This window comes from Chrysemys picta, chromosome 14, assembly GCF_011386835.1.
Source record: "Chrysemys picta bellii isolate R12L10 chromosome 14, ASM1138683v2, whole genome shotgun sequence".
Taxonomy (NCBI): Eukaryota; Metazoa; Chordata; order Testudines; family Emydidae; genus Chrysemys; species Chrysemys picta.
Genome location: NC_088804.1, coordinates 11641426 through 12218141, shown reverse-complemented (window position 1 = coordinate 12218141; position 576716 = coordinate 11641426). Strand labels below are relative to the sequence as shown.

Below are 576716 nucleotides of genomic sequence, written 5' to 3'. Positions count from 1 at the left end.
TTGAAATCTGGTAGCATTCAAGAAATCTGACTTTCCCACTTTCCACCACCTTCTTTTAGATGCTGATCACAACTTTTGTTGAACATTTACTGTTCTAGATATTGAAGTAGGTATTTTCATGTTTGATATACACGCTTTTTATTTTGCAGAATTAACCTAGATGTTAATGGGTAATTCAAGACATCTGCATCAACAATGGAGAGTGCTATAAACTAAAAAAATGAAAGGCTGGCATCCTATTCCTTGAAATGCAAATGGGAAACCCACTTGTGTTCTTAAAGTTGTAAGCCATCTCACAGAATATACCAAAAGCACTGAGATTTAGTTTACTGACCCAGATATATCAAAGTTTAATGCAACAATAGTGGTAGAATTGGCTAATATGTATATACTACCCAAAATTTGTTATTTAAAGTTCATAAGCCCAGTTTTCAAATATCGGTATCTAAAGTTAGACTTCTAAATCTATATTAAAGCATCTATTAAACCCATTTTGACACTGAAATGTTGACTTAAATTTCAAAATAAACAGTGCCAAATTTTTCAAAAGCAGCTAGTGACTACAGGTGTCCAACTTAAGACACTTTAAAGGGGCCTGTTTTTCAGACAGTGGGTGCTCAGTACTTTCTGGGGTGGGGGAGAAATCAGGCTTCTTTGAACAGTCTCAAGCTGGGCACCCAAAATCACAACACCATTGTGAAAATCTTGGCCTGCAGTGGGGATCTGTATATGGATTTAGGCACCTAACTAGGCACCCAAGCTTGAGAACAGGACCCCATACCTCATTTGTGTATAATAATCTATTAGAGAAGAATGTAAATAAGTGACAGTTACAATAATCTGTACAATGTAATTTGTTTTCTTATAGTTTTAATACTGCATAACATCCAGGATGAACCCTTACTAGCTTTGCAGCGTGTTGACTGAGGACTGGAAGTTAGTGAGCTCCCTCATTTAAACCTCATTTTTCCCCCCAGACTCTCTAAAAGATGTTCTAATTCTACATTCCATCCCACCTATATGCACACACAAATAACGTACAATCTCTGCAGCAGCCTCAAAAGAAGACTGTGCTCCACTAGCACAAATGGGCCATAAGTCCAGGGGAAACGGTCACCAATAAATATCCCCTGTGTAAGGAGGTTCCATTTGGAACTGCACAAATAGCTCTGTGCTGTCCCACTATACAGCCCCAGGAATAGGGGGCATGTTTACTGTACTTAACTATATATGTTAGTTAGAGTATATAGGTCTACAATTACTGTTCCCCTGGAGCCATCATGAACATGAGATGTGTATTGCATCAGGCCAACCTAAGTGACAAAAGTCTTCTCAGAATGAAATAGAACTACCCAAAGAAGTGAAGAATTCCAGCCATGAGAGGCCTCACATTTATTTTCTTCCCATATAAGTAGCACCTCTAAGGCCCTGATTTTGAAAGGTCCTAAGTATAAGAAATACACTGGTAAGAGAATTGTCTTTGCTTTCTGGTCCCAATCACCTGATGCAGATTAGGACTACAAATGGTTAATACCTCTCTCACTCACATGACATGGGTTAAATATCCACCAACCTTAGTGACTACTGTTACGCTGAGTGCCCTTAACTCACACCACTAATGACAATCGAAGCTGCTTGTCACCTCCCAGGACTGAGCCCAAAGGGAACAAATTATCTGGCTGGTGTAAAGTGGAGCAGCTCTGTTGAAGTCAATGGAGTTGTTCTGTTTACACCAGAAAATTATTTGGCCCTAAATAATTAAACAATTTGTATTAAAAAGGACCGCATTTTCAAAACCGGCCACTAAAATTGCATATGCCTCCCCACACCTCAAATTTTGAATACACAAAATATATATTTAATGAACACAAAATGGAACTTGTGTGCAAAGTGTGATATTCTGAAGTATCTATACCCACAGGATTTGAGAGTGTGAGTGGTTGGTTTATTTTGCACACAAACAGTTGCATATCCAACTTGTAAAGAAATTTCAAAAGCCAGTTTGAAAAATTACTCTTCCAAAAACTGCATCTCTTCCTTAACAGCATATACAATGCTATAGTGTCATAATCCACTGTTTATAATTTCCCTGCAGAAATTAACCAAACAAAATTCCATTTCCATTTCCACATCTGTCACCTTCCCAGAGGAATCTTACTATACAGATGGAATATGGATAGTAATTTAGAAGCCCTGTATTATTTCATTTAGAGTTACGGTGTTCAATGAATTAAAGGAGAAGCAATAAACCTGATGAAAACTCAGAGTAGCAGATTGTTGCACTAGTTTAACTGATGTTTACTTTTCTGATTTATACTGTGTGGATCAAATGATTAGATAAGATTATTGTGTTTTTCTGACATGGATAACATTTAGTCTTATCCATTTAGCACTATTATTTCGACTGTTGCTGTCACTGAATATAGTGGTTTGGAATAAAATATTTGCAAATATAATAGGATTACTCACCATGGCAGGCACCCTTTCCCCCAATCCCTCTGGATGAACAATATTTACCAATGGAAATCAACAGGAGTTTATATTTGGCTGACAAGTACCTATAATCTTCCCCATTCCAGATGGGTTTGGATGCCAGCCCACAAAACCAAGCTGCTTCCAACCTGCTCCACTCTGATTACTAGAGAGGGCTATAAAATTAAGTTAATTTCAGATCTTAGATAATGAAGGAAATGAGTTCTGCTGCTGCAGTTTCGGAAATAAGGATTCTTGCCACAGCGAGTTACCCCATTTTCTCTACCTCTCCTCTCTCTCAGTGAGAGATGGCAGATGAATGAGAGATGGCAGATGAATCATCAATGGCAGATGAAAAAGTCACTTACTGTATGAGAAAAAAAAAAGAACCAGATAGTCTCATAGTCTACTTTATTAACTATAAGGAGAAGAAATACCAAAAATGGTTCCTAAACATCTTCCAAGATGCCAAAGTAGCCCCATACCTGGAAGAGCTTCACTAACCAACAATCAAATACAGAAGGTTATGTTCAAATAGACCATAAAGCCTGTTCCTGCAAGGTATTAAATTTATCCTACAAGTGATGAAGGCAACGGAAGTTTGAGGCATCAGCATCATGCGTGAGGTACTTGGTCCTTATAGGATCAAGCGCAACATTGCCTTTGAAGGTCATAAGCATCTCTTAGTAACAGCCTACACTGACAGATTGTGCGTAGAAATGTAGTGCCCCTTCTAACATGTGAGAATTATATAAGGAAAGTCTGTTAGATTTTCAAAGCTTTCATTGATGATTTAATTATCTTGATATTATGCAGGAGCTAGTATGAATCTACTGAGGAATTATCAAATTGAAGGATCTGTTTTAAATTTAAAGCTAGCATGAAAATTGAGAACTGCTTGTGACAGGAAAGTGTTGGTTCCTAGGAAGGGAAGCCCAGGTCAGGTCTTTCTTTTGACAGTGACCAAAGTTTTTTATTCTTTAAATGAAGGATGGATCTCTGACTGATCCAAGTGCTTGCAGAGGTCAGTCAGAGTCATAGGAAGAAGGGAGGGCAACATTCCTGGGAATATTTTAATTCACACATCTTGAATGATTTTAAAGGGAAGTCTGATGTTGATGAAATCTGTGGTCAGTGTAATTCTGATCACTGGAATTTGAAATTCATGAATAATTTGAGATGGATCATTGATCAACGCCGATCAGTTTACATTATGTGGCTGCAACCCAAGAATCTCTGGGTCACGAGTGTCCACTGGTCTCCGACTCACTGACAGTCTCATGTTGCAGTGTGCTACAAAAGACAGATATTATGGCCCTAGTTAGGCAGAACACTTAAGCATGTGTTTAAGTAATTTGCGCAATCAGGACCTGAGGCAGCAATTTTTCTACTTAGTTTCAAGTCACACTTTTCTTTCAGTCTTTGTCTGACAGGAGGGAGGAATTTTTTTTTTTTTTTTAGTAGTTTTAATGAAGAATAATTTTACAGGGTCATGGGTAAGATAAAATCCAGGGGAAAAAATGTACTTATGCACTCAACTTGCTTCCTCTCTGTAAAAGAATGCTGGGCTATGAAACTATAAATCCAAACAGCGTGACCAGTATTTTAGGAGTATCAATTATTACACAAATGGCAAGACTCCATGTTTTCTAATTTTCTTATCCAGATTAAACAGAATAAAGCTGCTAATTGAGGTGACCTTAGTCCAAAGATCTTCTATGCAAAACAGTACACCCTGGATTAACACAAGGACCCATTTTTTTGTAAACACTACTTGTATTTTTAAAAACTTTTTCTGGATAGCAGTCCACCTTGTATTAGCTGTGACATTTGAACACATGAAATCTCACACATGCATCTCAGCAGCTACCATATTGACTCACTTCTCAACAGACATTATGCTCATAATCTTTGTTGACATTGTACAAGTAGGCATAATAAATGGTCTCAATCTTCATAATAAATGCTGCTTCCTGATCTTGACTGGCAACATGGAAATAGGCATAATGAATCTACATTTTTATATGGTGCCCATCGTGATGGTATTCAAGTGCCTTACAAAATTTAATCCATGAGTGGTCTTCACAGAGACCACTCCCATTGCCTAGAGGCTATTAAGATCTCAAACTTGTTTATTTCATTGTCATTTTGGTACTGCAGTTCCTCCACTTGTGAGAGTGAAAGCCTCATTTCATATTTAAAAGGAAATGAAAATACCAATTGAAGTACAAACGTCCAGTTGCACTATTTAGAATTTGTAATATCATTTTTGGGTAGCTAAATAGCCATATGTAATGAGTACTTCAGAAATGACCTTTAGGAGGCTAATATCCAAGTATATACAGAGAGTAGAAAGAAGAGGTAAATTCAGCCCTCTTATACCCATGCAGTTGCACTGACACCTGTGTTACTCTGTTGTAAGTAATGGAGGGAAGAATACAACCCCAAGAGTTTAATATCTCAGAGACTGTGCTATTTACTGAAATGTGCTACTCAGAAGGCTAGCATAAATTAATCCACAATGACAGAAGTTCATGGCCCTATTGATACATGAATCTCAATGGCATCATAAAGGTTAGCCAGCCAACTGATGATGGATCCTTAAAATAGAAGATGATATATACTATAATTTTGCTTGCCGTGTGAAAAAATATTTCGTTGTGCATGCAGAGAATTAACACTAGATGGCACATTAGTCCATGAAATGTGTATTAAAGCATAAGAGGTAATATCTTTTATTGGACCAACTTCTTTGGTGGAAGGGACAAGCTTTCAAGCTTCACCTGCTCTTCAGGTCCAGCATTGCCTCACCTATCTTGTCTCTCTCGTATCCTGAACAACATGGCTACGACAACACTGTAAACAACTATTAAAGCACATGCAGTGTTGTTGCAGCCATGCTGGTCTTGGATGAGAGAGACACAAGGTGGATGAGGTACTATCTTTTATTAGGTCAACTTCTGTTGGTGAGAGAGACAAACTTTCGAGTTTACACAAACCTGAAGAAGAGCTCTGTTTAAGTTCAAAAGCTTCTCTCTCTCTCACCAACAGAAGTTGGTCCAATAAAAGATATACCTCACTCACCTTGTCTTTTTATTAAAGGATAGGCAGAGATTGCTGTAGAACTCTGCCCACTCTAATAGTTTATTATAGAACAAATCCTATGTTCCGCTCAGTTTTCCTGGTTACATTAATGAAACACTGGATGGCACTAAAATCAGTTTTCTAACCACAGGAGAGCTGTAAACCTGGCTATATTTTGCCATGATATTTCAATAAACAAATCTTCAATTATCTGATTTAATTATCAATACACCCAATGTACTACAGTTTCTTTTAATGCACACAACATACAGCCCTCTGCCGAACCATAACTCTCAATTTGGGATTCAGAACATCCACACAATGTTTTTCAAGAGGGGGGAAAAAATAATGTCTCTCAAACTCACGATTTCATGCTCTTGAGTTTGTTGTTGATCTAGAGATCTTCAGAACTAATTTTTACTATATGCATATTGAATGGCAGATTCAATCTTTCTAGCCAGTCTTCTCTCAGGGCATGTCTACATTTCCATTAGACACTCGCATGGGGGGGAAGGCCTCGGGGCAGAGGCTTTGGCAGAGGCATAGTTTGACTTCTATTTCGGAGGGGCAGGGGCCAGAAGGGCTCAAGCCACCTCTGCAGGCTGGGTTCATGGAGGGAGTGCCACCTCCACCCCCTGACTCACCTCAGCAGGCCAACCAGCCTGTCTGTGTTGGAGGGAGGGGGTATCTAGGGGCTGTGTGCAGGCATGGGGGTAGCACAGGGTGCAGGGAGCGGATAGCTGGGGCTGTGTGCACATGGGGTGCCTGTGGGTGCATGGAGGGCATAGCTCAGGGTGTAGGGAGAGGGTACAAGAGGCTGTGTGCTGGGAGGGGCCCCCTACGGTCCCTGTTCCCAGAAGGATTTGCCAGCCACGGAGCCGGGTCTCCCCAGCCTGATGGCTCTTACTGGCTGCTTCTGCAGGAGCAAAGGGGGCTGGGATCTGAGGAGAAGTTCAACCCGGGGCACCAGCAGGAGACGAGGGAACACTGCCACTGTCTGCTCCATGGCACCAGCCAGAGCAGCAGCAGCTGTCCCGCACTGCACGGCTCCGGGGGCGATGAAAGGAGATGCGGGGGCAGTGTGGAGCTGCTCCAGGGACAGCCATGCTCTTGAGCTGCAGTTTCGGGAAGGCAACATCCTCCATGTCCCCAACTCTGCCCACAGGCTCAGAGCACCAGGGCTTGGGGCTCCGGGATTCAGTCCCGCACCTCCTGGCTTCAGCCCCATGGGGGGCGCCAGGGATCAGGGCTTCAGACCCGCACCTCCTGGCGTCAGCCCCCCGGGGGGCCCCACGGCTGCGGACCCCCAAGGGACCGTGACCCCCGAGTTGAGAACCTCTGGTGTAGGTGTTAGGGCCTGGGCTGCAGCCCAGGCTCTGGGACCCGACCACCTCACAGAGTGATCCTAACCCAGGCCCTAACATCTACACTGCAGTTAAACAGAGCTTAGCCCAAGTTCTGTGCGCCTGAGTCAGCTGGTGCAGGCCAGCTGTGAGTGTCTAAGGGCAGTATAGACATACCGTTGGTCAAATAATAAAGCTTCAGATTTACATATTCACAGTATCCTACTGACACTTCAATTGATGTAATGTACATTTTTCTCAGTGATATCTTAAGGTATTTTAATACCAGGGTAGCAAGAAATACTACCTCATTAAAAAAAAACAAGGAGTCCTTGTGGCACCTTAGAGACTAACAAATTTATTTGGGCATAAGCTTTCGTGGGCTAGAACCCACTTCATCAGATGTATGAATTAAAAAAAAATACATCTGATGAAGTGGGTTCTAGTCCACGAAAGCTTATGTCCAAATAAATTTGTTAGTCTCTAAGGTGCCACAAGGACTCCTCGTTTTTTTTGCTGATAGACTAACATGGCTGCCACTGAAACCTACCTCATTAATGATGTTTTTTGCCAATCCAAATCAAATACATTAATATTTTCAGCAGCAGACATATCTGAAATACACTGCAATATTTAATGCATGGGTAATCAAATAATATTGTCTCTGATTTATACACAAAGTCAACTGTCTGACGACTTTCCCCCCTTAATTTTAGCATGCTCTTTTCGGAAGATTTTCTGCTACAGTGGAACTGTTTATACCAATTCCTACAACACATTGCTTGTCCTTAGTTTTCTGGTTTCATGAGCATTTGTTTCCTTAACATCCAATTCAATGGGAGCCTCATCCCACAAACAGGCAACCTTCATCCGCTATGCTCCCCATGATACTTAAAAGCCAGAATGTGACACGCTAAGATGAGGGAAAAACTGACCAGAGAGACACACACACACACTCATCCATCATGAGGTCTGGGTTAAGGATGATTCAATAGCAGATTTCACTTCTGAAAGATTAGCTCTTAACCAGTTTCAGGCCTTCTTACCAGTAAAAGCTAATCTCGCTGCACTTACGAGTTAAAAGAAGAACAGAATTCTCCTGTGATACTACAGTAGCATTGAACCAGCATTATGCAGGACTGGAACTTAAACCCAACATACAAGAGCTTGGAGACTGTTTTGAACCTCAGATTTCAGTACTGTGTAAATTAAGTGCAGACCCATTGGGCCAGTCCTCAGAAGTAGGACTGTTGTACTATATTTCCTCTTTCACATACTGCATGCTTCCATATTCTGTCCTTATTTGTTTTAAAGTATAAATGAGGATGCAATATTAAGCTCTTAGATAGTTACATAAAGTCTTGATCAGACCATTATAATATATCAGTTACCTCTGCCATACAAATACATGACTGCTATTGTCCCAGTTGACAAATGGCAGAGGAGCATGCATTAGAAATGCCTTCACCTATCACTCTATCCTGTCTCTCTCTCTCTTTTTTTCTTCTTCTGTGAGGGAACTGAGAGTAGTAATTTAAGCCAAAAAAATTCAAGTTTATTGGTGTAGCTGTGCACCAGATGTTATGGTTGTACACTGCTGGGGTAAATCCTGAATAGTAAGCTTCTTTTGAATTACTGTTGTTCCTAGAATGAAAGCTTTAGTGTTCAAATTTGAAGCTCTCCAGGCACCCAGTGTATATTATTCATGAAGGCAACTACTTCGTAAATGTTTATCTTAGTAAATAAATATCAGCGATTCACTCAGATTTTAACTTTGTTGCATCCAACTTCACAAAGACCTTTAATTTAGAACTGTCCCTGACACCCATTGTAGCAGTGTGGCTGCCTTGACAATCTTCTAGAGAGACACAGGGCATTTGTTGAGCTATCCTGATGTCAGATGCTTGAATCCTGTATAAAGATGCAGGGTAATTACTGCCAAGTTAAAGTGGCAGGTACTTCTTGCTAACTCTAAGTAAAGTATAAGAGGGAATGGTGTGTCTCTTTGGTGTGGGAAGCAGGGGCAGGGACCATAGATATGCAGGGCAAGTCAGCATACCAAGGTGGGAACTCCATCTCCTCCCACCTCTGTGTGCGTGTGTGTATTTTATGCAGAGAGCTGGGTAGGAACTCCATCTGTTCCCACCTATGTTCATGCTAAAGCATGGAAATGTACAGTTAGGGCATGCAAGCAACCATAACTCTGTCATGTAGTGACACAACGAGTGGGGAAACAAAAAAAGAATCTAGTGTGTCTTTAAAACTAAATTTCCTCTAATCTGGGACCACAAACACTAGAATGTCTTAATCACTTGGTTATTGCAGGGCATCACTACAGAAAAGGTTGTTGGATGCCCTAACTGCATTTCTATAGCTTAACATGTTTGGATTTCTTTTAAGTTTAACCTTAATGCTGAATTTCCAGGGGTAAAATGCTTGGTTTGGGAATAACAAACTTTCTTATAATGTACTTTGCCCTAAAAGTCTGGTATATACTCTCAATTAAGCTCCATTATAACATTATTTTGGCCTGGGAACAGAGAAGAGGTTACACTCTAGCATTCTTCTTGGTGCTAGTGATCCAAGAGGAAATTAGCAAAGCAACATTTCTGTGGCAACTGCCATACAGATCTGTGATGTTAGAACACATTTTGGAAGCTGTCCTGTGAGTGGCTGTTGAAATGGGACAGAACAAGAATATAATCTGTGATCTTTAAAAATTATGTAGAATTCTGTGCGTGGGGAGGAGTTGTGGTATACATAATTATTGGTTCTGATACTTATTCAGAATGAAAAATAAACTTCTTTAGTTAGCCCTGTTGACAGAATAACCTCAGACTCTTGGAGTAGTCACTCAGGAGCTACAAAAGGTCACTAAATTTGCATCATTACTTTAATGAATGATGATGGTTGAATGTTAACAGCTCAGAATAGCTGATGCAGTCATTGTAATAGTTTTATTGTAGTCTAACAGATGTTAAAAGTCTTTAGGTCAATTTACTGATATTCCTGTTAATGCAGCATGTTCCTTTCGGTATACTCTCCAGCAAGGTTTTAAATGGATCAAGCAATCAAGTTTGGGATGATAATTACCCGGTTGACAGTCATGTTAGTCATTTTTCTTGGGAAGTCTATTCCACAGTTTAACAGACCACGCTGTTAGACCAGGTCACCCTAGCAGAATAGACTTCACTGTTAGACATGTTAGATATACAATCCAACATTTCACATGTTAAACACACCAAGGAAGAAAAAGAACACTTCATCCTTAGGTCCTATACACACTGCAAAAATAACCAAGGTTAAACAGTTGTGGCCCAACCATTTTTCCTACCACCAGGCCAGATACCTAGGCTAAAATAAGTTTCTTTAACTTTATAACATGCCTTTTTCCACTCACATAGGCTATAAAACCCACAGTGTTCTAAATACAGTTGGCAACCACTATGTTAACCATAGTTATTTCTGTATCATTGAAAGGGCCTTATAAAGATGTGATCTCTATTGAGATAGCTTGGAGGGTTATCCAATTAACTTTAACACTTAGACAAAAAGATTAAATCCAATTTATTAAAAATAACCTTTCTATTCAAACCAACAATTAAACATCTCCTTGTGTTTCATGTAAGAATTATAGGCTATTTTGTGTTGCACAAAAATTTTGTGGCAAACCATAAAGACACAGCCTTTTCTTACACGCTGATATATGCCATCCTTTCTGTGGAAGTTTCCTTCTATTTTAAAACACACCCTGATCAAAATGTATTTGGACTTTGAAATGAGAGAACAGTAGTTTGGATAATGTCTTCTAAAGATAACCTCTCCCCACGCCATACAACTGTGGCTATGGTCAGTAGAGTCATTTGAGCTATAGTCCCATTGGTCTAAAAGGGAGGGGCTAGCAGGTATTCTCCATCATCAGTCTTCAACTCTGAACTCTCACCCTTCATCAGACAGTTCTGATTTGTTAACTTTCAGGGCACGTTACCTTTTCTGAAGACCACTAGGGTAAGATGGGAATATGAGGATATGGTAAGTTAGTTAACAGGCAATTGTGGTTAATGGATTCACCAAAGGAACACAATTTATTGTTATTTGTATGGTCATGTTATGACCATGTGTTAAGTTTTCTTTGGCAAAACTATGTTTCAGCTGGGGCCCATGGGGTAGTATAGGCACAAGAAAAATCAAATCAAGCAAATAAATACTAGGGAAAATTCTCAGTTCTCCTAAAAAGAAAAGAGTCATAAATCAGGTACATTCTGGATTCTAAGTTGACAAGTATAAATCAGTTTGGGAGCATGTTGTCTTCAAGGCTTTACCTTACCTGTGTCATTCTAGTTATAGATCAGTTAACATACAGTAGCGTGAAAGTACTGTCAAGCAGGTTATTAAAATCTACAGAGACAAAAAAGCATCAGAGGCTAATATTTCATCCACTGCATCTACCATACGGACCTTAGTGTACAAGATATGTTCTAGTACACACCATTCTGAGGCCATTGCAGTACCTACGCACAACCATACACGCAAATATTAAATAGGAAGACGACAGATCACCAAGCCTGAGTATGAAGAGATGAGGAAAGTGCTACTCCTAAATACATTAGAGTCTTTCAGCCCCTTTCCTGATCACTTTGTGCTTTACAGTTTCAGGCCCCGATTTTTCAACCTTGCATTATAAGATGGAACATAAAATTCTGGGATCAGATTTTCCAAAGACCACCCCTTCCTATTTAGGCTAAAGAGGAAGTGGCTAAGTCTCCTCCACCCTCAAAAAAAAAATATTGAGCACCCAGCAAGCTCTCCTTCTGATAAATTTTTAAAATGTATTAATTGCCTAAATAGGAGCTGAGTTCTTTTGAAAATCTTTTGAAAACTAATACAGTGTTGCTAGTATAATTGTTGGAGGAGAAGAGAATTTTTTAAAAGCAGGCCCATCTCTACCCCTCATGAATTACAAAGTTGAAGAGTGGTATTTTCACTGATCTATTTATAAACATGTCCTTCCCTTCCTCCCTGAATTTATTTTATCTGCTGTAGAAGATAGAATGTGAAAAGTCTTAGTGCTGTGGAATATGGTTTGTGTACCTATGAAAGTAAGGTGGCTTTGTTTTCTGGGTATTAAAAAACTGCCCGCAACATCTGTACAACACACTATGGGCTCCCATGAACACTTTTTTACATCCTTCCTGAGCCAATCTTGGCACACAGGGCAGAAACCCTTCTCTTCCATTCCCTTTTGTCATTTGCTCTGCTTGTATTTGCTCTACAGTGTTGATATTGACTATTCTTACCTCCCTGCAGGGTTCTTCTTAAGGTTTCCCTTGGGCATTCACTTCCTCACACCAGTTGTTTTCCACTCAATAGCTTCCTGTGTGAGTCTGTGTGTTGATAGCTGGAGTACACGTCCCAAATACATCCAGCACTTCCTTCTGAGTCAGGTAGAAATGAGATGCTGGTTGCTGATTTCTCGGATTTCTTCGTTGGTGATGAAGTTTTTCCAACCAATGCCTGGAATCTTTCATGGCACTTATGTTTGAGGGCATCTAGTTTTCTAATGTTTTAGAACATTAGAAATCCAGCTCTCACAGCCATATATTAGCACCAAGATTATGTATGAATTGAAAATTCTCAGTTTTGTTCTGTTGCTGTGTATCAGTTATTTCCATACATTGTTAAATTTAGTAAATGCTGTGGATGCTTTTCCGATCCTTGATGTCACTGCCTTCTTGAGGTCTCAGTTGGCTACTATGGTGCTGCCCAATTAGATGAACTGTTCTGCTTTCTAATTTGATGTTACTGCTTGATGTCTGGGTTTCAAGGATGTTTGTTTTTATCACAAACTAATTTGAGCCCCACCTGGCCTACAATTTTTGCCAAGTTGTCTGTTTTTATTTATCAGAGGGGTAGCCGTGTTAGTCTAAATCCACAAAAACAACGAGGAGTCCAGTGGCATCTTAAAGACTAACAGATTTATTTGGGCATAAGCTTTGGTGGGTAAAATACCCACTTCTTCAGATGCATTTTTTACCCATGAAAGCTTATACCCAAATAAATCTGTTAGTCTTTAAGGTGCCACTGAACTCCTTGTTGTTTTTGTTTTTATTTGTAACTTTTCAGGGGTGTCACTCAGTAGTGCAATATCATCAGCAGTCTTGGTGTTCTAGGTATTTGCCATCTCCCCATGCTTTACCAGTGTTTGTCTTCATTATCCAGTCTATGGCAATGCCACACAACGATAGAACCCTGCGCAGATACAAAAATGTGTATCCACATCCAATCTGCGATCCGCAAAACTGTCTGCGGCTATCCGCAGATATTCGCAGATTTGCAGGGCTCTAAAGAGCTCTGCATCCGAGCTGCTATCCGCAAAAATGGTCCATGGATATATGCACGGATATAAAGCGGATACCTGTAAATTTGCAGGCTCTAACAATAGAGATGAAATGCAGCCCTTTTTCACACCAGTGTCCACACCGAACCACTCTGTTGCTTAGTTGTTCACCTTTACAGAGCACTTTGCATTAATGTACACAATCATGTTGTTGACTTTAGCTGGGATTCTGTAGGACTAAAGAATATTCCACAATGTATATCTATGCAGGCTATCAAATGCCTTTTGAAAATCAATGCATTGATGAAGAGTGGAGCTTGCCATTCTACACATTCTTCTATGATGGTACTTGTGTGAATATCTGGTCTACACGGAATCTCTTGGTTCTGAACCCAGTTTGTTCTTCTTTAAAATTTGCATCCACTGCCTCTTTCATCCTATGCAGTATCATACAGAAGAAGTCTTTCCTTACAAGAGAATAATGCAACTCCTCTCCAGTTATTACAGTCAGTAAGACCACCCTTTGAGGGTATTCTGGCAATGATTCCACGTTTACACTGGTCAGGAGGGATCTTTCTCAAACTTCATTGAACAGCTCTGTTAATTTAATTATGCAGGTGGTATCAAGTACTTTTAGCATTTCTGCTGTAATCTGATCATTTCCTGCCGCTTTATTTTTCTGCTTTTTGATTACAGCCTGTACTTCTGATATCTCTAATGTACCAATGTTAATGTCAAGTGAATCAGATTCACGTTTCATCAAAATCTGATGCTGAGGTGGGTTTCTGTATATTGAAGACTTCTTTGAAATGCTCTACCCATCGGTTTTCTGGTTCTACCGCAGCTGTAAGCATTTTTCATTTTTGCTTTTTATTGGCCCATGTCCTGTTTTGAAATTTCCACAGGGGTTTTTAATCGCTTGGTAAATGGCTCCGTGATTTCCTATCACAGCAGCAGCTTCAGCGTCAGCTGCTAGGTCTTCAACATAATCTCTTTTTATCTTTCCTTGCTTTTCACTGCTTTATCTGCCTTCTTATACCACTCATTTTTCTTTCCCAATAGTTAATTTGTCTTAGCATTCAGAAGTTTTCTTTGCAGTACTTTTCTTTCCTGAATGAAATGCCATGTCTGTTGGCTTACCCGATTCTTGCTCTGTCTAGGTTGACATCCAGCTGCAACTGCTGTAGCTTGAATTACATTGACTCTGAGGACTGACTGTTTTTCTTCAGGGCCAGTCTAGGTCTCACCTTCTTCTACTTCTGACAGTGCCTCAAATCTACACCTTAGTTAAAGTTGGAATTTCTCACAGTACTCTTTTGCTTTCAGTTTTATACTGATTGATTTTCTTTCACACTTTGTTTAAAGTTGATCTTTCTCAATTTTAATTTCAGTTTACTAATGCAAAGTTGCTGCTAAGATTTGCTGCTCGATATACCCTTATGTCTTCGGACAGATGATCTGAGTCTCAAGCTAATGCAGATGTGGTCGATCTGATTTTTTGTTTTGCCATCTGATGAATTCCATGTTTCATTGTGCATGTCTCTGTGATGGAACAGGGTATTTGCAAGAACTAGGCTGGACACCAAGCATAACTGCTCGACATTTTAGTTGATATTTCCAGTGCTTCCCCATTGCTCTTTCCACTCCTTGGCTGTCACATCTTACTAAGCATTAAAGACACCCATCAGGAGTAAATCATGTTTAAGGTATTCTGTCAATCACACTTTGGAAGCAACTGTAAATCTCATCTTTATCCTCATCGCTATGTTCCTCTGTCAGCACTGTATGATTGACATCTTTAAGAATGTGGTTTGGAGACTGGCAGTATGATGCGTTGGTTAATATGTTTCCAGTTGAATGATTTTTCTGTAGCATCTGTCATAGTGAGAACTACTTCATTTGAGTGTATTTGTTGCAGGGGTGTGCACAAAGGGGGGCAAGCAGGGGCATCCCCCCAATAATCAGTGGGTAGAGAGAGCTCCTCTGCCCCCATGGCCGGGGGTAGGGGCACAGAACATGTCCCTCCAAAAGTGGTCAAATTTAAATTCCTGCGTACCCTCCTGGTTTGTTGTCACTATGGCCTGAGTAAAAGAGATGTTTCTGCTCTTGCTGTAAGTGCTTCTTATCTGCACCTATCAATCTACTCTCACTGAAGCCCAGGATTTCAAGTCTATAGTTATCCATCTCCCTTATGAGCTGAGAGATATTCTCATGTTCCAATAACCAACTCATTACTTGTTATTTAATGGACAGGTTACTTGTTATTTATTATTGCTCTTTCCGTGACCTAAGGTGAATCAAACTGGAAGTACATTGTTGCTATGTGTGACTGGGAAAGTGAAACAGGTAGTTCCAGGACTTCTCTAAGTGCTGTCTACTGAATATTATTATTCAATTTAAGTAAAAAAGTTCCAGGTTGTCTTGTTGAATGTCATAAGGATTTGCTGAACAGTATTTCTATGGCAACTTCAAAGAAGTGAATTCAGTTTTGGAAAGCTTTGTAAACCATATTTTCTGCAACATGACACAAACCAGGATTTCAAGTTCTGGGAGTTGAGGGTGCTTAGCAGTAGAATCCAAGGATCAGGCATGAAGAGTACAATACAAGAGGCTAATAAAACCTTGGCAGGATACTGTGGGTGTTGGGGAGATTGACTAGGAATACCGGCATACTAAGGAACTGTAAATCAGAGGTAAAGCACTTAAGACTACAATGAGGAGGCACACAGAGTGAATTATCTCTCTCTCAATAAAATACTGTCATTGAACTCTTTAATTTAGAACAGCATGTCACAACAACAGATCAGTAAGACAGCAGATATTATGTGAGTGAGTCATTCTCTGAAAGGTCATAATTTCATGGACCAGTAGTAGTGGAACCAAACAAAAAAGTCCAGTCAAAACTTCCAGGGAAAATTTTTTACAGGAAGTCATAGTTTGCCACCAGCTAATTACAAAATGAGCTTAACACATAATAGGTATTTAAGACTTTCATTTTGCATTGGGAAAAATATCTCCATTACCTTCTTGAAAGAGCTAAAAGGAAAAAAACAACCCCAAAAACCAGGGAAGACAGAGGCAGGGAAATGTCCTCAACAAAAGAGACTTGCCCATCAGTTCTATAGGTGCACACAGCATATCCTGGCCCTCTGCAAACTCCCAGTCAATACATTCAAAAAGCACAAATGAATTAAACGTACTAACACAAACAGAATTTGCTTATACCAGGTTTAACAACATGCCATGAACCAGAGCAATTTGTAATCTACATCCATAATGCATCCAGTCATGACCCACATGGATATAAAAACAAAATGTAACGTTACTTTCTAATTCCCCACCCCCATTTCTTGCACATCATTTAAGATATTAATTTGACTGGTTTGCTTGGAATTCTCCTTGGACACACTTAATCTTTTCCTTTGCTTTAATTATATGTATTAACAAAAATGAAAGAAGGAGGCAAGATTACAGCTAAGAAAAGGGATTCAGGAGAGGGTTACATTTAATAAAACCCTAGCTAGATCACAGCAACACTAGACTCTATGTGAATAGATTTTACATTTACTGTGTGGGATGCCTCAGTCTAAGTAATATAGAAAAATCAGCGTTCAAAAAGGCATAAATGAAACACACAGGCAGAGGTTTCCACTTGTATGGAAAACTATTGTATTCTGGGAGAAAGTGATCCCCAGTGGGAGTAAAATATTTTATTATTTGGGACTGACAGACATAGTGCAGTAGTTTCCTACTATAGATCTGTACTCGTCAATGTACATTTTAGAAGTAAATGGATACTGTCTTACATGTAGCCCTCCGTCTTTTTGCTTTTGGAAAACAGGCCCATCATCTCAAGCACTGATTGGGTGTACTTGCTCAGCATTGAAGGCCAACAATATCAAATTCTCCCTCTGCATGATTTCATGCCTGATAATGGGGCTGTTCATGAACTTGTGTTGGGAGTGAGGGGAGAGGGATTAAATAAGGATATTGGTCTGAATACAAGATATATCCTGAATATTCAGGATATTGATCTGAATTCTTTGGGTGGAGCTGGCAAAGAAGAATTGCAAATACCATAGCTGTTAACTCTTAGGCCTTGGCTACACTCGCGGATTGTGAAGCGCGAGTGTAGTCGCGCCGCCAGCGCTGCGAGAGCTCTCTCGCAGCGCTGTATGTACTCCACCTCTCCGAGGGGAATAGCGTGCAGCGCTGCAAGCGAGCTTGCAGCGCTGCAGGCGCTGATTACACTGGCGCTTTACAGCGCTGCACTCGCTGCGCTCAGGGGGGGTGTTTTTTCACACCCCTGAGCGCAGCAAGTGCAGCGCTGTGAATTGCCAGTGTAGCCAAGGCCATAGACTGTTGTACCTGACAAAGCAGAATGGGATGCGATTCATTTTGCTTTTACTTTTAGCTGGGTCGTTTTTTCCATTTCTGGCTGTACATCTGGTTTGAAGAGGATCCTTTAGTTTTTGCCCTGTATTTTTCATCATTAAAAATGATCATGAGCAATTCTGGGAGAGAAGCGTAGTTTAGTTTATTCAGTGGGGTTTCTTTATGAAGTGGTTTTGAGTAATAATCTCAAAAGATAGTAAGCTATTTTACAGAAACTGAAAAAAAAAAGCCTTGGAGTATTTAAGCAGCAGTATAAAGTGTCACAATGTAACAGTTTGCTTGTTGCTCAAGGACATTACAAAGGTGATTTGTTTGGTTGATGGTATTTTGGCAGTAAGCTCTGATGTTAACCGGATCATGGACTTCGCATTTGGTAGAGCAAGAGATAAGATACAGCTGTCTTGTGACAACTGCATGCTTGTGAGGATTACCACCACTGCACCATGCACAGCTACACTGTTTTTAATAGAGGTTATTAATAATTCATACAAATCTGGCACAGAGTTTCTGCTGATACTAGAAGAGAGCTCCCCTGTCCCCAAGAGGAGGTGGCAGCAAGACTAGGGGAGCTGCCAGATACACTAATTCAGAGCATCCCTTCAGCAGACATCAGGTGTTCTTGCATGGAGCTCCAACCATAACCTACAGTTGCAGTCCTTCAGGGTCTATTCTCCAGGGCTGGTGCAAAGACATCAGGCTCAGATACTGCAAACTCTTAAACACATGCCTAAATTTGCTCTTGTGTTTAAGTGCTTGCAGAATCTGGGACTGAAACTACACTACACTTCCCTGTGCAGGTCTGGATGAATATGAACAATGTTTTAAAATTTTGCTTTAAATTCTTCCACCATAAAGGGAGAATATTTATTAAAAATCCAAAAACCTTGCCCTGGGTGGAGGGCAGGAGATAGACACTTAGAAAATAGAACAGGGACTTGCTAATTAGGGTAAGGACTATTAATTTCTGCATATTAATTTTGCCTTCATAACAAACATTAATTGTGGAAATTACCAATCCCTATCTTTTCACCTATCCAGCCTGCTATCTTTTTCAGTCCACAGTTTAATACCAAGTACCATATCTCAGTGTGAGAATACCCTATTGGTGTGTGGCTATATGACTGATCTGAATCCATTGGATTTTAAAAATAAGTATGATTCTCCACTGTTTTTTGTATAAAACCATCTGGCTCAAACATCTTAGAAGCACTGGGTATTCAGTAGTGCATTCTTTTTATTTTTGTATTTAATCCAGTAAATTATTTTAAGGATACACGTCTATTATTCATTTATAGTTTTGTTTAGTTAGTATTTATAAGATTCATAACAGATACTTGCTGCTAATTTTATCCTTCACGCTTCATTCGCATGATCCTCACTCTGTTCCATAGCACCTTTTTTCATTTTACTTCCAAGATTAAGCAGCCAATTCTATGGGTCAAACATAAGGAAATATTATCCTGTTGTGTGATTCTGGGGACACCATAAGAACGGCCATCTAGCCCAGTATCCTGTCTTCCGACAGTGGCCAACGCCAGGTGTTTCAGAGGGAATGAACAGAACAGGTAATCATCAAGTGATCCATCCCGTCACCCATTCCCAGCTTCTGGCAAACAGAGGCTACGGACACCATCCATGTCCATCCTGGCTAACAGCCACTGATGGACCTATCCTCCATGAATTACTCTAGTTCTTTTCTGAATCCTGTTAATCCTGTTTCGGCCTTCATAACATCCCCGGCAAAGAATTCCACCATAAACCAGTGGTTCTCTAACTTTCTCCATTCCATGCACAGATCCTTTTTCTGAATCCTTCCATAACTACACCTCTACCTTGATATAATGCAGTCCTTGAGAGCCAAAAAATCTTACCGCGTTATAGGTGAAACCACGTTATATTGAACTTGCTTTGATCCACTGGAGTGCGCAGCTCCGCCCCCCTGGAGCACCGCTTTACCGCGTTATATCCAAATTCGTGTTATAATCGGGTCACGTTATATCGAGGTAGCGGTGTACTTGGGTCCTCAAAATGTCTGATCTTGCAGACCACAAGGAAAGGGCACCATTGCAGCACGGATCAGAGTTTGAGACCTGCCAGACCAGAATGGAGCTTGGGTAGTTTGTGTAATCAGATTTTAACACTGTCTGTGGCCATTAGATCCAATCAAGTCACAAACCCATCCCCAGTATGAAGAGTTATTTTGTTTTATATAATGGATTGATCCAGTCCTCCTCTTCTCTTCCTAGTCTTCATCCCTCTCCTCCCTGTCTTTCCTTTAAACAGTGAGTAGAGGGGATGAACTAGATGGGTTTGAAGTGCCATTCTTCTGACACAAACAAAGCTGTTTTCCATACTGCTCCTGTAGCTTTTTCTGCACGAGTAGTTTTCCCAATTACTCCTGTGATTGGTGTATAATCCCATAATTCACTGGTGTGTCAACTAGCACAGTAGCTCTCAACTTTTCCAGACTACTGTACCCCTTTCAGGAGTCTGATTTGTCTTGCATACCCCCAAGTTTCACCTCACTTGGAAACTACTTGCTTACAAAATCAGACATAAAAATACAAGTGTCATAGCACACTATTACTGAAAAATTGCTTACTTTCTCATATAATTATAAAATAAATCAATTAGAATATAAACATTGTACTTACATTTCAGTGTATAGAATATAAAACAGTATAAACTAGTCATTGTCTGTTTGAAATTTTAGTTTATGCTGACTTTGCTAGTGCTTTTTATGTAGCCTGTTGAAAAACTAGGCAAATATCTAGAGGAGTTGATGTACTCCCTGAAAGACCTCTGCATACCTCCAGGGGTTTGTATACCTGTAGTTGAGAACCACTGATCTAGCCTATTAATTACAAGATTTTTTTTACATGACTTACAATGTGTTTAATACATATATCCAGATATTACAGTGATACTATTTGTCCGTTTACTGTTGCCCAACTTTTCTGCTAAAGTCAGCTGAGTCCAGTTAAGGATGATGATAGCATTACTTGAAGCTATCATTCTTTGGACAAAATGTTTCCACAGTAGCCTAAAATGGAACTATTTGTAATTTTCAATTGCAAGATGTAATTCTATTGTGCTTACAATGGCATTACAACTTAACCGTAGAAACATACCCTATGCTTAAGTTTGGCATTCAAAGCCTTAACCAATTAAAAAACATTTATCTCTTTAAGAAAAACTGCAGTTAAGTTTGAGCTGTAAAAGACATGTTAAAATATCTCAAAGGGTCAAATATTAAACTAAAATTTAGCAGATTAGCCCCAGAATGTGATCTGAGGCAGTGAATAAGTTTTGAAAGTAGCTTTTAAATTTAAATAAAAAGGACCAGCACCAAAAAGCTTTACATGTCCTAACAATTATGCTTACAATTACCAATGACAACCACCTAGCATCAATAAAGAATCCTATAAATCCAAGATAAACATTAACTACTGTACTTAGATAGTAACAGTATCCAATAAATTGGACAAGGAGTTTTAGTCTAGAGTCCCGGTCAAATCGTTCATCTGGTTTCCTCTGCGTTCATGGAAGGAACCAAAATGCAATGGGACCCCTCTGCTTTCACGGAACCACAAAAGGGATATTGTACAGTCCCCAGCCTATGGCAGATATGAGCTCAGCCCCAGCTGTAGGAATATGCATTCGGAGAGATTTTTGGATAAGTCAAGGGAGTGACACACTTTTGAACTCTTAGGGAAGTGATATGGCTGTTAAGGAAAACCTGGACTACACAGTCACTCGAACACAAATAGAAGCCACCTCCTCCTTCTTCATGGTAAAAGTCCTATAAAATTAAATATAAAATAACCTTTACAGACTTTTTAAGCCAATCTATAGAATTCTCTATCAGGTATACAATTCTCAGAGTAATTTGCATCATACCCTATTACATTTCTATTGAATTCTCATGGTTTCTCCTCTGTTGTTAGGAACTCTTCCATAAGAGAATACTGATCATCCCTGGTTTCAGAAGGAGTAGAGCAGTTGCAGATGCTCAGCAGGTTCTGAGTACTTTTCAGGATACAGCCCTGTGTTTTATATGGTACTTCAGCTCATATCATCTGTGCAAGGTGTCGCGGATTGTGGGGGAGTTAGGGCCCTGCACCCCTCTTCCCGAGATTCACTGCGACTCTCAACCAGCCAGTAAAGCAGAAGGTTTATTTAAGGACAGGAACACAGTCTCAAGCAGAGCGTGTAGGTACGACCAGACCCCCTCAATTAGGTCCCTCTGGGAGGTTCAGGGAGCTTAGACCCCAGCTTGGGGTTCCCTGTGTTGCACCACCCAGCCCCAACTGAAACTAAAACTCCCAGCCCCTCCCGCTGCTCCTCTCCTTTGTTCAGTCTCCCGGGCAGAAGGTGTTAATTCTCCCCACCCCCGTTCCTGGCTCAGGTTACAGCTCAGGTAGCTTCCTTCAAGGGAAGTCCCACATCCCCACTGCAACCCCCCCTGCAACATTCCCAGGTCAAATCTGCCCTGCTCCCTGCTCCGTCACATCTCTCCCCCCTTCGAGACTGAACTGAGCGGGGTCACTCTGACCAGTGACCTGGGGAAGTTCAGGGCTCCCTCTCCGGGACAATGCGTCCGCTATCAGGTTGTCACGTCCCTTCACATGGACCACGTCCATGTCATAATCCTGCAGGAGCAGGCTCCATCTCAGGAGCTTGGCGTTGGCTCCTTTCATCTGGTGCAGCCAGGTCAGGGGAGAGTGGTCGGTGTGCACGGTGAAGTGACGCCCAAAGAGATATGGCTCTAGTTTCTTGAGGGCCCACACCATGGCCAGGCATTCCTTCTCGATGGCCGCGTAGTTCTGCTCCCGGGGTAGCAACTTCTTGCTCAGGTACACGATGGGGTGTCTCTCCCCCTTTTCATCCTCCTGCATTAACACCGCCCCCAGTCCTGTGTCTGAGGCGTCGGTGAACACCATAAAGGGCTTGTCAAAGTCTGGGTTTGCCAGAACTGGGCCACTGACCAGAGCCTCCTTCAGCGCCCGGAGAGCCTCCTGGCACTCCTCGGTCCAGACCACTTTGTCTGGCTTCCCCTTCTTGCACAGCTCAGTGATGGGGGCGGCTATGGCGCTAAAGTGGGGCACGAACCTCCGATAGTACCCTGCCATCCCAATAAAGGCTTGGACCTGCTTTTTGGTTTGAGGAGCGGGCCAGTCTCTGATCACCTCCACTTTGGCTGGTTCCGGCTTTAGGCAGCCGCTTCCCACCCAGTGGCCTAGGTAGGATACCTCAGCCATCCCCACCTTGCACTTCTCCGGTTTTACGGTCAGCCCAGCCTTCTGGAGTCGGTCCAGCACTTGTCTAACCTGGGATATGTGGTCCTCCCAGGTCTGGCTAAAGACACAGATGTCATCGATATACGCCACGGCAAAACTCTCCATCCCCCTCAGTAGCTGATCCACCAGGCGCTGGAAGGTGGCCGGCGCTCCCTTGAGGCCGAAGGGCAGGGTCAGGAACTCATAGAGCCCCAGAGGGGTGACAAAGGCCGATTTCAGCCTGGCATCTGCATCCAGCGGCACTTGCCAATAGCCCTTTGTAAGATCCATGGTGGTAAGGTACCGAGCACCTCCCAGCTTGTCTAGGAGCTCGTCCGGCCTGGGCATGGGGTAGGCATCGGCTACAGTGATGGCATTGAGCTTCCGATAGTCCACACAGAACCGGATCGACCCGTCCTTTTTGGGGACCAGCACCACCGGCGAGGCCCAAGGGCTGGAAGACGGCTGGATCACCCCCAAAGCCAGCATGTCATTGACCTCTCTTTCCAGGTCCTGAGCAGTTTTCCCTGTGGCTCGGAAGGGGGAGCATTTTATAGGCGGGTGCGATCCTGTCTGCACCCGGTGGACAGTCAGATTAGTGCGTCCAGGCTGGTTGGAAAACAGCTGCTGGTACAGATGCAGCACCCCTCCGATCTCAGCTCGCTGGGCAGGGGTTAGCCGATCAGAGAGGGGAATTGCTTCCAGGGGGAAGCCAACTCTTGTCCCAGGGAATAGATCTACTAAAGGGTCATCTCCCTGCCCCTCCCACTGTCCACACACGGCCAACACCATATTCCCCCTGTCATAATATGGCTTCATCATATTCACATGGTACACCCGGTGGTGGTGTGCCCGGTTCGACAGCTCCACCACATAGTTTACCTCGTTTAGTTGCTTGACAACCTTGAAGGGCCCTTCCCAGGCGGCCTGGAGTTTGTTTTTCCTCACGGGGATGAGGACCATCACCTGATCCCCAGTGGCGAAGGCGCAGGCCCGTGCTGTGCGGTCATACCAGACCTTCTGCTTCCTCTGGGCCCTGGCCAGATTCTCCCTGGCCAGGCCCATGAGCTCGGCAAGTCGTTCCCGGAAGGTCAGGACATACTCCACCACCGACTCTCCGTCAGGAGTGGCCTTCCCCTCCCATTCGTCTCTCATCAGGTCCAGGGGCCCCCTTACCCGCCTTCCATATAGCAGTTCGAAAGGCGAAAACCCGGTAGACTCCTGGGGTACCTCCCTGTACGCAAACAGCAGGTGAGGTAAGTACTTGTCCCAGTCCTGCGGGTGCTGATTCATAAATGTTTTCAGCATCATTTTTAGCGTCCCATTGAACCTCTCCACCAGCCCGTTGGATTGGGGGTGATATGCTGAGGCCCAGTTGTGCCGGACCCCACATCTCTCCCACAAGCACCGGAGTAGGGCCGACATGAAGTTGGACCCTTGGTCCGTCAAGACTTCCTTGGGGAACCCCACTCGGCTGAAAATGGTCAGCAGCGCATCCGCCACAGTGTCTGCTTCAATGGACGATAAGGGCACTGCCTCGGGGTAGCGGGTGGCGAAATCGACCACCACCAGGATGTATTTCTTCCCAGACCGGGTCGTCTTGCTGAGAGGTCCCACTATGTCCATGGCCACCTTCTGGAAAGGCTCCTCTATGATGGGCAAAGGTCTCAATGCTGCCTTCCCCTTGTCCCGGGCCTTCCCCACCCTCTGGCAGGGGTCACAGGATCGGCAGTACTGCCGGACGTTGGTGAAGACCCCGGGCCAGTAAAAGTTCTGTAGCAGCCTCTGCCTGGTGCGCCGGATCCCCTGGTGCCCTGCGAGAGGGATGTCATGGGCCAGGTACAGTAGCTTGTGGCGAAACTTCTGGGGAACCACCAGCTGCCTCCTGATCCCCCACGACTCCACTTCCCCCGGGGGAGCCCACTCTCGGTACAGGAACCCCTTCTCCCACAGGAACCTCTCCTTGCATCCTCTCCTCATGGTCTGTACCACACTGAGGTCAGCCAGGCCCCTTAGCTTCCGCAGGGAGGGGTCCTTCTGCAACTCGGCCTGGAACTCGGAGGCTGGGGAAGGGATGGGGACCTGCTCCCTCTCGTCGGCTGGGTCGGAAGCCCCAGCCACCCCGCGGCCTGTCCTTGGGTGTTCCCTCCCCACCCGGGAAGGGTTCGGTGCCTCCGGTGGGACATCCTTCCCAAGGTCAGGACGTAGTGCCCCTCGCCGGCTCTGGCTACGGGTCACGACTAAGGCGGTCTGGGGGCTGCTTGGCCAGTCCTCTAAGTCCCCCCCCATCAACACCTCAGTGGGCAAATGGTGGTGCACTCCCACGTCCTTGGGGCCCTCCTTGGCCCCCCATTTCAGGTGTACCCTCGCTACGGGAACCTTGAATGGGGTCCCGCCCACCCCGGTCAGGGTCAGGAAGGTGTTGGGCACCACCCGATCTGGGGCCACCACCTCGGGCCGGGCCAGTGTCACCTCTGCGCCCGTGTCCCAGTATCCATAAACTTTCTTCCCATCCACCTCCAGGGGAACAAGGCACTCGCTCCGCAGGGACAGCCCCGCGCCAACCCGGTAAACGGAGAACTTTGAATCCGGAGCATCTGGCCCCCCAGAGAAGCTGGCCAGGGGCCCTTCTCTCTCTTGAGCAGTTGATAAGCTGCCAGCCCCTCTTGCGTGGGAAGCCTGCCCCTCGTCCGTCTGGGCCTCTACCAAGTTAACCCGGTGCGGGTTCGGTCTGCTCAGTCTGTCCTTGAGCTTGGGGCACTGGGCCTGAACGTGGCCTCTTCGGCCGCAGTAATAGCAGCTCAGGTCCCGTGGGTCCCCTCGAGCCGGTCGGTTGTCCCTGATGCTGGGCATTCCCCGTGGGAGGGGATTCCCCATATTCCCCCTTTGGGAGGTCCCAGGGTGACTCTCTCTCTGCATCGCGGCGGGCCTGTTCCTTTGGGGCTCCTCCCTGCCACCCCCTGACCGGCTCTTTACAAACTCATCAGCCAGCTGCCCGGCGTGTCGCGGGTTCTCTGGCTTTCTGTCCACCAACCACAGCCTCAGGTCGGATGGGCACCGCTCATACAGTTGCTCCAGTACCCGCAGTTTAATCAGGTCCTCCTTCGTCTGGGCCCCACCAGCCCACTTGCTGGCGTATCTTTCCATGCGGACGGCTAGTTGCAGATATGAGATCTCAGGGGTTTTATCTTGACTCCGGAACCTTTCCCGGTACATCTCAGGAGTCAGCCCAAACTCACGTAGCAGGGCCTTTTTGAATAGTTCGTAGTCCCCTTTCTCTGCCTCTCCCAGTTGGCGGTACAATGCCACGGATTTGGGGTCCAGTAAGGGGGTAAGGACCCGGAGTCTGTCCGCGGGATCAACCCGGTGCAGCTCGCAGGCCGTCTCAAAGGCCTCCAGGAAGTCATCCATGTCCTCCCCCTCCTTGTATGGGGCCATGATGCACTTATCAAAGCTCCGTGCAGTCCTGGGTCCCCCCTCACTCACCGCAGCCGGGGGTTCGCTGCCCCTCAGTCTCGCCAGTTCCAGTTCATGCTGTCTTTGTCTCTCATTCTCCTCCCGTTCACGCTGATGCTGTCTCTCTTTCTCCTCCCGTTCACGCTGATGCTGTCTCTCTTTCTCCTCCCGTTCATGCTGTCTCTGTCGTTCACGATCCTCCAGCTCTCTCAGTTTTAGCTCTTTCTCCCATTCCAGCCAATTCCGCTCCACGGATGCCGAACGTCGCCGGGAGGATCCTCTGCTGGCCGGCGGGCTTCGCCGGGGGGATCCCCTGCTGGCCGGGGGGGTCACGGCGCCTTCGGTATTTGCTGGGCTCCTCCCCACCCTTCCCCTAGGCATAGGAAGGAGGGGTCTCGGGAAGCCCTCAGCAGCCGGCTGACCACTCCCAGCTGGGCCAGACACTGGTGCCTGCGCTGCATTTGCCAGGCTGCTTCCCTGAGACACAGGGATCAGTTCATTCGCGCGATCTTCCGCCTCCAGCTGGGCAATGAGCTGTTCTTTGGTGAGCCTCCCAATGCGCAGCCGCCTCTGCTTGCACAGCTCCACCAGGTCGCTCTTAAGCCGCTTGGCATACATCTTCCTGCTGGCCACTCACCGGCCTGTGTGCTCACAGCTCCCCGCAGTTCCCAGGGGGACCCCTAGTGTGCCAGCCCTTCTCGAGGTCACCACCTCTCTGCCAGGGTCGAGCTGCAGACTCCTCCGCCCCTGGGTCCACTCGCTGCGATCCCCCCGGGGGACCCTGTTACTGCAAAAGTCCTTCTTGCTGGTCACACACTCCCAGGGGTAATAACCGTCTCTCTCCCACTCTTCAGCAGGCCTGGTCCCCGTCAATCCCCCTTCGTTTTACTGCTCCCCAGTCACTTACTGCAGGAAGCGCCGTCCACGGGGTGCAGTAGATCCCACCGCTGCCACCAGTTGTCGCGGATTGTGGGGGAGTTAGGGCCCTGCACCCCTCTTCCAGAGATTCACTGCGACTCTCAACCAGCCAGTAAAGCAGAAGGTTTATTTAAGGACAGGAACACAGTCTCAAGCAGAGCGTGTAGGTACGACCAGACCCCCTCAATTAGGTCCCTCTGGGAGGTTCAGGGAGCTTAGACCCCAGCTTGGGGTTCCCTGTGTTGCACCACCCAGCCCCAACTGAAACTAAAACTCCCAGCCCCTCCCGCTGCTCCTCTCCTTTGTTCAGTCTCCCGGGCAGAAGGTGTTAATTCTCCCCACCCCCGTTCCTGGCTCAGGTTACAGCTCAGGTAGCTTCCTTCAAGGGAAGTCCCACATCCCCACTGCAACCCCCCCTGCAACATTCCCAGGTCAAATCTGCCCTGCTCCCTGCTCCGTCACACAAGGCAACAAAATGACAGATGAAATTCAATGTTTCTAAATGCAACCTAACGCACATAGGATTATGTTTTCCAAACTATACACACAAAATGATGAGGTCTAAATTAGCTCTTACCACTCAAGAAATAAATCATTGTGGATAGTTCTCTGAAAAACATTCACTCAATGTGCATCGATGGTCAAAAAAGCTAACAGAATGTTAGGAACCATTAGGAAAGGGATAGATAATGACAGAAAATATAATAATGCCACTAGATAAATCCATAGCATGCCCACACTTTGAATACTTGTGTGGAGTTCTGGTCACCCCAAAAAAAGATATTAGAATTGGAAAAGATACAGCAAGGGCAACAAAAATGATTAGGGGGATGGAACAGCTTCTATACGAGGAGAGATTAATAAGACTAGGTCTGTTCAGCTTGGAAAAGAGACAACTAAAAGGTTGATAGAGGTCTATAAAATCATGAATGATGTGGAGAAAGTGAATAAGGAAATTTTATTTACCCCTTCACATAACACAAGAACCAGGAATCACCCAACGAAATGAATAGGCAGCAGATTTAAAACAAACAAAAGGAAGTATTACTTCATATAATGCAGTCAACCTGTTGTGATGGGGATGTTTTGAAGGCCAAATTACAATTGGGTTAAAAAAAAGAATTTGGTAATTTCCTGGAGGACAGGCCCACCAATAGCTGTTAGTCAAGATGGTCAGGGATGCAACTCCATGCTCTGGGTGCCCTAAGTCTCTAACCGCCAGAAGCTGCTGGTGGACGATAATTGCCCTGTTAATTCCCTCAGAAGCATCTGGCATTGGCCACTGTCAGGAGACAGGATACTGGGCTAGATAGACCATTGGTCTGACCCAATATGGCCATTCTTATGTTCTGAAATTTTAAACATCTGGACTTAACTCACATGCTGGTTTCCCCACCCCTTTTTCTAAACCCACCAATTAAAAAAAACGATTTCCATTTAAAAGTTAGGTTTCAAAATAACAGTAAAATGTGATAACTCTTCCAATTTAAAATCAAGGTTAATACTCCATCCTGAATTCATGTTGTGTGGTTTTGTTCCCAATGGAGCACATCTTGCGTTAATCTTTCTTTTGTCAGTTATGTACACTAACCTTCATATGATTTGCACAGTGTTTTGTCTGTGAATTCCTGCTCCCTGTATGAATGCCACAGCTAAACAGAAATAGTCATATTCTACTTTGTTATACTTACATTCTAAATTGTCACTCATGTTACCATAGAAACCAGACTAGATTTCATCATTAATGCACACAGTGATAATGGTTTTATTTTAGACCATGGCTAGGTAGTTAAAGGTGCCAGCTGCAGTTAGTGTAAATGTAGATACACATCAGCGAAGCACAAAGCTACTGCTGCCTGGCCTATCATTGCTGACTCCCATCGTTTTCAGCAATTCACAGGGGAATGGTCAGGCAGAAAGAGAAGCTGTTCACAGATCTGAGGTGGAATTCCTGGTAGAAAATATATTTTCACATAAATCGCAGAGCAATAAACAAGCTGCAGTAGTGGGTTTTCCTCTCCAACTTAAGTAACTGTAGAAGACTGAGTTTTACACAGCAATTCATAAATGAGGCTTGTGTTGAGAAATGGTTAGTTGCCATCCCTCTAGCCACAAGGCAGACTTTCTGCAGAATGTATAGGTAGAAAGCCATGGTTGTAAATTTGCAGCTAGCACATCTATCTATCCTGTCGTCCTAACTTGCAGTTTAGCAGACATGTTGCTAAGGGTAGATGAGAACACTGCTATTCTGTGAGGTAACAATGTTATCAGCTATCACATCTCCCCCCCCCCCCCCCAGATTTATGCTCATTTAGAATACAGTAGGCAAGTGGTTATATAAAATAGGCAGCACAGAAACCAGAAGTGGAAGAAATGGGAGGGCTGTAACGTGTAGGATCTTACCTACCAAATCCTCAGCTGCAGTCAAGTGCATGGCACCGCTGAGGAGCGGAGACCGTTATCGAGCCATCCAAGTGCTGCTCTGGTCCCGGGCACAGGTTAACAACAGCTGCTAATAGCTATTGCTGTAGCTAGGGATCATTGAAGTGTACAGGTGCCCCGGCCATGCCATCTTTCTCTGTCCACGGCCCTTTCCCTCGCCATCATCGCTTTCCTTGTGCTTCTCTCTCACCCACTCATCTAATGCGAGCTCCTTGGCCTTGCCTAGAAAATCCTGCACAATCTTTGCTCTTGCTGATTTCTGCTCCATTTCTTCATCCCCCTTGCCCCAAGTCAAACAACTCTCTGCTATTGTGGTCATGTTTCCACTAACATGCTCCACCTTCCTTACCGCGCCCTACACCAGGAATTTCCTTTCTGACTCAGTAGGCCGCTCCCTCCCCCACAGACACACTCCTTCCAATCCCTCCTGAAGACACAATATCTAAATGCACAAGAGTCCCCAAAATCTCCTCAAATAGATGGTTTCTATATAGGATTATCCCTAAAACACGGAACACATGCTCAACCTCACTGCTGCATCACCTGCTTTATTTTTCATCCCCTCATCTGTTGTTTGAGCATTATGTATTAGATTGGAGCCCTTTAGGGTAAGTACAGTATTTTCTTACTTCTGTGAAAAGCACTTTGAAATGCAAACACACAGTGCCAGAAGTATGCAATCGGTCCATTTATGCAATTTATTTTGTTGCCAATTGACATTATTAGTTATTCATAGAGCATACCCAACTCTGTACAAAACAGAGGCAGACAATCCCACTCCTTAGGAGCTTACATTCTAAATACAACACAAAGCACTCAATAACCAGAAAACGATCTAGACTCAAAGCCATATAGGGTTAGGAGAGAGGTATTTATTTTCTTGGTAAATTAACATTGTTAAATTTCACCAAAGAAATATTTTAAGAGGGGATTTGAAGAGAGGCTGGTCATTTGACAGACAGGGAGAAAAAGGAAGGTTGTGCTTGTTTTGTGCAAATAGGAGCTTTTGTGTACACAGGGAGCTCTCAGAAATCTAAGCACCATTTTTTCCCCATTCTACTTCCTAAAGGAATAGTGGCGGGAAGGAAAAAAAAAGACTTGTAGCAGTTCACCTGCCATTAGTCTAGATGAATGCTGATGAAGCAAATTACCTGCTTTCTTTTATTGTTACAATTTAATTTTTCATGCCCTCATATGAAGAGTTGTATATTCCTACACACAAAGACCAACCCCCAAAACAAAGCTCCTGATTTTAGAAAAGATTATCCATTTTAAGTGTGCATATTTTAGGTGCATTATCAGCTTTCACACGTTTAACAATTTTCATGCACTGAAGCTATCTGTCCAAAAGGGTTCTGTGGCTACATATTCTACCACATGTGGATGCCAGTGCTAATGCACCTGGATTGTTGTTTAAGTGCTTACAGTTTTGTTAATGCCAGGTTGAGACTACCCTGAAAGCCAGGCCCACGAACCATGGCAGAACGTTCTCTCCCCTACCCCAACAGCCAAAACCCCGCAGGCATCACAGAGTCTTTGGATTGCCCAAGACTAAAACCTCTACTTCCTGACACACAGTCTGGGCTATATTTTGTGCTGATTTACTCCTAGGCCACTGAGGTAACTCCACTGGCTTTAATATTACTCCCGAGGGCATTCTGCACCAAAAAATCAAAAATTCTGCACACAATATTTTAAAATTCTGAAAATTTTATTTGTTAAATAAATGTTCAAGCTCCAGCATGGCATTGGGGAGCACAGGCCACTGGCTGCACAGTGGTGGGAAATCACTGTGCAGCTTCCACCTGGCCATGAACTCAGTGGTGAGGCTGCACCCAACCCTGACACAGCGCAAGGCCTGGGCCTACCCCAGAAACACCCCAGGACCCCACCTCTCCATGCCAGGTGTACCAGGTGTGGACAGGCAGGCTCAGCAGGGATTAGTGTGTGGGGGCTTAGTGTGGAGGGATCGAGGTGTGGGTTGAGAGGATTCTTTGTGTGGCAATCTGGGTGCGGATGGTTCAGTGGAGGATCCAGGTGCAGGGGGGATCTGGATGCACAGGGACTTACTGGGGGATTCTGGGTACAATGGTAATGGGACTCTGCAGGGGGGTCCAGGTGAAGATGGTTGTGGCTCAATGGGAGGTGTGTGTGTGTGGGTGTATAGAGCTCAGCAAGGGATGGGGATCCAGGTGCAGCTGGTTGGGGCTCCAGTAGGGTGGGGATCCGGGTGCCTCATTGGGGTGATCCAGGTGCAGGTGGAGTGAGGCTCATCGGGGGGGGGGGGGGTCTGAGTGCAGGGGTGGGGCTTAGCGGGAGGGTCTGGGAATGAGAAGGTCTGGATTCACAGGGGTTGGGCGGATGGAGGAGTAGCTCCCTATACAGAGATCCTACCTCCTGCAACTGAGGAGCGATGGATGCAGGAAGCAGGTGGGAGTTTGCAAAGCTTCCTGCAGCTGGGGGAGAAATCTGGGGATGGGTCTGACCTAGCCCCAGATGCCATATAGGGGAAGAGGAAGTCCTGTCCTCCCCAGCCAAGCTGGGACTAGCAGCTAAGCTCGGCACATGGTAGGAGCCACCAGCCGGGTCTTCCCCAGTCCTGCCCACTGCCCCACAGTGACTTACCTCTCTGCTGGGTGCCCTGGGCATCCAAAACATACTCCTGGGGAGGGCCACACGACCGCTCTTTTGGCTTCCCTTTGCTTCCCTGTCAGAAAGTCATTTTTCTGCGGGGAAGTAAAGAAATATGTGGGGGACATCAATTCTGCACATGCGCAGTGGGACAGAATCTCCCCAGGAGTATAATATTGTTGCAGAAGATTAAAAATCAATGATGAATTTAAACCTCTGTTTCCAGCCAGAAACAAATCACACTCCCATAGAGAGGCACCAGAACTGGTAGGTAGATCACAGAACAGCTCTTTGCTGGGCTCCAAAAGGATACAAAATTATGAGCACTGAATTCATCAATTTACTTGAGCCATGCGAGGTTCCATGAAGTGCTGAAATCTCTTTTCCAAATCCAAAAAGTATAGGATAGCATAAAAAAAACAACAGGCACTTAAAGCTTTAATTATTTTTCCCCCCCAAAGCCAGTATGCTAATTAACTAATCCATTTATTTAGAATATTGATATAAACAGTTTAATTATACTGACAGCCTCTATTAACCATACAAATGAATGAGCTGCTACAATTTGTTTCAAAACTTGGTGATTAATAAATAGAAACTACAGCAGACAGGCCTCCACCCCCATGAAAAATTGAATTTTTGAGGAGAATTGCTGTGAACGAGGAGGGCAGGTTCAAGCCTTAGTGTGCTCCTGTTGCATCTAAGTGAATGAAGGGAAAGCTGGAAAGCAAGTATATTTTTTCCAAATTGATGTTATTCATGCAGCTTGGCACCAAAACATGCATGTGGCAGTATTTATGTGACACGTAAACCGGGACAGATAACCAGGAAAGGAAAAGTGTGTCAAGTGTCCAAAATGCAGAAATGGTGAAATACATTGAAGTGAACACTGTACATGATTAATAGGAGATATATAAAAAGGTGTTTAGAGCAGGGTGGAAGACTATTTAATCATGGATTTCTACATAAAAGTGCATTCTTGTTGGTTGTTATAACCATAATACATATTGTTCACAACTCGGAGATGGATGTAGGTTTTATTTTTAAAAGGTACACACTATACTTTTTTTAAGTGATTTATTTTGAAAACTTTTCAGATTAGTTTTACAGCTATATCAGAAAATGAATGATTGTTTGGTTATTTCATTTACCAAAGGTAATTGAAGCAGTTCACTTCCCAATGACTTCATAAATATCTGCTTCAATTCAACAGGTTAATAATTAATATTTGGAAGATTTTCTTGCCATGCTGTATTAGGAGGAGAACATCACCAGACAGACATGTAAATTGTTTCATTTAATTAAAACAACAACATTACGTATTCTGGATTTTTTTCTTCAACAGCAAACATAATATTTTAACAAAACAAGCATATGAATTTTTGAATTTAGTTAAACATTCAAGTTTTTTAAAATCAGGTTTGCTTTTGATAAAATTGTTTTTAACTAAAATAGTTAAATGAAATATTTAAAAACAAAACAAAAATTAAATCAACTATGTCAGCCAGGTCAACATGAGAAACTTAAAACTCAGTCATCTTCACCTTCATTTTCCTGTTTGTTCATAATCTGGAAAAGAAAAATAAGCTTTCCTGCTTTTTTTCAGGTCCCAAACCATTTCTCAATTTGGAATGAATTAGTCCAAAGGAAGAAAATATTCTTTCTACACCAGCAGAAGAAGCTACTGCTGTTAAAAGTGAGATTATCACTTCAACAGTCTCTGAATCCAAGTGCTTAAGTGACTTCCACCAGTTCACTGGTGTGACTTTCTTTAAAACATCATCAGCAAACATATATTGGTTGAATGGTTCACCCTTAGGTCTGAAGTTTATTATAGTTGGCATTATGGAGGGATGATTGTTGGCTGTCCATGTCATAGCCAACTCCTCTTCTTCAGCAATTAAGGTTTGACCCTGGTACCGAGTATTGAGAATGTTTTCAAAAAAACGAGCTGGCGATTGTGCTGGTTTTTAATGCTTGTAATTTAACTCTGTCATTGCATATTTCTCTTTTTAAGATCTCACTCAGTTCCTTCCAAATTTCAACAGCGTCAGCAATAAAACAGTTATTTCCCTGCATTTTGTTCAAGGTTACAGAAAATAGGCTTCAGGGTACTCAGCATGTGTTCAACATTTCTCTTAAGCCCAATGTTGAGAACTTTGGCTGTGACAGTGCCATCTATTTTTTCACGATTTTGTTCACAAACTGTCATCAGATTAGGCCAGTTCTTGATATAGTGCTCAAAACAGTCCACTACTGAGTTCCATCGCATGTCTTGTGGGAGAGTTAGCTTGGTTCCTCCCACTATTTTCAGAGCAGCTGCTGCAAAGTGGTTGTTACGGAAGTATTCTGCAATTTCAACAACATTAGCCTTTATTTCTGGAACACTGAAGTCTTTGGCTAGGAGGTGCATCAAAGGAGCACTGCAATCGTATGTTATTAGCTTGGGACTCTCTTCACTCTCTTCTAAATCATTTCTTCTCATCTTGGATACATTTGCAGCATTGTCTGTGACCAAGCTGCATACTGGACATTTGAAATTTTTTTCACAGTTTGTTATAGCTTTTACTGCTACTTCTTGTAAGTATTTTGCTGTGTGTGCATTTCCTGATGTATCAATTATTTCTGTAAGAAAGACATTCCCTTCTTCTGTTGTAAGACAAGCACATACAATAGGATCATTGTGGACATTGCTCCACCCATCAAGATTCAGATTAACAACTTCACCCTCTAGACCGGGGTGGGCAAACTTTTTGGCCTGAGGGCTGCATCAGGTTTCATAAATTGTATGGAGGGCCGGTTAGGGGAGGGGATCATGGCCCGGCCCCCACCTCCTATCTGCCCCCCCCGGGGACTCCTGCCCCATCCAGCCCCCCCGTTCCCTGACGCCCCCCCCGGGACTCCTGCCCCATCCACACACCCCTGCTCCCTGTCCCCTGACCATCCCCGGACCCCCGCCGCCGCCCCATCCGACCCCTCCTCTCATTCCTGATGGCCCCCCCCGGGACCCCTGCCCCATCCATACACCCCTGCTCCCTGTCCCCTGCCGCCCCATCCAACCCCCCCTCCTTTCTGACTGCCCCCTGGAACCCCTGCCCCCATTCAACCCCCTGTTCCTCCCCAACCATCCTCACCCCTATCCACACCCCTGCCCCCTGACCACCACCCCGAACTCCCCTGCCCTCTATACAACCCCCCCGCTCCGTGCCCTCTTACAGCGCTGCCTGGAGCACCAGTGGGTGGCTGGCGGTGCTACAGCCGTGCTGCCCGGCTGGAGCCGGGCCATGCCACCACCACCACCACGCAGCACAGAGACCAAGTCAGGCTGGGCTCTGCAGCTGCGCTGCCCCAGGAGCTCACAGCCCCGCCGCCCAGAGCATTGCGCCAGTGGCGGACAGAGCGAGCTGAAGCTGAGGGCGAGGGAGAACAGCAGGGGAGGGGCCGGGGCTAGCCTCCTGGGCCAGGAGCTCAGGGGCCGGGCAGGATGGTCCTGTGGGCCAGTTTGCCCACCTCTGCTCTAGACCTTTTGCACATTGCTCAATTTCTCTTTCATATACTTTATCCACCAATTTGCCTGCGATATCTGCTCTGTTGGGTGGACTGTATGCTGGTCTTAATGACTGAACCATGCTAATGAAGTGTGGGTTCTCAATCATACAGAAAGGATAGTTTGTTGCATAAACAAACCGGGCAATTTTTTCATCAATTACCTCTTTTTGTAATCTGCTTATCACAAACTTATCTATGGTTGTTTCTGGATGATGCAGATTTTTTTTTCTTTTTGCTACAGGTGATATACTGTGGCTACGTGACATACATGATGTGACTGAAAGACCATCATTGGCAGATAACTCGGAAACTATAGAAAATGATGGTGATCTTGAAGGTGGATAGTCTTCAGAATTCTGTATGTTGAGGAAGGATTCTCCTAGACAAAATAAGTCAATGCAATTATTTAATTATTATTACCATACTGCTCATTTAGTATTACTCATTGCATTCACTGACACTCAGTATTACTTTGAAGGTGAAATTGTAAAAGGAAGATCTGCCTATTTCAGCTATTTATTTTTTATCACAACTGCATCTAAAATGATAGTAACATACAGTAGCAACTATATTTTTTGCTCAAACGTGAGAATTCAAGAATAATCCAGAAGGAAGACAGGCAGTCCTTAAGAAAGAAGTATGAAATAAAAAAGTTTACCAACCTGAAGATCCTGCATGTTCAGGCATGTTCCTTTCATCATCTTCAACGCGCTTCCTCCTGGGAAGGAATACTTCTCATGATGATGTTTCATTCGGGAAACCAGGCCTTGCATTTCTTTGTTGCACTGTTTGCATTTTGCACGCATGCCGGTCTTACCCACAGTAGAGGAACTTCATTAAAATATTCCCAAACTGGGTCTCTTTTACAGCCTGCTGCCATTATAGGTTTTTCCTTCTAGTGAGAGAATGGTATGGCAGATCTCAAATCAATGAAGGCTACACTCAGAAAGACCTCAAGACTTCTGGAATATACTACTCAAATAGTTTCACTTTTGTTTCCACTGCCTGTCCCTCCCTTCTCACATTTATCTCCAGACTTCTTCTCCTTGTCCAGATCTATTCTGGCCCCAACAATCTTCTATTCATTGAACTTTTTGAAACTTCACACTTTTAGAGAGAGGTAAGGGATTGACTCTGTGTACACAAATTTGCAGAGGGACAGTAGGTTTGAGGTCTGTTATTTCTCACCTCTATATATTATTTATTTATTTTAAAACATTTTTGCTGTTAACAAGCATGTTACCTCTGGAGACACAAATCCACAGTTTGAGAACTGCAAAACTAAGCATCTCTGATGGTATCTTCTAGACTGAGCACTGAGTCCCATTGGGTAGATAGAAAGATTAACCTAAATAATCTATAGAGAAGCCCCTGAAACCAAATAAGATTGGGTACCTAATCCATGAACTATTGGAACTCATTTACAAAACTTTTCTTACACATTATATGAATATATTGTCCCATACTTAGAATTAGAATTTATAATCCCTATTCCATGATGAGATATCTTTGAGCTATAATGTATATTAATTAAAACTATCTTTAGACAGGTTTTTTCCTCAAAAAGGATTTTATCAAAAAAATCAGATTTTTTTTTTAAATCACTGATATTTATCCACCCTGGTTTAGAGCAGCAAGGTGATATGCATACCTATACATTCAGGGCTAGATCTTCAGCTGGTGTAAATTGGTGCATCTCTTCCACTGACTAATGGAGCTATGCTAATTTACACCAGCTGATGTAATATCTGCTTTTAAAGTTCAGGGTTACTAACTAATTCTCTACTTCATCCCAACACCGTAATGCACATACAAGTGTGTATACATAGATAACTTTAAATGCACATACATGCAGGCACACATACGTATGTGTAACAAGGATGTACAGTGAGAGTATGCAATATTCAAATGTGACAATTATCAATCACCGATGAATAAGAAATTCATGCCTCTAGCATTCTGCTGTGAAATGTGTTAGCACAGAGATCTGCAGCTATCCCAGCAGTTTTCCTCCAAACACTTTTCTGCATTCACATTTGGAGATCCCCAGCATTACTCCTTGTAACAGAGTAAAGAGGCTATAAATACACATAGAAAAAACACAGGTCCTGTTTATGTGCCACCTATTTATCTTTTTCTGTAAGGAGACATCTACCACATTCTACCTTTAAATGGACAGGACAGTAAATAGAACCCTGCAGATTTATACTAGTTTATCTGCTCTGGCACTCTGTCAAAGCCTCCTGCATTAAACAATTTTGTTTGTAAAGAAACTGAACACTGACAAACAAGACATACACGAAACAAAACAGCTTATTCAATCTGCTGTACTCCTTTTCCAGCATCCACTACTGCTTCTCCCCACACTCCTTAGTAGCCTTCCCAGCCATAATGTACCTAATTTGGGGCCAAATTCTGTTCTCAGTTACAATGGTGTAAAATCAACTGAAGTCCACTTAAATACCTAGGCCAGTGGTTCTCAACGAGGGGTACGTGTACCTCTGGGGGTACTCAGAGATCTTTCAGGGGGTGCATCAACTGATTTAGGTATTTGCCGAGTTTTACAGCAGGCTACATAAAAAGCACTAGCGAAATCAGTACAAACTAAAATTTCATAGACAATGATTTGTTTTGTTTATACTGCTCTGTATACTATACACTGAAATGTAAGTACAATATTTATATTCCAATTGATTCATTTTATAATTATATGGTAAAAATGAGAAAGTAAGCAATTTTTCAGTAATAGTGGGTTGTGACACTTTTATTTTTATGTCTGATTTTGTAAGTTTTTAAGTGAGCTGAAACTTGGGGATACACAAGACATATCAGACTCTTGAAAGGGGTACAGTAGTCTGGCAAGGTTGAGAGCCACTGGTGTAGGTGATATGTAGGATAGAAGTAGATTATACTGCTAAAACTGGAAGAATTTTACTCTAAGATCCAATTCTACAATTGGAGCTACAGTGGCAGACCTTTGCACAGAGCAACTTTGTCTTCAAAGTAAAAGTTTGCCTGTGTAGATCCAACTGCAGGATTGGGACCTTAAATAGTAAACTTTTCTGGCAGAGACCTCTATAAGGAACTGATGCTTTAGTTCTTACAGAAGTCATTTATGTTTTACCCGAGTAAGAGCTGTGTATACAGTACTATGTGCAGCAATGGAATCACAGAAATAAATAAATCACTATAAATAATTGTGTCCTATTATTTTCTGGTCTCATGAGAGAAAAATTATTATTTTCAGAACAAGTTGCTGTTAATTCTCTGAACTGTCTGCTGTAAGTTTAAAGGACATTTTAATAGTAATAAGTTATGTGCTAGTGGATATTACATGGTAGATGTACCCTTAGTGTGCAAAGAGCACAGCCAGAGGCAGCAAGCCCCCGAGCCTGGGTAGACACACTCAGGCTCGTGCTTCAGGGCTATAAATAGTTGTGTAGACACTCCAGGTCAGGCTCTGAGGTCTAGGGAGGAGGAGGGGCTTCAGAACCCGAGTTCCAACCCAAGCCACAACTTAAAAGAGCTGTCTATGCAGCTATATTTAGTGAGGTACCACAAGTCTTGCCAGCGTGAGCGTGTTGACCCAGACTCAGAGGCTTGCTGCCGCAGGCTGCCATTGGCGGTGTAGACTTTCCCTAGTTGTTTGCTCGTTTGCCTTCAGGCACATACCTCACAAAACACCTCATGAGTTGAGCCATGTATGTGCTGTTTTGGTTCATTGGCATAACTGGTAATTAACACAGAGCAGCTGTTACAACCTTTTGGGGTTTGAGACAATTATTTTACATTAGAACTGTAATTATTACATAATGGTCCCTTCTGACCTTAAAGTCTATGATTCTATGATTACAAACTTTTATTGAGATTTGCATGCATCATGTAGCTTTTATTCTCAACATAGGCGCCGGCTTCCTCCGGATATTGAAGGTTCTCAACCCCCCGCTCCGCCCCAGACTCCGCCCTCACCCCACCCATTCTCCCATGGCCCCACCACAGCCCTGCTTCTTCTCATCCAGTTCTGCCCCCTCCCCTGAGGGTGCCCCATCCCCACTCTTCCCCCTTACCCCCAGCGCCTCCTGCACACCACGGAACAGCTGATCACGGCAGACAGGAGACACTGGGAAGGAGTGGGAGGAGTTGATCAGTAGGGCTGCTAGTGGATGGGAGACAATGAGGGGGAGGAGGGAGCTACCTGCTGGTGGGTGCTAAGCACCCACTAATTTTTTTCCATGGGTGCTCCAGCCCTGGAGGACCCACGGAGTTGGCGCCTATGATTCTCAAACAGATGTGCATGTTAGTTTTGTTACAGTCAGTGCAAGTTATGGGACAAAGTTACCCTCTATGAATCTTATTAGATTACCCTAGATTCCAGGCCCAGAAGGGACCACTGTGCTAATCTAGTATGACTTCCTTTAACACAGGCACTGGAACTTCCCTGAATTAATTCCTGTTTGAGCTATAGCTTTTAGAAAAACATCCAATCTTGATTTTAAAACTGCCGGTGATGGAGAATCCACCACAACCATTAGTAAACTGGTATACTGTTCCAATGGTTAATTAACATGACTTAAAAATTTAACCTAATTTCCAGTCTGAATTTATCGAGCTTCAAACTTTCAGCCAATGGCTCATGTTATACCTTTGTCTGCTAGACTGAATAGGGTTACCATATTTTAAGTGTCCAAAAAGAGGACACTCCACGGGGCCCCAGCCCCACCCCAACTCCACGCCCCGCCCCTTCCTGGCCCCACCCCAACTCCGCTGCTTCCCGCGAACATTTGATTCGTGGGAAGCCTGAAGCAGGCAGGCAGCAGGTAAGCTGGGGCTGGGCCTGGGGGATGCAGCCCAGTCTGGCCCCCACTGCCGAGTGGCTCTCTCCGGCACAGGCCAAGAGGCTCTGGCCCCGGCGTCTCCCGCCCGGCTCGGCTCAGGCCCTGGGGCACCCGCCGCCGGCCCAGCACTGCCGGCCCCGGCCCCTACCCCGGCCTCCGGCCGAACACCGCCAGCCCCTCCCTCCCTATTTTCCTGGACATGTCCGGCTTTTTGGGATTTCCTCCCGGACGGGGATTTGAGGCCCCAAAAGCCGGACATGTCTGTGAAAATCCGGATGTATGGTAACCCTAAGACTGAAGAGCCCATGGTCAAATATTTCTTTTCCATGTAGGTATTTCCAGACTAATCACGTCACCCTTTTACCTTCTCTTTGTTAAGCTAAAAATAGATTGAGCTCTTTGTTTCTATCAATATAAGGCATATTTTCATGTCCTTTAGTCATTCTCATCACTCTTCTCTGAAACCTCTCCAATTTATCAACATCCTTCTTGAATTGTGGACACCAAAACTGGACACACTATGCCAGCAGCAGTTGCACCATTGCCAAATATAGAGGTAAAATAAGCTCTCTATTCCTACTCAAGATTCCTCTGTTTATGCATCCAAGGATTGCATTAGCTTTTTTGGCCACAACATCGCACTGGGAGCACATGTTCAGTGGATTATCCACCATGACCGTCAAATCTTTTTTGGAGTCACTGCTTCCCAGGATAGAGTCCCCCATCACATAAGTATGGCCCTCATACTTTGTTCCTAGATGTATATATTTAGCCTTACTAAAACACATATTGTTTTCTTGCACACAGCTTATGGAGTGATCCAGATTGCTCTGTATCTATGACCTGTCCCCTTCATTATTTACCACTTCTCCAATTTTTGTGTCACCTGAAAACTTTATTGTGATGCTTTTGTTTTGTGTTATTGATAAAAATATTAAATAGCATAGGGATAAGAACTGATCCCTCCAGGACCTCACTAGAAACATACCTGCTCAATGATGATTCTTCACTTGTAATTACATCAGTTAGCCAGTTTTGAATCCATTTTGTGTGCCATGTTAATTTTATATCATTCTAATTTTTTAAATCAAAATATCATGCGGCATCAAGTCAAATTCCGTACAGAAATTTAAGTGTATTACATCAACACTAAAAGAACAAGAGTACTTGTAGCACCTTAGAGACTAACAAATCTGAGCATAACACTATTACCTTCATCAACCAACCTTGTAATCTCATCAAAAAAGATTTCAGGTTAGATGCTATCAGGCTATCTGCCATAAACCCATGTTGATTGGCATTAATTATATTACCTTCCTTTAATTCTTTCTTAAATTATCAGCTGCTCCATTATCATGCCTGGGATCAATGTCAGACTGGCAGGCTTACGATTATCTGGATCATCCCTGTTTGCCCTTTTGAAATATTGGCACATTAGCTTTCTTCCAGTCTTCTACTGAAAAGCTACATTAATGGTCCAACGAGCTCCTCAACCAGTTCTTTTAAGACTACTGAATGCAAGTTTTCTGGACCTGCTGATTTAAAAATGTCTAACCTTAGTAGCTGATGTTTAACATACTACTGGGATACTAATGGAAAGGAAAGAGTTATCACCATCATATGGTATGACTATATCATGTTTTTTTCCCCCACAAAAAACCTTAAATACTTCATTGAACACATCTGCCTTTCTGCATTATTATTGATAATTTTACCATATCCTTCTAGCAATAGACCATTACTAGTGTTAGGATTCTTTTGTTCCTAATATACCTAAACTCCTAATTCTCCTCTACTCTGCTGGTCATAGATTTCTCTTTTTGAGCCTTTGCTTACCTTACCAACACAATTTACCACAATTCCTAGCTTCTGTTTTACACTCATTACTATTGACGTCCTCTTTCTTCTGTTCGTTATATATTCATGTTTTATAGTTACCTTCACCTTCTCCTCTAAATCAGACCAGTATTTTAACCAATACAGCCTTCTTCCTCAATTGTGGCTTTTGGGGCTTCTTGTAAAGTGTTCTTAAATAATACCCAATTACCATTCACATTTTTCTAACCTCTTCCTCCCAGCTGATTTGTTTCAATTTTTTTCCATCTTCATGAAATGGCCCTTTTAAAGCACCAAGTATATATATCAGTGGTCTGGGCTTTATTCTGTTTACACATTATAAATGTGATCCAGTCATGATAATTTGAACCTAAGCTATAATTAGTTTTAAATTCTGGGATCAGTTCCTCTTTAATTGGTCAAGATGTAGTCTAATATAGAGTCCCCCATGTTGGGTGCAATACTTTATGAATTAGGTAAATCATCCATAATATTTAGAAATTCCAGGGATGTTCTAGTACTGGCAGCATGAGACTTCCAAAATGTGACTCAAATTGAAGTCCCCAATGATCACAAAGCTTTTTTTCCTACACATTATAGATAGGTGTGTAAGGATCTGTTCCCTTGTGTGATCTGGTGGTCTGTAGAAAACACCAATACCCCATTATGTGCTTTACCTGTAAGGACATTGATTCATAAGCATTCAAAATTATTTTCTTCTGAGTTGTCAGTGACTCACAAATAGGAATGGAATTTTTGACAGTGCAACTCCCCCTCCCCCCTTTTGCTCACTCAGTCCTCCCTAATTAGGTTATAATCATTGAGGTTAGCATTCCAATCATGCAAATCATCCCATCAGGTTTCAGTAATGCCCAACTAGATCAAATTTATGCTCATAAATGAGTAATTCCAATTCATCCTGTTCGTTATCCAGGCTCCTAGTATTGGTATATAGGCCATTAAAGAATTTCTTCTCTTCATGTCCTTTGGTTCCTTGATTAATTTTGTTTTTAACATCTCAATTTTGGGCTAAATGAGTGCTCATATCTTCCCTTTTTTTACCCTCCCCTTTTCTTATTAGTTTAACACCCTCCTAACTAGCCTAGCCAGCCCAGCCCTGAGGATATTTGTTCCCCTTCTACTGAGCTAGAGACAATCCAAACTATACAGCCCCCCTCCCCACAGAGGGTGGATCAATGTTCCACAGCACCAAAACCCTACACCATTTACATACCCAGTCCTGAAGAGATTCATCTACTGTGCAGTTCAAATGCACCTACTGTGGAGGCCACACACATCCTTAACATGTTAAATATCAATTATTTTTAACCATCCATGACTACTAGCCAAGTACACAATTAGTTTATTTAATTAAGCATGTTAAATCGAATGCTCGCATAGTGAATTGAATACTATAGGCAATTTTTTGTCCTCAGTTATTTCTGTAGAATCCCAATTAAGTACATAAATAAATGTCAGACTACATTCCCTTCACTTATGTCTGTGCAATATGGCTCTGTATGCAGTTCTAGAAAAAACATTTACCTACCTTTCGTAACTGTTCTTCGAGATGCGTTGCTCATGTCCATTCCATTGTATGTGTGCGCACGCCCATATGCGTGGTTGTCGTATACTTTTGCCTTAACAGTATCTGTAGGGCCAGCTCTGGGGCCCTCTGGAGTGCTGCACTTATGCCGTATCAAGCGCCACCAGCCCTGCGCCCTCTCAGTTCCTTCTTGCTGACAACTCCGACAGGGGCAGGAGGATGGGTAATGGAATGGCCATGAGCAACACATCTCGAAGAACAAGAGTTCCAAAAGGTAGGTAACCATTGTTTCTTTTTCGATTGCTTGCTCATGTCAATTTCATTCTAGGTGACTCACAAGCAGCATCCACAGAGATGGACTCGGAGTTCACAGTTTTGCAGACTAGAGTACTGCTCTGCTGAAACCAGTGTCATCTTGAGCTTGCTGGGTCAGCGGATAGGGCGAAACAAATATGTAGATGGACGACCAGGTTGTGGCACAGCAAATTTCTTGGATTGGCACCTGAGCAAGGAAGGTCGCCGATGACGCCTGCGCCCTAGTTGAGTGAGCCTTCATAATCGCCGGCGGGGGCACCCTTGCCAGCTCATAGCAGTTGTGGATATAGGACGAGATTCTCTGGGTGGACACTGGGCAACACTTCATCCTGTCCACGACAGCAACAAACTATTGCATAGACTTACGGAATGGACTTGTTTTATCTATGTAGAAGGCCAGTGTCTGCCTGACGTCCAGGGTATGCAGCCTGCATTCCTCATCCATCGTATGAGGCTTTGGACAAAGGACTGGGAGGTATATGTCTTGACCAGTATGGAACTGGGAGACTACCTTGGGCAGAAAAGCAGGATGTGCACGCAGCTGGACTTTCTTTATAGCAGATTGGGTCCAAAGTGGGCTTGAGGCCTGAGCAGGGTCCTTTGCCCAGTGCCCCTGGGTCAGGCTTGCTCGGTGCTGTCGTCTTCGTCTTCTTCTTCGGCACCGGGGATTGGTGCTGGGGGTGTGCTACGGATTGAAGTTGATGGGCTGGGTGCCAGTTCGGGCCGTGTTGCTTCCGAAGCTGGGCATAAGGCAGCCTGCATCAGGAGGGCCCATAGGCATATGTTGCGCTCTCTTTGTGTCCGAGGATGAAAGTTCTGGCAGATGTGACAGCGCTCCTTTATATGGGTTTTCCCGAGGCACTGTGGACAACTCTCGTGCAGGTCACTAACAAGCATAGGCCTGTTACACCAAGAGCAGGGCTTGAAAACTGGAGACAGGGCATTCCCCGCCTGGGACAAAGTCCTCCCCAAGACACTATCTAACTAATTAACAGGAACTTAACAACTAACTAACAAATAATTAAACTCTTAACAGCTAGAAGCACAAGGCTATGATAAAGGAGAAACTGCTGACCACTTGCGAAGCAAGGGACAGAGATGCTCCGACTGATCAGCACAGGTGGTAAGAAGGAACTCAGAGGGCAGAGGGTCAGTGGCACCTGAAATACTGCGGCATGAGCGCAGTACTCCAGAGGGCGCCACAGCCGGCCCTATGGATACCGCTAAGGCAAAAGTCTCCAATGACTGCGCACGTGAATGCGCACACCTACAATGGAATCAACATGAACAAGCACTTGAAGAACCACCAACAGTACTATAGAGAAAGCAATCAGTATCACTTGTTAGTGTACCCTATGTGGCTATGGAATACTGGTTATTACTGAAGATATTTTCATTGAAAGAATATGCGAGTAGCAATGTGCAATTAGGGCTTTATCTTGCAAGGTGCGGAGTACCATCAAAGTCTTATTAAAATCTACCCGTTTCTTCCCCCAGTATACACCCTATGCCAAGTGCTGAGCCATCTACACCTGCTCTTACCCTTGGGGTGGAATCACCAGATGCCTAGTTAAAGCAGCTTTAGGGATGCTTTGAGCTCCTTCAGTCTTATTTGGAGGCCAGGATCTGAATCTGCAGCTCTGCCATTGGAGAGTGGCAAAACCAAGAGGTACTATAAAGTCTTATGCATCTACCTCTATGGAAAAATCATCTCCATGCACTAAGGAGCAGCATCTCCATCTGCAAAGCCTAAGAGGTCTGGATAATTCCACAACTGTAGGGACAGGCCTATGATAGACATGGAGAGCCCTTAGTTGGTAAAGTTATTGACAGACTGAATAGAATCCAGCTTGATCACGTATAGCTGTATTGGTTCTGCCATGTCAACAAGTCAAAAACAGATTTAAGAGATCACTCAGACACACAAAGGCCAAATCTAAACCACTCCCCCAGGCAGCAGAAATCACTGCAGTGCTGCTGTCCAAGGAGGGTAAGGGTGGATGATGTGGCAGGATGCAGCAGGTCATTTTCCATGCGAGTTCCTTGCCTGACTGCACACAGGGGCACGTGAGGACAGAACACAGGCAGTAGGGATGCTGTCAGAGGATCTGCTGTGCACATGGGGAGCTGGTTGAGCACAATGCCAATGGATACTCTGAGTAGTTACATGGACTTGGGGAAGGATTCTTGCCCCTCTGTATATCTGGCCAATCCCTGACTCATCTACTCTGGCCAAACACTGAGGTGTGGATTTATCCCAGAGAGCAGATCTAATCAAATAGGAGGTGTTATTTTTACATATTTACTTTTCTAACTATTATTTAAATAATTAGACTATAATCAGAGATAATATTTTAAAGAAAGATTTTCAGCAGCAAATTTACCCTGTAGCCTTTCTACACACATCGGTTAAGTTACCCACTTTCACTTGATTTAAACAAAATATATTTACATTCTGCCACAATAACTGGCAAATATCTTTTAAGTTGGACTTTATCAAAATGCATCACATTGTATCAGGAGACTACAGAATGAAAACTGGGTAATGAATGACAACATTCAATAGTACAAAGCAAAACAATACGTTCAAGTAAGTTTGCATTATGATCTGTCAGCAAAAATGGTAGTCTTGCCACGTCCCAAGTAGTATGTAGTTCAACATCTTTGTAATTTCAAAGCCTCTGCTCTGCTGCATTGGTAAACCAGGAATGTGTATGTAATCTATGGTTCCCAATATACTACAGTAGGAAAAAAGGCCTTTTCTTCAAAGATGCAAAATTGAAACATGCAAAAAACCTGCAATATTTCAAGATAAACAAAGTCTCTAATTATAGACAAGTTTTGGTGAACCATAAAAACCTGCAGGGCTGAGTGAACTGCTGAAGTCAAACCACATGGAAAAATTCCACTGCTAAAACATTTATGAGGCTTACTTTTGAACTTCTCATATGGGGCTGATCGTGATCTCAGTGATTTCAGAGAGAACAGACGAGAAGATCCTGGTCTCTGATAAGGCTGCTTACCCAACTTAATGGAAATATTCCTGATGTAAAGTAACCCCCACTACCAGATCAGCAGAGTTGGTCCTAACCCACCTGCCTCCTGGCAGAGGGAACATGTCAGGGATGTGATCAGAAAATGCTGCACTTCACGGATCCTTGCCTGCAGTGTGGTCTCTTGTGGGGGATGTTGTAGCCAGGCATTTGCTCTGAGTTACACCTGGGATTGAACTGGCCCTGGCAGTCCCAAGAAATGAGGATGTGCAAAAGTAACTTGAAAGCAACCTTTGATCTCCTCTCACACAGTTGCTCTGAGCAGAATCTGACACAGCTGAGGATCTAGCCCAGGACTGGGCTAAAAAAGATGTAAAATCCGTGTCCCACCTGCTCCTATTTAATTAAATGGTCAGACTAAAACCTCGAGTCTATCAACTACATATTGTTGATCTAGTTGATGGAAGGAAGTTTATAGTTAATATGACACCCCATTAGCTCCCATGATGTTGAGTGATAAAATATTCTGCTTGCTTCGGTCTTTGATATGTGCATGTTCACGATCATGCAATGTGATGAACAAGGACAGTTTATTAGATATGACCACATTAGCACAGAGTTTACAACATAACAGAGAAGCATCCCTATTCAGGAAAGCACTATAGTAGCCTGTTACGCGGGACTCCTAAGGTCACCTTCAAATCCCAGTACAAAAGCACACATTCCTCTCACATCATTGCCCTGTTACTCTAAATTACTCTCTTTCTCCACCTTCATACCAAGGTTAGAAAGAGAGAAGCTCCAGTATAAGACTTTAGGAAATGTCAACTCCTTTATTCTTCAGTCCACAGCTCACCACTTACTAGTGGGTGAGAGACCAGGAAGAGTCTCCTGTGAGCTTAGTAGTACTGCTGCATAAATCAGCCAATAGCTAGTGCAGAAGAAAGCTGCACCCTTCCACACAGGAAAATCAGTGTCTGAGACTACTTGCAGGAGTAAGGGTTGCAGATTCAATGACCTCCCTGGTGTGACAGTGTACCCCATAAGGCTTTATGGGGAGGGGGGTGCTTATAAATGTATGTATGACAACTGGAATATGTTTTGTGCTGCCTGTGCCATGTAATATATCTCCGTAAAGGTTATGGTCTACTATATTTGTTTATTCTATTTGTACATATATATCATTTTCTACTTGAGGTTAAGAATATGGGCTGTATGCTTGCTTGGTTTCTAAGTAAGCTTTGGGAGGCATTTGGTCAGCTTCTTTAGGAAGGAATTCGCCAGGTTAAGTACCTGATCAGGAAACACTTGGAGAACAATGCATCTTGGAATGCTCCAATCCACATAAGAAGTCTTCCCGGAGACATGCAAGATACCATGTGGACAATGGCTTCGGCCTGTAAAGACTGAGTCATGCAGGGACATGTGACTTGCCCAGGTGTCTCCAGAACTCCATCTTGGAGCTGGATTTTGCATAGGAGGGAGGAGGGGGGTCTCCATCCACAAGAGAGAAGCCATCATGAAGAATCCCCTAGCTATCACCTAAGCTGGAACAAGAGCTGTACCAGGGGAAAGAATTGTGCCCAGGCCTGGAAGGTGTCCAGTCTAAAAAAAAAAAAAAAAAAAAAAAACTTACTGAATCATCTCTGAGGGTGAGATTATCTGTATTCAGTTTGATTAGGCATAGATTTGCGCATTTTATTTTATTTAACTTGGGGACTTACTTTGTTCTGTCTGTTACTACTTGGAACCACTTAAATCCTACTGTCTGTATTTAATAAAATCACTTTTTATTTAGTAATTTAATATAGCCACCCGCAGGTCTGTCACTGAATGACCAGACAGGTTAAAGTGTTCTCCCACTGGTTTTTGAGTATTTTGATTCCTGATGTCAGATTTGTGTCCATTAATTCTTTTAACACTTTAACCTGTCTGGTCATTCAGTGACAGACCTGCGGGTGGCTATATTACAACAGAAAAACTTCAAAAACAGACTCCAACGAGAGACTGCTGAGCTAGAATTGATATGCAAACTAGACACAATCAACTCCGGTTTGAATAAGGACTGGGAATGGCTGAGCCATTACAAACATTGATTCTATCTCCCCTTGTAAGTACTCTCACACTTCTTATCAAACTGTCTGTACCGGGCTATCTTGATTATCACTTCAAAAGTTTTTTTCTCTTAATTAATTGGCCTCTCAGAGTTGGTAAGACAACTCCCACCTGTTTATGCTCTCTGTATGTGTGTATATATATCTCCTCAATATATGTTCCATTCTATATGCATCCGAAGAAGTGGGCTGTAGTCCACGAAAGCTTATGCTCTAATAAATTTGTTAGTCTCTAAGGTGCCACAAGTACTCCTGTTCTTCTTTTTGCGGATACAGACTAACACGGCTGCTACTCTGAGAACAAAAAGATGGGCCCTGCCCCCAAAACCTTACAATTTAAATATAAGGAAACAATATGACAATATTGGTCTACAATAGGCTACTGTTGTGCAGAGATCACTGCCTATCTGCTGTCAAGTTTTTGATAGGCATCATGACAAAGAAGAGTTTTGAAGAGGTATTTGGAGGAGGAGAACAACACAGTTCTGCAGATGTTTACTGGGAGTGCCTCCCAAGTGTGAGGGGCAGGATGGAAGAAACATATGAAACAGCTTGTTTGAAAATGTAACAATTGGGCATTGGAGGCTAGCATCCTGGGTTGATCAGAGGCTTGCGTCAACAGCTTGATTGCGAATGAGATGACTGGTAGGGTGGGGATTGACTGTGAAGGGCCCTGAAACTGAAGACAAGCAGCTTGTCTTCAATGTGATAAAGAAGGAGGAGCCAGTGGAGAGATTCAAAGAGAGGGGTGACATGGTCAAATTGACAGGCTAGGAAATTGATTTTTGCTGCAGCAATATGAATGGATATGAGTAGGTCAAGACTGAATTTTCATGACCAGAGAGAAGAAGGTCGCAGTAATCAAGACCCAAGATAATGAGAGCTTAGACAAGAGTTCTAGCTGTGTGGATGGATATGAAAGGCTTAGAGATGTTATGCAGAAAGAATTGGCAAGATTTAGACATAGCCTGCATGTGAGAATCTGGAGAGAGGTCTGTGTCGAAGATGACACCCAGATTATGGGTATGAGTGATAGGCAGGATGATTGTATTGTTCACAGTGATTGAGAAAGAAGATAATGTGGAGGGCTTGAGGGAGTAATCTGATCCTTTGATGTTCAATTAACATTATCTTTAGGCCAAATACTTTAAGGCTATATCCTGAGAAGTGCTGAGTCCCGATAACAGTTTTAGTTGCTCATAATCAAGCTCCTACCTTTTGTTTTTTGACAAAATGATCATTTAATATTTTATTATGGTAGTATTCAGAGGCCCCAAATTAGGACTGAAGTTTAATTGTGCCAGGCACTGTACAAACAGTCCTGCCCCAGCCCCTGTTCCTCTGAATATCATGAGGATCTGTGAGGATTCTTTAAAAATGTTGCCCCTATTGCAGACAACTTGCCGAAGTCTTCCTAAACAATGAAATGGGGACACTAAATTTATTGCAACTGACATTTAGTTTAGCTTCCAACATTATCTATGGAAGCCAGCATGGAAGATAAAGGGAAAAAACTATTATTAAGATTAAAATTTTTCAAACAAATAATGGGGGATAAATTTACAGATCCTCCAGGCATTCACCTTACAGAAATGAATGTCTAGATTTCAGTGCAGACTTATTAGATCTCTTTTTTTGGACAACAACATGGACTTTTTCAAAGCCTGGCTCACTTACTAGGAGCACAGAGCTGTTGGAGGAAGTTGAGCGAGAACAGGATATTATTTATTAATACCACTTTAATGTAGGCTGCCTCGTTCAGCAAGGCAAACTTGGCTCGAAAAAAAAAATTCCTCCTCCTGTGGAAGGCATCTCTTAAATTAAAATGATTCAGATAATATTCTGGCTGATCAAAAGGCTTTAGCCAATTTCCTTCTGACCACATCCATCTCTGCTCCCACAGTAAAGGAAAGGAGCACAGGCCTTCAGGCACATACACTGGAGTAACAATATTTTTAGATCTTTAATCCCCTGAATGGATAAAGCTATATTAAATATGGATTACCTTTCTTGACTAGAGATAAAACTGAACAGAAAGGGAAAAAAAACACTGAATAAGAGAGATGAATCATTATGAATACAGACCACCCCCAAAACATAGAGCTCTGTGTTGTAGTTAATATAATACAAAGTTAATAGGAAAAGTAACAGTTGACAATCCAAGAATGTTTCTTGTGAAGGAAAAAAGAAGAGATGATACTTCCAGGGCAGCTACTTTGGCATTGTTTTATTCATTTATTTCTTCTTACTTTAATTCAATTACTTGTATACCTTGTAAAGTAACAGGCCCTAAATTGGTTCTCACTTAAATCAAGGGTAACTCCACTGGAGTTATTCTAAGAGTGGTGTAAGCAAGATCAGAATCATGCCCATAAGGTTGTCATTGTACAGAATTGCCTCTGTATATAGAGCACATCATAAGATTACCTTTAATAAAAGGTTATTGCCCCCTTCCTTCCAAATTCCATGGAGTTCATTCTAATCATGCAAACTCTGTTTCCCAAGACCAGCCTTATAAAAAGAAACAGTGTTGCTTTGATAAGGGACCTTTGAACACAGCTATTTCTATTTATAAATGAAAAGCTGCTCTTTCAATTATCTTTTCACTATTGTTGTTAGAGTCAATAAAGTACCTGAAGCGGTTCCTGTTGTCAGTTTAAACATTTTCATCCAAGCGTCAGCATAGGTTCTCTTTTTGTCAATACAATTTGTCAGAAGACTGTACTTTTTTACAGACTTGCAGATCAGGTGGATTGCAGTCCAGTAGCTAGTATTTTCACTTGGAACTAATGGGTTAGGCATGTGTCATGACCGAGGAGGGTTAACACTGAAAAAATGGGGACGAAATGAATGGTTAGGAGGGATTTCAATGATAAATGCTCAAGTACCCAGTGACAAGTTGAGTATTGGATAGATGGACACTGGCTGTTTGGCAATACCAGGGTTCTGAAAGAGCTCCAGAAATAAGGGGCAAAAAGACGAGCACCATAAGGAATAACGTGGGCATGTATAGCGCTGTGAGGTAACACTTTTAGCTTTAGTGAGAGTAGGTGAGCCTTGGTCCACTAGCCAGCTGGAATATCAACTAGGTTGCATAAATAATCTCATCATTACCTCATGACCAATGTAGTAGATTAAGGCAGGATAAGAGATCAGCCCGTGCTCTAAAAAGTCCCCCTCCCACCTCCGGTTTTGCCATTCAACCTCAAAGACTTGAACAAGCCATCCCTGGCTGGCTGGTGCACGATGTCCTGTGGAACTAACTGAGGGAGAAGCAGATTTCCTAGCCGAAGGCTCACAACATTCTCACTGTTTACTCTCTTCAGAAGAGGGGAAAATAGCAGTCCCAGGACAAAGGCTCTAGTGATTACCCCAGGATCCAAAAGTCACTAGACTAGTCTCCTGGGAGTTGCTGCCTTTCATGACTATTCATAGGCCTCAACTCTTTTGCGTATATAGCAATAATGAAAAACTAAGCTAAAACTCTAGGAGAGAGATATGACGGAAACCCCTCCAATACACAATTTTTCTAATCTGTTGTACATATTTAATCCTCTTTTACAGAAAGAAAAACAGCTTTAGCTATTGCCTCCAACAACAGTAATAATAAGGTGCCTAGCTAGACAACCAGAGTGATGATAAAGAACTGCTTTTTTCTAAAGCATAATCCTTTGATTTTCAAGACACTTCTATTTTGTGGTTTATCCTGCAAATGATTCCATTCCCAAAATGGCCTGGCAGACATAGGTAATACAGACCAGCTGGGACAGTGGAAAAGATCTTAGTGGGCATGGCTACTAGCTAGAGTTTCCTACAGAACCACCACCTTGTTCAGTAACTGATATGGTTGCAAACCCTCCAGGATTGTCCTGGAATCTCCAAGAATTAAAGATTAATCTTTAATTAAAGATTATGTCATGTGATGAAACCTCAAGGAATATGTCCACCCAAAATTGGAAACCCTAGTGACTGACTTAATTTAAAGGCTAAGCTCCAAATATAATGAAGTACTCCGCCTCTATGGGCAGAAGAATATTCTATTACACTGGGCATGTTCTCACTCATGATAGGTCCTCCACTAGCAGTACTCCTGCTGTAAGGAAGAGTAGGAGGACTAGAAAGATGCTGAGAGCACAGTTACAGAGAGTCTATAAAGTTTTTTAATGTGTCAACAGAACTCAGCCTTAACTGCTGTCACCTCAATCAGTATCCAGTCACTGATCTAAACACTCCTATACAAATGAACTTATAGATAAGGTTGCTCAAGTGTATTTCAGCATTCATCAATGCAAGGTAAGAAAGTGAAGCAGACAACATCCATACTTAACAAATCCTACTACTATCATGACACCAGAGCCTCACCAGAGCCATGCCAAACACTTTCAATTCAACAATACACACAATGCATACAAAAAAACACTGTTACTTACTGTAAGTGTGGTTCTTCAAGATGTCATGCAGACGTGTATTCCAAGTAGGTCTGTGCATGTCTTGTATGCTGGAGCCGGAGACTTTTGCCTAGCAGTACCCTGTAGATGAGCAGCGCTTGTGACTATAGCTCCTCCCCTGACTATATGAGGATATATATGGATAGTTATCCATCTAGAGATGGTTTGTGCAGACACCACTTGTCCTTTCATGTGGTCCGCATACATATGAATAGGCAAACAAAGCATGAAACTGTTTATTCTGTTCAGATAAAAGGCTAGACAGCCACCTAACATCTAATGAATGGCAGTTTTGCTCCTCCAGGGAAGAATGTGGCTTAGGGAAAAACCACAGGCAAATACACCGCCTGGTTCCAATAAAATTGAGACCACCTTGGATAAGAACTTTGGGTGTAGCCAGAACATTACCTTGTCCTTACAAAAGTGTGTGTGAGGAGGCCCCACCACCAGAGCCTGCAACTCACCCACCCTCCTGGCAAAGGTAATGGCTATCAACAATGCAGTTTTCTGAGACAGGAGGGGCAGTGGACAGGATGCAAGGGCTCAAATGGAGGCCCCATTAGAACTGCTAAAACTGAGTTCAGGTCCCTCTCGGACCAGAGGATGCAGGCGGAGAAGTCCTTTTAGAAATCTTGTCACCACCGTGTCAGGGAAAAAAACCCTGATTTTTCTTGGATAGAGGGATGAAACACCGATATTGCTGCCTGGAAGTGGTCAATCTGCAGGAACACCTTCGATTTCATGGAGTCTGACATGGCCCCAATGAATTCTATTTGTTGAGTGGGGGCCAAGGTTAACTTTGCAGTGTTTAGAATGAGTCCCAATTGGTCAAGTAAACTGAGCGTGGTGTTGACATGTGCAAGAACCTCCTCTCTGGAGCTGCTGCTGAGCAACCCGTCATTGAGGTAGGGGAAGATGTGGATTCTCTTCCTCCTGAGGTATGCCATGACCACTGCCATAAAGACTTGGGGGGCAGAAGAGAGGCCAAACAGGAGAAAATGGCGTTCTCCTACTAAAAAGCGAAGAAACTTGCTGAGATTCGAGTGGAATGGCCACAAGAAAATAAGCATCCTGAAGGTCCAGAGCAGTGAATCAGTGATTCTCAGACAAAGAAGGGAAGATAGCTCAGAGACTGACCATGTGGAACTTCACGTATTTGATTAATTTGAATCTGCAAAGGTCAAGGATGGGCCTCATCCCGCCCTTGGATTTTGGTATCAGGAAAACACAGGGAGTAGAAACCGTGACCCTGGTGTTCTCACAGAACCTCCTCCACCTCCCCCAATGTTAGCAGAGAGCAGTGTCTCATGAGAGTGGTCCCTGAAGAGGGATAGGGATGGGTGTTGGAGGAAATGGAGAGGAACTGGATGGCAGTGTCTAGGACCCAGCTGTCAGCTGTAATCGAGACCCAGAGATTGTAAAAGTGGGTCAAGCTTGTCCTCAAAGGAATGGGAGGACAATGAGGGTGAAGGAAGAACTGGAATGGAACTCTAGACCAGCGAGTTAAAATGGGTGCTTAGCAGTTGTTGAAGGAGGACAAACAGACCAGCTGGTCCCTGAGTTTGAGCACTTTCTATGGAGACCTGTTCCTCTTCCTAGGATAGTTTCACTGTCTCAGAGAGAAGGGCTGTACAAAATGAATCTGCAGTCTATATGGGCTGTTGCTGCTATGAGCCATAGTGGCATCTCTGCGTGCGCAGTACATATACCCCCAAAAGACTTCAAGGTAACCCTCAAATCCTTAAAGGAATGCAAGCTTTCATTAATCTTGTTCAAAACAAGATTTGGCCATCAAAAGACAAGTCCTTAACCACTTACTGGACATCCAAAGTGATGCCCAAATTTTGGAGCCAGGAAGTCCTCTTCATAGTAATCATAGAGACCATTGCCCTGGCCAAGGTGTCGACAACATTGGGGCGGACTGCAGCGACGTCTTGGTCACCAGGCAGCCTTTGGCAACAAATGCACAAAACTCATCACGAGAAGCCTCAGGCAACTGCTCCTCAAATCTGGATATATACGACTTTCTCAATTGGTCGGCTTTGGACAGCAGATCTTGCTGGTTCATGATCCTCACCTGTAATGATGATGAGGTGTTTATCCTTTTGCCCTGAAGGCCTAGACACTTAGAGTCTCTGTCCTTGGAGGTGGATTTGACCCTGCCCTTCTGGGTCCTGTCATTCACCGCTGTGACCACCAGGGAGTTCAGGGCTGGATGGGAATAGAACCCCTCATATCACTACACAGGTACAAAATAGCACTTCTCCAAGCACTTGACCACCAGAGTATTGAGGCTGGCGTACCCCAAAGGACTTTCACAGGTTCGAGGAGCACATCATTAATTGGGAGGACCACCTTCCCCAGGACAGAGAACTGGAGAATGTCTACAATTTTATGGATATTCTCCAGGAGAAACTCCACTTGAACATGGAGGGATGAGGCCACCTAATGTAACAGGTCCTGGTACACCTTAAAGTCCTCTGGGATGGAAGGGAAGGACAAACCGGGCAGCACTGCATCATCCGGGGATGAGAACAAAGCCCTTGGCTAAGCCATAGTCAGGTCCTGCTCTTGGGGTAGAGTCTCTGGATGGGGAAACTCTAGCGGCTCCACGGGAAGGGCAACCATGGGTGCCTGGACTTGCTGCCGATCTGCAGTCACCAATATCACATATGCAGGCAATTTTGCTTTTGACCGGGATGACAAGCAAGACCTCCAGGAGCGAGGAGCTTCCCAGTGAGCTCAAGGGGGCCACTGGTATGCGTAAGGCATTAGTGGCCCATAGGCACTGGGCCAGGGACTGCCATCCTGGACTCAGGGCGCATGCCAATCCTGGTAGCCATACTGGTCCACCAGTGGCCTTCGGCCCTCCTCCAGCAAAGTGGAGCAGGAGGATGAGGATCCCAACCCTGATGCGGAGGAGTCTCTGGATCTTAGAGATATGGGAGGAGCAATTCCAGAGAGGGCCAACAGGTGATAAGACTCATCCGTGGCCCAGAATGAGGTTGGAATCGGCGTTCCAGATCATAGAATCATAGAATCATAGAATATCAGAGTTGGAAGGGACCTCAAGAGGTCATCTAGTCCAACCCCCTGCTCAGAGCAGGACCAATTCCCAGCTAAATCATCCCAGCCAGGGCTTTGTCAAGCCGGGCCTTAAAAACCTCCAAGGAAGGAGACTCCACCACCTCCCTAGGTAACGCATTCCAGTGTTTCACCACCCTCCTAGTGAAATAGTTTTTCCTGATATCCAACCTGGACCTCCCCCACCGCAATTTGAGACCATTGCTCCTTGTTCTGTCATCTGCCACCACTGAGAACAGCCGAGCTCCATCCTCTTTGGAACCCCCCTTCAGGTAGTTGAAGGCTGCTATCAAATCCCCCCTCATTCTTCTCTTCTGGAGACTAAACAATCCCAGTTCTCTCAGCCTCTCCTCATAAGTCATATGCTCCAGACCCCTAATCATTTTTGTTGCCCTCCGCTGGACTCTTTCCAATTTTTCCACATCCTTCTTGTAGTGTGGGGCCCAAAACTGGACACAGTATTCCAGATGAGGCCTCACCAATGTCGAATAAAGGGGAACGATCACGTCCCTCGATCTGCTGGCAATGCCCCTACTTATACAGCCCAAAATGCCGTTAGCCTTCTTGGCAACAAGAGCACACTGTTGACTCATATCCAGCTTCTCGTCCACTGTGACCCCTAGGTCCTTTTCAGCAGAACTGCTACCTAGCCATTCGGTCCCTAGTCTGTAGCAGTGCATGGGATTCTTCCGTCCTAAGTGCAGGACTCTGCACTTGTCCTTGTTGAACCTCATCAGATTTTTTTTTGCCCAATCCTCTAATTTGTCTAGGTCCCTCTGTATCCGATCCCTACCCTCTAGTGTATCTACCACGCCTCCTAGTTTAGTGTCATCTGCAAACTTGCTGAGAGTGCAGTCCACACCATCCTCCAGATCATTAATAAAGATATTAAACAAAACCGGCCCCAGGACCGACCCTTGGGGCACTCCACTTGAAACCGGCTGCCAATTAGACATGGAGCCATTGATCACTACCCGTTGAGCCCGACGATCTAGCCAGCTTTCTATCCACCTTACAGTCCATTCATCCAGCCCATACTTCTTTAATTTGGTGACAAGAATACTGTGGGAGACAGTATCAAAAGCTTTGCTAAAGTCTAGAAATAACACATCCACTGCTTTCCCCTCATCCACAGAGCCAGTTATCTCATCATAGAAGGCAATTAGGTTAGTCAGGCACGACTTCCCCTTTGTGAATCCATGCTGACTGTTCCTGATCACTTTCCTTTCCTCTAAATGTTTCATAATTGATTCCTTGAGGACCTGCTCCATAATTTTTCCAGGGACTGAGGTGAGGCTGACTGGCCTGTAGTTCCCCGGATCCTCCTTCTTCCCTTTTTTAAAGATGGGCACTACATTAGCCTTTTTCCAGTCATCTGGGACCTCCCCCGATCGCCATGAGTTTTCAAAAATAATGGCTAATGGCTCTGCAATCTCACCCGCCAACTCCTTTAGCACCCTCGGATGCAGCGCATCCGGCCCCATGGACTTGTGCACGTCCAGTTTTTCTAAATAGTCCCAAACCACTTCTTTCTCCACAGAGGGCTGGTCACCTTCTCCCCATGCTGTACTGCCCAGTGCAGCAATCTGGGAGCTGACCTTGTGCGTGAAGACAGAGGCAAAAAAATCATTGAGTACATTAGCTTTTTCCACATCCTCGGTCACTAGGTTGCCTCCCTCATTCAGTAAGGGGCCCACACTTTCCTTGATTTTCTTCTTGTTGCTAACATACCTGAAGAAACCCTTCTTGTTACTCTTAACATCTCTTGCTAAAAAAATTAATGGAGATATCCTATCTCCTAGAACTGGAAGGGACCTTGAAAGGTCATCGAGTCCAGCCCCCTGCCTTCGCTAGCAGGACCAAGTACTGATTTTGCCCCAGATCCCTAAGTGCCCCCCTCAAGGATTGAACTCACAACCCTGGGTTTAGCAGGCCAATGCTCAAACCACTGAGCTATCCCTCCCTGATGTAGTCAGTACCACAGGCAAGGTCAGTCGCAGAGCAAACAGCAGTACCAGCATGCCTGAATGCCTTGACATCGAGGATGGTGACAACGATCACAGAAGCATCTGCAGCATCGATTGTGTCAGTGCCAAGGAAGGGCCCAGTACCAAAGACCCCATACCGACTTGGGTGCCATATCCATCCTAACTGTTGGGAGGGGTGCTTCCAGATGATGTGCCAAAGGGCCAAAGAGTTCAGTGATATGCTCCAATAGAGGGGCCACAGCAGGCGCCAGCCTTACAAAGTCATGGACCAGTGGCACAGACGGGACCAAAAGGCAGAGTAGGTCTCCCGCAACCTGGCATGCTGATGTTACCAGCATCGCTCCTGTCAGTACCAGACTGAACAGATGCCTGGAGGCCAGAACCAGAGTTGACAGTATGGGGTTTCTGCCCTCCATACCCCGTACCAAGGGAGGGTCAGAGGTACCTATGCCATCCCACTCACTGGAGCCGGTCCTGTGCCAGTCTACACTCTTCTTAGGGGAGGCAGAGGAGTCACCCAGGACCTGGAGCGCTCACAATTGCTCTTATGAGACCTCACCAGTGGCTCCTGTCCCTCTTGGTACCAGGTCAGGCCACATGGCCTGTTCAAGCAGGTGCTGCTTGAGGTGAAGATCTCTCGCCACCTGAGTTCTCATCTTGAACGATCTACAGATCAAACAGTGTTCCTTAAGGTGGGCTTTGCCGAGGCAGAGCAAGCACTGTGTATGGGGGTTACTGTTGGGAATCGCCATTCCACACAAAGTGCAATGCTTGAACCCCACTGAGGGCGTCTATAACTTTTTTTCTTTTTCACTAACACTAACTAACTAACTATTAACTATGTACAATGAAATAAGTAAGATTGTGAGCCAACAACCACACAGAGCTCTGACTCCAGCCAACGGGCAGTGAGAAGGAACTGAGGGGCTGTTTCATATAGTTAGGGGAGGGGCTATAGACATGAGGTGTGAACACCACACATCTACAGGTACTGCTCAGCAAAAGCCTCAAGCTCAGATTCATGGGACACACCCATCCACCCCTACTTGGAATACACATCTGCCCCTACTTAAAGAAGAACTGAAATATCACAGTGAAGAGAGAGAGAGAATGTTTTAAAAGATATGCAAAAGGACTTGTTAAATAAAAAAAGGAAATCTGTAAAAAGACCAGTAAAAATATAAATGTTAATCAGAAACACCCCAATACATTCAAACTGACCTGTTCCTTAATTACAGCCTCTTGAGAGATGGTTGGTAGGGCCTAAAGAAGCAGTTGAAGAGTGGAGGTTAGCTGATTATCTACCTTGCTCATCCCAAATCAGGACAATTGTTTTTGTAATCCAGTCACATAAGGAGGTCCCTCAAATCCAATTTTAGGAAGGAAGACATCATAAAGAGGGATGATTGCATTAAGGTCTCAATTAGATAACTACATTTAACTGCTTTGCTGTTTATGTCTGTCTGCAAATTTAACTCCCATCTTAGCTAGATAAGAAGATTTAAACGTACTAATTAACAAAGTAACTTTGCTGGTCCAAAATTAGTAAATAAAATTGGATATGGGTTCATGGATTAAAATGAAGCAAGTCAAGACAGGTTAGAGAGTGAGAACTATTTTTGCTATTTATATAACACTGTACTGGATTGTGCGAGGGTGTGGGAAGAGGGTAGGGGAAGTGCTGGGATACTGAACATAAACAAGCCCAGATTCTCTCCTACATTCCATGTTGCCAGTGCAAAGCAGTCCTAAAAGCAATATAGCTGATTCCAGAAGAATCACACCAGCCTAGAGGGATCACTATGTCATGTAGAAGTGGTGATGGTTTCTATCCAAGCACTCCCCACTTCCCAAAGACCAGTTTACAAGTGTCTAGGGGGAAAGGTTACATGGCTGGGGGTTCCCTGCCCCCCAGTGATTCCTAGTCATTGCCCAAAAGACTCTTGGCACAATGAGCTGCTGGCACTACTTAGAAGAGCTTAAAGCCACCATTGTACCTTCTTTGCACCCAATGCAACTTGGGATAGATCAGGAGCATAATCACTAATATAACATACAAAAAGGCATTTTTAATAAATATTCCTTTATGGAGAAATCTACATATAAAAGATAAGAAATTCCCCTCCCTACTCTCTATCTCTTTGGTAGTGAAGAAACAAGACTCACAGTAAATCAAGTCTAATGTGCATAGTAGAACTGGAAGGTGTACATTTCAGACTGAGCAGATATACTCGAGCCAGTGCACTAAAAAGAGGCATAGCTGCAGCAGTACGAATGGCCGGCCTGAGTACATACTCACAGGGTACATCTACACTACAGGGGGGAGTCGATTTAAGATACGCAAATTCAGCTACGTGAATAGCGTAGCTGAATTCGACGTATCGCAGCCGACTTACCCCGCTGTGAGGACGGTGGCAAAAATAGACTTCTGCGGCTTTCTGTCGACGGCGCTTACTCCCACCTCCGCTGGTGGCGTAAGAGCGTCGATTCGGGGATTGATTTGTTGCGTCCCAACGGGACGCGATAAATCGATCCCCGAGAGGTCGATTTCTACCCGCCGATTCAGGCGGGTAGTGTAGACCTAGCCACAGTCTCAGGCATTGATCTTGGCATAACTAGGAAACAGAATCTGTTTGAAATTTGTAGCCTGTGTATTTGATTAATTTATTATATAATGATCCACAGAATGCCGACTGCTGCAACAAGTTTGTATTAAAATAAGTTAAAAGCCCAGATAGTATTTCTCTTGTAAGGAAACTATATCATATGTTTTCAATCACTTCATCACGGCTGTAGCATACCTAAAATTTAAGGTTTAAAAACTGATCCATTTGGCATAGAATGACATCAGCATAAGCTACGCCACCATGTGGATTTAAAAATGGGCCAGATTTTAAGATGGGAAGTTGTATAATTAAGGATAAAATACTTATTTGCCTGCCACAAAGGAGCTCTGCACCTACACTCATGGCCATGGCATGTCACTTCCGTGAAAAAAAAAAAAAACAATTCAAAACTCTTCACATTTGCATCAGTACTGAATTTCCAAAATTATCTTGGAGAAAAAAAAAAGCATGCAGCTTGCAGACAATCTGAAGCATCTTCTGAAGATTGGAAACTAACTACTTGTAATGTCAGCAGACTGTTTTTACTAAAAACCAATTTAGAGGCTCATCTTGCAGAGAACTTGCCAAATCCCGTCTCATTTTATTATATAAAGTAGTTGAAAAAACTAAAACTCCCATAATAAAATTATCCAAATACACAAGTCCTTCAGCAACTGCTAGATCATTATTTGCTTTCCTCTCCAGTTTGATGGTATTGCACCAGGGTTGTGTGGCATGCACTCTTTACAACAATGTTCTACTCTACTTAAACAACAAGGAGTCTGGTGGCATCTTAAAGACTAACAGATTTATTTGGGCATAAGCTTTTGTGGGTAAAAACCTCACTTCTTCAGATGCATAGAGTGAAAGTTACAGATGCAGGCATATATACTGACACATGAAGAGAAGGGAGTTACTTCGCAAGTGGAGAACCAGTGTTGACAGGGCCAATTCAGTCAGGGTGGATGTAGTCCACTCCCAATCACTGCTCTACAGCCAAAATGCTTCTGAAATAAATGTAGTCAAACTTTACTAATTCTGGGTCACTGAGAACAAAAATTATGCTTAAAATTGTTGATTGGCTCTAGTTTTCAAGATATGCTATTGGGTCAGTATATACGACTCTTGACTTGGGAATGGCGGAGGATAAGTGAGTTATAAAGGGAAGGGATCTCAATTTAAACCAGAAATGACTAAAATACAGTTTTGACTGGATCTATGAATAAATCTATGACTGGGTTTGGACTTGCTTTTTAGGCAAAACAATGAATGATGCAATCTGAAGCTGGTATTGCGTCATACATGATATGAATTGCACCATGTTATTCCTAGAAGTTATGGATGATGCAATCATAACGAAGCTTACATCACTCTGCTGAACAAATTGCCCTATATCAGCTCTAGAAATCATACAGTGTCGTGCTCTCTTATTTGTCAGTGTTTGATTTTGCAAAGGGACACATTTCTGTTTAGCCAAAGTGAGCAGAGATGCCTCGTACTTGTGTGAACAGTGCAGATAACTTCTGCTATGTTTGTAGTGAAGTGACTTTTACATCACAAAAGCGCAGTATAACCACTATGGTTAAGAAAGCCTATCACCTTTATTTTGGCTGCAAAATTGGAGATCAGGACAAGAGGTGGGCCCCACACATATGCTGCAACACTTGTGCAACAAATCTTCGCCAGTGGTTGAACCGGAAAAGGAAATCTATGCCTTTTGCAGTGCCAATGATTTGGAGAGAGCCAACAGATCATACCAGCAATTGATACTTCTGCATGGTGCCTCCAATTGGGAAAGGTATGTCAAAGAAGAAAAAGTGGACTGTGCATTATCCAAACATTCCATCAGCTATACGCCCAGTACCCTACAGAGAAGGACTGCCGGTTCCTGATGCACCAGAATCATTCTCACTTGAGTCAGACGAGGAAGAGGATGAAACTTCTGGTCCTGAACCATCAATGTCACAGGACCCACATTTTCTCCCATCATCCTCCTCTGAACCACACCTCATAACACAAGGTGAACTGAATGACCTTGTCAGGGATTTGGAACTACCCAAGAGTAAGGCAGAGCTGTTGGGCTCCAGACTACAGCAGTGGAATCTCCTGGCAGGTGATGTTAGGGTTTCCATGTTCCGTGACAGTCAAAAGGATCTTGTCCCATTCTTCTTCATGGAAGGTGATCTTGTAGTCTGCAACAACATCGATGATGTGATGGCAGCCCTCAACATCGTTCACGATCCAGATGAGTGGAGACTGTTCATTGATTCATCGAAGACGAGTCTTAAAGCTGTTGTACTGCATAATGGCAATGTTTTGCCATCAATTCCAGTTGGTCATGCAGTCCATATGAAGGAAACCTATGACAACATGAAACAACTTTTGAGGTGCATAAACTATGATCAACATCAGTGGCAGCTTTGTGGCGATTTGAAGGTTGTTGCTCTCTTGCTTGGTCTGCAGACTGGATACACAAAGTACTGCTGTTTTCTCTGTGAATAGGATAGTCGTGCAAGAGATTCCCACTACATCAAGACAGACTGGCCATTCCGACAGTCATTGGAGCCTGGGAGGAAAAGTGTTCAGCATCCACCACTTGTTGAATCAAGGAAGATTTTGTTACCACACTTACACATCAAGCTGGGTCTGATGAAGAACTTTGTCAAGGCCATTGACAAAACACAAGCAGCTTTCAAGTACCTCCGTGGAAAGTTTCCAAGGTTAAGTGAAGCTAAGGTAAAGGAAGGTGTCTTTGTTGGTCCTCAGATTCGTGAACTTCTTCGAGATGATGCATTTGACCATGCACTGCGTGGCAAGGAAAAGACGGCCTGGAAAGCCTTCCAGTTAGTGGCAATAAATTTTCTCGGAAACAACAAGGCAGACAACTACAGGTTGTTGGTGGAAAACCTCCTCAAGGCATACAAAAGCCTTGGTTGCAACATGTCACTAAAGATACATTTTTTGCACTCATCTAGATTTTTTTCCACCGAACTGCGGAGCAGTGAGCGACAAGCACGGCGTGCGATTTCACCAGGACATTGCAACAATGGAGAAATGCTATCAGGGCAAATGGAGCCCATCGATGCTTGCAGACTATTGGTGGACAGTGACAAGAGATGCTCCATTTAATGAATACAAGAGACAAGCCAAGAAGCGCCGAGTAGACACTGAATAGGACTAAACTATGTACATAATAGTTTTTTGCCTTTTGTTTCATAATACATTTTATTTATATAACCCTTTTGCTGATTTTTAAAGTGTTACATAAACAGGACAGGTGAAATATCATGTAAATCAACCATAAACACATGAAAAGACCTAGGTTTACAATTTATGATTAAAACTACTATCTACACAATATACAGACATAAAATGTAAAATCTTAAATATCTTAGAAACAGTAGCCAATCAGTTGTTTTAATTGTCATATTTGAATTCAGCACATCAAAATACATAATAAATAGCACATTTTATCTCTGAAGCAGACGACGTCTCAAAAATTGCAGACCAGTGTAATAGATGAGGAGGTGTCAATTCCAGGAGAGGAAAAGCTGCCTCTGTAATGAGCCAGCCACTCCCAGTCCCTATTCAAGCCCAGATTAATGGTGTTAAATTTGCAAGTGACTTTTAGTTCTGCTGTTTCTCTTTGAAGTCTGTTTGTTCAATAATAGTGACTTTTAAATCAGTAATAGAATGACCAGGGAGATTGAAGTGTTCACTTACTGGCTTTTGTATGTTACCATTCCTGATGTCCGATTTGTGTCCATTTATTCTTTTGCGGAGGGACTGTCCGGTTTGGCCAATGTACATGGCAGAGGGGCATTGCTGGCACATGATGGCATATATAACATTAGTAGATGTGCAGGTGAATGAGCCCTTGATGGTGTGGCTGATGTGGTTGGGTCTTCTGATGGTGTCACCAGAGTAGATATGGGGACAGAGTAGTCAACAAGGTTTGCTGCAGGGATTGGTTCCTGGGTTGGTGTTTCTGTGGTGTGGTGTGTAGTTGCTGGTGAGTATTTGCTTCAGGTTGGGGCGTTGTCTGTAAGCGAGGACTGGCCTGCCTCCCAAGGTCTGTGAGAGTGAGGGATAATTTTCCAGGATAGGTTGTAGATTGTGGATAATGCGCTGGAGAGGTTTAGCTGGGGGCTGTATGTGATGGCCAGTGGTGTTCTGTTATTGTCCTTGTTGGGCCGGTCCTGTAGTAGGTGATTTCTGGGTACCCGTCTTGCTCTGTCAATCTGTTTCCTCACTTCCCCAGGTGGGTATTGTAGTTTTAAGAATGCTTGATAGAGATCTTGTAGGTGTTTGTCTCTGAGGGGTTGGAGCAAATTCGGTTGTATCTTAGGGCTTGGCTGTAGACAATGGATCGCGTGATGTGTCTTGGATGGAAGCTGGAGGCATGTAGGCACGTATAGCGGTCAGTAGGTTTCCGGTATAGGGTGGTGTTTATGTGACCATCACTTATTTGCACTGTAGTGTCCAGGAAGTGGATCTCTTGTGTGGACTGGTCCAGGCTGAGGTTGATGGTGGGGTGGAAATTGTTGAAGTCCAGGTGGAATTCTTCAAGAGCCTCCTTTCCGTGGGTCTATATGAAAAGATGTCATCAATGTAGTGCAAGTAGAGGAGGGGCACTAGGGGACGAGAGCTGAGGAAGCGTTGTTCTAAGTCAGCCATAAAAATGTTGGCATACTGTGGGGCCATGCGGGTACCCATAGCAGTGCCACTGACTTGAAGGTATAAGTTGTCCCCAAATCTGAAGTGGTTGTGGGTGAGGACAAAGTCACAAAGCTCAGCCACCAGGTGTGCCGTGGCCTCATCAGGGATACTGTTCCTGACAGCTTGTAGTCCATCCTCATGTGGAATATTGGTGTAAGGTGCTTCTACATCCATGGTGGCCAGGATGGTGTTTTCAGGAAGAACACCAATGCATTGTAGTTTTCTCAGGAAGTCGGTGGTGTCTCGAAGATAGCTAGGGGTGCTGGTAGCGTAGGGTCTGAGGAGAGAGTCCAAATAGCCAGATAATCCTGCTGTAAGAGTGCCAATGCCTGAGATGATGGGGCGTCCAGGGTTTCCGGGTTTATGGATCTTGGGTAGCAGATAGACTACCCCTGGTAAGTACAAAAGACACATAGAAGGGATGATAGTCTTCACACTTTCCAGGATGGTACTATGGAAATGAAAAGATTATATTTCTGATTTTCAGGAGTGTTCTTCATTTCTGCAGGTGCAACTCTGCATCTGTAAATACAGTGTATGTAATTGAGTGTGAAAACATCATTTAGTCATCTAAATACCTGATTAAATGGTGTCACAATTATTCATGAGTGCAAAGTTGAACCTGCAGGAATGAAGACCCAGTAAGCCTAATGGTGATGAATGTACATGTTTGAACTGTGGAAGATAGAGGTTTTGTTTGTTTTTTAAAAAACAGTCAAGAATTAAGATCTATGGAGGAGTATTTCAGTTGAATGTAGGTTTAATGCTGGCAGCTGCTTTCAAAAAATGAACAGTGCTATTAACTCACTACATCTAAACAAGGTACAGTGGCACTTTTGGGAGGAATACAGCTCTTGCTTAATAGAGAAGTTATTGGTAGTTTGTCAGACAAAGCTGGGTTATTCCATCCCAGGCACACCTACTACTTCCTCATAATTTCCTCACTAACTAAAAATGCTGCCTAATCCAAAACTCCAGATAGCATGTGCCAAATGAGGAGCAGCCCATAAACACACTTGCATATCCTGTAGCCTGGCAAGGGATCCACAGGGACTTGAAAAATACAGGCAAGACCTAGAATAAGTGACTGTAATCCTCAGTTTCTCTAGATGCCTTTTGTACCACAAAAATAGAGTTGTTGGAAAGGTTAATTACAATGTGTGTGTACAGGGACCACGTAAATGGCATTTTATATATACTAGTACTATGTACGTTCTGGCTGGCATTCCTGCTGTGATCAGTCTATGTTTAATATAATGGGCCAGGGAGATACAAAAAATTTACACCAGATGAGGATCTGGATCAGTTTCTTTTATATTCATCGTGTATGAAGCCAACAGGAATTGTGATGGAGGACTGAGTAAGGATTGCAGGGTTTGATTTAATATGTTTAAATTTCTCCTCTACTGTAGGTTTTGTTTTCCAGAGCTCATCAAGTATCATTTCTATTATACCTCCAAATATTTAATTTTTGCTACTGTTTATAAACTGTACCTTCACAATGCTGCCTTTGAATGCTTTGTTTTTCACCCTGTCTAAGCTTTGAGCCCTGTATACCAATAATCCAATCCTCTACAGAAAATCAATCCACAAGGCTTTTTCCTCCCACACAGAGCTGAAAGAGAATTATATGGATTTTAGACTAGTAAGAAAACAAGGAAAGTAACAGATTTACACAAAAGGTTACAGCAAAACAAATACTGCAATAAAAGAATTAAAATAAAAAAACAAAGAGTACCAAATGCAGCTTCTCTTCAAAACTACATTAAATGACAAATACATAGCTAAAATGTCCCTCGCCTGCACTAACAGATGTCAGGTGAACCGATATTATTAACAAGTTTGTAAAGAAACGCCATTCCTTTAATTAATTTTAATCTTCTTAGAAGGATTACTAATTAACAAAAGTATATGGCTCAAACCGACTCCATTTAATCCTTTTTAAACCCACATTTTTAACATGCTCAAAATATTTTCAATGATACTATTCCTGATGCTTTTAAGCCACAGAAAGGTTTTGTACCAGCCAAGCATTGTTAATTAAATGACGCATGTTCCCTAGCGCAGCTTTGAAGACATTAATTTCCCTTCATCCTGAACTTTAGCTGCCTTCAAGTTTCACCAGCAGTTTCTAAATCAAGCCAACCATCAAATAAAATCACTTTTATTTAAGTAACCTTTAGCGCAGTTGTTCCTTCTTAGCTGCTTCACCCATCATGTAGTTCAGAGTTACTCTTTCATTATAGTACAAAATGCTTTTTTAAAATGGGGAGGGGGTGTTAAATCCTGCAAAAAAGAGAAGGTTACTCACCCTATGTAGTAACTGATATTCTTCAAGATGTGTCCCCCTAAGGGTGCTCCACTTGTAGGTGTGGCAGTGCCTCCTGAGCCTGGGATTGGAAATCTTCATCAGCAGTGCTCTTTGGACTGCACATGCACACCTCCCCCCTCATGCTGTGTGCGACATATATATATATATATATAGCGCTGCGCGGTCCAACCTCCCTCAGTTCCTTCTCTGCTGCAGAGCGTACGTTTGTTGGGCTCCAAAGCAGAGGGGAGGAGGGTGGGTAGTGGAGCACCCATAGACATACTGTAGCGGGGTGGTCACCCCACTCATGCCCTGAAGGGCTTAAAACAGCCCTGGGAAAGGGCTGGGGCAGGGGAAAAGCTAGGCTGATTGGGGGAAGCAGCCACAGGTGGAGCCATGCCCCAATCAGGCCACAGCTGGCCCTATAAGAGGGCTGAGGGCCAGAGTCTGGGAGACACACTCTCTCTAGCTCCCTGAGAGAAGGACCTGGCTGCCTGGGAAGCTGAGGAGGGTACCTAGGGTGGAGAAATGCTGGGGAAGGGCAGAGGGAGCTGGGGAGCTCCAGCCTAGCAAAGCCCCAGGCTGCAGGCTGAGTTAAGGGCCCACAAAAGGGTACTAGGGCTGCAGAGGGACAGCCCAGGAATAGGCAGAGGCAGCTGGTCCAAGCCCCCTTGCTGATGCTGAGTGGTTTACAGACTGCCGTCTGCCCCAGTGATGGAGACTGGCAGTAGCCACTGAGGCAAGGGGAGAATAGAGGGTTGGGGGTTCCCCTGGGTGGGGAGACCCAGAGTGTGGGGGCACTGCCAGGGGGCAGTACCCCAAGATAAAGGGGCACCGGGGTCCAGGAGTGACACGGGGGGCCAGCGGCAGGCAAGACACCGGCCTGCAGAGGGCGCTCCAGGCTGCCACAGATACACATCTCGAAGAATATCAGTTACTGTACAGCTTGAGTAACCTTCTCTTCTTCTTTGAGTGATGCCCCTATGGGTGCTCCACTTGTAGGTGATTAGAAAGCAGTACCCCTACTTGGAAGGCTGGGGCTTCAGAGTGACATTTACTGTTGATGATAGGACAGCATGTCCTAGGAGAGCATACACTGCAGCATCGTGTGTAATAGCATAGTGACGGGCAAAAGTGTCTGCTGACGCCCATATAGCTGCCTTGCAAATTTAATCAATGGGGACATTATTGAGAAAGGCTATCGAGGAGGATAATGAGTGTGTGGAATGAGCTGATTGAGGTAGGAGGTTATCTATCATGTAGTTTGTAGGATAAATGTATATTCTGCAAGATCCACTTTGAAAGGAGTTTAGATATGGCAGTGCCTCTGGATCTTTCGGTGGTGGAGAGAAATAAGCGTGGCAATTTCTGGAAAGATTGAGACCTATCTAAGTAAAAGGCTAATGCTCATCTCACCTCTAGGGTGTGTAAAGCTGCCTCTTGTTGGTTGCCGTGAGACTTCAAGAAAAAACAAGGAAGGTGTATTGGTTGGTTGAGATGGAAAGATGTTGGGACTTTGGGTAGAAATCTTGCATGTGGGCCTAGTGTAACTTTATTCTTATTAAACAATGAATAGATGATTATGCTATAAATGCCATGATTTCACTAGCTTGCCATGGGGAAGTGATGGTGACAAGGAAGGCCGTTTTCATCGTTAGATGCACATAAGAACACGTTGCCATCGGTTAAAACATGGGTCTACTCAGAGAACATAGGATGAGACCAAGGTCCCAGGGAGGGGTCGGGTCTCGTATATGAGGATAAAGATTTTGCAGACCCATCAGAAAACATTTATTTGTAAGCAGACATGCAAAGACAAAATGACAGTTTATGGGGCAGTGAAAGGTAGTGATTGCCGCCAATATACCCGAATGGAGCTTGTTTAAGGTGTAGCACGTAGTCCAGGACAAGCGGTAGCAGAGCATGCACTGCATCAATTTGGTGGGAGGCACACCAGCAATGAAATCTAGTCCTCCATTTGTGCGTGTAAGTGTGTCCGGTCATGTTGCACCTGCTATTCAAAAGTATATGTTTGGCCACATCTGAACAGGTTATTTCCAAATCCCAGAACCATGGAGGCACCAGGCTTTGAGGCAGAGCATCTGTGTGTTGGGATGGAGAATGCGTCCTGTGAAAGGAATTGTGGTGTGGAATGGAGACAGATCAGTCGGGATACCATCTGGAAGAGGTAAGTATACCAGACCTGTCATGGCCATCTTGGAGCAATTAATATGACTTGAGCTCGGTCCTCCTGTATCTTGAGAAGTACTCAGAATAGGAGTGAAAAGGAAGGGAAGACATAAAGGAGTGGTGCATCCCATGTTATGAGGAACGTGTCTCCCAGTGATCCATGTCCCAGCCCTGCTCTGGAACAGAATTAGGGGCAGCAGGTGTTGCGCTGAGTGGTAGAGAGATCCATCATGGGGCAGCCCCAGCGGTTGAAAATGGGCTGAAGTGCTTGCATATCCAGTTCCCACTCATGATTGTGAGAGAACCTCCTGTTCAATGTATCCATGGTGGTGTTCTGGTGTCCAGGAAGGTACACTGCTGAAATTGAGATGTTATTCTGGATACACCAATTGCACAGTTTGGAGTGCCGCCATGCATAAAGAGTGGGACCTCGCTCCGCCCTGCCTGTTGATGTAATACATATAGACAAGATTGTCCATCATCACTCTGATGGTACGATGTTTGAGAAGAGGTAAGAAATGTCGACAGGCATTGCAAACAGCTTGTAATTCTAGGAGATTGATGTGCAGGGTGGATTCTGTTAACAACCATCTGCCCTGCACTGTGTGATCGCCGAGATACACTCCCCCATTGATTAGGGAGGCACTGGTTGTTAGGCTCATAGTTGGTGTTGGTTGGAGGAAAGGAACCCTGACACAGACAAATCTGGTGAACAGGGCACCGCGAACAGGAGAGTTTAAGAGGGGGAGAAAGAAATCCCCCTGCTGAACGAACAAGGTGCGAGTACTAATTTTGGGGTGAGTGAGTTTGTTTGGCAGTTTGTATTTTTCTCTCTTTCAGGTTACTTCAGTTACAGGGTCAGTTGGGATTGTGTGACTGGGGACTGTTTGAGCCTTTGTCCCCTGGATCATTCTTGATCAGCCTCCATCACCCTTGTGATCACCCTCCCCCTGTGTGATTAATGAGGGGGGTAGGACTGACCTAGGAGAGAAGGTCTTAAAAGCCAGAGGCTAAGCGACCAAGGGGAGCTAGCAAACAGGGGAGTTTGAGAGAGAGTTTGTGGGAGAGAGACATAATATAATCGCTATGGTTAGGAAGGGTCGCATCGCCAGTGTCAACACTGCTCCTATCTCCTCTGCCTGCGCCAGTATCCAGACAGACAATCTAACCATGGATGCCTCTACCCAGATCCTGGTGTGGATTTGCAGAGGCTATGGCCTGCATTTCCCACTCAGACAGCTAGGGAGAACCATACAGTGTGAAAGGTGCCTGCTGGTGGAATCTCTCAGGAAGCAGGTGGGAGAGCTACAGGAGGAGGTGGCTAGGCTGAGGAGCATCTGTGCCCATAAAGAATTCCTTGAGAGTATTCATATGGAGATGTCCAAGACTGAGGAAGCTATCCAGCTACAAAGGACTGCTGTCACACCACCGAGGGGAGGAAGATATGGCTCTGTCCCAGGAAGGACACTGACTGCTGGTTACTTCTGGCAGCAGGCAGTGCTGCACCCCTACTCGCAACCCACCCACCATGGTCGCTGGGGAAGGGAGGTGCCATCCTCAGTGGAGAGTGTCATGAGCATGGAGAGGAGGGTGGAAGTGGAGGAAGATCATGTCAAAGGAGCAGAGACTCAGAGTGCCAGATACTAACAGTTCTTTAGAGTAAAGTCTTGTGGAGGGGGAAAAAGCATCATCGGTGCAGGTAGAAGACACTGCCAAGGCAGTGCCAAAGGAAGGGTGTATTCCCCTGAGGTGTCAGTAGATGGTGCCAGAGATTTGGCCAGTGCTGAAGACTTGGCCAGTGGTGACTATTTCAGTGGTGCTGAGGGCTTACTTGGTGCCAACGGCTTTGTTGGTGTGGGAAAGGAAGCCAGTGCCATAGCTCCTGAAATCGGCTTGTCTCGTTCCCCGGAGCTGGGAAAGGGTGCCAAGGGCTGTAGGTCTTCCCAGTTGGGTCTTTAGACTGTTTCTTTGTGTCGGTACTGGAGGTACTCAGACAGCCCTGGAACTGTGTCCCATGTCAGATGAGGTGGAGGTCACAGACCTTGCCAGGGAAGGTGTTCTGGTGGGCTGTGCTTCAGAGTGTGAAGAGGGAACCTTTTCTTTTCATCCAGTCGAGAAAGAGATGACTTTCTCTTCACAGGACATGGGGAGTGAGGGTCAGCAGACTACCTTGCAGAGGATGGGGATCTCTCCAGGGAGGAGTCCAGGCCCAGATCCGATGCCGGTTGCAGTGATTTCTCCATAAGGAGAAGTTTTAATCAGATGTTTTAGCCTCTGTTTGCCAGAATCTGGGAACGGGCAACAGGGAATGGACTGATCCATTTTGAAGCACCTGGCATTGGCCACTGTTGGAAGCCAGGATACTGGGCTCTATGGACCTTTGGTCTGACCCAGTATGGCTGTTCTTAGGCTATGTCTTCTCTCCAGGAATAAGTGGTCTGAGCAATCTGGTGTTTAACATTAGAAGCTGTTAGTATCTTAAATTACAATAGCATTTCAATATCACTTTACAATTATTATGAGAAAAATTTAAATCTAATTCCTTGGCAGTGTTTAAATAACTTCATCTTGCCCATGATTCCGTAGTCACAGTCATGTCATCATATTGTAGAAACAATGGTGAACTAGAAAGCTGCTGCTTCTTTGTGCTGCACTGTAGCTTCTTTTCTTCTTTTTAGCTGTTGTTTTGCAGCTGCTGTGTCCTTGCAGAGATAAGATGAACATAATGAGCTGTGATAAGTGCTACAAAATTGAGGATGGGAACAGAGAGAGCAGCTTGTTGCTCAATTCAGAGAGATCTTATACCCCTCCCTTTCCTATTATTTCAGGGAAGAAAGAAAACACCTCGTTCAGGCTTGGCTGGATTCAAGATTTGCTGTAGTCTTGCTCCCATTGACTCATGTCTAGTTAGCAATTTCAGCTCATGAATAAGTGATCTAGTACTACATATGCAGTAAGGTTGTAATTTTTCCTTAACTTGATGGTTATACTGGCTTTGTTTCTGTGGTAGGAAATTCTCAGAACTATAAAAGTTAAAACTCTTATTTGGTCCATTTTCTGAGACATTACTTTAATTCCATCAGGGTTTAACAAGGATTGAAATTTAGTTCAAATAAGTTCAAACACACTTACTTGCTATAAAGAGTTTTTCTGTTTTAAAACAGTCTTTTCAAACTTAATTAATTCAATTAATTTAAAAACTTGGATAGTAATTAAAGATGTGATTGTCCTTTCTTCTGAGCGGTCTTTGAAGAGGTGACTCTTCTTGCTGAGTCTCGTAAGGAAGTTCCTTTTGGGCACTGGCAGGTAACTAATTGATTCCCTAATTAATATAGAAATTCTATATTCAAATTGTTTCTTACATAAATAACTAGTTGTAGCATTAAATGACCTTGCTGTATTTGTACATAAACCTCTTCCATCCACATAACAAGAGTATCAGGAAGTTATTATATGAAGGTTTGCATTTAGATACACAATATTTGCACATATATATTTCAAAAGAGGCTTGTTATCTCAACTATTTAAGAAACCACCAACGTTCGCACCACTGACAGGAAACATGAGTTAGATAAAAAGCAAAAGACGGTCCTGTGGCACCTTTAAGACTAACAGATGTATTGGAGCATAAACTTTCGTGGGTGAATGCCCACTTCGTCAGTGGGCATTCACCCACGAAAGCTTATGCTCCAATACATCTGTTAGTCTTAAAGGTACCACAGGACCCTCTGTTGCTTTTTACAGATCCAGACTAAAACGGCTACCCCTCTGATATATGAGTTAGATAGAAGTAGCTAACATCTTCTGTAAAATATTTTCCAACCATCCATATTTTTCTTAAAGTTTGACAGATGAAAACTTTAGAGTGCTTATAGAATAAATGTGATGTTGCATCCTTATGAAATGTTATGACCTATAGATCCAAATCTAGCCATTTAGCATCTTTTGAGTAGGCTTAAATTAGAGGGTTTTTCTTGCAAAGGGTGGTAAAAGGAAAGCTACTTTATAGTTTAGTTTCATAACTAACACATCCATACATTCCTCTCTGCTCCTAACCACAACATCCTTACTTCCCCCCACCCCCAAGTCAGGACTCTGGAACAAATATTTTGCAAAGTCTGTTGGTTGAGTTATATTCCTATCTATGCCTACTGATATTTAAGCCAGATTGGAACATCCTGGTTTTTTATTTTAAAAAAAAATGTTGGTTGGTCCTTAGATTTACAATCTCTCATTTATGACATTTGCAAATTGCAATTAAAATTTCCATTTAATATTTTATACAAACCACCAATTACAATAGCCAATGCTTATATACATTTTTCAAAACACAGCATGAAGGAAAATAGTATAAAAAGTTAAAGCAAGACTGAAGTTATAAAAGTTGCATTTCAGAGTATATGTAAGCACACTTTAGTATTAGGGCTGAGGATGCTATCTCATTTGATATATGATGCTTGTGCCTGGGTAACAGAAAGCAGAAACCTCCTAAAATTCCTTTAATAGCTAGCCCATCCCACTTCATAAAATAAGCAGCCTTAAACATAAGCAGGTGTTATATTGTACAAGCACCATGTGTATGAAAGTAGTTGCAAGTGTTTCTTAAAATTCAGTAAAGGCACAGGCAAGTTTGTATTAACATAATGAGAAAAAAAATTAATAATTTTTGGTATCAGTATCAATGTATATCCCTTACATTGTCATTTTTGGAGGCTCTAGAAACAGTAGTCTGCATCTGTATACTTCTTACATCTCCTCATCTAAGCATCTGTTTTATTTTATCTGTCACCTTTGATTTTCTGTGTAAGTCATCTGATACCTATGCTCTTTTCAGAGTTTTCCCCACACAGTGAAGGGGTTAATGCTATTTAAGTTTGCTTAGAGGCCTCATGACATAGGGAATCATACAGTTTCTGGTAAAACTTAGAGAAAAGCTGAGTTACTCATAGGGGAACCAAGTGAGAAATGTCATATGAGAACCATCCTTCAACTGACAGTAATCCACTTAGTTATTTTCTTCAGGTCTGAATTATGGTCACCTACTTACTCATTTTCCCACATTTCTTCAGAATAAACACACCTCCAAAAAATGTCCTTGTAATGTTGTCCTTCCACAAGTTATTTTAATAAAGGAGGTGTTTAAAGTACTTATGTTACTGGTCCTTAATGTTAGTTCCATGGGGGCCACTCATAAGACACTGGTTTGCCAACTTGCCCTACATACGCTTGCCTGTGAGTGGGCATGAGAACACCTGCTTTCATTCCAGCACTAATATCAGAGTGCTCTTCCTGTGACTTCCCATCAGATCAGCTGCATGGGCAAGGTTGCCATATACTTCCATGACAGGAGAGATTTAGAGGCAGTTGAACTTTACAGGGAAGGAGACTTTGATCCCCATTGGGGATTAAATTTAAAAGTAGTGACTTACTTTTGGATTTTTCTGTTTTGGTAAATAGCTATGATATGATACTAGTGTATACAAAGACACACGGTTAGGGTGGAGGTGGCATGCTACCAGCTAGCACTGTGACACTAGCACTAGCAATGTGGGTGGTCACCACAACAGCTGTTTGCATACAGAATCTGTTATTAATGTGATAACAGAACCGTCTTTAATATAGTGTAAAAATAGCATTCAGTTGTTGCAAAAGTTTTGCTTATGCAGACATTTCTGCCATATAACATGCTGTAGCTATATCTACATATAGCATCTTTCTATTAAGAATAGAAATATTCAAGCACCAAAGTTAGTAGCCAAAATAGGACCAGATCCTGCTCCTGCTGGAGTGAGACTTGCCTCATTGGTTCCAGCAGAAGGAGAAAGGCACCCCTACATGCACCAGGATAGCATGTTGTATCTGAGGGTCACAAAGCTCTTTACAGACCCTTATGAAGTCTCACCACAACCCTGAGATGTAATAAAGCATCATCCCTATTTTACAGATGAGGAAACTAAGAAATAAAAAGTGTGGCACCCAAATTTTCTGAACTGTGCATAGTTTCGGGTGCCCAAATTCTGGGCACCCACAAATTTAGCTAAAATACATGGGAGCTGCAGGTGCTGATATCAGGCCACATGCTACTCGAAATTAAGGCATCCCAAATTAGTGTGCACTTAGACAAGTCATTTAGGGAAAAAGCTTTCAATAATGTACAGTCATTTATGGAGGTGGGAACAGAATCCCAGGACTCTTGATTCCTAGTTCTGCTATAACCAGCTATAAGAACTGCATCTGTAATATGCAGGTGTCCTCTAGGCTAAACACAGAGTTCTAGTAAGGTGGCATTGGAGGAATGCTATTCCTTTTTAGCTAATAAGCAGAGGAAAAACTCCCCTTCTTCCTGGCTTAGGGGAGTGTTCCACCTACAACTCCACATCCTCACTAGGTGGTGCAGTGAAAATTCCCCCCTAGTTTCAATCGATTTTAGCCATTGGCTGAATGAGACCTTTACTCTGAACACAACCAAACTTTGGGGTGTTTGAAATTGGGCTCTGAGTTTTGTGACTTGAGTTTGTTTGGTTTCTACAACAAAAGAAACTAGGGAGGGATCTGTAGGTCATAGTAAGTGCTTTCTTAGTCTATGTAGCAGCTAAAAGGCTGGATAAAAACCAATGTAAAACAATTACGCAAAGTCACTCTAAATAGTTCGTGCACGTGAAACCTTCTACAGGGATGAGACAGAGGGTTATACCCTCTAACATTACTCTGCCATACATATGAAGATCCTGGCATTAGAAGAATGGAAATAGATTGCAGTTGACGAGGGGAAAATATCTATTTTAGATGTATTCTTCAGCTGATACTTGGCAAATGACATCAGTCAGATGTGAAGTAACAAATGCTTCTAAGAGATCAAAGAACACACACAAGGACAAAATAAATAGGGTCAAACAAGTAGAATAAAGCATTAAGACTTTGGAGCAACAGCAAATCTCTCTTAAATAGTGTCATCCTTGATAAAAAAGGAAGGAAGGAAATTCAAATAAAAATGCAGACTGGACCAAATCCTGTAGTTCTAATGTAGGTCATATCCAGGAAAGATTCCTATTGGCATCAATGGGAGTTTTGGCTGCATAGAGAATTCACTATCTGACCCCATGCCACAAAAATATTTTTATTTTAAGAAAATGACTCCAAGTCAAAGAAAAAAACTGTACTAAGAAAAACGGTCTATTCTATTGCTCTTACTGGCATGATATCATCACTCTTACAAGAAAATGACTGCTGCTGGGTGTTTCCTCCCCTCCCTTCACAAGGCAGAGAGCAGTTGTGACGGGTTGGACACCCCTCCTGGGGTGCCGCCTGATGTGCTGGGGTCTCACTGAGCCCGCCCTTTTCACCATCCTGGGTTTCCTCACCCTGTTCTTGCTGAGCTAGGCTCTCAAGCCTTCTCCAGCACACACACAGGTAAGGCCACACCCAGCTGCAGACACAGACTGAAATCCGCTCTGTGTGGGAGGACTTAGCTAGGGGAATGGCCAGCATTCACGTGCACATCTCCTTTGGGGTATAAACCCAAAATAATATTGTCTTGAGCTATATAGAAAGATCTGCATAGCGCAAGCTCATAAAAATCACCCTTTCCCTCAATGTGGAGAGAGATATGCACAGCTTCCCCCCGACCACAGATATGAATTGCACAAACTGGGTATTGAAATAAGCAAGAAATAAGTTTATGAACTACAATAGGTAAATTGTAAGTGATTATAAGGGATAGTAACACAACAAAGCAGATTACTGAGCAAACAAAACAAAACATGCAAACTAAGCTTAATACTCTCAAGAAACAGGTAACAAAATGTAATGTCTCACCCTAAATGTTGTTTTAGGCAGGTTGCAGAGTTTCTGTAGCTTAGAGTTCCAGTTATTTCTCTTTACAGACTGGACCCCTGTCTAAGCCTGGACTCAGCTCCTGCCTTTCCCTTCAGGTGTTTTTAGCAATCTTCCTTCTTGGATGGGGAGGCAATGGAGAAGAGTCCTGATTGCCTGTCTTCCCAGCCTTAAATAGAATTTACATATGGCGGGAATCTTTTGTTTCCCATTCTGACCTTCCACCCCCTCTTAATGGAAAAACACTGAAAGCCCAAGATGGGAGTCTAGTACCAGGTGACACAGATCATCTGACCCTGTAGTGTCAAAGCAGCAACTCCGGGAGCTTCTTAGGAAGGCGGGAGATAAGACTTGGAAGATACTAACTGTTCTTCTTAATGGCCCAAGGCTGGTCAGGAAGCCTGTGGCAGAGCCAGGTTGTGAATATAGAATCATAGACTTGGAAGGGACCTCAAGAGGTCTTCTAGCCCAATCCCCTGCACTCAAGCCAGAACTCAGTATTATCTAGACCATCCCTGACAAGTGTTTGTATAATCCGCTCTTAAAAGTATCTAATGATGGAGATTCCACAACCTCCTTAGAGATCATGAGAGCACTGACTGCTAGGTCTATGCCTATTTGGACAGAGCACATTTTATTAAAATTAATATGGAATACGTATCTTGTAACAACCTCCCCCCCCCAAGAACTAATGGCTGAACTCCTGAGAGAATTCTGCGCCAAAAATAAAAATTCTGCATGCAGTATTTTGAAATTCTGCAAATTTTATTTGTTAATAAATAAATGTGGAGGTTTCAGGATGACAGTGGGGAGCACAGGCAACTGGCTGCATGGAGGTGGGAGATCACCCTGCAACCCTGCCCCAGCCCCCAGGACATGGACTCGGCAGTGAGGCTGCACCTGACTCACACAGTGCAAAGGCTGGGCCTGCATTAGAAAGACCCCGGGGCCCTGCCCCTTCCCACCAGGCACACCAGGTGCAGGCAGGCTCAACCTGGCAGGATCCAAGTGTCGAGGGCCTTAGTGTGGAGGGATCCAGGTGCGGGGTGAGAGGGTTCTGTGTGGGACAATCTGGGTGTGAGCGGCTCAGTCGGGGGTCCGGGCGCCGGGGGGATCTGGATGCACAGGGGCTTGTTGGAAGGGTTCCGGGTTCAAGGGCAATGGGACTCTGCAGGGGGAGTCTGGGGTGCTGGGGGAGTGCGGCTTGGGAGAGTGGGGAGCTGGGTGCAGCTGGTTGGGACTCAGTGGGGTGGGAGTACAGGTGTGGGGGGGCTCACTGAGGTAGTCCAGGTGCATATGGGGTGGGCTTGTTGGTTTGGGGGTTCGAGTGTGTGAGGCTCAGCATGAGATGGCCTGGTTGCAGGGGTGAGGGTCCAGATGCAGGGGGATGGGGCTCGACAAAGGATGTCTGAGTGCAGGAGTGGGGTCTGGATTCAGGGGGGAGGGGCTCACTGGGAGTCTGTATGCAGAGGGAGGTTTCTGGGGATGGGTCTGACCCAGCCCTGCCCCAGCCCATCTGGGACTAGCAGCCACTGGGTGGGGCTGGGGAGGGCTAGGTGCAGGAGGTAAGGCTTGGCGAGAGTGTGGAGGATTCCATATGCATGGAGGTTGAACAGCAGGTTTGACCCAGCACCGGCTGGGGCATCCCCAGGCCCACCCGCACTGTGATTTCTCTCTTCACCAGGTGTTTCTGGTATCTGAAACCATGTGCCCGCGCTGCTGGGGAGAGGCATATGACCACTCTTCTGGCTTCCCTTTGCTTCCCCATCAGAAAGTCATTTTTCTGCAGGGAAGCAAAGAAATCTGTGAATTCTGCGTACGCACAGTAGCGCAGAATTCCCCCAGGAGTAACAATAACCCTACTTTTGCTGAGGAATGCAAAATGAGCACTTCCACCAGCAGTTTGGTAAAAAAGGAACTGACAGTTGGAGCCATTACCATTACAGTGCACCACCACTATCTAAAGGTGGAGCTTTCAGAAAGATACTAATGTCCAGTTATACCACCCTTATTCCTGTTGATGCCACTTGCGAAGCAAAAAGCTACTCAACATGAGCAAGGGTATAAGCGGGGCCTTAAATGACTGTATACAAAGCACTCCTGAAGCCTCTATAGCCAGTTAACAAAGAGCAAAAGAACCATACCAAGAAGAAAACTACAAAGATAAGGAACCAAGGAAAGTAAAACTTAAAAAGTTATAAGCTATGCTGATAAACTAACAACTTCAACTGATATGTCAACAAACAATCAAGAAAAATCATGTTGCAAGAATGCATACAATCAAGTCAGGCACACTAACATTTTGAAACATAGTCCCAGAATCTGAAATACACAACCCATACCATGTACCTTGACAATAGAAATGCTACACCTGACTGCAGAGTCAGTGTTTCAGCCCCTTGGTTCCTTTAAGATATACAGTGGTAATTTTAAATGCATTACATTGAGATTTAGCCTTGACTCCCATTGACTTTACACAACACATTGGGGTCCAATTTACAGACACAGCTGCTTCACTTCCTCTCAATATAACCCCTCACGCAAGACTGTAGCACAGGCATGGCTGCTGCACCTTTTCACTTAGAATAGGCCCTGTGAGGATGATAATATAAACAGAACTCCTGTTTTACCTTCTCATTTTATTTTGGAATACACACGTCACATGAAAGAACTGCAGTGCTTTCTTCTGTCCAAATTCTAACTCCCCCACAAATAGTATCCAAAAGTTAAAAAAAAAAAAAAAAAGTTAACCACAAATACTGGGAGTTACTGTGCCTTGATGGCACAGCTTGTGTGGCGTATAACCCCAGGGAGAGCACCTGAAGTTATTTCCTCCTCAAACAATGCCTCCAAGTAGCTGGCTGCTGCATTACTCCTTGACAGGGTGTAGCGTACACTCTGTTACAAGGGGATTCCATGTCTGTATATATGTAAATCATTGCTAGATAAGGTGCCAGTAGATTATACTCATGAACACAGAATGATAGAAATAAGGCTGGAAGAGATCTCTAAAAGTCATCAAGTCCAGCCCCCTGTGCTGAAGTAGGACCAAGTAGACCTAGGCCATCCCTGACTGGTATTTGTCTGATCTGTTCTTAAAACGCCCCAGAAATGGGAATTCTACAATCTACCTTGAAAGCTGATTCCAGAGCTTAAATACTCGTACAGTTAGAAGGTTTTTCCTAATAGCTAACCTATACCTCCCTTGTTGCAGATTAAGCCTATTACTTCTTGTCCTACCTCTATTGGAGATCATGGAGAACAACTGATCACCATCCTCTTTTTTACAGTCTTTAACATATCTGAAGACTTATCAGGTCCCGCTCAGCCTTCTTTTCTCAAGATTAAACATGCCCAGTTTTTTTTAACCTTTCCTCATAGGTCATGTTTCCTAAACCTTTTATCATAGTTCCTGAGTTTTGTGGGACCAATCAAATTTGTGCACTGCAAATGGCTTCCTTTGTGCAGCTCTTTAAATCAGCTCCCAACATGTCTCACACACTGCACATCTCAGGCTCTGATCAGCAATACAGATTAGTGGTTTCTTAAGGTCAGAGAACTAAAGCTTTGCAGAAAGAATGGAAATGTGTTTCTTTGATCCCTGACTTTCCAAGGTAAGAACCTTAATGTGCCATAGCTGTTTCCCTAAAATTTAGTACAAAGCTGTTGAAAATGGATTCACTTTATGTATTTCCTTTTGCTGTTCTAGAGTTTAATTAAGGAATAATTAAGTTACTGCTACCTTTAATAGACACTCTTTCCTCCTTTCTTCTAGCTTGTTGTGATGAAGACAACAGCAAGTAAGTTTGCTATTTTAAGTTACTCATGGCATTTGTCGAACACACTAGAACTCTCCATAGATATATACAGTTTAGTTGGCTACACATATGAAAATATATGCATATATAGATATTGTGTTAGAGAATGTTGGCAAGTGTAAGCTTCTTGAACTTCACTGTTAAACCATAAGGAACCCTGACAATTATAATGGGTCTAGAAAGAATTCTGCTTGAAAGCTATTATTGCCCTTGTATGCCATAAGATCTACACATTCTTGAAGGTCAGATGTACTGACATGGGGCTCAGAGGCAATATTGAGGCATCTTTGCTCAAACAGTCCTGGCCTCTACTCATTCTGCAAGAAGAGTATATAATAGCTATAGTCCATAAATTAATGCCCAAAGCTTGCTTTCTCAATTTCTCAGTATAATTCCTCCAGCTGCCTGATCCATTACAGAAAGCAACTTCTTATTAAACCACATTGGAAGTTAATTTCATCTCTTTCTATTGGTAATCATACAGCTAGTGTTGAGAGTAAAATGACCTTTCAAAAGCACTCGCAATGATGTCAACTGTACTTCAAAACCTATTATGAAAAGTTAATGTTCATGGTAACAAGTGCTCACCTTTTTCCAAATACAAATAGAATTTTTATACTATTAAACACACTGTTGATTAAAGAACTATTAAAATATCAGAGGAGGAAGGGGAATGGTCTTTGCTAAACCTAGCACTCAGTTTAGTAATCCTGTCGAATATGCTTTCTTGGCAAATCTCAGTCTCCAGAGAGGAGAACAGTCTAACTACTGCTGCTGCTCCAATTATATTTTCATCCTAAGGAATTTTTGAAAGGCTGTCTAGAGTATATTAAAGAAACCTCTCCATCCACCTACTTTTGTAACCAAGTTCTTTGAGGAACAGCAAAATGTAAGTAACCCCCCTCCCCAATGGACTGCCACTTGATTAAGAGAGAACCTGCACCCAGATCCCACACTGAGCTGCCTGCACCCGGATTGCTTGAGAGTTACAAGCACCTAAACAGGGGTGTTAACAGTTCCAACTTACTTTCCATCAATAGATAAACAACATGCAACTTTACTTCAGAGAATGACTATGTGGAGCAGCTTGTAAGCAGGCTCACAGAGAGAGTGGGAGGAACATCTGAATAGATAAGAACAGTAGGTAGATAAATAGGGCCCTACCAAATTCCCAGTCTATTCTTGTCAATTTCATGTCCATAGGATTTGAAAATTAGAGAATTTCACGTTTTCAGATGTTTACATCTGAAATGTCAGTGTTGTAACCTTGGGGGTCCCAACGCAAAAGCGGGTTGTGTGTGTAGGGGGGGTCGCAAGTCTGTTGTAGGGGGGTTGTGGGATTGCCATCCTTACTTCTGCGCTGCTTCAGTGCTGGGATCTGAAGACAGCAGCCCCAGAGCTTCCTCCACCTGGAGGTGGAGATGGGTCTGATCTCTCCTGTGCTGCTGGGAGCGCCCCAGCCAGGGAGCTCCAAGCTGCTAGTCCCGGCCAGGCTGGGGAGGAACAGGACTTGCTCTTCCCCTGAATGGCTGCTCTCGGGGGCAGATCAGACCCACCTCCGGATACCTCCACTGGCTGCAGGGCACTCCCAGCAGCACTGGGGGGAGATCAGGTCCACCTCTACCTCCAAGAATCTCCTGCAGCAGAGGTAGGTACCCAAAGGTGGGTCTGATTTCCCCTGAGTGCAGCCGTATAGGGGAAGAGCAAATCCTGTCCCTCCTCAGCCTGGAGGGTACTAGCAGCTGGAGCCGGGGAACACAGAAGGAGCCCAAAGCTGGGGCACCCGCCGCTCTCTCCCTGCCCTCACCTCCTATAACTAGATTTCATGGGGGAGGTCCGATTTCACAGTCTGTGACAAGTTTTTTATGGCCGTGAATTTGGTAGGGTCCTATCTATAAACCCTGCCATAGTCCTACACAAGAGGTATAATGTACTACTACCCCCAGTACAGGCAGCCATTTCCACAGGAGAGGCTCTCTTCTATTTGCCTCTTAATTCTGATAGCCTGATGCCACGACAATTTCTACACCAGGGGAACCTGCCACTAGTAGTTGACCCAAGACCTACTCCAAACTTAATAGTGCAAACAGAGTGTAATTTCCTCAGTTATCACTCCTCCTCAGGGGATGATTTTTCCCCTTTCTCTTGTTTCAGGAGCTGAAAACTGTCTGTTCGTTTGTTATGATTTCCCAGGAGACCAGCAGTGATAGGGATTATACCATCATGACTGCAGCTCTCTCCATATGATTTCCTAGTAACCACGACACTCAGATTTTGTTTGAATTTTCTCTAATGACCCATATCAAGGATGCTCAGAGAAAACATAATTATATAAAAGTCTCTGCAGAGTTCGAATTAAAAATCTCAACTGATTTCAATGACTTAAAATGAGAAGTGTGACTACAACCAAAAACCTGAATAGCAAAACTGTCTTTTTCTTCTTTATCTGAGTGGAGACTTCACCCTGCTCCCCATTTTATTCTTAGCTATTGGTCAATGCATTTTGATCTTCTAATTTAAGCAAAGACAATTTAGGCCAAATTCATCCCTAATGTAACTCCACTAACTGATAGAGGAGTCAGCTCTTTGTCCTTAAGAATTCTAGCCCATGTGTTTTACTAAATTAGAAGCAATGTATGTTTCTATTAAAGGAATGAGCAATAAACTCAGAATGAATGCCACTGAAATGAAAAAAATGTGAAAGTATTTAAGTAAAAGAAAAAGATCAGAGATTTCAAATGTTCTCTCCTTTACTTAGCTGCTGGCTGCACTGTCTGCCACAAGCCAAATAAGATGCTGATTTAATCTGGGGCACTGTGGTCACTGGCTCTTGTTTTTCATGGTCTCTGAACCCTTTTTAAACTTGTTTTCCATCTGGTACAATTTAACATAAATTGCACAGATGGTGATAACTATAGAAGCTGTAATCACTGGGAGAGGCAGGGCATGAAAACTCTTTCATACCAGGATGATAAAACTTCATACGCAATACAGAGATTTTCTTGTGATCAGCAGCTAATCAAAAGGTTGGCTTGTTTTTTAAAATGTCAATGCAAACCTTCTCCCATTGAAATCAGAAGTAAAACTCCTTTTGATTTCAAAATAACCAGGCTTGAAAAGCCAAACCAGTCTGAATCAAAAGCTTAGAAAAGAAACACAAGGCAAGGTTTGTGATGAGATAGGCTGGAATAATTTCCTTATTAGGACATCAGCTTTCTTGCCCCGTATAAAATTACAAGGGGCCAAATCCCAAAGTCATGGGAATTACTCACCAAAGTAGGATAAATAGGATTTGGCCCAAGAAGAAACTCATTTGATAGAGCTGCATGTCACTACAGGACCGCCTAAAAGGAATGGATGTCTTTAGAATAGATAACAAAACCAGTTATAAAGATATTGGGGATGAACAAAGTCAGCAGATAATGGATGAATATTTAAAGCTCTATCACCCATTTCTGCACCCATGACCCTACCACAGAAAAAGAATGATGAATTCTAAGTATTCTCTGCTCAAGGAAACTTTTCAGACTTTTGAGGGGACTAAAGCTCGGAGCTTTATCCCTGTGTAGTGCTAAGGCCATGGTATACACTTCAGGTACACTACACTACAACCTTAAGTCAACCTATGTTAGGTCAACTTACAGCCACCGCAGTAATTACTGCAGTGGCTGATGTCTGCACTACTCTCCTTCTGTTGGTGGAGAGTGTCCTCACTAGGAGCGCTTCCATCAACTTAAGAGGATCAGTGTGGGGTGCTGAGAGTCATGGCTCTCAGCTCCCTGCAGCTCCCCACTGAGAGCCCAGCTGCTCCCCTGGCCCTCTGCTCCCAGCTCCAAGACAGCCAACAGCCGATGTAAGCAAGTAAGTACAATAACTACACCAATATAAGCCCTACGCCTCTCCTGGAGGTGTAGTAGGGCACTTACATCAGCGGTAGCAAGGTGGTAGTGTGTACATTGACCTAGTTAGGTTGACATAAACTGCCTTATGTTGACCTAACTGTGCAGTATAGACCAGTCCTTAGATAGTGGGGATTTAAAGAACAGAACTCAAGTGTTTAATATAGTCAGGAAAGTAACAAATACTTTCCTCATGGACTGTATTTTCTAAATGGACAACCAACCTAATTCTCAATTACTGAGGGACAATCTCCGCTCATTGACATATTTTGCTTTCCACAACCAAATCTCTGTACAACTTTTCATGAATGATGTACCCGAGTATTCGGATTCTAATATCTAAACTGCATTGTTAAGTCTATTCACCTAAATTTGGGTCATTGCTGATTATGTACTCTAAGTATCACATGACTTTTAAAAAACTAACTTTGTATTTATGGATAATCTAAGCACTACACCCAGATGTACAGACACTCTTTTCCCAACCTATGTATTATATATATTTTTTTAATATTAGCTTTAATAAAATGTTTAAATCTGTTCCTGGGTGCTGCAGTCCACGTCAATGTCAACGGGGACTGAAAAAGGTTTTTGCCTGACATAATTTTAAGGTGTTTTTTTTAACCATTTGATGTATCTCAATTTTCTATGGTGTAACCCCAAGACCTGTAAATGGACAATACTGTGTATATATGGAAGTATGTTTTCAACTGGATAGTGGACCAAACAGGAATATGAAAGCCAGGCACTTTCTTCTGGAAAATGAATGCCAGGAAAGTTTTAGCGGATGGATCTCTTGTAAATCTCTTGTAATTTTATTGGAAGCCACCAGGTGATGCTACTTCAGATAGGATTACAAGAAGTCAGCTCTTTAAAAAATGTTTATTTTCAGCTGCAATGCAGTTCTTTTTGCAAGCTGAGTGTATCACCAGTAAAGTCTGCTCTGCCAGAATCCCTTGCTAACAGGTGCAGCTGCTACCTAGAAGTTATACCAGGGATCGGCAACGTTTGGCATGTGGCTCGCTAGGATAAGCACCCTAGCGGGCTGGGCCAGTTTATTTACCTGTTGACGCGGCAGGTTCGGCCAATCACAGCCCCCACTGGCCACGGTTCGCCGTCCCAGGCCAATGGGGGTGGCGGGAAGCCGCAGCCAGCACATCCCTCGCCCGCGCTGCTTCCCGCCGCCCCCATTGGCCCGGGACAGCGAACCGCGGTGAGTGGGGGCCGCGATCAGCCGAACCTGCCGCATCAGCAGGTAAATTGGCCCGGCCCACTAGGGTGCTTAACCTGGCGAGCCGCGTGCCAAACGTTGCCGACCCCTGAGTTATACTCTCACAAACCAACAAATTACATGGTGCCAAGTTGTTACATAACCTGTTGTAAAACTGTTCAGTAGCCTGGAAAAACCAAAAACACCATCCTCTACAGGCCTGTCTCTTGTCCTTGGAAAATCCTGCCTGCATTACTAAATAGCAAGGCCAAATGGAGGCTGAAAGTGAGAAATTATCTTTCCCCTCATTATCAGTCATCTCTCCAGCAAGACTCCCATTGAAATCAAATGAGTAAGAGGTCATGTTTGGGTCCATTCTATACAATTTTGCTGCTGTATTTCATCTTAGTTTTAGCTGTCCTTTAGAGGATATGTTTATGTTCCCTTCAGATTTCCATATAACTCAAGCAGACTTCCTGAGAAGACAAAACCTTAGACAGCCATACTTACTAAAAGAGCTAGGAGAAAATGAGATCCTCAAATCCCAGTACCCTTCTGATTGCCTTTTGATTTTTATCTTCCATTTTCTATTATATCAGAGATCAGAACCGTACAGATTAATCTAAAGGGATCCATGCCAATCCTCCACTGATTTATATCCAATACCTCTGAATATAGATTTCAAAACCACATAGAGGGAGGAAGAGGAAAATTTACTGCTTTTGAACTTAGTGGCAATGAGTGGTTTTAACAATTTATCAACTATTTTCTCCATGGTCACCTTCCACATAGTGTTTTGTAAGGACATCATTTCTCTTGTGTTGTGTCTACTGATCTGTTTAGAATTACTTTAAAAACCTATATTAAAAATGAATTAAGGCAGTGAACCATGTGTCATTAATCTTGTTCTGCTGTTTCATGTCCACCCTGATAAGCATCCAGGGAGGTGGAGGGGTGGGCAGCTGGGATATCAAGGTTTCATATCTATTCGTAGCATACAGAACACACTGCTATAGGTTAGAAGTCATCACTAAATACAAGCTGACAAGAGCATGACGTCTACCCTGATAGCAACGGCTTCTGACACAGCTGACCAGAGAATTCTGAGAATGGAAGTTCTTGAGGGGAAGCCCTAGGAGTGCTTTATCTTGGTTCCATATTTCCCTTATCTAGCCTTCTCCATGTGCAACTCCTTGCACTTGTGGGGCTGTGATTTCAACAACTGCTGAAGAAGAAACTGAGAACTAACTCCTAACTCAGACCCTGGCAGGCAAGGGAGAAATGGCTTTAAAAAAACACACATATTAATCTCTTTTTATTTCAGTTTTTTTTAAACTAATTCACCTTTAAGAGTTCATTAACTCCAGCTGCTTATTCTCCTGCCCTATGCTCCCGTCTTAAATCATAATAATATCCATAGCAAGCAGTTATTGCTATCAAATAATTACAACTTCAGGTTGGAGATTAAGGCTTGGCCTACACTAGACAATTATGTCGGCATAACTATGTCGCTCGGGGGTGTGAAAAATCCACATCCAACAGGTATAGTTAAGCCAACCTAAGCCCCCATGTAGACAGTGCTAGGTTAATGGAAGAATTCTTCCTTTTAGCTAGCTATCTCCCCTCGAGGAGGTGAATTACCTATGTCGACGGGAGAATCCCTCCTGTTGGCGTAGATAGTGTCTACACTGAAGTGGTACAGTGGTGCTGCTGCAGTGGTGCCACTATAGTGTTTTAAGTGTAGGCAAGCCCTAAGAGGCAGTACTGATGTATCCTGAGAAAACAAGGAATTCAGAGAACAATCTGTGGGTATTTAAGAATATCGGGCCAGATCCTGCAGTCCTTGCTCAACCAAAACCCAAGTGTGCTTCATTTTTCTTCCTATATCTGAAAATTCCTTTCATCCCTGTTTGTGTGTTAATTGGGAATCGTTCCCTTTTATATGGTGACTGGAATGAGGGCTATTGGATTTGCCCTTCTGCCTGTGCTTATCTTGGTCTATTCAAGGTGGTTGATCTTTATTTTAATGCTTTGCATTCTATATTTTAACTCCTACATATTGCTCAATGAGCACCTTATACATGTATAAAAACGAAGTAAAATAAACTGAAGTCAGTGGGAATTTTGTCCAAGTAAAGTCTCCTGGATCAGGCCGATTTAGACAATAGTTTTGGTGAATATTTTAAACTCTGTGGATTGATCAAGCAATTGGGAACATAGTAATTGCTATACTGGTTCAGATCAGTGCTCCAAAAAGGGAAGCCACTGACCACAAAACTGGTTTGCTTCAAACTTCTTCCCAGGACCACTTCCTATGAAACAGTCTGCTCCTAAGATTTCTTCAGATCTGTTCAGCCTGGCCCCTCATGAGCTGTTACCAGCTCCATCTCCACAGGGAATCTAGCCCCCAATACCTTTCGAGTGTCCCCAATCTACCACTATCTTCTCCCATCACATTCTATTGATGTAGTGATGAAATGCACTGCATAAGAACTAGGTGGTATTATTATCTTCCCCTACAGAGGGCAGGAAACTTAGGGCTTGTCTGCACTTGAAATGCTACAGCGGCACAACTGCCGTGCTGCAGCTGTGGCGCTGTAGTGCTTCAGCGTAGACCAGGGGTCTCAAACTCAGATGACCCCGAGGGCCGCATGAGGACTAGTGCATTGGCCCGAGGGCCGCACCACTGACCCCCCCCTCCTGCTGCCTCTGACCCCACCCCCACTCCACCCCTTCCAATTAGGCCCCGCCCCTGTCCCACCTCTTCCCACCCCTTCCCTTCCCCATTCCAATCCCTTCCCTGAAGTCCCCACCCCAACGCTGCCCCCAGGGGGTGCAGAAAGGATGCAGGATGCAGCGGGGGCTGAGGGCAGGGAGTTGAGGTGTGCAGGGTGCTCAGGGCAGGGAGTTGGTGTGTGGGGTACAAGAGGAATGTGGCAGGGGGTCAGGGTGCAGCAGGTGGCACAGGGCAGGAAGTGCAGGAGGGGTGCGGGATGCGACAGGGGGCTCAGGGCAGGCAGTTGGGGGTGCAGGAGGGGTGTGGGATGTGGCAGGGGGCTCAGGACAGGGAGTCAGGGTGTGGGATGTGGCAGGGGCTCAGGGCAGGGAGTTGGGGGTGCAGGAGGGGTTCAGGGTGTGAGCTCCAGCCTGGTGGCGCTTACCTAGAGTGGCTCCGGGGTGGCAGTGGCGCTTACTGGTGCCAGGGCAGGCTCCCTGCCTGCCTTGGTCCTGGCTCCATGCTGCTCCGTTCCAGGAAGCAGCTGGAACTGTGTCCCTGCAGCCCCTGGGGATGGGGGAGGGGCTCAGGCTTCCCTGCTTATGTGGCTCTTGCCGCTCTTCTAGGTACCTCCAACGAAGCTCCCATTGGCCACGGTTCCCTGTTTCCAGCCAATGGGAGCTGTGGGTGGCGGTACCTGGCAGGAGGCAATGCCGGAACCCTCTGCCTCCTTCCCCCTCCCGCCGGCCCGAAGGGGCGTGCTGCCGGCTGCTTCAGAGAGCAGCATCAGGAGGCAATCCCACGGGTAGGCAGAGGGGCGGGCGCGGGGAGCTTGGCGGACCACACACAAGAGCCCCGCGGGCTGCGTGTTTGAGACCCCTGGTGTAGACTCTACCTGGGCTGAAGGGAGGGTTTCTGGCAGAAATCATTCACTTCCCTCAGAGGCAGTAGCTACGTTGGTGGAAGAATTCTTCCATTGATCTCACACTGTCTACACAGGCGGTTAGGTCAGCTTAACTACTTCACTCGGGTGTGTGGATTTTGCATGTGCCTGAGTGATGTAGCTGAGTTGACCTAACTTTTTAGTGTAGACAAAGCCTTACAGCATTCTCCCTTCCCCTCCCTCCCCTCTGAGCCTTCACAGGAGACCTTACTCACTCTCAGTCATTTGCTACCTACACTACAAGTCTCATGAACTGAGAGCAAAACCAGGCATAGGTGGCAGCATGGCCTGAGCGCCCCTTAAAAGGACTAGCCCATCCTGGGACACCAGAGCAGCTTGATTTTTTTTTCATTTTCCATTTTTAAGTTGCACTATGTACAGAACTAAATTTCATAGTACATTACAGCACAGTGTTCATATATACAGTATTTACCCTCATTTGTACTCTTCATCTTTTTGGCTTATGCAGCATATGATAAATCAGAGCCAAGTATATGCAATGATAGCAGTGCATGCGTTCAGAATCCTCTCAGTACTTAATTCCTGTCCCTTGGGCTGGGGGGCGGAGGGAAACATGATAGAGGTGACCATCTTCAATCACTCAGGGAAGAGGTTATTTCTACTGCATTTCTTTACTTGCCAAACCATGTAACCACTCTTATCCATTTGAAGTAAAGTGCTATACTGAAAGCCTTCTGACAGACAGGAACATTACTACTGAAGATCAGGCAAACCAATAAAAAGGTAAATAGGAACATGCATGGCCTGTTTTAGTAAAGGGTGATGGAAACACTTTGCATAGAGATTATGGGGACTTAATTTGATTAAAACTTCAACAGTACTCACTGTATTAGAGCATTTAATTAATTTACTGGAAGGTTAGCTTCAACAGTGCCATTTTACAGAAACTTAACCTGAAAGTCAGAATGTCTGAAATGAGCAAGAGATCCAATGTATATGTTGAACAATGAGTTAACTCTTATTTAATGAAGAGTAATGGAAATAATCCTACAAGTAATCCTGATAAAGCCACTGAAAGTTAGAGACATTCTGTACCAGTTTTTGACAAAATAGCAGTACCTCAAACCTCTTTTTCAATACTCCTGTGTTTTTATTTATTTACTATTAAAATGGAACTTGAGAACTACTTACCTATCAACTGGAAACGGAGACAATGACTTATCTCACAGACGTATTGTTGGGCTGAATTCATTAGAACTTTGAAATCATCTGATAAAAGGCAAAGTAGTAGTATTGTGATTGATAACTGCTCTAATTTCCACCAGAGATTACACTATTGCTGTGCCTCAGAATTGAGAATGGCTTAATATTTGATTAAAAATACATTTTGATCGCATAGGAGAGAAAAAGAACTAAGGTTATTGAGAACAGGAGTACTTGTGGCACCTTAGAGACTAACAAATTTGTTAGTCTCTAAGGTGCCACAAGTACTCCTGTTCTTTTTGCGGATACAGACTAACACGGTTGCTACTCTGAAACCTAAGGTTATTGACAGTCTGTTCTTCTCTAACTCCTGTTTGTTGCATTTGTGCATAATTGCCAGTGTATTGTTTCTACATTAAACTTAATTAAAAATGCACCTAAAATAAATATCTACATTCTATGTGAAGAAGTGTGTAGAGAATTAAAGAGATGTTCCTGTTATCACAAATCTACCTAAAATTATTCTGTGCTTCTATTTCCCCACCAATAAAACAGGGTTATTCTAACTTACCCATTCTGTGCTTGTGAGTTAAAGGTTAGTGCATGCTTGTCTTGTGTTTTATGTTTTCAAAATGCTATTCTTAGTTTACTCTTGCAGCGTGGAGGATCACACAGCAACATGGTCCAGGGGAGAGCAAGCCTCTCTCTCTGCTTACCATAAAGCCTAAAGGGGAGCATGCAATTCTTGGGATACATACATAGAGAAGAAATGGGAAGTAGGATGCTTGTCAAACATTTTCTGCAGGTTTGAGTAGAAAGCTATGGCTTCAGCCCACACACTCGTTGGTAGCCAGCACAGTCCTTGCTGTTCTCCAGTGCCAGGAGTCAGGCTGTTGTTGTGTCTGGCTCCTATGCAGGAGGGCAGGTGGAGAAGCTCACAGGACCAAGCCCCATATATATTTTTTAAATGCTTTTAGAAGTACTATACACAGGGTGTACTGCATTTGTATACACTAATTTCTTTTACCCTCCATGCCCAAAACATCATATTAAAATCTCAAAGAGAAAGAATATCTATTTCAGTAATTTACAAATTACGAACCATGCTTTAAAAATGTTTGACATCAACTAGTCATACATGCTTACATCTTAGTTTAGGCATCTTTAAGCCTTTGTTTAGGCATATGGGCAGCCCCAAATGTAAAACTCTCCCATGAACCTCTATGAGGAAAGTTTAGGTTGTGACTTAAAGCTACAGACTGTGGAAGGAGACAGGATAGAGCACTACCTCAGTGGGTGCTCCTATCCCTTAATCCAGCCCTGGCATTTACCTCACCATAACCTTAGACTGGAACCATCCCCTCTAGCCCCTCCCTCTGTTTTCTCCACGGATAAATTAGTACTCTTTACGCTGCTCTGGAGCAGTCCTTGTGTTACCAAAGCAAGGACTGGGAACATGTTTGGTCCTTGCTAGCAAAGAAGTGTATGTTTGGTGAGAGAGGCTGTCCTCTGCCTCTGCTCTGCATCTATACACAATCGAGCCCTAGGGAGGAGACTCAAGGTGGTGAACTAGTGAGATATGCCTGATGCCACTAATATTTAGGAATCACAGATGCAAAGTACCGTAAAATAGTTGATGGACACCAGGAATTAAGTTTTCTTTTTGTGAGACAAACTACAATCATTTAAGCACTAGTGCCAAGGAGTTAAAATACATTCTGAAGAAATAACTCACACCTTTCTTGGTAAAACTTCTGTGCACACAATATATAAGTACAGATAAGGCAGAATCTTACAGTGAACAAAAATACGAACTATCATATCAAAAACCCTGAACTACAAAGTTTTGAAATCCTTGTATTAGATGAACTAATGCTTGTCTCAGTCTCTCTGCCTACTTTCTCATCACAGAATTTACATAATCCAGTTTCAAACTACATTACACAGATAATGTCCCTGGAGATGATTTACAGAGTATTTTGTAGTTCTCTTATATAGCTCTCAGAATTCCTGTTATTACCTAGGCATTTCAGGCACTTTGTGAAAGACAGAAAACTTTACATCTTCTTATCTGAGGCACCAGAACCATAGATGTTGATGATCCAGAGACATGAATGATTTAAGAGACAAATGGCCCAATCCTGCAAGGTATCAAACTCCTCCTCTGTGATACTGAGAGTGCTCAACTCCCACTGACTTAAAACAGCTGAATTAAGGCTTGAAGGTGCTTAACACCTTGCAGAATCAAGTCCTAGAACACATGAAGGAATTTTCTATGAATGCATACAAAAGCAGAAGTGCCAGGTAGGTCATCATGCTCAGTACTCCTTCAATATAGTGGGTGTGTCAACAGCCAGTCCAGCACAAAATGAAGTGTTCTTGAACTTTTTCTTCAACTGTCATCAAAGTTGGGACTTGGCCTTTTATCAAATATATTGTGGTTTCCACATCAGTTCATTTGGTTCTTAAGGCAAGTTTGAAAAAGAAAAAGAAAATCCACACCATATAAAAGGTGTTATACCTACAAGCGAAAATCCTTTATTCAGCAACAGAACACACACAGCACAAGGTGGGGCAGTATAAGCTTTCCCACATCACATCCTCAATGTACTTCTACTCTACTCCTAGGGGTTGGGAGGGTACTCAGTCTCAAAGACCATTCATTTAATGGCCTCTTTTCTGAGAATGCCAACAAGGGTTCCAGTTGGGGCTAGTTCTGTAGGAAGTTTGTGAGGTTGACACTTGTCCACTTGCAGTAACCTCATTTTAATTACTATAAAAATATTTAATTTTACACAGGCCACCAACAGCTATCAGATTGTAAAAGACTAGTCTCTAGTGACCTGGGATGAATTTGAACCATGGCTCTAATGGGTAAAAAGCTTTTCAGCCATCCTGCTTGGCCATATTCTTTCCTCAACTGTATTTTCTAATTTTAAGTTTCAGAACCATTTAGACTACTGCCCAGGTTAAAGCCCTCTTGAAACAGCATTGCCAAGACAACTTACCTTGTTCTAAAAGGCACAATGATTTAATTTCTCAAATCTTGATAAAGCGTCATTTGTTGCATAGCAATTTGTTTGGAGTATAAGAAGTATTACAACAGTGTTTGGGCCAGATCTTCAGGTCCATTGGAGTTATTCTCAGTGCACTTATGGATGGGGCACCATAGGTACATGTCTCCCACCTTTCCCTCCCCTGGATTCTATGTGCAGCCAGAGGCCAGTTCTCAGTTCTGCTCTAAACTGCACCAGTAGTCATCAGCTCAGGATCAGAAAGTGGTATGCCTCACACTCATTCCTTCGCCCACCTCTAATGTGCCCCACACCATGATTAATGCTGAGAGGCAAGACCAAGTGGCAGAGTACTATGTTGGTTGTACATCACATGAGGAGTCTCATGTTCCCTCTGCACCAATACAGTGACCAAAGGGGATGAAGCAGAGGCCAAGACATGTCCCTTTATGTTGCAAGACTGCAACTATAAACAGAGCTCTATCTATATACCTTTATTAGAGACATTATGTACATTACTAAATATAACCTGCATTATAGCACATTAGTCTCATAAAACAGAAAATAGGGTAGAGAGAACTATAGTCATGTACACTTCGACAGGGCAAAATGTATTTAGCACTGTCCAGAGTCTTCTGCACAACAGAGGAAGTGGCTGAGGAAAAGGTAAGTGAAGAACAGCTGGATTTCAACCCAGACTATCATGTTGACCAGAGTTTTCACTCTAAAGGCTTGTCCACACAGTGTTTTAGTCCTCACCAGAGGGATGAAAATTTTACTCTGAACTCACGTTGTGCATTACCTAGTCCGTGGGGACCATCCTGGTGCACACTAAAAGTTCCCTAGTGCACATGAATGTAGGGCCATTTCGAGCAATACTACATTAATGTATGCTAGGGAACTCTTAGTGTGCGCGAGCAGGGCCCACACCAACCAGTTAGTGCTGACTAAAATTTATACCCTGCTGGTGTGGACTAAGGCACTCTGTAGATAAGCCCAAGAATAATCACAGAATATCAACTGGCACTCAGCACAAACTTTGTAGATTTTAAGAAAGCATTTCACAACCTCCATTGCAATTTACTCTGGAGAAGTGTTATGTATCCCAGCAACAATAATTAATATAATCAAGGCTTTACATCAATGTGCAATATAAACAGTTACACTAAACCCAGACTTCAGAAAATGGTCTGACATGGACAATGGTGTCAAACAAGGACACACTCTCTCACCTTTCCTGTTTCACAATGCCATTGACTTCTTTACGAGAAAGTGTAGAAGTATACAACACAGGCATCATACAACTTAATAACAGCGCACTAGAAGATTTAAATGTTGCTGATAACATAACTCTTCTAAGATACAGTTCAACCAACATGGAAGCAGAAACTGAAAGACTGTTTGGTGTTGCAAAAAAAGCAGGGTGAATAATACAGTTATGAACAAACAAATCTAATGAGAACCCCAGCAACTCCCAATTCAAACATTATATTAGAAGGCAAAGGAGAACGAGAAGTGAGTCAATTCATATACCTTGGCAGTAACATGCAAGCCAATAGGGATATTTAAAAGGGGGAAAAAGTCACAAATTGGCAAGACAGCAACTGCATTTACCAGTTTAAATGAGATTTGGTCATCAAAAAGCTACATCTTGAATACCAAACTATGAATCTTCAACTCAAATGTCATTTCCAACTTAATATGGGCATGTGAAAGCTGGAAATCCATCAAAGGTATAAATGGACTTCTAAATGCCTTTGAAGGAAATATATCAGGAAAACACTAGGTATTAAATTGAATGAATTTAAAACAAATGCAGAGATTCAGAGAATTCAACAACCCCCTTTCTTCAAAAAGTTATCCAGAAAAGAAAATGGAAGTATCTGAAGCATGTGTTAAGAATGAAGCCAGTACATCTGCATAGCAGGTGTTCTGCTAGATAGCTGGAGAAATACACAAAAGGGGTCAACTGAAAGACTCTCTCTATCAAAAAGCACTTAGAGAGAGGGAAAATTTATGGGACTTAACAACAGAGGACCTGCAAAGAACAGTTCAGAATGGATGGGGATTACTGAACCTTGTTCATCCCTAAGCAATGACTGATAGTGTGGGAAACACTCAGATTCAGAAAGAGGGAGTGTCATAAACATACAGCTAAGGGTAGCATAACATCCCTCTTTACCCTGTAAGGGGTTAATTCCTCTTTTACCTGTAAAGGGTTAAGAAGCTAATCTAGCTGACACCTAACCAAAAGGACCAATAAGGGGACAAGATACTTTCAAATCTGGGGGGTGGGGGGAGGCTTTGTCTGTCTGTTCTGTGTGCTTGCCGGAAACAGATCAAGAAAGCAAGCAATCCAACTCCATTAGTATTAGTAAGTACTAGCGAAGGAATGCGTTAGCTTACTTTTATTTTGGCTTGTGATTTTTTTTGTAGGAGGAAGGAGGTTTATTCCGGGTTTTGTACTTTAAGGTTTTGCCTAGAGGGGAGATCCTCTATGTTTTCAAGTCTTTTGTTATTCTGTAAAGTACTTACCATCCCGATTTTACAGAGGTGATTCCTTTACCTTTTTTTTTAATTAAAATTCTTCTTTTAAGAACCTGATTAATTTTTCATTGTTTTAAGATCCCAGAGTTTGGGTCTGTGTTCACCTGTACCAATTGGTGAGGGGATTATTCTCAAGCCTGCCTAGGAAAAGGGGTGTAGGGGCTTGGGGGGATATTTGGGGAAGTAGGGCTCCAAGTGGCCCTCCCTAAATGTTTGTTTAAATCACTTGGTGGTGGCAACGTTACTTAATCCAAGGTATAAAAAAGAATTTGTGCTTTGGGGAGTTTTTAACCTAAGCTGGTAGAAATAAGCTTAGGGGGTCTTCATGCGGGTCCCCACGTCTGTACCCTAAAGTTCAGAGTGGGGAGGGAACCCTGACAGGGAGACTGAACTCTATCAAAGCTAAGGAAATTATACAAAACCTAACTGCAATACAGTTGCACAATTTTCTCAGGTGTCCACCTCCAGCAAATCACTGATATGAATCCAAGGGAGTGGTCCAAGAAGAATTTCTCTCATTAACTAACTAAATTTGGTCCTTATTCATCACACAATCCTACAGTCTACAACCTGGGCCAAATTTTCATAGCTATGTGCAAAGCAGCACTTGCAACCATCCCACAAAATCTGACATTTCTGTATGTGTGTGTGGCGGGGGGAGAGGAAAAAGGTAAGTGTATGTAGAACTGTCCACTGAACATGTGATTATCCTGCATGTACTTAAAAAAGGCATGGGTTTTGTAGGGTGGCAATAAATTCATGTGCATTTTGCAAATTTGAAAATGTGCTTCCTCTTCCCCCATATGACAACACACCATAGTCAATTATATTTAAAAGGACATGCTTGTTTTCATAATGCACACCGTTGTCTTGTTTATTTTAACAGCAAATGGAAGGTATTTCAAAGAATCTAAAGACTATTCTTTAGTCAAGGGCAATTTTCATTAACATTTCTACTTTTCCAACGTAATTCAGATTCTGCTATTTAAAAATCACCTTTTTATTTTTAGTGATCAAAGGTCAAACTTCTCACATTGTGGGTGTAACAACCTACATTACAGCTGTAAATATAGTCTAATAATTCTTTTGAAGTCTTACTGAACTTTGATAAACTGACTTCTCTAACAGCTGTACTCCAAATGAAACAAAACAAAAGAAAGCTAAGTAAAAGATGCTGACCTTGTACAAGGGAAATTTCTTCCTACATTATCCCCTCCAAAATACCTTTTTCTAAGCTGGAAAAAAGTGAAGGAGGCATGGTTTCTGATCTTCACTAATTTAAATCAGAAAGCAGTGGGAGAAATAGCAAGACAGGACATATTAAGTGACAGCTTTTATGACGTTTCTTTGAGGATTAAACTTAGTACGCTGCACAACAGAAACATCCCTACTGCTCACCCAAGAAGTTTCATGTCATGTACAGCGAATTATTACCCAAATAGCAAGATTCTCACTATGTAGTGGAAAGAACTGTAAATAGCAAAATAGTTTCAAACAGCCCATCAACAACTCCCATCAAGCCAATACAGAATAATCATGATATCCCCATATACAGTAGCTGGCAACAAATTTGGTATCAAAGCAACTCTTAAAGAGCCTACTTTGCACATGCACAGCCCCAGGGGGAAGTTGGCTGACACATCAGTCCGTTAAAGTGCAGAGTAATTAGAACATCTTGGATCATAAAGGTACACCCTCTTGTATCTGAGGAAATACACAACTATGATTGACTGTTGCAACAGACTCATTAGTTTTAATAAGAAATCTCCTCATGGTGGTGGTAGCTGGGTACCTTGTAATTACTGTCAGTTGATGCTATGCCTTTGCTCTTCTATGGTCCACAGACCTTGAGTTGATGTCTACTTGAAATGGACTTGCTACTCTTCCAGATTGGCATCATGAAAACCATTAATGATGGACTGAAATTAATACGGGGGGGGGATTACTTTTGGGCGATTGAAAAGCTGCATCTCAAAAGAATGACTCAATTCAGTATTCAATCACGGTAGTTGTAGAACAAAGTTATGTCTTTAAAAGAGAAGGGAGCAAAATTGGAGAGATCATGTGGAGTTGTTTAAATGGAAGAAAAAGGAAAACCGAGGGTATGTCTACACTATGAAATTAGGTTGATTTTATAGAAGTCGATTTTTTAGAAATCAATTTTATACAGTCGATTGTGTGTGTCCCCACTAAGCGCATTAATTTGGCGAAGTGCATCCACAGTACCGAGGCTAGCATCGACTTTCAGAGCATTGCACCGTGGGTAGCTATCCCACAGTTCCCACTGTCTCCGCTGCCCATTGGAATTCTGGGTTGCGCTCCCAATGCCTGATGGGGCAAAAACATTGTCACGGGTGGTTTGGGGTACATGTTGTCAGGCCCCCCCCCTCTGTGAAAGCAATGGCAAACAATCGTTTCTCGCCTTTTTTCCTGGGTTACCTGTGCAGACGACATACCATGGCAAGCATGGAGCTTGCTCAGCTCACCGTCACCATACATCTGCTGGGTGCTCCTGGCAGACGCGGTACTGCATTGCTACACAGCAGCAGCTCCTTGCCTTCGCGGCAGCAGATGGTGCAGTACGACTGCTAGCCTTTGTCGTCGACTCCTGGGTGCTCCTGGCCGACCTCGGTGAGGTCGGTCAGGGGCGCCTGGGCAGACATGGGAGTGACTCCAGGTCATTCTCTTCTTTAAGTTTTGTCTCATGGAGATTCAGTCCTGCCTGGAATATCATGCAAGCTGGAGGCTTCTGCCTCACGCTGCTCTCCCAGCCGGCAGCACCATGCAGTCGCACCTACCGCAGCCTACCCCTTGCTCCCATGGCTCATGAAGCCTGGACAGTAGTAAGGAGCAGTTCAACTATAGGCTGAGCAAGTGCAGAATAGTGGTAGAATGTGCATTTGGATGTTTAAAAGCGCGCTGGTGCAGTTTATTGACTCGGTTAGACCTCAGCGAAACCAATATTCCCATCGTTATTACTGTTTGCTGTGTGCTCCACAATATCTGTGAGAGTAAGGGGGAGACGTTTATGGCGGGATTGGAGGCTGAGGCAAATCGCCTGGCCGCTGATTACGCGCAGCCAGACACCAGGGCGCTTAGAAGAGCACAGCAGGGCACGCTGCGCATCAGAGAAGCTTTGAAAACCAGTTTCATGACTGCCCAGGCTACGGTGTGAAAGTTCTGTCTGTTTCTCCTTGATGAAAACCCGCCCCCTTGGTTCACTCTACTTCCCTGTAAACCAACCGCCCTCCCCTCCCCTCTCCCCTTTGATCACCGCTTGCAGAGGCAATAAAGTCATTGTTGTTTCAAATTCATGCATTCTTTATTAATTCATCACACAAATGGGGGGATAACCGCCAAGGTAGCCTGGGAGGGGTGGGGGAGGAGGGAAGGACAAGGCCACACTGCACTTCAAAACTTATTGAATGCCAGCTTTCTGTTGCTTGGGCAGTCCTCTGGGGTGGACTGGAGTTCTGATAGCACAGATTCCTCTCCCCATACAGCGATCAGATCTAGTACCTCCTGTTCAGTCCATGCTGGAGTCTTTTTGCAATTCTGGGACTCCATGGTCACCTCTGCTGATGAGATTTGCACGTCACCTCTGAGCTCGTCACGCTGGCCAAATAGGAAATGAAATTCAAAAGTTTGCGGGGCTTTTCCTGTCTACCTGGCCAGTGCATCCGAGTTGAGAGTGCTGTCCAGAGCAGTCACAACGGAGCACTCTGGGATAGCTCCCGGAGGCCAATACTGTCGAATTGCATCCACACTACCCCAAATTCTACCCAGCAAGGTCGATTTCAGCGCTAATCCTCTCATCGGGGAGGAGAATAGAAATCCATTTTAAGAGCCCTTTAAGTCGACAAAAATGGCTTCCTCGTGTGGACGGGTGCAGGGTTAAATTGATCTAACACTGCTAAATTCGACCTAAACTCATAGTATAGACCAAGGCTGAGTTAAGCACACATTTCTGTGCTCAATTCCCTGATTGAACAGGGAGTTGGGCTGCCCCTGCAGCCTGGTTACTGGGTGGGTGGAGGATTCAGCACAGAAATCCATGCTTGAGTTCATTTGGTTTGCAGTTCACATGATAGAATTCTGTGACTCAGTCTGAAGTGGTCCTATATCTCTGAATGTTTTGCATCCAGAAGGTAAATAACACTCAGATGTCTGAAAGAGACAAATTCTAGCAAGTTACCTGCCTTTATTTTTGGAAAACCCAGTTCTGTGACTAAAAGATGCCATACCTTAAACATCAGAGGGGTAGCCGTGTTAGTCTGAATCTGTAAAAAGCAACAGAGGGTCCTGTGGCACCTTTGAGACTAACAGAAGTACTGGGAGCATAAGCTTTCGTGGGTAAGAACCTCACTTCTGAAGAACTTGCATCTGAAGAAGTGAGGTTCTTACCCACGAAAGCTTATACTCCCAGTACTTCTGTTAGTCTCAAAGGTGCCACAGGACCCTCTGTTGCTTTATACCTTAAACAGTGCAAGTGTTACTCATTGGAACTGAAGACTAGTTGAATAACTGTACAAATTAGACTCTTGTCCTGTTTTAGGTCCTTATTCAGCAAGGTACTAAAACGCATGCCTAATTAAGTATTTGAATAAATGGTGTTACTCATATGATTAAAATTTGCACATGTTTAAATACCTTGCTGAATCAGACCCTTAGAAAAAAATTAGACTTTATTAGAAATATTCACATGAAATAAAGAACAGTTTATAACAATAGTTGAAACAGCAAAGAACAAACAACATTAATTCTGACAATCCTCTTTAAAAACAAATAATAAGGAACAATTTCAGAAAGCATAATATATAATATTTGGGGGAGGGGGATTTTTTTTTATGAACCGGAATGGACTAAACTTTTCCTTTTTTCCCCGCTCTCCTTTTTGAGAAGGAAAACATTAATTTAAATTAGTTGCCAAATCTACATCAAGGAAACATGTAACTATCAAGAAATATAAATATCTTCATCATATATTCTTCATCGCACAAAATTAGAAAGAAAGAAAGAAAGATCTAATCTCATTCTAATTTTTGCTGACATAGTACACACACTAGACTTTTGAGCTGGTCCTTTGATTTGCTTCATTAAACAATTAAATAATTAAGTCCAATCCGTGCAATAACATTTTCCGAGAATGTCGTCTTTTGCAGGTAATGAACTCTGGTCTCCTGAATCTTGTAGAGCTTCTTTAAACCACCTCATTGCCTAACTAGTGAAAAACTCCCAGTACGTAATGTATTGATTAGAACAAGACTAATCATTGTTTGATTAATTTTACTTTTTTTCTGTTGACAGATTATTCATGAACTGATCAGAGTTTTATTTCAATAATTTGTTATTCACAATTATTCTCAGAATCCATTTTGAAATTAATTCTTGGTTTAGTACTTTGCAAACTGTTGCAATTATTCAATACTGAAGCTGTTTTGCTTGGAGACAGGCCAGAATTTTCCCAACTCCAGTGTCTAAATTTAGGCATGTAAATCCATATTTAGGCACCTAAGTAAATGGCCTGAGTTTTCAAATGTGTGAAGTATCCACAACTCAGTTAGGAGATGCAGCTGCTCAGAATCTTTGAAAAATCAAGCCATTTATTTAGATGCTTAAGTTTACATACCCCAGTTTCAGAATACATTTTATTATGCCATCAGTTATTTATTATGTAGACTGTAATAAATAGGGTTTTTTAAAAGTTAATTATTCTTGGATAGTCAATATGTTAATGTTTAATGTATTTAGTTGTAATTTAAAAGTTTCTAAAAGTTTTGAAATCTTATGAACACTTGTACTTTTTTAAAGAAACATTTCTGTTCACCTTTAATTTCATCCAATATAAATCTTGCTATTATAAGTAGCTTACTCAGGCTGCCAGAGGGCACTATCTATAACGAGAAAGCTGGAAGATTGCTAGGTAGTACTAGGCAACAAAACAAGCTATGTACAGGAAAGAGAACACTATGTACAGCATCCAATGTCTTAGCACAGTTGTAGGGAAAAAAACTTTTTTTTAGGGGTTATGCTACACTGTCAATGAGGTGGAAGAAATTGAGGCTGAAGCATGGCAGCTACAAATGTGAAGATATAAAGTTTAAAAACCCTCTATTTAAAAGGTAAAAATGTCCTTTGGCCCCACTGCTGAGGTAAGAAGTCATAGGAGAAATAAAGTGATGTGGGCATAAAAGATCTCTTGTACAGAAAGAAATTCACTGCAGTGCAAGGCTTAAGCATTGTGTTGTGCCTTGCATGGCTCTGCTACCCTGGGGTGAAGTCTATTTAGAGCATCCCCAAAACAAACAAACAATCTACCTGTTCTACTGGAGACCCTTTCCCACCCCACACTTGGAAAGCTAAATGGGCCCAGACTCCACAGTTAATTAATTTCAAGTTTCTTTAGAAAGCCTAACAAACCAAAGGGCCAGGCCGGGGTTTGGGCCGTCTGCATTATGCTTCTGGGAGGAATCAAAAGTAACTTCTGGCAAGCAATTGGTTCTGGATATATTACCTGTAAGACTGACAGGTGTTGTAGACAAATCTAGATGGAGACAATCCTCTACCATGATTTTCTTTAGCTAATCAGGAATATCTAGTTACTGTTTGTCTAACAGTTAAAATATATAAAGCGCTACAGAAGTGCCAAGTAGCATTTTCTGCCCTAAATTGCTCAAGAGGGAAAGCATGACTTACTGTTTGAACAAAAGAGAAAATATCTGAGGTACCATATCATGTGGTCTTATCTTCCTAAATAAAGAAATACATTAAGCAAGACAATTTCTCCTTTGCCCCACCCATAACTGAATCAATGTTAATGAAATTATCTTTTTCCAAACAAAGCACCTAATTTAGGTGAATAATGAAGGGCATTAGCATGATTTTTTTTATTATTACATTGCTCGTGTATAGATCATTTCATTTCCTCTTAGTGCTAATGTGGAAATTGGAGGCTGCTGCTTGTTGAGAGCCCCGTACAATCAATATTCTTCCTAGGAGTTTAGTATCAGATTCAAGGGGCACTGCCAAGGCTTGTAGGCCAAAAATTAGATCTGCCAGTTTTGTATTGCAAGCATATATATGTATGTTGCAGTGTCCCTGTTTAGCTTGTCTGCTCTGTTCTTATGAAGAAACAGGGTATTCTGATTCACAAGAACTCTGCTTGTTAGTCTGCAACAGGACTTTATTAACATTAAGTGAATTAGGCAGGAGTAAGAAAACAACACATAATTTTGTTTTATTATTCCTGTAAATTTGAATAGACTGTCTGCTCACAAAATAAAGCTGACAGTCTGAGCCTATAAATCTTTAGTATTAATTGTAATTGTTTAGATTTTTTTTTTAACTTTCAAAAGAAAGTTGGAGTCATTTTGTCTAGGGAATGAGAATTACCTGAATACTTAAGAAAATTGCGCTCCCATAAACGGAACACAGCCTGTACATTGCGCAAACATTTTTTCTAAGAATAGCAGGCAGCAGAAACGGCGAGATCCAAGCAGATAAATTATAGCACATTTTGACTAATACTGTTCTTGTGAAAGTTACTAAATGTCAATGTATGCATATCAATCTAATTTGATCCCCGAGAAGTGCTGGCTATAGATTCAAGACAATATTTTCAAATCTGGGTGTGATGCTGGCAGGCCAGACGCCAGCTCTTGCCAAGGCTGCCGGCATTAGCTAAGAACTGATAAATTCATAGCTGGAGATCAGACCAGTTCACCTGTATGTTAGTTTTGCTCAAAATAGGTATTAGTCTTATAAAAATTTATTTAGCATCTATGAAATGCCTGTAAATTGCTGCATGCATTTATCTCACTTGTGATGTCAGCATTCCATGCTATAAGAAAATATGTACGTTTTGCTTTATAACTTTGCGAATGTTTGCTCTGAACTTGTGAATCCAGGCACGGAAATCATCCCCACCCCCATCCATAAGGACTATCAAAATCAGGTGGGCCATCAAGGAACATCACAATAAAAAGGATTGGTTAATGGCCCTATCATATCTTGGAGAAGCTATGTGCAAGGACGCTCGTCCTGTGGACTTGGAAGCTGAATGAAGGAAACAAAACAGTCACAGGAAAATTTTCCATCTCTTCGCTGTTTGAATTCTCACAGGGCCAGAGCCACCAAACTGAAGCCAGAAATCCCCAGGGGCTGCCTCCTAGGTCCACCCTGAGACACACTTTGGGCATGTCTATACTACAAAATTAAGTTGACCTATGTTAAGTCGACTTACAGCCACCGCAGTAATTACTGCGGTTTTTCATGTCCATACTATTCTCCTTCTGTCAGTGGTGTGCATCCTCACCAGGAGCACTTCCACCGACTTAAGAGGGGTGGGTGGGGGGCGCTCCAGGCATGGAGCCCCCTGCTGGGAGCCCCAGGACCAGCTGGGTTCCTGGCGGGGAGCCCGGAGTGGGGAGCTGAGAACCCAGGCAGTAACTGGGCTAACAGCTGGAGCCCCCCACCCACCCCAGGGTGACAGCCCCAACTATGAGCTAGTCATGGGGGTCACAGCAGGGAACCTACCAGCCTTATTTGTCAATTTCACAGCTCCACAGAGGAGCTGTGAAATTGAGAAAAATGACAGTCATCAGCCAATGTAAGTAATGCATTGCCCTAACTACACTGACATAAGCCCTACGCCTCTTGTGGAGGTGGAGTTATGATGACTGTGTAGTAGGGCACAAGGCCGTAATGTAGACACTGACATAATTAGTTCGGTGTGAGCTACCTTACATCAACCTAACTCTGGAGTATAGACCAGGCCTTTGAACTGAATAGTTAAAAAAAATCTTTAGATAGTTTATTACAGGATTGGCTACTGTCTTTGGCGTAAGATCTAGGGTACCGATTGATCTGGGGGAAGTGACTGGTCTCCTGGGACTGGAAGCAACCTGAATATGGTGTGACTTTCAGTGTAAGTGACCAGTTCTCTGAACAGCTGATTGCGGTGGGTGGGAGGCACTTGGACAGGGAGGAGCTGATCGACTAGGCCCGCCAGTGGGTGGGAGGTGCTGGGGGGAGGGAGAGGAGCTGATCTGGGGGGCTGCCGGTGAGTGCTGAAGTAGGGCTCCTACAGCTACATACTTTTTTTTTTTTTTTTTTAAAGTGATAGTGATTTTAGATGCCCATCTTGACATCTTAAAGAGACCTGATTTTTAAAGAGTGCTAAGCCTCTGGAGTCTGAGAATCAGGCCCCTTTAGGGCATCAGATTGGGAACCCAAACAATTCTATATCCAAAAACCACTATTCACTTTTGAAAATTTAGGCCCCAATCCCATAGTTAGGCACCTAAATAGTAGTGGTTTTCCAAGGTACCAAATGCCTATAAAAACCACTCCAGTCATTGTGAGCTCCAGGGCTCAGATCCTCAAAGGTATTTAGGCACCGAGATACCATTAAGGATCTAGGGCCAGGTGCTCAGCACCTCTGAAAATCTGCCACTTTTATTTAGGTAGATTTAGAAGCTTTACATTAGGTATCCAGATTTAAAGTTCTGGTTGGTTTTAGCACTAGGACAGCCTGTTAACATTTGGAAGTGGATAAATAACATTTCTATTGTAAGTGCCCGAAAATATAATAATCTTCTACCCTTTATCCCAGGAATCAATTCAGCTCCTCACGACTAGTTACCAATCAGACTTTTTGTTTATTTTTTAGGGTTACAGGTAGAACAGAGACTTCTCAGTACAGTATATTTAAAAATGTGACTATGAAATCCTATCATCTCCTTTCATAGAGAGATGGGCATAGATATGGTGTGGTGTCTCCTCAATGCTCCACTTTACAGCCCATGTTTGTGTGTTTATGTAGCGCTGTCAATGGGATTTATTTTTCACTGTTTCTACTGCTGTGTAGATCACACACAGGTTTATTTATCCATTTTATTGATTGTGTGAGGCATCAGTAACCTGGACAAGCTTGTGAGTAAAGTCACAGTTGTCTTAACTTTATGTTTGCTTAAAATTATAAAACTTAAGACATCTCCCAATGACATCTTTATTGTTAGCACCAATGTTGTCTCCCTGTTAGCTCTGTAAGAAATCTGTGTGCGCTCTTCAGTCAGGAGTTGGGCTAGGTGATTCACATATAGCATATTGCCAAACTACCCTATTTGCAGTTTAGGGATCAAATGGATTAAAACAGACATTTTTACATGTAGATGCCAAGATGTTAGATCATGCTTTTCTCATGCTGTTAAGACATGACTACACTCTACTCTGACAGACAAGGCTCTCCATATGATACACTAACCGTTTATCCCTGATACAAGGGCCTTGGATGGTACCAAATTCTCTCAACATGTTTCTGCAGTTCTAAGCATTCTTTATCTGATGATGTGTCATATTGGTTTTCAGATTCTTCTTACATTTAAGTTTATGCCTGCACTCCCCTACTTCATTTTAAATATCGGGTGTTCCATAGGATCCCAGTTATGACATCTCTTTGGCCAGAGCTGGACTATTCTGTGTGATAAATAAGACTTTAAGATTTAGGGTTACATCACTTATCCCCTTTTCCCTTCCCCACCCCCACAGAGTGTGTGTGATGCCAAGAAGACAAGAAATCCAATGCACCAAAGCCTATTGGGAAGCTAGGAAGAAAGCTAAAACAGCATTATCCCACCATATCTATGCAGCTGTGTATGTCTTACAATCATGGAAGGAGGTATCAGTTCATTAGTTGTGCTCAAAACCAGCACACACTAAATCCTAATATTTTACATCTGACTGTTTCTGTCCAAAAACAGAACATTCTCCAGGGCTAACCAGCCCTTCATGTCATGCTCATGTACCCGACAATAAAAGGCCTGTGCCATATGTGAAATCTTTAAAACTTGCCCTTTATTTACCCTGAGTTTTCAAAGTTTTCCAGCTAATTCATCTTGTTATAAGACATTACCTTGGACTCTCTAGGATGTGTTGTTTTAGATCATCTTATGCCAAATAAGATGTTTGGCTAAATAAATCAATAAAATAAAAAATACTTTGAATCAAGTCTTGGCTTGTTAACCACTTTGTTGAAAGAGCAATTTCATAAGGATTTTTTAAAATGCATTTGCTGAGCCACTTTTTTTTTTTTTTAAAGAGTGTTCTTCACTCTGAGTTTTCTGTGGGTAACCTGTGGTCCAGGTCATTACCTACAAGGATATTTTTAAAACATAACACAGACAGAAGCTGGTAATGTATTCCAGAACAGGGAGCTTTTTACTGATGGTTGGCAATGAAATGCATTCATTTGACGCCTATTTTAACATCTCTAATAGTTCAGAAAAGTTTATTTTTAAAGTAACAACTTTGAAACTCACAAATCCATATTGTTCCACAAAGCAACAAGAACAGATAATTCTAAACAGATTAAAAAAAGTAAACCTGCAATCCAAACCTCACACCTTACGCTATATATAGTGATATTTAAATCTGTAAAGATACTTTACATCTTTGTGTAGCTGTATTTTTCATGTTTTCTAAAGTCACATAAATTTCCAGCAATTATGATAGTACACACCCAAGTGACAGAGCCATTTATGCAGGCTCCCCCATTAGCAAACTCATTCCAAAAAACTGGGTATGGTTTAGAAGGCTTTAAAATCAAATGTGCTTCTCCAGCACTTCATAGGCTTGCTGGGATATCACTGCTTTTAATTTTATTTTCTGATTCTCCAATGGAAACCTTGCAGACCCTTCATTTTGTGAAAGCTAGTAAAACTCAAATGTCAAAAAACAAGGGAAGTTAATTAAGATGACTTATTTAGCCTTCAAGAGACCCTAACTTCAGGGTGTTGCACCATCTTACAATAGCAATGGCTTTCTGCACCCACAAAAACAACAACTTCCTCAAAATGCAATGAAGGTTTAATCAGAAGAGCACAGCTAAAAATCTGGTGGTGTCTAGTTTGCAGCAGTCAACATGAATTTAAAATCGGATTAACTGGTGAGCAAAGAAAGCAATATCAGGAAAGGACAGACATTTTAGTGCAGTGGTTTTCAACCTGTAGTCCATGAACCCCTAGGCGTCCGCAGACTATGTCTAAGATTTCCAAAGGGGTCCACACTTCCATTCAAAATATTTTAGGGGTCCACAAATGAAAAAAGGTTGAAAACCACTGGTTTAGAAGATCAAATTACACAAGGGGGCATCACTCAAAAACAGCAAGGAGAAACAGGGCCAGCTCCAGCATTTCTGCCGCCCCAAGCAAAAAAAAAAAAAAAGCCGCGATTGGCAGCGGCAGTTGAGCGGCAGGTCCTTCGCTCCTAGAGGGAGTGAGGGACCTGCCGCCCCCGAATTGCCGCAGGTGCCGCCCCTCTCCCTTGGCTGCCCCAAGCACCTGCTTGTTAAGCTGGTGCCTGGAGCCGGCTCTGAGGAGAAATCAGGACAACTTGCAACTCTGGTAACTAGCATAGTACAATACAATGTTACATATCCCTCAGGAGAGGGATAGCTCAGTGGTTTGAGCATTGGCCTGCTAAACCCAGGGTTGTGAGTTCAATCCTTGAGGGGGGCCACTTAGGGATCTGGGGCAAAATCAGTACTTGGTCCTGCTAGTGAAGGCAGGGGGCTGGACTCAATGACCTTTCAAGGTCCCTTCCAGTTCTAGGAGATAGGATATCTCCATTTATTTATAAAAAGTTACATGCAAATTATATTTTAATACACTGGGTATGTGCCCTTTTTGCTTCTGTATCACGTAAAAATAAAGCCTAAAAGGTTATTTGAGAAGAAAAATGGAGTGAAGACGGGTCTGCTTGTTTTTATGATGTCTGTGCTAGACTCCCAAAGGAGGGTAGGGCGAGGAGCATGATGACACAGGATCAGCACATCTCACCCACCGTAAGAGGAGTGCACATTGCAACCAGTAAAAAGGTGTAGCATGTGCCCCCACCAAGAAATTCTAGTTATCAGCCAGAAATACTCCTGGGATTCCTGTGCTATGCAGTCCCTCCACACCCCCTCCAATGTGCCCACTTCTTCAATCAATCATCTGATCTAAAATACAAGATGCTCTCTCATACACAGAAATCTTTAGAACTAATTATCAGTACAAAGATTCTGACTTAGGTGATGCTTATTGACAGTTGAAAGCATGAGTGGAAACGGTGCTTGCAGCATCTATTAACAGGATACACTTATCTTTCATCAAAATAGTTCACAGACTAGGGGTCTTATCGAACTAACTGCTGCTCCTGATTCTCGGGTAGTAGCAGGTATCTATGGCTGGCCTGGAGGCTGCAACCATTCTGGCCTAATATAGACCTCTCAAAGGTCATGCGACTTTTTAGATAAATGCAGCGTAGGGCAGGGCAGCTGGACTGTGCACTGTGTGGGGTATAATGCTGTAATCCAGAGGTGGGGTCTGAGTTGCTGTCGACCACCGCTCCACCCCAGGTCCTGTCCCCCTCTACCTCTTCCCCCAAACCCTCACCCCACCTCTTCCTGCCCCCGCCCCATCTCTTCCTGCCCCCTCCCAAGTGTGCCCCGCCCTCACTCTTCCCCCCCAGCGCTTCCTGCATGCCACTGAACAGCTGATCATGGTGGGTGGGAAGCACTGGGAGGGAGGAGGAGTAGCTGACCAACTGGGCCCGCCAGCGGGTGGGAGGTGCTGGGGGTGGGGCTGATCGAGGGGGCTGCCGGTGGGTGCTGAGCACCCACTATTTTTATCCATGGGGACCCCAGCCCTGGAGCACCCATGGAGTTGGCACCTATGCAGTGAGCACATAACACATTTTGCACTGGCTTCTTATTTGCTTCTGGATACAATTCACAGGTCTGGTGGTGACTGTAATGCTCTGAATGATCTGAAGCATGGCTACCTGAGGATCTGTCTGACTCTATACTTTTTCATAGCAGTTCAAACCATCACAGAGGCTCTCACTGTCAAATCGTATGGTTAAAAATTGCAGGACCAGCCCTGGGACTTTCTAGTTTATGTCCTTGTCACTCCTCTTGGGAGTTGCACCACAGTTTGAGTTAAGAAAGCTTTGGAGCATGATTATTTTATTTAGCCTCGGTCTGACTTTTTTCAGTTTCCTCTTTAATTTAATTCATGAGTAAACAGTTTCTCCCCTTCACCTAGCCACATGGGTGGCTTTATGCCATATGTTTTTTTTTTTAAGATCACAATCCTATAATGGGAATTCTTCCTGAAGAGGCCAAAAACAAGTGGCAGTGTGTTTTTGTGGATAGGGTATGGAACTGTGATTCAGGTATCCTGGGTTTATGCCAGTTCTGCCACTGACGTTTCTGTAACTTAGGGCACCTCTCTGTGCCTCTGTATACCCTCCCACTTCTTGTCTCTCTTGTATAGATTGTATAATGTCTCTCTAAATAGACTGTAAACTCTTTGGTACAGTAATAATCTCTTACTAGGTGTTAGTTCAGTGCCTAGCACAACGAGGCCTTGATCTTGATTGGTGCTTCTAGGCACTAGTGTAAATTAAATAATACTAAATTTGTAGGGTTTGACCCTAAAAGCCCAATCCAGCAAACAATGAAGCATGTGAATACCCTTAGTCATATGAGTAGTTTTATTGAAATTAGTGGTATTACTCATATGAATTAAGTTTATCGTCTATTTGCAGAATTGGTCCTTAATGTATAAAAAGCAGTTAGCTGCTATGGCAATGAATACTATAGAGTAAAAAATATTATTATAATTTAATACTGAGAGTATTCTAAAAAAACCCTAAAATGTCCAGAAAACTTCAGAACCTGTTTTACAGACTGGATTTTATTTTGAGAAGACAGTAGTCAACAGAAAATAGAAAATGAAAATAATCTGTTTTTATAAACCAAATGATCAAGGCATTGTCTTGAAAGAATTAAAACAAATGTGCTGAAGGATTACAAAACCTGGTAGAAAGGAATTGACCTGGAATTTCTCCAAAACAATTACACCTCTACCTTGATATAACGCTTTCCTCAGGAGCTAAAAAATCTTATCGCGTTATAGGTGAAACCACATTATATTGAACTTGCTTTGATCCACTGGAGAGCGCATTCCCGCTCCCCCGGAGCACTGCTTCACCGCGTTATATCCAAATTCGTGTTATATCGGGTGGCATTATATTGAGGTAGCGGTGTAGTTTGACACTCTGTCTCTAACAAGGAATTATGGCTAAGGGTGTTGGCTCTATATTGTAGTGGCAATCAGCTAAAATATCACTAGAGTTTACTTCCATCTTAAATTCATTAATAGAAATTGGGACAGAGTGAAGGGGTGTGTGTGGGAGAAAAGTATATGAAGAATTTTAAAAAAGATGCTACTTCTAACTCACTACTTATTCTTCATGCAGTTTTTTAATAGGGGACACTTAATTTGTTTATATTTTGTACTAATGTGATGTTCTACTAAAATATTGATTTGTGATGACCAAGGCAGTGCTTTAAAGTATAAAAGAGTGATTAAAATGCAATTGCCTATCCTGGTGCATCCAATAACAATGCAGAGAGCTTCTTGCTTGTTCTCTTATACGCTGCAATTGAAGCAGTCTGTGTCAAAAATTTTGCTGGATTAAAGCGATCGTCAGCTTTCAGCATGAAAAATTATGAAAGAAGCTTGAATTCTGAACCATAACAATAAAAAATAAAGTTCCTTCTGCAAGTTACAACTTGCCCCAAGCTAAATGTGCATCATAAATTCTGAGCATGAAACTAACTGCCAAGCATTAGATGTCTTAGTTCCCTAATCTATGGTTATTCCCCTCCAAAATAAGTGGTCCAACAGTTGATTTAGAAAGTTACAGCATCATCACAATCAACATTATAAGGAGTAATGGCTCTGTGCAGTATAAACCCTAAATTGTTGATGAATATGCTGAATTCAGAGCTTATTGCTATCCCGCTGTTATGCAACTACAGTGAAACCCCGCTATAACGCGATGATTGCGGTCCAAAAAATTCAATCACGATAAATGCAGGGTCACAGTATAGCGGGTTTACGAAAAGTTTACCATTTAAAGCCGGTCAGTTTCAAGCCCATCAATTTCTCTTGGGCAGAGAGCAGGGGAGATGTGCAAGGGGCAGAGGAAGAGTGAGGAGCAGCTGGGGAGGAGAATGGCTCTGCCCGCCAAAAGGAGAAGCAGGGTAAGGGGGAAGAGGCAGTGGGAAAGGCACGTTCCTTTTTTTGTTTTTCTTTGGCGACGCTCCAGCCGGGTTTTTTTGTGTGTGTGTGTGTGTGCTTCAGCGGTGCTCCGGCCGCTTTTTTTGTTTGTTTGTTTGTTTGGTTTGTTTTGTGCTTTGGCATTTTTTTTGTTTGTTTGTTTGTTTTGTGCTTCGGCAGCGCTCCAGCTGCTTTTTTTGTTTGTTTGTTTGTTTGTTTTGTTTTGTGCTTTGGCGTTTTTTTTGTTTGTTTGTTTGTTTTGTGCTTCGGCAGCGCTCCAGCTGCTTTGTTTGTTTGTTTGTTTGTTTGTTTGTTTGCAGCGAGCAGGGGAGATGTGAAAGGGGCAGAGAAAGAGTGAGGAGAATGTCTCTTCCTGCCAAAAGAAGCAGGGGTAAGGGGGAAGAGGCAGTGGGGAAGGCACATTCCTTTTTTTTTTTTTTGCATGCTTGGGGCGGCGGGAGCCACCTTATGATCACGCTATATCCGAATTCGCATTATCGCGGGGCACGTCATAGCGGGGTTTCCCTGTACAAGTAATGTAGAGTGGCTAGGTTTGTCGACTTTATTTTGACTGTATTTAGACAGCTGACACAAACCACAAACTCTCTTTTAAAGGGATTGCTGTTCAAATGGTGCATATCTGCTAACAAACATGAAATGTGGGGCCAGGATTACCAGAATTTCAGAAATCAGCACACAAGGCTATTCTTTCACAACAATTAATCTAGAGGAGCAGCAAGAAATTATTTAAGCAAAGTTGCCTTCTGGAGCTGGTTTACAGAATCTCTTAGGTGTCTTATGCCAGTAAAAGCTGAGATCTGACAGAGCTGAACCATCTGAAAGGGCTGAAAAAGTGACACAGTACACAAAGTTATATTATCTAGAATGGATCAAGAGAAGATCCAGAGATCTAGACCTAGCACTGGATAGGGGCCCAAATACTAGCTGACTCTTATTTGCTGATTATTTGCTTCAGCAAGCTGGCACTTGCTGGAACACATCTTGAGAGGCTCTGTCCACTACAAAACTACTAACTTTCAGTTCTCTAACAGTTCCTTTAAATGTGATAAGAACTCTGTATTCCCAGTCTCTAAATGTACACATAAACTAACAATCTTCCTTTCCAAGATCAAGTAACAAGCAATTCTCTTATGATACTGGCTTGTGTATTGTCTTTGGATGGAACACCATCCCAGAATAAACTCTACTACTACAACTTGAAATTCTAACAGCTAAGCTTCTTTTAAAGAGCACGATAATATTTCACATCACAGGCAACCCAGTTTGTGGAACTGCGGGGCCACATTCAGACTAGAGGTAAATGAGTAAATTCAGACCTGCTTAACCCAGGTCTGCATCTGGTCATTAGTTTAACACCCTGAGTCACTTTTACTCTCCTAATGTTTTTAGATATATTCAATTCATCAAATAATGGAAGATCTAAGCACTTCTGCCTTAGCCCCCAACACTTCCTTGCTGTCACCAGGACAGTCTGTAAACATTAGTAATCCTCTTTCCTTTAGTCCCTAGGATAGGTGTCTCCCAGTAAATGAGACCTAGGTGACCTCTATACAACATCAGATTTCTTTCCACTACCTATCTAATCTCAAACCAGAACCTTTCATTCTTCACACACACCCTAAGTGAGTTTAACAGAGGCCAGAGAATGTTACATTTTAGCTACTGGAGCTGGGAGTCAGTTCTGCTCCACTGGATATTAATATTATGAAGGTGTACAAATAATTCAAATTGCAGCTCAAAGGAGCCACCCATAAGGTCACAATCCTGCCACCTTCATGCAAGCAAAGCTCCCACTGAAGCCAATGGGAACTCTGCCTACATAGCAGAGACCAAATAGGGCCCTAAGGCAGTAGACTCAACGTTTATTTCCAGAAACTGAGTGTACAATGCATTTTCTTTGCTATTTTCATCCAACCATGTCTGTACATTTCCTTCAAATGCTTTCCTGACTGCTTCAAAATAATAAAGAGTAGTTAGACCTATTGTGTAGTGTCCCATTTCACTTCCAGCAACCATGATCCCTTTCTGTTAAAACAAACTGATCATCTGCTTGGGTTACCACTAGCCTCAAGAATTACAAGGAAAGGCTGGATTTTTTTTTAAACTAATCTCACCTCCCAGCTCTATTGTTTGACTTCTTTCCTTGCAAAATTCTACTAGCTCTTCCCTCTACCCATTTTGCTCCTTGTTGCTTCTAGACTTAGTCATCCCTGATAAAAAACATTTCTTGCTATTCTAAGACTAATTGCTTCCTCCATTCTGTGCCTAGTTTTTCTGTGTAGTTAGCACTCTTCCCTGAACTATGCTATAGACACTATTACACGTGTACGGAGAATATAGTGGTGTGGCATAATAACATGTTGAAAAAGCCTTTAATCACAAGTGCTATGAGTAAGTTATACAGGTCACCTCATCCGAGTGCTGATAAAATCTTTATACCACCCGATCCCATCACTTATTTTGTATATTCTTTGTACACTGCAGAAATTAAAACAACTTTAGGAATTGTTTACTCTTAAATACTGGACTATTTGAAGGCAGATCCAAGCTGTGTTCTAAAACGGACTTAAAATTTTCTATACTAAAACATAAAATACTGGGTCAGAGTGACTTATCTCCTTCTAATGGCATAAAGCTCTTTTTTCTAGCCTTGAAGGACTGTAAAATATTGAAATCATGATGTTTTTAAGCATAAAAAAATCCCTGTCACTATCCCAGGTTTGAATCTTTTCTGTTCTTCATCCACAATAAATATTTCACATGACCTGGCAATTTATCCTGTCAATATCCTCTCCATATATTATATATATGCACCCATATAACTTAGACTATCCAAACTGTTACATCTTTTCAGTGTTTCCTATGACATTTGGACAGAGGCTTTACTTAATATGTATGAGTACATACTACATCTCCAGTCTCTCTGATCATTAACTCTTACTTACAGTTTCTGGAGAATTAAATATTCAAATATTGTTAATACTGCACCTCCAAACACTAAAAATAAAGTTCAAATAAGGCTCTCATTCCATATGCTGATGTAACATCCTTTTTGGCTATATTATTTAGCACAATGTCTACTTTGCTGTTAAGATATCAAATATATTGTAACCCCTTCTACTAACAAAGGGGTCTTCCTATATTCTAATTTGTTGTCAATCAATGTTTCTCAGTTTATTCTTTGGCAAGATAACAAGTGCAACATTGCTCTGGCTGTAATTGACTGAGGCTGAGAGACTGGAGCTACTGAGGATGAGTCACTGCAGCTGCAGTTCTTTCATTTAACAAAAGCAAACGCTAAGGAGCAGACCTGGGAAGTGATTAGACAGAATGATTAATGACTTTCTGGCCTGGTTATTTTAATGTTTTCTATGCCCATCAACATAGCATTTGGGTGTATAACAAATTGAAAACAAGCAACACATTAAATTACTCTTAATAGACAACACTAATACCTTTTCTCTCTTCTCCGTGAGGATGGGGGAGGGCTGGGCTGCTGGCACAGAGGTGGGAGCTATTTCTTCTCACTAAGATTGGGTATGGGTTCTTCTCATTTCCTGAACCATGTGCTAAGGAAAAAGGAGAGTAACTGGCTTGCAGGAACTGTTGTCAGCAACTATACACTCAAGCTGCTGTCAGCAGCAGCCAGGATGTATGAATTCAGTTACTTGGCCCTATTTGAAGGCCTGAATATTGCCTAAGGGAGACCTTAAAACACCTTTATATTTGATAAGGCCATTCCACTTTCATGAAGGATTTGAACCATGATAATCTCGAACAAAGCATATGCAAGCCCATAGTTGCATACTCATCCTGAGCACACCTAATTCCATTTTCAAAGCTGTTCCTAGTGGAATTTTTTTTTTTAGGAATCTGGAATTAAAGTGATGCTTGTTCTTCCATAACTGTGCCCAGAAAGCATTTGCAGCGCAGTGCTATTTCAGAGCACTTTTGGGGTTTGAGGTTTAGGTGTGTTTCTAGATGAGCCAAAGTATCTCCTGGTAACATATAATGGCTGTTCTCACCAGGCCCTTTAATTGGAGGACAATAGGAACAGTCTTGCTGAATGAATGCACTTTAACTTGCCTACGTTTTGGATATGTTCCTTGTATATCCTGGTTTGTTCTTCTTTCTAAAGCAGAGTAGTACTACCACTGCAGCAGAGAAGCTTCAGATGAGAAAGGGACCTAATGGGCCCTCAGTGCCTAAACCAGAGGATTAAGGGCTGGATCCAAAACCCATCGAAGTCAATGAAAAGACTCTCGTTGATATTAATGAGATTTAGCTCATGCCCTGAATTCCAGAAAGGTTTATGGGAATATGTTATTTTCCTATGCTCCTGTCACCCCTGCTCTATGATGTTCTTAAATGCCCCTTTGGGAGAATTACACCAGTGCCTCTGTCTCAGTTATGGCATATTCTCAAAAATCAGCATGTTGGTCCTGACACAAAACTTGGCAGTTTCACTCCATTGTTATGGGCAGGAGCACAGAGGAACATGAGATATGCTGCTACTGTTGCTTGGTTGAGCTGGGTAGGAAGGAGAAACAGGTAGAGGAAATAAATTGCTTATTTTCCTGATCGTCTCGTACCTGATGTCTCTTCACAATGGTTCAAGAGACTATATGTAAGATCATACAGTAAACTATGGTTCAAGAGACTATATGTAAGATCATACAGTAAACAGGATTAAAAGTGGAACATTTACCTTACAATCAGTGCAACAACCAAAAATACTAACATTTATTTCAGTTGCAATAAGATAAATGCTGTTCTAACCTTGCCTAATTCATATTATCAAAACTGCATAATGCTGAAAAGATTTTCCCTTTCTTGTGCATTCAAGAAAGCAAAAAATTATCTGGCCTAAATGAGTCCTTTACAAATTGAGCAGACAAAGCACTGGAAAACAGTCTAGGGAGTAATCCTACACTGGTCAGGTGGGAATGGACTGAGACAGTTCACAGGTTGCTGTAAGCATACCACTTATGGTACACAAGCTGCAGTAGGGTGGTATGCAGGTATGAGCTACTCTGCCACATGTCTGCGTAGACCCTGCTGCAATGCTCTTAAAGTTCCCTAGTGCATCTTCATCTACTCTCATTTCAAAACAGATCAAAGCACACTAGAGAACATAGTGTGCGGCAGCAGGGTTCACATGGACACTACCTTTCACTAACCTGCCATGCAGTACATTTACATCCCAACTTGCTACAAACTAAGTGTATGTATAGACTAGCCTGATGTGGCACTCCAAGTCTGAGAATCCCTGGACTAGATATAACAGTATAGGGAACATTAACTTACCCACCTCCTTAGCCTGACTCCACGGATGCACCTTCTTTACTGGTCCAGTTCTAGCAGGGGAGACTGCCACCACAACTCCTGGTGCCATTCCTGACAGAAGTCTGGAAAGAGGAGAAAAGAGATGGGGAGTCAGAGTGGTCCCTATGTGCTGGAAGAAAGCATAGTAAACTTTCCTGACCCTCTGTGTCAGAGTAGTCTATGCAGAGGATAACGAGACCCAAAGGAAGTTTCTGTAGCTGGGAAAATCTAAAGAAAACAAGCTGCCTACTTGAGTGCACTAATCCTATAATTTCTTGCATCTCGGTTTATTTTCAGTACTATTACTAGAAAAACATCCTTTGGTCCTGAAAGAAAAGAGTAGCAGGTGGGTATAAGGCAGTTTAGATGGCCTTACCAGCGGAATGCATATCAACTTGACATATACATTTCAGGTCCTGCTTCTTCTAAACAATGAAGTTAAATTTAAAACGAACTACTTTTAACACCTAAAAATGCTTGTAACATGCATGTTGAAACTTGCCAAACCTAAGGTTCAAAGAGTTGAAATAAATAAGTTGTTCAGTACATTTCCATTGGTTTTGGTCAATATTGGGGGATTATGAAATTTAAGAAAAAACCCTTTTCTTTAAAAATGCAAGCCTCTCCTCCTCAATCCTTACTGTAACTTGATTTAATTTTTAATTAATTAGGGACCTTAAATTGTAAGTACCAAGCACAGCCCCCCATTCTTTTCTTTTGCAGTCTAATGGGTAGAATGTGTATGTCTGGCAGGAATGCTGGGTTCTATGCCTAATTTCAACTCTGCCTCAGTTTCCCACATTGCAAAACAGTTATGGAACAATCCTCACTGTGCTTTGGAATGGCCCGGGAAGTACTGTATAAGTGTCAGTATTTAATTATGTTTATCTACAAACCAGTAAAATTCAGCCTGGAACAATTTTTGTTATAAATTTTAAATTCCGGCTAAGTTTGCAGAATCTTTCACAAACATTTTGATTAATACTGAAAAATGATTAAAGGTCTAGAAAACATGAGCTATGAGGGAAGATTGAAAAAACTGGGTTTGTTTAGTCTGGAGAAGAGAAGACTGAGAAGGGACATGATAACAGTTTTCAAGTACATAAAAGGTTGTTACAAGGAGGAGGGAGAAAAATTGTTCTTCTTAACCTCTGAGGATAGGACAAGAAGTGATGGGCTTAAATTGCAGCAAGGGCGGTTTAGGTTGGACATTAGGAAAAACTTACTGTCAGGGGGTTAAGCACTGGAATAAATTGCCTAGGGAGGTTATGGAATCTCCATCATTGGGGATTTTTAAGAGCAGATTGGACAAACACCTGGGTTGCCCACTGGATTGCCAGGGATGGTCTAGATAATACTTAGTCCTGCCTTGAGTGCAGGTAGGGTGACCAGACGTCCCTTTTCGGGACTGTCCCGATATTTACTTGTTTGTCCTGCGTTCCGACCAATGTTTGGTCGGGACGCGAATTGTCCCGATATTTTGCACTCTGGCGCACAGGCGGAGGGGGCTCATGCCCCCCGCCCCCAACTCAGCCCCAGCCCTGCCCTGACTCTGCCCCCTCCCTGCCTCATTGGATCCCTCCCCAAATCCCCGCCCTGGCCCAGCCTCTTCCACAAGCATGCGGCATTCCTCTTTCTCCCCCCTCCCTCCCAGGCTTGCGCAATCAGCTGTTTGGCAGCGCAAGCGCTGGGAGGGAGGGGGGAGAAGCAGGATGCGGCAGCCCGCTCAGGGAAGGCGGAGGTGTGCTAGTGCAGGGCAGGGCGGGGTGCTGCCGGTGGGTGCTCAGCCGCCACCAATTTTTTTTTTGCTCTGCCGCCGGCTCTAGGGTTTTTTTTGTCTTTTTTTTGTTCCGCCGGCGACCCCCCCCCCACGTGTCCCGATATTTCATGTCTCTCATCTGGTCACCCTAAGTGCAGGGGACTGGACTAGATGACCTCTCGAGGTCCCTTCCTTTTCTAGGAGTCTATAAAGTATTACCAGCCCCATGCCATTAGCTTAAAACCCATGCCTTATAATCTAAAAATGGTTTTATTTGCCTTCTGAGCCTTTAGGGGTCACATTTTTTCAGCTCGCCTCCGCAACAACGAGAACTACAACTTCCCCAAACAAAAGCTAAGCCTCTGTCCCAGAACACGAGGAGCTGGGCGGGGCTTTCATACCCCCACACGTGCCGCAGCGAGCCGCCGGGGAGCTGACCACGCTGAGGCGGCACCAGGCAGGGGAGGCGTGGCAGGCGCACCCCCGAAGCCGGCTCTGTGTGCGTGTGTGTACCTATTGGGCTTCAGGAACTGCTAAAGGGTCCTCCCCCAGCCTAAGGGGAGGATCCACAGGGCCTGAAACTCAAATAATTACGGGGGACAACTAATGTAAAAACAGGGACAGGAGTGCGGTCACAGGGTCAAAAGAAGGGAACCTGACGGGGACACCGAGCAGAGAACCCCGGACAGCGCCCACTGCTCCTCAAAGGCGTCAAGGGAGCCAGTGGACGCCGCCCAGAGGAACTCTGCCTGGATACGTGAACGGACAGAGGATCGGAAACAGGCCCCACAGTCACAGGAACCTCCATCGGCCAACCTCCTCTCCCTGGTTTTATAGATGGCCTGGTTAGCCAGGGCCAAGAGGAAGTTGACCAGGAGGTCCCGTGACTTTGTGGGGCCACGGATAGGGAGCTCTGGAGCGGCAGGTCTTTTCGCTTTGGGTTTCTGGGCACCGGTGGGTGGGCTGGCGGGAGGCGTGAACTGAAGGGCTTCGCCGCCCTGCAGCCGGGTGCTGTGGCTTGGACAGTCCAGCTCTAGGAAATAGGCAGGGGTAGAACTAGCCTGTTCCTATTGGCTCGGGCTTGCTCTCAGGCACGAGCCTGCCAGTTTACCACACCCAGCGGCTACCCGGGCACGAGGATCCGACGGCTTCCCGCCTCACAGACAGGCATGCTGGGAGTCCCGGGCTCAGGCGACAGCCCTGGCCCCAGGGCCTCTGCCAACAATCCTCCCTCGCTTATTCCGCCTACCCGCCCTCAGGCCGAACGCATCAGCGAGGCCAAGGGACCTCTTAACGCAGCTTCCCCGAGTCAAAGGACTACACATCCCGCTCGGCCGCGGAGGCTGCTGGGAGATGTAGTTCCTCCCTCAAGCCTCAGAACGCGAGGCGGCTCCCCTTGGCTAAGCAGCACGGGGAAGGAAGGAACGCGGTCGTCCCCGAATCAATCCGCGTGCCGCAGCTCCGGCGGCGGAGTCAATCCCTGAGCAGCGCTGCCCGCTGAGGCCTGCGGGCGGAGAGAGGGGGCCGGCGGCAGCGGCCGCAGCGCGCGCCGATAGGCTGCGCGCTCCGAGGCTGGCTCCGCCCGTGGGTCTGTGTGGAGCTGTTCAGCGCCCAGGTGCTGAGTCGCTCGCTCGCTTAGGGAGGCTTCGGTTCTGCTGCCCTTTCCCCTCGACGCTGCCACGGGCTGCGATGGGACTAGTATCAAATCGCCTCCGCCGCCTCCTTCAGGCACAGTGAGTGACTCCAGCAGCCCCTCAGCCCCGGAGGTTTGGATGCGGCAGCCTCAGCGCCCCACTTGCTTTTGGGGGGTGGCACACCAGGTAAATCCTCCGCCCCGCCCGCCTCGCGGCTTTGTGCTGCATGTGGCTGTGAGGCTCAAGTCCGAAGGGGGCATTTCTTGATGCCTTTGGAGCCTGAGACAGAAGAGTGGATTCTCTGAGGGGAGCACTTTGTAGTGCACCGCTGGGAACAAAGCTGCACGCTCCATATGCTTTTAAGCAGTTGCATTATTTTAATTTCCTGGGGGTGGGGAGACGGAGGAAGAGGTTGAATCCAAATATGCAAAAACCTGTGCCCCAGCTGCATTTGCAAACCCTCACATGTGTGCAATAAAGTGGGTTTTGCAGGGCACCCATGTTTGCAAATTCGTGGTTAAGCAGCATACAAACGAAATGTAGCATTTGTGATCTAGCATTAGCTACAACCTAATGCTGTAGTAAAAGGTTGCAAAATGGTTTCCTTGTGTACCCCCATTATCGGTAGTGATTGTATGATTTTTGCCCACTGCAGTAATTTCTAATTCATTCTTGTCGTGGTTGCTAGCTACATCAAGTGGCTGAGACAGGCTGGTGAATGTAGTTCTTATGAATATGCATCAGAAAGGGGAGGGAGGAAGAAATCCCTCAAATATATTTAAGGCCAAATGTCAAGTTACCTATTTTGTTGAATTAATTCTGCTGACATCCATTGTGCTTCTATGCCTGATGCTTCAGGCTTCCTCAGATGGTGCTGGGTGGCGGAAAGGGAGTCGAATGTGAATATTGAACATGCATAATAAAGCATGGTGTGCCTTTAACTCTTTCTTTGTACAGTGATTTGTATCTCAAAGGGGCAGTGGTTTATAAACTCAACAAATCATATGCTTTGTCCCAGACCAGTAATAGTAGGTGTAGTAGATTGAGGATATCTCCTTATTCTTCTGCTTGGGGATTATGGTTGCTTTAGTATTTCACAGATACTGAAATAAGAGGTTGGCACAAAGAAGTGATTTGGGTGTGGATAATGAGAATGAAGTTCAATCTAGGATTGTTTTTCCAGCAAGACAAAGCATGCAAATGTTTTCTGTGTTGACTTCAGCAGGGGAAAGATGCAAACTGAGAGGAATGCATTGCTTAGTTTGAGAGAACCAAATGCAGTTCAGTTAGCACACTGACATATGTTCTGCACTCTTCACATTCTACTTCCAGGTTATAGTAAGAAGGGATTTGTGAGTAAAGTAGATTTTTTGGGGGGTATTATTCTAATGTATTGTTCCAGAAACAAGTAATATAAACAATTACTGGGAATAGTAATGCAGTTCCACTTATTTTAAAGGCAAATAGAGGTGCCTAGTCTTAGTTTCTATCTTATTAAAGGTAGCATATGCCAAGTAAAGATTTTTGCTGTATTTCTTTTCATTATTGACTGAGAGTCAGCCATTTTTGATGCACTTGTGTTTTTAATGTCCACATAAGTGGTGGTGTAATATTTAAATTCTAGAAGAGAGGACTTTTGTTTAGTTTATGTCTAATAAGCCTTATATGCAGGAGCCTGCAAGTGCCTGGAGTTTGTGTAATTCAATTTGGCAGGAACTTAGTACAGCATGCAGGGTAAAACTAGTTGAAGTGGGTTCCTTTTTTTTATCATGCAGAAGGACTAGTTAATCACACTTCATAGTAAGTCCAATAGAGCCATTGCAGGTTATAACATTGTTTTTTTAATATTTTGCTTTCTTTTAAGCCCATTGTATAAATGCCTTATAAAAGACTTTATATATAAATAAATATAAAACTATAGGCATGCTCTATGTTGTATAAAAAACTAAATGGAACATCTTGGGCTCTGTAGTATATTGCTTGCACACCTAAAACTCTCATGACTTCTGTGACAATCTTTGGTGTACAGAGCACAGGGTCAAGCTTCTTTTGTTCAGTATGCTTTTAAAATCAGGTGCAATTTTAAAAAATTGCAAGTAGATGTAAGATCCAAAGGGGTGGATTTAGCTATACACCTTACTACAGGTAAAATTGTTAGACTCTTGGCTGCCTTTTATGTTCCCTTCCAGCAAAAATAATGCATATTCCCCATAACTGCTCCTTCCTTCCAATAAACTTTTTACATCAGTAATTGGGGAAACTCCGTGGATTGTAATTAACCATTTACAATTGCCATGCTGCTGAATTTTCTCATATGGGTTCATTAAAGGGAGCAGCTTGAGAGGTCTGTCATTTGGCTCTTAACTGATCTGGCTTGTTTACTTAATGGTGGTAACCGTGTCTTCTCCCTGACTAAATTGATTCATATCTGAATACTGAAATGCCATTATTTACCTCTAATTTAAAAGGAAGCGGTCAAGTTAAAAATAGGTCCCCCTTCTTGGATCATGGGACAAAGGTTCCTGCTTATATGGGAGGTTCTGGGGCCGCTTTAGATCCCTCCTCTAACTCATTGCTGAATAGCCTCTGAGGGGCCATTAAAATAGCTGAGGATCAGCTAAGCAACATGTGTGCTGACCACACCCTTTCCTACACTGAGAATTGAAGAGTGACATAAAGGCAGCTCCACTTGCTCTTTAACTCTTAGACTTTCCTTATCTGGCCATTTAGAACAGCTTTATGGCTGCTTTGTGGTACTGAAGCCAATGCAAAGTTATCTTAACAGGGCCGAGGATATTTTAAAAAAAACTTCCTTACCTATGCTGCCCCCGGTTAATTAAAACAAAGCATATATTGCACAAGTAACTTTTCATTATTTCTGCAATTTATCTACATTTTCTCTCAGCCTGGACAATAACTAGTCAGCATCCATCTTGCATGCAGATTCCGTTTTCAGTTAATGTCCCATTCCAGTTCTCATGCAATAACTAGCATTATGCAGGAAAGTTAAGTTGCAAACACCAGAGGGAAATGTTTATTTAAACAAAGCTCTTTATTCTGGACTACTGAAGTCATGGAAATTTCTTTTGGACTTAAGTTATGTAAAAGCTGTTTTTGTTGTTGTTGTTTGTTTTTTTTCAGACACTAAATATTGTGCCAGAACCAAAGAGAAATATCTTTAAAATGATGTGCTCCCATTTATTATTCCAGTTAATCAGGGTATGCAGCTAGGAAATAGCAGTGTTGATTAATACTGTACATCCTTATGAACAGGCTCAGTATAAAGTGTGCACAGATGCTGTTGGAAACCAGTGATTCAGTATTTCTCAGTTGCTAGTACTACTAGAAAAAGTGACTGAAAAGCATATTTACTTGGATGCCGAACAGAACCAAATAAGTAGTGCAATAGGTCACTCAGTATCTTGTGTTTAAACAGAGGATTTTACTGTTCCTTGCCTTCCTGGAGGGTGGCTGCATATAGTGAATGTAATTTATTTAGTTCTGAAAGAGAAGAGGCAAATAACTCCATGTATTGTACCACCTATCCACTTCAACTTATTAGTATGTTTTGCATTAACTATAATTAGAATTTACTTTCTTCTTATCTGCTGTAAATGTTCTTATTGTTAGTGTATTTACACAATTCTCCCTTCAAGAAATTAAAGGCTCAGTTCACCAAACACTTACTACTGATCACAGGGCTTACTCTTGAGAGAGAGGTCCTGTTGATTTTAACAGGAGTAATCTCATTGGGACTATTCAGGGTAGTAAGCAGTATTTTCAGTAACATTTGTGGGAATGGGTTCTAATTCAAGAACACTAACGTTGGGATTATAAAGTATGGTTATAAACCTAGACCCTTTTACCGGCAGACTTTGAGTGGCTAGAGGCATTGACTTATGGACTGTCAGCGCCAAATCTTGAGCATAAAGTGGCTTGACTTGAGATGTCACGGTTGCTGTCAAGCTGTCTAGAGTAGCTTACAAGCATGAGTGCCAGTCCCAGGGCAGACTGTCAAGGAACAGGGCACAATCAGTTTGGGATTTGTATGTTCTATAATTAGATTTCACCAACCAAGTGTGAACTCTCCAAGCACTATAACAGCCTTAACATGAAGTCACAGATAGTCCCATGACACAGATGGACACTCTGGTCAATCTTGTCACCCAGGCAAGCCTGCCTTTGTGATAGATGGTCCCTTACACCAAAAATCACAAATATATTCAGGTTACTCCCAGTCCCAAAAGACCAGTCACTTATCCCTAGTCTCTTACCCAAGACAATGCTTTACTCCTGGGGGAATTCTGTGCCACTGCTGAATGCAGAATTTATGCACAATTAATGTTTTGCACAGAATTTTATTTTTTCCCTGCAGAATTGGTGCTGCAGAGCTGCTGGCCACCACTAGGAGCTGCTGGACCTGGCAGAGCTTGGCTCCCCAGCTCACAAATAGAGGACACTGCTGAGGGGGGCAGGGGAAGGGGGAACTGGAGGGTTCCCGGCAGCTGCCCAGCACATCCTGAAAGGGAGGAGGTGGTGTGCAGGAATACAAGCCCAGTCTGACCAGCATCCGGCTGTTTCTCCTCCTGGATCTCTGGCCCCACAGCTCAGCTCTGGGCAGCAACTTACAAGCATTTCATAAAGTCTAAACACATTCTTATAACTTAGCATCATTAAAATAATGTTAACACACATGTGAGTCAGACTGGTTTACCTATATGCATTTGTCAGTGTTCAGTGAGGCCTAGGAGCCTTGGCATGAGCTGGCACCTGGTCTGCCAATGTTACAGTTGCAAAAATCTAGCCTTTCTTCAGTTGCTTATTATATTCAAAAGTGGTGTTACATGTTCTTCAGCCATGTCACCAGGATGGACAAAAACATCCCAGCACATCTTGCTCTGAAACTTTCTATCAACACGCGAAGGGGTGCACACCTTGACCCTACCTGGCGCCGCCTGCGGACACATCCCAGAGATTCATGTATCTAGGAACTCACTACATGACATGTGCAACGCCATCAACTGGATCACTCTGGCTGACTCAGTAGTTCTTAGTAGACTATGCGTATTTGATGTTGCAAACTCTCTGGCAAAATCAAGAATAAAACTGTGTATGTATGTATGTGTATATATATACACTGTGACAGAGTCAGGCCAGATGGCTACAGGAGAGTGATAGAAGGCAGATATATTAGCCCCAGATTAAGTAGGTTTCTTTTTTCCCTGGGTAAGGTAACAGGGAAGGTTCCAGAACAATCAGGAACTTTCTGGAAACAATTAAGGCAGACAGGCTGATTAGAACACCTGCAGCCAATCAAGAAGCTGCTAGAATCAATTAAGGCAGGCTAATCAGGGCACCTGGGTTTAAAAAAGGAGCTCACTTCAGCTTGTGGTGTGGGTGTAAGGAGCTGAGAGTGAGAGGGTGTGCTGCTGGAGGACTGAGGAATATAAGCATTAACAGACACCAAGAAGAAGGTCCTGTGGTGAGGATAAAGAAGGTGTTGGGAGGAGGCCATGGGGAAGTAGCCCAGGGAATTGTAGCTGTTGTGCAGCTGTTCCAGGAGGCACTCTAGACAGCTGCAGTCCACAGGGCCCTGGGCTGGAACCCGGAGCAGAGGGTGGGACCGGGTTCCCCCCCAAACCTCCCAATTGACCTGGACTGTGGGTTCTACCAGAGGGAAAGGTCTCTGGGCTGTTCTCCAACCCACATGGTGAATCTCTGAGGCAAGAAAATCCGCCAATAAGCGCAGGACCCACCAAGATCGAGAAGGAACTTTGTCACTATATATATAAAAAACATACATACAGCAGTCAGACTTGGAAAATGACCAACTACTTCAATGAATTATGGGTTAGTCTTCACAACTTCTGAGAAAAGGTCAAGTTATAGCTAGATCAGACAATCACTGGTACAAGAAACAGTCTATAACTTGAGCACACAATGGAGTGGTATCTTAAAAAAATGACTTGTGTGCCAGTATGTGGTAACTTTATCTTGGATGGTTAGAAGTTTCTGGGAGAGATTGAGGCAGCCGTCTGGAGACACTGTGTCCAAGAACAGGACCGTCCCTAAATGGAAATTGAAAAGTCTGACACTTGCTTCTCTATACTTAAGCTGACCCCAGTTTTTCTGCCATTTGGGAATCAGGAAAACAACTGATTTTGGTGACTCTGGGAGTGGTTTCACTCAAGAATTCCCCTTTTAACTCTCCTTTTGGGCCTGCCTGGACAGGACCTGTCTGTTCATCAGTAACCAAGCTCTCTCTTGGTCCTAATGAAGTGAACGGTAAGATTCCTGTTGACCTAAATCAAGCAGGATCAAGTTATTGCAGGGTTGCTGTGCAACTGACAATGTCACCTGCAAAACATTATAGCGAAGACTTGAGGGCCTGAGAAATGAGAGCCTGAATCTTAGGCCAACATTCTAAGGCTTAGTATGAAACTGACTTCAATATGCTGTACGGGAGGGGATGCTGTTGCAGCATGCCCAATGTCCCTGCCTATGTAATTATTAGTCCCTCTGTTTTGTCAGCCTAGGAGGTTTGGTGTTAAGCATTATTTTGTATTCAGTCACTCAACTTCATTTAGTTGGTGTAATGCTGTGCCTGGGCTGGTAACTTTTCATGACAGCTGTGCAAAGCAACCTATTCAATAAAACGTTTTCCAATTCAATTTTCCACTTCTCTTCTGACGAAGTGGTATCAAGTGGTTATAGCAGGTTCTATTTCCACCTTTACCACTCATTCACTGTTGCCAGAGTGTTCAAAAGCAGCCACTGATCTTCTATACCCAGCCTGAAACATGTTGCACTGGACTCTTCCATTAACTTAAGTGTAGTTATAAGTGCTCATTGCCTGTGCAAACTGGGGCCCAAGATGTCACAAAAGGGGTCCTAAAAACAAACGATCCAAAATTAGTGGCCATTCTTGGAAAGTTTGGCCTAATCCTCTGAGTCCTGCCTTGAAAATATACTCCTGGGGGAATTCTGCACCAAACAAAAAAATTCTGTAACAAAAATGTAAAATTTCTGTGCACAATATTTTAAAATTCTGTATATTTTGTCAAAATAACATATGATCACACCAATTCAATTTCAATTATTTTTGGTCATTTATTTCAAAATACCTGTCAGCAAGTAGGTCTGAATGGGAGTGGAGGCACAGGGCCACATGGTGGTGTGTGTGTGTGTGTGTGTGTGTGTGTGTGTGCGTGCGTGTGCAGAGCTACATAGGGACATATTCAGAAAAATGTTTTTTGACGAATAGATTCCTTACTAGGCATATTAATACAGAATTCTGAGAATAATTCATTTAAACTACAATACAGAACCATATTTCCCAGACCCCTCAGAACCAAAGCAAAGGCTTGGGGGAGTCAAGGGTAACAGAGGAGCTGAGGGAGAGGGAAGTAAATTGCTGAGAAGGAGCCTGCGTGTGAACTTGAAGGGTTGTTGGGTATGGGTGGGAAAAGTATGGAACGGGTTTTTTTGGGGTGGGGGTGGGGAGAGATTATTAGGGAGCTTCCCCCATGCAGACTCTTCCTGACCCCTAGCCTCTCCTATTCAGTCAGGCACATCCGCCCTTGTCCCCACGTATTCCTGCACCTCCATGTGTCTTGCACCCCCTGTCCACAGGTGTCCCTCCACCCCCACTCAGACACCCCCTCCTGCATCACCATGTGGCCCTGCACCTTCCTCCCCCACTGTGGCCTTGTGCCTCCACTCCAATTCAGCCCCTGTCCTTCCCCCAGTAGGCCTTATGAGCCCCTGTCTGACCCTCCCCCCCAGCACAGCACGCTGTCTGTCTTCCGGTAACCCCTGTCTCCTGACCTGGCCTGACAGGCACCGTGAAGAAGGCAGGCTCTTTCTCTTCCCTAGCTGGCTGGGAGCTGCTGCTATGTTCTATTGCCACAGCACCCTCTGGTTGGCAAAAGGCAGAACTGCCACAACATTTCAGCAGCAGCTTTTTTTTGCTCAAATATTAAAAATATGCATGGCTCATTAATTATGCACCCATGCAGTAGTGCATAATTCTCCCAGGAGTAAAAATAGGACCATGCTGACCTCACTTGCAGAGGTGAAGTAGCTCAATTAACTGAAATGCTTTGAGACCTTTGAATGAGAAATGCTCTAGAATTAGTGTAGTTACAGTACAAAATGGCAAAAACAACAGTGGGCAAAGAGGTCGAATGGATCAAAATCGGTCCTACTCTTAACTCAATTGGCTGTCTACACCTTTGAGTGGTAACAGTCTGTAGGTTAGTCAGAATCTACTCAAAACAGTAAACTGCTATTTAAAAAAAAAAAATTAGACATCAAATGAGTGTGTGCATGTGTCATTAGAAGCCCTGGTGTCCTGTAATGAGAGGAGACTAGACTGGATGTGTAGCATACAGCATATCTGGCTTACATGAGACTTAACCAATAGCCATAAAATACCAGAGCATTAGGGTGACCATATTTGCCCAAGGGAAAACAGGACATTCCAGGGGGCTGAGCCGAGGTCATCCATTCCCCCCACTCCCCAGCGTGGGACCGGCCCAAGCCCTCCTGCCATCTGCCCATGCGGGGCCGGCTTGAGGCTTCCCTCTACCCCCATGCGCAGGGCTTGCCTGAGACCCCCTGCCACCATTAAAGGACATTGTACAGCACTTCACATGGAAAGAAAGAGACTCTATTGCAAGTACTGTGAGCTGCTCAGGTCCCCTTAATTATAAAAAGTGTTAGAGAGAGGGAATAACCAGAGAGTAAACAGTAATAGAGGGATTCAAGAATCTTACCTTTTTAATATGGTAAAAGAAAACTAGAACTGGATTCTTTACAAAAGAGGTTGAATGGTGGGTTCATTGAGGTATTAAAAAAACTTGAGATGGGAATAGAAAGTTTCTACAAGGCTATTTCAGGTATTGTCAAATTAAAAGAACAAGGGTATATACCAGCTTACATACAGAAAGGGAAAGACAGTGAAGGAATAGAGACAATCTCTTTCAGAGCCATTCATATTGCCAAGGATAAGAGGAGGAATGGTCTGAATAGTTTTAAGAAATGACCTACACAGAGTATTGAGCAGAAGGTTGTGGAGTGCTCCTACTAATTCAAAGGAGGACTAAACTAGACAGGCATCATAGTTTCCTCTCACCTGTAACTGTATTTCAATTTAAATGTATATAAAAGCAATATTCTTAGCATAGGCCCCAGTCCTGCAGAGACTTGAGCACATGCTTAATTTCACACGCTGTGACTAGCCATACAGAAGTCTGTAGGGACTACTCAGTATATGAAAGTTAGATACATGCTTAAGTCTTTAAGTCTTCATGCAGGATTGGGCCACAATGAAGACCATGTACAGCTATTCTCAATCTAAGCATATAACTTCCATTGGCATCAAATGACAGGCTGTGTTGGCTTCCACAGAAGTTCTTCTAGGTGTAAAGGGCAGTGGACAAGAGCAGGGGTTCTCAAACTGGGGGTCGGGACCCCTCAGGGTCGCTAGGTTATTACACGGGGGTCGCGAAATGTCAGCCTCCAGCCCAAACCCCACTTCACCTCCAGCATTTATAATGGTGTTAAATATATAAAAATGTGTTTTTAATTTATAAGGGGGGTCACACTCAGAGGCTTGCTATGTGAAAGGACTCACCAATACAAAAGTTTGAGAACCACTGGACTACAGCTAGGCAAAGCTTGTACTGATATCCTACACCTGGTCAGGTCACAAGCCTTCCAGCAAGATTAGCATTAGAGCTGAGACTTGGTGAGTTTTTCAGGTAATTTTCTCATACTTTATGGATTTTGGTAGCTTTGTATAATTGTGATCTGGAAAAAATTGCAGTTTTGGTTAAGTTTTTGCTTTTAATTTTACATTTACTGGATCCCAATACCATTTCCCAAATGGTTGGGAAAATGAAACCAAAAGACATCCTTACACAGTAGAAGTAGGAGCCGCAGTTTTGCACAGTACTAGTACACAGTATATACATCAAAGCTTACCGTAGCCTAACAATATATTGGCATACTGCAAAATCTCAAACAAGTTTAAATGGGAAAATCCATTAAATATAGAGCAATACTTCCTAATATTTGCAAGTAGTATCTATAGCAAAACCAGTATATACTTATTTTGCTCATCTCTTTAATCAGATTTAAAGTACAGTAATTTCAGGACTTCCAGCATGTTGCCAAAAAAAACTGCTGGGTTTTTTGCCCAAAATTTTTTGTTTAAAATGACTACATCAGAAAAAAAAATACTCACAAGGATCTGAAACATTGCTTGAGTGTGGCCCTAGGTTAACAAGGATGACAACACAGGCACGTTTCCCACTGGGATCATGCTATGAATACACAGTAGCAGCACGAGGAGATGATGAGACGACTGCAGATACAAGGCAGGGTTTGTCTGGGACCGCTTCATGCTAGAGAAAGTGTTTCACACCTACCAAACACTTTAAAACAATCAGTTTAAAAAGTGAAATTTCCAAAGTGAACCATGTACAAATTGGGATTTATTAAGTCTCATTTTTGCTGAAAGCAATGGAATAAAAGTGTTAAAATGGTCCAACTTTCTGTATTCAGGAAAAAAATTGGATTGTGTGTATTAAGCAGAGCTCTGTGATCACTACAAAATTCTGAATTTTCATGTGAATTCCTAAACTTCACTTCAACTGTGATAATGCCCCATTTGTGTCTTAATTCTGCAAAGATATGAGATACTAGCACAAGTGTTAAGCATGTACGCTACAAAACATATAGAAAGCAAGCTGTGAAATGCCTTTTCTGCAGACATGCTCATCAGAAGCCCGATTTACTTATCCAAAAAAGAAATCATGTGACCAACAGCAACATAGCTTACATTGCAAACAGTAAGGCATAAAATAAGCTTCTCTAAAATCTTAGTCTAATTACCAACACATGCATTCAAAAAAGTATTTGGATATTCTGCAGACAATTTAATTTGCTCACTCCACTAATAACCTATCAAAAAAAAAAAAAGAGAGAGGCGGGGAAAAAAAAAAGAGAAACAAACAGATTGTGATCAGTTACACTAGCGTAAACCAGGAGTGTCTCTCTCTCGCTCTCTATGTATGTATGTATGTGTGTAATATATAAATATAATAAAAAGATTGGAGGGAGTTCAGAGTACAGCAACAAAATGATAAAAGGTTTAGAAATTGTGACCTATGAGGAAAGGTTAAAAAACCTGGGCATGTTTAGTCGTTAGAAAAGAAGACAGAGTGGGGACCTGATAGTCTTCAAATACGGTAAGGACTGTTATAAAGAGGATGGTGAGCAACTGTTGTCAGTGTCTGCTGAAGGTGGGACAAGAAGTAATGGCTTAATCTGTAGCCAGGGAGATTTAGGTTAGATATTAGGAAGATTTTCCTAACTATAAGGATAATTAACTAATTCCCATACTTTATCAAGAGAGGTTGTGGAATGCCCATATTTGAAGGTTTTAAAGAACAAGTTAAACAAACACCTGCCGGGGATGGTTTAGGTATACTTGCTCTTGCCTAGCAAGGGCGATGGATTAGATGGTCCCTTCCAGCTCTACATTTCTATGATTTAAATCAGATCATCATCATCATCAAGGGCCATACCCGATCACAGTCTGCTGGGGAAATATAGCTACAAATACCACCAATGCACAACTCCTAGAAAAAGTGTCTTGAGAGCTCCTCTGATAATTAAGGTTTTTCTGAGCAGTCTGTATAGGACAGAACTTTGTCTTGTATTTACTGTAGTCAGTAGTGAAGATAAATTGCTGCCTTGCTTACTAAAAAGGCACTGGCTTGGTTTGTATATTTTACTACTGCCTTATAATTTCAGGGTTTATGTACCACAGTTCCTCAAATCTGCTAGCTGAGCAAATGAATAGAAGATGAATTTTTTTCTCTAATGTGGCACAATAATTGGAGAAGCCCTTTCGAGTAACTCAACCACTATCTAGTTAAGGAATAACAGCAGCAAAAGTAACCTGCATGTGGGATTCTAAATACATATTGGTAAACCCAAGTTATAATTCACATACATATTGAACTCTTTTAAAGAGTTACTTTAAAAAGACTGAGTCTGAAAAGATACTTTTAATCACAGGATCCTATTTTACCTTCTTTTGACCTCATTTAAAGAAGTTAAGATTACAGTAATCTCATTTGGAAAAAGTAGCTTGCTGCTGCTCACCTATATTTTAGATGTAGGTGGGACACAAACCAAAACCCCAGATCCACTCCCTAGGATTTAAATGTCCTCATTTTGCTTAAGTTCAGATCTACTTTCAAACTTTGCAGTTCAGACCCTGTTCTCCTCCTGGTCTCTAGTTGACCAGGCATGGGAGGGCAGAGTGTTGCCCTATGACAAGTGATAATTAACAGCTTCATGGCTGCTGGAGGCCAGACAATGACTGCACATCTTTGTGCCACTTTTCTACAAGCCACAGGGGCCTTGATTTTATTTTGGGATTTGGGAGAGGGTTTGTAAGGCTGATTGATTGCAGCTAAAATATCTCTTCCACAGAGCTGCCACTGCAGTCTCTCATGTAGCCACCCACGCTAAAACCTTGGGGGTCAGATGGGCTTGAGCTCAGGTGGAAAACACAAGGCTCTGCCAGAGCTGCAACATTCACAACTATTTCTAAAGTGCTAGCTCGAGGCCTGCTAGTGTGAGTCTGGGTTGGTAGGCTCACTCCCAGCGGCAGTGTAGGCATTCCTGAGGGACATATTGGTAGGCAGATGACAGGATGCAAAAGAAATCCAGCCCCACACTTACAAGAGCAGCATCAGAAGTGTCGCATCCAGGCACCCTGGGAAAGGGTGGGGAGAGAAGGGGAAATCTGCCCTCCCTCATCTTCAACAGCCTTCTCAGTGAAGGGAGAGGGGACTTCAGCAGTTGAGAGGAAATGTGGACAACTTCAAGGAGAGGGCAGGATAAGAAATGAACTCCATTCAGATTAAACCACATTTGATTACAAAAAGATTAATTACCTGACAGAGTAGTTTGAGTACTATTACATTCTAAAAATGCCATGAAGTCCACAGGTGTTTAGGAGCTTGGTTTTGCATCCCACCAGAGAGGCACTGCCATCACAACAGTACTCCTTAGCATCATATTGAGACACTGGTTTAGGACCGCCAAGACATGGGATCACTTACGATATTGTCTAAAGAGATTCCAAATGTAATGAGAGGCAGAGACTAAGCCAGAGATAGGTAACAATCTTTGATGCCAGTGCAAATTCAAAAGAAATATTGTCAATATTTAAAATTATACATTCAAAGTATTTTTAGACGTCACATCAAAGTAACTTCAGAGAATTTCAAATTAAGACTAACAAGTACCATTAAACATTTATATTGATACTTTCCTTTTCCTCCAGATTGCATGACAGTAAAAACAGCCAGTCTCTCCTGGGCTGTGGAGAATAGAAACCTCACAAACCACCATCCAACCTGTTATCCATATTCCCATCTTGCATTGAGCGAGCCTTTCCCAGGTACTCTTGACTCAGAGGTCTCTTGATCAGAACAGAAAGAGAGAGTACATGCGCAAAAAAAGTCCTTAATAGTCCATGTACTCTGCAAGGTGAATTATTATGCTCAGGGTTTTCCTGTATAAACCACATTCCCTTTCTTTGAAACAGGTGGGATTTTTAAGGTTCCAGGACTAGTACCATGAGAAAAGAATATGCAAGTATGTCCATGAACTTTGCACTAAAACATGCATTCATACCTAATACAGGCTAGTTTCTGTGATAGCACCTGCATAAATGGCCTAAAATACAAGTAGCAATGACAGTTCTGGGCTGGGTGAGGGAATCACTTCAAGGAAACTTGCACATGTGCTGGTTTATTTTTACTTTCCCTTTCATGCAGCTGCTGGGTGAAATTTTAAGGGCTGTATTCACTGTGTCTTGGCACATTTTTCTCAGGTTACTGGTTATGTTGGACAGATTTCCTATGCTGATGTTACATCAGAAATGTTTTTCTTGGCAGTGCTACAGGGTGTGGGTTTTTGGTAGTGGAAATCTGCACTGAAGCATTTGTTGTATGATGGTATTGGCTGTTTGGCATGTTCTTTTGCATATTTTTATCCTTGGCTATAGCAAACACACAGGGTGGTATTTTTGCTAAATATATATTTTGAAAATAGGCATATCATTGGGTTCTACTCCTTACTGTTCTGATTGGTATTGGTTTTAATGGTCCTCCAGGGAGATAAGCATGGATTAATTTGCAGATAATTACAATCTTACAAAATTCTGCTTGCCTACTCACTAAAACTATTTTAAAGTATATTTGATTGTCAGCTATATGTTATAAAAAACATATACATATGTTATATAAAAACAAGCCAACACTTAAACACAGTTCTGGACTATTACATTCCTTTGCCTGTGACCCCTCTTTAGCATTCCCTCTTTAATGCCTCTCTCACGCATCTCTCACTTGTACATCTTTGTCTCTTTAGGTAAGATTTTTCCATATCACATGTAGCTCTCCAATTGTCACCACTTTTAAGATGTTACTATGAAGTATATTCTGCCCTGTCAACATGACAATTCTTTAAACAAGTGGCACATAAGGCATTTTCTATGGATCAAGCTCTTTGCATAATCTAACATAATTGATTCTTTTTAAAGACTTTGTGTCCTATGGATTAAAAAAAAATGACAAATACTTCTCATTTATCTGGTAAGGTATGCTTTATATTACTATCACCCCAACATTTATTAAGCTGTTGCAAGTACTCTGTCAGACTAGCATGTTAATTCCCACACTCCCCACATATATCAATAGACCAGATTTGAACAAGTGTGTAGTGCTGTCTGATTTAAGTTATATTGGACTAGTTGGAAGTTAGTTGCATAGACTATGACTAAACATTCTCTCTTGTTGAAGCATGTTTAACTTTGAGGACTGAGAATGTGAGATTGAAAAACACCAGTAGAATGAGAAAAATAAATGTCATTGTTTAAGAGTAAGATGGAAGTTCTAATTCTGAAAGAGCTATAGTAGGTGGCTAAGGTGTTCTAGGCAATCATATGTTGGTTGCTTATTGCTTCTGCTTTAAAGGAGCTCTGGCTTCTAACACTGATTAAATTCAAACTACATAGAGAGAACCACCACTAATAGCATAATAAAAAACCTTAACTTACCAGCTAGTATATACAGCAGCATAATATACTCCCATCCCATTCCACTCAAAATCCTGTACCTTCAGCCTGCCTCAGAAGCTGTCAAATAGAATATGAAACAAATCTGATTGGATGAAGACTTATTTTCATTCTACCCTAAGACATAGCAGTGACAGGGTAGGGTGAGTCATGAATGTACCATATAAGTTTATTGAAGTCCTCGTGGCCTCTGACTTTCTTCTACTCAAGCCCATCTATGAAGGAGGTACAATTGTGGCTATTTTTGTTTCCATCTAAATTCCAAGACCTTGGCATTTACTGGAAATGTAAGGCTGTGAGTCTGTCATGGAGGTAATGGAAGTCACTTCCGTAGCAGGCAGCAGGGGAGGGTTTGGAGAGTGCAGGGGGGGTGCTTACCTTGGGGTAGGGGGTTCCCTGGCTCCCACTGGCATGGCCTCCCTGCAGCTCCTAGATGGCAGAGGGTCTACGCGCTGCCTCCGCCCACAGGCCCTGCCCCCACAGCTTCCACTGGCTGCGGTTCCCGGCCAATGGGAGCTGCGGCAACCAGTGCTTGTGGCGTGAGCAGAGGAGCCCTTGCCTCTGCTGCCTAGGAGCTGCAGGGACGCAGAGCCGGGTAGGAAGCCCCTGCCAGCCCCGCCAACCCCCACCCCCCAAGCACTGGAAGGGGCCCTGGGCCGTGCACTGCAGCCTGCTTTCCCCCCCCCCCCACACACACAGTACTAATGAGGGTGGCCCTCCCTCCCCCAGCACCAGCAGGCCCCTGCCCAAGTTTTAGTCAGGGCGGGTATTTTTAGTAAAAGTCATGGACAGGTCACGGGCCCGTGAATTTTTGTTTATGCCCCGTGACCTGTCCATGACTTTTACTAAAAATACCCATGACTAAAACGTAGCTTTACCCATAGTTCATACAAGCAAGTTAGTGGTGCATTGTATGAATTTACACCTGCAGAACCAATCAGTGCACACGCCAGTGGATAGCTACACAGCCAAACATTCAATCATGCTTTCATGGCAATTTGGGCAACCACTTTAAAGTCTTATTTTAACTGTATTTTAAAGATTTGATTTTTTTTTTTAAATCTTGCAATTCTGGAAAAAAATAGAAACTAGAGATTGTTCTGATTGTTTATGCTGTCACAAGCCTTGATAAAAATACAACCAAGAACTGTACAGTTGGGCCAAGTGTTTGTATTAGGATTTGCATACATTATCAGAAGAAACTTAGAGATAAGGCTTTGCAGTGGCTTCTGGCCAGAAGAGTGCCACTGAACACACTCCTTGTCTCTGCCTGAATTAATTTAGTGACAAATTATCGCTACGTCCCCTATCTTCAAGTGGTGCATTCAAGATGCCAAATGATAAATCTCTGTGAGAGAGCCTGTATCTCTGTTCTTTCACATGATGTAAGACTGCAGCTCCACTGTATCCTACATTTCCTGCTGTACTTCACACATGGCAGAAACCCTGTTACACTGAAATTTTACATGAACTCTCATTAATCAGGGTTTCATTTTGACAAGAGATGCCTGCCTGGCAAGAAATCCCTCTCCACCGTGAGCGGAACTAGGACTTTTCTTCCCCCCGGGTCATATGAGTACTGGGAATTTTGTGGGAGGGGGAGGAAGAGAGGAAAGTCATAAACTCATCCCCTGCTGGGAACAATTGCACCAAGACCAGGAGCAGAGATTCTTAAATCTTTCCCACATTAAGTAGTAGCAACTTTGCCTCCTGCTTTGCTCAGCCATCATGAGATGGAAGAAATAATCTCTGGAATGTAGTATTTAACCCCTGTCTGGTAGGCTATAACGGCTGTATTCCAAGGGGATTAATGGAAAGCTTCTCAGCCTAGGGGTTCAGTCCCTTGAGAGGGGTCACAAATATACATTGAAGGATCATAACCACCCTGCCCTTCACATATTGCTACTGGTTGGGGGCTGTCCTGGATTGGAAGAGGTTAAGAATTCGTGTATCAATGATACCTAATTACATGAAACTTTGTCATAAGGAGGAGTGAACATGCATTGAAATGCATGCACTGAAGCAATTCAAGATTCTCACTCTACTCTGGCCCAGATCCAGACTCCTTGTTGCTCAGTGAACAATATCTCTAGGTGGTGGAACTGGTGCAGTTTTGCTGTGCAGGATTGAGGTGGCATGCAGAGGAATGAGAGGGAGAGTCCAGGAAATCTGGCACTGAATAGATCCTCCTCAGGTTAGTGTGGGAAGGTCATTGCATGTATCCTTCCTACCTTGGCATGGGCAAGACTGTATAAAGTTTGGAGGCTATTCCAGCCATTGGTCTGAAGTAGCCTTGGCTGAGGTGGCTCCACAGCTTGGAGGATTCCTCCTCTAAGCACCTACTTAATACCTAGCCCAAACACTGGGTTTTGGCCTTTCCCTGTAGGACTTTAACTATTTCCCAGTTTGAGTAATTAGAGTTGGTAGGTTCAGTTCTGTTCTATATAGGTTCTTATATTGTGCTCATCATTCTAGGAGTATGTGTAAAATTCACGTAGAGACTCCTATCAACCTTCAGACCATCCGTCTCATTAAAATACAGTGCTATAGCTAGAGAGTCACTTACTTATGGGTATGGTACTGAGCTTGCTTTCTGCTGTAATCTTGGGAGGGAGGGTGATTAAGTTATTTGCAGGTTTTGTCTGGTTCCTCAGAGTTTTTTACCAGGATCTTTTAATCTTGGACAAGATTCATAATTTTTTTCCCTGTGCCTGCCACTCAAGAACAATAAATGTTGTTCTTTAAATTTGTCACATTTTGTTCATCCTGTTTCGGGATTCTTTTCTCCCTTCATCTTCCCCTGACCCCACCCCCAACTCTGTTTAATAAAGATCTAAGCATTTAACACAGTTGTTCATTTGTTTTTGTATTCTTTTCTCGCCCCTCTTCCCAGACTCCCGCTCTCCCTTACCTAGGTGCATACCTCTTCAGACACACAAACTACCCGTTCACCATGCTGTTACTGCAAAATAATCAATGACTTAAATCAGAAGCATGAACTGAAAAGTCAATATTCCGCAGATTGCAGAAGAGTAATGACAAGCTAGTATAAGCCAGCTTCTACAGGCTGGCCTCAGACTCCATTGCATCCTTTAAGTTCAGCGTACCTTGGGAAAGGCTCACGTTTACATTTTCTCCACAGCTGAAGAAGGCATTTGCGTGTTGCTTGAACAAAGTGTCTCTGTGGGCTGCAGTGTGGCAAATAGCTACAGGCTCATACTGGGGCAGTGAAGAGTGCACCACCCCAGTAGAAACTCTGGGTGGTATTGCCTGAAAAGGGCATAATTTCTGGGACTTCAAGGAGCATGCAACCACTGACACGCTTGAGGCTGGAATGCCTGGTCTCCTCTGTAGCTGACAATCTCTTTTAGCCAGCATGAGTGGGGGATGCAGGGCCATGAGCCAAGTCCCTCCATGCTCCCTTTTCAGGGGCAAGTCTTGGGAATTGGACAAGTCCTAATACTTATCTCCCTTAGCATAAAGAGTCCCATTTTATTGAGCACAAAGTAGAGGGAGAGGCTCCTTGTTATCCGCACTGGGGATATGCACTATGAAGCCCTTACGTGGATAAGTTACACCTCTCCAGTGTGTGAACTTCACATTAAATGGCATGTACCCTCTAAGCATGATAAACTACACCCTAGTAAAAATGGCTGTGCATAGTTTACACTCTTGCTTCCACTGTTGATAACCCTGGGAACTACCCTGGTGCTAAACCAATAGTGGTAGAATTTCTGAAAGGTCTGTCCAGCTACATTACTTTGGCTGCTGCCATCCTGCCTTGTAGAGAACAAGTAGTCTTTCAGACTCTTGCATTCCATTGCAAGTCACCCTTTCAGTTTGTGGTGGAACAGTTCTCCATTATAGCTATATACTACACTGTGTAGTATGTAGGTATAAATAAAATTAGAACACCCAGCTTTTTCCAGAGAGAGGAGGGAGGGAATATATCCCTTGAGTTCTGAAGATTCTGTTATTCAGGCCCTCCCACCTCACCCTCCTATCTAGTATCAAATTACAAGTCGGCAGGCAACTTCATCCGGCATAAAAGGAGTAGACATAATATGGCACAGTAGGAAAATTTGGAGCCCTTCCTTATAAACCAAAGGAGTCAGTTAAGCAATGTAAAGCATGCTTCTCAGTCTCCAGGCCTAAACCCTCCTCAACACTTCTCTTCTGAGGTCTTTCAATGTAGTTCAATTCACTGTAAGTGGAGAGGGAGAGACATGCTGTTTCAAGACCTGACCATCTAGAAAAGTTTTTCTCAACCTATTTACCATTGTGGACTGCATATATAGCTCTCTGTTATGTGAGTCTCATTGACACTAATATATAACCTGTATGTCCCTGAGTATGTCACATGGGCTGCAGCTATGTGCTGATTGGGCCGTGCGTTGAGAAGCACTAATCTAGAATATCTAACCATATATCTAAATTAAATATTAAGGTTATTAGGGTTGAGAACCTGTCTACCTCTGCTGGTAGAACCTGTCTACCTCTAGCACATTGCAAACTGATAAACAAATGAGAATGTTTGTTGCCTCCAGAGTGATCTTAGCTGGAAGAGACTATGAACAAAAGAAAAAAATTAAGCTGCATGATAGTGCAGAGCATTGTGCCAGTAGACCACTGGGTCAGTGTGGAATATGCATTACTGTATATAGGTTAATGTGTGAATTTATAATACATGCTTTCTGCAAGTTACAGCTTTTTCAATTGCTATTTAAGATTTTGCATTGGAGCTGATTGGGACAATCTGCGTGACACCCTTGTTTTGTTAACAATACCCGTTCCATTACCCTTTAAGTTTACACCATGCCATTCCTTTGACAGAATAAGAAATGTAATCATCAGAGGGTTTGGGATTTTAATTGGAGCAGGGAACTAAAGAGCCTGCTTTATTTTGCAAGTAGTGAAGGGGATGGATTTCCAGCAACTCTTCCAAGAATGTGGATATTACTCGCTGTCTTAGTTACATTTAACTTGCAACATTTAGGTTTTTAGCTTGATTAATGTGATAATGGAACATTATGTTGTGTCTTAGATTAAGCTGTATTCTTTGGGAGGCAGGGGGCTTATCTTTGTAGTTGGAAAGCCTCTTTGACTTCAGTGGGCTTTGCATTGGCCTTTAGCAAGCCTATGAAAGCTTTTGGCATTGGGAGAAAGGATAGCTTTTATTACAGTACTACAAATCTCTTTAGGACAGTTACTGCTGCTCGCTATTTGTATACAGGAGCTCATTCCTTGACTACTTATGGTAGGAGTGGTAGTAATCACTATAGTTAAGATTGTGTAAGATAATCCATTCTAAGCCCCCATTTTCAATTGCTTGTAGGCTTCAGAAACCTTTTTATTTTAGTCTGTGCTTTTAAGGCTGGGGCTCTACTGATCAGTGAACTTTAAGCAAAAACTGCTGAGCCATTTTGGGGTACAAGCAGAAAGGTGGAAAACTTCATAAGAAGCTATTTCGAAAAAGGTCCCAGCCCTCGCAACAAATGACTAGATAGAAGTTTTGAAATTTGGCTAGGAAACAACCCTCCATTGAGAATTACCTTAGTGTTCCAGAGAACTGGTTTTTTGTTTTGAAAGAGCTATGAATTCTTAATTATTACACTTGTGCAGTAAAACCAGTGCAATATTTTTAAAGCACTTTCTAGCAATGTTCACAGGGATGGTAGTCTGGCTACACATGTATTCGCAGCAGAACGCTCAAAGTGCGCAGTGAAGGGCTGATCCAAAGTTCATTAAATTGTAGGTATCTTTTGTTGACTTCCATGGGCGATTGAATAGGACTGGTTGAAAATCTTCATCCATTTAAAAAACAAAACACAAATTGAGTTTTTGACCAAACCAAACTTTTAGTGAAAAAATGGCTGCTTTCCATGGAAAATTTCATTTTTCTCAGTGAAAGTTTCCACAGGGAAAAAAATTCAGACTAGCTTTAGCATTGCTTCAAGTCCTGAATGAAGCATGGCTTTGTAAGGGGGGGCGGAGTCTGTATTTGAGAAAAAAGTATTCTTGTGTAACTACACTGCAATTGCAGCAAAGAGTCCTGTGGCACCTTATAGACTAACAGACGAAGTGGGTATTCACCCACGAAAGCTCATGCTCCAATACGTCTGTTAGTCTGTAAGGTGCCACAGGACTCTTTGCTGCTTTTACAGATCCAGACTAACACGGCTACCCCTCTGATACCTGACACTGCAATTCTAATGCACAAGGGAACAGAGTTAGATTTGCACATGCATGCTTACCCCTAGTGTTCTGCTTTATTAGAGAAGGGGAAACAAAACTATGAATATTCCATCAAAGAAAGATGCTTTCAATAATGCCATTAAATAACAGCATCCACTTGGAGACATAATTTCAAATCAAAAAGATAATGAAAAGGTTAATTAACAGTCGTTGTGGTGATCAAAGTAGTGACACTCTTCACTGCTGGACTACAATATTTGGAGGCATCTAGATGTCTTGCTGTTGCTTCATTAATTTAACCAGTTTAATGCGAGTATTTTCTGAATAACTGGCCTCTTTAGGTTACACGGTAAAGATGTGCACAGGTGCTGCGACTCTGATTCTGGGATCATACATTCAGAGCTATTCGTTATTTGTACCTACAAAGAACTGGGCTCAGAAAAAAAAAAAAGACCATGAAATCAATGTCCATGTACACTAAAGAAACATGATAAAACATCACCTGGATGGCACAGTTAATGCTAAACTAACTTGGAATGTTGGGAATGTAATTTTCTGTTGACCACACAGGAGGAGGTGGCCGTCCTGGGTGCAGAGTACAGCTGTGAAAAACATTTAAGGTTCATAAAATTTTGGTGTAATCCTGATTGATGGTCAAGGAAAGTACGCAGTTTCGCAGGGTTTGATGTGAAAATCAATGGCTCTGCCTGAGTTTTAAGTGAAACTCTGAATGTGAACCCACATGGATTAGACTGTAAGGCAATGTTGGCACACAGCAACACATTTAATTTGTGTGTGTGTGTGTGTGTGTGTGTGTATGTATATATAAAAATAAAATTGCCTTATGTTCTAATATATTAAATATAAAATATAAATATAAAACTCTGCTGGGGTTCACTCCAGTACCGTACAGCTGTAGCACGTATCCAGTGCTTCCCTAATCTGTGACTGAACCCTGAATGTTCTCTCTCTGCTCTAAAAGCACCAGCTGTAAGCATCTGAGCAATGGTGAGGCAGGGATTTTTAAAGGGCCAAACAAAACATTTTTATCTGAAACATCTTACTTAGGTGAACAGGCCAAATAAATCCTTGAAGTCAATGGAATTACAGCAGTTCTTTCTATCCTACCCTATCCCTACCTTCCAACCAACCTAAACCAGTTAAAAATGGTAGCCAAAAGTTGTCAGGCTCCTTAACCTTCTCCCCAATTTACTGTAGGACCACCCTACGTAACATATCCATTGTCTTTCTGCCACAGTATCATGCAAATCCTGCCTCTAATAATCCAAAATAGAGGATTCCTGGTATGTCTTGCTTGTATTCCTGCACATCTTTAGAATACAATTATTGTACAGAACCTTTCTGTAGCCTAGCTGATAGAATGTAATGAATTCAGGCAAAGACTTGTATTAAATGGAGTTATATATTATTAGAATAGTGTAAAGCCATGATTAAACCAAGTCTCTCAATTTTCATGCTGTAAAAATTATTAACTTAATACACAAATGTTAAAAGATAATTATAAAATGTTACCTTTGAAAGTGCACTAGTTCAGCTTCTGACTTGTTCATAGGGTAGATGTCTCTCTGGTCATTGCTGCTATCTGTAGAAAAGTAATTTTTAAACTGTTTAGTGCCTTTAATTTCTGTGCAGAGAAATTAATTAAGATTCCCTTTAGTTTGTGGTGTGATAGCTTGCTCCTTCTTAGTCCAGTGTTTTTAAAAGTGCCCTTGCTATCATGTTTTTTTTTTTTTTGTTCGAGCTCCCTATGAACAGCTAATATGTTGGCTGTTGGAAGCATGCTGCATTCATCCTAGGCCTTAGAGAACTAGCATGTTATCTTCATCTGAAACAAAGCTACAGAACGGTAGAACAAGCAGAGGAGGTTGGCTGGTTTGGGCTGGGCTTCTGTTGTGGAGCTTTGGTGGGTTGACCCCTCATTCCTATTGAAGGAAGGCATTTGTAGCTCTGAGTTAGGTAAAGGGAACAATTACAGCAATCACATTCTTGCAAGGCAGGGTAAACTAATGTTTATAATGGTTTTTGAGAGACTTTGACAAATAATACTTTGCACACATTCTCTTAGAAGATCTCAAAGCCCTTTACAAACTCAACATCCCTGTGTGGTGTGATAGACCTATTTTATGGTAAGTGAAAATTAGACCTTGTATATACCAGAAATTCTGTACTGCTATACGTGTGCCTCATTGGGGTGTAGTAGATTTTTAATAAATATAGTTATAAGCCCTAGTGTGCATGCAATTATATTGGTGTAAAATGCCTTCTATCACTATAGCTTATTTTGTTTCTTGAAGCAGAGTAAGTTCTATCAGTATAAGCACTCTTAGACCAGTGTAATCACATCATACAGGTGGGTAGTTGGGTTGCTGCTTTAATTTCAATAGTATCGTTAAAGCAGTGAAACTTTCTAGCACACACAAGTTCTTAAGTACAAAGATGAGATGACTTGCCTGAAGTCACACAGTGGATCAGTGGCACAGCTGGAAATAAAATCCAGTTCTTCTGACTCTAGTCAGTGCTTTAAACATAATGAATGCTCCCACTCCCATAGAGTGTGAAGTAACATATATTCCTGTTGGATGAAACAAGTACCCATTTTCTTTCTAAAGACCAACTGGAATTTAAAATTTTCTGAAACATTAATTTGCATGCTCAAATTTTTTTGTGCTGGTTCTTTATCATGGTTCTGAGACTTACTTTTACATTCAACTTCTCACCGTTCATGAACATGTATACTTTAGTGCAAGCTGACTGTAAAGAGCTAATGACAGACATTTTGAAAACCATTCCACCAAAACCCTGCAGATGTACTACCTTGAGATGTGATTGCATCAGAGCTGAGAAGCTAAATAGGCTTAGGGCTGGTCAATGCTTGGATGAGAGATTCAGGGGAGTTCTGTAGGAGTCATTTGTCTGGTTGAATTGGTGAATGAATATCAGCAGGGTATCAGAGGGGTAGCTGTGTTAGTCTGAATCTGACAAAAGCAACAGAGGGTCCTGTGGCACCTTTAAGACTAACAGAAGTATTGGAGCATAAGCTTTCGTGGGTGAACCCACGAAAGCTTATGCTCCAATACTTCTGTTAGTCTTAAAGATGCCACAGGACCCTCTGTTGCTTTTGTCAGCAGGGTGTTAAGAAGCACTTCAATGTTGAAACTGCCACCTTCCAGATGAGAACACCAAGGGCCTCACAGCTTGGTCATTAAAGATTCCATTATAATTTTTGCAAGCACCCCAGTAAAAAGTGCTCCCAAACATTTAATTGGGGAATTACACCCTGCCTATTTAAATTGGACCTTATATTAAACAATGAATAGTATATATAATTTAACACGAGTTGTTGTGTTGCTGTGCAGTGTTAAACAATTGTGCCCCACCTTGGGAGTTTGCTGCAGTCCAATGGTGAGTAAAGTGATTCTAATCTAGTTCGTAAATAATTTCTGGATCCTTAAGTTGCTTACTCCGTCCTGAAATGAAACCATTCTATCCACATACATTTCATAGTCTGTCCCCTGCCCTCCCCTTTGATTAGGCAGCTGTCCCTGATCATGCTAGTGTGTGCACATGAGCTGCTTGCACATGCTAGTATGACCAAGGACAGCTACCAGTGAGCCTGGTGCCCGCCCCAGTGGACAGGGCTGGGGGTGGTATAGCCACGCCAGAGGAGTTGCCCGAGCTGGGTGCTGGCTCCTGCAAGTGGCAGCCCAAAATGCTGCTGCTTTCACCATTGCGGTTCCTGGCCTGGTCACTGGACATGGCCCTGCTGGTGTCTCTTGTTATTGCTAGAGCCCTGCAACTCCGCTGATATCCACTTTATATCCATGGATATACCTGCTCTAACCATGGTGGCACAAGCCTTGCTGGTTTTTGTGCACATGGGAGGGAAAAGTAGATAAGCACAACTTTGGCCTTGGGCAATCATTTTTATTTGTATTGCTATCCAAGTCTCAAACCCAAAATTCTGAATAACAGTAGGCCACATTTTCTTGGTTACACTAGCACCTCCAAAGACGTTGTGGTTACTTTAATGTAAGTCAATGGTCACCAACCAGTAGATTGCGATTGACTGGTCGATCGTGGAGTCTCTGATAGTCGATCCCGATCTCTGGCTCCCTGCTTGCCCCAGCCCCATGCCGCTCCTGGAAATGGCCAGCATGCCCCTGCAGCCCCTGGGGGTGAGGGGGGGCAGTAGTCTTGGTGTGCTGCTCCTGCCTACAAGCACCACCCCCGCAGCTCCCATTGGCCTGCACCCCAACGCTCTGCCCCAGCCTGGAGCCTCCTCCTGCACCCAAACTCCCTCCTAGAACTTGCACCCCTGCCCCAGGCTCAGCTGGAGCCCCCTCCCACTCTCTGAACCCCCCAGCCCAGAGCCCACACCCCAACCCCCACTCAGTGAAAATGAATGAGGGTGGGGGAGAGCGAGCGACGGAGGGAGGGGGGGATGGAGTGAGAGGGGCGGGGCCTTGGGGAAGAGGCGAGGTAGATCCTGGATTGCACTTAAATTCAAAAAGTGATCTTGTGCATAAAAAGGTTGGAGAGCACTGGTGTAAGTGAAAAGATAATTTGTCCACTGCATTTAACCAACAGTCCTAATATGTATCCAGCCCATTAGAGAATTGGAATATAAGAATCTGTGGTATCATTTCTAGGCCTGGGGATACCTAAGTCACCCAAAGGTCCTGAATATAGACTGTGGTTGACAATGCCAGTCTCTGGCACAACTAAACTCTGCTGTAAGAGCAAGCCTTATTTGTTCAGAAGGCAACAACTTACTTGGGGAAGGGAGGCTATTTGGTCCCCATGTATGTGACAGATCCCCAAAGGATCTACCTAGTAAACCAGAAGGGTCTCCTGCTTTTCAGAGGGGAAGGACCAGAAAAAAACCAACAACATATGGATCAACTAATTCTTGGGGACAAGAAATGAAAAAAATAGTAACAGGAGTGAGGGACATAGGTTTACAATCAAAGTTCTAGAGCGGGACACTGAGCAGAGAACCACAGATCGTGCCCACAGCTCCTTGAGAGAATCCAGGGAGCTGATAGATGCCACCCAGAGGAATTCTGCCTGGAGACATGAACATACAAATACACAAAATTGAGTCCCACAGTCATGATTGCAAGAAATCATCCCATCCAACCCCCTTCTCCTCTAGGAGGAGGTTGACAACAAAATTCTGTGGCTTTGTGGGGCCACAGATGAAGATACATGGAGAGGAGAGAGAGCTGAGATTGTGGAATGAACTCTTAGAGGATCTAAAATTCAGCAGACCTCACCACCTTCCATTCAAAGTGCAAGGGAAACTTCTTGTATTCTGTGCTAATAACACACAGGACAAAAATTTAAATTAGTTTAAAAAAACCACATGGGCTAGATTGCCACTTGGGGAAAAGAGACTAACATGGGTCACATGTTCCCCCCCCCATTATTTAATGCACAACTGTAAAGTGCTTAGATAACACCAAGAGTAGATGTCATTCTAGTCAGGTTCTTATGACTTAAAGAACTAAACTAAATTATTGTGAAGACCGAGTAGTCAGTGTCCTTGAAGTCAGATCTCAGCTCACGCAAACAAAATGTAGGAGTCAGATGCACAGACTAAAATGTGGGTGGAAGTAGAGTAAAATACCAAGGAACTTTAGGGAATTAAAACTGGAAGTGATGAATCGACGGTAATTACAAACAAGCCTAGTTGAAAGGGAAATGACGAGTATAAACTAGAATCCACAAATGACAAGGATGGAGTGGAAGACTGAAATGGAGACTGTTCTGCATGTGTAGGAGTGGTTGTTTCAGGAGATCTTGAGGAGGAAACTAACACCTTATTTTGTGCTCAATATGACTTGCACGGAGGCAGAGGAGGAGAACCATTAAGAGTGATGGAACCAGCAAGACAGATGAGACACCGCAGGAGGTAGAACCAGAAATGGAAGTGGGTCATGACCCCATTTTAATGGGGTTGCCAGGGCTGGTTTAGACTTGCTGGAGCCCAGGGCCAAAGCTGAAGCCCAAGGGCTTCCACCCTGGGCAGTGGGGCTTAGGTTACAGGCCCCTGCCTGGGGCTGAAGTAGGGTAACCAGATGTCCCGATTTTATAGGGACAGTCCCAATTTTGGGGTCTTTTTCTTATATAGGCTCCTATTACCCCCTCACCCCCATCCTGATTTTTCACACTTCCTGTCTGGTCACCCTAGGCTGAAGCCTTTGGGCTTTGGCCGCCCCGCCCAAGGTGGTGGGGCTCGGGCTTTGGCTCCCCCACGCGGGGTGGCAGGGCTTGGGCAGGCTCCTGGGGTTGTGTAGTAATTTGTTGTCAGAAGGGGGTTGCAGTGCAATGAAGTTTGAGAACCTCTGAACTAGATCAAAGGCTCTAAAGTGGTATGTGATTTTAAAAATGAATATTACTATGTGGATCAGAATTATCAACTGAGACATAAAATGACCATCTAATTATGAAAAACAAGTGCTACTATTTTGTGAGCTAATGCCTGTTGCTCAGCATGAAGGGCCGGAGTCCAGGAGTTGAAAAGTCTGGAGAAACATGGCACATGTACTACATTGATTTGAAGGCTCTTTCTATAGAGGAAAGGCTTAAATGAGAGTTAAACATAAACGGAAGAATTTTCAAACAGCCTCTAATTTAAAGCTGCAGTCCTGCTCTGTCAATTGCAGGCGCAAATGACACTGTAGAACACTTGTACCCACAAATCAACTAGAAGTTTTGGGGGCAAGTTTTCATCAGATCTTTAACATTTCTTCATTTTCACATACAGGCCACTTTGGAAAACTTGACCCTCGATGTTCCAGTAATTACTTGCTAGTTCTACAAAAATCATGAAGTTAAATAATTTTGTAGATAGTCTAGGTTGGGTTTTGGTAGAAATTGGCCCAAGATGTACAGATGGATGGTGTAAGGAGGTTTTAATGACTTCAACTTCATCCCACCCAAAGATAATTCTTAGGAAAATAGAGTCTTTTAATTTAGAATGTGCATTTAAAAGATTCTGTTTCACATTGAATAACATTCAATCCATTTCCCCCTTTTTGTCAAACTTCCTGTTAATACCAAATGTTAGCAATTGACGGGTAGATGGATGTGTTCTTCAGACTTGTGAAATATTTCTCAAATTCAAAGTTGATTAACTTTATAAATATAAATACACATACTGTGTTTGTATAGAAGTTATTTGTACCATTATAGGAAGAGTTTTAAAAATGTACAGTGAGAAGATGAATCTTATTCTTTGAAGTGCTGTCAGATCCTTTCAGACTATGCAGGAGTTATTTTATTCACCTCCTTATACTTATTGCTGTGGAAAGTAAGGAGAGTGGGGAAGAGAGAAGGTTTTTTTTAAAAAAACTGTCAATTTACTAGATGAAGTTCAAGAATGATTATCATTCAGATATTCAAATAACTACATTTTCCAAGTTGCAGAAGAAATTCTAATACATAGACCAGGCAACCTAATTAGATAATAGTATAGTATGGCTCCAAAAGATTATAGATCACAAATTAATATAAAGAATGGGTAGCTCAATAATTATGTAGGTTTAAGTCTTTTGGGTACACAAAATGGGTTTAAATAAACCACTAATGTGATTACATGACAGTGTAAATCAACATTTGCATTGATTTTTTTTCCCCATTTAACTGAAGTTTGGAACTACTCTGAAATATGCTTAGGTTTGACAAAAAACAATGCAGTCTAAAGCATCAGTAAACCTATGAGTGAAAATTTTTCCCGCTTACTTCACTGTGAAGTGCCAGATAATGCAGCTCTTAGAGATAGATCTTATTCAGACTGATGTTAATGGAAGTCTCAGACTTCTTTGGGCACACCTCAATGCCAGTTATGTTGAATAAAAACTGCAGGATTTGGCTATAGTACAGTGTTTTTCAAACTGTGGGTCGTGACCTAGTACTGGGTCGTGGCATGTCAGGCACGGGGTCACCTTGCTCTGGCCAGCACTGCTGACTTTGATGTTAATAGTCCTGGCGGCAGTGCTACCCAGCTAAGGCAGGCTAGTGCCTACCCTTTCCAACACTGCGCTGGGCCCTGGAAGCAGCCAGCAGCGGATTCGGCTTCTAGGCAGGGGACCATGGGGCTCCACATGATGCCCCTGCCCCAAGCACCGCCTCCGCACTTCCGGCCAATGGGAACTGGGGGGCGGGGTGCCTGCAGGTGAGAGTCATGCAAAGTCGCTTGCATGCCTCCGCCTAGGAGCAGGACCCGCTGCTGGCCGCTTCCGGGGTGCAGTGTGGTCCACGGTGCCAGAACAGGTGGGAAGCCTGCCTCTGCACCCCAGCTGCGCCGCTGACCAGGAGCAGCCGAAGGTAAGTCTGTGCCCCAACCCTGTGCCCCAAACCCCTGCCCCAGCCCTGAGCCCCCCCAAACCTGGAACCCCTTCTTGCCCCTAAACCCCTCATCCCCGACCCCATCCCAGAACCTGCACCCAGAGCCCTGAGCCCCTCCTGCACCCCTGCCCCAGCCCAGAGTCCCCTCCCACACCCTCATTCCCGGCCCCACTCTACAGCCCTCATCTCCGCACCCCAGCCTTCTGCCCCAGCCCTGAGCCCCTCCCAAACCCCTCATCCCCAGCTCCGTTGGGTCACGGGCATCAATAATTTTCTTCAACTGGGTCCCCAGAAAAAAAGTTTGAAAACCACTGCTATAGTATCTAGCTTGGGACTTAGGTTACCTGCATCTTATTCCTGAGTTTGACACAGTCTGGCTATGTAGCTTGGTCATGCTGCTGCAGTATCAGAAAGACACAGGTAACAAAACACAATGCAATAGTTTGTGTGGGAACCAAAATTCCTCTTTGGAACTAGTTTAATTCCTAAAATTAATACAACAAAGAAACTAACAGCCCAGTTTTGCCCCCAAACAAACTGTTAGCATATAACCGGTAAGCTAGCAGACAAGTTGATGCTACTCTTGTTTATGCATCCCCTAAACCTCTCTAGCAGGAAAGGCAGATATGAGGGAGGAGGGCTTTGTGTTTAAAGGCTATGGGCCATTCCTCCATGCAGGCTGCTTCCTGTACAGCTAACCTTTACCAATCATTCTCCCACTTCTGGCTTTTCTTGTAAAGACGTATCTGCCTTTCATTGCCTGTAAGTTAGCCATGCCCATGGGCCATTGGCTGCCCCAACTGTGCACCCCTGCACAGCCTGACCCCTGTGTATAAAGTGGGGAATCCCTTCCTCAGATGGGTGTGTGCAGGGCAGCCATTCTGCCTATTGCCATTCTGGTCCCTGCTGGATCCAGTCTCATCATGACAGGAGATGACCTCCAGCCTCAACTCCCAGGCCTGCAGGCCACCTGAGTGGACATTCATAAGAGCCCTTCCAATGAGAACTGCTGCAGGAGGCAAGCTGAGCTCTCCAACTCTGCCCCCTGGAACCAAATGAGTGTTTGATGGGGGAGAAGCCAATAGCATTTTCATTTGGGAGGGGGGCATGTATAGAAAATGCCCAGCAGCTCAGGGTGCTATTGCTCCCTCTACTGCTCCCCTCTGAGGAAAATTACTTGGCTACTCTATCTCCATCCCTGTGGAATTACCCCTGGGGAGAGGTAGGGGTGAAAAGCCTCTGGGGCTGGGTTAGCGCCTCCCTCCCAAGCCTCCAGGGCATGGGGGATAGGTTGGGTGATGAGTCTGTGGAGCTATGGGAGTAGAAGTGTGGTGGGGATAAGGGGAAGATGTGGGCCTGGATGGAGACTGAGGACACAAAATTACAAGGCACAGAACTGAGGAGCGGCTGGTGGGTGGTGCACAGTTATTTGATTGAATGGGTAGATGTAGGGCACAGCTTCAGCTGGATGATTTGTGTAAGGTGAAACGTTTTTTTTTTTGCAGGGCAGCTGATGCTAACAGAGTTTGTGAACTTGCCCAATTTACTTGCCCTAGTATACTAAAACATTTTTTATTCCCTTCAAAATTAACATTCATATTCAGGATAAATTCAAGGTACCTATATTGCACTAGACTTTATTTTATATTAGGTTTTTGTCTGTGGCAGAACTAGTCTCCAAACTTGTAATGTGGCTTATTGTATAGGTATAGTCTGTTACCAAACGCTATATCAAGATGAGATCTCTACAGATAATTACAATACAACCCACTTATTATGTTTATTGAAACTAAAAGTCTGAGGCTAGAATCAGTGGAGTCATACATCACACTAATTTGCATTGTACCTTATGAATAAAGAATCCTGCTTGCAAAACATATAATTAGTCAAAGGGAACAACAGACAGTAACAAAACCTCACAGGGCAAGTGCTTTCACACTTTGAATTTACTGAATAATTAGACGAAGCAAACATTGACTACTCGCTCGATTAAGGGGTTGATCCTGTGAGAAGGTGAGTACCCTGAACTCTGGTGACTATGCTGGAGTGGAACCCTTCTACGTAAGTCTTTATACTGTGTTTTCCTAACTGAGGATTTTAGGAACTTGGGACCAATTGATTAGCAAATTGGTACTTGCTCAGGGGCAGGATAAATGCATTTAAATTACACCCATTTATTAGTAAGCAGTTTTATGTAAGTTAATTTCTTACATGCCAATGTATTAAAAGGCTTTAAATTTATCCTCTGAAATGAAATGTGCTTTGTCTAATAAGGATCATCTACATTTGGATAAGCCAGGAGTTAATATCAGATTAAACAAAAATTACATTTTCACATATCCAAAAATGGGCGGGGAAAGTGTTAGACCAAAAAATGTAGCATGTTGAGGTTTACAGGGAATGTGCTAACAGCGCAACTTTTTATTTCTGGGGACAAGGTCTTAAGTGTTTTTTCCAAAGATGATAATTCTTTAGCAGATGCTCTGGGCCGTCTCCTGATTATTCTGTTCTCCACGCACAAACAAGTCCAGTGTCTTCTATCTGAGCTATGAAGCAATCTATGATGCTAACGGGAACTGATTTTATGGTAAAGCGATTGCACAGAATTGTGATAGATGTCATTATAATTGCACATTCAGAAGTAATAGCAGGGTAAATAACTGATTTATTTTTTTAGAAAAAGAAAATACTAAATAGAAAAGACCAATGGACATAGTCTGGCCTTATTGAAGTCAAAAGTGAAGTTTCCATTGACTTCAGTAGGGATTTGTCTTGCAAGCAGGACACTTAACTGGAACATAGTGCCATGACCAGTATGTACACATTCAGAAGGATAAGCACTGAAAAACAGTACAATTCAAATTTATTTTATGTACCAACTTTCACAGAAGTGATTCCCAAAACATTTTTGAACTTAAATGATACAATTACAGAACATTTTAGGGAACACATCACTTTCTTGTCACTGAGAAACATATATAGAGTTCTGTTTGCTGCATGTGCACTTTTTTTTTTCTAGTAAATTTTACATGTGCCTTATAAATGTAAAGTCAGATTTCCACAGTTAGAATGAAAGTATCTTCATTGAAACAGGTTCAGCCTGTTTTGATCACAGGGAAATCAAGTCATGAGGGACCACTGCATTTTTTTTAGCAGGATAGTTAAAAGAGGTTTATAATCTGGTTCTGGCTCTAGTATAATGTTATTAATGACAAGCTGGGCCAACATAATTGAATAACTGAGAGAAACCCAAAGCAACAGAAGTGCTACCCAGCGCTGTTTCAGAAACAGGGTTGCAAAACAAAAGAAGAATGAAAACAAGAACTTGGCCCATGGGCAATAGTAATAAATACAGCACCAGTCAGCTTTGCTGCTTGAAGTAGTGCTACTTTCAGTCAGATCCAGGTTGACACATGCCTCATTACTTTCTGGTTGGAAATGCATAATGTCAAGTCCCACAAAGCTCTAGAAGCTGCAGTGTAACATTTGAAGCCACATTTTCAAAAAAAGCTCAAGGTCAGATTTTTTTAAGTGCTCAACATCTACAATTTGCACCAGATCTTGAAAAGAGCTCAGCACCAATGTGCTAAGCCCTTTTAAAGATCAGTACATTTAGTTTTGTGCCTAAACACTTGAATATCTGGCCCAAATAGCATAGTTTAATGCAGGGGTCAACAACCTTTCAGAAGTGCTGTGCCGAGTCTTCATTTATTCACTCTAATTTAAGGTTTTGCGTGCCAGTAATACATTTTAACGTTTTTAGAAGATCTCTTTCTGTAAGTCTATAACAGGGGTGTCAAACTCAATTGCACAGGGGGCCAAAACTCAAAACTCGCGGGCCGAACAGTATAACCATTTATTTAACAGACTAAATATTTATGTTTTTTAACCATTAATATGAACCAAAATACAGGATATCATTCCAAAATAAATACATTTCAACTTAAAATATTTTGCTCTTCATAAAAAAATATCCTGTCAATACAATACATTCAAAATCTGTACATGCTGGAATATTAAAAAATCTGAAAATATAAATAAAAAATTGAATTTAAAGCAAAAGTATAATCATAACAAATCATAACATTCCATTTTCTTGTCCTATTTAGTCAGAGCCTGATACTTGGAGTCTTTTCTTTGCAACAAGTTCGTTTATGTTTGGGGTTAGGTTCTGTGTTGTGAAGATTCTCAGGATCGATTGCAGGTGTTCATCAGTGAGGCGACTCCTGTGTGACGTTTTGTTAATTTTCATCACAGAGAACAGCTGCTCGCACAGATATGTGCTGCCAAACATGGACAGGATTCGAGCCGCATGTTGGCGGAGCTGCGGCATCGCTTCAGGAATGAAGCGAGTGAACTGTGCTGGCCCCGCAGTGTCGTACTTTGCCTTCAGTGTCCCGTTACATTGCAGTTCTATCAGCTCCATCTGCATTTCTACAGGTGCGGTTTCCACATCGACTGCAAATGGGTTGCGAAGCAGCTCGAAGTTACTTTTCTGTGCCTCAAAGTCACTGAAGCGCCGTGCGAACTCAGTGCGCAGCGCGCTGAGTTTTTCAGCAAAGGTGGCATTTGGGAAAACTGTGGCACTTTCTTGGTTCCGTATTACTTGGCAACAGGGAAAGTGAGACAAGTTGCATTGGTGCATTTGTGTCTCCCATAAGCGCAGCTTCACTTGAAATGCCTTCACTGCATCATGCATATCGGTTATTATGTGCTCCCGTCCCTGGAGTTGAAGGTTTAAAGCGCTAAGATGCGACGTTATGTCAGCCAGGAACGCCAACTCACATTTCCACTTTTCATCCCGCAGAACTGTGCAGTCTTTCCCCTTACTGTCCATGAACTGGCAGATTTCCTCTCGCAGCTCAAAGTGTCTTTTGAGAACTTTTCCCCGACTTAGCCACCGGACCTCCGTATGATATGGCATATCGCCAAACTCGCTATCTATTTCCCGCAGAAAAGACTGGAATTGGCGGTGATTTAAACCGTGGGCTCTGATAAAGTTGACGGTTTGTGTTACAGTGTTCATCACATGATCCATTTTTAGGACTTTAGCACTCAGCGATTCCTGGTGTATGATGCAGTGATACACTGTCAACTCACCGGCACAGTTCTCCTCCCGCATCTTTGAGCGCATCCTTCCCACCAGTCCATTTTTTTCACCACACATAGCAGGTGCGCCATCTGTTGTAAGTCCAACGAGTTTTTCCCACGGCAGTTTCATGTCGGTTACACTTTGAAATACATTTCCAAAGATGTCTTCTCCTTTCGTTGTCCCGTGCATCGATTTAATGTCCAGTATTTCCTCTGTTACGCACAAATTGGAATCCACACCACGGATAAATATCGCCAGCTGTGCAGTGTCAGTCGCGTCAGTAGTTTCATCCACGGCAAGGGAGTATGCAACAAAATCTTTTGCTCTTTCAGTCAACTGTGTTTTCAAATCAGTCGCCATCTCACAAACCCGATTAGCAACAGTGTTTCTGCTGAGGCTTACATTTGCAAACGCTCGCGTTTTATCTGGACAAAGGACGTCGCACACTTTCATCATACAATTCTTTACGAATTCCCCCTCGGTAAACGGCCGTCCTGATTTGGCGATCTCTTCGGCCACAATGAAACTTGCTTTCACAGCAGCTTCACTTTGTGATTTTGCTTTGGTGAAAAACGTCTGCTGGGATGTCAAATTCTTCTTCAACTCCTCTACCTTTTGTAGCTTCTGTCCTGCGCTCAGGTTTTTGAATTTGTTCTCATGTTTCGTCTCGTAGTGCCGTCTCAGGTTATACTCCTTCATTACAGCAATATTACTCCCGCAAAGGAGACACACTGGTTTACCTGCAATTTCAGTAAACATATACTCATTCTCCCACCGGCTTTGAAAGCCTCGGTTTTCAGAATCAATTTTTCTCTTGGCCATTGTTGGGGTCTAGCTTTGATTTGATATTAGCGTTGTATACATCAACAGACCGCGAACTTGAACCGCGGCTTGCCGTTGGCGGCAATTGCACTGCATCATGGGATTTGTAGTGTGTGTTATTGGGGCGTCATATCACAGGGCCATTAAAAACAGATATATAAAACGATTTCGCGGGCCGGATATAATTGTATGGCGGGCCGGATGTGGCCCGCGGGCCTTGAGTTTGACACATGTGGTCTATAATATATAACTAAACTATTGTTGTATGTAAAGTAAATAAGGTTTTTAAAATGTTTAAGAAGCTTCATTTAAAATTAAATTAAAATGCAGAACCCCCCCAGACCGGTGGCCAGGACCTGGGCAGCACGAGTGCCACTGAAAATCAGCTTGTGTGCCGCCTTCAGCATGCGTGCCATAGGTTGCCTACCCCTGGTTTAATGTTTATTTTGGGAACTTCTGAAGCAGTGGGAACAGCCATAGCATATTCACAGAGAGGTTTGAAATCTGCTCAGTAGCACCCCGTATCTTTCAAATGGGGTCAGAGTTGCATTTCCATGGCTCTAGAGACCCTCATGAAGACTTCAGAATCACTTGGAGGGACGGGGGCCATAGACCTCTCTGCAGAGAGGGAATTAGTCAGCAGCAGTAGTGGGAGAAGCAGGCGTTCAGATACCATGGAGATGAGCATGCTGTAAATACCTCTGTCCCACTAGCCCCTCTGTCATCATGTCCAGTGTTCTGGAACCTGCCCATCTGTTGAGTCAGGAATCTGACTGGCTGGGATTTGGGAGTGAGTACTTGGGCTGGTGTGTGCTAGGGCAGGGAGAGAGGATATGTGTGTGTGTGTGTGTGTATGTTGGGGTGGGAGGGTTCCTTCTTGAAAGAAAAAGAAAAGGTAAAGGGTTATTTCTAAATGTAGAAAAAGGCAAAAATATTTGGAGGGGAGAAAATGAGTATTGAACCATTTATTTAGTTATATATAGAATATATATAAATAGTGAAAGATAATAAAAGTTTACACCACCATAGTTGTAAGTTGAATTCTGTTTTTCACTTACCGCAAGGATTCAACCTCCTTTTCATATGAAAAACACAGCGAGTATGTCTGCACTGCAGTGTAAGTACAGGGTTAGCAGAACTCAAGTTAGCAGAACCTGGGTTTGTTAACTTAGAGCTTGAGCGGCTACACTCGACTGTAACCCCAGGTTAGGAATTATTGAAGCCTGGGTCCCAACTTGGAGGACCGTTGTCTACAGTGTCTGGGCACTCCAGTGTTTACAGGGTCTGGGAACCTCCCACCTCAAGAGTTCTAGAGCCCGGGGTCCAGCCTGAGCCAAAACATCTACACTTCAATCAAATAGCCCCTTAGCCCGAGACCCAAGAGCCCAAGTCAGCTGTCACGGGCCAGCCATGGATTTTTAATTGCAGTGTAGACATACCCTCAGACTCTCTATTTTGGAGTGCTATATAAACACTTAAACTTCATAAGTAATCATAATGTTGCCCACTGTGCAGCATCTGCATTGTCTCTATAGTATGCTCCAGACTGCATAAAGGTTGGGTAAATCTTATTATTAAAAACTCTGCTGCTGTTGAAGTCAATGCAAAACTCCCATTGACTTCAGTGTAAGCGATTCTGGGTGCTTTATTAATGTAGTTAGAGTGAACACAAAATAAATGTTAAATTGAAAAGGTCGTCTTTCATCTAGCTGCCTTTTGACTGACAGAGATGTCAGGGTATGGTAAAGTTTGACTTCCTGCACAGTTACATGATTTGTTAGTTATTACATATTTGTATTCTTTAGAGGATTCCCAATTCTGCCTTTGAATAATTCATCTTAATCTTAAACCAGTTTAAGACAAATCCATTCCTATAATGTATTTATCCTGTCCTCTTAACGGGTGGTTGCTCAGCACCTCAAAATTGAATCTTTTAAAAGTCATCATGAGTATTTTATATTAAACACTTAAGTTTTAATCAGGTTTTCTATATTACTCTTCTTGGGTTGATGCCTTTTGTCAGTAGAACTCTTTCTTACTGTAATTATACTACCTGTATATAAAGACATAAATAAACCTCTTTACCAGTAAGGCACCAAGAATAATTATATAGATGTAAAATGAACTTGCAAAATATCTAGGGCTCCACATACAGGGAGTCTTCATGATGAATCAAACCTTGGAAAGGTTAAGAAAAAAGTATAGATGAGCTTAATAAAATACATGGATGAGTTTCTTTCTATATATAAACTTTATATATATAGTTCCTACAAACTGGAAAAAAAATGTTGATATTGTATTTCTCAAACGGTGTTTTTCCCCCCACCCTACACCACTTTTAAAATGGAAATTCACATGGTTGTTTTTAACAACTTCCATTTGTCGTTGGTGTCACCAAAAGTCCTGGGATAGTGTTTGTTAGCCCTGGTCTACACTACAAACGTATGTTGGTATAACTATGTCATTCAGTGGTGTGGAAAATCCACACCCCTGAGCAACTCAGTTATATTGACCAGTATAGACTGTGCTATATTGACATAGCTATTGCCTCTTGTGGAGCTGTAGTACCTACACCGATAGGAGAAGCTCTCCCATCGGCATATGTAGTGTCTTGACTAAGTGCTTCAGTGGTGCAGCTGCATCTCTGTAAGAGTACACAAGCCCTTAGTTGACTGCTGCAGCTGAGGAAACAAAACATTTTTGTCTGGGAGCTTAGAAGGGGCCATAGGAGATAGCGTGATGTCAAACTACCTTATGGGGAGCTCTGGGAATGACTCTGCCTCAGGGAACACTCTCATGTAAAGAGAGTGCACAGACTGCACCCGTATTTTAATGTGGTGCATCCTGTTTCCCCAGGTGCAGTGTACCTGCACTGTCCAGGCAGAGTCACGACTCCTCACCACCCCTTATGGGGCATGAAATCTGCTCTCCCAGCCCTTTGTGCAGGATATGCAAGGGGTTAGGGGAAGGACTTTTTTGCATCCTTCCTGGATGAGGATAAGATGAGCCATTATAATATACAAATGTTCAACTAAACCCCCCACAAAGATCATCATCCCAGTCATCATCTTGGAGAAAGTGTACTGGAGATGTTTCTGTTGAGACCCAGCTTCCTCTCCTTTTTAAAAAGATAACTATTCATTTTTGCATTTCTAGTTTTTCTCTGATCCCATGGATGTTTTTCTGGGAGACTAGATTTCATTTGCTGAGGCTAACCCAGTGAATCTGATTCAGCTCACATCTCATTGACATTGTGAGCCCATTATGACATCATCACTATCAAATTAAGTGCATGTAGATCCTGTTGATCTTTAGTTCCAAACTCCAGTGCTATATGGCAGGAATACTAAGCCTGATGGGATAAAATAAACACAGCTTTATTAAGAGGCTATTTCTAATAAGCAAGCAGTCGCCCTAAAGCTACACCTCTATCTCGATATAACGCTGTCCTCGAGAGCCAAAATTTTTTACCGCATTGTAGGTGAAATCGCGTTATATGGAACTTGCTTTGATCCGCCGGAGTGCGCAGCCCCGCCTCCCTGGAGCACTGCTTTACTGCGTTATATCAGAATTCGTGTTATATCGGGTTGTGTTATATCGGGGTAGAGGTGTATTTAGTGTTTAATACATGAATCAACCATCTCTTAAACATGACTAGAGACAACCTAGAATTGGCCCCAAAGACAGAAGACTGCGGTCTGCACAGTTCTGTGTACTGCTTGAAGTTTTCATGCTGAAATAAAAGACAATGCAGTTATCATAATAGTAATAATCCTTACTGATTTCACTGATATCTAATTAACTAGCAGATCAGTGTTTCAACAACCAGTGATTTGTTAAACATTGAAAATATGTCTTCATTAAATATTTGTCAGGTATTTAAAAAATGTAAGTACTTACAGAGTGCAATTAAAACATTTATAAAATACAAAATCATAAATATTTACCAACAAAATCCATACCCCAGCCCTCTTTTATGATTGAAGCTACTGTAAACTAATCTTCTTTGCCTATCCCAAAATATTGTCTTTGCCAGTGGGTGAATAGTTTTTTATAAGACTGATCTAACGTTCTGTGGAATTCTCTACAGCTTTTCCAAAGAAACTCCCACTCACCTTAAGGCTACTTCATGGAGACTGTATCTTGTTGCTGTTTGATTCAAACTGGCTTCCCTGCACGTTTTGCAGATGTGACTATTTTAAGCGTCTTGAACATTCAGTCAACGCTACTAAATTCCATTAGGCCTTCAAGTTGCTTGAAGCATTTCTGAAATGTAACTGCTTCCATTCCAAATTACTAATCGCTAGAGCTGGTTGGGGAATTTTTCAGCTGAACATTTTTTGTTGAAGCCTACACTGTTCATGAAACGGGGTTGGTTTCAATGAATCTCCTGACTCCAAAATGTTTGTAAATTTTTGAAATTGTCACTTTATTTCTGTGTTTTCAAAACAAAATCAATTTTTTTCCAGTTTCGAACAACTTTTAGTTTCAAAATTTAAAATTGGACTAAAAAAGTCAGAGAAAAATGTATGAATCAAAATAGTTTTGAAATTACTGAAACAAGGTATGTTGGACCCAAACTGAAAAAGCTTTTGAGACTTTGACTTTTCACCCTGATTCAGGATGGGGAAATTTTTTGTACTCAAAAATATTTGCAGGATGGGAAAATAGTTTCCTTTCCCAACTCTACTGATCACTTTCTGCTTTCAGGTGTGGATGCAGATCCCAAGATACACTGATAATTCTTGAAACCACAGTTGGTGAGATTTGAAGATAGCAAATATACGGACCTAAAGAGCAATTAAGGGAACTGCTGGGACCTCCCTGCTGATCTGGGAGTGGCAGGGGTGTGGACTAGAACTGAAATTGAGTCAGTTAAAGAGCGGTCTGTAGGTGGCGGTGAGGAGTAGAGGGAAACCTCATGAGAACTGTGAATAGAAGTCATGAGTCCTATGCCAGAAGGAGCAGCCAGAATGAATGTTATAAACTAGAGTGCAAAAGAAAGGAAAAATATAGATCTGAGGAATAAGAAGGATCTGGGTTGTGTTGGTGTAAACAAGAAGAAATAGCCAGCTCCAGCTTTGAACCCCCCAGCTGTCAACTTATATCTAAACAATTGCTACAGAGGAAGCTTCATAAAAAGGCCATTGAGCAAATCTGTACCATATGTCCTATATAGCACAGTCTTCCTATAGCATATTCACTTACTATCATGTCACATCTCAGCAGACCATGTATTAACTAAAAGATTTTTGGCTATAGGGACACTTTGCACTATTATAGAGCATTTGAGACTTTTCAGTTCTCCTGATGAAATGTCTAATGCAAGCTTCTGACATTAAAAACAAAATACCCCAAACTCTGTTTTCAGCAACTGGCGATGATTGATTTCTACAGGTCTCTTGTGAAGCCCTAAGGAATTGTCTCAAGCATTAGTCAATTAAAAAAAGGGGGGGGGGAGGGGCGGTGGGATTAAACATTCAGTGTACATTTGAGAATTGGTCTTGCAGCATGCCTGCACTTTAGCTACTCCTTGCTGTTTGGCAGAGTTTTTACTAAATTATTAAATATCATCCTGCATATAAATCTTAAAAAATAATCTGCTCTGTGTCTTAAACCATCAAAATTCACTTAAGTCTTCCAGGTGCTTTGAAAAGAATGCTGATGTCAGAAATGTTGAGGTTTTGTTGTTTTTTTGGGGGAGTGGGGAATGAGACTGAAGTAGCTGATGAGTAGGGTTGAATGTTCATTCATGACATGAACTGTGACTTGTCTGTATCAGAAGGAGTTTGCTGGCTTAGGCTAGGTCTACACTATCCGCCTTAATTGGCGGGTAGAAATCGATCTCTCGGAGATTGAATTATCGCGTCTCGTCGGGACGCGATAGTCGATCCCCGAATCGACGCTCTTACTCCACCAGTGGAGGTGGGAGTAAGCGCCGTCGACAGGGAGCCGCGGAGGTCGATTTTTGCCGCCGTCCTCACAGCGGGGTAAGTCGGCTCCGATAGGTTGAATTCAGCTATGCTATTCGTGTAGATGAATTTGCGTATCTTAAATCGACCCCCCCCCCGCCGTAGTGAAGACCTGCCCTCAGTTATACCAGCACCACCACCCCCAGTGGGGAGATAGCTTATACCAGCAAAACAGTTCTTTTGACAATGTAGCTTTTATACCAGTTCACTGAATGAAATAAGTCTTACTGGCAAGAGAACTTTTTTTGGTGGTATAATTGTGTCTACACTAGAAACTTTTGCTGTTATAAAAATGTCTCAAAGAATCACACCCCTGACTGACTTATTATACCAGCAAAAAGTTTATAATCTTAAGTTCAGACAAGACATTTGGCCCTTTAATTGTGCTATCTAAATAATTATGTAGAAGACAAGGCTCGATTTTTCACAAATTTATCAGCAATTGAAAAATCCTGGGCTGGTTGGAATTTCGATATTGAGAGTCAGATGGAGTGAGGAGTCCTGGATTTAAAAAATGGCACAATATGGCTTTTAGTATTTACTATAGGACAAATTTAGCACTTCCCTCTGCAGATGCTGATTCTCACTTTAAAACAGAATGGGTGGGGTTCTGCTGTCAAATGAACAGCTAATTTTTGGGGGACTTTGTTGGGGCTCCATTGACTTCAGAGTTCAGGGTGCTGAGCAGCTGGCAGAATTGAGCCCTAAATGTCTTGCCTAAGGTGATATAGTAAATGAATGGCAGAAACATAAATAGAACCAAAGAGTTCTGACTTCCAGTTCCATGCTTCAGCCACTAAGCAACATTGCCTCCATCTCAGAGGAATTTGTGGTGTATGCACTATAGTAATAAATCTCCTCTCTGGCTTTGACAAATTCCATCTTTCACAAATTGGCTATTCAAAATGCTGCCTCAAAGATCATTTTCCTGGCTTGTGGTTTAGAGCGCATAACCCCCCGCTTTTTTTGCATTCTTTCAATAGCTCCATATCCACCTCATCGAAAGAAAGGTACTTGTTTTAATTCTTAAAACCCTTCGAGGCTTATCTCACCTCTATATATCATCTCATGCTCTCGTTGACTCCCACCTCTGTTCTGACAATGGTGCCAGTCTTGATTTCTCATTTATCTTATTTCCAACAAGTACCTTCTCCCGTGGTGCCCCCTTATACATGAGGACCTCCTTGTAAACATCCATGAGACCATTGTTCCAAATCTCCTCCTTAAAACTCTCCTCTTGCTGTGATATTTTCAGAAAACTTCTGCAATGATTAGGCAGCTGGTGTGCAGTGACTACTGCTTATAATGCTGTTCAGAAGCATCTCATTGTTACCTTGGTGCTTTCCTGGTCTGCATTTCTGTTGTCTTTCATTTGCACTCAGATTGTAAGAACTTCAGAATGTAGACTGTGTTTTGTTAGGTACTTTGTTCAAGAGCTTAGCACAATGGGGTCCTGATCCCTGACTGGAACTCCTAGCCATCCCTGTAATATAAATGCTTCTTTTCTAATTTATCTGATAGCTTTTAGCATATTCTTATCTATAAACAAATACAAAAATGCATATTTGTTTTTACATTACCAGTGTAACACCCTTCTGTATCTTTTTTTTTTAAATCTTTGTCTACTACAAAAATAACTTGAAACAGATGTGTGATGGGGCAGCTGCCCCTCACTGGCAGAAAAGGGGTTAATAAAGCCCAAGGGAGGCTGTGCAGTAGGCAGCCAATCAGGCCTATAAAAAGGGAGCTGCAGGGCAGAGGAGTTCAGTTCTCTCCTGGGAGCTCAGGGATGAAGGACTGTGTCTCTGGAGGGCTGAGAGAACTGCCAGCATGCTGGACAGAGCAGTGCTGCTAGCAGGGACTGGGGGAGCGAGAGAGAGCTCCTGGCTGGCTGCTGGGGTTTGCAGGCTGAGGCCCTGAGGCAAGGGCAAAGAGGATAGAGGCTACTGAGGCCACGAGAAAGTGGCCAGACAATTTGCTGCAGTAGCCACTAAGGGAAGTGGCTGAACAGCGGACTGCAGGTCCCCCAGAAGGGGACAGCACAGAGTGTGGCACAGCTGGAGGGCTGTGTCACTGACGAGGATGCCGCAATCCTTGGAGAGACATGGGTCCTAGAGCAGGAGTGATGGTGGTGAGGCACCACCCAAAGAGGGCACACTACCATGCAGAATGAATTCTCAAGATAGCCAGCAGGAGGCGCCACAGTAGTGAGCGAACCCCGTTACATGATGATACAATGTACAGGAGCTTTTTGATAGGCTGATCCTGCAAAGTGCTGAGAATCAATGCTATTAATGGTTTAAATACAGCATAACTTCATCTAGATAGGGATTTCTTTTCGCTAATCAGTAAGTATACCCCTACTCTGAATGAATGATCATGAACCACAAGCTGAATTCCTCTCCCCACCCCCAAGGTTTATATTATTTTTGACAGGACAGCTAGACTAAGAGCCTTCAGGAATCCATCTTTCGTAACGAATGGTGCATTCGGAATAACAATACGCTGTCCTTTTTAATGAAGCTGATCGTTTTGCACCTGCATTTCAAAGAACAAGGGATATTTTTATGAACAATATTTATAAAGTCTTTAAATGCTATCAGTGCTTTACAGTAGGTAGAACGTATCAAACAACAAACCTGCTCCAAAGCTGCAATTATTTTATTTTCAAGATCCACAAGATACTGAGGGTTTCTACACTTGATCATTCCATGCTGAGAACGACAGGGAAAAATGTTGCCTTTCATAAATTTTGTCAGTTACAACAATTGCTAACCAAGAAAAGCATCAACTCCTCAGAGACCCTTTGAAGACAGAAGCACTATAGGGTGATAATGAGTTCCAAAAAGAATACATATTTGAAAAGGCAGTGTTTTGCATAGAAATGTTTCCATTGGAAACATGGACCTCAATCTTGTGCTCCATTTCTCTGAAAGCTATATAGATTCATGTGAAACTTTTCAGTGACTCAAGATACATGAAGGATCCGCTGTGACGGGTTGGATCACAGACAACCCCTTGGGAACTGCCAACTCATGTGCTGAGACTACTTCTAACCCATTTTCCCTGTCAGACACACTAGCCTGCTGCAAACCCAGACACAGGTCTAAACCACATCCCACACAAGCTGCAGGCTAAACTAAAAACAGCTCAAGAAGTGTTCCTGTCTCGAACACTCAGATGCCCAGCTCCCAATGGAGTCCAAACCCCAAATAAATCCGTTTTAACCTGTATAAAGCTTATACGGGGTAAACTCATAAATTGTTCACCCTCTATAACACTAATAGAAAGATATGCACAGCTGTTTGCTCCCCCCCCCCAGGTATTAATACATACTCTTGATTAATTAATAAATAAAAAATGATTTTTATTAAGTACAAAAAGTAGGATTTAAGTGGTTCCAAGTGATAACAGACAGAACAAAGTGAATTACCAAGTAAAATAAAACAAAACAGGCAAGTGTAAACCTAATACAGTAAGAAAATAATTACAGATGAAATCTCACCCTCAGAGATGTTCCAATAAGCTTCTTTTACAGACTAGCCTCCTTCTAGTCTGGGTCCAGCAATCACTCACACCCCTGTGGTTACTTTCCTTTGTTCCAGTTTTTCAGGTATCCTTTGGGGGGTGGAGAGGTTATCTCTTGAGCCTGCTGAAGACCAAAATGAAGGTGTCTCCCAAGAACTTAAGTAGACTTTCTCTTGTGGCTGGAGACTCCCTCCTCTCTCCTATCCAGAATTCAGCTCCAAAATGGACTTTTGGAGTCACATGGGCAAGTCACATGTCCGTCCATGACTGAGTTCCATACCAGTCAGGACACATTCCTGGGAAAGCTCAGATGTGGATTGGCATCTCCAAGTTCATTGTTGGCTTAAGTGTTTCTTGATTGGGCACTTACTGAGAATAGTCTTTTCTCAGGAAGCTGACCAACTACTTCACTTAAACAAGTACATAGCCAATATTCATAACTTGGAATACAAAAATGATGCATGCATACAAATAGGATGAGTATATTCAGCAGATCATAACGTTTACAGAGATATGTTACATGACATATGTTACATGACATATGTAGCATAAAAGATATTCCAGTTATGTCATATATACATTCATAAGCATATTCCCATAAAGCATTATGGGGTGCAATGTCACATATACATCTGTTCACTTTCTTAACTTGCAATCTTCCCTTATTGAATGTTTAAATTATATCATGGAGAAAGAAAGTACTTAGCAGACTTTAAATCTCAGTAAAAACATTATCCACAACCATGGATGTTTCCAGAAAGTTGCGGTATGAATAATGGCCTAAAAATATGGCTGTAGGAGAAAAATGACTGCTTCTTTGCCTAGGCAGACAGAGTATACAGATCAGTAGGTTACAATTTCTGAGAAGTAGTAATAACACCTACATCTTGTATAGTGCTTTTTATCAGTAGATCTCAGTGTTTCACCGTCTTTTAATGTATTTATCCTTAAACATCTCTGTGAAGTATGGACATAATATCCCCATTTTTCAGAGATATTACGTGACTTGCTCTGTCATAGACTTCCTAAGTCCCATGCTAGTGCCCTAACTATAGTACTGTCAACTCTCAGCATTAAAAGTAAGATTCCCCAAAATGAGCAGCCTACACTGAAATTTTAAATAACTCCTGAGCCTTTTCGTTTGCCTTCTGGCATTTGAGCCTGTAAGTTTTGTGATTTCCAGCTTCTCTCTGAAATCATGAGGGCTAGACACCTCGTTAAAAGAATGAAGAGTCACATGATTGCAGGAACTGGGCTTTAAGAAAAAGCAAATATGGCAAGAGATGGCAACAATGCTGCAGAATACAGAACAACCATTGTTGCTAATAGGATGTTATGGTTCAAATTTTTCAAAAATTGCATCTAAACTTGTACCAGCAATTTTGACCATAGACCAGACAATTAAATGGTTAAGTCCCATAACTTGCATCCTCAGATAATTGCACCCTCAAAATTTTACCCATAGTTAATTTCACCCATGAAGTTTGAGGTCACAAAATTCAAAGCTGGGTTGAAATCCCGCAGGCACATATATAGGAGCAAAATATTCAAATTACCTGAAAGTGTAAGGAATCCAGGCAAATTAAGAAGATGTATAGGTTGCAAATAGAGAAAATAGTTTAGTATTTATGTTTGTGCTTCAAAACCTATTGAATGGAAGTGGCTGCTCCACATTGTGAAGCAAAGCAGAATAAAACACTATCCCTTTACAGTTAGAAAAAGCAGACTTGGTGAGTGTAATATGAAAGGATTTTTGTGTGCTGCAGGGGGAGAATTACTAAGTATGAAACTAAAATGAAACTGTCTGTAGGTGAATTCATGGGATATTTCACAGGGGCATCACTAACCAGGTTATTTCAGTCAGACATTGTCATACAAAGTCATGCAGCACTGATGCTCTGTTGCATATCTGAAGGGCTGATGGTGTAAAATGCAGGTCTGTTCACAGGTGGATATGAGGTGCTGATTTTCTTAATCCATTCTAGTTAAGGTTTTTGGTATACTGTGCTGTGTTTGTGCTTGTACAATATATATATATCTGCAACATATTTTGTCGTGCAGTAGATAATACCTCATTTTAGTTTATATTTTGCAACAGGAATCATTTAAAATATATTGTGAACTGTACAATTCTATTGCCCTTTTGGAATGGCAGCTTTGAAAAATTATCTCCTACATAAGCTTACAGCCATTCCACCTTATGGTATCATCCTATCCTATTTCACAAGCTAAGCAACATTGAGCTGGATCACTATTTGGCTGATGCTAAGAGATTCCCCCCGTCTAAATGTTGCTGATGTGTTGATTCAGGTGGTGGCGCTTGTATGCTCCCACCATGATGAAAGGAGACATTGCACACCTTTAGAGACCTACTTCAAGATGTCTTAAAACAGAGAGCTGATTGCTTGCAGTCATTGAATAGCGCACGGCACTTCTCGTAACAGTGGGGTGTCTGGGCCAAATTCCAACTACGTTAGTAGTTTCTGTTGAATTACAGCATTCTTCATTCCAACTGTTATGTAGTGTTCCTATGTGTTAAACAGTTTTTGTGTTCCACCCCAAAGATGACTTACTTAATGAGTGAAGTATCAGAGGGGTAGCCGTGTTAGTCTGAATCTGTAAAAAGCAACAGAGGGTCCTGTGGCACCTTTAAGACTAACAGAAGTATTGGAGCATAAGCTTTCGTGGGTGAATGCCCACTTCATCAGACGCAAGTAATGGAAATTTCCAGAGGCAGATATAAATCAGTATGGAGATAACGAGGTTAGTTAAGAACTCCACTGGCCATCACCTACAGTCCTCAGCTTAAACCTCTCCAACGCATCATCAGTGATCTACAACCCATCCTGGACAATGATCCCTTACTTTCACAGACCTTGGGAGGCAGGCCAGTCCTCGCCCACAGACAACCCGCCAACCTTAAGCATATTCTCACCAGCAACCACGCACCGCACCATAACAACTCTAACTCAGGAACCAACCCATGCAACAAACCTCGATGCCAACTCTGCCCACATATCTACACCAGCAACACCATCACAGGACCTAATCAGATCAGCTACAACATCACCGGCTCATTCACCTGCACGTCCACCAATGTTATATATGCCATCATGTGCCAGCAATGCCCCTCTGCTATGTACATTGGTCAAACTGGACAGTCACTACGCAAGAGGATAAATGGACACAAGTCAGCTATCAGGAATGGCAATATACAAAAACCTGTAGGAGAACACTTCAATCTCCCTGGCCACACAATAGCAGATGTAAAGGTAGCCATCTTACAGCAAAAAAACTTCAGGACCACACTCCAAAGAGAAACTGCTGAGCTCCAGTTCATTTGCAAATTTGACACCATCAGATCAGGATTAAACAAAGTGAATGGCTATCCAACTACAGAAACAGTTTCTCCTCCCTTGGTGTTCACACCTCAACTGCTAGCAGAGCACCTCACCCTCCCTGATTGAACTAACCTCGTTATCTCCATACTGATTTATACCTGCCTCTGGAAATTTCCATTACTTGCGTCTGATGAAGTGGGCATTCACCCACGAAAGCTTATGCTCCAATACTTCTGTTAGTCTTAAAGGTGCCACAGGACCCTCTGTTGCTTTTTAATGGGTTAAGTTATCCATGTGTATAGCTTGCATATGCACTTGCACTGGATCCTTCAGGATGAAACTTTGATTTAAATGTTACTGCCCAAAACTGATCCTGGGCTGATGACAAGCCCTAATAAGTATATGTTTTGGGGCAATTCAGGCATTTGGATTTGCAGTGATGTATGCAGCCAAACCTTGAGGCTTTATGCACAATATTTTTGTACTATTAAATTTGGGTGAGAGGGGAGTTTGAGTACTTCTCCCTCACATCCCTAGCTAGCCAAGCAAATTTGCCAAGTACTGGCGACGGACTGAAGAAGGGTACAAGAAGCAGTCAATTGTAGTATCCATAACAGAGGAATTAAAATTATTAGTAGATTGTCTAAAGAGGACACATTTTATTGAAGCTGTCATCTTTCTAAAGCCTTCAGACCCAAATGCATCCTCTGAGCTCATCTTTGTTCAGTTTACGGTCCAATGATGCTCTATGTGGAAAAGTATACTTTTTAGGGCCCATTGAGTTCTATAAAGTATCTTAAAGTGATTGATTGTAAGTTGGTCATAAATTAGAAGTGATTTAACTAATCAGAGGAAGTAGAGCACCCCAAAAGCTGTAGGTTGGGCACCTCACTATATAGTTTGTATCCCTTGTGCTATGCATAAACATTGAGTTGTAGGCTGAAGTGATCTTAATCTGACCCGTGTAAACAGTCTATGCACTGAGTAAAATGCACCTCTGTGCAACATTTGAGTCCTCCTTAAACCTTATTTTGAGGGCTTAAATAATGGCTCTCTGAATAAGAATAAATCTGCCCTGGTAGGTACAAAAGAAACAATATGCGTTCTCAGTGACCTGTTTCAACCTAAGATTTTGTGAAGGTGCAGCTCAGGGATACGCAGTGTAGGTGAAATCCTGGCCCTGTTAACTTCAGTGGGGCCATCATTTCTACTCTACCTCAACGTTGCTTCACAAGACTATAAAACATCATATACACTTCCCTCTAGAAAGCTGTTCTTGGGTTTGAGGGCTACAAATGTTGGTTGCATATTATTAAACTATGGAGGGGTGATCAACGTAGCTGAAGTTAGCAACGCGAGCAAGTTCTGCCAAAAGGTACTAAATATGCGTTTCAAAATGCCTGCTAACTTAAAATTGTCATTCCTCTCGGGCTGAAAAATCTAGGCAACCGCCAATCTATTTACAAATTTACTAGGAGGCATATGGCATTGCATATGGTAATTCAGTAAATAGTGATGACCTCTGTATCTTTCCAGAAAGAAGGGCTATATAACGAATGCCAGCTTAACATGTAGATTGTTTTGTTTACTTTTCATTCGGGAAATGTGTAGACCATGTACTGAAATACTAATGCAATTCACTCAAACTGATATACAACACTTTCAAGTTTAAATATTGTAGTGAAGTCAGATAAACCTGATGGTTATTTCTGACTTTTTTTCCCCCCATGCAAATAACACGTGCATTTCAGCATTCTGTGTAAACCAATGTGTCCTTCACAAACCAACCTATTTTGAAAATGGAAGAAACTTCCTTATGTCCAATTCGTGCATTCAATGGAAGTCTTGCCCGAGTTACTCTTGAGTAACTCATAGCAGGATTTTGGCCTAAATAAACATGTTTCTACAATATGGGACACTTCTTCTGAGGGAAATATTGGCCATAACTGTCGTTTTTTTTGTTTGAGTGGTAATTCTGCCTCTGAATATCTTTATTGTGTAGTAACAGATTTCCTTCAAACTTGTCACTAAAGTTATTTATTGGAAATAAACTCAAAGTTTAACTCAAACTATGCTACGTAACGCACATACATATGTAACTGGCATCTTATAGCTTAATAGTTTGTGTCTCATCTAAAAGACAGTAAATTTGATATCTTCACCGCTGGTGATTATTTAAGAGCCTATGGCACTTCTTGCATGAGCAGAAGGCTTAGTAACTCAAATTAGGATTTGGTCCCAGCTCCAAAACTAATTACATCTTGCCTGCCTACATTTCTCCTGCCATTTCAATGGGCTCTGATATTCTTTGCTTTGTTTTAAACTGTTGCACACTGTTAAACAGCTGCTGCATTGTATCCCAAAGGTATTAGCATTTTGCTGGTTGGTGAAATCAATCCTGTACATACATGGAGCCCAAACTTGACACTAATGGAACTACTTGCTTTAGTAGGCACTAAGCTCACTAGTGTTTGGTGGCTATAGCTTCTAGCTTATATGGTAATCTAGGATCCTTTAGGATGGTAGATGCTGTTTTAAAAGTAAACTGTTTCCGATTTCAAAATAATTTAAGACTTGCATTAAACCTTGAAACTGGAGAAAATGGATCCTACAATTCAAGCCGATGGGCGGTGTGCAGATGCTGCAATAGCATATGCCTCCCAATATGAGACCTGTTTATCAGCAGAGAATTGCTTCTGAAGGGAAGTTTCGTTTGATTAGGTTTCTCTCTTGGGACTGGCTTGATGGTATCTTTCATGTGAAGAGCTAAACATGGCAAACTGTGAAGAGAAGCAAATGAAAGCAAAAGGTACCTTTGTGTGTCAAAGTATCAGTTACAGATAGTAGGCTAGTGAAAATTTGTATGTGTAGGTTGCCATGGCTAACTTTTAGAATCTGTGCATTGCAGCAGGAGAGTTAGGGAAAGAGTGAGGTCACAAATATTTTATGAAAGTTCTGGCTGTTGTAAGACATTGTATGAGGCCAGCAAGATTTGTATATACTTTCAGGTGTTTATGAACTTCTCTAGTACAATGTGAAGTCTCCTTTTAAATACTGAGGACTTGTCTACATAGTCCGGCAATGTGCACTAAAAGGGTGTGAATTTTAAAGTTTGCACCAACATGTTGCACATTAGCTGGTCTGTGTAGACCATTCTGGTGTGCACTAAAAGTCCCTTAATGGTGTTTGTAGTACAGCTGAGTGCCAAGAGCCAAGCATTTTGCATATCGGTGTATGATCTCATAACATTCCTCCATGTCTAACTTCTAAACATTTAAAGTGTTTCTCTCCCATAGACCATTTTTATAAGGTATTAATCATCCAAACAAAATTTCCCACAGAGAGTGTGAGCTACAGACTAAGTAGCTACAGTTGCAAATTTTTAGCTGCAGCAGGTCTGTCTGCCAATAGCAGTCTCCTTTCCTTGACACTAAGGGATTGTCTACATGACGACTTATTGTGCACCAAGCCAGGATGTAAGTGTAGAGTGCGCTAGGCTTCCATGTGCTAAGTTTCCATGTGGACCCTATTACTGAGCAGTAAAACTTCCATAGTGGACTTTGACGTACTGCTGTTTCAAAGAGGGGTAGGTCTGCTGCTATAGCCAAACAGCTGATGCAAGTGGGGCCACTGGAGGCTGCTGCGTTCAAAGCCCCACTACTGCCATATATCCAAGAGGAAGGTGGGTGGGATGAGGGAGAAGAAAAGGCGAGAGGAAGGAAAATAGTGAGCGAGAGAAGGGAAACTAACCAAAATTTAATCACACACCTCATGCACCCTGTAGGATGTTCAGATAGACCTACCCAATTCTGGAAGGATTCCTATTTAGTGTGATATGTTTTTTTTTTAATATAAATATTCCGCACTGGGAAGGAAACTGGTGAAGAGTTTATACTCCCAGCAAGTGTTACAAAATAGTTCTATATGCATGTGGACCACCTTTGGCTGATTAGATCAAAGCTTTTTCCCCAAGACATTCTATAATCTCACTTAATCACTGACACAAGGAGTCCGATATAAATGAACAAATAACAAAATTCCTCAGAGGAATCCCATTGATTTTAGCAGTGAATCAGTCCCTCAGTTCTGTCTCCCCTGTTTCTACACAATGCATGTTGTGCTTGAGTATATTTTCCAAGTGTGAAGAATTCACTAGGATTGGTTCTGTTTCATTTAGGCTCTTATTTTTTTTCAAATATTAAAAAAAGCAGGCTAATTTACATCATTTCTCTTTTTGCGGAGATGGTTTGAACATGCTTGATCTTTTCTGCACTCTTTCAAGTCTTGCTGTAGTAGAAACAATTGACCATATGCTTCAGATGAAGTTCAACTAGTAATTTATACAGCAGTAATCCCATCCCCCATCACCTGTAATTAATTTCTCCTTGATATATCGGAAAATGTCTCTCTAGTCTCTTCTCAGACAATATTAAGATTTCATACACTGCAGCTTCTGACTAGTGATTATCAGGCTTTCTATATAATCTAGTTTTGCACCTTTCACTCATTGCTGCCGGTAACTGAAAAACAAATGAAATGGGGCAGCTGCTATGTTAAAACTGCCATTTCTGGATTTAAGGCCTTTCAGTGTGCCTGCTTGGAATCTGAACTACCCTGTTTTATATTCAGATGTCCAAATCTCCATTGAAGTATGGGCACCTTATGTGATTTTTTTTAACTCCCCTCTTCACCCTCTTGAATAGTGACATTCCAGTGAGTTGTCAGCTTTCCCATCATTACCTAATCTAAATCAGATAATTCTGTCGAGACACACGAATACTTGAGAGCATCTTATTTGTATCCCCACTTCAGTTAGCTCTCTGGAACATGTCCTATTTTTTAGTATGTCTGTTTGAAAGGTTCTGTACCTTTCACAAGTCAGTTCTGCTTCTATCATTCACTTCTTGATTCTTCATTTTTCTTTTTCTGTAAATTTAATTTTTCAAAGGTCTGCTGTCTTTGTTTCCAAAGGCTAATGCAAAGTAATGGTTTAATCTCAGCTATTTTCTTTTCCTCTAATTCCTGTCTGTATCTGAACCCTCACAATTATTCTTTAGAAGGCCTGACTCTTAAAGCAACAATATATTTTTGGTTCATAATTTTTTTTAAACCTCGAGTTCACTCAGTCTAGAGACTAAAGAGATTTATTACTGCTTTCTTTGCATACTAGAATCATTGATGTGGTGTAATGGATTGAACACAAGACCTAGGAGTCAAGAGATCTGGATTCTATCCCTAATGCTGCCAGTGATTTTTCTTTATGTGATCTTGGGCAAATCTCTGTGTCTGTTACCTCTTTTTTTAAAACAGGACAAATAAGCACGTTGGCCCAGATTGACAGAAATATTTATTTCAATGGAAGTTAGGAGCCTAAATATCTTTGAGGATCTTGGAGTTTATGTATAATTATCTCTTGTACAGAGGGCTAGCAGAAAGCATATGCACTGCTTTAACCCTATTTTAAGGACTCCTTTCTGGGGGAAAATTTCACTCTGTTAAATTTGTGCTCATAATCTTGTTAAATGTTCCAGTTAAATATAAAGCCTTCCCTTTGGATGACCAACTATTTGTCCTTTGTATTTGTGAAAGTTGTCATTATAACTTTAATAAGTAAACAATTTGAACAATGCCTGATAGTAAAGAAATATTACATCAATGACCTAGTCTGTCTAGATTGTGACTGTATATTGAATATCTCCATCATAAGCCCTGATGCCATAAGGCCAAGATTTGAGGTACCTGAGCAACCTTCTCTAACATCTACCTTACTCCATCAGACTTCTGGCCAAGAGGGACCTTGGGCCAGGGCCAGCTGGTGTGAATTCATACGTACATCTAACTGGAGCTGATCCTAGACCAAATGGCGCCCCAGGCAAGGAGCATCATTGGTACCTCTTCTATTTGTTAAACTTTTGACTACCTTATTTTTTATTGCATTTGTAGCCCATTTAACGACTTTGCTTGATTTGCATGCATGATTTATCCCTGTCCTATAAGACGATAAATTTGCACGCTAGGATCTATAAATCTGTATTTATTCTTGCCATATAAGCAAATAAAAATAATCATTTCCTCTAAGCTTATAAAACTTTTTAATTTTAAGAATAACTGAAATGTACTAACATCAAGAAATTGAACTGTGCATCAATATTGGGTGGACCAATATTAAATAGTGTTACAGTAGGTGTGACAGCTTTAGAATATTAACCCTAGTCCTTTAGTTCAAAAGGTCGCTTTTCTCGCCTTTTCCCCTCATAAATTGATGCACAGCATCAGAGTACTCCAAAGACTGGCCAATGGCATTTTCAAGTGACAAAATAGCAAGCCATGTCAGTCTTTCGTCGGCCATCATCAATCGAAGATGTTTTAATGACCATGAGCTTTGAAAAGCTGTGCTCACCACTCGCGACTGTGACCGGCAGCGTAAGAATCCTCACAGCTATCCACACACCAGAAACAGATAGTGTTCCTTTACTTGAATACAGTCATCCTCGTCGTCAACAAATCTTACTGTAAATGACATTTTTTCACTGTGACTAATGTCAGGAGTGCAGTCCATTATTACATCGTAGTACTTCGCTTTAGTCACAAGTCACATCAATATGTTATCAAGCATCTTCCTTGCCATAAGGTCAATAATTCATTTTGAATTGTTTTGCTGCAGTAAGGGCCCATAGCTTCTTTACGAACTACTCGACATTGATGCTCATGCATGACATTGTCGTATTTCCCACAGAGCTCTACCAAACCAAGGAAATTACCATTATGTTCCGTGAACAACTTATCTGACAAGCCCCAGAAAGCCAAATTATTATTTGCAAGTAAGAGGATAATTGAGCTCATATGCTCTAGCACGTTCCTCCAGTGCTCGGTTTCTACATTAATAATGCGCTGGTTTTCTGGGCCTATGCATTTATTCAGCTTGAGCCTGGACTCGACCTCCATTCATTTGGAGTAGGCCGTAAAATGGCCAGGTGACTTTTCATGTTGCTTCAGCGCATCGGCTAAGTTGTGTCAGTAATTGTACCCAGAAAGCGCAAGCAATGATTTGGCATTCTTGTCAAATATTTTGCAACAAAAAACGAACACTTTGTTAGTTGATTTCAAGTAAACTAGCCAACGCCGATTCAGTTTCTCACCATTGTTAAGCATTCTTTTGCAGTGTGACTTTGAGAAGTGTCACTTCTACTCATTTACTGGAAATGTCATATCCTCGATTTTGCCCGGCCCATTCAAAATTGTATGATCAATATCTGAAGAGTTTAGGATTGCTGCCCATAAAGCAAGCTCTGATGTATCGATTTGAGGTGTGCAATTTTTCTCACTGCTGCTTCTGTCATCATGTGAAACTGATTCTTCTTTATCGTTTCTCTCATTTTATGTAAACCAGATTTTTCTCTGTCATTACGCTCTCCTTTTCATGTGAGCCACATTCTTTTTTATCATCACTCTCCTTTACGCCACCAGGAAAATTGGATGATTCTCCATCACTTTTCTCACATTTCCATTCATTATCTTCAGGTAAACCTGCTAATTCCTTAGTAATAAGACTTCCGTCATTTTAAGCTTTGCTCCTCAGTTTCTTCTGCATGATCACTACTGCCTAAAGCCCAGTCTATTTTATTCTGTTTCAGATATTTTCCCATCAAATTTTCCCCTTGCTGCAAACTAGATTGTAATTGAGCTTTTCACTTCTTATACTGCGCTCCTGAAGGCTTCTTCGGGGCATCTTTTATTTTCTGTGGGGGAAAACAGACAGTATTAGGGAGAGCAAAAGTCTATGTTCCACAGTCTTAGAAAGTCATCAGACATTAGGCGTTAAGCATGGCAAAAGACATAACAGTATTTCTTTTATATTGTTGAGTAGATAAATATCTCTGGCGTCTCATTAAATATGTCTTTATTAGTCACTACTTACACTCTTGAAGTCTTAAAACACAAGCACACTTTCACAATTGCACAATAAAACAAGGTTCACAATATTGCAACTGGGCTATCACTTTGTTCTTCTATCTCACTGACTGACTGGAGGTGCTCCATCCGTCATATACGCAGGAGGGCGTGGCTGATAACATTCTGGGAAATTTCAGGAAAATATAGTTCTCAAAGTCTGGAAGGTTCCACAAGATTCTACAAAAGTCCAGAACATTTTAGGAGGTTAGTGGAAAAAATGAATCCACATATGGAATACCTGAAACGTTTTACTTTAAACGTTCTATTTTCCCTTTTGTCGCTAACAAAAAACCCGGCACCCCGAGCCTCGCGTCCCCCCAAGCCTGGCACCCCACGCGGTCACCTGGGTTGCCTGCATCTAGCCCTGCATCTAACCCACTAAAATCTACCAGTAACTTTTAGCTACAGTAGATACCAAAGAGAGAGGCACCTTTGTAAAGACTACAAAATACAATGGGTAGAATTAGACACTAAGGGCATGTCTACACTACGAAATTAAGACAATTTTATAGAAGTCGATTTTTAGAAATCGATTTTATACAGTCGATTGTGTATGTCCCCACTAAGCGCATTAAGTTGGCAGAGTGCATCCTCACTACCTTGGCTAGCATCGACTCACGGAGCAATGCACTGTGGGAAGCTATCCCACAGTTCCCACAGTCGCCGCTGCCGATTGGAATTAAGGATTAAGCGCTCAGTGCCTGATGGGGCAGGTGGTTTTGGGTACATGTCGTCACTCTCCCCTCCCTCCATGAAAGCAACTGCAGACAATCATTTCGCGCCTTTTTGCCTGGGTTACCCGTGCAGACACCATAGCATGGCAAGAATGGAGCCTGCTCAGCTCACTGCTGCTGTGAGCATTGTAAACACCTCGCGCATTATACTGCAGTATGTGCAGAACCTGGCTAAGAGACAGCAGCATGAGGACAATTGTGATGAGGACATGTACACAGATGTTCCTGAAAGCATGGGCTGTGGCAATTGGGACATCATGGCAGCAGTGGGGCTGGTTGATACAGTTGAACACCTGGCAAACAAGCACAGACCGGTGGGACCACGTAGTGTTGCAGGTATGGGATGATTTCCAGTGGCTGTGAAACTTACGCATGCATAAGGCCACTTTCCTAGAACTCTGTGAGTCGCTTTCCCCCACCCTGAAGCGCAGGAATACCAAGATGAGAGCTGCCCTGACTGTTGAGAAGCAAGTGGTGATAGCACTGTGGAACCTTGCAACGCCTGACTGCTACCGGTCAGTCAGGAATCAATTTGGAGTAGGCAAATCTACTGTGGGGACTGCTATGATTCAAGTAGCCAATGTTCTGCTATCAAGGGTAGCGACTCTGGGAAATGTGCAGGTCATAGTGGATGGCTTAATGTAATGGGTTTCCCTAACTGTGGTGGGACGATAGATGGAATGCATATCCCTATCTTGGCACCGGACCACCTTGCCAACCAGTACATAAACTACAAGGGGTACTTCTCAATGGTGCTGCAAGCACTGGTGGATCACCAGGGATGTTTCACTGACATCAACATGGGATGGCTGGGAAAGGTGCATGACGCTCGCATCTTTAGGAACTCCGGGCTGTTTGAGCAGCTGCAAGAAGGGATTTACTTCCCAGACCAGATAATTACTGTTGGGGATGTTGAAATGCCAATAGTTATCCTTGGAGACCCAGCCTACCCCTTGCTCCCATGGCTCATGAAGCCATACACAGGCAGCCTGGATAGTAGTAAGGAACAGTTCAACTATAGGCTGAGCAAATGCAGAATGGTGGTAGAATGTGCCTTTTGAAGTTTAAAAGCTCGCTGGCGCTGTTCGTTTACTAGGTTAGACCTCAGCGCAACCAGTATTCCCATTGTTATTACTGCTTGCTGTGTGCTTCATAATATCTGTGAGCATAAGGGGGAGACATTTATGGTGGGGTGGGAGGTTGAGGCAAATCGCCTGGCTGCCAATTTTGAACAGCCAGACACCAGGGCAATTAGAAGAGCACAGGTAGGGGTGCTGCACATCAGAGAGACTTTGAAAACCGGTTTCATGACTGGGCAGGCTACGGTGTGACAGTTGTGTGTGTTTTCTTCTTGATGCAAACCCACCCCCTTTGTTGATTTTTAACTCCCTGTAAGCCAACCACCCTCTCCCTTCGATCACAGCTGGCAAAGGAAATAAAGTCACTATTGTTTTGAAACCATGCTTTCTTTTTCTTTTTTTTTCTTTTTTTTAAAGGGGGAGATAACTGATAAGGTATCCCGGGTGGGGTGAGGGAGGAGGGGACAAGGGAAGGACAAGGCCACATTGCTTATTGTAGCCACACTACAAATCAAAACTGTTTGAATGACAGCCTTATGTTGCTTGGGCCATCCTCTGGAGTGCAGTGGCTGGGTGCCCGGAGCCTCCGCCACCTGCGTTTTTGGGCGTCTGGGTGAGGAGGATATGGAACTTGGGGAGGAGGGCAGGTGGTTGTACAGTGGATGCAGCGGTGGTCTGTGCTCTTGTTGGCTTTCCTGCAGCTCCACCAGATGCCTGAGCATGTCCGTTTGCTCCCCCATTAGCCTCACCATTGCATCCTGCCTCTTCTTATTGTGCTCACTTAATGCTTTCCTGGACTCTGCCACTGAATGCTTCCATGCATTTAGCTGTGCCCTATCAGTGCAGGAGGACGGCATGAGCTCGGAAAACATGTCATCACGAGTGATAGGGGGAGCATAGAAACATTTGCACCTGCGGGTGGATGAAAAGGGGGAGTAAAATTTAAGATGATACATTTCTGAGAACAAATCAAGCAATTCACAGGAGACAGCACATGTGCTTTAGGTATAAGGTCGCATTTTGCCTTTTATATTGAGCGCCCGCCGGTATGGTGACACATCAGACATGGTTGGGCAACAGAATTTGGTTTACAGGCAGCCATGGTAAGCCAACAGGTATGCGGGTTTGGCTTTTAATGCCTTGATAACATGTGGAAATGTTTTCAAACTCCCTCCTTTCCCATAGCAAGCACTGCCAGTTGGGTTTGCCATTTAAAAGGAGGGGCTGTGGTTTTCAGGTGGATGTGCAGCACACATCTTCCCTTACCCCTCCGTGTGGCTATTTTGGATGATCACTTCACCCCTCCTCCCACCGCATGGCTATTCTCAAGGATGATCCCTTTTAGCCAAGCGCAAACACCCCAGCAAGAACAGGGTCCTTTTACTGTTCCCTTACAAACATTCCCCTATTTCAACCAGATGATCATGAATGATATCACTCTCCTGAGGCTAACACAGAAAGATATAGACCGAATGTTGCTTGAATGCGACCAAAACCCAGGACCATCCGCTGCCATGCTTTGTGCTGCAATGATTCCAGACTACTTGCTACTGGCTTGGTGTGGTAAAGTGTCCTACCATGGAGGACGAAATAAGTCAGACCTCCCCAGAAACTTTCTGCAAAGGCTTTCAGAGTACATCCAGGAGAGCTTCATGGAGATGTCCCTGGAGGATTCCTGCTCCATTCCCAGACATGTTAACAGACTTTTCCAGTAGCTGTACTGGCCATGAATGCATCCCAAGTCTTCAGGGCAAATTAAACACTAAACACTATTGCTTTTAATCCCTGTACTGTAGTTACAAATGTGCACTCACCAGAGGAGCCTTCTCCGCCTTCATAGTCTGGGATCCCACCTTGGGAGGGTATTGGCTCCAGGGTGATGAAAAGGTCCTGGCTTCCAGGGAGAACGGATTCACCGCTTGCCTGCTGCGCATTCTCCTTCTCCTCCTCTTCCTCATCCACAAAATCCTCCTCTGTGTTGCATGAGACTCCCTCCTTGCAGGTGTCCACGGACAGTGGTGGGGTAGTGGTAGGGTTCCCCCCCCTCCAGAATGCCATGCAGCTGATCATAGAAGCAGCATGTATGGGGCTCTGACCCAGAGCGACCGTTTGCCTCCTTTGTCTTCTGGTAGGCTTTCCTGAGCTCCTTGACTTTCGTGTGTCCTTGTTGTAGCCTCTGTCCATCATGCCCTGTGCGATTTTGGCATATATATTGGCATTTCTTCTTTTTGATCAGAGTTCTGCCTGCATAGATTCTTCTCCCTATACAGTAATCAGATCCAGTATCTCCTGTTTGCTCCATGCTGGAGCTCGTTTGCGATTCTGGGGGGACTACATGGTCACCTGTGCTGCTGAGCTTGCCACGCTGACCGAACAGGAAATGAAATTCAAAAGTTCCCGGGGCTTTTCCTGTGTACCTGGCTAGTGCATCGGAGTTGAAAGTGCTGTCCAGAGCGGTCATATTGGAGCACTCTGGGATAGCTCCCAGAGGCCAATAACGTCGATTTGCATCCGCACTACCCCATATTCGACCCAGCAAGGTCAATTTAGCGCTACTCCCCTTGCTGGGGAGGAGTACAGAATTTGATTTTAAGAGCCCTTTAGGTCAATGGAACAGGGTTGCTTGTGTACGCATTCATTATAAAATCGACCTAACATGGCTAAATTCGATCTAACCCTGTAGTGTAGACCAGGGCTAACACCAAGAAAATATAGTTATACAGCTTGCTGTTAATTACACTGGAAACAGAGAGGTAACTCTGCTTTACAGATAATGTGTCAGTCTGCCCAATTGCACCTGTAAAAACTCATTGGAGTAGTACTGGAGGAAAAAAGCATATTCTAGCTGATTGTGTCTTATGCCAGAGTTATGCCAGCTGCTTAGGGTTTAAACTACTGATTTTTTGAGAACTCAAACATAGGAAATACAGGAGTTACTCAAAGGTTAAGAGTAAGCACCAATAACAACTTGAATTAACTAATATTTAGCGAAGCTAGATATGCATCAATTTTCACAGCCAGAGTACTGAGACCTGTGAAGAGGGAGAGAAGTTAATTCGCTGAAAGTACAGAATGTACTCCTTCTATCTAAAATATTGTAGCAGCCAGTCACTGAGTGTCTGTATTTCCTGTATCTTATAGGACATGGTTTGGATGTTAATATATTGTACAGTTAATTCTATCATCCTACTGAATGCAATAATTAGTTCTGACTAGTTTCCCATAATCCAGCTATAAGACAAAATGGAAGAAATAAAATTACCTGGCAGCCAAGACAGGCACATAATTTCTGGTATAAACAATAAGAGTGCCACAGTTCCCAGATAATCCTGTAAAGTGGTATTGTTTGCAGTGGTGGCAGTCCTTCACAGTTTAATCATGGCGATACAACAGAAACTAATAATATAATTAGCTCCTCAAATCTTTAAAGACTCTACTTTGAGAAGTCTTACAGCTGACTGATTCTATGATGCTTAAAAATTGGTGACATGATAGTACTAAGGACTCTCTTTGCCTATACACCTCATCCCCGGATCCTGCCCGCATGCTCATCAATGCATAGGGTCAAATGAATCCATGGACTTCAATGAAATTACAGTAGTGATGTATGTGGGCCACTGCAGGATTCATTTCCCCCCATAATGTAACTTTGTTTCCACCAACCTCTGTTGTATCAAAATAATGACCACTCGGGTATTTTCTTCTTCGCAGGCCCTCCTTTATAGGCTTTTCTTTAGGTACATTGTAGACCTTTTTATTTATTTATTTATTAAAGCATAATGATCAGGAAACCTCAAGGTATCAATCAACCTTTTCTCCTTCTGTTTGTGTGTGAGGGTATGTCTTCATTAGCAATGTTAAAGCGCTGCCACAGCAGCAGCACTTTAATGTGGCTGCGTAATTGTGGCACCCCCATGAGGGGAATTGCTACCAGCCCTGGTACACTGTCTACACTGCCACTTTACAGCTGAAACTTCACCCCCCCTGAGCAAGAAAGTTTCAGCGCTGTAGAGTGGCAGTGTAGAGAGGGCCTAAGCTCATGACATTCTGTTAGTGACTGAAAGTTGAGAATTTAAACAATTAGCAGAAAAGTGAAGCTGAACCACATTTAGTGGAAAAGGGCACTGTAAAAACTATAAAAGAACTTGGATTTGCAGTATAGAGAACTATGGATCCTTGAGTTGGACAAGTAACATCCATTTGGTTTTAGTGCCAAATGCTTTCTTCTTAGATATTATTTCAACACAAGGGTCAGTAACTTTTCAGTACAAATCTCCCTTCCAGTAAGAATAGATAACAGGCTTGAGATTTCAGCATTTTATAGCTTTGTGAACTACATAAATCTGTATGCGTCAGACCCTTGCGTCTGATGAAGTGGGCATTCACCAATGAAAGCTTATGCTAGGGTTACCATATTTAACAAATAAAAAAAGAGGACCCTCCACGGGGCCCTGGCCCCGCCCATTTCCCCACCCCAGCCCCACCCCCAACTCCACCCCTTCCCCGCCCTAACTCCGCCCCCTCCTCCCTCCCACTCCCAGCCACGTGAAAAGAGCTGCCCGAGCGCTACTGGCTTCACGGTTTGCCGGGCAGCCCCCAGACCCTGCGCCCCCGGCCGGGCGCTTCCCCAGCGCAGCTGGAGCCCGGGAGGGGAAGCGCCCAGCTTGGGCTTTGGGCAGCTCCTATGCCTCCGGACCCTGCGCCCCCGGCCGGGCACTTCCCCTCCCGGGAAGGGACCCTGCACCACGGCCGGAGGCTCTGCTCCTCCCCTGACTCTTCGGCTCTGTTTAAGAGCCGGGCTGCCCGAGCACTACCGGCTTCGGGCAGCCCCTATGCTTCCGGACCCTGCACTGCCAGAGTCCGGGAGGGGAAGTGCCCGGCCGGTGGCTGGGGTCCGGAGGCAAGGGGGCTGCCTGAAGCCCATAGCGCTTGGGCAGCTCGGCTCTTAAACAGAGCCGAAGAGTCAAGGGAGGAGCAGAGCAGCCGCGGGAGGGGAAGTGCCCGGCCGGCATTTTCCTGGACATGTTCGGCTTTTTGGCAATTCCCCCCGGACGGGGGTTTGATTGCCGAAAAGCAGGGTATGTCCGGGAAAAACCGGACGTATGGTAACCCTAGCTTATGCTCCAATACTTCTGTTAGTCTTAAAGGTGCTTTTTACAGATTCAGACTAACACGGCTACCCCTCTGATACTTGATTACATAAATCTGGACAGCCAGGTGCTCACAAACCCTATTTTAGCACACTCAACCTGAGTGAATAGGTGTGTGGTGACCTGTCTGCACATGCAAACTCACCTGTGCACCTATGCAGTTGTGGGGATTGTACATGCAAAAGGCAGTGCATGCAAATCTTCAGACAAAACGGAGGCTAATTGAAAATTTGGCCTAAATCTTGGTTGTCTTTTCCAGAACTAGTTTAAAACCAACTTGTCAGAGAGGCTTGTTGCTTCATTTAAATATGCACAAAATGATTTTTTTGTATATGCCCATGCATACTTGATATTGTATACCTTTTGTACAGAGGATATATGTAAATACCTTAATAAAACCTCTCTGTGAACAATTAATGTGGGACTGAAACTGTCAGTTAGACTTGTTTCCTTTCATATAATATGGCTTGAAAACTACCTTCTGCACCCTCTTTCCTTCAGCAGTTTTTAAATGGATAATTATTTTTAAGATTTAAGGTTGGCTAACCCTTAGACTGTAATTTCCTTGACAATGCCACCTACTTGTCTATTGAGACATGGAATATTAAATCAAAATGACATTATTTAAAATCTCATGTGGAGGTTGTGCTTTAGTAGAATTCTGCATGTACTCAGGTTGGAAGATTGCAGTCATCTGTGCCCAAATTTTTCATGGCTTTAGATCTTTTATTACTTTGAGTTGTTGGGAATCAAGGATTTTTTTATTCTCTAATCAAAATTGAAAAGCTTTTTATGAAAGCTTCAGATTGTCATTACTTTTTCAGACTAATATTTTTGTACTAGATGCAGTTGTAAGGAGATATTGCCAATGATTCCTTTAAAGCTCTGTAAATACACCTAAGTTAATAACAAATGAGGGTTTTCATTGTTTAGAATTTGTCAGTACTTGTCAAATAAGCAGAATTCTTCTGTCTAAGTGAGGTGGTACAGCTGCTATTTTCTCAGATCATAATTCACCAGCAACTGATCTAGAAATTATCTGTTTTGGTTTTGGACCTCAGGAGCTATATCTTGGCAGGCTGAAATATATATTGTAACAAAACCCCGTCAAATAAAGGTTAACTAGAATGCTCTGCTTTCTTTTCTTATTCCACTATAAAGTGTTTTGGAAGGCTGGGGAGGGCAGTCATGCTGCACTGCAAATGAGAAATGGTACTGCTTTGGTAGGTTTATTTTCATAGTGTGTATACATTATAACTGAGTATTTTTTTTGCCATTTTTGCTCTTCTTCTAAACATTACATGATCTACCTGCATATAGTAAATTAAGGTAAGTTTTAGAAGGTATTTAGAAATACAATCTACATATGGACAATCATTTAAATGTTGAATACTTTTGCATATTCTGGAATAAATTTTATGTCTTTCCATAACTGAGATGACTGAGAAGCTATTATTTGCAGTTGAGGAAAAAATGTTATCTAGCTAAATTCATGTGTAATATTTGCAAATGCCAGATGATTCAAGAGAAGTTAGTCTCAAATGTGCTTTGACTCACTCTCATGCTGGATGTTTCATACAGAGAGAGGTTCTATTCTGGAAAACTCTTTATTACATTAAAAAAGCTCTATTAAAAGAATGGTATGGCTGTAAAACCAAGAACTCAAAAGATTAGGGTTACCATACGTCCGGATTTTCCCGGACATGTCCGGCTTTTGGGGGCTCAAATCCCCGTCCGGGGGGAAATCCCCAAAAGCCGGGCATGTCCGGGAAAATCGGGAGGGCTCGGCGGTGCGGGGCCGGGGGCATGGTGCCGGGCCGGGAACCAGGGGCGCAGTGCCGGGCCAGGGTCACAGTGCCGGGCCGGGCGCGGGGCCGGACGGGGAGCCGGGGGCGTGGTGCCGGGCCGGGAGCTGGGCCCGCGAGGAGCCGGGTCAGCCGGGCCGGCGGGGAGCCGGTCGGCGGGGAGCCGGGTCAGCCGGGCCCGCGGGGAGCCGGGCCCGCGGGGAGCCGGGTCGGCCGGGCCCGCGGGGAGCCGGGTCGGCGGGGAGCCGGGTCGGCCGGGCCGGCGGGGAGCCGGGCCCGCGGGGAGCCGGGTCGGCCGGGCCGGCGGGGAGCCGGGCCGGCGGGGAGCCGGGTCGGCCGGGTCGGCGGGGAGCCGGGTCGGCCGGGCCCGCGGGGAGCCGGGCCGGCGGGGAGCCGGGTCGGCCGGGCCCGCGGGGAGCCGGGCCGGCGGGCCCGCGGGGCCGGGAGCCGGGGGGTGCGCTGGGCCGCCGGGGGCCGGCAGTGCTGGGCGGGCCGGGGGTGGTCGGCGGGGGCCAGGTGGCCAGCCTGGGCTGCGCCTCCTCCCCCCACACCCCCCTTACCTGCTTCAGGCTTCCCGCGAATCAAATATTCGTGGGAAGCAGGGGAGGGGGCGGAGACTTTGGGGAGGGGGCGGGGTTGGGCGGGGCTGGGGGCGGGGCCGGGGGGCGTGGAGTGTCCTCCATTTGGAGGCACAAAATATGGTAACCCTACAAAAGATGAGAAATGCCAAAATTACAGTTGATCACTGCCTCATTCAGTTAACAGGACTGATTGCATTCTGCAAATCAATCAGGGCTGCATAGTGGCTGAGGCTGTTTAAGATGCTCATCTGCTGCAGAAATTGAAGGTTGTGTAGTGAATGAGACACAGGCGCTCGCAGGAAGAGAAGTGATGAACTTGTGGTTGAGGCAATTGACTCATCCTGGAGAACTGGATTCTATCCATGTAGTTAGGTTGCACAAGGGGACTGAGTTAAGAAGCAGCCCTAATTCTAGCATTTCCTAACTTTTTTGAGTGCTTGAGTTTGTAACTACTGTGTTCTTAACCTGGTTTGCTTTCAAAAACATAGGAAATCAGATAAAACATCTCACACAATTTATCCTGTGGAACTAGATTGACTCCATGCGGGTTGTCAACAGGGTTGGAAACTTTAGGTCCACAGCACAGACCTGTCTGTGACACTGGCAGACCAAGTGCCAGCTTATGTCACAGTCCCCATATCTCGAATGAACACTGACAAATACATAGCTGAAATCAGTCTGGCTCACCCGTGTGTCAGTATTGTTAAAATAGGTAGTAGAATTAAAAGAATGTGTTAAGACTTTACTGACTGCATCTGAGTTGCTGCATGCATTAAACCCTCTTAGAGCAACTGTATCCCATATTGGATGATAATATTTAAGTGGTTGTATCCTAAGTCTCTGTAGTATATAAATCACCAGAGAGAAGAGACATTAATTACATCAACACCAGATGGACTATTGTGGGACATTAAAGAGGACAAAACATGGTTTTTGTTGTGCTCTCTCTCTTCTTCACCCCAAAGATGAGTCATGTAAGGGGATTCCTCCCATCAGCTGAGTTTGCAGCTCAGAGTGCATAGCAGGAGGGAGATAAAAAACCCTAACAAGAAATAACAGATTATCTTTATGCTGTTTGGACTCGGGGGGTGGGGGGACGCAAGTGTTTTCTAGGCATAAGCAAGAGATCCTCAGCTGCTTAGTCTGGGTTAGCCCTAAAGGACATATAGAGCTTACTTATCATAGAAGTGTCTATTAACTTTTGAAACTTAAGATTGTAACTTATTTGTGTGTGTGTGTGTGTGTGTGTGTGTATATATCTATCTTTACCTGCTTTAACTTTGTAAATAAATTAAATTTCCTTTTCCTATTTAATACCTCTTTATATAGTTTATTATAGGATTGGCTACAAGTATGTCTTTGGTGTGAGATCTAGGGTGTAATTGACTTTGACTTTGGCACTGGGAGTAATCTGAATATTGCTGTGATTCTTGGTGTAAGGGACCATCCACCACAAAGGTATGCTGACCTGACTGGCGAGATAGATCAGCGTACCCTAAGAAATGATCTTTGACCCCATGCTATAGTTCCTTGAGAAGTTTACATTTGAGAGTTGGCTGGTGAAGTTTAAGTATAGAATTCACAACCAATTTGGGGTTTGTGCTCTGGTTCCTAACAGTCTGCCCTGAAGTTGGTATTAATGCCTTTGAGTCACTGCAGGCAGAGTTATGCTATCATGTGATGAAGTAATGGATAGAAGTAGTAAGCATATACATTTCCCAGCAGAGAAATGTTCGAAAGGAACACAGAATTCTTGAATCTTAAGTTCTGGAGGAGATGGTGGTCTAGGGGTTAGACCTTTCTACCCTCATCCCCTCAACAGAAGTAGGATTGGACCAAGACTTAAATTCCCATATATTATTTCCTGAAACCCTGCACATCCTCCCCCAACATGCTATAAAAACTCCAGGGCCCACCAAGGGAGGGAGGGCCTGGGGGCTCCGGGCTTCAGCTGCTGGGCTGGTGGGGGGAGCTCAGGGCTTCTGCTCTGCAGGGAGGCAGGACTCTGGGCTTCAGTTATGGGGAGGGGGTTCTCAGGGCCATAGGACCATGGGAGAGGGATATGCTTGGGCTTGGTGCTTCAGACCCATTGGGTGCACCGGGGCTCCCTGTGAGTTTGAAAATAGTTTATCAGAGCTCCGCTCCAGACAGCTCCGGTTGAATTTAAGCCCTGGATTGGACTCAATATAAGAGAAGAGGAGGATTGGGAAATGTATCTATAGTTTGACCAGGGGTCATGATCTTCTTGTCTGTTTCTAATTCAGCACTCGCAATAATATCTGATACAGTGGTTCAGAAACAGCCAACGAATTAACAAACTATCCTCTGCAACGTGATAATCATTAAAGTTATGAGCGTGAACTAAATGTCTCATTATTTTTGATTTAAACAGTAATGGGGTTATCAATTTCCTGTGTGCAATAAAAGAATAGCCTGCAACCCAATCCTGAAATATTAAAAGATCAATAGCTCCTGGGGAGAGGAATTGGAAAAAGGCAGGGACAATTGTACAATAACCATTAAGGAGAGAGAAGATTAGCAGCCCAACACTGTAGCCTAACAGGAACTCAACAGCAAGTAACCATCAAATAAACAGATTATTGGTAGGGCCTAACACTGGGGAAAACTTTCTTTGTGAAATCTGAGAACAGCAGAAAGCCACCTGGATTTGGTTTTCATTATACATGTCAAGTATGGCCAGGTTCACCAGTTCTTGATAATGTCAGCAAGCCTGGGACTAGTTTCATGCAAATCTGGATTGAACTATGGCTTCAAGGGAAAACCAAGGGAAATTCTTTTGAGAGTGAAAGAGGGGGAAGGGCAGAGAACAAAGGAGGTAGTTAAAAGGAGGGGAATGGAACTTTTATTTAAGCACAGCCTCTGACATACTGGCTGGATTGGGTGGGAAGGGGAGGAAGATGGTACTTCTTCCATGCTATGAAGCCATGGGCAAAGTGGGCTTCATAGCAATTCAAAAAAGGCAGCACCTGACTTAATGATGGTCTACCTAGAGCTGGCTAGCAGCTGCTAGTGTGGTGAACTTAAATGATAAGAGTTTTGAGCAGAAAAGGGTGAGGAGCAGGCTCTCTCTGTTATAAACTAATGGAGGAATTAGTATTTGCCTTGACAGCATAGAAAAGCCATTTACAAAACATACTAGCAGTATATGCTATTACAAACACAAAGTCCCTACTCTAAGGGGCATACAATCCAAGGTCCTAGTCAGTGTGCTCTACGTGGGTGCGTCTCTCTGTTGGATGGATCACTGTTGATAGAGGGATTTGTCTGTTGAAACTCATTGCAGGATTAGGGACCTATCCTTTATTTGTGCAAGTAATCTCTGGGATAACATGCATGATAAGGGATGCTCAAATAAGTAAGGGTTGCAGGATCAGGCCCTAATTCATTCTACTAGTGTGTTGCATGTGTCCAGCTCAAATGCAAAATCGGTACAGTCTGTTGCAATCAGCATTGTAATGCCTGTATGTGTTTCATGGAGGGATATGAAAGAGTTCCGGCTGCAGAAGAAATGGTACGCAATTCTGAGTAGAGGGGGAAACCATGGAAGAATGTAGGGAGCAGAGAGGGAGGCAGGAGAGTAGACAGAGGAGAGGCATGAGGCATTATAATCACGTATGATTCAATTGTGAGCTATATGCTTCCTTTGCATGGGCTATTTATATCACCAGTCTTGGTGGTAGAGTGGGAAGAGCAGCCTCAAAAGGACTGCTTCTCTTCCTCCTGGATAGGCTGGCAGGTGAGTCCAAAACCTTGCTTCTACCCCTACCCCACCACCCCAACACCAGCTAGTGCAGTTGAGCCAGCACAGAGGGAAAAGTAATCTGCCCCAGGTATAGGACTGGTGCTGATTACGGTACTTCCACCCACTTGGAGAAAACCGTGGAAAACCAGGGACATGATTGTGCCAGACAGTTTGGTTCCTGATCTGCTTCAAAGGCTGCACAACTATGTGGCATGGCTCAGGGCTTGTGGCAAAGATACAGTTAAGCCCTTAATTTTATTTAATACAGTTTGACTGTTATAGAATATTGGCAAAATCCTTTAGAAATGTACCTCTATAAATTATGCAGGAAGCAAACCTGTCGTCATGCTCCCTCATCTTGTTCAAATCCTAGATAAAATGCAGATATTAACGAGCCATGAAAAACCTTTATTGTACATGGCTAGTAACTTCTTTATTAATCTCAGGAAAGAAAAATGTTTTGTTCTTGGATGCAAATAATTTTTTAAAGGGTGGAAAAAAATCCAAGCCACTCAGCACCTCTAAGGTTATCATGTAAATTTGAGCAACGTCATATTTTAATACTCTAATTTTACCTTGCAATATTATTCAGGGTTGTCTTTTATAAGCTGTATCATGCTGGAAACCAGAATCTAAATATATCAGATAACTTAATGGAAACCTTGCTGATATTATGCCATCCCTTCAGCGAGCAGGCTTACTGGTGATAACACCCCCAAGCAATTTCTGATTGCTAGGATTGTTGAGAGAATTTTTATTCCAGGAAATCATCAGAAGGAACATTTAAAAATTTAGGGATTAATTCCAAACCCACTGAAGTCAGTGGAAAGACTCCCTTTGACGTCAGTGCTCTGAATCAGGCCCTTACAGTGCCCTGTTTTGCAAAGCTGTTAGATCTTCAAGAGCTCCTTCCAGGCTTAGAATGTCTGGCCACATACATACACAGACGCATCCTGAAAAAAACAATGGTATCAATTTCTGACTGTTGAGATGCCTGGTAGAATTAATAACACATGGCTGACATGATACAGCCTAACAGTAATTTCACAGCTGTTACGATGCATCATTCATGACAGACAGTAATAGAGATATGTGCCACGATACCCCGCAACAGCCCCCAGGTCAATCCCTTAGTGTGAAACCATCCAGGTGTTAGTAATGCCTGGAGTGTGTCTCAGAAGCCTTGACTGTAAAAATATGTATCTGTCTTTAGCTGTTCAGCACGTTGCTGTTTTCCTGTTTTTATAAAAAAATGCCAAAATGTGCCAGACTGCTGCTAAGTTTCCAAGCTTCTTCACTATGTCATGTAACTTCCATTAAAATCAATGAGGTTCATGTTGGTAAAACCAGAAGGCCAAATTTTCAGAAAGTCCCCTCCCCCATGTTAAGTTAAATGTTGGCACATATTTGTGCATACAGTGCTTGTGTGTGTATATGTGTGGAAATGCCAACTTTTACATGTGTAAATGTGTGTGCAGAAAGTTTGAGGGTGCACCTTTGCATACTTACTCAGATAAAACACTTTTAAAAAGTAGCCTATTTTATTTATTATATGTACATTTTATAGGTGAGAAGAACAAATCTGAATGAAGGGGGGTTGGTGTATTTTTGTCTAATTTTAACACTAAAAAACCTCATACTGCTTTTAAACACACTTCAGATTTCTTCTCTTCCATTCTCTTTTGCAATGTAGCTTGTATGTGGGAGACGCAACAGATCTTGGCCATTGCTACCACCTTTTGCGTGGCTCTGATGGCACAAAAGGCTAGTTGAGCTGGCCTAGTCAACCCACTGAGGATTCCCTTACTTTGGGGGAATCCTTGATTGTAGTAGAGCCTTTATTTCTGTAGTAGAGCCTTTTGTAATTGGCCTTTATCACCCCTCCCTTCAGTGCCCCAACTTAGTTGTGTGGCTGGGGAAACTGGACATGCTGAAATGCTGCTGCTTTCTGGTGATTTCCCAGCTGGCCTTGCAGCCCCATAGGGGATTGTTCACCTCTGTGCATTAGCTTCCCCATCTGTAAATGTGGATAGTAGCTGCCTATATCATAGGAGTGTTGTGGTGTAAATAATGCTTTTAAAATGTGTGAAGATAACAGGTAGCATTTTTGACAGTAACTTTTATCATATTTTATCCTGTCACAGTATATTTGACACTGACCTGAGCAAAAAGCATCAGGGACAATATTTTGCTTTCTCTCCTTGCTTTCTCTTCTCCTTTTCTCTCACCTCACATTAAATTTAAAGTGTAATATTTGAATGTTGGGGCCACAAAGAGAATCAATATAATCTGACCCAAATCCATTTATAAAGAGACTATTTACAATAGAAAAGGAATTTAAACCCTATTTCCGTTAATTTCCATGTCCTGTGTGTTAAACGTTTTCCTCCAAAAGATGGACATTTATGTTGGGTATCATTAGGTGACGACATTTTAAAGCCACTAATGTGATCACAGGCAACTCAAGAATTGTCACTCTGATCATGAAATGTAAGAACATGTCATTTTGGGCTCCTTACAGACCCTGCAATTCATTTTAAAAATATATATTCTATTGCCTTTTAAAGGTGAGAGAAAGAATACTGTCTGAAGCTCCATGAGTTCTTGGCTAGAAATCTTTGGAAATGTATATTTTTAACAGAGGCAATTTTTACAGAAGGTGGGCAAGGAAGAGTGGTTGCTGCCTCTTTATGCCTCCAAGTAAGGTGAAAATTGCAATTTCATTTCCTTTGGTGGTAGAGGTGAACGCTGAAACTATTGCAGAGAAGGCTCTCAAAACCAGCATAAGGGCTTGATGATCTGAGTCTGACATGCACATTAAAAAAGCAGTCTTCTTGGTTTCAGTATGCAGAAGGGCTATGCTACCTCTGACTCCAGCCCAACAAGGAGGTTATACTCTTATTTAGACATAGCACAGAGAATCTTTAAGCATTAGTATATTTGTCACGTGGCAATTGTAATAAATTAAATCTTGACTTGAGACATGATTGAGCCTTGTACACATTTAAGGGCAGATATTGTTTTCTAATGGTCAAAACACAGGACCTAGATTATGTATTCCTGGTTTTGCCACACACTTTACCTGGGGTAATTTGCTTAAATTTTCTGGGGCCTTTTCTCCATCTGCAAAATGGGAATACTACTTTGCAATCTTTTCGTGGAAAAAGTATTTTAAGTTGAGAGTACTATTATTATATTCCGTATGCCAGCCAATAATTTTTTTGCCTATGTTTGTATCCTACTTGTTCTTGAGTTATTGGGAAGGCACAAAATGAGGTGGATTTAGGAGAGAAGAGACATCTTTTTTTTAAATGCCATCTGATTATTTATTATAACTCCTATTTCTTCTTCTGGTTACAATCCTAAATATATTCCCTATTAACTCACTTAACAGGCTCTTCTTTTATTAGCATCACACACTAGCAGTATTTTGCTGATTTTTTTTTTTATAATGGGGGTGTGTCTATCAATTAGTATATTTATTTCCTTAGCAGAAAGGGTGCTGTTGAATGCTGATGCGTATCATTTGTACAGTTCATGTATCACTTTAAGTGATTGTGACATATCAAGGGTACAATACAGACTAATGAGTAGGTGTGTCACTCCTGCCCTCTAACCTGGGGTGCCCTTTACACTGCTTTGCTGCTCTAGCCTACAGCCTGGACACCTTACAGACCGCCTTCAGCATGCAAGTCACTCCCAGCTATGACTGTAAGTGTAACCAATCAACCATGCCTTGGCTCTTACCAGCCTGGGTTATATTGCAGGGTGACCCCAACACACACTCAGTCCTAGATTTTTCCTTAAGGAAACGTATATCCTGTACTATCCAGCCCTCTCCTGGACAATACAAATGTATATAAAGTCCGTTATTTGAATATTAGCAAAGATATGCACACATCTTGTTACTCCAAATGGCATTTCCCAGACACTTGGATTTAAAGACAATGGATTAGGTAAATCAATAAAACAAGTTTATTAATTACAGAGAGAGATTTTAATTGAATACAAGTAATGAGGCATAAACGTCAGAAATGATTATAAGAAAAATAAAGATAAAATGCAACTGGTGCCTAATTTAACAAACTATGCTAAATTCAAGGCAAAGTTTTTCTCACTATATGGTCTCAGCAGTCTTACTAGCCGAACATTTTAGGCCAGGACCCCTTCTCTGGTTCAATGGCGGCTTTCTTTGTTCCTTCTGGTGTAGTGAATCGATGGAAAGAGAGAAAAGAGAAGGGGTACCTGAGGGTGTCTTCCCCTTCTTTTTATAGTCCTGTCCCCGCTTTGAGAAGCATTTCCAGCTGGGAACAAGGCAACAGTCAGTCTGTGTGGAAGGGAACTTCCCCTTGCTGTTTCTTTTCTAAGATGTGGATTTTATGCCCCGGCCCCCTTTCCTGCCAAAGAATGCCCACTTAGGAAGTAATGGTCCATCAGCCTTGTTTACACCTGGCTGAGGTGTCAGCTTGCCCTTTGTCTCTGAGGAACTGGTTTGGCCACTCCCCAGATGTCTTTGGAGAACATACTTTTAGTCATGATCTCAGTTTGTTTATAACTTCACATGTAACGCTGCTACGTGCATTTCGCCATCATCAACAAATGATGAGCTTTTAAATGATATCTCACAAGGCACACTTTGTACAAAGGTTATTACAGTAGCGTGAAGGATGTGGATCTGGGTGCATTCTGTCACAAATCTTATACTAGCAGTTTAAGAGAAATTCATCACCTGGTAATCTGAAAGAAGTGATTCTATATGCCATGTTGGTTGGCTAGAGCTCTGATGGTGAGAGACAAGAATAGAACTATGACCATTGCAAGTCTTTTATTACTTCACTGTGTGACTTTTGGATGTGCATGAGTCTAATCATCTGTTAAATGGACATGTATGGGTGGTGATATTTATTTGTATTACAATACCACCTTGGGGCTGAAACCAATCATTGTCCTAGGCACTTACACATAGATGGTCCCTAGGCTGAATAGTTTATTTTCTGAATTGACAAGGAAAAAAGGGGTGAGTGAAAGAGAGAGAACATTCAAACCAAAAAGTAAGAATTGAGGCAAAGAGAGGTTAAGTGACTTTGCCAAGATAACATAATAAGTCTGTGGCAGACTTGAGTTGAGTTCTCAGCTTTCTTCTTCAAGTGATTGCTCATGTCAATTCCAAGTAGGGATGTGTGTGTGCGCCGTGTGCACAATCATCGGAAGGTTTTTCCCGTAGTGGTACCAGTCAGGTTGGCCCCCTGGAAAGACGCCTTCATGGCCCTGTATATATGGTTCATTGGAGCAGCTCTCTCTCTTCGGTTTGCAAGTGCTTCCCTAGTGGTTTTCTTTCTTGTCTATCTGTAAATAGTTATATACAGCTCTCGTTGTAGTTTAGTATAATTTAGTTTACTTTGCGGGTCCCCCCCATAACTTCTTCCCCAGGACCGAGGCATGCCTCTCTCTCGGCTTCAGGTCGTGTGGGTCGTGCCTTAAGCCCATGCCCAGAAGGAACCCACACAATTCCCATCTCAAGTGCCTGGGTGAAAGTCACCAGCCAACAGGTGCAAAATCTGCAGGTGCTTTACCTCCAGAACTGAAAAGGAGCTGGACTCTTGGCTGAAACTCCTCCTCATGGAGTTAGCCCTTTGACCCCAGGCGGTGTCGGACCTGGCACTGGGAACTTCGGTGTGCAGTGCTCCGGCCTCGGTGCGGGAGGCTTCAGCGCTGAAGAAGGACTCATCTAAGGAGCCCTGGCACTGAGAACCAGCTCCAGTGTGCGGCACCGCTCTCAGTCCCCAGTGCACACAAGAAGAAAAGGGCTGATAGGGGGCGCTCCCCTACCAAGCCATCAGAGTGTGCGGGCACTAGTGGGATGCGTCTCCTTTACCCACCCCCAGTCCATTAAGAGCAGTAGGGGCAACTGGGGCCCATGCCTAAATCCAAGGAATCCAAGAAGCTGGATCTCTTTGGTCGAAAAGTATACTCCACCAGGGAGGCTCCAGCTTTGAATAGCTTACCAGCATGTGGTCCTAAGCCACTACACTTATAATTCCTGGAACACTTTGGCAAAGTTCCAGGAATTGCTGCCGGCAGACTCACGCTCCAAATTTGCAGCAGTGGTACCCTTCCACTCCAATCCTCAATCCTCTTTATACTGGACTATTTACTCTACTTAAAGCAACGGGGGCTGGCGGTCTCATCAATTAAGGTGCACCTGGTTGCTATTTCTGCTTTCCACCAAGATGTGGCGGGGCGGTCAGTATTTGCTAACCCCATAGTTAAACACTTCCTTAAGGGGCTAGACAGACTATACCCACAGGTGCGGCAACCGATCCCCACGTGGGACCTCAACCTCGTCCCCTCCAAGCTCACGGAACCCCCCCTTCAAGCCTCTAGAAACCTGCTCTTTGCTCTACCTCTATTGCAAGGTGTCTTTCCTAGTGGTCATAACTTCAGCCAGAAAGGTGTCTGAGCTCAAAGCGTTAACTTCTGAGCCCCCTTATATAGTTTTCTATAAGGACAAGGTGCAGTTGTGGCCGCACCCAGCCTTTCTCCCCAAAGTAGTTTTGCAGTTCCATGTGAATTAGGACATTTTCCTGCCAGTGTTTTTCTCGAAACCGCATGCCAATGACAGGGAGTGTATGCTCCATTCCCTGGACGTTAGACTTGCACTGGCTTTTTACGTTGAGCGTACAAAGCCGTTTAGAAAGTCAATGCAACTCTTCATTGCCATCACTGAAAGCATGAAAGGGCTTCCTATCTCATCCCAACAAAATTCTTCTTGGATCATGGCCAGCATCAGGATGTGCTATGACCTGGCAAAGATTCCGGCCCCAGCGTTGACTGCACACTCCACCAGAGCACAGGCTTCATCTGCAGCATTCCTGGAGCAGGTCCCAATTGAGGACATCTGCAGGGCAGCGATGTGGTCGTCTATCCATGTCTTTACATCGCACTACACCATCACACAGCAGGCTAGGGATGATGCTGCATTTGGAAGAGCAATGCTTCAGTCTGCAACTTGGTGAACTCTCACCCCTCCTCCGGGGAACTGCTTGGGAGTCCCCTACTTGCAATTGACATGAGCAGTCACTCAAAGAAAGAACGGTTACCTACGTTTTGTAACTGTTGTTCTTCGAGATGCATTGCTCTTGTCCTTTCCAAGATCCACCCACCTCCCCTCTGTCGGCGTATCCAGCAAGAAGGAACTGAAGAGGCAGTGGGTTGGCAGGAACCTATATACACGTCCATGAAGGCACCACTCCAGAGGGCTCCACAGCTGACCCGATGGGTATGGCTAGGGGAAAAACCTTCTGACGATTGTGCATGCGGTGCACACACACGCACACTTGGAATGGACATAAGCAATACATCTAGAAGAACAACAGTTACGAAAGGTAGGTAACTGGTTTTTCCTGGTCCAGTGTCTTAACCATAAAACCTTATGTTCTTCCTAGAGAGTTAGGTCCTGATTCTGGAAAGAGTTGGGCCTTGATGGGCAGTTACTTCCATTTGGAACTATAGGTGGGTGTAATCCTTTGCAGACTGGGGCCTTAAATTAATTATTGTAAAATGCTTGAAAATATTTGTTCCATATAAAGGCATATATATAATTCTTCTATAATAGAATAGTATTCATTATGGTATTTTTATTAACAATGTAATTCTATGTTCTTTTTGCCTTAATAAAATAAACAAATATATTTGAGAAACAATGTTAATAACATTCTTCCTCTTGGCAACCATGACTATTTTTAACCAAAGAAGTGGAAATTTGTTAAGAGCAAATATAATTTTCCAATCACGAACACTTACATAAGGCATAAGCAGTGCAGAATCCTTTTTTCATCCACTTTTTTTAATTAGTCATCTGGCCAGGCAGCAGAGACTTTCTTTAATTGAATTTTAATAAAAAGCATTGGTGGGAGCACACCAAAATCATCTTTTTATTTCTTGGAAGATTACCCAAATCTTATCACCTATTGGGGAAACTTCTCTTAGTCAACAGAGCTAATGTATTTCTAGGAAATCTGTGCCTTGTTTGTCATTTTTAGTAGGAAGGCTGCACTGGCTGCTGGCTGTAAAATTAATCCAGATGAACTCTCTGTCGTCTTAAAGATCTTTTGAGCATTTTCCATATTTGGAAAAAGCCTGTAGAAGGATGCACAAAAGGCATCCTCCTTTCCCTTTTGATCTATTACACAGGCAGCATCAGTTCTCCATGTTTTTAATGGAAGTCCAAACATTGCCTGGTGGTGGGAGAGCTCAATTTCTTCTTTTCCCCTCCTTCAGCAACAGTATGTCCTGCCACTCAACCACCTTCTTCTGTAGCTCCTCCCCATTTCAGCCCATTCCTACTTAAAGAAAAGTGTACTTTACTGCGTTCACTCCTAGCCCTGGGACTTTAGCTGCCAAGAGAGACACTATGTCCCTAGGACTGGCTCTGTTGGCAGGACTATTTTCTTTGTCCTTCCACAGAGAGTCAAACAATGAATGCAGACTTTGTGTACCCTTACTCCTCACAGAAGTTGAATGATTATATCCTAATGTAGTTTTTCCATGTGGCTGCTGCAAAGCTTTTTTTTCACATTTATCACAATTCTGAACATGGACTAGTTGTAGCTGATTCTTCTTCACTCAAAGATGAGGAAACTCAGGAGAACTTGCTGTGAGAGTATTCCTCTCTGGGGCTGCTGCACATTAACACCTATAAGTAGATGTGCACATCCCATCTTCGCTGTTTGGCCTGCCTGTGTGATGAGTGAGCCTTCAAATGGCCACAGGCGTGGTTCATTGGTATTTCAGATTCTTATTTGAACCGTCTGGTCTCCGGAAGCCGGTTGAATGATCATATTGTTTGGGATGTCCCATTTCTCCTGAGTAGGTCTCCTTTTCAGAAAGCCCATTTACCCTAATTCATGTTAAGCATAATGGGATAAAAAAAGTTGGGAGGTGATAAGATCTCTCCTTCCATTACTCCTTCAAGATTACTAGTTCTCCCAGGAAAGTATGGAGTGTTCATTTCCCTGTGGCAAATATTGTCTTTGCCCTGTGTTTGAATGAAGTGATTAGATACTGCTTTTAGTGCCTAACTTGGGCATCCAGATATGAAAATTGGGTTATTTGGAACTGAAAATGGTAGTTCATTATCTATCCATGAGGAATTTAGCCTTTTGCTCTCAGTAGTTCTGAAATGCATGAGCACAACAGAGTCTCAGCTCAATGCATTCTCATCAATGCTAGTAGAGTTACATAACTAAAGCCCAGCCCATCAAGCTGAAAGTCTATTATGAAAACAAAGGGTTGTGCCCTTTCCATTGCTAGACAAAATGTTTCTTTTATAGCAAAAAAGGCCATATTTTGTGCAATTTAATGAGTTATTTTGCTAGTAAAACATGCCTATTGTTATACAAGCAATTTTCTTGCAAAGTATGGTGTTGTATTTTAGACTTCAGCATTACATTATTTTTGTCCTTTCAGGAAACTAAAGCATTCTATTTAACTAGTGTTAGCATTATAGATTTTAAGATTCCAGTCCTAGTCTGGATTGAATAGTAACATATTTGGCAGCAGCTCTTATGATATTATTAATTGCATACTTAAGAAAAGTTATCTAGAGAGCTTTTTTTTTTTTTTTTACATGAATAAGCAAAGTGTTTGCATTTTTACCATCATCATAGTAGAAAAAAGTGTAGATTTTGCTCCTGGGCTGGGAAATTTTCATGGCAAACTTGCAAATTTGAATTATTATCTGTAAAGTACCTATGACTAAAGTATGCAGGTACAGTAAAATAATTACAATACTGAACACAGTAGATTTGATTTACATACAAAATCATGTCCTGAACGAAAGCTTGCATAGCCTAAAGCATCGATTAAAAAAAATATTGTGTTTGTGTGGGGGGGAACAGTCCAAATCCTGACTAATTATTAAAAACATTAAAGAGGATTTGACATTGCCAAACTCAGGATTAGACACTTGGGAACAAATGGGAGCTCCAGAAGTCAGGCACCCACAACTGGGAATGCTCACCCACATGCACGCACGCACGCGCGCACACACACACACACACACACTGACCCCAGAATGACGTATTCTAGGCACTAACAGCTATGTTGGCTCAGTGAAACATCACTTCAAATGGGTTTTGTGGTTGGTTGCACAAAGTACAAGTGAGTGCATGACTTGGTCCCTGAAATGCATTAATTTTAGGAGCCTGTGAGGGGGATTTCCATGAGTGATAAATGGCAGACAATTCCTGTTGGCTTCTTAACTAACATGCTTGCAAGTTTACACAGTGTGGTAGTTATGGTTTCATTAAGAGAGCCACATTGCTGCACTGACAAAATGAAAAGGGAAGAAAAATACATGGGTCACCCTAGAGGTGGTGGTACTTTTCCCAGTACTCACAAGCCAATCTCATACTTTACATGACTCACCTTGTCTCAACTGAAGTAACAAGTAAGAGCTTTAAGGGAACAGTCAGACCTATATCTTCCATATTGCACTTGCAGACTATTGCTTTCCAACTGTCTGCTAATTTCAGCTGCTAGACTTAGGTTTGGGAAAACATGGTTACATGCATCTATTTGACTATCTGGGGTGTTTATGATCCATATTTTTATATGGCTTTTTAGTGGAATATGTTTGTATATATTAAAAGCCTGGAATGCACTAAAAGCAAACAGACTGTTTTTCCCACCAGTCTGTTTCTCCTGCCAGTTGCTTTCAAAACAGTGATCTTTTGTCCTTTGTGAATGACTAAGGGCTTGTCTTCAAGGTGGGGTAATATGTTCTTTGGAGATGTCATTTCTAAAGTGCACTAAAATGTTGTGCATTAATTTGTCTGTGTAGACCCTGGTGGTGTGTGCTAAAGGTTCCCTAGGCCTAGTGCATGTTAATATAATGCTGTTTCAAATAGCACTATGTTAAAGCGCACCAGCAGGGTCTACTTGCACCAATGAATACACAATATATTAGTGTTCTTGAGAAATCACACCTCTGTAGTTCAACATTACCCCACCATGTAAACAAGCCCTAACTGTGCAGCATGTCCCTTAGATGAATTAAGCAGCACTTTAGTAGTGGATCACAAACTCCTGCCTTGTTCTGCTTTTAGCAAATGTCTTCTCAATTTTCTAGCTAGTTTTCTGGAACAGGAGAGACTCTGGTAACGAAGAGAGATATCTAGGGCCCTACCAAATTCACGGCCATTAAAAATGTGTCAGACTGTGAAATGTGGTCTCCCCCTGTGAAATCTGATCTTTTGTGTGCTTTTACCCTATATTATACAGATTTCACAGGGCAGACCAGCCTTTCTCAAATTGGGAGTCCTGACCCAAAAGGAAGCTGAAGGGGGGTTGCAAGGTTATTTTAATGGGATTGTGGTATTTCTACCCTTACTTCTGTGCTGCTTTCAGGGCTGGCTCTGGCTTTTTTTGCTGCCCTAGGCAAAAAAGCCACCCGCCGCACCCCCCTCCTCCCCCCCAGTGCGGTAGGGCAGGGCCCTGGGCAAGGCCCTAGGCAAAAAAGCCACCCGCCGCACACCCCCCCCCCCCAGTGCGGTAGGGCAGGGCGCTGAGCCCGGCCGCGGGCCCGCAATCCCCGACCAGCCAGAGCGCCGGGGGGAGGGCGGAGAGCCCCCGGTGGCCAGAACGCCGGGAGGAGGGCGGAGAGCCTGTCCAGGGCGGAGAGCCCGTCCGGGACTCTCTGCTCTCCCCTGCGGCCAAAGCGCTGGGAGCAGGGCGGAGAGCCCATCTGGGGCTCTCTGCTCTCCCCGTCTGCCAGAGTGCCGGGAGCAGGGTGGAGAGCCCATCCGGGGCTCTCTGCTCTCCCCGGCGGCTAAAGCGCTGGGAGGAGGGCGGAGAGCCCGGCCAGGGTTCTCCACTCTCCCCGGCGGCCAGAGCGCCGCGGGGAGGGCGGCGAGCCTGGCCGGGGCCCCGCCGCACCGCCCCCCTCCAGGCGCCGCCCCAAGCACATGCTTGGTGGGCTGGTGCCTGGAGCCGGCCCTGGCTGCTTTCAGAGCTGCGTGGCTGGAAAGCTGTTGCCCGGGTGCCCAGCTCTGAAAGCAGTGCCCCGCCAGCAGCCATGCAGAAGTAAGGGTGGCAGTACCATGCCACCCTTACTTTTGTGCTGCTGCCTTCAGAGCTGGGCGGTTGGAGAGTGACGGCTGCTGATTTGAGGGCCCAGCTCTGCAGGCAGCAGAAGTAAGGGTGGCAATGCCATACCATGCAATCCTTCCTTCTGCAATGCTTCTGACAGTGGCTCTGCCTTCTGAGCTGGGATCCTTGCCAACAGCTGCCGCTCTCTGAAGGCAGCGCTGCTGTCAGCAGCACAGAAGTAAGGGTAGCAGTACCACAACCCCCCATACAAAAATCTTGCGACTCCCACCCCAATTCCTTTTTGGATCAGGACCCCTACAATTACACCACAATGAAATTTTGGATTTAAATAGCTGAAATCATGAAATTTATTATTTTTAAAATCCTATGACCATGAAATTGACCAAAATGGACCTTAAATTTGGTAGGGCATTAAACATATCTCATGCCCTGGAACTGTTATTTCAGTTTATTATTATAAGTTTATTTTTAAAGACTGTTTAAATAAAAAAACATTGATACAGCTTTTCTCTGATATGTGAACAATTTAACTACAGTAGTTGCATAGTGTTACTAAATATGTTTTTCTTTGTACAGACTTTCATACAAGTTGGCATATATCAGAATCACCTGCAGTGACATTAAATGGGAACTGTATGTGGAATGTATATATAAAAAGAGGAATCATTAATGTATTAAAGAGGATGCTTTTTCTTGTAAACTACAACACTAAAAGATTCAGTGGTTCAGAAAGGGATTCTTTGGTTTGTCTCCAAGCCTGTAGAAGACTTGAAACTTCAAGGGGAGGAAATATTCAGAATGTTTCTCCTGGGAAATAAACTGCATTTTCTAGCACTTAGCTACATATGTAGAAATATACACACTTTATTTGAGAAGTTCCAGGAGAGAGAGGGGTGGAACAATTTCACCTAGAGTATACAAAGTTCAGTGTTATTGTCTGGCGAACGTCACACTAAAGAACCTGGAAAACATCAGAAGTCTTGTTACTTAGGCTGGAATTTCTTCTGTTCCATAACTGTTAATGTATTAGGTATAGTATAGTGCATGCTACGTACCTACTTAGCCTGTAAGGTATTCTGTATACTGTAGGGCCCAGATCCACAACCCTTATTTATCATGGATAGATACTGCAGGGTAGTAATCCCATCATACCCAACAGGATTACTAAGCATGAGTAGGGGTTACAGGGGCTGGTTTGTTCAACATCTTTATTAATGATCTGGATGATGGGATTAATTGCACCCTCAGCAAGTTCACAGATGACACTAAGCTGGGGGGAGAGGTAGATACGCTGGAGGGTAGGGATAGGGTCCAGAGTGACCTAGACAAATTGGAGGACTGGGCCAAAAGAAATCTGATGAGGTTCAACAAGGACAAGTGCAGAGTCCTACATTTAGGAAGGAAGAATCCCATGCTACAGGCTGGGGACCGACTGGCTAAGCAGCAGTTCTGCAGAAAAGGACCCAGGGATTACAATGGATGAGAAGCAGGATGAGAGTCAGCAGTGTGCCCTCATTGCCAAGAAAGCCAATGGCATATTGGGCTGTATTAGTAGGAGCATTGCCAGCAGATCGAAGGAAGTGATTATTCCACTCTATTCGACACTGGTGAGGCCACACCTGGAGTATTGCGTCCAGTTTTGGTCCCCCCACTACAGAATGGATGTGGACAAATTGGACAGAGTCCAGCGGAGGGCAACGAAAATGATTAGGGGGCTGGGGCACATGACTTACGAGGAGAGGCTGTGGGAACTCGGCTTATTTAGTCTGCAGAAGAGAAGAGTGAGGGGGGATTTGATATCAGCCTTCAACTACCTGAAGTGGGGTTCCAAAGAGGATGGAGCTCAGCTGTTCTCAGTGGTGGCAGATGACAGAACAAGAAGCAATGGTCTCAAGTTGCAGTGGGGGAGGTCTAGGTTGGATATTAGGAAACTCTGTGTCACTAGGAGAGTGGTGAAGCACTGGAATGGGTTACCTAGGGAAGTGGTGGAATCTCCATCCTTAAAGGTTTTTAAGACCTGGCTTGATAAAGCCCTGGCTGCGATGATTTTGTTGGGGTTGGTCCTGCTTTGAGCAGGGGATTGGACTAGATGACCTCCTGAGAGCTCTTCCAACCCTAATCTTCTATTATTCTAATTGGGGCATTAGATATTACTCTAAAGAAGACAGTTATGGTGTTTCCTCTTGCTTCCATTAAAGTCAATGGAAAATTTACTGCTGACTTTACTGAGAGCAGGATTAGGGCCAATGTGTACATTTCTATATTTTATAAATGTACATGGATCTAGAATGTTGTTGCAAGATCTTTTCAATCATTGGGAGTAGAGAGTGCTCAGACCTTAGTGAGGCTCTCAGCGTTTTCCAGCATTCTTCTCCTCCCCCTCCTATTTCTCCCACTTGAGTAGGGTTATCATATTTGAACATTCAAAAAAAGGACATTCCATGGGGGGGTGTCGGTCCCGCCCCCTCTCCACTCAGCCCCGCCACCACACCGCTCCTCACCTCCTGGCCCGCCGCTGCGTTGCTGCATCCCTCCTCAGTCCCCCACCCACTGCTTGCCTCCTCCCACCTCATAGAATATCAGGGTTGGAAGGGACCTGAGGAGGTCATCTAGCCCAACCCCCTGCCACTCACCTCCTCACTCCCCTGCCAGAAACCCCCATGCCCGCCCCAAGAACCCCCCCCCCCGCCATTGGCTCACAGCTTCTTGCCTCCTCACCCCCACCCGCCCACCTGCCACTGGCCTCTTCAACCGCCGCTGGCCTTTTCACCCCGCCCCGCTCACCTACCCCTCACTTACTCAACCCCCATTGCTCACCATTCACCTTTTCACCTCCCCCCCCACGCCTACTCACCCCTCCTGCCACAGGTCCCTCTGGCTCCTAGGATTAGGGGCAGATGAGGGATCTCCACGTGCTGCGCTCGCCACAAGCGCAATGTCAATGGCTCCCATTGGCCGGGAAAAGCACCAATGGGAGCTGTCGGAGCTACGGAGCGGGGCTTGCAGGTGCCGGCAGCACGCAGAGAGCCCTCTGCGCCCCTCCCCACCCAACCCTAAGAGCTAGAGGGACTTGCTGGGGGGCGAGGTGGGGAGTCCTGGCGGTGCTTGCAGGTCCTTCTGGCTCCTTGGGACGGAGACGGAGGAGTCTCTGCCTGCTGCTGGTGCCTGCAAGCCCCATCCCCGCAGCTCTGATTGGGCAGTCCCCCTCTGCCTCTGTGCCTAGGGGCCGCCCACACTGCAGGCTCCTTCTGGCGGGCGGGCGCCGGGAGCTGCCCCAGGAAGCGCTGCCAGCCCCGTGACTTTGGACTTGGGGTTACCATACGTCCGTATTTTCCCAGACGTTTTTAGATATTTAAAAATTCCTCCCGGATGGCGATTTAAGAAAAAAAGCCGGACATATCCGGGAAAATACGGACGTGTGGTAACCCTACACTTGAGGTCCAAACCACCTTCCAAACTGCTTATATTAGAGATACAGAGGGGCAGTGGCTACTATTCCAGCCTGTAGGCTGAAGTAGTAGCTGCAGAGAGACTGTGCTCTAGCCTCACTGCCTACCCATGGATTTGAGTTGGTGGATTTTATTTTTCAAACGCCTACATAGAGGCTGCAGGCAGCGATGAATTTTACTCTGTTATTTAACTAGAGGATGCATTGCTAAAATACTTTAGTATTCACTGTGTACAAGCCAGTTTAAAATATTGATAATTTAAGTGCCTAAAGGCCAACCAAGAATGGGTCTGCTGGTGCACAGAGTAGGAGACAGTCCCTGCCCTAAAGAGCTTACAATCTAAATAGACATGACAGACCCGGTTGGGTGAGGGGCAGAACACACCAGCAGAGTGAACAGTGGGTTGACAACAAATGTCATGTTAGTGCAATGATTTCTTTCTTTCTTGGTGTGTTTAGTTAGGAGGGCATCAGCTAAATGGAAAGAACAGGAAAGGGAAGAGGGGACATTGAAAGGAAGAGGAAGAAAGGGTAAGAGGAGTGATGCAGAGGTGAAGAGACTGTGGGGAAGAGGGAGGGTGGGAGCAAATAGTCAATCAGCACAAGGTAGAGAAAGTCCAATCAGAACTGTAGAAAGATTTCCAAAGGTCCCTTCTTTGTCTACTTTTGCCCCTACTGAGTCCTAGCTGGTTCCTCTTTGCAGCTTTCTCCCAAGCCTATGTGTGTGGGGAGTGGGGGTGAAGGGGAGATACCTCCTGGGTCCTAATGCCCCCAGAGTTGGAAATAAATACCTTACATCTCTTGGCATTTATTGACCACTAATCATATGTAATCCCTTTAATTAAAGAAAAATAGCTTATCATCATCCTCACGTTACTATAAAGGTGCTCTGTCTGTCTTTGTTCACCCTATACCTCTTGATTGTCTTTTCATACAGCGGTACTGTCGTTCTCTTGTACTTAAGTTTCTTCCACTTGCTGTACAAAAGTCCCGCCAGATTTTTCCAGTGTTTTAATGAGACATAATAATCTGAACATCTCGAACCATTTTCAACTTGAATAGGACAGGGAGAGATGATGTTCCCTGTCTTTCCACTCCCATTCAGGAGTGTTTTTAATTTTAACCCTTTGAACCATAGTGGCAAAATTCAAAACCTCTTCCCATATACCTTTGGCCCTAGAGCATATCCATTACTGGCAAAATCCTGTTCATGTGAGTAATGGGATGTGAATAGGGGAGCATTAATTGGCCCAACATATGTGACACAATTTATTTCTCTGCCCATTTGACAAGGAAACTTTATTTCTTTTGCAACCAATTTGTTGCATGTGCACATTAAGATTTAAAAAGTCGGGTTTTTTTGTTTCAAGTTTCATCTTTATCCATATACATTTCACTGTGGTTTGATATTTAGAAAGTTTAAGCTGTTAAAATACTATATTTTATGCTTGTTGACTTACTATTAATTGGAGAAAACTAAGTTTTATTTTGTTTGTGGCTCATGAATGAATCATTACATCCCATTTAAATTGGAGGACATGTAAATATTAGGAGACTGTTTTGAAAAATTGTGCTTATAGAATTGTGATTTCAAAAATGCTCATGCAATTTAGGTGCCTCATTCTTGTGTAGTTACTACAATTGTATTTTTATGCCAGATAGTTTTGGTTGCATGGTTGTCATAAGCATACATACACCGTATATAGGCTAACTTGCATACCAAATATTGGAACAATATAGTAGTCTAACACTAAGATAAGTTTCTATAGCATGTATAAGTAATTGATGCAACTGCTTTACCCATCTTCATAAGAAATCTTACATAATGTAAATCTAATTTCAGGTGAAGAAATTTTCAGAGACGCTTATACAGAAGCAGCAAGGATTGAATGAAAACTTGAAACAGAAAGAACCAACTATACACGTTCTTTTCCAGGTATATTAATTTTGCTTTTATAATTGTGCCTTAACTTAAAATTTGATGACTCAACCTTGGAAACAATGTTAGTTTACTAATGGCATGGTATTTCTTTGTTATAATCATAAAAATACTAGAAGAATTGCACTCTTGCTTTAGTCTTAAGTAAACAACCAAAACAAAAACTGGTTAAGAACATATTCTAGCAGATAATCTGCACATGAACTATATATTAATTTCCATATTCCCTGTCCACCTGACACTTGTTCAGTTGCATGAAATGGCACTCTGATTGATTAATTATTTGTGTTTATGGTGGTACCAACCGAGATCAGAGCCACATTTCTCTAGGCACTATACATACATAGTAAAAGATAATTGCTGCCCCTAAGAGTGTACAAAGGCTGGAAGAAAGTAAATTTTATCTGGTTTTACAGAGAGGTAAGTGTTTTGCCAGTTAGAGGAGATATACCGTAATTTTTTAGAATGAATTAATATATAAGCATGGATGACTCTTATGTTTCAGGTAGTATTGTTTAGTTTCTATGATTTGTCATTGTTGCCTATAAACATAATTTAGAAGCATGGGAAAATAGCACTTTGTGAAATCCATTCACACACATGGCAGGGTGGATTAAGCAGAGGAATGTAGACAGGACTCAAGTTCATCAACATCAGTTCTGCAAACCCAGGAACTTGAGTCTGTGGTGTACACTCAGAGATGAAGATAGCTCCATGCCCTACAGAAAGGTGGAAGGATGCCCAGGGTTGTTGCTAATGTACCATGGCCGAGACCATCACCAAAGTTAGTGATCAGTTCAGTCATATGAGTGGGAACAAGACCTATTGTCTAACCCCCACTTATCCTGTTGGTATCTAAAGCCAGTCAAATTTGAAATTGGTTCCTGTGAAGATTTCAGATTAAACACTTTAACTGGAGAATTTGTTTTGATTCGAGATTTTTGTTTGAAAAATTTGTTTCAAGTTGAAATTTTCATTTCAGTCTTCGAAAACGAAAAATTTCAGTTTTCAGATTTGTGATATTCTCTGTCCCTGCTGCCCCTTACTTTTACTTAGATTAAACTACACTGCAGTAATTTTGAAGCATTCAAATGAAACACTGCTTTGTGCAGAACAGAGTCAGCCTGTGGGACTTGCCTTCACAGGAGGTCACTGAAACAAACATTGTGGCTGGATTTTTAAATGAGCTATATAATTTTGACCATTAGTAACACCTACAGCTACTCAAGCTAAGAGATGAGAGTAACCACGTTTCATGGTTCAAAGCATGGCATGATTTTTTTTTATCACTTGAGAATGTGGGGTTAGGAAGGAATTTCTCATATGCAGAATTGGGGTTGTTGAGATTTTGTTTTGGGGTTTTTTGGAGTGGGGGAAAGAGGGAAAAGTCCCTTTTCTCTTCAGTATCTGATACTGAACACTATTGGAAGAAACTGAATGCTGAATTGCCTGCGCCAAAAGATCTGTTCTAAGTTCCTTTGGTTTAACTGTCACTGTTTATTTGCAATACAATACACAGTGCCTGAATTCCCTGCATACCAAATATATCTTATTATGTAATGTTTATTTTGTTTATACAATAACGATGATTTTGGCATGCAGTTTATTTATAAAATGGTTTTGCTGCAACTGCCTTGATTGCAGTGAAAATAGTTCCTCATAAAGTCTCCTCAACCTTTATGGATGAGGACTCAGGCTTTATTGCACATTTATCAAGCTACTACTAAAAGGCACCAACTGTATCATACCAGTAAATAACATCCTCTGTAGATGTTCTCAGAACTCCTAAAGAGGAATTGCTTGGGTCATTTTATCGATGCCCATTTTCATGCCTTTATTTACAGCAAGAGAATAGCTTTGGTGCTGAGGGTCTGCTCCTAAAACATTAGGCCTGCTTGGATTATCATTTTTCAAGTTACTTTACACATAATGTTGAGAGCCATTCAGTAATAGATGCTTAATCCATCTCTAAATTAATGAACAGCAAAAACAGGATTCAGGATGGGCTAGCATGTCAGGTTTCAAGCTGCTTTCTTGAAAGGCCATCTTTTATTGGAGATAACACCGATGACTAGGTCAGTTTTTTTTATCTTGGATTTCCACCACAGCACGTCAATACATGACTTGTGAGACTATCCAGTTCCTTTCAGTTTCTAGCCACAGGTTTAAAATGATCTTAGTCACACATTTGTTCTGCATTTTAACAGCTATATAAAAACTGAAAAGAAGTTGAATAGTAAATTTTCTTACACTGGAAATATTGTTAAACTGCTTCTACTTCCGATGCCCTATATGAAATTATCCTAAAACCACACTGCTCTCTAGTTACACCTCAAATAGGAACCCACTAACTCTTCCATTTTCCAGGTTAAATAATACTACTCTTTAATTTATATATGATGAGAGATTGCAAAGGACATTATAGGCCTGATTGTGCAAGGTCTCAAGTGCATAAAAAAATAAGAATGGGCATACTGGGTTAGATCAATGCTCCATCTAGTCCAGTATCCTGTCTTCCGACAGTGGCCATTGCCAGATGCTTCAGAGGGAATGAACAGAACAGGGCAATTTATCGAGTGATCCATCCCTAGGGTTGCCAGGCATCCAGTTTTTGACCAGAACGCCTGGTAGAAAAGGGACCCTGGCGGCTACAGTCAGCCCAGCTGACCAAGCCACTAAAAGTCCGGCTGGCTGCAGCATCTGGCGCCACATGGCTCCCGGAAGCGGCTGGCATGTTCCACCGGCTCCTAGGTGCAGGGGCGGTCAGGGGGGCAGCTCCCCGCTCTGCCCCTGCCCGTGGTGCAGGGGCTGCCCCAAGCACCAGCTCCACAGCTCCCATTGGCTGGGAACTGTGGCCAATGGGAGCTGTGGGGGCGGTGCCTGCGGACAGGGGTAGTACATGGAGACCCCCTGGCCCTGGCCGCCCCTGTGCCTAGGAGCTGGAGGGACATGCCATTGCTTCCCAGGAGCCACTTGAGGTAAGCGCCACTGGGAGCCTGCGCCCTCACCTCCTTCCACACCCTAAGCCTCTGCCCCAGCCTTGAGCCTCCTCCCAGAGCCCTGAGCCTCCTCCCGCATCCAAACTTCCTCCCAGAGCCCATGCTCCGCACCCCCTCCTGCATCCCAATCCCCTCCCCTGGTCCAAACCTCTCGGCGCCAGCCTGGAGCCCTTTCCTGCACCCCAAACCCCTTATCCCTGGCCCCACCCCAGAGCCTGCACCCCTAGCTGGAGCTCTCACTCCCTTCCACATTCCAACACCCCCTGCCCTAGCCTGGTGAAAAAGAGCAAGTGAGCGAGGGTGGAGGAGAGTGAGCAACCGAAAGAGCGGGGATGGAGTGAGCGGAGGGTTGGGCTCACAGAAGAGCTAGGGGCAGGGCCTTGGGGGCATGGCAAGAGTGTTCAGTTTTCTGCAGTCAGAAAGTTGGCAACCCTATCCATCCCCTGTCATCCAGTCCCAGCTTCTGGCAGTAAGAAGTTTAGTGACACCTAGAGCATGGGATTGTATCCCTGACCATCTTGGCTAATAGTCATTAATGGACCTATCCTCTGTGAATGTATCTAATTATTTTTTTAACACAGTTATATTTTTGGCCTTCACAATATCCCTTGGCAATGAGTTCCACAGTTTTGACTGTGCCTTATGTAAAGTACTTCCTTATTCTTGTTTTAAACTTGCTGCCTATTAATTTCATTAGGTGGCCCCTAGTTTTTGTGTTATGTGAAGAGGTAAATAACACCTCCTTATTCACTTTATCCATACCATTCTTGATTTTGTAGACCTCTATTATATCCTCTCCAGTCATCTCTTTTCTAAACTAAACAGTCCCAGTCTTTTTAATTTCTCCTCATACGGGCTCTGTTCCATACCACTATCATTTTTGTTGTCCTTTTCTGTATTTTTTCCAATTCTAATATCTTTTTTGAGGTGGGGCAATCAGAAATGCATGCAGTATTCAAGGTGTTGGTTTACCATGGATTTTATATGATGGCATTATGTTACTTTCTGTCTTTTATTATCTAACCCTTCCTAATCTATCTCGTTCCTAGAATTCTGTTAGCTTTTTTGACTGCTGCTGCACATTGAGCAGATGTTTTTAGAGGACTATCCACAATGAGTCTAAGATTTTCTAGAGTGGTGACCCCATCATTTTGTATGCGTTGGGGATTGTTTTCCAGTGTGCATTTCTTTGCATTTATCTGAATTGAATTTCATCTGCCATTTTGTTTCTCAGTCAACCAGTTTTGTGAGATCTGTTTATAACTCTTTGCAGTCAGCTTTGGACTTAACTATCTTGAGTAATTTTGTGTCTGCAAATCATGTCACCTCACTGTTTACCCCTTTTTCCAGATCATCGCTGAATGTTTTGAACAGCACTGGTCCCTCAACTCCCATTGAAAAACATTTCAAGTAAATGTACTCAGCACTAGAGCTGGTCAGGAAATTTTTGATAAACCTTTTTCTGTTTGAAAAATACTGTACATTGAAACCAAAACTTTTACCGAGAAAGGATTGGTTTTGGCAAATTTCCCATTTCAATTTTTTTTTTAAGTTTTCCAATTGTCAAACTCTTCATTATGGCATTGTCAGAACAAAGTACATTTTTTTTTCAGTTTGAAATGACTTTATTTTAAAAATTTAAGATAATTTATAATAAAAAAATAAAATAAAATAACTTAAAACCAAACTGGAATGTTTCATAATTATCAAAATGAAACATTTTGATTGACCCAAACTGAATTTTTTTCCACTTTGCCAACATTTTTGAGATTTTTTTGACTTTCTGTTCCAATTTAGGATGGGGAAAACTTTTCCTGTCCTGGAAAAAATTGAGATTTAGGGGGAAAAAAAAATTCTGCCCAGCATCTCACAATAGATTCAGCACTGTGCAGATTTGAATCCTACTTATATTAGAAGCTCTTTGGGGCAAGGACTGCCATTTTGTACACCACCTACCACAATGGGGTCCTGGTGCGCGATTGGGGCTCTTAAGCACTACAGTAATTCAAATAATACATAATGATACAAAAGCTAGACAGAAATAAATGTTCGACTGACTGATTACAGTTACAGCAAGGACTGGGTTCTAACCACCATAAGAGACTTCTGCACTACTTTGGCATACCAAAGGCTTGCTGCATGTAATTTTATTATTAGAGTGCCTAGAAGGCCCAGCTGTGTTTGAATCTCAGTTGTTCTGGACATTGTACAAACATATAGTAAGGCAGTCCTTGCCCCAAAGAGATTACACTTCGAGGAGACAAGACACACAAAAGGAGGGAGGGGAAATAGAGGTGCAGAAGGAGGAAGTGACTTGCCCATGGTCGCACAGCAGGCCAGTGACAGAGCCAGAGATAGACTCCATGTCTCCTGAATGCCAGTCGAAGGCTCTATCGGTAGAGGGACTACAATGCCTCCAGATGAGTCATTGCAAGAGATCAAATGGACAAAAATTATACTTTCACACATGTTTTCTCTTTCTCTGTTGCCATCTATAATGTTCTGCCATCACTTTATCGCTTTTTTTGAATGCAGGTTCTTTTTCTCTCTCCTTAGTTGCCATGTTTTTGACACGTTTGTGGTTGACAAAGATTCTTCTGCCATATTTTACTTTTGAGATTTTATTTCCTGGTTTTGCCTCAGGATACTTTATATTTTATAGTCTGATTTTTTTTTCCTCCCCACTTCTTTTTTCTTGGTTTTGCAACAGTTTTTCTGCTCTTCTTCTTAGTCCATTTTTTAATATTGTTTTGGTTTGTTTTTATAATTTCTAGACACCAAATGGGATTCATGTCATTCTTAGTTCCTTTGGCCTGACACAGAAATGCTGTGTGTCAACTGAGACAGATACACAAATATCTGTTTAATACAGCTACTTTGAGGCACATTGGAATTAATTTTCTTTTATATTTATGCCTCTAACAGTATACCCATTGCCTCCCTCGCTCCCCTTCCTGGATTAGGCCAGTTTTGCAAGTTCCCTGCCTCCTTTTCCCAGAAGAAGAATCTACTCCAACAGAAATTTCTCAGTATGTTCCCCTCTCAGGGTATCACTTATTTTAACTTAATGTCCTTTTAATCCTAGCCTCCCTGGCCTTCAATTCAGGGTTTACAAAAGTTCTTCCAACAGCTGGCTTCAATACCAGTTTGCCCCTTCAATTTAGCCTTTCACCACAGTTCCTGCAACTTCTCTCCAGCTCCCTGGCTGTCTTCCTGACTGCTAATGAGCATCTTGCAGCAATATCACCCCCTACACCCTCCCTCCACAACTTCCCCTATAAAAGGTCTGTTTTCTTCCTTTTAGGTCTGTCCACGGGACGTCCTTCCTGTCCAGACAGAGCTCTCTGTCTCTATATTCCCTGTCTTTCTTTCCCAGAGTAACAATTAATCATCCTCTGTCAAACTCCCTTATTGGTAGAGTATTCCAAACAAATTCCCCCATCTTCCAGGGCCTAATTAATCAATTAACTTAGGGTTGAATCATTCAGGCATAGGTGCCTGGGCCCTGTCTTAATCCCCAGGGTCAATCACCCTGTGACAGTCTTTATTGGGATAGTGCAATACTTAAAAATATCCCTTGCAATTGGCCTTTTAATTCCAATATTGTGTAGAAAAGGCCTCACTTGACTATTGTTAAGCCAAATCTGATATTGCCATATGAATGTGGGTATTGCAGTGCAAGTTCTACATGGTTTATAGAGCACTTCAGTATACTTTGTGCAGATCCTCTGATTTGACACTTCATATCCTACTGGGAAGATTAGGCTGAACACGTTTTTGCATTCAGCGTTTACTGGTCAGTTTCTCTCATTTCTCTCCACCCAACTTTAAAAAGAAAAAACATCAGAAGCTACATTTGGTATAATAACCATGTATTTTGTTTCTGTGACCTCTCTGGCACTTGCCCTGAGTTTTAGACAACGCCATACATTTAACAGACAACTGGAAAAACTCAGGAATGGAAGTTTTGTTTTGAAAATCTTAAACTTCCAATTACTGTCCCTTCTTTGTATGTCTGTTTGGAGCCTACCATGTTCTAGATGTTACTGCAAATGATTTAATTAAGTTAGCACATGAGTTTCCTTTGGATATCATTATTAGATTTTTACATCTGAGGCCATTTGTGTAGACAGATTGAAAATTTAAAGTTTGTGGGTCTATCCATTGCATTTGTAAAACCCCATTTATACATATAGATACAGGTTTTTTCTGTTTAGGATATTTGCCTGCAAATATTGTGGGTACAGTTAAAATAGCTCAGCCACCCTCAAAGCCAAACTTTAAAATTGCACCTGCAAGTTTTGCTTACATAGGGCTGAATCCAATTCCTATAGAAGTCAGCAGGAAGATTCCTGCTGACTTATACTGTATTTGAACCAGGGCCATAGATTGTTGCAATGAGCAGTAATTCAGGTTTCCCATGCACAGCTGTTCACGTGTGGAAAAGCCTAGAACAGTTCTAAGGATGGTCTTTGAAAATTTGTCACACTTATTCTGAAAGCTTGACTTCTCCCATGATGGAAGAACTGTCACAGTAGTGAAATCAGAGTCCACAGACCCAATCTTCTTCTTTTTCATCAAAAGTAACATCTGACCAAACTATTAAACTAACAGCATGGCTTTTCCCCTTACTTAGCCACAGGGTACAACTCTCAGGTCTTTAGCTGATGCTAATCTAATGCTGAACCCCACTGAGGGCGAAAAGTTGCTGCATAATGATTAGCAATGATTAGCAAATAACTGTTTAAATTAGAAATCAGTATGATTGCTGGGAAATGGCTAAATTTTTGTAGTCTGCAATTAAAGTGCAAAAGATTTTTGGAAATCCGTATATTTAGTACTGTGGGTTTAAGCAAAAGCAGCTATAATCTGGTGTTCACTAAAGTTCTCACAATGGATTTTTGGTAATGCAATGTACAGCAGTTGGGGGGGGGGGATAGCTCAGTGGTTTGAGCATTGGCCTGCTAAACCCAGGATTGTTAATTCAGTCCTTGAGGGGGCCATTTAGGGATCTGGGGCAAAAAAACAAAACAAAACACCTGTCAGGGACTTGGTACTTGGTCCTGCTAGTGAAGGCAGGGGGCTGGACTCAATGACCTTTCAAGGTCCCTTCCAGTTCTATGAGATAGTTAGATCTCCAATTATTATTATTATTATTATTAGATTGGCTCTTTAATATAGAAGACTTCATAAATGTAGCATTACTAGAGAACTTGGACTAGCATCTGAGGTTTGAGGATCCCTTCACATCATCTCCAGTCAAGAAGGTTGTTTTAGGTTTTGACCTTTGGGTTTTGACTTATGCATTTCAGTAGTCCCATTTAAGTAGAGATGTGTGTTCACAGGATCAGCCCCTTATTAATAAGAGTCCAGAAGTCCATTCTGTCCTGAAGAAGATTCACTTAAATATTCCAAATATTTTAACATTTCATATTGTGTCAAGTTTATTTGGATGTCTTTCACACTCCTCCCTGACTGGAGCAGGGCTTTTATCATTAGAAATGCTGTTATTAACCCTTATAACTGTTACCAAACTGGAGAAAAAACCGTATTTACTTAAATATTAGTTTTTTAAAAATTGTCCTCTGGTTGAAGAATTTTTAATTTGTTAAAAATCTATTTTCCCTTCACTACAAGCCCAATCCTTGAAGATGCTGAGCACACTAATGGGCATTGAGGCTGCTCTGCATGTCACAGGAAACTTGTAGAATTGGGCCCTGCATGTGTGCAATTCCTATTGATGGCAAAATGCATATACTAAAGGGAAAATGGACACCTTAAGAAATACAGTCTGAAACATCTGCGTGCCAGTGCTGCACACTGCACTGTATGTCCTGTTGCTACAGGAACAGGTGGAGCCTGGCAGATGGGAAGACTGTATTGAAGAGCTTGATATTAAAATCTTTAAGATGACTGAAAATGTGTCTCCACCTCTCCCCCTCCCCCCATTTCCCCATCTGGTATTTTAGAACTGCCTTAGGGAATGGAAAAGTGACCCTATTTTTCCAGTCTCGGTACTGGGACAGTTCTTTGTTTTTAAACTTAAAAATTTGGAGCATATTCAAGCTGCTTTTGAGCAGGAAGAGGAAAGGAAAGTTCTCATTCTCCAGAACTCCTCTGTTTGGAGTCAGCCCAAGAGTAAAAGCATTCCTTGGGGGTGTGGGGGAGAGGAGGAATAAAGAAAGAAAGGGCTTGCTGGTTGATCCCTGGGAGTGTTTATAAAAGAAACCTGTTTTAGAAGCCGTAATTTATTTGTCGAGAAGAGGCCAAGGAAATTTTTGCTCCCTTGCCCTCCCACAAACATGCATGCACATTTTCTGGGACTTGCTATTTGTTTGGACTTTTTAAGTGTTCAGGTGACTTTCCAGACAGGGATTATGTTTTCCCCTCCGCCTTTACGTAACTTTGAGATTTACATTATTTACCCAGAATATTTATAACATTGACCGTTGTCTGCAGTTTCTGGTCTGTGTGACTTCAGCAGTCCCAACTGTAGCCTCATGGTGAGGAGAATGCAATAAAAATCTGAACACAATAGAAGCCCTAGAAATTTCACAAAGACATAATTGTTTGGAAGGATTTCTTAAGTATAGATGGGTTGAAACCAGAGAATTATCTCTCGGTTCTTCCAGACTTCAGGGAAGTTCATATTCAGATCAAAATTTCTAGTTTGGTGCACTAAAAAGAGTGCCAAGAACTGAAAATTTTATCCAAACACGTCTCAGCTTTGGAGACTTCCATAACACAGGCCTACTCCCAGTTGTAACATGTCGAAAAATCTTTTTTCTGTCATCTGCACAATAGCTCTAGCAGGGTGCCAACCATTCCTCGGCATCCTGCATGAGCACACTAGAACAGATGCTGTCAGACTAGTTCAGCTAGTAGTTTATAGGTAGAGGGCCACACTATAAAAATTGATACACTTGGCAAAGCGTTTTTTTCTTTTATCTCAGCCTTGTGCTTTTAGCCGTAAATAGTTTAACCATTGTTAGTTGTTAAGTAGCTGTTAAGCATTAGTTAGTGTCCCAGCGGGGATGTTTCCTTAGGCGGGGCATACCCCAGTCCCTGGGTTTTAAGCCGTGCTTCACATGTAACAGGCCTACGTCTGTTAGTGACTGATAGTTGTCTAAGCTGTCTCATGGAATCCCCGTAAAGAAGCGCTGTCGCATCTGTAAAAACTTTTGTCCCCTGACTCAGAGGGAGTGTGACTTATGTATCAGGGCCGTCCTGAGGCTGCCTTGTGCCCAGCTTTGAAGCCAGAGCAGCCCAATGAGGCACCTAGTGCTTCTACTTTGGTGCGGTGTGCAGCCAAAGCACTGGGTTCCTCCCGGCACCGATCCCCATTGCCAGCGCTGAGGAAGAAACCTAAGAAGATGGCACCGAGCAAGCCCAACTGAGCTTATGCCCACTCTGGACCCGCAAAAGGGCTTGGCCCCAGGGAGTTCCTTCCCCCAAAAGGACTCACCACCAACTCCAGGGAGCAGTAAAGGGCCCAAGCCAACAGTGCAGTTGACACCCTCCCAGTTCCCGGTCACCGGCAGCAACAGTGAGCTGCCAGAACCAAGCCTCGACGGCCCTGCCCTGGTCACCGGAGGGAGACGACTTCTTGGGCTTGGAGGCGCAGTTCAGCCCCTTGCCCAGATAGCAATGCGATTAGGCTCTGGAGGGCGCGTCTACTGCATTGGTGCCAACCTGGCAGCAAGGCCAGTGGCCGACCCAATGGCCTTATTGGAACGCCTGGGGCATTCCCATGCTGCTGCACTCCCACCAGTCCTCAGTCACCGAACCAGACAGACTGAAGGCAGCGCCGATGGCACCGGGCTCAATGCAGAACGCTCTGGTAGCCGCCGCGGGTGAGGAGCCACTACTCACCCCTAGGCCACCCTCTCTGGCTGGGGAGGACACCACCAGCCCTCCCTCGGTAGTCCAATCATCCTCCTCCTCTCTGGATAAGTCAGTGGTGGGTCCCTCAAGAGCTAGCCCGCCGGACAATTTTAGGGAGCATCAGGTGCTGCTCCGCATCAGGGTGGCTTCCAACTTGGGCCTCAAGGCAGAGGAGATGGAGGAGCAGACGGACACATTGTTTAATGTGTTATCAGCATCCACCCCAGCCCATGTCGCACTCCTGGTGCGGTCCTGAACATTGCCAAAAACATCTGGTAAACCCTGTCCTCCATTCTGCCTACTTCCAAGAGGGCAGAAAAGAAGTATTTAGTTTCAGCGAAAGGGTTTGAGTACCTGTACACCCACCGGGATCGTTGGTCTTGTCAGCAGCCAGCAAGAGGGATAAACAGGGGCCACCACTTCCACCCCTAAGAATAAAGAGGCCAAAAGGCTGGATTTCTTCAGTCGAAAAATGTATTCTACAGCCAGCTTCCAGTTTTGGGAGGCGAACCACCAGTCCCTCTTGGGTCACTATAACTTTAACTTGTGGGACTCTCTCCTCAAGTTCAAGGACTCCATGTCCCAGGAGATGGCCCAGGAGTCCCCAACTCTGGAGGAGGAGGGGACTGTGGCAGCTCAGTGCTCCCTCCAAATGGCCTGGAACGTGGCTGATTCAGCTGCCTGAGTGGTCGCCTTGGCGTTGGTCATGCGGCGCAGTTCCTGGCTCCAGACCGTCAGCCTGTCCCAGGAGATGTAGGCCTCTATTAAGGTCCTCCCGTTTGACGGTGTCAGCCTTTTTTCCGACCAAACGGATGCTTGTCTGCACGGCCTGAAAGACTCTCAGGCGACCCTCCACTCTCTGGGGATGAACGCGCTTCAGACGTTGAGACAGCTATTCCAGCCTCCCCCGCCACCTTGACAGTGGTAACCTCGGCAGGCACCTGCAAGGGAAAGGAATGTAGGGTTTAGTCGCTGCCGCCCTTCGTCGTCCCAAGTTCCTGCACAGCCTGTCCTGGCGAAGCACCAAGGGGGCCAAAAGTGCTTATTTTGAGGGTGCACTCGGGAGCGACGCACTAGCCAAATACCCGGATCCTTCCCGCCTTTTCCTCAACCACCTTTTTCCCTACCTCTCAGCCTAGTTGCGGGTTACATTGGACCATTGAGTCCTGGATATAGTAGCTCGGGGTTTTACCCTGCAATGTTTGGCTGCTCCTCGCTCCCACCTCCCCACTTCCCTGTCCCTCTTCAGGGACCCTTCTCACAAGCAACTCCTCATTCAAAAGGTCGACAAGCTCTTGGGCTTGGAGACTTGGAGGTTCCTTGGGATATGGAAGAAAGAGGATTTTACTCCTGTTCCTCCCCTCCCCTTCAGGATTAGGAAGTATCAGATCCATTCTGGACCTGCATTGCCTGATCATGTCTCTCAAGAAGTTGAAGTTCCGCATCGTCTCCCTGGCCTCCATCATCCTATCCCTGAATCCGGGGGACTGGTACGCCGCTCTCGATTTAAAGGACTCTTATTTTCATGTCTCCATATCCCCGGGACACAGGCGTTTCTTGCATTTCATAGTGGCGGGGCACCACTTCTAGTTCACAGTGCTACCCTTTGTCATGTCTTTGGCCCCCAGGGTGTTCACGAAATGTGTGGTACCGGTGGCGGCATACCTGAGATGTCGCGCGCTCCAGGTCTTTCTGTATCTCGATGACTGGTTCATCAAGGGCAGGTCTCCGGGGCAGGTGCGTAGGACCTTGATCTGGTGCGGTCCACCAGCAGCGACCTGGGCCTGTTGTTAAACACAGAAAATCCACATTAACGCCAGTCCAATGCATAGAGTTCATCGGAGCGTTTCTCAACTCCACGTGGGCTGGGCCTTCCTTCAGGAAGTGCGTTTTCAGGCCATGTCAAGTTTAATCTCCCACATAAAGAGCCACCTGCTCACCCTGGCCCACACGTGCCTGCGACTGATGGGCCGCATGCACAAACGTGGTCAGCTATGCCCATCTTCATCTGTGGCTAGCCTCAGTCTACACCCCCAGCAGGCCCCCCAGGACTGAGTGATCACAGTGCTGAACCATGTCCTCCTGTCTCTGGATTGATGGCAGGATCCTAGGTTGGTGCTGCAGGGAGTCCCCTTTGCGATCCCATCACAGTGATCACCCTGGTCTTGGACGCATCAGATCTGGGTTGGGGAGCCCATCTGGGCGAGCTCAGCACCCAGGGCCGGCTGCTGGCTCCACAATGATCTCGCCCTTCATTTCAACGTCAGGGAGCTCGAAGTGGTTCGCGTGGCCTGCCTGCCCTTCTTGCCCCAACTGAAAGGCAAGGTGGTACAGGTCCTCACAGACAATACCGCTGTGATATATTGCATCAATAGGCAGGGCGGCACCAGGTCTTCGGCCCTTTGTCGGGAAGTGCTCAGCCTCTGGGACTTTTGTGTGTGACATGCCATTCATCTGGTAGCCGCCCACCTGCCCAGAGCCAAGAGTGTCCTGGCAGATCACCTCAGCAGGACCTTCTCGACTCGCCACGAATGGTTGCTCCATCTGGAGGTGGTAGCCTAATCTTCCACAGATGGGGGACTCCCCAGGTGGACCTGTTTGCTTCCAGGCAGAACAGAAAGTGCCACATGTTCTGTTCTCTGCATGGCAGGGACAAGGGCTCCCTGTCAGACACCTTCCTGATTCCATGGTTGGGAGCGCTGATGTACACCTTCCCGCCAGTGCCATTAATCCACAGAGTCCAGCTCAAGGTGAAGCAAGACAAAGCAACGATCATCCTTATAGCCCCAGCGTGGCTTTGTCAACATTGGTTTGGCATGTTGCTGAGTATTTCGGCAGCTCTGCTGCTGCAGCTGCCTCTTCAGCCGGATTCGCTGTCCCAGAGCCATGGCAATCGGCTGCATCTGAACCTGTCAGCGCTGCACTTAACAGACTGGCTACTGCATGGCTGAGTGGGGATGAGCGGCTGTGTTCCGCTGCTTTCCAGCAGGCTCTGCTGGGTAACAGGAACCCCTCCAGAAGGGGCACCTATGTGGCGAAATGGTAGCAGTTCATGCGTTGGGCTTTGGATCGTCACGTTCGTGCAGAAGAGGCCCCACTGCAAGGCATCCTGAACTATTTGCAGCGTCTTAAGCTCCAGGGTCTGTTACTATCCTCGGTTAAGGTTCACCTGGCAGCCATTTCAGCATTCCACTCTCCGTTCCAAGGCAGGTCGGTCTTCGCCCATCCGACGATGTCATGGTTCCTGAAAGGTCTGGACCATCTTTACCCGCATATCCGGGACCCGGTCCCTTGTTGGAACCTGAATCTTTTACTGTCAAGACTCGTGCTCTGTCGAGCCCTTGGCCTCCTACTACCTCCTGCTTCTCTCATGAAAGGTTGCCTTCTTGGTTGCTATAACTGTGGCCCGTATGATGTCCAAAATAAGGGTGCTCACATCAGAACTGCCGTATATGGTCTTCTCTGAGGACGAGGTCCAGCTGCGCCCGCACCCGGTCTTTTTGCCCAAGGTCATCTCCCAATTCCATACTGGTCAAGACCTATACCTACTGGTCCTGTGTTTAAATCCTCACACAACAAATGAGGAACATAGGCTGCATACCCTTCTACATAGAATAAACGAAGCCGTTCCAGGTTTACGCAGTTATTTGTTGCTGTCATAGACAGATAAAAGGGTTGCCCAGTCTCTTCCCAGGGAATCTTGTCCTGGATCACTGCCTGTATCCTCTACAGTTATGAGCTGGTGAAGGTGCCCCTGCCGGCGATTGTGACTGCTCATTCAACTAGGGCGCAGGCGTCATCAGCAGCCTTCCTCGCTTGGGTGCTGATCCAAGAAATTTGTAGGGCCGTGACCTCGTCATCCGTCCCCACATTCTCTTTGCATTATGCCCTGACCCAGAACGCTCAGTTTCAGCACAGCGATGCTCCAGTCTCTGAGCCCACCTCCAAGGATTCTGCTTGTGAGTCACCTAGAGTGGAATTGACATGAGCAAGCACTCGAAGAAGAAAAAACGCTTACCCACCTTTCATAACTATTGTTCTTCTTCGAGATGTGTTGCTCATGTCCATTCCATTACCCGCCCTCTTACCCCTCCGTTGGAGTTGTCAGCAAGAAGAAACAGAGAGGGCGTAGGTCCGGTGGTACCTGATATACCGTGTTGTGAGCCCGGCACCCCAGAGAGTGCCACAGCCGGCCCAATAGATACCACTATGGCAAAAGTCTCTGATGTCCATGCACATGGGCGCACACATACCTAGAATGTAATGGATGTGAGCAACACATCTTGAAGAACTACAGTTACGAAAGGTGGGTAACCGTTTTTTCCTCTGTGGCAGCATATCCCCCCTGCCTTATGTGGTTAATGCAGAATTTGCATGTAGAAGGTTCCCCTTTTCACTTGGATCTTTTGGGGCACAGTCTGGCCCTAATATAAAAATAATGTTTTATTAAATGAGAACCTGGAAAAACCTTCAGTTAAAGTATGACCAAGCCCTTTCACTGATACCTGCAGGTTTAAGAAACAGCAGTGGAGATTATCTTATTTTTATTTATGGATACAAAAAAGTTGAATCATTGTCTCTAAAGGCCTGTGCAGAGAGCAGTATGTTTCTTTTTATGGGTGGCTGCTTCTGAACAAGGTAGCTGCGGGGTACTCAATAGGAAGTACCCATTGTCTTGTGCTATTGGCTCATTTTCACTATTCAGATGAAAAAAGAACGAGGAGTACTTGTGGCATCTTAGAAACTAACAAATTTATTTGAGCATAAGCTTTTGTGGGCTAAAACCCACTTCATCGGCTGCATGCAGTGGAAAATACAGTAGGAAAATATATATACACAGAGGACATGAAAAAATGGGTGTTGCCATACTAACTATAACGAGAGTAATTAGTTAAGGTGGGCTATTATCAGCAGGAGGGGAAAAAAACTTTTGTAGTAATAATTTACATTTACTACTGTATTTTCCACTGCATGCGTCCGATGAAGTGGGGTTTTAGCCCACGAAAGCTTATGCTCAAATAAATTTGTTAGTCTCTAAGGTGCCACAAGTACTCCTCGTTCTCTTTGCTGATACAGACTAACAAAGCTACCACTCTGAAACCTGTCACTATTCAGATGATGACTGTAAGGCTAACTAGCATGCAGATATACAGTACATGATGATGTGGTAATGTTAACAAAATCTTCATACATGAGTTTGGAGTGACTGCATAACTCACAAAGAGTAAAGCCTTCATCCCAAATAAGTGCCAATAATCTGTATAACACCACATAGCTATGCATCTCGTTGATGCCATATTTTACAGTAAAATTCTAAAGTATTTCTGAAATAGTTTTAATAGATACTTTTATTCATACACCTCCATTTCCAAAGCCAGATTTATTTAGGACCATGAGTCCAACTGTGCAGGCTTGAGAGGAAGAGAAGCTGTGTCATGTACTGCTAACTAACTGCACCCAGGATGTGAAGAAGGTGGGAGTGGCTCTCTAGCGAGGGAACTAGAAGCTAGGACACAGGAGGTGCTGGAGGGTAACGTTAGATGATAGGTATAACCCTAAAGCATAGGGTTTCCAGGTGTCTCTTTTTTTGACCGGAAAGTCCGGTTGAAAAGTCAGCCAGAGGCAATGCGTAGGAGGGGCTTGCAGGGTCAAGTGTCCTCCCCCGCCCCCAGATTGGCTTGCCGGGGGTGGGGGGAAGGAGAGGGGCTCTGTCCTTCTCTCTCTCTCTGCGCCTCCTTCTGGCACATTCGGCCACTCACCTTGGCAGCTGTGTGCGGGACGGAACCGCTTCTGCCTGAGAGAGCCTGGCTAGGAGGCAGCGGAGGCCCGGGGACAGGGGCTGAGCATGCAGTGGGGAGGCGGGTAACGACTGTGGCTCGCTTGGTCCCTGTCTTCGTCAGCAGGGCCCAGGCAGGGGGCGGCCTTATGCTGCCCTAGCTGCTAGGGGCAGGGGTTGAATGAGCGGGAGCCCCCTCCCCCCCGGCATGTTTCTGGTTCACTTGGTCCTGTCCCTGGCAGCTGGGCCTGGGGTGGGGGGGACGGAATGGGAGGAGGCGGTGTCTCAGGGGAAGAGGCAGAGCAGGGGTGTCCGGTTTTCAGCAATTAGAAAATTGGCAAACCTACTAAAGCAGCTCCTTTAACTTGTTAGTTCTACTTACTCTCCCCAATGCACAGTTGCTGTCTGGGCTTGTCTATACTTACGCGCTGGTTCGGCGGCTGGCAATCAAACTTCTGGGTTCGATTTATCGCGTCTTGTCTGGACGCGATAAATCGAACCCAGAAGTGCTCCCCGTCGATTCCGGTAATCCTGCTCGGTGCGAGGAGTACACGGAGTCGACGGGGGAGCCTGCCTGCCGCGTCTGGACCGCGGTAAGTTCGAACTAAGGTACGTCGACTTCAGCTACGTTATTCATGTAGCTGAAGTTGCGTACCTTAGTTCGAATTGGGGGGTTAGTGTAGACCAGGCCTCGAGGCATGCTTCCCCCAGCATGTCTTTCTAGAATTGGCCCTTTAAATTTGGCAGAGACAGTCAGCTGTGACTCCGAAGTGGCCATTTTGTAGTTAGTATCTGCTGGCTGTATCTTTCTCTTCTTAAGTACCTGTTATGCTTTTCCCTGGCTTTCCCTTTTTTATTGATGAGGAGGACATAGCATGGGGACAGCTGAGCTCAGGGAAGAAGGTTAGGCTGGTGTTTGTTTCATTAGAATTTGTCATCTACCATAAAGCTATATGCCAGGAAAGGGGGTGAGTTTGGATTTAAACTCGGGCTGTGTGCTCTGTTGACATGGTCATGCCATTCACATTTGTTACTAGAGGGAGGATTTGTAGACACTCCCTGCACAAAGGAACAGTGGCGGGCAGAACAACAGCTGCAGCAGCAGTAAGCAGAGACTGTATCCCCATAGCAGCACACAAGGCTTTAATTGCAGTTTATGAAAGAGTAAAAAGCCCAAGTTGCAGCTCCACAGGAATTGCAACAAGGCCAAAATTTTGGTGGAATTATTTTTGTAGCAAGTTGTTTGTGTGTGTTGGGGTTTTTTTGTTTTTGTTTTTTTTAAAGACCATGGCTGCTGGGAAGCTGCTCAGAGGTGTGAAATGTTAGTAGTTGTGACAGAAATGGATGACTAGATAGTGTAGATGATTCAGTCAAAAGTGCAAGATAAATGGGCCGAGATGGTATCCCTAGCTTCTGTTTGTCAGAAGCTGGGAATGGGCGACAGGGGGATGGATCACTTGATGATTACCTGTTCTATTCATTCCCTCTGGGGCACCTGGCATTGGCCACTGTCGGAAGACAGGATACTGGGCTAGATGGACTTTTGGTCTGACCCTGTATGGCCATTCTTATGTTCTTAAATCACATAACATGAGAAGTTACTTTTAGAACGTATTTTGACTACTTTGCTAAAGCCCTACTTTATGTGATAGACATGCTGGTGAATTCAGGCTTGGTAACTTAACTAATGGCAACTCTATCATGTCATGGAAGAGATTAGGCAAAAGCAGATACACAAGAATCACTGTAGAGACAATAGACATTTAAAAGTTGCATTTTTTAAAAAATGGTGTTTAAGGAGCAGGTCAGTATTAGTCCAAATGATATTTTACCGGTAAAGGGAAGGGGGAATTAATTTTATCATGTTACCTACAAGATTTTTACTCTATATTGCTTAAGAATATGTACTGCCTACGTTTGCAGAGTCCTGTAGTTGTAGACATTAGAAGTACGTAGCTCATTTTTGTTAGTCTTAATTGGTAGCTGAGCTTAAAGCATCATAAAATATGACCCTTTTCAATTCAGATGATAGCAACCCTCTTTTATGGAGCTTACCACTTCTCATGCCTAGCTCAGTGACAATGTTTTCTGATTATACCCATTTAAAGTGAAAATCCTTCTGAGTTTCTGTGACTAGAAAGTATGGATTGTTTGAGCCATTGGTGAGACACATTTAGAACATGCATATTTATTTTTATTACTGCTTCTGGTACCAAAACTTTATGCTCAACTAGTCTTTTCAGTATGAGATAGCTGCTTGGAAATATTCTTGTCCATTCTTATTCACAGTGTCTTGCTAGATAATAAAGGGGTTGTTATCCATGGCTGGCCAGGCAGTCTAATAGCAGCCTGATGCAGAGAAACCATCTTTGGGTCATAAGCACAGCTCAAGCTCGTGGGGTGGAAGCATTGCAAAGGTGGCGTGCTCAGCACCTAAGAGGAAGAGAAGAGAGCACTTGTATGCTGCTGTATAGAGACTTGACCATCTTTGGCCCAAGCATTGGCTTGCCCCATGTCTCTCTCTTCTTCTTTGACTGTTACAAAACCCTAACATGGGATTTAGGATATGTTGGAAGCACAGCATTAGAAAGGAGGAAGAGGAATTATTTCAGGAGACCACAGAGGATATAAATTCGGAAGGCTGACAGATTTAAGGTAGATGGAACACACAGTTCAGACAACAGTTAACAAAATGAATAAAGAGCTACAGGAACTGATTAAAGAAGAAGATTAACAGTACTAATGTGTCTAGTTTGGAGGACAGCAGCAGATCCTTTGAGCTACATTAGTTACTAAAAAATAAATTCTCTACTAGGAAGTCTCAATAGCTTCCAAATATTGGCAGATGGTACAGTACTCTAATAGTTTGCCAAGTACAAGGAACAAATTGGATTATTAATACAAACCTGGAGGTCCACTAATGTAAATGATTTGTCTTTACTTCTGAATGATTTCATATGCAACACTCTGTAAGAGGCTTGCTGTTCTCTTGTTATTCAAAACATGAAAAAATAAAAATGTGACTAGTTCAGCCCCCATTAAGTTTTCAGGTAGAATAATCCATATCATCAACTGTGATATGACGACTTAACGGGAGGCTGAAACTTTTAGTTTACAACCACATGCTGTGGAAGTTCACCAAAATATTCCATTAATATACCTCAGTTCCGGAATGGATAATTTAAAAGATAGGAAGGAATGAAAGAAACAAAGTAACCTCTAGCTCTTCAAATTGTCCCATTCAGGTTCCAATTTCCTGCAGGTTACTGTGTCAGAAAACTTGGAGATAAGAGGGTAAACATGGAGTGGCAGGTGTTTACTTCAACTTTCACTCCCTATAACAGCAGCCAAGAGGCTACTCTGGATCCTCCATGTATGTAGTCAAAGGGGTATTCTGGGTTTAGGGTAGGAGGCTGTGGACCTGATTCAGTTGCACACCAGCCTGAGATTCAATTTAGGAAGTTGAGACAGTTTGACAGAGACAGTGCATTTATAGGGGTTTATTTGCATGGTTGTAACAATATTCAGATAGGCTCCCACCCAAAGCACAAATCAAAAGTGGTATGCTGTATTTGTTTCTGTTTATGCATCATTACCAGCAATAACCAAAAAGGAGTATCAAATTCAGATTAGAGATGATGCATGAGCCAGAATGAATGTAGCTTTACATGTAGATTCCAGGTAGAGTTTGGAGTGGAAAAAAATCTTATCTTAAGCAAATTTGGTATGGAGTTTGAAAGGCTATAAGCATGGTGATCTAAGAAGCCTTCCACCCTCTTCCCCAACCCGCACTTAGATTACAGCTTCCTTATAGTATTCTGGTATATATGCCCTAGATTGGGACTAAGGAATAGATTTGGTCAGAAAATGGTGAATGTCTTTCCGATAAAATTTTTACCTCTTTTTGACAATTTGTCAGTTTAAAAAGTTTTTTTTTACTAGTTATATTAATTTAAAAAAAGGCAATGGTTTTGAACATTTGTGATTTTTTTTTTCACCAAAATTTCAAAAATTCGGACGCGCTTTTGTACTGAAAGTCTATAGAGGATCATTATAGCAGTTTGGCTAAGGAAGTGTTTGACCCATGCATGACTGAAGTGCGTTCAGAAGCTCATAATTGTGACAGCAGACCAGTATATTCCTTAGAATTTATTGTATTGCTTTGTCTGTTTCTCCCTGTCTCAGCTGCTTTCCATCTAAAGTAACTCAGCCAATTTCTGCTGTCAGATATAATGGTGCAAGTCCAGAATATCTCCTTTGATTTAATTGACACTTCTGGTGGTGTGAATCTGGAGCAAAATTTTTCCTGCTGATTTCCCCTGCCTCCCCAAGTCTTCCTGCTTTTGCTCTCTCTTGCCTATTTGTTTTTAAAGACAAGCAGGTCGTGACTTTCATTTTTTGAATGCAGAAAATCAGGCTGTGGAAAAGAACAGCTCTCTACTCTGTTGCGTCTGACCTTTTAGAAGCAGAGGGCCCAATTTCCTGATCCAGACAGCTGAGGAAATATTTCCAATAGAATAAGCAAATGGTTCATTAATAATTCAAATTGCCTGAATTAAAACAGCCAGCCCATTCGTTATTCAGTGTTTGAATTAGTATAATCTTATTTCCTTTTATTTCCTGTGCTGCCTTTATTAAATCCCGTCTCGTCATTGCATGTGATTAGGTCATGTCATGAAATAACCAAAACAGTTACTGTGCTTCTTAACAACATGTTATGTTCATTCTGAGAGTGAAGACTGGACTGAATGGATACAAGTGGAAAATTTATATAAACAACTGAAATGCTTCTAAAGAGCTTACAGCCATAAATCACTTTTGCTGTGATCCCAAGCAGATCTCAAACTAACCGCAAATTTAGACCAACCCAGTACTTTGGCAAGAGACTTATAAGAGACGACCAGGTGCTGCAGAATGAATTAATATGTGGAGTGTTTCATTCTGTATCAGCACTGAACTCTGGTGGTACTTGGGTACTGCCATGTTTTTAGACAATTTAAGAAACTAAAATCCTGGAAACTTGTGGTCAATAGAGATACTGTGCTATTGCATTCTTCACAAGAATAAGGCTGTTAACTATTGTACCCTGACCAAATTTCTTCCCAGGTAATTACACTCTCCAGCTCTGTAGTATCATCTGCATACAGAATTCTTTACTTCCTACCATATGCTATTGTTCAATGTTGTTCTGAGTTCTATTCTGTATACTATTCTACTGAGTTTTTTAAATGTGCCTATTTCTATAGTATCTGAGCACCTGTTAAACAGCTGCTGCATTTCAGTTTTAAAGATGATTTGGGAGGAGAGGTGCTATACACAGGCAAAGGTATTTTTTTTCATAGCTGTAAGACAGATGGTACTGCACGAGGAAAGTGAGAATGTAGAACTCAGCTCTGTGTTAAAATACAGATGTTCAGTTCCTAAATAAAATACATCTAGGTTTCCAAATGATACGAAAAACCTATGATGGGTGAGATTCTGTGGCCTGCGTTGTGCAGGAGGTCAGACTAGATGATCATAATGGTCCCTTCTGACCTTAAAGTCTGAGTCTATGGTCATGATGTAGAGAGGAATCAAAACTTTGTTTCTATTCCATAGCTGTGTAATGCAATCCTGCATTTCCTCATTGGTTCCAGCCTTTATAAATTAACCACGAGCCACAAGCCTAAGGCTGATACCCAGAGATTATTGCTAATAAATTGGAAACAGTGTCAATATGCCTGAATCTGAGTAGGTTTTTAAAATGGGTTCTGTAGACTTATAGATCAGCTTACGTTTAAATTTGCCTACTATACTTGCACTGCTTTCCATGAACAAATTTGGATGATGAAGTGTCCAAAAATGCATTTGAAGGATTTCCATTTGCAGCTAACGTCTGAACATGTTTAGTATTGAGATTCACATACCACTATTTTATTTTTATTAAGACTGAAATGTACTGATGGTTTTTGTTTTGTAACATGATCATAAATGTGGGACAGTAGCAATTTTACGAGCCAGGAGAACAATATGCAACCCACCCTTATAAGAATCCAGATGATGGAAATAAAATTGCACCATGTATTGCTGTAGGATCTAAATATACTAGTCAGTCCTGTGCTACGCTGTTTTATTCAGGAATGTCTTAAAGCTCTTGTTTTAGAGGCAATTCGTTCTTTCCAGTGGCGAAACAAAGATGACCAGGAGGTTACATTCCTCACAGTGTAGTAAAAATATAACTCTGGTCATTATTAATGCTATTTCTGCCTGTCATTATTAGGCATAAGTAGAGTAGTATATGTAACCGGGATTCCATTCTCAGAATAAAGTGAGCAGTTTAGTATTATTCAGCTTCAAACAGTGAAATATTTTGACCTAACATCCACCTGGTCCCCAGTGATTTGGCAAAAATGTGCTGAACACTCACAGGGGGAGAGGGTAGGGAGGGTTAGACTTCCATTGGTGGGATGACATTAACCTAGCGCAGTTACGAAACAAAACAATCTCAGGGGTCACAGGGTAAATCATGAGGGTTGAGAAGTGTGGGATGATTATTTGAAATCAGTGAATTTACATAAATTAATGCAACTCTTTACCTTAGTGTTCCACGACAAAGGTGTCCTGGGAAAGAATGCCTAGGATTTAATTTGTTCTGCTGCCAAGAATAGAAATAGTGTGTGGGTAACCAATAAAGGGAAATAAACAGAACACTTCTGAAATAGATGTGATTTAAAAACTAGAGAAAAATCTCTTTGCATTAATCTGAGGAATGAATGACTCTCTGTGAAAAAACAATTTACAATGTAAGAAATAGATTTGGCAGTACAAATAATTCAGGGGGGGGGGGGAAATCCATAAACCATCAAGCTAAATTCTACCTACATTTCTGCAAGCAGAGGGATGGTCCTAGTTGTACTGCAATAAAGCATCACTTACTATAGTTGCCCAGGGCATAGTTTCAATTAATGCATTTTCTAACTACTGTAGAAATGCCAGGATATTATAAAAGCATCTCAAACAGTTTGATTGAAAAGGTAATGCATTATGTTAAAGTTCAGTAAAGTCATTAGATACCATAGTAGTTATTCTTAGCACCAATATAGTGATGTTTAATTTCAAGGTGTTTTTATAAGTGTTAATTAGTTAATCTTCACAACAGCTGTCAGGTACTATAGGTAAACAGAACTGGGTCAAGTTTATCCGTGATGTACATTTACAAATGGGGAAAACAGAGCAGTGATGGGAAATAGGTAAATTATGTTAGAGATGGGATTACAATCCAGTGATCCTGGTTCCCATTCCTTTTTCTCTTCTCTGATATGCAAAGACATGCTTAATTACGCTGCAGGTCATGTTTCCAGATGAATATCCGGGAGATAGCTTGAAGAACGACTCCTTTGTCCTTCGTTAAAGCCGTTAAAACAAAAACAATTTGCATATTAACTGTCTCACTATGTATAAAACCAAATCCTAATGTGGTTATTCTAAAATAACTTGGGGCAAATTCTGTTCCGTTTGAAAACAACCTAAGTCACTTACTTTAAATAAACTGGTTTTAAAACAAAGAAATAGTAGCTTTCTAGGAATTTAATATTAATGGATTAAATTCTGATCTCTGTCACACTTCTGCATTTCCACTAAAGTCATTGGATTTGAGTGGGAGCAAGAGTAGAATTTGGCCCATTTCTCTTTCTTTTGGGGTTTGGGACCCTTTTAGTTGTGTAGGAGTCAGGCCCCATTTAGTCTTAATTACTGTCCAATGACATTCTAATCCTTCTGAAAGATTTTTATTTCATTTAAGTGTGTGACCCATTTAAATTCCAAATGGAAGATTATGAACCCACCCTTTCTGACTTACATTTTTAACTTCCCTGACCTTTTAAAAATATTCTGTTATTATTAGGCTACCATAGCTACAGAAGCCAAGACCTTTTCTCTGGTACTGAATTGCTTTCATTATCCATATTTTAATTACATTGATCTGGATTCTACATACTTGTCATTCAAATTTGCTTTTCAGTTAGAGGAAAATGACTAAGGAAAAACCTTTGTCTGCTATGTATGCTGTGTAAGGATAGATGTCTTGCTTGGTTTAGTACTCAAAGTCGTGACCTTTGAGTTCAGTACTCATTTTTATGGGGTTCACAAATAGTCCTTATCACCAAAAATACCATCACATACCTGTTACCAAACAACTATCAAACAAATAAAATGTTGGTCTACAGTAGGACCTTCCTGTAGGTCCCACGGTGTGTTTTATATTGTCTGATGACAGTTGTAATCTAGTTGGGGGTCAGGACTATGTCTTTCATCTGTGTAATGCTTTCTTCTGTACCAACCCTCAGGCATGAAACAATTTTCCAAACTCACTCATAAAATTACTACCCTGTCTGTCTTCAAATCCCTTCACAGTGATACATGTGGGAAAGTGCCACCTGATAACAGCCAGCCAGCCGACAAGTCAGGATTACTGATAAGACTAATATTTCTTGTTTGTTTATATCTTAAAACTAAAAAACCCAACAGCATAGCTGATTTTGAGTAAAAATGAGGTTACTGTGTACACAGGGCTAGTACTTTAAGTTGCTGAGCACTCTGGCCCTGATCTAGCAAAGCACATACTTAAACACATGAATAGTCCCATTGGGATCATACATATTGGATACATATGATTGGAATGAATGGGACTACTTATGTTTAAAGTTAAATATGTGCTTTGCTGGATGGGGGTCAGACCCTTTAGTACCTTGTAGGGCAGAGTCCGTAGTTTATAATACATTTATCATGGTCACCCTCTATTGAAGATAACAGAATAGAATACAAAATACATTAGACTAAGTTGTATGAGATCATATCTGGACTACTATAAAACTCCGATATTCATCTCACTAGTAAAGTTCCTTCTCTACATTTAAATTTCACACTAAAAATATATATCCGAAGTGTGTGAGCAAAACTCAGCTAGGAGCAAATTTTAAAACACTGGGAAAATTGTGCATTCAGTTACACAGTACAATCCTTGTGATTTTCATAGACTTTCATGGTTATAACAGAAGAATTTATCTCAGACCCGTATGTCGTTGCCAAAATCCTGAAAACTGAGGATATACTTAGAAAACAGATATATTTAGAGCAAATTAAATAGTCACTTTGCCGATAGATTAGTGGGCAGAACCATTAAGGGCTAAAAATTTGTATCAGTTAAACAGGAGTAAATCCATTGGGCCCAAAGCTCAGGCTTGGCTGACATGTGGCTGGTCTTATGTGATATAGCCCCCAAGGCAATTTAGAGTAACCAGGGATTGCCAACCTCTTGACAGGCTCTGGCATTTTCTATACCAGGGGGTGTGAAATTCAGTGGTATAGAGACAGCTCTGTGCCACTGGAGGATTTCCACACACACCAGGGGACTCTGGCCACTTTTGTCAGGTTCAGACTATCTTCAGGCCTGGGGGTGGGGGAGCCTAGGGAGATGGAGGAGTTTCCCTTGGCAATGGGAAGAAAGGGAGAGGATAGACAGTCTTGGGGGCTCCTTTTAGGGTGACCAGACAGCAAGTGTGAAAAATCGGGACGGGGGTGGGGGGTAATAGGATCCTATATAAGAAAAAGACCCCAAAATCGGGACTGTCCCTATAAAATCGGGACATCTGGTCACCCTAGCTCCTTTAGACCACTGAGAAATACATTCTCCTTTGAAAAATGTGATGCAATAAAGCCATTTGAGACAATGGTTATGTATTTCACAATCTGCCATGTAAGGAGCATGTATTGGAAAGGAAAAGGGAGGTAACCAAGAATCTTTTTTTCACTCACACTACCTGTTTCTTAGCACATTACTAACTTCTCTTTTCATATGGTTTCTCTGTACTGAAATGTTATACTCTTGCCTTGCAGACCTACAGCAGATGCTACATGTGAGGTAGTATAACCCAGTTGGCTGTTACACAGTTTAAGCCATGAGACGTTTTTATTAATCCTGTTACCCTCAGTGTGTTAGTTCTTATGTGGGACATGGCAGCTTCAGCACTCCCTCTCTCCCTCCCTAACTGTGATATGGTAATCGCTGTTAGACTTAATCAGATAAACAGTTGTCCTTGGGTGGTAGAGAAGATCGGTGAAGCCCCCTATAGGTAACTATGTTCAGATTGACTAAAAGGCTTTGATATCAGAATTCTCTTCAGCTACTGTGTCAAGGAGAATAACAAACAACCATGTATGATTTTTTTCCAGACCAATCTGTCCATCTTCATCCAAGTTTTGTTTGAATTGCTCTACAATCTGTGGCCAGTTGTGCTTGTGTTGCTCTCTCCTGCTGGGTTAGCTGCAGCTTTAAATAAACCACCTCCCCCCACACCAACCAGTGCTATCAATCAGTATTTACCTGATCCTGAAGCTAACAGTCATATGGCTGTTAATGGTGGGGGGGAAAGCCATAGAACCTGCAGTTACCATGGCAACACTGTTCCCTGGGGTGTAACCAAGCAGAGATGAATGCTGTGAAATTAAGCTCTGCTCAATCGGTAGGGGGTACCTTTCCATGGGGTGGGGAGAGGAGTTTGTTACACTAAATCCCCAGGTAGATTATATACTGCAACTGGCATATTAGTGTTTTACATTAATTCTGTCTTTCTGTCATTCTCCGCACCCCACATGCTTCAGTGGCTTATCGCCATATAGTATGAGGGAGCTCTGCATCTTAAGGCACAGGACAGAGAAATCCATCTTCCATGTAAGGTATTACAAGATGTATGTGTAAGAAAGGGGAGAGTGAATTCTGACTCTAATCTTATCTGCAACCCAGTCATCCTGACAAGCAGTCAAGTACTTGAAGCCAAATCCTACCCTCATTTACTATGCACCCACACAGCCCCATTAGTAGTAGTTGCAAAGGGGATAAGTGAGGCTTTACATAGTGGAACTGCCTTTGCTTTGCAGCTATCAGGGACCTTTTGGACTGTGGCAGAACTTACTCCAAAGTGCACTTGTATTTTTGACGTGCTGTGTGTGTGTGTTGTTTAAGACAGACCCATAAGTGTACATGGTGCTGTGCAATAGGTAACTTACTATTTATTAGTTGTATTACTATAGTGCCTACGAGCTCCAGTCATGGACCAAGACCCCCGGTATAGTCCCTGCCCCAAAGAGCCCTACAGTCCCTGCCGCAAAGAGCTTACAATCTGAGTGTAAAACAAGAGACAGCAGCTGGACTGTGCCAAACAAATAGCAGATTTCTGCTTCAAAGATAAGTCTTAAGTAGTGGTCCTCAAACTTATTTGATTGGAGCTCCCCTTCTTTATGTCTAGTTGTTTACACCCCCCCCTGCCCCCCCAAACATATGAAGGCAGAGCAGTGGTTGCTGGCTGGGCGTCCAGGTCCGAAGGCAGTGGCATGTCAGCAGCAGCACAGAAGTAAGAGTGGCAATATGAAAAGTTATATTAATCAATATCACTTTTCACAGCATACTTAGTACCCAATTGCCACCCTGACTTCTGCACTCCCGGTGAGGAATTGAGGGGTTGGAGGGGGGGTAGAGGGGAAGGGCTCTGGCTGTCCCCTTTTATCCCCAATTCCCGGGTATGCACAGTCCTTCTGCATGAGTCCCAGTCACCCAGGGTTGACAGCCAGACCACTTTAAAAAAAAAAGGGGGGCACACAGCTCGCACCTCCCTTGGGATGGATCAAGTGATCCATCCCATAGTTTGAGATCCGCTGGTCTAAAGGAATAAGTAGCCAAACTATAGTAGGTCATGTTACAATGTAGAAGATGCACAACCACATCTAAGAGACCATGAAGGGTACCATTCCACACAGCAACTAATAGGTGTCTCATTAATGTATGGGGAATGATATGAAAAGAGAATTGTTTTTAAACTGAGGAATGTTTATTGTCTTGTAAAATAGAAATAGAGGTAAGAAGAAGATATTTGGGTTTTAAAAGAGTGCAGTCTTATGCCCTCTCCCACTACCTGTTGTGATTAGTCATAAAAAACATGCAGGTTTCAGTCAGAACTTCACAAGAAACCCAGTCTGTCCCATCCATGGGCTAGTTTAGACCTGTAAGGCACATCCCAGAGTGAGATAAAGTGCAGAGCTCCTCTGTGCAGGGCAGTATCAGGAAAGCAGAATTCCTCTCTGGGCACCCTCCAAAAGCCCAACATGCCAGGTATGCACATCTAATACTAAACACTCCTCGGGGCACAGCCTGCTTCCTGTTGCAAACTGTTTCTTCTTTGCAGCCAGCATAAAGAAGGGGTGGGACAATTGCATGGCTTTCTCCCTGCTCCCTTTGGGTGCCTTATACCCCCGCGGATGTAAAGACAGAACAGTCTGCTCTTTACTGAGCTCAAGGACTGCAATTCTTTGAGACAGTTAAGCAGACACTGCAAGTGGTAGGGAGGCCTCCTTTTTCCTCTCCCAATTATCATACACTTGTATAAGTCCTGGGCAGAATCTGGCTCAGAATAAGAGGCTGGTTACTCATGAGCAGAGCTTGTACAAGTAATGGTGATTTTTATGGCCATCATATACACTAATTGTAACTATACGTTTTAAGTGTCTTTGGTGGATATGGGCAGGGGAGAGGGAGAGCTGGGGAGGGAGAGGATACATGCTAAATACAGATATAATCATTTATACTTACTATATATGCCAGGTTTGTTTACTTGAACTTTCCTGGAAAAAACAGAGTTATGTAAGTGGAAATTCTGTGTGTTTTTTTGCTAATGGTTTTTCAATCATTCTAGAAATTGCATTGTTTAGTGTAAAACCTGGGTTGGAAGACATCCATGAAGACTGAAAGCTTTATAAAGACCAGGCAGCTGCAAAACTTACTAGTCTTTGTTAGATTAAGTAGAAGTGTCTTTGGCAAAATAACCGCTAATTAGAAACCTCTAAATTACAATAGTTTTACCTCTGTTACACTGCTTTTACTTCAGAGCCATAAAACAATGGAGTAGAATGAATACTAAATATATTTAAATAATGTCCTTCATGAGATTTTTTTCTGGAACATGGCACTCAAATGCTATTCAGTATAGCAACAAAGAAGAGTGTCTTTAATTTACATTTAAAAGTAAAAATGCAGCCAACTTGTCAAATCCAAGCTAAAAGCTAATTAAACACATTTGGAGTTTACTGTAGATACTAGGAACATAAGAACGGCCATACTGGGTCAGACCAAAGGTCCATCTAGCCCAGTATCCTGTCTTCTGACAGTGGCCAATGGCATGTGCCCCAGAGGGAATGAACAGAAAAGGTAATCATCAAGTGATCCATCCCCTGTCGCCCATTCCCAGCTTCTGGCAAACATCCATCTGTCTATCCCTGTCCATCCTGGCTAATAGCCATTGATGGACCTATCCTCCATGAATGTACAGTGTATCCAGTTCTTTTTTGAACTGTTATAGTCTTGGCTTTACAACATCCTCTGGCAAGGAGTTCCACAGGTTTGTGTAAAAAATACTTTCTTTTGTTTGTTTTAAACCTGCTGCCTATTAAGAATTTAAAGGACTTATTGAACCTAAACATGGAACAAATCAAAGAGCGGGTTTGCCACTGGACATACATCACTGTCTAGAAAGTTAAGATGGCTAAAGCTCTGGAACATCGATTAGACCTACTGGAGGCAGTTGAGTATATTGTAGCTATAAGAGTTTAAAGATGATTTTACTATCACACAGATAAGTGTTATAAATAATAATCTAGCCAAAAATTATAAAGGACAGCAGCTCCATTGTCAAGTCTTTCTTGTTAGGCACTGGTTTTGCCTGGATGTATCATTTAGATGTGGCAGAAGAAAGTCTTTCATATTCCAGAGAGAACCTTCAAAAAGTAAATCCAATTCCCAGGTACTTTCTCAGTAAGGCTGTGAAGGGGGAATAGATATTGAAATTCTAACTGGGAGTCGTGTAACAGATTACATTGTTAATACAGAATTTAAATATATACATACATGGAGATGGTATACAGGTGATAAATCAGAAAGCCATGTGATACATTTATTTATCATGCACTTTTGACTGCCTCACCTGCCCTATACACACTAAAGTATTTTCCTGTGACCTATTTTAATATATGAAGACCCTTATCTGCCAGTGCTTTTTTGTTGTTTTGTTTTAGTCAGCCTCCAAAATGTTTGCTTCAAATGTTTGTACCCCAAAAATATGAAAATACCCCAGAATCAGAAGTAGCTCAGGCCCAGGATTGGCAATTAGAGCTGAGCAAATATTTGTTAGGTTTGGTTTGGTGGCCAAACCAAAAAGCATGAAGGTGGGGGGAGGGGAATAGATTCATTTTGAACTGAAACGGATTTGTTTTTGTTTTTCCCAACAAAATAAAAAAAACCCACCCAAAATTAGTTCAGGTCAAACAAAGCATTTTGCGTGTTGGTTCCTTGATATTTAATTTCAGAAATATAACTTTGAATTTTGCTTTCAGGGTGGTTTGTATGTATGTGTTTATTTATTTTCCAAAAGCATATGCAAAATTCACAAACAGTTTCAATCCCCTGAAAGATGCATTTTTCAGAGAATTTACAATTTTCCAAAAATATTTCATTGAGCTCTGTTGAGTGCTAGGCCAGTGACAGGTTTTCTAGACCCAAAGTGTCATGATTTTAAAGTTCAATATCTTGTGATCCGAGAAGGATATAAACAGGAACTTAATCCACTAGGTTGTAGAGATGTACCCCTTTCCAACAGGAGCCAGCACTCAAGTCTAGCCCTGGAAGGGTCTGAGATGTTGGACTTTATATTATCACATTACTACCCTGTTTCCCCGAAAATAAGACATCCTCCGAAAATAAGGCCTACTTACAGTTTTGCCTCTCGTTGTAATATAAGGCATCCCCCCGATAATAAGACCTCCCCGATAATAAGGCATCCACCGATAATAAGGCATTTTTCATTTCTGAAAAATAAGACATCCCCTGAAAATAAGACCTAGCGCATCTTTGGGAGCAAAAATTAATATAAGACACTGTCTTATTTTCGGGGAAACAGGGTATGTATAAAATGCTATCTGGTGTCATTTTTAGAGGTTTAAAAATGTCATTTTTTTCTCCATATCTGATCCCTGCACAGCTGGAGTCTTTGTTAAGCCTGGTGTCTTAGTTACCAACAGATGGATACAAAAATTGTCCCAAGTAAATAAATAAATAAATAAATAAATAAAATGTAAAAACTGTTTTAGGAAAGTTTTATTTAAAATGTGGGATACACAGAATACATGATGATGTGGTATGATATTTAAGTATGATTGGTGATAACTCACCTATGGCTTTGCCACTTGAGAATAATGCTTCCAAACCAGACTCACTAATAAAATCTTCATATTACATCATCAGTAGTCTTTTTAGTATATGAATGCCATTTAAGATGAATTTGTCTTAGTGTGCACTCCTAAATCTGGCATTATGACGATGTTAGTGTAGAGCAGCTGCGGTACAGTGCAAGGTGATCTTGACACATGAGCGGGTCATCTCACTCATGGGATAGCACCATTTACTTCAGTAACACTACTTATGTAAGTAAGGCAGGATTTAGCCAATGCTTTGTAATATAAGTTGCAATTCTTCAGGATGAAAAGTGAAATTTACATATGTAACAGAATGATTTAGCCACTGAAGCTTGAGAACTATACACCTGACTTGCAAAACATTTTGTCAGCCACAAACCTTCACAGTAAGGTGTTATTAACACTGCTGAGAGAATGATTTGGAGTAATAACTTACTCAACAAAGTTTACCTTTTTTCCTGTTCATGGAATTTCCTTGAACAGATCAAATTTCCCAAAATTATTTACAAATTTAATTTACTGTGTCTAGCTATTTGAAATCATGAGATTTGAACTGTTGGTTGTTTGTGATTGGTCACAACGCATTTTTTTTTGTTTTTTTGTTCCTTGATTGGATGAGCATAACTCTTAGAATGAGATTTCTAGGGCAAAGCTTGATCAATTTCTCTTTTTTCCTGGATACTTTTAGTGTACACCTTATCTGAGTTTTGGAGCTCATCATAAATGTTTGATATACTATGGGCACCAGAGATTGTATAATGATCACCCATAATAGACTTCTTACTGTTAGCGTTTACCATTATGAAAATGTCAGTGACTCAGCAGCATTGTGGCACAGTTATCCTTGAGAGACAAAAAGTTGTAAGTTCTAATCTTATTGCTGTCTTAGAATCCCTCTATTGTCATAGACAGCTCATATTCTCTAAGAGCTAAATATTATTAGTAGGCCAAATACTGTAGTCAATACTAAGATGAAACTGCCATTGAAGGCAATGGAATAACAATAGATTCATAGTTTTCAAGGCCAGAAGGAACCATTGTGATCATCTACTTTGACCTTATATATAACATAGGCCAAAGAACTTGCCTGAAATAATTCCTAGAGTAGATGTTTTAGAAAACATCCAATCTTGATTTTAAAATAGTCAGTGATAGAGAATATACCGCAACCCTTAGTAAATTTTTCCAGTGGTTGATTACTCTCACTGTTAAAACTTTTCACGTCCTTTTCTATCTGAATTTGTCTAGCTTTAACTTCTAACCATTGGATAATGTTATACCTTTATCTGCTAGGTTGAAGAACCATTATTAAATATTTGTTCCCCATGTAGATACTTATGGACTGTAATAAAGTCACCCCTTATCTGTCTCATTGCTGAGATAAATAGATTGAACTCTTGTAAATCATATTTTCTAATCCTTTAATCATTGTCGTGGCTCTTCTCTAACCTCTCTCCAATTTATCTACATCCTTCTTGAATTGTGGGCACCAGAACTGGACACAGTATTCCAGTGCCTCTCTACTCTACCTTGTTTGTGCATCCCAAGATTGCATTGTCTCTTTTCACCATAGCATTACTCTGGGAGTTCATGATCAGCTGGTTATCCACTATGACCCCCCCAAATCTTTTTTTTTTTTTTGGGGGGGGGGGGTCATAGAGTCACTGCTTCCCAGGATAGAGTCTCCCACCCTGTTAGTATGACCTGTATTCTTTGTTCCTAGATGTGCACATGAACAGGTAGCCATATTAAAACAGACATTGTTTACTTGCATCTAGTTTACCAAGCAATCCAGATCACCCTGCAGCAATGCACTCCTCCAATTTTTGTGTCATCTGCAAATTTTATCAGTGATGAGTTTTTCTTTTAGATCATTGATAACTCTGAGGGATCTCACTGGAAACAAAATCTGACAGTATTTTATTGTAGACCTGCTAGTGCTACATAATACTCAGTCTGCCACCCTTATTGACATTTATGACGTTACTCTGAACATGCTGGTTTTTTGTTTTTGCCTTTTTTTTTAAGTCCCTTGTTCTTGCTGTCAAATAGACAAAGTAGGGGAATAAATTAAGTAACATTTTAAAAAACTTATAAATTCACACCCTATGAAATGTGGTGTGCTTGGCTAAACAAGAGCTAGATAGTATGGAAACCAGTTGACACGGGGCATGACAGCAAGGTTAAGACAACATACAATATATATGTCTATTCACCGAGATTAAACTTTAAAAATTCCATCCTGTAAGCAGTAATAAGCAGGTCTGTGGCTAACACAAAGCCTTTAATCCTGAACTAGCACAAACCAAAGCTAAAGACACTTTAATCTTACACCATGCATTGTTCAGGCAGAACAGATGAAAACCTGATTTAAGAGGTAACTCTATTCACTCCATCTGCCTCCTACTAAACAGGAAATGAACTTTGTATTCTGATGCATAAGTGAAGCTCTGCCCCGAATTAAAACGCATCAGATTGCCTGAATGCGGAAATTAACCACCTGATTGAAAGTACACCTTATACATATTAACTCTGACTGCATTCTAAAAATAGAAGGCATCTTAAAACATCAAGCATAATAAACATATGGCCTCTCCTTCGCACTCGTTACTCTTTATCCACTCCATTTTCTGCTGGGATGTTGCCGGAGAAACCTGTCACTTGACCTTTTCCTCCGTGGATTAATTTGTTGAATAAGGAGTAGAGTCTGGAGTTTACAGCTGGATCCACTAGGGTGCTGGTGTGCTAATCCTACTCCACTGAGCCGCTTTTGGATTTAAATCCTGAAAGATGTGCTTATAGATTGAATGTTACTAAAATAGCCTTGATTTGTGAAGAAACAGAGGGGGAGAAAATTGAAACTCAGGAAGGGGCTATGATTGCACTGGATGTTGATGCTGATCTAATACAAACATTAGGGATTTTGGTTAAAGATGTTAAGAATAGCATTATGCTGTGGTTGGTCTGGTCTCAGAGGCATCCATTTGAATGTTTATGTCAATGCTGCAGAGCTCTGTGATTAGAGCTTTCCAAGATGATAGTAAGGTCTGACAAGCTTCCTGAAATAGCTGTAGAATTTCACTTAGAAATTCTCCATCATTTCACCCCAGCTAATTACCACTTAGACTCAGATAGAGCTTAAATTACACCATATGATGAAGCTATGAAAGTCTCCCAACAAAGGTTCTCCTAATATGATCATAACTACAATTGATAAACATTAATTACTGGTTGCTGGAAGTCTCTGAAGATACTTACCGAGCAGGTCTCAATGCAGGCTCTGTTTCTTGGAGGAGAGAGATGTTCCTGCCATTTGGAAAAGTATTTGTCTACTTCTGCCAGTGGATCATGCTAGCTGTCAAACAAACAAACAAAAAAACCCCACAAACCAGCCAAGTAATAATACCCTTAAAACAAATAAACAAACCTACCATGATTGTTTTCTAAGTCTTGTTTGTAGTGGTGGCAAGGTAATGTGATACTTGTTCCTATTTGAAAGTTTGTTTTTAATGCCTCTGGTGATATATTTTTGTGGTAACATTAATTGTCAGAGCACCTAGAAATCTTATAGGTCTGTGTTTTCGTATTTATAACTAAATAAATACAGTTATATATACAAGCAGTGAAAAGTACAAATACAGTGTAGCATATTAGAGGGTAAAATGTGGACTTCTAATACCAGCGCATGTTGTTTCTATTAACACAGGTTAGTAAACTATTCTATACTAGCTAATACTGGTGACAATATCATTTTTACATGCTAATATAAGAGTAATTTTTTTTGTCTTCACTGTGACTACCATTAAACTCAACAGGTATTGCACATAGTTGTTATATATTTAATACTGTTGATCAAAATATTTACTAGTAGTCAAAGTTGGAAATGAATACAATTAAAAAGAGATGTAAGCAAAGGAAAAATGTGTTTTAGAAGAAAGATGGAGAGCTGAAGAAGGGGAGATGCAGGAAGGATGCTCTGTGTGATGGCAGCTGTAGAGAAGGCTTTTTCACATGTCAACGTAGGTGAGATTGCATGAAAAGAGTGATTGAAGAAGGGAGTAAAGAGAAATAAGATCTGTGAAGTAAATTATGTTAGAAGACCACTATTTTGCATGAAGTTTCTTTAAAACCAATAAAATATTGCAATATACGTGCTGTAGTTTTCTAATAGTTGCATTTTAAAAAAGCAAGACAAAATGTGAGTTGGAAAATCCATCCCAGGATTCAAATTCCCACCTGCCTATATTTAGATTGTAAGTTTTTTGGGCAGGGGCTACCTCTTTCTATGTGTTTTGTATAGAGTCTGCATGATGAGGCACCCAGGCACTATTGTAATATTTCACCCCTATTGTCTATATTTCAATGCCAGCTTGCATTCCAATAACACTCCGATTGTGGTGTTCTTGTAAAGATTCTGACCCTCACTGCTGGATGCTGAAAGCTCTTGATCAATCTAGCTTAGAAATCTGTTGAGTTCTTGCCAAAGCCACCCAGCCTGGACATCAGCAGGTGAAATATTTAACTATCTGATTTGGTCTATAAATCACTGAAAAGGAGGTGAATGAGTCTACAAATGTTTAATGATTTCTATTGAACAGATGAGCAGGAATCTATCTATAGTCCGTGAAATTTTCTATCCCCACAACGCTATTTGTTTTCAAAGCCATGTGAATAATACAGGTATCTCAGTAGGAAATTGCGTACTTTCTGTAACAGTCAATTTCAGAAACAAAAGTACATTTTCTTTGTCATTAGACAGCTCCCTATGGCATACAGCCTCTAGCTACTACACTTTTGTGCTCTTAAATTTCTTTGGTATGTCTTTCCAGTGTCCCTTCTCGTCTGAATGCTTCTGATGACAACAGCAGTATATACTGGTGATGAGAGGCAAGATCGTTACTATAGTATATCTACCACATAGTTTGCTACTCAACTTGCATTGTCTGTTCAAACCAGACCTTTGTTTGCACAAAAACTTGTGTTCTCCCATTCATTTCACAATCCAGTTCAAATTTGCTCTCCAGGATTGTAAAGTCTTCCATAAATTTGCTTCAGTCTTGTTACAGACTGACCTGTATTATCCTGGACAAACTTTATGGAATTAAGATTAAACTTAAATCTTACTGAATAAGTTTTAATGTCTTTGGAGTTCATGGTATTAAAAATGCCATTACATGTGTGTTATTGTGGAAATGTGTGTACTTCCATGGGAGAACAGCAGGGGGTGATTAGGCAAATTCACTAGGTTATAATATCTTCAGAGAAGCCAAGCTCCCCCTTCCCCCAACTCTGCCCCGATTGGTATGCATATACTAATTCAAATTGGATTCTCCAGGGAGAGACAGACAATGAAAGGGGTTTCGGATAAATAGTTTGGTTTTAAACTGGCTCATGGACTTCTTTCTGATCCAGCAAATGGACAAGACAACCGATCCACGGAGGACCCCAATCATTAGGGTAGAGTTGGAAAGACTGGGTGCTGGTTTTGAGATGAACCTGTAATGAACTGGTAACCACAAGGAATCTCCCTTGGGTGAGGGGTTGACTGACTGGTCCTGTCAGAATCCATGTTAGGGTTGGGGTTAATTCTCGTAAGCCTGTTGGTTTTTTATTGTTTAATGTGTACTCTGTACTGCTTTTTACCTTAGGAATAAAACAGGCTTGATAGAAGAATCTGTGTGGTACTTAAAAATGTACCAATTGCAACTACACCTACATCTGTGCAATTACATCTGTCAACCATCTCTTAAGAAAAAGTCAGCAGGTGTCCTGGCAACTTGCCTGTGTTGGGAAATACACAGTGAAGGAATTCAGTTGGAGCGAGTCTACACTACCTGCCTGGATCGGCGGGTAGAAATCTATCTCCTGGGGATCGATTTATCGCATCTCATGTAGATGGATAAATCGATCCCCGAATCGACGCGCGTACTCCCACCTTGTCAGGAGGAGTAAGTGCCGTCGACGGGGGAGCCGCGGCGGTCGATTTGCTGCCGTCCTCACAGCTAGGTAAGTCGAATAAGATACGTCGAATTCAGCTACGCTATTTGCGTAGCTGAATTTGCGTGTCTTAAATCGATTTCCCTCCCCCTCCCAGCGTAGACCTAGCCTTGGAAATACCCCAGTCAGAAGAGAGAGGGATGCATGTCTCCATCCAGTAGGGTGACCAGATGTCCCGATTTTATAGGGACAGTCCCGATAATTGGGTTGGTTTTTTTTTTTTGGTATGGGCTCCTATTACTCCCTACCCCATCCCGATTTGTCACACTTGCTATCTGGTCACCCTACCATGCAGGCAACAGCTGGAGAGCTGGAAGTCTGAGGTTTGGGTGCACTTTCTGGACTGCTGAGGAAAAATACAAGTGCAGTTGCCCTGAACTGTGACAAGTCTATTTTCCCTTTATTATATTTCTTTACTTGACTCCCAACATTGGTCTTTTCTGTCCCTTCATGGTCTCACTAATTATGGTGAGACAACTTTTTTGTCTGCCTTTCCTACCACTTGGAGCATCCTTCGCCAGCTCATTTTCGAATCTCATCGGAACACTTATCTTTTCTTCCTTGTCTGCACCTTCTAATTTCTGTTTCCACCTGCTATTGTTTATTGTTAGAGTTCAGCAAAGCATACGGGAAAAATTCCATGATAATCCATTTGAATTTGAATACTAATTTTATTTAGTCCCCCTGCATGACCCTCTGGATTCCCTTTTCTGCAAATATTCAAGTGGTCAAGCTTCACTGCATAAGTACTGGGGGGGGGGGGGTTAAATTCAACTATCCACTAAAAATGAAATTATATGTAAAAATACATAAGGTTTCAGTATCTGAAATTCAAACTTTGCACTATGTTGGTTAATTCCATAAGCCCATCAGTCAGAGAATGAAAACAGTGCTATGTGATGCATGTGGCTTACCAACATTGAGCAAATTCTGAATATTTTAATGACCTTTTTCATAAACAGTTCTTATTGGGGAAAAATATTCGAAGAATCAAATAAATTAATTTCAAACTCTGTTCATGAACATCTAGCAAACAGGAAAAGAGACTACTGTACTCATCTCAATTTATTATTCAATTCTTTTATCTGAAAAAAATTGTACCAAATTGTTACAGCACTCCCTTCAGCATTCTTTTCTGCTGTCTAATTACAAAGGGACTTCCTCACTAGTCATATGAAACCTCTTAAAACTTAAATTTGAGGCTCAATCTTACCTATAGACCTTGTAAAGGATATATTGTATGCTTAAAAAGTCTCTGCAAAGCATCTCCCTACAGTATGCAGTGTCCCTGTACTTCCTGGAGAGACACACATGCTTTAAGACAAATCAGCAATGTTTGTTCAAGAAAAGCAATACATTACCCTTCATCGTTTTCCTTAAGTTAAATTGAAATAAAGAAGTAAAGAACAATATTCGATTTTATTTGCTGACTAAGAGAAATAATTTTTCAAAATTTCACAAGGTTATCTAATTTAGTGGTATTCAATTCAGTTCCTATTGCAAATAATTAGACAAATAAGAACATAAGTACAGCCATACTGGATCAGGCCAATGGTCCATCTAGCCAAGTGTCCTGTCTTCTGACAGTGGCCAATGCCTGGTGCTTCAGAGGGAATGAACAGAACAGGTGATCATTCAGTGATCCATCCCCTGTCATCAACTCTCAGCTTCTTGTGTTATGTGAAGAGATAAATAACACTTCCTTATTCACTTTCTCCACACCATTCTTGATTTTGTAGACCTCTATCATATCCCCCTTTAGTCAATTAAACAGTCCCATTCTTTATAATCTCTCTTTATATGGACTCTGTCCATACCCCTATCATTTTTGTTGCCCTTTTCTGAATTTTTCCCAATTCTAATATCTTTTTGGAGGTGGGGCAACCAGAACTGCGCACAGTATTCAAGATGTATTCATACATCATGCAGATTTTTTTCTGTGAAGATTTAACTTCTGTGTACAATTTGTGCGCATTAGAGAGACGATAGGTTCACAGGTGTGTTTAGGGTGATATAGAACTTTATTTGTTAGACTCCTGTCACCTTGTCTGAACTGAAAATGTCTATGTGACAATGATATAAAGCCTGTGCCTTGTATGCACTGCTGCTAGCCCTGGTGATTCTGTACTGGTGCTAGAGCATTGGAGAGAAAATTTGAGAGACAGCCAGTTAGATTTCTCCTTACACTCTGTCCGTAAGAAAGAGAGAGAGGTTTTGCCTGCAGTGTGGATTTGCCCTGATTACTGCGATTGCTGTAACTGCATCAGTGCAATCTCCTAGTTTTAGAGAGGGTAAACAGCTGTAAGCCATGATCTGACGTGGTGCAGCTTATCCTGGCTTCAGGAGGTAGTAGCAGTACATATTCTTTAAAAGAATAGGAGAAGGAGAAGATTGTCCACGAACACTAAATATGCTTGAGAATGGTGCTTAGGCACGTTTCTCACCTATCAGAAATCATTCTAGAAGGAGTCAATTTTAATTTTTCCCTCTACTATTCCTTTCTGACTCATTATCAGTGAAAAAAGAGGAAGGAGTGGAAAATAAACCCTGTTGTTTCATGGATAAAGGGATTCAGAGAGAAATCCTGCTGACTTCCAAACAAAAATTTAAAGGAAATGGCTTTGATTTAGTACAGCGGTTCTCAAACTGTGGGTCGGGACCCCAAAGTGGGTCGCGACTCCTTTTGAATGGGGTTGCCAGGGCTGGCTTAGACTTGCTGGGGCCTGGGGCTGAAGCCCAAGGCCCACTGCCCAGGGCCGAAGCCAAAGCTTCAGCCCTGGATGGAAGTGCTCAGGTTACAGGCCCCCTGCCTGGGGCTGAAGCCCTTGAGCTTTGGCCCTCCTGCCTGGAACAGTGGGGCTCGGGTTTTGGTCATCCCTCTTCTGTCTCCTCCTCTTTCCCTCCCCCCCCCCCCCAGGGCAGTGGGGCTTGGGCGAGCTCAGACTTTGGTCCCCCCTCCTGGGGTTGTGACGTAATTTTTGTTGTCAGAAGGGGGTTGCGGTGCAATGAAGTTTGAGAACCCCTGATTTAGTATAATATTAGGGTAAATCAGGAAACCAACAGGACTATTATTATCTGAATCAGGTGTGTGTCAGGGTCTGTGTCAGCATGATGGTGAGCAAGCTTATTTCTTATACTGCTCAAGGAAGAATAATTGATATAAATTGGCTACCTCAGCAGGACTGGTTACTTTGAGGTGAATGACAGAAATAGTATTAAAAATTTTATTATAGGAAACTGTTATAACCCTACAGGCAGCATGCAAAGAAAGGCAAAGATTTGGTATGATGAGGGATATCTGCAAACAGGCCAAGACACTGATCATAGTGTAATTGTGTATTGACTGGAATTGTAATTTCAAAACAACAATGGAAATATGCTGCTGCTGCTTTTTTTTTTTTTTAAAGAATCACTTCAGAGCTCCTTCTTTTCAGAGGAAGGTCAACAGCTTCCCAGCTGAAAGACAGTGATACATTTACCTTAGGAAATGAGCCGATATATATATATATATAAAAGACACAAAACAGTGTGAGCCTCAGTGATTGATCATTTGATATTGTAATTAGAAGTGAGATTATACATTAGGGCAGGCTCAGGAAGTAACTGAACAAATATAGTGGACTAGCTTTGGAAGGAAAATGAAATGATGTATTGACAACTGATTGGAACCCACTGGAGAAAGGAGAGAGATGTATAGAACAGTTATTTAGGGAAGCGATAAAGTCATGGATTCTGTTATGCTCTGAGAAGAAAGCTTGCAAATTGCTTGCATGAAATAATGACATACAAAATCTGTTATCATAGGGATCCTGTTAGGAGTATACTTTTTTGTAAAATTGTACTATTTCATTAGGAATGACTGAGGGAAAACATAACAGGAGTTAAGTTTACTTAGTATCTAAAAGAGAGAGAGAGGTAGTAATACTCAGATGGAAAATAGCTGCTCTGGTTTTTCTCTGCCAGATTCAAAGGACTAGGCCCAGAAAGACATGCTGGAAAAAGAGCTCTTATGAGGGCAACCTTACAATGAGAAGAGTTGGTGGGAAGTATCTAGTCATCAGTGTAGGTTTTCACTGAGGGAGGAATTGTCTGTTTATTATATTTTTGTTTTGTGCTTTGATAAAGTTAAATATAAGTGTGAATGCCAGTCCCACCAAGAGAGAAAACACCACACTCAGAAGTTATTGAAATTTTACACAATTGAGGAATACCAATAGCAACATGAGATATTACGGTAGAAGGGTGGGATGGGTGTATGCGCGCATGCATATGTGGATGCATGCGCTGATGCTGAAGCCACTAGTAGTAGCCAAGACAGCAAAGGACATAAATCAGCATAGAACGCATCTATTAACACTGAACAGCTTGGTTTATTAAGTTAGTTGCCTGTATTTATTTGAATCTGAATCCTTCCTGTGCCGTCAGATATCACGTAGGGCATGAACAAGGCTCCAGCATCTCTGTCTAATCTGAGTCACACTTTCTTGTCTTTTTTGTTAAGTAGGGTTACCATATTTCAGCAAGCAAAAAAGAGGACGGGAGGAGCCCCGCCCCTGCCCCTCCCACTTCCCGCCCCCCCAGAACCCCCAACCCTCCCCCCGTTCCTTGTCCCCTGACTGCCCCCTCCTGGGACCCCTGCCCCTAACTGCCCCCCAGGACTCCACTCCCTATCTAAGCCTCCCTGCCTCTTGTCCCCTGACTGCCCCAACCCTTATCCACACCCCCACCCCCAGACAGACCCCTGGGACTCCCACGCCCCATCCAACCACTCCCCACCCCCTGACAGCCCCCCCCAGAACTCCCAACCCATCTAAACCCCTCTGCTCCCTGTCCCCTGACTGCTCCGATCCCTCTCCCCACTCCTGCCCCCTGACAGCCCCCCCCAGAACTCCCAACCCATCTAAACCCCTCTGCTCCCTGTCCCCTGACTGCTCCGATCCCTCTCCGCACTCCTGCCCCCTGACAGCCCCCCCCAGAACTCCCAACCCATCTAAACCCCTCTGCTCCCTGTCCCCTGACTGCTCCGATCCCTCTCCCCACTCCTGCCCCCTGACAGCTCCCCCCCAGAACTCTCAGCCCCCCACCCCGCTCCTTGTCCCCTGACTGCCCCCTCCTGGGACCCCTGCTCCTAACTGCCCTCCAGAACCCCACCCCCTACCTAAGATTCCCTGTTCCTTGTCCCCTAACTGCCCCCTCCTAAGACCCCCCCAACTGCCCCCCAGGACCCTACCCCCTACCTGTACCCTGACTGCCCAAAACTTTCTCCACTCCCCCCAAAAAGCCCCCCCCCCGTTTCTTGACTGCCACCTCCAGAACCTTCCTGCCCCCTGGCCCCCTTACCCTGCTGCTCAGAACAGGGTGTTGGGCTCTGTGCGAGCCGAGCCGGACACGTGGCTGAGCTCCCCAGCACAACAAAACCCGGTCCCTGGCCCTGCACAACAAAACCCGGTCCCTGGCCCGGACCGGACTGCAGGGGAGAGCTGCCCTTGTATCAGCACAAAGTGCTCTCGCTCCCGTTTTGCTACACTGCATGGCAGAAACCGCTCCCAGTTGCAAAAGGGGAGGGCTGCACTTTGTGCTGATACACTTGCTCAGAATGCAGGGCGGATCCGGCTCCTCTACAGCTGCTCCGGAGTCCAGCCCGGGACTTCCCTGCAGCCCTCCCAGCCGCTCGGTCTGCTCTGCCTGGGGGGGAAATCCCGGACATTGTGAGTGCTTTACAAATTCCCCCCGGACGCTATTTTTAGTACAAAAAGGAGGACATGTCCGGGTAAATCCGGACGAATGGTAACCCTATGTTAAGTCCCATAAGACCCTGGCAACTAAAATGATTAGCGGTTTGGAATGAGTCCCATATGAGGAAAGATTAAAGAGGCTAGGACTTTTCAGCTTGGAAAAGAGGAGACTAAGGGGGGATATGATAAAGATATATAAAATCATGAGTGGTGTGGATAAAGTGAATAAGGAAGTTATTTACTCGTTCCCATAATATAAGAACTAGGGCCACCAAATGAAATTAATGGGCAGCAGGTTTAAAACAAATTAAAGGAAGTTCTTCTTCACACAGCACGCAGTCAACCTGTGGAACTCCTTCCCTGAGGAGGTTGTGAAGGCTAGGACTATAACGGGGTTTAAAAGAGAACTAGATAAATTTATGGAGGTTAAGTCCATTAATGGCTATTAGCCAGGATGGGTAAGGAATGGTGTCCCTAGCCTCTGTTTGTCAGAGGGTGGAGATGGATGGCAGGAGAGAGATCACTTGATCATTAACTGTTAGGTTCACTCCCTCTGGGGCACCCAGCATTGGCCACTGTTGGTAGGCAGGATACTGGGCTGGATGGACCTTTGGTCTGATCCAGTATGGCCGTTCTTATGTTCCCTCTCTAAGTACTGTTCAATGGAGGGATTCTTTTAGTTGGCCACTTTCACATTTTCCTCCAGCTGCCCAGTGGCATGCCTGCCATGGCAGATGTTCTAGCTTCCTTCTCAACACTGGTCCCAAATATGTCTCTCTTCTTTGCTGGATAACTTTAGAGACCGAGGGTTGTTGAACTCTGACTAATTTTGGCATTGTTATAAATTCATTCCATTTAATACTTGATATGTCTTTGAGGTGTTTGCTTTTGAAGATATTTAGATATCAGTCCAGAAGTCTTTATAATTGTGTTTTATAATAAAAGTATGTTGGGGATAAATGTTAAAGAGAACAATTATTATAGTAAAAGACAGTGAACAATGGAGAGTGATGACTCAGAATATGAAAGAATAGTAGTGATGGGCTTAAGCCAAAACCCTAGGTTCACTCCTCACCAAACTATGCATAAAGCCCAGATTTGGTTCCAAACTTTGCAGCTGATCCCTATCTCTGTACTGAGCTGAACCAAAACCTTTGATCTTAACCCAAATTTAGAGAAGTTTGGGCATGCATCCTGAAAGGCCCTGTCTAGTTATATTCCATTGTGAAAAGCCCTGTGCTGGCCTCCCTGAACCTGTGGACAGTTATCCTAGCCCAATAGGGGAGATGCAGTGACTGCTTAGATGAGAGCAAATAACTCATACAAATTAGATCTCTGTCCCCATGATCACAGTCCCTTCTAGGTAATAGCCTGCCTCTCTGCCGGAATAACTGGTATCAGTGGTCTGTCAGTGAGGGGCTCAAGTAGAGCCCCCCAAAATCTCAGTGGGTGAAGGGATGATTAAGATATATCTTATAGACCTACGCCATTCCATCATTGTCCCTGGTGCCTGCTGGCTCAGAGCTAGGCAATTAGGGCCACTTGGATGATATCCCTGTCTATTTGTCAGCCACTAAATCTGGGAGACTCCACCCTTTCATGAACTGAAGTAGAGGGAGGTGTTGCTTTCCCACTTCACATCGCTCCCCAGTGGTTTTGCCCCTACTCCTCTTTGCTGTACCTTGAAAAAGGAGGTGGGGCTGGTTCCTTTTAAGGCACTCTGGAGAGGGTTCTTGCCCTTCTAAGTACAACTAGCACTCTGTAGTTATGGAGCCTAACCAGGCTGCAGAGATGCAGGTCAGCTCTCTATCTGCAGAGTGCTAAAATCAGGATTTACCCATCTTTAAAATACAGAAATCATGAATTCAGTAGGAAATAAAAGTCATGAATCAATATCTTATTGGCTATTACAGCCAGAGTAGATACAATGAACACCTTCTTCTCTTGACTCTTCAGACACCATTTAAGCCTTGAGTAATGATGAATATGTTGCCATATTTTGCTCATGTTTTATTTACCAAATAAACTGAGATTTTATACAACAGCAAAAGCTCACTTCAGTGAGGTTGGAAGGCTAAGTCTGCCAAGATGACACAGAGAAGTGTGGGTTATGCCACTTGTATAACCTGTATTCATTCCCAGGAAAGGCAGGTATTATTACTCTCTGAATTCCATTGGGGTTTCCACTGGGGAGGCCAGGTATAAATGTCTATTGAGGCTGCATATGAATTCTGCAGGTAGAGGGTTCACTGTATCAGCATCAGCTCATCACATCCACTCCAGCCAACACCAACTACATTGGACTGGCCCTCTGTGTTCCTCTGATACAGGCAGGTTGCTGCCTGCTTACCATTTCTTCTTAATAGACTTTCCACTAGTGTAGACTCAAGTGACTCTGGGTTCATCACTTTTAAAAATACACTATTTCCCTCCCTTTTTTGCCCCAAGGCATCCTTAGAAATGAAATAATTCATCTCAGTGTATTTTTTGCCTGGTGAAATAGTGCAAATGAATAAAATAGCTGAGCTTTGAAGTACCTGAGATGAGGGACCATTCTGAGGTCACGTATAAGGAAGAGGCAAAGATATGAAAATGAATTACAACTCTTTGAAATCCTATGGTTAGGTAAAAGAGAGCATAATTAAGAAAACCTTTGAGGAATATGGCATGCTTTCCATTAAATGACGGATGTGAGGGTAACAGCAGCTGCAAGAATCATTATAAAAACATTGCTGTTATTTGGCATATGTATACTTCAGTCATAGTGAATGACATATTTCTTTCCGAAGACAGGATTTTCTCTAGAGTCCGTTTGATTAGGCTTTATCTCTGCATGTGACCTTTTTTTAAACTTTTGCATACTTGAAAAATAATCAGCTTCCTCTGCCTACCTATATGGATTCACTCTATAGAATAAGATCACATCATATGAAGTGCATGTATTGCTATAGCAGATAGATGAAAAGGAAAACAAAAATAGCAATTGTCTCTCCTTAATAAATTGCAGGGGGTTATTTTTTCAACAGGGTTGTTCAGAAAGGCTGTAAAAGGAAAACTGTAGGTTATTCTATCTGTCTGTCTGTCTATCTAGGATTCTCCCGTGTGTTTGAAACTTCATACTGGCTCAGTGAAATCCAGAATGACCTGTTGGTTGTACTTTTGCTCTAGATTTGTACCTTAATGTCAGACATTAACTGTGCTATGGTAGCAGCTGTATTCCTGGGGGTAACTTAGGATCCACCTGCATTGCAGTTTGGGCCATGTCCAGAAACTGATTTAAATACCAATCCTAAAAATGGTTTCACTTAACACAATTGTGTTGTCAAGTGACGGCTAGCAAGCATAGAACAAACCCTTCCATAAAATGGTTATTGTAAAATGTTCTTGACACAGTAGTGACCTTGAACAGTTCAGCAAAACAATTTTCAAGAGCTGATATTGAAACTGGTTTTTGGATACAGCCCAAATTGTAGCGTTAAGCTGTGCAGCAGTGTGGACTACAGGGTGTGAATTGCAGAGAGCACCGAAGTGTTTTGCTCTGGCTGTAGAACACTGATGGTGTGCACCAAAAGGCTGTTGTTTGAAAGAGGACTACTGTACGTTATTGTGAACTAGGTACATTTTATTTTGCTCCAGCAGCATCCACATGGGGCAGTTAGAGCACAACGTTTTGGTATCCTCTGCAATTCACACAATTCACACCCCCTGTAGTCAACACTGTGGTTCAGTGCAGGCATAGCCTTAGTCTCAAGGAAAAAAATTGTCCATGAACCTAAAAATTATTCTCTTTCTACTAACCTAACTTATCAGGTACAAAGAGGAGAATTTATTTTGCTGAAGTTAGAACCTATTGAGGCATGAATTCCTACCTATGGGGAAAGGTTTTAAAAAAATGGTCATGTTTAGTCTTGAGAGAAGAAGACCAAGGAGGGACCTGATAAGTCTTCAAATATGCTAAGAGCTGTTATAAAGAAGACAGTGATAAGTTGTTCTCCATGTCCACTGAAGGTAGAACAGGAAGTAATGGGCTTAATCTGCAGCTGGGGAGGTTTTGTTTGAGTATTAGAAAATTTTTTCTAACTATAAGGATGGTTAAACTCTGGAATAGGCTTCCAAAGGAGGTTATGGAATCCCCATCATTGGAGGTTTTTAAGAACAGGGTGGACAATCACCTCTTAGGTATGGTCTATGTTTATTTTGTCTTCCCTTAGCACAGGGGACTGGACTTGATGACTTCTTGAGTTACCTTCCAGCCCTACATTTCTATGATTCTATTATTCTGTGAAACTCTAGATTTCAAAGGGAATGCCAAACTTTTGATATACAAACTACACTGAGCTCTAGCAAAAAGATAAGTTTGAAGCGTCTGCATGCCTTTTTATTACTACTATTGTACTCCTCCAGTAGTTCTAGAAGAGTGTTTTCAACCTTTTTTTCATTGTGAAGACCCCTAAAAAATTTCAAATGGAGGTGCAGATGCCTTTGGAAATCTTAGGCTAGGTCTACACTACGGCGGGGGTGGGGGTCGACCTAAGATACGCAACTTCAGCTTCGTGAATAGCGTAGCTGAAGTTGTGTATTTTAGGTCGACTTACCTGGCTGTGAGGACGGCGGCGAGTCGATCGCTGCCGCGCCGCTGTTGACTCCGCTTCCGCCTCTTGCCGCGGTGGATTTCTGGAGTCGACGGCAGAGCCATCGGGGATCAATTTTATCACGTCTTCACTAGACGCGATAAGTCGATCCCCAATAGATCGATTGCTACCCGCTGATCCGGCGGGTAGTGAAGACGTGCCCTTAGACATAGTCAATGGACCCCCAGGGATCCGTGGACCACAGGTTGAAAACCATAGTTCTAGAAGCAGGCTAGATTATTGATGAGGAAGGATATATGGTTTGTGTAGCACAGGCTATCATTTAATTAGAACTACATATTTTAAAAGTAAGATTCTCATGAAAAATAATGGTTTAAATGAAGGAAAATCTCTTGTTAAACTTGAATATGCTAAAACACATGGGATTCTTCCATCCCTAAGTTGGTAACTAATTTGGATATATCAAACACATGAGTTTTACTAAACTCTGATCAATTTATTTCTTAGTCATGGTGTTTATTCGTACAGGTTTGCCTGAGCGGACTAGCCCTTGAACACAACACATTTCTTTCTAGGTACAGTGTCTTCATGTAGCTGTTAACTCTGTGCACACTCCTTTCTTCTGAAGGCATTCAGGAGTCTGATATGCAGAGGAGTTCAAGTGGGGACTTGGGCAAGATTGCTTCAGTGTGTGCTGCACATCTGTCTCCTTGCTCAGGAATCTGAAAATGGACTCATGATTCTAAATGGTGGATTTCAGACACGCTGTTTCCTGTTAGATCTTTGAATATCCATTCTGCAATTGTAGCCCACGCTGGTCTCTGTCTTTGTTCTGCTGATGGCAAGGAGACAGCATCTTATTGTGTTCTAGAAAACAGTGCTTGTATATAAAAAAATTCAAATGTGTGTACATGGATTTAAAACATATTATGACAAATAGTTGTCACTTGGAATAGTGTGACCTTTTCCATTACTAGAACCCCTTAAAGTGCTTCTTGGTCATTGTATTTTGCTTGTATTGGGGAGTATTTCACTCTTAATGCCAAGAAAGTGAATAAATCTATGTCAGTGTTTTTGCAGTAGTGGAGCACAGCATTGATTTCTAATGCTAGGAAAAAGAGCAATAAGAACTGCAAGACTTCCTTGTTGGCTTCCTTTCTTAACTAAAGGGGAGATTTTCAAAGGCGCAAAGATCTCTTATGTGCCTAACTGCCCTTTGGAAAATCCCTCTCCTATCTTTCTAAGGTCATTCAAAAAGATTTTTCTTATTTGAACAGATTTTTCTTTAAATCAGTTTTACAGTTGCAGTTCAAACCTTTGTAAGCTAACTTGCAGTCACTTAGCAATAAAATTCACCTTCCCAAATGCGTTGTTCATAATACAGGCAACCACAATGACTATTGGAATAACAGGTCTTAAAATTTTTGTGGAAAGGATGAGTCTCATGAAGGAAAATTGAAAAATGCTACCTAAAAATGGCAGAGCTTTATTGTTGACTATTGAATAAATATGTTAGCTTTCCTAATACTCATCTTCATGGCTCCAGTCTGCAACAAAAATGAAGGATTTGTTATTCCTATTATGCTTCCCTGTTCGTTTATTGCCAGTTGTAAAATATGTTGGCTTAGGTTCAGGTCCCACTGAAGTAAATTGTTTTTGCTGTTGACTTCATTGTACCCATATTTGCTCTAGACTTCAGTTTTGTCAGAGGTGTCTATATATAAGTTCTTTTCTATACTAACATTTCTATCACCAACAACTAACTACTGTGAATAATTAAAATACTTCATGCTTATTCCTTGGATGTGGAAGCTCAACTCCTTGTCACTCAGTCAATTATATATATACAGTAACATCTGGAGGCCCCAATTAGATCAGGACTCCATTTTAGTGGATACTGTATAGACATGTAGTAAGATAGTCCCTGCTCCAAAGAGTTGAAAATGTTACTTTAAGAAAAGCCTTAACAAGCAGGTGAAACAAAGAGGGTTGTGATGGACCGGTCATGGTAATAGTAATATTAGGGTGCTTTTCCTAGTTTTGTTGTTTGCCTAACACACATCCATGAGCAGATATAAATAACATCACCTCAGAAAATATTCTGTTTTCATAGATAGGAATATTTTTATTTTATGATAAATATACAACTCCTACAACTCCTATGAAGAAATGTGATGCATTCATGCTTTGTTGCTCAGTGGCTGGCATTAGTTTCCTTATTTTCAGTTAATGCCACAATATATATTTAAAATTAATAGCTACTTGTTGCAAAAGCAAAACCCTATTGATGGAGCTGAAATTTTCTTTTCTACACAAATTACCCCTGAATGATACAGTTTGTGATTCTGCATACCATGTGGCACCAGCCTATAATACTTGTCGTCCCCCTACCCCCGCAGCCCGTAGTAGACATTTCACTTCCCCAACTCATAGTAGACAATAGATGCTTTCCTGTTTGCTGATGAACTGAAAGGAGATAAAGTATTCCACCATTTTAGTTGTGTTGAGTCTGACTGGAAAAACTGAATTGTAATGAATTGTGTGCTTTTTTTCTTTGCAAATTACAGGAAAAGAGAAGGCTAGTACAAATGAGAAAGAAAGGGGTTTAGAAGTCTGGCTTTTGCACAATTGGAGATTTCTTGCAATTTACTTGTTTGCAGGTGCCATCTGCTTCAGAAAGCAATAATAAGCCACTAGTTGGCATGTTGGCTGATTAGAAACCTCTGCCAATTTAGAAAGGATTGATGGATTACTGATGCGTGACTGTTCAAAAGCACACCTCTCCCTGCCATTGCAAATTAGAAGGGATCTCTCATTTCAGCATATAAATTACCTTATCCTCTTAGAGACAGAGATATTTACACTTGCAGTGTGATGTTCTAGGAATATAAAAATTCACCACATGTTCTATTTGAGGTTCTGTTTTCAATGGATTGAGTGCAAACAGTAGGGTTACCATATCTAACAAATAAAAAAAGAGGACCCTCCATGGGCCCTGGCCACGCCCATTTCCCCACCCCTAGCCCTGCCCAACTCCGCCCCTTCCCCACCCTAACTCCGCCCCCTCCTCCCTCCCACTCCCAGCCATGCAGAAAGGGCTGCCCGAGCGCTACCAGCTTCACGGTTGGGCGCTTCCACTCCCGGGCTCCAGCTGCGCTCGGGAAGCGCCGGCCAGGGGCGCAGGGTCTGGGGGCTGCCTGGCAAACCGTGAAGCCGGTAGCACTCGGGCTTTGGGCAGCCCCCTTGCCTCCGGACCCTGCGCCGCCGGAGCCCGGGAGGGGAAGTGCCTACTAGGGCTGGGGTCCGGAGGCAAGGGGGCTGCCTGAAGCCCATAGCGCTCGGGCAGCTCGGCTCTTAAACAGAGCCGAAGAGTCAGGGGAGGAGCAGAGCCACCATTTTCCCGGACATGTTCGGCTTTTTGGCAATTCCCCCCGGACGGGGGTTTGAGTGCCGAAAAGCCGGACATGTCTGGGAAAAAGAGGACGTATGGTAACCCTAGCAAACAGCATCTTTTGCTCTGGCAAAGACACTTCATATGTTACCCTAGTAGGCACTGATCGGCCTAATATTATGCAAGTGAAGGTGCTATTGTAACGCAGGAAGATACATGTGTGCTACCTTTAATTTTGTGAGCATGGTAACGAAGCACGTGTAGATGTGATGGTATAGCCGCCTGAGTACAAGCTGGCTGCAGAACCTTGGGTGCATGCTGAGGTGGCTAGCTCACGCTGGAGCCAGGCAGCTATAGCTACATGACTATTGTTACCTGTGCTAGCTAGACTAAAACTACAATCCCACTCTCGCTTTCAGCATAGACATACCCTTAGAATAGCTGGTCTTTCAGGGGGAGATTTTCAGAGGCACAAAGAGCAGTTAAATGCCTAATTCCTATATAAAGTCAATAGGAGTCGGGTGCCTAACTCCCATTTGTGCCTTTGAAACTCTCCTACCCCCCTTTCCAAATGGTCAGGTGAAAATGCTTAATAATATATTTTGACGTTTCTTTATATACTGTTTTAGAAGGATCCAGAATGGACCTGTCTCCAAGTCTATGAGAAATTTCCCTCACTCCCCCTTGGGATCATTGCACAGTAAAATTACCCCTGCTGATTCCAAAGCTGCTGTGATGAATATTTAAGCATGACATTCTGTGCAGTGGAGAGAAAAGACTGTATGAAGAGAACACTGCTGCAGCCTTTTATTCTATTCTTCTCTGTCTCCACTATTATATTTTATGGTAAATTAAAGTGTAAGTGTGTGTGTGTGTGTGTGTATATATATATATATATATATATATATATATATATATATATATATATATATATATAAAATATTCTGCATTGCGTGAATGAAAGCACTCCCCCATAGAGCCATTAGCACCAGACAGAGGGAAGACAAGCAGTGTTAGGTAGGCAGACCAGAACCAAGAAAAAGCCCCCAATTCTTTCCTGCTATTATTAAGCTGCTGTGTAATCACATAACAGCGTTACCAGCCAATATTAATATATGCAAATATACAATTTAAAGTTTATGCACACCTACACACTCATTAATTCACACAGACAAAATCTTAGTGGAAAAGTCAAGCAGGCATGTGCAGTACAAATGAACAACTCACATAAAGACTAAGATTCCGATCCTCCAAGTTGTTCTGCCTGAGCAGGTTCCCAGAGTGTATGCCAAGCCCTGTTAATTTTATCAAGGCTCAGCATGGATGCAGGGGTCTGCCCATATGGAACAAACTAGAAAGATTGGGGCCTATGGACAAATTCTGCTCTGAGATACATCTAGCTCCCATTGAGTCTATTGTAACCTAATCTGAAGGAGGAATCTGGCCCAGAGGAAAAAATACAGCATTATCAATTGTAATGTGGGCCATGGTCTGCACTTAGTTACAGTTGTGCAGCCCCACTGAGGTGCACAAACTGCACAAGTGTAATACATGTAGAACTGGGCCCATTATATTCAAATAATGTGAAGTATGGGGTTGGGCATTTATCATAGCCACACTGTTCAAATACACTGATGTGGTTTGAAGAAGTGCTAATATTTAGTAATTACCATCTGATTAACTACTAAGCATTTCTCATTACTTTGTGATCCCACCCTTGCACATACATGATTTTTATAAGAAAAAATACTTGGATTGTAACTTTACTGTGTCCCATTGATTATTCTCATTCCACCAATTTTCAGTGTTGCCTCTTATATCAATATCCTTATTTAATATGAGGCACTCTAGTTCACCCATCTCATTATTTAGACTTCTAGCATTTGTATATTAAGCACTCTAAAAAACTTGCCATTGTCAGCCAGTGAATGCCTAAGGGTGAAATCCCTCCCGGAGGGCTTTAGTCTGAATTAAGAAGTATGTAGGCCTTGTGCTGGCCCTCTGTATAGGGGTGAAATTTGGCACCCATTCAAGAGCCTAGGGGATGGGGGGAACTATTTACAAACCACCAACACAATGAAAGCCTTTGCATTTACTTGAATCGGCATTGGATCAGATCCAGAGATAAAATTACTCAGTCATTTGGGAACCCAACATGTGTTTCTTGGGGATTAAAACTTTGTTACAATAAATTTTAATCTGTAGGATGGAGTAAAGTGCTACTCACCATGAGTATAGGTGGCAGAATTGGATGATAAAGGACAGACTTGACTGACAAATAAGATAGTAATATACACGAGGAAAGCACAGGGTTAAGGTAGGACATAGATAATGGGAACATGATGACATGGTTAGTGGGTTAGGGATACATACATCTAGGTGGTTCCAGAAAGCTTTCTTTTAAGTGTAAACAATTTGCACAAGTAACAGTAAAAAATAGCTGGGGAAAATTCTCTTGCATCTCTCCAGGTGAATTCTTTCAGTTGCAAAGGATTTGAAGGGGTAAAGTCTAAATTTTTGCTTTTTTATTTGCAAGACTGGGAGACTGAGAATAGATTTGGACAGAGGAGAAAAGGAAATGTTTTGATGAAAGGTCTGAGGGGGCTTACAAGAAACTGATTGTGGTATTAAAGACTAACTTTGGGGGGGGGCGCTTTTAAATATTTACTTTTAATCCATGAATACTGTGTGACTCCATTCTTCTCTAGATGTAAAGTGGAAATATTGAAACTTAACTACATTTGCTAAGTACTTTGAGATCTCTAGATGAAAGATGCTATTTAAATACAAAGTGTTGTTGTTGTTAGTTAAATTGGGGCTCTTACTTTCTATGCAATAATACCTAGTTGATTCAAACCCCTTTAATCTGAGACTTCCTTTCATCTCCGTTTTCATTATGTCAGTTGGTTTGAATCACTTATCTGGTCATTTCCCAATGATCTTAAATCCATATTATTTCTAATTTTGTGTTTGTTCGCCAGAATATTTTGACTAACCTGGCTTTGGTAGTGTTTATATTCAAAAGCTGTTAGTTCAACTTTGTATCAGTGGAGTTGCATAACTGTAAAAGCAGTGTAACCGAGAAGAGAATTAGGCATATTGCATCTAGTATTTTTCCCAGTTTATTGTGTGAAACACACATCTTTATTTTAGCAAATTAACCTCAAAAGTCCAGATGAGTTACTGCATGACTTTAGCAAAGCTTTTGCTATGGTCTCCCACAGAATTCTTGCTGGCAAGTTAAAAAAGTATGGATTGGATGAATGGACTATAAGGTGGATAGAAAGCTGGCTAGATCGTCGGGCTCAACGGGTAGTGTTCGACGGCTCAATGTCTAGTTGGCAGCCGGTATCAAGCGGAGTGCCTCAGGGGTTGGTCCTGGGGTTGGTTTTGTTCAACATCTTCATTAATGATCTGGATGATGCGATGGATTGCACCCTCAGCAAGTTTGCGGATGACACTAAGCTGGGGGGAGAGGTAGATAAGCTGGAGGGTGGGGATAGGGTCCAGAGTGACCTAGACAAATTGGAGGATTGGGCCAAAAGAAATCTGATGAGGTTCAACAAGGACAAGTGCAAAGTCCTGCACTTAGGATAGAAGAATCCTATGCATGCTACAGGCTGAGGACCGATTGACTAAGCGGCAGTTCTGCAGAAAAGGACTCAGGGATTACAGTGGATGAGAAGCTGGATATGAGTCAACAGTGTGCCCTTGTTGCCAAGAAGGCTAACAGCATATTGGGCTGCATTAGTAGGAGCAGTGCCAGCAAATCAAGGGAAGTGATTATTCCCCTCTATTTGGCACTGGTGAGGCCACATCTGGAGTACTGCGTCCAGTTTTGGGCTCCCCACTACAGAAAAGATGTGGACAAATTGGAGAGAGTCCAGCGGAGGGCAACGAAAATTATCAGGAGTTTGGGGCACATGACTTACGAGGAGAGGCTGAGGGAACTGGGCCTATTTGGTCTGCAGAAGTGAAGAGTGAGGGGGATTTGATATCAGCCTTCATCTATCTGAAGGGGGGTTCCAAAGAGGATGGAGCTCGGCTGTTCTCAGTGGTAGATGACAGAACAAGAAGCAATGGTCTCAAGTTTCAGTGGGGGAGGTCTAGATTTGATATTAGGAAAAACTATTTCACTAGGAGGGTGGTGAAGCACTGGAATGGATTACCTAGGGAGGTGGTGGAATCTCCATCCTTAGAGTTTTTTAAGTCCTGGCTTGACAAAGCCTGGCTGGGATGATTTAGTTGGGATTGGTCCTGCTTTGAGCAGGGGATTGGACTAGATGACCTCCTGAGGTCTCTTCCAACCCTAATCATCTATTATTCTATGAGCATTTTGTGTCAATGTTATTTTTCTTCAAATTCATAAATTAGGCACCCCTTAGGGATCCATACTATGCTGTAGTCATCCATCCCCTAAAGACATGCACACAATAGTTTAGAAGGGCTGCTCGTGAACATAACCATCTTTGCCTTCAGCTTACTACATCCTCAAATCTAGACGGGATTTAAAAAAAGGAAAACATGAGCCTTGCAATATCCAAATGGGGAACACAAGAAAATAGTGTTGATCAAATCTGACCCCACACTGAAGTAAATCAGGAGCAGTTCCACTGAAGTATTCCAGAGATATAAGTAATATGGAATTCATTCTAGTATCTGAAAGGTGAATGGACAAAATAAAAAAAATGGAAAGAAGGAGCGAAGCACAAAGAATCAGCGATTCATCTGAAAATTTAGTGAGGTCTGTGGAGTTACACCAGTATGAAACAAGTGTAAGTGAAATCAGAATAAGGTACATTGTTCCTTGTAAACGGATACATGGCAGCAATAACATAAGGGAAGAATGGAATGTTCAGTATCCAGTTCTTCCAAGCTTTATCTATACATTGTGGGATAAAAAGAAAATGGTTCTTGTTCTCTAAATTTTCTTTGTCATTTTATGTTTTATTAAAACTGCCCTTTTATCTGAAAATGTATAGCAACATTAGCACTGGTGAATCTGAATGCACATATGTATATATGAGAGCTCGATTTTCATTCATACCCTCTTTCAAGTAGCTCAGAGAGAATGGACCTGTGCTGGACTCCAGCTAATCCACAAGCCAGGAACTGGTCTCGTGACTCCCAGGGCAAATATATAATCCCCTCAGGAGGAACAGCAGCTCAGTCTGCTCAACCTCACTCCAGAGCTTGGAACTCTCTCCTACCTAATGTGGTAAGACTCCCCAAGCCTGAGCCTGCTCCAGCTTTGCTCTTGTTCCCACTGAGCAGTTCCTAGTCCAGCTCCAGCCTTGCTTTCACTGCAGTCTCACTCCAACCCCATTGTGGACTCCTGATACTGGCTCTGACCACTGGGCCTGACAGCCATGACTTCGACCTCTAGGCCTGATCATCCCCATCACAGTTTCTGACAACGGGAACCTTCTGTCTGAGGTACCTGAAAGGCTGTGCCCTTCACTAGTAAATCTAAGCAAAATTCTCATGGCTGCTATCACTGGTCCAACTACACTGGAATAGTAGTGGTGGGAGCCCAAGTATTAACAAAACTGTAGCACCTTCCTGCATCTTAACTACCTGGTAATGAAACCCAGTCAAGAGTCAGTTGAATTGACCCAGAGCTTTTCCCATTATGTCATTAAGCTGCTGAGGAGCTGTGACGGGTTGGATCACAGAAACCCCCTTGGGAGCTGCCACTCGATGTGCAAAGACTACCTCTGCTTCTGTTTTCCCTGCCAGCTCAGGACTCCAGCACCCTGTCTTGCTGAGCCAGACACTCCCGTCTGGCTCCAGACAGAGACCCAGGGTCTGAATCACTTGTCCCAAAGCTGCAAGTTTACCTGAAAACAGGTCACAGTAGTGTGCTTGTCTTTAGCACTCAGATGCCCAACTCCCAATGGGGTCTAAACCCAGATAAATCTGTTTTACCCTGCATAAAGCTTATGCAGGGCAAACTCATAAATTGTTCGCCCTCTATAACACTGATAGAGAGAGATGCACAGTTGTTTGCTCCCCCAGGTATTAATACATACTCTGAGTAAATTACTAAATAAAAAGTGATTTTATTAAATACAGACAGTAGGATTTAAGTGGTTCAAAGTAGTAACAGACAGAACAAAGTAAGTCACCAAACAAAATAAAATGCGCAAATCTATGCCTAATCAAACTGAATACAGATAATTTCCTCACCAGTTCCAGAGTGCTCCCTTTTACAGGCTAATCTTCTTTTAGCCTGGGTCCAGCAATCACTCACACTCCCTGTAGTTACTGTCCTTTGTTTCAGTCTCCTTCAAGTATCCCGGGGGTGGGGTGGGGTGGAGAGGCTCCTTCTTTAGCCAGCTGAAGACAAAATGGAGGGGTATCCCTCAGGTTTAAATAGACTCTTGTGGGTGGGGACCCCCCTCCTCCTTCCTATGCAAAGTCCAGCTCCAAGATGGAGTTTTGGAGTCACCTAGGCAAGTCACATGCTCCTGCATGACTCAGTCTTTACAGGCCGACGCCATTGTCCACATGGTGTCTTGCATGTCTCCAGGAAGACTTCTTATGTGTATTGGAGCATTCCAAGATGGATTGTTCTCCAAGTGTTTCCTGATCAGGTACTTAACCTGGCGAATTCCTTCCTAAAGAAGTTGACCAAATGCCTCCCAAAGCTTACTTAGAAACCAAGCAAGCATACAGCTCATATTCTTAACCTCAAGTAGAAAATGATATATACATATGTACAAATAGGATGAATAGATATAGTAGACCATAACCTTTATGGAGATATGTTACCTGGCACAGGCAGCACAAAACATATTCCAGTTGTCATACATACATTTATAAGCACCCCCTCCCCATAAAGCCTTATGGGGTACACTGTCACAGGAGCCTTGCCCTGCATTAGGGGAACCAGCAATGCAGCTAAATGGATTGTAGCACAAGTAAGAATTTTTATCGGTGGGCATTAAACTATGGTGCAATGATTGGTTTGTCTCTCAATTGAAAATTGCATGTTAATTGTAGGGGATTTTGTAACCATCTTGATTCAGTTGATGAAATGAGATGAGCCTAAAACAAAACAAACTTCCTGAAACCAACATCTCATTCTCAGTGTGACTGTAGTAAAGATACCTGACAGTAACCCTCCCAATAATACTCTCTGTCCACCATTGAGAAAATAAATTAAAGATATTATGACGGCCTATTACACTGTTTCCAGTAAGAAAGCCACTGTGTTGGGCAAATGCTTGTTCCTAATGGGCAAGTATAGTGTCCTGTGTTGTTTTTTGTTTTGTTCCTGTTTTGGCTGAACAAGTTAAAATACAATAGAATCAAATCCAGTTTTGTTTGCATAGTATTCACAATAAAGGTAAGACAAGTCCCTTTACAAGGAATGAGTTAACCCTTGAGCGCTCAGCCAAATGCTAGTTCATCATTTAGCAGTAAGGCATTCCCTGGAAAATATCCCACCCTCTGACTCCTCCACCTCAAGCAAGCTTCACAATCATCATCACTGTGTACCATTATTAAATTGTTTATTTAAAACTTCTACTGTGTGTGTGTGTGTGTGTGTGTGTGTATATATATATAGATAGATATAAAATATAACCCATTGTTTCTCAAATGGGGGTCGCCGCTTGTTTAGGGAAAGCCCCTGGCAGGCCAGGCCGGTTTGTTTACCTGCCCCATCCGCAGGTCCGGCCGATCGCGGCTCCCGATGGCAGCGGTTCGCCGCTGCAGGCCAATGGGAGCTGCTGGAAGCGGCGGCTAGTAAGTCCCTCGGCCCGCGCCGGTTCCAGCAGCCCCCATTGGCCTGGGACGGTGAACCGCGGCCAGCTGGAGCCGCGATCGGCCGGACCTGTGGACGGGGCTGGTAAATAAACCGGCCCGGCCCTCCAAGGGCTTTCCCTACACAAGCGGCGACCACAGTTTGAGAAACACTGATGTAACTAGTCCCCCTGCTGGGAAGTCAGGCATATGTACAGTAACTCGTCATTTAACGTTGTAGTTATGTTCCTGAAAAATGCGACTTTAAGCGAAACGATGCTAAGCGAATCCAATTTCCCCATAAGATTTAATGTAAATGAGGGGGTTATGTTCCAGGGAAATTTTTCTTTTCCCATCAGCATAGAATCTGAGCCCCTCCATAGGAGACCTCCAGAAGACACTCTCCAGGGAAGCTAAAGGTCACAAGGCACGTTTTGAAAAGAACAAGGAATAAACCTACAGCCTCTACTCTCCTGTTTCAAGTCAGGAATAGCTGCCATTAAATCTGACTTGAAACAGGAAGAAGAAATGCAAAGAAAAGAAAAGCAGAAAGAAACAGTGAATCATTGGAAATCCACTTGGACCTGTTCACGTTGGGCTTAGTTCTGAAGTCCTTGTATTGGCAAAGAGGGGTTCGTAAGGACGTCAGGGTTTGGGGCTCCAGTGTGGCACCTGAACCCCCTCTGAAGCTGTGCTCCAGAGCGCAGTCTTAAACTGTGGCATGGAACAAGCTCCTTATTCCCCTGTCCCTCTTTTTCTTTGCTGCATTAGGATTGGTGCTGCTGCGGATTATCACAGTCAGTTAGAAATAAAGAGTTTCAATCCAAAAAAAGAGAGCATGTGCACTGTTGGGTTATGGGAGCACCAGTGAATTGCATAACTGACAGTCGCACCATGGTTGCTGATCTGACACCACATAACAATAATGTATGATGGCTAGAGATACTATGATCTTTGAGCCCCTCCATGCTCATGTTCTTTAGCTGCTGTATTCATTGCTGGTGATTCAGTAGGCTAGGAAACCACAGAGAAAATGCATCTGCTGACCTTCAGTGAGTGCTTTAGTCCCCATGCTGAGACACTCGTTGAAGCAGATGGGGTAGAGCAGCATTCAGTTTGAAAGAATCTCCAAGAGAGGATGGATTTTCAGACATTTCGAAGTCTGGGAGGCATAAGAGTAGGCCCTGTTTCAAGTTTCCAGGCATGAGCATGCATGCGATTCATGAGGGCATGTCCTGTCTGCTTTGTTCTGCCTGCTGGCTCTGTTATTGTGAGCCTGCAGAGTATTGAAATGGACAACAATCCTGCCCATAAACACAGGATCCTCATAGATTTCAATGGGAAGCCCACGGGGTATTGACACATACAATAATCTAGTGCCGAAGCCCAGGATTCCCATAAATTTCAGTATTCTACCAGCTCAAATCAAGTGAGAATAGCAATTAAAGCTAGAATACCATACAGCATCCATACACGCTGTAAAATGTATGCCCAAAAAACGCATGAGGCCTAACTCCCTGACGTTGGTGTTTTTGCCCACCCAGAATCAGGGATTGTTTTCATTTTGGTGGGATGATAGCACTGTGGTATCAGATGGAATTTTTTTCTAATATAATTATCTGGAGTTAGGGGTAGAGGGTGAGAGCAATCCATTTTCTGTCTGTGAAATTTGACAGTATATTTAAAATGTTTAAATGTAGGCTGTATCTCCAGCCTGGAGGGCAGGGGAACAGGCTTTTGGGGTTTTTTTGTGAGGGTCTGACAAAGGTAGGGTTTTTTATTTCAAATGTTTTTGTTAAGTAAACTGGACAAAAATTGTGCATGTGGGTGGAGTTTAAAGAAAGAGAGGATGCTGCTTTTTCTCCAGCCTTTGCAGTTCCCCACTAATGATTGGATAGGTGGAAAGAGAGTGACTGAAACTCCTCTGTTGCCCAGTAGTTAAGAAGGAGAGAAAGCTCTTTGGATGACTTGAAAACTGCATGCTTAAGACCGTGCACTAATCTGCTACTGAACTTCCACTGATGTTGGTCGGAGCTGCACATGCAGACTGAGGACACTATATAGCTCATGAGCTCTGTATCTGTGCTCACACATAATGATTCTGCACTTGTAGTAAATAAATAGATAAATAACTTATAGTTGTAGATTTGTCACGACATCTAACTAGTATATGCATTTCCCCAGTGAATTTCCTCAGTAACAACACAATCAAGGAATAAACCCTATAAAACAATCTGATCAACATATAGCAAATAATTATGACAGGAATAAGCATTTATTCATAATAACCAGCAAACCTGTATACTAAACGTTCAGATATTTAAATTAAATTCAAGTGAAGCCCAACCACCGCTAACTAATTTCTTGGAAATAATCATTGCTCAAGTGCATATTGAACTTTTTCACCTGACCATTATAGGAATATGTCTAAGTGCTGCTCCTCAGTGAGATGTTAATATTCAGATCATGTCAGTGACCTGCTCACAAGAGCTGAAAGACCAAATATATATATATATATAACTGACATAGGTTAATGATCATTTTCAACCTTAACAGGATGGGAATGCAATATCTTTGATGTATACAACAGACACTTCTAGACAAGAGACAGGAGTCAAAGAAGGGAATAAAAGAGATTCAGGATTTCTGGGGATAATACACAATAACTGGTTGATCAGTAAACTAGTCACCCAACAGTTACAAAACTGACTTATCTGATAACATAGAGGCTGGGATTTTCATAGCAGCATGGAAGATACTCATCTTGCATTACTTTTTTAACTCAGGAAAAACTTCTCCAGTCCAGACATAAAATCCCTGGCTGAGATTTTCATATTAAAGCATCAATTTGGATTCCAACATCACTGTTTGAAATCAAGAAACCAGTTAAACTCTCAACATCTCTCAGCTTCTTCATTTCAGACCCAGCCTTCAAAACCAAATGATGCTCCCAGAAAGTTTTCCCTGAAGTTGTCACAGTAACAACGGATGATCTGTCTGGTATGTTGTGATTCCTGGGAAAGCTCAAGTGTTTTGCCTCAGACAGAGAGCAGCTCTTTCATAAACAACTAGAGAGTTCAACCTAAGGGTGATTGAAAAACAAATGCATGTTTTAAAATATCAGCAGTTGTACCTAAACGCAGATTTACCTAGAGACACTGACAGTTTATACTTGGCGGATAATGCATGCACCACAATAAGAGATCTTATTAATATTAAATACCTGTTTAATTAGATGACTGGGAAGCTCCTTATGAATTTCTAAAACTTACACGATAGCAAGTAAGGGAATACAATTAAAAAACCCCCAAGAATGCATTACAAAAAGTACTTTAATATTGGCAAATTGCTGTTTAGTTTTACTTATGATGTATTAGTAAATTAATTGTTACTGATTTTGTAGACGTAAGAAAGACTTAGTAATAGATCTCAATAGAGCCCTCTTTTAAATCTTTTCTGTGAAATTGGGAGAGACAACCAATATGTTGTGCAGCTTACTGAAGAACTGACAAGGAAGTTTCTACTGTAATATGTAGCTGAGGAGCCTTTATGTATATTTTGATGTATCCACAAGATTATTCTCCTCTTTTTAAACACTCCCTCCCGCCCCCAGCAGTTATTTAAAGGTTGGGGAACTGAAATTCTCTGCTTAACCAGATACAGCATGTTCTGCAGCATTTTAAGCCTTCTCAGCTTGCTCCATCGCTCCCATCAGTGTGTCTTTAGGATGAAGTCAAAAGTTCACATGGATTTGTGAATCTACTCTGGCATATCCAGCTACTACTGTTGCAGTCAGAATGCTGGATACCTTAACTATTTTTGTGTCCAAATGCCTTATTTCCATTCAAAGATAGGGGGATAAATGTGCATGCAAAATATGCAAAAAATGTGCGGTCACTGGGCCTGTAGATTTATGCCAATAAGCTGTAGTGTATTTTGGTTTCTGTAGGGTTACCATACGTCCGGATTTTCCCGGACATGTCTGGCTTTTTGGTCCTCAAATCCCCGTCCTGGGGGAATTGCCAAAAAGCCGAACATGTCCGGGAAAATGCTGGCATCCCTTCCCCAGTCCCCTGCTTACCTGAGCGGCTCTGGCAGGCTGCGAGCTGCCCAAGCACTACCGGCTTCACGGTTTGCCGGGCAGCCTCCAGACCCGCTGCGCCCCAGGCTGGGCGCTTCCCCAGCGCAGCCAGAGCCCGGGAGGGTAAGCGCCCGGTCTGGGGCGCAGCGGGTCTGGGGTCTGCCCGGCAAACCGTGAAGCCGGTAGCGCTCGGGCAGCTGTTTCGCCTGGCTGGGAGGGAGGAGGGGGAATGCAGGGCGCTCAGGGGAGGGGGCGGAGTTGGGGCGGGGACATTGGGGAAGGGACGGAGTTGGGTGGGGCTGGGGCAGAGTTGGGGCGGGGACTTGGGAGAAGGGGCGGAGTTGGGGCGGGGAAGGGGCTGGGCCAGGGCCCCGTGGAGTGTCCTCTTTTTTAAAGCCTTAAATATGGTAACCCTAGTTTCTGTGATGTGGGTACTCATGTACTAGGAAATCGGCTGAGATCACCAACTTAGTTCACGTGGACTTCTGAACACTCTTTTGAGGGTGACTATTTTTATCATTTTTTACTCACAATATTGCCTGTTGAGGCCTAAATATTTCAAGGTGTCTACTGATTTTCATAGATTGCAAGGACAGAAGGGACCATTGCAATCAACAAGTCTGACCTCCTATATAACACAGGCTATCGAACTTCCCCAAAATAATTCCTAGACTCTAGAGCATATCTTTGGCTGGGGGGAGGGGGAGGGACTTCAGTTTTTGGATGCTTTAAGTGGCCTGATCTTCAGAAAGCGCTGAGCACCCACTTTTTGAAGGGCAGGTGCTTGCATATGCCCATTGTACTGTAGGTGTGTGCGCATCCCATGAACAGGTCACAGAGAGGTTTCCTAGCAGTCATCCTGCCTACAGCAGAGGTCCTTGAACTACAAAGTAAGAGTATTAAGGGGAGAGCTGTGCCAGTCCTCTTTCAGTTTCTTCCCGACTTGCAAACTGCATGCTATCATCTGTGGTTGGAACTTTTATGTTCCCTGAGAACACAAACTTTTCACATACTCTAAAAATCTTTATTTTATTTTATTTCAAGAACTTTTCGTTCTGTTTTGTTTTGTTTTCCCCAGTCAGCTGGGCCTCTGGGTCCTGCCCAGTATTGGAAGAGCCTATGCCAAGGTCCCAGGTTTAAAACCATGCTCAGGCTGCAGAAAGCCTATGCTTGTCAGTGACCTTCATTCATGCTGTCTCAAGTGCTTAGGTAAGGGTCACATTAGAGATGGGTGTTGTATTTGTCCTGGTTTTAAGACCAGGACAAAGGAGCTGAGGGAGGAGAGTCTCCATTATGTCCTCATGGAGGCTACCCTTAAACTGGCGTTGGAACCCCTGTAGTGGTCCAAGGGTAGTTCTTTGACTCCATCCTGAAGTGCTCCCCCAGCTTTGCCTGCATACAAGACCCATAGGAGATCTGATACTTCGGAAGTCTTCTTCAAGGCCCAAGACTTCAGATCAGGCCCGGTCACAGAAACATAAGAAAAATTCAGCATTGGTTTCCTCAAAGTCCAGAACCCAGGATTCCTCTATAGAAGATCATTCTGGTACCACAGTTCCCTGGTACCAGCTCACATGGAGAGATCTGAGTATCGACTCCAGTGCCCTCCCAGGGACCATCAAGACTGGTTACCTCTCTGGTGACAATGGAGCAGTCATCCGTGCTCACGGCGGGAGAGAAGCTCATGTCTGTACCAACTATGCCAGAGGCTTATTCCACAGCCAGGGACTTGTTAAGCCTGTTGGTATCGTCATCACCATTGCTTCAGGTCAAAGTCCTTTATCTGGCACCAGTGCAACTGCTGAGATTGTTGGCACCAGTACGCTCCATTTTGGGGCCATCAGCTTTGAGCTCTGTACTGCCTCCTTCCACCTCTTCTGGCACAGTACTGGATCCCCCACACTGCACATTCCTGGCAGCCAGGAGGCAGTGCATGCTTTCTCTGGTACTGCATCCCCAATGCAGATTTAGATCTTGGTCACCAAGGACACCTCCAAGTACTGTGCCACTTTGGGTCAGGATACTCTGATTCTTCATCAGACTGCGAGGTAGCCTCTTAGGTGTCTCAGTGCTGAGAGTCCAGCACTTTCTGCCAATCCCGTTCCTGCACATATTGGCCTGGGTTGGAGAAGACTTCAGTCAGGGATTGGGACACTTGGCCAGACATGCCTTGGGGGATGCCTCCAGCATCCAGATCTAGATCACCCATTCCTCATATGGAGCTTTCCCAAGGGAGAGCCTTCTCTTGCTGGTATCAAGAGAGCAGTGATGATTGGTACCAATCAGTCTTCAGATTCCCAAGCTCAGGACTTACTGCAGCCTGCCCTGGTGCCACAGGAACAGCCTCAGGAGAAATCTTTTCCTTTCCTTCAGGCATCCTCATCAACTGATGAGACTCTGATACCAGAGGCATCATCCTCAGTTCCTGATTACTTCAATACATATCAGGAGCTCTTCTTCAGGAAATGGTAGCTTCTCTGGGATTCATGTGGAGGAAAAAACTTACAAACTGACATTCTCCATCCCACTGTGGAAGGAAAAGCTCTGCCTATCAGCAAGGCCATTATGCAGCCAGCCAAAACACTCTGGCAACCCTCTTCTTCCAGTCCCCCTGTGGACAGACAAATGAAACATAAATACCAGGTTCTGTCCAATGGGTCTGAGCAGTTCTATATACATCCCATACCTGGCTCACATTGAAGGAGAAGAGCTGGCAGAGATGGGCTAAAGCTACTCCTGAAGAAAAAGACGCCAAAAAGCTCAACCTGTTTGGTAGAAAAATTTATTCTGCAGCAAGTTTACATTGCCAGTCACCATTGTTATGCTCATACAAAGCACATGGGATCTTTATAGAGGAAGGTAAATATGCAGCATTTATTGAGAATACCACAGTTAGCATATGCTTTTTAGACACACACACCTACACACATAGTCCTGCAGTGATGTTTATAGTTACCAGTCCAGAGTCTGGGTCAATCTAGTGGCCAGCCAGATTGGTCGCAGAGGGGAACGGGGCTCTATCAGTCGCGATCCGATGCTCCTGGAGTGTGGCAAGATGAACCCAAAGTCCCATGGCCAAGCACCCTGTTCTTTTATAGGGTTTTTTTCTCTGTTGAAGCCTATGGATTTTGCTGTGTCAGTTTGTGACCAGTTACTTCTTAATTGGTGTAAACATTCCAATTCACCTCGAGAGGGTCATCCTGTTCTTTGTTCCAATTTAATCAATTGTCCTTAGGGGTGCCAGCCTTCACCTCAGGGTCGTCAATCTGCCCTTCATTATGGATGCGCGTTGATGATTCTTTGATGTCCTTTAAGTCTCTTCACGCCTTCTTCCTTGACTCTGGCTATAACAATTGCCTTCACACCTTATCTTTTCCTGATGCATGCATTCCTCATTTACACAAACAGATTGAGAATACAAACAGTAGTATTTTATATTGAGCAAAAAGGCATTGCAAATTAAACCTTGCTAAGTTTTACAATCAATAACCAAGACAATTTACATTGAGACCCAGGCCTTCAATGTTCCTCTAATCTACTTAACATAAAGAAGAACAGGAGTACTTGTGGCACCTTAGAGACTAACAAATTTATTAGAGCATAAGCTTTCATGGACTACAGCCCGTAGTCCACGAAAGCTTATGCTCTAATAAATTTGTTAGTCTCTAAGGTGCCACAAGTACTCCTGTTCTTCTTTTTGCGGATACAGACTAACACGGCTGTTACTCTGAAACCTACTTAACATAGATACAATAGAGAATCCTGTCTCTTACTTACTAAAACCTTAAAACAAAGAAATGTATATTTAACTAGAGTGCCTAATTTGTAATACATATAGGAAACCATTGCATTTCCTAGAAGGCTAGAGACACTAAGGTGCCACAAGTACTCCTGTTCTTCTTTTTTAGAGACACTATGGTTATGTCTACACTACGGGATTAATCCGAATTTATATAATTCGAATTTTGGAAACAGATTGTATAAAGTCGAATGTATGTGGCCACACTAAGCACATTAATTCGGCGGTGTGCGTCCATGTACCGGGGCTAGCGTCGATTTCCGGAGCGTTGCACTGTGGGTAGCTATCCCATAGCTATCCCATAGTTCCCGCAGTCTCCTCCGCCCATTGGAATTCTGGGTTGAGATCCCAATGCCTGATGGGGCCAAAAACATTGTCGCGGGTGGTTCTGGGTACATCCTCCCCCATCTCCAGGGAAGCAACGGCAGACAACCGTTTTGCGCCTTTTTCCTGGGTGAACAGTGCAGACGCCATACCACGGCAAGCATGGAGCCCACTCAGCTCAAGACAGCAGTCATGAACATTGTAAACACGTTATCGTGCAGTTTATGCTGAACCAGAACCTGCAAAACCAGGCGGCAAGGAGTTGGCTACGGCAGCGCGGCGGTGAGAGTGATGAGGACATGGACATGGAATTCTATCAAACTGCGGGCCCCGGTGCTTTGGAGATCATGCTGTTAATGGGGCAGGTTATAGCCGTGGAACGCCGATTCTGGGCCCGGGAAACAAGCACAGACTGGTGGGACCGCATAGTGTTGCAGGTGTGGGACGATTCCCAGTCGCTGCGAAACTATCGCATGTGTAAGGGCACTTTCATGGAACTTTGTGACTTGCTTTCCCCTGCCCTGAAACACCAGAATACCAAGATGAGAGCAGCCCTCACAGTTGAGAAGCGAGTAGCGATAGTCCTGTGGAAGCTTGCAACGCCAGACAGCTACCCGTCAGTCGGGAATCAATTTGGAGTGGGGAAATCTACTGTAGGGGCTGCTGTGATGCAAGTAGCCAAAGCAATCACTGAGCTGCTGCTACGAAAGATAGTGACTCTGGGAAATGTGCAGGTCATAGTGGATAGCTTTGATGCAATGGGATTCCCTAACTGTGGCGGGGTGATAGATGGAACCCATATCCCTATCTTGGCACCGCAGCACCAGGGTACCCAGTACATAAACCGCAAGGGGTACTTTTCAGTGGTGCTGCAAGCACTTGTGGATCACAAGGGACGTTTCACCAACATCAATGTGGGCTGGCCGGGAAGGGTTCATGATGCTCGCGTCTTCAGGAACACTACTCTGTTTAAACGGCTGCAGCAAGGGACTTACTTCCCGGACCAGAAAATAACCATTGGGGATGTTGAAATGTCTATAGTTATCTTTGGGGACCCAGCCTACCCCTTAATGCCATGGCTCATGAAGCTATACACAGGCAGCCTGGACAGGAGTCAGGAGCTGTTCAACTACAGGCTGAGCAAGTGCAGAATGGTGGTAGAATGTGCATTTGGCCGTTTAAAAGGTCGCTGGCGCTCATTACTGACTCGGTCAGACCTCAGCCAAACCAATATCCCTATTGTTATTGCTGCTTGCTGTGTGCTCCACAATCTCTGTGAGAGTAAGGGGGAGACCTTTATGGCGGGGTGGGAGGCTGAGGCAAATCGCCTGGCTGCTGATTATGCGCAGCCTGACACCAGGGCGATTAGAAGATCACACCAGGAAGCGCTGCGCATCAGAGAAGCTTTGAAAGCCAGTTTCATGACTGGCCAGGCTACGGTGTGAAAGTTCTGTTTGTTGAAAACCTGCCCTCTTGATTGACTCATTCCCCCCTTAAATCACAGCTTGCTTTTAAAGGAAATAAAGTCACTATAATTTAAAAATCATGTATTCTTTATTAATTGATTATAAACATAGGGAGAGAACCGACAAGGTAACCCGGATGAGGTTTGGCTGGAGGATAGGAGGGAAGTAAAAGGCCACTGAAAAAATTCAATATAATGACAGCCTTTTGGTTGGGCTGTCCACTGGGGTGGAGTTGGAGGGTGCACGGAGCCTCTCCCCCACCCCCACCCCGCGTTCTTACAAATCTGGGTGAGGAGGCTATGGAACATGGTGAGGGGGGAGGGAGGTTATACAGCGGTTGCAGCGGCACTCTGTTATCCTGCTGCTGTTCCTGAAGCTCCACTAGATGCTGGAGCATGTCCGTTTGATCACGCAGCAGCCCCAGCGTTGCAGCCTGCCACCTCTCATCTCGAGCGTCCCTCATGACCTCACGTTCACTGGCATCTTTCCTGTACTTAGATACCGTGTCCTTCCACTCATTCAAATGAGCTCTTTCACTGCGGGTGCATTCCATTATTTCCGAGAACATCTCGTCTCGCATCCTCTTTCTCCGCCACCTTATCTGAGATAGCCTTCGGGACGGAGGAGTGCGGCTTGAAAAATTTGCAGCTGCTGGAGGGATGGAAAAAAGAAGAGAAGTTTTTAAAAAGATACATTTTACAGAACAATGCTTATACTCTTTCACGGTGAAAAACACTATTCACATTACATAGCACATGTGATTTCAGTACAAGGTCGCATTTTCCATCTTAATATTGAGTGCCTGTGGCTTTGGTGTTAGAGATCACAGACGCAGGTCCGGGCAACCGAATTCGGCTTGCATGCGGCCATGGTAAGCCATTGTCTTTCGGCTTCTGCGCCCTCCTTTCCCACATACCAAGCAAAGCCCGTTGACTGCTGCGGTTTTCCTGTTAACCTTCAGCAGCAGAAAACAAACTACCCCCCCCCATCCAATTCTCTAGGATGATCGCTTTATCCCTCCCCCAATATCAGGGAAGATCCCTTCAGAAACCAAACTAACCCCCTGCCCCCGCCCCCGCCATGAATTATCTGGGATGATCGCTGTACCCCTCCCCCCACCGCGTGGCTGGTATCAGGGAAGATCCCTGCTACCCAAAGGTGAAAAGCTCAGTGCCAATCCCCCCCCACCCCGCGCTTGGCTAACTGCAGGGAAGGATTTCTTTTCAGCCACAGGCAAACAGCCCAGTAGGAACGGCCACCTCTGTCCCCTTAATTAAATTCTCATATTTCAACCAGGTTACCATGAGCGATATCACTCTCCTGAGGATTACACAGCGAGATAAAGAACAGATGTTGCTTGAATGCCAGCAAACACTGGGACCATACGCTGTCAGGCTTTGTCATGCAATGATACCAGATTACTTGCTACTAGCATGGCGTGGTCAAGTGTCCTACCATGGAGGACAGAATAAGGCTGCACTGCCCAGAAACATTCTGCAAAGGCTTTTGGTGTACCTCCAGGAGAGCTTCATGGAGATGTCCCTGGAGGATTTCCGCTCCATCCCCAGACACGTTAACAGACTTTTCCAGTAGCTGTACTGGCTGCGAATGCATCCCAAGTCCTCAGGGCAAATTAATCATTTAAAAACGCTTGCTTTTAAACCATGTTTTATATTTTAAAAGGTAAACTCACCTGAGGTCCCTTCCATGGGGTCATGGTCTTGGGTACTGGCTTAGGAGGCTTGGGAGGGTACTTCAGTCAGGCTGAGAAAAAGATCCTGGCTGTTGGGGAGAACAGAGTGCTGGGTGCTCTCCGCAAGCTCGTCGTCCTCCTCCTCCTCTTCCCCATCCACAGAATCCTCAGGTGTGGCTGATGAGATTACCCCCGCCTCGGAATCCACGGTCAGAGGTGGGGTAGTGGTGGTGGCTCCCCCTAGAATTGCATGCAGCTCAGCGTAGAAGCGGCATGTCTGCGGCTCTGACCCGGAGTGACCGTTTGCCTCCTTTGTTTTCTGATAGGCTTGTCTGAGCTCCTTGACTTTCAAGCAGCACTGCTCTGAGTCCCTATTGTGGCCTCTCTCCATCATGCGCTTGGAGATTTTTTCAAAAGTTTTGGCATTTCATCTTTTCGAACAAAGTTCTGCTAGCACTGAATCCTCTCCCCATATAGCCATCAGATCCAGTACCTCCCGTACGGTCCATGCTGGTGCTCTTTTTCGATTATCGGCCTGCATGGTTATCTGTGCTGATGAGCTCTCTGTGGTCACCTATGCTCTCCTGTGCTGGGCAAACAGGAAATGAAATTCAAATGTTCGCGGGGCTTTTCCTGTCTACCTGGCCAGTGCATCCGAATTCAGATTGCTGTCCAGAGCGGTCACAATGGTGCACTGTGGGATAGCTCCCGGAGGCCAATACCATTGAATTGCGGCCACACTAACCCTAATTCGAAATGACAATATCGATTTTGGCGCTACTCTGCTTGTCGGGGAGGAGTGCAGAAATCGATTTTAAGAGCCCTTTATTTCGAAATAAATGGCTTCGTTGTGTGGACGGGTGCAGGGTTAATTCAATTTAACGCTGCTAAATTCGAATTAAACTCCATAGTGAAGACCAGGCCTATGTCCTTCTGGATGGGTTGCAGCATCTTCCCAACATCAATGCTGCGTGAAAGCTCCTTGTATCTCTATAGCAGAACTGGTACTCAGCTGCTTTGGTGTTTCAAGAATTTACAGGAAACATCACAGTGTCTGTTCAGTAATAAATGGACAAATGAGTGTTGTGCATCCAGTGTTACTAAAGTCTTGAAGCCTGTGACATTTATTTAAAAATATAGCACTGGCAATAAAGAGTATTAACCTGTGTTTTTAAGCATATTGCTTTTATAACATAATCTACCCCTTGATTATGAAAGTAGGCCATGTTAGGAGCCCTGAGGGGATGCAGCTTAAGTACATGAGTGGGTAGTAGGACAATACAAAATTGATCATTATTAAAGTTATTTTTTTCCCCTGGAAAGCCCATAAACCTCTTTGTTGTTTTAGCCTTCCAAATATACTATTGAGAGCGACACAATGGAGGAACATTTGAACTGAACTGTACCCTATTAGATAATCAGTGACTAAAGTACTGGAAAAGGAATGCTAAGCATGAGGTTCCTGGCCCTCTTCAGTACCAATCAACTTTTGTTTCACAGCACTTCATCTCACAGTAGATTCCGGATAGATTCCTATACTTGGTAAAAGATAATATGTAGACTGGCATTGAGCATTAGTGACTGCAAAACTGAGTGGGCTGAATGGCATTCTTGAAGAGACCCAGCTATGGAGAGACTGCTTAGAATTGGTTGACTCAAATTGTTTGTTGCAATCAATTACCCAGGGAACTTCACACTTCTTTCTGTTGGAGACCTGTTTGCTGATTGATCCTGGGGTGTGTGTGTGTGTGTGTGTGTGTGTGTGTGTGTGGACAGTGGGTCCTAAGCAAGTAGTCAAAGTGAACATTTCACAATTTCTGGTGTGTGGTTGGTTACCCATATCATATAATGTCATTTTTCCTGCCTGACTGGGTGACTGAAACTGGCTGAATAGAAGGATAACAAATGGTGAACAGCCAACATTCTTTTTCGCCTGGGGAAACATGGGTTGGTATTAAAAATGGCCATTCCCCAAACATTTGAGCAAACAAAACCTGCGTGTGAGAATGTTTGTTTGCAAATAGGAAATAAGAGATACAGAGTCAAACAGAATAGCTATTTGGAATCCAAACAAAGGTTCGCAAACACAACGTTTTAAAAAAATATTTAATCAGCTTTATTTTGTATGTCCTATCACAAAGACAAAACTAGGAAGTATCTGTTTTCGGGTGTGTCTAGAGATAATGTCACAGTAAAGAAAGTTCTGAGTGCTGTGGAGAATATTCAGTGTGACAATATTTAACCTAATAATTAAGGTCTGATTTTAAAGCGAGGATTTCATTCTTGGATAAAGTTTTCAGAACATACCAAATTTAAATACTAATCCATAGCATTGCATATTCCTGCTCTTTGTTTTTCTTTCTCTTGTAATTTTAGTGGTGTATATATCCATGTATGTTCATATGTGTATATAATATATATTTATAATTGTACATGTACATAAGTCATGGAAAGGCTACAGATAATTATATACAAGGAATCATGTTCAAGAGCCCTTCTAGAAGCAACCATGCTTAAACATAAATGTTTCTAGACTGCTGTTTATCTAGATTGGAGTTGTCAAAGAGGCCTGTGAGACTTGGGTGCCTAAATCCTTTACACTCTGAAAATTCCAGCCCTAAGGGCATGAGCAACAGCAAGATCTTACTGCCTTTACTGCTCACTATCTGTGCCTCTTTGCTTCAGTGAAGTCACACTGGTCTACACTGGGGGGGGGGATTGATCTAAGATACGCAACTTCAGCAACGAGAATAGCGTAGCTGAAGTCAACGTATCTTAGATCGAATTAAAATTACTTACTTCGCGTCCTCGCGGCGCAGGATCGACGGCTGCGGCTCCCCCCCCGTCCACTTTGCTTCCGCCTCTCGCACTGCTGGAGTTCAGCAGTCAACAGGAGAGTGTGGCTGTGATCTTAATCACAGGGTGATGAATTCATTGTGTGCTCAAGACAAGATGTGCTATAAGGAAGAGAATTCTCATTAGAACATATCTTCAATGGTAATACCAAAGGGAACAATTAAAAATGCTGGACAAGCAAAAATGTCCTTTGGTACGATAGTTCATAGCTTAGGGAGACTGAATGCTTAGGAAATTGCTAATGGGCTATCCAGCCTTTTATCTCTATGTCATCTGTTCAGTCCAGCACAGGCAGTTATAGCCAAAAGTTGAACCAGCTGAAGGCTGTTTATTGCCCCATGTGAGTTTATAGTCTCCCATCCCCAATAGATAGATAGATGTCTCTCACAAAACTATTTAGCATTGCCTGCTAACAGTGAAGGAGCATGGAGATAACTACCTTCTCCACAAATTATGACATAGAGGTACTTGTATAATGTACAGATTTGGGGCATGTCTTTCAGTGGCTGGACCCAAAGATTTTAACAGCCTGCTACATACAGTCAAGGGAGTTACTCCTTTAGGTCATGTTGTAGTAGCTTGTACTTCTGGTTCTGAGCGTCCAAGTTTGTCATGAAAATGGTTTCTGTATGTATGTGGCCATGGCACACTGGACTTTCAGGTACTTTATATACTGTACTGTTCTCTGTGGATACCCTTCAGTTCCTAGTGCTGAAAATCTATCAATTGTCTGAAGCTAAATTCACATGATATACACCTCTACCTCGATATAACGCTGTCCTCAGGAGCCAAAAAATCTTACCGCATTATAGGTGAAACCGTGTTATATTGAACTTGCTTTGATCCACTGGAGCGCTGCTTTACCGTGTTATATCCGAATTCATGTTATATCGAGTCACGTTATATTGAGGTAGGGGTGTATTAGGAGTAGAATTAAATAAGGGTTCTTCTTTTAGCATGTTTGCTCTTGTGTTTGTTCCAGTTTTTGTTGTTGTTTTTTCAGTCTTACAGTTCACACTTGTGAACCCTGCAATAATTATCTCAGAAATCTACTGTGTTTGACTCCCATTGATAGTGAAGCTCATTAGACCCCTATTATAATTATTACCCTCTTTATGTACACCTTGTTAAACACTTAAAAAGCTAGGAATCCAGGGGGTGCTGTTTTAAGAATGTATTTAAATTATCAGGATGAATTATGTAAAGTGCTTAACAGTATGTTCCCTCCACTTCACTTACAATTTTACAGAACTCAGGATGCATAATAATCAGTTATTCTGCTTACCAGTGCTCTGATGCTCAGTATGCATTTGCTTCATTAATGCAAATTTGTCTCTGGAAATAATCCCTGTAAAGGCTGGGCGGGAGATCTAGGCATGACCAACTAAGGGCTGCTTTACCTGCAGCATTTATATGAGTGTACCTGATAGGACCTGCAAAATATAGCACAGGCACAGGGAGTTCCCAGCAATGGCACTGCACACAACCAGTAACAACTAATGAAGAGAACTGTGGTTGCCATTAAAAAGCCAACAGATGCCACTTGGTCACTATCATTTTAACCTATTCAGAGTACAGTGAGACAGTCAGACCACCAGTAGGTGATAAGGGTGGACTTTTTTAGTGGCAACCACTTTGATGCCAAATGGAAGCACTTGCACAAAATTAGGCTTGGCAGAATCTGATTTTTTTTTAATATAACTTCACCAGCAAATAGCGATTTTTATTTTTAAGCATTTTTTAGATTTAAATTGATGAAAACTTGCACAGTTGCATGAAATTGGGGCGGGGAGAGGAGAGAAGCCAACATCACATGTTAAAATATACAAAGTAAATTTCCTTAATTCAAACTCTAATAAGTTCTCAAGCATTATTTTCCTTACTTTGCCTATCGGTACATTCAGATTATCATCTATGGAAATATTTTGTCTTCAGTTTGTTTGTACAGTGAAATCACTGTTTATTGGCATTTACCAATACAAATATAATCCTCTCAAGCCTACTCATAATGGAATGGGAGTTCCATTTCCACTGGGTTTCATGACCAAGATATCTTATGGCAGAGTTGAGCATGTGACATGCACAGCTATTTATCCTAATAAAAAGCAAGAGAGAGTCCTGTGGCACCTTTAAGACTAACAGATGTGCCACAGGACTCTCTGTTGTTTTTTACAGATCCAGACTAACACGGCTACCCCTCTGATACTATCCTAATAAAGAATCTGCAAGGATTCCTTAATGCTTTTAGAGATGCATTTCTGCTACATAAATTGACTCTTTAAAAATTATATGGGGTCCCACATTTATCACAGCCTGGTGGTTTCCAAATCATTTGGTTAGTTATAAGTAAAAACTTTCAACGCTGCAAGCTCATCATTGGATTTGAAAATCTGCTATCTTTATGCATCTCCAATAATAAAGATTCTACAGACAAATGCTGCCCTCATTTGTACCCGTGCAACCCTATTAACTTCCGTGGTGATTTTCAGATGTTACTGAGGGTACCATTTGAAGATAATGGGCCGCACAAATGGCCCTGTAAATTTTATTTAGTTAATGAATATATTGATGAACCACATGCCCCCCCCCTCCCCAAAATCAAGTTCAGTTCCCAGAGTTGTGCTGACTCTGCAGGGGCTGATTAGTAAAAACAAAATTTTTCACATTAAACTTAGTTGTTCTGGCTCTGAATATACACACACAAAGCAGCCCTGTTGAATAAAAAGGCGCCATTTTTACATGGTCACTCTTTTGATCATCATCAAACTTTAATCCACCATGATCACTTTTTCAATTAAATAATTATACTACCAAGATATTGTCTTGCCCAGATATTGTTTTCCTAATGGCTCCTCTTCAATACCATTATAGCAGTAGAACCGTAATTGAGAAAATAGGGATCTGGGAGATGTTTGTATGCTAAAAGTTCTGAGGACCATACTGTTCATATTGGAGATAAGCCCAAGTCTAAATGAAGATGCAGATTTCCAACACCTTAAAAATCAGTGTTGTTTTGATTTGTTGAGTTTGATTGATTTGTTGTCTCATCTCCTACTCTAGTTAGGCACATAGCCTCTGCTGATTGATTATGTAACAACTGCTGTTTTAGTTAAACATTTTACTTTCAATTGCAAGTGAAAGAATTTATGACAGTGTTGGCTCAGTAAAATTTTAAAAACCCAGTGTATTAAATATTAACCATATTTACCTTCAGTTCAGTGCTACTATATCTTCATATGATGATGCTAAAAGAAAACTGTAGTTATTAATTTTAAATTGCTAAATATTCTCTAGAAAGAGTATGTTTGTGTATAAATATACATACACACAAAGATCTATAGACCTATAGAAATGATATTGCAAAACAGTTTTTAAAAATCCTATCACTTTTCACTAAATCTATTCTGCAGCTGTCTCTGAGTCTGATATTTTGCCAGTACTTCATTAGATGGGGTCACCTCTTCCGTAAAAAAGGTGAGACAGAAAATGCACCTCACCATTGGAACAAATGGAAGATTTGACACTTTCAAAGCTGTTGCAACATGAATTAAGAAAAAATAGAACTTTGGTCAATTTAACTATTGGTTAACTCATGGCTATAACCACACGTAACTGAAGGACAATTAAAATGACAAAATTGAAGAAAAATATAGAATTTAACCTCCAGAAACTTTTGAGACATCTAATTTCCAACTGATAACAATACTGAGATGCATTTCCTGTGCTCTAACATGCAACACCAAATTATCTGAATAGTTGCTTCTTTGCTTGTTCATTAATCTTTTTATTATATTTAAGATGCCAGTAAAAGTCTCTTACTAATATATTATTTTGTATTATATAGTGAGGTATAATGACACAGCTAGGGTTACCATACGTCCGGATTTTCCCGGACATGTCCGGCTTTTTGGGCCTCAAATCCCCGTCCGGGAGGAAATCCCCAAAAGCCGGACATGTCCGGGAAAATAGGGAGGGAGGGACCGGCGGTGCTCGGCCAGGGGCCGGAGCCGCTGGGGCCGGGAGTGCGGGGCTGGGCGGTGCTCGGCCGGGGGCCAATGGCTGGCAGTGCGGGGCCGGTGGCCGGCGGTGCTCGGCCCGGGGCCTGGGCTGGGGCCGGCGGTGCTGGGGCCGGTGGCCGGCGGTGCTCATCCCGGGGGCCGGGCCGCGGCCGGAGCCGACGGTGTGGGGCCCGGGGCCGGGCGGTGCTCGGTCGGGGGCCGGCGGTGCGGGACCGGCGGTGCGGGGCCGGGGGCCGGGGCAGGTGGTGCTTGGCCGGGGGCCGGCACCCCAGGGCCCGAGCCAAGCCGGGCGGGAGACGCTGGGGCCAGAGCCTCTTGGACGCACCCCCCGCCCCGCCCCAGCTTGCCTGCTGCTTCAGGCTTCCTGCGAATCAAATGTTGGTGGGAAGCAGGGGAGGGGGAGGAGCAGGGGGACAAAGTGTCCAGGGGAGGGGGCGAAGTTGGGGCGGGGCCAGGAAGGGGCGGGGCTGGGGCAGGGGGCGGGGAAGGGGCGGAGTTGGGCCGGGGCCGGGGCCCGTGGAGTGTCCTCTTTTTGGACACTTAAAATATGGTAACCCTAACACAGCTGCCTCTGACACCGTTTTGCTTGCCTGTTTTCTTTTAAACAAGGATCACTTTTCAAACAACAGACATGAGCAGTAGCAAGATTGCTCTTATTCTTTCTCTTCTTATACAAAGATTTAAAATATTTTGACTGGCTGGCACCAGCAGCTATAAATGAGAAAAATACTTCTGCGGTTTCACACTATTTGGCTGTGCTAAATGTGCCCACCCATTCATATATATAAACACAATGGAGCACATGGACTAGGAACCTCTGGAAATATGAGACTGAAAGGCAGCACTGTAATGCAATTAGAGACATTCTGACATGAGCGAGTATCTGTTAGCAAACAATAAGAACAGAAGAGTTATAGGCTATAGACAAGAAACCTGGTTCTTGTCAATCAGTGTCAATACATTTCAAAAGATGCTTTATTAGTGAGCAGTGCTTCCTATACTAAAGCCTTCCGATCATACGGAACATATATTTTGTAATTTTTCAGGATTTCTAAATAGGATTCCTAAAGGAGAGGAACAGATTTTATCGATACTGATTTTTGTCTTTTGAAAAACTGTGAAGTTATTATGCTTAAAACTGAAAAAGAAGTTTAACTTTAAGATTAAGTAGGAGTGTGTTGCGATCAACCATTTTTTCTTGTAATGTGAGAGTCGGAAAGACTGTTCAGTGATGCTCTTTTGGGACCATGAATAAAAAGTAAATAATTGAGAGCAAAGCTGATGCCGGATAGCATGTCAAAGAATTTCATTATGATGGGGAATTGAATGGACAGCTGCATATGCAAATGCTAATTACCCCCTTTGTATGTATGAAAGACTAGAAATGGGTCTTTATCAAACCCTTGGATCTGAACCCATGTGAATGTCACACATTTTATAATCCAGTTCCTGTTCCAAACTGTCTAGCACGTCCTCATCACTACACTAAGCCCCAGCCTCTTAACCGTGGCTCTAGAATCCTGCTAACTTTGGGAATGTTCTGACCTGGATTCTGATCCAAACTTTGATTCCAGTCTCCCTTGATCAAAATCAGATGGGATTATCTATCAAATATTGTAGGCACCAGTGCTTAAGAGGACAATATTTTGTAAAATCTGAGCAAAATTCAGCCATAGCTTGTTTAAAAATGTCAAGAAATCCCTCTGTTCCCCCAGCCAAAGTACAGGTTAACTAGACTGAATATAAAAATCCTATTATGCTATATATCTTCTCTGTTGCATATATGGATATGAAAGAATTAAAACAGTCTAGTCTAACAATGTTATAGTGATGGAGTGGGTTTAAAAACTAAACAAAAACATTTCTGATAGAAACTGGAACAGATTTGAAATACCATGATGCAAGAAGTAGTGCCCTAATCTTGCTTAAATTCCTGATTTATGGAAAGTCAAATTAAACTGGTTGAGGATGCAGTGAGCTGTGTTTGGTGAATCTCAAAAATTTGGGTTTCGATGAGAATTTCAGTGGTTGGATATTTCTTTGGAAATCTGTCATGAGGACTGCAACTCTTATGAAAACAGGGTATCTCGAAAGATTCTCAATACATGCTATTTCTGAGCCTGACCACTACTTGGTGAATTTTGGCAAGTGCTGACTCTTTTATGATCACCACAGTACAATATTAATTCTTTCTGCTCAGAGGCAACATGATCAGGATAGGATATGGGAGTGGGAGTCAGGAAACCTGATTTCCATTACCAGCTCTGTCTCAGACTCTGTGACACGTTGGCCAAGTCACAACCTGTCAGCCTTTCAACTTTTCCATATGTGAATAATTGTAATTAATTTCTCCTATGTACTTTGAGAGCAGTAGATGAGAACCTCTATAGAAGTACTATTATTTATTAGCAAGGACTTATGTGTTTACTGTAGCTTACAGTAACTTGTTACTAGGTGGTAAGAACCAGTTCAGCAGTATAAAGAGACCAGTGATCACTGATTGACCCATAGTTGGCTAATGAGAAGCTTGAAGGTCTTGGGTGTCACATGAGAATGAATAGCCTCGCCGCTTAATGGGAAACCCCCACACAATATATGTAGCAGATGTTGTATTCTGGCCTCTTTGTCAGTTTTAGCAGCGATGGTGACATATGAATAGGAAAAGTTTTCTCTCAAATTCTGGCTCTGGCAGCCAAAGTTAATATTGTTTTCCCTCACTAAGATTAATTAAACAACCTGTCCACAAAGATCAGATTTATTTGGCCATTATTGAGTTACACCAGCTCCTATGAAATAGGAGGCTAAACCAGACCAAAAATGATTTTGTAAATAGAGCCCATTCCAGTTCTATTGTATAAACAGAGCTTAGTAGCACAGATTCACACGCTTGCATGCTGTGGTTGACCTACTACAACTCTGCACCAAATAAGGACTCAAAGTAAAGATTGTTCTACTTTTCAGGTATTCAATGAGATCAGCAAGTGGGTGGATAGGATTTTTCCAAGTCCTGCCCAATAGCAAGTCTCCCTTGAAACCCCTAGTTGTATGCCTGCTGTTTTTCCACACTTGGCAGAAGTATGTTATAGAGTCTTACTTCCATCACTTGCCAGTCCAGGAGACTGCGAGAACCTTCTTAAGATTTATTGCAATGCGCTATTATAGGAGCATTCTGAGAATCTGAGAGGCACGTTCTGTGCAACAGCATAATATATGAGCAGAGATAGCTTTGGATTTTTTATTTTTTGTTTGTTTTATTTTTTGCCTATCCCCTCCTCAGTTTGTATAGAACTGCACACCCTAAAATGCAGGTTTCCACATGGCAGATGTCTAACAGCTTGCGTTGTTTGTACAAATTCCTGGGGCACACACAAACTTGGATGATGCAAAATTATAGGCCATTTTTGCAAATTTGACACTATCTTTTCAAAATGCCTAACAAAACTGCCCTAATCATTAATAAAACACGCATTAACAAAAGCCATTTACTGAGCCCTCTGGCCTAAGAGTATATGCTCTACACTGCTATGCAGGAGTCAGAAGTTTGCATCACAGTCCCAAGCTTGCATTTTTGAGGCACTTCCATTTGGAGGTTCCATTGATAGGGCAGAGGACTTTAATAAAATTAATGGCCAAAATTCTTCTTTCAGCAATGAGGATAACTGAGAGCCTCCATTCTCTGCCATACTAAACTCTGTGAAGTTCTACCGATAATGCTAAATTAAAGTTATTTTTGACATCTTATCAGCTACTCATTCTAGAGTCTGAGAAAATGCTTCTATCCTTTCTCTTTATTGTATGGCAGTCATGCAGAGCTCTCCAAGCAATACCACAACCCAAACAAGTGATATGTTTGTTCTCATGCATTGTCCAAATGCACCTGTGTTCAAGGTCATGTCCCCAGCCAAATGAGAATTAGTAGTTTTCTAAAGCAATGCATGTAGCTCACTTGTGACATTTATTCAGGTTTCATGAGACAGTTTGCAAAAGAATAAAAAATGACATTGCACAGTTCTTTTACCTGGAAACATGCTTCCATCTTTTTTGTTATGATCCTAAATCTGCAACCTAATTTGCATGGACAGACCCCAATTAAATCAATAGGGCTCCATTTGGGCACAATTGTAGGATTAATGCCCAGATTATGGAGGCATTGGTTGTGATTCCATTGTTAGAGCTGAGCTTTACATTTAAAGCAATGGTTAAATCTCGTATGACTGAATGATATAGTGTATCATCTCCAAATTTACAGCACTTTCAGTACAAAAATAAATTCTCAGAAATTTTAAAACAAATCTGTTGCAACGGGGCAGAATCAAGGCTACTTGCAGGGCTGGTCAAACATTTTTAGCAATTTTGATTGAAAAAAGAGTGACAATTTTAATTAAAAATGGATCCCATTCTTCAGCAAGCTCCCATTATTTGTCTTATAAACATGCATTTTCATATATTAACATGTTTGGATTTTAAATCTAAACTTAACTCTGAATTTCCTGGATATACAATACTTGTATTCTGGTTAATTACTATCATTTAAAGTTAGTGATATGTACTTTTAACCTTAACTCCAGTTTGATATAGGGTTTGAGGTTTTTTTGGTCTGAGAATTTGTAGAGAATTTGCGACTGGTAAAAATACCTGATTGAGAGCTCTGGAGATGGTAGTAGTTTCCTGTCTATCCTCACAAGAGGCAAAGCACAGTGCAAGCATCACCATTTCGACCACCAGTCGGTCTCAACCCTGAAATAGAGAAACCCACCTCTAGGTGTGAGAGAGTAGCTTAGGTTCCATGCCAGTTCAGTGCTTAGTTTCTCTGCTAAGGGAGACAGGAAGGATGTCAATTAAAACCAAATGCTGTGTTGAGTGAACACAACTGCAACCGCCAACTCATGTTATATAAGCTGTTAAGTAGCCAACAGAAGGTAACTTTCTCTTCCTACTGATCTGACTGTAATAGAGTTGGACAGTTACCCCAGGACTGAATTAGATCTATAAAGTTGATATGCTTCGTATCCCATTCCAAATACCCTGAACTACCAAGGCTGTGCCAAAGGGAGTTAGGTGCCCAGCTCTTATACAAATTCAATAGTAGTAATGTGCCTGACTCCTTTAGGCTCCTTTGAAAATTCCAGCCCAAGTCCTCAATACCTTTTTGTTCTTATAAAAGGTTGCAGAGTGTATAGCACTGAACTCCTCAATAAGCATGCCAAACGCAGTGCTGGGTCCATTCATTTAAACAAAAAGTTAATCTGAGCATTTGTGGATTTTTGCTTCATTTGCTGGCTGACAGCCCTGGATAGGCATCCTACAAGACTTATGAATACACATTTAAATACATTTTTACAGGATAGCTCAATTAAACTTGACAGCATGTTTACAATGGGTTACACCTGATGATAGCGTATAGATTCAAGTTACAGGGCATTTGGAGATTGTTTGATTAGTTCATTTTAAAAGATCATGAAAAATGTGCCAAATTCACATGAAAATTCAAGTCTGTAACAACACGCTTTCCTCCCTGCATAACAAATCCTTAGTTAGACTGTATGCAGCTTTATTCATCTGCGTAAGTAATGCTCTTATTTCAATACCATGTGCCATAGACCCTGTGGGGATTCACATCCGGGAGTTGTTGGTGGGTAGAACTTGCAAAAGCTGTAAAACTCTCATTGACTTCAGTGGGAGTAGACTGAGAGTGCTTTTGAAATTCTCTCACCGTATATCTACAACGACTGCCCAGAGCTGCATCACCATGTCATGTTCTCAGATAGGACAACAGGATTTCAGTAAAAATTTTGGATCTGTAATGATTTAAGATAGCAACCCCTATCTTTAGGGTGCTTAACACTTTCCATTATAAAAGATACTTGTGACTTTGTCTTTGAGAAAGTGTCACAGCCTATTGTTTGGAGACTTCTACCAGTGTGACGCATATGCAAAACTTCCAGCAGTCCCAGTTTTCGCAGGACTGTCCTGCTTTGACCCACAAACCCCCTTGCCCTGTGCTGATTGACATGGCTCCTGTCCTATGGGGCTGGCTGGGTTTAGCTCCCCATCCCAGGCATTGCAACCCAGCTCCAGCGATCAGGTTATAGTGCTGCTTGGATCTGGGGAGGGAGCCAAATTCGAGCGAGTGGCATTGTGACCTCCTGCGCCATGTCACAATGTCATGCAACGCACTTAAATTTTGCTTGGCTGGCCTCCCATTGGGGTTAATAAGAAGAAACTTTGTCTAGAATTAACACACATTCTCTAAAAAATCCAGATAGTATTTACTGAAATATTCCAGAAATGTGCTTTTTTCCCCTCACCCGTTTTAAATCAGTGACAATGAAACAGTACAATACAACTGAGGTATAATATGGCATACACAATACAGCTGAGCAAATAATTAAAATTAATTGATTCAGTTAACATTTTCTCTTTATTTACATTTTAGAAACTCTCATCACTAATGAATCATTAGCAAAATCCAAGTATTATACTAAGGAAAAATAAAAATATATATTATGTAATTTTGTCAGATAATTCAATTAACGGTATCAACTCAGGAAAAAGACCTGAGCATCATTAACTGTCTATGCCAGAAGGACAGGAGACCCTGGATGTGGTTTAATTAGGTCGCAACTTTATTAACAACTGTCTGGGAGTGAACTGTGCAGGTAAAAGTGTACAGTGCATGATCATTTCAGTATGTACCCGGGGGACTTCTGTCAGCCTTCCCCCTTTGCCATCCTGGTCCGCAGTCTACCCACTACTTGGACCTTACTATCCCCCCCTCAAATGAGGGTTAAGGTGAGCTATAAAGGAGAGGGATTGACTCCCTGCCATGCCAGTCATAGGAGCCCAGATCTCCCACCCCCCATTTCCACTCCTTTAATAAATACCTTCTTCAAATCCTTTACCAATGCATTTATCTGATCACTGTATCCCTTCACTGTGGACAGTTCAATGAAGACATCTGCTCAATGTGCAGCAGCAATCAAAAAAGCAAACAAACTGTTAGGGTGCATGAGGAGTGTCATGGACAATAATATCAAAAATGTCATCATTATGCAAATTAATAATACACCTTCACCTGGAATACTGTGTTCAGTTCCAGTCGCTCTGTCTCGCAAAGGCAGAAATACAGGGGGTTCTGAGATAGGTGGCAAATGACTGGAGGTATGAAAAACTCTTGTGAAGACAGATTGAAAAGATTGGGACTGTTTAGAGAGGAGATGAATAAGAGGACACATGATAAGAATAATGGACATGATTTGTTCTTGACAAATCCATGCTGACTAACCAACCTGATAGCTTTCTTTGACAAAGTAACAAGCTTTGTGGATAGAGGAGAAGCAGTATATGTGGTATATCTTGACTTTAGTAAGGCTTTTGATACTGTTTTGCATGACCGTCTCATAAACAAACTAGGGAAATATAACCTAGATGGAACTACTGTAAGGTGGGTGCATAACTGGTTGGAAAACCATTCCCACAGAGTAGTTATCAGTGGTTCAGTCAAGCTGACAGGGCATATTGAGTGGAGTCCTACAGGGATCAGTTCTGGGTCCAGCTCTGTTCAATATCTTCATCAATGATTTAGATCAGCGGTTCCCAAACTTGTTCCGCCGCTTGTTCAGGGAAAGCCCCTGGCGGGCCGGGCCGGTTTGTTTACCTACCGCGTCTGCAGTTTCGGACGATCGCGGCTCCCAGTGGCCGTGGTTCGCTGCTCCAGGCCAATGGGAGCTGCTGGAAGCAGCACGGGCCGAGGGATGTACTGGCCGCCACTTCCAGCAGCTCCCATTGGCCTGGAGCAGCGAACCGCGGCCACTGGGAGCAGCGATCGGCCGAACCTGCGGACGCGGCAGGTAAACAAAGCAGTCCAGCCCACCAGGGGCTTTCCCTGCACAAGCAGCGGAACAAGTTTGGGAACCACTGATTTAGATAATGGCAAAGAGAGTACACTTATAAAGTTTGCAGATGATACTAAGCTGGGAGGGGTTGCAAGTGCTTTGGAACTGGGAGCTGCAGGTGGTCGTGCCTGCGGACAGTCAGTGTAAACAAACTGTCTCGTGGCCCGCCCGCGGATTACCCTGATGGGCCGCAGGTTGCCCACCACTGATGTAGACAAACACCTGTCAGGGATGGTGTAGATAATATTTAGTCATGCCGTAAGTCCAGGGGACTGGACTAGATGACCTCTTGAGTCCTATGATTCTGTGATAAAAGTAATATATACAGAAGGTAGATGGGGAACTTCTATTCTCCCTGCCTAATAAAGATGAATTCTGGAAGTAAAAGATAAATCCTCATGCTTCAGGGCGTACATCAACCTCTAATTACTTGTGCTTAGAGGTACAGCTGGACAACATTTTTCATCCAAAACTTTTTCCCCCTGAAAAATGCAGATTTGGATTGATCAAAACATTTTGTGAATTTGTGTTGAATCCGCTGAATTGTTTCAGTCAAAAAAATCAAAATGTGTCATTTTGACAGTTTGCAAACAAAACATTTAATTTTTTTTATTCAAAATTAATTTTGTTTAGAAATGTACTTAGTTTAAGTTTAAAAAAAAAATTAACATCTTAAAAAGCTGAGCCAAAATATTTAGTTAGACTGGAAACAAAATTTAAAAAACTTTTTTGGTTCGATGAAAAATTTGATTTTTTTTTATTTTTATTTTTTATTGGGTCAATCCAAAACAGAGGTTTTTTTTCAATTTTTTGTAACAGCTAGTGAATCAAAAGATCAGTTATTTACACAACTCTAATTTGGAGGGAACTTTGCCTAGGGACAGGTTATCTCATAACTGCCTTTTACAGGAGTTCTTGAGCACAGTTCTGAAGCAGCCAGCACTGGCTATAATCAGAGAGAGGCTATGGAACTAGATGGACCACTTGTCTGATCCAGTATGGCAGTTTTGGGTGTCAGCTTCACCACAGAGAGATGCATTGTCTATAACAATAACACCATTTAAGGTCTCTGAGTTCTGTATTCAAACTCTGTGTTATTATATTCCAATTTATTTATAAGTTAATCAATAGATTCTAAGAGTAAAATTTTCAAAAGCTCCCAAGCTAATTTCCCTCTAAGCTGTATGGCCGTGCAGCTGCCTATTAAGCTCCGCACAGGCGCTCAGGGCTGTAACGGGGAGAGATGCCTCTCCTCAAGCTCCGGATCTGCTGCAGCGCCCCTCCCCTGACCCTGACCCAGCCCAGTCCTGGACCTGCTGCAGCTGGGGGACAGGCATCCCTCCCCTGGCCCTGAACCAGCCTGGCCTGGACCTGTCGCAGCCAGGGGAGAGGCTCCCCCCCACCCCCCAGCCCAGGTGCTGCTGTGGGGGGAGAGAGCTGGATGGGGGAGTCCTCTCTCCCCACTGGAGCCACAGGGAGCCCAACTGTACCCCAAACCTCTCATCCCCACCCCAGAGCCCACACCCCGAACTGGAGCCCTCACCCCCCTGCACCGCAACCCTCTGCTGCAGCCCCAAGCCCCCTCCCACACTCCGAATGCCTCGGTCCCACCCCACCACATGAATAACAAAATTCATTCCACACATGGGTGGGAAAAATTAGAGGGAACACTGCTCCTAAGTTGCTTAGGAGCTTAAATCTCATTGACTTGAGGGATTTAAGAGCTTTTTAAAATTCTACCCTTTACAGTCATGCAAATTTGATTGTAGAATGGTAATTCAGAAACCTTAAATGGTATTGTAGTTACAGACGATGCTTCTCTTTGTGGTAAAGATGACTCACATAGGACCTGCCATAGTGGATCAAACCAGTGGACCATTTAGTTCAGTAGCTTAAGTCCCATTTTTCAAAAAAGGCAGTTCGGAGACTAAACTCACTGTAAGCCAATTTGATGTAACCTTCTAAGTCACTTAAGTGCTTTTGAAAATGGGACTTATGCTCCCAAATCACTTAGAGTAAAATTTTCTGAAGCTCCTAACTCTTCATCAAATCACTATGCAAGTAGATAGGGAATTTTTAATTTATTTTTTAATAGGTGCATCTATTGTTAAATTAATAAAACATGCAAATAAACAATCCAAGGAACCACTAGAGCTTGTGTCTCTCACCAAGAGAAGTTGGTCCAATAAAAGATATTACCTCACCTTCTCTTTAGTGCACTTTTGGGGGCACTCTAGATAACAGAAAATACTAATTCTAAAAATCTTTAGTTGAAATCTTTTAACCAGATGCCTTGCTATCACTTCAACCAAGAACTTCCACACCAGCAGGTTTAAAAAATAAATTAAGTTCTTTTTTTAAGACTTCAAACATTTAGTAAACAACTAAAGACAACTGCTGTTTACCTTCTGTATGCGATAAGAATACGTTTCATTGCACGATCTTCAGTTCTCCCTTAATCACTCCAACCCCTGTGAATAAAGCATTGGATTACCAAGTAATATCTTTCAACATGAGGAATTATGCACTTAGCCTCAGATTCCATTTAAACCACTGCTCTAGGAGAAATATTACTGATGTCATTGTTCATGTTTTCAAAACCACAAACTGCTGCTGACACATACAGAGCCCTTTTCTTCTTAGCATCACAGAGAGCTGGAGTGGCACAAATTTCACATTTCTTCCTCTCTTTTGTTCTGTTTGTTCATTTGCTCTTTGTGCCTCTTGGAGGTGATGGGGTGGGAGGGGGGGCGTGTTCTGGTGGCTAAGGTACAGGAAAGTCAGGGGTCTGGGATCTGTTCCTGGCTCTGCCACTGATTGTCTGACAGGGAAATCACTTAACTTCTCTCTTTGTTTCTGTAAAATGGGGATATTTTACTGCGTCAGGGGTATTGTGAGAGGTATTTTTAGTTAGGGCTAGTTTGTTCCCAGTCCTTCTGTATGTTTGTGTGCAATAGGTAGGACATGTGTTGCCGTGGCCCTTATTGTTTACAAAGTTCTACATTCTTGCTAAATATTATTAAAACAGTGTCAACCCTACATCTGAATTGATTTGCTTTTGCCATCAGAAGTCCTAGTCAACAATATTTTTGTACAAATCTTTTTTTTTTTTATAGCATATTGAGATCATGGTTTGAATGCAAGAGTTCTTTATGCTTGTATAATCGACTCTGAAGCCATTTTCATTGATCATATTATGGTTCACTTGAAGAATACTTAATATGCAGTTGATTGACCCTTAAGTCCATAAGAGGCTTGCATTGAGTGTGTGAAGGCCTACTCCAGTTAGCTTTTGTGTGTCCTGTCATCCAGTAGGTGTTGACTATATTATTTACAAAACTGACACCAGGAATCATATGTTCCCCTGGGAGCCATTGGATCTACCATGATCTATTTAGGGATGCTTTTGTCCAAGGAAAATTAATCTGATAAATTATTATGTCTCTATCATAGTTCTATTTGTTTGGTATGGTGTTTTTAAAGAGGTAGAAAAGAGAGGAAATATTAAATTCAAATTGAGCTTCTAGTGTAGAACAGAATCAGTCCCACCAAAATCTTACATATCATTAGACAGAAAACTGGAATATAAATCCATGTTCCACCCTCTCTTCCCATGCCCCAAACAATTGTGTGTTATTTACCCTGGAGACTTGCAGATTAGAGCCTTTCAGGCCTACTGGGTAATTATGTAATTAGGCAGGGATTAAAAAAAAAAAACCATTTTAAATACCCAGTAGATTAGAGAGGGTTCTTCACACATCTTCTTATCTACTGAATAATGACATAATTGGATGGGGTTTAAGTTACTTTGATTTGTACATGCCAGACTGGAAAGACTCCTTTCTCTGTAGTCTCATTACATTATTTTAAATGCCCTAAAATCTTTTGGAAAAATTCAGGAGAGCAAATGTATTAGTTTTTCTCCATCAGTACCACCCCAAAGTCCCAACAACAGTTAGATGGTAAATAGTAAATCAGTTGCTTGACACTTGAAAAATAAGACTTTTCTTTAAACTAAGTAACTGATTTTGTTGTTTATGATATTATGAAAAAATGTGTTGAGCTGATTTTTAAAAAAATTGACACTTCTCAGTCAGACTCTGAGAGGCTGGAGCAGTTCCATCAGCCCAGAGAACTGAGAGACTTGTAGGGCTCACTGAAACTCCAGTGAATAATGTTGGCCTCCTGACATTAGCAAAGGATGTGGTTAGCTTTTGAGTGATGGGGAGAATATGACTCTTCTCAAATTGAGGACTTGGTGTCAGCTATTTAGGGAAAGGGACTCCTTTTAATTTTTCATTTGAACCCTCTTTCTAGTGTCGCTATATCTGTACTTGTGTGAAGCATTGATGGTGAGCCAGATTCTCCTCTCTACACTATTTTTTTTTTTGCTGATGTGTTACCATTGACTTAAATAGTTACTCCACTAGTGTAAATGAGAGGAGATTCAAGCTGATAGAATTTTGGTTGAAGGGCACCCCTGCTTTTATGAACACTCTCATGGGATCTTTACTGTTCACATAAAACAGACAAGAACTTCAGCTTTCAGGCATCTTATTCAGCAAAGCATTTAAGCATGTGGTGAAGTTCCATTTAAGTCAATAGGAGCTTAAGCATGTGCTTAAGTGCATTTCTGAATAGGGATTGACTTGAAGTCTCATCCATCTGACCTCCACACAGTAAAAACTGTCCAAAAACTCAGTTCATCTTCCTTAAAAGGTTGAACAACTGAGCTGATGCTGAAACTTTAACCTGTGGTCCCAAGGAATCTAGAAACAGATTCAGATCTGATGCATAGACTTCTAAGCTCTTTGCTCCAGAGAAGGATCAGACACAGATTTGCAAAAGTGAATCTTAACGCATCCTCCAAACCAAGCACTCTAGACATCCATTTTTTAATTAAAATAATAGGGAATGTTCCACATCCTTAGTAAAGGTTCAGATCCTCCTGTACTATCACTGAAGTCAATGGAAGTTCAGCCTTTTACCTGCATGGAAGAAGGAGTGGGGCTGAAATGTAATTTTTGGGCGGAACTTAAATTTCCTCTTTAATGTGGTGGTCAGATTTTACAAGGCATTGTCATATAGAAAAAAAATCAGCCTAATGACTGGGTAATGTAGATTTTTGTTTGCACTTTCCAGAACAAAACAGGCTCATTGCCAATGATAGTTTTGTGTGGAAAGAGAATTCCAGTTCATCTTAATGATCATTGGTTTCAAGTCTTCAATTATAGAAATGTGATGTGAAGGCTTTATCACAATGGAAAGAAAACCTAGAACTAGGGAAGAATTTCTCATCCCTTTTAAACAGATAACATGGCTGGGAAAGAGGGAGAACTATTGAAACCACAAATGATAACTGTCTTTTTTTTTTTTTTTTTAATTACTGTAGACCTATACAGGAGACTTTGAGGCTGCAGTCTGGTACTTCATGTTAAGCATAGCAAAGAAATGTGTTAGCGGTGGCAACATAAATCAATACTAAGAGCTTGGCCCAAAGGGAGGGAAATTTACATAGTGAAAGAAAATTGAGGAACTGTGTTTTTTCCGCTAATAATATATCAGTGTAGTGTCTAACCCAAGCTTCTGCACATGTTCACTCTCTCAATAGCTAGACTTATTCTTGCTATATAGTTGTTTTGCTTGCTATAACACATTTAATAGAAATGCCCATTAGTTTCTGGCCCTTATAAGACCTAAATATGCACTAAACCACTTAAATTCACTGTCAGTGCCCAAGTAGTCATCAGTGGATCCAGCCCCAAATATTAACTGTGACCATATTCTCTTGCAATCCTCATCTTGTCCCCTCCCCAAGTATGAAAGGAAAAAGATGAACATTGTAGCATAGCTCACTATATCCCTGCTCTTTCTCATTTGGTAGCTATGCCTTTAGTCAGCATGGCTTAATACTGTAGAAATTCTAGGTTTTAGAATTATAGAAAGCAATTCTAGAAGGGAATTTTATTCCAAAAATTAATAAACACTTGTCACTCCATAGTCTTACTCGCAATGTTGACAAAGACACTGATTTAAATTTATTTAGCCTAAGGTGAAGAATATAAAATCCTTTTATTCACACTTACTCTCTTATTTCATGCTCCTTTATCATGGCTATACTGATTACCTACCTTTTCCTGTCTTCACTGCTGTCCACCTGTTGGTTAACTCCCCTGTTTCTAGGTTTAAGCAGAGTGGAGTTGCCATAATTGTTGCTACCCTAATGCAAATTTTAGAGACCAGCATAGCTAAGACTTTTTTGTTTTGGTAAACAAGCATCAAATTGTTCTCAGCCCTTTATCACAATGTGCCTTTGCCTTCAAACCCACATCACATAAATCTTTTCTTGTTCATCCAAGGACTTTTATGTCACTCCAAGACTGATTAACTTAAGTGATAAGATGCTAAATATAATACTGTTTTAGAACTACCTACAAATAACTGGCAAATAGAATTTGATGAGATGTAGATATATTTGATTTAAATAACAGTGCAGCCTTCAAAGAGAGAGAGATTATAAAATTCAAAAAAACTGCTAATGTAGTACTCAGGTTAAGACTTTAAATTTGCAAGAACAGAGAATTCAGTTTTATAATTTTCATGGCAACCTTAAGGTCATTTGCATTGAATGGGCCAGATTCAGAGGTACAAGTGAATAGAGTTACTGCAGATTTACATCCAATAGCTGAAAGAAGATATCACCCAATGTTTAGCAGACAGTCACATTGCCATGTAAAATGAAATGACAACAACCAAAAGGAAAATAACCATTGACTTAGAAGAAAAATTGGTATGAGTGTGGGAAAAACATGCTTCAAACCTTGAGTAAAAATTAAGTATATTTTTACTTTTTTGTCTCTACAGGTTTTTCATCTGCCGCATCTGAGATTCATTATGGTACCTTGCAGTGAGCAATGACCTCCTCTGAAGAATATAGGTGCCAAAAAGACAGAGAGACAGTGGCCTTGTTTCCCTCTTACTTGACAAAGTGAAATGGTGCTCTTAAGGTGATAAGTGTTTACTACACTTGGAAACCCAAACTGTTGGCTGGACGATTTTTCCCTGACCTCCACCCCAGTGTTCTGATGGACGGTTGACAGTGACATCATGTAGTAGTCCCTGAAGTGTTGTCATAACTGAGTTGCAATGGTTTTATACACTTCCCCATTTCCCAACAGCTTTCTATCAGTTCTGCATTCCTTTTCCTGGGGCCTGATTTTCCCATGTTATTGGTTTGCAGACAGGCTTGTGGCCTCCTTTGTTCCTACCACCTATGAGAAACGACAAAGGGCAGATGATCCGTGCTACTTTCAAGCACTCTGCATCATTATTACCACTCCCATCTACTTGGCACTGCTGGTGGCATCTCTTCCTTTTGCCCTGATTGGCTTCTTGTTATGGTCACCTCTCCAGTCAGCTAGAAGGCCATATATCTACTCCAGGCTAGGAGACAAGAGCCAGGCCAATGGCGCTACACTACTTACTGAATGGAAAGCTACAGGCAATGGGAAAAGCTTCTGCTTTGGTAGTGCCAATGTTTGTCTGCTACCAGACTCTCTGGCAAGATTTAACAATGTTTTCAACACACAGGCACGGGCTAGAGAAATTGGGCGGAGAATCAGAAATGGGGCAAGCAGACCACAGATAAAAATATATATAGATTCCCCCACTAACACATCCATCAGTGCAGCCAGTTTCAGCAGCTTGGTCTCTCCCCAAGTTGGAGATAGCACTAATCGTGCTGTCAATGTAGGCATCAAAAGGACATCATCTATGGAGTACAAGGGAGACAATTCTGGTTCAAATAACAGTGAGGATAGCAGAGATGCTAAAGCTGGAGGGGAACTAAATGAAGGAGAGGACAACAACACATGTATCGTGCGCATAAGTGGGGAGGATAATGGCCACATTTCAGACCCAGAAGTGGATGCCATTAGTGGCCAGGCTAATATCAGTAGCCCAGCAGAACACTCCTTGGAAGGTGAAAGAGAGAGTCCAAAGGGTCAAATACCCAACCATAAACAGAAAGAAGGAGATTCTGGGAGTTTAGACAGCTACACTGCCTCGCGAGAGTCCCTGGTTAAGGTTCGCATTGGAGATGGCACAGTGGACCAAAGTAACATCAACAACAAGCTCCTTTACAAAGCCTCGGTCATGAAGAAGACCTCTGTGAGGAAAAAGAAGCATATGGATGAAATCTTTGACCATGAGATCTCTGCTTTCTTCCCTGCCAACTTGGACTTCCTGTGCTTGCAGGAAGTGTTTGACAAAAGAGCAGCAGAGAAGTTGAAACAGCAGCTCCATCACTATTTTGAATACGTTCTATATGATGTTGGGGTCTATGGCTGCCATGGCTGCTGTAGCTTTAAGTTTGTTAACAGTGGCCTGCTTTTTGCCAGCCGCTACCCGATTATGGATGCTGCCTATCACTGTTACCCCAATGGAAAAGGAACGGACTCCTTGGCTTCCAAGGGGGCCTTGTTTCTCAAGGTAAGGCCCTTTCTTTTTGAAACCTATAACTGTCTCTAGTACATGCTTGGTTATAAATCAACTGTATTGCTGGTCAATAAACTCTGTTAGAGATGGGTCAGAGAAGCAGTGATCAGATCTGGATTACATTTAGGCTAGAATTTGTGGCTTAGAGAATGTACTAAGATGATAGACATGCATGAAACGTTGAAGATTTGGGGCTAGGGTTTGAGTTCAGATTTAAGGGTGTCAAAGTATCAAGCTCTTCTCTTGGGATTTTGCTCTCATTTTGAAGAAATCTCTTTTTAATAAAACATGTATGCTTTAAATAAGCCTCAAGAGAGACACATTAACAGGTGAGGGACAATGACACTAACAAATTCACTCATGCTGTGTGTTTACGGAGCAAATTGGGGATGTTTGAGGGACAGTCAGCCTCAAAACAAAACAAAAACTAAAATTATTTCATGAGATATGTGAACTGTTTTTTTAGCATGTAATGATGCCTCTCCCATTGTGTGAGGTGATAGTTGATAAAGAAGTAAGCAAAACCAAAGGAAAATGTTTGGCACTGAAAATTATGATAGTAGTTTATGCAGAGTGAAACTTGTAGTGGAGGACAGTGGTGCGTACCAAGTGCAGAACAAGTGGACCAAAAAGTCTGGGGAGCCTGTTTCATGTAGTGATCATTCAAGAGGGTTGTCTTGTAAAATTTCTCAGGCTTTGGAGAGCACGTCTGAGATGCTTCTCTTTGGTAGGACGGTTTTCTACACTCAGAGTGCAGCTGCCCGTTCTATTTTCCACTTCAGAAGTTTGGGAGCATTATGTTTTTTTCACTTTCTTAGGATAATTAATTTAAATAAGATGATGGTTGTGAGAATATGTGGTTTGAAGTAAAGAGTTGTGCCTGTCAGGGTCAGAGGAGGGAGATACTAGACATCTCCATGAAATGAGCTGGTTTTGCAAGACTGGCAACACATTGTGTTGAATTCTTATGAGATTGGCTATATATCTCACTAGAAACTAGAAACCAGACCCCTTCTCATTTTGGATTTGACCAAGAACCAAAACTGTAAGGCTAGGCTCAGATCCAGGGTTTCCAATCTAAACGTATCCAAAAATCCCCAGGAGTATTAGATTTCAGGTTCTGGCCATTGACATAGTGTGAGGGGTTTTCCCAGGTTGCAACCTGGACTGTGGAACCGCTGAGTCCTCTGTCCCACCAACCTGGGCTCCCTCTTAAACTGTGATGCTGTTGGCAAGCTACAAGCCTCTGGCAGGTACTGCACTTACGCAGACATCCACAGGCAGGGACACACCCAACTGAGTTGCACGAATGCTTCTCCTAACCACTCATGAACCAACAATAGAAGGCTCCAGCCAATTCCACCCAGCTCCCCAGCCTTGAATCCCAGAACTGTACTACCTTGCCCTGGACAGAAGTCTGACCAGTTTAAGTTCATTACCCAGCCTGACCCTTCCTCGAATTGGAGAGGACACACACTATCTTGTATCTTGAGCTGAGATTTCCCATGCACTTCAACCAAAACACACTGTTTTAGGTAAAATATAAAACAAATGTATAAACTACAGAAAGAGAGATTTCAAGTGATTATAAGTAATAAGTATAGAGATCAAGGTTGGTTACCTAAGAAATAAAAGTAAATTTGCTATCTGAGTTCTGTAAACTAAACAGGATTTGAATCGAGCAGTGTCTCACCCTGATAGTATAAACAGGTCACAGATCTTCAGTACTCAGGCTCGAACTCTCCTCCAGCCCAGGACCACCCTTCCCTGTTCAAAGTCTTTGTCCTCCAGACATGTTTCCAGGTGTTGAGTTGTGGGGAGTGTGAGGCCAAGTCATAATGTCACTTCTCTTGATAGTTTCTTCCAGCTTGCTGGAAAGATCTATGCTTGTAACATGGAGAACCACTCCCATTGATCAAGCATCCTCCATAGTCTATATGATCTCTCTGAGAAGCCTTCTGGGATGGTTGTTAGGAGTGTGGATTCCCTTTAATGGACCATGAGCACATCTGGCTACTCCATTGTTGTACCTAAAAGGCTGGTTGTGGGTGTTCCCAACCTCAAACATTTCAGTAACACACACAGCGCAAACTTCATGACTTCACATACAATGATAGCACATACAATCCAACAGGATATTAAAGTTTAACAAATCAAGAATTTTAAAATAATACCTCATAAGGCATACTTTGTACAAAACATATCATTATGTGACAGTGGTGAATATGGGGGGTCCAGGGTGCTGCTTTAAGGTACAGAGTGCTACACATACCTCCAGTTTAAGAATTATTTCTCCAATAATTTAAGTCCAAGCTTTCATTTACAAATAATAAAATGTTTCAGGTGCTCAAAGCAGATACATTTTTCTTGCAAAAGTCCACCTTAGATTGTTCAGTACAGTTTAATGAGGTTCAGTGCAAGTGATGAACAATGGGAGTGCCCGTAATTTTGTCTATAAGGTCTACGGGTGGATGGATAGCTGATAGAATGTTTTGGTAAACCCTAATAACAATCAAATCAGAACCTTTAAATATGGGAATTAGAAGATAAGCAAACATACACATACATATATAGTTTGTAATAATTTACCATTCCTTATATATATTACAGAACCAAAATCCTAGGTCTGTACACCATGAGCTAATGAGGTTCACATTTTGGATCTGAATTTTGTGGCCTGGGGTCGTTTTTTATTGATGAACATAGCTAAAGTTTGTTCTCTAATCATTCAGAGCTGCATACATAAAATGAGCATAAACTCTCTAGAATATGGAAACTACTCAGGTCACAATGATTCCACTTCAATTTGTGCATATATTAAGGATTAAGAGATTGTTTTTAATCTGCTTTCAGCTGCCCATTGCTGCGTCATTGATTTGTTACCCTGCTAGGAAGTCAGCAGTGTTTCCATTCCCCTTGCAGAAAATTAAGCCTCTTTTCCAGATACCATTGGGATGATAGACTTAATTATTGATTCAAGTTCTTAAAGTCACAGTTTAGCAGAGGATGAGGGACCAATTTACTATAAAGACTCCTGAAGGGCCAAGATCACTTAAACTGGTACAGATCTCAGACCCAGCCTGAAAACAATATTTGTCTCATGCCTGTGTGATTCTGACATGTATTTTATTCCCCTAAATGTTTTTTATTCTGAATTAAGTGTACTCTGTGCTATGAAATGCTTTTCAGTTTGCATTGTACATTAAGTGGTCACAGGTCATTTTCTTTCATGAGAAGATGCAGGATGATCTATGTAGTTTAGTGTTGACACAACTTATTTGTTTAGTAAAAAGTTTTTAACACTTTGCAAACAGCAGAGTTTATGTATTACTGAAACAATAACCTACAACAAATGAGGGGCTTGGATATTATGGGCCTTAGCCAAAGACCACTGAAGTTAGCAGGAATCTCCAATGATTTCAATGGGCTTTAGATAAGGGTTTATATGGGGATGTCTGCATCTGTACAGAACATATACTCCTGCAGACATCTCTGCAGCTGGGAAGTGTATTTCCTGCAGGAAGCAAATGCCATTCAGTGAAACACACCCTGGTATTGTAAAGCTCTAGAGCTCTTATCACAAAGTGACATAATTAATTTTGTTGTGTTTGGAACAATAGTGATGAGATTTCATAGGACAGACAACTGTGTTTTTAATAAAAGCTTAACTAGACTACATGTGAGGAGAGGCCAATCTCGGTAATTTTCAGTAGAACTCTGTTCCTAAAAAGTCATCCAAGTGCCAGTACATTAAACCAAGGGAGCACTAAGTTAAATCATCACATCATCAGCATAACATCTATCTGATTGTAAGAGACTGTTTTTTGCCACACCTGAAAGATGTCTTTTCAAATTAACTATTTCACAGAAAATATGGTTCACCATGCTTAAGAGTAATACAGGAGAGTAGCATGCATCTGAGCTTCTCCCTTGACCATGGGGGAGCCACGTGGCCATGAGGTAATCAGCTGCCTATTTCCTTCAAGCTGGAACATTGTGTGTTTTATAAGGGTTATAACATGTAAAATGTCCCTGACATAACGCAAGGTGTCTGGTACTCCTATTCTCCACTAATTTTACAGGCTTCATCATCTGTCTCTTCTTAGTCTAATCTCATTCTTCATTCTTGGCCTCCAAATGCTCCCTGGAACCCCTCTTCAACTTGCTGTCCCCCACATGCTCATTTTGCAACTATATTCCCAAGCAATCCTCATCTATCTTCTCACAAAGTACATTCTTTAGAGCCTGTTTTGATTATCCATAATCATTTGGGAGCCAGTGATTGGAACTGGATGTTACTAGTTTCCAGATTAAGATTTTCATTTACTCGTAGTTATTCCCACATTGCTTTGGACCATATCCAACCTAATCTGATTTAAATTAAGGGTTTATCTCAGCATGAGTTCATGTAGTCTTGTTGAGGAAGAGCCTAGCTGCTCCCCATTCTAATGTCAGGGATGGAGTTAAAATTACTCTTTATGCAGGCTGGCGTATTGCAGGATTGTGAGATTATATTCTGTCAGCCTCATGTGGAAAGGAGACCATTCTGCCATTTTAGGAAGAGGAAAGCTATCTCTTTCAAAAACAGAGTAGTACTTCAGAATCTTCCCCTTACCTCTCCTGTACCACAGATTCAGCTGTCAAGGTAAAAGAGCAATGCCCTCTGTACTATGGGGAAGAGGGCAGAGGATGGGGGGGAAGAGTTGATTGGGGTGAGTGTCATGGGGTCGCATATTTAATCACATACAGTTTCCAGCCATCATGATGACAAACCCTTAAACCTTGCAGAATCTCAGAAAAAAAGCTAGCTTCCAAAATCAGAAGAACGTTCACAGGGGAAAGGAGGGTATGGGTGTGTCTTATTTTATTGGTACCATCTGTCCCCTGCTATAGAGCAAAGGCAGCAAGAAGCTAGATTCAATTCAAATTAAATTCAAAACTATTTGAAATTTGAGGATTGAAACTTTGCATTACAAAATGAGGCTATTTCACCAAAAAGTTCCCTACATTTCACACACTTGCATCTTTGAAATGGGCCCTTTTTACAGTGAAGAGGGAGCTCTGTTATACATTAGGATTACCCTGCCCCCGATTGTGAAGTTCTGGATTTTGAGAGATTTGTGTAGACAAACAATATAGTTTATCTGGGGCTATAGATAGCTGAAGTATCATTAGTAATATCCGTAAAACACTCAGCTCTTACCTAGTGCTTTTCATCCATAGATCTCAAAGCACTTTACAAAGAAAGGTCTGTATCCTTATCCCTATTTTGCAGAAGAAGAAATGGAGGCACAAAAAGCTGACGTGACATATTCAAGGTAACGTAGTAGGTCAGTGGCAGAGCCAGGGCTAGAGAGAGAGAGAGAAATGGAATTCAGAGCCTTTTAACATTGGTTCAAACCTAGCTTGATCAGTGGCGGCTGACTTGATGCCAGCTGACTGCTTTTCATGGGCCTGCGTAAAGGTGAATTTTATACGTCTGGGTAAAGGTGGATTTTATAGTCCATCACAGAAGCCATCATCGTCCTTGGCACTTTGGCTGGCAATTTCATGAGCTAGACCATGGATTTGGCATGGAAGCTTGAACTGATTTCTCCTCTGTAGGTGATATCTCCGGGTCAAGATTAAGGCATATTAATAGGCTTGGCAGAACTCAGTTTTTATTATTTTTCAAATGTTGACACTGATACTGATTTTTTTTTATTTTTTCCCCCTGATTTTTAATTATTTTTACAGTTGTGGGAAATTGAGGGGGTAGAATTGGGATTAGGGCTAGGGCAGCGCTGACAGCAGGGCTACAGGGGGTTGCCAGCACTGATAACAGGACTGCAAGGGGCTCCCTATGGGGCAGCAGGACCGAAGACATCTGGGCAGAATGTGCAGGGGAAACTGTAGTTCTGGGCCAGCAGAGCAGAGACCCTGGGCCAGGGTTGCAAGGAGGAGAACAAGCTTTGGGGGGAGGCCACCCCACTTCTGACCAGTTCCTGCCCAGGGTGGGCTCCAACACTCTTGGCTGGTGAGAAAATGAGCAGAGCCATGACAGCAGAGCAGCAAAGGGCTCCCTGTGCTGCTTAGGGTGACCAGATGTCCCAATTTTATAGGGATAGTCCTGATATTTGGGGCTTTTTCTTATATAGGCTCCTTTTGCCCCCCACCTTTTGTCCCGATTTTTCACATTTGCTGTCTCGTCACCCTAGTGCTGCTGCAGGGCTGATGGCACTTGATCCCAGCAGGTGCAAGGTGTAGGGAAGGCTGCAGTCCTGGTGGGGCAGAGCAGAGACCCCTGCCCAGGATTGCGAGGAAGATGAGCCTCCGGTCACTGAGGAGACCTCCCCACTTGAACGGCTCCATCCCCAGGCAGGAGCCATTCAGCAGTGGGATGGCCTCCCACACAGCCGGGGTTTGGCCTTCTCCTCATGGCCCTGGCTCAGGGTCTCTGCTCTGCCCTGCCAAGACTGCAGCCTTCCACAACCCTGTGCCTATAGGAATCCAGTGTCACTGGCCTTGTGGCTGTGCAAGGAGCCATCTGCAGCTCCGTTGTCACAATACTGGTCCTTCCCTCCCTCCCATAACCGCAGGGCTGAAGAGTGTTCTCTGCGCTGCCGCAGGTCGGTGACATCCAATCACTGCAGGCGCAAGATGTTGCACCGAGTCACCGACTGTTACTGTTGGAATTTTTTTTCGATTTCAATGTGTGAGCTGAAATTGATGTTTACTGACGGCTCTCGGTTTAAATAGAATCCTGCCAAGCCTACGTATTAGCAAGGAAGTGAGGGGCTGTTGCTCCCTGTATTCTCCCTGTTCTATGGATAAGTGAAGAACTTAAGTCTTCAGAACTGTCAACCCAGCACCTTGTACCCTTGAACCTCCAGCAGTGTTCTCCATCTCAAACATGAGGATCCCTTTGGTACATAATAAGAGAGATCTAGGAGAAAAAATTGCTACTCACATCTAAGAGACACTTTAATGTGTAATGCATTAAATCAGCTGGTCTCTGCTGCCACTGAAGACTAATGAGAAAAAGTTAACAAACACGCCAGAAAACCAATCCATTTTCATACTCTGACAACTTGGGACTTGCAAGACTCTGCCTTGGATTTGGTGACATTGTGTTCTAGCACAGAGTTCCCCATTTGTTTATAACTCCCTCAAGACACAACCTTGGACTCTGTTTTGCAGATTTTACGTTTCCTGTCATAGCCTTTAATGCTGTTTCACTCCAAAAAGGGCAGAGATATCTTTGCAAAGTATGACTGGCACGCTTGCTCTTCTGTGCTCAGGATGCTGTCTGATAAGCCAGATTGCCTCCTGAGTGGATGAAAGTGAATACAAGCGGGACATGGTAGTCATGAACTTTGCTTTAACATGAACACATTCACACACAGGCACACACTTTTTTTTGTTCTACACTCAGCTGAAGAATAACTTAACACATGCTCTTTTATATAAAATTTATGATACTATCTCCACTAGGTAAGGGAAAAAATCAAACAGTTTTTATTCTGAACAAACAGTGCACTGTATTTGTCAGAAGGTGAGGTTTTATCCACAACCTCTTTTAAGCATTGACTTTTCTCATCCACTTGTTCCACCCAAGAGTGTGTGCCATAAAATTTGTCCACTTCCCTGACACTGAAACGCCAATGCTCTTCCAAGCTGGGTTCTGATTTTTGATATTTTTTTTGTCTGCATTGTGATATCATTTTGTACACTATGACCTCAACTTCTTTCCTACCCCGGTACAGGTTGGGGATCTCAATAGGCTGTTAGCTCCCCATCTCACTATAATACATTCTGGCTAATATTAACACCCTGTATCTCTCCCCTTCTGAACAAAGACTAGCACAGTGCTGTAGTGAGGTGTCCTGGTATGCGGACATCTTTACTTACACATAACATGCTACAGAATACATCATGTCCTCTGTTACTACGTATTTTGTGTCTACTTCGTAGGTGCTTACAAATACAATGTTATTGCATAGAACAGAAAAATAGCTTAAAATAAACCAGTTTATCTAATGGTTTAGATAAACTCAGAAATGTGTACATTTCTCTATTGACAGTGGCCTGTTCTTTATAAATCAGTGTTTCTGCTGATAGGACAAAGACAAGAAAATATTTGTGAGTTCTCATCAGGGATCCTAGTTTTCCATGATAAAAAAATCTCAAACGTCTTCAATCAAAAAACATAAAAATCTGCATTTTTCCGCAACTAAAATGAAATCTGACTGTGGGAGCCCCGCTGCCTGGGGCTGAAGCGTCAATTTCCCATACTCCTGTGTGAGCATTGGAAGTACGGGGTTCTACTGTATGTGTTTTTATTTTTTACAAAATATAAAAATTAAAGATTCTCTGTAAAAATGCAAATTTTGCATTTTTCCATGGCAATGGATTTCTAGAATCCCTAGTTCTCATCAACACAAGATATTTCTACACCGTGACAGCACCTGGATAAACTGGCTTGGGCTTGGGCTGCAGGGCTAAAGATAGCAGTGTAGACATTCAGGCTCAGGCTGGAGTCCTGTCTCTGAGACCTATCTTCCTCATGGGGTTCATGGAGCCTGGGTACCAGCCCAAGCCTGACTGTCTACACTGCAGTTTTATAACACCCCTGAACCCAAGTCAACTGACTCAGACAAACTGTGGCTTTGCTGCAGATCTTTTATTGAAGTGTCGATACACCCATAGTTTTTCTCATAGAGCAATGTGTTCTATGGCATTTTGCCCTGCATTTGAGTGGGAAAACTATGCCACCTCCTAATCTTAATTCAGAACTCTCTGAAGTGGGAAGTTTATTTGAAAAGGAGGCTCCAGTTGTGTGCAATTTCAATCAAATAGTTAATGGAGCTTTCATCCACAGTGCCTACTAATTGTTTAGTAGTAGCAGCAGCATGACATATAGAAAAGGAGTGTAGTTTCCTTGCAGATCAAGCAGCATCTGGTTCATAGAAATGTAAGGCTGGAAGGGACCTCAAGAGATCACTAGTTCAGGCCCCTCTTCCCTCCCGCCCCATGTTCAGGCAGGGCCAAGTAAACCTAGAGACCATCTACTAAGGTGTGTTTGTACAACCCCTAACACAGTGAGCTACACATTGTGAGCTTAGAACATAAGGCAATAAGATAGAATAATTTCCATAACCCACTACAAGTACAAGCACCTAATGAATGTTCCACACTTCAGGCAGAAAGTTTGCCAAACCAATCAAACAAATAAAACTAAATGATGGTAACTTATGGTATCTGTAATCACATTACCACTTAGTGTTCTACAAAACATAGGTATTTGTTGAATGTGCTATTGAAACAGAGAGTCTGGTGAAAAAAAACCCAGGAAGAGCTGGTGAGGGAGAGTGAAGAAACTTTATCAAAGTAAAAGCTATTCAAATCACTAATGTAAAAAGAAAATCTCTCCCTAGAGGGTGATTCAAGGAACTCCTCTTTGATCTGCTAAAAGAAACCTCCAGGGAGTGACAAATGCTAAAAAGTGCATTTCAGAGCAGACTTGGAATAGAATCAGCCGCATTCAGAGCTATTGGCTGTCCTATAATCTATTATGGAGATATTAGTGGTAAATCCATAATTAATGATGTGTTGTGCTGTGCACCTGAAGTAGAGATTAAAACTCTTCTTTTGGGAATGTATGAAAAATATAATGTATCCTCGTTAAAACTACAGCACTGACTCTGAAGAGTCTGAGTACAGAATGAATTTCTGAGAATTTACAAGTAAATCTGTTCATTACTTTAGGAATTGAAATTCCTATGGGTTCATAAAGAAATTTAGCAACCAGTTTCAGACTTTTTTATTTTTTCTTTCCCTCAATGATCTCAGTAACACAACACCTTCAAACTTCTGATATACTTAAAACTCACTCTAATCTTGTGCATTGTTTACATTTGAATATTTTGTTTTAGGACGTATGATCACTTTTTCTCATTATTCTTCATAGCTGAAGTTTATCTTGCAGGAGAGGCTGAAGGATACAATAGTTTCCTACTGAGAATTCCACAAAGAACTGCCTTCTTTCAAAATAGCAGCCATCTTTCATTGTTTTCAATGGGACTGAAACCACAGCTGCCCTCAGTTGGTGGTCATTTTGAGAAAGATCTCTCATTGTTCTCAGTGGTTGTCTGAGTATCCTAACTCTGCATGTACTTACCCTTAAAATGTTTGGAATTCTTTTAAGTTTAACCTGTGAATTTCCTAGGGTTATAAAGCTTATTTTTGGAACAGTTACAAGATCCCTGTAGTTTACCTTAAATTGCAGGTATTTACTCTTACTTTTAACTCTACTTAAACATAGTTTTTGTCTGGGAATTTTATATTTATTCTGGCAAATTGTGAAGCGGTGATCATATTTGTAGCCGAATCCAGCAATCCATCAGGACTAGTTAGGTTTTAGTGGCTTTCTTGATAGACGCATTATTAGGATAGAATCCAACAAATTACACAACACATTTATCAAGAAATGCTGCTATACAGGGTCAACAATCACATGGTCACCAAAAGCTTCGGTCGCATGATAAGATTGCCAGTAATGGACACAGAGTCATAGAATCATAGAATATCAGGGTTGGAAGGGACCTCAGGAGGTCATCTAGTCCAACCCCCTGCTCAAAGCAGGACCAATTCCCAACTAAATCATCCCAGCCAGGGGTCCTTCTTTGTCAAGCCTGACCTTAAAAACCTCTAAGGAAGGAGATTCCACCACCTCCCTAGGTAACCCATTCCAGCGCTTCACCACCCTCCTAGTAAAAAAGTTTTTCCTAATATCCAACCTAAACCTCCCCAACTGCAACTTGAGACCATTACTCCTTGTTCTGTCATCAGGTACCACTGAGAACAGTCTAGATCCATCCTCTTTGGAACCCCCTTTCAGGTAGTTGAAAGCAGCTATCAAATCCCCCCTCATTCTTCTCTTCTGCAGACTAAACAATCCCGGTTCCCTCAGCCTCTCCTCATAAGTCATGTGCTCCAGCCCCCTAATCATTTTTGTTGCCCTCCGCTGGACTCTTTCCAATTTTTTCACATCCTTCTTGTAGTGTGGGGCCCAAAACTGGACACAGTACTCCAGATGAGGTCTCACCAATGTCGAATAGAGGGGAACGATCACGTCCCTCGATCCGCTGGCAATGCCCCTATTATACAGCCCAGAAGGCCGTTAGCCTTCTTGGCAACAAGGGCACACTGTTGACTCATATCCAGCTTCTCGTCCACTGTAACCCCTAGGTCCTTTTCTGCGGAACTGCTTCCTAGCCATTCGGTCCCTAGTCTGTAACAGTGCATGGGATTCTTCCGTCCTAAGTGAAGGACTCTGCACTTGTCCTTGTTGAACCTCATCAGGTTTCTTTTGGCCAAATCTTCTAATTTGTCCAGGTTCCTCTGTATCCTGTCCCTACCCTCCAGCGTATCTACCACTCCTCCCAGTTTAGTGTCATCTGTAAACTTGCTGAGAGTGCAGTCCATGCCATCCTCCAGATCATTAATGAAGATATTGAACAAAACCGGCCCCAGGACCGACCCCTGGGGCACTCCACTTGAAACCGGCTGCCAACTAGACATGGAGACGTTGATCACTACCCGTTGAGCCCGACGATCTAGCCAGCTTTCTATCCACCTTATAGTCCATTCATCCAGCCCATAGTTCTTTAACTTGCTAGCAAGAATACTGTGGGAGACTATCAAAAGCTTTGCTAAAGTTAAGGAATAACACATCCACTGCTTTCCCCTCATCCACAGACCCATGAGTTATCTCCTCATAGAAGGCAATTAGGTTAGTCAGGCATGACTTGCCCTTGGTGAATCCATGCTGACTGTTCCTGATCACTCTCCTCTCCTCTAAGTGCTTCAGAATTGATTCCTTGAGGACCTGCTCCATGATTTTTCCAGGGACTGAGGTGAGGCTGACTGGCCTGTAGTTCCCCGGATCCTCCTCCTTCCCTTTTTTAAAGATGGGCACTACATTAGCCTTTTTCCAGTCATCCGGGACCTCCCCCGATCGCCATGAGTTTTCAAAGATAATGGCCAATGGCTCTGCAATCACATCCGCCAACTCCTTTAGCACCCTCGGATGCAACGCATCCGGCCCCATGGACTTGTGCTCATCCAGTTTTTCTAAATAGTCCCAAACCACTTCTTTCTCCACAGAGAGCTGGTCACCTTCTCCCCATACTGTGCTGCCTAGTGCAGCAGTCTGGGAGCTGACCTTGTTTGTGAAGACAGAGGCAAAAAAATCATTGAGTACATTAGCTTTTTCCACATCCTCTGTTACTAGGTTGCCTCCCTCATTCAGTAAGGGGCCCACACTTTCCTTGACTTTCTTCTTGTTGCTAACATACCTGAAGAAACCCTTCTTGTTACTCTTAACATCTCTTGCTAGCTGCAACTCCAAGTGTGATTTGGCCTTCCTGATTTCACTCCTGCATACCTGAGCAATATTTTTATACTCCTCCCTGGTCATTTGTCCAATCTTCCGCTTCTTGTAAGCTTCTTTTTTGCGTTTAAGGTCAGCAAGGATTTCACTGTTAAGCCAAGCTGGTCGCCTGCCATATTTACTGTTCTTTCTACACATTGGGATTTTTTTTCCTGCAACCTCAATAAGGATTCTTTAAAATACAGCCAGCTCTCCTGGACTCCTTTCCCCCTCATGTTATTCTCCCAGGGGATCCTGCCCATCAGTTCCCTGAGGGAGTCAAAGTCTGCTTTTCTGAAGTCCAGGGTCCATATTCTGCTGCTCTCCTTTCTTCCTTGTGTCAGGATCCTGAACTCGACCATCTCATGGTCACTGCCTCCCAGGTTCCCATCCACTTTTGCTTCCCCTACTAATTCTTCCCGGTTTGTGAGCAGCAGGTCTAGAAGAGCTCTGCCCCTAGTTGGTTCCTCCAGCACTTGCACCAGGAAATTGTCCCCTACACTTTCCAAAAACTTCCTGGATTGTCTGTGCACCGCTGTATTGCTCTCCCAGCAGATATCAGGGTGATTAAAGTCTCCCATGAGAACCAGGGCCTGCAATCTAGTAACTTCTGCTAGTTGCCGGAAGAAAGCCTCGTCCACCTCATCCCCCTGGTCTGGTGGTCTATAGCAGACTCCCACCACAACATCACCCTTGTTGCTCACACTTCTAAACTTAATCCAGAGACTCTCAGGTTTCATACCAGAGCTCTGAGCAGTCATACACCTCTCTTACATACAATGCAACTTCCCCACCTTTTCTGCCCTGCCTGTCCTTCCTGAACAGTTTATATCCATCCATGACAGTACTCCAGTCATGTGAGTTATCCCACCAAGTCTCTGTTATTCCAATGACATCATAGTTCCTTGACTGTGCCCGGACTTCCAGTTCTCCCTGCTTGTTTCCCAGGCTTCTTGCCTTTGTGTATAGGCACTTTAGATAACACGCTGATTGTCCCGCTTTCTCAGTCTGAGACAGGAGTCCTCCCCTCTTGCACTCTCCTGCTCATGCTTCCTCCCGGTATCCCATTTCTCCACTTACCTCAGGGCTTTGGTCTCCTTCCTCCGGTGAAACTAGTTTAAAGTCAACATCCACGTAGGTCATTTGTCTAGGGCCCTCAGATATCAACTTTAACTACTCAGATATCTGTTGGAAAAGTAATACAGCAAAATACAAAATCTCCATTTAGTTCTTGCACTGTACTTGGGACAACTTCTAGGTTCAGCAGGTGGGGGAAGTAACCAGGAGGTCAGCCATTTTAGACTGGCTTCTGACTAACAGGGAAGAAATGGTTGTGAATTTGAAGGTAGAAGGCAATTTGGGTGAAAGTGAACGTGAAAGCGTATGTAATTCTAAATATAGGAAAGAATGAGAGCAACAAAGTAAGGAAAATGGAGTTCACAAAAGCAGACTTTAACAAACTCAGAGAACTGGTAGGTAAGGTCCCATGGGAAGAAAATCTGAGGGAAAAGGGAGTATAGGAGAGCTGGCAAGTCCTCAAAGAGACAACAACACAAAAGCACAATAGCAAACTATCTCAATGCAAAGAAAATATAGGAAAAATAGTATAAAGCCAATACGGCCCCATCAGTAGTTCTTTAATGACCTGAAAATCAAAATAGAATCCTACAGAAAGTGGGAACATGGCAAAAGAATAGCAAAAGCATGTTGGGACAAAATCAGAAAGGGTAGGGACACAATTAGTTATACCTAACAAAGCACATAAAAGGCAATAAGAAGGGGTTCTATAAATACATTCAGAGCAAGAGAAAGATAAAGGGAAGGAGTACTTGTGGCATCTTAGAGACTCTAAGGTGCTACAAGTACTCCTGTTCTTTTTGCAGATACAGACTAACACGGCTGCTACTCTGAAACCTGTCATAAAGGGAAGTGCAGTTCCACTAGTTGGTGGGGAACGAGAGGTAATAATGTATGACATCAAAAAGGCTCAGATGTTTAATACCTATTTTGTTTAACTTGACACTAAAAAGGTTAATTTTGACCAGATGCTTAACACCGTTAATATTAACAACAAGGGTGAAAGCCTTTGTTGGTCAGAAGGTGGAGATGGATGGCGGGAGAGAGATCACTTGATCATTTCCTGTTAGGTTCACTCCCTCTGGGCCACTTGGCATTGGTCACTGTCGGTAGACAGGATACTGGGCTGGATGGACCTTTGGTCTGACCCAGTATGGCCATTCATATGTTCTTATGTTCTAACACAAGCCAGAATAGGGAAACAACAGGCTAAAGAATATTTAGATAAGTTACATGTATTCAAGTCGCAAAGTCTGACAAAATTTACCCAGGAGTATTTAAGGAACTAGCTGAAACAATATCGAAAATATTAGTGATTATCTTTGAGAGGTCATGGAGGACAGGTGAGGTCCCAGAGGACTGGAGAAGGACAAATATAGTACCTCTTTTTAAAAAGGGGAACAATGAGAATTATAGACCAGTCAGCCTAACTTCAATATCTGGAAAGATACTGGAACAGTATCAGTTTGTAAATACCTATAAGATAACAGATAATAGGCAAGATGGATTTGTCAAGAACAAATCATGCCAAACCAACCTAATTTCCTTCTTTGACAGGATTACTGTCCTACTGGATGGGAGGAAAGCAGTAGACAGAATATATCTTGGTATTAGTGGGGCTTTTCACGCAGTCACACATGACGTTCTCATAAGCAAACTAGGGAAATGTGGTCTAGATTAAATTACTATAAGGTGGGTACAAAACTGGTTGAAAGACCGTACTCAGAGTAGTTATAAATAGATCCCTGTAAAAGTGGGAGGATCTATCTAGTGGGGTCCTACAGGGATCAGACCTGGGTCTAGTACAATTCAACATTTTAAGTAATGACTTGGATAATGGAGTGGAGAGTATGCTTATAAAATTTGTGGATGACACCAAGCTAAGAGGAGTTAGGAAAACTCTCTATTAGGATAGTTAAGTACTGGAATAGGCTTCCAAGGGAGTTTGTGCAATGTCTATCATTGGAGGATTTTAAGAACAGGTTAGACAAACAGCTTACTACTAAATAGACAAGGCAGCAAAAGATGGCAAAAGTTGTATAAACCACAAGCAGGAAGAGCAGTGTGATGGCAGCAAATGTACCGTGATTTTTGTTGCAGTGTGGTGGGTTTTCTTAGGATGGGATCAGCTGAATGGAAGAAGGCATGAAGAAGACAGGAAGTTAAGATGGGTGGTCTCTGGAACTCGCAACATTCAGGAAAGCAGCCAACCCAGAGTAGGTGTTTAGATTTGCTGGTGCTCAAAGATGGATTTCAGCATTGGTAGGAATCATATGCCTCTTTGGGACTGGGAAGGGGTGAGTATGTATGTATAAAGGTAGTTTACTTATTTATTTTGTGAACTGAATAAAAGATTATTTGGGGATCTGGGCTGAGGGCTGGGATGGTTCTTGATTTTTTTAATAAATCCGTTACCTCCATACCTGCAGTTATCCTAATATGTATAAAAGGGGCATATACTGCCATGCATAGCTTTGTTTAAACAACTTTTAAAAGCAGTTCCATTTAAGTCAGGGAGGTGACCTAAATATTTTCTACACACTCAACCTCTGTCATCATATAATTTTAATGCAAAAATTATTTAGTGTCTGCTAGGCCTGGATGTGTCAGACACTGGTGTATTTTGGGGTTTTTGTTTGTCAGTTTTTAATACCATGTATCTCCACCCTGTTACAATTAATATCTTTAAGAAGGATATTTTTCCCTCTTTAGTGACAGGAAAGTCTGAATTACCGGCCCCGTCCTTTCCCTTTTTGCGCTTGGGAGAAGTTAAAATGCCACGAGGATAGGGCATGGGTGGAGAGATTATGGAGCATAGGTTCGGTCCTTTCCACAGCCAGTAATTGCTAGTTAATGGTATTGATTATATTCAAATAGTTTCACTTTCCCCCTTCACTCCGCTTTAAAACTCGTGCAAATCTTGCTAGTCATATTTTCCCTTGCGGTTGTTTCAGCATCATATTTCCCCCCCCCACTTCAATGTGGAGTCAACTGCCGTGACATGAACTCAGAGCAGTAGTTGGTAGGATGGGTACCAAAGAGAGTTTTGAGCTAATCTCACTAACATTTTAACTTATATTTAATTTATTTAAATGTAACATGCTTAAATAATATAGTAATAATAAATTATTAACATAACATAACTAATGTATCTCCTTTAGAAACTACAACAGATCCCTGAAGGCAAGAGAGACAGAAAGCTGCCAAAATAGTAAAATAACGATTTTTGCAGATCTTGTAGAACCTATCTAAGCTAATCAAGAGATACTACAGACTGATGGTGTAGGAATAAAATATATCTTCTTCGGAAGCTACACGGAGTCATTAGGCTTGGTCACCTAACCCATAGGATAGCAATGCAAGGGAATCACCAGTAGAACTGGTTGACGTTTTTCCATTCCAGATGTTTTTCAATAGAAAAGTTAGTTTTTGTTTTATGAAAAAAGACTGGTTTCTGCAGAAAATTTAGACTTATAATCAAAGAGCAGAACAACCAAAAAATTTTAACTGAAAATGTTCAGGCAAAACTCAAAAACTTAATTTGGACATGTTGAAATACTTTTTTAGACATTTTTAGTCAAAATGATATGGTTCACCATTTGTAAATCAAAATATTTTGGCTTGGTTCAACATTAAACCAATTCCAATATAGCAGAATTCTTTCTTGCAATATATTTTAAGTGCTTTTTCTAATCTAGTTTAGATATTCCAAGCAATGGGATTTCCACCACTTTTCTTGGAGATTATTCCAGTCTAATTGATCTATGAGGAAGATTTTTCCCGATATTCAATCTAAATTTTCTCTTCTGGTAGTTTCATCCCCTTATGCTTAATTATATCTCTCAATAATCCCTCTGCATTATTGGTTTTTATGGGAATTGTAGATGGCCATCATATCACCCCTTAAATATAGCTTGGCTATGGAATGTGTATATAGCCCTTCACTCATTCCTCATAAGTGAATCCGTCCAACCCAGCAATCATTTTGTTGCTATTATCCTTTCCAATATGTTTGTACCATTCTGGCTCTTAGGTGCCTAAAGCAAATTCAGTATTGTATTCGATTTATGGCCTTGCCTCTTGACTGTGATTTGAAAAGACAGGTTGTGACTTCAGTATCATGAAAGATTTCTGAACCCAATCCTGAAAGTGAAGTCTTCAATTAAGTATATAAATAGCTTTGCCTAGTCACAAGAGCTGAGATAGCTTCATGAGAAGCAATTGCTTGAAAAAAAGAAAAGGAGAAACTGAAGGAAGAAGATAGAAAACATCTCTCAACAATAGGAAGTAGGGTTTGTCTACTGCAGAGAAATTGCTCAGATATGCTGGTCAGTTTCCCTGGATTAGGCATGTCTCTTAGAGAATGTTTTTCCATGGGAAATGGTTGAGGCACTATTGATAGAAGTATTCATTAGGTGATTTGTTGAAACAATTTGAGAGATTACTATCATGGAATATTCTTACTCCAATCACAGGGATAAATTAGATACTCCCGTTTTTTCCCTTTATTATGTGCGTTGTCTCTCAATATGCATCTATTACTATTAGCTTTTATAGATAGATAGATATTTAGCTTTTATTTATACATATGCAGACTCTTTCTCCCTTTCTCAATAGCTCTGTCTATAACTCATAGTTCAAACTCACACTTTGTGTTCTTCTCGAGATTTCTCAGTATTCCCTTGCATTTGAGCCACGTTGACAAAATATAATTAGGAGGATTTTCCTGTAGTGATAGCCTACTGTGCTATATATTATAAAGTCTATTTATGTGTCATGCTCCGGTTCTTAATCTGGGATGCTTTATTTCCATGGAAAATAATAACACCATTCAGTCTACTTATATATCAGAATGGAAAGCCCCTGTTTGAGTAGTTTGTTTGAACAGCAGTGCTCCTAAACACAATTTTTGTTGTTAAGGAGAGAGTAGTATTGCTGTAATCTCAAACCACTGTGCTTGTCAGTTTGAGCTAGTCTTACCTTGCTGTATTAAGGTAACTGACTGGAGTTTTGCCATGATGTTAGGCAAATTTATCATGGAGTTCTATCATTTGGAGGCAGATCTTCAAATTAACTCATGTCACTATGACAGCTTGTGTTTTGTTATTCATTATAAAGGCAAATTTAGAATCTGAATGGGCAGCCAAAGCCTATCAAATGAATGATTTTTCTCACCCATAACAGAGGGTGCTGGATGTATACTGCATCACACAGTTCCTGTCTTTTGGAGGGATTTGCAGCATTACATTGTTTTCTCCCCTTTTCCAACTTGGGGCTTCTCGGAAATCAATGTCTTATTCTGTTAGACCCGACTCAATGCTATGGTATTTTGGGGAGTGGTGTAGGAAAAGAAGGAATCCCCTTTCTAGGGCTTTTTATTGATTTCAGTCTCCTGGGAATGAAAATGAAGGCTGCAGAGCTGTTTACTGATTTAATAGTTCACAAGTGAAGGTCCAATGTAAACAAGGAGCAACAGAGACTTATGCTTGTTTCCTAGCAGAATTGCCTCCTAAACCCTTTTTGAAATAAAAAGCTCTTTTCAGAGTCTTATTTGCTGAGTAACTAACAAGCTTCAGATTTCCAATGGCGTAACAGAGATGAGAATCTGTCCTTGGATGTTTCCATACCTGTCCTAATGTTTGATTAATGAGTGTGCATTTATATCTTGTTTTACCTTTGCAGATGTACTATGAACTGGAACATGTTTTATATGTTGCAGTATAATACTGAGAGAGGTACTAATTTTGCATTTGTCAATGTACAATTATATAAGCAGGACACTTTATTCAATCACATACACATTCTCTCAACTTTAATTCAGCTTTAGATAACATCAGAATTTAGCAGGATGTATGTATGTATGTCAAGTATAAGGGGGTAGCCGTGTTAGTTTGTATCCACAAAAACAAAGAGGAGTCTGGTAGCACCTTAAAGACTAACAGATTTATTTGGGCATAAGCTTTCGTGGGTAAAAAGCCCACTTCTTCAGATGCATGGAGTGGGTCTTTTACCCACAAAAGCTTATGCCCAAATAAATCTGTTAGTCTGTAAGGTGCCACCGGACTCCTCGTTGTTTTTGTAGGTATGTATGTATCTATGTATGGCCATTATAAATTAGCTCCTCTTGCTGTGGTTTACCTAACCAAAAATGGTTTGGAATCTTTAAAGGCATATTTTAATATTAGTTTATTGGAATTTTCCCTAGTAGATACAGTTTGAGAAGGAGTCTATATCTCATATAGATACACTTCAGAAATGTCCACATGAGCAAATATTGAGCCTGATACTGCAATGGGATTTTGAATTTGCATGGGATGCAGTTTCAGGTACTTCTTCACAATCCCATGCCATTATAACAGGAGACTCAATACAAGGTTGCAGTGGCAGGTGACAATAAATTATGCATTTATGTTTTGCCTTTAGGCACATTCCAGAGCAAGGGTTGGTGTGAAAATGGCACCACTGCAGGAGTGTAGCCCTGAGAGGCACTGTGTACTTCAGGCACCCCTCTGCAATGCAATTCCTGTGGTCCTCTGAGCTGGTGCTGAGGCAGAAGTAATCTGGTACAGGCCTGTAGAGCACAGCATACTCCCTTCTCATGTCTTGCCAGCTTCACAGTGGGGAACATCAAAAATGGAACCCTGGTCTCGTCCCCACACCTGGAATCACAATCTGGGCAGTTCTAATGCAACTAGAGTTAAGGGTCTTACTCTCCCATATTGCCCTGTGCAGCTGTATTAGAGCCATAGTGTAGCCCGTAATATAGTTTTCCAAAACTGCCTAATTTGGGGTTCTTACTCTTGCATTGATCAGAGCAAGATTTTTCCTTTAAGTTCATATGTGCTGTAAAATATTCTCTGTAACAAGACAGAAAGGGGGACTGAAAGGCCATTCCTGAGATTATTGACACCAAACATTTGTTTTAGTGAGAGAACCCAAGATATTTCCTGCTGTCAGGCTAATAGTCACATGATATGAAAATCAGTTGTGTTGTGACAGTGGTCATATTTGACACTTATCACCCTTCAACCTGAAACATACGAAAGGGCACTTTAAAAGCTATTGCTTAAATGCTCCATCCTTTACTATGTGAATAGTCCATGGACTCTAATTGTGGTGCTTTGGGATGTGGTCTGCAATCGCACTGTCCAGACGCTACTATTTTGTTTTGTAATCTAGGCTCTTGGGGGTCCCACATCCCCATTCTTATGCACAGTGAGTGTATCTTACTTTGCTAATAGTCCCATTGAATAGACTACAATATTTTCAAAGGAAAGGTGGGAAGATTGGGCCCTGGGTTCAGTAAACAGGGTTTATGTGAACTTTAGCCTGCGGTCTATCTGACATTTTTGGAAAACACTGTGTAGGATAATGCCTCGTGGGACAGTCTTCTAGATTATCTGTTCTGATACTGACCTTCTAGCACCAACAATGCAGTTCAGGTAAAGTTAATTCCTATTTGGGTGATTTTGAATTGGGTTGCCCTAGTATAATTGCTATTTTCTCTACAAAAGTGGATTAGAGAGCACCTTCTGTGTTTGGCAGCAAGAACCAGAAATAGACACTTATTTCTTGTCCCAGACTTGAGCAATCTGCTGGTCAAATACTGACCACATGACTGAGTTCTGTGAAGGTGGAAACTCCTTCCACAGCTAAACTAACACATCAAGATCTGTGTTGCAAGGACAGTGAATGCTCTGGGTTGTTTTCCCACTGTCCTGCCTGCAGAGCTGTCCAGATGGCGTTCTCACAATATAATACAGGCATTAAAATGGAGCACTCTCAGAGGAGGCGCAGTATTCAGCAAAACAATGCACTGCTTATGTGTAGAATTATAGGGTTAGCTACTAGACCTCCACAGTATTACTATCGTGGCTGTCCATACTTTAGTGCTTTTTCATTTACAGAATAACAAATAGAGTATGTAATCAAATTTTATTTAATAATAATTAGTTTGCTGGGGTTTTTTGCTGTACTGGGCTAGAGGTTATAAGAATTTTGTTTTCCCGTTGTAACCATGGCTCTTTTCTTCCATCACGTCTGCTTACAGAGATCCTGCCCAATAGTTTAGGGTAATGGTGCCACTCAGTGAAACAGAAAAATCAGCTCCCTGTTACAAAATGGCAGAATTTTAAGTTTGGGAAAAGGACTATTCAGCAAGCACTTGAACATTGATACTTTCCATGGAAATATTGGCCATGTTAACTTTTTGGCTGTTACTTGGTACTATTTTTTTTTTTTTTTGGAACTTCAAAAACAGCTAGAGAGACCTCTTTCATTTCTGTTCACACACATACATATTATGCTTGTACTTTTTGTTTCGGTGTGAGATATGTGTATAAAATACAGTTTGATATATAATGTAAATACAATTACGTGTACATACATAAATCATAGTTGTGCTTCTCAGATCAATTATAAAGGTAATGTGGCATAAATGATTTCATTCTAACAGGCCTTTTCAGCTGGCTATAAAACTTACTCAGACTGACCTTTCAGACTGAAACTTTCCACGTTTGGTCACAGCCTGAAAGTGAAAATGGTTCCGCCAGTTTTGGACACAGAGGTGTGAAGTGTACACTCTTGCCACAATAAAGAACAATTTTGCAACTTCTGTTTTTCCCTTTGCAGGGCAGAGTGGGAGGCTCGTCTCTCCTCAGATGTGGGAGAAATGTGTAATTTGCCAGAAACTCTAGAGGTGAAGATGTCCTTTTTGATAGTTTTGCTTGGCTGCAGTTAGATGGCTTGAAAAATATATATTGTGCCCTGGTTTGTATTATAGGATAGAGGCTTGCTGTTCTTAAACTAACAACCCCACAATGTTGTATTGGCGCTGCACCTGCTGCATAAGACTCTCATTTAATGTGTACGTGAAAAATGGTGTGTATGTAATGAGGCAGCCTGCAGGAACAACTGCAGTAAGGCTCCTGCAAGAGTTCGTGGCATCCAGCCAGGATTCCCTCATATCCGTGTGGATCTGCAAGGATCCACTGGCTTTGGGGTAAAACTGCTGAGTTAATTCCAAACCTCCCCTGTCTTCGTTCCCCTTCCACTTCAATTAAGAACACAAAGTCTGAACACTGAATTTCTCTACCTCTGTGCAAGTGTAACCCATCTAGGGCAATGAAAGTAGTTTCTATAGGAATTTATATACTATTATATTAAAAACACTTTCCATAAAGCCACCTATAGTCTCAGCATAGCATCTCTATAGAAAAGCATCACTTAGCTGGAAATGATCTTTAGAGTAGTTAACTGTGTGTGAACGGTAATGAGCTCCCAAAGTCCAGTTGGAAAACTGGTTAAAAGATGAGTGAGGAAGCTAGGCCCAGAGCAATGTAAGATTTTTATTATGTGCCTTCTTTTTCCAGACGGAAAAATAATGAACATTGACAGGACATTATCAAGCATAAATGACCTGTAAATTCACTGCCTGCAAAGCCTGTAAAATTAATAGGATATTTCTCAGACAGTTGGAGAAGCTGAAAAATCCAAATAAATGGACAAAACTCTACTCCTCTTAAAACCAAGTTACATTTTTATTTAAGGGTGTCAGATGAAATTTAAGGTGGCTTCATCAAGTCCAGTGATACAGGAGTCATCAGCAAAGCTATGGGTTTTATTTTTTTGAGGCTCTGATAAAACTTTCCCTACCAGGAATTTTCTTTGATAGCGGTACTGTATTGTTTTAAATCCTGAGCAGGAAAATCAAGCACCTGCAGCAGCTTCTCTGTTCCATTCATCTAGGGCCAAATCCTGATCTCATTTAAGTTGGTGGGAGTTTTGGCGTTAACTTCAATGGGGCCAGATCATATTCTGTACACATGCTCCACCCTTATTCAGTTTTTAAAAAATCCATCTGAAGTCATTGTCTATCAAGTGATTTTCATGATGTTCTCTTGTATTATTATGTTCTGTGTTCATAAGTTCTATGCAAGCAGACCTTCCTCAGAATTCTACTCTCTAGAAATCTGGTAGAGGGTTGGTTTGATTTGCATGCAGTATATGTGCCCTCCGTCTATAAAGCATAGCTGGTAGGTTTCATCTTAGTCTTGCCATTGATGACTATTTCCCCATTAAGGGCTAAGTTGTGTCTGCTGACCACATGCCCTCATTGGGGTTTTACAAAGATGCACCACTCTACGGGGAGAAGTTTTCAGACTCCTAGGAGGAGTGTCCACATTATTGTACTCTTTTAAGGAGTGTAGCGTACTTCCTCATCTTTGGGTACAGCTGGCCAGTACTTTGGGGGAACAAGCCATGATTCCATTACAGCAGGGCTCCCACAAGAACTAGCTAATGATCAGTCCTTGTGCTTTCATGAAGGCAGTGACTGCAAATCTGCCTAACCCTTACACAGATCATATAAAGTGTGGGAAAGTTCCTCACTTCATAGATTCTAAGGCCAGAAGAGACTATTATGATCATCTAGTCTGGTCTCCTGTACAACATAGGCAATAGAATTCCCCCCAAAATAATACCTAGAACAAATCTTTTTAAAAAAAATCCAATCTTGATTTTAAAATTGTCATTGATGGAGAATCCACCATGACCCCCGGTAGATTGTTCCAATGGTTAATTACTCTCACATTTAAAAATGTACACCTTTTTTCTAGTCTGAATTTGTCTAGCTTCAGGTTCCAACCATTGGCTCTCATTATACCTTTCTCTGCTAGATGGAAGAGGCCATTATTAAATAGTTTTCCCCATGTAGGCACTTACAAACTGTAATCAAAAAGTACCCCTTAACCTTCTCCTTTTTAAACTAAATAAATTGAGGTTTGTGAGTCTATCATTATAAGGCATGTTTTCTAATCCTTTAATCATTCTCATGGCTCTTTTCTGAATCCTCTCCAATTTATCAATATCATTCTTGAATTGTGGGTACCAGAACTGGGCATAGTATTTGAGCAGTGGTCACACCAGTGCCAAATACAGAGGTGAAATAACTTCTCTACTCCTACTCGAGATTCCCCTGCTTATGCATCCCAAGATAGCATTGTCTCTTCCGGTCACAGTCACACTGGATGCTCATGTTCAGCTGATTATCTACCCCTCAAATGTTTTTCAGTCACTGCTTCCCATGATAGAGTCCCCCATCCTGTGAGTATGGCCTTCATTCTTTGTTCCTAAATTTAGCCATATTAAAACTCATATTGTTTGCTTGCACGCAGTTTACCAAGTGATCCAGATCACTCTGAATAAATGATCTGTCCTCTTCATTTACCACTCCCCCAATTTTTGTGTCATCTGCAAATTTTATCTGTGATGATGTTATATTTTCTTCCAGATTGCTGATAAAATTGTTAAATAATGTAGGGCTAAGAACTGGTCCATTGGGACCCCACTGGAAACACATCTACTTGAGGCTGATTCCCAGTTTTTAATCCATTTATATGTGCCATGTTCATTTTACATCATTCTAGTTTTTAATCAACATCCTGCAGTACCAATTCAACACCTTGCAGACATCTAAGTATATTATATCAACACTATTACTTTTACAACCAAACTTGTAATCTCATAAAAAAAGGAATCAAGTTAGTTAGACAGGATCTATTTTCCATAAACCTATGTTGTTTTGCATTAATTACATTATCCTTCTTTAGTTCTTTATTAATAGAGTCTTGTAACAGCCGCTGTATTATCTTGCTTGTGATCAAGGACAGGGTGGCAGGCCTATACTTACTTGGCTCATTCCATTTACTCTTTTTAAAAATCTAGCACATTAGCTTTCTTCCAGTCTTCTGGAACTTCTCCAGTGCATCAAGACTTATTGAAAATCAGTATTAATGTTCCAGCAAGCTCCTCATCCAACTCTTTTTAAACTCTTGGATGCAAATTACCTAGACATCCTGATTTTAAAATGTCTATCTTTTGTAGCTGATGTTTAACATCCTCCCAAGATGCCAGTGGAAAGGAAAGTATGTTATCACTATCTGATGAGACGATACCATCTTTTTTCCCCCCCAAATACAGAACAGAAATATTTATTGAGCACTTGTGCCTGTTCTTCATTATTATTGATAATTCTAGCATTTCCATCTAGTAATGGACCAATACCATTGTCAGGATTCTTTTTGTTCCTAATATATTTTTAAATCTCTTCTTTATTATCTTTCTTTATTCACCACTATTATTTGGTGGCTGAATAAGACTGAGTCAGATCTAGTGCTAATTAAGATTAAAAGAATAAAGCACAACTTTAGTTCTAGTGCCTGTGTGTCCTCCAAGAGGTTTGTCTTACAGACCTACAGTCTAACGTGTGTGTGGGAGAGATGGAGTACATTACACTGTAGCAAAATGGGCTTCCGAAACCCCCTCTACACCTACCATGGAAGTAAACCCTTGTAAGGAAGAATCCCCTACCTGTGTTTTAGAGGGTCTGGAATGCCCTAGTTGGGGGGGAATCTAGAAGAGTGAGGAAAAAATTTACATTTTCCCTGCTCTGGTTGACAGGTACAGAGGCTGCTGCTGTGAAAATCTGCAGGAGGAAAATGTAAATGTCTCATTGAAACACAAAGCAAAACTCTCCAATACCTTTACTCCCTCTCCCCCATCAACAAAAAACAGTACTGGGCAATAGAGAAAATAATGGGAAAACATAGTGAAATAGAGAAAATAGTGTATAGTTTTGTTTTGTTTTCCAAAGCCTCCTTCTCTTTTTCTGAATTCCAGTTTTCTGTAAATGTCTAGATTTTTGTGTGTGTGGAGACTGCTACTTAGTCTCATGGGGTGCTTCTGCGTGGGGCTTTAATCCTGCACACGCCAGGAGGGCCTGGGAGGCTTGGGGCTGGCAAGTTGTTTGCAGGCAGATAACCACTGAGATGTGGACGGGCAAGAGAGAGTAACAGGGAATGCTTTGCAGTTTGAAGTAGCAGTGGACAGAGAAGAAGTTAGGCAGTGAACAGACAGGACAAGTAGGACGTCTATTAAAGCAAAATCTCCTGTGGTTTTTGTCTCTCTTAGATCCATTTAAGTGCTTAAAGTGGCATTGGATGAGAGAGGGAAGGCGTATTTTCAGGGGTGTAACTCAAGAGCTCCTATTGAACAACTGAAATCTTGTATTCCGCACAGGACAGAGGGCCTTGACCATAGTAGTGACATGTTCATTAACAGCCTTCTTTCTTCCTTTCTTAGGTGCAAGTGGGAAATACACCTCAGGACCAAAGAATTGTGGGATACATTTCCTGCACTCATTTGCAAGCTCTGGCAGGTATTATCTCGATTTCCTTTTCTCAATGTCGTTCTCATGGTGTTCCTAGTTCTGTGCCGGAAGTTTCTCTAATCAAGTGCAAGAGCAGCATATTAGCAAAACATCTTTCCCCATCCTGCATTTGTAACAGTGTCATGCAAGTAGCAAGGGGATGGAAAGAGAAAATAAGATATCTGTAAAAGCCACACATCATAGATTCTTCAGCCACTTCTTGAAACACAACCAAAAGTTGCACACCAGTAAAGATTTTACTGATGGCATGTTGGGACCTGAACCTGGGTAGTGCTGAGCTCCCACTACACTCTTTTGGTTTAAAAATTAAGACTGCCCATCACCATGCCAGATCAGGCCGATAGGTATCAAAGCAACTCCCAAGCATTAGCTACAATGGAGAAATAAACCATTTATTTTCTGAAGCATTTGTTGTTGAGCCAAAACTGTCACTATTTTATATATTACGCTGCAACTCTCACTGCTGCACCAAGAAGAATAAAAAAAAAATTGTTGATGACAATACCATAATTGGTCAGGAATTTTCTATGAAAATGTTTGAGACAGAAAATATAATTTTCACAAAATTGAAACATTCTCGTGGGAAAATGGAAATATTTCAATTTTCTGTTGGGAAAATCTAAAGAAAATATTTAGTTAGGGTCAGATTAACCCAAATCAAAACACATTTCTGATCAGGCAGACACATTAATGTTGAACTGAGATGCCACAGTTCCTAATGGTAATTGCCTATGGGCCTGGCTCCCTGGCCTGTAGAGGACAATAGTGGCATGAAGAAACCAGACCCCTAAGGGGAACTGGGGGCATGAGACTCCTGAATTCAGCAGCTCAGGGGGACACAGATTACTGTCAGACCAAGTCTACACAAAATATTTTGACATTCCCAAATCAACATCGTCCAGTCCATGAAAAATTTTGAATTTTTCATCCCAACTTGGGGACAAAAACAAACTTTGAAATACCAAGTTTCTGATTTTTGACCTGCTCCTATAACAAGATATTTCCCAGAATCCAAAGGTATAGTGTTTTCTGAGACTCATTGTAACACACCAGAAAATCATAATAAAAGTTTATAAATAGAATAACTTCCTGCACCCTGAAAAACCATGCTAAGTGAAGCCGATCAGTCATCACACAGAGCAGTTCAAGTAGAAATCAAAAAGTTGGAAGAAGCCCAGATTCTTTGCCTGATTTTTGCTTGCCATTTCCAGCATAAATTGTTAATAAGTTTATGCTCTGTTTAGAAAATATTGCTTGTCCTATTTTAAAAACATGTTCCACTTCTTCGGCTACTACCATATATAGTGCTTGCTATGTTATATGCATTGTTTCATGAAATGATACATGATGCTGGAAAGTAAAACAAACTATATAAAATAGAATAAAAAGCCCCGCAGTGGCTGGGAGACTACGAATTGTATATGTTTGAACTCTTTTTAAAAGAATGGGGAAGATGTTCTTTATCAGCAGATTTCTCAGTTCTTCTTAGTGTATGTATCAGTGCGGATCCCACTGTAGGTACATATGCCCCTTATGTACATGAGACCAGAGGCTTGAATAGCAGTGTCTGTCGGGGCTGTGCATGTGCCCTGCATCTCCTTAAGCTCTCTCTGTACAGCGAGACAGAACCTGGAAACGGTCTGACCAACTAAGCTTTACCACCCACTAAGTCTTTTTGAAATTCTTTGAGACGTTCAGAACTTTTCTGATCCATTGATAAAGAACCACCACGAACAAAATCACCCCATCTGGTAGAGCCTGGTAAAATTCTGACTTTTTTTTTTTGGTCTCCCCTCCCCTGCCCCCCCAAACAATGCAGATTTGGATCAACCAAATCATTTAAAGAATTTGTCAATATTGGCTAATTGTTTCAGTTGAAAAACCATTTACAATTAAAAAAGAGAGAGTCAAAATGTTTGATATTTTCAAAATATTTCATTTCAAAATTACTTTTAAGTTTATTTTTTAAATTAAAGGTAGAAAAGCTTGAAATTTAAATAAAACATTGTTTTGGATTGAAAGAATTTTTCCAAATGTTTTTGGACTTATCAGCTAACCAAAAAAATTTCTTACCACCTGGACTGAATGTTGACAGACTGTCTTGTATGCCCCCAGTCGGTACAGAGCACCTGAACATGGCAGATTCTACACCTACAGACTTTAAGCCCTGCCCTTCTTGCAAAGGATTAATTCCCCTGTAAGACAGATACAGCAGATGCCCCTTCTGTTTAGGAGAGACCCATATACTGGAGAGGTGCTTGGTATGCACACAACAGCTTTGATGTTTGGATAAGATGTAAAATGGAGGGATCTGAGCACTTGTGACTATGGCACTTACTGCAAGAGATGTCCTGGCCAAATTCTGTTGTAAGCAGTTATATATCTTTTTATACCTAAAATTCACCTTTTTCATTAAAATGGAACCGGCTATAGATTTTTTTTCATTTACTGCCCTGGAACTGTTTTATAGTGTTCCTGTTATTAAATTGCTGCTTAGAACCATTCCAGAAGTAGCTGCATTTCAGTGGTAGATGGAGAGTTCCTTTAATGAGGCTTGAACTTCTTACCTACCTACTTCACAGGGGGATTATGAAGCTTGGTTGGTTCTTTCATGCCTGTAAAATGTTCAGCAATCCACTGATAAAAGCTGCTTTAGAAGTGCCAGGGATTATTGTTTGGAAAGTGGCCATCTTCTGGCTTGGCTGAAGTCAGAGACCTTCTTGCAAATGTAAAGATAATTTTTTTTCAGTGAAGTACAACTAACACTTCAGTTGTTAATGGCCCAGGAGGAGTTTTCATGTCACTATTCATGTGAACAAGTGGATCTCCAAACTATATTATTAATTAATTTGAAGATGCTTCCTGTTTACAAGGTAACAACAGTCCTGAATGTACTCTAACCGGTTGACATGTTTACAGCAGAACAAATCAACCAAAAAAAACCATTTAAATCTTCAAGGATGCAGGCTGAGGAGTTTTAGCACAGGATATGGTCATTACACAGTGAACAGACAGTACTCCGAAATTATTATTATTGAATTACAAATTGTAAGTAAATATTCATATTTTAAATGAAAGAAAAATACAAAAATCAAGATGAGCCAAGTTGACAAAGGGTAGGTTTTATTAAAAACAAAAAAATTTAAAATCCACATTTCACTTTTCATTCGTTCCCCACTTGTCACCAGCCTTCACCCACTCCCATGTTTTTTACCACCTTATTTCCCTTTTAAAAACAGCATAGTTTTTCCCTACAGATAACCAAGGCCCTCCTCTCCAGCTTTATATTAATCAATGGGAGCTTTGCTAGTGACTTCACTGGGGCCAGGAACTCACCCATTGCTTTTCAAAAATGAATGGAAAGGAGAAGCTGTGATTTTCCACTAGAAACACAAACAAGCCATTTATTCTGGGCAAAAAGGCCTGGCTGACCTGGAGGAAGTGGGAGAGCGAACCCAGAAGGTTTAAAAAAAATTTCCCTTTCTGTGGTTTGACAGTTTGGTTTTTGTTGCTCTTTGGTATTTCCCACCATGCTCTTCCTTGTAAATGGTGGCGTTGGAGGGATTAGGACCATCTTTCTTGCTGGCAAGAACTTGAAAATATTGAATGCAGGAACTAGTTAAAACAGAGGATTTTGTCTTTTTCCAAATCAGTTGTAGAGACATAACTGTAGAGCAATTAGTGCAGATCTCTGTACTCTGGTTAAGTAATGATGTTAGCCAATCAGACACAGAGATTCTGAGTCTGAACAGTTACTGAGAATTGCGTGCCTGGGGGCAAAGAAATTACAGTTTCTAGTTACAGTCTGGCATCCCTATTCTAAGATTTGCTGGGACAATTCTGTTTCAGTGAACAGGAAGTGAGTGGTTTGTGGAATGACTACTTGGTTGGCTACTCTGTATTCTGGCAGGACTTCTCCATTCTTAGTTGTCATTAGTTTCGCATCAGAAGCTATTGATTGCTTGGGTCTGGTAAGACTGAGTACCACCAATAGTCCCCCTGCTGCTAGATACACAGTGTAGAGTAGCTGTCGTGCAGCTCTGGACTTCCTGCATTCCTGAAGGAATTCTTCATGGGGCTGGCCTCTGGGGATCAGTTAACCTGAGTTTCCCAGATGTGGGGAATGGGGCTTCTTCAAGTAGTGTCCCCATGAGTGCCCCACTTTAGGTGCGCTAGCACCCCCTGCACCTTTGATCGGAGATTTCTCATAGCAGTGTCTGTTCATCCCGCGCATGCGTGTTAGTCAGTCTTAAGTGCCCTGTGCCATTTTTATATAGCACTGCACGGGTGAACTGCCCTCAGTTCTGATGGAGCTCTGGCCGTTGTCCTATTGAGATTTCCTCAATCAATTTCTTGGTCTTACTGATATTAGTCTTAGTGGTAGTTTTCCATAATTAGTAAATACTTTTGATATAGATTGTTTTCTTTAAAAAAATTTCTTTTTTCTATATAGTATTTAGATATTAGATAGTTACTACTACTTAGTGGGAGATAATACCCAGTTCTCCTGGCTTCAAGCACTGTCTGTTGTGCTGGGAGATGATCCCGGTCAGCGATGGGCACTCCTGCTGTATCCATTGCCTCGGGGAATTGCACATTGCTCAAAAATGCAACTTTTGTCTGGCACGGAAATCAACACCCAGAAAAAACAGGGAGAAAGTTTCATCTCCTTATGATGGAGAGCTCTCTACATTCAACCTCTGACCCAGGCCTAGGAACACTCACCCTCCCCCGTATGTTGGTCCCCAAGCAAGTCTGCTGCCTCTGAACCCCACACTTCCAGGGTATCTAAGAGAAGACACAGGACTCCTCTCATAAGCCCTTGAAAGAATATGCCCCTGGCTTGCCATGCCAGGTAGAGAACCTCTCTCTAAAAAGCAGAGATCCTCAGCTACCACAGCACCACTAGCTCTTCAGTCAGGTACTGTTGAGGCCCCCGGTTCCTCAGGACCCAGGGCACAGCTAGACTGCAAGGCAGCAAAGCCACAGGCCCAGAGAGACCATCGGTACCATTTGATGTGCAGAAGAAAAGTGAGATTATTTTACATTAGAATTAATGTAATTAAGAAGGTGAGTGAGTGGAGGGAGTTGTTCAGCAGATATCTGTCCAAGTTGCCTACTGCTAAAAGACCTACGGCTTGTCTACACTACCACTTAAGACAATGTAAGTTACATTGCCAGTGGTTTTTTCAAGTTTTTGTAAGTTACATTGACTTAAAACTGTGTCTAGGCACTCTCATGAATACAAGGACAGATCCGCATCCAGGTCTCTTCCTAAGAAGAGAGATCCCTCCCTGGCCCTGTCCAAATCCAGTGAACCTTAACATGTGGATCATAAGGAGTCTTAGACTGCTTAAGACTTCCAAGAAGGAGGGTAAAGCGTGGAAGAGAAAAAGATCTGTTGGTGGCACCGACACCTAAACATAAAGGCTGACATCCACCAGTTTCATCAAAGACTGCTGGACTGGATTCTTCAGTGGTACAGGCCCACCCTTCTAAGGATGGGCCACCCGCAACATCTCTGGACGCATTGGAATGGTCAGTCCCGACTGCAGGAATACCCCAAACATCAGGATGTGCAGATACTTATTCACCAGACGATATCTTTTTCTGTTATCCTCAATCCCCTCTCCTTTCCGGCCCTTCTGAGAGACATTGACACACTGATGGACGAATCTATTTTGGTAATACAGCAACCCTCTCCACGCTAACCCTCAGGCATGAGCATTCACCCTCCAGTACCAATGTTCCCGTTAGTGGAGCAAGAGTAGAACTCCAACTTGGATGAATCAAACACTCTGGCCGGTCATTCATCTCCTCACAGATGAGTCTTAACAGGGAGGTGAGGAGATCCAGATGCAACTTTCCCAGGGACTCCTGGTACCCAATGCCGTGGGATCCCCATTAACCAGTCAATCCCTCATAGGCCAGTGGGACCCATATGGCAGGTGCCAGAATCCATCCATAAGTCCTACTGCACCTCTCCCACAAAACATCTCCTGTATCGACGGGCTATGAGGAAGAGGAGGAAATCATCTCCAGATGAAATGATCACTCAATCTTAATCATCTCTGCTGGACAACCATAAGCAGTACCAGGCTCTACTACAGAAGACAGCAAGTTACTTTCAGATTCAAGTAAGGTGGCACACTCAGAAGTGAGGCAATCTTAGAGCGAGCCAGCCAGAGTGGTTTGGCATACTTGGCCTTCTGAGCCCTTACACTTAAAAGAGTTGAGAGGCACTAATTCATACTGGCCAGATGAGCTGAGTTCCTTTTCACCCACCCAGTGGTCCACTTGCTGCTGAGGCAGGCAACCATGGAAAGAGCAAGGTCACAACATCCTAGCACCACCCTGGCTGACAAGGGCTCAAAGAGGTTCCACCTTTCAGGAGGAAAGGTATTCTCCTCTACAAACCTGCAATGCTTTATCACTATCAGGCTTTGTTAGCAAAATATGATTTAACAACTACCGTAGGCTGGCAGACTTTACAGGACAAACGTCCCCATGAGGACAGAGCCCAATTTTAATCCTTCATTGAGGAAGGTGAAATAGTGGCAAAAAATTCCTACCGGCTGCAGTAAATCCAGCAGACAAGGCACCTAGAGAGCTAGCCACTGGTATAGTTATAAATAGGACCCTACCAAATTCACAGTCTATTTTGCTCAATTTCCCGGTCATAGAATTTTAAAAATAATCAATTTCACAGTTTAAGATGTTTACATCTGAAATTTCAGAGTGTTTTAACCATGGGAATCCCCACCCAAAAACGGGTTATGGGGGGGTCACAAAGCTGTTGTAGATTTAGGGTATGTCTACACTGCATTGTTAACTTGGATGTGACACTTCTCGAGGCATCCTGGGCTGATAGTTGGGAGTCTTGCCTGTACTAACTGGTTGTTAGCTCCCTATGGATCCCTCCACCTTCTGGCAGTTAGCATCAAGAGGTCGTCAGTCACACCAGGTTTACAATTGCTGGACCCAGGTCTGATGGCCATGCTAATGCATCCGTACTGCACTACGCAGACCTTCTGACTCAGGTCTGAAGTTTGACCTGTGTCCACACTGCAAAATGGGCTTGGACCAGAGTCACAGCGGGACTTAGACTCTGACCCACTCCCTTTAGCCAGGTCATAGGACCTGGCTCCTGGGTGCTTGCTGAGCTGAGTCAGACTGATTTGTATGTGGACAGAAGGCAGGTTTGGGCTCAAACCGGAGTCCGAGCCTAGGCTTAATGCGCAATGTATATGTACCCAAAGCCACAGAATGAATCAGTGGCAGAGCCATGAATATAATCCTGAGCCCCATCCCCTGATCTATTAGACTATGTTCCCACTGGCATAAAATCATAAGTCAGAGTTTTCACCTTGGGGAGCTTTTGCTGCCCTTCACATAGCTGCACACTTTAGTGGTGTTAAGTTATGCACGTTGTTATCCAGGCTGAGCTGAGAGTAACAGTCCCCTTTAGAAGATATTCAGATTCACATTTTTCATTGAGTATTCAAAGATATGTTACCAAATTATCAAAGGCATTAGTCACATATCCTGAAGGCTTAACCTCACATTCCTTACATTAAAACCGTTAGCATAACTCAAAACACCCTTTGCCATCTGTCTTAATGTAAGCATGCTTGCTCAGTGTGTTTACCAAATATCCTGACATATAAACCAATGTGCATATATACAAGCTCTCTAATTTCCCTTCTGAACACTAATAAAAACCAGTGATGTGGGTATAAACCAACACTTGTCCCCTCTCTGTGCTCACCATCTTTGGGATTAGAAAAGCCTATCTGGTAACTGAGGTGAGGAAATATCTTATATTAGGCTAAGTTCTGTTGACGAAAGAGACAAAACCAACAGAAATTGGTCCAATAAAAGATATTACCTCACCCACCTAGTCTCTCTAATACTATGGGACCAGCATGGCTACAACAACATTGCAAATATCTGGTAACAGACACATTTGCAAGTCTTATAGGGTCTGCATGCTATAAAACACACACTTGAAGTTCTTATCAGGACTACCAGTGCAGATCTCACAAGATATGCATCTAAGGAGGTCTCTTCCTTAACCTTACGCCAAGGAGTGGGTGGTGGGTGTTTTCCCCAAGCCAGAAAAGCCCAGCTTTCCCGTCCCCTTTATGCACGTAAGTTAACATCTTGACATTACGGCTTACTTACCATATATGGCTGAGAAAAAGCAGATATGTATTTTATAAGCATAAATAACCTTCAGTATTAAACAATCACCATCTGCATACCGTGTGATCAGTGAAAGCAGATGTCTGAGATAGTCTTGACATGCCTGGGACATTTTAAAACACTGAATAATATAACATACAAATCAAGCTATTTCATCATAACGAGTGATTCTGAGCATGTTGTTCACCATATACTCGGAGCATGACATTTCAAATCAAATCTTCATTTCATGTGGAAGGAAAGAAACATTGTTCTTTCTTACCTTGACATGTTTATCATTTGGAGGCTGAGCCACCTATCTCACTGGGTTCACACTGTAGTTCCAGAAAATCAAAGATAATCATCATTTGTTACGAGTATCATGCACAGCTTGTTATTTTGTGTGTAGCAAACAGAACAAAAGTGGGAGTGAGAATACAGTAATAATTATTTTAGGAACAAATTTTCTCCCTCTCACCCACCCGTCCACCCCACCAGTCGGACTTTTACTGGCTTTTTTAAAGTAATTACAACAACTAAATTTGATTTTGATAAAATCTATTGATCAAGTCTATCATTTAGGTTGGAACACACAGCAGTGTTTTCTGTGTATTTCCTCAGAAGTGGCTGGCATACTACTGGGAGCTATAAAATAAATGATTTTAAAAGTGTTCTCAATGAGCTCCAAGATGGATTAGCTATTGTATTCCTTTGGTAAAATATACTCTCATATACTTTTGTGTATAGTTCCTTTCTTCTACTCCAAAACCCTAGAGTAGTTTAGTAGCTAATATGGATGATCAGAGACATTCCTGCTATATCTTATTCAGCTGAGAAAATGTTTCCAATCAGTCAAAAATGCACAAATATCCAGAGATGCCCAACTGGAGTGAAAGCTGAGCACAATTTTTTTTCTTCTTTGAGTGTCCAGATGTATGGATCCACCAATTTTTTCCCAGAGGAACGTCATTTTTCAAAGATATGCTGAATGGATGGAGTATTATTGGTAGCACAGGGCTAGTTTTAGAAAATGATAAATTATCTGAAAAATCAGGCCACAGGGCTCTCAAATTGGGTACCCATTTTTGACATTAACATCTGTGCTTCAGTTGCCATTAAAAGGGGAGTTGTGAAGCTAAATCCATCAGTTTCTGTGTAGCACACAGATGCTAAATAGGACTGGAAGGGACTTCCTGGATCATCTCATGCAGTCCTTTGCTATTGCAGGAAACAGTGTCATATAATCAGGGGTGAAAGTAATTTACAGGACTTACTGGTATTGCCAGAGTCCTGAGGGGTGTGTGGCCTCAACCGGAAGAGGCGGGGCCTCTCAAGATTCAAAGGCCCTGGGGCACCGGCTGTGGCTGGGAGGAGTGGCGTAGCCGGGTTCTAACATCAGGGGGAGCGAACACATAAAAAAAGGCGCCACCCGACATATCAAATTACTAATTACATACTTTTAAATTCGTTATACATATTTATTTGTACTTAAAATGAAAGCACAAGAATGATCTAGCCACGGAAGGGTTGCACAGCTGGCAGTTCACAGGAGAACTTTAGATTATACTGCGATATACTTTAGATTCTAGAAAGTAAATCACAGAATACAGTAGTTTGTAATTGTCACCCCTTGCCCCCGGAGCAGAGCGGCGGCTCGGCTGTGGCAGAGTCATTCCCCGGGCTGCCGCTGCTCGCGGAGAAAAGATGCTGCTGAAGAGAGACCACAAGAAAAAAACATCCCACCCTCCCCCCTTTTCCTTCCTTCTCCACCTCCTCCGCTGGCACCAGCTGGGCTTCAGAGCCACTAGGAGCTCTGCCCACCAGATTGTGGCTTTTGTGCTGTTCTGTTGAGGTCCCCTTGGATGTCCTGATGTGAGAAAACGGAAAGCTTGGAAGCCGTGTTAACTTCCAAGTGACAGGTGCCTATTGTAGTGCTGCACGCTTGGTTTCCAGCCAATGGTTCCCTTATTTCTTGGTGGCATATTAATTATTATTAATAACAAGTCCAGTAGGGCATAGAAGCCTCACGTGAAGTCAGGCTGTGCTAGAAGCTGTACATATAGAGTACAAAGAGTTTACAGAGGGTGGACGAAAGGAAGTATCCCCATGATTTGGGGTATGTTTACACTGGAAAAGGGAGGTGTAATTTCCGGCTTGTGTAGACATACCAGTGCTAGCGCTGATCAAGCTAGTGTGCTAAAAATAGAAATGGAGCCACAGTGGTGCAAAGAGCTAGCCATCCTGAGTGTGATCACACCTGAGACCCTTGATAAGCATTCAGGTGATTAGCCCCTCCTGGTGCTCATGCCATTACACTTCTATTTTTAGCACTCCAGTTTGATCCGAGCTAGCACCGTATGTCTCCTCCAGCTGGGTGTGATGCCTCCAGCTCCAATGTAGACGTACCTACAGATGGAGAACAGAGGCACAGTCAGACTAAGTGACTTGTTCAAAGTCACCCAGGGAGTCACTGGCAGAGCTGTGAATTGAACGCATGTCTCCGGCTTCCATACAGTTGGATTGCCGCTTCACCTGGAGGTCTCAGGACAGTAATAGGCTGATTAGGCCTCAGCTGGAGTATTGTGTCCAGTTCTGGGCACCACATTTCAGGAAGGATGTGGACAAATTGGAGAAAGTCCAGAGAAGAGCAACAAAAATGATTCAAGATTTAGAAAACATGAGCTATGAGGGAAGATTGAAAACATTGGGTTTATTTAGTCTGGAAAAGAGAAGACTGAGAGGGGACATGAGAACAGTTTTCAAGTACATAAAAGGAGGAGAGAGAGCAGGAGAAAGAAAAATTGTTCTTCTTAACCTCTGAGGATAGGACAAGAAGCAATGGGCTTTCATTGCAGCAAGTGAGGTTTAGGTTGGATATTAGGAAAAAGTTCCTAACTGTCAGGGTGGTGATCCCTGAGCCCTTTCAATCCCTGCCACGGAAGCCGGTGTGGTCCGGCACGGCGTACTGGCTCTTGCCGGTACGCTGGACCGGACCGGCTTACTTTCACCTCTGCATATAATCCTGTTCATAAATTTATCAAGCTTCATCTTAAAACTACCCAAACGTATTGTCTATGAAAATGAGAGAGTCCAGAGATGTCCAAGAAGACAGTGGAACCAGCACAGTATATAAAGCCATCCTAGCAACCCCCAATAGGCTCAAATCCTGGTTCTAAACAGACGTGAATGGAATCTGCTCATAACATTGGCCCTACCCAGTCTTGGCATAGGAAAAAGGAGATGATGATCTTTGGTATTTATTTAGATGGAATATATGGGCCCAGAGAGTCAAAGGTGTTAATACGATCCTGTGGCTGTCCAACATTAAATAGTTTTAAACAAAGTTTTATATACAGAGACCTCAGCCTGCTAAATACTATGGCAAACACAGTTAAAAATCCTTTAAACCTTTTATTAAAGATACAGAAAATGAAGAAAAAACAGTTAAAGCATTTGAAATGTAACATATTAAGTAAGGCTTTTATTTTAACAACATCCTTTGTTCCCTTTCCCTTTCTCTAAAGTTAGTCTTTAGAAGGAACAAACCCCTTGTCTAACAGTCTCTTAGAGAGTATTCTTTTGGGGTGGGAAAGAAGTTAATTGAGATGGACTGGAGCTACCATTGTTGTTAAAGTTCGATCCTGTTTCCTAGAAAGCAAAACAAGACAAAACACACACAAAAGCAGAAGAAAGAAAATGCAGGTTCTTTCTCTGGTGTTTACTCTCAATTACAACTTCACTGCTGGCAAAACATGGGCACAGCATACAGGCTTTTCAACCACTACAAGAACTGGCAGATTTATACCAGCATCAGGCTGTTTAGGGGATTGCTTTTATCTCCCTCTCTGCTCACAGGCTTACAGTAATGTTGCAAAATATGCAGTCTTGGCCGGCTAAGCCAGACTCTTATTAGAAGACAAAACGAGAAGCATAGGAAACAGAAGAAAAATGGTGGGAAAGGAAAAAGACACACTGGGTTCAGGTGACAGTCTCTCATTCCTGGTGGCAGTTAAGATTCAGCCAGAACTGGTGGAGGTGGCAATGTCATCCGTCCCTCTGTTAGCTTGGTCTGGTAAGGACAGCTCTTGGGATCAAGACTACTAAGGCCCACTGATGTTACAGTGGATCTCAAGGATAAATGAAGGTGGCAACCATGATAGTGAAGCTTGCTCTTTTCCCTTCTTTTCGTCAGCAGTTATCCCCCTACACTTCCTTTATAACAACTTTGATTTCAAAGCCTCTTTTATTTTAAGGACCCTGAAAGGGAGTGAAGGGCGGAATAGTCCATCCTCCCACTATTTTGTCCACCAGTAGGCCTAATTTCTGATACCAAGTTTGGTTCATTGATTTCTGGGCTCACATTGTTCTTGTTTATCTGGCATGCTCATAACAGTCCTTGAATTACATCAGTAGGTCTTTTTGTTTGGACTGATTCAGTCTCTCTCTTTTTTGCACCTTTCCCTACCAACATTTGTTGTTAGGTTATTGAAACATTTTATTAATTTTCATTCACTTTTCACAGATGAGCTCACAATTAGGGTAAACTAATTCGGTTGTTTGCGCCCACTACTCAAGTTGGAAGGCTGTTCCAGAACCTCACTAGTATGATTTTAGAAACCACCTTCTAATTTCCAGCCTATTCCTGGTCATTTGTTGTTGTGCCAACGCTGTCATATGGCTTAAATAGCTCTTCTCCATCCATGGTGTTTACAGTGGTGCATGCCATAGTAAAGCCCCTGGGGAAACTTATAATTCTGTAGTCCGAGGAGGGTTTGAATGGTTAGCCTCATATCAAACAATGAGTATAAAATGAAATCTTGACCATCCATTCTGAGCACTGAATGGAGTGGAGGTCTTGTGGACAAAATAGTTTGTGATCATGTAATTAAAGACTGTATCATAATGCATATGCAGCCTTAATTCTAGAACTTCTTAACTTATGAATGCTTTACTTTGCAACCTTAACATTATACAAATTACATATAAAAAACTACATTTAAAGAGAGTGTAATTCACCCCGTGCAGAGAGCCAGCAGAAGGTCTACAAACTATTTAAGTCCCATTTCAACCTTATGTCAAGGACTTACGCAGTGTGTAGGCCTCATGCAAGGTCTCTGCACAGAGGATGAATTTTATTTATACTGTCCAAAACAATACCAGCCACTTTACATACAAATAGTAAGATATTCCTTGCCCCAAATTGTTTAAATATACACCATGCAGTAGGGGAAAAGATGCAATACAAGGGCTTGTTTGGGGAGGGGATGGATAGGAGGGGTTGGAGTGGTTTTGTGCTTTTATTCTTTTTATCTCCCTCCTGCGTATTTTGCTTTATGTCCCTAACAACGTCTGTTAGCTGCACAAGAGGAATGCAGCATTCTGAGTATCTATCTGTAAAGTTAAATGTTGTTTTAAGCACATTTCCTTGTACTCAGGCTTTTTCACATTGTGCTTCCCGTAGGAGACACTACAGTTCGATGTGAGCAACTTGATCTGCTTCAAGATTGGCTGGCTGATTTCCGAAAATCTACCTCCTCCTCCAGCACAGCCAATCCAGAGGAGCTGGTGGCTTTTGATGTGATCTGTGGAGATCTCAACTTTGACAACTGCTCATCTGGTGAGACAAGCTTTTCCCCTTCCTCTTGAATACGTAGCATCACAGTGAGCTACTAAGATGTTGTAATGTCTCCTCTAACTGCTTTAGAGCAGTGATCTGCAATTGTACATGGCTTGCGATCACATTTAAATAAGAATAAATTGCTATAAAAACTTTTAAAAATGGGAGTAAAGATTGTTAATCTGAGTGGGCAAACCCAATGTTTAAGAGATGCCTATTCATTAAAGGGGAAATTTCTAAGGCACAAAGGGCAGTCCTATCATTTGTGCCTTTGACAGTCTCCACCAAACTCTAAAAGAATCAGACAGGTAGCTCTTACCTGCTCTGCACTTTTATTGTCACTATGGCACCTATATACCCTTTCTTTCTAGTTACTAATATATATCAACAGGCATATAATCACTGGGTACCTGTGGAAAAAATCTTACATAACTGTGTAGTTAAAAACTATATCATAATGCATACGCACAAGGGGGCTGAATTAATGTTCCGAAGGCAACTTTAATTCTGGCATTTACTATCTTAAAGGACTTGACTTTGCAACCTTAATATTCTTTTAACTTATTTTTTTGGAAGTTTATTCCATATATGGAGGGCAAAGGACACCATTAAAAGTAGACCTTTACTACAAACAGATGTTAAATTTGCAGTGGAATTCTGAGTAAAGAATATCTCACACACTAGGATAAAGTCAAACATGATACAGTAAATGTTATTTTTAATGTGTATGTGTTTGCACAATGTGTATAGGCAGTTACATAAACGGATGTTAATTTATTTCAACTGGCTCATCACTACACTAGCTGGGCATACCACAGAAATTAAAAAGAACAATTATTACCAGCAATTGGCACAAATCAAAAAATCCATCCCTACTTCTACCACTACTGTCTGTTAATTTGGGATCCCCTCCAAATTATGTTCTAAAATTAAGAAATATTCCAAGTAAAAAAAGTCTTGCATTATGTTCCATAAATAAGTGAATCGGGACTCTGGTGGACTGTAGGAGAGCGTAAATTTCAGAACCAAAGGCTGTCTACTAGTGATGTCTTGCTGCTTGCTCAAAGGAGTTTAAACCTGGGCCCAAACAACAGAAGCTTTTCTAGAAAAGCAACTGATCTGAAAAGTATAGGGAGAGGGGTTGTCTAAGACAACCAGCATTATAGATACTAGCTACCACCACCAAGTAGCAGCTTGGAAGCCAGCACAGAGTATAAATCACAGGTGATGTATATTCGTGTGTGCGTGCCCCACTAAATAGGCAGGTAATTGCAAAATGCTCTTGCTGAAGCAGCCAAATGACCTCCAATGGTAGCCTAAATAGAACACATTATGGTAGTCCAGCCTGGAGCTGGCAAAAGGCATGGAGAGGGCTACATCTGAGAGGAAAGGGCACGGTGACTGAGCTACTGCTACTATGCAGGCATACAAAGAGATGGATACACTAGGACCGTCAGAGTGTGAACCAGTGAGACCAGGGGTAGGAACAATCATGATCACCGTGAGTCTCTTAATATGTTCTCTATTGTGCATATTGGTTTATACTGTGCTTTTAGTCAGCTAGGTTAGAGATAAATTCAAGCTTCAGTGTTCAGATTGGGCTCTAAAGTTTAGGACCAGCAGGTTTATGGATTCTTAGTCACTGTTCAGGCCCATTTGCTTAGTGGAGATATTAGTGTCCATAGGGAATCCATCCCCTCTAATGAAGCTGGGTGTACCAGTTATGTCAAAGAAAAAGATATCTCCTGTACAGTCCAAAATAACTACTATTCTTTCATATCATGTCTTTGAATGTGCTTTTCTTTTGAAACTGTTGATGAGATCGATATAGTGCTAATCACCACTGACGAGGTTAATTAATCTGGTTTGGATAGATAGTTGTTCAAATGAAAAAATTCAAAATGTTGACTGCCCCTGCATTGCCTGGTCTTGTCTCATATTTACATGTGCTACTACTTGGCAGCCAGGATTCTCAGGAGATGAATAACCTATCATACTCTGCCTTGGATCAAATGCTCACGGTCAATTTAGTTATTGCATCTCCAATCTCAAATGAACCCTGAAGTTGAGTAGAAAAGTATCTGAAGAACAGAACATGAAGTTGGCAGACACTCTGACTTGGCATCTGGAATTATGTATCAACATTCTAGAGCTGAAAGTCAAGATTTGTTGACCAGAGTTTTAGTAAAGCAAAAATTTCCCTATGCTTTATTAGCTCAGAGGTAAATCAATTTTAGCCGAATTCAGATACATCCAATCAGAATTCAGTTATTTACATACTTGTGTAGCTTTGCTCCAAATCTTAAAAGTGTTGACCTCTGATGAGATTAAGAAACTTTCTGGTTTGTAAACATGATCATTTCATCCAATGAATGATCTAGAATAATCTTTTTGTACAATATGTAGCAAACATAGTATGTGCATTTTAGCCAAGTGTCAGATGTTACTTGGTTGACAATATATTTTTATACTCGTGAAGCTGGAGTACAGTGGTTGAGTTTTTGTAGGTATGTTTGCATAGGGGTTTAAATTATTGAAACGTAACCATTGTTAAAGGGGATGCTAACAAGGTAAAAGCTGTTCTTAGATGTGTTGCTAACAATTAAAATCATTAAAAGCATTGAAAATCTGTTTTATTTTTGCTATTAATGCAGTTTACTATTTTGCACTTTTGAAATGAAAGTGGAAATTAAGTTGATCACTTTCATTTTCTATTTATAGTCAGTCTCACTTTTTGGTTCTCATGCATTAAATTAGAACAATGCTGCAGTGTTTATGTTCACAACTCTGCAGGGGAATGTTTTTAATTTTAAAAGTCACAGATCTTTGTTAGGTAATGTACTTCAGACCGAAAATGTAGGTTTTGTATTTTTAAGTGCTAAATCTTTGTACAGTATTTACCAATTTTGCACTGTAAAGAGTCTGGAAGATTTTAAGGAAAAAAATTAACTGAATATTTTTAGACTTGCCAGCTTTCTTTACAAACTGTGAAATTGTAGAATAGTTTGTTTCCTCCTGTGAAAATCCAGCTCTCTTTGTTGAAAGTTATACCATTAATCCATCTGACATTCGCAAGTTCCTTAGTCACCCCATGTTTTAGGGCATTTGCAGCAAGTCATTTGTACCCTAGTACTAGAGAGGTATCACACTTCTAACATCAGTACATTGAATTCTCAGTTATCAGGAACTTTATTATAAGGCTGTCTTTAATGTCAGGCTGATGTAGTCTGACTGTGATGGAAATCTATTATATTTTAAACCTTTTGCTACGAGATAAAAAACGGTTCAATGAGAGGGGCTAGGCTGTACCTCTCAGCCATGAATAGTAACAATTGCTGCATGGTAGTGGATTAATCATCACAGAATTTTATTCCTTTCCATGGCTTCTCCAATGAAGGTTTGTAGGCATCTGAAACCCTGAGACAGAGCAAAACTTGAAGAAATAAAATTGCAGATTTCATCTGGTCCTTAAATAAAAATACCTGAACAAAATCAATAACCTGCTGAGAGAGGAGGGATTTGATTTAAGCGTACCTGTCAAATCTTAAATAACCTCGTTTTCTGCAATTCCTCCAAGATGTCTCTGCTAATTTATTACTGCCTCAGCCCCAGAATCGTCTTGTGGTTCTAAAGACGGCAACTTTCAAGGCAGCTGAGACAATGCGGGTGCAATAGTTGAACTGGAGCTATCAGTTCTCAGCTCAGTAAGATACACTGAACAAAATGCAAGAATGGGATCCTGTGGCCCTATAGCTAGGGACAAAACAGATACAATGACGTAAGAGCCTGTAACAGCCGCGGGGCAGTGGATGTTTAGTACGAATGTGGCTACAGACTGAACATGTTTCCTTTTTCTGACCCCTTCTAGTTGGAATTGAGATAGTCACACAACATCATCCCTTGGCAAGAATGATGTTGCTTTCCTGTAGAAGCAGGTCTGGTTTGCTCTGTTGATGCAGGGCAACGTCGTCCTTAGGTGATACATCTAGCTCAAACTTCAAAGAAGTTCCCCCTCCCTTGTTTTGAGTGTGTCCATTTTCATACACATTTATGGATTTTGTTGCCTTGACAATAGCCTGTGACAAATGAGATCATTAGTTCCAAGTGCAGGGACTTGTGAATGTTCCAAGGATCCCTAGAAGGAACTTGAACTGTTGATAAGAAATTCTAAAATCTAAAATGGTGGAAGTGCTGCAAAGAAGAAAATCATCAAGGGACGCTGCCAGTTTAATAGGTTTTAAAAAAAAATTACTGGATTTACAGCAGTGCTGGTATTTTCAGTTTGAGGGTCTGATCCTGCAAATACTACTAGATACGAGATTTACTATAATAAATAGTACACCCTGACTTTTAATTCTCCTAGCTCCTTCATCCAGTGCCAATAGTACTACTTTGTTGTTACATTAAATAATCTTAGAGGCATATATTTGCTATTAGACTTGAAGTAGATAAATTGGTACTAATTATGCTCCTGGAGAAATTAAGCATTGAGAATGCATGTGGTATGCTGCTTGTAATTTGGACTACTTTAATACTCAGGATAACAATATCAACACGAAATATCATTTCTCAGTCAGTTATGTAACCTAAGTGTTTCGTGAACAGTGCATCTTGTGAGGCAGTCATACCACAAGTTTCTAACTTCAACAAATGCATTGCAGAGACTATGTACATACCCAACTCACCATCGGTCCTGTCAATATGAAGCCAGCGGGTGTAGTTCTGCACTGCCTAACATTTAACACCTACATTGTGTCGTAATTTACATCAGTACACAGCAATGGAGAATCAGGCCCATTAATTACTCCCAAAAATCAGATGGGCAGGAGTTCGCAGTGAATCTTTTGTTGTTGTTGTTGTTGATACATTTTCTTCAGTTTTAAAGTGCTCTATTTTCCAACAGTGACTCTTTGTTCTTAGTGGAGTTTTGTTGGCGGGGGCAATTATTTGGAGAGTTCAGGCAGTGGAGAATAGGATATTAACAACTAATTGTATACAGTAGCACCAACCAGCTCCAATGACATTAGGGCTCCATTATGCTGGGTGCTGTACCAATGCATAGTAACAGTAAGGGACAGGTTTTTAAAAGGTATTTAGACACCTAAAAATGCAGTTAGGTGCCTAGGCAATTTTGAAAAATTCTCCACTAGGCACCTATCTGCACCTCTAGGTGCCCAAGTACCTTTAAAAAATCTGGCCCTAAAGAGTTTAGGCTCCTAATTAAGACAAGATGCAACAAGACAGTATAACAAGGAAGTGGAGGTGACCAGGGATAGGAAAGTGGCCTATTTTTCATGATTTACAGTTTTGGAGGATTTGAAATATACAGGTAACATTTTTAATGCCATTAATCTCAACTGACCTAAGGTCTTTCACCCTTAGGTCACCAGTTCAAATCCAGCCCAGGTAATTAGTGCCCAAAAGTCATCATTTGCAGTCTGTTCAGTGGGCCAGTTGAAATGAGTTGGTGATATTAACCCAGTTCCTCAAACATGTGCCACCACTACAACTGGCACTAATTGGTACGCTGTTGGCAGTCTTGCAGACTAAAAATGGAAAGGGCATGGAGACTGGTCCCTCCAGGATAGGGGTTATGTAAATTACCCAAGCAAGGTGGGAAATCCACATTGCCATTGCCTGCAATCAGACCTGTTTTGAAGATAAATAAGGGGCATCAGTTCCTTCAGTTGTCAATTTAGCATTAAACTAGTGATAAATGGGAGACATTTAGGAAATGCTTTTGTCAAATCTGAGGACTAAGATTTAGAGAATTTATAAAAATGTAACTCATGGTTAATAAGAATCTTGACTACAATTGTGAGTTTTGGTTTGTTTTTTTTTAATTCATTACAGAATGTAGCTAATATCACCTTAGAAACCAAAATGAAATCAGGTTCCAAATTAAATCTGTGCTCTGTAGTCTTGACCAGAGAGGTTGCTTCAGAGTGATGGGAGGAACCTCCTCTCCCTTCCAGGGGCACGAGCTGAGGGGACAGATCGGAGAGTCAAGTTTGCCTTTTGCATGGTACCAGTTTTTGCACTGTATTTTAAAGCTTGCACTGTGTGATTGATTTGCCTTTCCCTGGACTTGTTCTTTCCTTGCAGAGGACAAGCTGGAGCAGCAGCACTCCCTGTTTACACGCTACAAAGATCCATGCCGGCTTGGTCCTGGGGAAGAGAAACCATGGGCAGTTGGTAAGGTTTTGTCTCAAACTGTCAGAGGCAACCGATTTTATCCTTATATGGCCCTGAGACACCACCTGCAGGCAGCATATGGTATAACTAAGGGGCAGTAACAATTAAGTGGAGACTAAAGATTTACAAACCGTGGTTTAAAAGTGTCATGTCTTTTGTAAGTCTCAGAGTGCTTTATTGTATTATAAACTGTACCCAAATAGTGGAGAGGTGATTTCTACCAAAATGCAGCCCCTGCTGGAATTGAACATGGCATCAGTTTATAAGATTACTCAAGTACCCTGCCACAGTTTAGCCATTTTAAAATTAGCTTTTAAAACCCAGTTGAACCATTGTGGTTTCTCTGTATTCCAATTCTAGTCTCTCCGTTACACCAAGCTATTTGTATGTAAACTGAAGCATTCAACTTATGATTCGATTCTTCCAGCCCCATTAATTGCTGATGTTCTAAATCAGTGTTTGTGACAAGATAATTAAACAATTCGATTGGCACAGTTTTCATTTTCACATCCACTTCAAACTGCATACCTTAATAAAAATTCATTCCTGGTGTAATTCCACTGATTTCAACTGAGTTACACTAGAGATTACTTTGCCCACTGCACTTCCATGAAAAACTTTAAAAACAGGAGTGATGATCGAGATACAAAAGGAGCGCTTAAACACGATAAAGTCATTGTGGAGAAACTAAATGGATTCTTTGCTTCAGTCTTCACGGCTGAGGATGTTAGGGAGATTCCCAAACCTGAGCCGGCTTTTGTAGGTGACAAATCTGAGGAACTGTCACAGATTGAAGTGTCACTAGAGGAGGTTTTGGAATTAATTGATAAACTTAACATTAACAAGTCACCAGGACCAGATGGCATTCACCCAAGAGTTCTGAAAGAACTCAAATGTGAAGTTGCGGAACTATTAACTATGGTTTGTAACCTGTCCTTTAAATCGGCTTCTGTACCCAATGATTGGAAGTTAGCTAATGTAACACCAATATTTAAAAAGGGCTCTAAAGGTGATCCCGGCAATTACAGACCGGTAAGTCTAACGTCGGTACCGGGCAAATTAGTTGAAACAATAGTAAAGAATAAAATTGTCAGACACATAGAAAAACAAACTGTTGAGCAGTAGTCAACATGGTTTCTGTAAAGGGAAATCGTGTCTTACTAATCTATTAGAGTTCTTTGAAGGGGTCAACAAACATGTGGACAAGGGGGATCCAGCAGACATAGTGTACTTAGATTTCCAGAAAGCCTTTGACAAGGCCCCTCACCAAAGGCTCTTACGTAAATTAAGCTGTCATGAGATAAAAGGGAAGGTCCTTTCATGGATTGAGAACTGGTTAAAAGACAGGGAACAAAGGGTAGGAATTAATGGTAAATTCTCAGAATGGAGAGGGGTAACTAGTGGTGTTCCCCAAGGGTCAGTCCTCGGACCGATCCTATTCAACTTATTCATAAATGATCTGGAGAAAGGGGTAAACAGTGAGGTGGCAAAGTATGCAGATGATACTAAACTGCTCAAGATAGTTAAGACCAAAGCAGACTGTGAAGAACTTCAAAAAGATCTCACAAAACGGCAAATGAAATTTAATGTGGATAAATGTAAAGTAATGCACATTGGAAAAAATAACCCCAACTATACATACAATATGATGGGGGTTAATTTAGCTACAGCGAGTCAGGAAAAAGATCTTGGAGTTATCGTGGATAGTTCTCTGAAGATGTCCACGCAGTGTGCAGAGGCGGTCAAAAAAGCGAACAGGATGTTAGGAATCATTAAAAAGGGGATTGAGAATATATTATTGCCCTTATATAAATCAATGATACGCCCACATCTCAAATACTGCGTACAGATGTGGTCTCCTCATCTCAAAAAAGATATACTGGCACTAGAAAAGGTTCAGAAAAGGGCAACTAAAATGATTGGGGGTTTGGAATGGATCCCCTATGAGGAGAGATTAAAGAGGCTAGGACTCTTCAGCTTGGAAAAGAGGAGACTAAGGTGGGATATGATAGAGGTATATAAAATCATGAATGATGTAGAGAAAGTGGATAAGGAAAAGTTATTTACTTATTCCCATAATACAAGAACTAGGGGTCACCAAATGAAATTAATAGGCAGCAGGTTTAAAACAAATAAAGGGAAGTTCTTCTTCACGCAGCGCACAGTTAACTTGTGGAACTCCTTACCTGAGGTGGTTGTAAAGGCTAGGACTGTAACAGCGTTTAAAAAGAGAACTGGATAAATTCATGGTGGTTAAGTCCATTAATGGCTATTAGCCAGGATGGGTAAGGAATGGTGTCCCTAGCCTCTGTTGGAGATGGATGGCAGGAAAGAGATCACTTGATCATTGCCTGTTAGGTTCACTCCCTCTGGGGCACCTGGCATTGGCCACTGTCAGTAGACAGGATACTGGTCTAGATGGACCTTTGGTCTGACCCGGTATGGCCGTTCTTATGTTCTTAAGAGTGGTGGTTTCACTTAATTAATTACCTTGATTTGATTGATTGAGGAAGTGGTTAGAGTAGGTCAGATTGGGTAGTTTGCCCGGAAGGTTTAAAAAGCTTCGGGGGAGAGGGTTCTGTGCAGGAGGCAAGGGAGAAGAGACACTTAAGGATCAGAAAGAGGGAGGGTGGAGGAACTGAGTGCAAGCATTCCCATCCTCATTGCTATTAGGGAGGGGTTTTTGCATTCATTCTGAAATGGATGAGTCCCATTAGATCAAAAGCATTAGCCTGCATGGGCAAGATACAGTCCCTGAAGGGAGGACATATCTTAAACCAATAGCACCCTTGTCCAAAGCAAATGCAGAGTGAGTATAAAATGCTATCAAATCAGAAAGGAACACTTTCTGATTCCACTCCCTTTGCACCACTACAACTAACTACACAAGGTGCAAGTAGCAATAGGTATGCTGAGCTAGTCACGTGTTCCTTTTTGTTCACAGGTACCTTGTTAGATCCTGAAGGATTGTATGACGAAGAAGTGTGCACTCCAGATAACCTACAGAAGTATGCACTCAGTCTCTCTTTCACTGTTTACAGACAATTCATTGAAAAGCTAGTTTGTCATTTTCCATTTAATATTTTAATTCAGGTGATAAATGACTACACTTTACTATCCGATGGCTGTTTGGTGGCCTTTGAGAGATGTGTTGCTTACGTTTGATTTGGCAATAGCAGCAGAGGTACTAAGGATTTAATTAACTCTAGACACTGTACTGACTTTGCATCTCTAGAGGTGGTCCCGCCTGACCTGCAGGAATACTGTGAATGTGGCATGATGTAAATATGTGTAGATAATAAAAGGCTAAAGCACTATAGTATTACTGCCCAAGCCAGATAGGGGAGTCATGCTGTCTTATGGCCAAGTGAAAAACTTCAGATTCTAGAGATGTCACTTTGACATCTTTAACCAGCACTAGATTTACACCAAAACATTTAAAAAAAATAAAATGGCTGTGGAGGAGGGGTAGAAACAAAGTAAACTCTGGGTCTAACCAACCTTGAATTTTGGGCAAGTTTGGATCATGACTCCAAACCCTGTGGCTATTAACCATATTATCAAAAGAGGCATGCACTACAAAATTCAAAGCTGGTTAATATTCAATGAATTCACACCTATGTATACATTCAGTTTGTAGGAACAGGACAATAAAACCAAGTTTTGAATGCTACCAGACTGGGCATAGCACAGCCTGTTTGAAGATCTCTCCACAGCTGACCAGTCCAGCAGACTTGGTACTAACAATGAGGGAACTAGTTGAATAAAATAACTGGCCCAAGAACTAAAACTCAACCCAGACTAACCCTATGAGGTTCTGTAGATTCTGTCATAGTAGTAGAAAGCTCCCATAGTTCATTGTACATAAACCATGAATGGGGGAGAGGGGGGAAATGATCATCACATCAAACATGCCATGGGAAAAAGAAAAGCGGAGTATCAGCCAACAGTACTGGCCTGTACTTGCAGTTTATTTTCATGATATGTTTGATTTAGCTGTGTGTCTTGGGCATGTTCCAACTCACTGCTGCAAAAGACCACTTACCAAAGGCTGACGAAACCTTAGGAGACATTTCTTTAAGGACTATACGAGGCCTATGCTTAGATAATATACTGTTGAAGCAATTCTGATGCTAGTTTAGTACTTTGCTGAGCAACATCTTTAACAGACAAGCACATGCTTGTCCTTTGGCCATCTTGTCTTCATTAGTAGATTGTATAAATCATAATAAGTATAGAAGATCCAACTGCTACATGTATCAAAACATACTTACCGGTACTTTCTACGGTATTTCTGGAAGTCTATAAATGAAATATACTACGGTGATAATAAGGTTGTCTGAATAGGTACTGGGTTAAATATGTGAAACAAGGGTAGTCATGAAACTCAACTAAGTTAAAATTTAGTTGTATGGAACTTACTGATTTTAAAAGATAAAATCTGTGTCTAGCCTATATTCAACAATTTACAAGCTGTAGCCTGTTTTAGGAACACCGTATTAATAAGTAGCCAGGAGCAGTTATTAAGGGCAAACTTTTTAACAGGCCTCCAAAATCTACAAATCTATTTACATTTGCAGATTTGCCTGAGCAGGCCAAATGACCCCTCTCTTACATGCACATTTGCAGGCACATCCATTCAGATGTACAAGATGCAAAACTATCCTGTACTAAAGACATTTATGCAAGTAAAAGAGGGGTCTATTTGGCCTGCACAGGCAAATCTGCAACTGTAAATATGCATGTGCACGTGATTCCCCATTTTATGGCTCCAAGTGCAGGCATGGAGATTTACAAACTGGAGCGCCCTAAAATTTCTGTGGATTAATTTTCAAGGGGTCCTTTGGGACAATTTGTCATTTAACAGATTTACTGTTCCTATTAAAATAAAAAACAAATATACAAAAAACCCAACCATAAAAAAGGAGCTATTTGAATTTAGTAATAAACATGGGTCACATTGATAAATGGTTTATAAAGGATTAATATTTAGTTACATACATGAATAAGTGAATAGTATAGATGGCTATGAGCAATCCACTGAACTCTTAATTTATTAGCCATTTATTCAAACTTCTGTCATTTATTAACTATTTAGAAATTATTTTATGTGCAACCGTAATATAAAGTATGACTGAAAAAAGGTGTTCAGGAGTTTTGTTACAGGATTAAATGAAAGCTTTACCTGCTAAGATTAGCATCGGGGCTCCTCTTCTCCTGGAAGACTTAGCAATTCCCTCACCCTCTGAAGTCCTCATCCAAAGCCTACTGCAGTCCATGGGAATCTTTCCATTGACTTGAATGGACTTTTAATCAGGCCTTAAAGGAGGACAGGGATTTTCATTCATAGCTTTTCTGAAAGTGATTTAAGGCTTTAGAGAGGCCATCCCCTATAGGAGGGAACCATTGGAACTTGAATTCAGGCCTTGGCCAGTGATTTGCAGGTATTATTTAGAACAACATTTATCTGTAATTTTAGAGTCCACATTACATTAATGATTTTAGATTGTAAAAGTTAATTAAAATGCTTTTAAAAACCAAATCAAAGCTCATTCATAACTGATATAGAGGTGAAGTGCATAGAGAATCTAAAATGGTATCATCAGCATAAAGATGGAGAGGAGCTTCCAGCTGTCCGACTTATATTGTTAATGTAGATGGCAAACCAGATTGGGCTTAAAATAGATGCTTGCAGAAATCCTTCAGTAGTAAAATTTGGCTTTGACATAAACCCATCCAATTTAACAAACTGTTTATATTGGCATAGGTAGCTCTGGGAAACGGTTCAGCAAATCAGAGTCAATACCAATCTCCTACAGTCTATTAATAAAATCACATTAATTGCTTTAGATGAGTCAATAAAGGTACAGCACAGACTTGTCCCTTATTAAAAGGATAAGTAATGGGAACTATCATACAAGCTAGAAGAAAGCTTGACCCCCTGATTAGCAGAATATAATAAGCATCAATAGTGAGCAAGCTGTTTATTAACTCATTTTTCTGTAAATCTGGGACAAGTTAATAAGGTAGATATTGATCTTTTACAACTTGGACTCCACCTCTGAACAATGGTTCAATGTAAACACACTTGCATTTTGAAGGAGCCTTAGCTGTAAAGCTGAGCTTTTAATTTAGGGCAAGTAATTTCTTCTCACAGAAGGTGAAATTTACCCTGATGCAGAGGGCCAACACGAGGCCATCTGCATCATTTAAGCACCACACAAGGTCGGTGGGGTGTGGAGTATTCACTGGTTGTACAGAAGTACCAGGACTCTATACTGGAACAAGGTCTCCATAGTCCAGCACAGAAGGCCCCATTAGGGACCAGTCAAGAGATGAGATTCAGATCTACATTTATGAAGATTCAGTGGCCCCAAAGCAATCTGTGTGGAGAGAGTGTGGCCCACAATTCCATGCCACAAGCTGGAACAGCAGCAGAAAGGCTGTGGGGCCTGCACAATTTCCTGCCCCCCTGGGTTGTGGGATGGCTTACCCAAGCTTTGTGCAGGTGGAGTGAAATTGACTCCAGAATGTCAGACACCAGATCACATTCTCTCACTCATGTATCATACTTTTTGCAGGTGTGGAGTCATCAGACAGTCTGATATTCAATATTAAAAATGAGCTGTGCTGATTAGCTGTGATTGGCCCCTATAGTCACATGGTATTGTTTCCATGCTCTAATTGGAGGAGTCATAACTTTTGTAATAGGCAGGAAGGTTTTAAAAAAAGCCACCTGGGGGTATTAAATCTCTCAAGGTTTTTTTAAACCCTTTCTGTGTCCTAGGTCTTATCTGAGGCATTAGCCCTATAATGTGTATATCATATTGGCCAGGCATAACTTATTACATTCACATGGAGTAAGTATGTGCTACTTCTGTGGCATGGCATACACCTTCTGCACCTGCTGTGTCAAGCAGCAGCCCCTCCCATATAAGTGATCTGAATTTTACTGAGAATACAGGTGCATGAAAATTTAAAATTCATTGTCCTGGAGTATTTGAGATGAAAATTCCTTTTCCATAAACACTTGGGTAGATGACTCCATCGCTGAAATGGGCACAGGAAGTGAATGTAAAAGGGGTGCAAGTGCAGCTCAAGCAAAGTCATCTTTTAAATGAAGTGACTGCACAGATGAAAATTGTGGGGTTTGGGTTTTTGTTGCAGTATTTGTCCAGTTCTGCGCAGCTTTTGCTCAACTTTGTTGTTTAATTTTCACTTACCGAGTCTGTGTGGGCTGCTGCTTTTCAATGGAGGTCAGCTTGATTAGAGCCAGATCTTTCTGAAAGTCTCATTTAGATTCAAGAAAATGAGCACCGTTTTCAGGAACAAGCTGTAGAATGAACAGTCTGACTCTCCATTTCACGGAATCAGCGTGTTCTAGTAAGCTAATTTAACACAATTAATCACATGACCATCCAAATTTGAAACATCCTATATGAAAGAAAATTTCCCTTTATAAGATGGTTATTAAAAATAATCTGTCTGGGCTTAGATAACTATCAGAACATTCATATTTAAATTAATCAGAGGAAACAAATGAACTGCAATACATTTCTTTTCCATAGACTTAATAGCCAACCATAACATGTTATGGTGGATTATCATCTTGTAAAGGTGGGTAAAGTGCTTCTTATAAGAATCAACTTTAGTCAATTATAATTTGCATTTACTCCCAATTCGCCAAAAAACTAAAACAGTCCTCTTAAGTGTTGCAGTTCTTGCCTTGTCCCAGGTCAGATTCTTTTGAAGGATGGAATTTTGAGAGATGATGATAAAACCAGGGACTATTTCTCTTCCTAACTTCAAATCATTTCATAAGAGTCCTGTGCTTGTCACCCTTTAACACACACACACACCCCATTTAATCCTTTCATGATCATTTTAAAAAGCCAGGACATCAAAATGTCATTTTTTTATCAAGATGAATTTAAAGGCTTTGTACCTGCTAGGACCCAAGTTCATGGCTCAGTGTTTCTGCTGCAACAGTTGATGATGTAGCTTTAAGATGTAATCAACTTTTACAAGGGAAACCACAGACCTCTGAGCTCAGGTTCTGGCAGGTAAGTAAAATAAATCATTTTCAACTACATTCAACATTTTAGCCCAGATTTTCATAAGAGTGCCTGCACAAAAGGGTGTACATATCTGCATGCCTAAATTAACACTCAAAATTTCTATGATTGCACATGCTGATGACCAGTTAAGTTTGATTGCCTGCATATGGTGTTGCTGCAGGTATCTGCAAATGCAGTAATTGCATATACAAAATTCACATGGTGGATCTTTATGCCAATATTCTATTTTCCTTCCCAATGCAAAACTCCTATTGACATCAGGGTCAGATCCACACACATAGTGGAATATCAGTATTGAGACTCATTGTGAGAACGTCCAAGCAGAACTGTCCCCTCAGTCAGCTGCAGATTAATATAACCTTATGCTGTAAAATGCATGCCTGAAACAATGGATTTCACTCCGCTACTGGTTACACTGTAGACGCCTCCGGATAGCACAATGTGTGGGGGGGGGGGGATGGGGGAGGGGCTGCAATAAAAATACTGCTGATAGCTTATTCTACTCACAGGGGTAGAGCTGGGAGATATTTAACAGGCTTGTGTTTTTTGTAAACCAGGGTGCTGGAAAGCGAAGAAGGGAGGAAAGGATACCTAGTCTATCCCACCAGCAAGAACCATTCTTCAAGTCAAAAGGGGAGGAAGGCATCACTAAAAGGCAGTGGGAGGAGGATTGACTACATGCTTTACACAGAAGAGGGTGTCTACCTGGAATGGAAAGTGGTGAGTTCTACAGTGAAGTGAACTGTAACTCAGAATGTAAAGTGCTTGGATGGCACACAAGGCCCTGCAGATTTGCTCATAGGGCTAAATTCAAACTCGCATCTCCAAAGGGAACTCACCATTCAGACCCTCTCTCCTGCTTCTGTCCTGGGCAGTCTGGGACTTCTTGGAAGTAAGAGACGGTGCCTTTGAGGTGGGGTGGAGTAAAGAGGTTAACCGGCTACTCAAGTGTTTAAGCAACCTAAGATAATGTTTGCCAAACTTCCATGAGCATGGGCTCTGTTCAAGAACGCATCAGATCTCAAAAATAGGCTCAGTTCAAATGGGTTTGATTCTAATATCTCACATATCCTGGGGGGAGGGATAGCTCAGTGGTTTGAGCATTGGCCTGCTAAACCCAGGGTTGTGAGTTCAGCCCTTGAGGGGGCCACTTGGAGATCTGGGGCAAAATCAGTACTTGGTCCTGCTAGTGAAGACAGGGGGCTGGACTCGATGACCTGTCAAGGTCCCTTCCAGGTCTAGGAGATGGGATATCTTTATTAATTATAATTATACATAGCACCAGTGAGTACATCCTCTACTCTACCTTACTTCATGTTTATATAGTGACTAGCATAATGGAATTCAGTCTTGGTAGGGGCCTCTAGGGTGGTAGTATTATTAGCTACAGTAATACAGATAATACTGCATCCGGATTCTTGGAAAGTAGAAGGATGTTACAAAATAAAAATGGGAATTTTTTTCCCTCCAGCCTTAAATTTGGCAGGGGTAATTTTGGGGGGGCAGAAGGTGCTTTTTCTTATGCCCTCTAGCATTACTCTCTAGTTTTTCATTTGATGGTCACCAGTTTTTGAACTTTTTGTAAAACCTTATAGAATATCCTGGCCAGTGTAACATGATATAATGATAAAACAAATACACGGTGAGTCTGGGAGATCCTCAAAGTAATTTTAAATCTGCTATGTGATACTATATGCAGAGTTGATAAAGCTGCCGATTCTTAAGGCTGCCCGAAATGTCTCATTATAAGGCCACTGAGTGAGGCAGAAGGGAAAAAAAAAATGTGATCACGTACTTAAATATTATCATAATACATGCACACAAGGGATCCAAAATAAGTCTGCATGTAGTTTTTTGTGAAATTATATAATTGGTGCAGATAGTGGCATCCTATGATGCCTGCAGCCGTATGCATAGTGTGTACCATTGGCAGTGGTGAGGAGGAGGGTCACTGATAGCCCCGCTGCCCACTCAGGTTTGGCCTGGCAGCCCTTCAATTATGTCTTTGTGGCCAAAATTAAGTGAGCAGCATTGGGACCACAGTGCACAGGGGTTGCAACACTCCTCAGATTTTAGCCTATGGCTCCTTTGTCACGATGGAGGGGCTAAAAATTGAGTGGCATTATGACCCTGTACACGTAATGTAGGGGCTTTGGGGCCAAACCTGAGTGTGTGGTGACGCCTTGTGCAGCAGGTCGCAACACCAGTTTGGCCCAGCTGTACCGCCTCATTTGCCCCATCATGAGAGAGGGGCAATGGAGCCAAACCTGAGTGGGAAAGGGGTGACCAACACTGCTGCTTTGGGGCCAGCTCCTTCACTAGGGCTCCCTGCCACACAAGGAGTCTGCCCACCCTCGCCCTTCTTCCAGAAGCCTGTGTCCCTCCTCAGAGATGGGAAGTGACACTGCACCTGGGCAGGCCGGGCTGCAAGGTGGGGGCTGAGTGTGGCACAGATTTGGTGGATGAAGCACTGGGATCAGCAGCTGCATTGGGGATGGCTCCACAGGGAGAGATGGTGCATAGCATGGGGAAAAATTGTGGGGGCATCCCTGGAGACCTCAGTAGTTAAAGTTGCTCCAGCACTTCCCAATAGAAGACCACGTTTTTGGTACTTATACTTTTGCCTAACTTCAGTCAATTTGGGCTGAAATTTTCTGTGCCAGATGTCAGCCTGATTTTTTTTTCCCCCAAAAGAATTCAAAGTTCATCTCTTTCTGAGATTGAGGTTAGGGGAAAACATACTTTGTTTTGTCCAGGTTAAAGGATTTGCATAGCCATTTTATTGACAAGCGCTAGCTCCTCCATGCTTTGATGCAGGAGTTTGTAATTTGACCGTGCGGGGGAAGTCTTGTTAGGGTCAGGGGTGTGCCTTTTGCCATCCCTGTGAACAGCTATCCAAATTATGAGCCTCTGAAAGTCTCAGTTCACAGATGCTCACAGACTCATTAAAGTTTGGCAGCTAAACTGTCTGAAGGTTCTGTCTGCACTGGGCATGCACCACCCAAGGGCTGTGGGGACTGAGCAGGACTTTCCCTGCTATTGTTCCTCTTGGCTGCTGGGGACCATTGTGACGCGGGTCCAGAACTGGGAACAGGGAGACTGTCTCCTGTGCTCTGAATATCAAAATGCTCCTGCTGTTGAAGTCCAGTTGTAGCACAGAAGAGGAGAAGGAATCAGCTTGACCTGAATTCAGAGGGGAGAGCCTGGGATGAGGACTGGGACAAGGACAGACTGGAAGGCCAAGTGGCAGAAGGCTCTGTAATAAACTAGAGTACACTCCTCCAAATCTGGGATTGAAAACAGGATTCCTGAGTCTCAGTATTCTTCTAGGGCTAGCAAATAGCTTTGATGCCCACTGGCAAAATGTGTGCCATATCTCCCTCTAGTGGCTGGCCAAAGAGTTTGTCAACTTACTAGTGCTAACAAGCGTTCCTCAAATAGCAGAGGTCTGTGACATAGATTAAAAGTTCTAACCCTGCTGATATCAATATGGTTACACATGACCGAATTTGTTTTTTCCTGTTTTCCTGTGTCCTTAAAAAAAAAACACGTTACATTAAAGAAGGTTGAGGTTGCTAAGCACACAAGAGTTAGGAAATGCCAAAATTAAGGTTGTCTCTACAGCCTTAAATTCAGCCACGTCATGCATATGCATTATGACAGTCTTGAATTACATGAGCACATGCTATTTTTCCCCAAACGGGATACCTGTCTCATCCAGTAGGTGTATATATGTTACAGGTGTAACCTTTGCACTCCAGCAGACAGAACCCCACCCCCAGAGCACTGATTACACTCTCCCCTGGAGCTTTCTGTGGCAGCTTATTCCACCTCTAGCACAGTGGAGCCACTGTCTTTGGGCCCTCTACATCCATGGAAGCAGGGAGACAGGTTTGGGGCTTAAGAAAGTAAACTGGGAGGAGATGTAGGAAATCTAAACCTGGTGCATTTTTAATACCCTGCATTGATTTTTGCACTCCCCTTTTGTTCCTTTGCAGGAAGTGGAAGAGTTCAACTTTATTACACAGTTAGCAGGTTTGACAGACCACCTGCCAGTCGCTATGCGTCTGATGGTATCTACAGGGGAAGAGGATTCTTAAAACTGACCAGCGTAGACAGAAGATTAGAAGAGGAAAGTTTCAATTTATGACCTATATCAGAGGATGGGAAAGAACTTTTCTGGTGCCACGTTAGGAAAGATGACTAGACCTGACCCAGGCTACCCCCTTCCCCCCCGCCCCCCACACACACAACTCAACTGGCTTTCAAGTTCCTTCAAAATGTACCAGCATCGGAGGATATAAAGGGAAGAAATTGTGTGGGTTGGGACTAGTAAAACCATTGTCACAAGTTGGTCAGGCAACAGGGCAGGGCTGTATCTCAACGCTTTCACTGTGGACCGAAAGGAACCAAGATGGAAGTCCTTATTCCTTTTGAACCAGTGCCATTCTTACTAAAACATGTTTTTATACTAATATATAGCACAATTTAGTTTGTAATCCGTCTGTGAGTTAGTGCTGCTCAATGGATTTTTGCATAATATCTTTGTAAAACTAAGCTAAAGCTTTTTTTTCCCCCTCCTTTTCTTTTTCCAAGCCTGTTAATGTCGTAGTAGCATGCCTGCATCAGTAGCATGCGCCCGCATTGCATGCCACTCTAAGATAGTCATTAAGATACCATGGGGGAAATAAGAATAGAAATGGGAATTCAAAATCTGAAACTAGCCAAAGAAAAGCATTCTGGGACTGGCTAAACATTTTCCAATCGACTTGATGGGCTTCAAAACAAAAAGCTGTATCCAATTGGCAGATAAGAATCTTACTTTTTCAAAGTCCTCCATTTAAGGATTATGATTAAAAATCAGACATTGAAGTTTAGGAATCCAGTCTCACAATCCTTACTCCAACTATATTCCCATTAAAATCAACAAGAGTTTTGCTTGAGTAACAGCTCCTGAGTAGAGTACAAGTTTGCGATCCACAGGATATCACTTTTACTTTGAGAAAGAATATGGTCCCCTTTTAATGTCATAGGCTTCCTTTCCCACATTTAGGGCAGTTCTGATTTACAGTGTACGGTAACAGAGAATATTATGGTTATTTTGAATAGATTCACGTGGTACCATTGGTAATACCAGAGTCAATTCTCTACCTTGACTGGATACAATGAATAAGGAAGGCTTTTAACAAACATGCGAGACATAGGAAAAACAAAGGAAGTGACTATTTCGGAGAACAGATGAAGAAAGAGTGTGATTGACAAAAGACTGATTAGGACACTGATTTTCAAAGGAACAAAAAGTGGTGGCAGAATAAAGAAAGAAAAAAAGGGGAAGTGAAATGTGAAGACTTCTGTAAAGGAGAAAATAATTTGTAATGTTTGGAACACAACACTGCATTCTTTGTGCCCTCAGTCTTCGAGTTTTGGCCAGTTAATTTGTATAATTTTGGTGGTGGTTTTCTCTTTCCACTGCACAAACATGTACATCAGCCCCTTTGTTAGCAGAGAGTTCTCTCTTTATTGTCCCATCCCAGTACCCTACCCTTTTCACCTTCCTACCTCCCCGACTCATGTAATTCAAAAGTGGGATTCATAACTGAGCTTCTCGGCCCTTTGTCCATGTAGGGAAGTAAAACGGGGCAAGAGCAAAGGAGGGGATGGAAGCAAAAGCGAACACCACACTAAAGAAATAGGCTTCTCTTCCTAGGGAGAAGAGTATTCTGCTCAAAAGGATACCTCTGGGCCCACACAATCCGCTAATTACCAGGTGCTCCTTAATCCAAGCCATTCATTTCTCCCTAATCTTGTTCCATTTTTACAATGTTTTCCCCATTCTCTACCATAAATACTGAATTCACATCGCATCTGGGCCCAAACATGCACCAGTTTAAACAAACAATTTTTAGCCAACCAGATACAAACATCTCTGTGAACACTTATTGTGCTTTAGTTTAAACCTGCTATAGACTTAAACTGAAATAAGCCTGTTTAAAACAGAAACAAGTCCATGCAGATTCTTGCATCAGTTTAACTACCTAAATTTAAAAACCAAACACTTAGTTAAACCTGTCACTCTGCATGCAGAGAAGCCCTTAGTGTTAATGAAAGAGACAGATTTCACTGGCTAGAGCCAGGCAGGTGCTAGCAAGTTTTCCCCTCACACAGCTCTGCCATTGCACCTCAATCTTGACCCATCACATCCCTCATTTTCCAGTCCAGGGCTCCCTTGAACACATTCTGCCTCTCACAACTGAATTGTGCCAAACTGCATGGGGGGTTGTGACAGATAACAAATGGAGACTAGAAAGAGACCAAATTTAGCATCCCTTTTGGTCTAAACAAGAATTGAAACCAAGTGCCAAGAGGTAGAAGCCGAATGCACTACTTATTTCCTTCTGTAGCTTTCTCTGTATACACAGAGAGTGCGCGTGCACAGTTTCCTGGTTTCTTAGCTCTGCAGTTAACTCAGAAAGACTTTGAAAAAATGCTTGTAATCCTATTTTCTATCTTGCTTGTATTTTATTAACCTTTTTTAAAAAAAAACCACACAGTACCAATAGCAATTTGTGTACTGCCCAGCAGCTATGCTGCCATATTGCTATCAGTAGTAGAACTAAATCTGAGGTACAGTATTTTTCATAGCTTTCCTAACAATGTAAATTAGTTTGATATCAAATTCACTGAGTATCAGTTACAGTTGCTGAATTTATTGACACAATGTGGGATGTAAACAAACAATTACTGCCAATGTTACGCTATTTACAGTAAAAACTAATGTCTAAATTACTTTGTTTAGTTCTGTGAAGTCATGCTGACTCTAAAACACAGGCACTTTCCTTGCCCTTTTGAGATAGGATGAGAGATCTTTTCAATTTTGAAGTAAGCAGTTTCTTAGATTTTGATGTTCTTAATTTTTCAGTGCTCTCTGTTTTTAATGGTTGATAAATGGATAGTTGTAAAACAGTCTCTATTTAAAACAAAACAAAATACACCACTAACCAATATAGTTAGTTGTTACTAATCTTATGGATCTAACTTTGCAAGAGGATGATGCTGGGAGGTGCAGTATTGTGACTCCATTGTACAAATGCTCTTTGCTTTATTGCATCGATCCTGTGCCTTCTGATGCCTTGATACACTTTTGGGATTTAGAAAATGCATTTAGAAGATTGTAGAACACACACTTCCCACTCCAGAGAACAGTGCACCACGTGAAAGAGGAACAGAAACCATATTCTCCACGCTGACTCAAAAAAAAAACACTCAGACAGCCACTCTATTGGCAGAATATCCATCCAAAAAAGCCTTAGAACCCAGGTCATGTGATGGGATATTTTCATTTTCCCTTTTTTTTTTAATAAAATAACTACTACAGGAAATTAAGACGCAAGCAGTTCCTCTAAAATAAATTCCAGTCTGATTAAGGACAGCGTGGCTAGCCCCCTTAGCAATATATAATTTACAAAGGGTTTGAGTTAAACTTTCAACAGATACTCACCCTATTAGGCATAGGAACTTCAGGTCTCTCTAAAGAGTGGGTGATAATACTTCTTTGTGTTTAGTAATGTAACATCATTGAACATCAGTGCCAATTCTTTATGGGATGACTATGGACATTTTAGCTGAAGTGTCACATAATACACACACGCCCTGAAGCTTCTACTTGTGTTACACTCAATTCTCATTTTACAAGAGCAGGAGAATGTTCCTTAAATAAGTATAAACTAAGGACAGCATTTTTAAAAAGGCTTAAGGTGTTAGGTGCCCAAAAGAACAGGCTTTAGCCTTTCTGGGCTCATTCAAATCTGGTTAATCTGCATGATTTGTTTGCTGGCCTGGGGCTCTGAAAGGCATCACTGGACTATATGCAATCAAATGAGATCCCACGCTACAGCCTGCATCAAGCACTGAGGAAGAGTGCTTGTGACATCATGGCTGAATTCCACCTAGTGTAATGTTGTACTTATGAGAGTTATATTTTGGCTAATGTATTCTGATGGAGTTGGCTTAGCATGCAGTTAGACTCAACTTAAGCAACCATTCAAGCTACCAACAAAAAATGGGCTGCTCGATAAAGGTGACCTAATAAAGGTGAATTTTACTCAATATTGGCTTCAAGAAGAGTTGCAGGTACTCTGCATCCTGCTGAACTAAGGTCACTTTGAGGAGAGGATGTTGCCGAATAAAAATTCTCTTTTACACCTCACTGCAATGTCTTGTCCCAGCAGCTGACGCAGCCAGGCCCTGACTCCTACCTGTTGGCTAAAGCATGACGTTTTATTATGGGTCCTGCAATTATTTTCCTTTAAAAAGTTGTTGTTTTTTTTAAATGGCACTTGTCCAGTGATTCAGATTAAACAGATCTGACTGTCCTCAGGTTAATATGAGCCACTCCCAGGCCACTTTTGGTTGGCCTGAGTTCATCCCAGCTCAGAAAATTATTTTCCCCCTCTCCTGCTCGGTCAAGAGGGATGAAAGGCGAGGAACGCATAGGAGTCAAGAGTGTTGAAGAATTTCTGGCTCTCCTCCATCACGACGAGGGTCACTAAAAATAGGTATTAAGATTGTCCATAATCATCTTGTTTTAAATATGACTATTAATCTTGATGTTTTTTAAATATTGTATTAATGCTGAGGTTTAGAAACCCAATATAAAAATGACTTTTTTATTTCAATGATTTTTTTTTTGGTATTGTATCCTTCTGGGACCTAATGTTTTTATATGGTAAGCACACAGCTGACATTTTGTTATAAATGTATAAAAAACAAGAAACCAAACATGTTCATTGTTTTCTTTGCCTGTAAGAAAACCACAGTCTAACACCTGATAAAAACGAGATATTTGGGGGGAAAAATAGCTTTTTTCTTTACTGGTGCTGAAAGGAATTAATGGTTGATGCAAACAAGATAATAAAATTTCAAGGCTCAAACATTTCTCTGCAGTCCACTTATTACTTTGGTTTCAATGTGTTGGAGTCTAAAAATATTAATGCTGAAAAGAGTCTAATGCAGCTGATAAAACTATGATACAAACATACATAGGAAGACATTAGATTGCAGAGCTCTTCGTGACGGGAACTAAACTACTGAAGGAAGGGAGAAAAAGTATTAGCCCTATTTTATAGATGGAGGGATCAGTAGCACAGAGATTAAGTGACTTTCACAGCATCCCCCAGGAAATCTAGGGTAGCATTGAACCTAGATTTCTCAAGTTCCGGTCCAGTGCCTTAGCCACAAGACCATCTTCCTTCCTCTTTCTATAATAGATGCTAATTGCAAAGGAAAACTTCACAGAGCCAGTGTTTCTTGGTATATAATTGTAAATCTTGGTACCTCTGTGACTTTAGTCCAATCCCTGAACTAGTTAGTATAGATTCAAAAAAAGCCTGTGCTTCGAGTCAATTCAGTTAAAATTAATCAAAAACTACATGAGTGTTCAGCGTTCAGTTTCTATTGACTCACTTCACTTTACTAAGAAGAGAATCCACTATGGTGTTTCAGCCCTTTTTGCCCACTCCCAAAAGCACCTGAAAAGAACCCTACTAGAATTTTTTTTTATTCTTTGATCACAGAAAAAGAAATCACTAGACTACAAGCCAATAAGAATGTGTACAGTGCATGCATTTCTTTTAATTAGCTAGGAAGGGACCTTTTCATCTTGTGAAACAGGAAATCAGAGACTGGCCCCTGTAGCCTGCTCCCTTATTACCTCCTTGATCCTGTCTGCACCCTACTGTCACTGTTGCACCTTGGGTTGGCAGGCAGTTTGACCATTGCTGTGATGAACCCCTGGGGTGTCAGACTTACTCCTTCCTTGACATTCTTCTTGGTCTGTACCTCTTCACCACCTGCAAACTTCTCTCTTTACCAGCAGCAGTGTTAGCTCTCACATGTTATTGTTTTGCACTGCAATAGGACCTAGTGGTCCCAATCAAGATTAGGTCCCCGCCGTCACAGGCATTATGGAAACACACAGATACAATCTCTGTCCCAGACAGTTTACAATCTAATTAGTTAAAGGCTTATACAACACTTCATATGTATAAAGCACTATGACAGAATTATAGCACTGCTAAGAATTATAATTCCCTCCTTCTCCCCAGTTTTTAATTTGGTTAATTATGAGTTTATGCACAGCACCCTGAGCATCATAGAAATGGGGCTGCTTTATGCATTTATACTCAATTAGCCTCAGTTAGCTTCTAACTGCCCGAAGCTGGGTGTGGATGACAGGAGATGGATCGCTCAATGATTGCATGTTCTGTTCATTCCCTCTGAAGCACCTGGCATTGACCACTGTCAGAAGACAGGATACTGGGTTAGATAGACCATTGGTCTGACCCAATGTGGCCATTCTTATGTTCAATTATCTCACCACACAGGATGGGGCTGTAGAATTCTTCACAACAGTTCTGAGCACATATTCTCTTCATTCTCATTAAGTTGAGAGCCTGCCTGAAAACTTATTTCTTGCCAACTTCAAATGGTCATTTGATTACAAAACCGGGGGGGTACCTCCCACTTGCAGGTTTGCTGAAGACAGACTCCTGCTGACTCTGTCCCTGTGGCAGTGTTCAAAAGTCCACTTTTAACCTCACTCATTTCCCAAATGAGTCTCTGTTATAGATTATTTCACTTACTTATATACCCCTCCACTTCCATACCTTCTTCCTCCTCTCTCTCATGTCAATTGGCCTTTGGTTCCCAGAACTTAGCATCACTGGAAATGAAAAACATTGGCATCTGCTTCAGGTGCACACTATTTGAAACTGGAAGTGACACAAAGCATCCCCTTATATACATTACTCCTGGGGGAATTCTGCGCCAAAAAATTAAAAATTCTGCACACAATATTTTAGAATTTGACAAATAAAATATGCAGAAATGACAATATAATCACGAGTTTCAATTATTTTTGGTCATTTATTTCAAAATACCTGTCAGCAAGTACATCTAACAATACAGACAACAAAAAAGATTCAGGAAATGTTTTTTGACAAATAGATTCCTTACTAGGCATATTAATACAGAACTCTGAATAATAATTCATTTAAACTACAATACAGAACCGTATTTCCCCACACCCCTCAGAACCGATGCAAAGGCTTGGGGGAGTCAGGGGTAATGGAGGAGCTGAGGGAGAGGAAGGTAAATTGCTGGGAAGGAGCTTAGGTGTGAACTTGGAGGATTGTGGGTATTGGTGGGAAAAGTATGGAACAGGGTTGTTGTTGTTTTTTGGGGGGGGGGGGGAGGGGGATTGTTAGGGAGCTTTCCCCATGCTGACCCCTAGCCTCTCCCATTCAGTCAGGCACATCTGTCCGTCCCGTCCCCCCCCCCCCCCCCCATGTTCCTGCACTCCCTATGTATCCTTGCATCCCCTGTCCATGTGTCTCTGCCTCCACCCCCACTCCCCCTATCCCCACATGGCCCTGCATCCCCTCCCTCATCCCTGTGTCCCCGTACCCCCTCCCCATCTCTGTGCTCCCACCCAGCCAGTCTCCTGTCCCTATGTGTCCCTGTACCCCTCCCCCATCCCCATGTGTCTCTGTGCCCCTACTCAGCCACCCCTATCCTATGTAGCTCTGCACCTCCTCCCCCATGTGGCCCTGCTCCTCCCTCCCCCTTGGCCCTGTGCCTCCACTCCCATTCAGCCCCTGCCCCAGTCTGTCCTCCCTCACTAGCCCTTATGAGCCCCCGTCTGACCGCACCCCCACCACTCCACGCGGTCTCCTGATCTGGCCTGACAGGTGCTGTAAAGAGGGCAGGCTCTTTCTCTTCCTTAACTGTCCGGGAGCTGCTGCTTTGTTCTATCACCACAGTGCCCTCTGGTGGGCAAAAGGCAGAACTGCAGCAACATTTCAGCAGAAGCTTTTTTTCTGCACAAAAAAATAAAAATAAGTGTAGCTCATTAATTATGCACATGTGCAGTAGTGCAGAATTCCCCCAGGAGTCATATAAAAACACTAGAGTAAAACCCCAAAGCACCACTATCTCTAATTTATTGTGTAGCATTTTGCATTGTTGCTGTAGTACAACAGTAGTTTTTACCTCCCATTTTGGCAGGTTCCCGCCCCCTCCCACCCCACATTTATATAAAGACCCTCGCTCAAAAAATCAGTAGAATCTGAATCTGCAAAAGGAAGAATTCTATTTCACCCTCCATACTGTATGTGTGTAGGATGGGTGTATAATTCAGGCCAGTTCACTGCTCAGAGTGCTCACAAGTGTGTCAATTAACATTAGCTGTAGAGATAAATTTTGTGGTGTGGACGCGTGCTGACTGCAAAATGGGAAATAGGACCAGACCATTTCACACAGCCCACCAAATATTCCCATAGTAAGAAAAGTTGGTTCAAATCTCTATCAGGTTAAGTAGCAAACAACAACCTAGGCTGTATCTCCCATTACAGACTTCTAGAGTCATCCAGTCCCCACCGAGGAAGAGCTTTTAAAAACATTTTAAAAGTAGATACAAATGCGCAACACCTAAATTAGCAGAGCTTTGCACAAAACCCGAACCGAACACTGCAAATCATGATGTAACATAGTCACGTTAATATCACCCAGTAAACTTGTAAACTCAACCTCACACTGGAAAAGCAAACAGCAGACACACGTTTGCCTCTGACACTTTTGCAAAGCATAGCAACAGGAAACGTCAGTCTGATGAGCTTTGGAGGGAACCCTAATGCATTCTTCACTGCTGTGCTGTCATTAGCATAGTGAATATTGATGTCTCTGACCACTTTTCATCTAGCTAAAATGGAATTTGCCTCACAGATACGTATGCCAAGCACTGTATTAGCTAGTAATTGATACAAATCCATTTGCTTTCACTATATGAAATGCAGGGGTTATTACTAGCTTACTGCTATATTGTGTCAGAGGAGCTGTGCAGCTTGCAAATAATGGTGAAGGATAGGAGTGCATTTCCAAAGAGGAAAAGGATTACAATTTAACCTTGTTAAACCACTGACCCGTGTGAATGCCAAGCAGGATAATGTGTGCACATGGTACAGTGCAGCATGCTGACTATGGGATGAGCGTGCCTGTATCAACAAACAGCTTTAATAATTATAGAAGAGTTTCAGATTATGGACAAAATGGCAGACACACCCCATATGGGAAAGAGAAAACTTTACAATGGGTAAAGGACTAAACAGTGGTTTCATGATCACGGCATAAAGTAGCAAAGTGTGTCAGTAGTTCAGGGTACAGATTTTAAAAACTGGAACTACAAATATAATGAAAACTACAAGCTATGTGCCTAACATTGCCTCAGTCATTTTTGCTTTTGTGTTGTAATCCTTTCCCCCACCCTTCATTTGCTTTTGTTTAAAATTGTAAACCCTTCAGGCCCAGGAACTGTTCTCTTACAATTCTGTGCTCTATTTATATGATGAAGCAATACAGTCATTCTAAACTATTGTAGTTACCACGGCACCCATATCACCTTATGCTGGGATCCCATTGAGCGCTCACATACTCAGTATGGGCTAGCTCAGTTCTTGAATGGGAGACCTCCAAAGAATAGCTGGGTACTTGTGGAAAGTGATGGATTCACTGTTCAGTAGAAAGAACAGGAGTACTTGTGGCACCTTAGAGACTAACAAATTTATTTGAGCATAAGCTTTCGTGGGCTACAGCCCACTTCATCGGATGCATAGAATGGAACATATAGTAAGAAGAGCTATATACATACAGAGAACATGAAAAAGTGGAAGTAGCCATACCAACTGTAAGAGGCTAATTAAGATGAGCTATTATCAGCAGTAGAAAAAAAAAACATTTGTAGTGATAATGTTCTCTGTATATATATATATCTTCTTACTGTATGTTCCATTCTATGCATCTGATGAAGTGGGCTGTAGCCCACAAAAGCTTATGCTCAGATAAATGTGTTAGTCTCTAAGGTGCCACAAGTACTCCTGTTCTTTTTGCGGATTCAGACTAACACGGCTGCTACTCTGAAAACTGTTCAGTAGGTGGCACTTGTCCATATAAGCATGAATTCTGAATGAATCCTGCAGTGGAATGTAAGAGGCAACGTGATGGTGAAGGTGCCGTCTTTCACATGGGTTGGAAGCAGAGATCCTGACTATTTTTTTAATTAAAGATGCCAAGGAATCACAAGAGTTTTGGGGTATTGTTAACTTCAGCATCCTGGCCAAATTACAATTTCGATAACATTCTTGGTACCTAAATTCTCTCTACTATTTCAACTGAGTACATTATTCTTCACTTCTTGGTTTAAACTACAATTGTGTAGTGTTGCAGTGTGCTGCTAAATACTTGATACATGCCAATCAAGAAGTGGTTGCATTTCATTGGTGGTTAAAGTGATATCTTTGGGTGAAATCCTGGCCCTGCTGAAGTCAGAACTCCCACTGAGTGTTTGTTATGTCAGATGATTAAGCACATAAAGCCCTTTGGAATCCCAAGGGATGAATGGCAGGACACATACAAGACACTACTTAAGTGAAATTTATCCTTAGTCTAATAGGATGCCAGCAACTGTGCTCAAAATACTTTGCTAATGACATTTACTATTTTCCAATGTACTCAAACTAATCCTCTGTACTAACCTATCCCCAAAATAAAGTTGTTTATAAAAATGGCAGTTCAGACTCTGGTCAAAATCTCTTTTTGGTTACATATAATTTCCCTTTGCGATGTTTGCTGGAGAAGCTATTTGTAGCCATGGTACACTCTGCTTTCTAATAGAGAGGGTCTTGTAGTTCACAGCAAGGACCTTATGCTATAGTTGCTTCTTTAACTACTTGGAACGGGATTGCGTGAGGGGGACTCTTGGCAAATAGGACACATTGCTGCTTACCCCAGTGAGGAATTCTCCACTAACCCTCAATTGGCCTCTAGTATGTTTCCACCTCACCTTGGAACCCTTCCCAGCTCTGCTATTCTATGGACCGACTGTTTGCTCCACTGTTAAACGCCACATTTACATGTTCTAACTTACGTGTTGACAGAAATAATAGCGGATAAATATTGTATGGCCAGTCAAAAAATCAAGTTTCTGTCCATCCAAAGCACTCAGGTGTACTGGATTTTTGCAGAACATTCCACATTTCAGCTAAATCAGCATGTCCACTAAACCTTAAGAGGAGCTACATACACACAAAGAGGTCAAGAGGGGAAAAGGCCCATTGGTTTGCCCTGAAAATCATTCATTTAGAGAATACGCAAACTGCTGGCCAAAGACATTCCAAGGGAAAAATCAAAGAGGAGGCCATTTGCATGCATCTTCCTGCTGGGGGGGGGGGGGGGGAAAGGGAACTGTTCCTCCTGGAAGTGTTTTTCCATTTCTTTAATCATGGATAACCCCCGGGTTCCCCCCCAGGTTTTAGCTATTCAGGGCCAGACCCAATCAGGGTCCAAGACAACTCAATGAAACACAGTGATTATTCTAATCAAGTTTGTTGCTTAGGACTAGAAAGGTGTGCCTTTACCATTGTCTCATGACAGAGGCAAAAAGCACCAACAACCTTCCTCCTTCTTTCATAAGTTTGGTGCCCAGTTGTGGCAACTCTGGTAGGGTCGGAGAGCGGCCTCTAGAGCCTGGTTCAAGATCTACAATCAAGTAGACAAGGAGGTAGATGCAGAGCTGGAATCCTGAGTCTCCTTGGGGTGAGTCCACTCTGTGAGGACATCATTTCTGGCTCCCTGACAGCACGGATAACCTGTGCATGGTAACGGGTTAGTGGTGCTCTTGTCCAAGAGTTCGTGAACTGTTGTAGCAAAAAGAGATTGTCAGATCAGCAATGGTGTCAGCAGGAGTGAGATCCCTCCCCTGACTACGAGCAGACCTTTTCGTTGGCACTGTATGTTGCTTCCTGACTGAGAATGGGGTACCAGTCAACCAGAGATGTAACAGGTTGGTTTCATCTGGTCACAGCTCTCCAGGCAGACGTAACAGTAACGGCATCTCAAAGGTCTGGCAGAACTACGTGCACTAGCATATACAGCCTGGAGACTGGGGTATAGTTCAAGCAGCCCCAAGTAATAAGAGTGGCAAAATTCAGCTCCACGTCAATAAGCGGAGTGTGGTGACTGAGCCCCCAGACCACACAGCAATTTTCAGCTAGAGCAAACAGCAGAGCCAAAATAGATGTACGAAGGACTGAAGGGTCTGCTCCCCAGGAGGTTCCCGGTAGTTTTCTTTTCAAGGTGATATGGAAAAATTCTTCATTTTCAGGTGTTCCTGGCGAGGGCAATATGTCAGGCTACAGTCAAGTTTTACTCCCAAATATGTGATAGCTGGTGGGAATGGCAATAGCCATCCTTGGACATGGATTGAGATGAGCTGATTGGCAAGATGATTGTTTAGGTGGAAAGTAGTTGCCCCTCTCTTGGTTTCACTAAAAATTACTTTCCATTGCTGAAAGTAAGTGGACAAAGTATCCATGTCTTGTCTGAGATTCTCTCCAATCCTGTGCTAGTTGTTTCCAGTGTCACCAATACAGATGTCATCAGCATACAGTTTTCAGCCTGTTTTTCAGGAAGGTTGTACGTGTATATATTGAACAAACAGAGGCAAAATTGACCCTTGTGGAGGGCCACTGTGGAGCTGTTTAAGGCAATTGATTTTCTTCTTCACTTGCAGGATGAAGCTTTGGTTATGAATAATTTCTTGGATGAACTGCACCATCAGCCTACAAGGAATATATGCAGCATTCTGGCAGTCAAGACGACGCACCACACAGCACTGGAGGCTGCTGTCGGATCAACCAGCACTGCACCAATTCTATTTCCTTTTTCAAGTGTATTTTCTATGTCTTGAGTCATACGAGCTCTTGGGTGCATCGTCCTCTCCTGAATCGAGTCTGAATGTGAGATTTGACTACCTCATTAGTCTGCATCAATATTAGCCTCTCCATCAGTTTATAGGTAACAAAAGGCAGAGAAACTGGTTGGTAGCTCTTTGGTCTGTCACAGCTGTTCCCAAGCCGGGGAAACCATTAACAGCTATAACCTTTGCTCTGCAAGAGACTTTTGAATGTTATAATCCTAGGGGGCAACAAAAATCAAAGCAGCCATCTCTTGGTGATTGGGTCAAAGTGAGAGATGACCTAGTTGTGGAGGTTATCTAGACCAGGAGCCTTGTTAGGCTGCAGTTGATGCATAGCCAGGTCAAGCTCTTGAACAGTAAAAGGAAACATCAGGTTTGCGTCCACACTCATAGCCTTCCATCTCTCAACAACCAACATTTTAACTACGTCTCAAAGTTTTGTCTTGAACAGGGATTTTGCCATTGGCCACCAGCTGTGATGCAATGGAGTTTGCTGTGACTGGGTATTCTCTCTTGCCCAGACTAAAATCTCAGCTCAGTCTCTTAATAGTTTGTCAGGCTTTGAAGTGAATGCATTCCGGGCACAACGTGGTAACAGTATCTTTCCATCGCTCTTGCCTGGTTTGATCATAAAGGTGAAAATGGTCTCTACTTTTATCAAAAGCCTCCTTTTCGTTCTTGCTGGATCTAAATTCCTGGTATAAGCTGGTTGCATCAGATGACCATCCAGTAATAAATTGTTGATGAAATCGCTGTATAGATTTCTTTACAGCGGCCAGAACTTTATTGCAGACACTGATGTTTTTTGGAATATCTGATTCTGAGTCTTTACCCACAAGAGACTCCAACTTGGATTGGAACAGATCCCAGATTGCTTTCTGGAAATTCCACTGAGGTTTGTGGAGAGTGCTTGTTGATGGATTTGCATGTCTCTTGTGATCAGGCATGGCTGATGCTGGAATCGAGGAAACTTATCAAGCACTTTACACTATGACCACAAGGTGTTGTCTAGATGTAGAAAAGGAAAAGTTAAGAAAAGAACTCAAGGTCTTTATGTCACTGTAGAAAGTGCGTGGCTGCATAGGATCACATAGAAGCTGCAGGCCAACCACCAATGGCCACTCCTCTAGCTTTACTTTATCCACATCATTAACAGGGCATACTGAGTGGGAATTATGTGAATTAAAATTGCCACATTAGACTGAAGGTCCTGAGAAGGCGGGTAAGACAACAGTAGGCCAGTTAAAAGTTTGTAGATGTTAGTAACAAAAAATCAGGTCCTTCACTTTTATAGCCTACCAATCAATGACATCATTTGGATCTGATGCTGGAATACCTTCCCTAACATAGGATGCCATTTTGTATTGTCTGTGATGGAAGTGAGAGACAACATCAAAGCCAAGAACTGATAGTTGAGTCTGAGTAGTAGAGTGTGTTTCCTGAAACAAGATGATGTGCGCTTTGTATTCTGCAGACAGCTGGAGGAGGACATCCCTCTTAGCCACAGAGATTCCCTCAATATTGAGGTGCACCACCTTGAGAGCTGATCCCAGCACCAAGATTTGTGATGACAGCCTTGCAAAGCTTCCCCATATGGCCCCAGACCTAGACACTGCCTGAGAAGGGAGTTTTGCCAAGAGGATTTGATAAATCAGTGCACCTCCTTACTGCACTAGCAATCCCAGTACAGGGCTTTTTGAGGAAGGTACAGTTCCCAGAACAATGGGATCCTGGTCCATGACTAGGACTCCTAGGTGCAATTCTAATACAAATAATAAATTTAAGAGGGGAGGGAATTATTTGTTGCTTTCATTTATTAGCTGGCTGAATTAGTTTATCATCTGTACAGGGAGATACAGAAGGGAGAACTGCCACCTGACCACCTTCAGATGAATTCCCTTCCAGTGTGCAGTCGGCCAGGCAAGTGCAAGAAGGTGGCACTTGAAACTCCCTGTTCTGGCTGGGATCAACCCAGCCCTCTTCTGCCATGGGAGAATTCACAGATCCTGTTGAACACCTAAAACTTCTTGTTTTTTAAGTGGGACAACTGTTCTCTTCTGAGCCCTGATGAGGAATGTTCAATGTTGAGTTTCCTAGCTACCTTGGAACCACTCCAGTTGTGCATGTTTCTGAGAAGAACAGCAGGTCTAGTTCTGCTTATGAAAAGTACAAGTTTAAATATGTTATTCAAACGGTACCTTTTGCTTTACTATAATTTTCTTGCTATTGCTAATAAATCTTATTTTAAACAATTATTTTATCTGAAGTCCATTGGCTGGTCAGGTAATTTCATGCAGGCTGCCTCAAAAGACAGCAAAATCTCTCAACTCTAAGAAGAGGTAAAGAAGGTTACAGGGTGTGTGAAGCCCTGAGTCCCATTGAGGAAGTCAGTTTAAGGGGCATGGACAGAGTTGTCTTCTCTTCTTAAGCTCCATAATAAATGGCTATGGGTGTGTGAAGACACAGAAAAACTGCAAGTTGGCAAGGGTGTGTTGGCTATAATGTGCCACATAGCTCTGAATTGCTGATCTGTTGGGTGATTATATGTTTATGTTAGTGTGGCAGACTGAATGACTCAGCTGATTGGCTGTGTGACACAAGGAAACAGCAGGGTTCTAAATGGGGATGTATTCTCCCAATGACTGATGCTACAACAGGCCTAAAATCATAGTTAGCACAGAAGGGCCAAGCTCTGATTTTAATCTGTGCACAAGCCTCCCATTGACATCAGCATGAACTCCACTGTGGATTGAAGAATATGGAATTCTGCATACATGCGCTACACCACAAACCATCATTGAAGGAATTCAGCACTCTCCAGAGAATAAGCCCTAAAGCCCCGTTCTAGGAACTAATAGCTCCTCAGCTGTTGTAAAATGACATTGCTCCATTGAAGACAAAGGTGCAACATCGATTTACACCAGAAGAGAACCTGGCCATAGATATAAGAGCAGCCCTCTCCATCAGCATTGTCTCATCCCCATGCCTGCGAGTCACATATACCTCCTCCTTCCATTACTGTTAACATTTGGTTATTATCTGTATTACATCATTGCTTAAGTGCCAACTAAAATCAGGGGCCTCATTGTGCAGACAGTGCACAAACTTAGTGAGAGAGAGTCCCTGCCCAAAAGAATTTATCATTTAAATAAAGACAGACACAGAAAGTGTTCTCTATTTTACAGACGGGAAATAGTGGCACAGAGAGATTAAGTGATTTCCCCATAGTTACACAAGAAGTCTGTGGCAGATCCAAGAACTGAACTCTGATCTGATCCCCAGTCTGATGCATTAACAAAGTCATCCTATTCGTTATTCAAAACTAATGACAAAGTCTCTCCGATTCTGACTGTCTGATTCCCCATTTCATCCTTTGGAGTGATTATGAGTTTTTGACATTTATTTCTGTGTAAATGCCTAGATCTGGTAACATCGGGCCCCTAGGGCTGGTGGGATAGACTGGTTAATACAAAGGTTGCCCTTATAATTAACTTATTCTGCTGTGCAATATAAGCTGTGCTGCTTGTATTCTGGGACTGTTCTAGGTCAATTATGGCATCATGCAAAAACAAAATAAATGCACTTATGGAAGAGCACGGGGGGGGGGGGGGGAGGAGGGGGTGGGGGGGGGGGGGGGAGAAGAGGGTGTCATGACCCCAGCACCTTCTTACAAGACAGTGATGCATGCTTTAGAATGCTGATTTGTAAGCAGGTAGGAAGTGAGAGTCTGTGAAAGCAAGTAGAACCATCATACTGTACTGGGGCCACTCTGGTTCTGTCAAAAGAGCAAATTTGACATCAGTGGAAGACCCATGCTATATGAAAGTTTCCCAGAGGCTTTCCCCTTTGAGACAATTTGATCTCAATTGTTTATTTATAGCGGGAGTGTTCTAACACTACAAAGAAAAACTTGTATCAAGATAAACCTAAAACACTTAACCACAAGACAATTCACAGGTCACCCTGAAACTCTGACCTTCACACTTCCTGTTCAAAGACAGGATTTCAGACAATACTATACGGTAATCTGTAACATAGATTTTCCATTCTGAGCCAAATGCACCTTATTTGAATGGGGACTCTGTTAGCTTATTGGCATTCTAATGCCAATGGAGGCAAGGATGGTACATGCTTTGTTATAAACCCCCATCTATCCCCTCCCCCGCTTCTCTCCACCCCCCCACCCCCCCAAAAAGAAAGTTCATGTTATTTTGGCCAGGTGCAGCTCCAATGGTAGAAAGAAACATTTTTAACATCTAACCTCATTTGTAGGCAGAGAGTCTTTTTGTTGGAGGGGAATGGGAGTGCTTGACCACCTTACCTTGTTCTGGGATACTTCTTGGTTTGTGCTGCACTAATTAGTCTGTGGGGACTGAAAGATACAAATACACTAGCCCCCCAGTGCAGACAAGGTCATGTGTTTCATCCAAAAATTGGATCACAAGTGACACCACCACCAACCACCATCACTGCAAAGCAGCAGCAGAGCTCGGCAACGTACTCTGCTCCTTTCACCTCTGAGGAGAAAGAACTCAGACTCTCGACCTCTCCCTATCAGAACTACCTTATGCAGTAAATCCCAATCTCAGCTAGGCATCTAGCCTCCACATGTGCCACCACCAATCTTAATGCACAGAGCTTCAACACACCTTTATGGTAGGAAACAACTTGGTTAACCAATGGCTTGGCCAGCCATTGCCCTCTCATCCTCTTCCCCCACAACTCCAATACAATGATTTGCACTTTGTGTGTGGATGTGCATATGGACATGCATACATAGTCTCCTGCTTCCCCCACTTCCCATACGCCTGGCTCCAGGGATGAAATTCTGACTCCATTAAAGTCAATGGGAGTTTAGCCACTGACTTAATGGCGCCAGAATTTCATCCCAGCACTCTTACAGCAGCAGCATCTGCATGGTGGTCCCTGTACAAACTCGGTGGACAAAAGGACTTCATGCACTATCAGACTTGGAGTCTGGAGAAATGAGATCCCAGGCTCTTGGAGGACCCTGGGACACAGCTGGCATGTGGGAGGACAGTGGACATTTTATCGGTAGATTGGGGAGAAACCACTCAAAGTCATCAAGCCGTAGGAATGGATCTACAAGCAGGTACCTGAGGTCAATCCCATTGGCACCCTTACCTAACACACTATCAGGGCAATATTGTCTCAAGCGCTTCCTGATGGCCAATAAACTCCTGTGATAAAAGGGACCAGGAATGGTTATGTCTTAACATAATGGACCTGCTCCCATTCAAGTGAGCAGCAAAGCTCCCACAGGATGCAAGCCCAATCTCAAAGAAATTGTGCTGCACAATTGGTTTGTTTTTTTTCCAAATCCCCAACCAGACACCAGACCCCATCCAAAAAGCAAGACATTCACTCCCCAAGAACAAAGGAGACTGCGAAAACATTAGCATTAGTATGCACACAGCACGATGCATAATTGTACGGTGCTTAAAATACTGCAGCTATATATATCGGTGCCTTAAAACAAAACCCATCTTCAGTCCTACAATTTGTTCAGTAACCGACCGGGCCCAGACACTATGGCTTAGAGCTGCTTTCAATGGTTTTAAATGCATCTCTAAAGGAAGAACTGAGGCTCTCCTCCAAACTGGGCCCTAAAAGAAACTACTTAAACATTTCTCCCTCCATGGAGAGACTGACCATATTCAGTAGCACATACACCTCAGAACATTTTCCTTCCCCTCTCAGGCTTCCCATTGAAAGGCATGAGACAGAGGTTTCATTCATGGAAAGTATGGGGTCACAGGAGGTGTTCTGCACAGATATGCAACAACATCAATAAGGAGAAAAACTGACCCAGTAACATTTAGGGTGTTGATTACACAACCACACACAGGGGAGTTCTAAGGTAAGGCCATTGCCCTGTCCTTAATTCCCCCTGCTTGGTACAGTGCCCAAGCAAGCTGGGCTACACACCAGCCATGACACGGAGTGGGGCATTATTCAGGAGTAACAGGGTGGCTGTATTAGAAGGGAACTTTCTTGCCTTTCTCAGTTTGAAAAGTCACAGTCGTGTATGTGTACACACACACACACACACACACACACACAACCAAGCTGTGAATTCAGGCACCTTTATCACTTTATCAGCTTTATCACAAAGAACTGGCACCTCCTCTGGCCCAGTCACAGTAAAAAGCCCCTGATCCCGCTCTCCTGACGCTCCGGGGAGGGCCCACAGACCCCTCGAGGGACAGCCCGTCAGTGGGCATCGGATGGCTAGTGCTGCTGCTGACGTGGGCTGTTCCCACCAGCTCCACACGTTACCATGGTTATGAACCCAAAGGGGAATTAGATGAGGTAAAAGATCACACCCCCCCCCATTAATGTACCTACAGAGTTTTGCATGCGAGAGGTAGCCTCCCGCTACAGCTCGCCTGAGAGGGAACTGTGACCGGTTCGGCCGGGAGGTTTAGCTGGACTAGCTGAACGGATGACAGCCTCCCCCAGGCTACGTGCCTATCTGGCCTCACACCAGCCCCCTTCAAGCCTACCTGGGGGTGTCTGCGTGGGGGAAGATCTGCTCCTTCCTCCAGCCTCTTCAGAGCCACTAGCCCCCCTCAAAGCCGGGCCAGCCTTGGGAGTACAGGGCCAGCAGGAGTCCTGCTGCACCACCGGCTGGTGCAGCTGCCTGGCTCTCAGAGCCTGCACATATCAACTCTCCCACTGAGAAAGTGTCTCAAAATGGTGGCCTGTGCTAACCCCTGAGCATAGGGGAAGGCTCAGCCAATCAGGGAGAACCACCCAGGCAGCCTGAGTTCAGGTGCTGGGCGCTGCATGCTGGGGCATTCCCTCACCACAGGCCCTTGTCTGGGGCCCAGATTGGCTGCCACTGAAGTCAATGGTAACACAATGTTAAATAGGAGCAGGCTGTAGGGTTACCATATTTTTCAGCCTCCAAAAGGAGGACAGTCCACGGGGCCCCTTCCCCCAAAGTCCCCGCCCCAACTCCACCCCCTCCCCTGCTTCCCGCGAACATTTGATTCGCGGGAAGCCTGAAGCAGGTAAGGGGGGTGTGGGGGGAGGAGGCGCGGCCAAGTCTGGCCCCCCTGGCCTCTCCAGCTTGGGTCGGCTCGGGCCCTGGGGTGCCGGCCCCAGGCACCTCCAGCCCGCCCAGCACTGCTGGTCCCCGGGCCCCCGGCCCGCTCAGCACCCCCGGCCCGCTCAGCACCCCCCGGCCCCCGGCACCGCCGGCCCCAGGCCCCGCTGGCCCCCGGCCCCGCTGGCCCCCGGCGCTCGGCATTGCCGGCGCTCGGCCCCGCCAGCCCCAGACCCCGCTGGCCCCCGGCGCTCGGCCCCGCCAGCCCCCGGCCCCGCCGGCCCCCGGCGCTCGGCACCGCCAGCCCCAGACCTCACCGGCCCCCGGCACTCGGCACCGCCGGCCCCTGGCGCTCGGCCCCGCTGACCCCCAGACCCCGCTTGGCACCGCTGGCCCCTGGCGCTCGGCACCCCCGGCACCGCCGGTGCTCGGTGCCCCTGGCCCTCGGCACCGCCGGCGCCCGGCCCGGCCCCCGGCCCAGCCCCTCCGGTCCCGATTTTCCCAGACATGTCCGGCTTTTTGGGATTTCCCCCCGGACGGGGATTTGGAGCCCAAAAAGCCGGACATGTCCGGGAAAATCTGGACGTATGGTAACCCTAGGAGCAGGGGGAAGGCACTTTAGGTCTAATGATGTGGGGAAAACACAAAGGGCTTGAATTCAGCTGGTGGCTGGCAAGTGAAGAAGGCAGTGCTTTTCTGTGTTGTAATCAACATTGTAAAGTGCTGTTTTAATGCCTGGGGAAATCTGTGATGTCAGTATAAGAGGGGTAACGTGTGCTGTATTGAAAACTCTGTTCAAATTGTAGGCGGTCACCTTAAATGTCAGGGTTGGTTGGTTTGTTTTCCTGGCCCTGCTTGCAGGCTAGGAAGCTCTATAGGGAAGTGTTTGTCGGGCCTAGCAAACAGTGAGCCTGTGCGAAGCTGGAGTGTACTATGCCCCTCAGATTTAGGGAGCAGCCTGTATTGTGTCTCTGTTTTTGATTCTTGTGAGTTAGCATCTGAATGTTAGGACATAATGTAATGTTGTATTGCAACCTTCCAACAGGAGTATTTAGGTTTTTAATCTATCCTTTCTGTATGTCATTAACATAAGGCTTCAGCATTTTGCAATCACCATTGCTTGGAGATGGTTGTTTTAGGGAGATTTCCTGTTAGGATTCCTCACTCTCCTGCCCTTCTAGCTGCTTGTCTGCTCTATCCAAATTCTCATTTCACTGCTTCTCACCTGCAGTTTCTAGCTTGGAGCTCCAATTCAGTCCCTGGAGCACTAATAATACTGGGCACCTCTGTTGCCTCTTTCATCCAAGGATATCAAAGAACTTTATAATCATTCATTCACTAAGCCTCACACCATGCTTGTGAGGTAGGAGGGGGATACATGGCTCACACCAGCCACAGTGGAATGATAGCAGCTTTAACAGCTCATAAACACACTACAAGAGGGAAGGTAGGGGGATCTTGATGCAGCATTTCCTAGCGCACTTGAGAAGGCTATTGAAGTCCCCCACCCACATGGGCCCTAAAGACTTTTGTGACTCCTTTGCTGGGCCCTAAGACTGTGGATGATTCCCCGTAGGCTTCAGTAATGTGTAGTGAATGCTTGCTTTAATTAGACATGGCATGTACACTAGGCAAAAATGTAGCTGAGTCATTAATTTAAGTAGGATGTTGTTGCAATACTGTATGCAATCTTGCTTAAGTGAAACCCTGTTCCACAAAAGTCTGAGGGGGAGGGCAGTCTCCTGTTACTTGGAGTAATTGCAAAGCAAGGCCCTGATCCTCCAGCTGAGTTCACCTGGGTGCAGAGGTCTGCCCAAGGAGAGTCCGGTGCAGAATCTGGGCCTAAATCGTTGCAGCCAGGAGGGTAATCATCTAAAATCATTATTATTACTCTTATCCATCGAGACAAGGAAGTGCTGAACCCTGTCATTTGTGCCCGAAGCTGGTGAAAAACAGGAAGATCATTTCATGCCACTGGGTCAAACATTGTTTGACCTGTTGTTAAATCCTTGTTTTCACCTGATTTTTCTTGCCACAGGTGTGAGGGATAAACCAATGATTTGCTGCTACCAAGCCTCTCTTTGCTGCATCTCACAGTAAAACTTCATAAGGTTGCAGTATTGTATGTGCATTAAGGAAACAAACAATTAAAGCAGAGCAACTGCAAGTCAGGGCATGACTTTTATTCCTGAGTCTGTCAGAGGTACGTGGCCTTGAGCAAATGATTTAAGCTCTAAGGCCCTGATCCTGCAATGAGCTCTGCATAGGTGAATCACTACATTCACACAGAGCACCATTAGTTTCTTAATCTGAACAATGGGGATAATGCCTACCTATCTCTCAGGGGCTGAGAGTCTTAATTCACTAATGTGTAAAGTGCTTGTAGCTCTCTGGAAAGAAGGCGCTGTAAATCATTACTACAAGGCCCCAAACACACACTGACCACTCTGTCAGGGGATGTTTCTTGTCATTCTTCACATTTGATGGAGGCTCTTTTTATGATGCTTAGCTGTTCGTTATACGTAAGTCCATAGCAGTCTTGTTAGCAATGGTAAATTGCAGTCTTTTAGGGCCAGATTTTTCAAAGTAGGTGCATGCATATATGGTGTCTAATTTAGCACCAAATGTACACACAAGCCAGCCCCATTATGTACTTTTCTGAGGGGAGAGGTAAGCCTGGAACAGCTCCAAAAATACATTTAAAAAAAAACAAAACTAAAATGGATTAGAAAGTGAATTTTCAGCACCCTCCAGTGGCTCACTGGTGTCAGTCTCAGCTGCTCTAATGAGTATTGTTGTTCCTCTTAGTTACTAAACATGGAAACGATGACAGTAACACTTATATGTGAAGACTGAAAGGAAAAGAGAATGATTTTAGAGCAGATTATTACAACCTGGAAAAAAAAAGTTAAAACTGAAAAGTGAGGAAGTTGTTACACCCCCATGTACCTTCACATCCAAAATACTCACCTCACACTACCTGTTCATAATGATTTTGTCTCACTACAATATATCTGAATAGGAACTATGCTAATTGTCTCCTAGTGCCTCCATGAAAGAGTGACTAGTTAAATACTGAGCCTCCTGTATATAAAAATGTAAGCTATAATTCTCCCTAGTGGTTTCTACTGCTGATCGCATACAAGCTTGGGCATGTCTGAGCTGGGATCAAACCTGCTGCCTGTTGTGGCAGGGCTGACTCTAGTCATTATAAAGCAATCTGCCAAGCTTGGTCTGCTTATTTGGACGCCGCAGCTCTAGCTCAGACACTACATTAGTGCAGTGCTGGTGTCAGATCTGGGAATAAATGGGAGTTTGAGCATTGCTGTTGGGTAAAGCGTGCTTTTCTATTAAAGTGGCTTATTTCTTGGTGTGCCTCGTGGCATAGTACAGAGAGAGAAAGAAATGTTTTTTCTTAAAGATATGTACAATGTCAGGGATGATAGTCTTTTTCGGAGCGGTGGTTATTCAAGCAATTACAGGTAGTGCAGTATCATAATTCCACCTGGAAGGGTCCACAGCACAGGGAGATCAATACCGCTGTTGGACATGAACATGTTGCATCTGAAAGCACTCATTTCCCACCAAATCATTTAGATGCTTAGACATCAGAACAATTACATTAGGTACACAGTAAGCATGTAATGTCTTGATGTGTGTTGCATGTCAGAAAGGCAAATTGTGCCTCAAATTTATGTATCAGATCACACCATCTACTTTGTAGGCATCTGCTGCCATACCAACAGAAGAGTCTCATGCAGATCTGCCAAGTCCATAATTGTGTGCATATCAGTGCTTGTCTAAATATATTGGGGCCATCTGCAAATAGTAGTGGTGTTGGCCCTCAGCATTGCAGGTTGAAATAGGATCAGAAAAGCCTGCTGCACATGTCCACTTGATGTGGTCTTTTACCACAGAGGCTAGAGTTGCAGTGCTCCACCTTTTCTCAAATTGCAGCAACATCACTGTGCAGGGGGCAGTTTGAAATTTTAAATTCCTTTCCTTATGTGTGGATGGTGCATGGGTTAACTTCTGCAGCTTAGGTCTGTAGTACAGTTATGCATATTTTAGCTTTTCCCATTATAAGGGAAACATCTAGCCCCTGGTTTTAATTTACAGCTTGATTCTGGTGTATCCACCCCACTATTAAAACCCAAAAAAGATTTTTTTCAAATTTTAGTTGATGGGCAGAAAAAGTCCCTCTAGGTCCCTATGTTCATACAGGGCCTAGCACAGTGGCTCTCTGGCCTCCCCAATACAAATAATAACCAAGTCCACTTCCAGTAGGAGTAGAGATTTCTTCTTCTTCACTACTCCCTCAGGAGTTAACTAATTTGACTCTAGCAAGAATAACTCAGCCACCTCCTTGTATAAAACTTATTTCCCATTGCTTAATCTGCCCTCACTCTTCTCTTTCTCCCAGAAGGTTATTTCCCCCATCTAGCTGTTATTTTTAAATCATTCATTTTTGCCATACTGCTACAAGTCACTGTAGTCAATCTTCTCCTGTACTTATTTTTATTTTACACTTTTAAAAACCAGTGAATTCTAATAATTTCTATTGCTACCCTTGGCTCCTCGATTCCCTTTAGAGCTTTGTAGATCTCTAGTAAATATCTTTCCCAAACCAATTTAAAAAAAAAAATCATTTACCTACTTCCTACCATCTCTTGCAAACTATGACCCAGATCATCAGTTGGTGTAAGTCAACATAGCTCCACTGTGACACCAAACTGCAGATGTGGCTCTATGCATCTTCCTGGCGACCTCCTGCTACATTCATTGACAGTATTAGGGGGTAGCCGTGTTAGTCTGCATCCACAAAAACAACGAGGAGTCCAGGGGCACCTTAAAAACTAACATTTATTTGGGCATAAGCTTTTGTGGGTAAAAAACCCACTTCTTCAGATGCATGGAGTGAAAATTACAGACACAGGCACAAATATATATTGGCACATGAAGAAAAGGGCATTACCTTACAAGTGGCGAACCAGTGTTGAAGGCCAATTCAGTCAGGGTGGATGTGGTCCACTCCCAATAATTGATGAGGAGGGGTCAATACCAAGAGAGGGAAAATTGCTTTTGTAGTCAGCCAGCCACTCCCAGTCCTTATTCAAGCCCAAATTGATGGTGTTAAGTTTGCAAATGAATTGTAGCTCTGAAGTTTCTCAGCAGACTGGGAGTGGCTGGCTCACTACAAAAGCAATGTTCCCCTCTCTTGGTATTGACACCTCCTCATCAATTATTGGGAGTGGACCACATCCACCCTGACTGAATTGGCCTTCAACACTGGTTCGCCACTTGTAAGGTAACGCCCTTTTCTTCATGTGCCAATATATATTTGTGCCTGTGTCTGTAATTTTCACTCCATGCATCTGAAGAAGTGATTTTTTTTTACCCACAAAGACTAACATTTATTTGGGCATAAGATTTTAAGGTGCCACCGGACCCTTCATTATTCACTGACAGTGCTAGAAATAACATCTCTCTTCCCCTTCACCCATCCTACCTCTCAAAAAGAGAGGCACCTGAATGGCAGAGTATTGCTGTGTGACCTTATTAAACTTTATTCAGTACAGAATGATTTCTATCACACATACTATAGGTATTTATTCCTCACCAAACTAGGTTTGCTTTTGTACCAGAAATATTCAGTGTTAATTTCTTTACCCTAACCACAGTAGCATACTTATTCTTACTCTAGTCAATCAAGAAAAAGTCAACTATTTATGTGAACTATTTATTGATTCCAGTGTGTCCATGTCTCATACAGTTATTGCCCTTTTCCTCTGCATTAACTTTGCTTCCTACATTTTTTTCCCCATGAGCAATATAGTTTCATTCTATATTCCTGCTTGTAGCTTATACTAGTGGACAAGAATTGGGCCCAGTATCAATCCTTGTGGCATTCTGTTCATTATCGCCACATTGAACTGTTCCACAATCAAGTCCAAGGTGTTAGATAGCCAAGCTAGTTCCCTTACTTGTTCTAATAGATTATGTATGTTTCAATGAGGTAGTCATGTAAATTTGAGGTTAGAAAGCTTACAATGTAAAGACATCTGAGGAATTCTTCCAATTAGGGTAAAACATTTTCATTGTAATATCTACAGTGGTGGATAGCTGGTCAGAAATGGGCCCTTACATACCTGATCATTATGAATGAGGATTGAATACAATTCTATTTGGTAACTTAGCTTGCATGCTTCATTTCTGCTCCTGATTAAATGGTAAAGTATCTCTATTTACAGAGACTACTACCACCAACTTGTCATTTCCAATTTATCTTAATTATATATATAATCTTCTAAATTCCCATTACTCCCTTCCAGTTTTTTTTGTCTGCAGCAGTTTTCAGTCAACTGTTGGGTAAAGGCCTCTTCAGAGCTGCAATGCCTTAGACACTGGCTGAATCCAAATGTTGTCACAAAATACTTTATCACAGACAACTTTTCTGTAATTAATCACAACCTGCAAAAGGTTTCTTGGTTATCTTTAAGCGGTTTCCCTTTCCATATTAAATGCACTACTTCATGAATTTTCCAACATATCCCATCATGGGATTTCTACTGATAGAGTCTGAAGTCAACATCCCATATTCTGAATACAACAGTGACAGGTGCTATAGAAAACAGAGGTAAATAGATTAATTTTACTGTCCTAGCAAGGGACTAGATAAATTACCAGGTTAACTCATTTTCAACTAATGTCAAAGCAGGATTTAATCTGTTCATCCCTTAGGATGCTAAATTAATGTTTAAGATTTAAGAAATTTGCTTTAGATCTCCAAAATAACCTCAAAGCACTTCAGTTCTCATGCTATAGCAGGCAATGGCAGATGGATTTATAGTCCGATTGGCATTATGCCATCTGGCAAACCCAGCAAGTGCTTTTCTCCCTCCTTCTCCAGTTGTGTACTTTGAAAACAAAACCAGATATAGTTGAGGTAGATTACAAAGCAGTCAGCTTGATCACAATAAAATCTTTGCTGTAAAAAGGAAACACTATCACCATCTCTCAATATATTTATTATAACTTAGAAAAGTGTCAAGTAAAAGCAGAATGTTTTATGATAATGGTTTAAAACTCATGGCAATCTCGCCTGTCTTTGGGTTAAAATTTATAGCGTACGTGATAGCACTAGGGAGGTCTGTCAGAGTTTCTGGTTCAAGTGCAGAACTGAAGAAATAGACAGCTTGCTTGCAGTGGGGATTCCATTTGCAACTGCCCTGTAGAAAAAAAGAAAAAATAGTGCACGACTCCAAGACACTAAGCAGTAATACCCTGATACTCTTAAAAACAAGAGAAAAACAATTCTTGTCACCAGTCCAAACACACAGATCAACATTAACCATTGATTACATCCCTGTCAACTCTTACAGGAGTGATATATTATCCATTTCCCCCACTGCAACATTTTGTATTGCACAGTGCAATGTGAAAAAGAAAACAATCGGGTCACAGCACACTTAGGGTGCGATGAAGTTAGTGAATATTTATTGTTCTTTTCCCTCAAATGTTTTGCTTTTACTGAATTAGGCAGAGCAAGAAGAATTAATCATAACTTCAAACTACAGATGGGTCTGAGCTGTGAATTTTAGCTCCAGAACTACAAGAGTGTTTGAATTTGGTTCAGACCTCTCTGTTTAAACTACTTTTTTCACATCTAAATAGACAATTCTACTTACATAGTACTACAATGAATTGTAGTGAACAACTAAATCTAATAAAAAGCAGCACCAAGTAAGAGAGAACCAAGACTGTGTGTCCAGGAGAGGTGGGTATTTCACTGTAGTAAGTCTATAAACCTTTTCCTTCCTCTCAAAGAATACAGGTTAAATGAAATTAAGAAAATACCTTTTCATCTGAAATCTGCACAAGTCCTGTGCTCACTGAGATATCAGCAGTCAGATGATATTCCATCCACAGAACTGCTCCATGGCTCTTCCCAGTCCTGGAAAGAAACAAGTAAATTGATTCTTTTCTGATAACTTTATAGAACACTTGTACCTAAAACAATGGCTCTATTTTTTGTGAACACAGTATTTGTGTTTTATGGTATTCATCCAATCAGTTGCCTGGGGAGGAGCTGAGTAGCTGAATAGGTCAGTCATGGATGGCAACTGTATAACCAATTGCTGACCTGTAAGTCTGACAAAATACAGGGAAATGATATTGGAGCAGGCCATGAGTGTGTGTGTTTGGGTTCGTGATAATTAAAAATGCGTTCCAGGTTAGTAGGTAACAAGGCACACATTGACAGGGAATCCTCCTCCTCCTGCCTGGAAGGTTGGGTGGGAACGGGTTTCCTCTGCCTTCATACGACATCATTTCCCCCTTTTTTCCTGAATCCTACAGATGCCTTTACCACATCTGCTGTTTCACTTCACCCACCTCCTGCTCCACAGAGCTTGGCTGGAAGAGATAAATACAGGACCAAGTCTGCATTCTATTTTCTACCGAGCCCCCTGGTGCCTCAGGGGCAATCTCTGGCAGTATGGCTACACAAATCATGCTGCCAGGGAACACAGCTGGTGCTGAAGCACAGGGAACGTGCACGGAACAGACACAGATGAGTCTGGCCTCTCATGGATCTCCATGATCCACAAATAACTCCCAAGTACCTGCCAGCTTTGGGGGAAGACTTTACGATCTATTCTGTAAGGTGAGGACAAACCTCATCCTTGCAATAAAATGAGAATTCCTCTCCTATCAGGGGATCCTCGGAGTCTTCTCTACCAGAGCTCCGTCCTGTGAGTTTTACCACATGAAGGTATGATCTGGGCCATGTAAGTACCCATAAAGTGTGTATCACACAGAGAAAGCCAAGTTACAGACATTTATGTTAGCATGACACAGTTTTGCCTTTAAATCTGAAGAGTAGAAGTCCTGAAGTAATGGAAGTTCAAACCAAGTTTTCTTACTTACAAGTTTTTTGCACTAGTTACACAGTATTTCAGAATTATAGCCTACACTGCAGAACTATTTGAAGTTACTTCAATTTTAGAGACATGTGACTAAGAAAAGCCAGTTGGAATTATCTCAAAATACACGCTGCATATAATATTTAAGTAAATGTGAACTAGCTACCTACAAAAATTGATAATTACAGCAAAGAATGTTATATACTTACAGCTAGTAAAATGAAACCACCATAATTTGGAAGATAAACCATGTGCTGGTTCAGAAAGAACTGATCAATCACAGAACAGATGGTTATATTTGGAAAGGGGAAATAAACACCCAGATCTTTGTCTGGTTGACCTAACCTATACATTAATTCAATCAAACGGTTAATATTTAACTCATGGTAACATACTCTATACCCGTTTGCTCATATCCTCCTCCTTAATAACAGTGCTATTTTTAAAATACAAGTCCCCTTTCCAAGAAATGATGTACCTCTAATCTCTGTCCCAATTCCCTTTTACTTCAGCTGACAACTGACAGATCGCTACCCACGAAGGTAGGTAAAGCCTGGGTTTGAGGGTAGGCAGCAAGAAGTTACAGTGGGGTGTAGTTCTGAGTTTCTGTGGCTTTTGCAACTTCGGGTCACATGTTTAATACTTACCTGTTACCTGTAATAATGTATAAAGCATTTGAGTGCAAGCAAAGGAAAAACTCATTATGCTTTTCTTAGACAATAATTCTCACCTTAACAGATTTACAGAGCCATCTGTGCTGAGAGTTTGTTGTGGTACAGTCAGTCTGAAGTCAAATGTCATAACCTCTTGGGGGTCAGACAGTGATTTGCAAGGGTATTCCCACAATGGGTGAGGTTCTGCCTCTTTGGACTCCCTAAAATTCAGAGAATTCTGAGGAAAGAGAAAAAACCTGGTAAAGACAATCAAGTTTGCATCTGACAAGCACACTCCTTAATCAATTATGCTGGGTATAATGTATGATGTGGTTTGTGTGCCTCCTAGCTAGACTACAACAACATAGATAAGCATGAAGACATCAGCCCTTCGAAGATTCCAACTAGTATACAGAATGCTGCATAAGTCTCATCAGCAACACAGACTATTGCAAAAACATCAGACCTGTTCTTCCTTCTCTAGACTTGCTTCCCATAGAATATCAAGTTAAGTTTATGTCTGTCCCTATCTTCAAGGCTCTCAATGGCCTGGCCCAGGTTGTCTAAAAGATCACCTAAAGCTCCAGCATGAGGACTGTGGTCAATAACTCTGGTCCTCAAGCACAATAGAACTTCCAATCATAAGGGTAAAGCTTATTTTATACAGGAAGCAGAGATTTCTGAGCTTTCTTAGGTGCCAGTCTGAGGTTGTGGAACCAGCTCCCATCACAAACCTCATCACTTTCTGTCCCAAAAGCAAGGTACACTTCTTTGACCTGCATTCGCTAGCACTCACATTCCCTAGCAGCATTTCCATAAAAGTTTTAAAATGTAGCATTCCAAGACTCCATTGCACACACAATTCTCCCCTGGGAAGAGGATAAGAGAAAATGACCCACACATTGGTTGTCCCAACTTTTTTTGTTAACTATAAAATCTGTATTAGAAGAACCTTCCTTCCTATTCACTATACTTCATAAGAGTATTGCCAAGTTACTTATACATTCATTTAGTTTCATGAAAACTCTGCTCTTGATAGAAAGATAAAGCAACTACTGGGACCTACCTACAGAAACGCTCTCATTTAACAGCTATAGCTCCACAGCAGATGAAGTGTCTCTATAACCGGTCACGTTAGAGAGGTCTTTCAGAAATGCTTGAAAATGACCATACACAATTTTTGCAATAAAGCTGATTAGTCCTCAGGCTTTCCAAGCTCACCTCGTTACTGGTAATGGGACATGCCAGTAAAGTTGGTGTCAAAGGATTAACCACTACTAGCCACGACCGCCAGTAAAGTTGGTGTCAAAGGATTAACCACTACTAGCCACGTCTCATCGCTGGTTCTTGGAAAGCGTCTGAGTCTAAGTAACTGCACTGATTACAAGGGTGTGAGGAAAAGAAGTTAATAAAACTATTGCTAGATGATTTGATTTCCAGCATAAAACGCAATTAACTTTGAGAATACATTTTCTAATCCCTATTTTGAATCAACAAAGACTATGTTTTTCTGAATGCTTGAAGACAGCAAAACAGCTTTGTCAGATCAAAAAGAAATACAAGGCTAGAAACTAAGAAAGGATTCCCCCCCCCAGGAATTACGTTATGTCTAACTGAGAATACCACTGACATCACTTTAGGATGAAACAATGTTCTGTGTGTCACATGCACAGATGTAAAACACACATTATTCACTCATATCTTCCACTAAATTACAGCTCTTTTTCCTTGTAAAGTTAAAACTTAGCTATAATGTCACATTTTGCCTAAAGACTTTAGATGATCCCTCACTTACCTTAATCATGTCATCCATAATGTGAACATCAAACCCTTCACAGGTACCACATGGGCTTCGAATTCGCCACAAGTCCTAAGGAGGGAAAACAAGTATTCCTTTTAGGGAAGAATTTTAATTATGAACCAAGCTCTTAACTATATACTGCAGCCAGTTGAAAAAGATAGGAAAAGTATTTTTTTTTTAAATGTGTTCAGGCCAGTTGAATCAGGGGATTAATAATGGGACATATCACCTTCAATCTTTAGGTTGTAGGACAGAATACAGATCCCATTCAGGAGCAACCTAAGGTTTTTACTATCTTAGTTTGTTGGCTTTTGTTAAAGAATTGGTCTCAGTTCAGTTTCCAGAGGACAAATGCCTAAATCACAAGGGGTATCTTTTTGCTGTCTAGACACAAAGGGCATGTAGACTGTTATCCTTTCAACGGTGGATCCTCCAGGTTGGGAGGCATGCTTATGGTGTGGAAACTCTGCATTTCTTCCACCTCTGCAGTTCCATCACTTGGATTAATACAAGACTTCAGTTATCTGGCACTTTTCAATTTAATTTTTTCCTGTAATTCTTACATGAAGACTGACAATTTAAAGTGCTGTAACAGCACTTCACCTCAACCATTAAATTGAAGAAACAAAACCACGTAGACCAGTGGTTTTTAACCTGTGGCCCACAGATCCCTGGGGAACTGCAGACTATGTCTAAGACTTTCAAAGGGGTCCACACCTCCATTCAAAACTTTTTAGGGGGTCTGCAAATGAAAAAAGGTTGAAAACCACTGATATAGACAAGCAGTTTTCCTAAATGAAAGAACATTTCAAATGTGTATTTTAGTTTTATTGTTGTAGCAAAGGACTTCATTTTCATTCTTGCTTCCTATTTGCTATTCAGCTATATCCTGATAAGGACAAACCAAGCTGAGTTTACTGAAGATAAATAAATTCTACATTAATCATATTTTGTTAACCCAAAGTATTCCAGCCTCTGAAATCAACCCACCTATATGCATCTATGAAGTGAACTTTTTTTTCCCTTCAGCTAGACTTTTCCCACTCATGATCAACAGGAAGAAACAAACTTTTCTTAAACCACATGGTCCAAATGCCTGTCACATGAGTATTTTGGTTCATGTTTAATAACCAAATTAATGATAAGGCAACACTAGAATCAAAAGTTGAAGCCACTGAGAACTGGAGGGGTCCACAAGTGAACATTTTTTACTGAATTTTCTTTTTCTGGCTGTAAAGTTTGTTGCACTATTCCAGTCACAATCATACCAAGATCATCTACAAAATTACCTATTCTAGCTGGTTGAATGAATTTGGACAGACAAAAAAAAAAATTTTTTTTTGTGGCAGATCTAGTTTCAAAAGACTTGCCTGAAAGTTCAGAGCAGCATCTATACATTTCACGCAGTAATAAGTACACCTTAGTACCTATCCTGGACGCACTGTGAGATTACTAAAATCAGGTTTTTAAGGAAATGCATATAGTGTGTAGTAGTGTTCCTAAATGACACTGTCATCTAAAATAAACCAATATATCAATTCTATTTCTACAGCCTGGAATCTGTATTACAATGATTACGAATGAGAAACAATCCTTTTAATACAAGTCAAAATGCTACCATACAGATGAATACAAAATTACCCTGCCCGCATACTCTGCCTTGCCTACTGGAAATCAGGAGGCAAGGAAAGAGGGTATACCGAAGTCAAATATTTTGGACAAGTAGACTAGGGGAGTGATACAGGTTTCTGGTAAGGTGCACTGGTCCCAAATAACAAGTTGGATGCAGGAAAAGTGTTTTGTTTATGTAGTGGATGTTTGAAGAATTTGGGATTAATGCTCTATGAGAGATTTTTGCATACCCTTAACAGTTTTGTTTCAGAACTAAAAAAATGCTACTGTCACTAAAGGTATGGGTGTTTTTATAGTTCATTGAACTTTTATCACTGTTCAGAGCATAAAATAATAAAACACTACCTCTAAATGCACATACTAGAAACTTAACAGAGCAGATAATAAAATTGCTCAAAATATGATGTTATAGTCATAAAAATGATAATATTGCCATTGCTTTAAAACAGCGGGTGTGGCAGTTGTGCAATCCTAGAATCATAGAATATCAGGGTTGGAAGGGCCCTCAGGAGGTCATCTAGTCCAACCCCCTGCTCAAAGCAGGACCAATCCCCAGACAGATTTTTGCCCCAAATGGCCCCCTTAAGGATTAAACTCACAACCCTGGGTTTAGCAGGCCAATGCTCAAACCAGTGAGCTAGCCCTCCCCATTGGATATCCTGCATGCATATCCACAACCATTCCTTCTGATGTAGGCCCTATTGAACGCTTACACAGGATGAACCTTGAACCCCATCTTGTATCTAATAACATGGGAATGACATTTTGAGAGATGTGGCATTAATCAGATTAGAGTATGGCTCTAAATCATTAAAACCTGCATTTCTCAGATATTATGCCTTCGATAAGGCAAGATGCAGTTTGTCAATGGAATAAAATTTATCTTTTGACAATAAATGCAGCATGGTCAAACTAAACCTCTGTTTGTAATTTACCATACTACTAAGAAACCACAGAACTAGAAGCACAGGTATAGTTCTGAATCTAGTCCCCTAAGACTACATCTTACACAGCAAAGAAAAACCCCCAGTTACCGAGTAACAGCCAACTTGGGCTCACAGGGTTGTTTCATTGCTGTGTAGACATCCAGGCTTCAGCTCTGGGAACCTCCCACCCCACAGAAAGTCTACACAGCAATGGAACAGCCCAGCGAGCCCAAGTCGGCTGGCATTGGCCAGCTGCGGGTTTTCTTTGCCCTCTCTTCCCCAATAGATTTCTTTAGAAATCTGAACTGTTTTATGGTTCCTCAAAATGGCATTTCTTTGATCAGTTTTTATACAAAATATAACCTAAGTGATGACTTATTTGAACACCACCACCCACTGAAGCCATGAAAAGCAGCCTTTGTTATGTCATCTGCTTCTTTGCTTATTAATGTCACATTTTCCTGCAGCAGACTCCAAAACCTGATCTCAAAAGTCCTTCCGAGTTGGGGCTCTCTTTCTTTCTTCCTCACCATACTTCTCCCTCCAGTCCATTATAGTTCTTACCATAAGGGTTAAGAATCCTAAAATAATTGTAATTGTAGGCTCAGACAGACACTTGGTGACAAAATCAGATTAAAAAAAAAACCTTTAAGATTGGTCTTCAATGGCACAGTGAATGCAGAGATAACTGCCACTAAAATCACCTAACAGAACGTTCTGGGAACATGTCAGTGTTCCAGATGAGTTGCTTTTGTACCTCGTTCTTTTTCAAATTGAACTTATCTGAAGAAATGCCAAAGTTTCATAATATCCCTAACTAAAATCTGTCTTACAGCATGCATGCTGTGTACTGAAATGTTTCTGAACCTTTAAACAGAACACAAATTGGGCACACGGTGCTTTGATGAAAAACGCACACTCAGACAAGCCATTACAGATGTAAGTGTTTAGTCTTCCACAGCATGATTAGCCCTTATCCTACACATCAGATCTATTACTTCAAAGAGTAGCATTACTTCAGAAACACTGCAAACTGTTCTGTATGCTCAGAGCAGCCTAGACAGGAAGAGTAATAAGGTCCTAGGAAGAAAGAACAAACACCCCTGATCATCAAAACAAAGCTGAACAGTCATTTTAGAGGTCCATGGTATCAGATGCTACAGGAAATCTGAAAGCATGAAGACCTCTACAAAACGTGAGTGCTAGTTGCACAAAGTCTTTCCAGAATTCACAAAGAACTTTTACAACTCATTATTATAACAGACAACACATAGTATCAACTGAGGATCTGCCTCATTATTTCTTCAAAGAGGAATGAGGTGGGGGGAATATGCAAGGCTCTGTGAACTGCATATAATTTTGACATGTTATTACAGCCTCTCCCTTTCTTGTGGCAGGATTCTATCACTCAGACAGAGGCAGAGTTATTTCTTATGAAGGATTTTACTAGCTATAGTGCTCTCAAAATTTCCCTTCAGCAACAGTTATTGGAAGACAGCAGCTTTTATTGTATCTAATGGGTCAATGAACAGGTAGTATTTCAGTTCAATGGTCATCTATTTACAAGACTGTTGTGCCAATCTTTAGTGGAGGAGCAAACTCACCAGTTTCAGAAAGACTCATTTTATTCCCATTTATTGCTATAAACAGTTAGCTCATCAATGTTTCTGCTCACACCAGGTCTTGTTCACTGAATTTCTACTTTACAAAGGTCACAGTTATGCCATGAGCCAGATAAAGACTGTTCTAAATTATGCTGAATGCATCAAAAGCTAGGGTAATTATGAAGCATCTCTAACCAGCCTTCTATCCAATAACCTTTAGTACATTTGAAAGGATTTAGATCAATAAGTGGAACAAATAATTTAGTGCAATTCTCTGGAATGGTGGTGAATTTCCCCCCTTTTATGACATTTGTCTTTTGGGTTTTAGATTGCTCTGGATCTTCTAGGGTTATTCAACAGTGGCAAGTATTAAGAAACGTATGCTTAACCTTTTCTTTAACTGCAGTCAGCACTTAGGTTATATTTTGTATCAAAACTGATCAAAGAAATGCCTACAGAACAAATGGTTTCTGCTCTCCATTCATTCATGTTGCAGGAAGAAAAGGTGAAAATCAGCACTCTCTGAGGGAGGGGAGAAGAACCCCACTACTATCTTTAGCACCATAAGATTTGTTAAATAAAGAGCTTTCTTGTACAATGAAATTTATTCAAAGCAGCTTAAATTTTCATAAGTGACTATGATTGTTGGTGCTTCAGTTTTTGAGTGTTCAACTTGACACATCATACAAGGGCCCAACTTTCAGAGGGTAGGAGCTCATCACTTTGTGAGAATCAGGCCTTTTCAATAAGTCTTGAGCTGGGCATCCAAAAATTAAGGCACCCAAAATCATTAGGAAAATTTAGGCCATGTCTATTTTAAAGCCATGCAGGTACAGAATTCTAAACTAAGTAAATATTCTAACATCATGGGTTTCACTGTACATGAAAAAATATCCAAGGAATATTTACAGTATTAGTTGATTACCAAAACAAATTTGCTGCTTGACACACTTTGTTTAATCAAAAACAGACTTATGTTTCCAAAGCAGACAGCTTAGCAATACCAGTCAGGTTACATGGACCTGCCCTTCATGGATTTGTTCTCAGGAAGAAGAGCTAAACATCAAATGGCTGGATATGAAGATGAGTGTACAAGAAGTTTAAGGAGATTATCCTGCTCTAGATATGTATTTAACTGCCACTGCCAGCAAAGGGAGCTGTGCGCGCTTGTGTGTAACGAAGGAAGATATAACCCTAAGTCTGCAATGTTCTACTGTGCACCTTTATTCTTAATGGAAGAAAACTCATTTATCTATTGTTCTGTTTTGTGTGAGTGCAACACATTAATTTTTTGTAATGTTATATTTTATAACACACTATATTTGATATGACACACACTAAACAGCTTGTCTTTCCTCAGGATAAGAAACTTTTTATATGATGGAGACAAAGGCAACACTGATTAATAGCTATGGAAAGATTAAGGCTCAATACAGATTATTTACACATACAAAAGACATTATACATTTTTAATGAACTACAGGTGTCTTGTCTGAATGGCTTTTCTACCCTCACTATGAGTGATAGGTAAATTTGGCTAGAGATGTACAGGGAGGTAAATACACACGTGTTGTAAAACAGGGACTAATCCCAGGTCTCCCAAATCCTGGGTAAGTGCAAAAACTTGGACCATCCTTCCTCTGGTCTACTGTAAAGCAAATCCACATGATGATCATGCATCTCCTCATTTGATCAACTTGAAAAAGAAGTCACTTTTCTCTAAGTTCTTTTAAAAACCTATTGTGGTTACAAGCAACACCTATGATTCCTAAAATAGAAATGGGAGAGGAGCTAATACATAAGATAATTATTAAGATGTGGTCCAGGAGATGAAAAGGTTGAGATTCACCCCTCCACTAGAATGTTGCAAACTTAACATTAAAAATTACTATAAAGTTGCTAAAACAACAAGGAGTCTGGTGGCACCTTAAAGACTAACAGATTTATTTGGGCATAAGATATAGCTTATGCCCAAATAAATCTGTTAGTCTTTAAGGTGCCACCAGACTCCTTGTTGTTTTTGTAGATACAGACTAACACGGCTACCCCCTGATACTTGACACCATATAAAGTTGCTGTAGCCTGCCCAGTCTTATAATTGAAAAGTGTCATTTATAGTTTAACTTACAGTTTTTCAGAACACAGCACTTACTGGCAAAACAATTTTGATTTATTTCCAATAGTTTCTCTTCACTCTACAGATCAATTTAAAAATATTCACACCATTTAATTGTAAAAAAAAACAAAAAAAACCCCCAAAAACCCTTCAGTTTCAAAGTGACTGAGAATCTTGGTTTCTGCTGTGCAGAGGGAATGAAAAAAATAGCAGTGTTTCAGTTGTTGAATGGTCTTTAAAAAATGCAGTCTTCCATTCTGAAGGGCTTTTAACTCTCTGAAGCACAGCTCCTAATGAATGTGTAAAACAGTGTGTGCCACGCAGACTGCTAAAAACTTAATTGGTTCTGCCAATAAAAAATAAGTTCAGGTCAAGATAAGGACTGAAATGACAACACACTACCTTCAATCTGAGATGTCAAATTGCTCTCATTGTGCTCTGTTGTGATGCTGAAAATACAAGGTGCTCAGATATGATAAACCTGAAATGTAAAATACTGTTGACGAGAGCCAATTTGGTTCAGTTTTGACTATGTAAATATAAACTGCATAATTCCAACCATCTCACCTTGAACTCCACGACCATCATATAAAGGGAAGCAGACTGTGGCAGGACAGTGACACCATTTGTGAGGTGGGCTGCCACCGCTGTCCTAGCATACAGAAAGTATAGGTTGTGCCATGGTAACAGGCTTGTAGTGAAAAACGGTTCTCCAATGAGGACTGAGACCTTGACAAAAAGGAAAGGCAAAGCCATTTTAAAAAAGGAATAAAGACTCAAATAAACAAGCAATTTACAGAACTCCTAACTTGTCATATTGCAATGTTAGTACGTAAAGCCATCCAAAAGTGAGGCTCCCTTTTGAGGCTGCATATTCTGTACTGCAGAATAGACAAGTGTATCTGTTTTTTAGAATTCACTGGCAAACAAAGGTATTTTCCTATAATACTAAGTGTGAGGCAAATGTAATTATGATTAGATGTGAAGAGTTTTGTAACTGAATTCTGATAATCTGTAGTATTTGAACTTAAGGATGTGAGCAAGCAACACTTCTAGACAGTCAGTCTTTGACGCTGGGTTCAGGATATTTAACTGTTCCACGTACAGCTCATCCACATATAAAAGTTGTGCCACTCTGGCTTTAACTTATCCCCTAATGTGAATGCAGTTCTACTGATACAGATGTGCTAATACAAGCATAGCTTATTCTCATGCAAGTATAATGTACCTTTATACCAGTAGAACTACGGTTGCTAGGGGTTGGTTGTACAACTCTTGTGGTTAAAAATAAATCAGCACACTAACCAACAGTTAGTATTACCATAACAGCATGAGAGGCAGTGGTCTCAGCACATCAGTTGCTTAACCAGTGTCAAGTTTTTTGTGGTCATCATGGCAAAGGAAAATTTTAAAGGAGGGTTCTGAAGGGGGATGAGGTAGCGTTGCAGGTGTTTACGGGAAGCTCCTTCCAAAAATGAGAGGCAGAGTGGGAGAAAATACAAAGGTGCTTGTTTAGAAATGTAACAAGTGAGTGATGGAGGCTGGCATCATGGGCCAATCAGAGACAGGAGTCAACTTCTCAACAGTGAATAATAGAGGATAGGTAAAGTGGGGATAGGCCATGAAGGCTCTTGAAAATGAAGACAAGTAGCTTTGTTTGATGCAAAGGACAAGGGGGAACCAGTAGAGGGATATAAAGTGGGCATGGCACGGTGAAAACAACAGGTTAGGAAAATGATCTTTGCAGATACATTCTGAAGGGATACGAGTGAAGACCAGGCCTCATTTATTTTTCAATGGGACAGAATCTGGACTACCTACTCACTGTTACACCACAGACATGAAGAGAATGCACAGACAGCTTTGGTTTTAACAGCATTGATTGGAGCTATTCTATCCCAATAGAAAGGAAAGGTACTTTTCAGTCTGTTTATTATAAGTGTTTTTAGTGCCAAAACAGGACAAGTGTTACTTACCTTTTTATCTTCCAAATCAGAAGCAGTCAGTAATTCAGGACGTTTCTCTATTATTTTAATTTTATCTCCTACATGGTTGGCTTTAAATATCTTAAAGAGAAAAGTAAGTCATTTATACTTTTTCCTTTAGTACAACTTTGAGTGTTTCATATTTTGACTTTAGAATAAGCTACTATTTTAAACAACGTTCTGAAGATGGAAACCACCATCTGGAAGGTAAATTCATAAACCCAAACTAATTAGTGGTTCTTCTCAATGTGAGCGTTCAGTAAACAAATACCAGAATAGGGAAAATACTTTTGAAATATATATAATTTTATTTTAATTAAGTAACGATACATCTACAGATACCTTGTTTCTGGGCATGAGTGATTAAAATTTAAGTAAAAACTATGCCACGCTAGATCAAACCACTGATATATCACATCAGTTATCTGGCCTTTGTCATGGCCTATACCTGATATTTCACTAAGACAGGAGTCAACAGACAACACTGCACCAGGCTTCAGTAAGTGTTCTGTTTGTGTGGCATATGTTCATGTTGGAGACTTCCTGTTGTTAATAGAAGAATCACTATATGTCTACCGCACTGTTATTTTTATATGTATCTATTCATATACACACTTTTGTTGAATGATCAGAATTGTATTTTGTTACCAGAACACTACATCATAGCATCACCATTAGTTTCTCATTTTTAATGTTGGAATTACAGGACTGGAAGGGACCTTGAGAGGTCATTTAGTCAAGTCCCCTGCACAGTATTTTTTAGACCATTCCTGACAGGTGTTTGTCTAACCTGCTCTTAAAAATCTCCAATGATGGAAATTCCACAACCTCCCTGGGCAATTTATTCCAGTGCTTAACCACCCTGACAGGTAGGAAGTTTTTCCTAATGTCCAACCTAAACCTCCTTTGCTGCAATTTAAACCCATTGCTTCTTGTCCTATCCTCAAAGGATAAATGAAAATCCCATACCTGGACACCACCATAGAAAACTATATTTCTTTAACACAGACACTGCAGTCTGGAAACTTTGCAAATGTGAATGGTTTCCTACGTTTTTCACAAAGACGGAGACTTACATTTCTCAGGATCTGAGTCAGCAAGGAGATACTAGCTAGGGTTAAGGAACATATCAACGCTTCATGCTTCCGGGATTAAATCAATCTCTATTAGTGATTAGGATGAGATCTTCATGTGGGGGCAGATTATCCTCCAACTACCTACTGCAGGGTTTCTTGCACCTTACTTTGAAGCATCTGGTGCTGGCCAATGTCAGAGGCAGGATACTGGACTAAGGGTTGGATCGAGTATAGCAATTCCAATAGTCCCAGTGTTAACTGGAGTCACAGGCATAATCCTCAATACAGAGATGACATTATCCCCAAATTTCTTTTCCTTATAGTGCCTCACAACCTTGAAGAGCTTATGTGAATACTGATAGCTCTTTCCATATATACCACAAACATACTGCAATACATATGAGATGCTACTATACTAGAATAATCTGCTTTATTATTAAAGGAACCTAAGCATCAGATATCAGAGGTAAATAAATCAACTGTATAAATTTTTAGATTTACTGACATCACCTGAATTCTCTTAGCCATAAGAACGGCCATACTGGGTCAGACCAAAGGTCCATCTAGTCCAATATCCTGTCTTCCAACAGTGGCCAATGCAGGTGCCCCACAGGGAATGAACAGAACAGTTAATCATCAAATGATCCATCCTGTCGCCCATTCCCAGCTTCTGGCAAACAGAAGCTAGGGACACCATCCCTGCCCATCCCGGCTAATAGCCACTGATGGATCTATCCTCCATGAATTTATCTAGTTCTTTTTTGAACCCTGTTATAGTCTTGGCCTCCCCAACATCGTCTGGCAAAGAGTTCTACAGGTTGGCTGTGTGTTGGATCATGGATGAGTACAGAATGCATGGATTAATAGTGCTCCTTATACATCAAAGCCCTTTTCAAAAGTAGATGTTAATAGCCACATTTTACAGAAAAAGAAACAGAGAAAGTGACTTGCCACGGTCACACAGCAAGCCAGCATCAGAGTTGGGAACAGAAACCCATCTCTCAATTCACTGGACCATACTGCCTCATCTCCTAATGTAGTAGTGCACCCGATTCTGTGAGATGCTGAACACACTCCACTCCCATTAGAATCAATCAGAATAGAGGGGGCTTATCACCTCTAAGGAGGCACTCACCCTTTTGCAGAGTCAAGGACACTAACTGCATACTGTGACCTCAGTAGAGCATTGTGGATATCATGGTGAGTCCAATCACCTCACCAGGTGATTCTTTGTAGGTCATCTGACCTCTCACAGCTACAGATGGTCTAGCTCCAAAGTATCAATAATACTGCTGCCAAACACATTATTTGGTTTTGGAGGACAGATTGTTTTTGGAGTGAGGGGGATGGAGTAAAAAAATGGTCAGTTAGACACAGCTTTTGCTCAGTACGTCAGTTTTGTAACACCTGACAATTTTATTCTCACGGTTTCTACAGGAAGGGGACATTTTGAACACTGACTACTAGAAAATCTGAAGGCAAATTCAACAAACTCGAACGACTGATGCTACTTTGGTATATTACACAATTTTTCCAAGGAAGTCTTGTCAAATTGGATGATCAAATATGTTAAAGTGGATTTCATCCCTGGATTGCCAATGCACCCATGACCATCGTTATTTATCTGGCATGCCTTGTGTGCTGGACATGAGATTGTGAAATCTATAGGGAGTCCACTTATTTGTTTAAGTAAAAGGATTAACTACTCACTTTCTCCATGAGACAATGGGATACTGCAGAGTTCTCTACTGTAAACACCTAGAGAGAAAACTGTACAATCAGTCATACTGGCTTAATCACTCAAAATGCATTAAAATGACTTCATACCTATTCAGTGTTATGGTTTTGTGGCATGCTCATAAATATCCAAGTGAACTATACATGCTCATTTTTAGCTCATGACACCAATATATATTTCCCTTTTGTCACATTGTCTCTACATAATACGATTACTGCAGAACTACAAGTTAAACTTTGCTTGCACAGCTGTAAAATGAACAAAATTTGACTGTAGAACATTGATATTTGTTCTAGTCTTTCCCACAGGAAAATCTATCTTATTTTCTTAAAATTAAATTGCAACAGAACCTCATTAATCCAAACTCTGGTTAATTGCAAATCCAAAAATCCACACTACATAGATTTCAGAATTTGCAGTTTATTGAAGCACAGACTACCAAGATTCTGCTACAGTTGGGGTTAGGAAGGACAGATCACACTGCCTGTGGGACAATAGATGTGTCATTATGTCAACTCCTGGTCCCACTCCAGTACTTAATGACCACCTGAAACAGGGTTAGGGCACTTACAACTGGCCATAATGCCAATGCTCCACCCCCACTGGGTCTCACTCCTTGAGTGTGGCTTAATGGGATTCTACTGTACTAGTTGGAAATACCACTGAAATGCACTACAGCATACACACCTTTTGACTTATGGGCGCCCAGTCTAGACTTAGTCAAAATTTTCCTATATTTGACATCACATTAGTTCTCATTTTTTCTTCTTTCGAGCTTGTTATTAAGTTATAAGCGTTCTCCAAGTCTGGTGCACTTGGGAGATCTTTTCATGTGTTTAAGTATTTCAAAGGAAATGAAGCATATACCCATCCACCTGCCATGCCCAGAGGACAGCTTTACTTCACTTTGCATATCAAATTTGGACGAAATTGCCACCTGAATCCTCCATAGTTATACCACTGCTTCCATTAATAGTCATGACTGAAGAAGACACTCAACTGTACACTTCTACCCCTCAGAAGACCCTTGCTAAAAGCCTCCAGAACACCAAGATGAGTTTCTCAAAAATGGAAGATAGGTGCAGCAGCCACACACCAGCCTGTTGTCAGCCCAGGATGAGTCACAAGTGAAGCTATGTGCATAGCTGAATAACACCAGATCATGTGTGTAATTTGGGCTTTGAGATGTCGTGGAAAATGGTTGCCAGCCACTTAACTCACTGAGTAGTGCAGCCATCATTTTTCTGCCAGACAAAAGCAAAATACTTGCATTTGTCTACTGAAGGACTTGTTTTGCCAGAGACCTGTGCCTAAATGGCAAAACACTGTTGAATACTTTCTCTCTCACTGCATCCTTTATGATTGTTAGTTTAGGCATCAATTAGCAATAGCATGCAGCTGTGAGAATGTCTGAGCACCTAGGGCAAACCCAAGTGTTCAATATGTGTTAACTAGAGACACCAAAGTACTATTGAAGAGGGAACATTCCCTTCCTCAATCAGGGGATTACTTTTTAGAGCACAATTTTCAGAAACTACCTTAGAGACTGACATTAATCACTTTTCATTTTTGGGTCATCATCCTTGCTGTTGATTACAAACAATTTAACTAAGTTAATTTCAACAGTTGCAAGGAAAAGTGCTGGCAATCTGGGTGTTTTGGAATCATGAGCTAGTTAGTTTATTGAAGAGAGAGTCACTGGAATAGGCTACCGCATGGTTATGCTTAGGCTTAGGCTTGTCACTAGACTAGAACTTAACCTGTCAAAATCTCAGGTACTGTCAAGTAGGGTGATATAGTGGAGACTATATTGCTGTGACTGATCAGGGACTCTGCAGTTTTATTATGCACAGTCTTTTTACACTTACACTGTAGATGTGCATTTCTTAAACACTGCCCAATTATCAACTCTACAGAGCTGCATTATCTATTTTCCTCCACTAATTCACTCTCATACTTACAGATTAGTGAAGGTATTAAAAGCTTAAATAAAAAAAAACCCTTAAAAAAAAGGAGTGAGAGAAATGGTTTGGGCCTCAATCCACACACAGGTGGACATCACAAATGGATCATCTAGCAAATAGCATAAGAAACTCATACGGGGTGATGAGATGTGCCCAGCTAGTTCCCAACTATTCAGTCTCAGAGTGAAGTATGTTTTAATTTGAATGACCCTGTCAGAAAATGAAACTAGAGACATCACAACAGCCCAATTGTGGCTGGGGAGAGGAAGTGGATGAGGGAAGGGGAATGGATGTGAAACACGTAGGTAACATACATAAAATACTTTGAGTACTGGGTGCATCTCACAGTTACACTCACTCATTTCTCACTAGAGGATAAACCTAATCCCACCCCAGAATAGCATAGGAATGGTGAGCAACAAAAGGAGAAAGTTACCTACTCTTCTGACAGTGAAATGAACATTAACAGCAAGAGGGGTAATTCAGAAAGGAACCAATGAGGAAGCGCAGGACACAGCTGGAGCCTTTGGCTACAGTTGGGGTTATAAGTAACCAAAAAATGGCAGCTGCTCCTGCTGTATAGTGTAGAGTTTGGCTGTCACATACAGCTGAAGTTCACCTCCACTGCTGATCTAGTGGACTGGACCTGAATATTACTAAAAAGCAACACTGAAATGTTCCAAAGGACTGAAAACATCTGTCTAAAAAATAAAGACCAGAAAAACCAACTGGAAGCAGTGAAGCATTATACCTGCTCTGCTCCAAGATACTGAGCCAGCAGAGGAAGCAGGCTGCCGTCACTGATGCAGAGGCAAATACTGTCTTTTTCCAGCACCTGCAGAACATAAGACAAGTTGTCAGCATTATTCTTATTCCAGATTAAAAAGTTTTCAAATAGAATTTCTACACTTGCTTGTTTGTTGAAACTTAGCCAAAATTTAACACATTCCTCTAAGACGATAGGGATTTGGGGAGCTAAAAACCAAACCAAGAAATATCATCTGCAAGAGTTTTTTCCAAGCTGAAATTCAGAATATAAGATTTTAACAGAGGAGTACCAGAAGTGTTTATATCATGCCCAAAGTAGGTTGCAGAGAACTTACTACTCATCACACATGTACAAAACTCATGTTTTAGTTTCCTCTTGCAGTTACTAAAAGCCTGTCTGTGTCTCTTAGTGACTACTCTCAATAGCAGGGACTTTTTCATAAATAAATTACAGAACTAGAATGGTTTCACATGTATAAGTCTCGTGGATATCTGCAGTTCAAAATAATTTGATACTAGATATTTCATGACTAAGTCTGATTTAGTGTTTCTAGCTCAGACAAAATGCAGTGTGCATTGTGAACAAACCTAGCACATACTCCCTTCGGAAAGGAACATGAACCACCCAGTAGTAATCTATTGGAATGGAAAGATGCACATGGACACCCTGGTGGAGAGAGCAAGAGAGAGAAAGAGTTGATGTCACCATGAGTGGTGGAAGAACCGCACTTACTGTCATCAGAGCCTGGATGTATTGGTTTGTTCGATTCTGATCATTTAGCTCTCCAAAGCGTGGCCTGTTCCAAAGCAGATGAGCCTGACAGCTACAAAGAGGACTCCCAACATAGGCATCTTTTTTGTCCTCTTCATTTCTAAAATAGAATATGAAAAACCTTGTATGCAGTGTTGTTGTAGCTGTGTCAGTCCCAGGATATTAGAGACATGGTGGGTGAGGTAATACCTTTAACTGGTGAGAGAGACAAGCTTTCAAGCTTATAGCTCTGTGTAAGTTCGAAAGCTTGTCTCTCTCACCAATAGAAGTTGGTCCAATAAAAGATATTACCTCACCCACCTTGTTTCTCATGAAAAACATTGACTAGAGTATCGAGTTATATGCTGTTCCAAATCAGCGAATGTGTGTGTTCTAACCAATGAACATATGAAATACAGATTACAGATGGCAGTTTACTAGACATGCTTTCCTGAGGATTTTTAAATCTGTCTCTGTATTTTTGCATCCAATGTTATCAAGCTTTTAACCGGCCTTCATTTTTAAAAGAATGAGCATCCTATTCACTTCTATGGAAGAGACCAGGTGCTCAGAACTTGTGAAAAAAATCAGGCTGCTAGTTTAGGTGCCTAAATATGGAAAAAGAAGTCTAACTTTAGGCACCTGTTTTTAAAAATCGTGTCCCCTGTTGTCATTATGACTTAAATACTGAGTGAGTTTCTCTATCTTCACGATGAGGTTGATGGTCTTGCCAAATTGTGTGGGATTGACATTAGCTGTTTTCATGCTCTCTTCATGATTTACTTGACTTTCTAATCTTATTGTAAGAATTATAAATTATAAGGTCAGAAGGAACAACTGTGATCATCTAGTGTGACCTCCTATATGACAGAGGCTATATGACTTCTCCGAATTCATTACTGTTTGAATGATTGAGCTACACAGGGTCCTGTTAGGAATTGAGAAGTGTCCAAGGACACTCTTGTTCCTGTTACAGAACACTGAAGACAGACATGCTACGTACCAGAGACAAGGCAGGGTCCCTTAGAAACTCAAATTGTGCTCTAGCTACTGCGCATATTTTTTTACTCCAGTCCCACCAAGTGGCTTTCTGTTATTTGCTAGCATGTTTACCCTACACCATAATTTAAGTGATATTGCTATACATAAATAGGGAATCTATGATGATGGAGAGGAGCCTACAAATTCAACCCTTGACTATGAGACCTGGCAAAGTAAGTAATGACTTTAGTTTCTTGTCTTCATCCTTCCCCAAAATACCCAAGCTTTTGGGTAGCAGCACAGACCCATAACTTCACATCATTAGTTTGAGCACCAGCTCCTCTCCCTCACATCTATAGTTACCTGGCCTTCTGGAGCTTATACCACACGGAATATTCATCACGGTATGCAGTCAGGTACACATTCTCACCCTGAAGAACTGGCTCCTCATTTGGAAGAAAATATACACACTGCATCCAATGATCTCTCCACTGGAAACAACAAAAACCCAGGTATTTGTTTGTAAGTAATTAAAAGTGATCTTCATTCAACAACAAATACTCCAGTTTGGTCCAAAGAGAAGTTATCCCAGTTCTAGTAAGCACTGGCAGGACTTTACAATACCAGCCAGTAAATGAATGAGTGTGGCAATCATTGTTCTATTTCAATAGCACTGAGAAAGAGGTGGATGCTGTAAATGCAAATGCAGTAAGCAAATGCTTATATAGAAGATGTGTTATGCCAAATGGAATGGATGTCAGCCAATAAGCTTGCTGGATAGCTAACCATTATTCTTTAAGTAAAAAAAAAGAAAAAAACAACAACCCCAAAACCCACAAAATAGCACTTATAAGGTGCAAGAGAGAGCTACCCTTCTCCCACCCCCCATGACAACATATACTAGCCCAGTGGTTTTCAAACTTTTTTTCTGGCGACCCAGTTGAAGAAAAGTGTTGATGCCCGCGACCCAATGGAGCTGGGGATGAGGAGTTTGGGGCATGGGAGGGGCTCAGGGCTGGGACAGAGGGTTGGGGTGCATGGGTGAGACCAGGAATGAGCAGTTCAGAGTGTGGGAGTACAGGGCTCTGGGCTGGGAGTACAGGCTCTGGGGTGGAGCTGGGGATGAGGGGCTTGGGGTGCAGGAAGGGGCTCTGGGTTTGGGCGGGGGCTCAGGGCTGGGGCAGGGGATTGGGGCATGGGCTTAGCTCAGATGGCTCGCAGCAGGGGTGCGAAGGCAGGCCTCCTGCCTGTCCTGGCACCGCGGACTGCGCTGTGCCCCAGAAGCAGCCGGTCCGGCTCCTAGGCAGAGGTGCACAAGTGGCTCAGCGTGGCTCTCGCCCGCAAGCACCCTCTACCCCCAGCTCCCATTGGCCGGGAGCCGGTGCTCAGGGCGGGGGCAGCCCGTGGAGCCCCATGGGCCCCCGTCTAGGAGCCGGACCTGACACTGGCCACTTCCGGGGTGCAGCACAGTGTCAAAACTAGCCTGCCTTAGCCAGGCAGCATCGCCGACGGGACTTTTAATGGCCCACCGACTTTTAATGGCCCAGTCGGTGGTGCTGACCAGAACCGCTGCGACCCAGTGCCTGGGTCGCAACCCACAGTTTGAAAACCACTGCATTGTCCAGATAATGAAACCAATTGCACCACATTTTGTCATTTTGGAAATCTTCTGAAAAGGCTGTTTCAGACAACGTTTGGGTTTCAAAAATCCCTATGGAACATTGCCAGGCTTCCAAGATGGCCATTATCATGTCTGCTTTTTAACTTTCATTCCAGGTAGCTGTTTTCATTAGCCTTTTTCCCTCCATTATTGTCAGTTTGTCTATTGTCTTAATAGTAAATGTATTTCTAAAAAGCAAGTCTGTGCTCCAATAGTGATTAATACAAATATAACTTCAACCCAATACTGGCATATAAACTCACTACTATAACCTTAGCAAACATTATCCCTTAAAGATTTAGTACAAAGATTATGCTACAAACCCAAAACACAGGTGAATAATCCCCATCCTGTTTATAATACTATAACTAAGAAAATAAGTCATTTCAGAAAGCCTTATTTTATGGAAGCAAGAATCAAGTACCAAGAATTATAACTGAAAGAAGAGATGAATTTCTAATACTTTATATTACAAAAGTGAAGGTGGTCTTAAAATAGGTTGGTTTCTTAATTAACATACATTTAATATGCATGTATTTAGAATCTTGCAATAAATTGAGTGCTAGTCAAGTTACTACACTTCAAGAGCCACCTGCTCAAGCACGTCACCACACCCATGTCATTGAAATAAAAAACATTACATGCCTTTATTTAAAATAATTAATTGGATGGTGGAAATTTACCAAGACCGTACCTGGACATCATTAGAGGTGGGTTGTACCCAGTATGGTGCCATAGTACATTTTATCATCCCAGAGGGGTCCATGTCAACATCCCACCAGGAGAGGATCACTTGTGCCATGCCAGATTTTATGGGGTCCAACTTCGCTGTGTAATAGGTTGAGGAGCTGTTTACTTGCTTACTGAAATCCACACTGCACAGAGAAGCATCGATTGTACTCAAATATATTTTAAATTACATATATTCATTCCGATAGTTATGCAACCTTAAGAGTGTTTCTTTTGGGAAATGCAGCAAGTAGAAGAATAAATATGGGGAGAGGAGGGTTTAAGTAACATTATACAAATGGGACAGAGTTTAAAAGCTGTAAAAATCGTTACACTGAAATCAAATCATACACTAAATTTCAGCAACAGAAAGAAAATAAAATGGCTTGTCAAAAATGTCACCTAAGTATTATTCAAATGTTCAATGTCAGTTCCCCCCCAACCTTTGCTTGTCATCAGTTACTTCAGCTGAATAATCTGTGTTTTTTTGGAAGGCGTAACAAAGATTTTATTTAGTTTTACTACTACTAAGTCTGTCAATCACCTGAACATAGTCATAACATCGCTGAGGACAGTGAAGTCACTCCGAGGCACCTGGTTTAGCTGGATGTCATAGACCGAAGGAACACCAGGACAGTTCTCTATTTCTGAAGGGAAGACAATAATTTTCTCATCATCTTCTGCCTGGACATGAACAGGAAATAGCTTGTTCCAGGACCACATTCTTTTGGATTCCACTAACTGGGCATATACTCTTGCCCTGTGTGGCACTGCCTCACATCCTTCCTAAGCATTTAAAAACAAAGAGTAAATGCATTCAACAAAGCTGAGTTATTAACACGCAAGGAAAATAAAATAACTTATTTTAAAATGTAGTCCAATGTAAGGGAAAAGGTGGACTAAGCACAGGATTGGTAGCCAGGATTTCTTAAACTCTAATTACTTCCTTCTTAAACCTTCCTTTTGGAGCCTTAGCCTTCAGTTTTCGGTCTGCTTCCCCACCTGTAACACAGAACTAACGCACATCCCTACTTCATAGGAGTAGAGTTGCCAACCCTTCAGGATTGTCCGGGAGTCTCCAGGAATTAAAGATTATGATGTCATGCGATGAAATCTCCAGGAATTTGTCCAACCAAAGTTGGCAACCCTACACAGGGGTGCTGTGAGGCTTAATGAGCTAATTTTTGTAAAGTAAATACTAATACTATTCTATGTCTAAAACAACAGATATTGGTGCCAAGCTTCAACTACATTCATGTCTTTATTCTCATACTGAAGGTATCAGATCTACCTTAACTTTTGAAGGCAAATAACCACTAAGCTATAATCATCAATATAAAACTTACAATTGCAATGAGTGCAGGGGAGAAAAATAATGACTCAAAATAAATGACAAATGTTTGTGACAAATTATTTACCTAGTTAGAAATTAATGCAGCCGACTGGTTCAGTAATATAACATACCAGGCCAAATTCAATCCTCATGCAACACCACAGAAGACAAAGGAATTACACCAGGGATGAATTCAGCACACTATCTACAACCATTTTCTTACCTGTACAAGATATTTGTGGGCATGTTCATAGGATGGCAAAGCCCCTTCTCCTATCAGCTCTGTATCAAATAGTTCTGTTATCAGGATGTTTGCACGACACTGCATGTCTCCATCTAAACAAATAAGTTAATACAATGACAGCCTGTGTTATCTTAGAGACTGTATGGCCCTCCTACAAGGTGTAGCACTGAGAATATAAATCATGCAAAACCTCATTTCTATAGTGATGTTTATATATCCACTGGGATGCTTAAACATTAGAGTCAAGCAATTTCTCTTCGGGGGGTCACACAATTCAAGTGAAAAGTTCTGCTTTGTATTTCAGGTTTCCTAAACACATTCCAGATTAAATGCATTTTTTTTAAATTAAGCTAAATTTTAAAAAGTTAAACAGAGTGTCTCCTGGCAGTTTTGAAGTACTTTAGTTAACACTTGTTTTTTTTATTTGAGTTCTTCTCACCTGGCCCAACTGTGACTTCAGTGGAGTGCTTGTTGATTACCTTGATCTTGTCACTAAAGCCATTTTTCTCCACTATCTTCACTGCAGCAATAGCCATAGGCGTGAAGACCTTGAAATTATATCAAGAATGTAACATGTTTATAGGATTAACATCAGCATCTAATTACCACCACAAAATGAGTCTATTAACTAAACCTTGTTAAAGAAAAGCCTTTATTTTAACCATACTTAGTCCTGTGAAAGTGTAGTACATTGTGGGAGTATTATTTTCTAAGGGTAAAATTCACCACCATGCACAGTAGCAGCATGAATCTTATGCACCATTTACACTTTCAAAACAGGGTAGAAGTGGAACATCAGAAGTTCACATGCCTTGCACTGCCTCTCCATAGAGAAGTGAATTTCCCCTGTATGAAAAACCCACTGTATAAGTTATCTCCCACTGTGGCAGTCACGCCAACTTTTCTAAGCTTTCAAAAGTGTGAGGAAGCTGTGTCGAGAAACTTTAAACAACAACATCTAAAATAAACTCCAGTTTACAAATGAGAAGTTCCTCACATGAGACCTCCCCAAGACCTAACTGAACTGGGAACCAAAATAAGACTGACACTGAAACAAAGATGTTGATCTTGTCAAAATTTGCACATAGCAACAGTGTTAACAGTGGCAAAACACATTGCTCTCCATATCTACAGCTGCCAGGGGAACTTTTTTTTTATTCCTGCCAGAACGTAAGCGTGAAGACAGGGATGGAAAAAACAGCAGCTGCAGCACATCACTGGGCTAAAAATGAATGTGCTTAATACACACAGAGAATGTTTTAAAACAACAGTATCAATCTTTCTAACTAATTTCTATACTATAAAAGACTTTGTACTGGGAACTTTTAAATATCTGGTCTGGCTGTAGAACCCGATTGTTTAGGATTAGTCACCAGTTTTGGATCTGATCCATCATTTTCAGAGCAGGTTAATGTGCGCCTAGTTTGTGACATTAAACAAACTAAAAGGGCTGCTCCTGCTAAACTAGGTTAAGCAAATGCAAAACTTTTGGAGCTACTTAAAATTACTGAGCACTATTCCCAAATTGTGGTCTGCAGGCCACGAGTGATCTGTGGAGAGCTGGCTAGTTACATGGTGTTTCCAGCTGCTAACTTGCATAAAGAGACATTAAATATGCATTAAATAGGTTAAGAACATAAGAGCAGCCATACTGGGTTAGACCAAAGGTCCACCTAGCCCAGTATCCTGTCTTCTGACAGTGGCTAATGCCAGGTGCCCCAGAGGGAATGAACAGAACAGGTAATTATCAAGTGATCCATCCCCTATTGCCCATGCCCAGCTTCTGGCAAACAGAGGATAGGGACACCATCCCTGCCCATCCTGGCTAACAGCCACTGATGGAACTTTTCTCCGTGAACTTATCTAGTTCTTTTTTGAACCCTGTTATAGTCTTGACCTTCACAATATCCTCTGACAAAGAGTTCCACAGACTGGCTATGCATTGTGTGAAAAAATACTTCCTTTTGTTTGTTTTAAAACTTCTGCCTATTAATTTCATTTAGTGACCCCTAGTTCATGTGTTATGAGGAGTAAATAACACTTCCTTATTGACTTTCTCCACATCAGTGATGATTTTATAGTCCTCAAGCATATCCTGCCCCCCCAGTCATCTCTTTTCCAAGCTGAAAAGTCCCAGTCTTATTAATCTCTCCTCATACGGAAGCCGTTCCATACCTCTAATAATTTTTGTTGCCCTTTTCTGAATCTTTTCCAATTCCAATATATCTTTTTTGAGATGGGGCGACCACATCTGCATGCAGTATTCACAATGTGTGCCTACCCTGGACTTATATAGAGGCAATATGATATTTTCTGTCTTATTATCTATTCCCTTTTTAATGATTCCCAACATTCTGTTCGCTTTTTTTGACTGCCGCTGCACATTGAGTGGATGTTTTCAGAGAACTATCCACAATGACTCCAAGATCTCTTTCTTGAGTGGTAACAGCTAATTTATATTCCATCATTTTATATGTATAGTTGGGATTATGTTTTCCAATGTGAATTACTTTGCATTTATCACCACCGAATTTCATCTACCATTTTGTTGTCCAGTCCCCCCAGTTTTGAGATCCTTTTGTAGCTCTTTGCAGTCTGCCTGGGACTTAACTATCTTGAGTAGTTTTGTGTCATCTGCAAATTTTTACACCTCACTGTTTAACCCTTTTTCCAGACTATTTATGACTACATTGCATAAGACTGGGCCCAGTACAGACCCCTGGGGGACACCACTATTTACCTCTCTCCATTCTGAAAACTGACCATTTATTCCTACCCTTTGTTTCCTATCTTTTAACCAGTTACTGATTCATGAGAGGACTTTCCTTCTTATCCCATGACAGCTTACTTTGCTTAAGAGCCTTTGGTGAGGGACCTTGTCAAAGGCTTTCTGAAAATCTAAGTACATTATATCCACTGGATCCCCCTTGTCCACATGTTTGTTGACCCCCTCAAAGAATTCCATAGGTTGGTGAGGCATGATTTCCCTTTACAAAAACCATGTTGACTCTTCCCCAACAAATTATATTCATCTATGTGTCTGATAATTCTGTTCTTTACTATAGTTTCAATCAATTTTCCCAGTACCGAAGTCAGGCTTGTCAGCCTGTAATTGCCGGGATCACCTCTGGAGCCCTTTTTTAAAATTGGCATCACATTAGCTATGCTCCAGTCATTTGATACAGAAGCTGATTTAAATGATAAGTTACAGACTACAGTTAGTAGTTCTTCAATTTCACATTTGAGTTCCTTCAGAACTCTTAGGGGAATACCTGGTGACTTATTACTGTTTAGTTTATCAATTTGTTCCAAAACCTCCTCTAATGACACCTCAGTCTGGGACAACTCAGATTTGTCACCTAAAAATAATGGCTCAGCTTTGGGAATCTCCCTCACATCCTCAGCTGTGAAGACTGATGCAAAGAATTCATTTAGTTTCTCCACAATGGCCTTATCGCCCTTGAGTGCTCCTTTCGCATCTTGATCGTCCAGTGGTCCCATTGGTTGTTTAGCTGGCTTCCTGCTCCTGATGTACTTAAAAATTTTTTTGCTATTACTTTTTGAGTCTTTGGCTAGCTGTTCTTCAAATTATTTTTTGGTCTTCCTGATTATTTTTTTACACTTCACTTGCCAGAGTTTATGTTCCTTTTTATTTTCCTAACTAGGATTTAACTTCCACTTTTTAAAGGATGCCTTTTTGTCTCTCACTGCTTCTTTTACTTTGTTGTTTAGCCACAGTGGCTTTTTTTGATTCTCTTACTGTGTTTTTTAATTTGGGGGTATACATTTAAGTTGAGCCTCTATTATAGTGTCTTTAAAAAGTTTCCATGCAACTTGCAGGGATTTCACTTTTGGCACTGTATCTTTTAACTTCTGTTTAACTAACTCATTTTTATGTAGTATAACTGAATTCAAAAAAGAATTAGGTACGTTTATGGTCCATCAATGGTTATTAGCCAAGGTGGTCAGGAACACAACCCCGTGCTCTGGATGTCCCTAAACCTCTGACTGCCAGAAGCTGGGACTGTACGACCGGGGATGGATCACTGGATAATTGCCCTGTTCTGTTCATTCCCTCTGAAACATCTGGCACTGGCCACTGTTGGAAGACTGGATACTGGGGTAGATGGACCACTGGTCTGACCCAGTGTGGTCATTCTTATGTTCTATGCAATCACAAATAGATGGGGAAAAGGTACATATAGCAGTCTCTCTATTAAGATGTGGTGCACAAAATGAAAAAACTTGAGAACTCCTGGTCCAAGAGAAAATGAAACTTAAGAAAAGCCACAATGTGGTTTGAGAGTACTAGCATTTTTCTGAACAACATTCATTAACTCCTCCATGTCACGTATCAGTCACAAGGAATACAGAAAATTCCAGTACAAGAAACCTAATTTCCAACTATTCTAACTAAGATTTTTCTGTCAAGTTTAGAAAAAATTGTCCATCTAGAGAAAATTAAAACTAATTTCTATACATTCTCATAAGGGCTCTTTCCATATGGTCTACTTCCTCCACCCACACCCCTATAGGTTATATTATAAAAGCTACCTTCAGACAACATGACACACAACAACATGGCTAATGCACCCACACAACTCATTTTGTAGAGGGAACTACTGGACTGCAGCTCTAAAAGCCATATTATGCATTCACTCCTACCTACATACTGGGCTACTTCCATCTCTTGAACAGCAGGTATATGTACTGTCAATGAGGAATTGCTCACCTCAATGGCATAGCAGAAGTCTGCACCTGCTGTAACTGCCATCATGGACAGGAGTCCGGTCCCAGTCCCAATGTCTAGAACAATTGCTTTCTCACCCCTTTCTTTCACCCGGCTCACTGCAGCACGGATGCCCTGGTAATACTTCAGATTCTGTAAGAAAGAGAGACAGACCAAGATCAGCCACCCCAATGGAATTGTCTTATACCATCAACTCTTGAGCAGAGGTCCTGCAGTCTCACTCCTTGCGAGTTTGTAGATACACCTCTACCGCGATATAACGCGACCCGATATAACACGAATTCGGATATAATGCGGTAAAGCAGTGCTCCAGGGGGGGCGGGGCTGCGCACTCCGGTGGATCAAAGCAAGTTCGATATAACGCGGTTCCACCTATAACGCAGTAAGATTTTTTGGCTCCCGAGGACTGCGTTATATCGAGGTAGAGGTGTATCTACTTTTGCCTTCGTGGGGGAACAGTTAAACATCTAGGATCTAAATTGAATAAAGCACCTCAAAATGCAAGCAGGCAAAATTACTGACAAGACTATAATGATTTATAAGCATAGCGCTAAACTTTGAGCAAAAAGGTCCCTGGAAACCTGTTTGGAAAAGACAAGAATATGATGATTTTAGGGCATGTTGTTCTCCACAACTTTTCTACTCAAAAAATAAAGGATATGTTAATGAATATTTTAGGATGATCCAGGTATACTGAGTTATGATATTAAATATGAAGAAAATTGCTGACAATAAGGGTTATGTTTTATTAGTTTAATGTTGAGTTCTACTGATGTTATGTTAACAATTTATAACAACATAGAATGGAGAATGAAAAACAAATTATGAAAGTTTGGATAAATGTATAATTGAGTATGTTTAATGCTAAATAAGGTTGACTGGAGGAAAGCTAATGAATACGTGACATGGAAAGGTATACAAAAGCAAGGGAACAAGGGCCCAAGTTGGAGAGTACTGGTGCAGAAACTGAGGCAACTATCATGAAGTGCAGAAGAGCTTCCTGGTACTCCGGAATTTGGAAACTTGGGCTCCTTCCTGTTCGGTCATATATTTGTATGATGAGAAACGCTAAGTCATAATGATTCTGCCTGAAAATAAATAAAAGTGAAAACTGGTTGAGCCCAAATTGATAAGACTTCTGCCTCACTTTCCCACATTACACTTCAAAATATAATAAAGATCAGTAGAAAGAAGTGTTCATCTGAACAACATCTGTTCCATTTACAATTGATCTATAATTAAAATAAGTTATCTGGAACTACACTGCTGCCAACTAAACCAAACAAATGAAAGCTTCCTTTGGTGATTACTACCAAATATTTTCCTTTTTTTGACAGAGAAATTTACAGTGCCAGCCACAAACTGTCCCTGACAACGCCGGTGCTGTATATTCCTGTTGTAGCTCATTCATTTGGGTTAGTGCACTACAATACTGTGTAGATGTGCTGGGCAGATTTCGCAACTGGCACTGCATTTTACCCAACATTAAAATATTAGAGCCTTGACAAATATTCAATACTAAAAAGGAAAGATCAGGTTTGCTCTTCGGGGACAGAAATGGGAAGGAGCTTAGGGTTAGTGGCCCATTCAGGGTGCAATATAAAACCCCACTCTAGTCCATAGGATAGTAAGACTAGGGAATATGTACAAAATGCTTTCAAGTGGTGTAGCATAAGCTAGCTCTTAGCTAACAGCTCCAGTGATTTACAAAGCAGCCATCCTGTGATTTTACCACAAAGCCTGCAAAACAGATAAAATCCAAACTCTGTCATGCATTTCATTTTGTATAAATGTTAGTCGTATAACTAACTACGACAACTGGCTGCATAGTCTTTGCTTCTTTATAATATCAGCTGGTGTAAAGGCAAGTTTCTTTGTCATTTATTTTTAATGCAATATAACATGAGTGATAATTACATGGAAGACAAATTTGAAAGCTTTCTTCCTTGGCAGATGGAAGTGTTTTGGATGGGTTTATTTTCTGTACTAAGGGATGAATTTCCATTCCCAAGGTGAAAACTGAGGTAACAGATAGAGACGGAAACTAACTTTCCTGCCTAACAGACAGAAGAACCTGAACCATGAGAACTTACTTAATTAGCAAAAACTAGATAATTCAGGGTGTTTTTAGTAGCCCCGTGCCCTATTCAGTACTCCTTATGTAGGCAAAACTCCAGCTGAAGTTATGGAGTTTTGCCCCAAGTTTAGAGGGATGATTATGTCTCTTGACTGTTTGAGTTGATGCGGAATAGCCATTTTCCTTCTTTTTGGAGTTTTACATTTCACAGAAAATGTGTACGCTGACATTCGGACAGCTCCGTTGCAGGATTTTTCATTTCAATGACATCCCACAGATGTGTCTTGCACCTACTATTTTACAAGCGGGAACCTGACCACTGTCTAGACTGTGGTAATCTCAGTATGACATTTGGTCTATATGTACTATTTTGGTATGGAAACGTGATAGTAATATTTACTATCATTAACAACATACATAACAAAAATAAAAAAACACCCTATGCAAGGAAGGTTAAAACACCAAGATATACATTTAAGCAGAAATAAGCTCTTCCTACTCAAGACTTCTAACCCTCAATACATATTGAAAACTATAAATATTGTTTAGTCAGGTTCCTGACTTGTGTCCCATTCCTCCAAAGACTTATGCTCATAAGATTAATACCACTAAAGTCAATGGGCCTACTCATGCTTAAAGTCTTTCCAGGATCAGGGCCTCAATGTTTTCACTCTCTTAGTTCACATCCATCTGTATCAGGAAAAATGGTTTTGATGCTGATAAATAAACAAAGCTTCAGCTGAATTAGGCAAACTTATTAATAGTTCTATAGTAGTTTGTGTAGGAGTATCAGTTGAGACATTCTGCTGAAGATATTATTAAGCAGGCTGGGTACATTTTAAGAAAGAAACATATACTACTCAGATAGTTTTATACTTTAGATTTTTGTAGAATGGAATTTTAACAGAAAGATGAAAACTGCATAATTTCCCCTAAAGGATCCACAATGCCTGGCCAGAGTCCACTATAATTACTTTGAGAGGTTGTTGTGAAACAAGTGTGTGTAATTCAAGCTTGTAAAATTTCCTTATTTTATGTTGGAGAAAGTTTATGACTAACAGCTGGCAGTTTGTGAAAAGCTAGTGTGTGCACTTAAAGTATATTGTTTAAGCAATGAATTTTGCAAAACTGTATTTGTCAACATCTTTGATTAATAGAACTATACAAACTAATCTGCAGGAGCAGGATTTCAGCTTACATGGCCGACAGCAATCCTCCCCCTATAAAAATTCCTACAACACAAGTAAACTAGTTCACAACAGAAAGAAACCAAAACACTGCCTAACCAGTCCAATCTTTTATAAAAATGGAAACCTTTGAACTGTCTTTTTTTTTTTTTTTTTTTTTAAAAACAATGCTCCTGTAAATTCACAGTCTACAAATGACACCACTAGCTTGTAAAGTACTCTAAAAACATTTCCCACTGAACAGAACGGAAATCTATATTTACAAATTAGAAGTTTTTCCATATACGAGAACAAACCCAAGAGACACAAAAAAGGCAGAGTTCACAGAGGCCTTGTCTAGGCTAGGATAGATGTGTGACCTCAAGAATGTTATTAGAAGACTAAGGCACATCATCTTTAACATGTGCTAAACTGGCAGAATTAAAGCCTAAGGGCAAGTCTAACTCTAGACGTGGAACATATTAAAGTATACACTGCTTTACTAAACTGGTTAGTTAAACCATTGATGTGTTCTAGCATCACACCTCTAAATCCTAGTCCAGGTAAGACCTGAGTGGCAAAAGTCTTCAAACCAGGCCTGTTGATTAATCGCAGGTAACTCATGCGATTAATGCAGTTTTAATCACACTGTTAAATAGAATACCAATTGAAATGTATTAAATATTGTTTATTTTTCTACGTTTTCAAATATCTTGCTTGAAATTACAACACAGAATACAGGGCTCACTTTATATTATTATTTTTACTGCAAATATTTGCACTGTAAAAATGATAAACAAAAGAAATCATATTTTTCAATTCACCTCATACAAGTACCATAATGCAATCTCTTTATTGTGAAAGTGCAACTTACAAATGTAGATTTTTTTTGTTACATGACTGCACTTTCAGGTGACATTGTAAACAAGAAGAGAGCAGCGTTATCTCCTGCAAATGTAAACAAACTTGTTTGTCTGAGTGACTTGCTGAACAAGAAATAGGACTGAATGGACTCACAGGCGCTAACGCAGTGGTGAGCAACCTGCGGCCCGCGGACCACACGCAGCCTGTCAGGGTAATCCGCTGGCGGGCCGCCCGCAGCTCCCAGTGGCCACAGTTCGTCGTTCCCGGCCAACGGGAGTTGCAGAAAGTGGCACGGGCTGCAGGGATGTGCTGGATGCCACTTCCAGCAGCTCCCATTGGCCGAGAATGGCGAACCGCGGCCACTGGGAGATGCGGGCGGGCATGCAAATTTAAACAAACTGTCTGGCAGCCCGCCAGCAGATTCGGCCCGTGGGCCGCAGGTTGCCCACCATTGTTCCAAAGTTTTAGATTGTTTTATTTTTGAATGCAGTTTTTTTTGTACCTAATTCACATTTGTAAGTTCAACTTTCATTATAGATTGCATTACAGAACTTGAATGAGGTGAATTGAAAAATACTATTTCTTTTGTTTTTTACAGCACAAATATTTGTTATATATATATATACACACATATATACACACACACAAATATAAGTGAGCACTGTACACTGAGTTCTGTGTTGCAATTGAAATCAATATATTTTAAAATGTAGAAAACTTCCAAAATATTTAAATAAATGGTATTCTATTATTGTCTAACAGTGCGATTGAGATTAATTTTTTAATTCCGCGATTAAACATGATTAATTTTTTTAATCACTTGACAGCCCTTCTTCAAACCACTGTAACCTTGGAAGAGGGGGGAAAAACCCCCAAAACAGAGGGCTGTTACCACCTCCCAAATCAAGTTTTACCTTGGTAGGATACTCAAGATTTTGTTCACCCTTCCAATTTGATCAAAGGCCATGAAGGGCTTTTGATGTAGATAAAATAGGATTCCTGACCCTCAAAATGGATCTCAAGCCTATGCAACAACTTCAGAACTTTACTCCTCAGACCAAAAGTCAGAAGTTCAACAAGCAGGACATGGGTCATTATCCAATAGTTCTTCCTAGAAATCAGAAGTGTCATACCACATTTCACAACAAAATCAAGTTGATGCAGTCCCAGGAACTTGGAATCCATTTGGAACCGCAGCTTCTCTTCTGTTCTACTCACTGTAGAGTCCTACTAGTGATTATTTTTTTAAATTCAAGCTTGTACTCTAACTCAAAGCTTTAAAATCTGTGGTACTGTCACACAAAACATTACCATGGCCATCCACTGCTGTTTCCAAAGCTTCAATGTCATTCTCCTCCTCTGTGATCTTAAACCACTGGTCTCATCAGTGGAATTCACTGAAGCCTGCATCACATATAATTCCTTGCCAATATCCACAGAGGTATTTTTTGATTAAATCACACTTTGGGAGAGAGTTTACAGTTCTGTAAAGCCAGATGCAGATGTGCATAATTCCTAGCTAGAGGCAGAGTTTGACAGCCCATTCTGATCTATTGCCATCTACAAAAAAAAATCTTAAAATTAATTAAAGGAATCAAATTGCAAAGAGAAAATAATACATAAACTACTGAGTTATGAAACATCCCTGAACTTTGGCTTGTGAACTAATTTTTTTGGTGGGGTCGAATAGCTAAAAGGGAAAGAAAGGACAGAGTACTGATGACCCAGCACTTTGAAACAGCAGTTCATACCTCTCAGAGACATGATTTCACGGGCTCTGCAAACTCAGGCGGACATTGCTGTATGGGTTACACTCATATCACATCTTGGAGGTTTTCTTTGCAAGCATACCAGCTAAATGGTTTTTCAAATTAAATCGAACTTTGATAACAACTGAGAAGTCTGTGCCCCTCCTTTACTAATCTATCACATACCCACCCAAAGGAGAGGAGGGTGTAAGACACAGCACACTCTTTAGGGAGCACTGGGTTAAATATTCAAAACACCACCTGCAAGTTAGTTTGCCTTAGTAGAAAACCGGGTTTCAGAAATTCCAATTTTGGAAGTGGCTAAATTTCCAGAGGATGGAAGACCCATCAGATGAACATGGAAAGCTGAATGGTCTGGCCTGTGTGTCTAGTTTCTCAGGGAATCTTCAACATTATCCATTTTGCAATTATGCATTTTCTTGTTCTTAATTGCATAATCCATGGAAGCCTCATGTATTCTCAATCCCACAACCACAGAATTTCCTGCAGAACCCCCAACTTGCTGCAGAAGTATGCTCCAGAATTTAAGCTTTTATAGTTGCAGGATGATCTTCTAACATCAGCTGAGATTAGCGGATTCAGTTTCTTCCTGAGCCTGCAAATAGTTCTGAGAAGTATAAACTGACTTTGTTAACTTTAATGAGAGTGTTAATTCTGAAAGTGAATGATGACATCACTACTTCACTATTTCACTTCTGAGCATTGCATCACAAACCTCCAGCAAAATGCTCATCTCAAAAATCCAGACCACTTTCTATTACTTCTTAGGTACTAAAGCTCCAAATAATCCCTGAGCTGTCAAGACCTCCAGCTTCGTCCTTAACTTCTCTAACACATTTTCAAATCAAAATACTGCAGCATATGAATATTAAAGGGAAACACAGAAGAAACTGAATGCAATATCAAATAAATTAACAAAGGGGACACTGCATTGATTATATTAGGACAAGTCTACACTACCGCACTACATTGCCTCTGTAATGCATCTGGTGAAGATGCATTATGCTGACGGGAGAGCGCTCTCCCACCAGGATAATTATTCCACCTTCGCAAGAGGCGCCTGGTGTGAATACCATGTTAAGTCAATGTAACTTACGTCGCTCGGAGGGAGTGGGGGAGGAGGGGTGTGTGTGTCTCATTTTCACTCCCCTGAACAATGTAAGTTACATCGACTTGAGCAGTAGAGTAGACCAGCCCTGAGTCTTACATTCCTCACATTTTTAATTTATCTGAGATTGCCAAGGAAACTTCCAGTGTACTGTACTGAATACTACAGATGTCAGGTCAAGTTTGCTGCAGAGTACGCAACTTGTACTTATGGTATTTATTAGAATAAAGAAACTGCCTTCCTCACATCTTACATTGTCTGCTCATTGCAGCGAGGTATTTACATCAGGGTATGTAAATGGGAACTGAACAGAAAGGCGTCCCCAAGCATGCGGAACACATGTACTCCACTTCTCTGCACAGAGCCAAAATGTGTTGCAACAGACCAAAATAAATAGACTTGATAATGTTAATATAACATATACAAACAAGAGAACTACCTAAATCGAATCTTCATTTTATTCTTAAATACTCAATGGTATTCATAGTCCAACATGTTTATTATTGGTAGGCCAAGTACAGTACATTGGCCCCAGGACCTACAGAACAATCCTGTATGAATAATACGTTTTAGGGCTTCTGGTAACAGGTGTGAATCTAGAGTACAGTTTAAGTGTTGACTGGGTCTCCTTGGAATCATATCTACTACATTCATATCTTGTCCGTTAAATCTGTTGCAGAAATGATGCATTTTTTCCATTACAAGTGAATTACTGTATGTCACTATATTAAGAAACAGAAATTCCTGCCAAAATATTGGCTTATTTGCGTTCATTGCTTTGAGAGAGTCTGAGCATACTCAGATTAATGCTAGGAAGATAAAGCAAGGTGCTGAAAGGCCATCTGTCCAACTGTAGTACACCTTATACAGAAGAGAGTGAACAAAACAGTGTATTTCAATTAAAAAAACATTGTAATTTTTAAGGCTTCCTTGCATATGATTTGCTAAGCTTTTACAAATAGCCTGTGTTTCTTTTACTGTCTGGATTTAACAGGGTCAGCTCTATCCTTTACCACAATCAAGCTGCATCTACACTACAGAGATTACACCAGAATAATTCATTAGCATAGATGCAACCTATTCTTCCGTCGACATAGCTGCAGCGGGGTTAGGTCAGCATAGCTATGTTGGTCAGAGATGTGGTTTTTTTCACATCCCTGATCAATGTAGCTATGTCGACCTAACTTTTAAGTATAGACCAAGCCTCAGTTCTGCTGTGGCAATTTTGACATAATTAGAGTACAGCTATTTAACGGCTTTGTCCCACCATCTCCCTCTAAATCTTGGTATTGGAGTGCTGTTACCACTATAGGCATGTGTGACGTTATGAGTGTAATATAATATTTCATTGGAAGATGACAGGGCCAGAAAGAGTTAATTAACTCACCAACTGACTTGACCCATGGGTGAACTGTAGAAACTGGTTAGGAAGATATGTAAATGAATAGAGCTTTGAAATGCAAGTCTGCATTGTTAGAGATCTCAAGGGTAGATGTTTGCTCAGGTCTTGTGATGTAACAAAACAAGTCTTGTCCATTGCTATAACTTTAATTCAAAGATCAAAAAAGGAATATTAACATTTATGATGATACTTGAGTGAAACAGTATTATTGTCTATATGTCTCTCTGAAGGTTGTGGTAACCTGTATCTGAACTGTTTAATGGATAGATTACCCTGTGCTAATTGCCAGGATGTTTGAGAGAAGGAGAATTAAGCCTATTGTTTTCTCAGTCCGAAAGGCTGCTGGAAATGTAGAAGAACCCTGGGACATGATCCTACTGCATATCTCAGATCTGCTTTGGGTTTCAAGAGGGGGAAACCTTAAGCCATAAGGATTGAGATCCCCAGTCACCGACTGGAGCCACCCTGAATATGCACATTGGACTATAACCTATGGACTATTTCTAAAAGGACTTTTGTCAACTACAAGCTCACCTCTGCTATGTATCTGAACCTCAAGAATTGAATTCAAGTCTGTATGTATATTGATCTTTTAACCAATTCTTTCTCTTTTCTTTTTTTAAAAGAATTTTAGCTTAGTTAATAAGAAGTGGCTATTAGCGTGTATTTTGGGTAAGATCTAAGTTATAATTAGACCTGGGTATGTGGCTGATCCTTTGGGATTGGAAGAACCTTTTCTTTTATATGATGAAGTAAGATTTTCAGTAATCATCATCATATCTGACAGGTGTGTCTGGACAGAGGCCTGAGGCTGGGTACTTTAAGGGAACTGCGTTGTTTGGACTTCTCAGTAACCAGTGAGGTACTACAGGAGCTGTTTTTGCTGGCTTTGGTAAACCTAAGTATTGGAATATCCACCAGCTTTTGGAGTTTGTCTGCCCTGTTTTGTTTGCAGTTCACCCTAACTGAGTGACCTCAGCTGGCTCCCACGGGCAGCACCGTCACAGCATGCTCCCGGAATACATACAGTAGATAATCATAAGAATCACTTAGGAGACTATTCACCCATAGATGGAGCAGAAAGATCTCCAATCCTTTAAGGCATTTTTTTTTAAGTCCTCAACTTATTTGAAGACATTTGTATTCGCCTCAACTTCTCCCTTAGCATAAACTGGAAGATTTAAGAACACAGCGTAAGTGGAGGAGAATAAAAAGAACTTAGTTACAGCCATATGTAGGCAGACAAGGCTAGATGGAATTACTGCAGAAACTGAATTTTATAAGATGAGTCTAAAGTGCCCTCTGAAGGTATGACAGAAAATTACAAGTCTAAAATCAACATAACCGAAAAGCAGCTCCTCCTTTACTTACCTGTCAAGAGAAGAGGTGACCCGTGCCTGCTGATAGGTGGGTGGGGGGAGGAAGGGGGAGTGAGGGCAGCGGCTTCAGCAGCATTACTGAGCATGCTCAGTACAAGCCAAGCAGCAAATCTGCAGGCTGGCCGACCCTGCCCCCCGCCCCTTTCAGTATTTTCCCTTCAAGAGTTGAGAGCATCACTATTACTCATACAAAAGTATTTTTCTTCATTCTCTGCTCCTTAACATCAGTTCTTGCAGAAGAAACAGTGTTTCCATCTATCCTAACAAAATGTTTAGAAAAGTTCCCCACTATTGCTATATTAGCAACACTGGGAGCCCTGGAAGCAGTGGCTCATTGGATGCCAGTGCAATTTTTAACACTGTTAATTAGATGTTGCAGCTGAAGAGCAATGGGTGCAGGAAGCGGGGGGTGAGGTGGAGGGGAGATAGGGGAAGAGTTTGCAGAGCTTCCTGCAGCCTGGGGATAAATCTTGGGGTGGATCTGACCCAGCCCTGGATGCCATGCAGGGGAATACGAAGTCCCATTCTCCCCAGCTCAGCCAGGACTAGCTGAGCCCGGCACAGGGTAGAAGCCACCAGCCAAGTATCCCCCAGCCCTGCCCTCTAGCCCACTGTGATTTACCTGTGCAGGCTGCCCTAGGCACCCAAAACATACTGCTGGTAGGGTCACATGACCGCTCTTGTGGCTTCCCTTTCCTTCCCCATCAGAAAGTCATTTTTCTGCGGGGAAGCAAGGAAATCTGCACGGGACATGAATTCTGCGCATGCACAGTGGTGCAGATTTCTCCCAGGAATAACAAGCAAGTCTTCCTCACACTGGAGGCAGGAGGTTAACAAGGTGGTTCAGAGTCCTCGGTACCCCAAGAATCATCACTGGGTCTTAGAAAATTCAGGTAGCAAAATTCTTCAACTTCCAGAGGAACCTGTACAATCATGGAGTGGGAGCTGCTGAGGGGAAGGGAACACTACATTTTTTCACCATGCAAGTTACTTTCTATACTCACTCTGTCTTTGTCATGCAGCATGTCTGCATAGCATGATCTGAAAATAAAATAGAATTTACAGATCAAAACACTGCATATTAACAATCACAATATAAATTTGTTAGCAGATATAAAAATCATCACTGTGAAGCAATTATTCCTAGTGAGTGAGTAAGTTACTGTGACACAGTGATTTGTCCATTTAAGAGGCTGTTTGATTCCCCACCCCTAGCCTCAAGAATTCAGGTCACTTTATGATTCCGGGTTTTCCCATTTTGAGTGGCATGAGTATATGAATTAATGGGCTATGAATTAAGTGTTACATGTATCGCTTCTCGGCTCTTTGAGCTGTGGCGCAAACCTAGTAATCTTTTGTTTTTTCTGTTAATTCCTGCAGTATACTCTATCTTGAGCATTCTTAGAAAAATCAGTACAGAGCAAATACATGAACCTATGGGTGAGTTACTGTCAACAACTACTAATGACAGAGAATGTCAGATGCAATCGGTTAGTAATTGGGAACTAGGGAAAGAAAACTGTCCTCTTTTTATAGACAGCTCTGAAATCTATAGAAAGGGAGTACTAACCACAGAGGACTGGTTTGGAGCTGGTTAGTAAGTCAAAATCCTCATGCTATTTAAAGTGGTACTAATAATAGGCTGAGTGATTTTATAACTCACTCTCTCTCTCTCTCTCTCTCTCTCACATACATAATCACTCAGGTTATCATCAGTACCAATTTAAATACCATGAGGATCTTAATATACCCGCCACTGTATTCTCCCTGCCCCCCCCCACTCTCCCCCCAACCTGAGGAGGACAAATAAATGCATTTTTTTAAATTTGTCTGATTTGAACACTATTTTAAAAAACCTAATAAGCTGACCCAGTCATTTGATCTCTTTGATCATTACTTTCAACTACTAAAAGGTTGTTACAAGAATATGATCAATGAGAAACCATTATGGCTAGGATTTTCAGAGGAGCTTGAGAGTCAGATACTTAACTCCCACTACATTTTGATAGGATTCAGACACTTATTTCACTTCAGGGCCTATCAAAATCCCAGCCTAGATAACCATCCGTTAATAAAGGAAACGCTTGGATGAAGCTACTTAAATTAGTATTTTTACAACGTTCCACTTGGTATAAGTTAAGATACAGGTGAACATAGCCTAAATGACTGTCTAAAAAATGTTATTAATCCCAGGCTCCACAGGCTTTTTCTGTAAAGGTAAATTTAAGTAATATCTTAATTTCAAATTATTCTTGTTTTAACTAGTGATGCAGAAAGCCTGCTAAGAAAAGTGTTTCCACCATCCCCTATACTCACTTATAAAAGATACACACAATTTATTTGAAACTCTGTTATCGTCACATTGCATTCATTTTTTTACATTTCATTAATCTGCATCTAAGGAGAGCGTCAAGTGTTTTCTCCCATCATACCTTGCAATCTCCTGATGGTAGTCATAGTTCTCATCTTCCGCTAACCATTCCACAGAACCTGTGGTTGGATTGGCCCTTCCACAGAAGACCTTCATAGTTTGTATTCTTTGTGTATTGTGAGGACAGTTTTATGGAGCTGGCTTCAATTCAAATAATTGCAAATTTTTGTCCTGTTATCAGAAACCTGTTTAAACAAAATACAAGTTATGTTATGACATATACTAACTCTTCCACCTCCCTGTTTTATAGGCTTCGTTCCTAAGCATCTCATTAGTAAGGCTGCGAGTCTTTAATGGAGATCATGGAAGTCACAGATCCCATGACTTTCTGGGACATCCGTGACTTCTGCAGCAGCAGGTGCAGCTGACAACAAGGCCGCCCGAGCAGCTGATCCCAGAGCAGGCTGGGAGTAGTGGCTGCCCCCAGCCACAGCAGTGGTGGAGTGCCAGAGCTCCCCACAGAACAGCAGTAGCATTGCCGGCATGTCCCACCTCCCTCATCCCCAGCACCTACGATTTAGTCAGAGGTATTTATAGTACAAGTCATGGACAGGTCACATGCCATGATTTTTTTGTTTATTGCCCGAGACCTAAAAATACCCATGACTAAATTGTAGTCTTACTCATTAGTAGCCTCCTTGCTCTTCCACCTTTTGCTTTATTCTATTACACTCTTGACACTTGTAACTTTCTCCTAATCCTTATATGCCATCTTCTCATTTATGATTACTCACTATGATGCACTTCTTCTGTGAACACTACCAATATGACAATCTAGAAGAGAAATAAAAAAATACTAGTAATAAAAGACTATTTCTAACCTCTGTGAAGTATGCCCCTCATTCACTGTATGATGTCTTTTAATATTTCTTTATCTAATTCAGGGGTCGGCAATCTTTCAGAAGTGGTGTGCCGAATCTTCATTTATTCACTCTAATTTAAGGTTTTGCGCGCCTGTAATACATTTTAATGTTTTTAGAAGGTCTCTTTCTATAAGTCTTCAATATATAACTAAACGATTGTTGTATGTAAAGTAAATAAGGTTTTTAAAATGTTTAAGAAGCCTCATTTACAATTAAATTAAAATGCAGAGCCCCCGGACTGGTGGCCAGGACCCAGGCAGTGTAAATGCCACTGAAAATCAGCTCGCGTGCCGCCTTTGGTGCACGTGCCATAGGTTGCCTACCCTGATCTAATTCAAAGGATTCTTTAAAGCAGGATCTTGTCTTTTCTTCTGCTTTTTTTTTTTTTTTTTTTTTACAAAGATGGAGCACAATAAATATTTTTATATAACCTATAAAAACATGTATATGGAGAAAAAATTAGTAATTTGACACATAAGCTGAAGAGCAACATAATGTGCAAAAGGAAAATGGTTAGTCCTGACTCCTGATGGCCAGAGATTAAAGAAAATATACAAGGACTTGTAAACACATTTAACCTCCAGTAGGGGATTCTCTCAAGACATGGCATTTATTCTATTCTGTATAGGTTCTTATAGTAGGCACATCACTGTAGTGTCTTGAGCACCTTCCAGATGAGCATTAAGCAATGTGACTACACTTCTGTAGTGTGTTGTTTGTTGTCTATACAATAACTGAAGAGAGATCAATGCACAAGTTCAACAATTTTGATAATATATCAAAAAGTCAATACCCTTTTTGTAACTGATCTATGGAAAACCATAAGTGGTTTCTTATGATGCACGTTTTGCGGAACTGTTTTGTAGAGCTTGCTACACTATCTGCAAATAAGATATTAAATAAACACCACGTTAAACACTGAGCATTAAAAACAACCCTAGACGTCCATTTCAACTCCTCTTTTAATTATCAAGTTTATGTTTTAAAAAACTCAACCCAAATCTCTGCATGTATCATTTCTGAAAGACACAGAATCAGCAGCCGTGACAAACTCCGCTTGGTCACAGAACAGACACAGAGAGGGAAATGGCAACAACAAAAAATCCCATTGACAGGCCACACAGCCTCCGTTTCGGAGGGCTCAGGCATGCACAGGTGCTGCAGAGCAATTCAAAGCCTACCTACTTCTCCTGTAACACTTTCCGCCCCCAGACCTCCAGGCCCTTGGCCCAGAAAAGCGCCAGACCTGGACTGGGCTGGGGCCCGGTGGTGTTGCTCCTGCTTTGAGCAGGGGGTGGGACTAGATGACCTGAGGTCTCTTCCAGCCCTGACACTCTGGGATTCTGTGGACTTGGCAGCTGACTGGGGCGCTCACGGGCAGAAACAAGGGCAGGTGCCTCAGGGCGGGAGTGGGGGAGGGGCCCCACCTCAAGGCCTGGAAGATGGTGGTGGGAGCCCGATGGCTAGAAGTGGCCCTAGGACAAGAGCCGGGCGCTGCCCGTTCCCGGGAGCAGGGAGGACCTAGGGACGCGTTACCGGCCCGGGGACCTGCACGGGCGGAGGCCCCGCCTTGCGACGGCGCAGGGAGCCAAGGGCAGAGCCCAACTGCGGCCCAACCCAGCCGACGGGCCGGCTCCCCGAGCCGAGCCCCGCCCCTCAGGGCCAGCGCCGCACGGCGGGGCCGCCGAGCCTTACCACCCTGTCAGGCGCGGGAACAGCAGGCCACCATCTTCCCAGACTGCATTGCGAGAAAAAAGAACCGCACGCGACCGGAGAGAGGCGAGTCAAGGGGGCGGGGCTTCTAGTCCGGACCCTGCCCAATAGGGGGCGGGTTAGTGCATGATAAAAAGCTCCGCCCTAGGACGTAAAGGGTGGGGTTTCGTGTTGTTTTGGTCTCTATCCCAGCATGCTGTGCGGCCCAGTGGCCGGCATGGAGCGCGCGGCGGTGCTGCGCGTGAAGCGGAAGCGCGGCGGGTCGGAGCCGGCCGAGGCCCTGGTGATCGCCTGCAAGCGGCAGCGCACCGAGCCGGGCCCCGCGCCCCCCCGCGACCCGGTGGAGAAGAACCTCTTCAAGCTGGTGGCCACCGTGCCCTCGCAGGTACCGCAGGGCCGGACCCAGCGCCGGGGTTCCTGTCTGGTCCGCCCCCCGCGGGCTCTGTGGGGCCTCCCCCAGCCCAGAGCGGGCTCCGTCCCTGAGATGCTCTGTGAGGAGCCCGGCCCTTGCCCACCCTCTGGGTTAGCGGGAGCCTCCAGGCTGGGCCAGTCTGCCTGGCCCCCAGAGACCAGCCTGGTAGCGAATGGGCTTTTATGATAACTAGGTGCCCATTAAACCCTTCCTGTCTCACCAGGGCTCTCCTGCTTGGGCACCGGACACCCCTTTGTCCTGCCCTTTAAGTTCCTCTGGGTGATGATCCCGCTGCGCAGTCACTTAATGGTCTGCCATGTTAACACCTACAAACCAAGCCCAGAAGAGGGGGTGGTTTCATATTGAAAACTAGTCAACCTCAAAAAGTGAATTCGATGTTGCTTTGGGTCCTCCACCTGCCTCAAAGCCCCCCCTACTCATTTTAATGTTTTTTCTCCATAATCCTATTTTAAATGTATTTCTTCCCCCATTGTCGCCTGGAAATCTTGCGCAAATACACAGAAATGTACTGATGAGTCCTCTCTCACCTGAGAGAGGTGGTAAGGGTCCAGTGTAAAGGGCTAAAATATTTGAGTCTTTCCTGGAGGGATTGACCCAATGAGTAGTGATGGGGAAGCTGTACATCCACAACTAGGTTCCTTCTTGTGGACTCCCACCAAGATCAGTTCTCTCTGGTACTTTTTGACATCTATAGATAGCCATTAGGTGAACTAGTCAGACAACATGGACTCAGATTTCCGCAGTATGTAGATGACACACAGTTCAGCCTATCCTTCCCAACATATGACCACCAAGATGGCCCAGGACTTGGATGAGCTCAGCTGTTGAATGGAAAAATAGCTGGCTGAATGAGCAAGACAGAAGTTATGCTGGTGGACAGAGGACAGCATCTTGAAGAGTTCACAGCCATGGTGTGGTCTCATTTGATTGAAGGTGTACACCCACAATTAGTCAGGTCAGCGCATAGTTTAGAAGGGCTCTTTAATTCCTTGCTGAAATGGTCATGTAGCAGTGTCCATGAGTAACACTTTATCTCCTGTGCGTGGGTGATTGTCTCATCCTGGTGCACGATGACCTCAGTTATCATGCCTTCATCACCTCTCAGCTGGACTACAGCAATGCTTTGTACCTGGCCCCGAAGTCTTCCGTGCTTAGGAAATTCCAACTACTACAGAATGCTGTAGCATGTCTCCTCAGCAAAACAGGCTACCACAAGCATATTGGCCCTCTCCTCTGCTCTCTATGCTAGCTTCTCCTAGAACTTCAAATAAGGGCTAGGACCTTGACTTAATTTTTAAAATACTTCACGGCCTGGGCCCAGGATACATAAAAGACCAACTGAAACTCTGGGATGAAGACAGTGTTTGACAGCTTCACTCCTCTGGCACAATGGAACTCCCTGCAATGAGGGTAAAGCTCATCTGTGCAGAAGACAGAACTTTCTTGGGGACTAGCCTGAGACTGGAATGAACTCCCCCAAGTACAAGGACCATCGCAAACCTCACCACCTTCCACTTCAAGCATGTTTTTGACCTTGTCTTTAACACATACCTAGTAATAACTTTATATTCCAAACAACCCACCGTACCATAACAAGACACTCCACAGTGCACACTTCTCCTGAGTGGTGGATAAGAGAACAAACGGGACATATTCGTCATGTTGGTTAATACACTGCTGGAAGACATGCAGATACAATGATGTGTGGTATAAGACCCTATATAGAATAGAAATAGATTACTTTGTTCATTTAAAACAGGCTAAACAACCAGTAGTACTTTTTTTTTTTTTTTTTTTTTACTTGCATCTTAGTTTACTCCAATCTTGGTAATTACTTGTAACAATAATAGGCACAAATTAAGCACTGGAATGGGTTACCTAGGGAGGTGGTGGAATCTTCTTCTTCTTTAGAGGTTTTTAAGGTCAGACTTGACAAAGCCCTGGCTGGAATGATTTAGTTAGGAATTGGTTCTGCTTCGAGCAGGGGGTTGGACTGGCTGATCTCCTGAGGTCCCTTCCAACCCTGATATTCTATGATTCAAAGCTCTTTCAGGAAGGAGGGTGATTCTGTTGTAAGTCAATGGTTTGACTTTTCCCCCCCACTTTCTCTCTCTGTCCAGAATGAGCCTGTTCAGAAGTATGTACAAGAAGCTATTACTCGAGATAAAGCAGCAGAGATTCTGCGACCCTCTTTAGGAAGCACTCAAAGAATAATTCAGGACCTTCGCTCCTCCAAGCAGGTGAAGAGGCAGGAAAACCGGTACCGCATCATAACCAGCCATCGGCCAAACTGTGCTGAAAGAGAAACAATTGTGCTTGACACAAATGGCGGGGAGACAAATGAGGGTGCCAAACTGGACCCTGAAGCAAAAAAAGACACTTCACAACAAGGAAGCACTGCTACTTATGGTAGTTCAAGTTATTTTGGGGAATTCCAGTTGTTTGATGTAGTACAAGAGGAGGAAGTAGAGAGAGACCCCAATATCACTGCAATAGACACACAGGTTGGTATTGAGACTTCTGCACTACTGACTAGCCAAATTAAATTCCATTTTGGTGCAGTAAAATTGCATAGGTGGGCATGCTGGATGTTTGCCAGTGATTTTGAATCTATACTGTTTAGACAACATAAAGGCATTTAACTAGACACTTAATAGCTGGAGGATTAAACCTAGCCTGAGCAAAATATAAAAGATACGGGTGAGGTGGGTCTTACTACTTACTTCCTAGTGAGAAGTGCAGCCTCCTGGAACAACCTCTATGGCAGAGGTGGGCAAACTACGGCCCGCGGGACCGTCCTGCCCGGCCCTTGAGCTCCCAGGCCCCTCCCCTGCTGTCCCTGCTCCCCCACATCCTCAGCTCGCCGTGCCGTCAGCACACTGGGCGGTGGGGCTGCGAGCTCCTGCCCCGGTGCTGTGACTGCACGGCAGCGTGGTTGGCTCCGGCCAGGCAGTGCGGCTGCCAGTCCTGGTGCTTTGAGTGGCGTGGGGGGGGTTGGATAAGGGGCAGGGGATTCTGGGGAGCAGTCAGGGGACCAGGAGCAGTTGGATCGGCATGGGAGTCCCAGGGGGCCTGTCGGGGGCAGAGGTGTGGATAGGGATCGGGGCAGTCAGGGGACAGGGAGCAGGGGGAGGGAGGGGTTGGATAGGGGGTGGATCTCGGTGGAGGGCGGTTAGGGGAGGGGGCTGTCAGGGGACAAGGAGCGGGGAAGCGGGCAGATAGGGGGTGGGAGGTAGGCTGTTTGGGGAGGCACAGCCTTCCCTACCTGGCCCTCCATACAGTTTTGGAACCCCGATGTGGCCCTCAGGCCAAAAAGTTTGCCCACCCCTGCTCTATGGGGTAGGGGAGGGTGCATGGATTTCTACTAGTGTCTTCTCTGTGTCCTAGGTGGGGGTTTAATCTCTCAAATAAGCCTCTGGCTAATAGACGTATAAAACACAAAGCTTCACCCTATTTATTTGTTAGAAAGGAGAAGCTACATGTGCATGTCCCCAATCCTTCAGAATTCCCTGTCGCCTGCAAAGAAGGCTAGTGGAGAGAAGAGGCCTCTGTTCTTTGACTGAGCTTCCCCTTCTGAATAACCCCAACACCTGCTTCTGCTGATGCTCATAGTTCCCTCAAGCAGCAGCAAAGTGAGATTGATATGGTACTTCAGGACTTTATTTTTCAATAGCAGCTGTGAAACCAGTCTGAGCCGCCTTATTTTAACTCTGCTGCTTGACAAGTCTGAGCAGCAGTAGGGGCATGGACTCTTCCTGTAGACTTAGGAGAACACTATCTGTGTATTTAGTTCACGCTGGGAAGATTATTTTAGCAACTCCAACTAGAAATATTCCAATTTTTCTGAAATTAATGCTTTAGGCCGCTGTGCTTGACACTCTTCTCACTGAGAGCTTTTTGAGCGCTACATGTTTTCAGTGTGCTGTTTATTTTTATAATCTTGCAATCATCTTGCACCCATATTTTAAGTTGCAAGAATCTCTGCTCGGTTTCTGGTGGAATTCTAAGTGTGACGAAGTTGTCTGTTTCCCATGGTTGCTATATGTACAGCACATTACGAATCTTCTAAACTTTTTCATGACTGTGGCAGGTCACAGAATATTGTGCTTGTGTGGGGTGGGAGGAGGGTGATATTGAAGGAAGCATTGTATTATAGCATATATGAGAATAAACCCATTCAGCATTTCCATTACCAATGGATCCCAGCTCTGAGAAAATGAAAACCTTTCCATGTTGGAGAGAGAAGTAAACATCAGTGTGGGCAAGGAGAATGTGGTAACTGGAAAAACATTGTTTTTAAATCCATTCTACTTCCATCAGTAAAATTGAGCAACTCCAGCTGAAAATGCTGCATCTTGATAAACAGCTGGCAGCTCAATGCAATAATACATTGTTTTTGATTCTGAAACATTCCCATCCTAGAATGAGTGCGTGTCCAAATGACTTGTTTATCCATACACAGCATTCAATAATTGTACAACCCAGCACTCAAAGAGCACGTTAGCTTCTTTTTAAAAACAAAAACATTCTGTTCAGACTAGACTACTTGCAGCTATTGCCCATTCCCCTCAGTCAGCTTCAGTCTCTTTCCCCCTAATACGCATGAGGAAAGCAAGGTGGGAAGGAGTAGTGGTTCTCAAAATGTGACTCAGTAGGATTTGCTTTTAGCAAATGGAACTATAATGTGCAGTCAAAATCCCAGCTTGTGCTAGATACGGTGGTCTCTACTTACTCGTTTTGTTCTTGTGTGTTTGAGATTGGACTTCAATTCAGTCCTCAGGAGCAGTAGTAGCTGCACCCCTACAAAAAGGTAGAGATGCAACCTGCTCAATTTATTTTTTCTCTCAAATACAGAAATGCTTTTAATATGGAAATATCATTAATGGTTTGGAAATGAGGCTCCACAAATCAGCTTTGTCCTTCTCTGTTGCATTTAAAAGTTCCTTCTGAATTAGAACTTAAAGATTTTTAAAATGCATCGCAGTGCTACCTGACACTGGGACTGACCAAACAGAGGTAGAATTATGGCACTACAGAAGCCCAATAGCGTTGTTACTAATAAATCTTAATTGTGAGGTGTCTAGGCCAAAAAAAAAAAAAAAATTTCAAACTAGGCCAGCGTTTGCTTCATTTTCCATTTCCCTCTCCACTTTAATTTTTTCCCTTTCTGTAGAGGTTAGGATGAGAGACCGTCTTACTGGTTTTCCTATTCTCACCTCAGGATTGACTAAATAGTTCAGAAAGCACTTGAACTTGATGGGTGGAATTTCTCTCAAGCACCTGTTCCAGCAAGGGGAGAGTTTGTGCCAACCTCAGTGGAACTGAAACAGTGGGCCTGCCAAAGCCAACAATTTGCAAATTATTCTGGCTATAGGAAAGAATCTGCCGGAAAGTTTTTTTTTCTCCTGTGAATGTGGAACACAGAAACAATAGGGGCAGACTCAGTGGGTCCAGCAGCCTTTTCCTGTCTTTTGGACTTGTTCATTGTTTTCCCCTGTAAATATGAGACCAATCTAAACTTTTGTATAGGTGTCTTTTTTTACCTATACGTAACTGCACAATTCTACTACAACAGATGTTACTGTAATAGAACAGTGTCATACTGTACAAAATATTTAACTATTCACTTTAAGCATGTGTATCCACTTGCACAACTATATGTATTGAATCCTATCTGAGGCAGACAAACCTTTGTAGTGTATTAACCATTTATTTAAAGAGTAATGTGTAAATTAGTGATCTAAGTTTTGATTATAGATTTCATGACTAAAACTGCATTTTTTTTAGAAGCAGCTACCATCTTTGCAAGGTGAACTCTGGATATTTCCACTTTTTTTCCCGGCAATAAAGATATAAGAATAAGACAGCATAACTGCTGGTGATCCACATTTTGAGGGGGGTGTATATATATAATTTTTCTATCACTAATATGAATTTGTACATGGATGGTGGTAGTTCAGAGTGGATTATATTTTAGCCATAGAACACATCCTTATATTGTGTACAGAAATATCAGTAACACAGATGAGGTTTATAGTGAACATATTAACATTTCCATTGTAAAATACCAATTTTTAGTTGTATGTACCTTGTGCATAATTTTAGTGCTAAGATTCTTTAATATAAAATCTGTTCAGGATCAGGTTTCTTTGAGGAACGGCCTGTGTTTTTTTTAAAGATAAAAACAAATACACTGATCTAATATTTTGTCTTTTAACGGAAAGCATTTGAAAACTCTGCCTTCAACTTGCAAATGTCCAAATCACAAAGAATAAACTGGGAGCGTTTTTCATGTCAGAATGAGAAGACAAGGGGTGGACAGTGTGCCCTTGGAGCCTGTTTCTGATTATTATTTGGGGGGAGGGGGAGGTGGTTAATAGCTGCATAGATGTGAATTTAAGGCCCAAAACTTTGGAGGGGAAAGCTTTTTGAAATATTAACATGAAATTGCTTTGCAAATAAATTAAGATTTCTTGTGAGTATGGAAAACCCACCAACTTTGAATACGTGAAACCCTGAAATGGAAATTGACATCTGTTTTTGTTCAAGTTGAATGATGCAAAAACAATTCTGTTTAATATTAAGGGCTATCAGTGACGCATGAGTTGATAAAGGAGGAGAGCTGATTAGAATATCTCAATAACTGAAGTTTTTATGCAGCGTGTATAGCACTGGTCTTGACCTAACAGAAACAGTCCTTGGATCCTTTTCACAAATAACGCCCTGTGCTAAAACATACATACATACACACTCTCATTATTACCCATGAATAAACCAGACAAAAGACACAAGACAAGATGACTTTCCAACCCATCCAGTTTACTTTGAAGCTGATGTACTAACTCATGTTTCACCTTTAATCCATTATCTGCTTACACAGCAAAGTAGCAGTAGTTTCAAGCAAGAAAGCAGTTGCTTTCGTTTACAGCTGCCTCTAGCCTTTATTTTTAAAATGCTGTAGTAGGAAAATCACACCAGTGCTACTGCTTCTCTCTAGAGAAGGCCGACCATGGCTTAACTTTCTGAGCGGGAGACTGTACACCTCTACCTCGATATAGCGCTGTCCTGGGGAGCCAAAAAATTGTACCGTGTTATAGGTGAAACCGTATTATATCGAGCTTGCTTTGATCCGACGGAGCGCGCAGCCCCACCCCCCCAGAGTGCTGCTTTACCGTGTTATAGCAAGTTGTGTTCTAATGGGGTAGAGGTGTATTTGAATTTCTACAGGCTACAGTCGTTATTTATGGGTGATATGGAGTCTGAGTTACAGCTATATGCAAATCTTCCTGCCTAACAAATGTATGTATGAAGAGCCCTCCAGCCAAAAACAGAAAAAAACACTAATAAAATTGCTCCCTAAAATAAAATGCTAAAACTGACTGGAAACTGTTTAGTTGCTATGTGGGCCTCTGAACTACTGCTCTAGATTCACTTTTCAGTGGGTTGACATCTGCCAGCAGTACACTTGGCAATGCCCATTTAAATCAGTATTTCCATTTCTAGGTTGAGGTGTTCTAAATGGACAGATTGGTGAGCTGACCAAAATGGGTGGATTTTCTATTTAGTGTTCAATGTTTCATTTTCAAACATAAGCTGAAAGTCTCAAATTCTATTATTAAAAACTGCTGTGAACACACAATATCCATTAACTATACAGAAAATGTTTGGGTTATGGAAAGGCTCTCCAGTGCACCCCCTCCCAGATAAAGTCCTACTACAATTTATTTGGAGCATCAGCAATCTAAAGCTTTCAATAGTAAAACTTTTTAAATAACTTGCAAAATGTTAAGTATCAGGGGGTAGCCGTGTTAGTCTGTATCTACAAAAACAACAAGGAGTCTGGTGGCACCTTAAAGACTAACAGATTTATTTGGGCATAAGCTTTCGTGAGTTAAAACCTCACTTCTTCGGATTTATTTCGGCATAAGCTTTCGTGAGTTAAAACCTCACTTCTTCGGATACATCCGAAGAAGTGAGGTTTTAACTCACGAAAGCTTATGCCCAAATAAAACTGTTAGTCTTTAAGGTGCCACCAGACTCCTTGTTGTTTTTGCAAAATGTTTTTACTTTGCCCTATTTGGGGCATTAAGGGTAAATGTTTTAGTTGTAGCTCGCTTAAACTCGCTATGTGTGACTTCAATGAAATATTGGTGGTGGTTTTTTTGATAACAGAAAACTGATGATCCAGATGTGATTCTTTGCAATGCAGTAGAAATGATCCGTGAGCGTTTAACTGTATCTGAGAATGATAAAGGATTAGAACACCATGGGAAGGAAGATGATTATGTTTATGACATTTACTACATGGAAACATCAACTCCTGGCTGGATCCAGAACATCCTCTCTGTGCAGCCTTACACACAGGAATATGAACTGGTAAGGACGAGGAAATCAAAAACCAGACTTTATGTAGTAATGAAAGAAGCTAATGGAAACAAACATGCTTCAATTACATTGTCCTAGTCTGAAAAACATGACCATGCAAAATGGCATTTTGTAGTTCAATGACTTTTGTATCAAATGTGCTTTTTCTAACTACCAGTCTTGCAAACTCAACCAGGGTTCTTTCCATATTGGCAGGGAAAATTATGCCCGACATAACACACCTATAACTCCCATTGTCTTCGTGTTTGCACAGTGTAACTGACTGGAACTTGGTAAACAATGCACAAGAAAAGAATCTGGGTCATTCATACTTCAGTTGTGTGGGTCTCTAGGACTAACAAGTCACACTTGCTTCTTGTTGATGAGCAGCTATGCCTACACAAAAGGTGGCACAAAGAGGGCCAAAATAAGGTTGCATAGGCAGCCTTATTTCTGGCATTTCCTAATTTGAGTACTTACCTTAAACTATTAAGGTTTCAATCAAGTTTTGTGCATTATATATAATGAGAGAACTGTGCTTCAGTTGTGATGTGATTTCATATTTCAACAGAAAGCACTGGTAAGAAGCTTTCTTTCATTGCATATCCTCTGTTCCCTTCGCCAAAATTAAACACTGCTTTATCACTTTTCACTTCAAATAGCTAACTTTCCTCAAAATTACTATTCATTCAACCACTGAAGTACAACTGGAGTGGGTGGAATTAATTTTGCAATTTCAGCAGTGCCCAAAATAGGTAATGGTGCAACCACATCAGTGTTGTTCTATTAGGATAGTTTTATTTCCTTAACACAGTACTAAACTTATTGCATGCACTAACAACATAAGTTATGCCAGGCCTGAACAGTCTGTGATCTGCCCATTGAGGCTACAATACATCATTTTAACTCTTGGATGGTGTCACTGTACCTAAGTATCACTAGTGAATATTTTTTTTTCTTCCTCATCTTACGCTATGTAGACTGATGGAGAAATTATTTAATTTTTCTGACTCTCTTCCTCCTCTGAATAGTCCTTTCCCTATTGACATGCAGGTAGATGATGATCATATTTCTGAAGAAATATATGATGATGAAGATGATGAGAACAATGAGAATAATTGGCGGAATGACTATCCTGATGAAGATGAGTTCCTTCCTGAGGAAGATGAAGACAGAGAAGGAAAAGATAGAGGTATTTCATTGTCAGTACTACCTGCCCTTCTGCCATTTAGGGGATGAGGCTTAAATCTTCTGACGGTGTTTGCTTTTGCTAGCTATAATGTCACAATCTAAGGTGGAATCATTACTGAATGGGGATGTTCATGGGGAATGGGAGGGTTCATTAAATTGGAGACTTCAAAGGTAGTCTTGAATGATTTGTTCCACAACTATCAGTGGATGACAGGAATAAACTGTTCCTCATTTTCACACATCTCACACTTGAACAAGTACACCTCTACCCCGATATAACGCTGTCCTTGGGAGCCAAAAAATCTTACCACGTTATAGGTGAAACTGCATTATATCGAACTTGCTTTGATCCACCGGAGTGTGCAGCCCCACGCCCCCGGAGCACTGCTTTACCACGTTATATCCGAATTCGTGTTATAGCGGGTCGTGTTCTATCGAGGTAGAGGTGTATTGGCAAGTAGAACTTAAACTTCTCAATTCCTTTTTAAGTCTTTCAGTGTTGTGAAAGCCCATTAGAACTGAGGTGATGGAGACTTCTGCAAACCCTTCTTTCCATGAAAAATCTTAGGGAACAAAGGGAAAATACTTCTTATGGCATAGAGGGGCCAGGTAGGAGTAAACTTCATTAGTGGATTCTCATTTGATGTTTGTCTTGAGTTCATCCATTTATCTTTATTGGCTGACTGAGGAATTTCTTCATTAGAAATCCTTATCAAGCTGTTTTAACTATCAAGAGTTGCACTATAAGGCATATAAGGTTTGGAGACTAATTCAGTTCCTAACTCTTGCCACTGATCTTGGGCAAATCCTGTTTTTCTATTATTAAAATTGAGACTTCTTAGCTACATTGAAACCCTCAGTTAAAAGATGCTATATGTGCAAAGTTAGCATCACTGCCTTGAAAAGGAGTACAACTCAAAACTCATCTGATGCAGAACTTGTAATTCTTTGGCAGTGGGCAGGTGGGAAGCTCTTGCATTACCATATAAAGTTAAGTATTTAATAGTTCCTGAATCATAACTGATCTTTAACTACAAAGAGATTTTAACATGCAGTTTGAAGCATTTAATGTTTTCTCTCTAGAATCTGATGGGAGCTTCAGTGATGAAGATGGCAGGGGTATCAGGAGCAGAACATGGGTCAAATACCACTGTGATATTCTGCAGGAGTTTGAATATGATGGGGTCCAGGACTTAGATTCTGATTAACACTAAATAATCTGAATATTAGCATACTGCCAGCAAAGTGTTCTTGACCTCCCTCCAAAAGTCCAGAAAATTACTGCTGCTTTTGATAGCTCTTTATGGAAATGTTAAGGTGAGACCTCAAAGAGTGGAAAAGCATTTCCTTCTGGTAAAACAAATAGCTTCCCACTGTTGTACAAAATGCCACATTTTAAAAGGAAGCTGTCCTTGTCCATTTGTTTGATCTGTAGAATTGATACAGTATTTGATTATACACATTAAGCCTGAAGTGGCCATTTCCTACCCTGAGCCATTGGGAAAGTAGAAGTCTGTAAAAATTGAACTTTCTGGCATGAAGTTCACTTAAAAAAATAACTTAAAATCCAGGAAGCATCTGCAATTTCAAGTTGGTAGTATTTAACTCCATGAGTGAGTGTTAAGTAAAGCAAGTCATTCATAATGTGACTTTTTATCCAGGAGCAAACTTGTTTGAGTGAAAGCTTCATTTTCTAATTTGAGTATTACAAATGATGGCAAGTAGAGAAGCAATCTTGGCTTTAAGAAAGAGCTGCATTACTATCCTATGAGCCGCTTTCCCTGTATACATGAAAAGAATGGTCAGTCTCTAGACATGTCCTGGGGCTTTTTGGCTGGACACCTTTTCCTTTGTATCCCTGAAATAGAGTAATGTAAAGTATTTATGCACTTAAATTTGTAAATAAAAATTTGTGTTTTAATTATTTTGCTGTAAATAGCCATTTCTTTAAAAAAGCTTGGATTCTACCCCTTAACGGAGCTAAAAGATTCAAAATGCTGAAATGTAAGCCGCCTTCTACAGTGAGTAGCTCTAATGGGGACATCAACTTCTATACGAAGCTACAATAAAGTCATCTTCGTATAAATCAAAACCTCAGATTGTAGGCCTCAGCTGATTAATATACACACCTGCTTTCATCTTCTGCTCCTTCAACTCTGTCTTCTGTTCTCTTAACTTGGAATGGTCGATCTGTGCAGTAGAGTGTTTATTTTGTAAAGAAGAAAGTGGTTGGGAAACCCATCTCTTGAACATATAAAGGCGCTTTAGGACATTAGCTTTTCCTAACCTTAATAGTGTAATACAATACTATCACAAGAACCATGCTAAGTGGTTAGAGGGACTCAGTTTAATTAGTTTTAAGTTACTTTAGTTTGCCATCATCACAGCTGTGGCTTTATTTATTTATTTTGTTAACATTATACTTACTTTCCTAAGCTATTGGACAGAACTATTTTGGGGCAACTGTTGTGGTAGCTGGTGCCTATATTGCAGTAGCCCTTTCCCTTCCCACCTGGGATAAGGGGATTTATGTAAAACTCATCACTGTCTCAGGGTTGTTATGGCCTTCTCATATCAGACATTCCCATTGCTGCAGCCTCCACCTTCTGGATTTTAATGGTAAAGTGCTAATAGGGCAGAATTAATTGTCAGTGCACTCAAAAATGGTACTTGAAATTGAGGAAGAAGCAAATACAGTTTTGTGGCTATTTCCCTTGCACTAGTAGCTAATAGGACAGCAGTGACTGTACTGATAGCAAAGCAACTTTTAGAGAAGGTGGGTGATCTTTTATTGGACCAACTGTTGGTGAGAGACAACCTTTTGAGCTTACACAGCTCTTCAGACCTGTGTAAACACAAGCTTTTCTCTCACCAAACAGAAGTTGGTCCCATAAAAGATACTACCTCACGTGACCACCTTGTCTCTAATATCCTAGGACTGACAAGGATACAACATTGCATACAAACCTACTTCTGTCAATATCAAACTGAAATACAGGTTTTTGTGGTGCACAACTCATGAAGATTGGCCACAAACATCAACTAGCATTCTCTGCTAAAACGCTAGTGAAGTTACACTAAAGCAATGCCAGGGACTGAATCGAAGACAAAAAATAGAGTTAAATAAATCACTCAAAGCAATTACAACTTGTGTAAGTGAAGTTAAGTTCTTTAAAATAAGAACTTTGAGTGATTTATTGAACTCTATTCTTGGTCCCCTGATTCAGTCCCTGGCATTCTACAATCAAGAGTAGTTAGGCAGCTAGTGGGGTAGCAATGGGTGCAGCATGCATGTCAGTGGTCTAGCAATGTTTGCGAAGCCAAATATATAGTGAGTGTCAGCTATGATTTTTGGGAGAGCTGGCTTGAGGATTAGCACTATAGTTACTTTTTAGGCCATGAAAATTTGAGAAATCAACCTCAGTTTGTGGAATTTGGAGGTCAGCATGATTTTTGGCCATTATCTAAAACTAGGAAAAGAACTTATTGCCATTGTATATAAGACTTCTGAAAATGCAACTGTGGTCTAGGATAAAATAATAGTTCCAACTCTCATCTTACAAGTCTGCCTCAAAAAAATCATTTTCTTTTCCTACCTTTGAACACTGGCTGCTAATAATCCACTCTTACTCTTCTCCCCCCCCCCCCCCCCTTGCATTTAAGTTCAGGAGAGCCTATGCCGTGGTTAATAGGACACTGATTAATTTAAAATCACTTAATGAAAATCATTGCATTTATCAGAATTTCTAGCTTACAGCACTGACTGTGAGGAACACTTAATTCCCATCACTGGAAAGGACTTCAGCATAGTGGAATTTATGAGACTGTATTTTTTCATTTAAAGTTCAAGCCTATCCTAAGCTCTCAAAGAGACTATGCACAACCTTCTTAATAAAACCAGTGTGTTGGAGAGACCTTGAACTGCCTATTATAATCCTTTAAACAAATCTCAAACTTTAAATGTATGGAATGTCATAATAGTACATTGGATTGTAATAAGCCACAACAAGATTTAAGTGTTAAATGCCACTTTTTATTAAATGGTCAGGAAAACAAGGAAAAGGTTTGAGGTTTAAATCAACGCCTGGACTGGACTTTGCTTCAATTTACTAGGAATAAGATGGTAAATTAAATGTACTGCTTTCTAAACCTAGTAAAAGCCTGCAAGTTTACATAAAAAAATAAAACCACAATTGAGACAAGGTAGAAGTTATGGCACACTTAAAATAAGTGCCAGAGAACTAAATACCTCTGATGTTGTTTTAAAATATAGTTAGAGATTTTAGATTCCAAAAGAAAGAGCCTTTCAATTCAGCGTGCAATGGGATTTATTTTAAACCTCACTCTTCAGCTACAGAGAAATAAATTAGCATGGAATAGAAAGTAACTAAGATTGCAAGGTTCCAGTTTACCTAGTTTAAAAAAAAAATAGCCTAATGTTTTAAATAAGAAGTTGAGATATAGATAGTATAAAAAATTTAACAAGATTGCAAAACAGGGTCATCCCACTGTGCCACAAAGAAGGCAGGATACAAGACCCATTTTTGCAGCTGTATTTCATCTTAATTTAGCTATAGTTGCAACAAAATTGGTTTTATAGTACACCTCTACCCCGATAAAACGCTGTCCTCGGAAGCCAAAAAAATCTTACCGTGTTATAGATGAAGCCACATTATATCGAACTTGCTTTGATCCTCCGGAGCGTGCAGCTCTGCCCACCCGGAGCGCTGCTTTACCGCATTATATCAGGGTAGAGGTGTATTTGAATCTCTCAAGCACAGGCAAATAAGCAGACATGTATTCATATTGCACCACAGGACTACAGTTTGCTGTCCCGCTAATCATCTCAAATTTTGAACCTCTAAAAACAAATGATACCCAGGTGTTTCAGCTCTCAACTTAAGTGTTATATTTACAATATTGTCTAACATTGGTATGTAAAGTGACTAGGAGCAGACCCAGCAAGAAGGTATGATTAGAAGAACCTCAGTATCTTGAAGGTGATTTGATCTTTACTTCAGTAGTACAATTATTTCTAGTATTTATTACTAACTGTTGAGGTGAACTAATAGCACATCAGATCAAGAATGTATTTCCCCTTTCCCTACAATGTTTCTCACAGTTGAATGCTATGTACAAATAGATTTCTCTTCTGTGCCAGTCACTATTATACATCTAAATTTTCAAACTGAGATGACAGCCACGGAATTACATATTAGTTCTACTATAAAGTCTTTATAATATGTAAAAGTATTGCCTCTGGTGAACAGTATTGAAAATCAGAAACTAGAATTTCTGGTCTCTTTGCTGTAACAGTGCTTGTAAACTCATTTAAGAAACAATTAAATATGGAAACTTTATTAAAGTTTTTGCCTCTTACGTATTTTACTTTTTGGGGTTCTATTTGAACCAGTTAGAAACAAAGCAATCACCACCACAAAACAGGTAACAATCCATAGGTAAATGTTAACATTTTAATCAAGTCTAAGTTTTTTCTGTGAAAAGGCAATTTGGAGCATGTGAAAGGTGCAGAATAAAACAGCTTTGGAGATTGGAGTTCTCTCTCTGCAGACCCCACCACTTTTCACTGAAATGATAGTTTCTAGAGGAGAAAGGGTAGATCAATCTTTATATGCCGATTCAATCTGCTGCAACTGCCAATGATGAATGTTTGTTATGGATGCTTATCTACTGGGATAAGGGGCAGATTCCCAAGCAAGTCACTTCACATAGGCCACTGAGCATCCATCAGATACGAAAGGCTTTTGGTCACTTCTGACTTGGAGTAGTTTTGAATTGTACTTAAAATGATTCATTATTCTGCTACCTAGTTCTCCAAAGTACGTTTAATGTGATCACTCAGCTCTACTATTATAGAATCTGTTTCCCCTCTTACTACTAAAATCCCATTTCTACGAGATTTTCCATTGGCCTCAAACTATAATAAATAGTTCAGACTCTGTTTCCATGTCTGAAGTGACTGGTTAATGATTACCCATAATAATGTGAATTGACAGTACTTTAACTACAGACCATGGCAGGGAGTATGATGCACCCAAGCATCCCTCTTCAGTAATAGCTGGTATATCTGTTCCTGGCTCCAATGGTTCTTCAGTTGCCCCATATTCCCTGTTGATCCTCTTCTGTTTCTGTTCGCAACTTTTGCTTGGTTCTCTGCTGTTTTTGGAACTGCTTAAAATTTTTAGATAGATTTGGTCTCTAATTTCTTATCTTCACTGTCCATCTCTGTCAAAACACTGTAACAAAGCACCTGGGTGGCTCGAGTGATAGCACCTGCATAGGAAATGGAAGATAAACCAAGTGAATATCCAAGTATTATCATCAAAGCAGCAAATTATTTAAACAGAACTTTAAGCCAACTGGACTACATATAGATCAGTGAAAGTTAGTCTTGAAGTGTGTTCCGTTATATTTTCTTTAAAATATACACAAAGAGGATACATTTGCAACACAAGGTAAAGTTCCATTGTTGGTCGAGTCTGTTTTTTTTTTTTTTTTTTTTAAACAAACCAACAATATGTCTAAAAGATGCCCTAATGGTGAGTTTTTTCTCCCAGGCACCCTGTAGGGTATACAATACACTGAAATTTGTTTTCCCTGCTAAAAGAGACTGATAAGGCTTACAAAGCAAAAGCTCCAAATAGTGTGTGGGGAAAGGGAGAAGGGCTTCTGTATACATTTAAGAAATTGGTAAGGTTTGATCATTGATCCATGCACTGACTGATGAAGCCATGTAACCTATTTCATTTAACGGTGGATTTATGAACAACCCCTGTGGGAACTTTTACCGAACTGTAAAAAACAAAGCAGGAGGCTGCAACGAGAAATTGAGTAATCCTTAACTGGACAATTCAACAAAGGGATACTGGCAGGCGAAGCTCCAGAGAACAATCTCCCCTCCTCCCCCCCCCCTCCCCCCCAGCTTTGCATAGCAAACACATTACATATTTTCAAGCAGCTGATCAAGCTCCAACTAAAGTGAAGCAAGACAACATGTTTGCTTGAGTCCAGAAAGATTTAGTGAGTTTAGAATTACAGCCAGCCTTGCTTTCGGATTTAGATTTTTCAATGTGATACAAATATAATGAGACTGATAGATGCTATAAAATATACACTAAAAGAAATGTAAAATACAGAAAAATAATGATTTCCCCCCCCCCCAATTACTGCCATTCAGCTCATGTGTGATCACTCACACGAATTTAAAATTTATTGTAAATGTCTTCATAAAAGTCTAGCAAATAGTGAAATCTCCCAATCTACATGCGCTTACCTAAGATGTTGTTGATAAATGGAGGCCTTCTGGAAATGGGCAAGTAGACTCCAATGAAGTAGACTGGAATTCCAGATATAGCAATGCCAATTCCGATCAATGAATTAATGGTGTCACTATATAGAGGCACCACCACCAGAAATACTGAGCATACACAGAAAGCTATTGGGAAAAATAGGCTCAGCTGTAGAAAAGGAGAAAAAAAGATTAGGATATTCTTGGAATGTTTTTGTATATCAACAGTTACATGCACTCCGATAGGAATGCAATTTTCTGTAATTGTAACTTTTAATACATAACATTTTTCCAAATCAAGTTTTTAATTCCCATACACACAACAGCACGGGGTGAACTTGTATTTGGCTAGTTAGAAACATGTTAAGTGGATATAAGGACAACACTCTATACAGCAGAACCACAGAACAGAAGCTAAGATTCACATGTGCAATAGTGTAAGATTATAACTATGCAATGTTGAAAGAAGCTTTTCACTGCAGCAGAGTGGCTTTTAGACAAATCCACTGCACTGAGACATTGCCCTTCAGGAGTCAAGAATGGCATGAAGAAGAACAGGAGTACTTGTGGCACCTTAGAGACTAACAAATTTATTAGAGCATAAGCTTTCGTGGACTACAGCCCACTTCTTCGGAAAAAGAATGGCATGGTTTGTTTAATGAAGTGCATCAAACTTTACCAGAGAAAGGTGCTAAAGGAATTACGAATTCAGACATACCATAACAGCTCCAAATATTGCCTTGGTAGCAAAGGTGCTACCAGCATGATTAATTTGCCCTCCCTAACTTTCACACAATAGTGCTGGGACTAAGGAGGAGAGGAAGAGAGAGAGAGAGCCATAATCCATTGACCTATAATCCAAAGAGCAAGAGTAGCTCCTGTTTTCAACCACATGAACCATTTTTCAGATGGCAGAAGGATGGACTAGTGACTGAACTGAAAAAATGAAGAGGAATATCAGTCAGTCATTTTCACCTAGTAGTTGAGCCAGTCTGCTAGAGCAGGAATATTTACTGAGCACTTGACAGCAACGCATGGCATTTTACAAAAATTAAGACATGGCTTGTGCCCTGAGAGTTTACAATCTAACACTTCAGACATAATGCATATGGGTTCAAATTTCAGACAGTGCTGTAGGATGTACTGGGGTAGGGGAATGATCTTAAAAAAACTAATTCTGCGTACATTAATTCATTAATTTGTACCTTGAGAGGCCTGGGTCGATCTGGTTCCTTCCAGCGGAGGTATAATTGCCCAGCTATTGATAGTCCCACAAAAAACCAGTAACTGAAACTGAAGTAGTTAATAAGCTGGAAGACATCTTCTACAGTCAGATAAATGAGGGCCATAGTACACTGTTGGGAAAGAACATGAGTACCATGAAGAACTATAAGTGATACATAGGTTTTTCAAGGTTTTTTTTGCTTTGTATATTAATGTCATCTTTCATGCCTGAGTGCTTTATATGATTATATTCTTACAAATCTCACCCTTACAGAAATGGGCTTTTTGGGGGGAAACAGTTATTTCTGATTATTCCTAGAGATGGGATTTTACTGAGATTTCCCAAGGTGGTGGGGACACAAGGATGATGTTTCTTGCAATTCACCAAAGACGGAAGTGAATAAAGTGCTGAATTTAGCACCAAAGTCCAGCTACCTAGCTACTGTCAAAGATACTTACAGTGGCAAAATACATTAAGCAAGTTTACCAGAGCATAAAGGCGTTCATAAACAGCTAGATTTTTACCATACATAGTTCAATCATATCCTGACGACTAAATAGCCTGATTGTATTATCTATTTGAAGTCAAAGAAAATTTAAGATGGATCTTAGACTAGCTTGAGTCTTACCTTGTGCACGAGAAATGGAAGTCTGCAAACAACTGCACCCAACAGCAACAAAGCCAAAGTATTCAGTCACTTTATTCCTGTTCCAGTTTTCTTTATATTTAGAGACTTTGTAGTTTGACTTACATTAAGAATTTTTAGGAATTATCAACCTAATGCAACTCTCCAGAGACTAATTAATTGTGAATTCATACAAGTGAAAGATCATTTAATGTAATATACAATACAGACCTTATCTGTCAATGAACTCCAACCCAAGTACAAAAAAATCCATTTTGGATCTATTTCATATCCCAAACACTTTCAAACAGCTTAAAAGCAGCAGCAGCAACTTACATTGAAGAGTAGTGCTGGTACAGGTGTGAACCTCCCTATATGGATCATGGACAATAGATCAGGGAGATGACCTTCCCGGGATCCTACAAAAAATAGCCTGTAAAGGACACAACATGTAGTAAATCTTGAGCCAAGGAAAGAAAGACAGCTGTGTAAAAATATGTTATGAGAACAACCTCAAATAAACCTGCATGTATATTCAACTATTCTTGTACTGTATCTAGGTCTGTATAAGTAAATCTCTACATATTTAAAATAAAACAGTGCTAAAGGTAAACTTCTGTGATTACTGAAGTAGGTTTTCATTGTTATGAGACAGAAACCATCCACAATTACAGCTGTATACTGTTAGTTAAACATTTTGGTACAATTTTAAGTATTGACATCAAGTTAGTAATTTTCATGACGTAACAATGAGAAATGATTTATGTTCGATCCTGAAGGAGGTGACTGTACATAAGAATTTCTATAAATAATTCTAACAATATTCCAATTTTATCTATTGTATAATTTCAAAATAACATTTCTTTCCAGTATGGGGAGGTTAAATATGCATGTTAATGGACAAACAAGTATTATAAAAACTCTTTTGAAGCTTGTACTGGTCATGTCTGTAGTCAATGCATAGGAGAAAATTTCCATGACATCTCTGAAGCTTTAAAAAGACTGTCATACCAATTAAAACTTTTAAAGCTTCACACACAAGGTCAGAAATTTAATACATTTTTAAGCTTTAAACATAGTATTTAAACAGGAAAACAAGAAAATTAAGTTATTAACTCCACAAGAAAACTGGAGAATAATCCAATTCTTGACCACGGGCATGAAACAATGTGGTTAATTACCTAGTATACAACATTTATTATACCTTACAATGTATTGTTCATATTGCTATGCAGTCACATTTTGCGAGTTGGGAGGGGTGGGGGGAATGGGACAGACCTGTGATATGGAATATACAAACTAAAGTCTATTGAGGACAGTTATTTTATTGTGACATTCTTTAATGGCACGGACATTAAAAGTGTTAGTTTATCACACATAAAATAAATGAAGTTGGCTAAGAGTGCTTATGAACATCTTTTTTTATTATTATTATATGGAGATATACCTATCTCATAGAACTGGAAGGGACCCTGAAAGGTCATCAAGTCCAGTCCCCTGCTTTCAATAGCAGGACCAAGTACTGATTTGGCAAGATCTTAAAACAGAACCAAAATGTGTATTACCTAGATGATGCTAAAATTGATGCATTAAGTCCACCAAAACATGAAACAGCTACAGCAACAGGAACTGTCCAACTGAAAATGCCGAACACCTGGTCAGCAAATGTCTAATGAATGAAGACAAGGGAAAAAAATTAAAATTTTTGCAATGTCCGGACATAAATGGAACAGTAAAATTAAACCTGTTTTAATAATATTTGTGTGAGAAAAAAAACAGCATTTAACACATACATTAGTAATCTTCCACAGAGCTGTATAAATTGGCAGCCATTCCTTTCACCTATTTTAGTTATAGCATCCACACAAAATGAAGCTCAAGTCAGGCAATTTAGTTTGGGTTTACTGCTCAGTGAACCCAAGAAGTCTTTTCTTTAAGCAATTCACAAAGAATTATGCTCATAAATCTAAAACAGATTTCTAAGATGCTTTGGTTTCTCTGGTTTACCCACATCATATGCTGTGTGATACACCTTAATTATAAAAAGTCAGTATAACAGAGTCACTTCCAGAGCAACAAATAAATAGGTCTCCAAGGGGAAAAACATACAATCCAAGATCCAATTAGGGAGGTGGTATTTCAGAAGGCAAAGCACAACTGAGGGAACTTCTCCCCAAAACCCTCCATCACATGAGCATTTCTATAAAGTTATTGTTCTCGGAGCCAGTCTATAATCCTTCTTTTTCTTTTCCCTCCCCCTATCCTCAAACCAGCACATTCTGTCCCCTAGACAGCCCTTCCCCTTCTTTGAACCACAGGGGCTTTGGTCCTACAACACTGTAGCTGCAGAGCAGCTGGTATTCTGTTAGCCAGCGTCAACTTCCTCACTGCTGATGCTGCCAGACCACTTACATGCCATTGCAGAGATCGCCAGTACCAGTGACTCTAGAGCAAGGTGGCTAGGTGCACAGGATTTCTTAGTAGGTGAATGAGCAAAAGCCTCCAGAGGCCAGTGCTCTGGAAACTATCATGCAAATGTTTAATAGCAGAATTTGCTAGAGAGCACGTTGAATAACGTTCTGTTCACCATAATCTATTTCTCCCAGGTGAAGGAAATAGGATAGAATCTCTTAGAATATCAGGTCTCAAAATATTAAAAAAAAAAAATCAAGTGGTTTAATATATAATGAAAGACAATTGCTTAGACACAGTAGTTTCTCTCCCCCCACCTGGGCCCTGTACCTTTAACTTTTCTCTTTTGGGGTATGTGCTAGGGGATGGAAGGGGAGCTATGCCCTCCCACCCACCCCCCCAAAAATTCCCTTATCCTCGCAGAGTTGTGTTCATCTGGGAGGGAAGAAAGCCTTCATTGCAAATATGGAAGCTATCAATTAGGGCTATTGATTCATCGCAGCTAACTCAAAAAAACTAATCACGATTAAAAAAATGAATCGCAATTTTAATTGCACTGTTAAACAATAGAATACCAATTGAAAGGTATTATATTTTGGATGTTTTTCTACATTTTTATATATATTGTATTCTGTGTTGTAATTAAAATCAAAGCGTGTATTATTTTTGATTACAAATATTTGCACTGTAAAAATGATAAACAAAAGAAATAGTATTTTTCAATTCACTTCGTACAAGTACTGTAGTGCAATCTCTTTGTTGTGAAAGTGCAATTTACAAATTTAGATTTTTTTTTTGTTACATAACTGCACTCAAAAATAAAACAATGTAAAACTTCAGAGCCTACAAGTTCACTCAGTCCTACTTTTTGTTCAGCCAGTCGCTAAGACAAACAAGTTTGTTTACATTTACAGGATATAGTACTGCCATCTTCTTATTTATCATGTCACCAAAAAGTGAGAACAGGCATTTACATGGCACGTTTGTAGCCGGCATTGCAAAGTATTTACGTGCCAGATATGCTAAACATTCATATGCCTCTTCATGCTATGGAATGTCCCATTCCAGAGGACATGCTTCCATGCTGATGACGCCCGTTAAAAAAATAATGCGTTAATTAAATTTGTGACTGAACTCCCTGGGGGAGAATTGTATGTCCCCTGCTGTTTTACCCACTTTCTGCCATATATTTCATGTTATAGCAGTTTCATGTTTCACAAAATGCAAAGAAGGTACCAATATGAGATTTCTAAACATAGCTACAGTACTCGACCCAAGATTTAAGAATCTGAAGTGCCTTCCAAAATCTGAGAGGGACGAGTTGTGGAGCATGCTTTCAGAAGTCTTAAAAGTGCAATAATCTGATGCGGAAACTACAGAACCCGAAACACCAAAAAAGAAAATCAACCTTCTGTTGGTGGCATCAGACTCAAGATAATGAAAATGAACATGCGTTGGTCCGCATTGCTTTGGATTGTTATCGAGCAGAACCCGTCATCAGCATGGACACATGTCCCCTGGAATGGTAGTTGAAGCATAAAGGGACATATGAATCTTTAGCACATCTGGCACATAAATATCTTGTGACACTGGCTACAACAGTGCCGTGAGAATGCCTGTTCTCGCTTTCAGGTGACATGGTAAACAAGAAGCGGGCAGCATTATCTCCTGCAAATGTAAACAAACTTGTTTGTCTGAGCGATTGGCTGAACAAGAAGGACTGAGTGGACTTGTAGGCCCTAAAGTTTTACACTGTTTTGTTTTTGAGTGCAGTTTTTTTGTACATAAATCTACATCTGTAAATTCAACTTTCATGATAAAGAGATTGCACTACAGTACTTCTATTAGGTGAATTGAAACATAATTTCTTTTGTTTTTTTACAGTGCAAATACTTGTAATCAAAAATAAATATAAAGTGAGTACTGTATACTTTGTATTCTGTGTTGTAATTGAAATCAATATATTTGAAAATGTAGCTAACATCCAAATATATTTAAATAAATGTTTTTTTATTATTTTTTAACAATGCAATTAATCGCAATACATTTTTTTAATCGCTTAACAGTCCTATCAATTATTTCTTTGCTGAATTTTATCAAATGGCATGTTACTTCTATTATACCATTTTCTGGAGCAAACTAGTAGTGATGGCAGCAGCTGCTTAGTGTCTTGCATTAAATCAATCAATTGCTGCACTAAATCATTCTACATCATTTACAGGCTACGAATTGCACACTTTTTTTATATCTATAAAGGAAGAAACAGCTAGTTAGTATCCAAGTGACACTCGCAGCACACTAGTTGCAGGAGATATCAAGCTTCTTTGTTGTCCATACAGTAGGTATTTTATATTTCTGTATTTGCATAGTACATATGTAGGTGTACATGGTCATCTAAACATTTCCAGTAATTCCTCCCCTAATTCTTTCTTAGCTTTCTTCTTCTTCAGCCTCAAGAGCAAGATACCAAATGGCAAGAGCTGCAAAAAATAGTCCCTGCTTTCTGCGTGTTTTCTGTCTTTTCAGTCATAAATATTCATTTTCAGGCCAACAGTGAACCACCAGCTGTTAGTATTTTGACCCCCACAATACACCCTTTTCAGATGGCTTTTCACTCATGCAACTATGGACTAAGCAGGTCACTCAAAATGGGTAAATATTCAATACTGCACTTTGTTCATAGTGTACAAAGACATCTGGAGTTAAAGGTGGCCTGAAATATTTCTAATTGGCTTCTCAACCACCACCTAAAGTAACACAGAATGCTTTGTTTCCTATCTTCCTCAGATGGCTCTAGACGCAAGTGATATCACACCATGGCCAAGGTATGTGCAGTTTAAAGAAATGTCACGAGGCCCAAGTTGGGCAAAATCTGAACTAGAGTTTCAGGTTTATTTTTCTTGTGAAAGGAAAGAAAAAACCCTAAAGTTTTCATGTGACTTAAATCCTTCAGCTACCAAAAATAGATAGTTTTATAAACACAAAACAAAGCTTGCCTATCCTCAAGTACCCTGTCCAAACTTCTAGACAGCAAAGTGCTTTCTCCAGCATTTAAGTAGTCCAGCTAGTTTAAGGATCTGAACTTAATTCTGCTTACAGCATGTGATGACCTGCAGTATAAACCAGAATGTATTCCATCTCTATGTAACTCTCAGCAAATTTAATTGAGCATCAGCACAGGGGAATGAATTTCTTGATGTGATGTGCCAATGCAAAAATGTATTCATGCTTACAGAAATCTGCACCAACAGGTTAAAAGCTACTCAGGGCTTTACTACATGGTGGTGTAATACATTCTGTGGAGCTGTGATTTCTAAAATGCACTAACATGCTGGACTTGAATTGATCCATGCAGACTTTGCTGGTAGTAGTATTACATTAAAACACATTAGGGGACCTTTAGTGTATACCAGAAAGGTCTTAATACACAGCAACTTAGCGTGCTTTAAAAATCAGACCCCCTTACAGCACGTTATCCCACTGTGTAGACAAGCCCTTAGTCAACTGTGTAGGTAAACTGAAAGTTGCCTTTCCTTCTTAAGTCTCCAGAAAAATTGTACACAGTGGCATAATTCCCTCATTATTAAGCAACTACAGAGGAAAAAGTGAATGCAAAAAAAGACGACATTTGCTTCTTTAAATGGTCAGATTAAATATAAACTATTGCCCCGAGGCTCTAAAGAAAAAAATTTTAACTTGACACCTCTTGCTCCTTCATATTACCCCACTTGTTAAAAAGTTCACCAAGATTATTCTTTGTAAAGAGCCCTCAGTTCAAAATACAGAAATCCAGGCTTTATACTGTACTGTTTGTGTCTATAACTGCTTTGATTTTTAATGGGGCCCTTTTTTGCATTTTCATCGTTTTATTTTTACCTTTTCCAAATAAATCCTAATTAAGGTTTCCTTTGTCAGCAAGAGATGGCTAACATGAACAGATTTAATTCACCAGAAGGGGCAAATAGTAAAGTCAGGACAAAAGCCAATCAATAAAACTTGTAGGAAATGTGTAAGAAAACTTAGATAATGTATTAAGGAGAACTTCAGAGTTCTTTCACTGCTTCCATGAGGGTGGCGAGAGAGACAGAGGATTCTGGCCTCAAAAAGGGAAAAAACAGCCTTCCAAATGTGAGCAATGAAAACTGACCATTGCAAGGACTCACCATATAGACTTCGTATTGCCCACCTCTGGCTCTCCCTGTCAACAAGGTTCCCTCTGTGTGGGAAGTACAAGTGCAAAGCTGAAGCTAATGTCGCTAAAGGCAACATTAATAGGACTACAAAAACAACAAGGAGTCTGGTGGCACCTTAAAGACTAACAGATTTATTTGGGCATAAGCTTTTGTGGGTAAAAACCTCACTTCTTCAGATGCATAGAGTGAAAGTTACAGATGCAGGCATTATATACTGACACATGGAGAGCAGGGAGTTACTTCACAAGTGGAGAACCAGTGTTGACAGGGCCAATTCAATCAGGGTGGATATAGTCTACTCCCAATAATAGATGAGGAGGTGTCAATTCCAGGAGAGGAAAAGCTGCTTCTGTAATGAGCCAGCCACTCCCAGTCTGATTGAATTGGCCCAGTCAACACTGGTTCTCCACTTGCGAAGTAACTCCCTGCTCTCCATGTGTCAGTATATAATGCCTGCATCTGTAACTTTCACTCTATGCATCTGAAGAAGTGAGGTTTTTACCCACAAAAGCTTATGCCCAAATAAATCTGTTAGTCTTTAAGGTGCCACCAGACTCCTTGTTGTTTTTGTAGATACAGACTAACACGGCTACCCCCTGATAATTAATAGGACTGCAGCTATCTGCTGTCTCAGATTGGGGCTTTTTGCAAAGAGTGGTTTGTCCTCTTGCTGTCATCCAGAGACCCTAAGGCACAGAGCTGTCTGCAGAGGTCACTCTTGCATAGGAACATGCAACATTGGCTTTATATCTCCCCACCTACTTCATTTGGAATTTTCTGCCCTAAATTATTTGCTCCTTTCCTTCTTCGCCTCACAGAATGAACATACAGTATGTAGACAAGAAATCCTCCATACTGAAACAGATCATGGCCCTGTAAAAAAGCAGTAGCATACAGGATGTCCACAAAGACTATACCCTTCAAAAGAAGAGAACTGCCTTTCTCTAAAGCCAGAAGTATGATGCCATATGCAAAGAAAGCAAAACTATTTTGGAATTTACATAATCCAGCCTCACAGAAGCTGTCATGAAAGTCTGCCAAATCAGGAGGGTAAGCCTACTTATCTGTACTTTACAATGATTGATCAAAATAATTGTAAATTTTTCCTTATCCAATAGACTACCTATTACTTGTCCATCAAAAAAGTCCTCGAGGAAAGGAGAATTATGCAAAGCTGATTATAGTCCATTATATCAGATCATAAAAATGAGCGGGAGGAAACAGAAGAGGATAAGTAAAGGAACTGAATAGTGCAAAAATCTGACTGCAAAAACTGGAGGCTATCAAGTATAACAATAGCTTGATACCATAGGAATAACATTCTCCAGCCTGGATTGCCCAATTCAAATTGACTGGTGATTCCAGTGGGTATCTTTCTTGGTCTGCAAACATCCTACACATGGAGTATTGTAAACTTATAGATGCCTCTTTTGTATCATCAGATCCATATGCCTACTGGAATTAAGACAAAGGCAGCTCAGAGAAATCAGGTCTCCCAAGGAAGAACGTGATGGCTGATGATCCAATAATGAAGTAATTTTGAAAGATTCTTCAGAACAAATAAGCTGTGTCAAGAGATGAAAATTCCTACAGACAACTGTTGCAATAGAAGAATAAGAAATCTGGTCTCCAAAGTTGGGCAATCCAAAGACCAAATTGAAATTAAGAGATTCCAAAATTTAAATCTGATGAAGGACATGATAAAAAAAACCTACACACCACTGCACAACTAACTGTGGAACTCTCGTCCACAAGATGTCACGGAGGCAAAAAGCTTCCAAGTAGATTAGAGAAACATGATGGGTGAGGTAATATCTTTTATTGGATCTTCTGTTCGAGAGAGAGAGAGAGACAAGCTTTCAAGCTTACAAAGAGCTCTTCAGTTCTTGGAAAACTTACTCAGAGTGTCACAGCTAAATACAAGATGGAACAGATTGTTTAGCATAAGTAGTTAACACATATTTCAAGGGACCATTCAAGATGAAGTGCCCTGTTAATATAGGTGATTTGACATTTATATGGATGATTAACAGCTAGAGTTACATTAGCCAGAGTTACAGAGATAGATGATAAATTTATAAATGATGTAAATTCATACGTTAGGATGTAAGTTAACTAACTGCAGTTAGGAAGAAATCCCCTTTCCCTCCCACCAAATAGGTAGGTTGTCTGACCATTATGGATTTTCCATCTTCTACTGAAGCATCTAGTACTGGCCAGTATAGGAGACAGCATACTGAATTAGGTGGACCATTGGTTCTATCTGGTAAGTCAAATTCTATTCTTGTAAGAAGGAATTAACAATGTTTCATACAGCTGAACAGACAGAAATCACATTTAACGTGTGACAGGTTTTACACTCAAGTCTAGAAAAAACTCAGGCAAAGGTAATATAGTATCACTGTGCCAGATAAAATAGATTCAACGTATACTAGATAAGGTTTTGAGGCTCATAAAATGAAACAGTACAATGAATAATCTGGCTCATAAAACCAGGCAGTCAATTATTTTCTGTAAAACCTCACTTGCTCAGTCTTGGAAAGAAGTAAAGAGTAATCTGGTGAAGATGCTACTCTTCAATATATTACCCCCCTAAGAAACGCTTTATAGCACTGTATTCAAGGGTGGGGAAAGTTATGATGCTCTTAGAAGGGAGAAACTGAGAGGTCTGGTGTTTACTTTAAGTGGGAGGGAACCGTTGTGTCATAATTTAAGAACTCTTAAGAAGTTCAGTTTGCTCTGCATATCTTCCATAAGATATTTCAGCCAAATTAAGTTCTTCAAGGTTCTCAGTCACCTGAACTTTCTGGTTAAATTTTTATTTCCAGTGGTGCAAATTCAACAGACAAAGCATAGATGAAGAGCACCTATCAAATGTGTTTTCTGATTCCATAGTTGCAGTGGATAAGTCTACCTGGTTTCTTTGTTACTTCCTAGACAAAATGCACTTTTTAGTTCATAAATTCATGTTTATAAAATCATCTTTCACTTCCACAGGAAGACTCAATTTCTTACAACTTTTGTCGTAAATTATTCTGTAAACCAGCCAATATCATCTTCAAGGTTGTGCTATATTTTCCTTTGACAAACGATAAAAGAATCCCTACACAGTTACTCATGGCAGTAAAATTTTATGGAGGTGCAACAAAACCGGCCACATGAAAAAAACATTATATTTGTATTGTACAGGGGTTTGGGGGGGGGGCAGAGAAATACTAGAACAGGGATCAAAAACAACAACATCAAGTGCAATGGCATGAGAAAAAGGATTAGAGACTGTTTTCCATTATAGGCATGATTACTTGTATGATAACGTATCCTTGATTAGTAAATGAGTCATGGAGCTCTCATCTGAGAGCTGACCAACTCCATTTTACCTACCACTGCTTCTGGTGAATGTTCAAGTTCATTTTTACAGACATGTGAAGCAGTAGTGACAAGGGAAAGAATGAAGCATTTGACGGAATATGCAGAGGGTGACAGAAGGGCCTACCTGGAGACAGCTATTACAGAAGCATTTAGTCCGCCATAACAGGAGAAAGCCAACATTATGGGGATGGTCCATTGCATAAATCTCAGGGTTTCTTCTGAGAAAGTCTGAAGAGCAAGAAGCATTAAGATTAAATCATCATCCTCATTATGATCTGACAAGTCCTGAACTAGATCTGTTTCTATAGCCAGAAAACAGTATAAGAAATAAATGGATTATAAATCACTTCCGTTATGGACAATGCCTCCCTCCCAACTATCATACTATGTATAGACACACCCGTATTTGTTCCCCTCACTAGCAACCTTAATTCTGAACTTTGTTTTAAGACCACCTTAATGAAAGTACAGAAGCCAGGAGCTTCCAGCTGTGCATTTTACAGCTGAATTGCTAGCATTTTTTTCTGACTGAAGTGTTATGACAAATTAATCCCAGAAGAATGATCACAAAATTAAACACTCAAAAAATCTACTTTGTTAAACAACACAAAAGCCCAATTTACTAAATTTATTTTTCCTGCAGCGAGAAAGTTAGTTTGGCTTCTTGACTTTAACAGCTGGACTCAACATCTGAACAAGATTTGCAAGACTACTACTTTGCCCCCTGAAATGCTGAAATAATAGTTCTGTACAAACAGTTCTATTTAAAGAAGTCTGACTGGAAGCAGAGAAAACTCCCTCAATAAAATGTTGCCACAAAACAAAATTCACAGGGTACTTCCTTGTTTTAGGATCTGTCCCATGTTCAGTAAGCGAGGGTTGCAGGAAGATAAGAGAGTCCTACATTTATTTTAAGAATGTCAACACAAGGACTTTGTCTTCACAACATTCAGTTTGCATTGTAACAAGATGACAAAGATCACCAGACATTGACAGTGCAACGAATCATGATGCAACACTAACAGTTCCAAAACACCACTGTCCTAAAAGGATAATTGGAAATAGATGTCAGCCTTTCCTGAATTCAGAACTCATGCGAAAGACCAAAGATGATATTCAGTTTGTGTAGCTCATGTCAGGTTTGTCTCACACATGAGTGAGCTCTTCCAGGTTCCATTTATACAGGTTCTTATATTGCTCTCAGCACTGTTGTATCTGAGCACCTTTCAGTAATACATTAAGTAACTAACATCTCCCCTGTGGGTTTGTTCTTGCTCATTCTCTCCTCAGAGAGAGAAAAGTGGGTGCAGTGTAGCATTTTGTTTTGGATTCCCCCTGACAGCCTAGGTCTGTGCACTGTAGGGCAAAGGCAGGGAACAGAAAAATCTGGCGTGAGAACGTAGAACAGTTTTCCCCCTTTTAGCTTCCCGACCTTTGAGAATTGTTTCCTAAAGGAAATAAGGAAACTGACTCATGGTAACCTCATTTGCAAGTAGGAAAACTGCACGTGCAAAAGACCCAAACAAAACAAAATTGCTGAGTGCGTAAAATACTGTGCCACTCACAGAAAGCTTGTTTGTCTAAAGAAAAACACTGGATGAGGTTTGTTCAATTTGATCAAATAAATTCAAGTGACCTGCGCTAAAGTAGTGACTACATCAACTGGAAATGTAATGGGGTACTCTAATTTCTGGTGGTGCAATAGAAAGCAGTTTGTCAGGTTGTGCTATGTTTTTGAAGTGTCTTTCCACTCTGCTTTCAGTGATAATCCTGCTGGCTGGTCCCCACTGCAATCCACATTGCTCCCCTTAAATCATTTGAGATGGAAAATAACTCCTCCCTTTTCCCAGGGACAGAAGGTGCTGCTGCAGTGCAAGGTACAGGGTGGAATCTTTTCTTCATCTTTCAACCACTCAATTAGATCTTAAATAACCGAAATCATGCATGGCATATAGTCCACTGCATGGATATACCCCAGCCTCTTTGGCGGATCTACACTAAAAAAATTGCATACCCACTTTCCAACAGTGCAGCTACTCAGATCAGAAATTCATGACAATGGTGAAAATGTTTGTGCTTAATCTGCACTAGACTTTGCACTGCTCCTAACCCTAGTGTAGGAGCTGCAACAAGGCTGGAAATGGGTACAAATTCTGCTGAATAGGCAAAGACAAAATGTGTTCCTTTAAAATTACACTAACATGCCAATCCTTCTCCCCAGATCTGACTCAACCCCTTGATCTCAGACCTCCTGTTCGGTGTGTCTACACTCACACACTTTGTAGCTATAAAGCACCACAAGTGCAGCTTCAGTGGAAGCTGTAACAGACAGGGACTAGGTTTGAGGAATGTGGTAAAGATGCCCGAGTCCCATCTATACTATAGTTTCCATGACTGTTTACACTGGTGAAGCTGCACAGGCAGTGAATTACCTCTCAAAAGTTTGCAAATATAAATGCAGTCTTCAAGGGCTAAAGTAACAGCAATATTTCTATTTACACAGCCCCAAAGGTGTGCTAGTGATTTCAGTGCTGAAAATGAGAAGAGATGAGGGACCTACCAATTAACAAGTAAGAACAGGTAAAAAGATCCATAATTCAAATTGAGTGAACTCTTTCAATATGCCTATATCCAACAATCAATGTTGCATATCAAAGAAATTCCAATCAGGTTTTAAGTCAGAAAAGTACAAGATTCATAAGCAGATAAGCAACCCTTTTAAAAATACTCTTAGCAAAATAGTTTTTGTTCTCCAAATGTATTACTTCCATATATTCCACTGAGAGATCATGTGCTCTGCACTGTGCGACAGGAACTCATTTCAGAGAATCTCACCACAGGGAAGGCATGTGCATGTGCCTCTGTTCATGGATTTTAGAACCAACATTGTAAGTCCCCAACTGTCCCTCAGTTCTTCTCTAACTTCAGGCATATACTTTAACTCTCCAAAGTAGAGGAGAGAAAGGAGAATCATCTGAATCTGCAGAGGCAATACATTTGGAGAACAACTTGAGTCAGTAAACAACCTCTTCTTCATGACACTGTTTCTGCAGATACTCACAGTTAGACTAGAAAATAGTGGCAAGCCTCAGTAAGAAGGCAGAGTATGAATAACTGAAATGATAGTGAAAACACTGCTCTCCTGAATGGCAACCTAGTCTGATCTGACTCAGTATTGGGAAACAAGAGAGAATATGCTTTGTGAAGGCATGAATAAAACTTCAGATAGCAGCATTGCAAATCTCAACAATCAGCACATGACAGATACTGCAGAAGTTATTACTCCCCTGGTGAAAAGGGCTGCAGGTCCTTCAGCATACTGTATTTGAAAGCAGCGACCCATTACTGCCTCTAATGATAAGTTCTTAAATTAACAGGTGCAGAAGAAGATGCCTTCCTCACAAACTGGTCTTTTTGGAAGATATCAACACAACCAAAGGAAGTGGGTTGGATGCTAGCTGGCAAAGTCAGTCAGGCTCCCAGTTTTCCACTGCAAGAGAAGCTGGCAGTGACAGGCTTAAACACCCAAGAACAGTAATAGCCAAATGCAGAAGATGGGCCTAGAAAAGCAATCACAATGGAAAGGGAACTTCAGAAATTGTAAACCCAAAAGGATAACTGCTAGCATACACAGCCTTTCCCTTCTGGAGCCTCCCCCAGATCCATGTTCCCATTTAATATGACGTAAAGGCAGCTCTGAGAAAAGCATGTCTATTCCAGGGATCTCAGCACAGTGGTTATATGGCCCATCAACCTTGGACTCATAGGACCAGACGCAAAGATTCTGCATAAGTGAACATCTTCACTCTCCCACATGCAAGGGGAAGGCCATATGGCTCCTGCAAAGAGGAGAGGGCAAAGGACTGTTTTGTTTACTTTGCAAATTATTGTTGCCCTGGAAGGGAAATACTGACTTGAAGGAGGGGAGGGGAAATCCCTAAACTACCCAAGCATGAAAGAAAACTGAGGAACTGATGTTTGTCATCTGAGCCATGGCCACACCTAGCAAAGAGGTAGTAATCTGAAATGCTTACAGCCACTATGCTTCCTTTTCTTAGAAGCAGACACAGCACCCCAAATTCTTAGAGGACCTGGCTGTTCTACTCACAAGCAAGAACCCAAACTCTCTCTAATGGATGCAATAACTTCTACAGCTGGGCTCAAACCCAAAGAACCATGCAGCACCATCCAACTATTGAGACCTATTAGATCTGTGGAAGCAGAGAAAGAACTGACAGGAAGGGGATTGCAATGCATGACAATTTGTTTGCAAGAGTCAGGCTAACTGTAACCCTAATAACGAGATTTGTAGAAGCGAGGAATGTGTGAGGCGAGTGGGAAAGAACTGTTTGAGAAGTTGTTGCGACCTTGTGTAGATAATATGAAATGTAGACTAAGAGTCTACATTAGTGAGCAAAACAAGATATCAGAATGACCTATGTATAAACAAAATGCAGCTGTTGCTCATTACAACCCAAATATATGGTTTCCACCTTCAGCACCCCCACTATAAAAATTGTTCTGGCACCCCTGAAAAGGTGTGCTCATTCTGTAGAGTAATAATTAGTTTGTATACATAAAAATGAAGAGTAGCAAGGACTCTAGTACATAATTTAAGTTGAAATGGAAAACCAGAGTTGAAACCATGAAACTCTGACAGTTTGCAAGCAACTTTTGACAAATGAGGTGTATTTAGGATTGGCAAACTCCCTGGAGAAAAACTGCAGAGCTAGAAATCTCAAAAAAAAACCAAAAATAATCTTATATCAGGAATTAGGATGGAGAGAAAGGACAAATTTGCCAGACACTAACACAAGGACTAAGCCTAGTAACCAGAGGCTGACGGCATATACGAAAGGAGAAATGCTTCATCAATTAGGTCTAAAGCTGTACTCTGCTGAAGCCACTCCTTCAGCTCCCAGTTACTGAGAAGAGCAAGTATGGTGGATTCCCACACCAAGATGCTATGTCTGGATCCAGCCTCTGGCTAGTATGTGTCAGATCTGAAGCCCTCCCATTCCAGCTTTGGCTGCTGAAAAGGGAAACTGGTCTTCTTTCCTTCACCCCAAAGCCTCCTGACTGACGACAATAGGGAAAGTGACTCTATTCCCAGCTTCAATGTTTCAGGGCCTTCTCCCCACCGTGAACAGGACCAATGCCTATCTTGGATTCTGTTCACACAGTTCGTAAGTAGTGGCAGAGTGAGATGAACATTAGCAGTTTCACTGCTGCCCTGTATACATCACTGCATATGCTTAGGATAACTTCAGCCTTTTACCCCAGCGTCAAAACTTTCCTTTGTCTACAGTGTGTCCTAATGTGCAATGCATTAGAAAGGAAACCCTAACCTACATTCAATAAATCACTGTGTCAAGATCCACTAAATCAAATATAGATGAGTAGAAATGGAAACTACTTAGTGGTTGCTTTTGAAAAGAAATACTGTGAAAATAGAATTAGAATCCAACTTCCAAGTCAGAATTAGAAGACATTGTACCATTTTCCAGGCCAATGGGGGCTGCGGGAAACGGCGCGGGCCGGGCCACCTCTTCCTGCAGCCCCCATTGGCCTGGAACGGCAAGCCCCAGCCAGTGGGAGCTGCGATCGGCCAAACCTGCGGACACTGTAGGTAAACAAACCGGCCCGGCCCGCCAGCGGCTTTCCGTGGCAGGCCATGTGCCAAAGTTTGCCAATCCTGGATATAGAGGATATATTGTATCTGTAAGACATTATATTATGGAGAATAGGTGAATTACTGAATAAAACTTAGGGTACTTTTAAAAAAAAAACCCACAGAAATGAGCATCCAATCCTCCAAATTCAAGATTTTTTTTTCAATTTTGTACTTCTGTTTTACAGGAAAATTGTAGGAATTGATGCAATTTTAGTACGGCTAGGAAACAATGAGTGATAAAACTTAGTTAGAGAGAAAAGTATAAATATTAGCATGGCTAAATTGCAACATCTCTATTTGCAAACAGATAACAAAGCTACTTCACATTGAAGACAGATTAATTAGTGTCTCAGTACAACGTTTTTCAAACACATTTCAAGTTATTAAAGACTATAGCATAAGACTGACTAAGAACATGCTAAGTATTAATGATTCCTATTATTATTCTTTAAATACCTCAAGGAGCATACACCTAGTCAGAATCTTTGCAAAATATGCCAGTGGCTTGGATTAGGTGCTGGTTTTAAATAAGACTGCTATTAAGTTAAAAGAAACCAATACACAGTATGCTCATTCACAATATTTGTGTTTAAGACTAGATTTAAGTATTTATGATAAATTATTCAATTGGTCTCCCCTTCTAGATTTAGGGGAAATATACATGGCACATGAAGGGACATGAGTAACCAGGGACTTTACCTACAATGTTCACAAGTAGTAAATCTATCCCTAAAATATGAAGTTTTGGCAATACAGCAGTATAGTATATATTTGACTTACCACCGCCACAGCATCACTAGAAAGAACAGCATTAATATCCAGCACCGTATAGTAAGCTATGTTGGTCAAAATATAGATAACCGTCACAATGGGCATAGAAACTGCAATAGCCAGTGGCAGATTCCTGATGAGACAAAAATAGCAAATAGGCTTGGGAAAATTCTAGGTTTTTAAAAAAAGATTCCAACAGATATTAATATTTATTTTTAAGCATTTTTAAACTGTTTATCTATTTACATGTTTACAGTTGTGCAAAATTATGGGTTAATTTTTTTTCCCTATTATAAAATAGATTTAAATTTTCACAGCTGCAGAAAATTATGGGGGAAAAATCAGACAATAATTACACTAAAAACAGATTAAAAAAGTTAACGCTTTATCACCGTTAAAACACAAACTGTCAACATCACATGTCAAAGTAATATCCTTAAATGAAACTCTAATAAGGTCTAAGTAGCATTTTTCTTACTTTGCCTATCTGTCAATGTCAGATATCAATGGAAATATCTAAGTTATTTCCAGCTAGAATAAGCAGAAACATTTATCAAATGTAATCAAACTGAATGAAAGCTCTTCCTCTTTCAAAAATCTCCCGTCAAAACAAAACAAAGTTTTGAAAAAATGGTCACTCGTTCAGGGTGGCAAAGCCAGCAAACTGGATCAATTCTTAGAGAGTGACAAACTCCAAGTCAGCCTCTTGCATTTGTTGGATTTAATACTTTAAAGAGTCATTTACCTTTTAAAAAATAATTTAGCATAGAGTAAGGATTTTTTCATTACTGACTAAATGACACTAAAAAGGGATTCAACACCATTACGATGTCATCACTATCATAAAGTCAAATTGCTGTGGCAAAATGTCAGTGCAATACAAAAGTAATTAAAAACTCTTTAACTAATAGACCATGATTCTTGGGACTGTTCTCCTAGATAGTGACTAATGCAACACTCATGGTTCAAAGATCTGAGCATCGTACTGGTTAGTGGCTGAGATCCATCCAGAGAGCAATTACTTACTTCAAATACCAGTTTAAGCTACAGTTTAATGATGTGAAACAAGAACAAAAGGAAAGTGCCAGCTCCACAGAGAAGAAAGGAGAGAAAATGGGGAATATATTATAACTACATTCTTCTCAGCAATAGCAATAATTTTCATTGCACCAAAGATTAACCAATATAATTATATTCCTTGGAGAACAAGGAAAACAAGGATCATTCCTGAAATATATATTACTAATAGACATTTAGTAACAATCTAGTACCCCAGTGTGATGGGGCGGCTGAAGAAGGGTTAAAGCAGCCTTGCGGAGGCTGCGCAGAACCCAGCCAATTAGAAGAGGGCTTTTTGAGCCAGCCAATAGGGAGAAGGCTTAGTGGAGCAGCCAATCAGGGTCAGGCTGGCCCATATAAGAAGGGCTGCTGAGCAGAACAGAGGCAGTCTCTGCTGGGAGGGCAAGGGAGGAGGGCTGGCTGCCCTGTAGGAGGGTTGAGAGAGAGAGCACCATGGACAGAGCAATGCTGGGCAGGTCAGGGGAGCAAGAGGGAGCTCCAACCTGATGGCTGCCAGACTGAGGCCCCGATACAAGGGCAGAGAAGGTGCTAGGGCTGCGGAGAAGTGGCCCAGGGAAACAGATGGTGGAGTAGGAGGAGGGGCAGTACATGGTTGCTGGCTATAGAGTCCCTGGTCCGGGACCCGGAGTAGCGGGTGGGCCCGGGTCCTCCTCCACTTGCCACCAAGGGAAGTGGCCAGTGCATGCAATGCAGTTTGCCACTGAGTTGAGTGGCTAGACCAGAGACTGCAGTTTGCCACCGAGGCGAGTGGCTGGACTGAGCAGGTCCCCCAAAACAGGGGAGAAAACTGAGTGGGGCACGCCGCGGGCCGGGGCACGCCGCGGGCCGGGGAGCAACATGGGTCCTAGAAGGACACGCCGCGGGCCGGGGAGCAACATGGGTCCTAGAGGTGGAGGTGAGAATGACAACAGACGAGACACTACTAGATGAGGGCGTGCTGGTGAAACGAGAGCTAATTCCCAGGACGGCCAGCAGGAGGCACTTTGGTGGTGAGGCCTGCCCCATTACACCCAGGCAGGAAATGGAAAACAGAGAGATGAGATGCCTTTAAAAAAAAAAAAAAAAAATTGAACACAAAACTACAGAGGAGTATTGATCTTCTCCCATTAATCCCCTAAAAACTCTATGAATGCAGAAGGTGGAAGAATCAGGGTATTTTCAAAACGAGAAAGAACCTTCAAGTCCAAACCTCAATGTCTGATACAACTTTAAGCCCAAGTTCTTTGACAAGAGAATGTAAAATACTGTATGTGGCTTCCCTGTGAGTATCCTAAATATTAATCAGAGGTTGCATACGCTCTCTCTCACATGACTGCCTTCCTACACCTTGACCTGAAATTCACAAAGGCATGGCTAAAAGGGAATGCTAGAATAGGAAAAATTATCTGCTTACCTGAAAATTTCCATTGTGCAAGTAATAAGGTCCACAGATCCATTACCATGAGTACTTCAGCCTGCATTCAGACCTGTCATTCCCTAGCATCAGATGAATGCACCACCTCCTGAAATTCCCTCCAGTTGAGAAATTCCACAGCCAAGATAATTCAAAGCTACTTTTTTAATTAGAGATTGTGTTAAATATACTTTGAGGAAACACACAAATTTCTCCTACGGCAGTGCATGGTATATTCTACCTAATCACAACAAACCCAAATACTGAGCTGTCAGTTTCCATCTGTACTGTGGATGATCCATTTGTCTCCAGAGTGAGCTGAATCTGTGGATCTTATTACACAGAAAGATAATTTTCAGCTAAGCAAAGACACATTTTTCTATTCTTCATGCTAAGGTCTACAAATTAGAGCTGCTGATTAATCGCAGTTAACTCACGCAATTAACTCAAAAAAACTAATCACGATTAAAAAAATTAATCGCAATTAATCGCAGTTTTAATCACACTGTTAAACAATAGAATACCAATTGAAATTTATTATATTTTGGATGTTTTTCTTCATTTTCATATATATTGATTTCAATTACAACACAGAATACAAGGTGTATATCTTTTATTACAAATATTTGCACTGTAAAAATGATAAACAAAAGAAACAGTATTTTTCAATTCACCTCATACAAGTACTGTAGTACAATCTTTATCGTGAAAGTGCAACTTACAAATGTATATTTTTTTGTTACTTAACTGCACTCAAAAACAAAACAATGTAAAACTTCAGAGCCCACAAGTCCAGTCAGTCCTGCTTCTTGTTCAGCCAATCGCTAAGACAAACAAGTTTGTTTACATTTACAGGAGATAATGCTGCCTGCTTCTTATTTACAATGTCACCAGAAAGTGAGAACAGGTATTTGCATGGCACTTTTGTAGCCAGCATTGCAAGGTATTTAAGTGCCAGATTAGCTAAACATTCATATGCCCCTTCATGCTTCGGCCACCATTTCAGAGGACATGCTTCCATGTTGATGATGCTCTTTAAAAAAAAAATGCATTAATTAAATTTGTGACTGAACTCCTTGGGGAAGAATTTTATGTTCCCTGCTCTGTTTTACCTGCATTGTGCCATATATTTCATGTTATAGCAGTCTGGGATTATGACCCAGCACATGTTGTTCATTTTAAAGAACAGTTTCACTGCAGATTTTACAAAACGCAAAGAAGGTACCAATGTGAGATTTCTAAGATGAACTGTCCCAGTCTTTAATCTCTCCTCATACAGAAGCTGTTTCATATCTGGCAAGCAATGGAAAAGTTGGCCAGACAGTGAGGGACCCTGATAAGCTTTACAAGATATCATTCCCCACCTCATGCTCCAAGTCGTGACACAGAGGCTGCAGGTCACTTTATTTACTGTTTCCAGCTGCAGAGAAGCTGATCACCAGCCCACCAAACTGACTTACCATGAATGAGATATTTCTGCGTGTAGGAGCCACTCTGCTAATCCAACTTTGCCAAATGTGTTTTGATGTTCATCTCCCCTTTAGTGGGTAGTACACACAGACAGAAGACTCCACCCAGGATGGGAGAATCTCTCTCCAGAGTAGGGTTGATTGTGTTCTTCCCAGTTATCAATCAGAGATGTTGATTGACACGACCTCTAAACAGATCTGTTCCAATGGAAGGAGCAGTGCTCTGAGACATCAGTGAATTATGATGTTTCAGCTGGTGGATGCTTTGTCTCTTTCTAGTACCTGTTCTCTGAACTAAATCAGGGAATGGTACAAAAAACACTCCAAAACCAACAACCCTAATTCTCTGCATTCACCAGTTGTGGGAGCAAATAATATACAACGGGAAGTAGATCTCTAGCTCTCATGCTCATCCCATGAATGAGATAGGGCAAGATGCAGGAGGAGGACCCAGAATTAGTGGATAGGTATCATATCCACTATGGATTTCTGATCTGTGTTACCACTTGTTTTCCATTATGGCAATCATCTATTACAAGTATTCTGAGATGAGACCTTTTCCCTGATGCTATTTATCATCTGTCCGAGCCTATAACTGACTTTGTTAGTGTCGTGCATTTCTTGAATCCAAGATACTCCAGAAACCGTACCACTCTGTTTGTTTCAGCTTCCTCTCTCTACAGAACCCCAATCAGAAAAACAGTCCGTAAAGAGAAGCAAATTTCCTTTTTCCCTAAAGCCTATATTATTGCTATCCTGGAGAGACCCTGAGAACACATATAAGACGGTAATGGGTGAAGTTGGGGAAAGAAAAAAAGGCTGCCATCCATCTGCAAAACATAGGAACTGTCCAAGGACCTAAAATGGGACTGTCCTCAAAGATGTTAGTCTTATTTGTCTCTCCTCCCCAACATGGACTCCTTCTGGGTGTCTCAAGAGAGATCTGGGAGTCAACAATGGGCTCCCATAAGCTCGACCCCTTTATTGCATGGGATCCACGTGGGGCAGATGGGTCTCTTCCCCTGGAGGTCTCAGCATAGGATATGAATAAGGGTCCCTGGGGGGGATGTTATAGAGGTGGCAGCAGAGGCTGAGAGTTGGGCCCAAATGCCCCTTACTGCATTCTGGTATTGGTAGGGTCCATGCTGTGTCCAGTACCCTCCACCTGACCTGAGGGGTAGGAGAGATTCAGCTCTGCAGTCAGAGGTATGGCTGCCAGTGTGATCTATATAGGGATTTAGGCATGATCCTCCATTTGGCATGCTGTCTTTCTGGCTTCACTGCCACTGGAGCCTGTTCTTTTCCATTTCTATGTGCCTCCTTTCCTGCCAGGAGAGGGGGCTGAGGCAATCCAGCCTGGCCTTGGCTATATTTTGCCCAGCAGTTAGCCTCTCTAATCCAACCTGGCTCCTTTCCTGCCCAGGGAAAGTTAATAGCGGTGACCTTGCCTGGGCTAAGCTGCGAAGGACGTTGCATTCTGCCCACAGAACTGGACCAAGCTCCCCAGTGAGATAGGCCTTTCATTTTGCCTTTTCCTCAGCTTAGCTCTGCTGCAGGGGCACCAGCCACTGCAAACACCTCAGAAGGGGAAGCAGAGCTGAGGGGACTTTCCCCCAAAATCAAATGCAGTTCTAGGACATGGCTGGGAATTAGACAGACACAGAGTGACAGAGATTCAAACAATTCAAAATTAAGAATTTTCATCAGAAAAGCTCTGCAGCCAGGTGGTCTGGTTGAACCTGCCCAGTACCATGGAAGCGGGGGTGGGGGTGGGGGGGAGAAATGGAGGAAGGACATTCTCCTGTTGCCAGTGACCGAGAGGTCTGGTTCTGCCCCCTAACTGCAAGCAGCCTGAAGTACCCATTGTAATGGATCTGTGGACCTTAGCATGAAGAAGAAATGCAGACATGTCACCTAATGAAACAAAAAAGCTGAAATGGCTCTTCAAGGGCATTAATCTTCAAGAAAAAAAAAGCCCAGGGACCTTTTCACATGTAATTGTGGACTAGAACTTTCACAGGACAAGCATGAGACAGGATGAGTATGGAAAAATTCTACCATACTCTCAAAGGAACTTCAGGAGACCAAAACACCTCCTTATTCTTTTGAGCATTAGTATAATATGGGCAATTAGAATTTGAAGCTTGCTTTATGAGTGAGAGTCACTGCCAGGAATAAAGCCTGTTGCATTAGAAACTTGAGCTTATGAATAACAAATAGATGTAAATGTTAATTAAATTAAATGTTCCTAGCAGAAAGCTTGTTTTTACATGAAATCCAATAGAAAAAAGTTACTTAACTGTTAACACAGCAGAATATTATCTTTAAGGGGAAGGTGGAAAGATATTGCAATAGCACTCAAAAGGGAGTTTTTAAAATAAATGTTCTCTGCCAACAGATGCAGAAAGACAAGATAACTAACGTAAGCACAGTGTTAAATCTTTTATGGGTAGGTGTACACCACTCACTAGCAAAGCGGTTAAAAAGAGACATTGTCAACCTGAAATCTAGTCAGTTAAAAAAGATGGTTGCTAATTGTCATTTTGCAACAACAATTCTTAAAGGAAATTCTCCTTTGCTGTGTGTAAGCTCAAACAGGGCAAACTGACTAATAACGCATAAAGCAAGCCAGCTGGGGAAAAAAGGAAACCTCTCTCTCTCATATCTTTCAGCTATAGCAATCTTAGCTGTTACTTGTAATAGGTAAAAATTGTCAGACAGATGTGAATTTTACATTAACCATTTCTGTTTAAAGACTGAGCTACACAATTAACTGACTTGTCAGGCGCACATTTGCAGCATTCATCTGTGCGTGGAGATTATGTTTTGAGACTTTGAAACTGTCATGGCAATTGCACAGATGAAAACATTGTGTGCACCATTTACACTGCAATATTACAGTCTATTTGTAAAGAACTATCCATGATACGTAACTGCAAAGTAACGATTCCTAATCAACTAGTATGCCGTAGTCATCAGGGCTTCCTTACTTTTAAAGTGTTTCAGCCGTTAATAAACCTTACGCTTAATAATCCTGTGTTGGTGATCCAGTATAAAGTTGTGAGAGTTGTGTGTCCATACAGAGTAGTTCTACCATAATCAAATTCCTTGTCAGCTCAGAACACATTTCAGTGAAAAATAGTCACTACCTTAGTGACTTAAGAACTGTCCAAGTTTAATGAAATAACATCCTTATTAAAAAAATGGATCCTTTACCTTTCTGGGTTTTTTATTTCTTCTGTTACAAAATTAAGGGTATCCCAGCCTGAGTAAGAGAACAGAGCAGAATACAGTGCAAGAGAAATGTCTCCTAGGTCCCAAGAAGATCCCTCAAAGGAGTTCTGAAAGTGTCCTGAATGTCCTGTGTGTTGGGGAGAAATACATATATACATTATTGTATGACAGTAAGTAAAAATGTTTTTTAGTTTGATATACAAAGTTGAAAACAAGCCAAGAACTAGGAATTTTGACATTCCTTCAAGCTCACTCACTGACCCATCCTTCCATTCTGCCTGTTACAGCCTTGAGAATAAGCAGAGCACTTAATTTTATAAAAATTCGACTCTATGGGGAACTCAGAAAGCATTATTATTATGCAATAAATACCTGACCTGTTCACAGTAACAGCAGAGACAGAACTGAGGGACAGTGAAGTACAGGCTTGTAACCCAAAATACAGTTCAATCATAGTTGTAACAGCATTGGGGCAGTATCCTTTCGGCTCAAGCCAATGTATACAAATGAAATGATACAATTCTATGGGTCATACCATCTCTGATATTCTGAACCACTTTGTTTGTGTGTGCCAAAACTAAGCCTTTGGGGGGGGAGGGGTTGGTAGGCAGGGATTACTCTTTACAAAATGCACGCAGATTGATAAAATTAGTCATTTATCCAAATGGATAAATACCTGTATTTAAATTTTGTTAAAGTTCTGATTTATTTGATGAGTTATAGTTACTTCATAGGTCCAGACTACTATCCATTACATTGTAAACATTTAAGTGCATACAAAAAGATGTGACGAGTCAATGAATATGTGCATATTAAGAGGTAGGCCAATTTAGTTTAAGCATCAAAAGGGCCAAATTGATAGCAATTAAGGGAACGTAAACATTTAATTAAATAATAGTTGGGAGAAAATCTTCCCAAGTACACTTAAGTCTTGTGTGCTATCAATACTGTTGTGACTAATATCATTTACGTCACTCTTCAACTTGGAGTGATTTTTTTCCAACATGTGCTGACATTGTCAGCACAGTGGCAATACAATAGCAATATAAACAGTTTATAATATTGACTACAGGAAGGCGAGTTACTATCTTGTACATTCCAATGCCCAAATATATAGCTATAGTTCTAAACACCTTGTACTTTTTACAGCAATAGGCTGCTATTTGTAGGGTGGGAAAAGCAGTTTATAAGGCATTGCCAAGGTTGACCAGCCCAAATATTTGAGTCCTTTAATGTGTCACTGCATCTCTGTCCTCCTCAGTATCTTGGATGACACTGAGGAAGATGGAGCAACAGCCAAGTTAGGAGCAGGGAAGAAGGTAGGCAGCATCCAGGATGTTAGTGGTAAACATATTAAGGTCAATGGAGCAGCTGATGGTGCAGAGGTGTTTTGTACTGAAGAAGTGACACACTGTTCTCATAGAAGCACATTCTGTTCCATACCAGTCCAAGAATAAGGAAAGAACATGGGCTACAGTCCCTCAATAATGACTTCACTCTAAACACACAAAGTATAATTTGGGCTAAAGACACATTTTTCATATAATTTAAAATTGGGTTGTGTACTTTTTTAAGCCAATCAAGAAAGCTTCCAAAATACACAGGAGTAAAACTCAAAAAAAAAAAGTGCGATGGAAAACATCTTTAAACTAAAATATTAAGACTAATAAGAAAAAGAACCAGCAATAAACTATTTAATGCTGAACAATAAAGAAGAGAAGTCAGGAACTAAGTAAGCTGGGCTGATACTCCTTCTATAGATGCAGTACAGTCACCTTCAGAGGCACACATCTAAGTGTATAGCTCCTTTTAAATGGCTTTGAGCCCATTCAGCTTCACAGACAAATATCTGTGAAGGCATACTTCTGAAGAGAAGTATTGCAATTGTACAGTTTTGTGTAACTGCACATTTTATCCAAAATCCAGACTACAAAAAGCTTAGATTGAGGTTCACTGAACCTAACAATATGATAGTATGATTTGTTTATTAGACGGAGAGATCATCTTTCTCTATTCATACAGTATTTTGCAAGTTCTCCATGTTGCTGCTTGCTCTTTCATTCCACTAACCGTTCCAAACCAGAGGGTGTAAAATTGCTTAGGTGTGTTAGGCCAATTCAAGTATGATCTTCATTCACAACATTGGCCACGTTGTTAATATCTGGATGGATATGTTGGACCTTATTGCTTAATAGAGATATCTGGTATTACATAAATATAAATTTAACATTACAGATTAATTTAAAAATACTGTTTTGCAGCTACTATGGATATTCCTAATGAAAACCAAACTGATTATTCCCCAGCCTTATTGATACACACCAACCTCTAATTAGTTTTATAAGCTTACCCTGGCATAGTTTAACAATTCCTGTTATGATGATGACAATAAGGGCAATGACTTTAGCATACGTGAATACATCCTGCACCCTTGTTCCCCATTTAACACAGGCACAATTTATAAATGTTAGAAGACCTAGGAGACAAAAAAGGAAGATGAAAAGGAAGTTATGCATGATCTTTGTTAAGCACAGATTTTAATTACTGTCCATGTCAGTGTATAGATGCTAAATTTAAACTATGCTAAAATAAGCTTAAGAGCCTGGGAAAATTAAACTAAGCAATGTTTACTGGTACTCATAACGTATTGTCTTACTATTATGCATTGCTTAATTTATGACAAAAAAAACAAGACAGGGGAACATCAATTCTAAAGACATATTGGATTCTTTTTGCCAAGGACAGGAAGAAAGACCCTCCACCACATGTCAGACCTGCTGGGCCTGTTCCCATTTTCCTGGTTTTACCCCTCACTCTTGTGGCCCCGTTCTGTAACTATCATTCAAGCCAAAGGCCGCAGAGAATGTCCTCTCATTTTATCTTTTACAATAATGTTCTGGGTCACCTCAAAACTCCTTTAGACAGAAGTAAAAAATGGTAAGTTAATTATTTTGCCCTTTTCTTGGTAGCTTGAAGATTAGTTCAACATCCAAGATAATTTCACAGGTTTTATAGTCTTTAAAATATGAAATTTGGAAAGCCAACAGTTGAAAAAGACAAGGTTAGAACAGATCTGACCAATTAGCAGGGTAAGCTCCACAGATAAGGCAACATTTGACTGATGGAAAATTTTTTTAATTAAAACTGGTGTTAGTGTGATGAAAATGAAAATAAGGAGTCACCTTGGGGAACACAAATTCACATTCCTGTATAACAGTACTTTAAGATTGGTTCTTCAAAGAGTTGAGCCCCTCTGGGTATAGACAATGTATTCTTTTACTTAAATTATGTAGAGATTACCATTTTATTTTCCTTCAGCATTAGCTATTCACAGACTGCTCAACTCTAGAGGATACTTTACAACATAAAGGCACATAATATTTGGACCACATTAAGTAATGTTGTCTAACCTGAGGTTATTTCCCAAATAGCTCAATAATAGCCCTATTTGACAACTTTAAAATAATTTGAAAACATTCAGTTCTGTCTCTTTGGGAATACACTCTCCCCCATCCCCGCCCCTGGTGAAATTAAAGGAATATGTTTAATCTCACAAGTATTCCAGCTAATTGTGTCTGGCTAAGCAGCAGTTCTGCAGAAAAGGACCTGGAGATTACAGTGGATGAGAAGCTGGATATGAGTCAGCAGTGTGCCCTTGTTGCCAAGAAGGCCAATGGCATATTGGGCTGTATTAGTAGGAGCATTGCCAGCAGATTGAGGGAAGTGATTATTCCCCTCTACTTGGCACTGGTGAGGCCACACCTGGAGTACTGCGTCCAGTTTTGGTCCCAGCACTACAGAAGGGATGTGCACAAACTGGAGAGAGAGTCCAGTGGAGGGCAACGAAAATGATTAGGGGGCTGGGGCACATGACTTACGAGGAGAAGCTGAGGGAACTGGGGTTATTTAGTCTGCAGAAGAGAAGAGTGAGGGGAGAATTGATAACAGCCTTCAACTACCTGAAGGGGGGTTCCAAAGAGGATGGAGCTCAGCTGTTCTCAGTGGTGGCAGATGACGGAACAAGGAGCAATGGTCTCAAGTTGCAGTGGGGGAGGCCTAGGTTGGATATTAGGAAACACTTTTTCACTAGGAGGAGGATGAAGCACTGGAATGGGTTACCTAGGGAGGTGGTGGTGGAATCTCCATCCTTAGAGGTTTTTAAGGCCTGGCTTGACAAAGCCCTGGCTGGGATGATTTAGTGGGTTTTGGTCCTGCTTTGAGTAGGGGATTGGATAGATGACCTCCTGAGGTCTCTTCCAACCCTAATCATCCATGATTCTATGACTTTAGACTTGCTCATGTAACCAAATTTATCAGATCATCTCTCCTCTGATTGCGGTTGCTAGCACTACACTCAACAGTTCGCAGTATTGCTCTATTCTTGTGTTCATTTTTTCCTCAAATATTTTAAAATATTAAACAGCTCCTTCCCATCCTAAGTACCATCTGAATATTCAGGAATTATCTAACTGTATCTTCATTGTTTTTCTACAATTCAGATTAATTTTTGCACTATCCAGATTATAATTAATCTATTTCAATCCTGCATTTTGGGCATTTCCCCAGATGCAGATATTTGCACTAGCAAACAATATATGGTTAGTGAAATTCAATTGTATTTTACTAAGCTTTCTTACTGAAAAAACATGGTATTATAAGGGTATCTTAAACAATGTAGGCACATTGATTGATAAAGTGATGCAGTGGCAAACCAAAACTAACTAATATACAATGCAATTTTCTGGAATAAAGTTCCTTCTCTTATATAGTTTAAAGCTTGGTTAAAGAGCTACAACCCAACAAGGAAAAAAAAAGGTGCAGCACATGGAGATAGGAATGTACTTAGTCCAGTTACCCCATGGAAGAATAATAATTCAAAAATAAAAAACAAGGGTAATGATCCCATACAAGTGTGAGACTGGTGAACTTGAAAAGTTGGCAACTGAAAAGGATGAACCACATTTCCTTCAACTTGTCAAGACTGGGAAAAACAGAAGTATCAAATTTCGAAAACCATGACTGTAGCAGCTCCTGAGAAACACTCAGGGGAAAACAATTGGCATCAGATCTGCCTTCCAACATAAACAAACAGCTGTTTTTGTTACTCTATAATAAACAATACTTATGTGAACAGGATTTTTTATTCTAGCCAACAGTTTTTAGGTAGTGATTTTCCATATGCAAATGATTTTTTATGAAAAATTTTCCTATTGCAAAGATGTTAGAACATTTGGTCTCTGTTTTCATGACAATTTGATTGTGAAGTGCTGTCCTATCTCTGGAGTTTAAAAAATCTAATTAAGAATCTGGACAAATCAAACCATTTCATTTTTAGACTATGCTTTTTTCTGGTTACTAAGAGTATGTCTACACTTACCATGGATCGACACTGCAGCAATCGATCCACCGAGGGTCGATTTAGCGGGTCTAGTGAACACCCGCTAAATCGACTGCAGATTGCTCTTCTGTCGACTCCGGTACTCCACCAGAACGAGAAGCATAAGGTAAGTCATCGGGAGAGTTTTTCCCATCGACCCAACGCAGTGTAGACACTGCAATAAGTCGACTTAAGCTACGTCGACTCCAGGTATGTTATTCATGTAGCTGGAGTTGTGTAACTTAGGTTGACTTCACTCTGCAGTGTAGACCTGCCCTAAGATTACTTCTATCAATTTTGTTGCAGCTGTTGTCAATTTGCTAGCTTATATTGATAGCATTGTAAAGTGTGCCTGTGCATTTTGAGATGATATCCCACGATAGTAAAGATTTCAGAAGTGAGTGGTAAAGTGTCACAACATTTGGAATTTTCAGGAAACAGATGATCTTGCAGTATATCAGCTAATAAACGATTTGTATTTGTTACTATGTATATTGGAAAACAAAATCTCCATTTTTGCACAGGAACTATCCCCAACAATGTTCAGACACACTGCTTATGTTGGTTTTCCTTAACAAGTTAGTACCCTTCACAGATTTTATTTGATTCTCAATTTTAGGTTGCAAGCTGCTGCCAAGTAGCAAGGGAGGACTTCTGTAGTGACAGAGCTACATATAAAAGTAGTGCAGTGGGGTGAGTCCTAGCAAGGACGTCAAGTGGTTGAGGGCAGGATTTTAAAGTACACAACTGATTTCTAAACAAAGCTTTTCTGCAAAGGTTTCTCCCTGCTGCCATAACCGCAAAGGAGACTGATTTATGAAATTACCTCTCCTTCTCCAAGATAGACACATGTTAAGATCTAATGCTAGGTTAATCAAGCATGAATGCCATAGCCTCTTCAGCCAAAAACAATGTGTCTGTTTTTCTCTCATTTCTGTCTTTAACGTAAGAACAGTTATACTGGATCAGACCAATGATCCACATAGCCCAGTATCCAGTCCAGCCCAACAATAGCCAGTGCCAGATGCTTCAGAGGAAATGAACAGAACATGGCAATTTACCAAGTGATACATCTCCTGTCATCCAGTCCCAGCTTCTTGCAGGGAGAGGTTTCGGGAAACCCAATGCATGGGGCTGCATCCATGACCATCTTGGCTCATAGTCATTGATGGATCTATCCTTCATCAACTTATCTAATTCTTTTTGAACCAAGTTATACTTTTGGCCTTCACATCCCTGGGCAAAAAGTTCCACAGGGAGAACGTAGGTTGTGTGATCTACTTTCTTTTGTTTTGTTTGTTTCTTTTAAATCTGCTACCTATTAATTTCATTGGGTGACCCTTGGTTTGTGTGTTATGTGAATGGGTAAATAACACTTCCTTATTCACTTTCTCCAGATCATTCATGATTTTATAGACCTCTATCATATCTCTCCCCTTAGTCATCTCTTTTCTAAGCTGATCAGTCCCAGTCTTTTTAATCTCTCCTCCAATGGAAGCTCTTCTTTACCACTTAGAATGTTTGTTGCCCTTTTCCAATTGTAATATATCTTTTTGAGATGGGGAGATCAGAACTGCATACAGCATTCAAGGTGTGGTCTTACCATGGATTTAGAAAATATCACAATGCCACTATAATTCTTATCTATCCCTTTCCTAATGGTTCCCAACATTGTTAGTTATTTTGTCTGCTGCTGCACCAGAGCTGAATTTCATCTGCCATTGTGTTGCCCAGTCATTCAGTTTGGTAAGATCCCTTTGTAACTCTTCGCAATCAGTTTGGACTCAACTATCTTGAATAATTTTGTATCATCTGAAAATTTTGCCACCTCACATGCTTTCCAGATTATTTATGAATATGCTGAACACCCTAAATCCTTGGCAGACCTTGCTATTTACCGCTCTCCATTATGAAAATAGACTGTTTCCTATCTTTTAACCAGTTACTGATCCATGAGATCAGTTTCCTTATTGTACAAAAGGGGATTTTCAACTATCAGAGCCTTATAAAAAACATGTAATTTATAATCGTAGGCACAAAAGGTATTTTCTCATCTGTATGAGAAGGAAAGATTAGTGAAACTTTACTAACCTACCCATGGTGGATAAACATTTTTTTTTTTAAATCAAAAAGTTGGATTTTTAAATTTAAATTTGAAGTCACTGGCTAAGTACTAAACCAGCTTTTGACAGCAATAGCCTCTTCTGCAGGCGCTGAGAGAATATTTTCTTCATTTAAACCAGTTCAGTTGAATAACTAGAGTTCAATCAAAGTTGAGAAACTGTTTGGAAGTTGAAAAAGCTTGTTTTTCTCTTCCAAATCTATAAATAAAAACAATGAGGATGAGATCTACTAGTTCTAAAATCTTGAAGGACCTGGTAACCAGAAACAATCAGTCCAATTCATTAAGTACAGCTAATACTTTGTTTTATTAAATAGCTTTAAATGAGAAATATGCTGTGATTATTTTTCTTGTGTATCCACCACACTTCAGATAATTTTATTTAATAACAATTTGAAAATGCTGATTGTGCATTTTTAATTTAATGTCAATGACTTCTAAATGCAGCTAGACAAATCACAAACAATTGATCACTCTGTAATAAATAAATGTCATTCATCTAAGTGTAAAAATTAAGAATTGGAAAAAATGTATATTAAGATATAGATTTGCAAAAAGTTAGCAAAAAGTACCAAAATTAGTATAAATTTAGTATTAATAAAGACTATATTTAGTTGCAAAACACCATGTTTTAACAGTTATACCAATCAACAAGAATCAATTTTTCTTTAGGAAAATAACTGAAAAGTATAAATGCAAAACTAGATTAAAAATCCATTATTTTAATCAAGGTTCCCTGTTTACGGATTTAAATAATTATAAAAACCACCTTGATTTAAATCAATTCACCCAGCACCCAACTCAAAAAAAAAAAAAAAAAAAAGTTACTTGAGTCCCAAAAGATAGGCCTCTGTCAATAAAGCTATTCCCTGAAAGTGAAGTTTATAAGTGAATAGTGTGTGTTTGAAAGCACACAAGATTTCTAATAAGAAATTGAGTTTTCTGGAAGTCATGGAGGGAGGCAGAGACACAGAGAGAAAATTACATAAACCTAGCCTTTCTGTTTAAAGATGCCACTGCTAAATTCTGCCAGCCATAATTAAAAATTCCTCCAAGAAGAATTAGGACTTGAGCTAAATTTTAGCTAAGAGTGAAAGATCTTGCCTTTAAGATGTCAAAATATCCTTGTCATGCAAATCCAATCTATGTTGATTACCTTTCCTTACTCTAACTCAGGCATCGGCAACCTTTGGCATGCGGCTCGCCAGGGTAAGCACCCTGGCGAGCCGGGCCAGTTTGTTTACCTGCCACATCTGCAGATTCGGCCGATTGCGGCTCCCACTGGCCACAGTTCGCTCGCTCCAGGCCAATGGGGGCGGCGGCCAACACATCCCTCAGCCCGCGCCACTTCCCGCTGCCCCCATTGGCCTGGAGCGGCAAACCGCGACCAGTGGGAGCCGCAAGCGGCCGAACCTGTGGACGTGGCAGGTAAACAAACAGGCCTGGCCCGCCAGGGTGCTTACCCTGGCGAGCTGCGTTCCAAAGGTTGCCGATCCCTGTTCTAACTCAAACCATTCTAGATTCAGAATGCTACAGTTCTGGAATCTAAACTGGACTATATGTAAGAGATGTTCACGGTCAAGATAATAATCGTATTAGTTGTCACATAATACTTACATATACAAGCAGCTGCGATGAGACGACAGGCAACATAAGGAGGCTCACAAGAAGGGAAGACAGGCTGCACAATGTAGTTAGCAAAGGTTATTGCAATAATTGCCTGACTAGTTGGCTCAACAATTAATAATGAGGTCCATAAGCGAATAAAAGCAACAAAGCTCCCAAAGGCCTCCAAGATATATGCATAGCTGGCTCCTGACTTGATAATAGTGGTTCCCAGTTCAGCATAGCAGAGTGCTCCAAACACTGAAAAAATCCCCCCGGTTGCCCAGATTATTAGCGACAATCCATAGGAGGCACTGTAGATGAGAACTCCTTTAGGTGACACAAAGATACCCGAACCAATCATGTTGCCTACAATGAGGCTGATTCCATTAAGCAAAGAGATTTCTTTCTTCAGCTGCATTGTTTCTTTGTTTCTTTCATACATTTCACAGCTGTCACTTGAATCTGGCTTGCCCGCTTCCTTGATGGGAGAGTATTCAGCCAGTGAGTTATGAACCACTGTACCATTTGCCCTTTCTTCCATTGTGGAATTCTTGTGTATTCTCTATAACACCAATCCCAATCTAAAACAAAATTACAGACAGCTAAAAATTAATAACATCAATAACTTTTCGTCTAACCCGTCACATCAATTCTTCTTTCTATTTGGAGCATAGGACTGACCTGTGTAACCTCCTTTTGTGTAATATCCTTCTTTTGCTACCTTGTGCTATGTGATTTGGATGGTAAAACATGACATTTGAACAAGTGACAGTCTCAAAATATCTTGGAAGAAAAAGGTGAAAAGAAAAATACATGGTGCTGATTTGCCAGGGGGGGAGTTGTGGGGAAGCACAGAGCAGAGAAAATCCAAAGGTCATTGACACCTGTCAGTTGAATTGGAAAGATCAAAAGGGGTAATGGAGGTGTATAAGGAAAGAGAAAGCATAGTACAAGAAAGAATAGAAGGTGGAAGTAGTGAAGATGACAGGTTTATTGCAATATAAAAAAAACACATTTCAATACGTTTCATTCTTTCCTCTTCCATAACTGATTGTTTTTAAAAGCACCCAAGAATACAGAAGTGGAAAAAGTGTGGATAAAGTTTCTGAATGGTTCACATTTATTTTCCGGGACTTAAGAGACTTACATCTCAAGTCTCCAGAGGATCTTACCCTCCCTCCTTCTTATAAAGGATCACTGCTGGCCTCAACACTTAAGACATAAGATGATACCAATATCAAAAATTCTGAAATACAGACACAATATAGAAGTTTAGAGATGAAAAAATCTGATTAAATACAAATGGATTTTTAATTTGCATTGACACTAGCTTTCATTCAAAATCTAACTTCTGATTGGATTATCAGGAGTTTCATAAGAGTGAGCCTACATCTTTCCTAAAAATGTGCTATCATTTTCGTATGTCTTTGCCAAGCACTAAACCCTGAGTGCACATTTCAGGGGCCTACTGCAGACAGAAAAATGCAAGTCGGGGTGAGATTTGGCAAAGCAGTTGCTCTAGCAGAGAAAGCAACTAGTTTATCTTGGATTATATTTTCTTTATAACAGAAATTTAATTAGGGGTATTTCATTCCAAAATTAAACTTTTTATCTTGAAATTGATCCTGGCACTAACCTAGTAAAGAGGGAAAAGGCACATACAAAGTATTTATGGTCTGAGTTTCAGTAGGTCCAACATATAATTATGCACACAATTCAGGTATTTGTGCCTGAAATTAATTAATAGATGCATCTACCTGGGCATACAAGTATAAACACACTTGTCCATGTATTTATGGTAATTTGCACTCACTTTTTGTTCATGCAGTTATAGATCCTTCCTTTTGAAAAAAATCAAATCCTTACTTTGTTATATTGTCAACATTATATTCTAAAATGTAAGTTAATTAAAACATTCTGAGCTAATATACTTAGAACATGTTCTTACTCTTTCAAGCCATTTTAAATATTTTAAACCAAATAAATATGTAACCTACATGGAAATGGAATGTAAGCCATTTACTAGAATGGAATATAGCCCATTCACATTATGTCCAGTATGAGCCTTCTATCTCTTTGCATAAAAGAAAAAAAAAGAAAAATTCAGTAAGTATCCAAAAATAGTATTTTTTACATAAATTAAAATATTGACTGCATTTGAAAGACTATTATATTATCAGATAGGTCTGCTGTATTATTGCAAATCCTCCCTTAAGGCTTTTTTAAAAATTTAAAATATTTGTTTAAAATGTTAAACTTTTATTCTGTCAGAGCAAACAGTAATGGCATAATACAGTCAAACTCAGTCATATTTGGAAAAGTCATCCCACACAGAAACATCTGTATGACAGAATATACCATCACAAGTAAAAGAAAAGAGCTTCGGGAAAAAAAATTATTTAAAAAAAATGGATTTATTCTCCCCAAATGTTAAGGGTTCTGAAAGGTTCAGGCTTTCCCTCTTTCCCCATAGTTATCTGGCATTTATTGTCAGAGGAAAAAGGCCCAACCAGAAAATAGGTCATGGAAAATTTGCTCCAATATAGCCACACACTCACAGCATGGTAGAACATAGCCTCTTCCCTCACTGAAACCTAGGAAGGGAAGGCAAAGTTAGGTCTGTTTATTTCCTTTTAGCAGGGAGTGAGAAAGAATCTAAGGCCCTAAATCATACCAGCTCTTCTACATTCCTGTCAGTGCTGTAAAAACTATTTGGCGAGACGATGTTGACATTCAAGGATGTTATTTGCTAGTGAAGATATCGGTAAAAGCTTTCCTGATTGAGAGAGCCTACCGAGTCTTGAGGAGCTAATTCTTCTTTAATTATAAAGCACTATGGAGGTGGATTTGTTTAGTCTAAGTAACTTCATGTATGCTAGTTTAATAAGCAGTCCTATATTTGGAAAACTTCTCTATCCTCTTTTATCCCACCAAGAAGCCCAGCTCACTGGAGAAATGACTAGCTGATGCCAAGCTTAAAGTAAGTTTCTGAGGGAATTCACATACACATAGCAAGAACTTCCATCACTACAATAAATCAACATCAGTAGTCTCTTTTGACAGCCAAGTCAGTACAAACTAAAATTTCATACAGATAATGACTTGTTTAAACTGGTCTATATACTATACACTGAAATGTAAATACAATATTTATATTCCAATTGATTTATTTTGTAATTATATGGAAAAATTAGAAAGTAAGCAATTTTTCAGTAATAGGAGACTGTGACACTTTTGTATTTTTATGTCTGATTTCGTAAGTACATAGTTTTTAAGTAAGGTGAAAATTGGGGTATGCAAAACAAATCAGACTCCTGAAAGGGGTACAATAGTCTGCAAAGGTTGAGAGGCGCTGTTCTAACTCAATGCGGATACTGAAACCATTGCTAGGCCATCTATAAATGCTATTTTGAAAATATTGGGTATTTATTCTTAGTTTTGTAGTCAAGTTATAAAATAGTACAATATTTTAAAGCCCCCATTTACACTAAGAAACAAGATATGTGCAGCAAGAACTTATCTTAAACACAATTTCAGGAAATATTTGCAGTGTTTAAGGTATTCTTACACTGGCCAGTATAACTGCTTCTATTGAAACAGCTTTCAAAACATGGCCTGTTTCATTGTGTAGACAGAGTCTTAGTGACTCAACAAACATTTTGATGAACTTATTCACACACAAAACCTAATCCTGCGGAAAGATAGTGGATTTAGACTTTCTGTACCAACTCAGAACAAAAGCCACACGAGTTTGTGCGCAAATGCTAATCCCAGAGACATATTTAAATAGCTGGAAACCCCTGGTCCAGCCACAGTTCAAATCCCTTCATTTGCCCTTGCCACCACCACAAACTTAAGCTCCTTGCCTACAAGATCCTACACAACTTAGCTTCTCTGTTTTTATGTATTTCCATGCTCTCCCTTGCTCAAGACAACTGCCACAATGTCCTCTCACTCTAGTCTACATTTTCCCATATAGCCCTTTATGTGGAGAATCTCACATTGACAGTCTGCTCCCCACCTTCAAGCTCCTCCTGAAGTCACAATTGTAAGTGTTTACTAAATGGTAAATATTGCAGAAAATGTGGTATTAATACATGCACATAACAGTTCACTCAGTTAGATACAAGCTATCCTCTAGTCTTATTTTATACTGTCAGTTATGACCGGCAGACCTTGAGGGCAGGGACTGCTTGTTTGTCTATATAAATATCTAGAATGCTACAGATAGTGTCTCTACAAACACTACACCTAATCTTAACTGGCACCAAACTTATCAGTCTCCATGTAACCAAAGAGGAAGAGTGTAGAATATGGAAAAATATTAGTGAACAAAACTGAAGCTGTGTCAAAGTTAGAAAAACACATTCTGAGAACAGAAAAAACTAAAACCCAGATTTCTGCCTGAGGCCATTATTAGGCAGAGAAAATAGAAGGCTGGGAGAGAAGGAGGAGACAAAGGTGCAGTGAGGTGTTTTCTAGTGCATAACAATTCCAGGTTCATACTCCCCAGCATGCCCATTTAGCTCCATGCCATATACCACCAGCATGTCAGTGGCACAATGTTGTTTTATTGCTGAATGTTATTACTCTCAAATGACCTTCTAATAATACCTTTAAAATCACTTTGGTATCCTAAAGGCCACCAAGCAGGATACCTCAGTGGGAACCCCAGACATGGAATTTTATTTCCTACAGAATTTTAAGAGGCTGGATGTAAGGAAATATTTAAAAGTAAGGAGTAAGATCTTTCCCCAGTGGAAGTCTATTTGTGTGGCTCCTGCTTTGTAGATAAATCCATGGTAGTTTACAACATATTACAACACTACCAAAAGACCCATGAACTTCAGTTAACTACAATTCAAAGAAAGGTTAGGGGATGCTAACATTAAGTCCCCTGGGGTCAGGATCCCTAACTCTCTTCCAGAGCCAGGATGGGAGCCACTTCCTCTTCTCTCTCTCCGGAGGTGGATTGGGTTACTGCGCCTGACCAGTCACTGTTAGATCCCTCCGCAGCCGATGCCTCCCTTCCTGCCCACAGGTATGCAATTAGCGCTGTTAAAAAATTAACACGTTAATTTTGTCTTCAGTTAATCAAAGGCATTAACAGCGATTAATTGACAACCCTAGTTGAAACTATGGTAAAGAACGGAATTATCAGACATTGATGAACACAATATGGTGGGGAAGAGTCAACATGGTTTCTGCAAAGGGAAATCATGCCTCACCGATCTATTAGAATTTTTTGAGGGGGTCAACAAACAGGTGGACAAGGGGGATCCAGTGAATATAATGTACTTGGACTTTCAGAAAGCTTTGACAAGGTCCCTCACCAAAGGCTCTTAAGCAGTCATGGGATAAGAGGGAAGATCCTCTCATGGATCAGTAACTGGTTAAAACATAGGAAACAAAAGGCAGGAATAAATGGTCAGTCTTCCTAATGGAGAGAAGTAAAGTGCTGGGTTCCCCAAGGATCGGTAATGCGACCTGTGTTGTTCAACATATACATAAATGGTCTGGAAAAAGGGGTAAAACAGCAAGGTGGCAAAGTTTGCAGACTATATAAAATCACTCAAGATACTTCAATCTGAAGCAGACCGCAAAGAGTTACAAAGGGATCTCACCAAACTGAGTGACCAGGCAACAAAATGGCAGATGAAATTCAATAATGATAAATGCAAAGTAATGCACATTGGAAAAAAATCCCAACTACTCATAGAAAAGAGAAAGATATTGGAGTCATCGCGGACAGTTCTCTGAAAACTTCTGCCCAATTTGCAGCGGCAGTCAAAAAAGCTAACAGAATGTTAGGAACCATTAGGAAAGGGATAGATAATAAGACAGAAAGTATCATAATGTCACTATATAAATCTATGGTATGCTCACATCTTGAATATTGCATGCAAATCTGGTCGCCCTATCTCAAAAAAGATATATTGGAATTGGAAAAGGTACAGAAAAGGGCAACAAAAATGATTGGGGTATGGTACAGCTTCCAAATGAGGAGAGATTAATAAAGCTGGGACTTTTCAACTTGGAAAAGAGATGACTAATGGGGAATATGATAGAGGTCTATAAAATCATGAATGGTGGGGAGAAAATGTTTTTTACCCATTCACATAACACACAAACCAGGGGTCACCCAATGAAATTAATGTGCAGCAGGTTTAAAACAAAGATAAGCAAGCACTTCTTCAGACAACGCAGTCAACCTGAAGAACTCATGAATACATGAGTAAAAAGGTTTGAGGCAATACTAAGGTCCATTAAAAGCAGAATTTTTTAAAACTATCTTCGATATGAAATTAATTTCAGGTTATTATATAAACGGTATGCTACCAAACTGGATTTTTAAAAAAAAGTCAGTTAATAAAAATCCAATTGTCCTTTCTATCAAGGTTCTGATAACAGCATTCATCACCCTTGTTATATGCGAGCAGTCAAATAGAACAACCCATATGGCTAAAGCAGTGGTTCCCAAACTTTAACAACCTGTGAACCCCTTTCACTAAAATGTCAAGTCTCGCGAACCCCCTCCTAAAAATGAATATTTCCAGGGATTTTCTCCTTTACCTGAGTATAAATTATAAGAGCAGTGATCTTGGAAATATAAAATTTGTTTTTATGACATGCTTATTACACACTATTATTAATTATTATTTATCATTACAGTATTTTTATTACATTATGAAAATGGCAACACTCTTCCAAGATCTCACTTTCATAGCTTGTATCACTTTGAATAAGTCTGTTATAAGAGAAGGCTCCTATGTTTCATCAAGGAATATCAGATGTGAAACAGCATGAAGGTATTTAACAAGACAACTCAAAGAGTTCCTCCTACACAAGCATTCAGGACTTGAGTAGTTCAGGCAAACAACGCACGTTACAACAAAGCTTAAACTTGTTCTTCATAATAATTTTAAAAACAATACTAGGTGCGTATTTAATTTTAAAACCATCAAAAAAATATCCACCATCCTTTCCATTTTTTATAAGGAGTCTTGAAGTTTAAATCTCCTCAGTGTGATAGATATGCTTGCTTTGATCTGCTTAGCTCTTGGAAGTCCAGGGGCTCCGGACTGCTGGCCCCGGGGGCTGCCCGGGGTCCCTAGGGACAACTCTGTCTGCCATTAGGGAATTTTTTCCTGAGAACCCCCTGTAACATTTTGCGAACCCCCAGGGGTTGGAGTTTGGGAACCACTGGGCTAAAGAGAAGACAAATTTTAACTTCAATAAGCATAAGAAAGACATAATGGTAGTTTCATAACTAAAATGGCTGGGAATTTACACACAGACTTATTACTGGTTGTGACACACCAGAAAATTATAATGCCTGGTAACTGCATTAGAGGAAGAACCGTATCTACAGACATTCACTGTAATTTGAGTCCTTTCACTACCACAGCAACAGGGTTACGTCTATGAGCTTCACCTCAATTCTCTGTAAGATCTTTGTCGCATCTCTCCTTACTAATAATCAGAAGTTGCAAGAGATTTGAGATGTTCTAAAGAGAAGCCAACTGAAGCTATGTCTACAATGTGCACTTTACAATGGTGCGGCTGTGCCGCTACAGCCATGCCATTGTAAGGCGTGCAGTGTAGCTGCTCTTTGTCACTGGGAGAAAGGTCACCCAACAACAAAATAAAACCACCCCCAACGAGGGGTGGTAGTTTTGTCGGCAGGAGAGCATCCACACCAGCATTTTTTGTTGTTAAAACGTTTGTCTTAACAAAAGTGCAATATAGATAAGGGCTAAGTGCTGTAACACCCTGAGTACAGTAGAGGGTCCCTTAAATTGACCAACTCTGTGTTCCACATTTTAAGGAGACCTAAAATTCTTCAATTTCAGTTTAAAAAATAAATCAGACTTAAAGGCACTTAAGCGTCTGGTAAGCTCCAGAGAGCAGGGGATGGGTCTTACTCATTTGTGTAATTGTAAATACTTACAGCGATATAACATACCTACTTACAGATCCCCAAGACTACCACAGGCCTCTCACACCATACTTTAAACCTGCTATAGATACACCTGGCTGAGAGCCCAAGCAGACGCTGACAAGCTCTCAGAAATAATGAATAAATAATAATAATAATCAAAACTCCGACACGTGGCTCTCGGAGGAGTCATCTTGAGGTGCCTGGAAGCCGGCTAAGCTCTGAATGAAGCACTTGTCCAGCCACAGAGCCTCAAATCCTGCAGCACCCGAGCAAGGCGTCAGCGACCCAGCAGAGCTCAGATGGGGAAAAGGGGGGTACATGGGGCGGGCGGTGATGGTCTCTGAAGCTCAGGACTGGGCGCCGGATTTTCCTCTCTTTCCTCAGCGCCTCGCCCCGCAGCTACAAGAGGGGGGGGAGGGCGGGCGGCCGGTTCCTCGCGGCTGCGGGGGATGCGCTGCCCGATACCGGCACCGGGGGGTCCCCGCGCGCCTCGTTACACTGGGGGCACTGGCAGGAGACGGCCGCGGAACCTGAACCGACCCAGCCAGACTCCCGCAGCCCCCCGGCAGCCCGGCCACAGCGCTGCGGCATGGGCTGGCTCCCTCCGCCCGTCTCACCGGCGCTCCCCGCCCCGGCCCCTTCCCTGAGGAGAGTTTTACCCCTCCCGGGGCCCGGCTCCCGCAGCAGCCCCCGTTACCTTTCCTGCTCCCCGCCGTTACCGCCCCGCTCGCCGCAGCTCGGGGGATGCTCGCAGCCCGCCCGGCCTCTGCGGAGCAGCACGTGATGCCCGGCCCGCTCCGCCCTGGAGGGGGGGGGGGCGCTCAGGCACCGCCTCCCGCCCTTGCGCCGGGCCCCTCACCTCAGCCATGGCGGGCGAGGCTGAGCCCCCCCCCCCCCCCCGGGTGTGTCCAAGTAACGCTCCCCACGGGCGATTTGCGACCCCCCCCCCAGGACAGCCTGCCCCTCTGTGGGGAGCGGAACTGGCCCGCTCTGGGGACGGGGACTCCGCACTCCCGGCCCCCCCGTGGCTGTGGGACGGGCTTGCCTCAGCGCCAGGCGGGGTAAAGCCGCCCCCACAAAGGTAGGGAAGGGGGGGTGCATGAATTCCCCTCCCCCGGGGGTGTAAGCGATCTCCTGAGAGCGTCCACCGCCGTCGGGGGACCCCTAGACGTAGGATGGAGGACGGGAGCTCCCTGGAGTATTTAGGCCAGTGCCCTACCCACAGGCAGGACTAAGTGTTATCTAGACGGTGGGTCTCACTCAGAGCTATGCAGCCCCCTGGGGCTACGCAGAGGTCATCCAGGGGGTACATCCGCGCCTGGAGATATTTGCCTCATTTTACAACAGGCTAGAGCCCTGCAGCAGGACTGGGAATCTCCTGGGTCCCAACGGACCTGCTGCCATAATAGGGGGAGCAGGATAAAAATTCAACAAACAAAGGAGGAAACGGACATTGTGGGAGAGGAACGGGATTAAAAAAAATAGGCCTCGTGCGCCAACATGAACGCCTCAGCCAGCAGCCACCGCTCGCCGGCTACCCACTTTTAAAGGCAGCACCGCCACCAGCAGCAGCACATTAGGGTGGCACTACCAAACCATGCAACTCTTATTTCTGCACTGCTGCTGGCCGTAGCACTGCCTTTGGCTGTCTAGCTCTGCAAAGGGTACAGTAGTTTGGAGAGGTTGAAAACCACTGGTCTAGACCATCCTGGACAGGTGTTTGTATTTGGGTAAATCTCTCCCACCTCCTCCAGGAGGTAGATAAAGGAGACTCCGAGTATTTGTGGCATCAAAATAGCAGCCTGTGCAGATACTGCACACACAGCAGTTAAAGAATCTGCTAGTGCATATGTGATGTATATTATGATACGTCTGTGCATGAGTGTACCTTGAACCACAGAAATTTACATCCAGATGGGCGAATTCATCCCTGTTTTCACCCCACTGCAATTAAAACAGGAGTCTAGCCACTGGTTTCTTTGACTGTTTCCTAGGAGAAGTCCAGGAAAGCCAGACATACCAAGGTCCTGCAGAACTGCTGATTAAGGTAAATGGCCTGGCAAGATGTTTTAGTAAATGAGATTGCCCTCTTTTGCTGTGGATGGCAGGGAAGAGAAGAGTGGTAGGTGGATGAAGGGTTACAAGCTGGTAATGTGGGGTGGGGGGTTATGCAGGTTCCTTACATGTTCTTCCCTTTTTTTTAGGAGGTGGCTGTAATAAAAATTTAACCACAGATGTAAGTGAGAAGCTTCTGAGCCATTATGCAGTACTTTATCTGCAAGGTGTATCATTTCTATCCTGCTGAACATTACAGCATCAGAATAACTCCCATTAGTTAATCAGACCCTGAGGGAGTGGCCTTTGTCCTAGCAGTTTTGGAAAACTATTTGTGACATTAATTAAAGGATGAATATAGAGAGTTACAGGGATCGTAGTTATTACTATATAGTAATAATAAACAATTGATTTGCACTCCTGTCCTGCTGCTGTTACATATGGAACCAACTTGACAAGACATACTGCCTCTTAAAACCAGTGTAGAAATATTAGGTGGAATTCAGACAGTTCCTCCTAATGTTTAAACTCTCCCATGACTTCTCATTCTCCAGACATGTTGAGCCCTCTGAAATGATGCAGCACAAATAGTGGTAATTCAGGCTTCCCTGCCTGCCCGCATGCCTTACCCTTGTTTCCTAAACATGTTCAATGGCAAATGAACTCAAGTCATACTGAAGGGTTATCAGATGGTAACAACTTTTAGTCACTACTGATTAACTTGCTGCTTTCTGTCATGCCAGAACACTATCTCCTGTACACAGATGTTTTATTGCTGTCCCCTTAGTAACTAACAGAAGGTGGTTGTATGTAGGAAGGAGAGCTGGGGGTAGATATAAAGTCTTGCTGGAGTACCTGGCTAGCTGTGTAATAAACTGCATTCATCAGAGACGTTATTCAGTCCCCAGCATTCTGGGCTCATGACATTTCAGATAATTAGAGCATTACACCATTAGAGCTAAAAGGATAGACAGATTGTTCTGCTCATGCTGGAGATATAGAGGATGAAATTTCATTTTATGACCTCAGAAAAGATTTCTTATAGAATATACCAGCAAGATGCTTTCAGAACCCAGAGAAGGAGTTCATAGATAAACCCTAAACACTTGTCATATGGAGGGCTTGGGATAAGAAGCTACAATTATTGCTCAGTAATGTGTGTCAAGAGCAGTCCCATAGAGGTTCTCAATTTAAAAACACATATTACAAAGCATAGTGCTTAAGTACATCGGAAGCAGGAAGCCTGCTAAACAACCAGTGGGGCCACAGGAAGATCGGGATGGTAAAGGAGCACTCAAGAAAGATAAGGCCATTGCAGAGAAACTAAATGAATTATTTGCATCGGTCTTCATGTCTGATGTCAGGTAGATGTTCTATATCCATCTGTAGGATGGATATGGGCATAGGCACAGTAAGTCACTTCTCCAGTGTCACTCATAGGCAGAGCCTCTAGTCCAGGGGTGGCCAACCTTTGGCTCCGGAGCCACATGCGACTCTTCAGAAGTTAATATGCGGCTCTTTGTATAGGCACCGACTCTGGGGCTGGAGCTATAGGTGCCAACTTTCCAATTGCCTGGGGGTGCTCACTGCTCAACCCCTGGCTCTGCCCCCACTCCACCCCTTCCCGCACCCTCCCCTGAGCCCGCCGTGCCCTCACTCCTCCTCCTTCTCCCTCAGAGCTTCCTGCACACAGCTAAACAGCTGATCGGGAGGGACGGAGGGGGAGGCGCTGATCGGCGGAGCTGCCAGTGGGTGGGAGGCGCTGGGAGCGGGGTGGGGAAGCTGATGAGGGGCTGCTGACGTATTACTGTGGCTCTTTGGCAATGTACATTGGTAAATTCTGCCTCCTTCTCAGGCTCAGGTTGGCTACCCCTGCTCGAGTCCTTACTGCGGGTACCCTTCTTTGAACACTAGAGAAGGCTACCGTGGCCCTGATCTTACAAACAAGTAAGCTTACAGACTTTAATAGTTTAACAGAACCTATCATTTTTAACAGTAATCCACCATTGGAACATTTACCAAGGGTCATGATAGATTCTACATCACTATGTCATTGTGAATTTTAAAATCAAGACTGGATGTTTTTCTAAAAGATATGCTCTAGGAATTATAGGGAAGTTCTATAGCCTGCATTATACAGGGGGTCCGACTAGATGATCACGATGGTCTCTTCTGACCTTGGAATCTATAAGTTAGAATTTCCAGGACTTGGAATTGCAAATTACATCTGTTCAGGATGTCTGCTCTGTTAAGAATTTATAGTTTTGCCAAGACAAAATAATAGTGCCATAAGCAAGCTCAAATATAACTTGCTAACAAAATAACAGCTAGGAATATAAAGAATATTGATTGGATATATGAGTATTTTAAAATACACATTTTCTCTAGGAAAAAGGTGTTGTTATAATGCAAGTTAGCTCATACATGACAAAATCATACCAATAGATAAGGCAGGTTGTAGTTTTTGCATGACTTAGCAAGTCAAATTAAAGACTATGGAGAAGCCTAGAATTTTCTTCACGCAGCCTTTACCACATATTAGTTAACACAAGGTAAGAGCACATCTTTGTTTCCTCCCCTCCACTCCCCCTCCCCCCAGTGAAGATAATGCCAAACAGGATGTAGGGCGGTTCGGCTGGGGATCTTCCCCCTCCGTGGCAGCGGGGAGCCAGACCGCCTCGCTACTTTGGTCAGGTGTGTCGGGAAATTAGCTTGGCTGTGCAGCAGTCAGCAGCTCCGCAATGGTTCAGGCGGTGATACTCCGCAGCGGTACCGCCTCCGGGAAACGGGTAGCCTAATCTACTAGGACCAACACATACTGAAATCCCGCAGTGCTTTTCAGGAGGGGCCCCACCAGGTCCATGGCCACGTGTTCGAAGGGCGTTTCGACTATGGGCATGGGGACCAACGGGGCCCTGGGTGTCCATGCAGGTGCGGCTAGCTGGCACTCTGGGCAGGAGTTACAATAGTTCCTTACTTCCTGATGCACACCGGGCCAGAAGAAGCATGTCAGTATCCGGGCTGGAGTCTTCTCGTGGCCCAAGTGCCCGGCAGCAGGGATGTTGTGGGCGAGTTTCATTACTGCCCGCTGGTGACATCGAGACATGAGTAGTTGGCTCTGGGGTTCTCTAGTGCGCGGGTCCCGTTCTACCTGATAGAGCCGATCTTGTCGCAGTTTGAAGTGTGGCCACTGCTTCGCCCGGTGCGGGTCAATTATGGCCCCATCGACTGTGGCTAGTTGCTTGTAAGCGTGACTGAGGGTGGGATCTGCCCTTTGGTCACGACAAAAGTCAGTGTGAAGCAGGGGTTCAGCAGCAGCTTCTGCAGGGGAGTCCTCGGGCTCTTCTTCCAGTCCGTTGGGGTCTGGCGCCTCCTCGCCCTCTGACTGGGTCTCAGGGAGGTTCCCTTCCAGTACTGGGTTAGTTGCGGGCCTCTCATCGGCATTGGAGCGGAGGACTTCCGGGAAGTCTGGCCAGTCCCACCTCAGGATCACCGGGTAGGCGAGCCAAGGAGCCAGGCCGACCACCATCAATTGCGTGACCTCATCCACGGTCAGTCGGACTTAGGCACTGGGGTAGGGTTGTACATCGCCGTGAATGCATTGTAGACGGATCATCCCCAGGCAAGGGACAGCCTGGAGGCCTAGGCTTTGGCAAACCAGTGTCTGACCGCAACCTGAGTCAATTAGGGCCAAGGTTGGGCAATCCCAGACAACCACTGGCACCGTAATCTTGGCGGCTTGTGGGCTTCAGGTGCGGGCTTCTCCCGTGCAGACCTGGCTGAAGCTGCAATCCATCTCGGTGCAGTCTCACTGTAATGGCCATATTTCCCACAGGAAAAACAGGGTCTGATATCCGAGAGCCCAGGCCGGAACAATGTTCCCACCTGGCTCCTGAGAGGGCTTTGGTTGGTCCCTGGGACATCTGGTCGAGGTACCGGGGCTTGTCGAACTGGGACGTTGGCAGGTCGGGGTCAGGGCTCCAGGCCCTGTGACGGATTTCGTGGTTTGCTCCGGGTAGTCCCCGCTTTTCTCTGAGTTAGGGCGCTCCGGTCCTGGCGGGGCAGCTCGAGTGATCGGTCCCACTGGTGCTTTGGCGGTGAGGAAATCCTCCATGAGTGTGATGGCAGCAGTTAAGGTCGTAGGCCGATGGCGGAGGACCCAGGCCCTCCCTCGCGATGGGAGTATATGGACAAATTGCTCCAAAATAATTTGTTCAACGAGCTCATCCGGGGTTCGCCTTTTGGGTTGTAGCCACCGCTTGCAGACTTCCCTCAACTCTTGGGCCACCATCCGGGGTCAGGCCCCCGTAGGGTAGACCAAGCTCCGAAACCACTGTCGGAAAGTCTCCGGGTTAACGTCCAAGGCATCTAAGATTGCCACCTTTACCCGGGTGTAGTCCCGAGCTGCATCCGTGGACAGGCCCCGATATACGGTTTGGGCAGTCCTGGTCAGATATGGGGCCAAAATAGTAGCCCATTGGTCTTGGGCTCAGCCTGCGACTAACGCCACCCTTTCAAAAGTTACCAGAAAAGCTTCTGGGTCGTAGTTGGGGCCCATCTTTGTCAACCAGATGGGAGGGGCCAGGCTGGGGCTCCTCAGGACGGGGCAGCAAGGTCACCAACTGCTGCAGGTATTGCTGCTGGTGGTCCCGGTTCTGGCGTCCCAGCTCCAAAAGCAGCTGTTGCTGTTGGATCCCGAGCTGCTGGACCAGCTGCTGCTGCTGCTGGAGCTGGGCGGCCTGCTGCTGTTGTTGGCTTTCGGCTAGGAACTTAATAAACTTGTCCATATCCATGGTCGCTCGGGCACGCTCCACCGCGGATCCCTTCTCACAAGGATTGGGGGGATCAGTGCCCACATTCTCCACCATGTGTAGGGCAGTTCGGCCGGGTCTCGTGGTCAGGTGTGTCGGGGAATTAGCTTGGCTGTGCGGCAAACAGTCAGCAGCTCCGGTCCTCTGGCGGGGGCAGAAGAAACAGTTCAATAGTAGCAAGCCCCGGCCCTAGATCACGGCGGGCAATAAACAGTCAGTAGCTCAGGCCCTCAGGCAGGGGCTGAGCAAACACGTTCAATATAACTAGCCCAGGCCCTGGGTCAGGGCAGGGCAAAAATCAGTCAGTAGCTCAGGCAGGGGCTGAGCACACAGGTTCAATATTAGCAGACCCAGGTCCTGGGTCAGGGCAAGGCAACAAACAGTCGGTAGCTCAGGCCCTCAGGCAGGGGCTGAGCAAACAGTTGAACAGCAAACCCCAGGCTCCTGGCTCTGAGCAACCTGGGAGAGGGGGAGACGGCCACCTGCGAGGTGGGTGGCGGGGGGGGACACAGGCCCACCCACTCCACTGCATCCTAGCCCGGGGCCCTAGCAGCGGCAGAAGACCCGTTGCTGTGTCAGTGGGGAGCCTGACCGCAACACACTGAAATTGGCTCTGGCAGTGTTGCAGCCAGACTCGGGTCGGCTGCCCCTGGGCTACTTCCTACCTCCCCCTCTAGAGGTACTTGGGTCCAGACGGCATCCTCCACGGGGTCGCACATCATGGGCTCCTCAGGATAGCTGGCGAGTGGTAGGCCTGGCAGTTCCTCGGGGTAACGGGCAAGCAGTAGGCTTGGCAGTGTCTCTGGGCTCGGGCTAGCATCAGGCGTTGGCTGGTCTGGCCAGTCCTTGGGTCGGCCGCTGATCACCGTGGTCTCCCCACTGGGAGCTACGCCACAAGCATCTGGTCGCTCCTGTGGCTGAGTTCCAAGTGAGCTCTGGGGTTGGGCTCTTATACTTCCTATCCTGCACCTTAACCTCTGAAGGGCGAGTGCAGGGTTTGCTGGCTCCACCCACTTTGGTGTCCAGAGAGGCTCATCCCCCTCTGGGACGGCGGGGAGCCAGACCACATCGCTACACAGGGCTTTATGAAACTTCATGATGTATCCGAGTTTTACCTTTTTTTATGAGCCTGTAGTTCTGCAGCTGCTACTAATCTCCATTTCCCCTTTATCAGAGTCCCTTTAAGAACTCACATTTTCCACTCACATTCTGAGCCCTAAGTCCTTTGATTCACTCTTCATCAGGCTGGCAACAGAGTTTGTCAAAAACAGAAAAACATCCCAAAACAAATACAGTCTTTCACCAGGTCTAGTTCTACATAGTCTCCTGTTTCTTGGGCTTCCCCACCTTACTATCAGACCTTCTACCTCTAGCAGCCTGAGCTACTTCTTCCATCCATGCAACCAAACCCTCCTTACAACTTCTGGCTGCCTTTTATATTTGAATCACCTGATTCCTCTCAGATGGAGCTCATCTTGTAACCAGGGCTAGCTCAACCCCAGGCTCTTCAGCCCAGGGGCAAGTTACTCTGTTACAGAGCCAAAGATTTCCAAGTAAACACATCAACATAGAAATCAATTGAATAAACTAAAAAAAAAAAAATCTAAACAAATGAAAATAAAACTTGAAGGCAAACCAACATACAAGACTTATGAAATTAAACAAAAGATCAAAATCTGACAAAACCAGGGGAATATCTGCAAATAAGAGAAATCCAAGCACACTAGTCAATTTATTAACTGGTGAAATTTGTCCTGATCTGAAGGGCCAGCATAAGCCCTTCCATACCATTTAACATCCAAGAAGGTGGGGTGCCATTGCTTCTGCATCCCCTGTATAGTGATGGTCTAGTGGAGCTGAGCCTGCAGTAGGCCAGTAGGATTGACAGTTACATGGAACTAGATGACCCAATATCCAATGCAAATGTCATAGAGGGGCTGCTTATAGTGACACATTGGTGAGTACTTATATGGATCCCTGCTGAAATTCTGCCATCAAAGTTGGGTGTTGGGGTCACTTTCCAGCTTCTGTTGATGTTCACTGGACACTCCTATAGTATTCTTGCCAGAGATTTGTCACTGGGGCTCATAAATGTGCTTTGGAAGAGAGACTGTATTACCGATGGAATGGACCAGATTTGCCCAAATGGCAGATTTTCCAATTTCTAATGGGACTCCTTCCTTGTAAGGTGTTCACGCCAACCTCACCACCTCAAACCATACAACCTGAGCTCAGTGCACTGCTATCCTTACGTTCTGCATAGCTTTCAGGAGAGCAATGGAAATATTTCAAGCTAATGATTTTACAAATTTAAGTGCTTTTGTCACTATTTTGGATTAAAGTTATGAATGGCTTTTTAAAAATAGGAAAATAAATTCATATATTCTCCCTCAGTGCTTCACATGCTTTTCTGGAACAAAGGTTTAATTTTGGATTATTGGGAAAATTTTGGGGTACTCTTTCCTAATACATGGGCAGCACATCACTGGTGCTGCAGTTGCTATCCTGTCCATAAGTATTTATGTTTCATACCCTGATTTAGAAACAAAGAATCATTCTTGTTAGGCAATTGAAGGGCCTGTTGTTGCTTGCTCTGCTTTGCTAAGATGGATATAAAGATAATTATTCTTACCGTTTACCCATGTTCCCCAGTGCTTCATTTGTGGAACAATATTCTACACAAAACAAAGCAACTTTTGTGCCAACAACAGAGACTTTTTTTTTTTTTTTTAGGTAAGTAGGAGGTTGGAACATTAGGTGTGGTAGAGTTTTGCAACAGAATCTTAAGAGCATGTGTATGCCCACTTCAGGTAAGCATGAGTGCAAGCACCATATAACAGACAAAATGTATGCAATGTTGAGGGGGGGAGATAAAAAAAATGCAGTTAAAGATTTAAAAAAATAAATGTCTACATTTGGGCTTCTAAATCTATATTTAAGCACTTAAATAAGTTGTCTGATTATTCCAAAGTACTGAGCAGCCAGCAACTTCCTTTATTCGGATGCTTTGGAGGCTAATTTTAGGCCCTTATACTGAAAATCTTAGTCTCACTCACTAGTCTGCAAAAGTTCATAGAGGTGAAATAAACTCTCCCATCCCATCTTCCTTCCTCATTTCTCACCCATCTGCCTTGGTTATCTTTCAAGTAACATTTTACTTGTTATTTCCGGATATTGTCTTTTTACCCATTTTTGTCCACAGTCACAGGGTAGCTGGTCTCTGTGGACAGACACAGCCAGGCTCCCCTGGAAATTCAGCTAATTAAAGAGGACTGGGCTACACCTGGGCCTACAAAGGGCTGCTAGCGGGCATCTGAAGGAAGGACTGAGACAGACTGAACCCTGCACTGGCAGAGGAAGCTGTACTGGAGTGGAGCTAACTTCTGTGGCAGCCCCTAGAGCAAGAGGCCAGGGAAACAGTCCTGTGTCTGCTGCTCCAAGTGGGGAGTAGAGCTGAGTGAAGCTGGAAGGCTGCCAGGAGCTGGAATGCCGCCAGAGACCCCTGGAAGAGGTGGCCCTGAAGCCTGGAACCAAGAACTGGGTTAAGACACAGTTTTCTGTTAATTTCCTAAACTCGGTTATGAAAAATAAACCTCCTTGACTGAGACTGGGCATGGCAGCCTATGCTTTGGAGCCGGGGAGAAGTGATGGCCCTGGTGACATCAACACTAATCAGTAATTACTGGTTTGTTGATACACACAACTCGCGCATGAGTCCAGTTTCTATTTCTTCAACTCTATCTATTGTAACAGACCCAGACCAGTAGGGTACAGGAGTCTGGTAGAGGGCAAATATACTGGTCACTGGATGAGTAGTTTTCTGTTCCCTGAGTGACCAGAGCAGGGGCTGCACTAGAGTAATCAGGAACCTGCTAGAACCAGTTAAGGCAGGTAGGCTAATTAGGACACCAATTAAGAAGAAGCTGCTAGAATCAATTAAGGCAGGCTAATCAGGGCACCTGGGTTTTAAAAAGGAGCTCACTTCAGTTTGTGGTGCAAGTGTGAGGAGCTGGGAGCAAGAGGCTCAAGGAGCTGAGAGTGAGAGGGTGTGCTGCTGGAGGACCGAGGAGCACAAGCGTTATCAGACACCAGGAGGAAGGTCCTGTGGTGAGAATAAGGAAGGTGTTTGGAGGAGGCCATGGGGAAGTAGCCCAGGGAGTTGTAGCTGTCATGCAGCTGTTACAGGAGGCACTATAGACAGCTGCAGTCCACAGGGCCCTGGGCTGGAACCCGGAGCAGAGGGCGAGACCGGGTTCCCCCCAAACCTCCCACTTGACCTGGACTGTGGGTTCTCCCAGAGGGGAAGGTCTCTGGGCTGTTCCCCAACCCACATGGTGAATCTCTGAGGCAAGACAATCCGCCAATAAGCGCAGCACCCACCAAGATAGAGGAGGAACTTTGTCGCACTGGTGTCAGGAGCGGGATCTTGGGGTGCACAGCGCGGCGGAAGAAGGAGGGTGATTTAAACAAAAAAAAAAAAGAGAGAGGGTTTATTTTTTTTTCACCACAATGGATGATGTAGTGCGGGCACTGATACAAGCTACGGTGGCCCAGCAGGAGGCTACCCGTGTCCAGGCAGCCGCCCAACAGGAGGCAGTGTGGCTGCAGCAAGAGACTAATCACCTGCTGATGGACCAGGCTGCTCAAGACCGAGCTATGTTGTGGGAACTGGTAAACCAGGTAAAGTCCCTTACAGAGCTGAATCGCAGCCATGATGGGACGCGGCTCATACGGGCCAGCCATTGGCTGCAGAAAATGACACGGGAGGATGATGTAGAGGCATACCTTCTGGCCTTTGAGAGGACAGCCCTACAGGAGGCCTGGCCTCAAGATCAGTGGTCTGGCATCCTCGCCCCATTCCTGTGTGGGGAGGCCCAGAAGGCCTACCATGATCTGCCTGAAGAGGCTGCGGCAGACTACCCCCAGCTGAAAGCAGAGATCCTGGCCAGATCTGGGGTAACGACAGCAGTGCGGGCCCAGCAGTGTCACGGTTGGAGGTACCAGGAAGACAAAACCCCGCGGTCCCAATTGTATGACATCATCCATCTCGCACGAAAGTGGTTGCAAACAGAGTCCCAGAGTCCGGAAGAGATACTAGCGGTTCTGGTCATCGACCGATATATGAGGGGACTACCACCAGACCTTCGTGCCTGGGTAAGCCAGAACGAACCCTCCACCTGTGATGAGGTTGTCGCCCTAGTAGAGAGGCAAAGGACAGCGAGGGAGCTGACCCAACCAGTTAAGGAAGAGGCACCCTGGGTTAAACTAGCAGCACCAAGCCCTAAAGTTCAGGTGACTGGGCCACCAGGAGGGCCCAGGTGGAAAAAGAGAGAGGCTGAAGGCCCGTCGGAGCACTGAGGGAGAAGAGGATCGTGATGTTAGACTGCCCAAACCAAGAGACCAGGGAACGCCTAGGGCTCCATACAGATGTTATGCCTGCGGGGAGTGGGGACACATAGCTGCACAGTGTCCCAATGCTGAGGAGCCTATGCAGTGTAACCTGGGGAACTGGGCAGATCCATGCTCCCTAATCCACCTTGTGTGATCCATGCTCACTAACCCCACATATGTATACCAGACCAGTGAAACTAAATGGGGTAGGGACCACGGCACTGGTTGATTCGGGCAGTGCTATCATGCTTATCTCAGGGAAGCTCGTGAAGCGTAGTCAGCTGCTGCAGGCTAAACGTACGGAGATAACATACGTCCATGGTACAGTTAGTTACTACCCCACCATCCCAGTAAAAATCGAGATCCAAGGGAACACTACTGAAGTAGCAGCAGGTGTAGTCCCTAAACTCCCATACCTGGTGCTCATAGGGAGGGACTTCCCAGGGTTTGGAAACTTACTCCCAATAAGGGGATTGGAGGAAGATGGGGACCCTAAAATTGATGAGGCATCTACAGCAGACTGTCAACCCCCAATCTTCTCTGAAATATCCCCAGATTTGTTCTCCACTCCCAGACAGGGTAGAAAGACAAAAAGGGAAAGAAGGGCAGCTAAGGCCTTGGGAACCCGAATACTGACCCAAAGCCAGAGGGTCGCTCTTGTAGGTAGGCGGACCCACGCAGCTGAAAAGGAGGCCACGCAGGAGGGAGAAGCACCTGAGTCTGACCCCCACCCTAATGCTTCTGAACCAGTAGAGGCAACAGAGACTGGGCCCCTAGATCTTGGGCAGATTAGCCCCGGGAGAGGAAATTTTGGACGGGACCAGGCAGAAGACCCAAGGTATGGCAACATTAGGAAGGAGGTGACTGAAATAGATGGGGTCCCCGTGGAAGGAAAAACCCAGGGACCAGGACCCTACTTCATAATGAAGAAGGATCTCTTATACCGGGTTGCACCAGTACAGGGGCAGAAGGTACAGCAGATCCTAGTACCTCAAAAACACCAGAACGCTGTATTAAGTCTTGCTCATAGTCATCTTTTTGGGGGGCATTTGGGGGTAGAGAAGACCCTGGCACGAGTCTTACGACGGTTCTTCTGGCCCGGAGTACATGAAGAAGTGCGGAGGTACTGTGCCTCCTGCCCGGAGTATCAGCTGCACAGTCCCCGTCCCCACTTGAGGGCACCTTTAGTACCCATTCCCATCATAGAGGTCCCCTTCGAGCGAATAGCCATGGACCTAGTGGGACCCCTGGAGAAGATGGCTCGGGGCCACCAATATATACTTGTTGTTTTGGACTATGCTACTCACTACCCAGAAGCCGTCCCCTTGTGGAACACGGCCTCTAAAACTATAGCCAAAGAGCCGGTGAGGATCTTTGCCCGAATGGAGCTACCAAAGGAGATATTAACTGACCAAGGAACCCCATTTATGTCGAAGCTAATGAAGGACCTCTGTACGCTGCTCCATATACATACCCTGAGAACTTCGGTCTACCATCTGCAGACTGATGGGTTGGTAGAAAGGTTTAACCGAACCCTCAAGGCTATGATAAGGAAGGTGGTAAGTCGGGATGGGAAGGATTGGGACACCCTACTACCCTACCTTATGTTCGCTATCTGGGAGGTACCATAGGCCTCAACTGGGTTTTCCCCCTTCGAGTTATTATACGGGCGTCACCTCCGTGGCATACTAGCTATCGCCAAAGAGATCTGGGAAGAGGAACCCAATGAGGGGAGAAATATAATAGAGCATGTAATGCAGATGTGAGACCAGATAGCCCGGGTTACCCCTATTGTACGGGAACATTTGGAGAAGGCACAGGAGGCCCAGCCGAACCCATTACAATCGCCAGGCAAAAGTGCGACAGTTCCAACCAGGGGATCGGGTTATGGTGTTGGTACCCACGGCAGAAAGCAAGCTTCTGGCCCAATGGCAGGGGTCCTATGAGTTGGTTGAACCCGTGGGGGAAGTAACCTACAAGGTGCGGCAGCCAGGATGCAGAAAACAAGAACAGATTTATCACGTTAACCTTCTGAAACCCTGGCATGCACAAGAGGCATGCGCAACGGTCCAAAAAGACTTAACCCAGGAAAACAAGCCTTCCAAACAGGTGAGAGTGTCTCCTGATTTAACACCAGACCAGAAGAATGAGGAGTCTGAGATGATCTTCCGGAACCAAGATGTGTTCTCGACAAAATCGGGTCGAACAACCGAGACATATCACCACATCATCACGAACCCTGGGGCCAGAGTAACAATGAGGCCCTATCGGGTGCCAGCGGCAAAAAGGGAGGAAATAAAAGCAGAAGTAAAAAAAATGCTGGAGTTGGGGATCATCGAAGAATCCCACAGTCAGTGGTCCAGCCCAATCGTGCAGACCTAGTGAAAGCCCGTGGATCTGATCTGGTGAGATGGTCTGACGCAGCAGAGGAAGCATTCACAGACCTACGGACTGCCCTCTGCAGTAACCCTGTATTGATAGCCCCTGATTTCACCAAGGAGTTTATCCTGCAGACGGATGCATCGGAAGTAGGGTTGGGGGCCGTTCTATCACAGATGGTCGGGGAGGAGGAGCACCCAATTCTATACCTCAGTCGGAAACTCCTTCCAAGGGAACAAAAATATGCAGTGGTGGAGAGAGAATGCCTCGCTGTAAAATGGGCCATGGAAACATTGTGCTACTACCTGCTCGGGCGCAGATTTGTCCTCGTGACCGACCATGCCCCTCTACAATGGATGCAGCGGAACAAGGAGAAGAACACAGGGGTGACCAGATGGTTCTTATCCCTCCAACCTTTCCAGTTCCGTGTGCAACACAGAGCAGGGAGCCGTCATGGCAACGCCGATGGCTTGTCACGTGTGCACTGTCTGGAGTCCCAAGCTGCCCAACCCCTTGGCGTTGAGCAGGGGGGAGAGATATGTGACAGACCCAGACCAGTGGGGTACAGGAGTCTGGTAGAGGGCAAATATACGGTCACTGGATGAGTAGTTTTCTGTTCCCTGAGTGACCAGAGCAGGGGCTGCACTAGAGTAATCAGGAACCTGCTAGAACCAGTTAAGGCAGGCAGGCTAATTAAGACACCTGGAGCCAATTAAGAAGAACCTGCTAGAATCAATTAAGGCAGGCTAATCAGGGCAACTGGGTTTTAAAAAGGAGCTCACTTCAGTTTGTGGTGCGAGTGTGAGGAACTGGGAGCAAGAGGCGCAAGGAGCTGAGAGTGAGAGGGTGTGCTGCTGGAGGACTGAGGAGCACAAGCGTTATCAGAGGAGGGGCTGCACAGGGGGAGACTGTGGGTTCTCCCAGAGCGGAAGGTCTCTGGGCTGTTCCCCAACCCACATGGTGAATCTCTGAGGCAAGAAAATCCGCCAATAAGCGCAGGACCCACCAAGATAGAGGAGGAACTTTGCCACACTATGCTGTAGAGCTGAGCTGGGTAATGACATCTTCCAAAGGCTGGACACAATTTCCAAATGATACCAAGAAAACTTTGAGTGTTATGGGTTTGGTAAACCTTGTTGAAACTGGTGGTTGCAACAACCAACCTACATTTGCGATAAATGTAAAATGCCCTTAAGCCCATTTATGGAACAAAGTAGCTGAAATAATAGGAGCACTGTCCAAAACAAAAGCACATGGAAGACTGGTCAGAAACAGACCCATGTCGGTGGAGAGGTTTCACTGGGTAATGTTTTAGGAGGGTGTGTGTGTGTAAAATAGGAAGAACACCAGAGAAGCTGATAGAGAAGCAGCAGAAATCCAATGACACAGCCATCGGGAACATAGCCCTGAGAAAAGCTTAGCGAGACCTTTGGAACTAAGTGCTGGCAGGAAAGGGACTTGAAACACTGAGCAAAGAAGCTGTCACCTGCTGTTTTACTCCTGTTGTATTAATGGAAACAGGAGTATGTACATCCTTTGTAAATAGTATTACATCAAAGAAATACCTGACTCCAATATCAATTTCTCCCCTAACTCTAACAACATATTAGCCTGAATTTTGGCTAACTGCGGAAGGAAAGCAACCAATTTGCCAGTGTAATCTATTCCTTTTAAATCCTTCTTCAGCATCCTTCTGGGCAATGTCCAAGGCCGTTTTTTTTTCTTTTATTGTCTACTATTAGGTTCTTTATTGGACATTTTGTGCAGTGTTTATGGTTTCTTTAATCTGCCTTTGGGACTTATTTGTGCAAATTGATCACTTGTAATTTTGATTGTTTTAAGGGTGGTTGTCTTTATTATGGAGACACCTAAAATTAATTACATTTAATGAACAATATTAAACCCAGGGATGGCTCTATGTATTTTGCCGCCCCAAGCACGGCAGTCAGGCAACCTTCAGCGGCATGCCTGCGGGAGGTCTGCTAGTAACTCGGATTCGGCAGCATGCCTGTGGGAGGTCCGCCGGTCCCACACCTTTGGCGTACCCGCCGCCGAATTGCCGCCAAAACCGCGGGACCGGCAGACCTCCCGCAGGCATGCCGCCGAAGGCTGCCTGACTGCCGCCCTCACAGCCTTGGTGCGCTGGTGCCTGGAGCCACCCCTGATTAAACCACATCCTTGGCTGGTGTAAATTGGTATAGCTAAGCTATTTTAAACCCACTGAGGATCTAGCCCATCTCCAGTGTAAAGAGAGAACACAAGCATAACTTCCTGGAAAACAATATAGCAGTTAAAGCCTCTGTTTCACCAGAACTTATAAAAGAGCAGGGATTTGTACAAATAGTGTTTACTTATCCTTGTCTGATTCAAAGGCTGATGTACTAGGTTGGGGTCAGGAGAATTCTCACAATTGTTTTGAAAAATGTCCTATTTGCCCACTGTTAAAACAAAAGGAATCCATGACTTCCAAAGACAACCGTGACTTCTCCCCCGGGCGGCTGAGAGCTGCAGGATCCTGCCGCCTCCCGCAGCAGCAGGGAGCTGTGAGGCATGGTGATCCCTGCAGCTCCACACCAGCCACGATGGCAGGGGGGTCCCCGCAGCTCCCTGGCCACCACAGCGGGGCAGGGGGATCCCCGCAGCTCCCTTGCCGCCGGAGCAAGGCAGGGAGACCCCAGCAGCTCCCTTGCCGCCATGGCAGGGCAGGGGGACCCCGGCAGCTCCCCTTCACCCCAGGAGGGCAGGGGGAACCTTGCAGCTCCCTACCATGGCGGCAGCAGAGGGATTCCCACAGCTCCCTGCTACTGGGGAGGGGGCAGCGGGACCCTGTAACTCCCCTCCACAGCGGTGGGTAGGGGGACCCTGGAGCTCTGAGCTCTACTGGGTGGTGGGGGCCTCTGAGTTCCCAGCCACCCCGCAGCTGCCCAGTCCCTTCCCATTTTATCATGCATATTTTTAGTAAAAGTCATGGACAGGTCACGGGCAATGTGAATTTTTCGTTATTGCCCGTGACCTGTCCATGACTTTTACTAAAAATATGCATGACAAAATCTTAGCCTTTACTATATACACTGCATTACACATTTTTGGATTGGCTTGGTTACATGGTAGAGACTAATCCCTGTTCACATACTGTTGATGCTGGACCTACTCTTTACCTCATCTTTACATTCCTGACTTATCTTGTCCGTTATCTTGTTTGTAGTAAAGAGTTCCCTGGATGTTCCTCCTTTTGTCTTGAGGGAACATTACATTCTGTCTCTTAGCTTACTGACCCATTTACTTATCTTAGCACAAATAGTTCGTTTTCAGGCTGCTAACCAATTTACCTCTCTTCTTCCAAGAAATGAGGCATCCCCCATGTTTAATTATTTATGTCAGGCCAGGCCTACAATCCTAAAGAAACTAACTACAAACTGAATATAAACAAAAGTGAAACTGACTAGTCTATACTCATTCTCAAAGCTCGGTGATATGCAAAAAGTGAGCAAAGTGCATATATAGTCTAAAGCTGAGAGTTCAAATTCTAAGTTTTAATAACCTGGGAAAGTGTGTGTTTTCACAAATATAGGATTCAATCCTGAAGACTTTTTACTTGGTCCTTACTCAGACAAAGCTCCTCTTGACTTCAAGGAGTCTTGCCTGAGCAAGGATTTGACTTGTAGTGTTTAACCCAACAGTACCCCTTTAAAACTCAAATGTGCAACTTTGTAGTATTTTGACAATCTGGAAGATTAAGTAAATTGAATTCTTTAAAACTACGTGAGGATTTGTTGCAGGCCCATGTCATGTGCCCCTGCAGTAGGTAGCACAGTCACGTGAAATGGATCCACATTTCTGTCTCCAAGCAGACATTTTTGTTCCAACTTCTGTTCTTTGCTAACATCAAAAGGCAGTCAGCCCTAAAGTGATAATTACAGATGACTTTGCTAACTTTCTTAATGTGATTTCCGGAGCTCCTAGCACTCCATTATGTACGGTCTCCCCTTTGCTCCTTTGTCCCGCACTTGGCTTTTGATTGCTTGATGCATAGTGTCCCACTGAGCAAACCACAGTGGACTAATTAAAAACTACTTCAAGCTATGCAAGATCCTCACAAATATGAAAAGCCTTTTCAAAGCCATATGGTTGTGAAGTGCCATAAAATTAAACTTTCAAAAACAATCAAAGCTCTGCATATACTCCTAAGTATATTTTAGTCCAAGAAAAAAGCTGTTACTTCTGTTGTAGGTTGCTACTAATCTCTTTTCAGTACCTGATGGCCATTACTGAATGCTACATGGAAGAGTTTTTTGAATACTGGCAATTTAATTCCATCAGATGTAATTACATATAATGACAAAACTGGAGACATTTACCCTTAAATTTACTTGATCCAGAAAATATAATTGAAGTACAGAGCCAGCATTAGTGAGTTTATATCACAGCTCAGTCAATGTGACAAGGGAAACCAAACCTCATGCCTCTGTATGTCATATGATTGCCTGTGAAGGTCAGGAAGATGTTTTTGTCTCCATATCATAATATATGTAAGCGGGGGAATGGTCCCGCTATTGTGGGGAACTTTCCTGGCTTCTGCACTACCCCGGTGAAGTGGGCTAGCGAAAGGATCTGAGTCCTCGCTCCCACTTCCTTTATCCAGAGGCCTCCCTGCCCTTGAGGACTCCCCTTCCACTCTCCTGTCTGGCAGAGTCCTCAGAACCCCGACAAGGCTGGGCCCAGGATTCCTGGGGGGCTCGACCCCCAACCCTGCTGTGGTCATCTAGGACAGGGGCTAGGGTGTCCCCACTCTGGGGTACTCTCTCTGCACTGGGCACCTCCCTGACCCACTGATCATTTCATACAATTTAAAGCAAATACAAATTGTTTAATTAACAATTTAAAAAAAGAATAAGGAAAAATGGGAAAGGTTAAAGGAAAACACATCACCCTGCTCTGTGGCAGGGAACATTACAAACAGTGTCTCTGAACATCAGGGCACTTTGCAGTCTGTTCCTTGTAGGTCCCAGGTCTCCTTCTCAGGTCCTGGCTGTGCTGCAGGGATGCTGCAGGTTGGATACTTGCAATGGCGATGGCCACTCACCTCCAGGCTTTGGGTGGTGGGACCCTTCTTCCCAACGTCCGCCCCCCATCGGGTTAGGATCCCCCTCCCGGTCTGGCCTGTAAGGACCCTTGGCTAGGGGTGTCTTTCTGCGCTGGGCCCTTTGCCCAAGGTCCCCCCCTTGGCTGGCCCCAGTTGCTCACCACACCTGGCTCTGTGGCTGCAGCTCTGCTCCCAGCACAGGATCTGCTCTCCCTGGGCTGCGTCTCTGGCTCTGTGGCTGCTTTTCTGGCCCCTCTGGATCTGGCACGGCTCTGCTCCCCAGCTCAGCTTGGGCCCCTGCTTTCTCCTTAGCTCGGCCCCATTCTGTCTGACCCAGGCAATTCCAACTCACATGGAGAACGGGACCCAGCCTGGCCTCCTGACTCCCTGATTAGCCTGCCCGCCCTGTCAATCAGGCTGACCTGGAGTACTGGCCTCTCCCCATTGTTCCTGGGGACTGTCGGTCTCAGGGTCCTGATTTCACATCGACCCCTCCCCTTTTAGTACTGGGAGCTAGCCAACCAAAACACCCCCACTGAGTGTTAGTAAGGGGGCAACAGTCCCCTTACATATAGCATAACTGGGGATCCTTGACCTTCTCTTGAAACTTAATGGCCACCACTGGAAGCAGGAAAATAATCTAGATGGGCCATCAGAATGATCCAGTATAACAGACTTCGTGGTCAGAGTCCTGCAAAGCTTGGGGTGCCACTGGCTCACTTGGTAAGATCAGGACCTGTGCTCTTAAAAGCCCAGACTCTCATGGTCTTCCTTTTAGTGTTTGGCTGTTACTGAAGTGTTTTTGGAACAGTGGGGAACCTCTCTTACCCTCTTTGGATTCAAGGTAGACAGTTCTACACTGGTGATGATTTTCTCTGTTTTCCCCAACCTGAAGCAGATTCACCAGCAACTACACACCACACCACAGAAACTCTAACCCAGGAACCAATCCCTGTAACAAATCTCATTGCCTACTCTGTCCCCATATCTACTCTAGCGACACCATCAGAGGACCCAACCACATCAGCCACACCATCTGGGACTTGTTCACCTGCACATCTACCAATGTGATATATGCCATCATGTGCCAGCAATGCCCCTCTGCTATGTACCTTGGCCAAACAAATGGAACATCAGGAATAGTAACATACAAAAGCCAGTAGGAGAACACTTCAATCTCCCTGGACATTCTATAACAGATTTAAAAGTAGCCATGCTTGAACAAAAAAACTTTAAAAACAGATTTCAAAGAGAAACTGCAGAACCAAAATTCATTTGCAAATTTAACACCATTAATTTGGGCTTGAATAGGGACTGGGAGTGGCTGGCTCACTAAAAAAGCAACTTTCCCTCTCCTGGCATAGACACTTCCTCATCAATTATTGGGAGTGGACTACATCCACCCTGATTGAATTGGCCCTGTCAACACTGGTTCTCCACTTGTTAGGTGATTCCCTTCTCTTCATGTGTCAGTATAATAATGCCTGCATCTGTAATTTTCACTCCATGCATCTGAAGAAGTGGGTTTTTACCCATGAAAGCTTATGCCCAAATAAATCTATTGGTCTTTAAGGTACCACTGGACTCCTGCTTGTTTTTGTGGATACAGACTAACACGGCTACCCCCTGATACTTTTCTCTGTTTTGTTTACTTTTCCAATGTAGTTACAGTTCTACAGTTGTTGTAGTTGTCGTGCAGCTAAATTCAGTACCTATGAGATCTAGCAAACTCAGCCAAAGGCAAGACAGATGAAAAGATTTCATCTCATGTGGCCAAGCTACTCAAGTCACAAATTAAGACCAATTCCTGTGAGTATCACCTCCACAGCTAGCATAATTGGTACTAGTCGGTGCAATCAGTTGACACTGTCACATTCTAAGAACAGTTGTAGCTGTGTTGATCCCAAGGTATTAGACAGAGAAGGTAGGTGAGGTGTAATGTCAGAAAAATATATGGGGAGATTAAGCTCCCCTCCCTCCCAGGTGATAATTGTAGGTAATGGGCTGAACGAGAATGAGAGTTTACATTTCTGGTGCCCGATTTGAATTAATGGACTTTGGCCTCCTAGACTGCCAATCAAACTACCTTTTACCAGCACTGAAAATTAATTTTCTTTTGTCTTAAAACCAGACAAAGAATTAGCTACATTTGCCAGAGAGATTCCATCTTAACACATGACGGAGGGTAGCCAAGACTATTCCTCCCACTGAATTACAATAGTTCATTATCAAAGCTGAGCAGTTCAAACAAATAACTACATTATGTATTACATACAGAAAATTAAATGGCAAATTATCAAATCTTGGCCTAGATTTGTCAAGAAAAAGTCACAGGTGCTCATGTTTCATTTACTTACAGCTCAGTGTCCAAATGTCTGCTCTTCTGACATCTTTCATTTAATCTAAACCTAAATAAACAAGAGATTTCCTGCTTCAGCTATAGTTCTAAGGTGCAGAATAGAGTTGCTGTTTCTTTGGTGAAAAGGGCTTTATCCCGTGCTGCAAAGATCCGTGTTTGAATTTGTTTTAGGATTCATGTGATTCAGACTGGGTGGGATGAGGCAGGAGTATATGCTTGTTTTTTCAGACAACTTCCGTATGTTGAAATCTTTCTTTACCCTTAAAGTCTGCTTTTTCTTACATGCAAAACTTGCATTAAAATGACGCAGTCAACCTAATAACCACACTTCTGTGTGAGATCTTACCCACTAGATACAAGTAATACCTAATTAAAGAAGATTGGAGAAACATTTCTAGTTTTTTATTGGCATTTGACAACACTTCTTGTATAATCAATTTCTCATTTTGTTCATGTAGCCCCAAGACACTGCAACAGTGAAGAGAAAGTATCTTTAAGCCCCCCCTCCCCAGATACATCTAATTGTAAATCCAGACAAACTGACAGAGGAGTTTGGGGCACCTGCAGACCTGAATTTACTTTTAACTAGGGCTGTCAAGCGATTAAAACAATTAATCACGATTAATCATGTGATTAAAAACATTAATCGTGATTAAATATTTAAATACAGTAACTCCTCGCTTAACGTTGCAGTTATGTTCCTGAAAAATGCTACTTCAAGCGAAATGTTAAGCAAATCCAATTTCCCCATAAGAATTAATGTAAGGGGGGGGGGTAGGTTCCAAGGACATTTTTTTCACCAGACGAACTAAGGGGGGAGGGATAGCTCAGTGGTTTGAGCATTGGCCTGCTAAACCCAGGGTTGGGAGTTCAATCCTTGAGGGGGCCACTTGGGGCAAAAATCTGTCTGGGGATTGGTCCTGCTTTGACCAGGGGGTTGGACAAGATGACCTCCTGAGGTCCCTTCCAACCCTAATATTCTATGATAATAATATCTATGATTTTATATATATATATATAAACTTATACAGTATACCACTTATACTGTGTGTGTGTCTATATATAGACACTTGTGACGCTTGGTTGAGGTGGTGGAGTCAGAGAGTGGAAGAGGTTGGGATATTTCCCAGGGAATGCCTTACTGTTAAATGATGAACTAGAACTCGGCTGAGCCCTCAAGGGTTAACACATTGTTGTTTCTGTAGCCTCACACTCTACAAAAAACACGAATGGAGGGAGGAGACACAGCATGGCAGAGAGAGACAGAGACACACACCATGTGTGTGTGTGTGTGTGTGTGTGTGTGTGTGTGTGTGTGTGTGTGTGTGTGAGAGACAGACACACCGTGTGTGAGAGAGACACTCATTGCCCCTTTAAGTATGCTGACCCGACTATAAGTACACAGCCTTTTTAAGTATATCAGCAAGTTGAGACAGCAGCTGCTGCCAGCAAGCTCCCTCCATCCTGAGCCCTGTTGTATCGCGTCCCCCCCCCCCCGCTCTGTGGAGATGGGATACAGGAGCAGGGGAAAGGGACACCCTGACATTAGCACTCCTGTTCCCCTCCCTCCCCCCACTGCACAGCAAGCAAGAGTCTCTGGGAATAGCTCCAAGGCAGAGGGCAGGAGCAGCAGAGGGCAGTGGGGGGACGGACAGCTGAACTGCCAGGCAATTGATAGCCTGCTGGGCAGCTGCCACACAGGGAGCTTAGGGGGGCTGCTTGTCCACCCTGGTTCTGAGCCCCCTCTAGCTAGCTCCAATGGCTTCTCTTTCTGCAAGCAGTGGACAAAGCAGGCAGCTGCCAAACATTATAAAGGAGCATTTGCGCAACTTTAAAAGAACATGTTCTCTAATAGATCAGCAACATAACGAAACAACGTTAACTGGGACGACGTTAAGTGAGGAGTTACTGTAATGGTATCCTATTGTTTAATAGAATACCATTTATTTAAATATTTTTTACGTTTTCTACATTTTCAAATATATTGATTACAATTACAACGCAGAATGCAAAGTGTACAGTGTTCACTTCATATTTATTTTTGTTTACAAATATTTGCACTCTAAAAAAACAAAACAAAATAGTATTTTTCAGTTCACCTAATACAAGTACTCTAGTGCAATCTTTTTATCATGAAAGTTGAACTTACAAATGTAGAACTATGTACAAAATGAACTGCATTCAAAAAGAATTTTAGAGCCTTCAAGTCTACTCAGACCTACTTCTTATTCAGCCAATAGCTCAGACAAATAAGTTTGTTTACATTTGCAGGAGATAATGCTGCCACTTCTTGTTTACAATGTCACGTGAAAGTGAGAACATGTGTTCTCATGGCACTGTTCTGGCCAGCATCGCAAGATATTTATGTGCCAGATGCGCTCAAGATTCACATGTCCCTTCATGCTTCAGTCACCATTCCAAGGGACATGTGTCCATGCCCATGAGGGGTTCTACTTGATAACAGTCCAAAGCAGTGTGGACTGACACATGTTTATTTTCATTATCTGAGTCAGATGCCACCAACAGAAGGTCGATTTTCTTTTTTGATGGTTCGGGTTCTGTAGTTTTCACATCGGAGTGTTGCTTTTTTAAGACTTCTGAAAGCATTTTCCACGCCTCGTCCCTCTCAGATTTTGGAAGGCACTTCAGATTCTTAAACCTTGGGTCGAGTGCTGTAGCTATCTTTAGAAATCTCACATTGGTACCTTCTTTGCGGTTTGTCAAATCTGCAGTGAAAATGTTCTTAAAATGAACAACATCTACTTAGTCATCATCCGAGACTGCTATAACATGAAATATATGGCAGAATGCAGGTAAAACATAAAATTCTCCCCCAAGGAGTTCAGTCACAAATTTAATTAATGCATTTTTTTTTAACGAGCATCATCAGCATGGAAGCATGTCCTCTGAAATGGTGGCCTAAGCATGAAGGGTCATACGAATGTTTAGCATATCTGGCACATAAATACCTTGCAATGCCAGCTACAAAAGTGACATGTAAATGCCTGTTCTCACTTTCTGGTGACATTATAAATAACAAGAGGACAGCATTATCTTCTGTAAATGTAAAAAAAAATTGTTTGTCTTAGCGATTGGCTGAACAAGAAGTAGGACTGAGTGGACTTGTAGGCTCTGAAGTTTTACATTGTTTTGTTTTTGAGTGCAGTTATGTAACAACAAATCCTACATTTGTAAGTTGCACTTTCACAACAAAGAGATTGCACTACAGTACTTGTATGATGTGAATTGAAAAATACTATTTCTTTTGTTTATCATTTTTACAGTGCAAATATTTGTAATAAAAAATAATATATATCTTGTATTCTGTGTTGTAATTGAAATCAATATATATGAAAATATAGAAAAACATCCAAAATATTTAATAAATTTCAATTGGTATTCTATTGTTTAACAGTGCAATTAAAACTGCAATTAATCACGATAAATTTTTTTAATCGTGATTAATTGTTTTGAGTTAATCGCGTGAGTTAACTGCGATTAATCAACAGCTCTACTTTTCACCCTTTTTCCGAACTTGACAGGATTCCAAGTTCATGGCTCCTGTTTAAGCAACCATTCAAAGGGCTAATTGAAAAGCTTGCTTATTAGAGATGGAGCAGAAACATTCCCAGTATGCATTTTTTTGCCAATGTGACTCAGCCTAGAGGTGGAGAGCCTAGTTCTCAGATTAGATGACAGTTCATATATAGCCTTCTCAAACTGCAGTCATTCTACTGAGACAGCCACCAAAGGACCTAATTATGCAGTTTATTTACTCATTGCTCATTATGGGCACCCGAGTCCCATCATGACAATTAGGAAGCAGGGTGGGCAGTAGAGTTTTCCTATAGTGCAATACATTCATAGGGCTAGAGTGTCGACACTAGAGGGCAGTGGCTTTAGGCATTCTGGGATAGGGTTACTTTGACTTGGGTCTATACACTGCAGTGTGGATACAAGAACCTTAGGCCTCTGCTACACTGGCGCTGTACAGCGCTGCAACTTGCTGCGCTCAGGGGTGTGAAAACGCCCCCCCCCCCGAGCACAGCGAGTGTACTGCTGTAAAGCACCAGTGTAATCAGCGCCTGCAGCGCTGCATGCTCACTCGCAGCGCTGCAAGCTACTCCCCTCGGAGAGGTGGAGTACATACAGTGCTGCGAGAGAGCTCTCGCAGCGCTGACGGCGCAACTACACTCGGCAGCGCTGTGAATTCCCAAGTGTAGCCAAGGCCCTAGGTTCAAGCCCAGGTCAGAAAATCCTCAAGCTATGGTTAAAATGCAGTGTAGATTCTCAAGGGTTCCCTGACACAGGTCAACTGACTTGAGTTCCACTAACCCTAGGCTTACATTGCTGTGTAGACATACTCATAGAGCTCTTCTTCAGGTCTGGGAAAGGAACTCCCAGCATCACAGCAAAATGCAAAGTGGAATAGAGTGTTTAGTTTAGCATACGTAATTAGCACATATTATAAGGGACTATTCAAGACATTCTTGAGGGCTGGTGTGGCTGTGCTAACATCTGAGACCTCTTTTTGTTTCAAGACCTACAGTAGAAGTTCATTTCTCTTTTTTTCATATATATATAAATAATGAAAAAAAGCTTTTCCACATCTTGTTATTACAAAATAAACAACAAACAGTAAGTTCTTAATATAAATAAATAAGCTAATATAAATCAGATTTCAGTTTGAGAGTAATACACATTTAGATTGCACACTGTTATTCCTGGAAGAACAAGGAAAAATGTTTCTACCTATGCAGAGTTGACAAAAGATAAATTGTTAGAAGTAACTATTACAATGAATTGAGGCCTAACATTCTGTTTTTTTCTGGAGTTTCCAGACTGCTGAACACTTAACTTCTTTACCTTAATGCCATATTAACTCTGAGTAAATTTCAGTAACTCCTCACTTAAAGTTGTCCCAGTTAACGTTTCATTGTTACGTTGCTGATCAATTTATTAGAGAACATGCTCATTTAAAGTTGCGCAATGCTCCCTTATAACTTTGTTTGGCAGCCGCCTGCTTTGTCCACTGCTTGCAGAAAGAGCAGCCTGTTGGAGCTAGCTGGTGGGGGGTTGGAACCAGGATGGACCGGCAGCCCCCCTATCAGCTCCCCGCTCCCCTAAGTTCCCTGTGCAGCAGCCGCCCAGCAGGCTATCAATTGCTAGCAGTTCAGCTGTCCCTCCCCCCACTGCCATGTGCTGCTCCTGTCCTCTGCCTTGGAGCTGCTCCCAGGAGCCTCCTGCTTGCTGTGTGGGGGGAAGGGGAGGAAGAGGGGAGCTAATGTAACGGTGTCCCCTCCCCCCTGCTCCTGCCCCATGCTTACCCCATCTCCATAGAGCAGGGGGGGACAGGACAGGGCTCAGGATGGAGGGAGCTTGTTGGTAGCAGCTGCTCTCTCAACTTGCTGATCTACTTAAAAAGGCAATGTACTTAGAGTGGGGTCAGTGTACTTAAAGGAGCAATGAGTGTCTCTCTCACACAGAAGGTGTGTCTCTCTCTCTGTCTGCCATGCAGTCTCCCCTCCCTCCATTTGTGCTGCCTTGTAGAATGTGAGGCTACATTAACAACAATGTGTTAACCCTTGGGGGCTCAGCCAAGTGCTAGTTCATCATTTAGCAGTAAGGCATTCCCTGGGAAATATCCCACCCTCTGACTTCACCACCTCAACCAAGCTTCATAATCATCACTGCTGTGTACAGTATTACATTGTTTGTTTAAAACTTATACTGTGTGTGTATGTATGTATGTAGGGGTGTGTGTGTGTGTGTCTTTTGTCTGGTGAAAAAAATTTCCCTGGAACCTAAACCCCCTCCTCCCCCCACATTTATATTAATCCTTATGGGGAAATTGGATTTGCTTAACATCGTTTCGCTTAAAGTCGCATTTTTCAGGAACATAACTACAATGTTAAGCGAGGAGTTACTGTAACCCTGGCTAAATTCTATGGACTAAATGGAAAATGCTAAGGCTAAAGGACGTTTGCAACTTTGGACTTTGTGCACTGTAGAACCCCAACCTGCCTTTCCTCCCTGCTGCTGGAAACCCTTGAGCATCCATTAGTCCATCTTCCCTGCTATTGGGTCTTGAACCATGCCTTTGGCTGGGAATCAGCATAAGGGTATTGTATCAGAAGCCAAGGGCAAGCAAAAACTAGGTTGTCCAAGCATAGCTAGCTGAAGTGTGAAGTGGGTGAACCCAGGGGAGGAGGCCACACTTGGCATGCAGTAGGGTGGGAGATCTCACTTTCTGTTGAGAGAGGAGGGAGAATCTGCTTCTGTTGGAGAGAACAAGATTTAACTTGGTTTAGATTAGACTGAGTCATAAAACCAACCAAAAATTATAATAGGTATGAAGGAAAAGATGGTTGCTACCAATTGAGCAGTGATACTCCCAATTCTGAACTAGCACACTCCAACTAAATGCAGAGTGCAATGTTCTCCTTTCTTACCTGGAACCCTGGGTAAGTTTTTGAGTGACTAGCCCATGCTGCCACCTGTGCTGTCCTTGCTTCATTGCTGTTGTTATTTGAGTTAGTTAAATCAAAGCTAGCTCCGGTGTGTCAACATGTGCTGCAGTCACACCTGAGTACAGTGTAGATATACCTACCCTTTGAGTGCAACAGAATTGTATTAGTTCATAATCAACTTGCCTGTGCTCTAGAATGTTTATCTTTGCAATCACAAGCCCTATGGAGAAAAGACGGAGGAAATGTTGAAAATGAGTGCTCCTTAGAACAGCTCAGGCCTCAGGTTTCTCAGAGTGAACAGGTTTTTATTCATGTAAATAACTAGCCACCATTTAATTCAATCTCTTCTTTTTGTCCATTAGGCAGGGCCTACGTAAAATCTCAGCAAAGCAAATAGCTGTATGGCTCCCCATATCTCTGAAAACTGTGACCTGACATATTTTGGGGTGTGTGACCAAAAGGTAGGAAACAATTCACCACTAGACACCATTCCCAACCCCACCTTTCATGTTGGGACAAGGGTTGGAGGTCAGTCATCTGAACCTGATCTCTCCCCCACCATTTTTGTCATTTTTGGGATCTCACAAAGCAAAAGTCTTGGACTGGCAGGAGTCTTTTCTTAATAATAACACATACCAAACTTAACTAGCCAGTAAATGTACCTGGCTAGTTACACTAACTTTAATACAACACCGATAACTCATTAACTGTTTGCCTTGCATGCCTGTCATCTAGCTTAATTTATGATGGATTGACCTTCACATTCTAGGAGACTTGTTTAACTTGGCCCCTGTCCACCCAACCACATGCTAAGCAAAATGAGTGCATTACCAGGCAAGGAGCTACTTCCCCTGATAAAGAGGAAAGATGAAGTAATACTGAGGCTACCTGAGCACCTATATCACTGTTTGCTAATGTGGAAAAAAATAAATAAAGGAACATAAGGGCAAGATAATAAGACTTAATTGAAGGAGAATGTAACTAATAGCTCTGTAGCACTATACACATTATTAAATGATAGTAATCCAGTATGCTAAATCTTTACAGACAATCCAGCAGAGAAGGTCTCTGCCTCAAAGATATTACAGTCTAACACTCCCAATCCTGCTAAGGTTTACACATAGGCTCACCTTTACTCACACAGGTTCTCCCAGTGACTACTCACATGCGTAAAACTAAGCACATGTGTAAACATTTGCAGGAATTGAGCCTTAAATACTGCAAACCATCACTCATGTGAATAGGCTTGTTGACACCATTTGGACCAATCACGTGAGACAAGGATGCACAATTCAACATTAAGTGGCTAACATAAAAATGCACGACGTTTAGTATGTCTCACATTAGTGCTGCAATTTTTGCTTGCATTTTTTTTTAGACTTATTGTCATCTGGCTTGACATCTCTCTGCCTGCATTACTAGGACTTTATGATTTTTTTGGAGGAAATATGTTTTACATAGGGACATAAACTGAGTGTGCACTTTTTTTCCTTTAATGTTCACCAGAAGTGTGTAGGAGACGGGAAGGGAGGGGGACAACGGTATAGGTGTACTTACAGCACTATTTGTTTGGCTCTTCACTGGTTATAGTAATTTCATAGAAGCTTGTGTTAGCTATCTCAAATAATTTGGCAATCAGTTAACTTGAGGTAAACTCCATTGTTGACAAACTACATTGGAGACAACTAGTCTGGCTAATGTACCGGCAATATAAACATAGCAGAAAGGACAAGGAGCAAGCCTTACTTTTTCCAGTAAAACTTAGATTTGCTAAGAATCAGATTATGAATATTATGGAAAATAATTTATTATGATCAAACCAAAGACTTTCTGGAACATTCTCTTCTCATTTAATAAATCTAAGAAACTCAATAAAGTTTGAATAAAATTAACTGTTTCTTCTTTTTACAAAATCTTATACTTTTATATAATTCCAGTTTTATCCTACATAATCTCCTTAATGGCATTTTAGAAACATCGCTAACTTGTTTTCTGGAGTAGCTTTTTCTATTTCCTTTTGGTGATTTGCAGACCTAAATAGATTTGATACTATTTTCTTAAATTTTAGTTGTGCTTCAGTTCTAAGCCTTATTTCTTCCAGTAGACAAAAATGAAAGATTTGATTCTGCCACACTTACTGATGCTGAGTAGTAATCTACTATGCAAATAGACTCAGTGATTTCATTCTTGTGGAGTAACATTTGCAATCTGTGAACAAGGGTGGCAGATTCTGACCCTACCTGTGGTAGAGTTAAATTATGAATAAAATATTTAAGAAAAAATCTATTCCACAATTTTAGGATTATTTGAACATAAGTAGACACTGTCACCAGTACAACTTTTGCTTTTCATTGGGAGAACTCTATCTTAACCTCAGACTTGTGCTGTTGGGAGATCTGAATCATGACTGGTATTTTCAGCATATGTGAAATAATTTGGTTTTGAAATAAAGTTATCAATGATTGAAAATAATGCACTGTGCATATCCAGCACTGTGTGTTCCATTACTCAAGAAAAATGCACGGGTGGGTGAAAATCTCTAAACATTGGTAGAAACAGGTGAAAGGCTACACTTGACTGCATTGTTTAAAACAAACATAAGGAAGTACTTCTTCATAGAATGCACAGTCAACCTGTGAAACTTGTAGCCAGGGGATGTTGTGAAGGCCAAAAGCATAACTGAGTTCAAAGAAGAATTAGCTCATGGAGGATAGGTCCATCTATTAGCCAAGATGGTCAGGGGTGCAACTCCATGCTCTGGGCATTCCTAAACCTCTGACAGCCAGAAGCTGAGACTGGGAGATGGGATGGATCACTTAATAATTGTCCTGTTCTGTTCATTTCCCTGGAGCATCTGGACTGGCCACTGCCAGAAGACAGGATACTGGGCTAGATGGACCATTGGTTTGACCCAGTCTGATCACTCTTATGTTTTTATTGGATTGGTTAACTGCTATCCCAGCTGTGAGTAACTTGAATCAATTTTAGAGATTTGTTAGGATTAGGGTTGCCAGGTGTCAGGTTGAACGCCCGGTCGAAAAGGGACCCTGGGCCATTAAAAGTCCGGTCGGCGGCTCAGTGGAGCTAAGGCAGGCTCCTTGCCTGCCATGGCTCTGCGTAGCACCAGGAAACAGCGGCATGTTCCCCTTCCGATTCCTATGCATAGGGGCAGCAGGGGCCCCAAGCGCCAGCTCTGCAGCTCTGATTGGCCGGGAACCATGGCCAATGGGAGCTACGGGGGCAGTGCCTGTGGACAGGGCAGCATGCAGAGCTGCCTGGCCGCGTCTCCACGTAGGAGCTGGAGGGGAGACATGCCACTACTTCTGGGAGCTGCTTGAGGTACCACCCGGAGCCTGTAACCCCTCCTGCACCCCAAACCTCTGCCCCTGCCCTGATCCTCCTCCTGCCCTCTAAACCCCTCGATGCCAGCCTGGAGCACCCTCCTGCACCCCAAACCTCTCATCCCAGAGCCCGCACCCACAGCTGGATCCCTCATACCCCCCCTGTGCACCAACCCCCTGCCCCAGCCCTGATCCCCCTCCTGCCCTCTGAATCTCACAGTCCCAGCCCGGAGCACCCTCCTGCACCCCAAATCCCTCATCCCTGGCCCCACTCTGGAGCCCACACCCTCCCCCCCCCCCCATGCCCCAACTCCCGGCCTGGAGCCCCCTCCCGCACCCTGAATCCTTCATTTCTGGCCCCACCCCAGAACCCACACCCCCGGCCCAGAGCCCATACCCCCTCCCACACTCCAACCCCCTGCCTCAGCCCAGAGCCCACTCCCATACTCTGAACCCCTCAGTTTCATCCCCAGCCTGGAGTCCCCTCCTGCACCCCAAACCCCTCATCCCTGGCCCCACCCCAGAGCCTATACCACAAGCTGGAGCTGTCACCCCCTCCTGAATCCCAACCCACTGCCTCAGCCCAGAGCCCCCTCACATACCCTGAACTCCTCATTTCTGGCCCCACCCTGGAGCGCGCACCCCCAGCCAGAGCCCTCACGTCCTCTCGCACCCCAGCCCCCTGAGCCAGCCCAGTGAAAATGAGCAAGCGAGTGAGTGAGGGTGGGGATAGCGAGCAACAGAGGGAGGGGCCGGGACCTCAGAGGAGGGGCGGGGTAGGGGCGAGGCAAGAGTGTTTGGTTTTGTGTGAGTAGAAAGTTGGCAACCTTAGTTAGGATCCATATTATGGAGAAGCAGTAACCTGACCATAATGAGGCTGACGCTATATTATCAAGAGAAACTTGATTTGTCAACCCCAACCATAGCTTCCCCCCTGCCAAAAAAAAAAAGGGGGCCAGACATAACAGCAACCCAACAACAAACTCCTATGAATTATCACATATGGTCCCAGGATTTATGAGTAGAATAATGTTATGAATGGAAATGACATGATTGATCTGTTTGGTTGGTGGTATGGGATGTGATTGTAGGATGATACAGCTCTATGTAAGAGTGTGACTTATTTTTAACTATCAATTTTTGGAGGTAAGAAATGTTAGTTATAGTGTACTGGAAATACCAAAATGTGATTTCATAATCACCTATTAACTTGCTTTGGTTGAGACGTTAGCATGTAAAGAAGGATTAGGCAGTGGGGAAGTGGTTGAATCCCCGTCTGCTCATTTCTGGGCTTTCTAATATTTGGGTTTTTTGCAGAATTTTTGTGGAAAATGTAACATACTTTTGTTTGTGTAATTTTTGTACAGCTAATTCCAAAACACAATAAACCTCAGGTTCCTAACCTATTTGGTCCTAGCAGTTTCACAGACAAGTTGCAGCAAACCTGAGCGCCAAACCTCACTTGCATGTACCATTTATGTATTTTAAAAATGCTAAATTGGCACTGAAGGGGCAGTGGGTAGTTGCTTGAAAACAAATGGCCTTTTCAATCTGAATGTGACTGTCATATTCTCTCTTCAGAAGCTTAATGTGTCGGTCTGTTAATACTTGAATTGGGCCAAATTCTACAATAACTTAGATCCTGTGAATCTCCAAGCTAACGTGTTTTGACGGAGTATAACTTGGTGCCATGTATACTAGGCTTGTTGGGTCTACGATAACAATGGCTTTTTTGAAGTATATGTAAATATTTTATCTTGAAAGTGTCTACTTGATGCCTTGCCTAGTTGCACCTAGTGTGTTCTCTGCCTTATTCTATAAGAAGTTTGCTTCCATAAGGAAAATTGAAGGATGCAAAGTCACATGTTATGCACATCAACCAGGAGGCAGACAATGACAAAGGAGTTCACTTGTGCATGAGACACTAAAGAAGTTTGCTATACCGAGTCATACACTTCTATAAACTTCCTGGCCCTGATTAAATTACCTATCTCTTCAATTAGCATATCTATGTTAAAATACCAGTGTCACTTAGATAACGTGCAATGAAATTCCATGTAGTTTCAACCCTTCCTAGCTTGTTCTCATATTCTACAGCTATGCTAATGGTAGATGAGTTGCCTGCAACAGCATGAAAAGTTTTTTTCTGAAAGAAAGATGTCTGTTCAAAGTTTGATGATAATGTGTAGCTGCTTTGGGAAAAAATGTATCTTTGTGTACTATGGCATCATATAAAACTGGGAGCTGATCTGTTGACTAAGAAGTTGCTAGTTTTATACAGCTGCTTTTCAGAGTGTCCAGCTTCCCGCATACAGGATATACCTTGTTAATATTTAACTTAATTTATAACAAAGAGAATAGTAAGGTTGATTCTCCATTCTGTTACCAGTTTTATGCTGGTATGTCTCTTTACTTCAGTTGAAATACACTGACATAAGGGAGATGAAAGGGTGGTAGTGAACGCCCAATGGCTGCATAAGTGCACATTCTGTCAAGAATATTTAAAATTGTAGGGCCCAGTCTGAACAGCACAGAATTTGGATGGGTAACCAAGGCCCACTCCTGCTCCCATTACTATCAAAGCGAGTTTGTAGTTGACTTCCAGGGAGTAGCATTGGGCCTCAAGTCTGACATCAAATAAAGGATTTTCAAATTGTGAGGAACTCATCCCAAGAATAATTGAATCCAGAAATTGCCTCAGTTTGTCACAGAGAAAAGTGTGCTGCATTTTACTACTGGTGATACTTGTCACAGTTTCATGGTAACTGCACCTGTATTTTCCCCTCCGACCCACAATAATACCTAAACTTAATATAATAAGAAGTCGAAGGATATTGCAGGAAGCTGTAATATCTGTCACATCTCTCCCCTGAAGAATGGGTATAACTAGAGTGGTTTGACTGGCATCCTAGGGGAATGCATTGACTTATTTCCTGGACAGAGCAACCCCAACCCTATGGCCAAGATAGGCCACTTATGCCATCTCCATCTTGCATTTTTCCACCTTTACAGTCAGGCTTGCTGCCTGAATGTTGTGAAGCACTCTCCTTATGTGGATCACATGCTCTTCCCAAGTCTGACTGAAAATAGTAATATCATCTATATATACCAGGGCAAACTCCTCCATCATATCCAGTATCCAATCTACTAGATGGTAGCCAGGGCCCCCTTGAGGCCAGAAGGTAGGACCAAGAACTCAGAAGAGCCCTATGGGGGTGGTAAATTCCTATTTGAGCCTAGCAGTTGGGTCCAAAAGCATCTGCCAATAATCTTCAGTGAGATCAATTGTGGTCAGGAATTGGGGCCCCTCTCAATTTGTCTAGTGTTTCATCTGTCCTGGGCATGGTGTATGTGTCAGACACAATGATGTATTCAGCTTTCTGTAATCCACACACAATCTAATTGACCCATCCTTCCTAGGTACTAGAATAGCCGGGGAGGCAAATGGATTACTTGACTGTTGGATCACCCCCAATTCCAGCATGCTAGTGATTTTTTTTTTTCTCCATGCTTTGGGCTGCTTTCCCAGTAACCCTGAACTGTGCACTTTTGATTGAAGCCTTGGCTCCTATCTCCACCCAGTGGACAACAAGTGAAGTGCATCCAGGCTTACTGGAAAATACCTGCTGATAAGCCTGCAACACCCCCTTGATCTCTGCTTGCTGTGTTTGGGTTAAGTGATCAGAGAAGGCTATGGAGTTCAGCCAGCAGAGTTCAGCTGGTCCCTGTTTCTGCTGCCAGATCTATGAGGGGATCCTCTCCCTTCTCCTCCTAGTGCTGCAAATGGCCAGGGCCAGATTCTCTGTCTGTTATGGGGTGTTTACTGCACACTTGCCCTGAAAGTGCTAGTGCAAATTGAGAAGGGGACTGATTAACCCAACAGGCCAGAGCTGAGGGGAATCAAGTGGCTAAGTAATCCCCTGACTTGAGTGAGGGAGCCCAGCTGAGGAGGAATAGCATGGCTGGATGTACAAAGACAGGATATTGGCAGTAGAGGAGGCTGCGGAGAAGTAGTCTGCAGTTGCTCCCTGGGGGAAGGGAAGTGTGTTTGGGGCTATAGAGATAGATAGCCTACAGTTGCTCCCTGGGAGGAAGGAGTTTGGGCTGGTAAACCCAGAGAGGGGGAGGAAAGGCTCAGGGGAAAAGCAGCAAGGTATGGGGTAGGGAACCCAGAGTAGGGGGTGGGCCCAGGTTCCCCTACCAGCCACAGGGGATAGGGAACCCAGTGTAGGGGGTGGGCCCAAGTTCCCCTATCAGCCACAGAGGAAGTGACATGGAGCAGAGTAGACTGCCTGGGACAGTTTGCCTTGGAAGACTTTAATACCCTGGAATGGGAGGACCATAGTGAGCTGGGAGGAGGGACAGGTTGTGAAGAGGAAGCTGCAGTTCCTGGAGAAAAGGGAGCGTCAGAGAGAGAGAGGACCAAGGATGGAGAGACTGCCAGAGGAGGGTGCAGTTCCTGGAAGGAGCTAATTCCCAGAGCAGCCAGGAGGAGGTGCCCCTATCAGTGAAAGGATCTTTTGACACTGTCATAAAAAGGTTTTATCACGTTCACATGATATTGGGTGCCAATGTGAGCAATTAGATGGCCCCACCATCATAGTTCACCTCATTGAGTTGTTCGATGATTTTAAATGGCTTTTCCCAGGAAGCCTAGAGTATATTCCTCCACACTGACTAGCTGACTTCTCAGCTGTTTATAACTCATTTTCCCATCTCTCTTTTTGCTGTTCCCTTCCTGAAAAGACTGAGACTTTTCTCTGTGCTTTTCCCTTCTATGGTACTTGCTTTCACTACTGTTGGCACTTTGGCAATTCACGCTGTCATAGATCCCACAGATGCTGCCATCATATGCCAGTTTCAAAGTACAGTAACTGCACCTGTGGTCCCTCAAGGGCATGCATTTAAAGATTTCTGACTCCCAGCAGTCACCTCTTTTGGGTGGAGACCCGTATCTCATTCCCTCTGTACTGGAGATTTTAAGGTTGTACAGCTCCCTTGCTTACACTGATATCCCCAACAAGCCAGACTGCCTAAAAACACCAGCACCTGCGCTTTGCTTTTTCTCCGAGGGCTATGAAAAGTGTATTGCCAGCAGTTACAAGGTACCATACGGCTCTTTTAACCTTAAGAATAAACATGTTTGTTCAGAAACAGAGAAAACAGATTAAAATAATAACAAAACCTATATGCATACTAAAAAGCTTACCAGAGGTCACCCTCAATTCTAACTTAAGGCTCTGGTAGATTTCAGTGGTTCAAAACCCACAACATGGGTTTTCTGCATGGACCTGCCTTAGAGCCAGAACCAGACCCAAAGGCTGGGTATATCAGCTGTTCCTTATGCAGCTCAGACCTTTGACCCCAGCCTTCTGTAACAAATAATCAGCAGACAATGACCCTCTCCTCCAGGGGTAGCTTCCAAAGGCTGGGGTATTGCATAACCAGAGTTGGGGAATTTACATTAACCTCTCCCTAGGAATTTCCCCACTTAACACTTATTGTCCCAGAAGTCCATACATGACCAGCACATTTTGAATATAGTCTTTTGAACTTCCAGGTCTCACATCTTTCCCCATAGTGAGGTTACATACTATCTTGGCCTGCAATAATACATAAACGTAATACAATAAGGAATTCCAAGGATATTGCAGGAAATTGCCATATCTGTCACAATACCCTCTCGTACCTGATAATCCCTTTTCCATCTTGGTGTTTAGTATTTACATCCTTCAGGTATCTGTGAACAATTATTTTCCTCCTCTCCCTCAGTCCTCACATTAATCTTTTTAATGTCAGTAGCTCTTGTCTGGACTCCAGGCCACATCTGTCCATTAATTGGATGCCCAGAGCTTAATGTAATATTCCAGTTGTGGTCGCGCCAAAATCATATAGAAGGGAATACAACAGTCAGACTCCATTACATGAAATCTGTGTACTCAGTCCCAAAATGCACTAGCCCTTTGTCTTGCTATATCACATTGCAAATTCATAGAGCTCCTCAAATACACAGGTATCCGCTTTATATCCATGGAAATCCACATCCGCAGATCCTTTTTATGGATTGCAAGCGGGTACAAATTTTATATCCATGCAGGGCTCTACAAATTCATGTGCAATTAGCTGTCCACTACCGCCACTTACAGGTCTCTTGGTCACTATTACTGCTTATCTAGTTTGTCCCACATTGCATCTCTGGGGTTCAGATTTTCAGCAGATGCATTAGACTGCATTTTTTGAAGATGAATCTGTATTATTTTCTGGCTATTTATTTCTATCCACTCGGTCTGCTTTATTTCTGAGGATGCTAAACATTTAAAAGACCACTTAGGAAGTAAATCTATTATATTAATAGATATTTGTATAATGGTTTTCACTTAACTTACAGAAAAAACGTTAGTATGGGTTGCTGAGGTTCTCTGTAACTGCATGGAAGTAAACAGAAGTGAAAGTTTTGTGCATATCTGAAATCTTTCAGAGACTGATTGAGGATATGGGTGGACAAAGACTAAGTTATGCATTAAAATCAGGCACTCATTTCAAAATATATCATAAACTAGGGTTGTCTACTGCCCCATCAATGTTATGTAGAAGTTTAAAAACTCCAGTACAACAGTTGAATGGAATGATTCCTGATACCTGATATTTAAGTCTTGACAATTGTGCTTTCTTCCACAGAAGGAAGGAATACAGTGGAGGGACTCGTTCCTTTTTTGACCAGTGACAAGAGCCCTATGTTGTACCAAAAGCTGTTCTGTGGTCTGTTGGAGAAACAGAAGTCTCTCATTTAAAATGTAGCATGAAACATTAAACTTCTAGGAGCTAGAAAGTTGCCCCCCTTAATAAAGTAAAAAATGACATTTCTAACACACTTTGACACTGCTTTAAATTTTAGCCATTTTTATAGTCACAAAGCAGCCTTAAGACAGTTTGACTGAATTTTCTAAAATGTTGATTTTAAAACTTCTAAAGCTAGTGGTTTTAAATTATATCAGGTGGAATAAATAATCCCTTGTATAAATATGCCTTAAAATACTCCACTCCTGCATTTAAGATTCCAACACTTCAAACCACAGGATTAATTGAACATCTTGGAAATGAAAAGAACAATTGCAATGTAGTGAAACAAAACAATGTAGCTTGGCATCTGAAATATCTATACATCTTGTAATGATAATGTTCTTGGGCTTATCCAGTGCCGTGAATATTGCAGGCATCCTACTGTGCTTTGTAATGGAGGCACCTTGCACACTTCATTTTCATTTTAACTAAGATAATATTTGATGTTCGTATCTTTATTTCTAGTTCAATGGAACTGTCCTTCCAAAGTGGCCAGTTTGGCACCTCTTATCTCGCAGCTTACCTTCACATTGTATACCTGTATCGTTCATAAACTGAACAACATTAACATGCTGTATCCAGGTAACTTTAACTTGTTTATGGCCATTTTATTTCAAAAGAGTTTCTGAATTTGCACCTGCTAAATGTAGTGTACCATTGTACAAGGACAAATGAGCATTTGTGCAAGAAAAATTTAAAAAATGATTCAGTTTGCAAGATGGTAAATTTCAGAGGCTCGTTTGAAGCGATCCTGAAAACTTATTCCTTAATGCTTTTCACTTTCACTGTGACAGCTTGCTTGGCTGTTGGCAAAAGCAACTTCTTTCTTCCTTCCCAGGCAGCAGCCCATCCTTAAGTGCCTTTCAGAGTTGGAAGAGCTTAGCATCAGTCTTCCTCTCAACCATCCACCAATAAGTCACAATCAATTTACCTCCATTAAGAAACCAGGAAATAATAAGTGACATGTGACTTGAACTAGACTCTGGCATACTCCCATAATCCTACCATCTCGGAGGTCCAAGTTGGAATATATATTACCAGGCTCTGTTATTTCTGCAGGCAATGGGTATCTTGAACTCTTAGAGGACTAAAGTCACTGAGCAGTAGGAAAAGGAACAGACTTTTTAGTCAGTGGGTAATGAGAAATGAACATGAATTAATGTCATGCCAAGTTACCAGTGCACCAGTCCATGAAATATGCCATGAAAAATAACTTAAGTCACTGCAGTCGTCTATTTAATTTAGCAGAGCTGTCTGTGATATGGCTGCCTCGTGCCAGAGGGCTACATTTGCTAGTTGAGAGCACAGTCACTACAATCTGAGCTGCCCTCTCTCCAAGGCAGAGGCAAGTGTCCAACAAAGCACGAGCGCGGCTGGTCAGGGTGGGGAAAGAGGTGATCATTTCATAGTCCATTTTAGACAACACTCGCTGGGAGCGAAGGACATCAAGAATGTGGTTGAGGCGCCCTTCTGTCATGCAGCTCAAGATAGTCTGTCGCCCACAGGCTAGGATCTGGCAGCAGTTGCCTTTGCAGCAAGGACCTTGAATAAAAGGAACAAATTTAGATACACCAAACTGTCAGACTTTTTCATGAAACTGTTAGCTAGTGGCAGCATTAATGTCAAGAATGAAGTGACTAATGGAAATGTAAGTTCAGTGGAGCAATAGGAGCTGATGAAGAGTTCATTTACTTGCAGTCTCTATTCAAAACTAGCACTGATCATAGACCCAGACCACAGAAAATAATATTTAGTGAGTGAGATGACTTAAGGGGAGGGGATTCCCAGGTCTGATCCTGGTAATCTATCATCTGTATAACTGTTATGTAAAGAAGTTTAGCTATGTCTAGAGAGTATTAGTCTACTTGCCCAAAGAAAATATAAAAATGAGGTGGAAGGGAAGTATTTTTCCAACTAACCTTTTGCAACCCCAAGAACTACCTTGCTGGAGATATTCGAAGTTGTCACAATGAAAGGTTAAACCACATACAATGGATTTTTTCCCCATTTGTTATAAACTCAGTGGGCCTATTTCACCATAAAACTTGCTATATTTGGTGAGGTTTTTCTTTAGACCCCTTTCCAGTGAAAGTCCACTTCTGAACAATGTGCCTATTCTGAACAAAAGTTGGCTTTGAAGGCCAAAGTCTGAGCTTTTAGTAACACAGGAATTGCCACCCTGGAACAGACCCATGGTCCATCTAGTCCAGTGTCCTGTTTCTTACAATGGTAAGTACCAGCTTCAGAGGAATTACACTAATTACCAGTAAATACACAAGAATATGGCAAAAGTACAGTTTTTATCTGAAACACTGGCTAAAGTGTGGCAAAATAAAATATTACTATACCACATTGCCAGGAGCTTCTGGTTCTTGGACTAAACTTTTCTTTGGAATCTCACCTGTTAATGTTTGTTCACACTGTGTGCTTTGAAATTGGCTATGATGGGGACTGTGCTCAGATGGCAGCGATAACTGTAGTGGCTGCTGCTGCCACAGCTTTGGGTCCCTTTGACACTGACCACCATCTTCTCTGCTTGCATGTGGATCAGAGGTACAAGGAGTGGGAAAGGAATGCTGCAGAGCTGATTCTCTACTACCTGGATGAGCTGGGAACAAATAAAGATGGGTGAGATAAGACTTTTAAATTGGACTACAGCTGAACATAATAGAGATTTATCAATGTATAGTTCTGGATCTCTAATTTAAACAGAGGTTAGAGGACTAACTTGTCTGTAAATATTACATCCTGTGAATACTTGCTGCTAGATCCTCCCTCTTATGAAGTTTTTACATTTATTATGTACATACTCCATCTCTCACACTTTAAGAAAATTGTTTTATGCAAGAGTATGGATGATGAATTCCCAGGAGCGGAGCATCATCTTTTCATGCAGCATACCACCTCTGTTACACTACACATAATGGGACTGTTGTATACGGCCAAATAGTAAATTTTTATTTGTAAAATTAGAAATGTATAAGGGACACTAAACTTAAATCATATATTGCAAAAAGAATGTGCATGGGTTACTGAATTAAAAGTGGATTTTTTTTTTATTTCATCTTGAATATTGTCTCATACTTTGTTCCTGCCCCCAAAGAACTACAATACTTTTTTTGTTATATGTTTGTACAGCGTCTAGCACAATGGAGCCCTGGTCCTTGATGGAGCATCCTTGATACAAATAAATTAATAACATTGCAGTTGAATGTCTAGGTCAAATGTTTCAACTGAGTTTTAATTCTAGAAACTCTTCTTTGGGTTGTAGATTTTATAAAAGTTTTTTAAAAATGTAAACTTTGGGCTACATCTAAGTTGTCAGTGTCCTTTTAACTTGTTGATTATAGTTGTGGACTACTGTAAATTTGTGGATGAAGTTGAGGAAAATCCTGTTTTTCCCAAAAGGAACAGCCACTAATCTATTTCAGTACTAAGTATTAAAAAACCTGTATCATAAGTCCCATGTATTCAGAGGTTACCAAAGATCGATAATAGATTTTCTGTGGCTCAGATCTTGTAAACAAAACCATCAAAACAAAACCCACCTCCAATCCGCTTATATACACGAAATGCACATGGATTTAAATACTTTGTCAAACATTTGCCAAGACAAGCCGACAGTGAAAAAATGGAAGGATATGGTAGGTAGGAGTGGCTAATATGAATCATTCGTGGACTTCTGAAGAGATGGGACTCTTCCAAAGCAATTACTTTCTAATGTGGAGACATTTGACAGCAGGTATTAGAAAGTAGAGAAAAGTACTGGGGTGATTGAGGGCCTTGGTAGAGGGCTAGATTCACTCATGGTGGCAAAGGCAAAAGAAATTGCACCTCTCTGTTCCAGCAGGGTCCACTAGACCCAGGATGGATTTGCTCTCTGGGGAAGAGCAGGCAGTTCTTGGAATGCCAGAGAAGGGCAGCTTTAAGTTGTAGTCAGAGTGCCACAGGTGTCTGACTGGTGGAGGGTGTTCAGGAGGGTGTACACTAAATCAGCAAATTCTATGGCTGTCTGGTTTACACCACCGAACCCACTGAATGTCCACTCACGTATGGGAATACACTGGCTAGTTGTGAGTTCTCCCTGTGGAGGAATGGTTGCAAAAATCTTGCAGCGCTGCGATTCTCAGGGCAGACTCTTGCTACTGCAGAGAAATCTGTTGCTCTGGTTATATCCAGAGTTATATCACAGTTGCACTCCGAAGAGGGAGACATTTGGCATGTTTTTATGGATACTGAGACAATATGTAATTGTTTAATATTTTTATAGTACTTGGAGGTAAAAACATCTTGAGATGATCAGTCCTACATACCTTTTTTTTGTGTTGTGTTTGGCGCTGTGATATCTGCAAGTACCATCTGATTAGCCTTCTCTCTTCCTGCAGGGCTGTCAAGAACAGTTGACAATCTCTGTGCTGTTAGATGGACACTCTTGTCGATAAGCCGGTTGCTGTTTTTCTGTGCACAGATGACCTGACAGGGATGAAAATGGATAAGAAATTACTTCTAGCTTCTTGATAGAAAAGATCTCCCTTAGTAGGCAGACTCCCTAAGGGAGTCTAAGTGCCTAAGTCACTTTTGATAATGGGACTAAGATACCCTTGAAAAATTTTCCTCCCCAAGTCCATATATTTGCTCACCTCTAGATTGTGCACATGTGTCTGAAGCATGTGTGGAACTGAGCCTTTGCAGGCATTTACTGCTCTCTCCTGAAACAAACAAACAAAAAAACCCCACTAACTTAGTAAAATATACACAACATTCAGTTCAAATGAAACTAAAAAAAATCATACACTGAATATTCATGGAGGTTCTGCCAAAATATCAGGCACATACACCACATGATCTGCAGCTAGGAGTAAAATCAACCAGAGTACAGTTCTATTACGTACTGAAACAATATTGGGTTGTTTTGCCTTTCTCTACAGGTATTTATTTCATACTCATCACTGTGGGCGTTGGGGAAAACAGGCTTTTTCGGTGCATTACAAAATCACGTCATAAATGTCATGCCACCACAAAGACCAATGCTTGGGAGCTCCTTCTCCTTTTATGGGGTACTTCTACATCTGGTCTTCCGCAAATCACACCTCCCATTTCTCAAATTGCAGCCTCTACAACTTTGAGTTCGGAAGAGATATTAAAAAAATCTCCCAAAATCTGGGATGCAAGACTATTCTCATCAAGCCAGAATCCAGCACAAGTGAGATAAAACCAGGAGACTTTTCGCATTTTTCACTTCACAGACTGTGAGTTTAGTAACATGAGAAATCCCAGCTGCATAAGTATCCTGTGCTACCTTCCCTCCAGGCTGTACTGACAACTGATCTCAATCCTGACATCAGACATTGCTCTGCGGTCCCAGACCTGGACCTGATGTAACTGAGACTAATATTCACTCACAGCTATGTTGTGGTCTGATTGATCTTGGGAATGGATACTAGGATGAAGCTGCATTTTACAAGTAACCTCAGACAGAAACTGACTTGGGGACTTCAGAGATGACAGGCTAGTGCACTAACACATCTGGTTAACCTAGAACCATCCTTCTATTTGCTACTGCTGAAAGAACAGTGTGAGGGGGCCCTCCAACTGTCTGTGACTCATGCATACTTATCAGTAATACAGTATGGAGAGTCTCACTTGTGAATCCTGGATTAAACTTTTGAGGCTGAGTTTAAATCTTGGATTGACGTATTTTAGCTCTATCCGCTTTTAGGGACTGATCTTGAAATTTTAACTTATAGCCCTTTTGAAGCAATAACAAAGAGACAAATTCCTGTTTGATTTCAAAGATGGTAATCACGAAAAGCAGGCAATGCAATTGTATGGGACCAAATCTGAATTTTGCACTAACCTTTGCATCAATCAAACTGTAGATTGCACTGGAAATCTTCTCCTTGCTAAAAGCACTCAAAATTCTCCTTAAGAGTTCCACACATTCTGTGGGAAGAAAAATGCATTTTAAATACAGGATGTATACATATCCAAATAAGCAAATATCTATGCACCAATGTGCTTCCACTGATTTTATTATTCTGTTGCAATCATATTAAAATCTTTTAAATCACCTCTAAGTAACTTTGCCTTATATAGTTTTATTTTTTGATCTAATATAAACAAATTAGGATCAGATTTTCAGAAATGTGCACACAAAAACCTGCAAATTTGTACCTAATTTATTCATGACTGCACAAAGCAATCACAGTAAAAGCATGTGCGGATGGCTAGTTGGACACTTCCGTGTACAGGTCTGAAAAATCTTGGCCATAGTTTATCATTCATGTTTCAGGGCTGTCTTTTTAGAAACAGAGGATTAGATCCTTAGATGGTATAATATAGCTACTCTGACTTAACCAACAGTGGGATTTGCTCCAGTGGGAATGGTGATTACTTTGAGATGGGACTGTTAAAGGTAAATCAGCCATTCTTCAAATACTGAATTTAGCTGGCAATCTCCAGTAATTTCCTAGCCTTTATCTATGCTAAATTTACTACACTATATTTAAACTAAAAATCTTGAACTGACTAAGCCACCTTAGAGGAGGGCACGGCATCCTTATTTTAAAAAAAAAAACCCAAACCAAAACACTACAGTATGCTGGTGACAGTGCCCCAACTGTTTCATCTCACACTGGGGTTACAACATTCTATTGTGCCATCATTACTGTACAATGATCTAGGACATTAAAGAGACAAGGTGGGTGAGGCGATATCTTTGATTGGACCAACTTCTGTTGGTGAGGGAGACAAGCTTTCGAGCTCACACAGAGCTTCAGATCTACAACAACACTGCATTACTTAGGACACTCAGACTGTTTGTGATGGCAACAAGGGGGAGCAAATACTGAATGTTACCTGCAGTTTGGGGCCTGTAATCTGGGTCTTGGTGCCAGCACAGTATGATGAGCTGTAACAGCCTGTTTCTCTGAGGCAAATTGCTCTGTATATACTCTGCTTCAGTCCCAGGCCGCAGGCCACTACAGACTCCTGTCACAACTTCCAGCAGGTTTTTTTTGCCTGCAAGAGAATGAGAACATGTTATTTAAAAGTTAAAACCCTCAGAACTATTTTAAGATGATGTTTAGTGCAGGTTATTTTCTGTGTTTTAAAACTAAGTCTACTCTTTAAAAACGAAAAATAAAAACCCAACAACACACTCTTAAGTAAAGCTGACCAACTGTGACAATACTCATTTATACCTACTGGCAGCAGTCCATTTATTTCTGGTTAGAAGGGTTGTTTAAGCAATAAGTCACAACTGGATATGCAGGCATAACTGGTAACCTGCATGCACAAATACCCTATTTGCAGTTATAGTTACTGTGTGTGCAGCCTAACCATACAGTTCTGTATACAATTCTGCGTGCAAATTTTTAAACAAATTATTCCCTTTATGCACAAAAGAATCTAATTCTTCTGGGCAGCTACAAAATGGCAGTGAAAAAATATGAAAGCACCGCCTTGCATGAGTATATTGTATATAGCATTTTTAATCCCAGCCTGTAAAGTCTGTCAGAATGAAAGCTGTTAGGTAGATAAAAACAGAGTAATCTGCTAGGTGACTTGTGATCAGCAGACACTGGCTTATTCTGACATCATGTGTACACACACACACACACAATTCACAAATGTGATTGCAAAATTACAGCATGCTGCCCCCCTCACTTCTCCCTATGGCATACGCCTGCATATTCTGTACTTGGGAGCAGGCTGGTGGTTGAAATATACAAGTATGTAATTCTCATCTTCATTCATAGTAGAAAATGAAAGGCTGAACTTGTGGAACATTACATATGGAAAATGAGGTGTATGGGGTATTTGTTGATTAATTTTGCAGGAGCCCTGCATGTCTTGATAAATCACTAGGGAAATTTGAAGAGATGTAAAATCATGTCATTTAAGTTCCCATGGCACTCTTTGTAAGAATAAGGATGTTTGCTAGCCCTGATGTAATGGCCAGATTCTCGCTGGGGTAACTGCATCCTGCCTACTTTCATTCCCTCTGCAATTTTAGTTGGATACGCGATCCTTCATTTTTTGTCCAAAAGGGCTGTGCAATGTTAGTGTGCGTTGAATAGTTAGATGTTCCACTCGAGAGATAGTGAGTGAAGTGATTCTCATAAATAAATGTGTGTGTTAAATTGTAAAGATCTTTGGGGCCCTTTTGGATGACAGGTGCTATACAAATGTAATGTGACTTGTTGTAGAGTCATATTTAATAGAAATAGTCATTAAACAATTGCCAGGAAAAGTTCCACATCTTGCTGCTTTCAAAACCCCTGATTCTTGGGTTCTGTAGTGTTTAGTGCACCATAGGCAAGCAGGTAGTTTCCTTTCCTTGGACCATGTAGTGAAAAAGAAAGTCCCATAGGTAGATAGACCTGGAGCCCTTGCCATTTTCCAGATAGAGGAGAGTACTAACTGTAATGTAGTTTGATAATCAAGTACAGAGGCACAACCTTCTTCACATATGATTGCTCAAACTGAAATCTCATTGTTAGAGCAATCAGCTGTAAGAGAAGGAGAGTAAGAAGGATCATATTCAGGAACATGATACAGCACTGTCACTTTCATAGAACTCAAGAGAGACTAGAAGAAACTGATCCTTTTTTAAAGTATGTTTACTATAAGTTAAAAGGCACCATGCTTTAAAGGAATGAGAACAGGACAGGAATCAGCACTCCAAAGTCTAGTTCTCAGCTCTGGGTGTCATGTTAAACAAATCATTTACCACTGCCTCAGTTTCCTTATTGGTAAAATGGGGATAATTTTCAGTATATTATACAGTGCTTTAAAGATCTACAACTCTGTAAAATTCCTCATTTTCATTTTGTGGTATAAAATATGCAGAAAGTAGCATATTTTATAGTAATATAAGTCTAGCAAGAACTAAAAGTTCCTATTTGAGACCTGAAACTCTCATTGATTTTTAAACATGTATAAAGACTCAGTTCTACTCACTAGACAAGTTACTTGCCACTAAGGGCATGTCTACACTGATATAATTTCTAGCTTGAGTAGGCCTACCTGCACTAGCTCTGATTGTCTGGGATTGTACTTGAGCATGTAGCCCTTCCCACCATTTATGCTGCCATGGCTACACTTAATTTTTAGTGTGTTAGTTGGATCAGGGCTAGCGCGGGTGTGTCACTCAATCTGGATATTACACTCTCCAGCTCCAGTGTAGACATACCCTAAAATGCTGCCTAATGTCAGTATGCGGGATTGTGATGTTAGTATGCTGAGTGTCACAAGCCAAAGACCTGTTGCTATGCATTAAAGATAAGCAGAAAGGTCAAAATAACAATTTAATAGGGTGCTACAGTGAACAGACTTAGGTAGTACATAGTAAAAACTATGCCATTAAAGCTACCCCTGAGAAGGTATCTGTTGCTTTTACAATAAGAATCTTCATTTGGGGCTAGTACTGTATTCCCTACAGGAGATGCAGAGCTATGGAACTGGGCATTATTGGGATACACAGTTGGCAGAATTTGTTTTTTTATAATTTTGACAGATAATACTGTTTATTTTTAATTTTTCCCCAATTGTATCGAATTTTTACAGTTGCAGAAAATTATGGGAGTGTCAGACAATTATTTAATGACAGTAGATGTTGAGGTTCAAAAAGCTAAAGTTTTATAACCATTCAAACACAAATTGCCAATATCACATGTCAAAATATACAAAGTAAATATCCTTAAATCAAACTCTAATAAGTTATCAAGCAGCATTTTTCTTATTTTGCCTATCTGTAAATTTCAACTATCATTGGAAATATTTTTGTTAGTTTGTGTGTACATTGAAATCAATATTTACTGACACTTACTGATCAAAAATTAATCCTTCCAGCACTGTAATAGGGATTTGAGATAAAGCGAGGTTTGAAAAGACAGGTCTGTTGGTATCAATGTTGCTTAGAGGAGGATAAATTCAGAAAAAGATAATTAACCATCAAGAAAGAGAGATATACGTACCTTCAAAAGGTTTCTGTCTGCTTAAGCTTTCCCAACATAGCATTCCAAAGCTAGAGGCAAACAATAACGAAATTGTGCTTGTTAATTTGGAATCTGTGTTGGTGTTGATTACTTACTGAAAAATTGAGTTAATTAGTTCAAGGGAAGGGTATTTTCCATGTTACACTAAGTCAGGGAGGGCAAACTACGGCCTGCGGGCCAGATCCGGGCCCACAGGCTTGCCAGCCCCGTGGTGCAGCAGGGCTAAGGCAGGCTTCCTGCCTGCCCTGGCCCTGTGCCGCTCCTGGAAGCAGCCAGCACCACATCCCTATGGCCCCTAGAGGAGGTGGCTGGAAGAGGGCTCCCTGTGCTGCCCTCGCCTGCAGGCTCCGCCCCGTGCAGCTCCCATTGGCCAGGAATGGGGAACCGCGGCCAATGGGAGCTTCGGGGGTGGTACCCACAGGAAAAGGCAGCATGCACCTCAACCCCCTGCCCTGAGCCCCCTCCTGCACCCCAACCCCCTGCCCTGAGCTCCCTGCAGCACCCCTCCTGCACCCCAACCCCTGGTCCTGAGCCCCTTCCTGCACACCGCACCCCCTCCCACGCCCCGCACTTCCCCCCGCACCCCAACCCCTTGCCCCAGTCTTACATTCATGGCCCTGCATACAATTAACCCTCGGGCCAAAAGGTTTGCCCACCCTTGCACTAAGCCCTTCCTTATTAGTAGGATTTCCATTTTTGCATACTATTATATTTCAGTTTCCAATTGAGCTGTCCTTATACAATACTCAAGGGATATAACAAAGACCAGCTAGAATTCTGTTTCAGGGGAAAGTCTTGCTCTTAAATTCTGTAGATTATTTTCTAAAACACCTCACCTAATTTCCATTTGTGGGTTTCAAAGCCTTTCACTTCCTCTTTTGTTGTTGTTGCAGTAATTATAAAGTGTTTGGTAGTGTTGAGTATACTGACAAAGGAATGAACTAGCTGACTCACTAAAAGCTTGATCCAAAGCCCAATGAATCTTTCTTTACATCAGTGAAATTTGCATCAGGCCCTAGATCTTTTTTTCCATTTGTAACTTCTAGGAGATGTCACTATAGCATTTAAATGTACTTAAATCAACATCAATATTGGTGTAAAAACACTTGGATATATACGCAAAACAAAACATATATTCCATGTCACACCACTGCTGGACATGCACAGGTCTCATGCAATACCAGTCACTTCCAAACATCTATAATTAAAAAGGTGTGACACCTGAGAATGGGAATTATGCCATCTGAAAGTAAGCCTTTCACTCCTTTCCTGTTTGAGCCTCATGTATTCTTCATGGACAACAGAGGAACAATCACATCATTCATAGGTGTTATTAAATACATATATAATATGTATATTGATGACAACAGAAAAGGCGCTGAAGTTGTTGGCCTCATAACAAAAATAAAAGCTCTAACACTAGAAAATTGGCCATACGTAATACAGGTCTGTCGCATCTTACGCGCATTTAACATGTGCAAATTCAGCTTTATGCGGTCGGCAAAAACAAAACAAAAAAGAGAAAAATAACAATTTAAATACTGTTCCTGTAGTGCGGGCGATTTCGCCCGCCATTCCACTCAATGTAATTTTGACTGTACACGGTTTTCGCTTTACGCGCTGACTGCAGAACTTAACCCCAGCATAAGATGAGACAGACCTGTATTAGGTATAAAGGTTGTCATAGACTCTGTGGTGCCAGCCATGAAGATATACGTCCATAGAGTCACATAGTTGCTATTTTTGGATTGTCATTCATCCAGAGTATCATGTATGTGCCCTTTGGATGTGTGGCAGACAAGATGGCGGAGTAAATAACATGCATTCTTTATGTAAGTCACTTCAATTAAAAGTTAATGCCTGATTAGGAATAGCGAGTTCTTTCAGAAGAGATTCCACAGGATCTTAAAGGGACATCATCAAGATAAAAATCATATTCTTATTTTTAACTAGATTTCAACCAAGCATCCAATAATTGTGCCTAAATATTAAATAGTGGCACAACTGTCTACACCACCAACAGCAGCCATTTAAAAATCTAACTACCTGACTTGTTGATATTAGGTTTCTAAGTGGATTGCACTTGTGTGTGCAAATAATTGTCTACAGTTTTGGCACCTACATTGGACATTTAGGCCCCAGTGCTAGCGTTTATGAAAAGAATCTTCAGATATTTATAAAACTTTATATTATTCAAACTGAAAGAAATTGGAAACTTAACTCTGGCTGTTTGACTACCTGATGTCTAAGGCATGCCTATTTTTGTAGGCAGATTAAGTTTTGTGCAGATAGTTGAAAACACAGAATCAGTTTGGTAACTACAGTTGAAAGTTTGGTCTCTGATCTGAAAAGGGTATGTTTAAAAAAAACATAAGTTTTGCTAAAAACTAGTCCTTCACCTACAAGGATTTGTCACTCTCTCCTTGTGTGCATAGAACTCCTTTTAATTTATTCAAGTAAATCTAATATAAGCATCAAGATGAGAATCTACTTCATAGCATGTCATCCGCAGCAGTATTCTACTTTTTTACTGTAAATTAATATTTTGAAGCTGAAGTTTGGCAATTGCTTAACCTAAAGGTATGGCCATAAGTCTTAATTTTTAATATAACAAATTGTATTGAAATAATTTCCGTCAAACATTAGAAATTTCAAGTTTAACTAAATGCTGCAATATTCCTAGTCTGGAATGTTATGCAGATAGGATATGTGTAACAGCTGTTATTTGAATGGAACACTGTGACCTGTAGGTTTCACTGTAGTATAATTTTACAATATTTTCTTGAAAGAAACATTTAATTCAATACTATGTGAATTGCTCTCCAGAAGTAGGTCTCCTTTAGCTATAACTTTCCCTTAAAAACCTGTACTAACCTGTAAATATCTCCTTCTTGTGAGGGTACACCTCCTTCAAGTATTTCAGGAGAGTGGTATACCAAATCCCAGCAGCTTTTATTGCAGTTCTGCAGAACTGATCTTTGCTGCTTCCTCCAGGAGGTTAGACCATAATCTGTTATCTGTAGAGAAGGGTGAATGGTGAATTGTAGCAACAATATGGCATTATTGGTATCAAATATTGATCTGGTATTTTATGTTAGGACAGATGTCTGATAAATAATCCTATAATCAAGCATATTAGAAGTTGTTCTGGTTTCATGTCAAGAAAATAATGAAGACAAAAAGCTAAATGTAAAAGGGCCTCACCTTAGCTCTATATTGTGTATCCAAAAGGACATTGGAGGGTTTCAGGCTGTAGTGGAGGAGAGGAGGATCTAGTCTATGGAGATGATATAATCCTTCAGCCACATCTGACAGGATCCGCATGAGTAGGGGAAAAGGCAATTCTGGGTACAGGTGGTGCTAAAAAATCAACATTTATTTCAGTGTAATATTCCACGATATATATAGATATGTATATATCTTTTAGAATTATAAAGCAGTCATTATTCACACTATCTATTGAGATCTACAGGTGAAAGGTATTAGCAACTCTATTGCAAAATTAATATCCATAACTGAGGTACAGTTTGCTCATTTTATTATTGCCCTTGCTTCTAAACAGTTTTAACACCCATAAAGGAGCCCCTCTAAAAGATCCCTACCTCTTCCTTACCTCGTGGATGAGTGAGTGGAGGGATCCATTGCACATCCATTCAGTCACGACCCCCAGAAGTCCCTGAGATTGGTAGATCCCAAGAGATGGCAGGAGCTGTTCAGACTGAATGCGTCGTGTGTTTGCTACATCTTGGAGTAGCACCTTCAACTCACTGCAAGCAGAGAACAGGGGTTAAAGAGGCAGCATTTCAGACGGACATGCTGAGTAACAGTCATATTGTGTGATATTGGAAAGAAGGATGATTTGGTAGAGTTTTCCCACCACTCCCCTTAGCTGGTGTTTAATACCAACCATGTTTTCTTGACTACAAAACATCTTTCACATTAAAACTGTAAAATGTACAAGAAAGAAGCTAGTTCCATTAGTATCAAAATATATTTATCAGGATCTAAAATGCAAGGGCAGGAAGAATGTTTGGGATAGTTAAACTAACTGAAGAAACGACCGCTCTGAACTGATTTTTTTTCCTGCCATTCCCCTAAAAGTATGTTTTCCTCATGCCATCAGTGAGGTCCCTTCTACACTGCAAATTTTACCAGCTTCAGTCAGAGCCTGTCTTGCCTGTATGGCTGGGATCAAACCACATCAGAGAGTAAAGCTAAAGCCATGAGGCCAAATTCAGACCTAGTGTAAGTGGTAGGTGTAACTGTAGGGACTTAGTGGAGCTGAATCTGCTTCTACTCAGATTGGATTTAGTCTTAAATTCAGTGGGATGTATTTTAAGAAGTATAAGGAAACCAGATTTTGCTAATCAGTAGAAGATTAAGACTATTTGAGAACTTTGGACAATAACTTCTTTGTTCAGTTGTACAATGGTAGCACTGATCTGTGGATCTGATCAGAATGTTCAGTTTCAAGGAAGATAAATGAACTGGTTCTGCTACAGCCGGGGTGGCCAACTTCTGGGTCCGGACTCGGAGCCACGTGCGACTCTTCAGAAGTTAATATGCGGCTCTTTGTATAAGCACCGTCTCTGGGGTTGGAGCTAAAGGCGCCAACTTTCCAATGTGCAGGGGGGTGCTCACTGCTCAACCCCTGGCTCTGCCACAGGCCCTGCCCCCCACTCCACCCCTTCCCACACCCTCCTCTGAGCCTGCCATACCCTTGCTCTCCCCCCCACAGAGCCTCCTGCATGCCACAAAACAGCTGATCAGGACATGCAGGGAGGGAGGGAGAGGCGCTGATCAGTGGGGCTGCCAGTGGGTGGGAGGTGCTGGGAGCGCTGGGGAGGGGGTGGAGCTGACATATTACTGTGGCTCTTTGGCAATGTACATTGGTAAATTCTGGCTCCTTCTCAGGCTCAGGTTGGCCACCCCTGTGCTACAGGATCATTCCTCCCTAAGTTGCATTTAACTTTAAAAATATGATCCCATCTGCAATACGTTCTGAATTGCTGATTCTATGCATGAAATCTTCAGCCCATAGAAATCAATGGTAAAATTCAATGGGACCAGGATTTCAACCCCTGTCATTATTTTAAAGACTAACCCAGTTAGTGTTTCCTGCTGAAAAACAAATCTGTATAGTTAGGAAGAGGGTCCAGCTGCATAGTTTGGCTTCTGATCCCAACTGTTCCAAAGTTTGGGAACTTAATTCAGTCCCAAACATTACACCATGTAAATCACAGATTTGCTATTCTATTCTATGTACGTTTTTAGGCTGTAGGATATATTTATTGCAGTAGGTCCTCTTTGATAAATCTTAAGATCTTAACTTAGATTCCTCATGCTTCAGCAAACTTCCGTTGAACTCAGTGACAGTCTCATTGACTTCAGTGGGAGTATGCCTAAGTAAAAACTGAGTAAAGACATCAGGATTTGGCCTGATGACACTGTTGGTAATGCTAGCACCCTGGACCCTATAGTATTTGCTTCCTAGCTGTATGCAATGGCTCCTGGTCCCTGATCAGCCTCAGCAGCGTGCAGGAGATTCTTTGATCCCTGAACTGATGCCCATTCCCTGATCTGTCCCATGTACTGGTGTAAGAGATTGGGAGATATCCGACAACTCCTCAAACTAGCATCTGTCTTCCAAACCAGCTCCTGTTCCCACTCCCCCCAGCAACTCCTAACATAGGAGGGAGACTATTTCAGAAAAATTCTCTAAAAACTATTTTAAGCTGGTGTGGATCAAATTTCCCACCCTCTGCTTGCCAGTGCCCGAGAGGCTGCTGGTAACTGCCCTTCTGCTGGAGCACAATACTGTGAAATGCATGGTGGAAATGTAAGACAGGGCAGCACAGTCCTATTGTAGTAAAAGTTGCTTCCTGTATTTTTGCTTTTTGTTGGAATCCTCTCTGGTGTGCATGTGATAGACAATTCAGGGAAGTATATAAAAATGCAGTTATAGGGAGAAGTGACTAAAAATTACATTGTGAGTTCCATATTTGGGGGTCACTGATTTCCAGATCAAATATATTTGTGCATGGATAGTGCATGGGCAGTGGCAGTAACAACACACTCAAGTTAGATGTGCAGCTGTGCAGGCACTTTTCACATATACAATTGAACATGCATTGTTTAGAAAAGTCAGGCCAGGCAGTCCAAGTTGGATTCTTTTTTAAGGAAGGAAAACAGCCTTTTCATTGCAAACATAATGGATATTCAGTATGTTAATACCCGTGTTTATAAATAAATTGTGGCTCCAAAATTTATATACAAATTGTGCTTATTTCTACCTCTTAACATCATTACTAACACTATGGATTTCTACATTGGAACTAGGTTAGCAGTTCAAATGATGGGCAGGATAGAATCCATCTTATTCTCATTGCTGGGTTCACTCTACAGTGGTAATAGTGCGGGGGAGGTGAGGGAACAAACAGAGACTTGACATTTAAAGAGCAGATATGAGTAAGAAGGTTCATTTTCCCATAATCACTTTTATAAGTAGAACAACACTTTAAATCCAGAAAGGAGAAAATAAATTATTAGCTTTTGTTGTCTGATGTAACTTTTTTTTTTATTTAAACAAAAAGTGGGGAGCAAACAGGGGAAAGAGGGCAAGCCTTTTACAAAAACTACCAAATAAATATATTCTTATTTTAGATTAGTAAGTTATTGCACTTCTATTGAATTTAAAAAATAAAAAGCAGAACTCTCAAACTTAATTTATTTTTGGCCTGATCCCACCTCCATGGAAGTCTTTCCCTTGACGTCAGTGGGATTTGGATCAGGGCCCTGAGCCCTATAGAGGCCCTCACTAAAGACAGACTAGTTCTTGTTTCAAGATTCAAATTTGGATGCCATAAATGAAAGAATTTAGACTCAAGCACAACCAAAGACCAAACATGGGAACCTTGGATGCAAGCACCCCAAGAATTTTAGGGGGTGTTTGAAATCTGAGTTGGATTAGATAAATTGTTCCTGTCTTTGTTTTGGGAAAAACGACCTCTCCATATCCTACTTTAAAATATTTGAAATCTGAATTTTTCAGTTTAAGCATGCCGCCTAAAAAAACCAGCTAAGGATCTAAACTTCTCAGATACTAAAAAGACCATGTTCTGCTCTTGGATACCCTTTCAAGAAACTGAGAGCCTAATGAGTGCATTCACTAGAGTGATTTGGTCCCACACCATTAAAAAAATAGTATGGGCCTGACTTCATAATCCCTATAAGCCTGTGACTCCAATGAAATAAATTGGAGTTATGTGAGTGTTAGGCTGACATCCATTTGTGTCAAAGTTTGTGGTTATGACTAATATATGCACTCAGTCCTATCTCTACTGCAATTGTCCATTCTCCCTTTCTTCTCGTATGTGTACATTTATTCACCTATCATGTTTTGTCTAAAACTTAGATTGTGAGCTCTTTGTGTTTGTTTGTATAGTGCATAGTACAACGGTGCACTGAACATGGGTTGAAGTCCTTTGATGCAATCACAACACTATTAATAATGACTTCAGGATCAAGCCCCATTGTCATTACGTATGTCAAATTTCTCACCTAGTGCAATTCAATGTATTTCTTCCACTTTGTCTCTGTTAATCAGGTGGGAGTCACTGAAGTGGAAAGGTGAACTGGGGTCAGAAATGCTACAGTCCATGTTGGTACCCTCTTTGCACTACTGTCCTCCTGAGCTGTTTATATAGTAAATTAAATATGACACCCACCTCTCTGTTGTATTCTGGCTGGTCAGCAGTTTCAGTGATACGTTAATGTTCTGAGGAGCATGAAAGGCTTTGAGGGCGAAGCCAGAACTTGTCCCGGTGAAGATAAAGTTATCCAGCTCTTCCTGGGCTATTACGGGCATCAGATTAGCCATTTTCTGGCGTTTAGTGGGGGAGAGAACTGAAGAAAAACAGACATCCTTAGATTTGTTTTTGTTATCATTGCCAAGGTACACTGAAGTTACACCACGCTTTTTTCCCCAAACTACTCTTCACCTTAATTCAAAAGGCTTCGTATTACCATACTCTGGGTCAGATTGTCCTTTAAAGATAGGGAAAAAATTTACCTACCACACAGGGACATCCTGAGGTTTACTTACCATTTGTAAATATGAGGTGCTAAGTGCTCAATATTATGGCCAGTTCTCATTATAATCACCTGGAAATATGGGGGCACTATTTACATTAATATAATACAATGCTTGACTTCCAAGGATAGTGTTATAATTTGGGGAAACAACAGATTAAAATTCTTACAGTTCCATGCTGGACAGAAAGATAATTCCCATGAAAAACTGTAATAATGCAGTAATCCAGTGTTTCCCAAACTTGGGACGCCACTTGTTTAGGGAAAGCCCCTGGCAGGCTGGGCCGGTTTGTTTACCTGCCGCATCTGCAGGTCCAGCCGACCGCTGCTCCCACTGGCCGCGATTTGCTGCTCCGGGCCAATGGGAGCTGCTGGAAGCGGCGCGGGCCGAGGGACGTACTGGCCGCCGCTTCCCGCAGCTCCTATTCACCCGGAGCGGCGAATCGCGGCCAGTGGGAGCCATGATCAGCCGGCGCTGCGGACATGGCAGGTAAACAAACTGGCCCGGCCCGCCAGGGGCTTTCCCTAAACAAGCGGCGTCCCAAGTTTGGGAAACACTGCAGTAATCCATTCCAATCTACCTCCAGAGCCATGCCCTTTACAGATGTGCCATTATTTACTAGGATACTGTATGTCAACAGAACAGCAAAACAAAAGGCCAAATTCCCTGATGTGGTATATTGGCAAAACTCTACTGAAGCCAGTGGAGCTATGCCCATTTACAGCAGCAGAGAATTTGGCCCATTGGTTATATATACTAGATCTCTAGGGCCACGTGCATATGTGCCTTAATACACATTGACTAGAGATAACAACCTCCCACACAGCCACTTTGTGTTAATGTATGAGTCAGGTGTTATTAATAACAGGTGAGCATGTTTTAAAAATATAGTGAGCATAAAACTCCCTGTACTTAGTGCTGAAAGAAAGCAACAAGAACAGACAGAGCTGAGACAAGGAAAACAGAGAGGGAAGAAAAGGGGTCTTCAGAAGCCCATTTATGAGAATACTGCATGGTTGGAGATCAGAGGATCATAAGAGCTCAAAATGGAGTGCTCCCCTCAGACTCAGCAGATTTCCCCTAAGAAAGCCATGCCGGAATGAATGCTGCTCTAAACTGCAGATTTAAGTAGTGAGTAAGGGGTGTAAGTTGAGAACTCTCTTTTTAAGTTGAGGGTTCAGCTAAAGTGTGGTCTTGTGCTTAAGGCATTAAACTAGGATGCAGGAGGTCTGATTCTAGTTCCCAGCTCTGCCATAGAAAGCTTGTGTAATCTTGAGCAAATCACAGACTCTCAGTGACTCAGCCGAGCATCTATAAAATGGGGATAACCACACACCTTTATTTTATCCTTTGTCTATTTTGCCTAATTAAATTGCAAGGTCTTCCAAGCAGGGTCTGGCTGTTACACTGTATATTGATATCACCTAGATTAGTGATTCTCAACCCAGAGGTCTGGGGCCCACTCAGGGGCCGCGAGCAGGTTTCATGGGGTCCGCCAAGCAGGGCCAGCATTAGACTTGCTAGGGCCCAGGGTTGAAGCCGAAGCCTGAGCAACTTAGCTTCACAGGGCCGCAAGCAATTGCCCTACTTGCTACCCCCTAATGCTGGCCCTGGCTTTTATATGCAGAAAAAGCAATTTTTGTGGTGCAGATGGGCCGTGGAATTTTTATAGCATGGGGTGGGGAGGGACTGAGAAAGAAAAAGGTTGAGAATCCCTGACCTAAAGCACAATGGGGTCCCAAACTCAGTTAATGCCTCCAAGTGCAACCCAAATTCATATAATAATCAGACTAAAATGTCCATTGGTTGACTAATAAAATTCCCCAGTCTAATGTAAGTTTGATGCAACAAGATGGGTTAGACCCTTTGCTTTTTATTTTAAACAACAACATTCTAGACTGAATCTGAAGGCACTAGCTGTGGTTCCTGCAGAAACTATTAAAACAAGGCACTCATTCAGTAGCTATATGATGGCCTCTCAGAATGACTTTGTTGGCTCAGTTCAGAGGCAGGCAGGGTTGTGACTGATCCTCTCCATGCTGCTATGAACAAATTATTGAGCTGGATGGCAACAACTACGTGGAAGGAAAGATTATAGACACATGAGATTTCTCTGATGCCCAAAATGAAGAGGTTAAGAACATAATCTATTTTTTCATATACATCTGCTTCAAGCAGTGTACTTTGTAAAGGACACATCCAATATGGCATGAGACCAACAGAGCCAGCCCAGTCATTTTACGTGCAAAATTACACAAAGCTCTTCCAAATCAGAGACAGGCAAAAAAAAAAAAAAAAAAAAAAAGAACCATTTATTCCTCAGATATTATGGGGATTGGTTAAAGTGGAACCTAAATTTAGTTTTGGTTTCTGTGGAGAAAAATAAACAATCAAAAGGTTTGCAAAACAAAAATCATTTTTCATCTCTAAAAATGTGTAAAACCAGAACCGTTTACTCAAATCTCTAAATGTTCGGGTTAAAAAAAAGAGTCTAATAATGACCCTTGGCTCCAAATCGCTCCTGGTTTTGCTTATTTTTATTTTAAAAAGAGAACTAGGTAAAACTGGAATCAATTATTGAAACTTTGGTGGCACAAATAAAAAAAGAAGCAGATCTGAATCACCCCCATATTTTGGTTTTGCAAAATCTAACCCTGACCAAAGAGGTTTTGAAAACCAGAATGACATGTTTTCACCACTTCTTGTTTTTATACAAATGAACTACAGCTGGAAGCAGGATTTCCCCCCATACATCTAGAGGTTTGGGCAAGATTCTCAACTCATCTGTAAATTGCCGATTTACATCAAGTGAGGATCTGACCTTAAAATCAGAAACTCCAGTTTTGCTACCTTTACATACATTGAGAATTACCTTATTTCAGAACTAGTCAGTGGGACTAATCACAGATTAAGGTACTATTTAATGTCAGTAAGAGTGGCAGAATCCGTCCCTAAATGGGATGCAAAAGGATCCTTCATTGGGAAAAAAGCTCTCAGTGCTGCACTACCAACAGTTCTGCTCTTCTGGGTATAGAGATTTTACTCCTTTTAAAATCCAATATCATTTTACTGCCCACACTACCATGTGGTTTCTAACCACAGCTTGTCAAGGCTGGCAGTTTGAATGAGGAGGACTACAGAAAGTTGTGAGAGGCTTTAAATGTCTCATTGAAACACACTGGAAAATCCTGCATTATAAGAGCTAATCCTTTAAAAACTACCTTTATGCTTAATTCACAGTGAAAGTGTTTCCATCCATATGAGGGAAGTGTGGCTGGGGGCTGATTTAATGTTTCAGTGTACAAATAAAATAAGTGAAAACAAACATACAAAGAATATTGAGACTTACCTCCAGACGTGTGGGCATAGAGACTACAGGAGTGAGCTAGTGCGACTGCAACAAAGAGCTGCGATCTGCCTGGAACAGTGATGCAGTCACAGTCTAAGCCTTGCTGGGTATGAGTCAGCTGCATTGTTTATCTCCTCTTTTATTGGCTGCCTACACGCATCCAAAATTTCCCCTCGTTGTGTGTGCAAACTGTAACTCCTTAGTGACTGCAGTCATCTAGGTTCTCTTCATGGGCTGGCCAGTTAATTGCTGAAATAGGCAAGAGGTTATAGACAAGATTAGAGAGGTTGAGTGGACCCTGTGATGGCCATCACCACCCGTACGAAGAGAAAACAATAAAACTGAGACGCATCAGAAACACCACCCTGGATCCAAATACCCCCCAAAACACAGGGATGTTCAAATCTGGATCCAGACTTTGCAAACCACCCTTATCTTTACAGTGGGGTGCACCAAAACCCAGATACAAAACCCGCTCAGCTTTGGTAAAGTTTGAATCTGAATTTTGTGGCTTAGGCCCATCTCTAAATAAAGACAAGGAAAATCATTCCCTTTTTGGTTACAGTAGTGTGCACAGAGAAAGTGGATATGTAGTAAAGGCCTGATCCTGCTAGGTGCTGGGCTGCATCCATTCTCACCAAAGTTAATGGAACTGGAGGGTGCTCAGCAACTAGCAGAATGGGAACTTTAAGGAGAAAACAATAATATTTTTGAGTGTCCAGCTTTATTTACAGAGTATAGTGTAAGTGGAGTTTTGTGAATGGTACCCTCTAAAGGGTCTGATCCAAAGCCTACTGAAGTTTATGGGAGTTTCTCTGTTATCTTCATTTGGCTTTGGATCAGCCCCTAAATCAGGGGTGGGCAAACTATGACCTGCGGGCTGGATCCAGCCCTCCAGCTGTTTTAATCCGGCCCTTGAGCTCCCATGGGGGAGTGAGCTCCAGCCAGGGAGCAGGGTCGGGGGCCACTTCATGCGGCTCCCGGAAGCAGCGGCATGCCCCCCACTCCAGCTCCGACACATAGGGGCAGCCAGGCGGCTCCGCTCTGCATGCAGCCCCTGCCCCAAGCGCCATCCCCACAGCTCCCATTGGCTGGGAACCGCAGCCAATGGGAGCTGTAGGGGCGATGCCCGCAGACAGGGCAGCGTGCAGAGCCACCTGGCCACACCTCCGCATAGAAGCCGGAGAAGGGACATGCTGCTGCTTCCAGGAGCCGCTTGAGGTAAGGGCTGCCTGGAGCCTGCACACCTGAGCCTCTCCCTGTGCCCTAACCCCCCACCCCAGCCCTGATCCCCATCCCACCCTCTGAACCCCTCGATCCCAGCCCACAGCACCCTCCTGCACCCCAAACCCCTCATCCCCAGCCCCATCCTAAAGCCCACACCCCCAGCCGGAGCCTGCACCCCTTCCCACACCCAACCCCTGCCCCAGCCCTGATCCCCCTCCCGCACCCTGAACTCCTCATTTCTGACCCCACCCCGGAGCCTGCACTCTCAACCAGAGCCCTCACTCCCTCCCACACCACAATCCCAATTTTGTTAGCCCGCCATACAATTTCTATTCCCAGATGTGGCCCTTGGGCCAAAAACTTTGCCTGTCCCTGCCCTAAATGCAGAGAGGAAGCAGAGAGGAAGCAAAACCACTGAACATGCTCCATTCCCCTTCCTGTGGAGCCTGACAAGCTTCTCTTCACCAAAATAAATAAAATATAAAATATATATATATATATACAGATATTCCTATCTCATAGAACTGATATACCTATCTCATAGACCCCCGAAAGGTCATCGAGTCCAACCCCCTGCCTTCACTAGCAGGACCAAGTACTGATTTTTCCCCAGCTCCCTCACAACCCTGGGTTTAGCAGGCCAATGCTCAAACCACTGAGCTATCCCTCCCCCCACCAGCATTATGTGGCTTCAGCTCTGTGGTTTGAAAGGAAGAATGCCAAGGATAGGAGGCAGGGAGCAGCCCATCACATGATTTCCTCAAAGCTGCATGGCTATCTGAACAGAAATGAGTGTTACTAGAAGCAGCATTAGTATCCAGTCTGTGCCTACGTGCCCCTCAGAGAGTGAGAAATGGCACAGGTGCCTGGAGAGGAGACAGTGGCAGCAAGGGTATGGGCAACAACCATCAGGGATTGGGGAGACTGAATAGAGAGGGGGCAAGTTATTATGAGTACCTCTTCCCTTCACCCCTCCACGCTGATCTCTGTTTAACAATGTCTTCACTACCTGTCCATGGCCTACATTTCTGTAAGCATGACATCAACAGTATGATAACTGTCTTAGGTATTTATAGACCATTAGTCATTGTCATAGACTCTGTGTTACATTTGTAATCACACGTGAAAAAAAAGAAACCCTTTATAATTAAAAAACCTCTCTTTAAAAATGCCTTTGGAGATTTTTTTTTGAAGTGCTCACTTTGGCAGAAATAGTGAAAAAGCATATGACTCCCTGACACTCACATGTGGTGTACTCTGATGCACCTATTTAGTTTTCCATGGAGAAATGGTCTGAAATAAATAGGATGAAAATCAATAAGCACAAATGCAAAGTACTACGCTTAGGAGGGAATAATCAATTGCACAAACAAAATGACTGCCTAGGAAGGAGTACTGCAAAAAAGAGTATAGTGGATCACAAATTAAATATGAGTAAACAATGTAATACTGTTGCAAAAAAAAAGTGAACATCATTCTGGGATTATTAATAGCAGTGTTGTAAGCAAAACACAAGAAGTAATTTTTCCAGTCTACTCAGCACTGACAAGACCTCAGCTGGAGTGCTGAGTCCAATTCTGGGCACCACACTTTGGGAAAGAGCTGGACAAATTGGAGAAAGTCTAGTGGAGAGCAACAAAAAATGATTAAAAGTCTAGAAAACAAGACCTATGAGGAAAGATTGAAAAAACTGGATTTGTTTAGTGTGGAGAAGAGAAGACTGAGAGGAGACATGATAACAATCTTCAAGTACATAAAAGGCTGTTATAAAGAGGAGAATGATACATTGTTCTTCTTATCCACTGAGAACAAGACAAGAAGTAATGTGCTTAAATTGCGCCAGGGAGATTTAGGTTAGACACTAGAATAAACTTGCTAACTGTAAGGGTAGTTAAGCACTGGAACAAATTACCTAAGGAGGTTGAGGTTTTTTACAAACCTCCAATGATTAGACAAACACCTGTCAAGGATGGTCTAGATCGGGGTGGGCAAACTTTTTGGGCTGAGGGCCACATCGGGGTTCTGAAACTGTATGGAAGGCCGGGTAGGGAAGGCCTGTGCTTCCCCAAACAGCCTGGCCCCCGCCCCCTATCCGCCCCCTCCCACTTCTCACCCCCTGACTTCCCCCCTCAGAACTCCCGGCCCATCCAACCTCCCCTGCCCCTTGTCCCCTGACTGCCCCCTCCCGGGACCCCCCACCCCTAACCGCCCCTTACCATACTGCTCAGAGCAGCAGGACTGACAGCCGCGCTGCCCCGCCGCCCAGAGCACTGGCGGCATGGTGAGCTGAGGCTGTGGGGGGAGGGGGAACAGCAGGGGAGGGCTGGGGGCTAGCCTCCCCAGCCGGGAGCTCAAGAGCTGGGCAGGACGGTCCCAAGGGTCGGATGTGGCCCGCGGGCCATAGTTTGCCCACCTTGGGTCTAGATAGTTCTACCTCAGTGCAGGGACTGGACTACATGACCTATCGAAGTCCCTTCCAGACCTAAATTTCTATGATTCTACACATAGGTGCCAACTTTTCTAGGCGCCGGTGGGCACTTGCCCCCTGCCCCACCTCTACCCCACCCCGCCCACTCCTGCCCCTGCCCCCTCCCCACCCCTATGGGACCCCTTCCCCAAATCCCTGCCCCGGCCCTGCCTCTTCCACGAGCGCACCGTGTTCCCCCTCCTCCCCTCTTCCTCCCAGCGCTTGCTGCCTGAATCAGCTGTTTCGCGGCGGGATGCACTGGGAGGGAGGGGGGGAGAAGCGGAGCCGCAGCACGCTCAGGGGAGGAGGTGGAGCAGAGGTGAACTGGGGTGGGGAGCTGCCTGTGGGTGCACAGCACCCACCAATTTTTCCCTGTGGGTGCTCCAGCCCCGGAGCACCCACGGAGTCGGCCCCTATGATTCTACATGCTATGCACAGAGGGTAGCAAAACAATCATGGTGTCCTTTGTTTGATGCTATCTTGCTTATTGTTTTCAGCTTATGTGACACAGTGCCAGCCAAACTATTAAAGCTTAATTTTAGTGCTGTGTTTGGTATGACTAAATCATGGTCACACTGGCCAGTTCCTAGATCCAAGCTTAGGTCAGACTCAACCCCTCAGATGCTCGTTTGTCACTACTATTGTGCATTCTAATTCATGAAAATAATGATTAATATCTTACCTTTATATAGTGCCATTCATCCTGAGGGATTCTAAAATGCTTTACAACCTCTCACACAAAATATTACAGTCTATATATATCGAATAAGGAAAGAGAAGAATTATTTAGGATTGCTCTAAAGAATGTCAGTGGTAATGAGAGAAAATTAAGAAAAGTAAAATTTAGTAAGATCTCTCAGGGAAACCATAATATAAGGGCCATTAATTCGTTTCAGTGTCTATTTCAGTGTCTATGCACAGAATTCACTTCACTTCTTTATTGCTCTGATGCAATGATGTTGAGGTCAGATAAATACATAGATACCAGTGAAGTACAGTTAACTGGATGAAACACTGACTTTTTAACAGAGCATAGCAATGTTGCACTATGGTCAAGGACAGGAAAAGAAAACTATGGGGCCAAATTCATTCCTAAAGGAAGTCCATTAACTACCATTTAGACTATGTGTAAGGAGAAATTCTTCAGAGAATTCAGATAGCGATCTGAGACCTATTTTGGAGAGGAGAGGAGGAGGGAAGACCATTACATAAATACTGGTGGAACTCATTATCCTATAAACAAATAAATACATCACATCATGGTGATGTTACATACACCAGGGATGGAATTGAGCCTGTGTGTCTGATGGTAGTTGCAGGGAGAAATCTAAATGGGCAGCATGTATAATTACTCATACTGAGATTTATCCAGAACACTAGCTAACACCCCAATTTTTGCAAGAAGTGCCAGGGGACTTTCAAAGACTACAGTGATCAACCATTACATCTAACACAAAAGACAGAAGCTCAACAACCGCTAAGGCCACTAAGTTTCCAAGAGGTAAAAAAAATAGATAATTTTGAAAAATGACTTTTTCCTAGTCCCATCAAATAAGGGCCCAAAAAGAATCAAAACTTTGCCTTTTCAGTGCCAATTTACTTACCTGCCCCAGCCACATCTCTAAAAATCATCTAAGCTGGGCTGTGTGTAAAAAACACGCTAAGAGGAAAACAATCGAAATACACAGCGAGCTGGTCTTAAAACAGTATCTGAACTACAATTATGTTCTGATGTGTCTCTATGGGAGCAGTATTCAAGGAGGACCACAGAGTAACAGAGAGAGTATCTGAGCATGTATGAACAATAAGAAAAAATGACGCAGAGTATCGGATGGCAAGATTTTATGTGCAGAGACATGCAATGACCCAAATACCACAGCTTCTGATGTACCGACGTTCAGTGAGCACCTGTGAGAAGTGCAGAAGTGATCACATGAATTCTTCTTTGAAGTGTCAAGCTTGTTATTCCAGTTGAGCATCTGAACCTGACTGGCTTTGATGAAGAGTTAGGGCCTGATTTGCTGTTGTCTTGCCCATTGTGGAGTCATTTGTACCTGTGCAAAGTGGGTGTAAAATGCTACCATTCTCATCTGGTGCCAGGCAGTGGAGATTAATGTATGGAAATGTAATGGGTATTGAATGTTGTATTTTTTTATATTGAATGGGTATTGTAATTTATATGTATACATTTCTGTCCTCAGTTATACCCATGTGACCATATTAATTTAAATGACTGGATACCAGGTAGGCACAAAAATACTCATGAGGTGTTGTTTTAAATGTCTAAATGCAGAATTCTGATGTCCATTTAGGATGGTCGTCCACATTTGAACTAAGGCATCCCATTTATTTTTCCAGGAAAGCATTTCCTCATTCCCAACAAACACCCACACGCTGTGATGTTAGAAAATAGCTTTGGCTTGTCATCCTCTCACTAATTAGATGATTAAAGGAAAAGCCGCCTGGCCTTTAGGCAGTTTCTGGAGAATGACAGTGCTAGTCAACTCTAATAGTGTAATTAATAACACCATGAATTATTTATTAGATGCATTACCTAGCTTTTTAGAACTATGGAGTCTTCTTAATATATAGTACCCAATACATAATTTGAATAAACCTGAATAAATGCAGGGAACTCCTCTTAGACTACTGGAGGCTGAAGGTGGTCTCATTATAATTTATACAGCATCCATGCTAGATGCTTTAAAGAACAAAGACACCCCTCCCCACCACAGTCCCTTCTCCAAAGAGCTTGCTATCTAGTTTTAGATGCGACAAGTGTAACAAACAATGGAAGAGAGTGAGGAAGGACAAAATCATCAGGTTACTCAGTTATGGCATAATCACGGCTAAATGGTTCCAATAATGGCAAAATGACAAAGTAAGGGCTAGATTATGCCTGGCCCTTATGTGAATGTGCGGGGGAGAGGGGGCCATGAGGGGGAGATGGCACAGGAAGACTTCCACCCTTGCATGGCCTATGTAAGACCCAGACCAAATTCCAGCCCATGTGTTCAAGAGAATATAGCAGCTGCACCCTCTTTAGTCTTCTGGGAGTGCACGGCACTGCAAAAAGAGTTGGGAGGAGGCTAAGCCATAGCTGCATCCCCATATACACCAGCCAGCAAAACTGGCTGGCCAGGACAAAAGGCAGTAGTCTGCACCCTACAACATTGTGTAGTACAAACAACTCCACTGCCTCTATGTCCGCCTTCTGGAGCTCCCCCTGGGGTACTTCAGCTCAGCAATGCCCCTCACTATGGTCAATGCCTAAAACTAGCCTTATGTCATTTGGAAACTGATTCTCCCTCAGGGAAGCAGGGTGAAGCACAGATTATCTAATAGAACTAATAGATGGTTAGTCAAAATAGAGCTCCTCTTCTCTCCTCTTCTCCTCAAGTTGGCCTCTTGAAACTCAACCATCACTTTTCCCCAGCTCCCCCACCAATCTCACTTCCTCTTACATCCCTGCTCACCAATGCAAACTTAACTATGGGAGTCTCTACTGATGCCTCCATAGTGTATTAACAAAAACCTTTAGAGAGTCTTTGTTTTGGAGTTACATTGTACATCAACTTGGAAATGGGATGGGAAGTGATATAATTTCCTATTTTCTAAGAATTTTTGTACCATGAATGTAGTAGACCAATACTGGTCATTCACTTCTTCTCTGATAGTGTTCAAGAGAAATTTCACTCTCTAACTCTGGAAGCCTCTTCTGCAGGTTCAGAAAGAGAGCATTTTCTTCATTTCAGTGTATTCAAGTAGTTTAGTTCAATTACTAGTTCGTTCAGAAGTAAGAAACCAATGGGGAGTGAAAAAAGCAGAAAGGCCTGTTTTCCTCTTCCAATCTATGAATAAAAACTAGGTGTGAGAGGATGAAACCTACTAATTCTAAAATCTTGAAGGACGTGGTGACCAAAAACAATCACTTCAATTTACTAACTATAGATAATACTTCCTCTGTTTAATAAAATAGTAGGTTTTAAATGCAAAATATGTTTTGATAATTTTTTTACAAGTAGCGCTTGACACAAATTTTCTAACATAATAAAAATGTAAAAATTAAGAATCTGAGTAAGAATATAAGAACGGCAATACTGGGTCAGACCAAAGGTCCAGCCAGCCCAGTATCCTGTCTACCGACAGTGGCCAATGCCAGGTGCCTCAGAGTGAGTGAGCCTAACAGGTAATGATCAAGTATCAGAGGGGTAGCCGTGTTAGTCTGGATCTGTAAAAAGCAACAGAGGGTCCTGTGGCATCTTTAAGCTTAACAGACGTATTGGAGCATAAGCTTTTGTGGGTGAATGCCCACTTCGTCAGACGCATGCTCCAGGTAATGATCAAGTGATCTCTCTCCTGCCATCAATCTCCACCCTCTGACAAACAGAGGCTAGGGACACCATTCCTTACCCATCCTGGCTAATAGCCATTAATGGACTTAACCTCCATGGATTTATCTAGTTCTCTTTTAAACCCTGTGATAGTCCAGCCTTCACAACCTCCTCAGGCAAGGAGTTCCACGGGTTGACTGTGTGCTGTGTGAAGAAGAACGTCCTTTTATTTGTTTTAAACCTGTTGCCCATTAATTTCATTTGGTGGCCCCTAGTTCTTATATTATGGGAACAAGTAAATAACTTTTTCTTATTCACTTTCTCCACACCACTCATGATTTTATATACCTCTATCATATCCCCTCTTAGTCTCCTCTTTTCCAAGCTGAAAAGTCCTAGCCTCTTTAATCTCTCCTCATATGGGACCCGTTCCAAACCCCTAATCATTTTAGTTGCCCTTTTCTGAACTTTTTCTAATGCCAGTATCTCTTTTTTGAGATGAGAAGACCACGTCTGTACGCAGTTTTCAAGATGTGGGCGTACCATGGATTTATATAAGGGCAATAAGATGTTCTCCGTCTTATTCTCTATCCCTTTTTTAATGATTCCTAACATCCTGTTTGCTTTTTTGACTGCCACTGCACACTGTGTGGACATCTTCAGAGAACTATCCACGATGACTCCAAGATCTCTTTCCTGATTAGTTGTAGCTAAATTAGCCCCCATCATATTGTATGTATAGTTGGGGTTATTTTTTCCAGTGTGCATTACTTTACATATATCCACATTACATTTCATTTGCCATTTTGTTGCCCAATCACTTAGTTTTGTGAGATCTTTTTGAAGTTCTTCACAGTCTGCTTTGGTCTCAACTATCTTGAGCAGTTTAGTATCATCTGCAAACTTTGCCACCTCACTGTTTACCCCTTTCTCCAGATCATTTATGAATAAGTTGAATAGGATTGGTCCTAGAACTGACCCTTGGGGAACACCACTAGTTACCCCTCTCCATTCTGAAAATTTACCATTTATTCCTACCCTTTGTTCCCTGTCTTTTAACCAGTTCTCAATCCATGAAAGGATCTTCCCTCTTATCCCATGACAACTTAATTTACGTAAGAGCCTTTGATGAGGGACCTTGTCAAAGGCTTTCTGGAAATCTAAATATACTATGTCCACTGGATCCCCCTTGTCCACGTTTGTTGACCCCTTCAAAGAACTCTAATAGATTAGTAAGACATGATTTCCCTTTTACAGAAACCATGTTGATTTTTGCCCAACAAGTTATGTTCTTCTATGTGTCTGACAATTTTATTCTTTACTATTGTTTCAACTGATTTGCCCGGTACTGACATTAGACTTCCCGGTTTGTAATTGCCGGGATCACCTCTAGAGCTCTTTTTAAATATTGGCGTTACATTAGCTATCTTCCAGTCAATGGGTACAGAAGCCGATTTAAAGGACAGGTTACAAACCATAGTTAATAGTTCCACAATTTCACATTTGAGTTCTTTCAGAACTCTTGGGTGAATGCCATCTGGTCCCGGTGACTTGTTACTGTTAAGTTTATCAATTAATTCCAAAACCTCCTCTAGTGACACTTCAATCTGTGACAATTCCTCAGAGTTATCACCTACAAAGGATGGCTCAGGTTTGGGAATCTCCCTAACATTCTTGGCCGTGAAGACTGAAGCAAAGAATTCATTTAGTTTCTCCACAATGACTTTATCATCTTTAAGTGCTCCTTTTGTATCTCGATCGTCCAGGGGCCCCACTGGTTGTTTAGCAGGCTTCCTGCTTCTGATGTACTTAAAAAACATTTTGTTATTACCTTTGGAGTTTTTGGCTAACTGTTTTTCAAACTCCTTTTTGGCATTTATTACATTTTTACACTTAATTTGGCAGTGTTTATGCTCCTTTCTATTTACCTCACTAGGATTTGACTTCCACTTTTTAAAAGATGCCTTTTTATTTCTCACTGCTTCTTTTACATGGTTGTTAAGCCACGGTGGCTCTTTTTTAGTTCTTTTACTGTGTTTTTTAATTTGGGGTATACATTTAAGTTGGGCCTCTATTATGGTGTCTTTGAAGAGTATCCATGCAGCTTGCAGGGATTTCACTCTAGTCACTGTACCTTTTAATTTCTGTTTAACTAACCTCCTCATTTTTGCATGTTCCCCTTTCTGAAATTAAATGCCACAGTGTTGGGCTGTTGAGGTGTTCTTCCCACCACAGGAATGTTAAATGTTATTATATTATGGTCACTATTTCCAAGCGGTCCTGTTATAGTTATCTCTTGGACCAGATCCTGCGCTCCACTCAAGACTAAATCGAGAATTCCTCTCCCCTTGTGGGTTCCTGTACCAGCTGCTCCAAGAAACAGTGATTTAAAGTATCGAGAAATTTTGTCTCTGCATTTCGTCCTGAGGTGACATGTACCCAGTCAATATGGGGATAATTGAAATCCCCCACTATTATCGAGTTCTTTATTTTGATAGCCTTTCTAATCTCCCTTAGCATTTCATCGTCACTATCACTGTCCTGGTCAGGTGGTCAATAATAGATCCCTACTGTTATATTCTTATTAGAACATGGAATTACTATCCATAGAGATTCTATGGAACATGTGGATTCATTTAAGATTTTTATTTCATTTGATTCTACATTTTCTTTCACATATAGTGACACTCCCTAAATAAGTAAATGTAAGTCAAGGTATATCTTTGCTTAAAGAAATGTGGACAGACAGTGTATCCTTCTGGTTAGCAAAAAGAAGCACCACATTTAGTGTAAAGGCTATATTTTGTGAAAATCAGCATGTATTAACAGTTACCAACCAATGAGAATCAGCCTTTATTTTTTAGGAAAATAACTGAAAATGAGAAATGCATAACACTCTAAAAATAATTGATTTAAATCCAGGTTCCCTGCTTGTTGATTTAAATCATGATTAAAATCAGTGATTTAAATGAGTGCTTGAAATCTATCCATTCTATCAGGTTGTCTTCCCAGTTCTGCCGCTGAATTGCTTTGTGTCCCTGTTTCCTAACTGTAAGCTCTTTGGGATAGGGACTGTTTCTCACTATGTGTATGTATAGCACTTAGCACATAGGGGCCCTGATCTTGGCAGGAGTCTCTAGGCATTATTATAACATAAATAATAAAATAATAATAATTTGTGTTTTCTCTTTCTACTTTCATCCTCTCCTCTGTCTTCTTTCTCTTCCTCATTGTGTTTCTTTCCTTCTCCTACCATCCTCTCATTTCCTTGCCTTTCTGTTTCTCCTCCTCTCCTGTCTCCTCATCTGTTTGATTCTCCATCCCTGGCTCCTTACTCTCTGTTCGTTTTGTTTCACACTCAGTCTCTATCTTTCTTCTCCTCTCCACCTCATCCCTTCTCCCCTTTCCCGCCACTTTGTCTATCAAATGCCTTCTCAGGAAGCCTCTGCTGGATTTTTAATGTCTTCTGTACTTTGAAACCCCCTTCCCTGTTGTTTTTTTAAATCTCAGAATAAGGAAGAAATGTATGAAATCAAAGCTAGGGTTTGAGCTACAAAAAGGCATCTGAACACAGCAAATTGTTTTTGGCTTCCTTTTTAAAATGTTTGTAATGTGGAACATTTGTAATTGCCCACTTGTAGGGCATTTGCTTATATGAAAGTGGAGTGAAAGTCCTTAATTTCGTCAGTATATTTCACTGGACTTTCACTCTTATAGTGAAGCTACTCTCTGCTTATAATGAACTTCACTCCATTAGAATCAAGTTCTGTTGAACTAAGCCTCTGGGAATTTAGCAATTGGTACCTACCAGACAGGAGTTAAATGCAGCATTCCAAGGAGATCATGACTTCCTCCTCTACTCTGCAAAAAAGATTCAACTACTTGGGATGAACAGGAAGGCGGTTTCACCTTGCTATCAGTCTTCCTGACAGTTGCCACTGCTCTCTGTAGGAAAAAAATACAAGTCTCCACATTTCTGTTGTGGCTAAAGGGCATTTTGTATGAGGAAGGTGAAAAGATATTGGCCAAACGACAGCACATTCGTTTCCCAAGCAAGTCCTCTTTTAGTCTGGCAAAGGTCTGCTTAAAAAGAAATTCAGCCCTGTGCAGAGGGCAGCATAAGGGTTATGCAGCATTGCCTGCTCTTTCAACTTTATCTTGAGTTGTGCAATATTTGGTGTGTTTTTTAAAGCCCCAGCTTCTGGAATCAGGAGATTATATGAGAATCTCAGCTTTCATTTAGGAAAAAATAATGTAAAAAGCCTGAAAATGTAAAGCACACGCATACCTTAAAGGCTCAGAAATGAGAAGGTACCTAAAAAGAACCCAAAATTTATTTACTTTTTTTACAGTCTCATGATTTTTAAACCAATCTCAAGATTATTTTGGGGACAGATTTTTGAATAGCTGGGATTGGCAATACCACCTGTAAATGGGATGCAAGTGGCAATACTACCCACGACTTATATAACACTTTTCAATAGTAGAACTCAAAGCGCTTTACAAAGGAGGTAAGTATCATTATCCCCATTTTAAAAATAGGGAAACGGAGGCACTTAGAGGTGAAATGACTTGCCCAGGTTACCCACAGGCAAACCAGGAATAGAATCAAGGTCCTGAATCCCAGGCCACTGCTCTACCCACTAAGACACAGTGCCTTTCTTTTTCCTTATGGTGGCTCTCCGCACAGCAGTGAATTTAATGGATTTTTATTTGAAAACACAACACATTTATAAGAGCGTTCTATCCTATAATTCAAAAATAGCCAGACTATTTATTTTTAATACTGTACAATACTGCTATAAACAGTAAGTAGTGCAATTGTCTTTCCAGGGCAAGTCTTTGTATTCTAGCTTTCGTCCCAGACTGACTTTTAGAGCCCAGTTATAACCACTTAAACACAGAGGTCAGCAGCAAAAACACAGACAGACTTTTAACTAGAGAATTGAACTGGGCTCTTACAACAACTCCTTCTTTTCACACGTACACTAATTTTCCTTAAAAAAACAAAACCAAAAAACCAAGTATTTGAATTGAGTGAACTATATGGGAGTAAGAGGAAGTCACAGGATCTGGACTTTGCCCTGCTATTTTGTTAGTAGGAAGTAACACTGGAACATGATTACTGTTATTTCATGAAGCGTGTTCTACTAAATTCCTTCTTTGTACTGCAAGATTAGTCAATATGGGAAAACACAGGGGTTTAGCTATTCCTGGGAATGACATATACAGACATGCCCTCCACTTCTCCCAAAATTTGGTGATAAACTCTGGAAAAAAATAAAACAAATCTTTAAAAATTATACGAGTGATTTGGTAACCACTGAAACAGCAAAATGCATCTTAAGTGACAGCTTCTAGTGCCCACCAGGATGTGTGAATGCAGTACTCACTAGTACAATTAGGGCCCATAATGTGCATGTCAGAGACCACCTTAACTTTCTAATAGACATAAGTCACACGGCAAGCTGCTGCACATAGGCACCAGGCATATTGCCAGCTGCCTCCCCATCCACTCCCCTCTCCCTCCCCCCCCACCCCAATTCTAAACATACTACCAGATGCCATGATCAATATCCCCCATGGATAACAGGTATGTGAATTACTTGCACATAAGTCCCTATGAGTATTTGGTGCTGCTAAACTGCACCCACATGCTTGAACAGACATTAGGCCCACTGCTAGTTCCTGTGCTCACGTGTCCTGATGAGGTGTTAACTAGGATATGTCCAAGCTTTACACCCTTATAGAATACGGTTAAGGTTCCATCTGTACTATAAATTGGAAATGCTTTGTAACCTTATTATTTGATTTGATCGTAACTATAGTGTTTGGTGGTAACTGGTGAGTCCCAGAAGTTAATTGTATGAAGCTGGGAGTGCCGGCATCTAATTTGTTTAAACCTTTTTTCCCACTCAGCAGGTGAAACATTCCTAGCTGTGAAAAAGTGGAATGTAAGAATGCATTTCTATTAAGCATGTTTTTTCACCCTGAACAGCCCTGCTTGCGGGTAGAGAAAAACATTTCTTTTGTATACAATAACATCACTGAAACAATAGCTCCCTCAGTAAAAAATTAAGCTATTTTTCCAGATTTGGAAACTAGTAGTAGCAGTCTAATTTTATCGATTGCCAGCCATGCCTCATATTCTCCTGGTTGAATGTTGGTAATTTTAGAAACAAACATGCCTAATGTTTCTAATTAACAAAAAAACATACAATGCCTTTGACATCGTTAGTTGTTAAGGTGTTAAAATACTGGAATTGTGTTTCTATCAGGGTTCCTTACCTAGCTATTTGTGGAATTCCCCTGAACTGTTTGCAATATGAGTAGTGCATTCTCAGAGAGTAGTGCCCAAACCTGAAAAACACCTTTTTTGAGCCTTGCATAAAGTCAGCCCTGGATAATCAATATTTGAGTTTGAATGACCTAAGTATCAAGGCAGCAGGCTGTGCTACGTTTGCAGATAGTGAGCTGGGCTGTCCTACCATGCTGTGCTGGGGAGTGTGTATAGATTCTGGGCTGGACTATTTATAGTCAGTTTGCTATATGTTGTGTGTGTATGCATAGATACTGTGCTGGGCTGACCAGATGCCCTGCTGGGTGTATATGTATTTGTGTATATTGTGCTAGGCTGAATTGCGTGTGTTTAGATTCTGCATTAGGCTGTTTACATTTAATATGTACTCTGCATGTAGATGCTTTGCTGGCTATGTGTAGATACTGCATCAGGATGGGCTCTATTCATTTGTGTGTATATACGTATCCTGCAGGACTCTGCATGTTTGTAGATACACTGCAGGACTGCATATGTGTGTGTACAGAAGGTCTGCAGGGCTGGTCTGGGTTGTGTGTGTGTGTGTATCTTATGTTCTGTGCAGAGATGACTGCTTAGCTAGGCCGGGGTGAGTGTGGATGGCCTGCAGAACTGGGCTGCAGTGTGTGTATAGATTTAGTCCTGAAGGCATTTGGCGCCAAAAAATTAAAAATTTTGCACCAAAATAATAAAAATTCTGCACACAATATTTTAAAATTTTGCAAAATTCTGCAAATTGTATTTGTCAAATAAATGTGAAGGTTCCAGCATGGCATTGGGGAGCACAGGCCACTAGCTGCAAAGAGGTGGGAGATCACTGTGCTGCTCCCTCCCGGGACACAGACTCAGCAGTGAGGCAGCACCCAACTCTGACATAACGCAAGGACTGGGCCTGCCCCAGAAACACCCAAAGGCCCTGCCCCTCTGTGCCAGATGCACCAGGTGTGGATAGGCAGGCTCAGCCCGGCAAGATCCAAGTGTGAAGGGGCTTCGTATGCAGGGATACAGGTGTGGGTTGAGATGGTTCTGTGTCGGGCAATCTGGGTGCGGGCGGCTCAGTGGGGGATCCGGGTGCGGGGGGATCTGGATACACAGGGGCTTGTTGGGGGGTTCTGGGTGCAATGATAATGGTACTCTGCAGCGGGGTCCAGATGAAGGTGCTTGGGGCTCAGCAGGATGGGCCTGGGTGTGGGGGGCTCAGTCAGGGGTCCAGATGCTGGGGGAGCAGGGCGTAGTGGGAGGGGAGATCCAGGTGCAGCTGGCTGGGGCTCGGCGGGGTGGTGATCCATGTGTGGGTGGCTCGTTGGGGTAGTCCAGGTCCAGTGGGGCTCATCGAGCGGGGGTTCTGAGTGTGTGGGGGAGTGAGGCTCAGCAGGAGAGTCTGGGTATGAGGGAGTCTGGATGTATGAGGGTTGGGCAGACGGGGGAGCAGCTCCCTGTACTGAGATCTTTCCCCCTGCAGCTGAGGAGCGATGGTTGCAGGAAGTGTGTCGGGGGGTGAGAAAGAGTTTGCAGAGCTTCCCGTAGCTGGGGGAGAAATCTGAGGTGTGTCTGACCCGGTCCCAGATGCCGTGCAAGGGAAGAGGAAGTCCCATGCTCCCCAGCCCAGCTGGGACTAGCAGCTGAGCCCAGCACAGAGTAGGAGCCACCCTCCAGGTCTTCCCCAGTCCCACCTCCTGCCCCACAGTGATTTACCGCTCTGCCCGCTGCCCTGGGCACCCAAAACATACTGCTGGGGAGGGTCGCATGACCGCTCTTGTGGCTTCCCTTTGCTTCCCTGTCAAAAAGTCATTTTTCTGCGGGGAAGCAAAGAAATCTGCGAGAGACATCAATTCTGCACATGCACAGTGGCGCAGAATTCCCCCAGGAGAAATAGATGCAGGGTGGGCTAAGTGTGTTGATAACACTGATTTGTGGTTGCATTCGATTTCCTGGTGTTATTAATCAAATTAAAGTGGGTACAGGTTTGCTCATCATTCACAAGAAGAAGTTTGGCTGGGCAGGATGCTGGGACCAAGCTCTCCCTGGGGCTCTCTGAGACCCTGCCCTGTGGGGCGTGTATGTCTGCTTGAGAGCTGGGCTGCTGTGGGGAGTGTTGTCGAAGAGGTGAGCTCTCCCCTGGCCTGTCCGGACCCTGCTCGGAGGAGTTTGGGGGGTGGCTATTCCAGAGAGCCGGGCTCTCTCTGGGCTGTATGGGACTCTGCCAAGGGGGAGGGACACTGTCGAAGAGCTTAGCTCTCCCCGGACTCTGTCTGGGGGATGGGGACTAGGCAATAGAGCTCTCCCTAGGCTGTATGGTACCATGCTCAGGGGAATGATGCTGATATCCGGGCTCTCCCTGGGTTGTATGGGACCCAGCCTGGGAATGGGGCAAAGGGCGGCTATGCCGGGCTCTCCCTGGGCTGTATGGGACCCTTCCTGGGGGAACGATGCCAGAGAGCTGGGCTCTCCCAGGGCAGTACGGGACCCTGCCTGGTGGCGGGGGCAATGACAGGGAACGGGGCTCTCTCTGGAGTTGTATGGGGCTCTACCTGGTGGTGGAGGCAATGACAGGGAAGGGGGCTCTCTCTGGGGTTGTATGGGGTCCTACCTGGGGGGCAGTGCCAGAGCTCAGGGCTGTATGGGGCTCTGCCTGGTGGTGGGGTCAATGATGGGGAACGGGGCTGTCTCTGGGGTTATATGGGGCCCTGCCCGGTGGTGGGGTCAATGATGGGGAACGGGGCTGAACAGGGCCCTGCCCAGTGGTGGGGGCAATGACAGGGAACGGGGCTCTCTCTGGGGTTGTATGGGGTCCTACCTGGGGGGCAGTGCCAGAAATCAGGGCTGTATGGGGCCCTGCCAGGCGGTGGGGGCAATGACGGGGAACAGGGCTCTCTCTGGGGTTGTATGGGGCCCTGCCCAGTGGTGGGGGCAGTGACAGGGAACGGGGCTCTCTCTAGGGTTGTATGGGGCCCTGCCCGGTGGTGGGGGCAATGACAGGGAACGGGGCTCTCTCTAGGGTTGTACAGGGCCCTGCCTGGTGGTGGGGGGAATGACAGGGAGCGGGGCTCTCTCTGGGGTTGTATGGGGCCCTACCTGGGGGGCAGCACCAGAGATCAGGGCTGTACGGGGCCCTGCCCAGTGGTGGGGGCAATGACGGTTAACGGGCTCTCTCTGGGTTTGGACGGAGCCCTGCCCAGTGGTGGGGGAAATGACAGGGAACGGGGCGCTCTCTGGGGTTGTATGGGGCCCTGCCCTGCCTGGTGGTGGGGGCAATGACAGGGAGCGGGGCTCTCTCTGGGGTTGTATGGGGCCCTACCTGGGGGGCAGCACCAGAGATCAGGGCTGTACGGGGCCCTGCCCAGTGGTGGGGGCAATGACGGTTAACGGGCTCTCTCTGGGTTTGTACGGAGCCCTGCCCAGTGGTGGGGGAAATGACAGGGAACGGGGCGCTCTCTGGGGTTGTATGGGGCCCTGCCCAGTGAGGGGTCAATAACGGGGAACGGGGCTCTCTCTAGGGTTGTATAGGGCCCTGCCCGGTGGTGGGGTAAATGACGGGGAACGGGGCTCTCTCTGGGGTTGTATGGGGCCCTACCTGGGGGGCAGCACCAGAGATCAGGGCTGTACGGGGCCCTGCCCGGTGGTGGGGGCAATGACGGTTAACGGGGCTCTCTCTGGGTTTGTACGGAGCCCTGCCCAGTGGTGGGGGAAATGACAGGGAACGGGGCGCTCTCTGGGGTTGTATGGGGCTCTGCCCGGTGGTGGGGGCAATGATAGGGAACGGGGCGCTCTCTGGGGTTGTATGGGGCCCTGCCCAGTGGTGGGGTCAATGACGGGGAACGGGGCTCTCTCTAGGGTTGTATAGGGCCCTACCCGGTGGTGGGGTAAATGACGGGGGACGGGGCTCTCTCTGGGGTTGTACGGGGCCCTACCTGGAGGCGGTGCCAGCGGCCGAGCTCTCCCCAGGGCTGCCTATGGCCCTGCTGGCTGGGGGGCAGTGCCAGAGATCAGGGCTGTATGGGGCCCTGCCCGGTAGTGGGGTCAATGACGGGAAACGGGGCTGTACGGGGCCCTGCCCGGTGGTGGGGGCAATGACAGAGAACGGGGATCTCTCTAGGGCTGTACGGGGCCCTACCTGGTGGGGGGGGAAATGACAGGGAACGGGGCTCTCTCTGGGGTTGTAAGGGGCCCTACCTGGGGGGCAGTGCCAGAGATCAGGGCTGTATAGGGCCCTGCCCGGTGGTGGGGGCAATGACAGGGAACGGGGCTCTCTCTGGGGTTGTGTAGGGCCCTGCCCGGTAGTGGGGTCAATGACAGGGAACGGGGCTCTCTCTGGGGTTGTACAGGGCCCTGCCCGGTAGTTGGGTCAATGACAGGGAACGGGGCTCTCTCTGGGGTTGTATGGGGCGCTGCCCGGTGGTGGGGTCAATGACAGGGAACGGGGCTCTCTCTGGGGTTGTGTAGGGCCCTGCCCGGTAGTGGGGTCAATGACAGGGAACGGGGCTCTCTCTGGGGTTGTACAGGGCCCTGCCCGGTAGTGGGGTCAATGACAGGGAACGGGGCTCTCTCTGGGGTTGTATGGGGCGCTGCCCGGTGGTGGGGTCAATGACAGGGAACGGGGCTCTCTCTGGGGTTGTATGGAGCGCTGCCTGGTGGTGGGGTCAATGACAGGGAACGGGGCTCTCTCTGGGGTTGTATGGGGCGCTGCCCGGTAGTGGGGTCAATGACAGGAACGGCGCTCTCTCTGGGGTTGTACGGGGCCCTACCTGGGGGGCAGTGCTAGAGATCAGGGCTGTATGATGCCCTGCCCGATGGTGGGGGCAATGACGGGGAACGGGGCTCTCTCTGGGGTTGTGTAGGGCCCTGCCCGGTAGTGGGGTCAATGACAGGCAACGGGGCTCTCTCTGGGGTTGTGTAGGGCCCTGCCCGATGGTGGGGGCAATGACGGGGAACGGGGCTCTCTCTGGGGTTGTGTAGGGCCCTGCCCGGTAGTGGGGTCAATGACGGGGAACGGGGCTCTCTCTGGGGTTGTATAGGGCCCTGCCCGGTAGTGGGGTCAATGACGGGGAACGGGGCTCTCTCTGGGGTTGTATAGGGCCCTGCCCGGTGGTGGGGGCAATGACAGGGAACGGCGCTCTCTCTGGGGTTGTACGGGGCCCTACCTGGGGGGCAGTGCTAGAGATCAGGGCTGTACGATGCCCTGCCCGATGGTGGGGGGCAATGACGGGGAACGGGGCTCTCTCTGGGGTTGTATGGGGCCCTGCCCGGTAGTGGGGGCAATGACAGGGAACGGGGCTGTATGGGGCCCTGCCCGGTGGTGGGGGCAATGACGGGGAACGGGGCTCTCTCTGGGGTTGTGTAGGGCCCTGCCCGGTAGTGGGGTCAATGACGGGGAACGGGGCTCTCTCTGGGGTTGTACGGGGCCCTACCTGGAGGCGGTGCCAGGGGCCGAGCTCTCCCCAGGGCTGCCTATGGCCCTGCTGGCTGGGGGGCAGCCGGCGATGCCAGGGAAGGGGTGAGGAAGGCGGTGTCGGGGGAGCCGGGCTGCGTGGGGCCCTTGGCCGGGCGGGGCCGGATGCCGGGCTGGCGGCACCGCCCCTTACCTGGCCGGGGCGGAGCGGGGAGCCGGGCCGGAGGTGCGCTGCAGCGGAGCGCGGGCACCATGGCCGCCGCCTCGCCCTGCGCGGAGCCGGCCGCCCGGAACAAGCCGGACAACACGGCCTTCACGCAGCAGCGCCTCCCGGCCTGGCAGCCGCTGCTGTCGGCGGGCACCGCGCTGCCGCTCTTCTTCTGCGTGGGCCTGGCCTGCCTGGCGCTGGGGCTGGGGCTGCACTTCTCCTCGGACACCATCCGCGAGCTGGAGCTCGACTACACCGGGGCGCCGGGCAGCGGCCACAACTGCTCCCGCTGCGCCAACGCCAGCCTGGCCGGGGCCGGGGGCTGCACCTGCTCGCTGCGCTTCGAGCTGCCCGAGCGCTTCCCGGGGCCCGTGTGCCTCTACTACCAGCTCTCCAACTACTACCAGAACCACCGGCGCTACGGCGTCTCCCGCGACGACCGGCAGCTCAGCGGGGACGCCTCGGGGCTGAGCAACCCAGCCACGGAGTGCAGCCCCTTCCGCACGGACCCCCAGGGCATCCCCATCGCCCCCTGCGGGGCCATCGCCAACAGCCTCTTCAATGACACCTTCGCCCTCTACCACCTGGCCAACGGCACCTTCTACCCCGTGCCCCTGGACAACCGAGGCATCTCCTGGTGGACCGACTCCAACATCAAGTTCAGCAACCCCGAACTCGTCAATGGCAGCCTGGAGGCCGCCTTCAAGGGCACAACCAAGCCCCCCAACTGGCCCCATGCTGCCTACATGCTGGATATGGGCAACACCAACAATACCGGCTTCATCAACGAGGACTTCATCGTGTGGATGCGCACCGCTGCTCTGCCTACCTTCCGCAAGCTCTACCGCCGCGTGCGTGAGGGCAACTTCTCCTCTGGCTTGCCCCAAGGCACCTACCGCCTCGACATCACCTACAACTACCCTGTCCTCTCCTTCCAGGGCACCAAGAAGGTCATCTTCAGCACTGTTTCTTGGATGGGTGGCAAGAACCCCTTCCTGGGCATTGTCTACCTGGTCTTTGGCTCCGCCTGCATCCTCACTGGCTTTGTCATGCTGGCTGTGCATATCAGGTTCCAGAAACAAAACCAGATGGATGTGGAATAGAGAGATGGAGTCTAAATGCTGCCAAACTTTGGATCTGAAGTTCAACTTCCTCCAAACTTTGCTGCTAGCATCCAGGCCTTATCCTTATCTTTCACTGTTATAATTCTGATCTCAATGAGTTTACTGTCAACTCTCACCAGTGTAAGTGAGAGCAGAATTGGGCCTTCCATGTCTGTAATGGGCTGAATGAAAACCTCCTTCCCCTTGCCACAAAACTATGGGAAAGTTCAAATCTGGTTAAAGCTTCAGACTAGTGATCAGAGCATCACTTAGTGTATATATATGTGCACCTAAAGGATCACTGTCAGATTTTCTTTTTGCCTAACACAATTACCAATGTTTCTAATGACACAAACTTTTTTTTTTTTTTTTTTTTTTTAAGAGTGGAAGGATTTTAACCTGTTTTTCTTCCTACACTCTTCCTCTGTCTGGGTTTAACTTCTGTTTTTCTAACCTCTTTCTACGAATGAAAGTGAAGCTTGCTAGTCTGTTTATTGATAGATTGTAGTCAATTGCATATTCAGTTTACCATGCATTAGCATAATGGCCTGCTGTTTGAACTGCAAACTTTGCAGCGGACTGTCTTTAAAATCTAATAGTATAATTTAATAATCTTAACATTTCCATTAGGTCTGACAGGATTTTTACAGGACCTGTATTTGGGGCCTAAATTATTGGTGCCTTTTTCTTTAAAGCAGTAAAAGGGACATTTGGCAATATCTTAGCAAGACCAAAGATCAGTAAGAGACAATTTTCACAGTGATGAGTGCTACCATATTGCTTGAGCCCAAAGTGTAAAACAATCCCATAAGGAAGCATCACTCTGCTGGTCGTTGACTTGCAATTAATAGATGCTTGTGGCTAACAAGCCAATTGTCATCTGTTATAATTTTTAAAATACTTTTTTCTTTAATTTTTGGAGAGTAGGAATGTATAATAGTCCTTAATTGAAATGGAAAAAAATGAACTGGAGCTGTCCAAAAGGATAAACGTTAAGGTTGATATTAATCCTTAGTGAGAGACTATCTTGTGAGATACCCGCTGGGTAAATTGTAACAGTGATCCAAAACCATTTCTCTTCCCTCTTTCCTTCCTCTCACTTGGGGTCAGGCTGGTAGCTGCCGAGAGAGTAGCACCTACCCTGTATATAAGTGACTTTACCAATAGGTATCTTCTGAACAAAACTGACTAGTGTTGGTGGAGCCCACTTAATTTCACTTATCAAGCACTTATGGCAAAAGGCTCCTTTCTTTCTCTGCTATAGATTTATCTTCCATTAAAAAGGGTGGGAGGCTCTTACCTTGTCTATATGTTCTTTTTCTAAAAGATATTGCTAAGAATGGCATTAAATAACTTTGAGACTAGAAACACTTCTTATATGGCAATAAAAATTGGTCATCCATCTTGCTTATCTAAAATGTATAACATATAAAATAACTTCATAATATTTTCAACCAAAACATACCCAATCATGTGTTCAAAAACAGTGACCCCAGCTTGGAGAATAGTCTCAGTTCTCAAATATGTATTTTCTTGAATGTTTATATTTTATTTCTGTCCTGTGCGGGTTTTTTCCCACCTCTTAAAGAGTTGAGTTGACAACAAGTTAAAGTGATGGTAGCCTTGGGGAACCATCACTTGATAGTGGTTGCTTATGAGAGGTACTCTGGTTAGCCCTGATTAGGATCCCTTATTAGATGTCTGAATGTCTGTGGCATGTAGATGATCTCTAATTCACAATGTGTGTATATTTGAAGTCTTTGGGCAAGTGGGGAACCTCTTTTTTAATTTTTCAAGTTGGGTAATTCTTACTCCAGAAACGTTTCTTCAAACTGAATTATAAATGCAGGCTTATTACGACTTCAGAAGCAGTATCTTTTATACCAGTGCTATGAACTACATGTCAGTTGAAACTTGAAAAGCTATGTAAAGCCTTAACCAAATTGCTTTTAGTTCTTTGATAATGCTTTGAAGTACACTAGTAATTGTCTGTCTGAGAAATGACTTTGCATATTAAATGAACTTTTGTTTCAAGCTAACAGTGGAACTGGCTCTGTGGAATGCTGTAAGTGCAAGAAAAGGCCTTCATATGAACAAATATAACAACAGTGTGTTCAGCCTATGGCCCAAATTCTGCTCTGTTCAACCCATACAAATACCACTGAGGTTGCAAAGGCGTAAATGAGGGCAAACCTTGTCCTTTCTGTTGTTAACATTATTCTTGTTGACTATTCTGTTTGAAAAATATATTTGCCCTGCAGTCTGATTCATCTGGGAAGTAGTCTGTAGGATGCAAATATACGTAACTTCATTCTTTATACTAACTGTTAGGAATGTTAGCTGTCTGGATTGTGAAATGGGTGCTTCACCCCACAAACTGGTAATGCTGCAGGTTCTGCTAGTATCTCTTTAGCTTAATAGCTGATGTGGATCTTCTGGAAGCCAGCTTTGTGTGGAAAGGGCAAGCTCAACTTCAATAGAGACAGGGTAGGGCTTTTTGTGGAAAGAACTCAACTACCTAAACTTGCTTTAGTCCACATGCCTTCCAAAAACCTTCACAAAGTGCAGGCCAGCTGAGCAAACCTGCCTTGAGAGGTGGTGACTAGATTATGCATGCAGATGAAATGGAGGAAGACTTCATTGTAGACTGGAGGCATGATTCTTTCACTTACC

The 576716-nt window shown here is 42.5% G+C and overlaps 6 protein-coding genes and 1 long non-coding RNA gene across 47 annotated transcripts; 4 read left to right on the top strand and 3 right to left on the bottom strand.

Annotated features, from left to right (window-relative positions):
* The first annotated feature begins 122625 nt into the window (after positions 1–122625).
* Positions 122626–367681, top strand: SMPD3 (sphingomyelin phosphodiesterase 3). Of its 4 annotated transcripts, none has more exons than XM_065567587.1 (10): positions 122626–123069; positions 209840–209932; positions 241654–241715; positions 302329–303954; positions 330590–330665; positions 344323–344478; positions 350584–350673; positions 353618–353681; positions 359309–359471; positions 362750–367681. In XM_065567587.1, exons 4-10 carry the CDS (start codon positions 302611–302613, stop codon positions 362849–362851), a joined length of 1995 nt encoding a protein of 664 aa, XP_065423659.1. In that variant the 5' UTR covers positions 122626–123069; positions 209840–209932; positions 241654–241715; positions 302329–302610; the 3' UTR covers positions 362852–367681. The 4 variants fall into 4 exon arrangements, with proteins under 4 accessions (XP_065423659.1, XP_065423658.1, XP_065423660.1 ...); XM_065567589.1 differs by having other exon boundaries at positions 122847–122982; XM_065567586.1 differs by lacking the exon at positions 241654–241715.
* PRMT7 (protein arginine methyltransferase 7) lies at positions 350488–433151 on the bottom strand. Of its 37 annotated transcripts, none has more exons than XR_010592655.1 (20): positions 433020–433119; positions 431283–431415; positions 430463–430646; positions 429035–429071; positions 418248–418397; positions 413955–414063; positions 413495–413607; positions 412483–412724; positions 411904–412084; positions 409913–410040; positions 408551–408689; positions 407801–407884; positions 405058–405105; positions 402263–402352; positions 400854–401015; positions 394003–394077; positions 393429–393579; positions 392285–392445; positions 390488–390584; positions 389638–389859 (listed from the first exon to the last, which is right to left on the bottom strand). XR_010592655.1 is itself a non-coding variant. In XM_065567578.1 (19 exons), the coding sequence occupies exons 3-19, from the start codon at positions 430555–430557 to the stop codon at positions 389698–389700; spliced, it is 2073 nt and encodes a 690-aa protein (XP_065423650.1). In that variant the 5' UTR covers positions 430558–430632; positions 431283–431415; positions 433020–433118; the 3' UTR covers positions 389638–389697. The 37 variants fall into 37 exon arrangements, 26 of the variants coding, with proteins under 26 accessions (XP_065423657.1, XP_065423650.1, XP_065423644.1 ...); XR_010592661.1 differs by having other exon boundaries at positions 393429–393584; positions 433020–433118; XR_010592658.1 differs by lacking the exon at positions 431283–431415 and having other exon boundaries at positions 393429–393584; positions 408551–408710; positions 433020–433151.
* A 33-nt stretch (positions 433152–433184) lies between these two features.
* On the top strand, positions 433185–444949 carry SLC7A6OS (solute carrier family 7 member 6 opposite strand). The gene is made up of 5 exons (XM_005306299.4): positions 433185–433422; positions 435591–435974; positions 441643–441846; positions 442888–443026; positions 444109–444949. The coding sequence occupies exons 1-5, from the start codon at positions 433231–433233 to the stop codon at positions 444231–444233; spliced, it is 1044 nt and encodes a 347-aa protein (XP_005306356.4). The 5' UTR covers positions 433185–433230; the 3' UTR covers positions 444234–444949.
* A 2087-nt stretch (positions 444950–447036) lies between these two features.
* On the bottom strand, positions 447037–493657 carry SLC7A6 (solute carrier family 7 member 6). The gene is made up of 10 exons (XM_005306298.5): positions 493526–493657; positions 484896–485467; positions 478130–478255; positions 475762–475906; positions 468613–468736; positions 453750–453853; positions 452521–452617; positions 451540–451689; positions 450320–450503; positions 447037–449319 (listed from the first exon to the last, which is right to left on the bottom strand). The coding sequence occupies exons 2-10, from the start codon at positions 485425–485427 to the stop codon at positions 449228–449230; spliced, it is 1554 nt and encodes a 517-aa protein (XP_005306355.2). The 5' UTR covers positions 485428–485467; positions 493526–493657; the 3' UTR covers positions 447037–449227.
* Positions 493658–493768: 111 nt separating this feature from the next.
* LOC101945971 (uncharacterized) lies at positions 493769–503301 on the top strand. Its single transcript, XR_508596.4, has 5 exons — positions 493769–493909; positions 494823–494875; positions 496739–496830; positions 502428–502504; positions 502897–503301. It is a non-coding gene; the product is annotated as an uncharacterized LOC101945971 (long non-coding RNA).
* Positions 503302–531589: 28288 nt separating this feature from the next.
* LOC135975671 (receptor-interacting serine/threonine-protein kinase 2-like) lies at positions 531590–555576 on the bottom strand. 2 transcript variants are annotated; one of them, XM_065567590.1, is made up of 13 exons: positions 555472–555576; positions 553000–553248; positions 549286–549463; positions 545172–545325; positions 544763–544918; positions 544433–544575; positions 541538–541587; positions 538416–538577; positions 537415–537500; positions 536198–536266; positions 535871–536030; positions 533959–534165; positions 531590–533099 (listed from the first exon to the last, which is right to left on the bottom strand). In XM_065567590.1, exons 2-13 carry the CDS (start codon positions 553121–553123, stop codon positions 532777–532779), a joined length of 1812 nt encoding a protein of 603 aa, XP_065423662.1. In that variant the 5' UTR covers positions 553124–553248; positions 555472–555576; the 3' UTR covers positions 531590–532776. The 2 variants fall into 2 exon arrangements, with proteins under 2 accessions (XP_065423662.1, XP_065423663.1); XM_065567591.1 differs by lacking the exon at positions 536198–536266 and having other exon boundaries at positions 555472–555575.
* Positions 555577–572849: 17273 nt separating this feature from the next.
* Positions 572850–576079, top strand: TMEM30B (transmembrane protein 30B). Its single transcript, XM_005306294.4, has one exon. It carries the CDS (start codon positions 572898–572900, stop codon positions 574041–574043), a length of 1146 nt encoding a protein of 381 aa, XP_005306351.2. The 5' UTR covers positions 572850–572897; the 3' UTR covers positions 574044–576079.
* Positions 576080–576716: the final 637 nt, after the last annotated feature.

Excerpts from the sequence above, each read along its gene's own strand:
- SLC7A6OS (XM_005306299.4), top strand. The coding sequence starts at position 433,231 with ATGCTGTGCGGCCCAGTGGCCGGCATGGAGCGCGCGGCGGTGCTGCGC. Across the intron at positions 433,423-435,590 it reads TGGCCACCGTGCCCTCGCAG|AATGAGCCTGTTCAGAAGTA; the intron begins GTACCGCAGGGC and ends CTCTCTGTCCAG. Across the intron at positions 441,847-442,887 it reads ACACACAGGAATATGAACTG|GTAGATGATGATCATATTTC; the intron begins GTAAGGACGAGG and ends ATTGACATGCAG.
- PRMT7 (XM_005306301.5), bottom strand. The coding sequence starts at position 430,557 with ATGAAGGTCTTCTGTGGAAGGGCCAATCCAACCACAGGTTCTGTGGAA. Across the intron at positions 429,072-430,462 it reads TACCATCAGGAGATTGCAAG|ATCATGCTATGCAGACATGC; the intron begins GTATGATGGGAG and ends TTTTATTTTCAG. Across the intron at positions 418,398-429,034 it reads TGCTGCATGACAAAGACAGA|AATCTGAAGTATTACCAGGG; the intron begins GTGAGTATAGAA and ends TCTTTCTTACAG.
- SLC7A6 (XM_005306298.5), bottom strand. The coding sequence starts at position 485,427 with ATGGAAGAAAGGGCAAATGGTACAGTGGTTCATAACTCACTGGCTGAA. Across the intron at positions 468,737-475,761 it reads GAAATAAAAAACCCAGAAAG|GAATCTGCCACTGGCTATTG; the intron begins GTAAAGGATCCA and ends TTGTCTCATCAG. Across the intron at positions 451,690-452,520 it reads TACCAGCACTACTCTTCAAT|TGTACTATGGCCCTCATTTA; the intron begins GTAAGTTGCTGC and ends CTTTCCCAACAG.
- LOC135975671 (XM_065567590.1), bottom strand. The coding sequence starts at position 553,123 with ATGCAGCTGACTCATACCCAGCAAGGCTTAGACTGTGACTGCATCACT. Across the intron at positions 544,919-545,171 it reads TCCACTCACTCATCCACGAG|CACCACCTGTACCCAGAATT; the intron begins GTAAGGAAGAGG and ends TTGATTTTTTAG. Across the intron at positions 533,100-533,958 it reads GTGTGAACAAACATTAACAG|GTCCTTGCTGCAAAGGCAAC; the intron begins GTGAGATTCCAA and ends CTTTTATTCAAG.
- TMEM30B (XM_005306294.4), top strand. The coding sequence starts at position 572,898 with ATGCCGGGCTGGCGGCACCGCCCCTTACCTGGCCGGGGCGGAGCGGGG.
- SMPD3 (XM_065567586.1), top strand. The coding sequence starts at position 302,611 with ATGGTTTTATACACTTCCCCATTTCCCAACAGCTTTCTATCAGTTCTG. Across the intron at positions 344,479-350,583 it reads CTTTGACAACTGCTCATCTG|AGGACAAGCTGGAGCAGCAG; the intron begins GTGAGACAAGCT and ends CTTTCCTTGCAG. Across the intron at positions 350,674-353,617 it reads AGAGAAACCATGGGCAGTTG|GTACCTTGTTAGATCCTGAA; the intron begins GTAAGGTTTTGT and ends TTTTGTTCACAG.